The sequence below is a fragment of the Tiliqua scincoides genome, chromosome 1 (genome assembly GCF_035046505.1).
Source record: "Tiliqua scincoides isolate rTilSci1 chromosome 1, rTilSci1.hap2, whole genome shotgun sequence".
In the NCBI taxonomy this organism is placed as follows: domain Eukaryota; kingdom Metazoa; phylum Chordata; class Lepidosauria; order Squamata; family Scincidae; genus Tiliqua; species Tiliqua scincoides.
In genome coordinates this window covers 80,737,478-81,222,630 of record NC_089821.1, presented here as the reverse complement: position 1 = coordinate 81,222,630, position 485,153 = coordinate 80,737,478, and the positions used below count along the sequence as shown (strand labels likewise).

Sequence of the window (485,153 nt, the reverse complement as noted above, 5' to 3'; positions counted from 1 at the left end):
GTATATAAATAGACTGTATATTTAGTGCAATTCTTACACTGTTTCTTATGAAATGATTGTTGCCTTCCTGGCATGCACACACATTTTACATCAGTGCATGCATTTTCAACAAACAAGTTTACTACCATCACCCATTACTGGCTGAATAGGTGTACAGGCGTTCCCCCATATCTGTGGGGGTTCCATTCCAGGACCCCTTGCGATTCCAGCACTGGTAAACTGTAACTGTAAACCACAGTTACAGGTGAACACCTCCCTCCACCCTCTGGAGCCTCCAGAGGATGGGGGAGCGTTCCCTGGTATCTGCGGTTTTGGTTAATCATGGGGAGCTCTGAAACAGAACACCTGCAGATACCAGGGCACACCTGCATCGGCATTACATAGCTGGATGATCATGAATACAGCTAACATTCCTATACTGCACTTTGCAGTGTGCAGTAACAACATGCTTGAACCATGAATTAGGAGAGTGAAAGCATGACATGTTACATGACATTAACTCTGATACTGATCATGGGTTACATTCGGGTGAGACAGATTTGCTTAGCCTTAGGCAATATCGGCCTAATATCAATATTCCTTAGCCCCCAAGTCTCTAAGGATGTAGGCTCCAAACCATGGCCCGCAGGTTGGATCAGAAAAAGCCTTCCCCATGCCACTTTCCACTCCATGCTGCCACCTCTTATCTTTCTGGTTGATTTTTGCAGACACTCATGCTGGGTAGCTGCTTCTGCCCAGAACTTGGGGCTTAGAGCCTGTTGGGGCTATGGATAGTGGAATTGTCTACATGGTGTGAGTTTCTGCAAATATTGGCTGGAGTATATTCTGCAAATACAGGGTGACCCAAAAGTAGGTGGACAGTAGGTGGAATAAATGTTATCATTTACTATCCACCTACTTTTGGGTCACCCTGTATATATAAATATTATATATATTGGAGTATATTCTGCAAATATATATTGTGAAGCTTTCCAATTAAATCAAATTACCAAATTTATACAGATAGAAGAAACCCCTGATTGGGTTGAGATGGAAGAAGATGGAGCAATTGGTATAGTTAATATAGATAGATAGGTAGGTAGGTAGGTAGGTAGGTAGGTAGGTAGGTAGGTAGGTAGGGAAGGGACGACAAATACAAAACACTTTTACTTTTGAAACATTAAGAATATGGCGTAAATATATGAAATTTGTTGCTCCCCCTATATCTCTTCTATGCCCTTTGTTAGATCATCCAAATTTCAAATTCCAGGAGAAATATATACAATTTAAGCATTGGAGACAAATTGGAATTTATAGAATTAAAGATTTATTTGAAGCAGGGAGACAATTAGAAGAGAAAGCAAGTCAAATAAGAACTAATTGGCTACAAATAAAACAAGTAAGGAGTTTTGTGCTGCAACTATATAAAAAATTTGGCCCTATGAAACCATTAAAGGAATTTGAACAATATTGTATAGAAGAAAATAAACATAATAGAAAAGGATTAACTTCATTAATATTTAGAAATATTATTGAGAGAGAATTTGGAAAGGGTATGGGAGTTAAAATAGCTTGGGGAAAAAATGAATATTGATATATCAGAGGAAGTATGGATGGGAATATGGACCAAATACCCCTATAAATCAATATCAGCTAGAACGAAAGAAATGGTTTTAAAGGTAGTTCATAGATGGCATTTGTACCCCACAAAACTGCATAAAATTAATGGAGATAGATATGCGTTGGAGGAATTGCGGATGAAAGGGTACATTGGAACATATGTGGATTTTTTGTCCTAAAATAGAAAAATATTGGCAGGAAATAATCACATGGATAGAAGCTTTGACTAATCAAAAAATAATTGGGAATGAAACATTATTATTATTTTCATTATTCACTGGGGAAAATGAGAAGTTGACTAATAAAGAACTAATTGCAAATCTTATTGGACTAGCAAAGTGTGAGATTGCAAAAAGCTGGAGAAATACCCAAGATCTTACATTACAGAGATTTTTGAATAGGACCTGGCAAATAGTTACTATGGAAAAATTGACCAATAAGGCCAGAATATATAAATAAATGATCAATTTATGAAAATATGGCAGCCCTTGTTAACATATAGTACTGAGTTGGATAGGAAGAACAATGAGGAAAGTGGTCTGGATTGCTGGTCTTTAATTTTTTAGGTAATGATATTGTATACAAAATTGTTGCAAGATCAAGGCATTTCCTTTCACTTTGAACTTGGGTTCTTAGATATGTTAACTAAACCTTCTGTCCTCCTGAATGTTTTGGGAAGTCTTGTGGGTTTATGGGAAAATGGGTCTTCAGTCAGTGATTAGTGTTTTTTGCTGGAGCGCCAATGTCTTTTGAACTTGGAAAAAAGAGAAATGTGGAAATGAAAAACCTATTTATATGGTCATCTTAAATAGATTCCTTTTGTTCTAATTACAAAATGTTGTACTTGATGCTCAAAATAAACAAATAAAACAGAGAGATAACAGGCAGCAGAATAAAATGTACTGTGCCACAGGGGGAGGGCTTTTTCTGAACGCAGTGGTCCTATAGTTTGGAGTCTGCTGTTCTAAGGAAGATCCTGTAACTTTAAAAAGACAAAACTAGCCAGCAGTGAAGCTATGGAGATAAAAGGAAATGTGGCTGTCATATACAAGCAAAAGACTGTTAGGGATTACACTTATGCTTGCAATCAGTGTAACCAATATGATGGTTATGCTTGCAGGCCATCCTATTTGGGAAACGGGTGCAAGATGGATAGATGAAGGGAGCATGCACACAACACAGCCACTCCTCACCCCAGGAAAGAGTAAGGATCTACCACCACCCACTGCCAGGAGATCCCATGCCCAACCCAGCCCCATGCGAAAGCAAACCTCTCCCCTCCTCACAGTCCTACCTCTCCTCTCCTCCTCTCCTTTATCACCCTCCTACCCACCTTAACTGCCACTTACCACTAACACTGCCTCCCTTTCTTACCATGCCTAATGCAACACAGGACGGAACACGCTCTCTTGCATGGGCCAAGCATCAGCTAAGAAAGGAAGGCGCCATGACGAAACCTACAGCTGCCATGGCTATCTGATGCCCAAGATTTGTCGAGTTCTGGTTTATGCTAACCAAAACTGCCTCACAATCATGATTAACATCAAAACAGGTGTAGCTACACTGAGAAAGCAAACTATGAAAGGGAGGGGGAAATTCAGGCGAGAAGAGGAGTGCATGAACCCACAGCATACTCCTAGTCAAGGTTCGGACTTGCACCTTGTTACATTTGCACCTTGCTCTTATGGTACCATCACACTGTTAATGTAAGAATAGGACAAGATAGTGTAGACAACAGCTTCCTCATATGGATTCTGGCACAATTTGTCCTGATTCCCTAACTATAGAAAGATTAGTTTCACTTCACTCAACAAGTGACAAAGAACACCCAAAAGTAATAGTCACGTCAAGGTCTACTTTTTCCAACACACTTAAATGCTCACAGCACCCTCTGGTGGTAAAAGCTTTACAACAGTTGATGCAAGTGTCCTTTTCTCTCCCTATTTTCAAGTTATGCCAAGTTCTACCCATTATTATATTATAGTCTTCAGTTAGGATAACCGTAATACCAGATTCTTGAAAAGTATATAAAATGTTTTTTACATGGATAACATATTATGTTGTTGCAGCTACTAAATCAAAGGGAGTCTTGATAGCTTTTAAGTGGGGAGAAACACTGCTTCAATTAACGGATTAGATAAAAATTCCAGATGGCTGGTATTTATTTATCAAAGGAGTTCTGGCCAGCATTAAAGTAACTTTTGGCTGTATCTATGCTCCTAATACACATTAAAATCAAGTCTTTATGGATTTAATTCAGTTATTAGATAAATGGTCTGAACATTAAGCAAATATCCACGTTTGAAGCCAAAAGTAATAGTGCAACAAGCTTTTTCCCCCAAACAACATTTTAAACTTCAAAGGTTCATGAGGGCCGAGGCCCTTGAATGAATGAAATTATGCACAGAGCATACAAATAGACCAGAAGCCATTCATGGCCATTGAAAAACACAAGATCATTTTAGTAGTCAAGTTAGTAAAGCTTCTGAAATTTCAAGTATATTTTATTTCATCATATAGTTTACACATTTGACAACTCTTAACAGAAGAAACAAAGGTCCCCAAATGTGACATGTGGTAGTGGGTTAAACAAGATGGAATGCACCTTCACCTATCTCTATCAAAGCATCCAGCAAAGAAAGGACAAGTGCATTATTTAATACCCAAGTATGTGAACCAGTATTCACATCATTGGTTCAACAGATGACTCAGACATGTTTTAGATACAGGTCTGAAATGCATCAAGTTGCGATAGAGAAATGGCTAGATGAAAGAGTAGTCAACTTTATTGTATTTAGTTCTTATGTTTGAATGCAGGTGAGAACAGTAATTAACATTTATTAAAACTATATGTTGTAGGCAATATGGAGTTAGTCTCTTCTGTTCTCATAATTTATTATGCCTGTTTGGTTCCCAAAGTGAATAGAAAAAAATCAGACAGTAATCCTAGTAATTCTATTCCTACCAAATGCCTTTTAGGAGTGCTTTCATTCAGTCACAACAGAGTAACAACAGAGTTTTAAGACCAGGAAACCAGGAAAACTGGGTGTTTGAATTCACATTGTCAAGTGTCAACAAAAGTCACAACTGCAACTTTATCAACTTCCAAATGTATCATCAGTGGCAGATTCCTTTTAAAATAATTAAACATTCACTGAAAAAGTCAACAAGAAGAACTACCTTCTCAGGCACTCTAGCTCCTAGGATTGGTTTGCTATAACAGGATTCAGCTTTTGCATTAATTTGATGCACCAACACCAATTCTCTGCAAGTAACTCTCCCATGCAGTCTTTCTATAAGCTTCTGCTTCTTCTTGGCGATTGGCCGCAGACAAGATGCCACGTCCTACAATGATGATATCTGAACCCCGGTTAGCGATCACTTCTTGAGGACTCAGGTACTTCTGCCCAAGGCCATCACCTGCAATGGATCACAAACATGCTGTATGATGCTTTTGCTTGGTCTTCAGCAGTTCCTTTTTGATAGAAATTTCAAGAAACAAACTCTGGCAAACTCTGAGAGAAATTCTCCATGCTATCAGTGGGTACATTCACACCAATATTTCTAAAACACTTTAAAGAAGCAGGCACAGAAGGGGATGGAAGCAGGAGGAGAATAGCAAGTCTTCAATACTGGCTTTGGAATACAATCTTGGGGAACACACCATCTTCCCGTTGCCTCAGGAAGCACTTTTTAAAATACAGACTTTTAAACATTCACAGCATAGCATAATGAGATTTAAAAGGTACTTAAAACACTTACACCAACTTCATCAAAGTAGCAGTTGGAGATATCCATAACGAATAAGTATTAACATTTCCAAAACTGCATCTATACATTTTGATTTTAAAAACTGAGATTTGGAGCCCAATTCTATCCAGCTTTCCAGCACTAATGCAGCTGTACCAATGGGGTGTGAGCCACTTTCTGCAGTTGAGAGACAGTCACAGAAACCTCCTCAAGGTAAGGAAAAATTTGTTCCCTTACTACAGGGCTACTCTGTAGTTGCATTGCTGCTGGAAACTCGGTTAGGATTGGCCTCTGGTCAAAAAAATGATTTTTACACATGGAAATATACTCAATTCTGCTAATGGAACAAGAAGAACATAAGAACAGCCCCACTGGATCAGGCCATAGGCCCATCTAGTCCAGCTTCCTGTATCTCACAGCAGCCAACCAAATGCCCCAGGGAGCACACCAGATAACAAGAGACCTGCATCCTGGTGCCCTCCCTTGCATCTGGCATTCTGACATAGCCCATTTCTAAAATCAGGAGGTTGCACATACACATTACGGCTTGTAACCCATAATGGATTTTTCCTCCAGAAACTTGTCCAATCCCCTTTTAAAGGCATCCCAGTCAAATGCCGTCACCACATCCTGTGGCAAGGAGTTCCACAGACCAACCACACACTGAGTAAAGAAATATTTTCTTTTGTCTGTCCTAACTCTCCCAACAGTCAATTTTAGTGGATGTCCCTAGGTTCTGGTGTTATGTGAGACATATGAATAATGAATGCCATTATCTTTCAAATTAAGGAAAATATATATGCATTTAACATTTTACCATTATTTGTCTCCTCTTAATATTGATACTAACACAACATAACCAAGGTGCTTTCTCCTGGTAGTACTACTGTGTTGCTATGTTCATTTCTTATTCCACTCTCCTCACTGCAGGGAGAGGTGAACATGCAAAGTGAAAAATGCTGGTGCTGTTTGCACATGAGTTCTCTCTCACCCAAGAGGGGGAGAGCAAAATAGAGCTAGTGTGGATATCAGAGGCTAATTCTGCTGAAAAGAGATTTCTGAGGTTTGGATTCAGGAAAAAAGTACCATCTAAACAAGACCTGTTAGGATATTATGTTAGGTGACAGCTTTGTTCAAGAGGTATCCCTGATTCAGGGCCCAATCCTATCCAATTTTCCAGAGCCTGTGCTGCTGTGCCAATAGGGGATGCACTGCATCCTGTGGAGGGGAGGCAGTCACAGAGGCCACTTCAGTATGGGAACATTTGTTCCCTTACCTCGGGGTTGCATTGTGGTTGCACTGGTGCTGGAAAGTTGGATAGGATTGGGCCCAGGCATTGCCCACTTTCAGACTGGCACTGAAGACTGTGCTGTTCTACAGAACTATTTGCAAAAGCTGCCTTTTTGAGATATTTTCTGCCATGACTGTCATTTTTATATTGCATGCAATTATGTTTTTTACAGTAAGCTGCCTTGAATGCACTTTAATATAGGAAGGTGGGAACTGAATCAGGAAGTTCAACTTAGATTGTGTTTTCATTCAATTGAGTATTAAACTTAGAATTTGTCAGCATACCTGTCAATTATATCTACTGTTCTAGTGTTTTCTGAAACGTTTTGTCCTGTCAAAGAAACTGCCAATTTGTTTCAGCTAATGAACATCAGAAAAGTTTCAAATGGATCACCCAAACAGCAGTGCTTACCTCCAGCCTGCAGCTGAACACCTGGAGTCAAGTAAAGGAATTCCGGTTTGTCACTGACTCTGGAGCCAGAAATAAAGCCCACCACAAAATCTGAGTGTTCTTCTGCCATTTTAACCTGAAAGAAACACAATTACAAAGCAATTGCGCCTTTCAGTAGCAAAATGAATCTGTGCAAATGAGATGCTGAAAGTGTCTTTTTTTTTTTTTACTCACACCACTCTTTAAAGGAAAAAATAGGTTCAAGCATGTAGACATTCAAGATCAGAAGATAAAGAATCTGGGCATCTGGATGACATATTGACGAGAATGTCAAAATCACTATATGCTTCTGTTCACAGATGTCCTTCTCTAGAATGTAAAAGTGTCTGCTCTGGGGACAAAGGCTCTTGCTCAGTGGCAGAGCTCATGCTATATCTGCAAAAAGATCCCAAGTTCAATCTCCAGCTAGCAGGATTGCCAAGGACTTCCACTTGAGATCTTGGAGAGCCGCTGCCAGCCTTGCGCAGGCAATACTAGGCTAAATGGACTGATGATCTGACGTGATGCAAGTAGTTTTTATGCCTTCCTAAGATTCCTTCCTTCACCACAAGCTGAAGCAAGGATTGGGCTTCAGTTTTATTACCCCATTCCCCTCCACATGGTACTCAAGCTCCCTCTGGTTTGCTGGAAATGACATTTGTCCAGCACCATTTGCTCCCATTGATCCTCCTCAAGCAAAAGTTTCTGCACTGCTCCTGCTCTTCTACACAAAGTGGATCCATTGTCAAATAGGCATCAAACAATACTACGCTTGCTTCCAACTAGAGAGGCTAAAAGTGGCACTTAAAAATTCAATACAAATAGTGGTCCTTCCCTGATGCCCAGCGCAAAAAAAAAACACAAGGCTGCCTTTAATAATTCTGGACCCTTCTCAACTTTGCGGAGATGAAAGTTCCAACTTACTGCAGCTTTAGTATAATCACCAGTGGCTAGTGATCCTTCTGAGCTCATCTCACCAATCAGGAGACACCCTCGTTGTAAAGGATGTCCCACTTCTTTCAGTCCTTTAACCACTCCAGGCCCAGGCACCACATGGGCATTAACAATATCTGACCAGGATGCAATTTTGAAAACACCACCTGAAAGGAAGAAAGTTGCCAGCTAAGCATTTTTTTGTGAAGCATAAAACTATCACAGTACTGGCTTTGAAACCGTTTCCCCATCTTTAGTTGTTCTGCAGAAATATTATCCAAAATCCAGCTATGTTTCCCAAACCCTGCAAAGCCATAAATTAGACAATGTCACTATCACAGTTCTAGGCTTCTGGGCTTAAGACACTTTCTTCCTCAGTACTGCATATCTTAGCCTCAGATGGGCAGCCCAATCTGAAGCTTCCTGGTGCAGTGCAGTATAATGGCACCAAAATGGCCGCTGCTGTATCCTGCGGGGGTAGGGAGGTTTCTTTGGGAGAAGGGGACAATCCCTAGACCCTGCAACAGGACTTCTCAGTAAAGCCCCAGCCCCAGCCCCTGCAATGGAGCATCTCAAGTCTGCACCAGCTAAACTGCTGGCAGACCTGAGAAGCCCCGTGTCAGGCTTCCAAAACTGACCCAGGTGATAGGATCTGATGAAGGAGGCCTCCATTGGTCCCACCCTCCTCCTGGGCCAATCCCACCCCCATTCCACCCTCCCCACAGGAACGCCACCCTCCCCTTGCCACCCAAGGTTTACCTTTGCTCTGCCAGTGGCTGGGGGTTCCTCCTCAGTACCAATAGGGTGGTGCAGGCCTCCCTGCTGGCACTGTTTACTTGAAGGGTGATGCAAACATGCCTTATGGCGCGTTTGCAACATATAGCACTGGTGCTGAGCTACAAAGCCAGTGCTGAAGCCAGATAGGATTGGGTCCTAAGTTTTATTAAGTATTTCTCTCACTTTGATGTATAGAACAACCAAAAAAAAAATACAGCACAAGAAAATCTCCCAAGGTTTCAAAATAAAGAGATAGCTGCAAATCGGTCAAATACATTTAAAAGTCTGAAATTATAAAGAAATTCATATAAAACTTTAGAGAAATGCAGCAAGTTGGTAGGTAGGAATTAAAGATAATATCACCTTCATACTGATGCTTCACAGTATTTCCAATGTCTGCAAACTTGCGGTCTTCAAATATCAAGAATTCATGCTCGTCTGCAAGCATTCTCAAATCTTGTATTACTTCAGGAGTGAAATCATCCAGAATATCAATATGAGTTTTCAAGACACAGATGGTAGGACCCAGACTAGCAGCTAGCTGGAGCAATTCTTTGGAGTTGGTTACATCAGCAGAAAGGCACAAGTTTGACTGTTTTTTCTCCATGAGCCTGAGAAGCTGAGCAGCAAGGGGATGAATGCCAGGAAGCTCAGCTCGAGTACCAAAGCTCATTTCTTTGCAAATGTGTTTTGTGGGAGCAGTGCCATTTTGCTCAGGAGGCTTGATAACATTTTCTTGGATGAATTTTTCTACCCTTATCACCATCTCAGGAGCAACTTTTTTCTGCTGCTCAAGGCTCTTGAGAATTTTAGACAAAGTACATACTGAGTGTAGGCAAATTCCATGCTTCTCCAACATTGCTTTCCCTCCTTGCTCTCTATCCAACAGCACTATGGCATCAGTCACCTTTAGCCCTTCTTTCCGAAGGACCTCTGCTGTCTCCAAGACACTTGAGCCAGTGGTAACAACATCCTCAATGATTAGACAAGTTTCTCCTGAATTGATGGTACCTTCCACAAGGCGCTTTGTACCTTTAAGAGCAAAAAGAACACATTACACTAAATCACCAATATGAAAACTTGCTAGTTCAGGTCAAAAGATAACGGCTGAAATTTAAAATAAAACTGGGCATTACACAAATTAATAAATCACTAGACCGAAACATTTACACATTGGTGTTCCAAAACAACAAGCATGTAACTTACTGTGAGATTAGCTTTTTAGATTTGCATTAAACTAAGATGCACACATCGCTCTTAGCAGAAATTGTAAAATGTGTTCATTTTCCTAGATATCTTTACAGCCTTGGATAGTCATTGCTTACAAAGCACTACTTGCAATCTCAAGTTTGCTTCTTTGTTTACCATAATCTTTAGCTTCTTTCCTCCGTATAAGCATTGGGATCTGGTTAGCTGAGCAGATGATTGTCGCTAATGGCAATGCTGTGTATGGAACACCACACACAGAGTCATACTTGATTGCAGCATCCTTTGCTGTTTGAAAGAGGAGATCGGCAACCTAAAAAATTAAAAAATTAAGACATAATTTACTAACATCGCAAGATATCAATGTATTACCAACAGTATAGGGAGCAACAGAGTACAACTCAACCTTCAAGAATGTGAGAACGCGTACCTTTCTAAGGAAGTGTCCACCATATCATACAGCAAGGAAAAAAGTCCTTTTTGTCCACTGTTATTTCAAATGGCAAGCTAGGGTGCTTACTTGCACAGCTGTTCTTTTCACTTAGATGTATTGGCAACCTTCAGTCTCGAAAGACTATGGTATCGCGCTCTGAAAGGTGGTTCTGGCACAGCGTCTAGTGTGGCTGAAAAGGCCAATCCGGGAGTGACAATCCCTTCCACACCGGGAGCAAGTGCAGTCTGTCCCTGGTCTGTCTCCCTGGCTATGGGCCTTCCTTCTTTGCCTCTTAGCCTCAGACTGTTGGCAAAGTGTCTCTTCAAACTGGGAAAGGCCATGCTGCACAGCCTGCCTCCAAGCGGGCCGCTCAGAGGCCAGGGTTTCCCACTTGTTGAGGTCCATTCCTAAGGCCTTCAGATCCCTCTTGCAGATGTCCTTGTATCGCAGCTGTGGTCTACCTGTAGGGCGCTTTCCTTGCACGAGTTCTCCATAGAGGAGATCCTTTGGGATCCGGCCATCATCCATTCTCACGACATGGCCAAGCCAACGCAGGCGTCTCTGTTTCAGCAGTGAATACATGCTAGGGATTCCAGCACGTTCCAGGACTGTGTTGTTTGGAACTTTGTCCTGCCAGGTGATGCCGAGGATGCGTCGGAGGCAGCGCATGTGGAAAGCGCTCAGTTTCTTCTCCTGTTGTGAGCGAAGAGTCCATGACTCGCTGCAGTACAGAAGTGTACTCAGGACGCAAGCTCTATAGACCTGGATCTTGGTATGTTCCATCAGCTTCTTGTTGGACCAGACTCTCTTTGTGAGTCTGGAAAACGTGGTAGCTGCTTTACCGATGCGCTTGTTTAGCTCGGTATCGAGAGAAAGAGTGTCGGAGATCGTTGAGCCAAGGTACACAAAGTCATGGACAACCTCCAGTTCATGCTCAGAGATTGTAATGCAGGGAGGTGAGTCCACATCCTGAACCATGACCTGTGTTTTCTTCAGGCTGATTGTCAGTCCAAAATCTTGGCAGGCCTTGCTAAAACGATCCATGAGCTGCTGGAGATCTTTGGCAGAGTGGGTAGTGACAGCTGCATCGTCGGCAAAGAGGAAGTCACGCAGACATTTCAGCTGGACTTTGGATTTTGCTCTCAGTCTGGAGAGGTTGAAGAGCTTTCCATCTGATCTGGTCCGGAGATAGATGCCTTCTGTTGCAGTTCCAAAGGCCTGCTTCAGCAGGACAGCGAAGAAAATCCCAAACAAGGTCGGTGCAAGAACACAGCCCTGCTTCACTCCGCTTCGGATGTCAAAAGGGTCTGATGTGGAGCCATCGAAGACAACAGTGCCCTTCATGTCCTTGTGGAAAGATCTGATGATGCTGAGGAGCCTGGGTGGACATCCAATCTTGGGGAGAATCTTGAAGAGGCCATCTCTGCTGACCAGGTCGAAAGCCTTTGTGAGATCTATGAAGGCTATAAAGAGTGGCTGTCGTTGTTCCCTGCATTTCTCCTGCAGTTGTCTAAGGGAGAATACCATATCAGTGGTGGACCTGTTGGCTCGGAATCCACACTGCGATTCTGGATAGACGCTCTCTGCAAGTACCTGGAGCCTCTTTAGTACAACTCTGCGGCGGCAGTGAAGAAGGCCAATTCTATGCTTGGGATCATTAGGAAGGGTATTGAGAACAAAACGGCTAATATTATAATGCCGTTGTACAAATCGATGGTAAGGCCACACCTGGAGTATTGTGTCCAGTTCTGGTCGCCGCATCTCAAAAAAGACATAGTGGAAATGGAAAAGGTGCAAAAGAGAGCGACTAAGCTGATTACGGGGCTGGGGCACCTTCCTTATGAGGAAAGGCTACGGCGTTTGGGCCTCTTCAGCCTAGAAAAGAGACGCTTGAGGGGGGACATGATTGAGACATACAAAATTATGCAGGGGATGGACAGAGTGGATAGGGAGATGCTCTTTACACTCTCACATAATACCAGAACCAGGGGACATCCACTAAAATTGAGTGTTGGGCGGGTTAGGACAGACAAAAGAAAATATTTCTTTACTCAGCGCGTGGTCAGTCTGTGGAACTCCTTGCCACAGGATGTGGTGCTGGCGTCTAGCCTAGACGCCTTTAAAAGGGGATTGGACGAGTTTCTGGAGGAAAAATCCATTATGGGGTACAAGCCATGATGTGTATGCGCAACCTCCTGATTTTAGGAATGGGTTAAGTCAGAATGCCAGATGTAGGGGAGAGCACCAGGACGAGGTCTCTTGTTATCTGGTGTGCTCCCTGGGGCATTTGGTGGGCCGCTGTGAGATACAGGAAGCTGGACTAGATGAGCCTATGGCCTGATCCAGTGGGGCTGTTCTTATGTTCTTATGTTCTTAACTCGGGCAAACAGCTTTCCTACAACGCTAAGGAGAGAGATGCCGCGGTAGTTGTTGCAGTCACCCCTGTCACCTTTGTTCTTGTACAGCGTGATGATGTTTGCATCCCTCATGTCTTGAGGTACTCCACCTTCTCTCCAGCAGAGACAGAGGATTTCATGCAGCTCAGTGACGATGATCTCTTTGCAGCATTTTAGGACTTCAGCAGGGATGCTGTCTTTTCCAGGTGCCTTGCCAAAAGCAAGGGAGTCCAGGGCCACGTGAAGTTCTTCTAGGGTTGGTTCACTGTCAAGCTCTTCCAGCACAGGCAGGCACTCAATGTTGTTCAGTGCTTCTTTGGTGACTACATTTTCTCTGGAATATAGCTCAGAGTAGTGCTGCACCCAGCGTTCCATCTGCTGCGCCCGATCCTGGATGACCTCGCCTGTGGCAGACTTCAGAGGGGCAATTTTCCTCTGTGTTGGACCTAGGGCCTGCTTGATACCATCATACATCCCCTTGATGTTGCCCATGTCAGCTGCTATCTGTATCTCGGAACAGAGCTGGAGCCAGTAGTCGTTAGCACATCTCCTGGCAGTCTGTTGGACTTTGCTGCGAGCAGTTCGGAGGACCTGCAGGTTGCGCTCACTGGAACAGGCCTTGTATGCTGCTTGAGCTCTCCTCTTTTCCTCTATGACTGGTGTCAACTCCTCAGAGTGGGCTTCAAACCAGTCTGCCGCCTTGTTGGTCTTCTTGCCGAATATGGACAAGGCGGTGTTGTAAACGGTATTCTTGAAATGTTCCCATCTGTTGGATGCGTTTGCGTCGGCCGGGCCTGGAAGAGATTCCTCAAGCGCTTGTGCAAATTCCTCCACTTTTCTCTGATCCCGGGTCTTGCTGGTATCAATGCGAGGTCTTCCTTCCTTTTTCGTGTGATACAGTCGCTTTGTTTGCAGTTTCACTCTGCTGCACACCAGGGAGTGGTCAGTGTCGCAGGCAGCACCATGATAACTGCGTGTGATCTTGATGCTGGGAAGGCTGGAGCGTCTGGTGAGGATCAGGTCGAGCTGGTGCCAGTGCTTTGATCTTGGATGTCTCTTAGATAGAAGGGTGATAAGACACTATCTATCTTCTATCTGGAAAGGGTGATAAGACTTCTATCTATCACTTAGATAGAAGGGTGATAAGAAGAAACAGCTTGTACCTTCTCCTCCCAGGAAGGAATCAAGTAGCCGAGACACTATACCAGATTGCAAAGTAGTAGCTTTTTAACCTATCTTCTCAACCCCATCACAATTCCTCTTCCCCAGTCTTCAAGCACCATAATAGAGAACACAAAACTACTGGCTTTTTAGTAAAGATTCAATGGTTAAGTGGTCACTGGAACCATGACTGCATTTGCAGCCCAATCCTAAGCATGTCTACTCAGAAGTAAGACCCATTAGAGTCAATGGGGCTTACTCCCAGGACAATGTGGATAGGACTGGGCTGTTAGTTATTTAGGGCAGTGGTATTCAAACTGGGGCATCACAATGCCCCAGCCTGAGGGTCCTAGTCCCTTTCCCCTTAAGGGCCAGGGGCAGCCAGGAGCTCAGGGGGGCTGCAGGGGCTTGGGTGCACTTGCCCAAGCCTCCTGCAGCCTCCCGGGTGTGCAGGGAGCCCTGCGCACCCTTCGGCAGGGCTCCCCTGGTCAGGGAAAGTGAGAGTGGGGCGATCGCGCCTCGCCTCCGCTAAACCGGAAGCGGAGCACGATCGCTCCACTTCCCCTTCTGACAGACTGCAGGGACTAGGGTGCACCCCCCAGTCCCTGCAGCAGCCATCCTTGGGTGCGGGGAGCTGGGCGCGAGTGCCTGCAGGGCTCCCCAGGTCAGGGAAAGTGAGATTGGAGAGATTGTGCTCCGCTTCCAGTTTTGCAGAGGCAGAGCCCTGTCCCTGCGTTCCCCCTGCCCCTGCTACCTCCCCCCCCCCCCGCAAGGACTTACTGCAGGTTGCAAACTCCCTGAGAGTTTGACAACTGAAGATTTAGGGGATGGATTTTTTTCTATTTCTCTTCATTACATTGTGCTTCAGATAACAGCCAACCTTTAACCAGTTCCAATCCACTTGCCGCTGTTCCCCATCTGCCCTCCATCCTGTTCCTTACCTTTGCATTTAAAGCTGTTGTGCACTGGCAACCCCTGCTCAGTAACAACATGTAGGTTTCATATGGGGCTGCAAAGCATTTCACATGCCCAACACCCATCTGAAAGCCAACTTTGTAAACTTAACACTGAGGTTACATGTGGTCTACATGAAGTTACACATGGCTGCCATGAATGCAAAACCAGCATGACATGCGCCCAGGGTTTAGACTGATGTTTGCAGTTACCCGACCAGACAATGAGGAGACCCACATACAACCCCACACTTCTTTTCCATGCTCAGGGTAACTTTTAAATCAGTTTGTGAAAATATGCCAACTTCACTGGCATTTGGAATTCTCTTCCTAGGGAGATCAGATAGACTTTTTTATGTCCATGTCCATGCTAGAAGCACTAGAGAGCTTGGGTCTCTTGGAGTTTCCAGTGCATCTCCCATTTGAGCTCGGAGCTAGGAAAGACGGCTGCCACCATGCTGACATCGCTTCCACCTATTTTCTATTACAACTGAGGAACCTGTCAAAAGCATGGTGGCCTCCATAGTGTGTGCAGAGTATGGCAACAACACGGCGACCTCTGTAAAACAGATTTCAATGAGGGGACGCCATCTTGCCATTTTTCAATTAGCCTCGCTGGAAGCATGTGAGCAGCAGGCTGGAAATATCATTTCTGTATTTTTCTAGGTCAGTTGTTTCTCAATGTTTGTCCTTCACTGTACCATTTCACATGGTCCACCTATTTGAAACAGCACTGGAAGTAACTGGTGATTACATCATCACACATGTTCTGCACGTGAGCTGCAGGTGCTTGGGCGCCTCACATGGCGGTGGCACTTTTGGAAGGACTCCAGCCTCACCTGCCTCCGCACCCACCACATGCCCCTTCTGTCTGCAGCCACTCCAGTTGGCAGTAGTGAACAAAAAAAAAAATCAGGCAGCGATTTCACGTTTCATGACTTATTACTAAAAGGCACCCAGAGACCTCGTAAGTCAAAAGACAGGATAAGAATAACGTCCATATAATACACGCTTCCTCTACGTTTTTCCCTGCTGTATCACTTCACATGGTCTACCTATCGAAAGTGCCACCAGAAGTGGTACAGCACCACCAGTTACTTCTGGTTGGGAAGCCAGATACGACATGACAAACACTAGTAAGAGGCTCAGGGTGGATGGGAGGACTTTTTTGAGCATGCAAGAAGTGTGCTTTGGAGCTCTGCCTGCCAAGCTGAGCTTCCTACCGATGTTTGTTGTGTCACTGGTCTTGCTGCTGGGCAAGTAGCACACAAGTACCACCAGCGGTATCTGCACCACTGGTTGAGAAACACTGATATAGCATGATCAACAAGGTCGCTCATAGTGACTGACATCCGAGGGGAGCAAGTCATGAAGACAGATGTCTGAGGGGAGAAAACAACAGCCTTGTAAGGTTGACCGCTGTTAGAACCCCATCACGCCACCCCCACCTCAGTCTTCCGACCCATCCGACCCATCGAGAGCCACGCTTGAGAGCTGCGAACCTAACTTCAATAGAGCAATAAAGTCACTGGTGGCGATTGACATTTGAGGAGAGTGTGAGCCCAACCCTATGCCTGTCTACTCAGAAGTAAGTCCCATTCTAGTCAATGGGCTTACTCCCAGGAAAGTGTGGGCAGGAGGGTTGCCTTGGAGCCCAACCCTATGCATGTCTACTCAGAAGTAAGTCAAATTCCAGTCAATGGGCTTACTCCCAGGAAAGTGTGGGTAGGATTGTGGTCTGACAGCCCAATTCTATCCACACTTTCCTGGGAGTAAGCCCCACTGACTCGAATGGGACTTACTTTTGAGTAGACACACCTAGGCTTGTGCCCTAAGGCTGCAATCCTGTCCACACTTTCCTGGGAGTAAGCCCCACTGACTAGAATGGGACTTACTTCTGAGTAGACGTGCACAGGATTGGTTTCCAAGTCACTAGCACAGACACCTGAAGGGAGCGAACAACAGCCCCCCCCCCCGCACCTTGGTGAGCAGCGCCGGGTGCGAGACGATGGCGCGCAGGTCCACGTAGACCGGGGAGACGAGGCCGCTCTTGAGCACGAAGTCCCCGAAGCGCAGAGCCTGCACGCCGTGCAGCTCGCAGGCCAGCCGCTCCATGCTCCCGAGCACGGCCGCCGCGTGATGACGTCGAAGGAGGAAAGCCGCGCCGAGGCCTCGCCGGGTCGCGAGAGGAGTGGGCGGAGCGCAGGGCCGCTGAGGCTGGGAGAGGCTCGAGCGCGCTTGAAGTGAATCCTCACGGGGTGGACTCGGCCGTTGAACGCAGCGGCACCGGCGCCGTCCAGAAGGAAGCGGCTCTGCCCAGTCACCTGACGGAACGGGTCCGGAACGGGGCCCCGCGCAGCGGCACAGCTGCCGTGGACCGGAGCTCCCCTCGTGGAACTGCCAGCCACGAGCCTGGACACGCCCCCAGGAAGCCCCGCTGCGTGCAGGGAGTCGCTCCAGCCCGTGCACGTCTCCTCAGAAGTCAGTCCCAGTGCGGTGTATGGGGCTGGACTGCAGCCTCAGGCACGAGCCTACGCCTGTCTACTCAGAAGGAAGCCCCATGACAGTCAGTGGGGCTTACTCCCAGGGAAGTGTGGACAGGACTGCAGCCTTAGGCACAAGCCTTTTATTTATATATCTATATAGATATAAGATTATGTGTGTGTGTGTATGCATATATATATATATATTAAGATATCTCATAGATATATTGATTATTCAGCCTAGAAAAGAGGCCTGAGGGGGGACATGATTGAGACATACAAAATTATGGAGGGGATGGACAGAGTGGATAGAGAGATGCTTTTTACACTCTCACATAACACCGGAACCAGGGGACAGCCATTAAAATTGAGTGCTGGGAGAGTTAGAACAGACAAAAGAAAATATTTCTTTACTCAGTGTGTGGTTGGTCTGTGGAACTCCTTGCCACAGGATGGCCTGGACGCCTTTAAAAGGGGATTGGACAAGTTTCTGGAGGAAAAATCCATTACGGGTTACAAGCCATGATGTGCATGTACAACCTCCTGATTTTAGAAATGGGCTATGTCAGATGCAAGGAAGGGCACCAGGATGCAGGTCTCTTGTTATGTATTCATAACTGGCTTCCTCCTTTCAAGAAGGCAATACAACTCTTTTGTGTGGTGGTTGTCACAGTACACACCTTTGCATATCTACTTGGAAGTAAGCCCCACTGACTTCAGTGGAACTTACTCCCAAAGTACATGTGTTTAGGATTACAGCCTAACACAGCTAAAATTTTTGGAGTGAATGCACTAATATTCTTATGGTCACCTGGTTTTTGTTTAATTTGCCCATATTAAATAGTTCAGCAGTAATCTGAATGGGTGCATTCAGTCCCAGGTGGCCTACAAATGAATTGCAATGTTGGAATCTTGTCATATGTGCCTTGGGTGGAGCTATGCTGAAGCTGTTCCTTAGGGTCCAATCCTATCCAACTTTCCAGCATGGATACAACCATGCCAATGGGGTGTATGCTGCATCCTGCAGTGGTAGGACAGTCACAGAGGCCTTCTCAAGGTAAGGGAGCATTTGTTCCCTTACCATGAGGCTGCATCAGTGCTGGAAAGTTGGATAGAATTGGGCCCTTACTCGGCACAGGAGGAACCTGGATTGACCTATCCAGCTTTTCAACATACCTGCATGAAACCATTGGGAGAGATCATCTGTAGAGATACAGTTCAGCTTTGCTTCTTTTTTACAACAGAATTAGCTGTGATAGTAGGATTGTTGAAAAGAATCTGGAGTTAGTCATGGGCTTGATGAGGGCCAATAAGCTGAGGCTTCTTTGCATGATGGAGGTCCTGCGAATTGCTGGTTTGTCTGGAGAGATAGTGTTTAGTCTTTTACAAACATTAATTGCATTCCTAAAAGATTATATTCACAATTTGGGATCACTTCTAGATCCAGCACAGTCACTGGAGGTTCAAGTGGCCTATGTGACCTAAAGTATCTTTTACCAACTGATGCTGGCATGCCAGCTAGTCTCTCCTGGACAGGAATAGCCTCTAGGATTGACTAATGATGTGTCTCGGGGGTGGGGCACGCACATCATTGACTAATGATCTGAAAGCTATAGAAACTGCAGTTCATAGTGAACTGTGCCCCTTTTGCCTGGTGGTCATAGAACCACAAACTGCCCAAAGAGGAGAAAAAACCAGTGAGTCAGATCCCTAACACCTTTTTCTGTTGTAATGACTGCCCATTGTTTGGTTTCATGTAAATTGCTCCAGGAACTTTTTTGGCAGATTGATGGGTACATATGTGGTAAATAAACAAAAATATTATAAATATAGTTGTGATGCTGCAATCATACATATATACTTGGGTGTAAGTCCCATTGATAGCAATGGGGCTTACTTCTAAGTAGACATGCAGAGGATTGTGCTCCTAGATTGCTAAACTCGGATTGCTTCCTGGACATTGATTCTGCAGTTGCTTACACAGCTGCACTGGCTACTACTCTGTTCCTAAAACATTAAAAACAAAACAGCGGTTCTCAAACTCGCAGGGAGTTTGTGAGTTTGAGCTCCGCAGTAAGTCCTTGTGGGGGAGGGGGGAGGCAGTGGTTTTGCGACCCCCTGCTCCCCACCCCTTAAGTGGGAAGAGGCCAGGACTCTGGCTGGGGAGTCGCAACACCTCAGTTTGAGAACCACTGCATTAAAACATTAAAACCCCAAGATCATCACAATTAAAATATAAGTCATTAAAAAAGCACTATTGCACCTCCTCCTCTAATGGCCAGTGAATGCCAAGAGCACAGCAGTGGCACTGAATGACAAGGGAGAAAAGTAAGTGAAGGGGTTCTTCTTCCTGTTATTCCAAATAATGACAGCAGCAATGCCAAAATTGGCAGTACTGTAAGAAATAATGATATCTCTTTAGGGCTTGGGGGATGTGGGGTAGAGAAAGAAGAGCATGCAGACATCATCTCAGTATCAAGGATGTCTTTTAAGAGCTCAGAGGAGTAAGAAGATATGCAGGCAGGACAGTAGCAGTGGATAAGTGCAGGGAATTTTTATGTCTGGTTCCTCAAAGTTGAGGACTTAAATACAGGGAAACATATAACTGGGAAACTGATAATGGGGATCTCTGTATGTTATTTAATTGCCACTCTGGACTTTTAACTATGCAATGAAGCTTTCTTTGCTGTGTGGCTTACACATGCAAGATAGTTATTAGCCCTGCAGGGTTGTATAGTGTCAAATAATGGCTTGTTGTTGCTGCATTTTCAGTATCTAGTCACTGTATCCAATGTTCTTGGAACAGTTCTCACTTTTATATATATAAAAAAAATCTTCTCCAAACCTGTGTCTTTTATATATAGTATTTATAAGGAAGGCCATAGCCTAAAATGTAGATTTTGAAGTGTCATCTGAAGATAACCTTACTTCAGAACAGTAAGAACACATGATAGCCAGAAATCACTTTACAACAGTACATATGAAGAATCGGAAATATAAATAAAATATTTACAAACTATATCTTTAGAAAACACATATGCATACAAAATGAAATCAGCAATAAAACTACAAGATAATAACACTTAAGGTAGACCAGCAAAAGATTGAAAATGATTAAGGCTGTGGAATTATTTTGCACCTTAAAAAATGCTAAGAGCTTAATAATACAGTCATCTCACCACTGTTCATATGGTTGTCGAAAAAGGTGTATTTTTTGCAGTTGCCTGCTGTGTTCTTTACATGTCAGGCCTTATTTTCACAGTAGGAGACCCACACTGTCGGAGGGACGTTTTAGCAAAAGCAGACTTAACAGTTTGACAGAAAGAGAAGGAAAAGCACCAGCACTGGACATGAAAATACAATATGGCTTCAGTAGAACAGATGCTTGTTTACTAATTACAGAAATCCTGATGTTAACAGTTACTGGTATAATGATTCCAGAGTAGCACTTTGACATTCAATAGGAGTTGTATAAACAGTCTTGGGTTTAAAAAGTGTGGGAGCAGGGAAAGCACCGTTTTCTAATGAATCTGAGATGATCAGATTGGGTGATCAACAAGTGCCCTGGGAAGAGAGATTTTCTTCTACCAGTGGATGGGACAGAAAATCATCCATGAAATGGCATTGTGGAGCTCTTTTGAGAACCAGATTGTCTTCCTTACTGCAAACTACAGCCTCAGACCATTGCTATTCGTATTTTGTTATATGCAGCTACTAGTCCAAATTTGAATACACTGCATCAGCATTAGATACATCTATTAAGTTTTAAAGGACCATAGGAACATGAGAATGCGCAGCTGTATCAGCTGTATATAGGGACTTCTCTTGCTAGACTAGAATGTAGAAGTTTAGTATACTGATTATTAAATTTGAAGTGCAGCACAAGCATGTTTTCTTTGAAGAAGTTCCACTGACTTCAATGGGACTTTCTTCGTACTTAGGAATGCAGCTTTAGAGGGCCTAAAAGTGGCTATGTTGCCCATTCTTACAAATGTTATGAATCGTCAGACAAATTCCTATAGACATGATCTTTGTGTTCCCAGAAAATCTAATCACTTAGAACATTTTATAGATAAACACTTTAGAATACAATATCTCTGAGAAGAAGAATGATGGTGAACTGATTGAACCCAGTTACGTCTGGAACATGAATTCATCTGTTTCCAATGATTGTGCAAGTAGAGAGGGTTACGTCAAATATATGTAACAGCATCAGACTTGAAATTGGAGACTGGACACTGTAAGAGAGGAAGGAACCTCTGAAGCTGCTTGAATTGCTGCTTTAAGCTCCCTAGAGGGTAAAAACATCCTCAGACATGGTTTCAAATGTAAGGTTTAGCCCATAACAAGACAATAGTGATGTACCCATTGGTGGTTCAGAATTGTATCCATCTGTTTCCATGGGTGATGATTTCATAATGGTTTATAACTGACCTGTTTCTAGTAAGATTCTGGGATTCTGTTCCCAGTAAGAATTCTTGGATCATATCCCAAATAAGCTTTGCTAACCAGAAAAAAACCCACATGGAAAAAAGCCAACACTAACTTTGCCTACATGGGTTAGGTAGAGAGATCCAGTAGGTTAGGGTTAGGACATTTTTTCCTGTGGGCAATTCTTGTGTGGGCTTTTTTTCATAGAACTGCCCTGAAGCCTATGCTTGTATAGTTGGAAGGAATCATTACTGTTTTCACTGGGGTTTATTTCTTACTAAACATACTTAGGGCGCAATCCTAACCAACTTTCGAGCACTGATTTAGCTGCAGTGCAGCCTCAAGGTAAGGTAACAAACATGCCCTTACCTTGAGGAGGCCCCCACTGCAGGTTGCAGTGCATGCCACATTGGCACTGCTATGTCTGTGCTAGAAAGTTGGTTAAGATTGCACCCTTAAGCTTGTACCCTTTGTCCTTTTGGAAGCAAGATTAGTTAAGTAAATTGCAACTAACTGGTTCCATTGGTTTGAATGGAGCATACTGCATGTTTACTGTGTGCACTGAGATTTGCACTCAGGTAAGCATGCACACATTTGTAGCTTTAATGACTAATTTTAGCTGGATCCTGGCTGTTTTTACCAGTCCTTGTTTACTTCCGTCTCCTCGATGATTGTCAGTAACACGGCAGAATAGTGACAACTAAAAGCAACTAGCGAAGCTGATCCTGTCCAATTGCTTACTATGACATCAATGGGTTATTACAATGATCACATTTATTATAAAAACTGTGACACAGCAAGCTTGTTGAGAAAAGAAATCTATGTACAGGGGAAAAACACTTTTCATCGAGTCAAGGGAAAGAACTTTGACTTCTTTCCCTATGGAAAGGCACTCTGCTTTATTAAACTATATTTACTAGTCACAGAATCTGACCTGACACCCTTCCTCATGTCAGGCCCATGTATGAGGCTGACTGAGGCAGTTGTCTTGGGCAACAGGTTGGCAGAGGGCACCCACCTCCACCTGCCCACTTTTCTCCTCCTCCTCCTCTTCCCACTCCCTTGATTAGAAAAGGAAGAGGGGGCCAGAGCAGAGAAGGAAGTGTGGAGGAGAGGACAGTCGTGGGCTAGCACATTGGAAACACACTGCCTCTTCCACTCTATCACTCTCTTCTTTTTTCCAATTCTGGGAGCAGGAGGAGCAGGGCTGTCACATTGCTATGTAAGGAAAGCATCATTTCCCCCAGTGCCCCAAGCACAAAGAGGACTTGGGCCAGCCCTGCCATTTCCTACACTCCTTCCTCATTTGAACTGATCATCTGAAGGCTACAGAAACAAGAAACAAATCTCCATCAAAAAGTTGACTATGGTAGTGGAGTCTGCCCCCCCCCAGCTCCTGATTTGATCGGCCCTATAGAGAAAGATAATTGAGATTTAGTGAAACATTATCCATTGAACTGAGTCATTATAAGTGGTGTGTAGCTAGGTCATTTGATACCCAGGGCCCATATGATAAAATTAATTTCTCAACGGGTAAGGGTGCCCACCAGGATGGGGAGTGAAATTGGGTGCCAGTCAGAATGTGAGCCTTGGTCTATCTGACAGATAGATATGGGCTCCAAGTTTGGATGGGAACCCAGGTCTACCTGCCTAGAAGAGGGCTGCAGAAGGTGGTCAGAATTGGAGCCCAGGTCTACTGAGCAGGTAGGTCTGGGCTCCAAGTCAGAATGGGAGCTCAGGTCTACCCAGCTGGTAGATCCGGGCTCCAAGCCCTGGTGGGAGCCCAGGTCTACCTGCCCAGCAAACCTTGTCTGCAAAGGCCATAGTTCAACCAGGAGCCCAGGTCTACCAGCCTGGTTAACCTGGGCTCTGGACTTAAGGTAAGTGCTCATGCCCCTCCCCACAAACACTGGATCTAACCCTGATGTCACCCCTTCCAGGGTGTCACTTTGCTACCACCTTAGTTTTATGCCATGACATAACATCTCATTGGCTCTTTGAACAATCGGTCTCATTGGTCCATTTTAACTTAAGGAAATTTTGTACTTTATTACGTAAGATAGTTGCATTTTTGTTTTCCAGTTTTTTGGCCATAACTTTTGATATAATGGGGATACTTCACTCGAATTTGTTTCATTGCGTTCTGCTATAAATTACACATCGAGTGGTATATAACATGGTGGTATTATTTCTAACAACTGCAATTTTACCAACTTCAGTCACTATTGGTGTCACCTCCCTGAGGGTGGCAACTGGGTGGATCGTCCCCATCCCCCGCTATCTACACCACTGGTCAGGATTATTATTACTTGAAAATGGCATGAACCTCACAAATGTTGCAGGTTCACAAATTATTTTAAGGGCAGCACTTACACCTAAGGGGAAAGGTCAGGGAGGAAGAATCAGAACAGTCTCATGTAGTGGTGGAGGGAAAACAATACCTGAGAATTACAATGAGGAATACCAGTTCTTTGAAGAATGAATTTAGGTTTTCTGTATCTGGATACTCCAAGCCTGTATGGGTTTGAAAATGGGCACAATGGAGGAGAAAACCAGGTTCTTCTTCAACTTTCCGATGCCTCCTTCCCCAATACTCTATCCTTCTCACAGGAGAGCTTCTGGCCACCTCTTTCCCCACCACTGATATAAAGTGAATATAGATGGCCATTTACCAAGTGGGATCTTACCCTATGTGCATGTAACCACTTGGTCACCTGCATTGTCTTGTTAAATGGATTTTACAGTTTGAATATTATTGTGTGTTTGATTGCAAGCCTTTTGGGATTTTGTTTTTCTTTTGGGAAGGATGGGGCCTACATTGCCAAAGACCATCTTACAGTTTTCCTGCTTACATAAATTTCCCAGCAGGTGCAGAGGTGGGATAAGGTTGGCCCATCTTTTTACAAATGAGAAGCTCACCAAGTGGTTTGATGCAGACTGACCAATTACCCCTTGCCAATTAGCCACCCATAATTGCTCCTGCTGCCTGCTGTTATTGTTTTCCTTGGACTCAAGTTTCCTGACTGATGGTTCAAGCTATCACGTAAAATTACAGTCTCATGTAAAAGTGCTTTGTGTCTATAAGCGCAAAATAGTAAATTTCTTCTTGACCAAAAGGTGTCAGAAGATGCAGTAATTCGCCCAACTAGATTTTGTTGCCTAGAAAAGGCTGCCTGTATAGATAGAATGTCAGAGTCATCTATGAGGCTGGCTGCAAAAACCTTGAAAATGTGCTACCAGGTTTACTATAATAAATGTCCACAGTAATGGGTGGGGCACTGTGGCAAAAGCCTTGCATACTCTCTGCAGTGGCGCACTTCCTCATGTGTTGGAAAGCACACTTGAATGCCAGCTACTCCTTAATGTTGCCTGGGAACTGGGCAGAGATAGATGTTAGTCCTCCTACATGCCATCAGCCACAGTTACAGCATCAGTGGTAGACTTTCACCCATCTATTGCTTGGTTCTTGGTTAGCTTTCCCAGATGAGCATCCATTGAGGAAGCTTGCTTAATGGAAGTAGGTGATAACAATGGGCCAGCCTCTTTCTTACCCCCAGCACTGTTTTACAGTTTCCAAAAATGCCCCAGACTTTGATGCACTATCCAGGGCAGGACATGTGGGAATTATAAAATGACACTGGGGAAAGAAGAATTCAGTGTCTCTATGGGGTCCTGGCTCACAGTGCAGCAGTGGGGAGCAATGGCAGCAGTGGTTGTACTCTCCTTGCATGGGTATGGGCCCTGGCCTATGCCCCAGTGCCCCCCCACCTGTGGAGCCACTCCTGTGTATCTAAAGCATTGGTAGTAAAGGGTGGACCAGAACTACTGGGTATTGTGTGTTTCCAAAATTAGGGCTCAACGGAAGAGAAAAGCCTATTAGTTGGTCCCTTTAATAAATACTGTAGTTACAGGGAATGATGGAGGAAAACAGTTACCAGTGGAGGTGATTGTGGTATAATTATACAGGCACACAGATGGTGTGGCTCTGACTAATTTACACAGATGATAACAGATCGAGTTCATTAGTGTTGCGTTATGAACAGGCAAGGGCAGGAAATCGCACTGTATGAATGTTATATGAAAAGGCCACCATGCCTTGCTAGTTATATGTAGTAGGGTTGATAGTCATTGCTTGGAAAAGGAAAAAATCAGACATGTTGTAAGCTGATCCTGGTGTTAAAGGATTATGATATAGCTGTACTGACTTCATACTAAAATACCTGTGATGTAAGAAGCTGGACTAGTCCCTACAATATAAGCTGACTATCACATGGATATATTCTTCCAGAGCCATTTAATTTGAAAATAGTTCAATGATTTCTATGTTCAATAGTTTCAATAGTTCAATGAATGGGGTAATTCATTAGCTTAGCCTTAAAAAAAAAAAAAGGAATACGGTAATGATTTTTGTGACTGAACAAAAATATGAGTGGAGATGTTTGGGTGATTGGGCTAGTAAGAGAAAAAGAGAGAGAGATGCATATATACAAATGTAGTAATCTACCAGCTTGCACACTAAGACCCATTCTGAAGCCATAAGCATGGATCCACTATGTTTACTGCATTTTGGCCACCTTTGGATTGCTATCACGACTTTTCAAGCTGAAGACAGAACAAGATCCTTTTCATGTTACACAATAGATGAGAATTCAACAAACACCCTGCAATAGAAAAAGTCTTTGACATCTAGTTTACAGGGACAGTAATTTTAACATAGTATTTTCTCAATGCACAGTTTTGCAAAAAAATTTCTGTACAAGAGCTATAAAAAAATTCTAGTAAAAAATTTGTCTCATTGTGCTTCATCTAAACATTTTTTTGTTCTAGTTGATTTGCCATCTTAGCAGTAGCAGAGTACTACTTTATGGTATGGTAGCTTTGATAACAAGAGTGCTGTAGAATCTTGATCAATACAGCATACTTATGTCACAACATAAGCAAAAGTGACATTGTCATAGCCCAAGTGTCTATGGTAACTCTTCCACAGGCTTAGTTCTTACGGAATATATTTGGAGTCTTCCTTATAAGATAGATCTGGTCCTTAATTAGCAACAATTTTTGCAGTTTCAGTTCAGTTTGTTTTTTCCAGAAATGCTAACTGCTGAAGATCAGCCTAACCTTAGTGCTTTACTTTCTGCTGTCTTTCAAATATATTATTTAAATTTTGATAAGATCAGTAAGACTTCCTAGGTCTGCCCTTTAAAGTAAGGCCAACAGTGTCTTGGTCCCTATTCTCAACCGATGTTGCTTTTAACATTCATCTGTTTTTAATATGACCGCATCATGAGAAGTCAACCAGGACATTTTCTCTGCAACCCCTTAAAGGATCTAAGTCTAACTCTAACTAATTACATAATGCAACTGTTGGAACAGTACATATATCTTCTCGGACATCAAATATAATACTCCATAGAGACATATCAAAGGCAGGTGCTGACCCCCCTCTTTTCATCTATATAGTTGTTCAGCATCAAGTCAAAGTACTTATATTGCATTTTGTTCCTGGTTTCATCCTGCTCATTATGAAACTCTTAACATTGGGAATGGGACGCACATCAAACTGGTGTTTGCGGCGTTCAAGGAAACTGGCCAGGCGTGAGGTATCCAGTGGGATTTTGGAATAGCTGCCATTGTGAAACTGCAGCCAAGGGTGCTGCAAGCAAGTGGCTGCTGTTGGCCTCCTCCTGAAGTCTTCCTGAAGGATTACGGAGATGAAGTCTCGAGCAGCATGGCTTACATCACAGAAGTACTCATTAGGAAAGCTGAAATCCACTCGGCACACGTTGATGCATGTCTCCTCTCTGCTTTCATCCAGGAAGGGTGAGACTCCACTCAGCATGACGTAAGTGAGCACTCCTAGACTCCAGATGTCTGTGCCCAAGGAAACAGGAGCACCTTGGATAACTTCTGGAGCAGCAAACTCAGGATTTCCAAGGAGTTGATGAACATGGAACTGACCTGTGATTTGGACAGCATCTTCTAGATCTATCAACTTGACACGAGGCACTGGGATTCGCAAATCAATGAGCAAGTTTTCAGGCTGTGGAGAGTTTAAAAAAAGGCTCCGTTGTCCATTATTTTTGTAACCAAAATCTGTTTAAGCCAACAATAGTCAGGTTTTCATGAATACTTGCCCACTTCCAGGTATTCACATGGAAGGAAAGAAATCTCATGCACCAGAGAAATGGAAGGATTATATACACTTGAGACTTGTTCATGAGCAACCCACAATGGGTGTAAAGTAGTTTTGGAGTTTTAAAATGTGGGACTTAATGACCCAATTAGAATGGGAAGGTGCCATAGTTCCATGGCCAAGCAAGTGCTTCATATGCAGAAGGCCTTGGGTTCAGTCTTTGGCATATCAAGGTCAGATTTGACAATATTGGACATCAGTGATTTTCAACAATTGTGCTGTGGCACATTGGTCTTCTGCAAATGATCTGCAGGTCTGCCACAGGAGTTTCAGGGATGGTCATTTAGTAGTAGGGCCAGTGGGGGATGTAGTGCAGTGTGCCTTGTCAATTGTCAAAAAACTAATTGTGTGCCTTTACAATTTTAGCACCTTGTTAGTATGTCATAAGATGAAAGAGGTTGAAAATCACTAGGCTAGATGAGCAAATGGTTTGATTCAGTCTAAGGCAGGTTCACATGTGTATATATTTCACACTGGCATTCTTTTGACATCGGATTTTGTTATGGGCAAAAATAGTTCATGTGGACTTCAGCTAAAAAACAAGTTTAACAAGACAATTATGAGGTTGTCTATGTCAAGAGTATTGACTAGGCCAGGGGTGTCAAGCACATTTCATATAGGGGCATTCATGGCACCTACTGAGGGCCAGAAGTGAAGACATTAAGCAGGAAGTGATATCATTAAGTAGATGATGGACAGAAATAAGTACTTTGTTCTCATAAACTCATTAGCTGCAAATTATAGAAGAGAAAATGTGCAGAACTTGATAATATTTTCAAGTTATGGGAGAGCCCAAGTATCATGATGGGAGAGCCCAATTATCACATGGGCCATCCTTTCAGCCGCACCGCTTCTACTGCAGCTTCACTTCTCAGCTTAGCAGCTATGAGATGCTCTGTGAATAACACTTCAGCAAAAATGTTGGCTGCATCTCCCTCTCCCACCCATCTTGGTGTGCCCCTTCCCCAATAGCATTCCTTACCATCAGATGCCTCCTTTCATCTCTCCCTCCCAGAGCCTTGGCAGAAGCAACACTGCTGAAAGGGTGGCTCTGGGATAGCCCAATTATAGGGAGCTTCTGTGGGCCGCATCTGGCCTCCAGGCCTTATGTTTGACACCAGGGACGAGGCAACGAGGCAGTTTTTAAAGTGGCACCTCCCTTATTTTCCATAGGGGCCAGTAACTGTTCCAATTCACCACAGCATAGCATCTTTTCCTGTGGCTATTTGGCTATTAGATGTCTTTTGTGCATCTTTTAAGGTTATGAGCTATGGAGGACAAGGAAACATTTTATAGTGGGTCCTCCTTATCTGTGGAATTGGCACCCATGGATTTGAGTATCCAAAGATGCCAAGCCTGTGACTAGAGGGCCTCAGAAGGTCTCATGAATGCGGCTGGGTCATGCCAGAGACTTCTGGTCATGTCCAGAGGTATTCTGAGGTCTGGAGGTGTTCTGAGACAGGGAGGCAATCCATCTCTTTATCTGAGTTTTGAAGCTGTTCTTGACTAATAAACACATCAGGGCTTGGCACATCCATGAGGCTAACTGAAGCTGTCGCTTCAAGCAGCAGCTTGGTGCAGGGACACCCATCTGTGTCTGCCTACTTGCATCTACTGCTCCTCCTTTTCCTTCCTGAATTGGAAAAGGAAGAGGGGGACAGAGAAGAACAGAAAATATGGTAGGGAAGAAAGTGCTGAGCTAGAACTTTGGAGAGTGGCAGGAGCAGAGGCTGGCACATCATTGGGTAAGGGGAGCCAGTAGCAGGCATCAGGAGGCCTTGGGGTGGTCTTGATACACATATTTTACTTTCACCATCTCTCCTTCCTACCTTTATATCCAAATGGGCCACCCGACAATTGTGAAGGTACTGTAAGGCTTCCACTGTGTCTTTTATGTAAAAAGCTACTTTCTCCTCCATCAGTTCATCATGATTCATAAGATAATCCAAGAGACGACCATCATCCATCCTAAAATTCAACAATAATTAACTGTGAAAAAAATTTAATGAAATCACAAAGCGCTGCTTCTGCCTGAAACATGGAATTACATAGTAGTATCCAAGTATAAATGGAATGGTAAAAGGAAGAAGCAAACATTGTCTATATATTATAGTGTGCTTGACACCCATTTGTATCATTATAGTTTAATAAATAATCTTAAACATATTAGATTATTTGTCTTGAGGTATAATGCTGCATTGATTTACAATGCTCCCCATACATACTGTACCTTTAGGATTTACATCATAGCCCCCTCATATTATTTTCATGGGAAAATGAAATGGCTTTCACAAGCATAATGAAATAAATGTATGATTGAAAAGACACATTCATCACTTTTTGTAACAAATAAGCTGAGCTTCTGTCAAGAGACTTACAGTTCTAAAACCAAGATATAAGAGGTAGGTGACTCATAGGTGTCATGAATGGTGATATACTGAGGATGTTGCAAATGTTGCAGCATGGCTGCTTCATGTGCTGCTTGCTCCTTCTTCTTCATTTTTTTATTGATGAACTTCACAGCAACATCTTTCCTGGTGGCTTTGTGGATACATTTCTTCACAACAGCAAATCGTCCTCTGGGGGAGAAAAATGGCAGTGAAGATATCCATTAATAAATCATGTATCCGTTTTCGCTCAATGGCAGTAATTTTCCAAAAGCTTTTTGAACCAGAATCATGGCTGCAATCCTATAGATCAGCCATTTTCAACCACTGTGCCGTGGCACACTGGTGTGCCGCGAGTGGTCCACAGGTGTGCCACAGGAATTTGGGGGGAGGTCATTTATTAATAGGGCCAATGGGAGATGTGAGCCCCCACTGGCAGCATGGTGTGCCTTGTCAATTGTCAAAAACCTGGTGGTGTGCCTTGACCATTTTAGTGCCTGGTCAGTGTGCCATGAGATGAAAAGGGTTGAAAATCACTGCTATAGATACTTACCTGGAAGTAAAACCTATTGAACATAGCGAGACTTAGGCCCAAATCCTAACCAACTTTCCAGCATCAACAAAGTTGTGCCAATGGGGCATGTGCTGCATCCTGCAGTTGGGTGGTAGTCACAGAGGCCTCCTCAAGGTAAGGGAATGTTTGTTCTCTTACCACAGAGCTGCATTGCTTTATCTGGGTACTGGAAAGTTGGCTAGGATTGTGCCCTTAATGAAATATGTTAGATCTGTTTATACAGTTACTACTCTCTTACCACAGAGGTGTTAAACTTGTTTCATACAGCCAGCTGAATAGCATTCACGGCACTTCTGAGGGCTGGAAGTTTATAGCAGTATTTGGGAGCAGTATCATTAAGCAGGAAGTTTATAGCAGTATTTGGGAGCAATGTTGTTGGGACCCAGCGTGAAGGATGGTGTTAAATGTCCTCACCCTATACGCTGTGGTCCTGATCAGGACTTCTGCACTTATTTTGATTAAATTTCTGTCCAATGTTGCATATATGCAACAGGGATCAAATGTGTATACCTGTGGGCTGGGCAAAAATGGGTTAAGAAATGACATATTTAGCATCTCATCTGCTTTGACTTCCACAGAGACAATACATGCACTCATCTGAATACGACACATTAAGTATAGTCTACCAATGTGAGGCACAAATCCTAACCCACTTTCCAGTACTGGCATAGCTGTGCCAATAGGATGTGTGCTGCATCCTGCAGTTGGGGAGCACTCACGGAGGCCTCCTTAAAGTAAGGGAAAGTTTGCTCCCTTGCCTCGGAGCTGCATTGCTCTTATGTTCTTGCTGGAAAGTGGGTTAGGATTACGCCCTGATTGCTACATAATAATATATTTAGGATGAAGGCAGGCTCATGCTAAACCAGAACTAGTTCCTAAGTCCTGAGAGTGTGTATAGAATATACCTAAGAATATACCTAAGGATAAGAGACCCATTGGCAGTCAGGCAAATTACTAACCCAAGTAATAATAAATGATCATCATTAGTGACCTTGGAACATGACCCTGGAATTTGACATGTTTGCACAAATGATCACAGAATACATACAGATCTTTCCTATCACCTCATTCCACCCAGAGTGTTTTTCAATAGTGAGATCACATGCATTATGCTTCAACTAAGTGAATACATACAGCAGGCCCCTGACTTATGTAAGCTTAAATTTATGTAATTTTGACTTTATGTAAGCTTGGCACATGTCTGAGACCAGAATGCAGCTCCTTCCTCCAGATCTCACCCCTTCCTCCATACTAGCTCCTTAAACAAAGGAAGAACCACAAAGCATGCTGGGATCACTCCCAGCACACTTTTTTCCCTCCTTTATTCAAAGAGCCTGAAGGGGAAGGTAGGAGGCCAGCTTGGTCTGCGGCAGACTGGAAGGAGGATGCACTCCCCGTTTTCTGCCAACAGTGCTTATGCTGGCTGTATTTACATAAGTCGGGGACTTACTGTAGGAGCAGCAATAGCAACAGCAGCAGTAATGTGTCTCCCTGTGTCTCTCACTCCCCTTTTTGCTCCACCATTGTGTGAACTAGAACAGGGATTCCGACTTACGAAAAACCAAATTATGAAAGGTGATCCAGAATTGAACTCTTAATGTGACTAGAGGGGTGCCTGGGATATGCTATACACTCGTATGTATACATGAATGTCAGATCTCTTAGCCACAACTTCATGATAACTGAGGCCAAGCACCAGCCTTCCAAACATTGCCTTGATAGATAATATTAGGGTAACTGTTGCAATCTATGTCAGTATAACACAGCACTGGCTACCTGCTATTTCTCCCTTGTGTTTTTAGCAGATAGTGAGTCTTTGGAGCCAGGGAACAATTTTCTCTTCCCTTAACTAGGAAAACTGGTACATAACATCTTTTCAAAAAATTGTTTTTAAAGGTTTTCCATGAGAAAATGTTTGCGGCTCCAATCCTAACCGCACTTTCCTGAGAGTAGGCCCCACTGAACAAAATAGGACTTACTTCTGAGTAGACCTAGTTAGGATTGTGCCCTGTGATGGTTGGTTGTACTTTAGTGAAATAGTTTCAGTATTAGTTCAACACCATTGACCATGGTGTCCTTCTGGGACGGTTGGCCGAGGTGGGGATCGGGGGCACTGTTTTGCAGTGGTTCCGGTCCTTCTTGGCCGACAGGTCCCAGATGGTGGTTTGGGGGGACTCCTGTTCGGCACCCTGGCCCTTGAGGTGTGGGGTTCCACAGGGTTCTATATTGTCCCCCATGTTGTTTAACATCTACATGAAACCGCTGGGAGAGGTCATCCGGGGATTTGGAGTTGGGTGCCATCAGTATGCTGATGACACTCAGCTCTGTCTCTCCTTTCCACCTGACTCCAGGGTGGCTGCCTCTGTCTTGGAGCATTGCCTGGAGGCAGTTGGGATCTGGATGAGGGTGAACAAGCTGAGATTAAATCCGGATAAGACAGAGGTCTTCCTGGTGCAGAAATCCACGATGCGGGTGCTGGACTATCGCCCTGCTCTGAATGGGGTTGCACTCCCCCTGAAAGAGCAAGTTCGCAGCTTGGGGGTTCTCCTGGACTCACAGCTTGTCCTGGATGTCCAGGTGTCAGCTGTGGCCAGGGGTGCCTTTGCCCAGCTTCGGCTGGTGCACCAGCTGCAGCCATACCTGTCTCGGTCAGATCTGGCCATGGTGGTCCATGCCATAGTGACATCAAGATTAGATTATTGTAACGCGCTCTATGTGGGGCTGCCCCTGAAGACGGTCCGGAAGCTACAGCTAGTGCAGAATGCGGCGGCTCATGTAGTTGCTGGGGGTCGGCGGTTCGACTCTGTCATGCCGCTACTCCGGCGGGTGCACTGGCTGCCCATTCGTTTCCAGGCTGAATTCAAGATGCTGGCTATGACCTTTAAAGCCCTAAATGGCTTGGGACTAGCATATTTGAGAGACCGCCTTCTTCCATATAATCCGGTCCGTTCTCTAAGGTCATCAGAAGGGGCCCTGTTGGTTGTGCCATCATTGAGAGTGGTGAAAGGAATGGCGGCCAGAAACAGGGCCTTTTCGGTGGTGGCACCTACACTATGGAATTCCCTCCCCTTTGAATTGAGAGCTGCTTCCTCATTATTAGCGTTCCGGCAGGGCCTGAAGACTTTTTTATTCAGGAAAGCCTTCGAGGCACCATAAGGGCTGTTGTTATAAATTTGTCTTTTACTACGTGCTATGTATTTTATCTTGTTTTAATTGTTTTAACTGTTTTGTATTTTTAACCTGATTGTTAGCGCCTTGGGTGCCCTTCGGGGAGAAAAGCGGAATATAAATCAAATAAATAAATAAATACTACCTTCCAATCTCACTCAGCTCTGCGTAGGCGAAATCAAAGTTTTCTTTCCAGGTAACAGTGGCTCCATCTGCTGCAGAATCTTTGCCAAATGAGATGGAACAATGCAGGGTTGCGACACAAAATACAGTTATCAGTATTATTAAAGTAAAGACTTCCAGAAAAAAAATTAAGCCTGAAGAGCACAGGTCTCTGCCCAGAGACAGGTCTGCCCCCAAATCATGTTTCCTCCTCAATCATCTGAGATATCTCCACTACGGATTATATTTTTATTGTCTCAGATTCTGCCCAGTGACTTGTGAGAACATCTTTCTTCTGAGAACCATGAGTTGCTGCATCAGGAAAGAAACATTTTAGATGGGATGCTAAAACGTTTTGTGATGGTTCAGTGGCACACCAAGTCAAACCAGGGCATCAGCACTAGGCAGCAATTGTGGTTGGTGCTGCTAACCTCGTGGCTGCACGGTTGTCAGGTGTAGCATGGGAAGACTATGAAAAGCTATTGTGCAACATTGAACTGGGTGAGGCAGGGATGGGGTTGCTTTGGGACTGGGGATAACTCATATGCAAGGCATACAATCTGATGAATGCCAGGCTAGTGTATTGGTTCAGGAGTTGGACTTAGACCTGGAAGATCCAAGTTCAAATCCCTGCTCAGCCATGAAGTTTTTGGAGTCAGTATTGTGTCCACGTGCAAAGAGGGCTGGGCGCTGGTACCCTAAGAGCCCTCTGAGCCCACCCTCCTCCAATCCCCCCCCCCCAGAGGAGAGGGGCTCCTGTGTTCCAGGCTGGGCCAAACAAACCCTGATCTCGCTGCTTGCACAGCACGATTGGCATAAATGACTAACATCCTGACCACCAAAGAGTGTCCCAGCAACTTTACACACCTAATACCTGTCAGATATGGGGTTATTGGTTTATAATGGGAAACGGAACTGCAGCATCATTTCTGGTCACAGTTTCATTTTTCAAGCACAATGTGCCACTAGAACTACAGCACTGCAAACTATTCAGTGCATTGCTTGGCTAAGCATCACAAAAAGGTGTCTTTGTCTGTCACATTTATATCTTGACCTTCCTCCAAGGAGCCCAGGGGAGTGTAAGTGACTCCTCCCCTTCTTTCATCCCTGTGAAGTAGGTTAGGCTGAGAGATAGTGCCTGTGCCAACCTCACTCAGCAAGCTTCATGGCCGAGGCCAGGACCTGAACCTGTGCCTTCCTGGTCCAAACCAACACTCCAGACACTACACCACACTGGAGCTATCATCATTTTAAAGAGCTCTCTTTGATAGTTTCATGAACAGCCACCAAATGTTTTAACTGGTTAACATGTTTGCCTTACACCACAAGTTTGAGTGAACCTTTCCATTCTTTATCTATGAAAGTGTTAGTATATGTAAGGTGAGGATTCAGTGAAAGAAGGTGTGTGTGTGAATTGCTGTTTTGTTTTGTATTTTAAAACAACTATATCTGAACAGCAACCACATGAAAATTGTCGCTTTGCTTGGAATAATTACTAATACTGCTGCTTTGCACTTACATCACTCACAAAGTGTTCAAAGCACGTCACATCCATTGCAGCAGCATCTGAGAAGGATACTGAAGGAGATCTGAGTCAGGCCACTGATTCATCCAGCTCAGTTCTGACCAACTAACCCTAATTGCCAAAGGCTCCCCTGGTTATTGGGTAGAGGTGTATCCCAATCCTGCCACTGAGATATTTTAGATGGGAGGTGCCAGGCAAAAGCTGAGACTGTCTACATGCAAAGGAAGAAGCTGAGCTGCACTCGCTCCTAAGAATTAGGTCCCTGCTTTCATGTAATCTGATAAAAATTGGTTATTTAAATGTACAGCTTGTGCTATTCAACAGAGATACAAGATGCAGATCTTGTGTTCTTGGAAATCCAAACCGATGTACATAGTGTCAAGGGAGAACAGCTTGCTCTCACACAATTTCCAACCTAATGGAAACCTAACTGGTAATAGACTTTTGCCATGTGGAAGTGGGAATCTTTCCCCCTTTTCGACCCAGTGCTCACCATTTTCTGGAAGTTTCACAAACTCAGAGGCCTCACTAGGTAAGCTAATGCCCCAGGGATTGCTGGCACTGACTCGGAACTGATATTTACAGTTGGGTGTGAGATCTTCAATAACGAGGTAGGTGTCCAAAGTGGAGGCTACAGACTGCTGCCAGGTCTGTGACCCTAGGTTTTATGGAAAGAGAAAGGAAGACAACCAACATTTAAATGTGACTGTAGATTCCAAACAGGGAAGACAAGCTGCCACACAAGGTAGGATGAACCCTTAATTGGGCCCTGACTATGCATCAGAAGGTATTCTCAAGTTGTCTTAAAAGTCATATGTGGGAAAGAAATGCAATGGCTGTGAGGGAGCATGTACTGCTCCATTTCAGACTGTGGGTAGTAAGCAATTCCACTTCTAAATACTGCTCCAAGGAATTCCTTGCAAGCAGCCTCTAGCCATTTCCCCATTGTGCTAGTTTTCTGCTTACAAGGAGTTTGTTGTTAACGTTTATATAGGAAAAACGTAATTCCTAGAATCAAAACTGTTTCTCCACCTGCAGTCTGAAATGGTAAAGTCCATTCTACCACCTCATCCAACTGCATATACTGACTTAGCAGTAGAAATGACTGCATTATGTGCTCATTTCTCCCTGTTCAAACCAACAGAATTGTACTTTTATGACACAAGCTGGGAATATGCTTTAATATTTATGACGTATATTTCTGAACAGCAGTTTAAGATGGCTTTTATGCCTCCTGCTGTTTAAATATTTCTTTTTAGTGCGTATACTGCTTCATTATTGTATTTGTACCATTCCTTGAGGGCCAATGTGGGTTAGACATTTAAAAATGTTTCAAACCGTCAAGCAGCAACTGTTACCCTGTACATCCTGGATCTCGTCTCATCTCAGAAGCTAAGCAGGGTCAGGCCTGGTTAGTACTTGGATGGGAGACCGCCTGGGAATACTGGGTGCTGTAGGCTCATACCATAGTCTTTCGAGACTGAAGGTTGCCAACCAAAGCAAACCATCAAGGAAAAGGAATTCAACATTCCAGAGGAGGATTGCCTGCTTTGATATTACTTATTAAATGAATGTTATTTAAAATTTTGTTGTGAGTTGGGGAGGTGACTTGATAAACATGGCAACCAGACAGAAGCAGAGCTAGAGGGGAGGTGGCATGGTAAGTAGGGCACGCTCCATAACATGCCACGTACGCAGCCCCTCAGAGTCAGAGCCATTCAGGGCAGCAGTGGTACTTTGCCATCACTGCCCCAAATGGCTCTGATGCCGAGGGGAAGGGGCTGCTAACATGGCACGTGCCCTACTTACTGTGCCGCCCCCCTCTAGCTCCGCTTCTGCAAGCAGATTAATGACACAGGAGTTGAGGAAGGTGGCTGACCAGCTATGGGGTGTGTGTGTGTGTGTGAACATGACAGTGTAATGGAAACATTGATGTTTTGAATGTGGAAAGAGAAAGCATGGATGTATTGGAGACAATCTAGACAATATAGGAGCTGAGAAAGTTTGGACCTGTGTAGTGAGAAGAGAAACAAAACAGGCAGAGAAAATGTGTTATGAAGGTTTGTGGCACAGAGATGGTTAGGAGGTACACATGCTATCATCTAAGCCAGCATCCGGCAGGAGAAGCAGCAATTTGGAAAGTTCCTGAAGATGGATAGAAATGTACCTACAGCTGTGTTTGGCATTCCATGGCAGAAAATCAGTGAGTTTAAGATTAAAAGGAGCAAGTACCCTCTAAGTATACAATTAAACAACACTACCTTGTAATAACCCAAAGAATGGCAGATCCTTGATGGTACTACCGAGTGAGTTTTGTTCACTGCTAGAAAAGGAGTTGGTTGGACCAGAGTTATAAGTCCACATTGCACATAGAGACACTTTTTAAATGTTCAAATCTAGATTCTCAGTTGTTTGTGGGACCACAAGACTGGAAAAAAATAAAGGTTGACCTATTCAGGCAGCATTAATCACAGGCCAACACACATTTTGCTTCCTTAAACGTCACACCAATTCCTGGGTATATTTGGGGTGCCAATTCCAAAAACGGCATCTGTTTTGCACAATCACGTCGAGTTTTGGAGACACGGCATAGCCTCTTTAGTGAATGGTTCAAGCAGCTTCCTCATTAGGAAGCCTACACATGGCTTCCTTATGAGGAAGCTGCTCAAACCATTCACTAATGAGGCTATACTATATCTCCAAAACTAGACGTGATAGGGCAAAACGGATGCCATTTTTGGAATCGGCACCCCAAATTCATATCAAACCACCATACAGTTTGGGAAAAACTTTTCTGACCCTCAATTTTGTAGGCCTGTGTTAGCTCCAAAACTATACAAAAGGCCTTGGGTCCCAGAGCAGCAGCCCTTTACATAAATCAGAGCATTTCAAAAGGAATGTAGGGAGAAGAAACACAAACTGATTAATTCCTAAAGTAAAAAGGCCACAATAGACAACAGTGTCCTGTACTCTAGGGCAGTCATTCTCAACTTTCTTTTTTCTGCTCCTCTTAGGAGCTCTTCTCAGGTTCCAGCCCGCCCACCGACCCCCGTCAAACAAGGATACAACATGAACAGAAAAACATAAAATCATTTATTATTTTTGGTTTTCAGTCTGTGGCTGCCCTTCCAATGCACCAAGGCACCCCGGGAACCGTACGGCTCCCGTTGAAAATGGCTGCAGTGCATGTAGTAGGATGTACCTTCAGGAGGTGTTCCTTTTTTTATCCTTCTCCTCAAGATGTCAGAAGTTGGCCCTGGTCTCAAGGATGGCGTGCACCTTGCACTGCCTGAATTCCACCCAAAATGCTGCCTCTGTACATGAGCCCCCCCATGGATACAGATGGAAGGCAGGTGGGCAAACAAGCAAGCACCCCCTCCGCCTTCTTAGAATGAATATAACAGGAAGCCTTCCTGCTCCATGCCACTTCTTTTTAAAACAAAGAGGAGCAGCTGATGTTAGGAATCCAGCACCCCCTGCTTCCAGAAGCAGCGCAGAGCAGCGTCACAAGGACCAGCTAGCAGGGAGAAGCAATTTGGAGCTGTGGCAGCTTTTTCTGCTTCTTCCTCCAGCAGTGCTGGAGGGAAACAGGAGCTGCCACTGCTGCAATCCTTTTCCAGCTTGCTCTACAGAAAACAGAAAAGTTGTGTTTTCAACAGCAGAGGGATGGAAGGGCAAAGGATTTGCCCTGGAAAAGCTGGGTGAACTGTAGCGCTGCAGCCAGCACTGCATACTCTCTCACCACCTCCAAGCTAGCACCAGGTAACCTAGCAGAAACACCACACCTGATCTTCCAAACTGAAGGCACAGTAACCTGCTTAACAGAAGCTCAATGAACAGCATGGAAAAAATGCCTGGATCACAATGGAAGGCAGGCATCAGATTGGCTACCGATAAGGAATGGAGCTGAGAGTGTGAACAAGCCTTCTAATATTACCTTCTTCTCTATACTCCACCGTGTAACCTGAAATGGTGCAGTTTCCTGTGCTGGATGGAGGCAGCCAGCGAAGAATCACTGAGGTGCAGCTTCTTTCCTGAGCAATAGGGCAATTTGGGGCTGCTGGGACACCTGGTTTATAGGGGGGGGGGAAGAGTGAGAGAGTTACAACAATTGTCACTGCCACATTATTGAAAAGCAAAAGGAAGGAATCTCCTAAGGAGCTAGGCTCACTAGAGTAATCCTATGCACTGCAGAATTCTTGCACCAATATCAGTGTAAGATCCATTTTCCCTGTGGACAAACAGCAGCAGGTGGGGAGGAATTTCTTGGGGGAAAAGGTCAACCCCATCCTTTTTACCCCATTCTGATTCAGTGTTTCTCTAGCTGCTTTTTAAGTTTTAAAAAAAAACCATCACAGATCTCCCACCATTTCATTTAATTTGGTCTCCAGCTGATAACAGGCCAAATTACACATCAAAGTACCTAGTAGTTAACTGTGCTGAGTTGGCTCTTCCTGCAATTGATGATGGCATGCACATGTATGTTCTGAAAAGCCCATCATACATTTTGTGTGGTGGGTGAGACAAATATGGGTTCCCTGTTTCATGTTTGCCCCAAAATACTAATGTGGGGATTGGGTGTGGAGGATTTGTCTGAAAGAACTGCAGGGGGGTGGGGAAGGATTAAGTACCCTCTCTGACTTGTTATGCTCCCACACAAAAGGCATTTTTTGCACATAGAAAACTAGTACTTCAGACAAGATGGGCCACTACAACATTCTCTTGTTGAAATGTTACCTTTTCACAGGTGGAGTTTACAGTGATGTAGAGTGGAGACTTGTGAGTTGTTCCCAAGTCCGGTCAATCAGAGATGCAGATTTGGGACCGAGAGGCAGTGACTGATGACTGACTCAGGATTTGAAGCCATTTTCACATCTGAGTTGCTACATGAGTGTGCTCTTGCTTACTTTTTTCGGAGCTTCTGTATAGCACTGCAAGAACTCCTGGGCATCTGGAAGCTAGCATGATCACCTGGGCAAGGCAGATAGGAACTTCCTGCCTTTCCTGGATGATTGTGCTGCCACTGGTGGTTCCTGAAGCAGTTTGATTACCAAGATCAGCTGGGTGGTGGGGAACAGGCACTTATTACTCCTGCCACCCAGCTGATCGGCAGCGATCCAAGGGCCACTGGCAGGCTCTGAGCCAAACACTTTGTAAATAAGCCAACTCACAACCATTCTGACTTGGATCCCCCTTTGAACAGAGTTCCTATGTTAGGAGTAAACTTTGTTTCCTATTATCTGATGGATCCAGTTGCTTGGACACTTTGATTGCCACTATCTGTTGGACACTGGGAAGTGTTTGCAATCCCCCCCCATCTACCACCACCTTCCTTTTCTCTTTAAATTTGGCTCAGAGACTCTGACTCGAAACTTGACTTGAGAATTTGAGCAAGGACTTGTGACTCGACTTGAGTCAAAACTTGGGGTTAAGGACTTGAATATATCATTGGGAATTTTTATGGGTGGGGAGGGTATTCAAATATGACATTCCTCAGCTACATTTAGAAGTAGCACAGGCCCAGGGAGGCTCTACCAGGTACTTTTTCTGAATGCATAGATTAGATATGAGTCATGTTATCTGCAGGACTGCTTCAGTCCCAGGGAAAAACAATGTGTACATGCCTTACTACTGCCTGCACAGAATTGCTTTTACAAATCACCCTATGGAGTCCCCATGCATTGTCTGCCTCTGCAGGAATACTTTCAGAATGCATCCCATGAACATTTACCAACAGAGCCTCTGGTTGAGCAAACATTCAAAAGTCTCTGTAGAATGCAAATTGGACTCTGTAAGCAAAATTTATGCTGGAGCAAATCCAGTACCTTGCACTTTGATTGTAGCTGAGGTGGATGCTGTTCCAAGTTCATTTGTTGCCACGCATGTGTAAATCCCACTGTCCTGGGGCATCACATTCCAGATCTTCAGGGTAATTTCACCAGAATCACTGGAGAATAGCAGATGTCAATGTTTTAGACTATTATTCTGATTAATTGCTGGCTTCTTTCAGTGGTGGAGGGGTCATTGCCACATTAAATGAGAACCATTAGAAAAGCAGTCAAGAAGCATCCTTGTAGTCATGAAACATTGAGGATGCTGATGAATGGGTCACTGATTTTACAAGGGGGAGAAGAGACTAATCATGGATTAGACTAATCATACTGCCTTTATTGAGGACATCTTAATAAAGGTGCTGTTACATCCCTACTAGATAAATACCTGCCTATCAGGTATACTATAATTGTGGCCCTCTACAATTACAGTATTTATATAAATTAAATTTATATAAATTTGTCCTAGCACTGGTGCAGGAATCTTGATGCTGGTATTCGTGCCAGCAGGCTTCACAGCACTGGTTCAGCATGCCTTCCCTAGAATCAGCGTAAACTTCTGAAGTGGATGCAATGTCAGGAAAAAATTGATCAATGGCAGAGATCAGCGTTTCCCTTGGAGTCTACAGAGTAGGTTCCTGGAGTCATTGCTCCCTTGGTCACTGAAATATATACCATCTGTTTTATGTACTGCATTGTACTGTGTATTTCTGTATGGCTTGTGGCTGCTATGGACATAAAACCAAACGGAAAAATTCCCTTGTTTTTTTTTTCCAGAAGATGCTTGCAACCATGTATCTAAAGATGCATGAAAATTTAATGTTGGATTGAGGAATGATTCTCTGGGGCTCTGGACAGCACTGTGTGACATGCTTTCCAAACACTTTGTAAATAAGTCAACTCACAACCATTCTGACTTGGACTCCCCTTTGATAGAGCTCCTACGTCAGAAGTAAACTTTGCTTCATATTATCTGATAGATCCAGTTGCTTGGAGAAGTTTCAGCTATTGCTTTCAGAGGATGTGGACAAGGTCCTTGCAGAGAACCTTGCCCACCTCATGTGCTCCTTGCCCTTGTGGCTTTTTATAACTAGCTGTTGGCCTACGTGATCAGAGATTTGATTAACGTCCTACTTGGAGTGTTGGTGGTGTAAAAAAGGCGGCGTTTCACCCACTTTTGAAGAAGCCTGCCTTGATCCTGACTACCCTACAAATTACAGGCCAGTTTCCAACTTGCTTTTTTAGGAGCAAGGAAATAGAAGACATTGTGACTGCTCTGCTTCAGGAGCTCTTGGAAGATGGGTTAGCTGGACTCATTTAGTCCAGTTCTAGGCCTGGCTTGGGGACTGAAACAATCTTCATTGCCCTGGTTGGTAACTTTCATTGGCAGATTGATTGAGGATAGTAGATAGATGTCTGGGCAAGGAGTTGGGAAACTACATTATAGTGGGTAATTTTTCCTATGGTGGGATGTCCAGAAAGCGATCCTGAGGGTTGACTTATATGGCTTGGGGCCACAGTACTTTCAGGATGACCTCCTCCTTCTCCCCCAAGTGCTTTAACATCTTTTGAAGAATCTCTTAGAGAAATTCAATCTTTAGAGTATGATGAGTCTGGCAAGGCTCTTGCAGTGGCTGCTCCCCTTGGTTTGAAATACATATTCCTGAGAGGCCCACAAGTTATGCTCTGAGAGAGCATAAAATGACATCACTTTTTAAACAAATTTTCCTGGATAGTTCTCTGCTGTTTTTCAGATGATTTTCCTATAATTTTATGTGTTCTATTATAATAAACTACTCTTGAGTCCCGTGAAAAAGCTTTTGAAGGACACTGTGCAGAGGATCCCTTCAGACTTCAGATTTGCCCTGTAATGAGGTGTTAAAAAAGACAACTACATTATCACTAGTACTACCATCACAACTAATCCTTTCAAAAATTATGAAGAAAGTCATTCAGAGACACTAGCAAAGCCTTTATGCCAAGATTCTGCACTACTTATTTGTGTACAGGATTTGAGGATGAGAACAAATTAAACTGGCAGACCAACAGCACAATCCTACCCATGTGTTCTTGGAAGCAAGTCCCACTGGGCTCAAGAGGGTTTACTCCCATGGAAAGCTGCATAATGTACTTGCTCATAGAGACTCAATAGCTATTGCTGCAATCACATTGTGCAGATACACCATGTACCATTGCAACACTGAATATAGAAGACATACCAGAAGGAAACAGCGTACGCAGCAGTGCTGTTGTCACTGTCAAGAATATTTTGATCAGGACCTTTCCAGGTTATGGCTGGCTTTGGTCGTCCACAGACTTTGCACTGTAACATGACGGTGTCCCCAAGCAAGCAGGTGATGTCCACTAAGGGCACGAGAAACTCTGGAGCAACTGGATCAGAGGCCGCATAGATAAGAGACATTACGTTCACCAAAGACATAAAACTGACCCACAGGATTGCTGAAAAAAATGGGTCTCATGGGCAACTTTGCATCAACTGTTACTTGAAAGGGGAAATACAGAATCATACCCAATATGTCAGCTGTTAGGCAACAAAAGGAAAGGATTTGTTACACAAGCAAAACACCTGCTGTTATGTTAAATTTGGAAGCCTAAGAAAAGCCAGCGTGTAACCCTGAAAGTTGCCATGACAAACTGCCATGACAAAAGCCTATACACTAGCTGGCTTCCTTATACTTCTTATGCCTCTTCATTTTGAAATAGGCTCCACGTATTTCCATTTTGAAGTATGCTCCTCGATGCATAGCTTATGCTGTTTTATGCCTGGAAGCAGCCAAAATAAAGTGGAGTCTTTAGCTTGGCTCCGCTTCTTCACACACTTCTACTTCACTTTGGATTATCCTGGGCAGTTGATTCTGGTAGCAACTACAGTAGAACCTCTTTAAGTTGACCACCCAAGGGACTGGAGGAATTGGTCAACATAGGGAGGTGGTCAACATACGGAAAAAAAGGCATTTAAATATTATCATATTTAGCTCCCAGGACAACAAATGCAAGGCCAAGTTATTATTTAGATTGGATTTTTAAAAAGTTTTATTGCAAATATCAATGAGAATTGATCCTCTTGTGATGCTTACTATTCATGTCATCTATATCTATATCAAGAGACAGAGAATAAACAACCTACAGTCAGTAAAAAAAAACCCTGAAAATTCATAAGCTTAAAAAAAATTGTAAGTAAAAAAAACAACAACTTGGTTTCATAGCAGACAGGCAGACCAATGCTATCCCTTGCCAGCCCATAGCATGTAGCATGTTACATAGCCCCAACAGCTAAAAACAAACAAACCAAAAAAACACTTTTTACTTAGGCTGCCTGGCCTCCACTGGGTCTCCTCTGATTCACTAAATGCCAGAAGGTGTTTGATACGGTCCCTCACTTAAAGTTGTTGAGAAAACTCCACAGTCAGGGAATATGATGACAGGTCCTCTCATGGATTGGGAACTGGTTGAGGACCAGGAAACAGAGAATGGGTGTCAATGGGCAATTGACAAAAAAAGTAGAGAGAGGTGGAAAGTGGAGTGCCTCAAGGATCTGTCCTGGACTGGTGCTTTTCAACATATTCATAAATGACCTGGAAACAGGGATAAGCAGAGAGGTGGACAAGTTTGTGGATGACACTAAACTTTTCTGAGTGGTGAAGACCAGAAGGGACTGTGAAGTGCTCCAGAAGGATCTCTCCAAACCGGGAGAATACGCAGCAAAATAGCAGTTGTGTTTCAATATACAGTAAGTGTAAAGTAATGCACTGGTGATGGGAACCAAAGTGAAAGGACAGTGGCTTTACTACGCACAAGCAACTTCATGTCCCTCACAACTTGGTACATGTCCAGGTACAATCAACAGCTGGCACAGGTCTGTCAGCTATGTGCAGTGTGCCCATCTATAAAAACCCTTTGGCACACATGATAGCAGGCGTAGGGGAGGGATTGTCGTGTGGCTTCTTGCTTTTCCAAGATGGGACAAACCAGACAAAACACATGCCCACAGTATTGTGTTCAGTGGGCAACTTACAGAGGGTAAATTAATACTCTGTGCAATGGTCGACGTGGTCAAGATACAACTTACAGAGGTGGTCAATACAGAGAGGTTGGTCTCCCATAGTGTATATGCAGTGTCTGTCCATACTGTGAAAATTAGGTCAACTTAAGGAGGTGGTCATTATAGAGAGGTGGTCAACTTTTGAGGATCTACTGTATTTAAATTTCCTAACAAAACCGCAGGAACGCAGAGTGTTTTCCCTAGCCGGATTCAACGTTTTCCCCTTGAATGAGATGAAAGCCAGGTTCAATGCTCAACATTCCAAAGTATGTCATTGTGGTTCAGGTTCTATTGAGACACTCCTCCGTATTTTATTAAACTGTGATTACTATTCTGACCTACGGAGCCACTATTTATACCCTTTTAAAAAATCTTTTAACAGATCTGAAACTGACGTGGTTAGATATTTACTAACTGTTAGAAATGAGATTTTAACAACCATCATGGCAAAGTACTTTTATTGTATATAAAGAAATGTCTCAAAAAGTTGAGTCTATTGTACACAGATAAATTTCTGTTGGTTTTATTGCTAATGCCAATAAAGGTTTTTGAATTTGATTTGAATTTGTAACATCAGATTCAGCCCACAAGCTGGAGTTTGGAGGCCCCTGAAGCTAGCCACACCCAGCATAAAAAAGAGATAGCAAAAAACTTGTCAAAGTGGAGAGTAGTTACAACTCATACCCAGAATGGAGGTGCCCTCGTTCCCACTAAAGATATGATAAAAAGCCAGATGAAGTAGTAGGCGCATGACCATATAAATGCTGTTTTAGCTCGCAAGTGAAGAGCAACACTTCAAGAAGCACACTTCATATGGCCTGCATTTGAATTATGATCCTGCTAACTTGCTATTAGTCACTCCTTCCTTCAAAATGGGTTCATTAAAGCATGCATACTCAGGAAGCATTTTAGTCATTGTTGGTGAAGTTGAACTGCAATATCTACATTTATGAATTATACATTGCTTATTAGATTAATAATTGAGGCATGCTATTTCATGGCCATTTGGCAAGAGAGAAAGTGTTCAAGCTTTCTCCATTGAGGAAAGTCATGCCGGCCTGTCTGCTGAAGAACTCTGCTTCTCTTCCATGGAACTGTTGTGCAATGCCAATAATTCTGGGGAATATAGAGAGCAAGCATACCATATATATGAGGCACCAGTCAGACTTGTAGGACCTGTCACCCTTCCTGAATTTAAGAAGTTGCCCCAGAACACTCCCAGCACAGCTCTGTGGCTTTGCATAGCAAGAGAATGCTGTCTTTCAGGGACGTTTGTCTGCTATTTTTGATCTTCCATTTGAAACCCCCTCAAAAACCCCAAACACAGTTTTAAATCCATGCTAACTGGGTTAGCAGAAGAACTGAAATGAAAATAATCATATTAAAAATAAAATGAATTCATTTAAATGTAAATGAACCAAATAAAAAAGGAAAGCACATCAAATTAGTTTCCAAAGCCACTTTCACCTTTATGAGATATGCAGTTACAAACTGAATATTTATCCAAATGAGACAATATTCAAATTGGACTGGTGCCTACTGAACATCTTATATAATCAATTCTTCTTCCTCTTTTATCATATCACAACTGAGTGAGGGCCCAAACAGGCAGGTTCACCACACAATAAGATTCCTTGGGATTATGGATGATTAGGAATCATGCAGATACTTCGTCCCTCAGACAAGATTCCTCCCCCCCCCCCACAAGAGCATAAACACTGTGTTTTGTTTCCTTCTCCAAGCAACGTCAAGGAAATAACCTGGCACATTTCTGACTTTTAACTCACCTTCCTGGATGAAGTTTGGGTTGATGATCTGAAAAATATATATACAAAGAAATAGAACGAGACTTATTTAATTCCTCTTTTCATTGTCCAGTTAATCTCAGCAAAGTAGAAGAGTTGTCATAAAGGGTGGTGAAAGTACAAGTCATAGCTGGAAGGGAGTACTGGGTGCACCACATTCCAACACTCCTGACCTCCTCCCCAGGTCAGATGGAGACCATACTTCAGTCCATATAGGCAGAACCACCAAGAAGATTTATGGGAGAAAAAATGAATCAACCCTTGACCAAGGTGGCAGTCTGCTGCACTGAGTATATGAGCTGCAGCCTCACCATCCTCATGTTTTAGGTTCTTGCTATGCTGTCCACCTTCCCCTGCTCCACAGACCAGCAGGTTGGTCCTTTAGCAATCAACATGATTTGAGAGAACTGCACAGTCCATGTAGCTAGGTTGCTGCTGTTCCTGATAGAAGTTAAGAATTGCCTTGCTGGATCTTCAAAAGAAAGAACCAGCATTCTCTTTCCAAGAACAGTCTACCAGGTGCCTCTGGAGAAGTGTATACACAGGGCATGAAGACAATGTTAATCCCCTTTTGTTATTCCCAACACCTGCTCATCAGAAGTATATTGTCTCTAAATACCAAAGTTCCATATCTTGAATCATGGCTAATAGCCATTGTTAGAACTCAAATCTGCCCAATCCTTTTAAACATTTTCTGAACTGATTGTCATCACATCTCATGGCAATACAGTCTAAGTCAATTTGTTATGTGATCTGGAGGTCTGGCTCAGTTGGTAGAGCTGCTACCTTGTATGCCTGAAGATCTGAGGCTGCCAGTTCGAAACAACCAGGAGTACTCGAGAACTGACACGCTGATATACTGATTAGCTGACCCTAGGTGGCAGAGAGGAGTTGCCATCAAGTGGAGCATGGGAGACAAAGGGCCAGACAGAGGCCAGACCGGGAAGGAATCCAGCTGGAGTGAGGAGTTCTATGAAAGACTAGAACTTCAATTGTAAAAATATCCCTATTCAATTGTAAAAATCCCTATGTGGGTTTAGAACAGCCTGTCTATGTAAACCGCCTTGGATTAAAGTCCGAGGAGAAATCTGATGACCAAAGAAAGGCTGTATATAAATACCTGTATAAATAAAATAAAATGTGCTGAATGAAAACAACAAACGCCTTTTTTCCAGGGTATTTTCTATTCCCCCCATTGTGGGTTGCCCAACCAGGAGCATGAGAAGCTGTCTGTCCAAAATCATTTGGGATATTAGGCTGGGCAAAAGTTCAGTCTTACTTGGTGCGGAAGTGCATTATTACAACATTGATCAGTACCTGATCACCTTGCAGCAAAAACTAGCACTTTAAGATGGGAATTAAAATATTCAGTATTTACATTAAGAGTTCATATTGCTTGGTAGTTTCTGGAATGTTGTACACTAGCATTCACTAACTAAGCTATTTTCTGAATATTATTTATTTTCACATGTTTTGCTAGACACGCACATATTTTACTACTGTTGTCAAGTGTTGACTTTTCCTTCTAGAACAAGTATGTTGCACTGTAATAAAGGGAAACCAAGTATAGATTCTAGGCAGAGTGCCTCTGAAGCTGGTTTTTCTGGCAAAGGTTATCTTCATATTTTCCTGTTGTACTTGGTGGGTATTAGCTGCTATGCCTAATTCTGTCATAGCTTTTGATGCGCCTGGAAGCACCTGCATTCATCAAGAGCATAGCACCCTCTTAAAAAAACAAAAATTCCTTCTCTCCATGTTGATGGGTCACATAGAGAAATTTCTGCAACATAAGTATAACTGCTGAATAAAAACCATCATTGCTACTTCCCACCTACAGGATGAGCTCACTTAGATATTGTGCTAAGAGAATTGGAATGAAACAAACACTTGCACAAACTTGAAACTTCAGAATTTGAGTTTTAAAACTGTTCAAATTTCACTTTTTGAAATCTGATCTTGAGGGAATGGCTTTAAATGGCTTAAAGAGAATGGCTTAAAGTCTTGCTGATGATGGCTTTTTAAGACAGTAAAGTATTAGCACATTTAATTCAATAGTTTTTTTTCAATTCGCCTTACTCCAACATTTTCTATGAACAGTAATGTGAAAAAAATCAAAATATAAATTCCAATTTCTGCACACAACTGCAAGTAAAGTTATCTTAGAAACTATATATGTCCATTACAGGTCTTGCCTAGATCTGTTTGACCTCTGTATGTGGGAGTCATGCTTTGCTTTAGCAGAAGGGGGCAGCTTTGTGCCAGAATTGGCTGATTCATGTCAAACTACTTTGCAGCCAGTCAGAAACCAAACTAGTTTGGTACATTCTCACTGAGGGTTCATACAGATCTACAGACAGTGTAGATTCTGTTTTGTTCCATAGGTGTTTAGAGGAAAGTACTATCTATTACTCTTACCACGAGAAAGACAAGTGTTACTTTAACGTTTGAAATTTCAAGACATACATTTTAACACAAGAGCCCTGCAGAGAAAGGCCAAAGGCCCACCTAGTTCCAAGACCTGTTTGCTGCAGCTGTGGTAATGCATAGCATAATACTACCCTTAGGAGATGAACTGAAGTGCCCTGAGTAGTAGTGTTGAAAGAGACTGATCTCCATTATTTGGGATTTTGAGCATCATTTCTTTATGGTGCACGAAGCTGCCAGCGCTTCTTCCTCCTGGGAGAACCTGGCTGCCTTATACATTTTGCCCCTCGCTGCATAGCGCCTGGAGCAGGTGACTGTCAGACTCCACCCTAGTTACACCTCTGCTGAGGATTGAAGGAAGTGGAGAAAGCCTGATACTAACTGAGGTCATCAGTATTAATGGGAACTCAGTGCCAGCTAAGCTGATCTGTGCCCCACAGAGAAACACCAATCACCCTTTAATGATGAAGAAGAGAAGCCAGAGAGAGATATACCCCTCCACCTTTACTTTTGTACATGACTAATATATGCGGGGGGGGGGGGGAGAAGGAGGAGGAAAAGGCAGGATAAATATTTTAAATAAACAAACTACTAAAGCCTATGAGAAGTGTCATGGCCGCATAATTGTCATGAACCAAATCAGAATTCTTTATTGTATATCAGACATATGAGGAACAGCATTAGCAAAGCACGAACTTAATGCTGAGGAAGCAAGGGGTTCAATAATGCATATGGCCCGACTTTGCCTTCCACCTCGTTTCCTAGAGAAGATAGTGTGCTATAACATTCTGCCAAACGGCAAAGAGAAATGTACCAGTTCAGTGGCCAAGTCCTTAAATGAGTTCAGTGTGGACGAGTGGTAGCATTCACTTTATAACTTGGTCAGCCCGATTCTGAAGCCTCAGTACCACTGCCCAATGAAGCCATGGGAGATTTGTCCCAGGGCCAGCAGCATCCTGGTGGTGGCATTGCTGGCTTTCTATACGGACACATGTAGATTACTTGGAAAATGGCTCCTTACATTCATTATTTCTGTAAAAGGAGTACTGTAGGACAAATCTGTTCAGGATAAAGGGCAATATTGCTTTTCAGAAGGGAAGCTCTGGTTTGGTGGCATCGCTACAGGGATGTGGCTAGTGTGAGCTGCACCAGATGTGAGCCTCAGCAGGGGGTGACACCACACTGCCTTAGCCTCCGTTTGATGATCTTCAGCCCTCTCCAGGCCCAGCCACCTTGCGCTCTTGCCATTGATTGTGTTTTTGCCATTTGCCGGCGAGAAAGTGAAGTGACTTTGTCTGGAGAGGGCTGAAGATAGCCAGAGATGGTATAGAAGTGGGCCTATTGCATTAAAAGGAATGTTATAGGGCAGGAGGTTGGGGGTGATGTGATTACATAATTATGTCATCCCCAAACTTCTGGAGCACCAAGCTCCACAATGTAAGCACTGCACTGGGTGCAATGTACCCTCAGGATGCCTTTGCTGAGTGAACGTTTTTGTTCTGACTTCCAGTAAGGACTTTGGCCCTTCACAACGTGTCTTAAGAGCTATCACTGAACGTGTGACACTCACATGTCCTATGTGCGTTTTTATAAGATCAGGGTACGAAGAAGATGGAGGAGGCCCTGAACCCATCAGATGGAGCAAGGGCTCTGAAGAAGCAGGCAGGTGAAAGTGAGGAAGACCCACATCAGGTGTTGGAAACTATAAGCATTGGGCCAGGTTACAGGAAGCACTACAACCAATTGAGAACCTCAGAGCATGCACAAGTGCTACAATAATGTAGAGCTGCTTTGTGAACAACAGCACAGCAACCTACAGAAAGTCAAGAGGTTGTTGCTCCTGAGGCAGTGTAGATCCCCCCTGTACTGTGGAGAGATGAATACTGAGTGGGAGAGTTTGCTAGGAACAAACACCCCCAGGACAGAGAGATATGGCCCCTTTTGATAACATAGACATGCACTACCCCATGTCAGACTACACAGGGCCTGTTGGAGCTGGAGCATCAGAACATCGGTTCTTCAAGGCCTTACCCCTGGTCCCTGTTTGACAAACAAAACTTATTGCTGCATCTAATTTTTTCCCCCTGGGTTCATTTTCCTTTGGCCATAGGCCTTGCACTCTGGTAAACAAAGCAATGAGGCCAACAACAGCAACAATGGATATTCTATTAAAAGGACTTGAAAATAAACCATAATTACAAGGCACAGTGAGTACTGTGGTATCAGCGTACCATTGTTTAGACAAAAGCAAACACAGCAAGGAAGTTGGGAGGGAGGAATGCAGGGCCGTTATATGCATCCCATTTGCCTTTTTAGGTGAAGTTTGCAAGGCTATCTTCCTTGTAAAAAGAGGTTTTAGCACACACAAAATATGACCTGAAATTGCCCCGAACTCTGATATACACAAAACACACTTCAACCTAACGAAATGTGATAACCATATACAGCTGCTAATATGGACCAATATGTAGCAATTTCTCATTAAGGGCATATTCAGATGATCATCAAAAGGTGGCCAATTCACTCTCATACTTGTCCCAGGTTTTAGACCATCAATTCTGTCTTGTCATAAGTTGGCAAAAGTAGTGGATACAGTCAGGTGCAACTGTTGCTAGAACCACTAGTACCTATGCAGGTGACAGGAGAGTGGTGTTTTCACACAAGACACGTGTACAAAGTCAAAATCAAACATGATTCACAAAGCCCTGCAACTCTGTGCAGATTTAAAGTTAGCTACAGCTAAAAGAAAGTGAAAAGGTTTGTTTCTGAACACAAAGTCAGCCAACACTCAACTCACTACCTAGAGGTGGCTCAGTCCAAAGTTTATTGCAGCCACCCAAGTCTGGAACAACTCTGCATTGTGAACAAAGGTGGAGGGCAGGTTTACCTGTTTCTCACTGCTGCTGGAAAGCTCACAAGGACCAGTGAATGCAAGTCCCTCATGACTCAACTACTGATAGTGAGATATTTGACAACTGACAGCTTTTTGCACAATTGGCTGTTCAGGAAAAGATATGTGCCCGTTTTCCTAACTGTCATGGCAGTTCAGACACTTTCCCTTGAGGTTGCTTCTGTTAAGATTCGGTGTTTTCCCAACATTGTTTACACTTAGATCTAGAAAGATGGGATACTCTCCTCAATGTAACCTTGGATCGTTTTTTAAAACCCAAGTCTTATGGGCACCTGTAGGATACTGGCTGCAACTCGAGATCAGAATTCTGGTCAGTGGGGCTCATATGAGCAGATTTTCTCAGTAGAGAAGCTGGATTCTTTTTATGCATTCACAGTAGGATGCAGGGCCAAAGGCGTAAAGTACAAGTAGCAGTAACATGCAGGGACTGCAGCTCAGTGGCAGAGAGCAGGCTTTGCATGCAGAAGGGCCCACATTCAACCCTCAGCATCTCCAGGTGAGGCAAAGGAAAATCCTGTCTGAACCCTGAGCAGTCACTGCCAGTTAGTATTGACAATATCAAGAGGACCAGTGGTGTGAATCAGGTCTATAGGAAGACCTGAGTTGTTTCACACTATGTGGCTACTCAGTTATACCAATGACAAGCCACTGCAATTTCATAGTGCCCCAAATCTGCCCCCAGCAGCAGCCCCCTTACTCTGCCTAAGAATAGGGTGAGTCCTGAGCACATCCAGACACGTCCCCAGAGACCATTTTAAAACAGGCACATTGTTTTTGAGAAAAGAAATATTGGGCAGCAGGAGTAGGAGAGGATGAGAAAGGATCAGTGTCTACCTCCATGCTAGTGTTGGGGTCAAGGTCATCACATTCTGACTCCTCTGAACTGTTTGTCTCCTTTTTTGGCAGCATGGAGAAAAGAGAACAGAGTTACTATAGGTAACAAGATCAAGCCACAAGAACAGAAGAGCAAACTGAGAATAATGCAGAAATGTGCGCAGGTAACAAAAATGCTTTCTAAACAGAAAGGCACTAAGAGACAAGCAATAAACTTTTGGCAGAAACAAAAATAGGGCAGCCATTCCGACAAATCAAATGCATTCATGAAAGCAGCAGTATGAAGAGCTACTTCTGCCGTTGTTATACCAGGACCCCAATCTGGCAAGGCCATTTAAGCTTCTACAACAATGTTCAGCCGAGAGAAAAATCAGAAACTTTGATTAAAACTGGTGCATTCAGCAGATCAAATGAATTTTTTTTTTATGGGAGCAATCAGGAGCACTGCATTTTACCTAATCATTTTCGAATTCCAGCTATGACATTTCAATGTTTCAAGTTTTAAATTTTTATAAAGGTATGTGGCTCTAGATTCCCATAGGATTAGTCCACAAACAGAAGCACTTTCTGCTCGTGCATTGCCTTCCCTGGGCTACAAGGCTTGCGTACAAATACTTAAATTCAAGATACTAACCAGGGGACTCCTAGATTATTTTCCATTTTTAGAAAGCTACTTTGACAATCATTTTGATCAAAAGGCAGAGCATAAATCTACAAATAAATAAGATATAAGGGAAAACTGATGTAGTTTCTGTTCAAAAGAAATATTACTTGGGGCCCAATCCTTTCCAACTTTCTAGCACCAATATAGCCACAATGCAGCCCAAGGTAAGGGAACAAATGTTCCCTTACCATGAGGAGGCCTCCATGACTACTCCCACCACTGCAGGATGCAGCACACCCCCCACCGGCACGGCTAAATCAGCACTGGAAAGTTAGATAGGATTGTGCCCTGAATTAGGACAAGAGAGTAAATATATTTTGATTCTACAGGAACAAGCAGGAACCAAGACAAAAAGTAGAAAACTAGTTTGTTTTTTTTAAGGATGTTAGTGTCCTATTTTATTGTGAACTGATGGAAAATTATACAGTATAGGAATGGGAACTACACCAATCTCTATTCATGGTGTATTTAGTCAACAGGTGCCATGATTGACAGACTATACCAGAAAAATAAGATTTGTACGTAGCCTTCTCTCTTACAAGGCAGTTTTGAGAAATCTTCTGTTACCAAATTCTGTTACCAAATTGAAAGCTACAGTCTAGATTTTGCTAGATTCCATGAAAAACCCATGTGAGTGACTATAAACCATGTTTATATGTTTCTGTACTAGGTTTTACATAGAAATGTTTTCTAGATCACTATTTCATTTCACCCTTTCAAAATGCCCAATTTCTAGTTGTGATTTATTATATATAGTACCTAGAAATCATTTCTTATTTCAAAAGGGAATAAATGAAATGGTTGAAATCTGATGCATACCTATTTAGGTGTAAGCTCAATGAAACTTGCTTGTGAGAAAGCATACATAAGACTGCATTATTAGTCTATCCAGGGGTCTCCAAACCCCAGCCCGGGGGCCAGATGCAGCCCGCGGCAAGCCTCTATCTGGCCCGTGGCAAGCCTCTTGTCCCCTGAAAGCCTCTGGCCCACGTGGCCGAACGTTACAGGAACTATGCTCTGGTTGCGTCTGGAGGGCGTTCTAAGGGTCAGAAAGGTTGAATGAATGAGCCCATTCATTCATTTATTCAGTCATCTAAGTCCTATCTCTAATTTATTTATATAAATTTTATATTTAAATTTTTTTTCTGGCCCTCAACACTGTGCCAGGTATTTGGTGTGGCCCTCTGGCCAAAAAGTTTGGAGACCCCTTGTCTATCCTACCTATAACCTATGTGTAAAGAACAGTAACTCTTTATGTCTGCTACATTCTAAGAATTTGCAACTAAGTTACTCCAGTATTTTGATGTGAGTACAGCTGGTATTTTGAATCCCTGATAAAATTAGACTACAAATAAGGGAAAAATAGGGCTCTTCATTAGGCATCTTTTGGGATTTTAAAGTTCATTTAAAAACATACAGACATACACAGAGGCATGGAAAGGTGCAAAAGAGTGACTAAAATGATTACTGGGCTGGGGCACCTTCTTAATGAGGAAAGGCTACAGCGTTTGGGCTTCTGCCGCCTAGAAAAGAGACACCTGAGGGGGGACGATTGAGTCATACAAAATTATGCAGGATATGGACAGAGTGGATAGAGAGATGCTCTTTACCCTCTCACACAACACCAGAACCAGGGGACATCCACTAAAACTGAGTGTTGGGAGAGTTAGGACAGACAAAAGAAAATATTTCTTTACTCAGCATGTAGTTGGGTCTGTGGAATTCCTTGCCACAGCATGTAATGATGGCATCTGGCCTAGATGTCTTTAAAAGGGGATTGGACAAGTTTCTGGAGGAAAAATCCATTACAGGTTACAAGCCATAATGGGTATGTGCAACCTCCTGATTTTAGAAATGGCTACGTCAGAATGACAGATGCAAGGGAGGGTACCAGGATGCAGCTCTCTTGTTGTCTTGTGTGCTCCCTGAGCCATTTGGTGGGTCAGGGCCTGATGGCCTGATCCAGCAGGGCTGTTCTTATGACTTAGGGCCCAATTCTATCTAATTTTCCAGTGCTGATGCAGCTGTGCCAAAGGGGTGCACGCTGCATCTTATGATGGTGGGGCAGTCATGAAGGTCTCCTCAAGGTAAGGGGACATTTGTTACCTTACCAGCAGGCTGCATTGGTGCTGAAAAGTTGGATAAGATGGGGCCCTATGACCCAGATGGATATAAGAATCCTTTGCAGAAAACATGCAACCATAAGTATTGCTTATTTATGCCTTTTGAAGTGATTTTCAGGTAAATTACCACCCCTATGATTCCATTAAACTATGTTTCTGTGATCACAGTTTTATTAGAATACATCTAGTACAGAATTATAAATGAATATTATGCATGATCACAGGTAATAAATTCTTCATGGAACCTCTTCTAAATTTACTAGTTCCATGGTGAAGAATTATAGAGGCTTAAAGCATGTCAGATAGCTGGTACGATTCATTAAAGGCATTTTTATTGCAGACTTTGAATTAGTCCTCCACTGCTCTTAAAATGGTCAATTATAAGAGGAATGAAGGTCACCCACATCTTCATTAATAGGGGTGCAGAAGACGTGTCAGTGGGTACAGCCAGCAGTGCAAAGAAATGAAAAGCTGTACTTGCTAAAACTCTTGTCCCTACCCACACAGAAACCTCCAATCCTCCTCTCCAGGCATTTGGAAGAGCAGATGCACCTATCAAAGACTTTCTGAAATAGCATTGCCATATAGGAGCTGGCAAAACACAAGAAATTAGAACAAAAAGCAAACCACCTCCATTCTAAGAATGCATGCAGCGTTTTGCATTGGCAGCTTCGCTGGGAAAAACGTTTCAGTTAATTCTGGTCCCCATTCAACAAAGTGCTAAGTATGGTCCTTGATCTATCCAATCTGTGTTCATTCAAATGGAATGATGCCAATAGCACTGCATGAGTCACCATGTGTAGACTTGTTCCATTTAAGGACAAAAGCTCTAAAGGAGGAAAAGATGGTGGGGTGGTTTTAGGCTTTGGAGATATGCCTTCCCAATCAACAGGTCCTTTTGTCCATACTGTTATTGCCAACTTCAAATCACTGAACTTGTTTACAGACAAAAGTGACACACTAACAGAACGCCCTACAACTGCTGATGAAATGGCATGCAAAGAAGTTTAGAAGACCTGGCAGACAGAGAGTTTGATCAGGTCAAACAATACCAGGATGAAAACCTATGTAAGCTGCCAGGCAGGGAGTAGTTGCTTGTGTGTTCTTCCCCTTGTTGATTAACTATAGCAATATATTTATGTACAATCTCTAGTGTGGGTCCAGAACATTGGTGCTTCAGCTGACCCCTCCATTTAAACTTCTCTACTACGCACTGACTAGTGTACCAGAACTGGGGCAAGAGACGATGGATGAGCAACAGGAGAATTGAACACAGACTGCAAGAGCACAGGCAAGCACAAGACTAGTAGTAGGAGTAATCATACATTCTATGCAATTCTGCTAGTGCTGCCACAGCTCATAGGTTAGCATAAAGGAGGTTAGGGGCAGTCCTTTTGTCACATGCTGTGAGTTAGTCAAGGATTACAAGTTCAATGTCCTTGCTTTTTACAGTTTCAACCCCAAGTGAGATTTCTTGCCTAAGTAAGAACAGGCCCATTTTAGGCATATTCACTGGACCTGAAGGAACTTTGGAGACAAGGACATCCATTAGTGTAGGATTCAAATATTGTCTGAACCACATACAATTGGTGGGTGGCTTTTCCTATTGAGGTAGTTGCTTGGAATGGAGCTGTTATATCCGTCTTGTGGAATAAGTAGAGTTCGGGGAGAAGAAGAATCTGCAGCTTCATAGGGTATTTTGTATAGTTTGCTGCCCCATAAATGTTCAAAATGTACACCGTGTGAAAAAGACATATTTCCTGGTTACCCACAATGCTCCTGCTTCATCACAGCAAACCACCATGGCATTTTTCAACTCAAAAGCAGGATGAAAGCTCTGGAACTTCTCTAGATGAAGGTACCAGATTTCTTTAGTCATTTTTTTAAAGTAGGGAAAGTTGTGCCATCAACAAGTTGCCCCATCCAAGGGCCAAGATGTCATGGCTAGTAGGACCAGTTGAAAGAGTATTGGATTTGGGCCTAAATATACACGGAACCATAGACTCACTGACTACCTCAGTTCTCCTGCTATAAAACAGGAACTGTGGTAGTTTTGAGAATTGTATAGGAAGAAAACCTTTGACACACTTTACTCATTAGCCTAATTCATGACAACAAAAGGAACATCCCCTTAGGCAACAGAATCTTGCCACCCATTCTGCCTGTGCAAATGGGATAAATAAGGACAGCAGAGGAAATAGTGGACATGTCTTTATCCATTTGATTTTGGGGCTAGAATGAAGGTCACTCTAGAAGTTAGTGTTGCTTAAGTAGTACACACCATTCAGGATGGAGTGTCAGAAGTCATGGAAAAGAACCGAGTGGCAAATAATGTGTTATCTTCCTCTCAAAAGTCAGAAAACCAGACCCACGATGGTCTTTTTCCTTCTTCAACCCTAGCTTATGAGGCAGAAGGTTTAGGCCTTAGGGCATTCGTTAGAATACATACCCTGCTACATACTTAAATGATTGTTGGGGCTTCACTGAAAATTGCAGTTCTGCAAGGACAATCATAGTGCCCACACAACTATGAGCACCACACAAAAGACTATGACTGTCAGTGTTTCAAGGGAAACCACAACTGCTAGTCTAATGCTAGTCTGAGCATCTAACTAGACTAGATGGGTCAGGACTTAATAGATGAAACTCAAGACCTTCTCTTGTTTGAGCTAGCATGGTTTTGTGCCTCAATTGAAGGGTTTCTCCAACTCTCATTAGATCTTTAACTGTGTGTATATTTTTGAGGTTGAGTACAACCCTCCCCCCCCCACCCCTACAGAAACTACTTACTTACATTTTGGGTGCCAGTGGCGAGGAGGAAAAAGCTGTGCTGTATCTATCTTGCATGCAATATCCGGGCAAAAATGGCTACTACTACCAAAAAGTAACACAAAGTTTTTAAAAAGCCAAAAATAAAATCAAAACAAAGGCAGATGTCAGCCCCTGTCCTTAGAGAGGATGTTGCAGGGGGAGTGAGGATGAGAAGCAGGAGGCAGTGCACAGCTTCCGGTGGCCTTACTCACTTTAACAGAGACTTTGTTGCCCAGAATATCCATGGGTTTACGAAGGCCATTGGCTTCAGTTTTGCCACTGTTTTCCTTTTCCGCCCGCTTTCTCATGCGCAGGGTATGCCATGAACATGACTTCCTGTTGTACCAAAAAAGGCACCAATCAAATGGCATATCTTAGTAGGAAGAGGAAGGGATGTGGAAAGGCAATGAGCACACACGTTCTTGATATCTACAGCTCTAAGGAGATGGAAGTCATTCGCAATATGTGCCTATTGGGGTATAAGCATTCAAGTCAATTTCAAGGTATTTTAAAAACGGATGTTTCCTTATTCTTGCCCTTTGAACCTGGCATTTTCTTTAAAGGATGACAGTAGACTGCAGATGAAATCAGGTCGCACAGAATACGAATCAAGTTTGCACTATGCAAGAGTTATGAAAGGTAGATTTAAAAATTCTTCTAGTTAAAGCAGTAAAAATAATGTCAAGTTAGTCAGGAATCAAGTCCAGCAATACCAGGCATTTATGTTTCAGAGTTCAGTGCTGGTCCCAAAACATCAAAAGAGAAATAACAGTCTTTATTAAAGGAGATAAGACATTTCCTGGAAAGACAGGCTTTGCTACACTTAAACCAAGAAGTTCCTGTTTCAGCCTTGCCTGCATTTTGTCAACTGTTTGATGATGTTTGTTAGGAAATCTAAGCTTCCGGGCTAAGGAAGACAGCATGAAACACCAGCACCATTTCATCTTGAGCCTCAACAGTCCTTTCCTTTAGAAAGTTTTTCCTTCAGGCTGATTCAATCAAAGTAAAAGTGTATTAAAAGTAAAAGATGGCAAAGATTTTTATGCCATTTTATAGTAAGTTATCTTTTCAGATTTGCAATATATTGTTGTGCATGCAGCTAAATGAGAATGCCGTCTTAAAAACAGGAGCAGAATAGCTAGGGGGCAGAAGTCTGCTGTACAAGCCCTATTTGCTTTGCATGTTACAAGTGTATTGCAGGACTCCAAATCCCAGGTGTGCAATCTACTAGTCTCCACACATTACAACTCTTGCAATAGACACTGATGTCATTCCATTGTTGCCCTACAGCAAATGTATGAAACTTCAGGCACTCACACATCTCTCTTTAAAATCTGACTGGGCCTGGGATCGCAGACATGCATACCTGCTTGTAACGCATGTCCTTGGACAAGTTTGCTGTGGAAACTAGTTTGCCTAGTAATCCAGAACACACAAAATGCTTTGTACTCCAACTGTGCACAAATCAGGAGACCGCTTGCAATGATGCTCTTCAGTAGAATGAACCCAGTGATAAATTAAAAGCTCCAACTATAAGCAATATACAGAGTGAGATAAGGGGGTGAATTGATTTGATTAACCAGATTTTTCGAAGATTACAGAATTTTGAAAATTTTCAAATTCACCACTGGATTAAGACACTTAAGGGTATCCTTTAGTTCAGGAACTGGGCACAGCCCAAGGTCCCTTATTAGAATCACAAGAGGATATCTTACTCCCTTGGTTCCTAGTTATGTTGTATGCATCTACTCTTTGGGCTGCTATGTGCATATTCTATCTCATGTCACAACCCACGACTATTTCCTGCACACTTTTTTGTTCACATTGTCACCCAATAAGTCATTGTCTTATTTCCACAGGCAATTTCTCTCAACATGTTGAGTCTCCGAGATGCACGATGGGGCCACACGAAGCCACTGCTGTATAGAAACCTTTTCAGCAGGAGCCATACCACTGCCATCAGGTATAAAGCAGTTCTGAGCAAGTAAGGGGAATTGCAATTGTTTTCACACTGCACCTCCTCCTGGGACCCTCTAACTACCGGATTCTTCCTGACCAAATAGGAGTAACCCAAGCAGGATCCAATCTTACAACAAACCCAGAATGGAAAGTTGAATCAAGATATCTCCTGTCACTCCTGAATGTTAGCCTATTGATTTCCAAATACCTTGGTCCTGACATCATCTTGTTGCCCTCATAGAATAATCTAACTGGCCTAGTAAATTTTTAAGGCCAAACATCACTGATCTGTTAACCATGACTAAGGAGTTTGAGAGTAGACTGCCAGTTTACACAATTTTCTTCTTGAGTGCAAAATTTCCTCCTTCCTTTGTTGGCCTTAGCCATGGTTTAACACTGCACTTGAACCAATGTTAACCATAGTTATTACAGATTCCTCACCCAGCCAGGATGCATACATTCTGTTTAGGGCTAACCATGGTTTGCATCTTACAGAAACAATAAAATCATGGCTAAGCCTATCAAACAAACAGTACGAGGCATTTATGTCAGAGCATAAGATGGCAGCTCTTAGTTCATCCCTCTCGTCGCCATGGGAAAGAGTTCAACAGCATGTCTTCAATGGGCCTTATTCAATAAATTTTAAAGTGCTTTGCAATTAGTCAGTCAGTAATTAATCTTCAGTATTTAGAACTCAAACTGAACATTTTTTCTGCAACAATACTCCATAAAACAAATCTGAGAGAGAAAACCAACACTGAATGATTTGACAAATGTAGATTAAAAAAAGGTATATCTCAACAGGTTTTATGGAAAAGGATTGTACCTTCTGTATTTAATATCAAAAAAATTTCTTGCATTATTTAGTTATTTCAAACTGACAAAATTCAAAAAAGGGGAATAGTATTCACACATTTGTTAAATAAGAAACAAAACATTGTGAAAAAGAAGAACCAAAGAGGGTAAAAACTGGTCCTTTTTAACCTCATCAAAACATGCTCATGGTGAAAATTTATTTTACATATTTAAAATAGTACATTTAAAATTATTAGTTACATTACAGATACAATGATGAACATTGCGACTATCCATAATATTGCACAACCTGACTTCAAATATGGGTTTCTTTAAATAGTGCAAAATACTTTACAGGAATGTACTCCAAATGGGATTTTTCAAACCATTTACAAAATATTATGTGAACAGAAGAAAAAATTCAAAATAAAAAAATGTTACAAGCTGTACAAGCAATTGCCATAGACAACATAAAATCTCTTCCTTGAGAAGCAGAACTCAATCCAATACAAGGCCTGATGTATGTGGCTTTTTTTTGCTCTATGCCATTATAACCTCTATATATATATATATAAGCAATTTAAACACATGATAAATAGAAGTCCAGTCCAATCAGGTCCATTATTAGGAAAGGATGGAAAAACATAAAACATGCCTTTTAATTTTTTACAAACTATAGGAAAAAATGAACAAAAACCAAAACAAAAACCCGATTATCCCAACATGGATACCCCATGCTGTGTATCAAGCAAAGTTGTTCCAATGGCACTGTAGATTCAAAATAAAAAAGCAGGAAAATCCTACCATTTGGATTTTATTTTTCCTCAAAAATCCACATACTGCTCCCAGGGAATCCAACACAGCACTTACTTTAAGCTTCCGTCGCTATTATCTGAAGTTGACTTAGTAAGTGGAGCCAAGATATTCCCTGGGATCCATCCTTCTGCTGCTGGTGAATGGTTATTGGCCGGCTGGTACACAAGGAACATGTTCTGCTGGTTAATGGCAAGTACTTGGACCACCTCACCCTGGTTGACACAGATTTCATTCTCCTTCAGTGCATAGTAATCTTTGATGACCACCATGGACGAGGTCCCATTGCACCCACCCAAGTCATTCTGAGAAAGACACAGAAGGCAACAGTGACATGGCAGCTCTGGCACAAGGGCTCATTTAGCAGCACTTTTAAGTATGCCAGGAGTGTTAAGACATCTTGCAATTTCCTTGCAAAGGTACATCAGTGGGCAAAATCCTTCAACTCAGACAGGAAAGAGTATGGTAGCTGAAAATACTTACAAATTATTAATTATTAAGTACAGACATGCCCCCATATGATTGGGGGTTCTGTTATGGAACACCCCGTGGTTAAATGAAACCATGGATATAGGTGAATGCCCCCCCCCCCGAGGCGAGGCAAGCTCAATTCCCCTCACCTCCAGAGGGTCCTCTGAGCTCAGCAGAGGCTGTGGACATTGGTAAAAGAATACAACTTCTGGTTTATCTGAAACTGGAAGTGATGTTTTTAATGCCTTACAAGGGGACATTGGGAGGCCCAGGAAAGCCTGGAGCCCCCCCCCCCCAAAAAACCTGGAAGTTGTGTGTTTTTGCCTCCAAGGCTCAGTCTGAACTTGACAGAGGCCACAGATGGATATCTGTAGTCTCTGCCAGGCTCAGATGACCCTCCAATGGCAAGGGAAGTGCAGCTGTCCTAGCCTCTGGAGGGTGCGCCTGTGGCAGAATCCTGCGTGGGGGACCCTGCAAACCCAATCCATGGATAAGTGGATCTGTGGATACAGGACCCCTGTACTAAATTGGCTTATTGTACATACAAATTGCTTTTCTGAGATATATTATTTGTTCTTCCAACTCTACTTGGGAATTGGATCACAGAACATTATCTAAGCAGCTATACAATGCATCCTTGCCTTCTAACATACATGAAAGTACCATTGTGTCCCTTTGTATGGACTACAAACCTTTCCTTCACAAGGCAAGTTTCCCTTCCAAACAGTCAGATTGGGACGTGCTTCTCTCTACAACAGGTAGACTCATGATTTATTTTTTTCAAATGTCACATTTACATGACATGCCTTTGGGGTACAAGTTCTTCTGAATTTCCAATTTATACACACAGGGTAAGGAAAAGGGGTATGTTGCCAGCAGCATAACGTACTGTCCACTGCATCAGAGATGCAGATTATGGTTGGCAGATGTCTTAGGGCAGCACCGCCCCATACAACAGATGTGGCCCACACACATCACAAGCACCTATTCACCTGCACAAAACATCTACCAGTAATTGAAGAAGAGTTGCTTTGTACTTTACCATATGTTCTGATAAGCTACCTTAAGTGTGTTTGCATTTTATTGCCTAGAAACCATTCTGCACCATTTAATCAGAGGAGACAAAGCAAGGGAAAGATTGCTGAAGGCCAACAAAACCTGAAGGAAATTTTTATCCTTCTGATTCCCAGAAACTGCAAGTCATAAAAGCATGTTAAGCCCAGCCTTATAACAGCCAAAGCCAGATACAGCAACAACCTGAAGCTATTCAAAGCAGGTCTAAGTTAATATTTTGAGCTGTTGTGCCTTGTATGATCTGTCTCCTCATCCTTTGGGGTATTGCTTTAGCATCTTGTGGGCAAACTACATGTTATGCACATGTGTTAAAGCCCAGAAAACTAACCCATGTAAACATACACCGGGGCAGTGGAGTTTGGAAAGAGGGGAGAAGACTGCTTGGAAAAATGGCAGTAGAGCAAATGATTACACATGTCCGGCACTGTTCTCTCCTCTGCTCAAAAATCAGAGTGCAGCACACTCTTAGAAAAAGATATACACAAAACATTTAGGGCTGCATTATACGAGATGTGCTCTGGTATACTTTTCCATTACATAAAGGCACAAGTTAATTTGACTATTCTCTTGCATTATTTTCAGTCTTCTTTTGAAAAACATTTGCAATCAGATTTCTACAGTACCTCACCAAGATACAGTACCTCACCACAGCCTAACCCTAATCCTTAACCTCTTTGACAGAAGATTTTATCTTAAGTTTCTCTTCTGTGAACAGAAGGCACTTCTGTTTATTCAACAGGAGGGGCAAGTTTCATTGACCTTCCTTAACTCTGCTGTTGCTGGTAGTTCTGTTCAAGGTCGGCTTCTCTGATCCCCTGGAGTGTGTTTCTAGTATACTTCAGATAAAGAACATTGGTATCTTGTATGAGCAGTTATCTTTTATATAATAAGTTGCTCAGGGATCTGAACCCACTGTTCAGATTATCAGCTAGCCAAATTAAACTCTTTTTGCACTCCCATCATTTTACAGAGACCTACCACCTAGCCAGCTACGAAACACACATACCTTGCTCTGTTCATACTTGTCACCAGGCTGGTGCTGTTCATGCCCCGTGCTGCCATTGGAGGTAGATATCTTCAGAGGTGGCAGAGATGGGTTACGCACTGTAGCCTTCAAAGGTTTATCAGATCCTACTGGACCTGAAGAATAGGGCCTGGTGATAGGCTGAGGTACCCTGCTGGTCTGGGGTCTCATTACAGCAGAGCTGCTGGTCTCTTTGCGCTGATACTCAATAGGAGACTGTAGTGCTGGAGCAGAAGACTACAAGTTAGTACAGACCTCCCTGTTTATGAACCACATTATCTCAGGTAAGGGGAAACAGGTACTCCTAGTTTCAAACAAGTGGTATTTTGCAGAGGGAACACCCTTGAATAAAACTGAAAATGCTTCTGCTGTAAACCTGGGAAACAGTAAGTTACTCTTGAAGAACAGCAGGAATAAGTGTTGGCTCAGCACACACAGTACAGTATCCAGCACTATAGCCTCTGACTCTTTGGAGACAATTCCTTTTTTTAGCCAGTACAGATTATAGCAATCCTGGAGCAATGGAGCCCATCATCCTTTCATTGGATGTAGATCATTTTTGCAGAATTCACATACATCGCTCTGGACTGATCAGTTCTAATCAGGAGTAGATGGCATGTAGACTCGCATTCCATGTGAAAACACAAAAGGAAAAGCACACAGAATGCACCAAGGCAATGCTGTTCAGACAGGGCAGCAGAAAAGGGCTCTGTTCAAACAGGGGGAAGTGAAGAAGAGGAGGCAGCAGAAGAATATGCCATAGGAAATGACTAATTACTAGCTGCATGCATGTTCTTTTCCAGAAGTCTGTTGAAATTAAAATTACTTCAGCACTGAATAAGCTATGGTGAAGCAACTTTCAGGGTACCACTGCTGGAAACCTTGTGGACAGGCTTCTGTGAACCCTCCCGTAAGAGCTGGATATTTCTTAAGTAATGAGAAAAGAATTGTGATAGTACTACAGAATTCCCCTTTTTTTGTGGTGGTTTGGTCAAGGATGAGAAATATTACACAGGCAAGGTGATACAACCTTCCTTTTTCTACTAAAGAGAGGGGTGTTTTCAGATAGCCAGTGCATTGCAGTGTTTAGGTTACTGGGTTGGATGGATGACACACACCCTGGTTCATGGGTGACCTTGGGTAAGTCAGAATAGTCGTCTATACTTACCCAGTTTTCCAAATGGTGTTTATTTGCACATGGTGGGATATCTGTTCAAAACAGTGGGCCCCCGGCACCTGCAGGGGTTTCGTTCCTGGAAACCCCCCCCCCTTGCAAATGCCAAAATCCATGGATAGTCAAATTCACTTTAAAAAGGTTAAAGTAAAAATCATTCCCTACCTTAGCACCAAAAACCACACTGGATGGAGGGCAGTCTCTGGTGTCCTTGAAGGCCACTTCTGAGTTGTCCTGGGACCTGCAATCCCCTCCCTTGGCTCTGGCACACTCCAGAATGAATAGTTGAAGTGCAATGCTTCTGCAATACATTCTGGGGCAATTCTGGGCCAAGGTAGGGGGTCGTGGGCCTCAGCACAATCTGGAAGTAGCTTCTGGGAAACTAGAGACTACACTATGGTCAGGTCCCCTGACATCCACTGAGAGTCAAAACAGCAGATACCAATACTATGGATGCCAAGGGACCTGTACTGCCAAGGAGTGAGAAGAGTGTTGCCACTCCCTTCCTTCTAATCAGAAGAGCAAAACACACACACACACACACACACAGTGGTAAGATTATCCTTACCAGTTAGCAGGATTATACAGCTGATCAGCTTACTGAGTTGTTCCATGCACACTGTGGTGCTATCACTAGGTCAGCAGTGGTCCAGTTATCCACTGTTTCAGCCTCACCTACCTCACAGAGTAGTTCTGAAGAAAAAAGTTTACTGCTCTATACTTCTTAGGAGGAAGGAGGAAGAGCAGGAAATGAATGTAAGCTAAATGCTGAGAGGTCCCCCTCTCCCATTTTTAAAACTATTGATTACAGTCTGCTAACTTCACAAGAAATCAAGACTGGCTGTGCATGGAACAGCCAGAACAGTGAAGTGGAAGGAGTAACTAAGGAAAGTCTTAGCATATTCCCTCCATAAATGTAAAACATCTGCTTGATACAGGACACATTTAGAGTATTTTAAATTACAGTGCCTATCTAGCAAGGTGAATTAGGAAATTTGATTTAAATATTAAGCAGAATTGTAACTTGGGACTTATTTAAAGCTCTTCCCCATGATACTTGGGAGTACTAGTGCTCTAACTCAGTGAGTGTGTTGCGTAGAGACTGGGGTAATTAACGATTCTTTGAATTTTAGGGTGGCTGTAATGATAAGGCTGGACTAACTAAATACCATCTAACTCAGATTAATGATGCCCTGGAGTAAGGATTCTATACAGGACCACTGTGACATCCTACTAAAATATTAGTAGAGGCCACACTGTGCAATATTTTGCAAGGTTTATTGTTTTAAAGATTATGTAGCCTAGATTTTAATCTTTACCCAGAAATTTCTGTTCAGCATACACTTTGCACTTCCATCATCATGGAGCATATAAAAGGGAAGACAGCAACAGGCAAATGTGTGAGTGTGCACGTGCTTTACAGATATGAAAAAGCCTACAACCATGGTTCCCAAACTGTGTGTCAGGACCCACCAGTAGGTAGCTGCCCAATTTGTGGTGGGTTGTGAAACTGACAAGCTGATAGCCAACAAGGAAAATATATTGAGCACTATGGAAAGCGAAACTGAGCCACATGTGTGCATTCACTCATGAGAAGGCAACCTTGCCTTAGCTCTTATCAAAGGCCAGGTGAAGGGGAACACAGAGCCACCAGAATAGTCCCAATCTGACATGCCTGGAGTACAAACGTGTCAGAAGATGGTCCCTCCCCACCATGATAAAAAGGATTAAAAAAAGATGCTTGAATGGCTTGCAAAGCAATTTTTTGTTTTGTTTTATAGGCAACAATCCTAACCAATTTTCCAGCACTGACATAAGGGCAATGCTACTCTGAGGTAAGGGAACAAACTTTGCCTTACCTTGAGGAGGCTTCCATGACTGCCCCCCAAACTGCAGGATGCAGCACATGCTCCACTGGCACAGCTATGCCAGTGCTGGAAGTCTGGTTAGGATTGGGCCCTTAGTCTTGTAAAGCTAGGTAGATCTCAATAATGTGTCATTTTAAAAAGAGAGTCCCTGTGCTAAAAGGTTTGAGAACCGCTGGCCTACAACAAAGTATTAGGGCAGCGCAGGGGGGTTTGTGCAGAGGTTTAAAACTCAAGAAGTACATTGATTTCACAATACAGTGAATGTACTTACCATTTAAGAAATCTCTCTGTGTGTCCAAGACTTGATTGATGTCCTGTATCCAAGCTTGCTGGATTTCAGGATTGGCAGCTTGCAGGATGAACCTCTCTGATGTTTCCCGGCTCATGACAGCAAATTTGCAGGGATCATTGTCCACGTTCTCTTCAAGGATTAGGTATGTCATCTAAAAGTAAAACACCAAAAAGGTCAGCGTCAATAGCAATTTAAAGCAAATAAAAGAGCATGCTCAGGTGAAGCCTACAGCCATGGGGGCCAAATGACAGCCATGACCTACCACAGCAGACTGAACAAACAAGTATACCCCTGCTAAATGGGTAAGAGGCACTTTTTCAAGTGGGTGCTCCTCTTATTTAGCAAAGAGTAACTGGCCCTCCTCACCCCAGCAGTGTCTTCTCTAGTGGCTGCCTGCTGGTGTTATTTTATCTTTTTAGATTGTGAGCCTTTTTGGGACACAAGCCATTAGGTATTTGATGTTCTCTGTAAACCACTTTGTGAACTTTTTGTTGAAAAGCAGTATATTACTACTACTATTACTACTACTACTACTATTATTATTATTATTACACCTCCCCAGACAAGGAGGTATCTGGAAGGAGCATCCTGTAGGGCACATTTGGCTTTCAGTTGTGTTCTTCACTTACTGTGCCAGGTGAATTATCTTTGAGTTACTGCTTTCTTTAAAAGGCAACGCTGTCAGAGAAAGCACTGCTAGCAATTTGCAACAATTAAACCACCGTGGAGGTTTGAAAGTCCTCCAAAACAGAAGTTTCCGGCATCTTGGAAATAAATACAATCAACAGAAAGGCATATTCCTTAAGAGAAAACATATCAGGACTCCAATTAAAATCACTTAAACACAAATCTTCGTTATATGGAAGAACTGTCCACAAATAATTTCTCCATCTAGCCTTGCTCTCTTCCCCCCCTCCCGTGAGTATGATGATTCAACTCTGGCATAGGCTCAAATATCACTTGGGGTTATGTGAAAAATATGTTTCTGTGCTTCAGCTTTTGGCTTTCTAAGCTGTGGGTTAAAGAGGCACAAAAGTCAAATTTATATCTACAATAACCTGAATGCCCATTCAGAGAACTGCTTTATAGCAACAGCTTCCCAGTGACTCTGTTTCAAGCCATTGCTCTATGTCTATTTACACTTAAGAACTGGTCCTTGGTCCAGATCACTATAGTCAGAGGAAAAACACTGGCTGCCTTATGTCTGTAGTGATTTGTGTATCTGTATTCCCATCAGCTCAGCCCTTCATCCTGCATTTATGTACCAAATTCAGGGTCAAGCTACATGGTATATGCAAATATGCACAGTGATAGTATGAAAAGCCTCTTTGGGAGGGGATGATTGAGAAGACAGAAGTCGCAAGGAGAGAAATAATACTGAATCCTTTCTGGCAGTTTCCCCAACCAAACCACTCCAGTTGCTTCCCATTCTGTGGATTTAAAATACATGCTTATTTTTCATCTATCACCATTTAATACCACCCCACCAAGGCACAAAGCTATTTACAAGTAGTAAAACACAACCACTACACAGAATACAAACTCATTTCCCAAAACAAGAAATTTAGCACAGCAAAGTTCAATCAGGACAACATTGTCATCATATCAACTAAGGCTCCAAAAAGCACCTTTTGCAAGGACGTTCCTGTCCTTGATGGAGCTCATTCCAAATCCTAAGGGCTATTACATTATGGGTCCAGCTCCTACTCTCTCAATTTGAATCAACTTCACCTTGTGCTTGCCATTGCAGATATGGGTTTGGAACCCCACAGCTAAAACACTGTGAAAGGGCAATTTTACCCATGGGAAATCGTGAACAGGGAAAAGTTTACATGGCCCCACTACTACCTCCTAAAATTATTTTTCCATGTGTAAGAAAGGCCATAGGCCTATGCAGATGGATCAGAAGTTCAGCAAGCATGGGGGTATGGGATTGAGCCTGCTTGCCACCCCACCAGCAGACTGCCATATGATATTGCTAGATAGCGTGTCAAACCATTGGTCCATCTCTCTACACTGAACTGGCAGCAGCTCTTTATGTTAGACACATTATATATACACATCATATTCTCTGGTCCAAAACAGTTGGAGATTGTTAGGGACATGATCTTCTCATCAAATTATAGAACTGCAAAGGACTTAATCACCATCTTTCTGCACAGAAGCAGAATGCAACTATCGCCCTTAGCTACCTAGCAAGTCACAAACAGGCAGCAGGAGGGCACTGCTACGCCATATTATACTATACCATATATAGTGTATAGTAGAGTATGTTGTACTTAGTCTCCCCACTGATTTAAGAAAGCCAAGTTTACTACAAAGGAAGCTTGTTACTGACCATACCATGACCTCTAAGGTCTCTTCCAACATTCTATAATTTTATGACTCTTATGGCCTAGCCTCTTACCTTTATACTCCGTTTAAACAAGTACCCAGGCGTTAGAGAGCCCTTCCTAAGGAGTTCACTAAAGATGACTATTTGTTCGAAGAGAAACACTCTGCGTTCCTTTGGCCGAGATAGTCCACCAGAATCCTGTTCTATTACATAGAAAGTATCCTGCTGCAGCAACTTCCCTTGGGCTGCCAGCTTGCCCTAAGGAATAAAAAAAATGTTTTAATTCAGGTAGTAAGGAAAGTGGAAGACCAAACATCAATGCAAGCAACACCCATGTAACATATGTAGTATATGCGCACACATTTGTTGTCTGATCTCTGCAAACTTTTCACTGGCACAACGTGGGAATTTGGCACACAAAGTATGTATATTCACTTGCGTTCCATGCCTTCCACAATGCAGCATGGGACAAACACACACACAGTCTTTCTGTGTGGTACCAGGGCAATGGTGTTTTGTTTGTTTGAATGTACACAGCACTGTAAGACTATGCCAAAGCTAGCAAGAAATAGGCCTTCCCCATTGGGACAAAGAATTAAGTGCCAACAGTGGCATTATGTCCATTCATACTCAAAAATAAAACTGGGTTTTACCTCAAAGCCCTGAAGGCGGCCCAGGTTCATCATGTCATTGCAGCGTTTTGGAACAAGGCACATTAACTCCACAGCTTTCTGTCAGAGAGAGAACAAAAGGAAGTTTAAGCCTTGGACTCAGGATTGAGCCCTCCATGTACCAATCTTTCCATCAAAGCCTTCCCATCCCCGCAAGCCATGTCACAGTAAAAAAGAGCTTCCTGCACCTCCCAGAAAAGGGCATTCCACAGTCTGGGTGCCATCAATGAAAAAGGCCTGTGGCTGGTGTACTGCTGCTAATTTCACCTTGGCTGAGGTATCTGTAGCAGGACTTTTGCTGCTGAACGGAACTATAGCAAAATCCTTTTTTTCCCCCCTAGCTCATCACTGCCTGCCTCAAGTTTAGATATGTAGATTGGTGCTACTATGCCAGTTGTTTGGGACAGTGGGAAGGTCTCTCACGTAAGCTTTACCTTGTAGGTGTGTTGCCATTGTCATAGTGCAAGTGAAAGCATCTTGCTGCAGCAGTGGTGGGTTAGATAAATTACTTTCCCTTCCTGCTTTGGAGCAAACCCCCTCAAACATACCTCCAACCTATAGCCCTCCATTCTAACAAATGCTGTAACTATGGAAACCTCTTTTCTTATCCGAGTAGGTCAGACTAAATCATTATCAGAGAAATATCTTTGCTTAAGATGGTTCAGCAAGTTTCTGGTCAATATGTAAATTTTGGTCTTCCCCATTCATCATAAAAATCTTGACTGCTAGGCTACACCAGATTTCTCGCCTAGTTCATTTGTGACATTTCTTAATGACAAAAGAAAAATGGAAAGAGATCCAGAACAAGGGTCTCCAAACCCCAGCCCGGGGGCCAGATGTGGCCCGCAGCAAGCCTCCTTCTGGCCTGTGGTCAACCTCTTGCCCCCTGAAAGCCTCTGGCCCACTCAACTGAACATGACTAGAACTGTGCTCTGATTGTGTCTGGAGAGTGTTCTGAGGGCCAGAGAGGTGGAATGAATGAGCCCATTCATTCATTTATTCACTCATCTAAGTTCCATCTCTAACTTATTTATTTAAATTTTATATTTAAATTTTTTTTCTGGCCCTCCACACCATGCCAGATATCTGATGTGGCCCTCTGGCCAAAAGGTTTGGAGACCCCTGATCTAGAGGATGGACATTCAAATTATACAGTGACATCAATTTCTGTTCATTAGATTTTAATCTGCGAACTTTAGCCCTAGTTTGCAATTTGCATGCACCCAACATTAATGAAAATCAATGCTGCTTTAAAGTAAGTATCTCAGGAATGACAACAAAAACCTGAATTTTCGTTCTGTTTTTGCCAGTTATCCATATGTACATTGCATTTGGAATATGAAAGACATACCTCTATCTCCAAACATTCCAGTCCAGCTTTTTCACTGTATTTTAGAAAGTCCTACAGAAAAGACAGACATCCCCTTATAAATGAGTCATCTTCAAAGATGAAAGACCAGGGTGCACTTGTCTCCCTGCTGAAATGAAAAAGCTGGGGGAAGAGATCACATGACATTCCCTAAATGTACTGGACTACCTTGGGAAATTTTACAATTGAAATGTGAACCTGAAATATTTTGGATTTAAGATGTGGATTTGTGTATGTAACACAGGACATACACAAAAGATGCATGACTTTATTGGATACAGCCCATTTTGCTTTTTAGAAGACAATTAATGAAGAGTCTGTCAAGGAAAATGGGTGGTTTAACTTAGTGAGAATGCTTATAACTCCACTTACTAACTAATGGCGTTCTATGCGACTTACAATATACTGAACATACAAAAAACCCGCTGGCAGATTGATTACAACAGCAAATCTCTTTAGCTCCAGCTAAATGTCTGGAAAAATAATAATATTCTACCCTTCAGTAGAATAGTTACATGGTAGAAATCCTACAAACCAGGTGCTACCACAAAAAAGCCCTATCGCTGGTAGCTCTTCAAGTGGAAACACACAGAACAGGGCCCCCAATGAAGACTAGTCCATATAAAAGCTAGTGGTCCTTCACAATATTTGCTAGAGTAATTACTGAAATATATATTAATATAGGGGATCCTATAAAGTAAGATTCTAACATAATCATCTAAAGATAACCACATGTATTGGCTCAAATTCAGTGAATTATGAACCAGTGGAAACACATAATTATTCTAAGAATGCTTTGTACAAGTGCTAATGACAGACTTCCCACAGATCAGTGAAGGTGCATCCCACAAAAAGACACTTTCATTCATACAAGAGTAGATAGATTTTTGCCAATGTCATCCTACTTTGGATGGGTCCCCCATCCCTCACAAGGAACAGCACAGAGGGCTGCAGGAGAAGAGGACTGGCAAAGTTCACCCCCTTGTATGCATCTAGGGAGCATTTTGATTCTTTAGACTTCATTAGCAATTTTGTTTTTGACTGACTTGGTGCTAGACACACAACTCCACTAGCATATTTTCTTTCACCTTGAGTAGCAGCTGGTACTTTGTTATTCTTTGAATGGGTTTGATTAAGAAGTCACTGAGAGTTAGCCGCTGGTTTATTTCTTGCTGCACTTCCTGCAAAATAAAATAAGGGCAATAAGATAACATTAAGAATTTAATTATAGCAGAAAACATCTTGTCAAGTCAAACAGCTATACCACAGGTTCTAAAACTTCTCAGGAGAGTCCTCCTGAGGTCTTTGCAGGGGTGGGGGCGAAGGCAGCAATGGGGGCAAAGTCTTAGAATACTGAAAAAGGCTATTGCAAACTAGAAGTGGTTTGTGGTTGCTTTTTTTCAGTATTCCAAGACTCAAAAGAGCCCTGCAGAGGGCTGTGCGGGGCTCCCCACAACTCCTGAACCTTATAGCAGCCCTCTGTGAGTAAAAACAGCCCCTCTTTGCCCCTGTTAATGATGGGGGATCATGTCGCTGCCTTCCCCCTGCCTTCCCAAGGGCTGAGGCTCTCAGGCAGGAGTGTTTTGACACCCCGGTTTGAGAACCTCAGAGCTATACTGTTCTATTCAGCTGGTAACAAAGTTTGTAGATCAAACAAGAGAACAGATGTGACACTTGTATATTCTGGTCATGATTAGAGTAAGGCTATTCAGAATACTCCTAAATACAACGTTCTTTTTCTTTTGGTATACCAGTAAAATGAGTAGCCCAAGATGTAAGGGGGGGGGCATAGATAATAAACATACTCCCAGTGAAGAGAACCTGTGGATGGTTTTGCCACCTGATCATGACACTGTAGCAGAACACATCACTAACAAGCTACTTTCTGGGCCTAAGCATGTTACTTTGTTGCAGCAACACAATCAAGATTACAACATCTTAAAGGCTAATGCTAGCGAAGTAAAAATTGTGCTACAGAAAGAGCATGCGTGCATGTCCGTATAGACAAAATACACACTTCTAGATATAGAGAAACTTCGTTTGAGCAGATGCAATAAGGTTACATTACAAAAATACATACCTGAAGCAATGACAAACTTTTAAAGGGTTGTGTCAGGGTTCCGTAATATTAATGAGGGTTTCTAGACCCAAATGTGACGCAAGAGTCTGCAGCTCTTTGATAAAGGTTTAGGAATCACAAACTATTGTTAACATCCTTCCATGTTCTTGTATGATCTTGATGCAAGTTTCCAATCCTCACTCTGCCCCCCATTACAATATTTGCAAAAGGCAAACCCTTATAAACTTAGAAATCTTACGTGAAGGACAATTTTTCTCAACAGTGCCTATTTTGTTCACATGGCCCACTTGACTCCTATGTAAAACTAGGTGGTAGATACAAAGCTTTGTCCCCTCACCTTCTGTTTTGCTATTCAGATACAGCAAATAGAAAGAAGATGCAATATTAGATGTAACAAAGCAAGGGAGAACTAGGAAACTGGTTAAGGGACCCCACTGCAACCAGTGCATTGGGTATAAGGTGGAGTTCAAGAACAGGAATCCACTGCTAAAACACGAGTCAATGTTGACTGAAAGGCAAAGAGAAAAGGAGGTAAAGTCAGCCACCCCAGCAGGGAGATACAGGCTGACACTGCCATGTGCATACAAATGTGAGGGGACAGCTCCTCCTGTCAAGGGTATATTTAAGCTGCATGATGAGGCATCTGGTGAACAACGCTAAATCTTACCTCAAAATACGCACCATATTCTGCAACTATGTATTCAGATTTTGGTTTGTTTTGACAGTATACCACATACATGTGTAATCGCCTCTCCTGCAAGAGTAAATTTGACACAGCTGACTGATTAAGCACACACATCAACTTTTATCACAGAATAGACAGCAAGAGTAAAATCATAAACTATTTCTATCAGCCCGAGCACAGAAGGCGCTTTGGGGACAAGCACTTTCCTGACTTCTGTTTGGCTTCAGCTATTCGCATCTGATCATAGGATGGTGGGACAGAAGAAACAGAGAAAATGTCCCTATGGGGAATATCACATGTGGGATGACCAGGAGTCCTCAAGGGGTCAGCACACATATTAATATATAGTTGCCAACTGATTGAAACTAATCCTGAGATCCCATCAAAAAATGTCACTACATCAAGGAGACTCTGAAAAACTCCAGAATTGCTTTCTAGTCACATGGCAATTGATGGACAGCTGAAAATACTATTAAAATGTTACGCTGCTTCATCCTGTCTATCTAACTTCTGAAGAAGCCAACCATTAGCAGAGAGCAAATAGGTAAACATCAAAAGTGCTGATACCAAGACGGTTGTAGCAACAGTAAAACCCAGTAGTTGTTATAGTCAGCCAAATATATCAGTATATAAAGTGGTTGGTTCACAGGCTGCTGTGTTAAGGCTACAATCCTATACACACTTTCCTGGGAGTAAGCCTCACTGGACACAATGGAACCTCTGAGTGGACACACTTAGGTTTGTACTTTAAGTGCAAGTTACTACCGCTTTGTGAAACTAAGACAGGAACATCAGGGCTTTGGAAAGGAATTTTATCAGGGGTATAGAGTTTATTTTGGGCCCCTTCCCTTCTCCACTGGATCATAATTTCTACAATTTACAAAATATAAATTATGTAGGCTTACACAAAATGTGAATGCTAGTCTTCAAACAATATATGCAAACATTTGCTGAAATTCCAGGAAGTGTCCAGCTTTCCCTCCTTTGACTCCATTCTGGGTCCTTTAGACCTTGAGCCTGGGCACAATTTACCCCCTGCACCCCCCCCCCCACTCATGGCTCCTGAGGAACACGCTTGACGACATATGATAGATCTGGAATTCAAATAGAACCAAACTCATCAAGCTACTCATGATATGCTATTTCTGTAATCCCAGCAGAAGTAAACAGAAGACTGTTGGAATAGGAAATATAACTGAAAGTTGTGATTTTAGTTTCCAGTTGACCAGGGTATAACTCATTCAATTCTTTACTTCAAAAAGGCACATGCACACATACAAAGCCAGGAAGGAAAACCATATATACAGGACTGGAGGGGGGCACATTTCCAGTCAAGATTCCCCTACAGAGTTACTTTTCACTCCATTAAGTCAACAGAAAAGGCCACATAACACATAAAGACAATTACGACTATAGTTAACTTATTGCTTCTGTGGATATTTGCCAAAGTCAACTTCTGACCAGAAAGACAAAATACATACTTAAAAAGCAAACATGCATCTGTGCTCTTTTACCCTTTTATCTGACTGCTGTTCTTAAGATGTGTTGCAAATATGTTTTATCTTGTTTTTTAAATTATGTTCTTAGCCTTTGTAAGCCACCTTGGGTCCCTCCGAGGAGAAAGGCAGGATATTAATATTATTATTAATAAATTATGCTTTGAGGGAAATCCTGACATTCAGTGGTCTAGCCTTGTACAGACTTTGTTTTCATGTATTGAGTCAGCAAAACTAGGCCACATTCTGGCTATTTTTCCCCTTTCTTAAAGACGAACAAACACACAACTCACATGTTTGATGAAGAGCTGTGCTAAACGGTCATGCTCCTGAAGGCACTTTTCCAGTTCAGCCAGAAAAAAACTGCCGGAGGAAAAACAGGGGACAACTAATCTTAATATTCCTTATACAAACACTGTATGGTTTCATATAGAAATACTTGTATTTCAAATATCACCCTGACGGGCACTCCAAAACTCAGCGTCACTTGGTCATCTACTCAGTCTCTTGTTCCTGCTCTCTTCAGTGTGATGCTTCCTTTTTGGGGGGCACACATGCATACTTTTCTATCATCACATGCTAATTAAGAAAGCTCTCAGATCAGCCTATTTTTGTTTTAAAATGCAGAGTTCTAATAATTTTAATTGCATTGTTTTGAACCTGTAGGAGGCCAGAAATATGACTGCAGCAATTGCAAATCAATCAATGCAAAGCTTCAGTCAGAACCCAGACAATGCTGTATCCTATGTGCTTTTTACTGTTTTATAGCAAGGTAGACTGAAACCACAAGGGAGTGTTCTGCATTCCCCCCTCTGCTTAGCTGTAGCAGATGCGCAAGCTGACACCAGATCCATTTCCTATGCCTGTCCTTCACTGGCACTCTCTTGGCATCAATCATTTGGGAGATAGTACCTGCCTAGTGACTCGTTATCTATTCAGTAATTCCCATTACATAACATGCATTTGCCCTTTGTTTGGTGGGTTTATCGACCTGCGGTTTTGGAACACTCATGACCGAAGGAATGCGTGAAACAATAGACTTTGGACACTTAATTGTCAGAGCTTTAGCCTCATGCTAGTAAGGGCAGAATTCAGGTGCAATGTGCAGTTATCCAGGCACTAAGTACCAGGTATGGTGAAAGTTATTTTGTAAAAAGTAGGATTTTTAAAAAAGCTCAGTTTCCAACTTAACAGGTTAACTAATAACAGGTTATTCAAAATGATTCCATTCCCATGTGGATGGCAAAAATTGCACTAAAGCAAACCCATTTAAAAAACAATGTCTCCTTGCTGACCTTTTGTAATGTATGCAGAGACAGTCTCCAGGCACTTAGAAAGGCAGCAACCCCTCCATTTCCTGGGAGTCCAGAAGAAAGAAAGGAGAAGAAAGCGAAAGAAAGGAGGAGGCAATAATGACTTGCATTCTTTCACATGCCCAGGGTGAAGGGAGGGGTCGCTTGCCTGGAAGTGAAGCTGTTCTAAGTACCTGGAGAGAGAATAATTGTCAGCAGGCTGCCCTCTCCCACATGAACGAGGCTATTGTTAAACATCTTTATTCCTTTGATTTAAAGGGCCCCTCTCATTGCATTGAGATAAAACCTATGGTGAAAAATTCGTGGATAATTAGGTTATACCTGTATACTATTTGTTTTCCAAAATTCACAGAGACCTGCTCACTTCTTCAGCAGAAAGAAAAGACCATCTGCCAGCACACCAATTTCATGCATCAATCAAAACTGTCTAACCCAGTAATTTCCAAACTATGCTTCTAAGGAACTTTTGAGTTTGAGAAACATCAGTTCATTCCAAAAATCAGTAATGGCAGGAAGGTGTCCCTGAAAGACTGATAATCTTCCACTACCAATCTACTCTTCCAATGTGCAACCCCAGAAGTTTCAGGAATGCATTCCATGGCTGATTATCAGTTCACATGTAATGATGGCTAGAATTTAGAGGCATGTTTACTCAGAGTCCAATGTGAACCAAAGAGTCCATGCCTGATAATGTGACCCTGAATCCTCTGTCAAGGCATAGCAGTTCTGGAGCAGACAGAGTATGAAAAAGTGTTTCCCAGAGGAGGAGCAATTTGAAGTCCAATGACCTGTCTTTTTCAAGATACAGGGTTAAATGTCAGACCGGCAGCACATCAACAGGCCACAACACGTATACAAACATGGAACTTTAAGCTTAAAATCCAACCATTGGGACATGGCTGTAGCAGTTTCACAGTGATCTGGCAGACCTTGAGTGCTTTGGCTCAAAGCAATTAAGACTAGAAGTCTCCCATGTGTCCAGAATCGACTACCTTGTGATATTACATTTAAATTGCCATTTAGTTACCTGGAGATATGCATCACGGGGGTATGCTGAAGGGGAGGGCAGGAGAGGAGAGAGCAGTGGTTCAGATTAAAGTATAACAAAGTTATTTTCTTCTGAACATTTTGTCCATTGCAGCAATCATTTAATACTCAATTAGAAACTTACTCTTTGTGCCAGTCATAGATCTGGTGAATGTTTCCAAACACAATCTTGTCTTTCCCTTTCATGTCTTCAGGAACCCCTTTTTCTTCTATTCTTTTCATGAATCCCTTTATTAGAAAATCAGTGATTAAGCTATGGCAGAGTGGAATGGGAACAGTAATTATGTATGTTCACATTCTATGCAAAAAAGAATAAGTTATACATCATAGAGATTTTTCCTCTGTGCTCACAAGGTTACTATGGATCCTTTTTTAGTAACTTCAGTATTGCAGTTTTAGCATTTTTGAATTATATGTCATGTTCCAGTGAGATCTGATAACATATTCTATATGTATACAGCAAACAGCAACTAAAATTTAACAGGAATTTTAGAAGAATTATTTACAAACCATTCTAAGACTGTTTGTCAAAACATTTCTTGCTTGCCCTCAGATGAAGATAAACCATCTGTTTTCTGTTGATGAAGTTCACTGTTAACCTTCTGTTATTTTAAAAAGTTACAAAGATAATATATTCAATTTATTTTAACTCACCTCCACTACAGTTCCTAGATCTTTGACATAGTCTTTCTCTGTCTGTACCAGTTCATTTAGAACAAACCTAGAATTCAAAAGATGTGTACATTGTAGTGGCCAGACTAAATATCTTTCAGATAGAGTTCACCACCTCACTGGAGTAGAATTGTTTCCATTATTGAAGATATGAGAGATATAAACATAAATCTACAACAGTGTTTCTCACACATTTAGCACAAGGACCCACTTTTTAGAATGAGAATCTGTCAGGACCCACCAGAAGTGATGACCAGAAGTGACATCAAGCAGCAGCATTTTTTAACAATCATAGGCTGCAACTCTACCCACACATACCCAGGAGTAAGTCCCATTTACTATTGTTGTTAAAAGAATATACATATTGCTTGTTAAAAGAACAGGTCTGTAACATTTCCCCAAATGCAGTCACATACCATGGTAGCATCAAGTCTATTAAAAATAAAATATTGAAATGAATGGGGACCCACCTGAAATTGGCTCGCAACCCATCTAGTGGGTCCAGACCCACAGTTTGAGAAACACTGGTCTACAACATCCTGTCTTAGTTCTCAGTGCGCCATAAATTAGGTTCCCAGGGCATCTCTCATCAAGGCCCTGACTAGATTCAAACATGAGTAGGGAGCATCTACTCATGTTGGCAATTCAGACAGATTGAACAGACCAATGCCAACAGAATTCCTAATAAAATCTTTGTCTAAAATCAAAATGCACAGATCTTTCCTTGAAGTTTCGGTCCATCTCTGGGAGGAGGAATGTAACAAAAAATATACTTAAACATTCAATTTGGGATTCTTTGGGACTGAATACCTCACAAACCACCCGGCACCCATGCAGGTTATACAGCTCCCCACATCTGCATTATTTGAGGAATCTACAAGAAAATGATGCCATGCAATGTTCTTCTTGGCCTACAGGGTGAAAATGGGAAGTTGTACACGTTTTTGAATTCTAACTGGTGAAGTCAAGGTTATGTTAAAGTGAACTGAGGTACAACTATGGTGCAGTGCAAGAGTATGCTGACACAGCATCCCAAATTGTGCAGCTTTCACTCATCCCATTAGAGTTCCTACAAGTTCTATGCATGAGAGGAGATCTAAGAACATCTACAGATGGGGAGCACATTCCATTCCTGAAGTAGGTCCCACATCCTCAGAAACCAAAGCCCATGTTAAAAAGGTTATCTGTTTTGTCTGAAACAAGCAAATGACTGAACAACATGCTAATAGCAAGTTTGGTACAAGGCTACTTGCCACCCCCAAAGAGCTATCTTCTGCCAGATCTCACCATATTCTGGTTCTGCAGATTTTCAGCCTGGTTCACTTTGGGGAAAAGACAGCTATGGAGGATGGCTATTGACTAGGACCCACGACAATCACCCAGCTACTCCCTTCACCCTAAAATCCTAGAGCAGTTTTGCAACTGCTTTGTAGGTGCACACACATGCAGCACTTTGCAAGTGGAAAGCCGAGATCACACCACAATGGCACACTGTGAACACTGCTATGGCCATCTTTTGCCCCATGCTGCATTCTCAGTATACACTAAAAAGATGACAGGTGCACAATATATGCCAGTATATTTATATTAGGCCAGATTTACTCAGAATGCCCCCCCCCCAGATTTTTAGATGCTTATTTGAAGAATTAAGATTACTACCAATTTGACATTAACTTACATTCTGCCTCTCATAGCTTTGGCTTTTTGTTCTTCTTCAAGGTTTCTTGAAGGAGGAGTTGAAGGTTTCACATTTTCATTCAAGCATCCAGTGGCATCTTTTAAGCTTCCTCGGTAGGAACCTCCTTCTAATGTCTAAAAAAAAAAAAAAAGCACACACACACACCGGAGTAAACAAAAGATCTTATGCATGATTACAGACTAGAACTTATCAGAAATGCGTATGAGGGAAAGATGAGGTTCACACATTAGGTAAAAGATCCCTTCATCTTCCCCAAGTCTCATCCCTTTCACAATTATGGAAGGAAGACCGCACAACAGATTTGCTATCATTCAGCACAGCATTGCTCATGTGCCAAGAGAACTTCTTTCACCCCCAAGAACGATCTCAGAGTTTTAATTACTACTCCATCTCAGATTTGCTTCTCATATTAGAATTTCAAGACACAGAAACAGTCCAGCAAACCTTTGTGGTGCCTATAAATTGTGTGTGTGTGGGGGGGGGGGAGCAGAGGCTCAGTGACAGAGAACCTGCTCTGCACAAAGGTTTTTAAGAATCTTACCACCACCTTCATGATTGTAGGTACACATTTGTAGGATAGTTACAGCTGGCACTTCTAGGAACATTGCCATAGGGAAACACCTTGTGCTGCATCTCAATTCTAGAAATTTAGCAGGTAATTTGTACAGAATGTATAAGAAGTTCTGGCTATCAGCAACATATCAACAGGAGCAACCAAGAGGCATTTGCAAAACCATTGTATTGGAATTTAGCCATCAGCTAAATGAATATGGAACCAACATGAGAATGCAACTCAATGTTTATGCACAAGGACAACAGCAGGGAGGAGAGCAGGGAAAAAACAAAAGGATAAGCTGCAGAGTTATTGTCCCAACTAGGAGCTCTCTCTCTCTCTCTGCAAGATCCACACTTACCAGTTTGCTTTTGACCAGTTTTTCTATTGCACTGACAAGATCCGCAGCAGTCGGGACATCAGAGGTGCTCTGTCGAGCAGCTAGCAAAGAGGAGGACTGCAAGACACCAGTTTGCAAAGGAACAGCAGGTTAGCAGGGATGAGAAGGAAGTAGGAAAGCCGATATACTAGCAGTTTGAGACCACATATTGGGGCACAAGCAGGAACACATATGATAGGTACATGGAAAGTTGAAAAGGAAAGGTCATGAAATGCAGCATTCAGCAGCAGACTGCAAAGCAGAGAGCCAGCTCTAGAACGGCAGCTGGAACACATACCTGCAGTTTTTGACTAATTTTTCTCAAGGACATAAAGAACCAAGGAGGAATTATGAAAGCATATTTCAAACAGTATGATTCTTAAAATACATCTTGAGTTCTCAGAATCATTGCACTAGGTCAAGAACTACCAATAAAAGAGAAGTCTAGTTCAAATCATCTTCAGGGGCTCTCATATCTTCTGACAACACACTAGATAGAGGAAGCCTTGCCATCTCTTGCTAGCCTCACTCCTAAACATTTAAGGTCACAGCATACTAGTCATACTAGTGAGCAGCCTAGCCTAGTACTCTGTCTCCAAAAGCCACAGACCCAACTCACCCCCCAAATACTGCTAAATGCCCAGGACATCCCCGTCCTGACAGTCACTTTAAAGGTGGCAACAGGCAGGACTAATGTTCAAAGACATAAATGGAAAGAGGGACAGAAGTATCTGTTATACACCTCTCTAGAATACCAAAACTGCTGAAGGGAGAATCTCCAGAGAGAGTTTAGAGCCCTTCCATGTCAAGCTTCAAACTCTGCATGCCCCCTTAAGATACCACAAGCATGTTGTGATGCCTGTACAGCTTATCCCACTCCATGTCAAACACAACAGAAAAGCAACATTCAAAGCAGCAATGAGTAATCCAATTCATAACATGGCTTTAAAGTCTTGATCTGATAAGTTCACATTCCGCTTCATCTGTGTTCTAGTGTCAGATAATTAAAATACATGGTTGCAGGGTTTGCAAATCTCTCCCTCAGTCATGATGACTAGATTTTTTTTTTAAAGCCACAGAATTTGCACTGGAAGACCATTTAGATCTCTCTCTGTTTGCCTCACCTCCCCCCTCCCTTTGGACAAATCAGAAGTGGGATGAGACGCATTCCACCAATTTTTCAGCAGGATCAGAGGTTATTTGATGATAGGACAAAATGGTGGTATGTGAAGGATTGTATGATTGTATGTATGATTCATTCTCACTCCTTGGAAAGACCCAAAGTTCACCAGGAATACAATTGCTAATGAAAAGCAAAGATGCAGCCAAAGAAGAGAACCTAGTCAGAAAGCCCTGGCTCCAAACTGGCATGGCTAACCTCAAAGGAAACCTCTCCTTTGACAGTCCTTCATCCTTACTGTTCTAGGTCCATGCCAAAAAAGCCCTTTTGCTCCATGTGAAATGACACCAAATGGGTAGATGAAAAGTAGCCCAGAGACTGCAGACTACTTGGATATTGCTCCCAGTACCGCAAAAGGTCAGGCAGAGCTTAAACACTAATAAAGGATTTATTTAAAACAAAGTTTACTCATCCCATCAGGTGTAGGCTGGTAGCAGAGGGGAGAAAGTTTAAGCAATTAACTGCCAAGAAAAATAGAGAAATGAGTAAGTGTGGCTGAATTGGACCCCGAGAAGTGACAGCAAAGATTAGGCACGTGGCCATCTCAATAAGAAGACCATTGTAGAAGAGTCAGCCAGCACTGGCAGGTGAAAGCTGGTTAAGAACTGCTGCTGAGTGATGCATCATCCTAGTCACTTCATCCCCAAGAACACTTATTTCTAGACATTTTTTGGCAGTCTCTTCTGATAGTTTCTCTCTCACTTTGGACTAATCAACAACTCAAATTAAGTCAGCAAGGTCAGATACACGAAGTCAGATACACGAAGAGCTGCCTTCCCAAGGTTAGTCTCTTAGCAGTCTTTAATAAAAATGGAGAATATATATATACACAAATGACACAAATGCTTAAGACTGCTCCACCAGCCATTTCTCTTCTAAAAATACACAGCAGGCAATCAGATCATAACCTTTACTAAAGCTAAGTCGGCACAAGGTGCCAATGACCAAAGGAGGCCATTTAATAAGCGACAGGAAAAACCAAACTACAGTCCTCCTATTGTATATTGAGCCAAGTAGCTCTTCTTCAGGGGATGAGACTCTGACTTAGGAATGGAACTGCAGAACAAAATGGTTGTTTTGGCCCCTGAAGGACAGCTACCTGGCTTAAAGTGCACTCACATTGCAACTGATTTTGCTTTAAAATGGTCTCCCTAACCCAACAGAAGGTTTCGGGTTTTTTTTGGCTTGTGGGACTGCTCCCTTGTTTTTGCCTAAAGCTAAAAAAGGTCAGTGTTCACCAAGGATGCCTGAAAACCTACATGTTTCAAACTCTATACTGGGGTCAAACATGGTGTGATGCTCAGGACATACATGCTCGCAGAAAGTTTTTTTTTAACCCACAGTTGTTTGGGTGTGAAATTGCTGTCCTAGTCAGAAGTTAGCATGAAGAGGGTACTCCCTGCCCTACCAACAGGCCATTTTTCTAATCAAAATCTACTTCCAAAATTGGTTTTAGGTTTGTTTTCTGCCACACAAGAGGGGGGGGGGGAAAGGACAATTTTGATAATTAAAAACAGCCTGCAGAAAAAGAGATAAGTGTTCCCTGCTGTCCTGCACAAAATGCCAGAGCAGACTGCAGCTTCTTGCTGCTTTTATTGGGAGGGACAGAAACCCATACACATTACATTGACAATTGATCATGTGTAGCTTTACCCCAAAGCTCATGCCAGTTATTCTTCAACTCTTCTAGGACCTGCAGATGCACCCCACAAGGAACAAGGTACAGGTCCAGCCTATTTATATGCGGATTTTTTATATACGGATTTGACTCAACACGAATGGCCCCTGCAAATGAGAAGGAATGTGCTGATCCCTGGAGAAGGGGAAAAATGCACCCCTTTAAAATCACAGTTTAAAAAACTGAACATTCCCTTAACAATAGCCTCGTTAATGGGAGAGAGAGGGCAGCTGTCTGAAAGTCCATCAATCCTTCTCTCTCTAGGCAACCCCTCCCTTCCCCCTGAGCACCTGAAAAAAAAGGTGATAATTTTGCATTCGTGAAGGGAGGGGCTGAGTGAAGCTCCTTTCTAAGCTCTTAGAGGATGACTAATTGATGGATTGTCTTCTTAATGACTCTTATCTTACATCACAAAGGTCAGCAAGGCTGTTCTTAAATCACCAGAACAAAGAAACTTTGTTTTGGGGGGGAAAGGAGGTCTGGTCTAGAGGGTAGAGCCTCCGTTTGCCTGAAGATAGCATTGCCTGAAGCACTGCCTGAAGATAGCATTGAAGGTTGCCAGTTCGGAGGCCACCGGCACCATGAATGGCAAGACCTTGAAGCAGCTGACAAGCCGAGCCGAGTTATTCCACCTGCTCTCTGGTGTGAGCAAAAAAGCGTCTTGGCCACCCTTCAAGTGAGAGATGAAGGAGCTGCTTGTCAGCCTGCGTGGGAGGAAACTGGAGGCCAGAATGTGATACCAGATCAGAAAAGATCTGAAATGTTGTGCGGTTCTTGAAAGATAGAACCTTTCTTGAATTGTAAAAATCCCTACGGAGATTTAGAACAGCCTGCCTATGTAAACCGCCTTGAATTAAAGTCTGAGGAGAAATATGACAACCAAGAAAGGCGGTATATAAATACCTGTATTATTATTTTAAAAACTGATTTGCAATAGTGTGTTTTTTGCCATCCAAGTGAGTGCTTGGAATGGAACCCACAGGAATAATGAGGCTCAACATGTATTTTTTTTTTTTTTTTTTTTTGGCTGCTCAAGCCAATCCAGAAGAGCGGATCAGCAAGCATTCCCAGAGAAAAGTGCAACTACTGCAAAGCGCTGCTCCAAGAAGTGTGTGACTAGAAGGGTACAGGGGCCAATCAGGACGAAACTGAACAGAAAGCCTGTCCATGTCCCTGCCAGGCTGCCATATGCAGAGTTAGGGGGACAAGGGAGGCTCTGGCAATTCCATGGGTCCTGTAATTTTCTCCATCCTCCAATAATGGAGACACCACTGAGGCACAATAAAAAAAGCTCACCTAAGGCAAGCAGCCAAGGACTGAATCCTATAAATCCGGTTTTCTACTATGAGAGAGCTTTGAGCATCAAGTTGCTGAGAATCACTTGGATGCAGTTTATGCATTCAGGTGAGTATTCTCTTTTAGTAAGACAAGATATGTGTGTGAGAGAGAAAGCACTAGCTACGATACTGTAGCAGGGCACAATAAGAGATCCTGTTCAGATTTAGTTTACCTTAAGTCTCCTTGGCTGGAGAATGTGGTCTTTTTTCAAAAGGGGCCAAACTTCCACAGAAGAGATGTCTCCTACAATTTAATGTGCAACACTGGCTTATTTCGTAAATAGATCCCTTTGCGGGACTAATACCCTGCTATCCGAGTAAAGGGGCACCTTTAAGTGGCTTTTATTGTGATGTTTAGTTACTGTCTATAGTAAATGTCTATTCACCCCAGCACAGCATCTTTTTCCCAGGACTATTTGCTGGTGTCTCCTTATATCTTTAAAAAGAAAAAAAAAAATTATAAAGTCTGTAAGCCCTTGTGGGATAGGAAACCATTTTGTCATATTTTTCTGCATAAGCTGCCTTTATGAACTTTCTTGTACAAAAGTGGAATATTTTTGATGAATTGGTAAGCAATTTGTGCATGAGGATCCTGCATAGCTTCGACAGTTTTGCATGATACCAAACCGATCCTTATCTCTTACAGGAAATGTCTCACATATTCACACGTTACAAGCAACTGCTCCACGGTTATTTGTATGTATGAAGCTAGTGCTGGCTGAGCTTCAAGAGAAGGTAAATTCTGTATTACAATGCAAACGGTGTCTCCTATCTGCACTGCATGCATGTGTGTACATCAACTGCCATTTTAATACAGAACACCCCACATTAAAGAGCCAATAGGATTGGGCTTACAGCATGACTTGTATGCTGAATCCTATGACAGAGTTTAAAGGACTATAAAAATAGTTTCAAAGTGTACCAGTATTGTCCTGTTTCATATTTCTGTAGGAGGGGAAAACAAAGATTCTGCTTGCTTATATCAGCAGGGAAATAATTTATGAGGCTGAAACTTATGACCAACCAAATATGACATCGGTCATACTAAAAAGATTCCTAGAAACAAGGTCATGGAAGGCAAAAACATTCAGTAGACTACCAATGGATGCAGAAAGTTTCTCTAGACTCCAGCACAACCTGTGGCAGGCCAATTAAATGTTATTGCCCAATTCATGTTGGCTCACTGTTTTCCCTGCAACACAGATGAATACTGGACTAATAATACATGGTCATTGCTCCACAAGTAGTATTAGCAATGACAAAGGAACTTCCCTGAAAGTCCACCACCAGTGATTTTCCCTGTACTGCAGATGAATTTTGGGTACGTTTCAGTGTGCACATGCAGTGAAGGGCCAAGACGACTGACAAGTGCTCTATGCAAGATGAAAAAATGTCCTACATATACAGGGTTAGGTTGATTGGTTGGTTATGTAAATTGACCTGAAGAGTATTTTAAAGTTTGAAGACCCCTATTTTATAGCAAAAGTTATGAAACAGAAAACCAATGAAGAAAATGCAAGCTATAGAAGTATGTAGGCAGAGTCACAAATATCCTGACTAAAGGAAAACATCAGCTAAAGTGGTTTGCTTAACCCTACTGAACTGGGTACATAGCGAGGATAACTAAACACCAATGCAAAATACAGTAGGCTACTGGGACTGTGCGACTCCTTCAGTCCTAGGAGAACTTTTCAAAGCATCATTGGGGGGGGGGAGATTAAAAAGAGTTCAGAGCCCTACCATCTCATCTTGCGTGGGGTCATTATCAAAAATCTTCATAGGAGGGGGGAGTGGTGTATGAGATTCTTCATCAGGTTCATCTTCGCCCCAACCCTTCTTGCTCTTCTGAAAGCAATAGAATTTATATTAAAAAGGAGGAAGATAGTATTAAAGTTATTGAGCCCTTTCCAGGTATCTTTGTGATATTGGTAGTTTATGATCAGACCAAATCAAAATATGGGGGGAAAGGCCAGAGGAGAAAAGAGAAAGGGGGGAACAGGAGAGAGAGCCAGCTACTGCATTGTAATCTGTTATAAGGCAAATAATTTTTAGATAGTCCAACTTCTAGGAGTTGGGAGCAGGTAAACACAGACTTGCATATAAAATGTGCAATAAAAACACACATAAATAAGAACATCGCCTTTATCAGTTTCCTTTAAAGACCAAAAAAAGGCTCCATAAATACAGTATTGATTGCTTCAGTATTTAGGAATTGCCATTATGGTACTTAAGACAGAGGACTATTTTGTCCCCACCAGTCCATCACAGAAGCAGATCAGGAATGACAAAGAATTCCATTTTTTAAAAAGTTTGCTAGTGGGCTAATACTGCAACATACTAGGCCCTTAGCTACATTTATTTCTAAAATTGCTGTATCATTTGCTCTGCTACACCAGCACCTAAAACTGTGTACAAAGGATAAATATAGTTATCCAGCTAAGTCATACCACTATCGCAATCTAAAATGCTATCAGCATTGATTAAGATAGTCTTTAAAAACACCCATATCAGCAACACAAAAAAGGCACCACATCTATGTAGATCTCATGGTACAGGGGCTAGGAAAACACACATGCAGGCAGAACATAAACATGCTAGAAAGAAGTTCTTGCTGAAGATGCATGTCTAATGCTCTCTCCTGCAACATGGATGGAAGACAATGGACCTGCCCACATCTAGGGAATAAGCAGGAACTAATATGATCTGGAGAAGCAAGAACCAGAAAGACAAAAGTAACTAGCCTACATGGATGGCTGCCAGTTTAATGTGTATGGTTTTAAATATGCCACCTTAACACATACTCCAAATCAAAATTCACAATAAGGGTTGTACAGAACAAACCAGCCTGTTTCCATACCTCATCCGCACTATCCCCCTGAGGTGTGGTCTCATCTCCTGGCTTGGGGGATCCCAGGTCAAAGCTCTTCCGTCCTTCGCGCACTTTCTTCTGCTTTTTGATATTACTGTCTGCCTTCCCACTGTTCAGTCGGCGTACAGGACTTGTTAACCATTTTTTCAGTGTGTTGGTTGAGCGTTTTGGACCGGGTGAACTTTGGATGGAATTGAGGGATGACTGGGGCTGCAAATTGGCCACCGATTCAGACTTCCCTCCATTTTCATTGGAGGTCGAGTAGGAATCTGCCAGAACAAAAGAATGAAGATGCTGAGTCCCAGCTTAAGTTAGGCCAATTGTTTTGGTATTTCCCACCACAGAGTAACATTTATGTTAAGCGTCCACTAAACAGACTCAGCTTGTTCCCCATTCTAAGTGAACTCTAGTTCTCTCATGCTTTCTCCTTGGACCATTCTAGTCATCTCTTCTGGTAGAAAACCACTCTGGCAGGTTTGGCTCTGGAGACCCTTGTATCAGTAGACATCTACAGACACTTTCCAGCTCCACAGTGCTATTACTTGTCCTGCTAAGAGGGGAAAGAGTTCCATAATGACAGGTGGATATCTATATGTACACTTGCCAACCAGAGCATGTTTTTCCTGGTCAAGTTAGTGAGCCTTAGTCACAGCTCCCCAGAGCTGCCTCATCTTTAAAAAGAGCTGGCATGAACTACTCGCTGCCAAGTTATTTTCATTCTGTTCCTGCACACTAGGCAGCATTAAACTGGCAAGAGATAAGCAAACGGTTCTACTTTGTTATCTTATATATGATAGGCTTCGGACATTTTCCATTCACAGAAACCACGTGATTTGAGGCATGGAAGAGGGAGGAGGAGGAGAACCCAAGCCATTATCAGAATGCCATGTGTCAGCAAATCCCAAGGTCTGAGACTAGCTAATCTACGAAGGCAGAGAGATATGCAGGATACAAATTCACCCATGCTCACTACAGAATGAAGAACCTTTTGTACCCTATGGCTCAGCAAAACTTTGTACTTCGGAGCAGATCCAGCTATCCACTGTTAAAGCACTTGTCTCTGATCAGCTGGTTACACCAGCAGTTGCTGAATTAGTTTATAAAAATACCAATGCATTCATGAAGGTTTGGATTCCTGAGAGGTGCCATGTTGACACACTGTATAATTAAGCCTTGTTTATGAGTGCAAGAGGTCCAGTAGAAACCATTTCATCCTTGAAAGCTGAACAAACATTCTGACAGGTGCCCAAACCCTTTGAAAAAAAAAGTTAGCAGCCCACTTTTACATAGTATTATTTCATGACTTTATTCTTTAGATTTAGAACACTATAAAATACACCACAGTACCATAGCATGTGGTATACAGTTGGTCCACATCTCACACAAGGATTACATTCTGAGGTTGGTGTGTAAAACCAGAACTGTGTGGAGTCAAAACTACCTTAAATCCAAAAAATACATACTGGCTCTTTAAGAACCAAAATCACAGTAGGAGAGAGACACAGTAACAGCAGCTTCATTCTCCTTTTTCAGACTTGCTCTGTCTGGGACATTTACTGAGTCAGGGACACAGCAGGTAAAAGTGCCTGTACTATTTAAACTGCTTTTCCTTTCTTCTCTTTGACTGTGTACACTTGAATTTGCTCAAGCAGGCAATTTGATCCAACAATCTTAGCTACATATTAGTGGATGGAAATAAGTTACAAACCAACCTCTATTTTATTATATAAATAAAGGCAAGGATCTAAGTTTAGATACTAAACTCAGTGCAGCTTATGAAGCTTTAGTGGAAGCAAGCAAGTTTGAGTCTGCCCTCTTAATCTCCCACATAATTTTTTTCCTTTAAGACTGCAAGTCCCTTGGGATAGGACTACTACTATGCAAGGGAAAAAATACTTTAAGTAGAGTTTGGCACCTTCTGATGGGGAAGGGAAATGCAGAATAAAAATCTTTTAAATAAAATAAAGAAAATGGTTTAAGAATCCCAAATATGGAAAGCGCACTCTGGGTATGCTAACATGTTCTGTATCAGCCAACAATAAATATGAGAAAAATTGAGATACAAGGTTCAGGTTTTTTTAAAAAAAGAGAAACAATTGAATATTCACTGCTTTTATGCTATCATTTACAAATAGATTATGCTCTACATAACAAAACTTTTAAATTGGTTACAGAATTCAAGTATTACAAGGTATTCTGGGAACCCAGAGTAAGAGCAGTGGACAACTGCTTGGTAATCCACAAGTGCTAGAAAGAACAGCAGCTAATCCTGTAGTACTACTTTAAAATGGTCTTCCTTACCTCCACATGATTGGCTCAACTCAAATGTACAGAGAGATTATACAAAAGGCAGCTGTATCTTTAGAACTGCTGAAATACCTGAAGACTCAGTCTAAAAATCAAGGCCTGGTTTTTACAGGACATAAACTATAATTTAAAAATGTATATCCTGCCATTCCCATGCTGAAGCAGATCCCCATGGCGGTTATTATGACATGAAACAAGTCTAACATTGGAAACTAAAATGTTTGCAACTGCTATGCAAAATTTTTTCTAATTATGAAGGTCAAATATTCAGCTGAACATACGGCGGACCTGCTTTATCCACAGGTCCAGCATCCACGGATTTCACTATCCCTGGATACAGAAATCTGCTTTTAAAAGTGTTCTAAGAAGCCAAAGTCAGAAAATAGCTTTTCCTACTATAGCGCTGCAAAACCACTCTGTTTGCAGGGCAGTCAATGGTGCTCCGAAAGCCACTTCTGGGTTGTGCTGGGGCAAGCCAGGGCAATAAGAAGGGGTTGCATGAACCAGAAGTGGCTTCTGGACCACCACTGAATGTTCTGCAAATGGCACGGTTTTACAACACTACGGTAGAAAAGGCTATTTTCTGTCTTTGACTTTTTGGAACACTTAAAAGCAGACCCCTATATCCATAGATCTCTGTATCACCAGGGGGGCCAGAACTGAACCAACACAAATACAGAGCGCCGATTGTACATCTAATTAGTTTCCAGCATGTCCCATACAATAGGGTTGAACTGTGGCCTTTAATTAAAGCCAAAATTGTCAGATTTCATTTAGCAAAAGCCTGGAAGTAATACAACTGTTTAAGACCACCACATCCACACAAAATTATGGAGAAACCAAAAGACAAGGACAAGAGGCCAAAATAGCAATCCATGTATGTTTTTAGAAAAAAATGCAAGAGTAGACTTGGAGCAGAAAAAGTTTTTAGGGAGCCATTTTCTCCAGTACTACCAAGTTAGCTGGCACACTAATGAATAGTATAGCACTGTACCAGGTTTTTAAAAAAAAAACAAAAAAAAAACACTCCAGTTTTCCCCTCTTGGATATAGTGGTCCAATTGATATTTTGCAGATAAAGAAGATGATCATTGTTCTCATTTTCCATACCTACAAGAAGCTTCTTCCTAAAAATTAAAGGAATGGCAGTTGAACTCTTTATAGAGTTCCAATCTTCAGACCCCTACAGAACTATACTTCCTAGACTTTCACTGATGTGGATGTAGATAGAGGGGAAATAAACTATAGTAGCCTTCAGATCAGTGCTGCTAGACTGATGCTCTTCTAAAAAGTGTGCTAGAGTTCCATGGTTTCACCTTACAGAATCATGCAACACCACACCCAACAGTGTCATAGTTTCTAATTAAAGAGGCCTACTCAAAGATTAGTGACTATTTCTGCCAAGTGGAGCATCCATTAGATAAGCAACTGACATATTATATAGCATGCAACTGAGAGGGTGTGGAATAGGTGACTCCTTATGGAACACTGCATTCTTGCCTCTAAATTGAAAGTTAACCTAGCCTGTTCATTGAGCTACCCCCTAAACTCAGAATCATGTATAGCTCTGTTTTTGTATACTGCACAAGAGTGCACAAAACTCCACCATGCTTACCAAATACCTCTGAAGCAAGATGTTTGCTATGGGCCCAGGTGTGAATAGGATAAATTATTTGCCGAGATTTTTAAGAGAATCTCCAAGAGGTGTCAAGCTTGGAAGAACTTCAGCTAAAATTAGAAGCCTCACCCCAAATCAGACACTCCAACACATGAAGTTTTTGCTGTCTTGGACACACACCAATTAACAGGTTTGGGAAAAATATATGTTTTCAGAAATAGACCACCTGCCTCCAATCTGTTTTGTATGCAAAAATATCTCTCCCTCACATGCCACAATTTCATTCCTGTGAATATGAACAGACTTCCAGAAAACAAGTGATGAAAGAGCAACCATTGACTGAGAAAGTTAAAATGATGGTACTATAACAGGCCCATCCATGCAAGAAACAAACAAAAGTCAAAGCCAAAGATTATTCCTCATACAGATGAGAGTTCATATTAATTTCACAAGATTGTGTGGGAACACATGAATGTACAAAATGTCTGCATTCACTTGACATTGCTATAAATTCCAGATGACTTGAATGTAACTGAAAGAATATGATGTTTGAGGGCAAAGCAGGTAGAAGTGAATACAGTACCAATAACATGATTTGTTATCTTCATGATCACTGATATTATCTTTATTGCGACATGTATTGACAACCACAAGCACAATTCGTACATGTGACCTATCAATAGTAACCACATGTTGGAGTGGGGTTGAAAAAAAGAGTATGTTTATCTAGGGCAGGGGTGCTCACACTTTTTTGGCTCGAGAGTTACTTTGAAACCCAGCAAGGTCTGGAGATCTACCAGAGTTTTTTTTTACAATGTTCGCGCCATCATAACATATAACACTTATGTGTACAATGTATGTTGGTGTACCTTGAGCCCCACTGAGTATAACAGGACTTACTCCTGAGTAGACATGCCTAGGATTAGGCTGTGAGGCTGCAATCCTAGCCACACTTACCTGGGAGTAAGCCCCATTGAGTACAATGGGGCTTACTCCTGGCGTTTCCTCCCAGAGGCACCTGAAGGGGGGGTCGGCACTCCGCGATCTACTCATTTTGCCTCGTGATCTACCGGTAGATCGCGATCCACCTATTGAGCACCCCTGATCTAGGGTTTCATACCAGAACATCTTTAAATCTGGAACAGTTGCATTTAGAATATATAATAACAGGCAAGAAAGAACTAGAGTCTTGGTGCAATAATCCAGAATACACATACACAACAGGTTTGATGACAATGCAACAGACATTTTAAGTGAAAGCAAGGCTTTATTTACTACCATCAATTCTGTTTGTACCTTTTAAAAAAAAGGTCATGAAAGACTTCAGTGAAATACTAAGTTCATTGTTCATGCAGGGAACAAAGGAGGATGAACTGGAAGGCAATTTAAAATTACAACCCTGCCTCTATTTCACTGAACCAGTCAAGGAAGCATTCAAAAGAACTTACTAAGTTACGTTGCAGGTCCTCAACAATGGCCAAGCAGCAGAGGCTGGGAGCCCGCCCCACACTACCCCGGCTGGCGCTAGGCTAGCACAGGTGGTAGCCCAGCGGCAAGGCTCGCAAACATGCCTTATGGCACGTTTACGACAGTGCATGGCGGCAAGAAGCCGCGGCACCGAGCACAGTATTGGGTTCTGAGCCTAGTATATGCCTAAGGAATACTCAATTCAGGTGACATGTTTCTGGTACTCATAAGTTATTATGAAAACTAGCTACAGAACCAACGGACCCCACAGATTATTCACAACCTGAGGATTTTCATTCATAATTATTTCCAGATTAGGTAACACCAGTTCCTGAAGATAAAAAACAGTAGCCCCTCAAACACAATTCACAAGTCTAAAGTTCAAGCTGTCTGCTTCAAGGGTAATGAAGAAGCTTCAATTTCTAAATAGTACAAATTCTCCAAATAGAAGTAGACTAAATACAAGGGGTAACAGACTTTTAGAATTTCAGTTTGCAAACCTGTTATTACAGAGGCCCAGAAAGGAACAGAAAGCTTTGATTCAAAATGTTTAGCTTATTCCATCCAGGTTGTCTAGGTCAATAAGAAGTTTCATAATCAAAAGCATTACTGTGCAAGGAGTCGCGCACACACACCCCCACTTCCTCTACCATACAGAGAGTGTGATTATGGAAAGAACATGAAAGATTTTTCTTTTGAGAGCCTTCATTAAAACAAATACTCTCAGCTCATCCTGCAGCCCATTTCCTTTGGCTGCTTTTCAGACAGATCTCTTTGATTGAGCAAGAAAGATTCAGAGCAATAGGAACCCAAATGCTTCAGTACATCATGTAAGTGCTATCTCTTCTGACAGAAGGATGAAGTTATGCCAATCAATATGAACAATACAGGTGGAGACTATTTATCCGCGTTAGTTCTCTTCCGTGACTCGGCGCGATTAACAAAAAACGCGTTGTGCTAAATTCCATAGAGTTACGCAAACAGACTGCAGCCTGACACTTCCGGATGGAAGGAAACTAAGGCAGCTGTTATCAATCCCCTCCGCTCCGCTCTGTACTCAGCCCTCCCCGTTGCCAGCTGCCTGGCTTCTTTCACATGGGATGCTGATCTTTTAATAGTCCAGCCCTATGCGTTTCTACTCAGAAGTAAGCCCCATTGTAGTCAATGGGAAATGTACTCCCAGGAAAGTGTGGAGAGGATTGTAGGCTAAATCTCATGCTTTGCCTGGTGGGAAGGCTTGCTTGTGTCGGTGATTGCCTGCACCATCTCAAGGGGGGGGGGGAATTTGGCAAATACTCCCCGGGTTTTTTAAAGCAATCCCCTCTGTTGCTACCACACCTGCCCCTGTGTGAGTGAGAGAGCTCCACCTTGCTGCATGTGTTCTGGCTACAGAGATTTTCAGCCCCCCCTTCTCTTCAGTCTCTATGCTGGCTCAGGGGCTCCAGGAGTGTTACTGTTCCTTTGCAAGGGGAACCTCTTCCAGGGCTATTTGCCTGCCTGGGCAAGGCAGAGCCTTTTTGCAGTGTTTTGGGCTGCCTGGAAATGGAGCGAGATGCCAGTGCAGGGCAAAGGAGGCAAAGGTGTGTGTGATTTTCGGCTTCGCCACTTCATTGAAACAAATCTGCAGATAAAAAATCTGTGGATAAATAGGCTGCACCTGTGCCTTATCAGACAGCAAATTGTCACAGGGTTTTTTTTTGTAAAAAAAAAAAACAACCAAAACTTGCCAGTTCCACCAAATCAAGCTTTTCATAGAAACTATAGAAGTGACAGCATGAGGAAGAAAAAGCAAATCACTGGACTAACATTTTTTATTTATTGGCAACCTTCAGTCTCGAAAGACTATGGTATCGCGCTCTGAAAGGTGGTTCTGGCACAGCGTCTAGTGTGGCTGAAAAGGCCAATCCGGGAGTGACAATCCCTTCCACACCGGGAGCAAGTGCAGTCTGTCCCTGGTCTGTCTCCCTGGCTATGGGCCTTCCTTCTTTGCCTCTTAGCCTCAGACTGTTGGCAAAGTGTCTCTTCAAACTGGGAAAGGCCATGCTGCACAGCCTGCCTCCAAGCGGGCCGCTCAGAGGCCAGGGTTTCCCACTTGTTGAGGTCCATCCCTAAGGCCTTCAGATCCCTCTTGCAGATGTCCTTGTATCGCAGCTGTGGTCTACCTGTAGGGCGCTTTCCTTGCACGAGTTCTCCATAGAGGAGATCCTTTGGGATCCGGCCATCATCCATTCTCACGACATGACCAAGCCAACGCAGGCGTCTCTGTTTCAGCAGTGAATACATGCTAGGGATTCCAGCACGTTCCAGGACTGTGTTGTTTGGAACTTTGTCCTGCCAGGTGATGCCGAGGATGCGTCGGAGGCAGCGCATGTGGAAAGCGCTCAGTTTCCTCTCCTGTTGTGAGCGAAGAGTCCATGACTCGCTGCAGTACAGAAGTGTACTCAGGACGCAAGCTCTGTAGACCTGGATCTTGGTATGTTCCGTCAGCTTCTTGTTGGACCAGACTCTCTTTGTGAGTCTGGAAAACGTGGTAGCTGCTTTACCGATGCGCTTGTTTAGCTCGGTATCGAGAGAAAGAGTGTCGGAGATCGTTGAGCCAAGGTACACAAAGTCATGGACAACCTCCAGTTCATGCTCAGAGATTGTAATGCAGGGAGGTGAGTCCACATCCTGAACCATGACCTGTGTTTTCTTCAGGCTGATTGTCAGTCCAAAATCTTGGCAGGCCTTGCTAAAACGATCCATGAGCTGCTGGAGATCTTTGGCAGAGTGGGTAGTGACAGCTGCATCGTCGGCAAAGAGGAAGTCACGCAGACATTTCAGCTGGACTTTGGATTTTGCTCTCAGTCTGGAGAGGTTGAAGAGCTTTCCGTCTGATCTGGTCCGGAGATAGATGCCTTCTGTTGCAGTTCCAAAGGCCTGCTTCAGCAGGACAGCGAAGAAAATCCCAAACAAGGTTGGTGCAAGAACACAGCCCTGCTTCACTCCGCTTCGGATGTCAAAAGGGTCTGATGTGGAGCCATCGAAGACAACAGTGCCCTTCATGTCCTTGTGGAAAGATCTGATGATGCTGAGGAGCCTGGGTGGACATCCAATCTTGGGGAGAATCTTGAAGAGGCTAACAATGTGTTAGCAAACAGATGTTTGATCATTTGTTAGAGATTGAATCTGTCTCAGGAAAGACTGCAATACATGTATTGTACCACTGACCTTCTATGTGGTACATAGGACCTTCCATCAAGGAGACTTCAGGAGCAGACTCATGTATAGAAATCTTGACAGGAGCTACTGATTTCAGCAAACACACTGGGTTATAAACTTTCACCAATGATTTACTGAGGACAGTGCACTACATAGCCAATAAAGATCACTTACTCTAATTCATATGTCCCCTTAATTTTCTCACAGCAGTGAAGCTACGCTAACAGCAGCTTCCAGCTAGAAATGCAAGTACACATCTGACTGGCAATGCTTATTTACCGCAAGCACCAAAGTATAAATCGATCTCACAGATAAGTTGAGGGTAGGTTTTGAGCAAAAAATCATGAAATTTTCTATGACCCTCAGATTAGTTGGTAGTAAAACTTAGAGGGGTTTCTGACTATAATTCTGGGACTTCCTATTGATACTGAAAATGCAGGTCCTCAGGTCTCTATATTAAAATGGCATAGTACTGTGTTTGTAGATGGCAGGCTCTAAGACCCAGTGGCTGCCTGCCTGTCTGCCATGCTGGCTGGTTGAGAAGAGTCTCCCTGCAGGATGGAGTTATTGGGAGAGGTAAAGCATGGCAAGCCAAAGCATGAATTGCACAGGGTGATCTCGTGCCTGCTGCTCCTCTGGGCTTCTTGGCTGTCACAACATGCCTGAACAGCCCTAACCTGAGTGACCTGAAGATAGGATGAGGAGACAATCTATGCTGAATGTTTTGGCAAAAATTTCTTGCCTCATAGTCAAGTATCTACAGTAAAGCCCCAAAATGTTCCAAGAAAAAATAGGCACCCTAAACTTTCACATGCAAGTTTATTGTAGACTGCACATATCACCACCAAAAAGTTAAACAAGACCTCATCACCCGCAGAGGAGCTCACCACCTGTGCTTTCTGAACACCGCTGATTTGACACACCTCCTGACTGGGCAGTGACTCACAGCTGCAATGGGCAGCTTCTTCAGAAAGTGGTTAATTGTGCTGCGCCACGACTCTACATCAGACACGATCAAAACTATGCATCTACATCAGAGGCTGACTGGAAGGAGGCATAGCAAAAGCAGCAAGTCATGGTCATATGGTGGTCAGTTTTCAGGGGATTCTTTTATTATTTAATATTCTTTAAATATTTAAACTTAATATTTATTGTGGAACACAAGGAATTCCACACAGCTTATGAATTCTTCAGGGAGCTAAAGAGCTTTTCTAGACAGAAAGTACAGCCATTAATCTCTGCTTAGCAGCCCAATCCTATCTTCTCTCTTCCCCCCCCCCCATGCTGTATCCAGAGGTGGAGAGGGGCAGAGTGGGAGGCTTTGGAAGAGAAAAGGGATTTAAATCCCCTTTCCCCTTCACAAACCTCCCAAGTTGCCAGCAGTTTTGCTGGTGCAGGCCTGAAGAGAGGGATCAGGGAGGCTGCTACCAAAGAGAAGGAGATCTGGTACACATCACCACTTATGGATCCACCCCCTCCAGCCGCCTCCCCACCCTCTGTTCCTGCCCAGTTTCTCCCCGCCACTGTTCTACCTGCCCCCACCAGCTTACCTTACAGGGCAGGCACTCTGTCAAATGCATGCAGAAAGGCTCTGGGCTTCTTGCCATTGCACTTACTCAGTGCACTGCCAGAGTGCACTTTACAGCCTTTTTTGGCAGTGGCTGGTGGCGTGGTCGAATAGGATTGGGCTGTAAGTGACATTGCCTCAGCCAGTGTCTGTCTTATATGCATTACCACATAATTAAGTGTGGATAGGATTGCAGCCTTTGGGATGTTTGGCAATTTTTTCAAAACAGATTCGCAACTGCTTGGGAGGGTTAGGAGGGTTCTTTATTTTATAAATATTGTAAACTTTTAATTTACTTAATTGATATGATTTTGTTGTATTAGGGAGTGTTAAATTTTCCTGTTAATGATGTCACTTCGGTGGATTCTGACAGTTATTCTAAAAAGTGGGTCCTGGTACTAAATGACCAGATACTATACAATCCTAGTCACTGACAGTCAATCTTTGTTTGAAAACTAATTAGCGGTTGACATTAAAAGAAGCCAAGAGCTCATTCATATGGGGGTGTAGCAGCGCTGAGGCACATGCTTGGTTCAAATCTACAATTGCACTCAGTAATGTCTTGCATATTCAAAGAAAAGCATAATTAAATCTTGTTCAATACTGCTTTTAATGAGAGTGCTGGATAAAAAGGCAAGGATAATAGTGGATTGAACAATATTGCCAGCTTTTTCTATTAAAAATTCCACGTTGATAACTTTTCCTTGCATAAGAGCTCCCTGTACTCTGTCCAGTTTCTCAGTGATTCAGTCGTTGTAGCGTAGAGTACAAATATAGTCCTTATAAACATGATTCCCAAGCAGCTGTTTCCCACCAACAGAAGGCCTGTTGTTTCACAGAGCCTTGGAGATCATCTTCATTCACCGGCCTCCAAACTCATCTGTGAAAGGCCTTCCAATTTCAAGTCAACAACAAAAGTTCCTTCATTAAATATTGTGTCATCCAAGAGCAGCACTGACCTATACAAAGCCTGACCCAAACTGCAGACTAGCTACTTATAAGAGTTCTTCACAGAGGCCTGCCAAGACTGATCAGGCGAATGGACATACCATTCAAAAATAAAACTGAAACCCAATTACAAGCGGAAGGCCCAGAATTCAAGTGGATGCCAAACCGACCCAGAATCCACAGGGGTTCCTTCCCAAAACCCCCACAGATGTAGAACCCCAGGAGAAACAAATCCACAGGTCAGGGCACACCAGACCTCAGAATGCAACTGTAGCTGTGCTTCTGAAGCTGTGTGCAGAAGGTCTTAGAAAGGCACTTTTGCCTTTCTAAGACTTTCCAGAGGCCTCAGAACACCCTCTGGTCATGACCAGAGAACAATTCCGGTTGTGTTCCGAAGATATAGGTCAGTTCTTAAAGTGAGTCAGGGGAAGTTCTCCGAGGCTCACCAGCCATGGGCTCGGCCTCTGCGGATGCAGAGGATCCACTCAACTGCTAGGCACAGAACTCAGATGATCCTCATTACCTCCTCCTCCACTTTATCCATTTTAAATTGGGTATACAGGCCAAGAATATTTTGAGACACAGTGCACAATATTTTAGAAGCAAACCAGGTATGAAGGGAGGCTTGTTATCACTCTAAAAAAGCCCTTTAAGATGGTTGCCAATATTCTGATCAGCCTCTCTAAGAAGCATAAAAGGATTTCATGCAAATTAAAATAAAACTTTCTCAAAAGTGGTTCTCTGGTTACATTAGGTAGTCAACAACTGATAGATGACCAGATACAAAGCCAGACCTGCAACTCCCACATACTGACCAAGTATATCCGAAGGCAAGTATATCTTCAGTAACCAAGAACCCTCACTATAATTTATATCTTTACAAAAGGTGAAAAATTCTTTCCCTGACTGCAAGATGAGCTATTGGCAGTTAGTCACACTGCTAATTAAGAAGCTGGTAGCAGACTTTGAAGTTAAAGTCACATTGTTTAATGAAATTTTATTAAGTCAGGAAGCTATAAACACACAGTGTATATGTTTGTTACTAGAAAACTACAGTTTCCCAACAGGGATTTCATCTTAAATGGCAGATTTTCCATTGATAACTGGTTAGCCTCAAGCCAAATGTGAAAAAGATTATCAAACTGTTACACAGTAGATAGCAGAGACTACATAGCCAGTTGAATTTTGTGTTTGGAGCCTTTAAGCATTTCATTGCCGTAGATGAAAGTAAATGGGGCCACAGTGATCTTGAAGTAATGAACCCAACAAATTCATCTGTATTGCCTGCTCTTGATTTACTGTAGAGCATGCCAAGGCTTTGACAGAACATCTCAATCCATTCCACAAACAAATAAGAATTTTGGTTGGTCCTAAGAGTACCACTGGCACCACCCAAGGAGCCAGTTTTAAGTTGCTGGTTTTGGAAAAGATGGCAGGGCCACACAGCGAAACCTACATGCTTCTTCCAGAACAAGCATCAATTTGGAGGTACTTTTGACCTTCTAATATTGACCTTCTAATACCTTTATATGACTATACCACTGCAACACAACTGGAGTACATTTGGTATAAACTGAATTATTTAAGTTCATGTTAACACAAATAATGTCCTTAGTTTTCTGTTAATATGCAATGCCTATTCTTGGTCACATTCAACTGAAATCCCCGTTTTGTTCATATAATGCTATGACAACATGCTTTCACTGGAACAATGAGATGCATGTGTACTTTAACCCCAAATTCTATATTCTAGAAGACCTACTACTTTTACTGAAAGTGCCATCCACATAATGTCAATAAAGGAACTATTCCATTAACCACCAAAAGCTTGCATCAATATTCACCTGGCAATCATAGCCATATGTACAAAATATACATACTTCTGGCTTATACTGGTATTAAGGGGAAGATCAAGATTACAAACACACCCTCCTTGTAACATTAATATTTATACCCTATACCACTTTTCAGCAAACAGGTGCACAAAGTGATTAAATAGCAAGTCAATGCTAGGATTGCTAAGAATCCTAGCGTAACTGCATTAATCTCTCTTTGGTTAAAAAGGTGATTTTCTGTCTTTATAGATCTGTTTTTCAAGTCTCAGAACACTTAAGTATTTTTCAAACTGTGGGTCGGGACAAACCAGATGGATCGCGAGTCAATCTCAGGTGGATTCCCATTCATTTCAATATTTTATTTTGAATGTATTGCACTTGATGTTACCTTGGTAAGTGACTGCATCTGGAGAAATGTGACAGCTCTGTACTTTTAAGAGGCTACTATATATATGCTTTTACCAATGATAGTAAATGGATCTTACTCCTAAGTAAGTGTGGATAGAATTGCAGCCTAGGATTGTTAAAAAATTTCCTCTGCTTGTTGATGTCACTTCTGGTGGGTCCTGACAGATTCTCATTCTAAAAAGTGGGTTCTGGTGCTAAAAGTTTGGGAACTATTGCTTTACAGGATAATAAAGCACATGCAGCTGAATTTCTGAATACTTGAACTTAGTAGTTTAGTTTCACTTGAACTCCTTATGCAGTCTGGAAGTCCATGACTTTTAGAACTAACGTATAGAATATGCAAGGGTTCTTCTTTCTCATGATTATACTACCCTTCCTCCTGTATAGGTTTTCATCTTGCTTTCCTTTTGACACTCAGAAGGAGGCACATTCAACACAAGTCAGAAAATTCACACTTGCTTTGCTTGTAACTGGGCCTTCACTGCTTGAAATGGTCAATAAAATATGACATTAGCAGAAGTCTTCCTTCCATAACGTAAACCACATAGACTTGTATATTCTAACTACGTCTACTGACAGAGACTAGCAAATCCTACTCACACTCCCTATGAGTTTCAAGAAGGATAACTATTTAACAGGGGTGGCCATACTGTGGCTCACAAGCCACATATAAATGGCATATAAATGTGTGGCTCGGAGAAATGTGTTGGCTAAACTCCTTTCGCTTCAGAATTAATACAAAAGATAAATGAAAACATTTTCAAGCTTTATAATTATTTGCCGGATATAAACCGAGTCCAATGAATTAAAATACAAGTTTAATGTACATGGTAAATACAGTATATTTATGAATTTGAACTTCTTCCTAAATGACTTGGCCTCTTGCTTGGGTGAGACTGAGGGACATCCACTGAGGTTGAGGGTGCCCATGGTTCCTTTGTTACATGTGGATGACGCGGTTTTACTATCTCAATCGCATTTAGTTGCCAAATGTGTAGAATCTCTCTTAGAACAAACTTGTCACTCAAATTCAATAAATCTAAAATTATGATCTTTAGCAACTCTTCCAGGCAATATTCTTGAATCTTTAGGGGAAGGCATATTGAGCAAGTGAAACATAAGTATTTAGGCATTTCTCATATAAACTTGCCAGGACTAGACATTGTAAAATGACTGAGAATCTTGTGGGTATGATGCCACAGAATATTGTATGTTTGCATTTTAACAGGGGGGGTGCCTACGTTCCAGTATCTTTGAAAGTATTTAACACCAAAGTTGTTCCTCTGATTTTGTATGGCATTCCAATTTGAATTAATGCAATGAATCATCCTTTAGAACAAATTCAAACTGCTTGTTTTTTAAAAGAAAATCTTAGGGTTGACAAGGTGTGTTACATACACTTCCCTATGTTCCGAGTCTGGGCAGCTTCTAATTGAGACAAGTGCCTGGTTAAGAGACTTTAGATTTTGGCTCAGTTGTATTATAATTCAGTTCAAACCAGAACAGTCTTATATATAGTTTTCTAGAAGACTTCCTAGCCCTGGTGGGCTCCATAGTGGTTTTCCACAAAATCAGAACTGGTATTAACACAGAGGTGCTGGGTTCGTTGCCCGTTATGGTGGTGTACCAACTAATCAAAAAGATTCCTGGACACCGAATCACAGAATTTACATAGTGCTGTGAGCAAATTTTGCTCCCTGCTGAGCCTCCAGATTTCTACTAGAGTTGACTACTTGCCATTGTACCTCATTTTCTAAAAGTGCCCTTACAAACGTAGGGCCTTTACTCTGGCCAGGTGTAATGTATTCTCCTTGGCAGTATTATATGGAAGATTTAATAAGATTCTATACAATGAAAGATGCTGTATTTGTGAGTCGGGTATGGTCAAATCTCTTCCATGTGATCCTGCACTATACACTGTACCTAAAAGCCCACAAGAAATACTTAGCCCCCTATTTGAATAAATAGACAAATGGTTCTGACAACATCAAATTGAAGAATATGTTGTCATCTGAGATCCCAACTATAACTGATACTATGGGGATTTTCTTAAAATATTTTTTGAGACACCACAGCTCTGCTAACGGAACTTGGAAAACGGGTTGTACTTTTGGGAGTTCCTTTGCCTTTATAGATCTGTGTTTTGTTGTATTTTGTGTGTGTGTGTATGAACGTTATGTGCCAATCAAGGTTCTGACTAAATATTGCTTAAATATTGCCGCTCTCAAACATCTCTTGTGGTTCCAAAGCCCATCATTATGTGGCTCTTACAGGTTAAGTAAGTTTGGTCACCCCTGCTATATAATGAACCATTCTCAGAGTTTATGAAGTTCTAAAGCTACTGGAAATAGCAGTTACATCCCCCCCATGGTTAAACACATATACCAATGGCTACATATCAGCTGAATGCATCACTTCATCATGTAAGATTCTGGCAACTTTAGCTTATCTATATTGTCCTAACTCCAGGCATCCATTATCTTTTCTACAGTGATAGCAAAAACAGCTTGGTTGGGGCGGTCTCCAATGGGAAACAGCCTGAGGGGAAAGGCTTGAGGAGGCCCATTCTCTACCTTGAAACTGCAATTTCAGTAGTTGCATTTCATAAACTCCCAAAAGTCAGAAAACCTGCAGGTTTGTCCTCAAGAAACCTTCATAACCAGGCTATCAGAACTGGGAAGTAGTTATTTCCAATCACTTTGAAACAGTGGGAGAGAAAATGTCCTTGGAAGTCAACTATAGACAGTGCCAAGTTCTCAGTATCATGGCTTGTCTTGCTAGTGCTATAAACCTACACATGCAAGAGTGTTTCTATATGGAAGGCTTGACACAGAATATTCTGCTGATCTCAGACAGAGCTTCTATATTATTGGGGGGGGGGGTAGCATGATAACCAAAGTTTATTGTTCAATGCATTCACAGCCATGCATCTGTTTATCATACAAAAATATGAAAGTTTTTAAAGGTTCTCGAACATCTGCTTGATGAACACACTCAAATCAGTTTGTCTTTGCTCATCAAGACAGGCCCCTCCCCTCAGCAGAAGCTTCCCACATCTATTACATCTTATTATATAATAACACATCTAACTCAGTGGTATAAGCACTGCTGAGAGGTAGATGGGTTTTCCCCCTGCCCGTACATTTGAATAATTCCAGTTGTTTCCTCACAGTTATCATTCAGGAAGCATGAGGAAGCCTGACAAACTAGTTCAGGGCCCTTAATCTTTGCCATCATTTTCTCTGATGTTTCAACACGCTACAAGTCCCTTCTTTAGAGTTCATTTGAAAAACAGAAAATATATCTTCAAGATTGGTAATATTTTCTTATTAAAAAGCATGTTCTGGGGGGGGGGGGGCTAGCCAAGATTACTAGCACTCTCCACACAGGGCTCAAGGTCAATCTTCAGCATGGCTAAGAGCTTTCCCCTCAGCTTACAAGCTTGTTAAAAAAACAAGAAGCCTCTTTAAGGTACTGCTTTCATAGTTTGTTTTAATACAATGAAAAGGAACCTTATCAGTATGGTACTTTGTACAGAGAGCAACACTGCAAATACTGATTGCCCTTTGGCTTATTAAAACTTAAAAGCTCTGGTTGACTCCTAGAGCTTCTCTGAACTTACTTTCCTCAGGGCTGGGGGGGGGGGTGTTGCACAGTATGGATTACCATTGAATTTGTCCTTGTTTGGTCCAAATATTATCTCAATCATGAACTATATAACTGTAAATGTTACAGCCTGCGCATCAGCTTGACAATCTAAAAAAAGGATAATTATGACATTCGTCAATACTGTATTACAATGACCAAGGTAAGGTAATACATGCTTTAAGGCAATGTATTTTTAATTAATCTAGATGAATGCTTATCAGGAATGTTACCAAGTGGTGACACTTGACAAGAGAGTCACTGTCACTTGAACAAAGAATGCCTTCCCTTTCCCAGAACTGCCAGACAACCCTTGCTTACAAGCTTACTACCTAGCCTCAGTGGCATAGCTAGGTCATTTGACACCCAGTGCCCATAAAACTTTGAGCTCCCCCCTTACAGCAAGATTTAATTTATATTTTTCACATTTTTATACCACCCTTCCTCTGAGAAGCTCAGGGTGGTGTGTATGTTTCCTCCCCTTCTCGTGCCCTCACAACAACCCTGTGAGGTAGGCAAGGCATAGTCATAACATGAAATAATAATCTCCAGAAAATAAGTGCAGTGAATATTTTCCCCACAAACAATGGATAAATGTCAGTGCGCTCACCTGCTCTTGCTCCCCTGCACATAGCACTCAGTGACATACTGCCCCTGCATCTGGCGGTTCAATTAAGCCATCATGGTTAATAATCACTGATAAACTATAGTCCACCATGAATGTTTAGAATCCACTTTAAGAGTCATCTAAGCCAATAACCAATAACACTCAACCTTCCCACCAGTAGCATCACTAGGGTTGATGTCACCTGTTCTGGTAACTCATGGTGTCGCACCCTCCCCCATTAATTTACTATAGAACACTACAGGTCACCCAATCACTCAGTAACAAACAAAAAATAGTGGCCAACTTGATGACACTCAACTTTCTGATATTGTTTCTGAGACACAGAAAAGGGAGCTGACTCATAACTTCCTGGTTCCATGCTGTGTCATAACAACACTTCATTAGCTCTCAGATCACTCAGACTCATTCATCACTTTGGAGTTAAGGAAATCAACCCTGTTACATAAGTCAGTTGTATTTTCTTTTTCTGATTTGGCTATAACTTTTGATAGAACTGAAATATTTCATTCTGGTTTGTTTCATTGCATTCTGCTGTAAATGCATTGAATGGTTTGTAACATGATGGCATTATTCCTAATAACCACTATTTTGGTCTCTAGTCATGTCACATACCCCCAAGGATGGCTCCTGGGCAGCCCCCCCCCCACTAGCTCTGCAACTGCTTATTCTTCCTCCCTTCTTGGTACTGTTTGAAAAGGGGAAGGAATAGGAAGCAAACCGTTAAAGACGGCTATTGCGCCATTCAAGCATTTCTCATCTCTGATATGGGCACAGGAACATGCTAGAATGAGGGAGAAACTGATTTTGAATTATGTCAGACTTCAGTGATGGACAGTTACTTTTTTGTCATGAGAGGTACAAAGGAATGAGCAATTCTATTGCAGAACTACTTTTTTCTTTTGATGGAAAAGAATTCTGAGAATGAGGCAGGAGTTGCAATTCAGAAGCCCCCAACCATTATTATGCAAGCCCTGTAATGGGCCCCGCTTATGTTTGGCACCAGTCCTCTCCTTACCATTTTCCTTCTCTCACACCCCAGAGTAAAGCCAATTATTTTTAAAAGGCACTTTTTATTCTGCACTGAGCATACTCAGGGGGCTGAATCACCAACTCTGAGAAGTAGTGTCCTTTATTTCTCCTGTTGCCAGGAATAATAAAACTACAGCTCCCAGAGTTCTTCCGAACAGCCTTAAAAATCCTTCCCAAAGTGCTGATCAACAATATCTTAACAGCCTGTATTAATACAGTATCACTTTAAAATAATTACATGCAACCCTGTTTTACTATCAGAATGCTCCGGAAAAATGGAATTCCTTTGGTTGAGAATGAGCCTTGTCAAGTTGCAAACAAAAAAACCAAGCACATTCATCAAATGTCTGAACAGACACACTGAGGCTGACTCAAGAAGTAGTATGATGAGGAATATGAAATCAAAGTAACTTCTGGTTATGCCAATAGTTGCTCTAAATCTTGTAAATTCGTGTTTTACTTTTCCTTCAAGGACCTTGATGTGGTACACGTTGATCAATTTCATTTACCCTCACAGCCAACCTGTGAGGAAAGATGGCTGAGAAATACTGTCTTGCCAAAATCAGTGATTTTCATGGCCAAGCAGGGATTAGAACTTGAGCTACCTTATTCTCTATTTCAAAACCAGAAAAATTAGACTCTACAAGACAGCTTCTTTGTCTGCAATTCCATCACTAAATTTTATACATGGCTTATTCATCAGGAGTCAAAGTGACTACATGTCAGAGAAAATTTGCGATTCATTAAATAGAAGCTGTAGCCACTAGATTCTTATCTTTATTTTCCTGACTTTTCACAATAAGTTATTGTTTGATCCATGTGATTCCCCTTCAGATGAGCAGCCAGTTTTTTGTTTTTTTTTTAAAGAAAACTGTAAAACTGCCAGTTCTTCAAAATCAGATACACTTTGGAAGGGTATTTAAACCAAAACATTCAAGTGTTACCAAATATTGAAGATGCACACATCTGTTATCCATTTAATGGGAAAGCAGTGACTGAGAGAGAAAAAATTATGTGAAAATCAAGTAGTGAAAGTTGTTTATTGGACAGCAATTGTAAGACCAACTTCATAAGCAAGTATTGTTTCTGTCACATCATTATAGGGTACACTTAAGAAAAAGCCACGTGCTGAATAAAGCATGTCTGAGACCACAATGTCTACAGACACACAGTCTAAAAAAGAAAAGAGAACTGTCCCCACTGATCAATCTTCAGAGATTGATGTGTAGTCTTGAAAGGAAAGCATCCAGTTTTGTCAGTTCTACTAAAATAAAGATATCAGGGCATTCATAACAACATGATCTTTAGGGATACATGCACAATATCCTCAGATGGCACATTATGGTAATTTCTGCTTCCTGCTCAATAAGGAACAATATTTACAGTGCCTGGCTGTCTGATCTGGTAGCACTGAAACCACAACAAGGAAGAAAGAGATAACAGAAAATAAAACGTTGCTTCTGTTATTAAAAAAAGCAAGAGAGGGTGGTTGACGAGGGAGTTGCGCAGAAGGATGGTCAAGAAGAAAACCAGGACTGGCCCCATGACCTTGTACGCCTGAGTACGACAAATACTGCCCCCCACCTGATGATTTGCTAACCTTCCCACTCTATGTTCTAGCTCAGCACTCCCCTCTCAATCCTTCTTCTTCTTGTCTATCTCTCTCTTCCTTTTCCAAACCAGGGAGTGAAAGGAGAAGGGGGAGGCAAGTAGCCAGAGAGGGATGAATGCCCCCCCCAAATCTGTTGCCAGAGGCAACCACTTTAGTTGTCCTCATGAATGGGTCAGCTCTGAAGCAAACCCAAAGCACAGATCAGCAATATCTGTCCAGACAAGGAACCAGCAACTCTTAGGCTTGGAGACTTGTTGTCAGATGTCCTGCATTAGCTCATTTGATTCACAAAAAATGGATTGAGCAGACACATCCTCAGAGCAATCAGAACAGGAAAGGATTGGACGACATTGTCACAACACCATCTTCAAGGGAGAATGGAATACCTTGAAGTACATTCTATGCAGCTTTCAAAGTGGTGGTTTACAGAAGTGCTACTTTGAAGAGGCAAAATGACAAGGAAGGGTTATGGTTTACCTAGCCAAGTAAAAGGCAGGCAACAATGCATTCAAGTGGCAGTACAGCATACTTTGGATGGGTGGGACATTACCTTGTTGACCAACTATATACTGTTGACCAGTATATGAACACTGGCAGAGTTGTGCAATCAATCTTTTTAATGTTTACTATAAATATTTTCAATTAATGAGGCTAGATGGCATTTGTTGAACCTTGCTATTTCAGAGGGTTGTACCAGAATAGATTCTTATTAGGGCTGTTAAGTGATTCATTATCCATCGAACAAATTAGTTAATATTCAAATTTAAATTGCCAAAGTGATTTTTTCTCGATACTGAAATGTCACATTTCGGTTTAATAGAGAAAGCAACCTTGCATTAAGCCACTATCCTTACATTTTTATTCAGGCTCCACATTACAGAAACTCACCAAAACCACTCAAAAATGAACTGTAACCTTCATCATCACTTCCTAGTTCCACAAACTGAAGCTGCCCTCCTCTAATTAAAGCCTTAGTTTATTTGGTTACCAATCAGATCTGGTTCCACCAGAACCAGGGGACATCCACTAAAATTGAGTACTGGGAGAGTTAGGACAGACAAAAGAAAGTATTTCTTTACTCAGCGTGTGGTTGGTCTGTGGAACTCCTTGCCACAGGACGTGGTGACAGCATCTGGCCTGGATGACTTTAAAAGGGGATTGGACAAGTTTCTGGAGGAAAAATCCATTATGGGTTATAAGCCATGATGTGTATGTGTAACCTCCTCATTTTAGAAATGGGCTATGTCAGATGCAAGGGAGGGCACCAGGATGCAGGTCTCTTGTTATCTGGTGTGCTCCCTGGGGCATTTGGTGGGCCGCTGTGAGATACAGGAAGCTGGACTAGATGAGCCTATGGCCTGATCCAGTGGGGCTGTTCTTATGTTCTCAATACGTTGTATCATTCATTAGAATGAACATGTATACCACACAAGTTAACTTTTCAGACAACTATTTCTGCGAGATAAATATATAAAAAGAATTCTAGAAATATGCCCTAAACAGGCGCATCAGCCTCATTTTATGCAGTGTGTTTAACAGCATTCATTATGCTTGCTGAGAGCCAAAAGTGACGTCATTAAGCAAGTGATGGCCAGAAATCAGCACTTTGTTCTCACATAGGAACTTATTAGCTGCAAATGACAGAAGAGAAAGTATGCAGAACATGATCATATTTTCAAGATATGGTAGAGCCCAATTTTCACAATTTTTAAAAGAAAAAACCCTTTCAGTTGCACCTCAGCAGCCTTCTGAGGCCTCCTTCCATATCTTCTCTCAGAGCCTTGGCAGAAGAGGTACTGATGAAAGGGCAACACAGAGAGATCATGTGGGTCAGATAAAGAGCTTCTGCAAGCCCTATCAGGCCTTCGGACCTTATGTTTGACACCCCTGTCCTAGAGGGTCCTTCAAGATTTTTCCTAATTTAAACCAGATCTCAGCATCCTCTGTAAAATTTCTTCCCCAGCCATGCTCACCTACCAGTTTCTCATGTGTGAATGTGACTTGCTCCAACTGGAGAAAACAGAATAGACGAGAAAAGTCACATAATGATAAGCAGAATGGAAGAGGGCCATAGTTCAGTGGAAGATAATATGCTTTGCATTCAGAAAGTCACAGGTTTAATCACTGGCATCTTCACTTAGGGCTTGCAAACCACATTCTAAAACCCTGGAGAGCCATTGCCAGTCAGTGCTGAGCTGGAAGGACCAATGGTCTGATTAAGAATAGGGTAGCTACATATATGCCCTCCATTCAAGTCATATCCACACACATATCAGAAAATTCAAAGCTTCAGACTGAACATATCCTCATGAACAAGTTGTGTCCATTGTGCCTGTGCATGAGGACTAAAGTGCATAGCTTTGTTGTGCCTTTCAGTTGCACTCAGCCTCTGTTGTTTTGGCAACATCTGTACCTGGAGCTTTTTTTAGGAAGGGGGAACAACATTCGGTTGTTGGGGTGGAGAAAGTTTAAGTGGGTTGTGGGTGGGTAAAAGCACTATGTTGCTGGTCTGATTTAAAAGTTACAATCTGGTTTTTTAAAGAAAAAACAAAGCTGTCGAGAGAACCAACCACCCTGTGCATTTTCAGGTTACTCTGGAATAAATAGAGAGGTCAAGCGTGTTCCCAGAGGATTTAGTCGAACAGCAGCACAGATGGTGTTTCACATAACAAGTATATATAGCAGCACATCAAGAAGTCATACCAAGCTGAATGCATGCCTATTTCTGGAGAGGAACAGTTCTAGCTTACAGCTGAAATCCTCATGCTTAAGTAGCTTTGTCCAAACCCTAGAGTTTGTAAACATTCACCTTCCTTGAGGATGCCTCTGCGATAGCCCCCCCCCCCCATCCCCACTTCCAGTTGCATCATGCACCCCATTGGCATGGCTGTATCGGTGCTGGAAATTTGGATAGGATTGGGCCCTTAATTTTATCTTCATCCTGTCTGACTTAATACCAACCTTCCATAGAACAGGAAACACTCAAACTGTAGTACTTCACCCCATGAACAAGGCCATTGAATCACTGAAGCAACAAACTTCAAGATGCAAGAAATGACAAATACAACTCCCTCAGGGTCAGATGCACTGATGCACTGTGTCCCTAACTTTTATAGTGGTTCACTTACACATGTGCACCTGTAATCATCTCACTCAACCCCATGTTTGTCTTAGGTATCCTTGATTCTGTCCTCACACAGTTGATCACACTTTCAAGGATCCCAAGGCTTTCAGCAACACCCATATGCTGATGACACCCAGCTCTACCTCTCTACTCCAGAACCTTCTCCTGCAACTGTCTAATCCTAATCCTGCAGTGTCAGATATTTCTACTTGGGCATTACATTTGACATCTCAAACTCAATACATCCAAAACAGAACATTTCCTCAACTCCTCCCTACCCTGCTATGTCACTGTCCACCCTGTTGAGCAAGTACTTTGGCTTTTATCTTTGAATCCTTCTCCTCTACAACATTGCAAAAATAGATCTCTTCCTCTCTGCAAACACACTTGTTCATACCCTAGTAATCACTTGCTGTGATTACTGCAACTTTCTCCTTTGACTGTTCACTAGTTCACCTCAACCCCCTACCCAGCATTCTGCCATCAAACTCATTTACGCCTCTCATCACTCCAAGCACATCATACTACTCTAGAAATCCCTGAACTGACTTTCTGTCCACTCCCAGACCCAGAACAAGCTCCTGGTCCTAATCCTCCTTATCCCTCTGCCCTAGTATCCCACCACATTGCCACCTATTATCTTTGCTCCTTTGAGCCCACCACCTTAAGCTACCCAAAGGTAGCTCCCTTCTGCTTTGTTGTCCCTTATGCCTAGAACTACGTCCTGATCATCTGAGGGATCTGCCTCTTCTTTCAAACCACACCTTTTCTGTGAAATCTTTAACACTACACCTACCTTACTGCAACTAAGGTCAACTATGTACATTAAATGGCATACTCTACCCAACCTTATCTGGCAGCACATCCTTCCTTCTCCTCTGTTATATCTGTTTTAGATTGTGAGCCCCTCTAGGCAGTGACCTGCCTTTTTCCCCCCTGCAAAGTATATTAGTGACACAGTACAAATACTGTATTGTAATCTTTGGAGGCTCTCCTGCAAACTGATGCAAGGTGAGGGGCAATCAGAAAGAGGTTTCTGCGTTTGTGGGCATTCCCACACCAGGAGGGCTTGACCTACACATTGTTCTCTTTTCAGTATCAGGTGAAGACCTTTTATGTTCTCCAGGTTTGAAGTGCACTTTTTAAAAAATCTCTTGTACTTTAATGTGTTTATTTTAAAAACCAATTTCATTGTCTTTAAAAATACTCTGAAAATAGGGTTGAAAGGCAGTATAAACATCTCTTAAGTAACTAAATAAATGTTTACATTTATCTCCCCTTGCAATGCAAAAATATGTATGCATCTCTTACTGATCAGAGCAGACAACTGACATTAGGCCATTCACCAAAACAAAAGCCTGTGATTTAGGCCCCCCCCCCCCCCCCCCCGAGCAAGAAACTGCCTTATCTCTAAATTGCATTTGATTGGCTTTCCAAGCTCATTGGCAATCCATCCTAAACTTCAGGTTACCTTAGGATAAGTGCCACAGAACACATGTCTATCTTTGTAACAGATCCCCTGAAGGCAGTGGTCCAAAGCTGATACTTAGGAAATGCCTATGACAGACCAAGGAATCTTAGGATTGCCAAGGAAAACCTAGTAGCACACATGCTAAAGAGAAGAAAGAAAAACAAATATAAATCCATTATTATTTGGTTCAGGGTTCTAATTAATCTAAAAAGGAACACTTTTACTACCACAGTGAAGCTAACACACTGCTCTATTGTATAGCAAAAGGTTAAATTGAAAACTGAAAGGAAAAAGAAAGAGTCCAAGAGTTGAGGCCAGCCCATAACAGAAGTTTTATCGTATTGTACATCTCATGTACTCAGGCTCATTCTCCTCCTGAATGAGTGCATTAAAATGAGCATGTGCATATTCATATTTAATACCACCTCTTTCCACATTCCTCTCAATGGCACTTGCAGTCATCAGCCTCCTAGACTGCTCTGAGTACAGTCAGCAAGAATACAAAGGTTACCTACTGTTACAGTGGACCAGGAGGAATGCAAAAAGCATGAGCTCCTTTTTACCAATAAAGCCTTCATTTGCTGTGACCCCAGCAAGGCAGCACCTAAATCACCATGCTGAACTTTGGCCACCTGAATCCTCTCTTGTGTAATTGATCAGTCACCAACCTCTCCACTTTATGAATGGCTCCTTATAACTGCTTTTTAACAAAAGGATAGACTGGATTTTGGACTTGCATTGTGCCATCTTCTAGGCTGGCAAAGGAAGATGATCTGGTCCCCTAGTGTTTCTAGGGCAAGTTTCTAGAATGGCAAATCATTCACTTTCACCTTTTCATATCTGAAAGAACAGGGGGCAACAGAAGAGAAGTCAGTTTTGGGAAACTTTGAATTCAAGTCTCTTCTCTCTCATATGTCCTATGCCCCAGCAAGAAGTTCCTTACATATAGGAGCAGACTGTGTACACACAGCAGACAGGGAACTTCCATCACAGAGGTTTGATAAGAAAAGGGGTGGCATGGAGATGTTAGCTGCAACTAGTTTTTCCTCGATGATGGGAGCAGTCTAACCACTATGGTGCAGAGAGGACTGCACAGATATCTTCAGATGCTGCAATAAGGAAAGATCTGTGCACACAGAAAGAAGCCCATCCTCCCCCCTCCCCCGCCGCCACAAGTGCTTTTGCTAGACAGTTGCATGACTTTGGGCATTCACTCTCTTAGCCTCAATTGTCCACCTGCAAATTGGGAAATAATGACTTTCTGCACAGAGCTCTTGAGAGGCCAGGCAGAGTTAACTGCTATACTACAAATAATAATGGTCACTGCTTCTAAAGAGCATTTATGACAATGAGTGCGATTATACAAACACTTGGCACAGAGAAGTACTTTGGGCACTGTGCAACAATAATTAACATAATCAATATTTTTGTCTTCTTATGATGCAGCCTTATATGTAAATAAAAGTTACTATCTTATTATTCAAGAACGTTCAGAACAGCAGGGGAAAACTACAAAATACACCTAAATTCTCCCTTCCTCCAGCAGCTGGAGGGATTTATCCATATACATCATTACCAAAATATTTTGAAGCTACAACTGGAATAAATACTAGACGGGGAAAAACTAACTTAAGAAATACAGTACTCTAGTCTCCTCCCATTTGTTCCTAAGCCTTCAGTGATAAAACAAGGCCACAAAGCTGCCTAAAGAACTGAACTATTGTCCAGTTCTGGTCGCCACATCTCAAAAAGGACATAGTGGAAATGGAAAAGGTGCAAAACAGAGCGACTAAGATGATTACGGAGCTGGGGCACCTTCCTTATGAGGAAAGGCTATGGTGTTTGGGACTCTTCAGCCTAGAAAAGAGACGCCTGAGGGGGGGACATGATTGAGGCATACAAAATTATGCATGGGAAGGATAAAGTGGATAGAGAGACGCTCTTTACACTCTCACGTAACACCAGAACCAGGGGACATCCACTAAAATTGAGTGTTGGGAGAGTTAGTACAGGCAAAAAAGAATATTTCTTTACTCAGCATGTAGTCGGTCTGTGGAACTCCTTGCCGCAGGATGTGGTGACGGCATCTGGCCTGGAAGCCTTTAAAAGGGGATTGGACAAGTTTCTGGAGGAAAAATCCATTATCGGTTACAAGCCATGATGTGTATGTGCAACCTCCTGATTTTAGAAATGGGCTATGTCAGAATGCCAGATGCAAGGGAGGCCACTAGGATGCAGGTCTCTTGTTATCTGGTGTGCTCCTTGAGGCATTTGGTGGGCCGCTGTGAGATACAGGAAGCTGGACTAGATGGGCCTATGGCCTGATCCAGTGGGGCTGTTCTTATGTAACTACTAGCCTTCCCCCCCCTTTGTGTCAGAATTACTTACAGCACAGTGAAATCAAACATATACATCTCACTAATAAAAACACCACCAGATCACTAACTCTGGGACACTGACCACCCAACCAGTACACATTTACTCGAAAGTTTCAATGTTTAATGGATTTTATCCAGTGCCTAAAAGTGCACACATTACTGTAGCTCTAAGACCCATCCAGTATATGAGAACTAGTGTAATGCAGAGATTAGAGCAGCATTTTAACCTTTTAATCTCGAAGCACACTGATAAGGTGTTAAAATTCTCAAGGTACACCATCTGTTTTTTGACAATTGACAAGGCACACGGCTCACTGGTGGGGGAGCTCACAATCCCCCAATGGCCCTATTAAATAAGTTACCCTCCCCCAAACTCCAGCAGCACACCTGAGGAACATTTATGACACACCAATGCTGAAACCACAGCACACTGTGGGGGGGCACACTGGTTGAAAATAAGTGGTTTAGACTTGGGTCTGAAGCATCCCTCAGCTGCAAAACTCATGACCCTTTGGGCCAGTCACCATCTGTCAGCCCAGCCTACCTGTCAGGGTTGTTGTGCATATGCTAGATCCCTTTTGGCCCTCACACCACCCCCATAGGAAGGACAGGGTATAAACATAAGCGAGAAGAGGTGGGGCGGGGCAGAAAAGGAGTAGGGCCAGAGTAGTGGAGAGTGACCAAAAGTCCTGCTTACACTTTCTTAAGGTGCTTGACAAGAGCGTCAAGATGAGCCCTTGTCACTTAGCAAATGCCCCACCCGAGGGGATGCGCCAGCAGACACTCCCAAGGCAGGCTTGCAGTCAGAAGCAGCCATTTACACACACACACACCCCCCTTGATGGTCGCAAGCACGACCAACGCGCAAGCCTCTGCGCAGCCCGCAGCGCTTTCCCCTGCCCGTGCCTGGCCCGGAGGAAGCCGCCCCGCCGCCTCCCAATCAGAGCCGCTCAGTCCCCCTTCGCCCGACTGCGCTGGCGAAGCAGCCACTGACCTCGACACGCGGGAAAGCAGCAGCAGCAGCACTTCGCAATGAACCAGCCCAGGCAAGGCGTGCGGGCGTAGGCGTGCCTGCCCCCCTTCATGCTGCCTGCGGGGTCCACATGGCCAACAGCTGCTGCGAGTCCACTGCCGCCCCGAGACCGCCAGGCAAAGAAAAGCACCGTGGGCGGAGCTCTGCGAGCAGGGGCGGGGCTCAGCGCTCCGCTCCAGCTGGGGCGCTCTCCTCCTCTGCCCCGAGACTTGCAAAACTGGCTCTGGCCAGCGAGGAGGACGATGATGAAACTCCGGGAAGCACCCAGGAACCAACACACGAGCAACGCTCCTCTCTGCGTGCACAACTAAAGGCAACTTGCACACCTGCTGCTCCCCAAAGCTGGCAGGCAGGTAGGGTGACAATTACAAAGGAAGAAAAAAAAATGAATGCTTAGTCTGTGGCTCTTGCACCTGTGATGAATCTCCTGGAATAATAATAAAAATAATAATAAATGATACCCTCTCTCCAAAAGAAACAGCTCCCTTCACGCCTGAGAAAGGAATTCAGTGGATCAACCTGTCCTTGGCAATGAATGACTCACAGCCCAATCCTATCCACCCGTTCCTGGGAGTAAACCCCATTGACTCTAATGGGACTTACTTCTGAGTAGACATGCATAGGCTTGGGCTGTCACTGAGTTCTGGGCGCAGCCTGCGGGTGGCGCTCACCTGTGTGGAACAGGTGGACCTTGGAGAAACTGTGGGCAGCTCACTCCAGGAACAAGTTTTCCTCCTGTAGGCTCCTGCTTTCACTGCTTTGGGAAGTGAGCTGCCACCTGCTTATTTTCTCGACTGCCAACGTGCCAGACGCCCAAACAAAAACTACGCAGCCTGCCCTGCCCCCCTCCTTAAGAGAGATTTGCAAAGTGGACATCAGCCAGTGCTGCAAAACATGAATTGCTGCAGATCAAAGTGCTGTTAAACCCATTTCTGCCCAGCCCGCAGGTACGCACATTTGATCTCTGTTGTGTATATGCAACATTGGGCATCAATGGTTTAAAGGGGCAGCAACACAGCCTAGTTACAATTGTTAACCACTTATTCCTGTGCTTTTAACAAAAGCCGAAGCAGTGGCATAGCTTAAGTGTACACAGAGGATAGCAATTGCACAGAGCAACAAGTTTTATAGGAGCAACAACTTGAGCTTGCGGTCAAAACTGTGAAAACCTTGGTATTTTCAAATAATACCATCGTATTATATACCATTCAACTCAAAATTTAATGCAGAATGCAATGAAGCAAACCATGTCAAAATATCTCTATTTGATCAAAAGTTATAGCCAAATAACCAGAAAATAAAAACACAACTGCATTATATAACAAAAACTGGATTTTTAAAATTCAAAACTGACCAATGAAACTGACTGTTCCGAGAGCCAATTAGGTGTTATCATGATACAGTAGGGAACCAATATGGGGAGACAGAGCAAGTGGACAGTGAGCTGCTGGGGGGCGAAGGCAGATTTTCCCCTATTTTCACTTTTTTTTAAAGCCCAGGCATGACATCACTTCCATCGTTTTGAGCTTGGCACTGGACTACATGATCATTAGCTATGCCACTGAGTCCAAACAACATGGACCCCAGCTTTTCTTCAGCGTGCAGATGCAGTGGTGAGAAAAGCTTTGCCTGTCATGATTAGGTGGGCAGCAGTCTATCAAACTCTTAAGCTAATATGTTTGTCATTCTTTAATGCCAGAAGACCCTGTGCCATTTTTGGGGGAGTGAAGGGGAAAGGCTCATATGCCCTTTACAGCTGCCAGATGGGCAGAAAACTCAACAGGTTGGCAACATTCATGGTCTGGAATGCAGTGATGGTGAAAGTTACACCTGCTGGAATTTTGCCTTGTACTGCAGAGCCTCGGAGTTCTGCCAGAAATAAACTGGGTAAGTAACTAGCCTGAAAACAACAAAGAGTCTTCTGGCACCCTTCAGACTAACACACCTAAGGTGTCAGGAGACTTCGTATTGCTTTTGCTGCAACAGACCAATGTATCTACCTCTCCACTAATTTCTTCCTAACTGACCTATACATTTTCACTGTATGTATGTAGTCCTATGGAAAACCTTGGTTTAAACTTCTGATGATGTGCTTTGATGTTCATATGTTCCTGGCTTACTTGTTTCCAACATATGGGGTAATCATTGTTTCATAACCATTGCTATGAACATTAGAGCACAAAATTCACCACTCAGGAGAACGGAACTGGCTTCAGTGCCAGAGTTCATTAGCTTCAGTGGTGGTTTCAACACTCACTACCTTCAGTGGCCCTCTTTTGGCATGAATGGTTTACAGACCACAGGGCTGTGATGCCAGAAATATTGAGCTTGACATCTGAGAAAAGGAACTCTCAGCCACGACTGTGATTCCTCACCACTCCCTTCCTTGTTTGCCTGTAGAGGTATCTATTTGAAGAATACCGCAGAGATTTATTTGCTTTTCTTAGTTTATTATGGTGTAATACTTCACTGTGCTATAAATTCCTTTGGAATGTTCTTAATAAAAGGGGCTATTACATCCTTAGCCACTCCTTTTACTGGTCTTGCTCCTATGCCTTTCACAGCAGCACTGCTTAGAGAGATTTAGCAGGAAAGACATTTGGTCATAGAAAATAAAGTGATATATTTCACCTGCTTAATTGTGCATGTAGGGTTGCTGTTTAAAGGCCTGGAGCAGGGGCTGCATTTTAATTAGTATGTACAGTGCACTGGCACCCAGTATTTTGGAAACGGGGGAAACCATTACCACTACGACAGGGGTGATTTTTAAAAGAGTTTTTGAGCTGGTGTTAAGGCTCTGCCTGACTTTAAAGCTGAGCATTGAGTGGTGGTAGGCTGCTTAACCAGGAAGTGGCGGCTGGAGACTGACAGCCCAATCCTATCTCTGGTGGTGCCATCAGGTGCAGTGGTGCCAAAACCGCTACCACTGCATCCAGTAGCAGTGCCAGAGGTCTCCTTTGAGAAAGGGGACATTTTCCCCCCGGGAACGCCCCAAGTCACACAATGGGGTTTCTCAAGCCTATGCAGGTCATTTTGCCAGCACAGACTCTTGAGCCTCTGTGTCAGGCTGTGCAACTCCACCAGTCCCCCCCATTGCCCTGGTTCTCCCCCCTCCCCCCCAGAATGCCTTCCCCCTACCCCAAGGCCCTCACTGTTGTCCGGAACTCTTACCATGTGTCTGTCTGGAACTGGGCTGGCGCTGAAGCTCAGCTTTGGAGCTGGCCCACCTTAGGATTGGGTCCTAACAGAGCAGACATCCCATTTTAAAATCATATCACACTTTTTTTCCCCTCTCCTGCCAGAAGGCAAAAGTAAGAGATGTTAGGATCAGGCTGCCTCGGAAGGAATGAAGAGGATACCACTTTTTGGAAATGGATGATAAAAATAGGGATTGGTTCCTGTGGATGGACTTAGCGGCATCACTAGGGTTTGTGTTACCTGGTGCTGGAGGCCAACACATGAACCCCCCATGATGGACCTCCTCCCATGCAGTGGGCAGGGCAACACCCCAGGTGGTGGATGTGGTGATGTACCATCACCCCATCCATGTTGGTTTTTTGGCTATACCTTTTGACAGAACATGGATATTTCAGGATGGTTTGTTTCATTGCATTCTGCATGAAATTATACATCAATTGATATATAACGTGATGGTATTAGTTCTATTCATAAGAACATCTCATTGGCTCTTCAAACAATCAGTCTCATTGGTTCATTTTGAATTAAGGAAATGTTCTCTTTTGTTATATGATGCATTTTTGTTTTCTGGTTTTTTTTGTCATAATGTTTCATAGAACTGAGATATTTCACTCTGGTTTTTTCATTGCATTTTGCTGTAAATTATGCATCAAGTGGTGTATAACATGATGGTATTCTTACAAACCATGATTTTAGCTATTTTGGTCACTAGTGGTGTCACTTCCCATCCCTGAGTGTGTCACCTTACGAACACCTTATTGTTTCCATGCTGTGTCATAATAACATCTCATTGGTTCATTGAAGAATCAGTTCCATTGGTCCATTTTGCATTAAGGAAATGTACTTTTTTATTATATAAGACAGTTGCGTTTTTGTTTTCTGTTTTTTTGGTCATAACTTTTTATATAATGGAGATATTTCACTCAGGTTTTTTCATTGCATTCTTCTGTAAATTCTGCACCCAATGGTATATAATATGATACGATGGTATTATTCCTACAAACTGCAATTTTGGTGATTTTGGTCACTAGTGGTGCCACCACCACCCTGTGTGCATCACCCAGTGCAGTCCGCACCCTCCACACCCCCCTAGTGATGCCACTGGATGGGCTCCAAGTTGGAGAGCAAAGGTGTAAAAGGTTGTAATTGGGCAGCTGCTGTCCATTCAGCACCTACCCAGGTCCTGATACTTCAAAGGAAGGAAGGCTAATTGGGAGACAGATTTGCTGTTAGTATTAAGAAATTTTTTTTTCTTCTATGGGGAATAATTAGTAGGGAGGAATAAAGTATTGGACGGGAAATTATTTGGGGGTGATTAACGGAAATTTAATTATGGGGAAATGAACTTGAGGGACATAAGAGAAGTTTTAACACCCCCATTTTCTCAAAATAGTAGATGCCATTAGGAGCAGAACCACTGAAAAAGTTGGCAATCTCAGATATAGTGGGAGTGCCACAAGTCCCTCTGCAGTTGTTGATTGGTTGGCAGGTCACAAAACTGCATAATAGAAGAAACATAAGAGATTTCCTTATGAGAAATCTCTCCCCATTTCTAAATTGGATTCCTCCCCCTCCCCCCAAGAGCTATTTGCCCCAGAATTGAAGCTCCCTTTGCCAATCTGGTGGACTGGATCTGGATCAAGAGTATGGCTGGATGGAATATCGCTACAGCTGCCAGTGTCCAATCAAACTGCAATTTTTTTCCCTGTCTGGGCTCTTATGACTTCATTTGTTGTACCCAAACATAAATTGGGTAGCAAAAGTTTTCCTTTTTGGAAATGTAATAACAGAGAAAGCCTCGCCTTCTGATTTCTTTCAAAGAATCTCTCATCTCCTAAACAGAATTTTTCCCCTCTCTAATAAAACTCAATGTCCTACTGGGCTTCCTAGTGGCCACTTATAACCCAACATTAATCTAACAGCAAGCTGTCATTCACAGTTCCATCATGGCTGTGTATCCTAACTTGTTTTAGCTGAAACAAGGCAGGTTGTGATGAACAATGTGTCACCTGTTTCATTCGCAGAAGATGAAGAAAACATGGAGCTTTCCAATGGAAAGGAGGAATAGAATATCTGCCTTGGCAAAACATTTACACAATAACCAAATACAAATTTCCCAGATCCATGTAGCCTCAGTCTTTGGAGAGACAGAGAGGCATAATAAGCCATTGTCTGCCTTTGAGGAAGTACACAGGTGCCACGAACGACCCTGGGAACATAAAAAGAGAAGGAAATGGCTTGTGTTGACTGTAAATAACACTTTCAGTGAAGCTAAATCTAAATGTATTTTTTGGCTTGTGGAAATGTTCAAAATGACTTGAACAAGTCATTGCTCAACAAATTATGGAAGGAAAAGCAAAACCTAAGCAGATAGGTTCATGCTATATTAAGCATCAATCCTGCAGTTCCTGGAAAGTAAACTATTTACTGGCAGAGCCATCCAACCAAACCTGGTGTTTGAATTCAGCAACAGAGATGCTGCTGTAGTACTTCAACGCAGGCAAAACCACTGGTTATTTTTGAGCCTTGCAGTAGGCAAATAATTATGATTACAACATGAAGATGGAGTGGAGTGTCTCTGTTCAGATGGGGAAGTGTTCAGCGTTTTCTGACATGATGCTGAGTACACACAAATAATCAGATGCAAAGAAGGGTGCGTGCTATACCTTCTGTAGCTAAGGATGAAGTGGACTGTCCCTATTCCCTGCCTTGCTCTTTGATACAACAGTTTGAAAAGCTCATATGTCACCTTCTCCATGCCCTGCCCCCACATTTTTCTTTTTTTAAGTGACATTGGTCATAGGAATACAAACTGTAGAACTCTATACATTGGCAATCAAGAAGAACATGTGTTTTCTTTGGGAGACAGGTAGCTGCAGAATTGGAGGTCAAAGTGTCTTTTGTGGCTGCTTGTGTTCCAGTCGAAGATTCACAACATTGTATTCCAGATCCTCTGACTTCATGTATTTTAAAGCTGCAATCCTGGGAGTAACTCCCATTGAATACAGTGGAACCTACTTCTGAGTAAATTTGTATAGGCTTATACTGTAACTCTTCTTGATGACCAAGTTCCCATGAAAAACATTTCCACATAGTTAACTTTCTACATTCACTTTCCAACAGTCAGTCAGTCTTAAGACTTTTTGATGTGGTTGGTCCAATGTTAAGACATAAAATAAAATATAGAGCTGCTGTTGACATTTTATGATATAGATAAATAACAAGAGCACAAAGACTCCTATGGAAAAACAAGAGCTGAATTTAAGGATTTAGGAAACAGCCACTGGTAGAAATAATGCATCTTTGTATTGGCTGGTCTGTCCTATACAGGCTAAAGTAGATAAGATGCACTGTATTCTACCCATCTGAACTAAAAACAAACAAACCAAAAACAGCAGCCAAGGCAGGGGGAGGAGAAAAAGAGAGATCTGGATCAGAAATATAGTACAGTACAAGGAGGTACTATGTTATTTTTCCAATGAAAAGCATGCTTCCTTTCTCAATGCTGCTAACTTCTCCCAGGAGAAAACACAAATGGATGCTCACACAGCAGAGTTGGTTCTCATAATACAGTTGTACTACTTGAGCATGTGTTTACCTTGAGATGCTAGATGGCCATGGATATGGTCTGTAGTAAGCAGAGTGATCATGGCAAAGGATTAAAATGTCATAGAACATCTCCTAGCATTCCTGGGTTTTTCTAATTTACACATATGTTTCTCTATACACATGCGTTTCTGAAGACTCTCAGTACTATTTTCAGGGGGGAAAGTGTGTATCAGCCCCATACTCTCTCCTTCTCTCTCTCTCTCTCTTTAAAGTAAGTATGAAAGATTTTCTGTTCTCTGATGAGAGGACCTAGATTGATACAACTAGGAAATTTTGCAATTGTACAGCAAGCTGCCTTTTTTTGTCGTTCAAAAAACACTGCCATGACATGTTTTTTGCTCCTCTCAGTACTGGGCAGGGACACACATCAGATCCACAGCTGTGAAAACTTGTTAGCTGACAAATGGGGCTTAGATGTTTGTGCAATTCACATTTTACGTAACACTTCAGTGCAGTCCATACACAGCAGCTCCTTGAATGTGGAAAGGGCAATGGATTCAGGCTAGCTCAAGCCCTGTTCTGGAGATGCTACAGAAACATCTGGAGATGTTTAAGGGCAGTGTTGAACATTGATTTACTTGTTGTGAATTGGAATGTATCCAGTGTGCTCTGGAACTGCTGAGGGATTTACAGTAAAAACTCCCACCATTCTCTGTACACTCAAGAAAATGACAGTGGGTACTGACTGCCTCCTGAAAATTCCTCTGCATTAATTCTATTGAACTACATAGGAGTTGAACGAGAGAACACATATGGACTCCATGGAAAGCCAATCTATATCACTCCTCCTGCAGCTTGCTCAACCAGGCCCAGCAGAAAGATATGGGATTCTTGTTTCTTTTAAGTTCTGGAGCTGTGTCTATATGTTGCCAAGAAACAAACCAACATTCTCTTATGATCAAACTTGGTGCCAATGAGCATGTTTCAATGGAGGTAAAGAGCAGCCACAAAGCAACTTGATCCATGTTGGGACCAAGATTAAGACAATGGGTTAAAGTCCCCTCTTCCTGCTGCAGTCAACAAATATGCAGGACAAACATATAATAGGTGTATTATCTATTCTGAACTACTGGGGACCCCAAGGCTGGAAGAGGGACAGAGATAAGGTCAGTGACCAGATTCTGTGGTTAGAAGCCACCCTCTGATTTGTGGCAATGTCCCCCTCCCAAATACTGCAATGGAAGAATCTGTGCCAAATGCCTCTTAAGAAGAACATGTCTCCCCCTGCCCGAGCTGTTGTGTTAGCTGAGATTAAAATGCAAAATTCAGTGCTGTTCCATGTACAGTTTTTTTAAAAACCCAATTTGCATTTACAGATTCACTTAACTCATAAAGAGACTTTTAGCCTCTTGCTTTGTGCCAGGATAAGGTCAAGACAGTCCAAGTTGCTTTCTACTGTAGTCTTTTTATTACTTAAAGATTATAGAACAGAGAAGAAAATACATCAGATTATATCTAATAAACCTCTTCATGGCCTTACATGGCTCTTGTATTTTAGGTCAGTGGATGATATTCTGTATGTCTCTAAATAAACTCTTCTGTGTTTGAAACAGAACAGTAACAGGCTGGTTTCCCTAAAATAAGCTTTCATCTTTCATTAGTGCATTTATAGAGGACATAAAGAACCCGATAGATTGCCAGGTGCTGAAGCATGAAGGTGGTTCTGTTTCAGAGCTATCTGACCACCGGTGCATTCAACAAGACCAACTGACTTTAATGAACCCTATGGTTTCCGAAGTTGGGTAATGTTGGGATAAATAAGTATGCTTGTACTTATGCCAGGTTCCACCTCTGCCCTCTCTAAGTAGGGCTGGCAAAAATCTGAAGCCCCAGAGACCTGTTGCTACTCATGTACACATTATTAGATGGATATGTGTTTGCTATAGTCCACCACTCGCCTCCCTTCCACACTGCCGCTCTGTTCACCTCTTCATTTCTAAAATCCAGGAAGAGGATCCAGGAACAGTAGTGATGGCCTTGGGTTATTTCACAGTGATAACATGAAAAGAAATGACAATGTTAAATGACAACTGCCTAGCTAAGATGGTGTACCTATGCAATATTTCTATTATGCCAATGTCAGGCTTGATAAAGTGCTATTTAAACGAATGAGTAAAACTGGAGATGCTCTACCCTTGGTTATGCTAGATGGGTTGCCTTACATCAGGGTTTGGTGACCTTTTTCTGTATAGGAGCCAGGCATAGGGTACATTAATCGTTTGCACATGTGCAAACCTCTCGATTGGGCCATAAAGCTGAGAAAAAAGAGATGGGTATGATGCAGGGAGATATATGCCCAGACAGAGAATAATGTTCAGAGGAAGCTTCTGCCCTTGGTCTGCTTACATTGTAAGCCTTACAGAGATAGAAGTACAAACTTGTATTCTTTTTTAAGATCACCACAGACCAGGTGGCAGGCCAGATCCAGCCCATAAGTTGCCTACCCCTGCCTTACATCCTAGCATCTTTCTGCAATCAGCCTCCTCAATTTGAAAATGTTTGACTTTATACTTCAGAACAGGGGTGCCCAAACCTCAGCCCGGGAGCCACTTGCAGCCCTTGGGCACTCACAATCCAGCCTGCAGGGAGCCCCCAGTCTCCAATGACCATCTGGCCCTCTGGAGACTTGCTGGAGCCTATGCTGGCCTGACACAACTGCTCACAGTGTGAAGATGACTGTTCTGACCTCTTGCATGACCACTACTTGCTGTTTCATGTCTGTGATGCAGCAATGGCAATGAGGGAAAAGCTAGCAATGAAGGAAAGGCTTGCTTTGTGCAAGGACTTTTATAGGCCTTGAACTATTGCAAGACCTTCATTCATTTATACAAGTTCCATCTTTAATATATTCATTTATGTAAATTTATTCAAATTTGAAACGTAAATTAATTCGGCCCCCCGACACAGTGTCAGAGAGATGATGTGGCCCTCTTGCCAAAAAGTTTGGACACCCCTGCTTTAGAACAACACACTTCAGCAATACCGACAAGAATAAAAGAATTTTACCTCGGTTGTACTCCATGGAACAGTTCAGACAGAACTGAAGTCTAGGAAGATCAAAAACATTTTCTTTTTCCCTGGGAATTTGAACTTCAGAATGATAATTCTTTTTTTTTTCTTTTCAAAACAGATAAGCTTGTCGTTGAAGCTCTATCCCCTTTCGGAAAAACTAGAGGCTCAATAGAAGTGAATGCTTCTCACACTTGTCCCCCTGAACTTTCTCTAGAAGTTTATACATTAAATTCTGACAAGTGAACTCACATTTCGCAAAGCTTTTTTATGATAAATCATAGGTTACAATTTGGAATTACAGTTTGTTTTTTAAATCAGAGTAGTAAAGTTGATTTTGGAGGCAAGAAAAAGCTAAGCAAGGAAATAAAAAAATTATGCAGCAACAACAGCAGGCTCAATCATGCTTTCTAGGGTTGCCATTTCTAATTGTGGCAGATCAATTATGAACACTGGAAAATTAGTCCTATGGATAGTGAAAATTCAACTAAGCCTATTTTTCTAGTTTTAAAATACCTTGCCATATTCATCATTGGGATAGATTCTCCCCAATTCATCTAATAAATTTATATAATCAGTTGTGAGTACACTCAGTGGTATCTTAGGTCAATCTAAAGCAAGCAGGGAAATTAATTCTTGCCAAACTGTCTTGACCTCGAACCCACTTTATTATAAGTGGTAGATCCCCTGCCTCTATTGACCAACAGGCTGCCTGGCCACTGTTGCAAGTCAAGAAGTGACACCTGTTTGTAATACTATAATACTTGCCTCTGGCTGCTGTTACTTCTGCTAGGCAAGTTCTCACTGAGAAGGTAAGATAGTCTATGTCACTTCAGACTGCAAGTTGGGACATGGATAATTGAATCCATGATTAATTTTCATAAAGAAAATTCTGTGCATAATTCCCTGCAGAAAGTAAATATATCTGGGAGAAGACTAGGTAAGAATGCTTTCACCCTAGCATGCTGGTTTTCTATGTGCAGGTAGTCCGTTTTTTGTTTTTTTTAATGAGGAAGCATTTAATCATTTGAGCCCCCAGCTGCAGTGGCCCATTCACAGCTTGATGACATCAGTAAAAATGAAGCATTCATGTCCCTGCAGATTTTCCGGATCCATTGGTCCTCATCCTTACATTTAACTTGTCTTGGGGAAAAAAAGTGTTATCTAGTTTTTGTTTGCTTGGCCTTTCATATTTCTAACAACACAATTCAGGAGTGCCCTCTTGTGAGAGACTGAGGGATAACAACACCTGTAGGGGAACAGTGTGGGCTAGAAGCCAGTCATAATTTCAATGTGAGTTAAAAGTAGTGTAAGACAGCCTGTGCTTCCAAAGGCATATGCACTCTTTCTTTTCTTCCAAGTTTTCCTTTCAATTCATACTCAACTCTTGGAAAATGTTATTGTTTGCCTCTAGTTGAACGATCTCTTTCTAAAACCAGTGGAATAACTAGGGATGTAAGGTTAGAGAATTGGTTTCTAGTTCCCTATTTGAGACAGAGTTGCATGAGTAGAAGGTAACTTTCCTGTGCATCCCAAAATAAGCTTTGGGCTACCGCATATCAGACTCATCAGGGTTCTGCAAAGATTTGTTTGGGGTGCAGTTTTGCAGGCAAACTTCAGTCTCTTATTTAGACTGTTCATGAAGCTCTGTACTGAATTGGGAATAAATAAATGTGAACAAAGAACCAAGTTCAGCCTCTTCTTGCAAAACCATTTCCTGAAATCACTGGTGCAGATTTGAGTAGCCCTTGTAGGACTTTCAGGCTTTCAGGGTGATAGGATTCAGTGGCAGCATCTGCTGTCATCCCTGCCCCCCTACTGGGCTTGAACTGCCGCTGGGCCGCCCCCATGCTGCCTTTCTCAGCCCTCCCCCTGCCCGGGAATGCCTTCCCACCATTCAGTGGAATACTGCTGTGGCGCCTGTTGGGCTGCTGACTGGCACTGGCCTCCCCACTGGCACCTATTTCCTCCTGGCTGCCACACCTATTGCTGGGACAGCACATAGGCCACTGGCACTACTTCAGCATAGGATCAGGTCCTGAGTATTATCCAGTCATGGATAAAACTCTTAATGCTGAGTGCTGCCTTCTGCCCTTTCTCAGTGATATTTGCCTCTAATTCACCAGTCAAAAACTGTTCATGAAATGTGGACACCAAAACTTGTTTCCATTTCCTATTGTTCACTATGATCCCAAGGGTGGCAAGGGGTGTTTCACATGAGGAAAGAATATTACCCACTATAATGACTTTCCTTTAAGGTGGGGGGGAGGGGAGGAGAAGAAGGAACCTAAAAGTATTCCTCTCCCTCCAGCATGACTCAGTTTCATCAAGCAAATATGGAATTCATCTTTTCCATGAAACTACAAACGCATTGGTAAAGCAGCTACCATGTTTTCCAGACTCACAAAGAGAGTCTGGTCCAACAAGAAGCTGACGGAACATACCAAGATCCAGGTCTACAGAGCTTGCGTCCTGAGTACACTTCTGTACTGCAGCGAGTCTTGGACTCTTCGCTCACAACAGGAGAGGAAACTGAACGCTTTCCACATGCGCTGCCTTTGACGCATTCTCGGCATCACCTGGCAGGACAAAGTTCCTAACAACACAGTCCTGGAACATGCTGGAATCCCTAGCATGTATGCACTGCTGAAACAGAGACGCCTGCGTTGGCTCGGTCATGTCATGAGAATGGATGATGGCCGGATCCCAAAGGATCTCCTCTATGGAGAACTCGTGCAAGGAAAGCGCCCTACAGGTAGACCACAGCTGCAATACAAGGACATCTGCAAGAGGGATCTGAAGGCCTTAGGAGTGGACCTCAACAAGTGGGAAACCCTGGCCTCTGAGCGGCCCGCTTGGAGGCAGGCTGTGCAGCATGGCCTTTCCCAGTTTGAAGAGACACTTGGCCAACAGTCTGAGGCTAAGAGGCAAAGAAGGAAGGCCCATAGCCAGGGAGACAGACCAGGGACAGACCGCACTTGCTCCCAGTGTGGAAGGGATTGTCACTCCCGAATTGGCCTTTTCAGCCACACTAGACGCTGTTCCAGAACCACCTTTCAGAGCGCGATACCATAGTCTTTCGAGACTGAAGGTTGACAACAACAATTGGGAACAGTCAAAAGACCCTTGATTAGAGTAGGGTAAGGGCAGGAAATGTTTAACTCTGTATACATATATCATACAGATAGTTCTGAGTGAGGTAGTTCTGTGGCTAGCCCGCCCCCTTACCCTTCTGTTTGTAGAGTCATGTCAGCCAGCTTCACCCTACCCCACTGGCAATTGCAGTTTCTTGTCTCCCCCTTTTATTTTCTGTCTTAGCCCCCAGATCTTAGCGGATTGCTGCTGCTCATGTATCTTCATGCTTGTTTGATTGGGCTCCTGCCCCTATTGCATGGTCTTTTGCTGCCTTTCAATATTGCATCATAGATTAGTGTCTGTCACTCCATTTGCAAAGACTTGCTGCATTTGAAACTTCTCAATGTCAAGAGAGGGCAATTGTATTTCAGTTCTGCCTACCTTTTCCTGAAGGGAAGAAGCAGTCCATCTCCACACTGCTCCGGGAATGGGAGATGCAGAGAGCACTGCTGGGGACCAGGCCTTCCTGAGGTGGACTTCGCTCTGTGGTCCGTACCAAACACCAGCCTGGCCTTTCACTCGGCCTCTCTAGTAACTCCACTGTTTGGCCCACCTGGATGCTCAGCTCACTGCTGTGGCCGGCTGTGAAGTCTTGTAGCACCACAGTCAGTTCACATCCTCCAGACAGCTGCCAAGGAAGAAAATGGGAGTAGGAAAAAGAAAACAGTCATGTCAACCAAGTTATAATGACATTTGATATCACATTTGACCTGAATAACTTTGCTTTGGAAGGTGTGACTTTGCTTTGGAGGGTGTGATTAACAGTGCCATTGCAACTCTTCAGAGTCTTTGTTAATTTTTTCTTTCTCAAAAAATCCAGTTTGCTATTGTTCATTTTCATTTTGCAAATTCTCCATGAATAGGTCACTTGTCCTCATATTACTGATGACTATGGGCCCAATCCTATCCAACTTTCCAGCACCAATGTAGCAGTGCCAATGGGGCATGCACTGCATCCTGCTGTTGGGGGGGGGGCAGTCATGGAGACCTCCTCAAGGTAAGGGAACATGTGTTTCCTTACTTCAGGACAGCATTGCAGCTGCACCAGAACTGGAAAGTTGGATAGGTTTAAGCCCTGTGTCTGCAGAGTGAGAGATGTGCTGTCAGAAAGCCTTACTTGGGATCTTATATTTTTAAAAATTAATAGTACCGGGGGGGGGGGAAGAGACTCCCCATTGGGCAGTGGGTTCAACTCAGCCTCACTGTTTTCCTATTTAAAATCTTATCCAAAGCTGCTATTTGAGGAAATGCACAAGTATAATATAGATACGTGCAAGGATAACTTCCCCTAATACCATAGTTCTGAGCAAATCCCCCCCTAAGTTGGCTTCAATTAATTTATTTTTCAAAGGTGAGGAAATCTGATTGCAGATGGTCTAAGTTTGGCCCTCCAAAAAAAACAGGTTAAAAATAAACACTTTGAGGGCACATGATGCTGCTTCATTGTGAATGCTGAGAAGGTTTAAGTCTGGCTAGTGCTTGGATGGGAGTTTGTAAACATAAAACAGCAGTGACCTTGCTGAAAAGATATGCTTGAACAAGCCCTCTAGCTGTGGTTGGACTGCTCCTACCAAGATGACCATGACTCTGTACTTTGAGTTCTGATTTATGCCTGTTAAATTTGCCTTCAAGAGGTCCTCATCTTTCAGCAAAGGAAAGTTTACTGCAGGATGACTTATTTTAAAGTGATGGAGCCCATGAGGCATCTACTACTTCTCTTGGGAGACAAGACAATGATAATTATAATCATTGTTAGCTAAAGAGTTCCATCAGCGTAAATGGTGCATTACAAAATTAAATAAAGCAGGCACTTGCTTTAACAATTTACCATCCCCAAATGAGGCAAAGGAGAGAAAGCCGCAAGGGAGTGCTGAGAAAAACAAATTCAAAAGCACAAATACTTATAAATGTAAACTGTGTGTTATCTCAGGCATAACATTTGTGGGCCAGACATTGCTGAGGCTATTCTTCAGTGTTTATTGTAATGTTCCATTTACAAGGAGGTAAGAATAAATTCTATCCCAACTTGCTTCTTACGAAGAGCTTTAGTCAAACATACAGAATATTTGCATTTTAAGTTGTGAGGAGGAGAGGTCTCTTTCAGAGTAACTTGTGTCTTTTGCTTTTGCAGCCAAAGAATGATCCTAAGGTTGTTTAGAATCCTTCATTCTGTCTGTAGCTCTATTCTATCCTGTCATGACCTTTGGTTAAAACAATACCCTTTTCAGTATATGTATACAAACAGAATTACATGAAAAGTCTATGCTAGGATTGAAAAGATGAAAGAAAAAACAAAAGCCAGTCCAAACCTGTGCACTGAGGATGTGTTACACCAAGGTGGTCCAACTTTCACTGCTAAGGGGGCCACAGTACCCTGGCCACAACCCCCCTCTCCAGGACACAAATGTGGAAGTAATTGGTGATAATGTCATCACAAATTACTTCTGGGTTCTGAGCTGCTAAAGTCACTTAGAAGAAGGTGGCAGCAGGAGAAGCAGGCAGAGGGGAAAGAGGAGGTGGCGGTGGGTGTAGCAGGGCTTTTTAAATCTCCCTGCCACAAGGTCCCAGCTTCTCTCTTTCCAAAGGAGAAACTGGAACAATGCGGCAGGGAGACTGAAATGTCACTGAAGCAGTAGGAGGGTGTGCATGCAGGCGTTTCTTGAGGGCTGCTGAACAAGGTTTCACAGGCCACACGCAGCCCTCTGGCTGCATGCTGAACCACACTGTGTTATACCATTTTCACTCTCAACAGACTGAGGCATGTAACAAAACAAAAAAAATACAATTGATGATAAAATGTAGTTTTATAGTACATTTGGACAGCTCTGATTTTGGAAATCTGGTGCAGTTTACAGGTTTTAGATCCCAATAGTGCAGATGTGTGAGATGTTTCAGATCATGCTGATCTCTCACTGAGGACTCAGTTCTATCCATCTTTCCAGCACCGATGCAGTCACAACCAGCATGGATTGTGCAGACCATACAGGTCGTTTTCCACCAGAAGCGTGGTTGCTGTCCTGAAGGAACAATCTATCTTTTGCCAGAGGTGTTCTTGAGTCTGGATGAACATACAGTCAGCAGGTACAGAAGCTGTCACTTAAATATTTCCTCAATATGCCACAAGTACAGAGCAAGAGGGAACCAATGATGACTGCTGTCCAGGTTGCCTTCCTACTTTTGCCTTCTTATCCCTAAAATAGTTCACTCTATCCTTGTTTTTCTTTCTGCCACACCTTGGAAATGCTTTCCCTTCTCAACTAGTTCCAAACCTTCATTTTTTGTTTGTGATGTGCCCTCTAATTTCCATGACTGCTGAGGATGTAACTTGTCTGAAGTCCTGCTCCATTACTCTTGGCTTCCTAAAACCTTGCCTATATGCCTTACAGTTCCAGGATGTATTCAGAACTCCCTCTCCTCAACAGTCTCTTCTGTGGATCTTACAAAGCAAGGATTTAATCAAAACACCACTCTGGAACTACATGGGGAGGAATGTAATAGAACACTGGTTTAGATTGTTAGACAGTGTTAGACACTGGCAAGTTCTTCAGATCAGGACCTAGTAGATTATCTTCTAAGATTTTCAGTTTTCTTAGCATGTTACTGAAAATTGAAAGGCAAGATATAATTTTTTTAACAGATAAGGAACTGGGATTTTCATAACTAAAATTAAAGCAGGAAAAATAAAGCACTAGTGAAGCTTGCAATTCCTTTTATTAAAATATATTCTCCATGCATTGTACAACATGACCACTAGGTGTCCATGTTTGCTATCTTATGGCCAACTAGGTACTTGTAAAGCCACAAGATTTAGAACTGAAAGTGGGTGACAAAAAATATGCCTAAACAGTGAATGGGTACCTGTAGATGATGTAATAATTGCTCTATTAGCATGCAGCAGCATCAGAAGAATCAGGCAATTATCCAGAAGAATAATTTCATTTGCCACATTCTGAGTATTCACATACGAACAAGAGGACAGTTGTTCACAGTAATAAATTGGCAGGTGTGAAACAAAGGCTGAAGGAAACTTCCTCCAGTTATGTGAGCTAACTTTTTAAAAATATAGCAATTTCTACTGCTAGGAAAGGTCAAGAGAACAAAAAAGCATAGCCCTAAATTCTGATGAATCACTAATTCATGCAAGGAGACCAGGCCCCACTGAAAAATAATCCTAGGCAAGTGGCAAGATTCCTCAAAATCCATATGACAATTGCACAAAGTATTTAGCTCTCTAGGACAAAACAAACACAGTCATTATAATGCTGAAAAAATACAATTTTCATTTTATTGTGAAAAATTAAGTTTCTAGTCCTTGTGGCTACAGATAAGCCTGCAAAACAGAGGCCAACTCTACCTCAGAAGGCATTTTGGAGCTGGACAAGACTTTTTGATTACATTAAATATTTGGACATCTTACAGGATTCTCATTTGTTGGAATCAGCATTTTATGTGGCATTTTACCACACCCCGGGTACCTTGGTGACTTAGCGAGAACATTCCTCTCAGCTGAGAAGCGGTACAGTAAGTAGTGAGAGTATTTGCATCAAATTATTTGTGACCTCTGTCTCAGATAAAGGCTAAAAAAAAATCAATTTATTACATTGTTCCTGCCAATAGCTTTTTTAATTCTTGATGATCTGGGACAACAAAGACCACTTTGGGCAGGAGGGCTTATAGCCCATCCAAACTCTGGTGCTTAAGGAGCATCTGAACTCTTTATTGTTACTAACAAAAGACACTTTCATCTTTTCTTAAGGTACATGTCTCTTAAAGTACAAGCTGAGATGTAGTTCCGTCACAGTGGGCTACAGCCAGACCAATTCCACAGAAGTTCACCAAGGACAGGAAACTGCCTCTGGCAGAATTACTTCAAGGGCATTTGGAGAGGCTTGTTTTGTCACAAAGGACAGGCTGCCCTTCCAGCCTCCCCAGAAGTGCAACTGAGCTTTCCTTTCTGACTGAGGAGTTAGAGATCAGACATACACTGAGAATCATTACCCAAGATTTGGCTGGCCAAGAAGAGGGGAAACAGAGTGTCTGAGTGTTGTGATGAAAGCTCATTTCCCATTTCATACAGCAACCTCTATAAACTATTGTGGCAAGTGGCTACGTCAACATATATTATTCTAGCCCACATCGGCCAAGTGGGAAAGCAAGAATAGTGTGCTGCTAGCCAGATCAAGGAAAACACATGTATGCATGTAAAGCACAAATATTAGCCACAGACAATAGTGCACTGTTTTAAGACTCTAAGGCCCAATCCTAGTCAACTTTTCAGTGCCAATGTAGCCCCAAGATAAGGGAACAAAGGAGGCCTTTGTGACTGCTCCCACCGCAGGATGTAGTGCACTCCCTGTTGCACAGCTGCATCAGCTGGGAAGTTGGATAGAACTGGGCCATTAAAGTGTAATTCTGCTCATGTCTACTCAGAAGTAAATTCCACTTGGTATTATCCCTTGCAAGTGTGATGACGGCTGCAGCCTTAGTGGCTGTCTAGTTCCCCCAGAATGAGTAGTAGAGTACAAGAGGAGCAGTATCATGTATTACGTCAACCACAATTCAAGGGATCGCATTTCCACAAGTTACCCACAATCTTTTTCAGACGAAGTAGGTGTAAAAAGAACAACTATTTACAAATGGGGCCTGTTTGCTACCAGGAAGGCTATTTGTGTTATATGGAACTGCCAAGTTCGGGGACTGCATGCCACAGCATACCAGTTGCTGGAGGCAATGGCCGGAGAGAGCCATTGCCTTATTCCCTTCTTCAACCTTTCAGCTGCCCAACACTTGAAACAGGATGTTGGACTAAGGATTCCACAGGACTCTTCTTAGAACTATGTAGTTCAAACAGACACTATAGGGCTGTTCATTTATTTCCCTACCCCACATATTCAGGGAACATAAGAGTGGGAATTAGGAACACCCCATGTTGGCCATGCTCCTAAAGACAGGGCAGATGGCTCCTTATCTGACTCTTCTGATTAATCCTAAGGAACGTCGTGTAATTACGCAAGCTAGATTTAATGTTGTTCCTTTGGCAGTAACCTCAGGAAGGTACCATAAGGTCCTTCTTCTTGATCGGCTCTGCCCTTGTTCTCTGCTCCAGGTCGAAACCCTCTCCCATATATTTTTCTCTTGTCCAGTCCATTCGGTTATGTGCTCTATTCATCTAGAGTCTAATCTAGCGAAGAAGAATGGGCTCCCAGAGCTGATGAAACTTGTATACTTATTAAATGATGGCCCAGTAGATGTGTTGCAGGGCACTGCTCATTCCCTTTTGTCAGTTGTAGAAAAGTATGGAAAGAGATTGGTATAACGTTTATTTGTATCGTCTGTTTGCCTTTTAACCTTAAAATTTGTGTGACCTTTATTTTAGTTTTACTTTATTTTTGATTCTTTGTTTCTTTTTATTTTACATCTTGTTTTACTCTGATGATTCATTTGTTGGAACATGAATTAATGCCAATAAAGGTCTCTAAACCTAAATCTAATATTTCCCTACCCCACATATTCAGGGAACATAAGAGTGGGAATTAGGAACACCCCATGTTGGCCATGGAAGGGATTGTCACTCCCGAATCGGCCTTTTCAGCCACACTAGACGCTGTGCCAGAACCAGGCTGTGCAGCATGGCCTTTCCCAGTTTGAAGAGACACTTGGCCAACAGTCTGAGGCTAAGAGGCAAAGAAGGAAGGCCCATAGCCAGGGAGACAGACCAGGGACACACTACACTTGCTCCCAGTGTGGAAGGGATTGTCACTCCCGAATCGGCCTTTTCAGCCACACTAGACGCTGTGCCAGAACCATCATCCAGAGCGCGATACCATAGTCTTCCGAGACTGAAGGTTGCCAACATAAATGTTGGCCATGCTCCTAAAGACAGGGCATGAATTAGGCCCCTCCTCCTACACACTGCCCGCATTGCCAATTAGTGTGAAGGGGCTGCCTGACAGCACTCTTCCTCTGTAGATACCTGCAAATAGTGCTCTTCAGGAGCCCTGGTCATCCCAGTCAATCATGACATGTGACAGGATTGTGCTATCACACATTTTTCAAAATGATTAACAGTTATCTAATTGCTGGTTCTGAAATATTTTTAACTAAATATTCTGATATGAAAATTAAAATGATTACTCATATAAATCCTACACATGATAAAAGTTGGGGCCATGACAGCAAGGGAATATGTAATGCCACAGGAGCCCAATTTCGTAGGTAAAAATAGGGTTATATCATTCTGTGCAATATGCTTGCATCTTGTTATTTTAGCAGTAAATCTCCCCATTAAATTTTATTCATTTTCTTTACTAGCTTTATGAGGCATCCAATAAAAGATGAAGGAAACATTAGCAGGAGCCTGAGCAACAGCAAACTGTAAGGCCAGAAAACAAGGACTAGAGATAAGCATCTTATCAAAGAGAAAAGCTACAGAAACTCTGAAAAATTCTTCTGCTGCTATGTACAGCATAATGAGAGTTGCAATTAAACCTGAGAATAGGAACATGCAGTGAATATACAGTAATGTGCAAAAAAGGAAAAGGGGCCCTTTCAACAGTCAAATCTGCAACCCTAAGCATGCTTACTTGGAAGTAAACCTCAAGTAAATCGGACTTCTGAGAAAACTGAGAAAGACCATCAAATAGTTTATAGCCAAGTGAGGTGTTTTAAGAAGGACATAAACAATCTAGGGCTGAAATAAAACTAGGTGAGCTGCCCAGAAGTGGGATCTTCAGTAGGTATATTTTCCATGCTGAGAAAGAGGCATGTTGTTTATGATCACTCAAACAACTGACTGCTACTGGAATAAAGGTGGCGGCAAGCCATCTACACAGGTATTTGTAGCAGGACTGCGCCAGCAAAAGTCACATTTTTTCTGTCCCACAGGTGCAGCTAGTATAGGAAGTAGGCATTATGGTTTATCAGTCCATACTGGTTTCCAGCTGCTCTATGTATCAGCAGGGAGCCGGGCCTCTGACAGAAGAAGGACCCTTACAGATCTGGGCAGCAAAGACACATTGGACCCTTTTTTAATGCATCCGCCTCTGCCACTGACTCAAGTCCCTTCTCATCCTCACAAAGCATTATCCAAGTCCAACATGACTAGCAGACTAACTATGCCTGAGGAGCGTTTGAACTCTTCAGCAGTGGTCCCATGCATGAAATCTTCCTGTGGGCAATACTGAACAACACTGTGAACAGACCTAGAGAACTTAGATGGTACTTCTCCATTAAAGAGCCACTGTCCTGCTACAGCACAAATCTGAATTTGAATATGTCTATTTGAATAAGCAAAGCTCTGGGAATTCAGTTTGATAAATATTAGCAGAGATCAGTAACACACACCACCCAAATCTACAACCCTATTCATATAACAGACAAGCTCCAGGCTGATTGAAACCAAGTGCAGGTCTTCACTGAGTACTAACACAAACTGTCATTATTATTACAAGTTTGGTTAACGGCCAACTTAGTCACTATAAACATGGAATTCAGAGAGAGAGAGAGAGAGAGAGAGAGAGAGAGAGGAACAGAAAATGATGGAGACTGACTGGCAACAGGAAGAAAAATAGATTAGATACTTGAAGTTTGAAACCTCTCTGTACTTAAATATTAGTTTTATCACCAGAGCTATAAAGGTCTTCCTGCTTGTTGTGTTTCAGTTGTACTATGTTCAGCATTGTTCCAGAGCCCATTTAGGTAGAAGGGAAAGAGAGGGACAGAACATTCTCTCTGCAATTTACAAAATGTTCTCTGCATGATTTCATTAGATATTTATTTAAAGGATTGATGCCCCACCATTCCCTCTGAAGTAACGGAGCACTCATTTAATCTTTCTTAGTGAAACAGACAGCATCAGTCACTTTTTTCCATCCCTGAGTGGCAGTCAAATAAGGGTGAACACATATTGCATGATAATTGAAACTGTTCCTCACTAGAAAGAGCTACATGTTATGCAAGACATGGAGTTGCCAATGAGGTCAGTTGCTCCACACTGAATTCTCCTCCTCTTCCCACAAAGTCTAGGATAGTTACTGCATCATTACATCAACACGTGTGTCTCCTTCCCATCATCATCAGCCAGTGATGTGGGGTGGAGATTGAGAATGTGATGCTCCATGTTATAGGGCAGAAGGGATGAGACAGAGATGGTATTTTTGACAGCAAATCCTCATACATAAAAAGTAGTTCTGCCAAATCTCCACCATTTTAGGAGGTCTTGTTTAATTCTCACATAGTGAAATCTTGAATTAATTCAGGAGAAAGGTGCTGGGGTTCTATGCATTCTTGAACGAAGGTCAGGCATGTGCCTAAATGAACCACGTGGCCTGATGGGCAGAATAAAAATTTTTTTTTGGGAGGGGGGCTTTAGTACTTTACCCCCACTGTAGCTTTCATGCCAACCATGGAGCCCCCACATTCTATTTTTAGTGTAAAAAAATCAAACCAACCAAAAACCCTTCAATTGGTCTCTTAAATCCTGCTAATGGTCTGTTTGGAATAACTGGGGGGGGGAGGGGTTTGCTGCTATCAATGAGAAAACATCCAGAGAAGAACCATAATATGTACACAGTCTTATACGCCAGATAAATCCACAGTGTTCTGTAACAGGTGGAAGAAACCACAACGGTAAGTGGAGCCATGCCGATATAATAAAGCTGAAGGGAAATGTGTTTTTATATGCTTGGATAACATGCACATTTCAGACTGCTTGGGCAGCTTGTGGCGCATCAGGGGGCCTTCACAGATAACCACAACTACATCCTGACTGCTGATTTTTGGACTGATGTCAGCAATCTGTGCAGAGTGCATACATCTGCTATGAGCATAGTCGTCTGAAGGATTGTGAGACATACTTCAGGAAAGAAAGGCCAATCTTGCACTGTTCCAGATTAGCAGCATATCTGTATTTGCCTGGAAAGGTTTCAAGGATGGGGTGCCCATATGTCACAATGCTTGCTATTTTTCTCCTTTTGCGTAACAGCTGGCTACAGAAGTTAGAATAAGAGATGGAAGTCAGTGCAGGTCTGATGTCTGCAAAGCTCTCAGAAGCATCGTGGAATAGGAATGGGGCCATAGCTCAATGGTTGGCAACCTTCAGTCTCGAAAGACTATGGTAGAAGCCTACAGCACCTGGTATTCCCAGGCGGTCTCCCATCCAAATACTAACCAGGCCTGACCCTGCTTAGCTTCCAAAATCAGACGAGATTGGGCATGTGCAGGGTAAGATACTGCCATAGCTCAGTGGCAGAGCTATGGCCCCATACAACAAGCATTGTATGGAGAAGATCCCAGGGAAATATCCCTGTCTAAAGTTCTGGAAAACCATCAGCAGTAGAGCATACTGAGCTAGATGGACCAGGATCTGACTCAAGATAAGGTAGCTTCATATATTCCTATTCAAATATAGTCATGCTCAATGAATTCATGCTCGAACACCTTGGTTTATGTTTAGACTACAACAGAGAAATAATAGTTACAAAAAATTCCTTAGGGCTCAATCCTATCCTACTTTCTAGCGCTGATGCAGCCATGCCAATGGGGTATGCATTGCATCTTGCGATTGGGGGGGGGCAGTCCCAGAGACCTCCTCAAGATAAAGGAATGTTTGTACTCATGGGCTATGCCACTTCACAAATTGTGCAGAGGCAAACTCGGGTATACCACCAGGGAAACAGTAGCAAGCAGCAGCCAATCACAGCTATCTAACTAATGTAAGTGCATCAGATGTTTTAAATGTTTTCTCAGCTTCACTTGTAGATCTAGAACTTATAATGAAGGCGATTAGTAAGCTTCCACCTACACAAGCTCTTCCTCAGCCGCACCCCATCTTTAGAGTGTCTGCATACACTAACAACCTGTTTGGCAAAACATAATGGTGGCTGATCTGCCTACTTGATATAAGAGGTGGAAAAACTCTTGGACATAGTTTGCAATATGAATACATATATGTACACCAGGCCTGTCACTTGATTAATGTCATCTCAGTCCACTAATCATACTAATTTTAATTGATTAATGACTCAGACTTTCATATGTTTGCCAATGCATAAACACAGTATAGTTGCTTTTTTTTTTTGGGGGGGGGGGGATATTCTTCCAGATCATGCACACGTGCAACAGAACAGGCTCCATCTCAGAAGAGAGGGGGTGAAAGAGACAGAATGTCTCTTCTCAGAAAGCATCTGCCACTCATGGATTTCTAAACATAATTTGCAAGTTAAAAAAAAATGAGAATCTGATGCCTGATTAACCAGAGTTATCTTGTAAACTGATCAAACAATTTAAACCAATTAATTCAATGCATTAATTTACTAAACATTACATCCCATGGTGGTGGGTGCATATGGAAGCCCTGATTGTACAGTTTGCATTTCCAGATTGATGATCATCATGACTTGCTCAAAGCTGCACAGTGACATAGTAGCTTGGTAAATCCTTACCAGCCCTGGGTGAATCATGAACATTCAGTGTAATACACTCACAGGGTTGTTTGAAACTTCTGGCACAATCCTATTCCCCTTCTGCACCAGTGGAGCGACTGCTTTGCCAGCACAGACTGCTGCAAACGTGCTGTAAACCATGTTGCAACAGCACAGATTCCAGGGCAGCATAGGGACAGAATGTGCCACAGCAGGTAAGTTCTCGTTGGGCAGCATAGGGGTGGGGGAAGGCAGGAGGTGTGGAATGGGGTGGGGGCAGGGTGGCAAGGAAGTGGGGTAGATGGATCAGGTTTGGGAGGGGCTGGGACTGGCAGCGCCAGCACACACTATATCCTATCCTTCTTCCTGGGCCTGATCTGCTGATGTGGATGAACTCAAGACTTGTGCCAGCAATTTCACTGGCATGGGTTTGAGTAGACCACACTGGCTGGCTGGGGCTTTCCCTGGGGCAAGGGGATGCATGTCCCCTTACCTCGCAGACACCTGCATGCAAAATTCTCCTGTGGGATGCTGCACAAACTGCCCTGGTGTCACTACACTAGCACGGGGCAATTTGTGCTGGATTGAGCTGTTAGAAAATCAGGCATTGTAATTTTTTACCGTTACAATGTATATGATATATTTGCATGACTGCGTAATAGTGGTGGTAGTAATAGTAGTAGTAGCAGCAGCAGCAAGAATTATGTGTGCGTGTTTAAGAAGCGGATGTGCCATGACATTAATAGTAGGGAGATACTCAGAAGCTTGTCACATTATGGAACAAATTATCACTCTCCTATAACACAGGCCAACACACATTTTGCTTCTTTAAACGCTACACCAATTCTTAAACGCTACACCAAGCCTACACGGCTTCCTCCTGAGGAAGCTGCTTGAACCATTCACTAATGAGGCTATACTATATCTCCAAAACTAGACGTGATAGGGCAAAACAGATGCCATTTTTGGAACTGATACCCCAGATTCATATCAAACTACCATAAAGTTTGGAACTTTTCTGACCCTCAATTTTGTAGGCCTGTGTAATTTGTGCTTACATTAATGATCTGTAATATATGGACTGAATTCAGTAGTGATTGCTCCTTTCTGTGCTAACTTACAGTTTCAATCCTATTCATGTTTTACAAGTATTAAATTCCACTAGACACAGAAGGACGTACTTCTGAATAGACATGCCTAGGATTGCATTGCAGGTTCTGTTTTGCAGGGGTTTCATCATAATCAACCTCTCTGGTCATCTTCTGGAAGAAAATGATCCAAATTAGGTTTTTCCCTGATGGAATTGGAGCCCAACTCATTCTGAAAGCAATAAATCTCAAATACCATGAAAAACAAAAAAAATAAAATAAAGTTTTTAACAAATTGAAATGAGAACCTGATCTGTTTGACGCTGCTAAGAGTGGCTGACACACTTGGCAGCATCAACTGGAGCGGCCGAGTATGAATCCTGAGTGCATAAAAATGAAATACTGATGGATGGGTTCAAATGATTCCCTGGTGTTTTCCTCCCTTAAAATGCTAAAATCAGATAACAGATGTTTTGTATGAAACTGGTTTTAATTTTAATTGGAATTGATTATTTAAACTATGCAAAAACCAGATGGCTGTTGGAGTCCAGCTCCCTTTCTGAAGAGGTTTCTTTGGATCTGTCATTTTTTTTAAGGTTGTTTCTCATTTAAGAATCTGATTGTTACTATTATTAATTTTTATTGACTGTCCTTAGGTGCAATTACTGTAAATTGGGTCTCATCATCCAACTCTGACTCAAGAGAAGGTGGAATAAATTTCACTTAGGGCGCAATCCTAACCCACTTTCCAGCACCGACATAAGGGTAATGCAACTTCGAAGGAACATTGCCATACCTTGAGGAGGCCTTTGTGACTGCCCCCCAACTGCAGGATGCAGCACATGCCCCACTAGCACAGCTATGCCAGTGCTGGAAAGTGGGTTAGCATTGCGCCCTTAATGGTTCAGTGGCCTGAACTTACAGAACAAAGTTGAGTTGACTACATTGATGCATTGGAAGGGGGGAAAGGCAATACTGAGGAATTAACAAGCAGCAGAGCATTACCAAGCAAAGATCCAATACTTTGGCTTCTGAGGGCTGCAGTTCTTTCTCATGTAGATGGAAGTTCACTGGTGTTGCAATACAGAAAGGCATTCCTGGGACGCTGGCATAGTTTTACAGTTAAGACTACACATTGCTGATCTTCACTATAGAACATGTTATATGCTACACTAGAGAAATGTTATATGCTACAGATAATATTCTGTGCCTATGTACATGCTCTTCACAAACCAGTGAAATAAAATATTTCAAAAAGCCCTGCAGTGATAGAATTGTGGAAGAGGCAGTCTTATATGATGATTGACGATCTGTGACACACTTTAATGGCCACTTTAGAGTGCTTTAATTTTTTTATTTTTATTTTTCACTTTTTTATACCGCCCTTCCTCCAAAGAGCTCAGGGCAGTGTACACAGTTGCTCCTCTCCTTTCGTCCTCACAACAACCCTGTGAGGTAGGTGAGGCTGAGAGAAAGTGACTGGCCCAAGGTCACCCTGGAAGCTTCGTGGCTGAGGAGGGATTCCAACCTGGATCTTCCAGGTCTAAGTCCACCTCCCAAACCACCACACCACCCTGGCTTTAATGGTCAGTTTCAATGCTGGATATGTCATGGGGGGTGTGGCCTGCTGCACCAGCACTGCATAGGATTGGGCTGACAATGAATTACATACCTATGCCAATCAAGAACCAAGCTGATTATTTCTCACACATGAATATTTACTCCCTACCTACCTAATACACACTTCATTTTCTCTGAAATGGCAGTGAAGAGATTAAGACTGACTCACAGCCCAATCGTATCCTCCCCACCCACCCCCAGTACAGCTGCACCAAAAACAGGCATGCTGTATCCAGGAGGCAGGTGGATCAGGAGGCTTCAGCATTGAGACTCCCAGTTCGCAGTGGGTCTCCTCAGACTTGCAATTCTGCTAGCACAAATCTGAGGGGAAAGAAGGGAGATAGGATCTTGTGCTCCATCGCCACAGAATTTAACCCCTCTCGAACCCATCCCATTATGACCCCTCCCCACCCAGTTTTGACTCCTCCCACTGCCCCCTGCCATCTTCCCTGCCTTGGTGGTCCCTCCATATCAAGGCGGCCCAGGCCTTCTCTCAAGTGTCTTGGCAGTGTGCTACTCAGCCTGATGCTGGAAGGAGCTTTATGCTGTTTTCTGGCAGCAAGTGCCTGCAAGGGCAGGTGGAACACATGTTCCGCTACTGCTCACAGCTCATAGGATTGGGTTGTAAGTTTAAAGGCATCCTTTACTGCTATGATGACTGTTGTGAGTTAAAATTTTGAGATCAGGCTAAGTAATTCAGGAGGTTACTGTATATGGGAAAACTTGTTAACTTAAAGGTTGCTCAATTTAATAAAATATATTATGCATTGTTTTTATATGAAATTTACTTCTGATGTTATTGTGTGTGATTAATATCCCTAAGGAACACAGCTCCCTCAAGGAGACAGGAAACAGTTTATTTAAGCAGTATTCTGTAACACATTCCAAAATTAGTAAAAAAAAAATCAAGTTATCTAATAATTTATACAAAGTATCCCCTCCTACCTAGTGTAAATAATACTCTAGTAGCTGTACATTAACATGATTTAGCAGTTAGATATATACCATTCCTTAGGAAATATATTACATAGTATCAGTAGGAGACTTGATTTAAATCAATGATTTTAATTGGCTTTTCTGCTTGCTGATTTAAATTTTTGATTTAAATCACCTTGATTTAAATCAATTCACTCTGTCTCCATCTCATGTAAGCTGTATTCCAGAACAATCTATTTCACATGTACAGTTTTACCAACCACAACACAACATGTGATAATTTAAAGACATTTTTATAAGCCCCTGGAACGAAGATATGTGCACCTTGTTTATACAACTGATGCAGATTTTATGTCTTAGCTATGATAACAGCAAATACATCAACTTCTCATACTCTGTTACCTCAGTTATATATTGCATCCGTTTTCATGCGGAGTACACTGAACGAAAGTAAAAAGCCACAGATAACCTTGGCACTCATTAAAACTATGTCAGCAATGGCATTAGATATGAAATATCAAACTTCCAATGAACAACGTGGAGAACATTTCATATCAAGTTGCAGTTTTAAAGGATTTATTATGATCCTGCCGCAACTAACATCCACCATAATCATGCACTGGCTACATAAATTAATAACTTTTGCTCACATGCAAAGAAGGCAAAAATAAAGCAGAAGGGGAAAAAGAGTGTACAGTAATTAAATCCCAAAGAGAAAGAAGACTAGATAAGTAAACAAAAGGCACCTCCAGCTAAGACTTCCAGTAATTACATTGCCAAGTCAGTAAAAGGACTCGAGCCACAATAGTGAGAAACCAAACAAACTGCTGAGACCTAATGACATGGTTGCTTTCCAAAACGCCTTTAAAAAACAAAGGAGACTGTATCATACCAGTGGATAGAAAATGTGAATCCTTCTGTACCTTGCCCTCCTGCTGTTGAACAGGTGTGTTCCGAACAGACTAGCACTTGTCTAGGTGTCGCTGTCAAGCTAACGTCATTGCTACTGGGTTGACAAGATGTTTCCATGACACATTGGAAAGCTGATATTCCATTCCCTTCCCATCTCAGGGTGCCTCAAGACTACCTCTCTTTTCTACATGCTTTGTGGGAACTACCCACCTACTAATTTGGCAGGAATCATAACTGAAACCGAACTTGTCTTCATGTACTTTTGAAAAGTAAAACAAAGTTTTTTTAGTGGTCTCTTTCCCGTTCCCTTTCCCTCTTTCTGCTCTAGTCCTGCTGTGACTACACCTTTATGACCCATGACACAATGTACTTTCAAAAACTGTTGGCTGTATCCACACTAACAAAAGAGTGAAGAAAAATACCATTAACACTTTGATCGTGTGTTCCCCCCGCCCCTCAATGGTTATAAATTATTATCTCTAGCAGGGAGAGTCTGTAATAGCTAGCAGATGTCTGAACTTTGCATGATTAGGAGGAGATTTTGCACGGATTATGAAATGACACAGCTTTCCAGATGCATCAGGGTGCTTCAAGGTAAAGTCATTTGTCTATATTCTATCCAGAGTCATGGATGACAAGCCGCAGGGGTACAAGCTGGGTGGCTTTCTCATTACATCCCATCTTAACTACAACCCTCTGCCCTGAAATCAAAACAGTGCAGCAGGATGCTAGGTGCAGATGGAATTCCCATGTCACCTGTCACTCTGTTAACACAATGCAGGCCAGCATGTGGAATAGAAATGCTTTTCAATCTCATAACCATGCCAGGTTTGCCACAATGTAACAAATGTTCCTTCTCTGATTATCCTTTTTGTATGAACAGATGCCAAAGGAAAATTATTAGCTTGAGGTCAAAAACCTTGCAAGGTTTCAGAAGTGCAGGTGAACCAACAGACAGTACAGGAACATCTGTAGTATTATATATTAGTTAGCTATGACAGGGGTCTGGCTATGACAAAACTCCTTGTTACAGAATCACATTAAGATCCATGGACATACAGGTGTTGGACCAGAAGTTTACATCAATCCTTAAAGTTCCATCCTCTACAACATTTGTATAGGACACAGCTCCAGAAGAATGAGTTCTCAATCACATGGAGGAGTCTGTAGCTCCATTTCCTTTGAGAAGTGCAGTAAGCCAGTGGCAGAGCAACTGCTTTGCAGGCAAAATATTTCAGGTTCATTCTCTGGTATCTCCAGGACTAGAAAAGTCCCCTGCCTGAGATCCTGGAGAGCCACTGCCAGTCAGACAAAATTGAACTACATGGACCAATATAAGGCAGCTTCCTATGTTTACACTTTTCACTGCATGTGGATGTGAGGGGGGGCGTTAGGTCAGTAGGTGTGATCCTGCCCCTTCCTCCATGTGTTCAATGAATGTGTATACTTAGGGTGAGACCAGAACTAAAGAGCAGGGCAATGGCCGGAAAGGAGAATAACTTATCCATGTTAAACCAAACATTCTGAATGTTACTATGTCCAGCTTAGATCATTCTTCTGACCTTCCAAATGATGCTCATGCATCAGCCAAAGATTCTACCGTCTAATCCAGTGGTTCCCAAACTTTTTGACTGATGGTTCCCTTAATCTATTAGGCCATTGGCCGTGACTTCACATTAGGACAAACCTATGCATTGTATAGGATGGTAGGTTTTTTGCAAGGATTCTGTAGCTCCCCTGGCTGGTTTCCCTGGCTCCCCAGGGAGACACGGCTCGCAGTTTGAGAACCACTACTCAAGCAGAAGACCCCTGCCACAAAATACAAATCAGTAATTATTTCAGGCAAACTTGATGATTCAGGAGTAATCTAAGCAGAGTTCCCACCTCAAAATAAATCACCATAACATTTCAAAGCCCTTCATTGGCAACTAAAGGAGGGAGTTAACTTTGTCAACTTTCTGATGTTCCTTCTTTAGAATAATAAAAACATCTCTTCTAAAGATAAAATAAAAAAAATAATTTTTATATGGCTGATCGGGGCCAATGGGAACCAGATATGGAACAGTCAGCATCAACACACACACATTTCCCTTAAAGCACTGCATCTGGTTTCAGTACATAGCTATATTCATTTCAAACACACCATGCTATTTGTAAGTCATTTTTTTTCCTTTGTATATATGTTGGCTCTAACCTGGAAAACCAAAATCAGTGGGGGAAAAAAAACAGATGCTATGAGTCAGATGCAAATGATACCTTTTTCCCCCTGAAAGATATCAGACATTAGATGATGTCCTCAAAAGGATACAGTGGAAGGTTTAAGATCCATCAACACCCCATTTAAGATTCCAATGAAACCCTCTAAAGGGAATTTTGTATGCACCTGCTTATCTGAACACACCGTCTGTATTAAAGCAAGAATGAGCAAGGACAAACTTTAACATACAATGTAATTTGCTTCACAACACAAGATCCTCACCAACATGTCCAAGAGAACTCTAAATCAAGAACAAATTTTGCTGTTACTTTTAATTCTGTTTAAAGTGGAAAAAGTGGAAAATTAAGCAACCTCTTCTGCACATATTACAGACTGAGGTGATTCTCCTCTATTCCCATATATGCGTATTTTATAGTGTATATACACACATACCCCCCCCCGTATCCTCCCCAGTGCCTTTTACAGTGGGCTTACATGTCAACACCTCCAGTCTCAGCACGTATCAACACCAACACCAGAGTAAATACATATACTGAACATGTTTTTATTTGATTACCACCATTTTTGGAACTTTTCTCCACGCCGCTCCGTGACGTCTATTCTAGTCCAGAGTTTTCAGAGTTCATTAATCTGCGGGTAATCTCTTTAAACAACAATGAATAATTCAGCACTTCAATCACTTCAGATCTTATGAAGCAGAAAACGCTTTGTGAAGCAGTCCCCGTATTGTCTGAAAGCTGTTATTTTATGTTCAGGCAGTCGTCATAGTAACTCATGGGTGAGGACGTGAAAAAGCCCAGTAAGCGAGTATGGAAGAATTATGTGAAAGTAAGATTTGAGAATGGATTCCACTCCAGGATCTATGGGCTGTGTCCTTTAAAGCTTAGGAGAGGGAATGTGAGAGAGCTCATGTAGGGGGTGGTGATACTAGATGAATTATCACTGATCTTCTACTTTAATAATCCGCCTATTTCTCTGAAAATGACCTCTATGTTAGGCACTGGAAAGAAAGCTGAAATAACCAACAGCACATCTAGGAAAACTGCAAGACCTGCTTTCCTGGGCTATGCTGTATTTCAGAATTCGGTTTCCGGCAGTGACTTAGCTAGACGTGTCTTTCTGAAATCTTCTTTTTCATTTTCGAGAAGACTGGGTGGACATTTGGCAGGGAGGGTTTTAGAGATGAGATATCCTCTCAGAGCCCACAAACATTTGGACTAAATCATGCATCCGCAAGAAGCACTCTGCTCATGCTAGGTTTCTATCAAAGAAGTTTGGTTGGGAAGGAGGTGAAGACAGAAAAGGCATGTATGTTAGTACTGATGCGAAATTTGCAAGGAAATGTGTGCACATGTATGTGTGTGTGATCAGCAAATTTTGGCATGCTAAGAATGGAATGAACTTGGTCAAACTTGGGGGGGGATAAAAATATTTCAAAAATTTTGAGACAGCTGAGTTTACCTTCTTTTACAGAAAACTGGTTGGTTTTGAAAAAGCAGTACTTCAAATATTGCTTCCCTTCCTTAGAGGCCAGTTCCTGCCAAAATCATTTCTCCTCCTGAATGCACTGGGGGGAAAAATGGTGGCTGGCAGGAGCTGGTCTCAGGAAGGAGCACTTCAAACACTTTAAGTGCTGTTGCTGCCTACATACAGAGGCCCAGAGATTTCTGTTAAAGAAAATAATATAAGCTTCCCTGTGAAACATTTCCCTGTGAAACATAAAATTAATTAAAGACCCCTCCATTTTCACCACCTCCAGAAGAGGCAGCAAAAATAAGGAGAGTTATTTTGGGTCAGCACTAGTGTGCGTATGGCCCGGCTCAGATGTAACAGGAAACCACTGGAGTACCAGGGAAGTCAATGTTTGCAAATGCCCTTAGTGGCAGGTGGAGAAGGATGCTACCGCCCGGGGCATTTGCAAGATCACAGCCACTGTTGGGACAATTCTGCAATGATTTGAGGGCCCCCTTCTTCCTCTCCTATTTAAAGTGTGGAATATTTTCAGTAGTGTATTGTAATCAGTAGTATTGTAATTTCAGTACTGTAATTTCAGTAGTATTGTAATCGTACAAATACTGGCTGCAAGACCGCAGCCACTATCAGCTCAGTTCTGGATCACGTTGATCTGAGGGTTGTGGTGAACAAGTCACCCCCTTCTTCTCCCCCTTTTTTTAAAGAGAGAGGCAGCCAGATTGGCACAGAATTGTGCTGAATTGTGCGGGGGATCTTGGTCTGGAGATCTAGAGCTCGCTTTGCCCTGCTCATTCTTCAGGCTGTGGCAGGCCACGCAGGGGACCACTCTATCTAAGCAAGGAAAATACATGCATCTTACCCATAGGAAACAAAGTCATGGAAATATGAATATCTTCAGTGTCTCCATAATTTGAAGGAAGCACCCTGGATCTGGCTGCCACTGTGAGTGGCAACATGAGTTATCAGATTATTATTAGATTCTGTGTGACCTATCAAAGGACCCCTTTGATATGAACCACCACCCCCAGGGTTAGGGTGTCTCTGAAGCACACCAGTCAGTGATCACATCTGACCTGAAGCAAGTGCTAATGAATCCTGCCGCACTTATACAAATGTTCAATCAGAATATACAATTAGGATGGCTTGTTAGCCCAGCTGCTACTTCTGTTTTTCTTTTTCCCTCAGTGTCCACCTCCCAGCCTAGCCTGAGATCACTGAATCACTTCTCTGTGAAATAATTCTTAATTAAAGCTGGACTCACAGTTTGTTTTCTCATCCAACCAAAAACGTCAAGCAAGAAAGAGGTTCCAATGCCAAACCCCCAGAAGGAATCCCTAAGAAGAACCTTTGTTGAAATTTGGATTCAGCATGATCTGAACTCCCTTTTCCTCTCTAGCGGCACAACACAACTCCAGCTCCTTATACTGTAGTATTGCCCGTGATGCTGTTCTCAATATAACCTTGAAACTTCAATTAAGCATTTGTTTCCCTTTAGTCTCTTCAGTAAGAGATTTCCCTGAAATGTTAAAGAACGGTGCCAACTGCAGAATTACAAAATTCCTTGTCCAAACCCACAGAGTGGCAATGTCTCACAACAGAACATTAAGTTTGTTAGTTCTTCTGCCAAATTTGTAATAGGGAATGAATATCATATCCCTAATGTACAAGGGTGTCTCAAAAAAATGTACACACACTCAAATTAGCTCTAATTCATGCATATAATATACTCACGCATATAATAATAATAATAATAATAATAATAATAATAATAATAATAATAATACTTCATTGCAGAAAGCCTGAAACACTTGAATATCTAAGAGAAGCAATTGAAGAGATGTGTGTAACCATTCCAGCACACACATTGGCAGATGTCTGCAGATCCCTGTTGTGCCAATTCTAACTCCGGCATAACTAGTGTTGTGCCAATGGAGGCTGCTTTATGGCAGTCACAAAGCAGCCTCCACTAATGAGCGCAGTGCCCAAGTGGCAAGCCGCTCAGGCCACGCAGTGGCTCCCAACCAGCGGGGCACATCTACCCACCAAACTGCTTGCTGCCTCCCTGGTCAGCGTGCCCCTCACTTCAGGGCCACCCTCCCTCTTAGCAGCTGGGCTCTTCCTTGCCCAGGTTGGGCTTTGTCGCCACGCGGGCATCCCCGCCACACTTGGTCAATACAGACTTGTGTCAGCGATCAAGCTGGTGCAGGTACAAGTTGACCCATATTGGCTGCTGGTGCAAGGGGACAGACATCCCCTTTTGTCCTTGTGGAGACCTCCAGCAGTCAAAAAACCCCCATGGGGTATAGTGGTTGCCATGCTGGTATGCTGCATTGCTGCGAAGGGATTTAGGTAGGGTTAGGCTACCTGTCAAATGTGTCAGATGTGTAGAGAAGCCAAAGGGAAACATTTCAAGCACTTGGTCTAATTCATTAACTGGGTCAAGCAGCTGCTTCTGTGTATACAATATGCAGTATATATGTGAATTATAGTAGCATAATATATGTGTGAATTATATCATAATATATTTGAAAGTATGCATACATTTTCTTAAGATGCACTGTATGGTGGATTTCCTTGCTTTGTGGATTTCTCTGTCACTCATAAAGCTGTTTTAGCAATTGTAACTGATTCACCAGAATTATATTACCCCGTTCCTTAAGCAGGAGTGATAGGTTTGAAGTTATTCATTAAGTGCCCTGTTCACCTTAAGGAAATTATAAACAAAAACAATTAAAACACCCCAAATTAAAGAGAAATGTAGTTGAATTATCTATCTCCAGAGACATGACCCAAGAGGAAAGGATTTGAATACTACATAACACTACAAATTAGCAATGACCAATTCTTTACTTGTGTTACTCTCATTTTAGTCCTCACCAATAATGGCAAGTAAGTGTAAGGCAAGCTTTGTGTGAGAAAAAGTGAGTTATCAAGAATGAAAGTGAAAGACAACAGAATTACTACCTATTCACACAATCATTTCAATATTGAGCAGCTATGGAGAAAGTTCAAATGAACTTCTAACAATGTGTCAAGTTATTCATCTAAATGTACTGCTATGATCAGAATTTGGTTTTCAGCAGACCCATGCAAAAATAATGCCATCAGTCAGCCCATATAAGAGAGTACATACATGCAAGTACATTGGCATGGGCAGAGGCAATGAAAAATCAGCATGGTCTCCATTAGTTTATCATAATCCTATATTCATACACTAAAAACAAATGCCATTCCTTTCAGCAGAGTATATTCCTGTCTAAAATATACAGCACAAAAGACATTGCCGAAACGGCTAATTAAAATGTGAGACATTTCAACACTGCAACAACAAAGCTCCTTTAATTTCATGATCACACACCATTTCCTGGATAGTTAACTTTCCACAACTGCCTGCTGTTTGGGGAAACATGTTTTTAATTGCAAGCAACTCTAGACCTCAGTACAACCTTTTGCTCTACAACAGAGAGGGAGTTTCTGCGAAGTTTCGCCCCACTTCCAGCAAGGCAGCTAAGTGGGTGTCCTAAGGGAGCACCTCCTTAATGCTCTCTTTGACCCCAAAGCTGCTGTTGCATCAATAGGAAATCTGAGGACAGAAATAACCTACTGTGAAAGAACAGGGCATTATTTTCCAGGTCCACCCCAAAACACTCAGGTGGTCTCTTAATAAGCAAGAAAACCCAAGTTGTTTAGCATTTTCTATTTCAGTTTTTACACCCACATCAGATGCTTTTAATCCACGGAAGCCTAAGTCTGTTCTCTACCCATTTGTGAGCAAACCTTGACTGAAAGAGGACCATGGGAGAAATCACCCTTCTGTAGCATGGAACTACTTGTTAAACCTTTCCTGCATTTATTCAAATACTAGTCCCCTCTGCAAGCCCCCCCCCCCCCGTTCATATCCTACAACCACTACAGGTTCACATCCTAAGCCACTAACACTCACAGCAAAATAGAAGCTGCCTTTCTCAACAAAGGAAAAGTCAATGACACGGCTTTTTCCGTAGAACCCCTCCTGTACCTTTATTGGCTGGATGTGAATAGTTCAGTTTACTACTTGAATACACTATTATCCCCCTGATCTAACGTGATGTAAGACGAAAGGGGAGGGATTCATACTCACTCCCTTCTTGATCTGCTTGGTTTGCTTCAAACTCATCCACTTTAACATTCTCCTCATATGCTGGCGGCAGCCTCTTTGCAGTTGAAGGCAAAACTGGAAATGTCTCTCTCTTTCTATCCCTCCCCCAATCTGATTTTCTAACTAAGCTTTATAGGTTTGCAACGTGATTTAGTTCCTGCAATTTAGTAACATGCTGTCATTCTGAACTGAGACTTTGTACCACCTCTGCAACTTGTGCGTACTGCCAAGTTCTGTGCCAGGAACTGGGCTTTCCTCCTTCTGCCTCAGAAGATTCAGTGATTCTGCCTACAGCGGGATCACATGTACATCAGGAGGATCTTGTGATTTACAGACACAAGTAGTGTAACTGCAAATATCTCCACTATTAGGAGGTTTAGATCCATGGCTATAGTGTTGATACAAAGACATTTTATGAAGAAATTGGTTTGTAATTTGCTTTTTGTCTATGCTGCCTGATCTACAACAAGGGATCATCATTGGCAGGCTAAGGCCGTTTGGTAGCAGTAGGAATATTTATGAATTCAAATTTTGCTTATTTTCAAACTAGGTGTTTCACTTTGATCTGCCTAGTATGAATAGTAAACTAACACCAGAGTGACTTGGCTAAGAAGCCAAATGCAGGTGAATTGCAAAACATGGAGAAGGAGGGATAATAACCCTGTTATGCTGCAGTGGTATCTCCACCTTGAGTAGAACCTGGCCTGTTGGGACTGATTACGGAGGAAGTCGCACAACCCACTAAGGCTCCACATGTCTCGTGTTATTATCCCTCTGTTTCCATGACTTGCAATTCACTTGCATTTTGCTCCTCAGCTAAATCATTGGAATGCATGATCTACAGGGTGAGCCATAAGGGTCTCCAGGATTTTGGTGAGCCATACTGTCATAGTAAGGGATATGGAACACAGCACGTGGTGATAAAATGAGAAAGTCTCCAAGTCTTATATGCACATGCACTGGGGAACTGGTGTATCCTTGGCTGGTGGGAGAGTTCCTGTTAGTCAGGATGGTGTCAGTTGCAGAGAAGGCTTACTGAGTTTCGGAGTACATGAAAACTGAGTCCATTATTAGGTTCAACAGTACTTTCTTGTTCAATTTTCTCTAGAGCTATTTTAAGGAATGTTTGAAATAACACCCTGAAATAACGCATTACCACGGCTATCCTTCAGGTGGAACAAGTAATGCTGGTGCAAGTATGGGCTGAACTAGATTACAGGACAGACATTTGCCATGTCACAAAGGGAGGCCACATCCAGCATTTGTAAGGTCTGTAAAAAACTTTGAACATTTATCTATCCATTACCATTAACTATGGTACTCTACCCCTTTCTGTTACAATGTAGTGGTACACTAAAATACTGGAGACTATGACTCACCCCGTATTCTGTTTTCCCATGCAAGCAACTGAATGAATTGCTCCTGAAGCTTGCAGACTGTAAAATTTTAATCCTAGAAATCGCTCTAAAACGGATGTAGAAATGATTAACAGAACCAACTAAAAAGTTAGAAATTAAAGTACTTAGTCATGGAATGCTACTCAGCTACCTGGGAAAAGAAAAATTAAGGTATGGACTTTATGACAAATACTTCCCTCCGCCTTAAAAATTGAAAGCTCTTCCTTCTATGCCCCTGTTCATTCACTCCAGTTATATCCTGCCTTTCACAACAGACCCAAGGCAGATTACAAAGATTGAAGTTCACATTAAGTCTTCCTTCTAGGATCAGAGATGGCCTCAGGAAGTACCCTACCACCTAGAAGTGGCTGCTTTAGGAATGCTTTGATTCCCTGAAGGGGATTCATTAGTCACAGGCAGCCTTCAGTACCTCTCAGTTCTTCTGCTTTCTACTGGCCCAATCATTGTCATCAATCAGTTACTCTGTATCAGGGGTGCCAAACCCCGGCCCTGGGGCCACTTGCGGCCCTCGAGGTCTCTCAATGTGGCCCTCAGGGAGCCCCCAGTCACCAATGAGCCTCTGGCCCTCCAGATATTTGTTGGAGCCCGCATTAGCCCGACGCCACTGCTCTCAGCGTGAGGGCGACTGTTTGACCTCTCACAGTTCTCGCGTGAGCTGTGGGATGAGGGCTCCCTCCTCTACTTGCTGTTTCACGTCTGTGATGCAGCAGCGGCAGCAAAGGAAAGGCCAGCCTTGCTTTGTGCAAGGCCTTTTATAGGCCTTGAGCTATTGCAAGACCTTCATTCATTCATTTAAGATCATCTTTAATATATTCATTTTTGTAAACTTATGCAAATTTTTTCAAATTTTAAATGTAAATTAATTATTTTTCCCCCAGCCCCTGACACAGTGACAGAGAGATGATGTGGACCTCCTGCGAAAAACTTTGGACACCCCTGCTCTGTATCACCAAAACTCAGCTTCAGAATGCAAAAGAGCTTTGAAGGTGCAAATCACTCTTGTGCTTGGGGTCACTCTCTCTCTCTCACCCCTTTTGTACATTTGCCCTGGTCCAACGCCAGGAGTATCTGATGCTTCACAGGGACTTGCCTGCATGCCTGGCTAGGCATGGGTACAGATTATGAAACTAGACTGGTGTGGGGAATGGGAAAACTACTCAGATAAATTGCATTAGTAGCTTGTTTTATTTCCAGCCCACCTTTTAACTTCTCTACCATCCTTTGATGAACCCAATCCAGCTGAACTGTCCTTTGTTGTTCAGTGCTTTGTTAAATAGTTCATTTTTGCCTTTTACTTTACTCTTTTAGCTTGTTATTTTTATTTGGTAAATTAAGCTCTTTTTATTATTACTATTTTAACCTGCCTAATCTCATATCACTTAGGACAGAGTCAGTTGCTTTGTCTTCCCAGACTGCCAGCCTACTGTTCAGCTTTTAAGGAGACCCCATTCTTCAGGGATAGAGTTTTTTCCAAGGACGTCTCCTACTGTCTGATTTTCTCTGACCTTGGGTGGCAACAGAAATCTACTGTCACAGTTAAGCCCAGTTTTTGAATGAGAAGGACTGGAAGTGAGTCAAGGTTGTAAGGCAGTGTGCTCTGTGTCCTAATTACCACAATCTCAGATCCAACATTATGCTGCTCTTAAGATGCTTTTTGCCTTTCTGGTCCTAATAAATGACGGGTGTTTTGGAGAAACTGCTTAGGACTTTCCTCTGGCAATCTTTCAAATATTCCCTTAGAATGCAACTAGAGAATCTTATCAATACAAATAACGTGATATTTACTAGTTAAGCGTAAATATTTCCAGTTGACTTGATTTATTAAAGACCAAAATTGTAAGTCTGGAAGTGACCTGAAGATCATCTAGTGAAGCCCCACTCCATCAGTAAAAGTAGTATTTCTTACATAAATGCATAGCCCCATGATACAACAACCACGACTAAATCTATATATACAAGGCCATAAAATGCGACATTGATTACAAATAAGCCAGGAGTGAATATGATGTTAGTATGACACAATTCATGGAATGACTAGCTACCCAGATGGCTTACATAATTGACTGATGTGAAAGATGCATAAACAAACCCACCAAGGCTGCCAACCATCCTGATTTGGAAAAAAAAAATCCTTTCAAATTCAGCAATCAGTGAGACCCCTGGCCCAAAAGCTCCATTGCCTGTCATATTTCCTCCCTCCACAGCTGATACCAAAGGCTTACATGGAAGAACCAGTGGAGAAGTTCTGTTAGGGTGAGGAACCTTCTGAAAAACTGTGGGTTGTGCCACCAAGGGCTCCAACAGGAGAGAGAGAGGTGAAGGAATGTGGGGGGAGGGCTTTCTTCTATAAGTGCTTCTGCTCACCAAAGGAGTGGAATCCCACCCCATATCCCAGCTAATAATTTCAATATGTATATTTCAGTGAAAGACAATAAAATCTGGAGTGACAATGAAAAGGAAAGATACAGTAAAAAAAAATTCAGAACTTTCGTGCCTGCCTTCTGGCAATGCAATTTGGATGGAATGGAAATGACAGGAAGAAATGTGGTTTTTGCCTTTGGAGAATCTAAAGCAGTCTGAAACAGTTACAAGCTTCACAGTTGCAAGATCATCTACTATAGACGACATATCCCAAAGTCAAAAAAACTACTCTCTGCTAAACATTAAAGAGGGGGAAATGTGTTAGCCTGTTAGAGTAAAACACAGCAAAGATTCTTTGACACCTTTTACATTAACAGGTTTATGGTTACATAAGGCTTTGTGAACAAGAGCCCACCTTGCTTGACATTTCTGCCCCACATTGCATATACGCAACAGGGATCAAATGTGTACACCTGTGTGTTGGGCAGAAATGGGTTGATGCATGAAGTGTTATTCTCAGTTAATGCTATTAATTTGCATAAATAAGTCAGAGGAATTTTTTTTTTTTTGCAAAGGATAGGACCACAAAAAGCAAGGCTAGCAGTAGGTCTGTGACATTTCTATGCCAAATGTCTATATACAGTACAACTTATATATCCAAGATGTCTACATGAAAGCACAAGACAGAAAATTAAATGACTCATTCAACAACAGTCACTGACAATATTTTATTTCTAGCTACACTGTTTTCATTTAACACGTGCAGACACATATTCTGTCTTAAAAATCAGAAATGTTTACATCTTCCCCCAGAGCAACTGTTCTAAGAAAAGAGAGAATAGTTTTGAGTTTGTGTTTTTGGTTTGTTTTACTACCTACACAACTGCCTTTGGAATCTTTCATGGAACTTAAATGTTTCTATGGAGTGATGTAGCTCTTCGAAAAAGAGCTTTTGGGATTATTGGCACATGGGAAATGCAAGTGAACTATGTTAACATCATATGCTTTTTATTGGAAAATTTTGTTTTAGGTGTTGTACTGGTGATACACTACAAGATTTATAATGGCCCTGTGTAATAGTCACATATGGGGTTATATCAGGAGTTGGCCAGGTTGGGTGCTAGCTGAGGTTCCACAACCATCAGAAAGCCCACCTGGCTAGTCAAGAATGTGCCATACAGATAGCAGTGGCGGTGCCCAGTGCAGCCTCAGAGGGTGGGTAGAAGGTGTAATAAGGCGCAGGTTTTTGCTCCAGGGCTCTCTAAAACCAGAAGTACAAGATCTTAAGCTTTATGCTCTGTGTTCAGCAGTGTAGAGCTGTCCCTTAAGCTCTATCCTCTGATGCTCTGTCCCACAGAAAGGAAACAGTCCTCAATTATATAAAGTAAATGAAAAATGTGAATACCCTTTACAGAAAAGAAGTGGTTGTATTTCTTGCCAAGGACCTTTAAGCATATGGTTTGAAGATAAGTATGGAATTCCACTACTTACAGCTGGAGAAAGTTAAACCTGGTCTTGAATGGTGACTCCCTGCTGAGCAATTTCTTTCTCTGACACGTACTCAGCTACAGCACAAAACTGAATTATAATTGTTGGAGCAGGCTCCCCAGGGCAAGTGGAAGCAAGTGGAAGCATCCCTGAAGCAGGCTCCCCAGGGCAAGTAGAAGCATCTCGATAGTTGTTAATGATGACATTCCAGTGAAATGTAGCCATTAACTTCTCCATGTTCTGGTGACACTGTCAGTATCAACACATGCAGCAACTACCAAGAACTCTTCTATAAAATGCCTAAGCAGAGGAAGCTATAACCACTCTGGGGTGCAGCAATGTCCTGAGGCAGTATGGATAGAAATAGGAATAAGCCGTCATCATGGAAAAAAAATGATGGCATAGCTATAAAAATTGGCTGCTGTCAAGAAATAGCTGCATATTAGAACTCCCACCAATGGCAACAGGCAGTAAACAAGAAGATTAAATAATCATAATAGTAGTAATAATAATGAAAATGGAAAATGAATAGGGGTTCCAGAAACTGATCACTATTTGTATCTATTAGTCTGTACCACTCATTGTTGGGGCTGTTGGTTCCAGTACAGGTATAATCTAAATATCCACAGATTTTTCAACCTCAGTTTTATCTCAGCATGATGAGAAGGGCCCCTTAAATTAAAGGAAAAAAGTTGTTTAACAATAACCTTGTTAATGTGATAGAGGGCAGCCAGCTGACAATCCATCAATCATTCTCTCTCCAAGCACTTAGAACAGCTTAACTCCAAGGCAAGTGACCCCTCCCTTTCCCCTGAGCGCATGAAGAATGATAATCACTTTGCTTTTTCCCCCAGTGCTGTGCTCTGGGTGAAGGGGAGGGGTTACTGGCTCAGAGTGAAGCCTTTCTAAGCACCTGGAGTGATTGATGGATTGTCTGACATTTAATGCCTCTGTCTTGCATCACAAAGTTAAGCAAGACTGCTTTTAAATCACCTAGCAATGGGACATTGTTTTTTAAATGCATTTGCTTTAATGCAATTTTTGCCATCCATGTGAGTTCTGGGAGCAGAACCCTCGTAAATACACTCAACCTACATGTAGCAGTCGACTCAACGGGCGGTGGAAAGGTAGGTGGGGGCATGGGGGGAGAAGACATTCTAGGGTGGGGGGAGGGCGAAGGGAAGGGAGAGTGCGGGCAGGAGGTGTGCCGGCTGGAGGGAGCATGGCAGGAGGGAGGTGGGACTGATGGGAGGGAGGTCAACATGACCCGACACGGAAGCTCTTGATACACCGCCAACCCTTGGATCGCCATAGAATCGAGTAGCCCCACTGCGGAGCTACTCGCCTTACCAGGGGAAAGGGACAAAAATTGCCAGCACTGCCTGGTTAGCATGCAGGATGCCGCAACAGCCATTTTTTGTGCCACTGAAGCCCTCAGGTGGCCAGCTTGCTTCTTGTGCCTTTTCCCATCTCTATAAGTATTAGGCACAGTTCAGATATTTAAAAAACAGAAGAAAAAAGAAAATCCTGCTGCTGTGATTCACATAGGCACTGCCTCCTAGGTGCAAATGCAAAGGGCCACATAAGCACCAATTATTGCTGTGTGAAGGCTGAATTTCAGAAAGATTGAAAACGCCTACCTGTCCCTTTCAGAAGAGAAACTCAAAGGTGGCAATGAAAAAAATGGAATATTTTTCAAAGCCTTGAGTGTGGGAAGCAAACACGCAATCTTTGTGCTCTTGATTCATGTGCATGTATATCTTTCTACCAGGCAACTGCTCTGAAGATCAACTTCTTCCTGCATCACAGTCAATTCAAGAGTACTCTATAGGGTGGGGAAACACATAGATGATTTTATGTGGGCGAACCAGAGAAGGAGGGGAGGAAGTCATCATAGTCGCACTGTGAATTGTGGGAGTTGCTGGCTGAACCCTGCTCAGAAGCAGATGGGAATAATCTAAATTTACACAATTAGCCCATATCTTGGATGGATTGCATTTGTAAATATTCAAAACTCATCATAAGCAACAGTAGAGTTCTTGCTCTCCCACTCCCTACCAATTATAAGTTAGTGACTTCCTGCTGCTTAAAATTAATAGTTTAAGAATCTGATGTATTTTTAATAACTTTCTTTTTGACAATCACTTTATTGCTCATTCTAGGGACAGTCAACAAATTTCAGAAATAGATCCCAACATATCTTTTGTGCACTACTAAAATTAAACACTTACTGTGAGGTTTTTGTTTTTTTTAAACATAATTTTACATCATTCAATTCCATATATCAACTCTATTTCTTTCCTGAATGCCCCCCGCACTTCATATGGTAACAAATTTGGAACTATAGAGCCAGTAACAATCAATATATGCTGAAATGGTAGCTGATATGTTACTGCCCATGAATGATATATTTAGGGCCAAATCCTATCGAACTTTCCAGTGCTGGTGCAGCTGTGACAATAGGGCATGCACTAAAATCCTGTGGTAGGGGGGCAATCACAGAAGCCTCCTCCAGGTAAGGGAATGTTTGTTCACTGATATTTGCAGCAATAGCATGGATTAAAGAAACCCCAGAATCAACCAAACAACAAGGATGCTTCACAAACATAGGGAGCACTGCATCATTTATTTGACTGACAGCCCAATCTTAACCTGTGCTGTATCCAGCACAGGTTAGGAGGTGTAGCTTGGGGTAAGGGATATTTTTCCCCTAACCCCCTGTAGTACTCCAGTCACCCCTATGGGTCTACTCTATACTGCTCTGGGCCCTATACTGCCCTATACTGCTCTGGGCCAGGATATCTTAGAGACCGCCTACTCCCGTACAAATCCGGCTCGCCATCTCAGGTCATCAGAGAAGGCCTTTTTGCAAGTGTCGCCACCCAAGGAGGTCCAGGGGGGCGGCTGCAAGAAATAGGGCCTTCTCGGTAGTGGCACCAACATTATGGAACTCCCTTTCCCTTGATTTGAGAATGGCTCCCTCTCTTGAGAGTTTTCAGCGAGGCCTGAAAACACTGTTGTTTAAACAAGCCTTCTGATTTCTGGCCTTCTTAACATTTTTATACGTCTTTTAGTTTTTTACAGGCTTGATTCCTCGGTGACTTGCTCTTTTATTCTGTCTTTTAATCTGACTACTGTTTTTATGGCCTCTGTAATGTGTTTTTTAATGTTTTTATCTGCTATGTATTCATGTTTTTAAAATCTGTTTTTTTTAATATGTTGTTAGCCGCCCTGGGTCCCGTTAGGGAGAAGGGCGGGATAAAAATAAAGTTTTATTATTATTATTATTATTACTCAGATCTGCGCCAGTGAAATCACTGGCACAAATCTAAGCAGCCCATGTAAGGAATAGAAATGGGGGTTAGGATACAGTGCGTGCTGCTGCAGCTAGTCCCCCACCCTCCCAGGCCCAATTGTCCCCTGTTCCACCCTTGTCCTGCCCAGAAAAGCCCTCTCCCCACTTCTGGAATGTCCTCTCCCATCCTCTGGGCTGGCCTGCCTTGGCTGGTGCAAACCTAACTATTCCTGATGTGGATCCAGTGTCCATGGGCTGGCATAGCCCTCTGTGCTGGCCTAACCTGCTCTAGAGGAGACAAGCTTAATGCACTTTCAAGACACACCTGGGTTGGTGCAGGGGGCCTGTGCCAGTATAACATCAGGTTTGGATTGCACTCTCAGTCAATGGAGCAAAGCCTGATTTACCTCTAAAATGTCATTATGATTATGTATGACATCTTACAGGGAAAAGTCCAGATGATTTTCAGTCATCAAGGGGCTCCTGCTCATATTATTACTGTTGAAATAATAACTTTCAATCTATGAGTCTGATTCATAAAACTGGATGTTAGATCTGTTCCACCCCAACAAATTTCAGTGCTTTTAATATAACTACTGTACTGTTCTTTCTGTAGTGGGGGAGGGGGGATGGGATGGTCACAACACTTGTCATAGTCCACAATCACCAAACTCTCCAAAGTTGCCCAATCATAATCCCCAATACCCTTCATTCACTCACACATGAATACAGACTCCTCAAATTTGAAATCTTTACTACCACCTGATTAAAATTGTCCACAGTTCTGTGATTCCCCCAATATTTAACCATACTAGAAGATGCCAAAATGTTAATGTGATCTTTTTTTGTCTAATTCATACAATCACTTTGTGACACTGTTGCCTCTTGAAAAGGAACATGCATGAGTAAGTCCTGTTAGGAGGGTCTCTCTCTCTCTCTCTCTCTCCCTCCCTATCTGTGGTGACTCCCTAGGCAGCTCCAGAAATTGCACTCTTTTAAACATATCCTTTTTTGGAGAAGTTGCACTAGAACTCTAATGTTGCCCAAATTGCTGGAAAGTTGCTTTATTCAAAGTACAAACACGTGCCTTCCTTTTCAAGTAGCAGTTAGTCCCAAAATGGTTGCATAAGCAGGGCTCATGGGAAGTCTACCAAATGTAACAGGTTTCAAATGTGCAAGTGAAGGGGTGGGGAGGACTGGTTCAGTTGTTGCTGATGTCACACATATTAGTGCACAGTGACAAAATAAAAGTACACCTAGAGCTAACAGACGTGATGAAGAGAAATATACAATGGTTCAAGTTCTTGTTTAACCACAGCCTCATTGAGTGGGCTTGAACAAGTTACCCTCTTTCAGCATCAGTACCCTCTTTCCATCAGTAAAATGAAACTGTGACATGGTTCGCATGGTTAACAAGAAAATGTTAAGCACCACTTAACATTTTAGGTACCAACCTAAGTACATGTTTAGGTACATGTTTAACTACCAACAAAATGTTCTGAATACAAAGTTATAAATAAGAGAATGTTAAGCACCACTTATTAAAATGCTATACAAATGATAAATAATCTGTTGTACCTTAACTGTTAGATGTTATACAGACTACTGACAGCCAGATCATATCCCAGAAAGCTTCCAGGCTAACTGGACATGAGTAAGGATAGTTGGGGAACAAGAAGTAATTACGTTTAGGCACCAACAACATCAAAGAACTCCAGCTTAGACATGAACTATTTTTCTCTCACCTAGTCAACACTGTCTCTCAAGCCCAGTGCCATTGTTTTAAGAGTCTATAATATCTAAAAAAAATTCAGTTCATGCTGCATACAACCGGCACTGCTATTCAAAAATCATCCATGCAGAATTGCTAAAACTTGCTCTAGGCTGAAATGTGCTCTTTGAGACGGGTGAAATTATTGCTCTTAGCCAGGAAAGCGATCGATGTTAATAGAAATCCAGGAATGCTGTTCTTCTGATCCTCAAAATGCCTTTTTATAGGGCTCCTACCCATGCAAATCCTCTGAGAACTGGGTTGTGTGCAACTTGACGATAAAGCAGTGTGATCAAACAGGACCTGTAGATTATTACTGGCAATGATGAAACTAGGCTATTTTCGACTGGAATGATAGATGCTATGCATATCCCATAATATTCACCCATACCCTAAGGGTAATCCTCAGGCAGGAACAGCAGGAATTATGGTGAGGACACAGTGTTCAGATTTTAGCTTGGAATTTCCTTGCTTTTGAAGGTCTATACCAACTTTATATGGGGCACAAGCCTAACCAGATCTACTCAGAAGTAAGTCTTATTTTGTTCAATGGGGCTTACTCTCAAGAAAGTGTGGTTAGTTTTGCAGCCATAGTATATTTATAGTTTTTAATGAATTATTCTGGACAAACATAATATTAATTAAAATTATGTTCCAAGAAGGGGGCTAGTACTTTTTTCTTCTGGTGCTTTTTGAGTGGAATGTTACTGGGACCACTCACTGACGTTACCACATAGTCTGCTGGTTGGTGCCTTTGCTACGATTACCATTTCCTCCATATCCTGGGTTGGCTATTGGGGAGAAACACACGACATCCTTTTAGGGGTATATGCTGGCCCATGTCCTTTTAGTTCCTTATTCATACATCTGTGACAAATGCTATGGATAGATACACAGACAGAAAAACAGCTTTGGATCTGTGTGGCAGGTAGTTTCAGAGACAAAGGAGCCATAATGTTTTGCCACACAATGCTGTGTGACTCACAAAGGAGTTATTTTTCAGAGGCTCCACCACCATGTGTATAAACAAATGCATGAGGGGAGGATTGGGACTGCCTGCACTGGCTTCACACTTAATGCCCTCTTCTATACTCTGCATATTCAGCAAAGTGTCAGAAAGCAGTGTTTACACATGCAGACCTTTCATGCCTGCACGAACCCAACCATACAGGATTCCCACTGGGGTGGAATGCAGCTGTTCATACAGGCACCACTTCCTGACACTCTACGGAACTTGAGGAACTTGAGGTTGGTGCTAGTAGGTGCAGTCCCACTTTCCCCTCCACACATTCATCCTACCTATGACAGAGTGGGAGTGTCTGAAAACTTCTAAGGTTCCAGCACTGATGGCATGGGAGCTCAGAAGCCCTGCAGTGGTAGGCTGCTGAACCCATGCCGGAGCAAGTAAGTTGTGGCAGGGGTGCTTTGGGAGAGGATCATGGGTGGTTTGGTGGGAGTGCGGACTGTGCCTGATCAGGGGCAGGAGGGAGAGGATCTCAGTGGCACTGACATGCAATGAAATCACACAGCCCCTGAGCCAATCTACAGAATTCATTACCACAATGTTGTGATGGCCACTATCTTAGATGGCTTTACAGAAGACTACACAAATTCATAGAGGACAAGCCTATCACTGGTTACTAGTCAGAAGGGCTTTTTGCTACCTCCACGTTAAGAAGCAGTATGCCTCTGAATACCAGCTGTAGGGGACAATGTATGCCTACATGCTTTTTTTGAGGCTACCTAAATTCTCACCGATATCTTATGCTCCTTATGCTCACCCAAAGATGAGCCACTGTTCGAAACAGGATGTTGGACCATTACGTCTCACTATGAAGCTTCACCAAAGGCCAGGCCTAAGTTTCATCCATCGGATAACCATCTAATTGCTTAATGGGATAAACACTGGTTTATTTTCTTAGTATGTTCATATTTTATACAATGTTAGGCACATATGTATTCACATATATTACAAAATATGAAAATATGACAAGAACATAGGCCTCCTATGGCTAACTATGGCAGACAAAGCTTGGCAAGCAAATATGGGTTGTATAAACCCAAACATTGTCAAGAAAAAGAAAAAACAAGAGATTAAACAAATCATAGGTTAAATAAAAGTGAATAGATGAATATGAGGTCTTCTGTTTACTGTGTATGAATTTGTTATATTTGGTGCCCATCCAAAGCCATTAGCAGAAGCACATAACTAATACCTACCCAAATACATTCAGGTGTGCTAACAAGCTGAAGATACAACAACAGTGAATTGTAATTGTAGTTTCTGTGAGATGTAATTGTAAGGCCTCCTAAAACTCTCACTGACACCTTATGCGCCTGTTTCATCTATTTTATCTGAATTTGGTCTTTTAAACTAGAGACATTGATCTTAACAGGGGATCGAAATCCAACTCAGACATGCATGGTTTTAACCAGGGGTGCCCAAACCCTGGCCCTGGGGCAACTTGCGGCCCTTGAGGCCTCTCAATGTGACCCTCAGGGAGCCCCCAGTCTCCAATAAGGCTCTGGCCCTCCGGAGATTTGTTGGAGCCCACACTGGCCTGACGCAACTGCTCTCAGCGTAAGGGCAACTGTTTGACCACTCGTGTGAGCTGTGGGATGAGGGATCCCTCCACTGCTTGTTGTTTCACGTCTGTGGTGCAGTAGCGGCAACAAAGGAAAGGCCAGCCTTGCTTTGTGCAAGGCCTTTTATAGGCCTTGAGCTATTGCAAAACCTTCATTCATTCATATAAGTTCATCTTTAATATATTCAGTTATGTAAACTTATGTCAATTTATTCAAATTTTTAAATGTAAATTAATTCTTTTTTTCACCTGACTCTCAACACAGTGTCAGATAGAGGATGTGGCCCTCCTGCCAAAACCTTTGGACACCCCTGGTTTTAACTCACTGTATTTTAATCTATCACCTCTTTTAATTCTAGTCAGAGTTTAAATGATGCAACTGAACAATGTATTTGCCTAGACCCACTAAACCTGAGCACAGTTATGCAGGATCATATGGCTGCTACACTATTGGCAGTAAAAGAGAGCAATTACATTGAAACCTGACTTTAAAGCAAACATAGTCCTGCTCCTACAGGACTCCTACAAAAGTTATTTATTTAAGGTATACTTAAGATAGACTTCTGTTTAACAGGTTGGCACTCCCAATATTACTGGAACAGGAAGTCAGTTGCTTCCAACATTTGCCCTCCTTCTGGAAGGGCATATGTTGCATGGCACATACCATAACACCACCTCAAGTATAACCACACACCACCGTCACCACATGTACCAAAACACCACCCTCCCTCAGGGCTCTATAGGGAAGCTCACATGTTTACTCCTTCTGCAGCCAAATTAAAACCAAACAGGATGTTTCAAAATCTATCAGCAATTTGCATAAACCAGTGGTTCCCAAAGTCCTCCTTAGCAGAAGGGAACCATCTAAGTCAGGGGTGCTCAATAGGTGGATCGCGATCTACCGGTAGATCGTGAGGCAAAATGAGTAGATCGCGGAGCCCTGTCTCTCCAAACTGTTAATATGTCAGTTTCGTCTAGTGACTAGACGAAACTGACATATTTAGCTGACACTAAACTGACACTTTAGCTGCTCTTCAGGCATGCAGCAACAAAACTGACAAAACTGACTAGACTCCAGCAGGGGCTCCATACATTAAAGGGGGTGTCTGTCAGACGCTTCCTTCCCCCCTGGTAGATCTCCGGGCCTTGCTGGGTTTCAAAGTAGCTCTCGAGCCAAAAAAGTGTGAGCATCCCTGATCTAAGTATTTGCTAGGGTGGGGGGATTGCAGCAATGCGATCTCCAGGATCAGGCTGCTGTCGGGGAGGGGATTTTCACTTACCTGCAGCCAGCATTGGAATCCTGGAAGGGCTCAGGGGAGCTCTCCACAGGGCTCCCCAAACCTCTGTTAGTCTGAAAAATAGGGAAAAAACAGGCACTTCCAGTTTCGTTGTGAAAACCACAAGGGCCCATTTTTTACAGGCTTGGGTAGCCCTCTGGAAGGCTCCCTGGACTTCCCAGGACTCAGTGCTGGCTGAAGCTAAGTGAAACCCCCTCCCCTACCCAGCAGCAGTGCAATCCGGGGGATCACATTGTAGCCCCCCCCCCTTAAAGGGAACAGGCCTGTGCTTCCCTGGCTGGTGGATCATGACCCTCCAGTTTGGGAATCACTGGCATAAACAGAAATGGACACATCTCGCAGTAGCAGGATGGACAAAAGTAATATCTGCTTTGAACTAAAATGTTATTGATAGAAAATAAATTACAGCTCAGTTGTTGCTTCTGTAAGGTGTTCCTTGGTCCACAGTTAAGGATGAAGATCACAGATGGAGGAAGAAAGGGCAGTACTAACCACAGCTGGATTTTCTAAGGGCGCAATCCTAACCAACTTTCCAACACTGACATAGCTGTGCCAATGTGGCATCCTGCATTGGGGAGGCAGTACCTTTAGGCCTCCTAAAGGTAAGGGCATGTTTGTTATCTTGTCTTGGGGCTGCAATGTGGCTAGGTCAGTGCGGGAAAGTTGGTTAGGATTGTGCCCCAAGTCATTTTAATAAAGGTACTAAACATCCAAATACGAACAAGGCATTCAAAGCAAAATGAATCCAAAGTACTCAAGCAGTCTACTATGTCACAGAGGAAAAGGCTACAGGCCTCAGACTCAAGAAAACTCTTGCCTACAAGCCCTTTAAGGTGGGTCTTTGTCATTCATTCTAGAAATGCGATCCAGGGCTTGCACCCTAGGCACCATATCTGAAAAAACAGTTCCATTCCAGCTTAGTTCTTTGAGTTCCAGAGCCTGGCTGCTCTGGAATTACAAGGATACCAAGGTGCACCTGTCAGATCACAATGGTTTGTTGACACTCTCAATCACATTCCTGCCCCAAGCAACTTCTAGGACTTCCTTTGATATCAGACTAGAGGCCCAATCCTATCCTACTTTCCAACACCGACACAACTGCACTGCAGCTCTGAGGTAAGTAAACAAACATTCCCTGACCTTGAGGAGGCCTAAGTGGCTACCCTGCCTCACTGAAGGATGCTGCACACACCCTGCTGTCATGGCGGTATTGGCACTGAAATTTTGGATAGGATTGGGCCCTAGGCCTGTTAATCAGCCTTGGTCTCTCTGTAATTTTCTACTATGCTTTCATTCCAACCTGTTCATTCCGAGAATGGACAATACAGAATGTCACCCGGTGCCAAGACCAGCTATTTTACTGTTGTGCCACACAGATTTTTTTTGTGATCTACCAAGATTAACTACTTGGAGGATAATGTGTGATTCACAGTGCCCATTTTCTAACAAATGCAATGGCAATTTAGCACTGGGACCCGCTTTTAAGAATGAGAATCTGTCAGGACCCACTGGAAGTGAAGTCATGACTGGAAATGACATCATCAAGCAGGAAAATTTTTAACAATCCTAGGCTGCAATCCTACCCACACTTATCACTCACTTACTTCACTTCACAACCTTTATTGGCACAACCTTTATTGGCACACTTATCCAGGAGTAAGTCCCATTGACTATCATTGTTAAAATATATATATATATATAGTAGTTTGTACAGGTCTGTAACATTTCCCCAACTGCAGTCACATACCAAGGTAGCATCTAGTCTAATACATTAAAAATTAAATATTGAAATGAATGGGGACCCACCTGCAATTGGCTCGCGACCCACCTAGTGGGTCCTGACCCACAGTTTGAGAAACACTGGCCTATGGCATCTATATGGAGCAAATTCAGATGGAAAGCTTTCCAGGATGTTAGCAGTAGCAGTAGCAATGCACATTCATTTATAAAGGAAGTGAATGACATGCAAAAATGGAACTCGCTGCTGGTCTGGAAATAGCCTACAGTTTACTCTCACAGGTCCAATAGTTTAACCACTTGCAAAGAGGAACACCTCATTTTTTCCCAGTGAACCTATCCATATTTCAAATACTTCTTGCTAAAATTAGCAGTGCTGCATTTTCAGGAATGAAACCTACCTTGTCACTGTCCACTGTATTCTGAGAGGTCCTGGATGCGATTGAAATTGTGTCAGGCTGACTGCTCCCATCCCCTTGGCTGTCAGCATCTTCTCCTCCCTCCCTGAAGGGAAAGAACAGGAAATTTTCGTGAATGGGTTTGAAAACCATTCCGTATGTGAGAGTTGGTTGCTTAGCTGATCACACTTGGGTTACAATTCAATGTGTAATTTAGAACGATGATGTCATCTCTACCATGAGGTTAGCACATAATAACCACTTTTACTCTGGGAAACTGACTATCCCAGGCTTATGCAGTGACAGCAATGTGTCTCAAAATAGCTCCATAATGAAGGTGGCAGGCCAGTGCCCCATTCAGCTTGGATTTCTCACTTAACCAAACCCAGCCAACTAAATTATACCCTTGCTGTTTTGCAGAGCTGATGTCAATGGTCATTTCTTAGTGAATGCACTTTTAGTGGTTTGTATTAGAAGGGGAATAACACTCTTTAGGGGTGAAGAAGAACAAAATATTGGCTTACTTATTCTTCCTTTCCAATACTCCCTATAGGCTCATAAGGATTGGGAATATTTTTCATCCTATCCTCTCTGCATAAACTGTATTGTTACTACAAGGTACATTTTTAAGGGGCACTGAAGTTGCATTCCAAGTGCTTTCACAGGAACAAATAGATCTCCTTAGCAGTGGTGTCACTAGGTGAGTATGGATGGTGACACTAATCAGAGGGTGACATTGAAAGCTCCAGAACCCAGGTCTACCTGCCTGGAGCACCTGGCTGCCCTGGCGGACTTTTCCTCTGCAAGCTTAGGTCTCTGTGAACCCAGACTGAAGTCTACCCGTCTCCAGAGCCCAGGTCTACCAGACTTCCCAAGGCAGAGCCCAGCTCTACCTACCCAGTAGACCTGGCCTTCCAATCAGCCTGGCTTTTATCTTCTGCTCTCCACAAAACTAATTCTACCCAATTGGGGGTGGGGTGGGTGGGAGATTGCCAGCGGGGCAGATTAGGCATACAGGCACAGGCAATACCCCCTTCAGATCCCTCTTTTACTTCTTGGTTGTAAACTAGATGATGGCAGCATTGCTCAGTAGTCAGATTTCGTCCACAAGCTAACAGATGCTGATCCTTGCAACGGAAGTTTATTGTGTAGCTAGTATGTATTGATTTCTACCTTGATGAACACAATTAATTTAAGCAGAGCATCAGGGGTCTAAACAGGACAGCTGCTGCAAGAAATGACTGAGATTACCTCTTACTGTTGTTTCTTTGCTTTGCTGGAGTCTTGGGGAGCTGAATTGGCTCTTTCAAAGCTCCTTTTAAGTGTATAATCCTTTCCTGTATGACTTCCCGAATATTTTTAATCCATTCTTGTTTTGTTTCAATGCTGGATGCCTAACATTCAATGAAGAAAGAAGAAGTCAAAATTATGATTACAGTATTTGCAAGTATGGGTCTATATTTCCAGTGCTTTGTTGCAGTTCCATCCACACCCTTTCCTGCATTGTAGAATTAGATGCCTGAGTGAGCCAGTGGAAGTTCATGGGCTAAGTGTAGAATACCAGTTACACTAATATGACCAAAGCAGGTAAGTGTTAAATAAATATATGTAGCACACAAAATACAATATGCCCTGTAGAGGGGGAAATGGGATGTCATTTCATTGCTAGGATTTCTCAAGCAAAAAAAAAAAAAAATCAATCAACAAGAGGTGAGAGGAAAACCACTATAGCTGAGAAATCCAGCAACAACAAGCAGTCATTAAAAATGAAGTGATTAGAAAGAACCTTTCCGTGAATCAGCTTCTCTTCAGTTGCAAACAATACATGCTACACGTAGATACGTACTTCATGGTTCTATGAAAAAAGCCCACTTAAAAAAGTCCACATCAGAATCACCCAAACACAAAAATGCCCTAACCCTAACCCTTACCCTAACCCATACTCATTGAATTCCCCCACCCTAACCATAACCTATGTGGGAAAAGCTTGTGTGGCTTTTCTCATGTGGGCTTTTTTCTGGTTACTCTACTTCACGTCATCTCAACAGTGCAAACTATCTCATTTTTATCTCATGATGCTTTAGTTTGTATGGTAATAATGCATTTATATCTATCTGCTGGTTTTTGGCTCTCATATTAAAAATTGCATTCATTTGGGCCACGTGGTGATGCTTGAATATGATTTATTTTCCCTTCAATAGCCTAATGTACTTTAACAAAACCAATCACTTTAGTGAAGTATCTTGGGGTACTCAATTAACTGCAGAGGGAAACTTTTCCAAGGCAGCCTCTTTCTGTCATGGCTCTTTGACTTTGAGCAGTGACAGTTAAGACAACCTTCTTCCAGTTCACTTCCAGTTTCACCAGTAAAGTGCTTATTTAAGCAGGGATGTGAGTAAGGTAAGCAGGGATGTGAGTGTCAGTGGTTAATGACTAGGCACAGCACCCTGGTCTGCCCTCCAGCTCCCTTTACAGGACCTGAAGTCAGCGGTGTCGCTAGGGGGGTGCAGGTCACACTGAGTGGAGCGTACACCACAATTAGCCAAAATTTTTTAAATCTTGATATTTTCAAATAATACCATCGTGTTATATATCATTCAATGTGAAATTTCATACAGAATCCAATGAACCAAACCACATTGAAATATCTGTATTCTGTCAAAAGGTACAGCCAAAAAACCAGCGGGGCGGGGCAATGGTACATCACCATGCCCACCGCCTGCCCACCCACTGCACGGGAGGAGGTCCATCATGGGGTGATGCACTGGCCTCCAGCACTGGATGACGCCACTGCTGGAAGTCACTTTGCCAGATACATGAAGTGAAATCCTAAACTGACAGCTATACATCCTAAGACAGTTCCTAAGCCAGTTCCACTGCTACATTAATGGAATTGGGTAGATCCTGTAGACAAGCTGTGTATCAGTTTCAGGAGGTATAAGACTGAAACCAAACAGTGGAAATACCGAACTCTTCTAATATAGGATCTTCAGACAATGAAACTCTTCCACAGTTTCCAACTACCTGCTGTTTTACAACATTTACAATTGCAAGACTAACAAATCCAGACTCCAATGAAATAAAACAAGTGTTAGCAGAGAAAACAAACCCAGAGACTCACCTTCAGCACTGTTTTGTTGTCCGAGGAGGGAGTCCTTCCAGACCACAAGGCAAACTTGCAGGGGTCTCCTTCTACATGCTCTGTCACTCCCAGTTCTGAGGTCTGTTAGGAAGAAAGATAGCTGGGAATCATATTTTCAGTAAGTTCAGAAATGTGTGTAGAAAGGAGAGTTATAATGCATCCTTATGTAATTAATGTAGCCATAGCAAGCAATGCTAGCTTTTCAGGTATCCTTTGTACTTTGGTAAAATAGAATAAAGCTGGTCTTCATGGGATTTGACTGAACAGGATCAAACTGAGCATATCTTCTAAATCTGGTATAAAGTCATATGCATCTCTTTTCTATATTTAGCTAAAACCCTGAGATTCATAAAATATTCATTTTAGAAGGCATACCAGTAATTTGTTCTTGTAAACATATTTAGTGTGTCCTGCAGAATCTTTGATCTCTTTGCTGAAAACAAGAGAGATTTCAAAGAGAAACAAGTGCCTTTCACGGCCCTTCCGTATGAGTGACTTAGGATCCCAGACTTGGAAGGAATCCTGAAGGATCAGTTCTCCTTGAACATCCAAGTTTTCATCAAACCCTACAAATAAAACAAATCAAACATAAAGAACACCTCTTGCAATTGGTTTCAGTGACAGAACAAATGTAAGACAGCTTTTTCTCAAGAGAACTGTAACAGAAAGGAAAGAGGGCAAAGGGTTCACATTTACGGTATAAATGCCATGACATTCTTTGCAACTCCAAGACTTTGTCTAACATCCTTGACAATCAGGCTTGTTTTCTACCATTTGTTCCACTACCTGCCCTGCCCTACCTTTTCTCTTCACTGGATTTGCTTTTCAGGAAGCTCAAATAATTGGGGTGAGAAAGGAATGGTCCTTTGCTACTCTTATGTCAATACCTATCAGCTAAAGCTGTAAAAAAAAATTGGGTTAGAGCCAGAGTTACACAAGTGAAATTCCTGTTGTGCCACAGGTTTTTCATCCCCTCCTCCCAGCACGACCAAAACCCTGTCCTGAAAGACAGGGAAACCTCTGGAATAGGGTAGGATGGGGTGTAAAAGATCACCATAAATTGGAAAACCTTGCATGAGTGGAGTTCCTGCTTGTGTCTGATTTTTAGTGATTCTCTGCATCTTGCAGCACCTCATGACCCATTATGCAGAGTTCCCCAATGCATATGAGGCTTTTCAGAGGAACCTGGGTGCTACCCTGTGGAGGAGAGGCCTGGAAAGGCCCACTGGATGAGTTTACTTCTGCTCATGCAAATTTGATCCAATCCATTGTGCAGAATGAGAAAAAACAACCTATTATGTATGCTATGCAATTTAACTATAACCAAAAAGGAATTCAGTGCAGGCTAAAACTGAACAAAGAGTGCCAATTTCAGTCAGGGATACATGAGTGATTACAAAAAAGAAAAATTTATCTGAAGGTGTGCTGTACTTTATAGTTGGTGCCAATGTCTGCAGTAATTGGAAATTAAATCTTCATAGTTACTAACAACACAGTCCTATGCATGTCTACTCAGAAATAAGTCACACTGAGTTCAGTGGGACTTACTTCTAGGTAAGTGTGTATAGGATTGCAGCCTGAATCCAAGTAATTATGAGAAATAAATAGTAAGCTCCCCCATACAATCGCCCCCCCATACATTTATCTATGAATTAACGTTCTCTTTTCAGCTGCCAAGATCTGCTTACCTTCCAGCATGCTAACATGCATGGCATCATTGGCTTTCTTGGGGACACTAAGCATCACTTCCAAACCATCCTTGAGTTCTCCCTTCCCTTCTTCACAGCATGTTAGAAGCTCCTGCAGAAAAATATAAAGTAAAATTGAGCACCTGTTGTAAATGGCAAATAAACACTTACTGCCCTTGCCTGCCTAACTTGTGACTCATGCAGTGGAGTTTTGGCCTTGAGAGGCATCCTCGGGGGAAGAGAACATTTGTTCCTTTCCCCTGCAGTAAGCACCTGCTGGTCTGGTGGGTCAGCTTGGACCTGTGCCAGTGATATCACAGGCACAAGTCTGAGTTGGCCCATGAAGGTGGATTGGGCCTGAGAAGGGGTTTAGTATTCTGCAGCTACCACCGCTGCCAAACCCTCTGCCTTGTGGACCTGATTCACCCACCACCCAACCCTGTTCCGCTTCTTGCGCCAGCACTTGCTTCTCCAGTGAGGCGGCCAAATAGCTTTGGTCTATTACTCAGGCCATACTGGAAATATTATAGATAGTCCCTACTGAATGAGAAGTATCAATGGTAACCAGAGGACAAAATATCTATTAGTTACTTTCTTGAATTTTTTTGGATGTAGAGGTATTGCATTGGAATTGTTCTAAGCACCTGGAATGATGTAAATCCTGTCCATCTGGTAGGTCTGCAGAGGGTAGCACTGAATATTAGGGAACCTCAAGGTTTCACCTCACATGGAGGGACCCTCCCTATATTTAGTGCTGTCCTCTCCAGACAACCATTGAATATGTCGAGGCTCAAGGAGTATGACTAGTGAGCATGTTGGCACAGAGAGACATAACTAGGTGCCATGCTCACATTTGCCTCTCTCTCAAATACTGGTCCTTCACACAAACTAATGGCTGCTTAGGATTTATGCATTCAATGAAAACCAAAAAGAACCAGCTTGGATTAATATAGATGTAGCAGCTATGGAGGTTCCAAAGTGCTACCATTTTGCATTTGGCACTAGTGCCACTAGCCTGCATGCTTGCACCAAATGCCTCCTCAACCTGTCAATTTGTATAAAACCAGACTATTACAAGGGTTTCCAAACTGAACTTGTAAAAGTGGCCCTGAACTTCCCAGGAAAGGGGAAGGGTGTTGATACAATGTCTTTCCAATCAAGAGAGCGTTATGAAGTCCCTTTTACTCCCACTGTGAAACATAAAGCGAAGCATGCATTTCCCAGTGATCTGACATATTTACTGTATTTATTGTCATTGTTCAAAAAGCCTTTTCATCTAATGTTATCATGATAATAGTCCATAAAATATACTATTATCCACACACCAATATCAAGATTCAAGGGTAGTTCAAGAACGCAAACAAGAGACCACATAGTTACATATTTTAACAGACATACATTTTCATGATGGTGTAGAGGAGACTAGAGGATTGACAGAAAAAGAAATGCATCCTGCTAGAGGTTGATATAATGTCATAAAAATTGGGTAAGAGGCACTTTTTCAAGTGGGTGCTCCTCTTTTTAGCAGGGGGAGAGTAACTGGCCCACCTCACCCCAGCAGTGTCTTTTCTAGTGACTGTCTGCTGGTGTTATTTTTGCATCTTTTTAGATTGTGAGCCCTTTTGGGACAGGGAGCCATTAGTTGTTTGATTTTTCTCTGTAAACCGCTTTGCGAACTTTTAGTTGAAAAGTGGTATATAAATACTGTTTAATAATAATAATAATAATAATAATAATAATAATAATGGGATATTGTTAGGAGCACTTATCACAGAATCCTACCTTTCCGTACTTGGAAAATAAATACCTACTTGACTAAAGGAGAAACATCATTTTATTTCTAGTACTGCTGATAGTAAATAATAATCTAACCAATCTCCACTGAAGTGAATGTGAGTGGCATCAGAAGAACTCACACTCAGTTCAAGGAGGTTTGTGGAGGAGAGTAGTTTGTAACTATTTATAATTACTTCTCTCTCATTGAGTCTTGAAAGTAAATTGAGGATGCTCACACCGACAAACCTTTTGTTAACAAACAAACAAACAAACAAACAAACAAACAAACAAACAAACAAACAAACAAACAAACAAACAAACAAACAAACAAACAAACAAACAAACAAACAAACGGTTTGCTACAGGCCATATCTTGATGGGCAAGAGAGGCAAGCATAGAATAACAACAGACATCGTTTCCTCACTTTCCTGAAATGTAAAAGAATGGATAAAGCAAAGATATCAAAACGTAACTATACACATTTGGAAACCAAAATATGCTGAAATTCTGCTTATTGGTTTGGGTACAATTAAATCCTAGTGCAAATGCAAGAGAGATGAGTGAATCTCTGCTTTCCACCTGCTTTCGGCAGTCGCAACCTTGTGCACAGCATCTTTCACTCTTATGGAGGGTACCCTGGCACTCTGGAGTGGCTTTTCAAATAGGAGGAGGTGGTAAAGTTCCATTACATGCCTGACACTCCATTCATAGTTCTTAGGATACAGGCCTTTGTCTCAGGCACCATACACTAAACACTCAAATGTAAATTACTATTATGTAAATATTGTTCTTTACCCATCGTATGACAACTCAACAATACTGCCATTAGTTATTTGATTTTTCTTTGTAAACCGCTTTGTCAGCATTGAAAAGCAGTATAATAATAATAATAATAATAATAATAATAATAATAATAATAATAATAATAATAATAATAATAATTATTATTATTATTATTATTATTATTATTATTATTATTATTATTATTATTATTATTATTATTATTATTCATCTCCTGGGCATTCATTGTCTTTGTGTTTACTAGTTTGGAAGTTTTCCAAGCATACCTGTAATCTAAATGACAATTGAGAATATTATTGCTGATTTTTCTTTATCAATTGCTACCTGTTAATGACCTGTGCAATGGAGTCATTCTAAAGTTATAAAAAAACCATTCTCTCTCTCTCTCTCTCTCTCTCTCTCTCTCTCACACACACACACACACACACACACACACACACGTTGGCAATGTGTCTTTGTGCTTCTGAATGCAGAAGAAATATAAAATCCTATGTTTAAAAAAATAATGGTTGGTGTTTATGATTTTGTGTAATAGGGCATCACATGTTTTGCCTCAGACAGCAGAATGTTTGAGAACAGGGCTTCTTGAAGGAGTAGACAGGACGGTGGGACAGGAGGTATAACTGGCAGTAGCTGAGCAGGAAAATGGTGGTGATGATACTATGGCACTGCAGGAAAGATTTTGCTAAAAAAAGCTGGTTTAAGAATGAGCTTGAAAGGAGACAGAAAGATGGTTGATGAGCAGAGCATGTGCATAGGGAGCCATATGGCACAAAACTATCATGGGATAGAGGAACCAAAATGAGTTTAGAATACAAATGGACATTATTACAATAATGAACCATGCAGTGCTTCTCCAGATTTGCCATTGAAAAGAATATCTTGTAAATCAAATCTAAATTACAGATTTAATTTATGTGGCATTCACATCCCCAGCTGTTGAACTTATGCATCAGCTAAATAAAGAGATATCTACATAAATATCATAACAGGAAAAATAAGCCATTGGTGTACCTTCAATAAAAGCTGATACTTGGTAATTCTCTGGACAGGTTTGATTAAGTATGAGGAAATGGAGTTCGCCAGACCGTGCCTCTGTTGAATTTCCTAAGTTAAAAAAAAATCCCCAAATGCATTTATACATACAAAAACAGACTACAATGAAATGGTTCCTAGCCTCTTATTCAATTTCAAAACCAGCCACATACAATCAATTTTAGCTGCAAAATACCTGAGCTGACCAGTTCTTTGGCACTAGTGATTATTATGTGGTTTCTTGAAGAACAACAGTACACCACAGAGAAATTTTGTATCCTCCCCTGTGGCCGTTTAACGAAAACTTCTGTATGCAAGCAGCGTGCCAGTTAAGGTTCTGCCAAGAAAATAATAAATGGATTGCTTTAAATACATATTTACTCCCAAATAAAACCTGACTTCTTTGGATTTATAGGGGTTTAAATCAGATACCATTAAAGTCTAAGCTATTCATCTTCTAAGTTGTCTCCTATTCACTATCCTGGGTGGGATGGCGACCGATCATTCTTAAAACCCCTTAGGCATTTAGAGATATAGATTGCTCACAAACCTACAGACCTCTTGTTATTCCTTAGGGAAGTGTTTCCCAAACTGTGGGTTGTGACCTGATTATTAGTGGGACGTGAAACTGACAAGCTGATAGGAAAATGTATTGAGCCCTAAGGAAAGTGAAACTGAGGGCCCAATCCTATCCAATTTTCCAGTCAGTGCAGCCGTGCCAATGGGGCATGCACTACATCCTGTGATGGGGAGGTAGTCACAGAGGCCTCCTTAAGGTATGGAGACATTTGTTCCCTTACCTTGGAGATGCATTGTGGCTGCACCCGTGCTGGAAAATTGGATAGGATTGGGCCCTGAGCTGCATATGAATGTTTACTCATGAGTAGGCAACTGTGCCTCAGTCCACCTCAAAAGGCAGACTGAGAGGAATGCAACACTACCAGAATGGTCCCGATCCAATAACCACAGGCCCCCAAAACACTAAAAAACAAGTCCTCCTTCCAAACTGACAAGGAAAATGAGCCACATGGGTGTTAACTCATGAGTAGACAGGCATGCCTCAGCTCCTATTAAAGGTCAGCTGAAGGGGAATGCAAGGCCACCAGGATGGTTCTGATCTGATGAATATGGAGCTCAACAAATTCTCCAGAAGGCAGCCCCCTACCATAGTAAAAAGGATAAAAACAGAGGCTTGAGTGGCTGGTAAAGTGAATTTTTTTTTTTTTTTAGTCTCATGAAGTTAAGTAGGTCCTGATATAGCGTCATTCTAAAAAGTGGGTCCTGGAACTAAAAAGTCTGATTCAGATCCATTCAAATCTATGGAGGATTGTGTGAACTGTACTTGCTTTATTCAGCAAAAAGGGCGACGGGCAGTTCAGTCCTAGCCAGTGCTGATGCAGCAGGGCCGCAGGGCCTACACTGTATCCAGTGCTGGGTTTGAGCAGGTTGGTGGCTGCCTTGAGATCAGGGAACGTTTGTTCTCTTACCCTGTGTGGGGCCCCAGCCTGCCCAATGGGGCTACTTGGATCCATGCCAGCGAAATAGCTAGCACAAGTCTGAGAAGCCCCCTGTCAGCCTTCCAGGTCTGGGAGGGGGAACAGAATGCGCCTGAACTGCTGATCTTGCCTCTCTCCTGGGCCTGAACTGTGTCCTTCCCTGACCTCCCCGGTCCAGAAACATCCCTCCCCACCTCTGTTCCATTCTCCCCCCAACCTGCGCCACATGGTGCTGTACCCACCGGCACTGGTGGCTGCAGCTCCAGATCTTTACAAAACTCTTTGTGCTTTACAACCTGTTTGTGACACCTTGTGCCGGCACTGCCATAGCACTGCCCTCTCTGACTTCTTCAACTTGTTCCTAACAGCAAGGAACAAAGCAGGGGCACTCGTGTACAAGGAAATGCACAAAGGACAGGAAGGTCCCTTCCCTAGATATGCACGTTTTTGATAGCCGGGTGCCAGGCATGCATGCATTTGGCTGTGAAGTTGTGCTCACTCTTCAACATTCTACAAGGAAATACAGTGAAGCAAGAAGAGTGAAGAAGAGTGGCTTCATCTAGCATAATTTCCTCATCTTTCTCCCATGGGAAATATGAAGGGAGGTAGTAGAAGTAGCAAGAACAAGCAGAAGCTGTTACAATAGGGAAGGTGAGTAGATCTTAGCTCTTCCTAATGCATGGTTCCTGAGGAAATTGAGAAGTAAACGGAGTGTAACAACAATCCATGTGATGGGACAGATACCGAAAAAAGCCAGTCAGCTCTACTCCCTTCCTCAGGTATGGAATCATACTTCAGCAACAGTGTAATGATTCTTCTACTCCATAACTAATTCCCATTTGGGCAGTCAGTTCAGTTTGCTAAAATAATACACATGAAAATCAATGTGTAGATATTACTCACAATGACCCTACTCATTGTTTTTTGGCATTGTGCAGGCGTGCTGGGAATTCCTAGCTGCCACGGCTTCCCAGTGCATATACAAAGCGTGCACACATAATGAAAGCTCTCATGTCGGATCAGTGTACACACAGGTTGCGTGTTAATTCCTACTAGTAATATGAAGAAAAATATAGTGCTTTTTCTGAAGCGCTTCATGTACATTAAATTAGTAATCCTTAGAAGAGATAATTCCAGTTTGCAGCCTGAACTCTTAACGGTTACACTACACTCGCTCCAAATTCCTTCTCTGTAGGAATTATGTAACAAATTAAGCATACCAAAATAGTCCAGATTTTCTACTGCCTTTTTCCCCCTTAGTTCCACTGAGTGTTAGAAAGCTATAATGTATTCCATGCAGGGAGAGCACAACCCAACATTTATGTACATAAGCCAGGAAGCGCAGATGTCTAGCTGTATGCAGACCCTGAACATGCTGCAACCCACAGAGGAGAGAACCTCTGTGGCAACGAGGGATGTGCAACCCTTACCAGGGGTTGTGAACTTACCCGGCTGTGTCCCACAGGCTTTGAGCAGGTTGTGACAAGGTCAGAGCAATCAGTAGTGCACTGGGACACTGATCCCAGCAACGAGCACATGGTTGCGGAACCCAAGAGGTCCCTTCATTCCAGCCCTACTGGTCTGCTATCCCCACCCTGTAATGAGATACACAGCTCTGAAGGCTGAGTTCAGGTGCTTTTAGGTGGTCATTTTGGTGTAGGGAGACCTCCTACACTTGCTCTTTGGGCACTTTTTCTGTGACTTACGTTGGGCCACTGGTGTTTTTTTGTTTTGTTTTGTTCTGATACCAGAAAATATTAAAGAAAAGATAATAACCAATTAGACCATATAAAAGAGCTCTCTAGAGTAGTTTTCCAGTGGAAAATAGCCAAGAAACTGGAATCCAGCTAGCGTAGAGGATTTACTGCTAGCTTAGACAGCTGTTGGCTCCCACTTAGAAAGGTGTACAGGTGACTTTACAGTTCAAAGTATCAGTGAAAAAGTAAATAATAAGTTCTCTGTCAATGGTTCACACAATTTATACCATGATATTCTTTACCTCTGCTTGTCTGCTGCCCTGAATTTGCATAATCAATCCAAAAAGTACCAAATTAGGACAGGAGCTGTTTGCAGTCTTTTTGGTATGACTGAATTCCTATACAAGCAGCCAGAACAAAACTGTAGCAGATTTTCAATAATTTAATACAGAAAAAGTCAGGTTCTTTCCTCCCCTCCACCCTTGGCTTTTCAGGAAAAGGGATTTCCTTACCCTATCATCATTAAAAAAGCAAAGATGAAACGAAAACAAAAATCACCATCCACTTGCAAAACATAATGGGCTGAAATGTCAGCTTTTTAGTATTAAGCAATATCAGAAGGCTTCCAACCAGCTCAACACAGCTGGGCTGGAAAAGCTTAGCTAGACAAATACTTTTTAATCTGTGTCAACATCCTGTTAAACATGTAAATCTGCTGAAATGTTACATCCCTTCCGGAATCCTTTGAGTAGGCTGGGATGCCACCTGCTGGTCAGTATATTTAACTGTTATACTCATTTTCACCAAGGGGGTACAGATAATTTCAAAAGAGAGCTCTGTGAGACCCTGCCCAATTAAAACAACAATATTCCATCTTTTTTGGGGGGAGGGAGTGTGTTAAATTCACATGAACAGTTCTAAACACTGAACTGATTAGATGAAATTTAATCAATGATATGCAATGAAATAAGTCATATAAAGCTTTAACAGCTGCATCTAGGTAGAAAGCCTGTCAGGGGATTATATTTGTAACTAGAGATGCCCAATTTAGGATTACATTAACTATTATGCTAAGTAGACCAGCCAAATTGGAAGCCTACCTACAGTATAATTAGCAGACAGTGTCTCTACTGTATGTAGTGAACTGCTCAATATTTGGCTTGTTAAAACTTCCCTTGGCTCAGCATATAGAGAGCAGGGGCTATGATCACATGGATATTTACAGTACCCATGATAGAATGTGATGGTCACTTTTCTGTACTGTGGCAGATTTCCATTGTGGGATGGCACAAGGGCAAAGACAGATCAGTCACACACTGCCCTATGTGTGAGAACAAGGAGACAGCATGTGACACAATTCAGAGAGTTTAGGGGTCATACATACATTTCAAAACATTTGCTACTAGATCTTTGCTACTATGCATCTTTGCTCAGAATCCAACAGTCAAAACATAATTTTTCACAAACATTTTCAACACTGTCAAAATGTTGATTCTCCCCACTAAAATGCAGATTTATTTGTATTAAAAAGGTTATTATTCCCATACTGGAAGTGGAATTTGCATGTATGTTTACGTGTGTTGGGGAGAAGATTTTATCTTCATGGAAACTGTCAATTTATACCCAAAACAGCAGAAATATATGGCATAACTCTTGGCTGCAATTCTATACACCCTTTCCTAGTAGCAAGCCCCATTAAACACAATGGAACTTTTCTCTGAGTAGACATTAATAGGATTGCATTGTAAGACAGGTAGCTATTACAGCAGTCTCAGCTTCTTCCAACTGCTTTGGCTTCATAGTTTGGACCAAGGAAAATCTCCCCATACAGCTGGATCAGAGCTTCTACATTAATTCTGTTAGCACAGGAGTGACAAACTCGTTTCACAGAGTGGTTCAAACAGCATCCATGGCACCTGTTGAGGGCCGGAAGCGACCATTATTAAGCAGGAAGTGACAACATTATGCAGATGATGGGCAGAAATAAGCACTTCTTTCTCACATAGGAACTCATTAGCTACAAATGACAGTATAGAAAATGTGCAAATCTTGTTCCTGTTTTCAAGATGAGGGCTCAATCATCACACCCAATTGGGAGAGCCCAATTATAGTGGGGGCAAGAGAAATTGCTTCCAGGAACTGCATCCGACCCTCAGGCTTTATATTTGACACCCCTGCATTAGAAGCACCATCCAGAAAGTTGGTGTTGATGTTGGCATTAGCTGGGGCTTCCCCTTCATGCATCCTTCCCTGGCTGCTACTATAAGAATGAACACTATACAGTTGCCAACAAAAACAAAACAAAAAAAGACAGGATAGAAACCAAACAATCACATGCATCATTGCTTAAGCTGACAGAGAAGAGTGATAGATGCTTACATCAAAGAATGTTCCTGCATGCTCTAGGATCAGCTGACTAGAATCAGGCTTGTTTTTGCAGTAGGTAACATACATCTGAAATTTATCTGCCTGCAAAAATAAACATCAAGAGGCAAAAAATAAGCAAGACAAGCAAATGCTGAGCTTGTACCATCTCCCATTAAACTTCCACTGAATAAATAGATATTAATCTGACCCACTAACAAGAACACCATTGGAGATTAATAGAACAATAAAAAGCAGAAGATATGCTTAATGTCAGAATGCAATAGGGGCAACCATAGCTACTTTACTCTGAAGATAAAAATGATTGTTTTTACCCTGAACTAAATCTGAGTTCTGTCAAGGCTATGGTGCCCACTGTCATATTTCAGTGGATATTTAAACAGGCCTTTTGGACTGCTGAAATATGGCTGGCAGACTGAATAGGATTAGGTGGCCAGATTTTTTTTTTTTTAATTGGAACTGAGATTTTCTATTTAAACATGTGTTTATTGTATTTATTTCTAAAATGTTTACATCACATTTCTGTATAATAATGTAATCAAGGAAGCTTACAAAAAATACTTAAAATAATATAAAATCAAAACTTATTTGGGGAAAAAACTCAGATTTAGAATAGAACAAATAATATAGCATAATATAATATATTAATAGTTACTACAATAGTATAATATAGAAATAATTACTATATAGTATAGCATACACACTATATAGTAATAGTTACTACAATAGTACATAATATAGTAATAGTACAAAAGATTAAAACACTCATCACAGAGGCAACACTCAAAAAACTTGCTGAAATAGAACAGTTTTCACTATCCCTCTAAAGCAGGAATTTCTAAACCCTGGTCTGCAGGTCAGATCCATGGTTTGGAAAAAGCCCTCCCCCTTTGTGAGCAGTGCTACATCCCTATGCCCAGATCAACTTAAAAGAAGTGTGGCGCCGAGGCAGAACAGTAAGCTCTGCTCGAGATGGAGAGGGCTTTTTTTGGGACACAGTGGTTTCCAGTTTGGAGACCTCTGCTCTAAAGGCATGTAGTGATGCGGCTAAGCATATCTCTTTAGGGAGGTCTGTTGCTACCTATGGGACCTCCACACTTCTAACCTAATCTCCAGATCATAAGCCCTGTCCAGGCAGTCGCTCTCTGGGTCTCTTCCCAGGTACAGAGGTTTCTGTGCAGACAACATATGATGGTTATTCTGAAAGTAAGTACCATATGGATGTTAAAAAAACAAGACTTAAGGACAACAATTTAATACTGCTCAGAACTTAAATACCATGGCCACACTACTTCTTCTTGCAATCTCCATCTGAATTGAGGCAATTGTCATGACATGGAACAAGCTTCTTTATCCTCTCCATGAAGAACCTTCCCACAGGGGAGCTCAGTCAGCTGGTAACCCATTCTGCAGGTAGCTGTTTGTATACATGCATTGTCATGCAGAAGAAGCAGCCCAATATCATTTGTTCCAAATTGCTCTCCTGCCTTCCAGGTGATTGTTGTCCTTTAAGGCCTTTCCTTTAAGGTCCCAGGACACAGTGGCCATTAGTTTCTTGTTTATTTGAACTGTGGTTGTCTTACAGAGCTTACTGCTCAAACAGTGAACCTGTCAAACAAATTTTGTCTGTTTGACCACTGTGTTCTGGGACCTTAAAGGAAGGACTTTAAAGGACAATCACCTGGGAGGGAGGAGAGCAATAACATTGAGCTGCTTCTTCTGCATGCATACACAGTGACACATACACAGCAACCTGCAGAACTGGTTACCAGCTGGCTGAACTCCCTGGTGTTCAGGAGAAGAACCTTCATGGAGGTTCTTCATGTCATGTCATGTCCTAGGACATGACAATTGCCTCAATTCAGATGGAGATTGCATGGAGAAGCAGTGTGGCCATGGTATTTAATCTCTGAGCAGTAATAAATTGTTTTCTTAACAGCCAAGTTCAGAATAGCCCTCGTACTATAACCATAGAAGGCGAGTTAGGGTTACAGAGGCACTGGTGCTGGGAATTGCCTCCCAGCACACTCCCAGCGCTCACTGTTACACATTCTGTCTCCACTGAGACAGAAGCTCTTTGATCCAAGTAAATCCATCATAACAGAATACTTGACTTTTACAATCCCCATCAGTAGAATACTGAAATTTTAAAATGTCACAAAAGGTTGGAAAATCAGAACAGAGAATAAAAGGGAAAAGAAACTATCGTTGGCTCCCAAACCTTTTACTCAAGAGAGCTGATTCATCATTTTGGGAACTCACCAGTAACATCAAAGCCCTAATCAGGAAAGAATCACCTCATATTCTTATTCTGTTTGTACTGCATTTCATCCATTGGCAGACATCTGGCATCTTGTGAAAGTTGCAATCTATCATTGGGAATCACTTGCTCGCTGGATGTTTAACCAACATGCTTGAAGAAAACCTTCCTAAAAGGTTCACTTACCTACCCTTTAACAAAGTACTACCAGAACAGCTACATACCACCTCGGCCCAGTTAAAGCTGTTCAGTCCCTACTTGGAGTGCATAAGAGACCTGTTAATAAATAATGCTATGTTAAGGCTCATTACCCAGGTGACAAAGCAATGACCCACATCTTCAGGGAGTTGTTCGTATTTTTCAAGTTCTTTCAGAAAAATGCTGAAAAAGAAAGACAAAGGGCTTTAGAGCCCAATCCTATGCATGTCTACTTGGAAATAATTCCCCTTATAATCAATGGGGCTTACTCCCATGTAAGTGTGGATTGAAGCCTTAGTCAGTTACAATAGGTACTGCCATGCCCTCCCCTCTGCCAGCCTGCACAGCTTTAGATAAGAAGGTATTAATGAGTTTTTATACCATTCAATCCCTACGGAACCCTGCAGGTAAAAAAAAAAAAAAATCAGAGAAATACTTTACCCATCTGGCTGGAGCAGGTGCTGGATGATGAAACATTCATACATATATTTCACCCCCAAAGGACTCTCCAATTTCATCTTGAATTTTGTTTCATATACAGTTTGATGGCAGATTGCAGTATGTAAAACCAACCTCATGAAATTTCAATAATCATGTCTGTTCTGTACTCACAGCAGAATGAGGTGGTAAAATGGATGGTACTGCTTCAGATCGCTATTTCTGAATGTTCTCCAATGTAGAAAAGCACTGCAAGTAGAAAACTATCAGGCAGAATGTTTCTAGCCTGCTAGTTTACTAGTTGCAGGAAGTCTGGGAGAATTACACAAGGAAGCTTTCAACTGTGTTATCATCCCCCTGCAATCTGAAGCGGCGCAATCCATTTTATCACCTCAGCATTCTGACCCAGCATTCCCAACTTATTGTTGTGGGGCATATGTAGACCAGGCATGAAATCTTTTACATTCCATGCTTTGCTTTTGTAGCCACAGATGGCTCTGAAAGCATGGGGGAGGGGCCACTTTTCACAGACATTCAGGCACCTGAAAAACTTAAGAGTTTTGCCCATCCCTCCAGGAACACCAGTGGCTCATATCACTGTTATCTTACTTATATAGGTGGAGCCTATTTATACGCATTAGTTCCGGTCCATGACCTGGCGTGATTAAGAAAAAACGCATTGTGCTAAATTCCATAGAGTTAAGCAAATACACTGCAGCCTGACACTTGGGGCTGGAAGGAAACTAAGGCAGCTGTTATCAATTCCCTCTGCTCTGCTCCTTCACCTCCTCCCCCTTTCACAGGTGGGATGCTGAGCTTTTAAGAGTCCAGTCCTATGCATTTCTACTCAGAAGTAAGCCCCGTTGCGGTCCATGGGGCTTACTCCCAGGAAAGTGTGGAGAGGATAGTAGTCTAAACCTCATGCTTTGCTTGCTAGGAAGGCTTGCTTGCTGGGTTGTTTTGTTTCTGTAGGCTGGAGTACAGAGAGCCTGCATCATCTGGGGGGGGGGAATTGGGCAAACACTTCCTGGGTTTTTTAAAGCGATCCCCTCTGTTGCTACCGCACCAGCCCCTCTGTGTGTGTGTGTGTGTGTGTGTGTGTGTGTGTGTGTGTGAGGGAGAGAGAGAGAGAGAGAGAGAGAGAGAGAGAGGGAGCTCCACCTTGCTGCACGTGCTCTGGCTACAGAGGTTTTCTGCCCCCCCTTCCCCACTTCAGCCTCTTTGCTGGTTCAGGGGCTCCAAGAGTGTTATTGTTCCTTCCCAAGGGGAACCTCTTCCATGGCTCCAGGGCTAATTCCTTGCCTGGGTGAGGCAGAGCCTTTTTGCAGTGTTTTGGGCTGCCCTGAAACTGAGTGAGAAGCCAGCGCAGGGCAAAGGAGGCAAAGGTGTGTGTGACTTTCCGTTCCCCCCACCCCATTCGAATTGAGACAAATCCGTGGATAAATAGGTTGCACCTGTACTTCAGAAGTCACTATTAGTGCTTTGGTCCTCCCGCCCCAAACACCAGTGGCTTATATCACTGTCATCTTATTTATATTTCAGAAGCAACTATTGGTACACATCATGTAGCCAGACAGAACATGGCACTTCTATAGGGGATCTTTTATGAAAATATTTAAGAAAACATACTTATTATGGAAGTCATAAATCTCCTGGATGTTGCCAAAAATTATGTGCTCTTTATTGAGAATTCCTGGGGGTATCTCTTCAACTCCACTTGTCATTTCCCACAGGTAGGTCTGGAAGACAACCATGGTTGTTAAACATAATGAATGCACAACAAAAGAAAACATCTTGTTTGGTTGCCAAATGTATAGAATAAGGGAAATTGTGAGATTCTATACAAAAACCTCAAGAATAATTAATTAATTAATTAACAGTATTTATATACCGCTTTTCAACTGAACGTTCACAAAGCGGTTTACAGAGAAAAATCAAATAACTAAATGGCACAAAAAGGAATGTGGATGCTTCAGTGACATGAGAAATAAATAAAAATGGAGACATGAAGATATCAGCCTAAGAACAGAAAGAATGTTCAGATGAAGCCAGGTGGTCAAAGAAGTGGTTGTATATTCCTGGACTGAACTGCAGGCAGTTCAAAAGTACACACTTCCCCTGTGGTCTAGTTTGAATGTCACTTTTTCCTCTAGGCACAACTGATCTAGGACTCACTCACTTCCCATTGAAGCATGCTGGCAGAAAGCAGAGTGTAACTACTGTGAACACACCAGCTTCACCCATATTCTCCTACATCATTTCACCTGGTAGAACAAGCCAGGTGTTGCACATGTGCAGACTGTTGGTGCATATATGCCATGAGCTAGGCCCTCTCCCATGAGTTGCTATGCAACAGTGGCTGTTTCAGAGAGCTGTGAATCATCATACAGACCTTCTGTAATGTCCTGGCTGCATGTGATCTTCAAAGCCCTGCCATAACTGAACCAAACGCTATGACACCGCATCACAGTTCTCTTTCACGTTTGGAATTTACAACAAATTTTATTATGGCAATTAGATCTCTGAAATACCACAGGATTATTGATAACAACAATATCAACAACAACAACATATTGTGTTTGTCCTGAAAAATACCTCTAAACATTCGTGTAAGTCCCTGACATATGCCTTCTCAGTCTGAAGCAGTTCAGCCATGATGAATCTAGAAAAAGAAAAGACTCTGAATCAAGCTATACATTAAACACACATCCAAGGGGGGAAAAAATCATTTTAAATGCTATGCAAATTAGTCCTATGTATATATGTTTACTCAAAAGTTTGGTGGGATTTAAGTTCCATTTTCTGTATTTTCTGCAATAATAATAATGATATAATAATAATAATTATTATAATAAAAACACACATGGGGTGCCTAGCAAGTGATGTTTATTCCTTCATCTGCAAGATCAGTTGTGGACCTACCATTAGGTCCAATGGGACAAATGCCCCAAGTGTGAGCTTCTAGTACCCTGTGGAAGCCTCTCTAAGGCTCCCGACGGGGTTGGAAACTGTGCTTCTGGTTTTCAGGAAGCACGGTTTATAGCATTGGAGAACCTCAGAGAGGCTTCCCCAACACGGGCTAAAGTTGCGCGAGGCTCCATGAGCCTCAGGTGAGTAGGGGGGCGGAAGTTAATGGGGGGGCAGTGACAGCCATGGGGGGGCGCCATCGCAGACCTTTGCCCCAGGCGCAGGGCTGGAGAGGTCTGCTGCTATGCAAGATGTTATTCAGAGAGCTCAAAAGGATTAAGGGTACAATCCTATGTGCACTTACTTGGAAGCACATATAGGATTGCATCCTAAATATTTTGCACTGTCTGTATGAAACCCTGAAGAGGAAAAAATACAATAACTTGCTGGCCATTTCAATATGTATTATTGCAGTTCAACATCAGAAAAGTGGTCTTCTAAAGCAATGCAAACATTATGGACTAGAAGAGTAGGGTCCACTTTACACACTACATCAAGCAGGGCTACTTTTAGATATCCCCTTCTTCTTATAAAGTCTGAATAGGAAACTTGGAGCCCAATCCTGAGCTCCGTGTTGCGGCTCCGTGCTGCGGCAGACTGTTGCATTGCCTCACCGCCAGACTCCTGCCCATGCTAGCCCAGCCCCAGCTGGTGCTGGGCTAGTGCAGGGTGGTTGCCCAGCCTCCGCGGCTCGGCGGTCTCCCCGACTGCCAAGCCACGGCACGGTAAGCGGGGGCGGGGAGGAGGCATTCCGGGGAGAGGGGAGGCCGGTGGGGGTGGAGAGAGGGCTGGTGGAGGTGTGACGCGGAGGTGTAATGTGGGGAGGGGGGTGGGCTGGAGGCAGGTCCGTGGAGCTCCACTCCACAGGATCCAAGGTGCTTGTGGAGGGCTTGGTGCCCTACACAAGCGCCTTTACTTTACCGCCGACATTTGGCGGTAAAGTGAGTGGCCCCGTTGCGGGGCTGCTTACCTTACCCGGGGGAAGGGGATGAAAGTCCCCTTCTCCCGAGGCGCCTCCTGCAGTAGCCTAGGGCACGCAGGATCTGGCGGTAGCAGTTCTTGGTGCCGCCAAGGCTGGGCGCCCCAGGTAGCTCAGGATTGGGCTATGAAGCATCAATCCTACAGAGGAAGAAGGGAATTGGAAAAGGTAAAATAAAAACATTTGGGGCTATACTGAAATATGTTTGGATAACTACTTATACTTGTTCCACAGTGAATTGTAGACTCTGGGACTACATAATTCCCCCTGATATTTCTCCTCTGCTTTCAATCCAGCTTGGTTACTTCTCACCCCCTTAATATACTAGTATCTTCTCTTTGCATTATGGAAATCCATTTAGATCATATTGTGGTCTGTACTGAACTGTAGCTGTCTCAGCAGCATATCATTTGCATAATTCCATAAATGTTACAATTTCTGGAGCCAAGAATATGTAAACATTTACTTAGTCTTACTATGGCTGAATAGGTTTTTATCCTGATATGTGTTTTTATCCTGATAAATAAAAAGCAATAGATATTTAGCCACTCACACAGACAGAAAGAAAAGTCCATTTCCGCATAACATCATGTCATAATGTGTGTGTCTGTGTGGTGCGTGTAGTGCTTTTTCATGTTATCTATGTTCCATTGCTAACAAATATAGAATTTAGAGCAAGCAGTCCATGAATGAAAGCTATAGGGCCCAATCCTATCCAACTTGCCAGCACCAGTGCAGTTGCAATGCAGCCCTGAGGTAAGGCAACGAAGGTTCCTATACCTTCAGGAGGGCTTTGTAACTACCTCACCACCACAGAATGCATGGCATGCCCCATTGGCATGGCTGCACAGGCATTGGCAAATTGGATAGGACTGGGCCCATAATACAGCAAGGGGCAATACAGTTGCAGACTCAGAATTGATGCAGATCAACTTGCACATCTGAATGTGAAAACTGAGGACCACCAACTGAACTGACATGCCCATTTTAAGGCAGCAGCATGCCAGACAGCTAACAGTAAGTAGTTCCTCAAAGAAAGTTGTCAAATGGAAAAAGCTCAGCATGAGGGCATAGCAAATAAGTACTCATGATAAGACATCACAATTAACACTTTGGATTGAAAGGCAGCGATCAAATTAATGGCCCTGTGTTCTTTATGCTAATATTTATTTAAAAGATTTATGCACTGCTGTGCTGGTGCTCAAAGCAGTGTACATCATAAGAATTAAAAATAAGGCAGACTAAAAACATTTGAATAAAAATATTAGAATAAAACTATTAAAAACAATTAAAAACGATACAAGAGGAGATTAAGGGCCCAATCATATCCAACTTTCCAGCACCTGCGCATCTGCAATGCAGCCTGGAGGCAACCTTGTGGAGGACTCCATAACTACCCTCCCACCACAGAATGCAGCGCATACCCCATTGGCATGGCTACACCAGTGCTGGAACGCTCGATAGGATTTGGCCCTAAGTTAAGATATAAAACAGTTATAACAGAAAGGCAACAACAGAAATTAAAAAGGGTCGCTAGGAGATTCCTTTCTCCTCAAAAGCCATGTGAAACAAATAAGTCCTTAATCTCCACCAGAAACTGTGTAACAAGGGGGCTGTCCTCAGGTGTTCTGGTAATTGATACCAGAGATGTGATTACACAACAGAAAAGGCCTGCATTTTGCTGGTCATGCATCTGATGATCATAGGAGATGTGCAGGTTAGCCATCAGAGCAAACAGCTAGGGAGGATTTCTTCTTATATTTATTCTTATAAAATAATACAATATTTTAACATATTTTTGTTCCATCTGTTATACCAGTCACTGTCTGACGCATAATAGATATATCCTTCAGTAAGATACAGCAATATAACAGGCAGCCCAATCCTGAGCTGTCTAGAACTCCGGGACCATGCGGCTCCACAGAGGGCTCCTGCCGGATCCTGCACCTCCCGCACTACCACAGGAGGCTCCTTGGGAGAAGGGGACATTTGTCCCCTTCCCCCGAGTAAGGGAAGCAGCCCCGCAATAGGGCTACTCACTTTAGTGGCAACCTTTTGGTTGCTGCTAAAGTAAAGGCGCTCGCATAGGGCAAGTAGCCCTGCCCGAGTGCCTTGGATCCTGCGGAGCTTGGCTCCGTGGACCTGACTCTCCCCCTCCCCCTGAGACGCCTCCTCCACGCCCCCGGCCATGCCTCCCCCTCCCCGGAACGCCTCCCCCACGCCCCCATCTCCCGTTCCACAGCCCGATGGTCCGGGAGACCGCCGAGCCGCGGAACCTGGGTGCCCGCTGCACACTGGCTCAGCGCCGGCCAGAGCTTGGCTAGCTCCGGCGGGAGCCTGGCAGTAAGCCCCACAAACGCGCCTTACGGAACGTTTGCGACTGAGGTCCACAGGCTCTAAGGCCCGAATCCTATCTTTTCCCTACCCCACCAAAGCAGTCATGCTGTTGGACCATGCACTGCATCCTACAGGGGAGAAAGCAGTTCCAGCAGTCACCTCCATGTAAGCATCTGGCGCTGCTATGGGCCTACTTCAAGGTGGACCAACATGTGGCCTGCTGATCGCATGCAGCCTGCAAGGTCCTTTTTGGTGGCCCCCAAAAGCCTGGTCACATCCCCCCACTTCCTCCTGCTTCAGAACCTTTCAGTGTCTCTGCTACACCGTCCCAGCTTCTCCTTTTCTCCAAGAAGCCATAACAGTACAGCAGGGAGACCAAAAAACCCCACTGCACCCACAGCCACCTCCACCACTTGCATCCTGAGCCTGCTGAACTACTTCAGCCTGCTGAATTACTTCAGCGGCTCAGAATGTGAAAGGAATTGGTGGTGATATCATTATCTCACTGCCAATTGCTTCTGGATCAGCCCAGCTGGACTCACACAAGGGTCATGTTGCCCGCCCCACAGATGCCCAAAGCTGGACCACACTGGTCTACTTGGACCTGTGCCTGGGTCACCGCTTACCACTTGCAGCAGAGGGCCAGCTGCTCCAGACGGCATATCATGTTTTGTGACAGCCGTCAAGGACCTTATGCCACTAGAGTAATAACAGCAACCATCATACAGTATTACTTCTATTAAAACTGTGGTCTTTTGCCCAACTAACATTCAGTAGCATGATATTCTATTAGCCTCATAGCTGAGTGGGCTTGCAATTGCAGAATTGCAGAATTGGAGTGACTGCTTTGACATTCATTTGATATGTTGTTGAGAGGCCCGTTTTCTCATCACTTACTCTTTTTTTCTGGCCGATTTCCGTTTTTCTTCATTAGCCTCATGATTGGCATCACGTAGTCTTACCTCACGATCTGACAGACTTGCTGGAATAATGTCCAGTTCAAGGTCTTTGTTATCCTGAAAAAGTAGTGACTTAGATTTTAAAAATATTCCTACACTTTGTAAAAGTCAACACATCTAAAAAATGGAAGAGATGAAAGGAAAAACAATAGCACTTCAAGTGGGGAGAAGAGATAGATAATTACAGAGAAAAAAAAAAAAGACCACCTATAGTGCTAATGATTAGTTAAAGGCATGTCAAATTTGACAGGCGCAAGTCAGGCATCAAACTGGAGCAGACCACTGTCTCTGTTGTCAGGATTAGGATCTTGGCAACTTTTGGTTTGGCTACCAAGGTCAGTCAAAATTGAGACCCCTGGTTCAGGAGTTCCAGTTCTTTCTCCTCCCCCCTTTTCCTATCTACCAATGTCCTTCCCCCATAGCCCTGGAGTTGCCTTAAGGATGGGCATTGTTTTAGGTCCTCATGGGGTCTCCAAGCAACCCAGTGTCAATGGTGGAGGGCCAGATTTGTCTCCTTCACAATCATGCCTAGCATTTACTCAAATCTTAAGTCATAAAATCCACCATGAGTGAGCTCTGTGTTGTCACACTCCAAAGCTCAGTGTGTAATTCAGGAAAGACGGTTCACAAACGACAATTCTAATTCCAACACGAGTTCTTATTTGTTTAAGGCATGTCAGTAAAATACAGGACTTACAGTACCTCTGTATTTATTCCAAGAGCTTTTTCCAAAGAGTAGCGGTATTTCCCCATCCTCAGTGAGAAGTCCCGATAGCGTTTGTCGACGGTGGTAACCCATTTCCTAATTTCAATGGCATGAGTATGTCCTTTCTCTACAAAGCTATCAGCCAGCTGAATGAGAAGCTTCACTTTCTCCTTGGTTTGCTGCCCAAAAGAGTGTTCCTCGGTTATCATTGTTTCTCTGAACATTTTCTTCAATTTCTATATACACACTGCAGCCATCTGGGCCTCACGTTCTTCTCAAAACAATCAGGAACATAAAATGTCCCTGAGATCTTTGGAGACATAGCGTAGGCTGAAGCAATCTTTACATCTGGTTAGCTAAAATGCTTTTGAATTTTCACATCCTTTTATGTGCTCAGACTGTCAGCTATCCTCAGCATGGTTTGAGACAGAATACTATTACAACTTTAAAACAGGATTTTTTTTTTCCAGCGGTACCTGCAGATACTCAACAGAATCTAACTTTCACAGTTAGTAAATGGCCCAGTAACTTTACAAAATGGCCCAGACCTGAGGTAATCTTTGGAATGTAGCACTGTGAGAGTGAAATCACCATCATGCTTATGTATTCTTATTTGGATTTACATTGTTAGAAGCTAGAATTTGAAAGCATAGCAGGAGACTTTTCATAAGATTTTAAAGGAAATACTGAGATTCTGTAGTTCTTAAACCATTCTGATCATTGGACAGGATCCAAAAAAACTGTGAAACTACTTCCACAGCTTTAGAATTATTTCCCTCAGTCTACAGCTCTTGATGAAACATGGCAAGCTACCTTCGAACTGAAGAGAGTTTCAGAGGCAGCCTGTCAATACGACATGGAGACAATTTTCAAGGAAAAATAGTTAAGAAATCCACTGGTTTAACACATGTGTGAGCCCAGTTCTATGAAACTCAACCATAAAGGCCAAAATAATGCAGAACGTGTGGCTCTTTGAACAGTTAAAGACTTCAGTCTCAGCAATTTTTCAGGAATACAGGGTGAATATAAACAGTCAATACTATGAAAATCATATCTGTAAGTTGTTTCTACAAATGAATCTTTCAATTCTGTTTAGGACTTTTCAAGAGACTGCCCTGTCACAATAAGTAAAATGCAGGAAACTCTCATTTTCATGCATATGTTTGGCTCATGTGTAGTTTGTTGTGCATTTCAAGGAAAATATCTTGTTCCTAAGCCAGAAGTCTTGACAACAATGATCAGATCCAAACATATATTGCTAGATCCCTGAAAAGTGAGGGTAAAACTGAAGCTGTTGTGAGAAACTCATGGCTTTTTAAAATGGAAAGATTTTAAATGGCTTTTTAAAATGGAAAGGGGTGGTGCCAGAGGTCAGTCAGGTGAGACACTCGCCAAGAGCATGTCCACAAAAAGGTCCACCTAGCCAGGCTGAACCCCCCACCCCGAATCCACATTCTGACAGTACTTCTGACAGTGGTAGCACCCAATGTGCCATCAAGAGCACCATGAGAGGACCAGTGCAAAGCTTTGCCCAAGGCATCCCTCTGCCCAGTCTGGCTCTAGCACTGACCTTGGTAGGTACTTTGAATTCTCCATATTCTTTCAAAAGTTCCTGAGTTTCTTCTGCTGATTCCCCTGTGGAGTTGTGAGTAGAGAGATAATATTCCCCTGTTTCCTGGATCCAGTCTAATGCCTAAAAAACAAGAAATGTCAAAAAAGGTGAAAACAAAATGGAATGTTCGCAGCTGTCACTGTCCCAGCCCCTTCCACCTTGACCCAAGTGGTCCACATTAAAAGGGGTGGGGTATAACATGTGGTTTTCTTTGTTCAAGGGGCCATGATGCAACAGAAATTAATACAGGAAGGAGTTTATTACAGCAAGGACAAAATGGGAATAATTCAAAACATCATTCCAACATTAATCTCTAATAATCATCTTCACTGGGATTAAGGCATTGTTCTTCACACTAAGCTTCACCAATTCAGGACTGCCTGGAAGAAAAGTCTGGGGCTAGCACAAGGTGACCACCTTGGCTTGTATTCAGGTGTTGGCACGGGCATGTCTGCAACTACATTCAATAACAGCCCTTGCCAGCTAACTGTGGGATACCTCCTCTGCCCTGTCTTTTCAGTCTCCATCAGCTCTGATGCCATTACTACTGGTCTTATTTTATCAGGCACTTATTGACACTTTGCCAACAGTCTGAGGCTAAGAGGCAAAGAAGGAAGGCCCATAGCCAGGGAGATAGACCAGGGACAGACTGCACTTGCTCCTGGTGTGGAAGGGATTGTCACTCCCAAATCAGCCTTTTCAGCCACACTAGACACTGTTCCAGAACCACCATTCAGAGCGCGATACCATAGTCTTTCGAGACTGAAGGTTGCCAATAATAATAATAATAATATTTTATCAGGAAGCTAGCTGAAAGAGGCACGCATGAGTTTGCTAGCTCCTATGAAGCTGAGTTAGGTGCCACAGCATCCAAGTTGCTCATTTTCATGAACAGGTTTCAAAACAGGCAGTTTCTAGTTCTAGTGAAATTGAAAAGCCCACTAGACCACAGATCTGGGTAAAGGAAGGCTGTTTAAGAGGATGGAGTCTAACCAAAGAGCTCCAATCAGACATCTCACAAAATCTTGCCACAAGCAATCTGTATCACAGCATGGAATGACTGTATGCAGCTTTGAATCTTTCATAATCTCAGATAGTACCTCAAATACTACTACATCAGACCAGCTACCACTTGCTCACTTCAGTGGTAGCTGGGTTCATCAGCAAACACTGGTCTTTGCGACAGCTCTCCCATGAGCTGACAGATACTAGCGTGGGCTGGGCAGCGTGCACTGCTGGTTTTCTAAAGTAACTGAGTGCAGGAGGTATTCCAATGTAGATTACTTTCCCAAGGCCACTTGACGCAGTTTTACATGTGTGCCACAATTTCAGGAAGTCTGGAAAGTTACCTGCTTAGACCTATCCCTTGCAAGCCAAAGGGGAAAAAATAAGGAAATCTTATGGCCCAGTCCTAATGAGCGCCTGGACCAGAAGAATCCAGAGCCTTCCTGCTGGTGCCAGCAGAGTGACAGAGGTCCACCAGAGCACATAAGTCCAGTGCAGCAGCACAGTGCGAGGGAGGGCAGGGGGTTGAACTGGGAGGGGGAGGACATAATAGGGTGATGATGGGGTTGAGGGTGGATTGATCCTGGAGGAGTGTGGGATTGGCAGCACTAGTGTGTGCCATATCCAACCCTGGGCCTGATCTACCTACATGGATCAATGCAGACATACATCAGTGATATCGCAAGTTGACCCATTTAGGGCGCAATCCTAACCCCTTATGTCAGTGCTTTCCAGCACTGGCATAGCGGTGCCAATGGGACATGTGCTGCATCCTGCAGTCGGGTGTCACTCATGGAGTCCTCCTCAAAGTAAGGGAATGTTTGTTTCCTTACCTCAGAGCTGCATTGCCCTTATGGCAGTGCTGGAAAACACTGATATAAGGGGTTAGGATTGCGCCCTTAGGCTGCTAGGGTTTACCCAGGGGCAAGGGACACATGTCCCCTTACACCAAGGAGACCTCCAGCAGCCAAAATCCCCCAAGGGATGTAGCTTTGCTTGCGCCAGCCCCGCTGCACATGGGGGGGGGGGAATAGGTAGGATTGGGCTGTTAGTAGTGTTACTAAATTGCAACCCAGAGTTCATGCCTTTAACAATAAAAGTGCAGTGGGGATAGGGCCATAGCTCAGCAGTTGAGCAGATGCCTTGCATTCTGCAGACGCGTGTGGCCTCTAGGAACCAAGTGCCTCTGGGAACTAAGTGCCAGGTAAGGCACAAGAGTTTAGCATCTGGGCGAGGAGAAGGCAAGGAGACCTCTGAGTTTTGGAGAAGGAGAGGAGGAGGAGCAGGAGGAGGAGGTAAGTGTACTCATTCTAACGCTTTGTCTTTCTAACTCCCTGTCTTCTAACCTTAATCTTACCTTTAAAGCAACCTTAAATCAAAATTGAAAGTTAGCACCTAAGGGAGGTACATAGGGCTACTCGTGAGCAGGAGCAGAGTCCTACTCGTGAGTAAGAGCAGAGTCCTACTCGTGAGTAAGAGCCTAAAGGTCAGGCATTTAAATCAAAGTTGAAAGTTAGCTGCACCTAAGGTAGCACTTAATCGAAGGAAGGGAGGAGGATAAAGTGGAAAGCAGGTTTTTCTACTTGTTTAAATTAAACCTATACTTAACCCAGGTTAAACCTAATCTAAGTTAGAACATAACCTAAACAGGTCAGTAAATTGGGACACAGGATCTAGAGAGCAATAAATAATTAAACAAACCCAAATAAAAACTAGCTTGAGGTTACAAAAACAGTCCAGCCTAAGAGAACAGAACTAGGAGGGAAAGGACCTAGGAAGGGCCAATTCCCAACCCATTAAGAGCCCCATTAGGCTAATCCAAGCAGTCCATTCAGGAGCCTGCAGAGTAGGTCACGCCCATCAGCAGCCATTTGCCTTCCTGAGCTTTTGTAAACTCACCTGGGAAGGCCAGCCCCCTTTCAATCAGGAAGGAAGGAGGGGGGAGGAGCCAGCCAGGAGTATAAAGCTAGGCGGGCCATCGCGTGGGGCTCTCTGCAGACGCGTGTGGCCTCTGGGAACCCAGTGGCTCTGGGAACTAAGTGCCAGGTAAGGCACAAGAGTTTAGCATCTGGGCGAGTTCAGCAGCAGGGCGAGGAGGCCAGGGCCCCATACACTGCCCTTCCTCTTCCCTTGAGAAGAGGGCTGCTATCCAGTGTACGGTTTTTAAAAGAACCCCTAAATAAAACAACAACAACAACAACAGAAAAGCTATGCAGTCAGTCAGCCAGCAGCAGGGTGGGGGCTATCCAGTGTTCTGCATCAAGTGCCACATGTATGATTATATGCCTCTGGGGCATAAGTCATGGGTGTGTCCTCGGTGCAAGGAGCTCCAGGCTCTCAGGGAACGCGTCCGCTCCCTTGAAGCCTTGGTGGCCGACCTGGAGAAGCGCAGGCAGCCAGAGGAGGACGGTGGGGAGACTTCCGGGGACGATCAGGCTTCGTCCCAACCTCAGGCGTGCAGCTCCTCGGCTGCCCGGGTGGGAAGTCTCGGGACTGGAGGACGTCATCCTGGAGAGGAGGGAAACAATCCCCTAGGGGGGATCCCTTCTCCAGGGGATGGGCCCGTATCCGAGCGCACTCGGGATACTCCTCGGCGGGAGGGGGGTCGGGGGCTTCTTGTAGTGGGGGATTCGATTATTAGAAACATAGAGAGGGGGGTTTGCGACGGATGTGAGGACCGCATGGTGACTTGCCTGCCTGGTGCGAAGGTTGCGGACATCACTTCTCGTCTAGACAGGCTGGTAGACAGTGCTGGGGGAGAGGTAGCGGCTGTGGTGCATGTCGGCACCAACGACGTGGGCAAGTGTAGCTGGGAGGTCCTGGAGGCCAAATTTAGGCTTTTAGGCAGGAAGCTGAAAGCCAGGACCTCAAAGGTAGCGTTCTCTGAAGTGCTACCTGTTCCACGCGCAGGGCCAGCTAGGCAGGCGGAGATCAGGGGTCTCAATGCGTGGATGAGACGGTGGTGTAGGGAGGAGGGGTTTAGATTCGTTAGGCACTGGGGAACGTTTTGGGACAAGCGGGGCCTGTACAAGAGGGACGGGCTCCATTTGAACCAGAATGGAACCAGACTGCTGGCGCATAACATTAAAAAGGTGGCAGAGCAGCTTTTAAACTGATCCCTGGGGGAAGGCCGACAGGAGCCGAGGGGCATCCGGTTCGGGACTCCTCATCCCTATGGGATGAGGATGGGGAGGTTAGAGAACAACAAGACAAAGGCAGGGTAGGAGAAGAAATTGGGAAAGGTAGGGTGATGGGATGTGATAGACGGTTTGGCACAATGAGAGGATGCGGGGACAAAGGAGCGAATAAGCAGCCCATCCTGGGGCATTCCGTGTATAAATGCTTTTATGCGAATGCCCGAAGTCTACGAGCAAAGGTGGGAGAACTGGAATGTCTGGTGACAAGGGAAAATATTGACATAGTGGGCATAACGGAAACCTGGTGGAATGCGGAGAATCAGTGGGATACCGCAATCCCGGGCTATAAACTCTACAGGAGGGACAGGCAGGGGCGTGTTGGAGGTGGGGTGGCCCTTTATGTTAAGGAAGGGATAGAATCCAGCAAAGTAGAGATTGAAGGTGGGTCCGACTCCACCGTAGAATCTCTGTGGGTTAAATTACCAGGCTTGTGCAGCAATGTAATACTGGGGGCGTGCTATCGTCCTCCAGACCAGAAATCTGATGGGGACCTTGAAATGAGGAAACAGATCAGGGAGGTGACAAGGAAGGACAGGGTTGTAATCATGGGGGACTTCAATTATCCTCATATTGACTGGGTCAATTTGTGTTCTGGTCACGATAAGGAAACCGGATTTCTTGACGTGCTGAATGACTGTGGCTTAGATCAGCTAGTCAAGGAGCCCACCAGAGGACAGGTGACTCTGGATTTAATTTTGTGCGGTACGCAGGACCTGGTTAGAGATGTAAACGTTACTGAGCCATTGGGGAACAGTGATCATGCTGCGATCCGTTTTGATGTGCACGTTGGGGGAAGAATACCAAGCAAATCTCTAACAAAAACCCTTGACTTCCGACGGGCGGACTTCCCTCAAATGAGGAGGCTGGTTAGAAGGAGGTTGAAAGGGAGGGTAAAAAGAGTCCAGTCTCTCCAGAGTGCATGGAGGCTGCTTAAAACAACAGTAATAGAGGCCCAGCAGAGGTGTATACCGCAAAGAAAGAAGGGTTCCACTAAATCCAGGAGAGTGCCCGCATGGCTAACCAGCCAAGTTAGAGAGGCTGTGAAGGGCAAGGAAGCTTCCTTCCGTAAATGGAAGTCTTGCCCTAATGAAGAGAATAAAAAGGAACATAAACTGTGGCAAAAGAAATGTAAGAAGGTGATAGGGGAGGCCAAGCGAGACTATGAGGAACGCATGGCCAGCAACATTAAGGGGAATAATAAAAGCTTCTTCAAATATGTTAGAAGCAGGAAACCCGCCAGAGAAGCGGTTGGCCCTCTGGATGGTGAGGGAGGGAAAGGGGAGATAAAAGGAGACTTAGAGATGGCAGAGAAATTAAATGAGTTCTTTGCATCTGTCTTCACGGCTGAAGACCTCGGGCAGATACCGCTGCCCGAACGGCCCCTCCTGACCGAGGAGTTAAGTCAGATAGAGGTTAAAAGAGAAGATGTTTCAGACCTCATTGATAAATTAAAGATCAATAAGTCACCGGGCCCTGATGGCATACACCCAAGGGTTATTAAGGAATTGAAGAATGAAGTTGCAGATCTCTTGACTAAGGTATGCAACTTGTCCCTCAAAACAGCCACGGTACCAGAAGATTGGAGGATAGCAAATGTCACGCCTATTTTTAAAAAGGGAAAGAGGGGGGACCCGGGAAACTATAGGCCGGTCAGCCTAACATCCATACCGGGTAAGATGGTGGAATGTCTCATCAAAGATAGGATCTCAAAACACATAGACGAACAGGCCTTGCTGAGGGAGAGTCAGCATGGCTTCTGTAAGGGTAAGTCTTGCCTCACAAACCTTATAGAATTCTTTGAAAAGGTCAACAGGCATGTGGATGCGGGAGAACCCGTGGACATTATATATCTGGACTTTCAGAAGGCATTTGACACGGTCCCTCACCAAAGGCTACTGAAAAAACTCCACAGTCAGGGAATTAGAGGACAGGTCCTCTCGTGGATTGAGAACTGGTTGGAGGCCAGGAAGCAGAGAGTGGGTGTCAATGGGCAATTTTCACAATGGAGAGAGGTGAAAAGCGGTGTGCCCCAAGGATCTGTCCTGGGACCGGTGCTTTTCAACCTCTTCATAAATGACCTGGAGACAGGGTTGAGCAGTGAAGTGGCTAAGTTTGCAGACGACACCAACCTTTTCCGAGTGGTAAAGACCAGAAGTGATTGTGAGGAGCTCCAGAAGGATCTCTCCAGACTGGCAGAATGGGCAGCAAAATGGCAGATGCGCTTCAATGTCGGTAAGTGTAAAGTCATGCACATTGGGGCAAAAAATCAAAACTTTAGATATAGGCTGATGGGTTCTGAGCTGTCTGTGACAGATCAGGAGAGAGATCTTGGGGTGGTGGTGGACAGGTCGATGAAAGTGTCGACCCAATGTGCGGCGGCAGTGAAGAAGGCCAATTCTATGCTTGGGATCATTAGGAAGGGTATTGAGAACAAAACGGCTAATATTATAATGCCGTTGTACAAATCGATGGTAAGGCCACACCTGGAGTATTGTGTCCAGTTCTGGTCGCCGCATCTCAAAAAAGACATAGTGGAAATGGAAAAGGTGCAAAAGAGAGCGACTAAGCTGATTACGGGGCTGGGGCACCTTCCTTATGAGGAAAGGCTACGGCGTTTGGGCCTCTTCAGCCTAGAAAAGAGACGCTTGAGGGGGGACATGATTGAGACATACAAAATTATGCAGGGGATGGACAGAGTGGATAGGGAGATGCTCTTTACACTCTCACATAATACCAGAACCAGGGGACATCCGCTAAAATTGAGTGTTGGGCGGGTTAGGACAGACAAAAGAAAATATTTCTTTACTCAGCGCGTGGTCGGTCTGTGGAACTCCTTGCCACAGGATGTGGTGCTGGCGTCTAGCCTAGATGCCTTTAAAAGGGGATTGGACGAGTTTCTGGAGGAAAAATCCATTATGGGGTACAAGCCATGATGTGTATGCGCAACCTCCTGATTTTAGGAATGGGTTAAGTCAGAATGCCAGATGTAGGGGAGAGCACCAGGACGAGGTCTCTTGTTATCTGGTGAGCTCCCTGGGGCATTTGGTGGGCCGCTGTGAGATACAGGAAGCTGGACTAGATGGGCCTATGGCCTGATCCAGTGGGGCTGTTCTTATGTTCTTATGTTCTTATGTTCTTTACCCAGCGCGTAATTAGTTTGTGGAACTCTTTGCCCGTGGCCAGCCTCTGATCCCCTGAAAGCCTCTGGCCCAGTTGACCAAACAGAGCCAGAGTTGTGCTTGCGCGTGCTTTATTTCCTTGGCTATGTTGGTGCTTGGAGAAACCCTGGACGTTGGAGCCCATTCAATCATTCATCTAAGTACCATCTCTAATGTATTTATTTAAATTTTGTATTTAATTTTTTTTTCCAGCCCTCAACACTGTGCCAGATATTTGATGCGGCCCTTTGGCCAAAAAGTTTAGAGACCCCTGGTGTAGATAGAACTAGATTGCCCAATGTTCTGACTTGGTATAAGGGAGTTTCCTATGCTATTCTATTCTCATCAATACCCAATTCTGGGTCACTTCCTGCCTTCTCCTTTTCCTTAAATATGAACCTTCAGTTTTATCTAACAGGAAATAAAGAATGAGAACGGGCTACAGGCCCTGGAAAAGAGTGAGGAGAGAGGCACAACAGGGACTGTCTCTCCCACAGCATGTGTGTTGTTAAAGGCCAAAGTACAATCTCTGGGCTGCAATCTGGCAACCTGAATGCTTCCTTAGGTCAGTGGCCCATCTATCTCGCACTGTCAGCTTCAACTGGTGTCAGGTCTTAAAACCAACTCTCCAGTGTCTTTTCCGGGCTTGACTGATGGAAGGAGTTAAACATGGGGTCTCTTAATGCAATGTGTGTTCTCCCTGAGCAATAATTTTCCCCACAGCTAATCCATTAAGCAGGCTTTCATTAGCTGTCAACCCCCATAACGAAGGAGGAGGTGGAGAGTGCTACCTGCTTAGCACTGCGCTCAAAGACCACGTACTGCTGGCACTGATCTAATCGCCGTTTCTTCAAGGTCCAGAAGTGAAGTACTCGATTCTCCCTTTGCAGCAGCTCACTCAGAATGGCTGGGAGGAAAGAAAGACAAGCCATTACCCTCACTGGCTCAGTAAGCATACGCAGACGTAAGTCAATACCAATTCAACATGCTCCTTCATCAAAGAGATATGAGCTCCCTGGTGTGAAGCACTTCAGATCAGTTTTTTTAAAAGAAAACAGCAGAGGGAAGGCAGTCATTAGTACAATGGCTCACGAAGTGGGTGTAGACATTGGCTGACACAAAGCCCTTAAATTGCCTATGCAACGATAAAGCCCCTAGTTTGGAGCATGTGAGGTTCTGCTTTGAAAAGGCAAGCAGCAGGATATGTGAACACACACACACACATCCTCCATACATAAGATCTATACTGTATAAACAGCAACAGTTAACCATCCAGCTAATCAATGCCTCTGTAAAAACACAAGAAGACACAAGGAGCATGAAAAACACTCAGACATCAATTGTAGTGGCACCAATAAATGTGCCACTAAATGTGCCACAATAAATGTGCCAATAAATGTAAGTGTCTACCTTACACTTTGCACACACACACTCTCGCTTGTAATTTGGAACACTGTCAATAAAGCAATATGCTTGGATTGGACACGCTGTACTATAACAACAGACAGACAATGAAAGTGCTCCATTGTTGAAATGCCTATTAAGTTCAGCACTGAGGATGCTGCTTTATAGGTCTGATTCAGAAACCTACATTTGTCCTGCTCTTGATTTGTCTGCTCAGTTTTCAGTCACTGAAGTGTTTTCTCAAATCACTTCTGTGTCTCAAAATGTATTTTTGGAATTGTCAGGAAAGAGAAGACACTGAGGAAGGCAGGTTGACTGAGGCGAGGTAGTGTCTAGTGGTTAGTACATATGCACCCTTTCCTGCTCTTTCTCTTTGCTGGATCAGCAGCTGAATAGGAAGAACCTTGGTAGGTTGAACCTATTGCCACCATGGCAGAGACCAGGCAAAGAAGGGATATTTGGGGCAGAAAGCCCCCCCCCAGGAGAACACTGACCTCTAGAGGTTCTTATTAAAAACCAAATGCCCAGAATTGTCTGCAGAAATGCACAGAGAAGAGACGTGACAACCCACTGAATTACCCATGAACATGGACCAGACAATTAAGGGTCAAAATGTAACTAAAGCTCCAAAAGGAAAGGGAATTACCACAAAAAGGAGGTGAAAAGGTAGTAGTAAAAATGCAAGCAGGCTGATGAAAAATGTTTGAGCTTGGCTGGAAAAGCACAAAGAAAAGCTTTTATCAAATAGATACAGTAACCATTAACACCCAAGAGATGGAGTTGAGATACTACTTAAAACAAAAAAAACAATGCCACACAGTTCCCTCCCCTCACACCACGTTGTAGTGGCGAACCTGGGGAAGGGACAGAGGGGCAAAAGTCTCGAGCGCCATGCTCACCATGCCCCCACCGTTGCCACCTCTGCCCATCGCGCTGCCTACCTGTTCTTGTTATTCTGCAGGCAGGCGAAGCCCTGCGTGGCACTTGGCAGCACGTGAAAAGCCTTCTGAGGTTTCTCACGTGGTCTTAAGCAATACTTTCAGTTAAACAAGTATTGTTTAAAACAGCACAAGAAGTTTCAGAAGGTTTTTTGAGTCGTGCTGTATGCCACGCAAGGCTCCATGAGCCTTGATGAATATCCTGGGGAGGGGGGGCAGTGGCCTGATGGGGGGGCGTAATGTCACAGACCTGCCCCAAGGTGCAGTGAGGGCAGGTCTGTTACTGCTGCGTTGCTACATTTAACCTGGGGAAGTTGCAAACTACAGGAGTAAATTAGCGAACCAGGAAAATAAGGTTAATTCCTTAATTCAATCCTAGCTAGAGCTACTTACATTGCCCAAGGAAGCCCTAGTCCTTGTGCTTGAAGTAGGCAAGTGGTGCTCTTCTCTGAACTTCTAATGAATGGGTCACTCAGAGACTGGCTCAGAACAACCTTCACTTCCTGTGGGTTGGAGAGTATACAGGGTCACCTATATTATCTGCGGGGGTTCTGTTCTGGGAACCCCCACAGATAAAGAAATGCATGAGTTTTAGGGCCCTATAGTCTTCTGGAAGTGAGAATGTTCTGAGATATAAGGAGGCTTTGCATGGCTTCCCCAGTCCTTGGAACACCTGCTAAAGCCTCTAAGGCAGGGGTGTCATTTCTTACAGAGGGCTGAAGTTAGTATTCAGGGCTCCAGCTGAGGGCTGGAAGTGATGTCATTAAGCAGAAAGTGATATTTATTTGATAGTTATTTGATTTTTCTATGTAAACCGCTTTGTGAACTTTTAGTTGAAAAGCGGTATATAAATACTGTTAATAATAATAATAATAATAATAATAATAATAATAAATCATTAAGCAGTTAATGGCCAGAAATCAGACCCTGTTCTCATATAGAAACTCATTAACTCCAAATGACAGAAAAAGTATGCAAATCTTGATCATATTTCAAGATTTAGGAAAGCCCAATTTTCATGTGGGCTACCATTTCAGCTGTAACACCTCAGCAGCTGAGAGCCTGAGGGCCGGATAAAAAGCTTCCAGGGGCCGCATCCAGCCCCTGGGCCTTATGTTTGACATCCCTGCTCTAAGGCTTTATAAGGCCTCTAAGGCCACCTGTATTTTGCTGTCTTTTAGAACCTAACTATCTGCATGACGTTCTGTATGTGCCTGCCTCTGACCATTTTGATCTGCTAATCTGTCCCTTGACTTTGGCCTGGCCTAGACTTGCTGTTTGTCAATCCAACTTACCTCTTGCAGTTCTGACCCTGAAAACCCTGACAATACCCCTAATGGGTCCTGAGGTGGCTCCCTCAATTTGCCTCATGTGAGGCATTCTTGTGGGCATGTTCCTATGAACATGAGAATACAGGAGGCTGCATATATATACACACTTTAAAAACCTGGCTAAATTTATTTAGTATTTTTTAATAGATGCAGGAGTATAGGCATAGAGTCTCTTCCAATGAATTCTTGAACAACATTAACAAACAAACAAAAAACTGTATTTTCTTGGAAGTCTGGCACTGGAACATTTTCAGCTCTTTAGCAGTAGCAGAAGCCCCAGTGTCTGGAGCACTCAGGACCAACTATATAATTACTGCATTGCCATTAATCTGCTCTTCTCTACAGCTTTAAAAGTAATCCAATCAGAGATGAAAAATGGCTTAGTTCTGCAGATTTACTTTGGCTCATTTTTATCAGCACCTCACAGAATTGCAGGGGACAGATTAGCAACTGTTGGATTAGGGTGACAAAAGAAGGCAGCAGAAGCATCAGTGCAGATCTTCCTCAATAATGAATCATCACCACAGCAGAGCGTGTTCTTTTGATCATGTGAAAGAGGCTGGCACAAGGCAACAGTTCAGTTGGTCACTGTAGCTAAACGGTTGAGAAAAGACACTGAACTCTGTGACAAGTGATCATATTATGAATTTCACTTTTTGGCTTGTCTGAGGGAGAGGTGGTGGTGGAATAGAGCCTTGATTTATGCTCTGTACACAAATCCTAATGCTAAGAAAGCCCACTGTGGTAACTAAGTCTGTCCTTGAATGTAACGTGAGCCAGATACATTTCTCCCATAATCCACTGCAGCACAGGGAATTAAGGATGTAATTCTATGTTAAAAAAACAAAAAGAGTCTGGGCCAACATAGGATACAATGTAAGGGCGCAATCCTAACCTGCACTGGAACAGGCAAGCCAGGAGGCTTGCGCTGTATCCAGCACAGGATTGTGGCCAGAAGTGGCTCAGTCAGAGGTAAGGGGAAACATTTCCCCTTACCCCTGGGTAAGGGCTGCTGGCCACAATAGGTCTCCTCAGACTTGCACCACCTCTGGAGGTGGCACAAGTCCGAGGAGAGTGGAGTGGCTTGAAGCTGCTCTCTTCTCCCCAGGAACGGGGGTTGGGATCCGGCAGAACTGCCAGATCCCAGCGCCACCTCCCGCTCCCTGTCCACCCGCCCCCAGGGCCACCCACCACCCGCCCTCCCCCCGCCCAGGAACACCTCCCTCCCTCCCTCCTCCTCTCCGCCCCCCATGCCTACCTTTTCCGCTTGTGTTGATGCAGGCGGGCCAACACAAGCAGCTGAGGGGAAGCTGGCGCGGAGGCTTATGTCAGCCTCCACCGGCTGGCATTTCTCAGAAAGCCAGCCTGACTTCCCCTCAAGGAGGTGCAAATGTGCTTTACGGCTTGCACGCTCAGTCTCCTCCTACATTGGCATAAATTGAGATATTCATTATCTCCAGAGTTACACTGGAGCAAAACTACACATGTAACATCACCATCACCTGATGCAACTGAGGGCCCAATGTTATCCAACTTTCCAGTGCTGATGCAGCCATGCCGATGGGGTGTGTGCTGCATCCTGAAGTGAAGGGCAGTCATGGAGGCAGTCCCATAGTAAAGGAAAGTTTGTTCTCATACCTTGGGACTGCAAGTCAGTGAAAAGGCCAAAAAATCGTTGGAGAAGAGATTCTGTCTTGGGTAGGATGGGGCAGAGCAGACTTATGCCAAATCCTATAACTCCCCCCCCCCACCATAGTCATGCCCCAAACAATGGCCTAAAGTTACACTGACTTCAGAGGAAGTGTAAGCAATGAGGGGAATGGCATGGTTTCCGCAGGAGTTGGCTGCTGCAAATTTTGCTACAAGGTTCTTTACATTCATATCCCAGCCTTCTGAGGCAGAGAAAAGGTGCTGTGCCATCCACTCACGCCATTGGACTGGATCTTGTATAAGAGGCAGAAAGTATAAAGCATCTGTAATTATCTATGGTGGCAAATGTTTACAAAATTCCGTCTGATGCCAACTGGCACCTGTCATAAAGCAGAAGCGCCAGCGGCACCTGTGTGATGTATTTCTATAGCCAAGCTGCCATTCAATTCAGACATCTCCCAAAGAACACACTGACCTTTGACTTGCTGCTCAGGCCCCCTCGTATGGCTCACTACCCCTGGCATGCTGACGTTGTTTCGGTGAATGTACTTGAGAAACACTTCTGCATTCCTTCGGGCTAGCGTGCAGGCCTGTGGGCAGCAAATGACACCCACCCACCCCCAGCACAACAGTTACTCTTTTGACAAGTGGAAAAAAGAAGAATAAAAACAACAGGGAACCTACTGAACTGTGACATGAGCTTCTTTTCTCATTTGACCTCCAAAGGATGTGGCTGTGCATGAGAAAACATTGAGAGAACCTCAGCCCGCAATCATACACATCCATCATGTTGGGGGTGGTGTGATACGAGAGGGGGGAAAGGCCATGTGGAAAAATTGGCCAATTCCAGCGTAATGGCAAATGAAATAACGTAACGCCCCAGCAGAGGACAATATGCTTCCATCTTTATTCCAGGTAGTGTTTGTTAATTTATTCTGGAATATAATCCTGCTAAATTATAGTACGACAGAGGATAATATGCTTCCATCTTTATTCCAGGTAGTGTTTGTTCATTTATTCTGGAATATAATCCTGCTAAATTATAGTACGAAAGAATCTGCACATAGGACTGTTACAATGAAGAGAAAATAATAAGCTCAAAGGCGCAATCCTACCCTGCTCTGGAACAGGCAAGCCAAGAGGCTTGTGCGGTATACAGCTCAGTATAGGGGCCCAAGGTGGCTCAGCCAGAGGCAAGGGGAAACTTTTCCCCTTATCTCCGAGTAAGGTGCCCTTTCCCCTATGGGTCTGCTTGGACTTGCGCGACCTCCTGAGGTAGTGCAAGTTCGAGGAGAGCAGAGCGGTTTCATGCTGCTCCAAACTCCCTGGAAATGAGGGTTGGGATCCAGCATAAGTGCTGAATACCAGCCCCACCCCCCACTCCCCACCCACCCACCGTCATGGCTGCCCACCACCCGCCCTCCCCCTGCCCAGGAACACCTCTCTCTCACCTCCTCCCCGCCCACCCCAGGGACTTGCGTCGGCCCAGCCGGGTCAACACAAGCCTCGCCGAGGAAGCTGGCGCGGAGGCTTGTGTCAGTCTCTGTAGGCTGGCACACATCTGTGCACTAGCTCGGCTTCCTCCCAAGGAGGTGCAAGTGTGCCTTATGGCAAGGGACTTACGCCACCCATGAGCATCTCAGGATTGCACCCTAAGAGTTCTTTAAGATGTATGTGTGAGTGAGCCGACTTGTGGACTGAGGGGGGAAGTTAGTGGGCAAAGAGTAGGGAGAAATGCCCTACTTCCTGCTACCTACATCCTGGTTAAAATATACAAGAAGGAGCTGCCTTAACCTATTCCGACCCATTGCCCATCTAACCCAACCATCTACCCACCTCGATTTTCTGATATCAGAGTTCTCCTGAATTGGAGATTCCAGGGATTACATTCTGTTATTGTCTACTACATGAAAAACATATACTCTACCATGCTATAGTCTCCCTTGCCTGCTGTAGTTGTTGGGTATGTTGGAGTGAGAGAATTAAGAGCAGGGAGTAAAGAGGCAGTGAGGCCAGAAGTAAAGGATATTGCTTTGCTCTCTCAACACAAACACAGCTCAGAGGAGCAAGAGTACAAGCAAATAGGAAGGCTTCTGTTGCCACCTCCTCTGTTAGTGTTATCTTACCCCCACTCCATCACACCCCGTATACCCCTCAAGGGTTCTGCAAGTAAATATGCAATTTCACAGAAATAACGATTAATGAAGTCTGCCCAAAGCCACCTTCCCTCATGGTTGGGCTCCTTCCTGAATAGCAGAGATGGGGAGCATTCTGAGCCTTCCCTGCCTTTCATAGCACTAACTAGTAATGGTACCTGCTTCTTGCAGACATGTTATTTAGCAACACCCAGTACCAGTTCTGATGATACATTGAAGGCCAATCTGCACAAAACAACTGCACACATTAGAAGGTTATTTATGTGATCAGTATAATGCTGTAGTAAATTCAAATGGGATCACTGATCCCTGATTCATGTGGGATCACTGGTTCCCTTTTGTGAAATGAAAAATTTGAAGTGGTACTTTATCAGTTTAAGAAAGGGAAGGAATGAACTTATTTTCCTGTTCCCACACTGCAAGCAGGCACTTTCTGAGCAGGACTTGTATTGCTGGAACTGACTCTGAGAAATGAGGAAAACCCTGGAAGCACTCACAAAACCTCATCTGCACTGAAAGGCCGGGGAGACTGACCAGCCATTAAACCATTATAAGGAAAAGGCACATGTGGACTGTTCTAAATGTTTTCATGACTATCATAAAATGATATGCAGATATTCCTTTGTTCTACAGGGTTATGCTATCATATAGGGCACAACCTACGTTACAGTCAGTGAATGTTAGAGCCAGTGTAGTAGTAAGACCAGTATCAAACTAGGACTTGAGACTGGGTTCAAACTACACCTTAACCAGCAGGCAAATTTAGGCAATTTACTATCTCTCGGTCTAACATACGTTGTAGGTTGTGGCAATAAAATGGGGATGGATAGGCCTTGTCCATTGCCCTGGTGTTTTTAGAAAAAGGGAATGATTAAGAAAAATAATAAATTAAACAAAAAAAACACCCTGCATTCCCACCCAGAGTTGCTGTCAGCTGTTCCTGCAGTTACAGCAACAGAGGACTACTGAAAATGTGAGCAATAAGAGCAGACCTTGAGAAAGGCTTCCTTCTGTTCCAGATGTTTGCTGATTAAGGGGATGACATGGTCTATCTCAGATGCTGGTCCAAGTTTATCCCGGCCTCCACACCAGTCTTCATCTCTTCGATACTCCTGTTCCAAACTCTCCAGCACACTGCAAACCTGAGGCACCATTCAAGACACAGAAGCTATATTAAAGCTACCATCACAAGAACAGAAGATTCACTTGCAGGTGCAACAGCCTACAATTAAAACAACCAAAAAGGAATTCACAGATAACATCATGTGGAATTTCTAATTCAGGATATACAGGTGTGCACCACTTAATGATACATTATCCTACCCACGTTGTTATGTGATTGGGTTACTAAGTGAAAATCCAGTCCAATCTATTGCCTTTGTTGTGTAAACAGACACTCCCTGCCAGACACTAGCTGGCTGCACAGGCTACTAGAGATAGATTGCCTCTTCTTTGCATAAGAGCCTATCTGTTGTGTAAACAGACACTCTGCTGCAGGATATGGGAGATGTGATTGCCTCATTAAGAGCATCTTTATTGTGCTTTGACCACCATCAAATATGCAGTTCGTTGTTAAGCGAATGGTTGTTAAGCAGTGCACACCTGTTTTTGGCAAAGGACTACATACGGTCCCTGGACAGAAATTTCAGATCCACTTCATAAGTCAAATAGCTAAGGAAGCTTGATTTCTGATTTCTAAGTAAGACATCCAAACAGTTCCAGGACAACAAAAGAAAAACTGAATTGATCTGTAGGCTTGAGTCTTATCTGGTCTCCCAGGAGACAGCTGCCCTGAATTGGCATAGCTGTAATTTGCCTTAGCTGTGATATTGTGATTTGGTTCACGGAAGTACACATTTGTCAGCTATAGTATTAGGTTAGCAGGTACAGGTTCTTGTGTGGTTTGGGATTCAAGGATGCTTAACATAGCATGGAGGTTCTGAAAATCATTCGAACTGGGTCTTTTTTGGGTTAGTTTTTTTTTTTTTTTACATAATTCAAGTTACAATATCCAATCTATGTTTAAAAAAAATAGTTTAGTTCAGTGGTTAAAAAATTAGTGGTCTTTTTCCCCTCAAGCTTCTTTTTTCATTCAGAAAATGTATGAGACTTATGCTACTGTACCACAAACTTAGAGTCCATTCCTAAGCTCAGCTGAGCTGAGTCCATTCCTGAGCGCACTGTTGCAAACATTCCGTAAGGCACTCCTGCAAGGCATATCCAGGCCAGCGCTGGGCTAGTGCCGGAAGGCTGCCTGTCCTCCACTGCTCAGCAGTCTCACAGACCACTGAGCCACAGCACAGTAAGCAGGAGCGGGAAGTGCGGCAGGAAGGGGGCGTTCTGGGGAGGGGGGAGGCGTGGGGAGGTCGGATGGAAGGCGTGCTGGGGAGGCGGGGGACAGAGAGAGCGCGAGCAGGAGCCATGCCGGGGGGGATGGAGCAGGGAGGCAGGAGGCGGATCCAGCAGAGCTCAGCTCCACCAGATCCTGTCCATTCATGCAGGGCTCGGCACCCTACATGAAGGCCTTTACCACCAACCTTTTGGTTGGTGGTAAAGTGAGTAGCTCCACTGCAGGACTGCTTCCCTTACCCGGGGGAAGGGGACAAAAATCCCCTTCTCCCGAGGTGCGGCCCGCCGTAGGCTGAGGTGCACAGGATGCAGCAGCAGTCGTTCTTGTCGTCGCTGCAGCTGCGCGCCCTGGGCAGCTCAGGATTGGGTTGTTATGCTCCTGTACCACAGCCCAATCCTAATTAAATTTCCATGCAGCAAAGCAGCAGCACCAACATGGCTTCTGCCACATCCTGCAGGGAATTTTCAGCTGCTGGTGGTCTGCTGTTTCTGGAAATCTACTCATGGTAAGTAGACACATCACTTTGCCCCAGGATAAGCCCCAGCAGCTACTATGGGTCAACCTGGATCTGCACCAGCTCAACTGTCAGTGCAAGTCTGAGCTGATCTGTGCAGGTGGATCAGGCCTAGGAAGGGGGTCGGGATTCAAGGTGCACCACCACAAAACCCACCCCCTCCCAGGGCTAATCAACTCTCTGTCCCTCTCACTGCCCTGTTACACCCACTCTTGCTCTGTTTAACCCCTTTCCTGCCTCCTGCCAACTCCCCACTGACCTACCTCCTCTAGTGAGTGTCTGGCATTTGTCAGCACATGGAACTGACCACTTACTGCTTACAGCAGCAGCCAGCCCGCACATACTGGTCTAGTTGTATTTGTGTCGCTGTAAAGGAAGTTATGCCTGTGGAACACATGATCCACTGAAGTATTCCTTCAATAGGATTGGGCCATCAGTCGTATGGTTTGAACAAATCAGAGCTGACCAACATACCCACAGCCAATATCCTCTTGAAAAATACACTGAGCGATGGCCTATGTGCCTTGTAGAAAATCCTGAAAAGCAGACTAGATAGTCCCTATTCATCCATTAATCCATATCTCACCACACTAAAACAGTTCAATTTGTATTCAATATATTGGTTGTATAAGGAACTTCAACAAGTCCCTACTGCTGAAATTCAGGTATGACTTATTCACGTATGCAGGCCACTCCAGTATTACACTGTTCCTTCTCATAATCGTCACTGTAGTGGGAAGATGAATCCCTAGGGCCTGCATACGTGAAGAGATGGCTAGAGATGCTGCCTCATGTGCAGGTCCAGCCTTGTTATACACAGATTTTTTATACACAGATTTGACTCAACACGAATGGCCCCTGCAAATGAGAAGGAGTGTGCTGATCCCTGGAGAAGGGGAAAAATGCCTCCCTTTAAAATCACAGTTTAAAAAGCTGCTTTTTACTGTTGCAGAGAGACAGTCATACAAGTGATTACAGGTATAACCTAAGTATCCACAGATCTTTCTATCTCAAAGCTGATGAGAAGGGCCCTTTAAATTAAAGGAAAACAGTTGTTTAATAATGCCAGAGAGGGCAGCCAGCTGACAAACCATCAAGCATTCTCTCTGTAGCCTTCACTCCTCCCTTCCCCCTAAGCACATGAAAGAAGGGTAAATGGCAGTGATTATCACCTTCTCCATTCTTTCCCCCTTGCTAGGGCTCCCAGGGAAGGGAGGGATTGCTGCCTCCTAGTGAAGCCTAAGTGCCTGGAGAGACACTGAATGCCTCTGTGTGATTACAAAGGTCAGTAAGGCTGTTTTTAAATCACCAGGGCAAAGAGACTTTGTTTTTTAAACTGATTTGCTATAGTGCATTTTTTTGCCATTCACATGAGTTATTGGAACAGAACCCTCACGAATAATGAGACTCAACCTGTATTTATGTCCTACCTACATAGGCCAGTGTCTTAAAGAACATGCTAGGCCATCATGCCATTACACAGAGAAGACATCATTCAGCTCACCTGCTCTGAAGTTTTATAAAAAGCAACAGATGCATTCACCAACTTCAGCCTATCCTCCATCTTCAGCATGAGCTGCTGCCAGTGCATTGCCACCTTTTCTGCACATTCCCTGATGGCGTCAGCATCGTAATGCCCAGCCTGCAGCAATACCTCTGCCTTCTGTTGCACCTGAAGGGCACTCTGGTGTGTCTTCTGCAAGGAAGTGGCATGAAAGAGGGACTGTGTATGAGGGGAGGAAAGAGAGATTTGTACAGATGTGCCAGTCATATGGTAAAAAAAAAAAAGAGGTGATGTGAGGTGTGAGCATGAAAGGTGAGAAAATGAATGAAACATTTTTAGAGTGAGTTCCACAACTGACAGATGCCCTTTTATCAAGCATTCTGCTGAACACTATTCATATGGGTTTATAAAGAAAAACAATACCAATGTTATTAGTAATTTCCACAGCATTTTTGTTTCCTTACAACAATCCTATGAGGTAGACCATTATGATTCCCATTTTATGAAGGGAACTATGGTCAAAGCCATAGTACAGTACATTGTTTGTTGCAGTATAATAATCAAACCCCAAGGACACAAAAGCTTGCTTGAGAACTTCTGTGGACAAACTGTTGAATGAGGCAATACAGAGAAAGTTGTGAGGAGGGGGAACAGAAGTATGGATGGGTGACTGCTGGCTGGTGGCCTAGGGGAAGATTTGTTTTCAAAGGATTTGCAAAGAAATCTCCAATTCTACTGTATGCGCTTTTGCCCTTTTCATCACATGTTGAGCTTTAAAGTACCATCAATATTTAATCTGGTATTCCTGCTTCTGAACAAACTTTTCGTCTCCCTTTGGCAGCATGGAAATGTCTATCTCACTGGGAGGGACTTAAGTTAATACCAAGTACAAGCATGTCTGGAGTGCAGCAAGCTGAGTTAACAAGAAATGAGTATCACAGAGGTGCTTAATACTGACAAGATGTGGAGAAAACTGGATGATAATCTCCTTCCCTGTATGCCAAACCCTCTACTCCCCTTCAGGGCTTGCCAACATAACAAGTGAACATGCAGTGTGGTTAACATGATGGTCACTATGAGACTATCAATAGCTCTGTAAAATACGGACTGTACATTATTTTCTAAAAATTGATTGTGGGAGTGCTTTAGGCCTATCTGCACAAGGCAAATAAGAAGTTAATGCTTTTTTATTGAAGATTAATTGATGAGGAATAGCAACTGCTATTTTCTGCTTTTGTATTCAGGACATTTTCACACATGACATTAAAAGAAGCATTGAACCTCTCCTGCGCTATATCTGTGTATATGTGTATGCTGTTAATGTGGGACAGAAAGTAGAAGAGAGGACTTGATTAAACCAGATTTAAATTCTAGTCAATTGAAGCTTTACACCTTCACATTGTAAATGACACACAGTGCTTTAAAATCATGTCCCTTTAACCACTTGAAAGAAATTAGAAATTCTACAATCTCCAACTCCACCTATAAAAGCAAGGACCAAAACTTGTTTTGAACCCAAACTTTCACAGTAACCATAGCTGTATAAGTGATTACTGCAGTGTTTCTCAAACTGTGGGTCAGGACCGACTAGATGGATCACAAGCCAATTTCAGGTGGGTCCCCATTCATTTCAATATTTTATTTTTAATATGTTAGACTTGATACTCCCATGGTATGTGACTGCATTTGGGGAAATGTTACAGACCTGTACTTTTAACAAGCTACTATGTATATTCTTTTAACAATGTTAGTAAATGGGACTAACTTCTGGGTAAGTGTGGGTAGGATTGCAGTGTAGGATTGTGAAAATTTTTCCTGCTAAGATGATGTCACTTCCGGTCATGACATCACTTCTGGTGGGTCCTGACAGATTTTCATTCTAAAAAGTGGGTCCCTGGGCAAAATGTGTGAGAACCACTGGACAGGGTTACCTTATACAGATTTATCCACACCTAGTCTCAGGTTTCTACCCTAAAAAGAGCCCCCCCCCCCCAGTAATACCTAACAAGCTACTATTGCCTTAAACTAATGTTTTGGGCAACTTTTTAATACTGCATTCATACGCTTTTCTGGGATGACTGATATCAATTTAAGAATGCAGCAAGCACACAACTCTCCAGTCTTTAGCTAGAAACAGTACAGCAGGGCAAGCTGTTCCTATAGCTCTCCCAAGCCCAGACTTAAAGACGGCAAGCAGTCCAGTTCAGTGGGGAGAGCTCCTGATCAAGCCCCACTGAAATGAATGAGTTGCACAAGAGCAATTCCATTCATTTCAATGGAGCCTGTGTAGAATGCAGATCTGGACTGTGCTCTAAGAAAATTCAGAGCAAATGGTAATAAGACAAAGCCCTATTAATGGACTGAGGTTAAAAGCTCTGAGCTAGTCACATGGTTTTGATGCGACCCTACTGTGATGTTGACATGATGCTGCTTATATAAAAACATTTAGGGTATAATCCTATCCTGTACTGGAACAGGCAAGCCAAGAGGCTTGCGCTGTATCCAGCGCAGGATAGGGGCCAGAATTGGCTCAGCCAGAGGCAAGGGGAAACCTTTTCCCTTACCCTTGGGTAAGGATACCCTTGGGTAAGGGTCGCTGGCCCCTATGAGTCTCCTCGGACTTGCGCCACCTCTTGAGGTGTCCGAGAGGAAGTGTCCGAGAGGAAGCCAGCACAGAGGCTTATGTCAGCTTACGCAGGCCGGCACTTCTCAGAGTGTCGGCCCAAGCGCACATTTGGATAGTACCCTTAATTATATAATTATAAATATATAGGTTATATATATATATATATATATATATATATATATATATATATATATATATATATATATATATAATTATATCCATTATAAATAAATAAATAAATATTTATTTATATAATATTTATACTATGATGCTATTTCTGAGTCCTTGTGATATCATCCTGTGGGACAAAGTGCACAGGAAACCTGTTTCTGACTCTTGACAGGAAATATATTTCTGTGACCTATAAACCTAATATTGCTCAGGTCAGAAGCACCTCCCCATCACACGTTTTATAACAGTGTCCTTTCTGAGGCTGAACCAGACCCCTCTCGTGAGAGATGGCTTCCTTTTATTTCACATGTAGACAAGATAGAGGTATGATGTGCCCAACCATTCAGATTTGGATTTGTAAATGTATTTTCTCTGAAGCTTAATAACTATGCTATCAAAATCTTAGATATTTCAAGGATAGGGAAATGCTGAGATATTTAGGTAGGCTCAAATTATTTGTTTTTCTCCTAAAAGCCATTTAATTTATTTTGAAATGGTATTTGTAGTTGCATGAGGTATTATGCAGATTATGTTTCCTAGTCCTATGATTGCTTCTTTGCCACTTGCCTTTTTTTGTTATTTTCAACAGCATTTGTAAAGTTTTAAAAAAATATCCCAAAAAAAATCATTTTTAAAAAAGAAAAAAGAACCACAGGCTGTCTTTGTGGTACAAAACCTGGAAGGCTGCTTCATATGGATTCAACAAACTACTTTCTTGATCTTCCCAGTGTTTTGAGCACCTATTTGTGAAATGGATACCTTCATTTTTTCAGAAAAGTGCAAGATTCTGACAAAGTGAATATAGCTAATTTCAGATATTGCACTGGGGAAAAACAGTTTTCTATAAAAGTCACAATATTGGTACTAGAAGAAAGAATACACAGGGCAGTGCAGGTGGGCATGGAACACACATGAGGGGGAAAAAAGCATTTAATCCATGTTCACTGCACACTTTTTAGCCTCATATAATTTTTTCCACAGTGAGGGCTAGTTTTAACTTCTCTTTTGCTGTGTTGCTCTTTTGCTCTGTCACACTGACAGGCCTTCATGGATTTTTTTTGGACCTGTTCATTAGAGGTTCATTCACCTCTACCTGCTCATTCGCAGCCAAATGAAGCCTGTAAGAAGAGCAGAGGCTTCTGCCAACAGTGTTGTCCAACAAAACTTTAAAAATAATAAATGCAGGGGTATACAGAAATGCTCTGCGAGCCTCATACTTAGAAGGAAACCATATGTTCCTATCTTCAGGTTCATTACCATGAGTTTAAATGTTGGAGCATTTGCAAGGGCAGGGCTGAATCACGTGCAGCTTTCTCATGATTACCACGAGTTTTTGTCCAGTGACAGGAAGACATACTGTCTAGGTACATCCTTTCTGTTTATGTAGCTATTGCCATACTTGTCTAGATCAGTGTTTCTCAACATTTGTTGTCCACCGTTCCACTTCACACAGTCCGTCTTTTTGAAGTACCACCATAACTAACTGGTGGTACTTCTATGACATCATTACCAGCAACTTCTTGGCTGGGAGGCCAGATGTAATGCAACAAACACCAGTAAGAAGCTCAGGGTGGACAGAAGGGCTTTTTTGAGTGCAAAAAAGCATGCTCTGAAACTCTGCCCACCAAGCCAAGTTTCCTACCACTGTTTCTTGCATCATGTTCCTGGTCTCACTGCCAAGCAGCAGGTGTCCAGGGATTTCATGAGTACCACTAGACACCACCTTAAGTACTACTGGTGGTACCTGTACCACTGGTTGAGAAACACTGGTCTAGATACTGCTATCATTTATTTCAATTCTAGTCGCCTCCTACAACCATGATGTAACCAATATTTTGCTTCCTGATTTGTTTGTTTTCCTCCCTTTTCATCACCATTCTCTTTATGCCCATTGAAGGCATTCTCTTTATGCCTCTTTGCTGTTTGAATTGTGGCAGGAGTGGGGAGAGAAAGGGAAATTGATTGCTGTTACCTCTATAGCCAGTTGGAACTGCTCATGCTCCCTCTGCAGCTGCTCAGCTTCTGACAGGGAGCTTGCATTGACGAGACTGGCATTGAGCATGGATTCTCCATTCCGGATCCAGCCAAGAACCTAGCAGGAAACAAAAGGCCAAAAGATAACCCTTGGTTGACACAGTTGACCCAAATGTTTGGACAACGCTGATGCATTCTCCATCATTACGCTTCATGAATCATGTCCTAAGACTGGGCCATCATCAAGTTACTTATGTTGAAAGACAGTGTAAAACAACATGGAAAAAGCAGCATATGGACCCATCCTTCCCAGCTCTGAATACAGACCCACGGGAGTTGCAAATTAATAACTGGGTGTTCTCTTTATTTGTTCCATGCTGTCAGCTCTTTCAGCATTTTTGCCATTGCATCTGTGCTCCTTTGAGGGCTAGAAACTTACTTTTAAATTTTAAATTCTCCAGATTTTAATAAGAACCGGTGGGTCGCACACCAGAGTCATGAGTGCCATGCATATGTCACCCTTGCTTAATGAGTAATGAGTAGGAGAACAGCCATTTGTTTCAGAATAAAGGTATAATCTAATTATCCGCAGATTTTTCACCTGTGGTTTTATCTCAACGCTATGGGAAATTAAAGGGAAAACCTCCCTTTTAGAAACAGTCTCGCATACCATTGTGATGGGGAGAGCTGCAGCAGTCAGACAATCAATCTCTCCCTCTCTCCAGACATTTAGAAAGGCTTCACTCCTAGACAAGTGACTCCCCTCTTCCCCCTGGAGTATGTGAAAATGCAAAGCAGAGGTGATTATCACCTCCGCTTTGCATTATCTCTGCATTCTTTCCCAAGCCCCTGGTGGAGTGAAGGGGGGGATTGATTGCCTGCTGGCACTCTTGTGCAGGCTGTTTTAAAATTGCTGAACAAGGGGACATTGTTTTTTACATGGATTTCCTTTAACATGATTTTTGGCCTCCACGGGGGGGGGGGGGTTTCTAGGAATTAAACCCTCATACATACCGAGATTCAACCTGTATAACCTCCCATGATGGATATTTGCATTTCTAGATACAATTGCTTGCACCTCCTAGTCTTATTTTCTCATAAAGTTTAATTATTTTCAAAATGCCCGAAGGTTCTTTCTCTTTCCTTTTTCGGTTTATATAGAAATGAATGAATCACTTTCCAAAAAGATATAACCTGTCTTTAATGCATGATCAAATGTTGGTCAGAGATAATTTTCAGAGCTTTGAAACCCAAAAGCTCTGGTTCAACATCCTAGCTAGCAGCTCTTTCCCTGACCACCATTCCAGGTGTGATTCATTAAAGTGCCTTAAAGGAACCATTCCCCCCTCCCCTGGGGCACTTCATGTATCATTTTCATCACTGCAATTTACCATCCTTCAGTGTAATGAAATTCATCATCATTAGTTTACAAAAACAGTAGCAGTAACTAGTCCCGGTGTTTGCTCTTAATTTGTAAAAAAAATAAAATGCAATAACATTCTGCTTTGTTCAGCAGTAGAGGGTTTTTTCCCATTTATCTGGAGGGAATCCCCATCTTCGCAGCACATGCTACAGTTGCTATGGAAAGTATATCAGAGATTCTAAGAAAAAGGAATGGGCTTCCATTTAGCCACCAGGTTATTGAGGTAGTCTTACAGAGGCAGAGCGCTTCTGGCCCAACATGGACTTTCGCAAATGTGTGCTGCCAAAACAGCTGGCACAGATTTGAGAACCACCATTGCAGGGCTTGGGGCTTCCCCCAAAGAGACCTCTCGCTACTATAGCTGCTTTGGTACTGCTACTCAAACAGGCACTGGAAAGCTCAGGATTGGGCTGCCCGCCCCTTTCGTAAGTGCAACTTAAGTTCCAGGGGTCTGTACTTAAACTGAAAAATAGTTGAGCATATAGGCCTGGTGCTATAATTTCTGTGCAAAAGCACCATCAAAGGACTACTGCAGCTGCATGAAAGTTATGCAGCCAATTGGAACTCAGTTTAATAACTTGGGGAGCCAGCATACTTCAGGAACTCATGATCAAGAGACAAACAAATAGACAAACTCTCAGTATGAAATCACTTCTCAATATATGTAATGTTTTCAAAGACACTATCACCACAGGCTCACCAAACTTTATGAAACTGCTCATAGCAGGTCAACCAAAGCAAATATACAAAATTAGCAGAAATGTCTTCACATTTTGCTAGCTTATTGTAAGATATATAAGAGATATAATATATGCATGGAGCTATAAGTTGTTGGCATCCTTCAGTCTCGGAAGACCATGGTGTCACGCTCTGAATGGTGATTCTGGAACAGTGTCCTTTCCAGTGCGCGAAGCCTGGGTAAAATAGGTATGGAGGATAGGCTGTTACCCATGCAGCAAATCCCCCCTCTCCACGTCGCTGGAATGGTCCAATGGAAAGGCAGAGGCCAATACGGTTGGTTCCAGCGGCATCGCAGGAGTTGCCAGAACGTGACTGTGTTCAGCCATGAACTGCCTCAGGGACTCCGGCTCCGGATTTTGCCTCGAGGTTGACTCCTGAAGCCTTTTCCATAACTGAATGTAGCCACAAGGCAGTGGAAGTTTGGGACCAGAGTTTTCCTTCTCTCAGATGAGCTGCCTTCCCAGGCTGACGAGTCCCATCTACCTGGTGGCTGTTTAGTCGCCTCTTACGACAAGTACAGCCAAACTGAGGGCCTATTCTTATCCCCAGCCCCCAGGGGAATATCCCCAGCCCCCAGGGGAAGGAGCTATAAGTAGCATAAGGCAATCAGATGCACAAAAACTCTGGAGACTATTCCAACAATTGGACCATAGCAGAGCCTGAATCTCTCGCCTACGCTGTCAGACTGCATCTTTTTAATGTAGCTGGCCACCCCCTGAGACGGCTTCATTTAAGAACAAAGAAATAATAACCACCAGCAGTACAGCTGCATTTCTATGAGAGCCTACAGTTAGCACAACGAATCAATATCAACGATATGAAATACTGTGCCTAATTGCGAGCTACTTGGTGATCAATATCTTTTCTGCATCACCAGCTTCTATCGGATACAACTGGCTGGTATGTTACTAACTTAAACAGACAAAAAGTATAAATAACTCAGAGAGAAGGATTACAATAAATTATCCTTAGAATTTTAGGACCAGTTCCATGAATTAATGTGAAGAAGTCACTAAATGCAGGCTGTAATCACCCTACTACTTGAGGGATGTAGACCAGGAGTACCAGCACATCTGATCGAAGTCTTAATATCTTTGTTACCAAGAACAACTCCTTTAAGAGGCGTGATTCCTTTTATATAGTCATTAGACTGATCCTGCAAGCAGGTAATTGGATTTGTGAGAATCCAGTATAAACAATAAGCATTACAGTAGCTGATTAACAAAAGGGAAAAAGCTTCATTTGCACAAGGTTGAAAAAAGGAGGATGAGTCCTCAGAGGCACACTGAGCAAAGACAGTTCAAGTTAAAAAGTTTATTTTAACACAGGGGTTCTTAACCTTTTATGGTTACAGATCCCCAAAATGTCCCCATCTCCCCCCCTTCACCAATCTGTTGAAATCATCATCATCACCAGTCCTATTAGGTACCAGTACAACTCCAAAAGATGTCAACTCCAAAAGTGGTTTTACTTTACATATTGATAGCTAAGAACATAATATTTCAATCTGTATTGATAATGGTATTAGTTAATAGTCTAATCCAGTGTTACTCAAACTGTGGGTTGGGACTCACTAGTTGGGTTGCAAGCCAATTTTAGGGCGCAATCCTAACCCACTTTCCAGCACTGGCATAGCTGTGCCAGTGGGGTATGTGCTTCATCCTGCAGTTGGGGGGAAGTCACGTAGGCCTCATCAAAGTAAGGGAATGTTTGCTCCCTTACCTCGGAGTTGCACTGCCCTTATGTCAGTGCTGGTAAGTGGGTTAGGATTGCGCCCTTAGTGGGTCCCCATTCATTTCAAGGTGTATTTTTAATATATTAGATTTGATCCTACCATGGTATGAGTCTGCATTTGTCAGAATAATTCAAGGATAACAGTAATTGTACTAATCATTTTCAGAAGAAAGAGAATTACAGTTAGGACAAGTTAGAGAAGAGGTTATTAACAGTATTCACAGTATTTATATACCACTTTTCAACGGAAAATTCACAAAGTGGTTGTCAGAGAAAATCAAACAAACAACTTATGGCTCCCTGTCCTAAAAGGGCTCACAATCTAAAAGGATGCAAAAGAACACCAGCAGACAGCCACTAGAAAAGACAGTGCTGGGCTGAGAAGGGCCAGTTACTCTCCCCCCACTAAATAAAAGAAGAGCATCCACTTGAAAAAGTGCCTCTTACCCAGTTAGCAGGGGTTATCGAATGTTCTCAAACATTTAGCACCAGGACACACTTTTTAGAATGAAAATCTGTCAGGACCCACTGGAAATGATGTCATGAACAGAAGTGACATCATCAAGCAGGAAAATCTGAACAATCCTATGCTGTAATCCTGCCCACACTTACCTAGGATTAAATCCCATTTACTGTCATAGGTAAAAGCATATACATAGTAGCCTGTTAAAAGTACAGAGCTGTAACATTTCCCCAGATGCAGTCACATACCATGGTAGCATCAATTCTAATATATTAAAAATAAAATATTGAAATGAATGGGAACTCACCTGAAATTGGTTCGTGACCCACCTAGTGGGTCCTGACCCACTGTTTGAGAAACACCGAAGAGGAATCTAAAGAGTTTGCTGAAATGCAAAGAAGTAGGAATTAACTTTGCCCTTCACCCGTGTTTATCCATCTTTTACCTTTTCCCATTCACATTGGGAATCTCCATAAAAATCTATTCGTTTTAGCAACTGCCACAAGAACAGCAAGGGGTGGGACTAAATGTACAGATTTCCAGCATTAGGGCCAGGCAGTGCAATGAGGTACAATGCCAGGATCAAGTTTCCTATGTTTTTCAATCAAAGACAAACCAATCTTCTGTTCAAAAGCTATCCATGTTTTGCTAAATCTGAGAGGGTAGATTTAAGATTTAGCTCTCAATTATGATATTTGTGCTCAGTGGCATCACTAGGGGGTGAATCACTAGAGCAGGGGTGCTCAAACCTTCAACTTTAGGGATGCTGGACCTTTAACAAGTGTATAGAAGAGAGAATTTCAGCAGGTGCAACTTTTCATCCCACAGATGACAAGCTGCACCTGCTGAAATTATCTCTCCTACACAATCCCAGCATCCCTAAAGTTGAAAGTTTGAGCACCCCTGCACTAGAGCCATTAGTTATTTGATTTTTTTTCTGTAAACCGCTTTGGGAACTTTTTGTTGAAAAGCGGTATATAAATACTGTTATTATTATTATTTTATTATTAGGGGGAGTGGGAAGTGTGAGTTGCACCGGGTGATGCACACAGGGTGGTGCGCTAGCTAAAATTTTTGAAATCTTAGTATTTTTGAATAATATAATCATATTATATATCAATCAATGTGTAATTTCATGAGGAACACAATGAAACAAATCATGTTGAAATCTCTATTCCAGTGAGGCAGCATTACTCCCTCAGTAAGTTCTTGCGGGGGAGGAGCTAGGCAGCAACGCGATCCCCAGCATTGTGCCACTAAGGGGGCGAGGGGGGGGCTTTGCACTTACTTTTTACAACGTAGGGCAGCAGCAGGCTGCAGGAAGTGCAGGGAGCCCTGTGCAGCCCTCGACAGCGCTCTCCGACACTTGGAATCTGCAATTGAAGTGGGCGCAAAGCACCTCCTGCAAAATGGAAGTGCTTTGCGCCTGCTTCTATTGCAGGTTCCAAGCTTTGGGGAGCTCTGTGGGGGGGGGGCTGCACAGGGCTCCCCACACCACCTGCAGCCCTACATGGTAAAAAGTAAGTGCAAAGCATCCCTCCTTGCCCCCCTTAGCGACGCAATCCTGGGGATTGCATCACTGCCTCCCTCCCCTTCCTCCACCCCTTAAAGGTACAGGGGAAGTGTTATATGAACTGATGGGTCGTGACCCACCAGTTTGAGAACCACTGCTCTATTCTATCAAAAGTTATAGTAAAAATACCAGTGGGGTGGGGCCATCACTATGCTCAATGCCCGGGGCATTGCCCTGCCCATTGCATAGGAGGAGGTCCATCATGGGGGTGACACGCTGGACTCCCACACCAAACGATGTAAACCCTAGTGACACCACTGTTAATGCTAGAGGCATTTTAGTCTCTGTCACCCAGAGTTGCAAAAATTCTGACACCTTGGGCTTAGTGCTTCTGAGTATGCAAGTAGAATACTTTTACTTTCCTTTGTAAAGGAAAATAAACCTTTTTTTTTTAAACTGGACCTAGAGACGCAATGTCTTAGAACAGGGGTGTCCAAACTTTTTGGCAAGAGGGCCACATCATCGCTCTGACACTGTGTCGAGGGCCGGGGAAAAAAGAATTAATTTACATTTCAAATGTGAATAAATTTACATAAATGAATATATCAGAGGTGGAACTTATATGAATGAATGAAGATCTTGCAATAGCTCAAGGCCTATAAAAATTGCCTTGCACAAAGCAAGGCCAACCTTTCCTGCACTGCTGCTGCTGTAACACAGACATGAAAGAGCAAGCAGTTGAGGGAACACTCGGTCCACAGCTCATGCAAGAAGTTGAATAGTTAAGAGCAGTTGCGTTGAGCCAGCACAGGCGCCAGCAAGTCTCCAAAGGGTTAGAGGCTCATTGGAGACTGGGGGCTCCCTGTGGGCCAGATTGGGAATTCCAGAGGGCCACAGGTGGCCCCTGGGCTGGGGTTTGGGCACCCCTGTCTTAGAGCATGTCCACAGTGCCATCACTCACTCTTTAATGGAAGTGAAGATGCATATTACTGGATATACCTTTATGTGAAAATAGCATGCTATGAGATTTACATTCCATTGTTTTGGCAGTAGGTCAAGAGGGTGGCATCCTATCTAAGCCAGTACAATTTTGGTTGGTCATCAATGGGATGAAATGAATCTTTGTTCCTTTGTCCAGTTTTTCACATACAAATACTCATCTGCAAACTGGAACCGCCAACACCAAAACTAGACTTAGCTCTTTTTGCTTCATAATTGGGATGCCCAGATATTTCTGATTCTTCCAGTCCTGCCCCATCCCTCATCAGTGCTGCCACACATTTTAACAAACAGGGTATGGCATACCACTACTTTTCTTCTCATTTTTGCACAATATAAACTTCTTTCTCTCTCATTTGCAATGAAGAGCACAATACAAACTAGCAAAGAGCACAATGCAAACCCTTCAAGAGGATCCAACACATTATCCCATTTAGAGCCCAATCCTATCAAACTGTCCAGCACCAATGCAGCCGTGCCAATGGGGTGTATACTGCATCCTGCAGTGGAGGAGCAGTCCCAGACATTTATTCCCTTACCTCAGGGCTGCATTGTGGTTGCATCACTGCTGGAAGTTTGGATAGGATTAGCCCCGTAGAGCCCAATCCTGGGCTCGATGTGCCAGCTTACTGCAAGTGCGCACTGTGCCAGCTTACTGCAAGTGCACACTGTTGCAAACAGTAAGCAGTAACAGTAACAGTGCCATAAGGCTCGTTTGTGAGGCCTAACACCAGACCAGTGCCCGTGCTAGCCCAGTACTGGCTGGCACTTGGCTAGCACCAGGCAGGCTCCCAGCCTATGCCGCTTGGCAGTTGTATGGACCACTGAGCCACGGAGAGGTGGAGGGTGGGGGAATGCGTGTAGAGAGGGAGGGAGGTGGGACCGGTGGAGCAGGATCCTGAAAGTTCACATGGGGCTCACTGCCTGACACAAACGCTCTTCCCTGAATTGAGTAGCCCTAGCCCCGTTGCAGGGCTACTTCCCTTACCTGGGGGAAAGGGATCCCCTCTCCCAAGGTGCCGTCCGCGGCTGCCCAAGGCGCACAGGATGCGGTGTAGCCATTTTTGGTGCCACCGCAGCCATGCCACGCCATAGGAGCTAGGGATTGGGCTGTCAGTCCCTAACTACCTAGGTCTGCAAGGCTTTTTAAAAGTTATGACAGATATGCTACAGATGCTACTTCCTCATACTGCAGACAAATTGTATGTATAGGTGCACCATGCACAGAAAGGCTCTTGTAAGCCTTCTTCAACCCTGGTCTGATATCTACAGATAGTTAACTATTTCTCTAATCCTTTGCTTGGAATGCTAATTTAGGGGAAAAAACCCTAATTGCATAAGTTCAACAATGTAAATAGCAAAGTTCTAGCCTAATTCCCACAGCGTTTCAACTTTAATTTTTTCCTTGCTTGTGTCATATTTACACTTGTTTTCAGTACATGATGCAGAATGGCCAAGGTAGCAAAGCAATAAGTTCAATAGCCTTTGTAGCATTAAAAGCATTTATTTGGATCATGGGAAGTGCATAGAGATCAGCATTTATTTACATCTATAATATAATATAATATCTATCTGCATTATACAAGACAAGCTTGCCAACTGGCACACTTATACAGATTTAACATCATTTCAACAACAACAACAACAAATGTACAGGGGGCTAAGTTGCCCCCAGACACTTCTCTGATCACCACTTTCAATTAAATAACAGATATGGCTGTTATCTTGAAATGCACAGACAGGCTAACAACAGGCAGTAACCTTTAAGATGACATTTCCTACAAATGAAAGATTTTATCAGTTTCATCAGTTTAAGGAAACACTAAATACGTCAGGATTTAAGCAGAGTCTCAAGGCCCTTTGAAAAGCACCAACTTATGCCAGGAGAACAGAATAATATTGCGAAATGCTCTTTGAGCCTAGCAGGTTGAACAATTCAATGTAAGCAAGTTCCCCAGAACCACCATTACCCTGCCTGCAATGATTGATTTGGCTTCAAACTTCCTCTGAACCTGAGTTTCACTGAACAGAATATATTCAACAGAATAGAAAGATTCCACTCCAATTAGAGCTGTAGGAGGCAGGAATTAGTTTGGAAGTTGTCAAGAGTTTAAGAGATTTTGGACGCAATCCTAACTCACTTTCCAGCACCAACATAAGGGCAATGCAGCTCCAAGCTAAGGGAACAAACATTCCCTTGTCTTGAGGAGACCTCCATGACTGCCATCCAACTGCAGGATGCAGCACACATTCCATTGGCACAGCTATGCCAGTGCTGGAAAGTAGGTTAAGATTTGGGCCTTTGAGTTTCTGTGCTGATCTTTCCATTAACCCTGGATACTTCCTTGAATTCTTGCCCTGCTTTAGTATTTTTAAATTACTTGAAGTAGCAATTTCAGGGACCACCAACTTTTCTGCTCTTCTTGCATCTCAAAACATTTGCATTTTTAGTTGGACAGCTGGACATCTGTGGCCATGGTGTCACATGCTTAACAGCACATCCCAAGGGAATACATACAGCAGACTGCCTAGAGAACTTACAGCTGAAACTGAATTTGCAAATATCTTTATCATGTTTATGCCAAATTGACCAGATCTGATAGAGAATTGCACACACAGACCTTCCAAACAGGAAGTCTTCAGCACTGACTTTAAATGGGGTCATCTCTGCAGGTAGAACAGGGATGAGCAGGCGGCATTTAACTTCCTATCTGCTATTCCACAATGGCCATGTCTGTGTTTTTCCTCTAGGATTATCCTTATCGTTTAAGAGCAAGTCTGTGGTTTGAACATGTACTCTGGTTTTCCTTGGGGGGAAAAATGTATAGAAGGTCATGTGATTTCTTCACATTCTGAACCATTCAACCTATGAAAACTTCACATCACTGAATCTGAAGGAGCATAGTTGAGGGCATGACTCTTCAATAAACTGATAAGAAATACATAAATTAAATGAGCCGTTTCATAACAACAATATTGAAAGAGTGCCTTTCCTGGTTTCTCTGTGAGACTTAAGACCCTGTGAGACTGGAAATATCTTTCTGAAAAAATCTAAAATTTAAAAACTAGGTTGCAAGACTCTATATTTAGGAGCTTTAAAAACAGCATACTGGAATTGAAACTGCAGGTTGTGTTTAAGATATGCCAATAATTTCCAAGTTAACGATTCTAGAACTTCAAAATTGAAGATACAATTTTTTGGCACTACAATTTGTCACAGCCGAATTCTGAACTGACCAGCATACAGTGCTGTAGTAGCGCCGAAAATGGCTGCCGCTGCATCCTGGGCACAACCCAGGCAGCGGTGGCGGCTCCCTGGGAGAAGGGAACCTTCGTCCCCTTCCCCCGGGTAAGGTAAGTGACCCTGCAATGGGGCTACTAGATTTTATGGCAACCTAATGGCTGGTGTAGAATCAAGAGTCTCCGTGTTGGGCCAGCGGTTAGCCGGCGCGCACTGTTTAGGATTGGGCCCTCAATCTCTTCAGAATTTTAATGTTTCATTTGAAGATATCCTTAGGATTGATTCTATTTCAATTAAATTAATTCAGCCTTAAGTGGACATTGAGATACACCAGATAAGAGTTTTTAGATCTGGACTTGGAAGGCCCAGGGTTGAGCCAAAAGACAGGTTATTGTTATTAAAATTTATAAGCTACTTTTTATAGTGGTTGCACAAGGCAGCATACAGCAAATATCAGAACAATTTACCCAAAAAAGGAAGGATTTTGTCCCGCTGATACTCTATCCCAGTGGTGATCCAATCTGCTGCTCTTGTTTGCAGATAAAGAATTAATCAGTCACACCAATAAGTCTTAAAGAGAATCACTGTCAGAGTTATGATATCATAAGATCTGACAGTAGTGAGAGATAGGCAAGATGGACAGAACAGTGATATCTTTCGGTAACACAAATAAAATCTCCCATGCAAGGAAAGGGAACAGCAGAGCCACATACTAGGAGAACAAAACAACTCCTTGGTGTTAACCAGAATTACTTTGGATTACTACCTGCTAATAGCCTTCCATTACCTCTCATTGGAAATCTAAGTTTTGCAGTTACTTTGCCAATAGGCTGTAAATCCCAGAGTAAAAGATATAAAATCTCTCCCTCTTCACATAAAAAGAATGTGAAAACTGGTTATCCATTTTACAATGTATTCTATACTGGGAGCGCCACATATAACATCACACATTCATTGCCTCCAATTCCATATTTCAACTCTCTGCCTTGACATTCAAGTCTATGGGGGTATATGGTTGAAACACAAACCCTTCTTAAATGAGATGAGGGGGGATCATTTTCAAGCGCTCTGAATGCCATTATGTTAAAATGCAACCATATGTAGGCATTCTAGAACTCTCCAGTCTTTTGACTGCATCAGCAAAAGTTAACTTAGCAAAGGTATTGGTGACGGCCCACTCTTCCTCTTTTCCTAATAGCAAAGGCAATTTGGTAATGAGTTTGAGATCATTCATCGTCTCAGATATTCTGAAGTGAAAGTGAAGCACATTTGAATCTGGACTGCCAGTGAACAACAAGCCAAAATCAATATAGATTCCAATTTCACTAAGTGATTTTGATTATGACTCATCCCACAGGAAGCCAAATCCAGCCACATTATGACAGGGCACCGATATATTTAAACCCAGCTCTTTCCAGGGAAAGCTTGAGCTGCAATAATTCACAGGTTAATAAGCAATTGACTTTTAAAGCATTCAGCTGAACAAATAAAATGAGTTCTCACCATGGGCTCGCTGAAAGGCCTCCAAGTGAGGAAGGCTCTGATGGTCTCCCCAATAACATTAAAGAAACTCTAATGAACCGCAGCTGTTAACATCTCTCTTGAAGTAGTTTGAAAGTTCACTCCTAAATTCAAGTACACTATGCTTGATATTATTCTAAGGGACAGGTCTGTAGATGGTGGGAACAAACTATGGATGACCCTTCCCTTAAACTGAAAAAAAATGAGGGAATGTTGCTAGGAGATCTTTTCAGTGTGTATACAGAGTGACCAGGCATGAAAAGAGTGAAACCAGAAAGGACATATTTCCAAATGAATTACAAATACAAGCAAGCTCCACTGTTTTTCACAAGAGTCTTGCAGCAACTATAGTGCGATCTGCATGTGGTTGCCCTTGAAGATGGTCTGGAAATATCATTTGATTCAAAATGCAGTTAACAGATTTTCAGGAGGTTCTAGCTGCACTGATCATATTACTCCAGCATTAAAAACTGGTTGCCAACTTGTTTCAAGGGCAAGAGTATCTCTTTCCATCTGCCACCTGCTCTTCCTGAAGTGCTGATGGTGGAAGTCATGATGTATTAGACCAGGGGTGCCCAAACCCCAGCCCTGGGGCCACCTGCGGCCCTTGAGGACTCCCAGTCCAGCCCTCAGGGAGCCCCCAGTCTCCAATGAGCCTCTGGCCCTCCCGAGACTTGCTGGAGCCCGCGCTGGCCTGATGCAACTGCTCTCAGCGTGACGGCCAACTGTTTGACCTCTTGCTTGAGCTGTGGGATGAGGGTTCCCTCCACTGCTTGCTGTTTCACATCTGTGATGCAGCAGCAGCAAACAAAAGGCTGGCCTTGCTTTGTGCAAGGCCTTTTGTAGGCCTTGAGCTATTGCAGGACCTTCATTTATCCATTCGTATAAGTTTCATTCCCCTGGGGGCTAGGGATAAGAATAGGCTCTCAGTTTGGCTGTACTTGTTGTAAGAGGCGACTAAACAGCCACCGGGTAGATGGGACTTGTTAGCCTGGAAAGGCAGCTCATCTGAGAGAAGGAAAACTCTGATCCCAAACCACCACTGCCTTGTGGCTACATCCAGTTATGGAAAAGGCTTCAGGAGTCAACCTCGAGGCAAAATCCGAGCCGGAATCCCTGAGGCAGTTCATGGCTAAACACAGTCACGTTCTGGCAACTCCTGTGACGCCCCTGGAACCAACCGTATTGGCTTCTGCCTTTCCATTGGACCATTCCAGCGATGTGGAGAGGGGGGGATTTGCTGCATGGGTAACAGTCTATCCTCCATATCTACTTTACCCAGGCTTCGCGCACTGGAGAGGACACTCTGTTCCAGAATACTATTCAGAGCGCAATGCCATAGTCTTCCGAAACTGAAGGATGCCAACAAATAAGTTTCATCTCTAGTATATTCATTTATGTAGATTTATTCAAATTTGAAATGTAAGTTAATTCTCTTTTCCCCCGGCCCCCAACACAGTGTCAGAGAGATGATGTGGCCCTCCTGCAAAAAAGTTTGGACACCCCTGCATTAGATTCAACAACTGTCTCTGACTGGCAGCAAATCCAGGGTAAATGGAAGCTTGGGTCCACCTACCCTTCCATAGATTTGCAAGCAAACCTGTTTGAGCAGTAGTGAGAAAGACAGAATGGCATTTGGAGTAAGATATGAGATTTAAGAAATGTCACACAGTAGAGACTTAAGTGATGGTCACAAAGAGGAACCAAGCGGAGCAGGTTATAAGCCTCACCCCACCCCAGAACTAATTACTGGCTCTGTCAGCAGTCCTGATTTTCTGATCTGCTAGTATATAACATTCACATGGCTTTCAGGTTTTTTCCATAAGTGTCTATGATATGCAAAGTTGCTATCTTCTAACAAAACACTAGGCATTTTATGGCAATGCTTTCTACGCCTTCTCTGCAAACAAATATTCACTTTGAAGGAGAAGAAACAGAGGGGGAGGAGGAGGAGGAGGAAGAGGACAACAGGCTTCTGCTCTGTTTTGGCTGGACTGTGCCCTCTATCCCCAGGCCATTTAACACCAACCACCCCATGCAGGACAATAAACAGATAAAGGAGGAGGCAAAGACATCAGATATCTGCTCTGCTTCTGTGATTTTAATGTCATTTTAAATTTTTCATTCTGTTTTTAATGTACAGTGTATGTTGTTAGCCATCTTGAGTGCCTCCTGAGTGGGAGGTGATATTATAGGATGGATGGATGGATGGATAAAGGAACTTTTTTTTTTTGGATGTACATGTTAAAATGACTTCTTCCAGCTTCTCATTCAGCCATACATACTCTTTACTTCTCAGCAAAGATTTTAAAGAGAAACAAAATGTCCCATTTTTGTGCGTTGCTGAAAACCATGTAAATGTCACTAACTTGAGTGTGAACTGGGACAGGTTTCACAAGAACTGCTTTTTTGGCACTTTATTTTTTTCCTGATCAGTAGTTTTTGAATACTTGTTCCACTAGGGTGAATTTGTTCACAACAGAAAGAGAATATATTCTGCTAAGCTGAACAAAATGATACATCTTGACTAAACCCTTTTGTTTGCTACAAAAACAATAGTCAAACAATTTCACATAGTCTGTAAGGATTTCTCAGAACTCCGAAGAACATATCAGGAAGACGTTCATGCTTAGCAATTTAAGAGGTTCTATGAAGCAGAGCATCCCAAAATATTTAACCTATCCTGGCCCGCATGTGTTATTACACTGGATAATTAAGGGCGCAATCATAACCCCTTATGTCAGTGGTTTCCAGAACTGACATAAGGGCAATGCAGCTCTGAGGTAAGGGAACAAACATTCCTTTACTTTGAGGAGGCCTCCATGAGTGACACCCAACTGCAGGATACAGCAAATGTCCCATTGGCACCACTATGCCAGTGCTGGAAAGCACTGACATAAGGGGTTAGGATTGCGCCCTAAGATACCTCTGGGAAGGGGCGGGGGAGAGAGAGAGAGAGAGAGAGAGAGAGAGAGAGAGAGAGAGAGAGAGAGAGAGAGAGACAGAGACAGAGAGAGAAAGAGAAAGGTGAAATCTGGAAAAGTCCAAATCTGTCATCCTCTTCTAGCTTCAAGTGGATGAAAAGGATCTCACTCTGCAGAATACAAGATATGGAATCATGTGCAGAAGCTGTCACCTACAGAGAACCACAGGTTACACGAAAGACTCATCTTCTACCTGAGGCCCCTGTGATATTGTCCACATAGCTTATTGTCCTATACAAAAAGAGGATTAGAAGTTTGTTTTTAAAATGCAAAATAGTCAGGCGCAGTGTACGCCACATTGGCAAAGCTATGTCAGTGTTGGAAAGTTGGTTAGGTTTGCACCCTCAGTCACTCACAGTTTTCCCAGAGAATATGTAAAGGGGAAATGCATTCTGCTTTAGAACCTATGAGGTAGATTCCACTTGAAATGTATGTAAAACTCTCATGAATAACAGAAAAGCTTTTACACAATGGGAAGCTGTCTTTTCTTTCATGCCTTCTAAGACTGGAGACTACATCTACAATTATAGTAAGGGATGAAACTTGCACAACCTTGCAAGTCCTGTGCAGTGCAGTTGAGGAGTTTAACTGCCTGCACAGCAAAGCATAACTTCCAGACATACCAGAGCCAACACACAACAGCCTTAACGCAAAAGTGAAAATTCTAACCTGCTTGACTTCTGCTTGCAGGTGCCGGAGCTGAAGGCACTGCTCCAACCGCTTATGCGTTTGATCAGCATTGAGCTCCAGCTCATGCTGTTTCTCATGAAGGAACTCCAGCAGCTCTTGAACTTGCGTGGCTAGATCGATGTCCTTTTCACAGATCAGTTCAATGCCTGTAATGAAAGGAAATGTTCTCAAATGGAAAAGTAGGCAGCCATGCTGCTGCCACTTTCCAAGAATAAAAGGTTAGCTCGAGAAACACAGTGACCTGCCAAAATCACCTGAACCTTACTGCAGGTATTTTATTTCAGATGATAAACCATTTCACATATACAGATACTTTGCAAAATCTTTTGGTTAGTTTGTACAAAATACAGTTTAATAATAATACTTAGCATTTGTATAGTACTTCCAAGTGTTCAAAGTCCTTCATATGTTTAGCCTTCCTTTGCATGTGACACTGGGGATAAAGCTAAGAGGGAGTAACTCAAGCTAGATAGGAGATTTGAAACGAGATCGGAACTTCCAGATTCATAGCCCAAACTCTTCACCACTACACAACACCAGCTCTCATTTCTCTCCAGTTGGTGTTTGTTGTAGGATATATTTTGGAGGGCTGCAAAAGAAAGAAGCCATTCTTCCAGCTGTAAGCTTTTCTTACCTATGGCCAACCAAAGTGAACATTTTGAGATGAATAATTGCCCTTGGACTTGCTGGGATGTAACATTTTAGTGACAATACCAGTTACTTTTTTAAACAAACTGAGAATTCAGCTTGAAAATTCTCCATAGCTCCTTCATTTCATTGATTTCATGAAACAGTGAGCATTAGGTACATCCTTCTGAAATTTCATCATAAATACAGATTCTGGAGGAATATGTTGATACTGCTGCCTCATACTACTAAAGGAAAAAAGGAATAACATAAGAAAAAAACCTGTAGGAAATGGTCTTAAGAGTATGGAAATAGGTTCTATAACTGTTTTAATACCCTGTTTCTTTATGTGGTGGGTTCATTGAGACTATTTATTTACTTGTACAGGTTTGTGGTTTGTTCAGCACTGAAAATGAGAGATTGCAGCCTAGACATTCAGTAAACAAAGTGTAGCTCTTGAGCATCATCCAACCTACCATTTGTTCCTAAAAAAACCATTCAGTGCCAATGCAGTTCAGTCTGCAGCCATCTTAGGACATGATTCTGAGCAAATGTCTATAAAAACCCAAAGTGATTAAGCATCCTTTGGTTATCCTATGAATCTGCTCAGTCAATTTAATCCTATCTCCCCATATGTTAAGAGCAATCCCAAGCAAAGCAATTTTTTTTTATTTCCGTGCAACTCTGCTGAAGTGAGTGCCAATGAAACTGAATTATTTACGTAATCAGAAAGCAATTTCAGCACTGAATCTTGCACTGGCGGGAGATATATTCAAACTGGGATTGTTCAGTTAAATTGCTCATTGGCCACCTGCTCCCATGGAAGTAATTTTGCTATTAGTTCAGTAGATACACTTGGTTTGAAATAAGTTGATTTTTTAATCATTTGAGTCAAATTGGGACATTATTTTAGAAATGCAAGGATATCATTTCTGTATGCGGGTCCATTCATTCAATTTATTGGATGCATCAGCTGATCTATCCTGGAACTTCTGAATTTCCTAGCATTGGAGTAATATAACACTACCAAGACCTGAAAAGCAAACATTTACAGCCCTGTTTCAGATCTGATTGCCCCTTCTTTTCCTGACCTGTTCACAACCATCAGCATTCTTGGAATTGTGGTATTATTACACACACACTCTCTCTCTCAAACCCTTGCCATGGAGAGACTTGTGTGTCTGTTGTACATGACTGCCCTCTTCCAAGTGAGCTAGCTTTCTGCCCTCCCTCTGCTGTAGTTGAAAAGGTATTCCCTGAATGTGTACATTTGTGTTGGTGGGATTAGGTGACCTGAACCTAGCAAGTCCGTGTTTGTCCGTTTATAGCTGACACCATTGTAGCTCTCACACAAAGGGGATGGTGTAGCACCCTTGTGTCATGTGGTGTGTATGTGTGTCTGTGGGGGTGTCCTTAGGGCACCTCCCTATGGCTAGTGGAGATGCCTGTTGCTATGCTGCTCATTCCAGGATATGAAGGGGGGCACCCCCCAGCTTTGGCCCTGCATCTGCCTCTGCCCCCTGCTCAGTTCACCTTGGCGGTGCTTCTTTGGTCACTGGCATTAGGGCTGGGTAGATGCAGTGATTAGCTCCTTGGACACCACACCAATGATACACAGATGTTACTCCGACATTGTGCCAATTATGTGCCGATATCGAGAAGTTGTTCCATGGGTGATGGACTGTGCCAGAGTTTTCATGGACGCTGTCAACATTGCTAGGGAAGGCTGTCACAGGATTACTAGGAGGACTGCAACGGCATTACTGGGAAGGTTGTGCTGGCATGGCATTGCCTTGATGGGTTTAGGATATGAAGGATATCCGTGCGATGTTGACACAGCATCTGAATAAGATTAAGCCATAAGTTATGTATTGTTCTCCTCAAACAAGAATTTTGGGTGTGTGTGTGAGAGAGAGAGAGAGTGTGTGTATGGGAACAGAAAAGGTTTACATGGTTGGTGGATTTTTTCAGCAGGGCGTTTGGATTTCTCACCAGGTTTGAACTACCAGTCCCAGAATAAGAGTCTGGAAACATTTCTGATTGGTCTTAAATGAGTTTCCTCCTGAACTTTTTTTACAGGAAAGAGCCAGAACAACACAATCTCTGGAGTGCAAAGTCTCTAGCTCAAACTCACTGTTTAGTGTCTGGAGGCTAGGTTACTATATTATGCATATTTCTGCACATAAGAAACTTCTCTTCACTATCTATAGCATGCGCACCAACATACTTCCAAAAAAATGTTATATTCACTCATTCTTATTTTTCTATCAGCCATGAGAGCAGAGAATAAGCTATGAGGAGACAGGGGATTGAAAGGGCTAGAAAGAGATAAATAATGAGATGAAGAAGGCTATAAGAGGGCCTGAAAAAAAAGGTTAAGAGAAGAGCTTGATATTAAGCACTAAGAAAAAAGAAGTAGACTGAAGTAGGCTGAAGGTAGGCTCTCAGTCTGATAGAGTTCTATAACTGGCAATGTATAATACAGATTGTTGTCTGAAGGAATGTGGAAAGTACAAGTATTACTAGATTCTTTGAGAAGGTGGTAGAGTTTGATCAAATTTGCAAACCGTTAAGAACAAAATTCCAGTACATCGACATTTTGTTTAATAACAACAAGGGTCCTAGAAAAATCTGCAGCTAACTTATACTTTCATAGGGTTTACAAAAGCCAATTCACCCAGCATATTAATGCATGAGCACTTTTCTAAGACCAAAGAATCCAAAGAACATCCAAGAAATGTTTTCTGTACAAAACACAAATAAGCATTTGAGAAGACCCCACTTCGTCATTCTGTATGCCAGCAGTGTGGCAGAAAACTGTGTGACATGTGACAAGACAGAAAGGGCAAATCATTCATCACAGGAGTGCCGGCTGCCCTTTGATATCCTAGGCCCTTTACTGATTGCCACCGATGAGTTATCGCAATCAGAAATACAGCAGCCGTGTGTGTGTGATTGAAAATTGTGAATGTAGCCAGATCAAAGAGGTGTAGTGAAGTCAAGCATACTAAATGCTGGAAAAGTCCTGAGGACACAACACCATATGCAAGCTAATTATAATAAATGTGTGTGATGTCTGGCATTTAGAAAAAACTATGCTCCCAAAGGGAAGGATAGATTACCAGGCTGTGCATGTGAAGTTCAAGAGCCATTCTACTTTATTTGGTAATGAAGAAGTTGCTTTGTTTGAGCCATGAAACAGAATGAATCAGTCATTTTCAATTCTGTGTCATTTTCAGTCCAGCAGATGACAAGACCAGACATTCCACAACACCCATGTTTTACCTTGCTCTGACTTGTTTGCACTTTCAACAGGAAGACTAAATCTGTGAATGAAATCAGAGCCCCTAGATATTCTGGGGCTTTCCCCCTTACCAACACTGTCATTTCATACTCTTTGAAGAATTCTCAGGCACTAAGCAAACACTGTGCACAAATTCTACATGAGAAAAACAGAGAGTACTTTCTGACTATTTCTCCATCTTAGGTTATCAGCTATGTGACTGGGGAAAGTGATGAGGTTTTTCCCAATGTACCTCTCTCTCCAACTATTTCTGTTGATGGCAGTGGCACCATAAAACATAAGTATATTATATTACTTAATATTAATCACTTAATATTTCTGGATTGTTTTACATTCCAGAGATTATCTCTTTCATAGTTGTGAATCAACCAAACCTGAGCCTCGGGGATGATTGCCAATCCCACCTCCTCCTGGGACCCAATCTGCCCCCTAATGCTGTCCATCCCACCACTTACCTGCGCCATTTCCCTCTCCCACTTGTGTCTTCACAACAACCCTGTGAGGTAGCAGCCTGAGCAGGGCCAGCCTTAGAAGCTATGGGACAAGACAGCAAGAAGAGGCTTTGCAGGATTATATCAAGAACTCAGTTTTGAGAAGGCAGTACCATTATTGGATTGGATCTTATACAAGTTTTGAAAGATTGCTATGACTCACCAAATGAGTCACAACCCAAAGGCTGAAGAACACTGATGTAGTATATAACAGGTACAGATTCATGCTATGTATTTCTGTTTGCCTTACATTTTTGTAATGGCCGATTGCCAGGCATTACAAGTCCACCTACCCGAGGCCTGGACTTCCATGATGTACTGGTGTAAATCCTGCCCTTGCTGGATGACCTCAAAGGTCATGTTGTTCATTGCCAGCTTCCGCTCAGTGTGTCGCTGAAGACGCTGCTCTGCCAGAGTCAGGTCTTCAGTGTTGAAATCATTCATTTGCCGCAGCAAGTCCTCATTCCAGGCATCTAACTCAGCTGTCACCTACAAGCAAGAAAGGGTAAGCATTCAAGGTCACCCCAGATCTGGTTACTAAGAAATACTACAGTATCTAAAGCTGCTTTATACTGGTCTATTGTTACAGCCTATACTTCACAGCCAAGCAAATTTAACTGGTTACTATGCAAGGTATAATGGAGATAGAGCAGGAAATTATTTATTATAGGATATTTGGCATAAAGAAGGAGAGAGAAATAATTGTTACTACAGTATAATTTTAGGCTAAAAACAATCTAGTCTTGAGATAGTGGGTAATTTAAATTTGGTGTTGTCAAGCACCATAAAATCAATAGGAAGTAGCTTGACTATGATAATTCAGGTAGCGACCTTAGGCTTCCTCTGTTATGCCTGAGAGGACATGCATACATACATACATACATACATACATACATACATACATACATACATGTAGAGAAAACAGTTCAAATTTGTTGGGTATTTCATTCATTTTGAAACATTTCTATCATACCTTTTAATTTAAAATTCCAAAGGTGGTTGATAACATCACTTTGCAAAAGCAGTAAAACTACCAAACACTGTCAAAAGCCATTCCAAAGCCTGGTGCCTAAAAGCTTTTAGCTCTGTGAAGAATGGCATCGATAAGGAGTGAGTGTTCCATAAGGAAGGCCCCACTACAAAGGAGGCCCGTCCCTGGCAGGTGGTCACCTACCTCAGTTCAGAGCACAGGGGCACTCAGAGTGATGAAAGAACTGGAAAGACTCATGTGGAAGTAAGCCCTTCAGTTACCCTAGTTCTAGGCTGTTTAATTGACTCTAAGAGCAGGATGTCAAACTATACAAGCATGCCACAGAGTCTTGCTTCACAGAGTCTTGCTTCCTACCAAAGGTGCACTTGTGTTCTTAAATACAAGGAGGCAAATCCAGAACCTGGATGTGTAGGAAAGAGGAAGCGCATTCTCCCCCCCCCATGTGTTGTTTTATTTTGCAAATCACCCCATGGATTTGCCCCTAAAGTGGCAATTTTGCTTTAGAAGCAAATCACAACTTGAAAGGAACACTTTTCAGAACAGCAGCACTCAGGGAAAGAATGAACTTCCCCCTCCCAGGGTGCTCCACTTCCAACCAGGTCTACCCCTTCCGTTTGGATTTAAAGAAAAGGAAGTTTGTTGTGCTTCTGCAACTTGGTCCCTGCAAAGACTTGGCCCTTACAATTGTGCCATGCATTTGCTTTCACAAAAGCCTTGCCAATTAGATCACCATTCTTTCCATTTTACAATGGAAGGTAGAGACAGGACTTCAGTTCCCCCAAGTGTGACACTTTATCAGCTGGATGACTCAGGCTTCAAAAAGTCTTGCTTGCTTCCCATGTTCCATGCTTCCCTTTCAGGCAGTGGTAGCAGTTATGCTACTCTATGAATACATTTAAACCCAGAAACAGAATGCCTGCTTTGTTTTAGTCACCATAACATCATGCCATGATCTTCTCATGTGAAAATATTCCTATTTGTGCTGTGCCTGTGAGGCTTCTACTGACCTGATGTAAAATGAGGCTTGTCTGGCTTTTGCTTTAATACTCCCTTGACGTGGAACTGATTGGCCAGAGTTTGCCTAACTTTAATCCTCTGGATTTTGAGAAAAGGCTCAATTCACTGCACTGAGTTGTCTTGGAGAGATTTTCTTCCCTATAATATTCAGGATTCAAGTGCTAATAATGGATTATTAGTCGCAGCAAATGTCTAAGGCAGATGGGAAATCTGCTTTCTTGTTTCATGGCCCTGGGCACACATTCAGTGGGTGGTATCCAGGGTAAACCTTATTCAAAGAGTGCCAGTGCAAAGCTTCTTCATGGTGACCTCCTCTGTAATAAAGATTCCTGAAACCCCCTCAAAACCACTGCTGAAGTTGGGGGACCCTCATCTGGGATGACCGCAGAGAAGCTGCAACAGGTCAGAAAATAGCCACAAACACCAAGCACAACTGAACATCCATTCATGGTTTTTGCAATTTCTGAATATCCCCCCTTCCCTGCAGCTCCAAAGGTCACATCCCACAGCACTGCCAAGTGCCAGTGGTTTTGAAGGAGGGCTTGGGAAGGAAGGGGTGAGGAGGATGTCTTGCAATAGAACTTGTAGTGCAAAGCCTTACTCTGTATGTCACCCCCTGTGTTTTTTTTAAACAGGGGAAAATACACTAGCAAAATGAGGAGCATGCGCAAAGCCATCACTGTTGATTTTGAAAGGCCCTTATGTATTCTTCCAGGTACATATCTTCATGTAAAAAGTATTTAGAAACGGCTGCCTGTTTTTCTGCCAAGCATCATGATTAAAGTTTTTGAAGTTATTTCTCCTTTTTTTACTATTTAATTACAAAGGCAAGGTCTGGCCAGGCTGCTAGAATCCATCCGGAACAAAGTCCAACTGTTGTCATGGGCAAAACAAGGAAAAATTAGCCAAGGAATCTATTCAGAAATCAAAGGGATGTGACACAGGCAAAAGCGGGAAAGGAACTGAATTAGATTCAGGAAGGCAGAGAGTGGTGGGCATGAGGACAGGGTTTAAACAAGAAGGCAGGAGCAGGTGAGGTAACATGTTGCTCAAGCAAAGACCTGCAGGATGCTCTGGAAGTATTCACACAGCATCAGAGGCCAACAAGAGCTAATCACCAGCTCTGGAGGCAGGACCCAGCAATTTGATGATGTGGCTGTGAAAAACAGCCCAATTCTAATGGGCCGCTCCACTAGAAGCGGAACTAGAACTAGAATGTTCCACTAGAACCGGTTGCTGTAAGGCAGTTGTGAAGCATGCTCTGGCAGCATGCAGTGCTGAAGTACTGGCAGGAAGGTCAGAGCTTTCCCATGCACTGTGTTCCAGTGCTCTGTGTGGGTAAATTGGAGATGATGAAACCAAGGAGAAATGGGAATTGTGGGAGCATCCATACAGTTTACTATTTCAGATCACCCACTGAAGTTGGCAAAGCTGTTTGAGGAGCAGAAGTCACAGGAGAACCATCAATGTCTTCCTTGTCACACAAGTCATTCTTTTTGAAGAACAAAAAGCCTTTCCTGAGAAAGAAACAAGCCAGAGTGCAGACTGGAAAATGCTGAGTACGGTACAAGCAACATGAAACATGGCACCCGTGTGCCCACTCAAAATCTGTTCACACCAAAATCAAATACAGTTCTTTAATGACAGTGACAAATGAGGGTTTTTAGGTTTCCTTACACATTTCAAATGTTAGATTAAATTAATTGCATGAGGAAATGCCACTCGGAGATTCATGCTGAGATTCAGGAGGAGCCCTTCTATTAGTGGTGAAGAGAATGCAGTGGTTCTGCTCCAACAGAACCCAGCTTGCATGCGGCAAAACCCCACAGACTTCTGGACCAGCAATTCCATGGATAAGCATGTTCAGATAAAAACACTCTCAGCTTTTATAGCACATTATTCTTCTTCACTACTAATAATGTTAGTAAATATGGTGGTTTTATCCAAAATACCACCATTTATCTCTTATAAAATGAAACCTCAACACTTTATTCATGTTCCATTTATTTATATTTATCCATTCAAAATATTTATCCATTTTATTCATGTTCAATTTATTTGGGAGGTTACTGTTCTTGACTGGAGGCTAATAATTGTAAGGATTGCTCTGAATGCCAACTTTCTACTTGGTTAAGACTCGGCCAGCCGAATCCTAAGCTGCCCTGGAGCAGGCAAGCCAGCAGGCCTATGCTGCATTCAGAACTGGGCTGGAGCTGGTTGTGGAATAAATTCCCCTTACCCTGAGTAACATGGCAGTGGACCGAATGGGGCTACTTGGATCTACACCACTACAAGTGGAGGCGCAGATCTGAGCATCCCAGCATTAGGCAAGGCCACCCCGGGAGGTGTGGAGTTAGGATCTGGACTAAGTGCCACCTGGGAAGGGACTAAGGATCTGGATCGGGCACCACCCCCTCCTGGGCCCAGTCTGCCCACCAGCCTGCCTGCTGTGGCACAAAGAACACTTTCTGGAACACTTCTCAGAGGAGGACCACCCGAGTCTATCTTTATCCATCTTTCAACAGACAATGAAAACATATTTATTGCAGTAGCTTTGGGGATGCCTCTTAATTGAATAGACTGTATTTTGATGGTAACATGCTGAGTTGTTTTCTAAATCTTTACATGTTATAATGACATTCTAAATTGTTGCTCTATACTAGACAATTTTCACTGGCGGATGTGTTATATGGATTCTGAACTGACTACCGGAATCACTACAGAATGGGGGCAGGAGTGACTGTCAACCTTTTGGTTTTTAAACATGATTTTCATCCTACCAGACAGACAGACAGACAGACAGACAGAAGCACAATTCTCAGCTATGCCCCATCCTTCATGAACAACCTACACAACTCTCACCTCAATGGTGTATTGTTCAAAAATCCGGAGCTGAAGGAAGATGTCTAGCTTAATTTTTCTCTCATGGAAGAGTTCTTCCATCTGTACCTGGGCTTCATCAAGCTGCTGGAGGACGGACTCAATGTGGCTGATGGAACTATTGTGTGGTGTTTTATTGTTGGAGACAGCTGAATCCCTGTGGTAAAGTTAAAGATGAATGGTTAAAAACCCAGTGTTGAAAAAGGCAATGAGAAAGAATTAAATGCTTTCAGTTCTATGTTCTTGTTCAGTCATTAAGTTGTGTCCGACTCTTTGTGACCCCATGGACCACAGCACGCCCCCTGTCTACTACTAACTTCCAGAGTGTGCCCAAATTCATGTTCATTGCCTCCGTAACACTATCTAACTATCTCATCCTCTGCTGCCCCCTTCTCCTTTTGTCTTCGATTTTTTCCAGTATCAGGGTCTTTTCTAAAGAGTTCTCCCTTCTCATGAGATGACCAAAGTATTTCAGCTCCAGCTTCATCATCTGTCCTTCCAATGAACAGTCAGGGTTGACTTCCTGTACGATTAACTGATTTGATCAATTCAGTTCTATAAATAGCTGAAAACCTCAAAAGGCTGTATACAGACATTCCATTGTCCACTCTTTACATTTCCAGAATGCTATGTTAAGAATTGCAGCTTTCCAGTTCTGGTGACATTTTGACCCTTATATACCTTGACCCTTATTTACTAACTAGGAGTTGGAGAGCATGGCTAGGAAATGAACAGTGCATAAGTCTAACAATTTAACATATCCGGGTGAAAAGTCCATGGTTGTGAAAAATCTATGTTGTAAAAAGTCCAACATTTTGTTCTGTAACTTTTTCAGAACTTCATCAGGGAAACAAGTCTAGGAAGGACACATTGCTAGAGAAAAAGCCCTCTGGGTGTTTAACTGTAGAGTTCCATTTTACACAAACTGACAAAATGGTCCGGGTTGCCTTGTGGAGAGAATCTGGGTGGAAAAGGAACATTAGGTGGAAAAGGAACAAGCACAACATTATAGAGGAGGTGGATGATGTTTTCTTGAAACAAATGGCAGACATTGCAAGGTAGTAGTAATGAGGTGGTACTAATGGGGGACTTTATCTGAATATCTGTTGGGAGACTAATTTGGCCAAGCATGGGAGCTCTAACGAACTCCTATTGTGCCTAGAGGATAAGTTTATCTTAAGCAGAGGAAGAAATGGGGGGGGGGACATCCTTGGCCTGATCTTAACCAATAAGGAGGAATTGGTTGATGAGGTCAAAGTAGTAGGAACCTTGGGGGAAAGTGATCACGAACTTCTGGAATTCTCAAACTTGGGGGAAACAAAAGGAATATGTAGTGAAACCTGTACTTTGGATTTCAGGAAGGCTGATCTTAATAAGCTCAGAGAAATGATAGGTAGGATCCCGTGGGTTGATGAACTAAGGGGAAAAGGGACCCAAGATGGATGGGAGCTCCTTAAGAGGCAGCTTCTACAGGTGCAGTCAGAAACAATTCCTATGAAAAAAGGAAAAGGGGAAGACACCTCAAAAAGCCAAGATGGCTGCACAAGCATCTTAGTGGCGAGTTGAAGATTAAAAAAGACATTGATAGGAAATGGAAGATGGCACGGATCACCAGGGAGGAGTACAGACAGGTAGCCCGGTCTTGTAGGTCGAGGGTCAGGAATGTTAAAGCTCATTATGAGCTGAGGTTGGTCAGGGATGTCAAGAACAACCAAAACGGTGCTTTTTTTTTTTTTAAAAAAAGGTATGCCAAAAGGAAGAGGAAGAGAAATGAGAGAGTGAGATTGTTCATTGATAAGGATGGCCAATTGGTGTCTGGATACAAAAGGAAGGCAGAACCGCTCAACTCCTACTTTGTGTCTGTCTTCTCTCAGAAGGAGGATTGTGCAAATGAGAATGATGGATCCTTGGCATATGCTTACATCCCCACAGAGGTAATGAAAACCTGAATGGCATAGGTCTGCAGATTAGAATTGACAGGGAACTAGTTAGAAACCACTTAACTGGCCTAAATGAATTCAAGTCATTCAGACCAGATGACCTGCATCCTATAGCGCAATCCTATCTTGCACTGGAACAGGCAGGCCAGGAGTCCTGCACTGTATTCAGTGCAAGATAGGGCCCCACTCAGCTGGAGGTAAAGGGAAATTCTTTCCCTTACCCCCCGGGTAAGCCACTGCAGCCCCAATGCGTCTCCTCAGACTTGCACCACCTCCGGAGGTGGCATAAGTTGAGCACAGTGGAGCGGCTTGCAGCTACTCTGCACTGCTCAGGAATGGGGGCTAGGATCTGACATAACTGCTAGGTTCCAGCCCTGCCTCCCACTCCCCGCCCACCCGCCTTCCCCCCACCACAGAACTACGCAACCTATCCGGGGCAAGCCGCCGCAGAGGCTGGATGCAGCCTCCTCACTCCAGCGCACTTCTGTGTGCTGGTGCAGCTCGCTCCTGAAGAGGAGCAAACATGCTTCATGGCACATTTGCGACCCTCCTGGGCCGGCGCAAGAGATTTGTGCCAGCCCAAGGGTGCTTTAGGATTGTGTCTAAAGGAACTTGCAGTTGTACTTGTGACGTATTTGTACTTGTGACGATTGTGTCTAAAGGAACTTGCAGATGTACTTTAGACTTGTGTCTAAAGGAACTTGCAGATGTACTTGCAGAACCTCTGTTAATTATCTTGGAGAAATCCTGGAGGACGGAGGGGAAGTTCTGTTAGTCTGGAAGCAGGTTAATGTAGTCCCAAAAGGAGACAAAAGAAGACCTGGGTAATTACAGACCTGTCAGTCTGACTTCAATACTGGGGAAGATGTTAGAACAAATTATAAAACTCACAGTCTGCACACATCTAGACAGTGATCAATAGAAGCATTCACTTGCCCAAAATAAATCTTGCCAGACAAATTTCATCTCCCTTTTCGATTGGGTTGCTAGCTTACTGGATGGTGAGAATGCTGTGAATGTAATTTATCTTGACTTCAGTAAAGCATTGAATAAGGTTCCACATGACAGCAAATTGGTAAAATATGGGCTAGATGATACAATTGTTAGGTGGATTTGCAACTGGTTAGACGGCCATACAGAAAGGTTTTCATCAGTGGCTTCACATCAACCTGGAAGACGGTTTTGAGTGGAGCGCCTCAGGGCTCTGTTTTGGGTCCAGTTCTCTTTAATATCTTCATCAATGACTTGATGAAGGGATACAAGGGAGCCTCATCAAATGTGCAGACGACATCAAGCTGGGAGGAGTAGCAAACACAATAGAAGATAGTAGAAGCCTTCAGGAAGACCTAGACAAAATGGAATTCTGGGCTGAAATGAATACGAAGAAGTTCAACAAGGATAAATGCAAGGTTCTGCACTTAGGCAAAAATAACCAAAGCCACAGGTATAAAATGGGAGATCTGGCTTGGCGGCACAATATGTGAGAGGAATCTTCGAGCTGCAGTGGATCACAAGATGAACATGAATCAGCAGTGTGATGCAGCTGCAAAGAAGGCAAATGCAATTTTAGCCTGCATTAGTAGAACTGTAGCTTCCAAGTTGTAAGAAGATGTGGTTCCACTTTACTCTGCATTGGTTAAACCTCACCTGGAGTACTGTGTCCAATTCTGGGCACCTTAGAGAGATGCAGCTGAACTGGAGTTGGTTCAGAGGAGACAGACAAGGATGATCAGAGGGCTAGAGAACAAGCCCTACGAGGAAAGGTACACTTGGTATGTTCAGCCTGGAAAAGAGACAGCTGCGAGAGGATATGATAGCGCTTTTCAAATACCTGAAGAGCTGTCATACGGAAGAAGGGACAAATTTATTCTCAACTGCCTCTGAACATAAGAACATAAAACAGCCCCACTGGATCAGGCCATAGGCCCATCTAGTCCAGCTTCCTGTATCTCATAGCGGCCCCACCAAATGGAAAGTAAAGTTCTGTAAAGAAAAAAAGTAAAGTAAATGAAAAGTAAATGAAAAGCTCTGGAAGTAGAACTATATCCAACATGTACAAACTGTAAGAGAAGAGATTCTGATTGGATATCAGGCAAAAATTCCTGATGGATAGGGCGGTTCGGCAGTAGAACGGATTCCTGCTAGAGGCAGGGGGTTGGACTAGCTGACTTTTTAGGTCCCTTCCAAATCTATGATCCTAGAATTCTATGATTTCAAGTGGAAACCTGATAGCTCAACATTGAGCACTGAGACTAAAGTAAGGGACAAAAGCATATGAGACAGTCTGAAATCTACAGTATTTGTTACTCCCTAGGTCAATTTAACTCCTTTTCATTAACCCTCTTTTTCACACAGTCAGGATAGTCAGAGAGGTAAAAGGAAGACTCCTTTCAATTTTCCAAAACTACAAATTAGTCACAGGATAATTTTAATCTTTGATCATTTTAAAAACAAGATCCAGGAATCACAAAGGTGCAGCCAACAATGTGATAGCTTACACTATTTCCTGTCTGCTCCTGGATCTAGCAGAAGCTCTTCATCCTTATCTTCAAAGCCTCCCACTCCCTTGCCCTTACTTATATGTCTGTTCGCAAATCCATTACATTCTTGTCTGCAATATTTATTCCTCTAGCTATACCACGCTCAGCTGTTTTGAGGGTCTTCTCAAAGGACTCCACTCTTACCTCATGCTTTGAACTCCCTCTAGATCACCTGCGTGAGGTCTCTTGTGTTCTTCAAATGCTTCCTCAAAACTCTCTTTTTTCCATGAAGGTTTTTGCACAATCTCTTAATCTTTATTGGGGCAGTCCAACTGGGTCCATTGCCCACTATTGCCCTGAAGTGACAGAGCCACTGCAGTGTGTGTACCCACCCTTCAAAAAACAAAATTACTGGGCAGAAGACCACTTCCTTCCCTAACTTGCTCCTTTTTTGCATAGGACTTCCTTCTTTGTCTTGCTGCAATGCTTCTGCTTTATTTAGAGACTACACTTTCTCTGTAAATAGAACAGGAAGTCCCATAACAAGGAAAAGAAGCAGGAGTTCTACATGACAAAGCAGCAAGGAAAGGAAGCTGTTCTGCAGTTGCAAATGCTTCCACACAGCAGCCCAAATCATGCATTGGATTGGGCTGCTAAAACCACTACAGCAGCAACAATAACAACCAGTATAAAATAAAAAACAAATAAAATCCAAGACGAACCAATAAAAGCAGCATCAACTGATCAGCATTAAAACTCATGAGGACCAAAAGCCTCTTAACAAGAAAAATACTCGTGCCTCCTAACTCCTACAAGATGAAGATAATCCATAATTGGGATGGCACCACTGCAAAGGTTGCCATCCACCTAATCTCTGATGGCAGAGGCACCCAGAGGAGGGCGTTCAAAGCAGATTTTAACTTCAGGCATGTTCATGTCGGAGAAGGCAGTCCTTATAGTCACTTCTGCTTTGTTTTATTAAAACATTTACATACCACCTTCCAGTTTGACCAACTCTCATGCCAGCTCAGTACACAAGCCCCAAGACCTTCGAATCTTAAAGGCAAAAGTCAACACCTTGTACCATGCCCAAAATCACTCTGGGAACTAATGAAACTCATGAATACAGGTGAAATATGAACAGACCAATGCAACAGTCCTTTTCAACTGTGTACGGCTTAGACTGCGGCCATATACTTGGTCCAACAGATTCGAATTCAATAGGAACGCCTGAAAATGTTAGTTCCTTTATTTTACTGGCAGTTTGCCTGGATCTCATTTCTTAGAGTGCAACTAAGAAATGAATGACGTCAGGAGCTCTGTAAATCAATTTCTCAATTTTTTTTAAAACAAGTGACAGTGTATATGTGTGTGGAGGAGGGGAATGAAACCACAAGACTAAGGGAAAGGGCTCCTTTTGCCCTGCATCCATCACCATGTCCTGCTGTCATGTCAAGTTTGAGAGACAGTGATGCAAGACCAAGAAGAAATGGGATAGCAGCATGACAGAGGAATCTGTTCTTACCTATGTAGAGAGGTGTTTTTTTTAAATTCTCGGCTGTGGTGAATATCCTCAACTTAACAGGCCCTACTACCAACTAAGTTAAACAACTCTGATCACAAATAATTTGAGGAAATAAACAACTTTCAAACCAAATTCTGGCTTTAAGTGAGTTCAAGTCAGCTGTGTTAAGCCACAGCAGATAAAAGAAAATCTTAGACTTGGTTTGCAATATCTTCTCAGTCACATTGCTGCTGTCCATAAGAAAGAGATCTATCCTTTCAAATCCTTCATTAGTGCATTTTGAATAGATTAATAAAACTGTCGCTTCTGATTCCTAATGAAAATGTAGTTGCCAGGAATTTTTTTCAAGGTATGAATATTCCACATGCATCCACATTTCATTTAAACAGAAAGCCCCTGCAGGTGGCAAAGTATTCTATTTAGTATTTTATGAAAATACATGTATTATTTAGTGGTGCCCAGGCACTGCCTAACAGCAGTAAGCATATAAATCAGCAGGCCTCTGTTTACAGCAGTTTAACAATATCCTGTAACTACTGTATCTACCTCAAAAATATTTACATAGTAACCATTTAATCATACTCATTTTTGTTTATCTCCAGTTCTTCTCATTCACTACATACAGTAGCTCAAAGTGATTTAAGCCTATTTTTATCAGTCTCAACAAATCATTCCTTGCCGTTTCAATAAAATTAAGTATTCTGACTCATAGTAAATAAAACAGGGCAGTTAATGAATTCTTCCATTAAGTTCTAAGTTATGCCTTTCTGTTGAACTGTGTCTCTGGAGCTATTGGGCAAACTTACCTGAGCTGCTGGATTAGGTCTTCGCCTTCTTTGATGACATTGAGGGTTGCGTCTAGGGTAGCTGTTTGCTGCTGCTGAAACTGCTTAATGAGCTCTTGAACAGCGTCCACTGAATCTGCACAGACATCTTCCAAGAGCTCCTTCTGCAGATCTTCCATCCATGTCCACAGCTGTGAAAGAAAGGAAACACAAATGAAAAAACATGGGGGGAAGGGGGAGGGAGAAGTAGGGGGGGAAGAGAGAAGATGAGATACAGTTTTAACCCTTTAATCCTCTAAAACCAGCTCAAAGAGTATTAATCAGAATGCCACAAGCACAGTATGTCAGATGCCCTACGGACTGTGAAATTACAACCTATCTTAGATGTTGGTTTATGAAATAAAATTGGAAAGATCACATTGCACTATGCATAGAGCATGAATAAATATGGCACGGACTGTCATTTTTGACACAGAAAAGAAAGAAAAAAACATATACTGTACTAAAATGTTATTATGACAGAAGATAATCAAAATCTTTAAATATCAATGGGAATGTATTGGTTATATGGTACCACCTGTTCCAATATAAGATTAAAATATTCCAGTTCCTAAATAAACTGTGAGTTTATCATGAAGCTTGCTGAGTATTTAAGCTTAATGAAAAAAGACTTTAAATCCCTTTTACTAAGGACTTTTCACTAAGGAGTTTTACATTCACTTTATTTTTTAGTTGTGCACTTTTCTTTAGTCAATAGCCCTTACATATGTGTATTTTGTGCTCTGTTCTTTACAAAAAAATTTTCTCTGCAAAAAGCAAAAATAAAGTTTTAAAAAATATCCTTTTTGCCAGTCTTCAGTTGGTGGTGTGTCTGTTTTTGCTGCACTTGTACTAAAGTTTAGCTTGCGCAGTGCTGCAAAAACAAATTAACTGCCCAATCCTAACTAGCAATGGGGCTTGTGCTGCATTCTGCAGTGGGGAAACAGTCATGGAAGTTTTTTCCCCTTACCTTGGGGTTGCATTATGACAGCATTGGTGCTGGAAAGTTGGTTAGGATTGGGTGGTAACTCTTTCTACTTGACTCAGAAGAATCCACTTCATTAACAATCCTCAACTGATTGTGACATACTTCATCACCCTTCCTATGATACTATCATCCTTTTGCACTGTTGCAAACATGCTGTAAGGCATGTCTGCAAGTGTTTACTGCGGGCCGAGCACTGGAGCTAACCCAGCGCAAGCCCATGCTGGGTCAGTTCCCGCATTGAGCCTGCGTTCCACCATCCAGTGGTTGCCGGACTGCCTGGTGGTGGAGTGGTGAGTGGGGAGTGAGGGGAGACAGGGAGGAGTCAATCCTGAGTCCCATGTGGGACTCCGCAGTCTGACATGGGACTGCTTCTTTTACCTGGAAGAAGGGGACACAAAGGAGCCAGCAGCTGCTGCCTGGTTGTGCGCTGGATACCATGGCAGCCATTTTGGCACCACAGCAGCGCAGCGCACCGGACAGCTCAGAATTGGACTGTAACTCCTTCCGCACCAGCAATGTTTCTCCAAAACTGTTTTCCCCTTGCTGGAGACCCAAATACAAATGAGGGTAAACAGTGATCTGAAACTCTAAATGAGGAACATCAGCTTGGGTGTGCAGTTTTGAGTGGAAAAATGGCCTACAGGGAAAATGTTAAGCAGTTCCTACTCCTTTGGGGCTCCTCTGCTCAAAACAACTGTTGCTGCTCCTCCTGCTGCTGCTTCTTAACAAAAACTGTCAGGGCTTCGTTACACATATTTACATGTAGTGCAATTTGCCCCTCAATCCTTTGTGATGTATTTTTCTCCAATCCCATTATTGGCAACCTAGCAATGCAATTTCCATTTGGAAATTGCTGTCTTAAGAAATAAACACATCAAGCATATGATATATTTGTGGCCACGTCAGCAACTCTTTTGCCAAAGTGATTTTACAATAGGCAACATACCTCTGACAATCTACTATAAAACCCCAGTGACTGACTGACTGACGTTATACCCTCTTATGCGGCCCTAGGGTGTTCAGACAGCTAAATAATAAAGCAGTTTTTTCTCTGACTTTATGACAGTGACCCAAATATATTCCATACTGACACATGCCACTACTTCTAAGAAGTCATGTTAGTTAAATGTTTTGTCTAAGTTGTTTAGGTCAGAATTTCCAAGAAGTTGCTCACTCCCTACCTTCTACCCCCACCCCCATGTGAAAAAGTGTACTAGTCCTAGCTTCTCAGCTTAAAAAGCCTTCCGAAAACACACAGGTCTTCACAATCAAGTGTGCTCCAAGGGGGAAGTGCAACCCTTTCACTGGAAGCTGCTCACCAGCCAAGGAGTTCTCATGATGACAAAGGAGCACAGCATGTGTGCTCACATTGGCCATTAACCATTTCTAATCTAAGTCACCACGTAAAGGGAGAAACAGCCATGTTGCATTGAGATTCTGTGACTTTCAAACTATCATCTTTGGATTAACAGAGGAATTGAGTTTTAGATAGAAATAGCACTTAAATCTCAGAGGGAGTTAAAGAAGCACATCAAAGAGTGGAAATGTTCTTATATTGATAAATCAATGGTGTCCTTCATTGTGGCCCCTTTTTCCTTCTTCAGAGAACATTCTTCATATACATTTGCTGTTACTACCCACCTGTGTCCTCCAAGGACTTCATTTAATCAGGAGGTTAACAGTTTGTCCATTAACCTCCATAATTAAATGAAGTCCTTGGAGGGCACAGATGGGTAGTAGCAGCAAATGTATATATGAAGACTGTTCTCTGAAGAAGGGGCCACGATACTACAGTATATGATTTACAATCTGTTAATACTCGGTGTGGTCAAGAAGGAACTTTTCTCTTTGCATCTAAGGTCTCTGTAGTGTTTCCTTCTTTTGGGACATCAAGGACTTATCACAGCTGCCCTGTGCGGTGAGCTACCAGGTCATAGGAAGGAACATTCTTGGGGATCAAAAATGGTTCAGAGATTCTGGCTGTATCTATCAATCCAGGTCAGCTATCCTGGATCCTCCCAAAGAAAAAGGACTATAAAAGCTCCCCATTTAACTAGAACCTTACCAAGACAATACAGTCGTGTACCAGTTAACGATGGGGATTGGGACCGCGATCCCCATCATCAAGTGGCGCTTCACGCTATCTGAACCCTCCATAGGGAAGGGAATGCTCAGCTCCCCTTGCCTCTGGAGGCCTATCTGAGTCTCCCAAAGGCAGCACATGTCCGAGCGCTGTCTCTGCAAGGCTCAGACTGAGGGAAATCCCACCTCTAGCATGACTTCTGGTTTCACAGAGGAAGCAGGAAATTGTGCGAGAGGCAGAATTTCCCTCAGTCTGACCCTTGTAGAGGCAGCGTGCGGACGTGCACCCCCAATGACCATGTGACATGGTCATCACATATAAGATCCTGGTGTTAGTCGGTAGGTCACTAAGGGGTGCACACCTGTAGTTATCTTCTGGCTCTCTGGCTCCTGACCTGGCTTCTCTGGCTCCTGCTTTCATACCAACTGCTCCCTATGGTTCAGCCCTGACATTAGAGATTAATGAGAGATTAATGGCCCAAGCGAGAACAAGTGTTCTAGTGGCATAAGACACTTTCCACTCGTCAGAAAAGCAGGAAGCAGCTGGCTTCATGCATATAAGGGGGGAGGGTGGAAGGCAGGCAAGGAGAAGGGCAGATTGGGACCAGGAAGGAGGTGTTTTTGGCAGAAGTGTTGTCCACTGAATCCTATTCCCCTTCCTGGTTTCAATGCCCCAACTGGGTCCACATGGACTTGCACCAGCAATTGAGCTGGCACAGGTCTGAGTAGACCTGGTGATGCAGCATGGGCTTACCCCAGGGCAAGGAAACCAATGTTCCCTTACCTCAAAGAGGCTGAAAACCTACTGCAAGATATAGTAGGTGCCATGTTGGTGCTGTTCATCGCCATGTGGGAGTTAGGATTGGGTTGTTAGTGCATGTGTTTGTCCAAGCAATGTTATAGAAAATTTTACTTCACTGTATTTGGGCTCTCTTATTCTAAATCAGAATAGTTGGAGGGCAGGCTTGCAAGTTTAATCCTGTACAATCAAAATATCTGGCCAATATCTTGCCACAACTTGGCAATACAATGGCCAAACGACCCCCAGCCCTCTTTCCATCCTTAGAGATATATAAGGGATGGGGATCCCCAGAGAGCTGCTGGAATGATGTCCACCTACCTCTCCAGCTCCAAGGTTAGGAAGTCATAGTGGGGTTCATCATGCTTATCATAGGATAGTGGATCACCTGCCATGGCATACTGAACAAAAATATCGGACCGAGCCAACAGTGGAAAAGGGTAAGCATCATCACATACATGACCAAGCACCATTGGTAGTCCTGCAGAGAAGATTGGTCCTATAGCATGAGTCAGGTAGAATTATATATCACCTTATGGGTTTACTCCTCTGCAAATGTATTCAGAATCAAAGCGAAAGAAAGAACTACCACAACTACAGGTATTTGTCTCCACTGGTGGTATGAAAATGTGAACATGGGAGACCTTAATGTACAAGCCTGTGATGAAAACCTAGAGAGATACAGATAACCAGTTGTTACCATACAATAAAAAGTACGTTCAGTAAGCCCTAGTAGAGCTGAAAGGTAGAGAAAGAAAATAAAAGGAAAAGGAAACAAAATCAATTCATAAAGAAAGAAAAGAAAGGCTTGCTTTTGGCTACTAATTTCCCAGTGATACAAATTTATAGTATTTATGCAGATGAGGCAAACTGAACTCATTTGCAACCTACCCACACAGTCTTGCTTAGGATAACATCTGAACACTGTATTTCACTGTGGGATCCTTGGGCTGGGGTCAGAGGGAGGAGCAGAGTAGCGACCCCTAAGGCTTCCCTCTGAAACAGAAAAGGGGTTAGCCCCACAATGGGCTTTCCCCGTCCATGTCGGGTAGTTGACATTAGCAGGTTGGATTGGCTTCAGAGTACCCGGGGGGGGGGTGTTAACTACACCCTGATCCTGGCTCAGGGCAGGTTTCCTGGGTCATGGGTAGGTAAACTGGAGCTACAGCCGCCTACCTCACCACAGCCTGCTCCCTACAGTCTGCCCTCATCACTGGCCAGCCCAACCTTTAAAGAGCTCCAGGCTCTACCCAGCTCCACCCCTTCCTGCTTGGGCAGGGTAAAAGGGGCTGGTCTGCAGCCTTGGCCTAGGCCTGCATAGAGAGGGTTTGAGGAGGCCATGGGGAGAGGCTCCCAGCTTGTCTTTCCCCTGGCTGCGCCTTGCTGTGTTCCTGGGGCTCTTGGGCTGTGACCTTCCCCCTCCCCAAGGCATATAGGAGCTCCCATCAGCGGGTTGGGCATGTGGCAGGCACCGCCTGCCGCTGACATAATTGGGCAGGGATGGCCATGCCATTTTGGCGGTAGGGTGGAGCGCCACTCGCCAGAGGATGACTGGGCATCTCGAGGGCCGTGAGTTCTCCCGTCAGGTCAGGAGGGGTGGGCAACCATTCGCCTGCCCGCCCTGGTGGGTCTCTGCCTCTCTTCTCGTACCAGTGGCCGCCAGGGCCAAGGGGTGTCCACTGCCTGCTCTGTAGTTGGCGAGGCCTGGCGAGCATGGGGAGGGGGCTAATGAGGGCTCTCGCCACTCAGGGGGTTCACTGGTGTCCAAACCTGGGGGTTGTTTCCCTGTGAAGGTAAGTCAGGGTCACCGGGGAAGGTCGCCCCCTGACAGTCACATTACCTTCGGTTATTCCTACAGAGTGATCTTTGACAACAAGGACTTGCATTCTAAAACTATGAGAATGTACTTCTTCTTGGACTCAGAAGGTTTTAAGTCCTTGAGTCTTCACTGATCACAGGAAAATCCTAATACAAAAAATTGGTGAGTATTGATAAGATCAACCATTTGCCACTGAAATCTGATCTCAGATTATCTTTCAATTTCATACCATTCAGGTGCAGTGTAATCGCTAATCCAGACCACAATGCAAAACTGCTAGTGTTGTGCTTGGAAGTACATCAAAAGAAAGAGGATGAGCTCTGCACAAGTTGTATTGTTGAAACATAAAGATGGCTTTCAACCTGAGCCAATTTTTCATATTATATTCACTATCACATTGCCCACTGCAGATCACCTGAAAGTCACTCTTGAGAAGGTAACAGGCAGTTAGCATCTGGGTTTTGTCAGCAAGGATGGACTGTCTACTACCACTGGTGAAAGGAAGTCCAGGATAATGCAGTATCACACACTGAGGTTCATCCACTTCCTTATTAAGCAGTGTGACTAAGGATCCAGTCTTATCCAACCTTCTAGCACCAATGCAGATGCAATGCAGTCCTGAGGTAAGGGAACAAATGTTCCCTTTTCTTGAGGAGCCCTCCACAACTGCTATCCCACCCCAGGATGCAGCATATGCCCCATTGACATGGCTGCATTAGTGCTGGAAATCTGGATCGGATTGGACCCCAAACCACTAAGGGGACAGTTCAGCTCAATAGCTCTTACTGCAGTGGTTGCCAAACTGTGGGTCGGGACCTGATTTTTGGTGGGTGACCTAAAGGTGATGGAAAGATCAGATAACTAATTGCCTCATGCCCCAGCTATTGAAATATCAGATATTGTAGCTGCTAATTACCTGGCAAAGAGCTCAGTTCCTCTGGTTTGCAGGATAGCTGCTAACTGCCCTGCAAGGAGCTGAGCTCCTGCAGTTTGCAAGCAAGTGCAAATATAGAGAGAAAAAGTTTGAGGGTTATTTTTCTGGTCATTATTACTTATAAATAAATAAAAAAAATTTTCTAAATCTTTTAAAAAGTCTGATAAACCTAGGTGGGTTCCGATAGAGTATCATTTTAAAATGATACTGGTGCTAAAAAGTTAGGGAACCACTGTCGTACTGTATCTGAGCTGTAGGTGAAAGCAGTGACTAGAGGTAACTAGAGGCAAGTGAATATATACTGGGAGGTCAATAGCATGGCATTGGAACATGTAGCAATGGCTAGTAGATAAACAGCAGCAGACAGTCTTAAGTGCCCAGATCCACAGAGCTGAGCTGTGGTTTTCTGGGGTGTTGCAGTCTGTAAAAATATTTAAGTGAAGGAGGAATGGATCCATTCCATTTTGCCAAAATGTTGAAATGAATGCCCAACAAGGACTAAAGCAGCTAGGCTTCCCACTCAATGGCTTTCAGTGTAGCATCCAATATTGTTACCTGCTTGTCTTGCAGACGCCTTGTAGAAAAGTGAGGCCTAATTTGCTCCCCTTAGGTAACTCTAGATATCACTTTATCTATACTAAGATTTCAAGCCAAGTTCTTCAGCATGTTAAAGAGTTAGTGATATAGCTACCCTCTTAGTACACCTTGGGACACACTTGAACACGACCCAATGCAATTTCCATTTCTGTTCTGAGAACTCTGGCAAACCAAAGGCCTCTAATAGTACCTTGTCCTGGATGCCTAATAACAGCCAACACAAGGCCTACAGTGTCCTGGGGGTGATGTTAGGCTGCAACTCGTCTGAGCCAAGGCTTTAAACATGCTAATACCAGTCTTCTCCCTAAGAAGTGTGGCTGTGCACCTCTCAACCGATATTCGCTCAGCTTGGAGTTCAGTTGAGGCAGAAGTTAGAGATGACATGATGACATCATTACCAACCATTGGGAAGATGGGAGGGCTCCGCACAGTGGTGCTAGTTCTTAGAGCCTGAGAAAACTATCCCTCTGGCATACCAGAGTCCTTAAAAACACACACAAACAGATCCTAGCATGGCACAGGGACATGCAATGGGACACTCTGCCACTCCCTTGGTGGACCAGAGAATATCAGGCATAGAAGATGGATGTAGGACACCCTGGTGATGTCTCAGGTTGTGCTACACAGACCTTCCACATATTTTCAGAATGAGTCTGAGATCAGCTAGAGAGCAGCTGGTTCTGCCCTACTCCAGAAATAGACCCGAACTAGCCATAAACAGTGATTCAGACCCAGGTTATGGTTGAGATGAAAGTCCACCCTTTCCCTCAATGCTGACTAGGCATTCCTGCAAGAAACATAACAACCAGATACCATTAGTCCTTAAAGCTGGATCTGGACAAAGATTATTTGTACAGGCACCAAAAAATATATGCAAGTAGTGTCCTTGCCTATACTAAAGAGTTTGTTGTGCCTAAAATCTGACGATGTTTCTAAATTCCACATGGACCAGACTGATACAGTTATGTCTAATCAATCCTGAAGGCAAATGTGCTTAAGGTGGCTATATTCGCATCCAGGAGCATGCCAAGTTCTAAGGATATATTCCACCCAATATTGTGAAAACAGTGTTACTGGAGGGTCAGTCGCTCATAAACTGTAGCTCTGCTCCTTTTCAGAATGACTGGCAAAGACATGTTCCCATTTTCAATATTTTAATTTGTCTGTCTTCATGAATCTGGAGCCAATTATAAGCAGAAACTGTCAAGGACAAGCCAAATTCTTTGTTCCTTTTACAAATCAGTGCCAAAACAGTTACCCCAGATTTTTAACTGGTCTAAGCTGGCAGCAGAATGTGCACCTCTAAAAAAAAAAAAAAGGCAGGCACCCTACACTGAAAAGGAAGTGATTTATTAGACTGCCTGGAAGGAACCATGAAGTTCCCACCCTTTTCTCTGCCTTGAAGCATTCCACAAATCCTTAGTCAAGGGAAGTAAATTTTCCAACAGCTACATGTTTTCTCTGTGGTGTGCATCAACAACTGCTAAACATGACACAGGACTTAACCCTGACAGACATCTTCAAGTGCTTTGCATGACTTCCTCATCACTCCTCCAGAATCTCACAAGTAAATAATTTGTGACAACTCTGAATCATTCTGTGAAAACTTTGTAAGAATTAAACAAAAGGTTTCTACCTTGTTTTTTTTGAGAGTATATGAGAGTCCTACAAAATTTATCAGCTTCACAAAACATTGCTCTAATTTTTGCCAGGTTATTCAAGTTCCAACTTAACAGTGGCTCTTGATGAAAATAACACACAGGTTACTGGCACAATGTTGTAGTATACTATTGCATACCACTGCTATGCAGGTGGCCATTGCTCAATTGCATATTTTGCACGCGTGATGGTCTATTCAATTCAGATGATACAGGAACTGTCTCTTGTAGGTGGCTGGGTTTTTACCCCCTCTTGTTCTTCTGAAGTTCACAGATGGCAGAAATTTTATTCTAGTAGCATATTGGGTTCCTCTAAACGACAGTAGGATGTGCTGCCAGTTTTCTAATCCCTGGAACAATATTTTACATCTAGATAGCAAACAACCCTTCATCCCAAATAACCTTTCCAGGGCTAAAATAGAATGCCTCTGGGATCACACAAGATAACAAGATACCTGTATCCTGTTGCCACTCTCTTGCATCTGGCTTTCAGAGATAGGATACCTCTAAAACCTGGAGGTTGCATACACAGGTAAACGTCGCTTAACGACAGGGATATGTTCTGAGCAACACTTCCTTAGGTGGTTTTATTGTTGGGCAAACATTCTTAGTGCACAGCACTGTGTCTTGAGACAATTTGGTGGAGCCTCTTGGTCTTGGCTACAAATCAGTACAAACTTCCATTATAATCTTATGGGACCACTGTCATATATGCATCATTGGCTGGAATGCTGCTATGAGCCGCATACCTGTAGTCATCACGGCTCGTAATGTGTGATGGACTCTTCCTCACAAATCTGTCCAATCTCCTTTTAAAGGCATCTAGGCCAGGTGCCATCACAATATCCTGTGGCAAGGAGTTCCATAGATTACTCACTGGCTAAAGAAATATTTCCTTTTGTCTGTTCTAACTCTCCTGCCATTCACTTTTAGTGGAAGTTCCTGGTTCTGGAGTTGTAAAAAAATAACTTCCCTCTATCCACTCTTTCCATCCCATGAATAATTTTATATGTCTCATAGCACAATCCTAATCTTGGGGTGTGCCACACAACTGCTACGCTAGCCTACGGTGTCACAAACATGCCGTAAAGCACATTGTGACATCTGGACAGTAAGCAGTGCCGGCAGAAGCCATCCCACCAGTGTTGGATCTGGAAGGAGTGCCTGACAAAGCAAGTAAGCTCCTGCTGGGTGGCACAGGAATGGTGGAGGGGTATAATGTGGTAGGTGAGGGTGGACTGGGCCCAGGAGGGGGGCGAGATTGGTGGCACTGGTGCTTGCCGAATCCTATTCTCCCTTCTGGGCCTGAAAGCTGAACATAGGGTTGCTAAGACTTGTGCCAGCGATTTTGCTGGTGGATATCCAAATAGTCCCTTTGCGCAGGCTGGGGCTTTACGCAGGTAAGAGCACAAATGTCCTATCACCCCAAGGAGACCCAGCCTGCTCCTTTCTAATACTGTTCACGTTGTGGGCCATTTGCTTGATCCAAAAGCTGAATCATAACTCTGGAAGAAATTTTCACTAACATGTATCTTGCTATGTAAAATTTTAAGAAATTTCCTAGTTCAGTTCATTTGCAATCTCCAGGTGGTCATGTTTCACCTACCTAGAATCTTCAGTCTGAACTAAACATCAGAAGCAAGATTGCTACAGAGCAAGGGTTAGGGTTCCTAACCCAGAGCAAGAAATCCTGCTGGAATAGTCTTTGGAGAAGAAGTGCACATATTTCCTAATAATAGTTATGAGCATGTACACATTCCTCAAAAACCAATTGCATATGCTTATGGACTAGCTTAATCGAAGTATACGGGCAGACCCTCCAAAGCCAATGGAGAGTTACTTGAATAATCCTATTACTGTATACTGTCCACCAAGTTCCACGCATGACTAAAAGCCCTTCATATCACTAAACATACCACTGAGATGCTGAAAATAAAGATTCACGCGTGCTCTGCAGACCAGTTCCTTTACACCACTTTATCTGCAACCTACAATGTTTGTTTGTTCAGGCTCCCTCAACTCTGCTAAAGCTTATTCTAAACTACTTGTTTGTAGTATATAATTCAGCTAATACTGGCAAAGCCTTCAGCTTCTGCAAGTGTCTTTATGGATCAAATGTACTATGGCACACAGATGCTACAGTGCATGAAAAAACAATGATTCAGATTAATCCTTCTTCCCCACAGAATAAAACTTATCTTCTGAAAGCCCACATTGCTAAATAGCCTTTAGTCTGAAGGGAAAAAAATGTGAAGTATGTTTTAATTGCACCCCTGGGGCCTCCAATTTCAACGCCCTGTCCTCTGTGTGTCTGCTGTGAGAGCATCTTATCTTTGTGCATTTTTCACGTGAAACAGCATTTAGTCTGGTTCTGAGTGAGTACTGAAAACCACATGGGGACCCGTATTTTAAACCCATTTCAAATAGCCTGGAAACTAAAACTAGCTCCAAAGATTAGCTGAAATATTTCACAAGAAACATACTAGAAATAGCAAAATGTAACTTCATTAAAAGAAAACCCTTAAGGAATGTTTATGACACGTGATGTTGGATGGTGCCATTATGATTGATATTGTTCTTAAAAGATCTTCAACATGACAAAACATACATTCCACTTTATCAGTATTTAATTATTCTAAGCTAGTGAATTTATTACGATATTACTGTTAACTTACACACACACACATTCTGTAATTCTATATTGCTTCCACTCTTTCTAGGAGTTAAAACAGTCAAATTAAATGAGAAGGTGGTTTGGCATTAGCAGTTTGCAAAACATCCAATTTGCTCACGTTTTCTGAATTTTAACAATGTGCATTCCACATTCAGCCTAGTGTGCCTTGGGCGTAATAAAAACATTCTGCGTGCTGCAGACTTTGCAACACAGGCCCAATGTTATCAGAAGTCCCATCACACTGCAAACATCTTACCTCTTTGGTATGAGTGTGGAAAGAGACGGACATGTCCAAAAGAAGTTTCCTCTGTTCAACTCTTCTGACAAAGTCCTGAATCCGCACTTCCAGATGCCTTGCTGCTTTGTAGATCTCTTCAGGGTCACACTCCCCGGTCTGAGCCAACTGCTCAGCAGCTTCCAGTAGCTTGTCGGCATTCGTGTAGGTATTCTGACAGGGAGCAAAGCAAGGAATAAGACATTAGTCACATAGCAGAGGCAATTAAGCCTCCAATACAAGTGTTTACACTTTCAAAATGCAGGAGTTGAAACTAGCATCTTGAAACAACAGCAGCGATTCCAACAGATGCTCTTTGCAAGAGGAGCTAACAAAAACCCACATAGACTAATCTCTAAACAGGCATGAAGCAGCTTCTCATTTGAAACACACACCCCCTCCGCAGCTAGCTTGTCTGACAGATTAGAAGGCTGAGCATTCACTTATTTCCGCAGTCCCTGGAATCTCAGGTTGTCGTAAAGAAGCAACTTAGAGTTACCCACTTTGGAGGGAAAAAGCAGCCTCCTGTGAGATATTTCACAATGCATGGACTGTGTATGGTTGACATGCTGCAGCATGTAAACCACAACTTGAGAACACTGCTTCTGCACACACAAATATGGGTCTTTCACTGGCTACTGCGTATTATCTAGGAAACTATGCTATCCTGTAGGCTTCTGGTTCCATCCAGTGCAGTGGCAAACGTTTAGGTCGCATGAAAATCATCAGGACTTGACAGTGTGTTTACCTGCAAGGTGGATTATTTTCAATTCATAAATCTTTCCCATTTATCTGGGATGGAGGAACTGAAGCTCACTGGAACAGCATCTGCTTCGCATGCTGAAGGTCCCAAGCTCAATCCCCAGAGAGGGCAGAGAAAAATTCCTATCCGAAACCTTGGAGAACTGCTATCAGTTAGTAGCACTAATACTGAAGGTCCAATCTTAAGACAGGGCACTGCCTTTGGCCCATGTGCTGCCCTGGCAATGGCTGTCACAAAAGTGCTATAAGGTACTTCATGGCAGCCAGGAGAGGAATGGTGCTGGTGGAAAAGCCAGCACCAGTCAGTGCTGGTACTCCAAACTGAAGAGACTACCAGCAGCAGCAACAAATGGTAAGTTCCCCACTAGGTAAGTTCCTGGGTGGGGGAAGGGCAGTGGGGAGGGATGAAACAGGGCAAGGGGAGGATGGTCCAGGAGGCGGGTGGCAGTCCCCCCTGGGAGGGGGCAGGAATGGCAGCGGAGGCTGCCACCCAATCTTAACCCCCCTCCTGTGTCTGAAAACCCTGCCCGGGCTACTTACATCTGCACCAGTGAAACTGCTGGTGCAGATTCGAGTAGAAACATATGGGCTGTGGGGTCACTAAATAAGATAAAGGAACCAATTTTCCCTTACCCAGAGGAGACCTCTGGCTGGTTCAGCATCGCTGTACTGCAGGGTGGGTGAACAGCATAGGATTAGGATGCAAGCCAGGTGTACCAATGGTCTGATTCAGTAAGGTATCTTCCTAAACATGGCCACAGGGACTACAATATGCATATGGAGGTTCATCAAGCAAGAAACATTCCAACCCTAAAAACATCAGGAAAGGCTCAACATGTGCATTTGCATTTCATGCACAGAACATTACCTGACAATTATAGGAAAGGCAGCAATTCCCTGCATGTATAGAAATCTGTGGTTGGCAGAGCCTCACAAATTCTGTATTCGAGTCAAAGCCAATTTCTTATTTTTCATTGCTATGCATTCCATATTCAACCCAAAACAAACAATGGTCATTATACTGAACATTTCTATCTAAAGGACAATCACCCAAAGTGAACTACCAGCAAGGACCAAATATGTCATCAAAACTTGATGGAACTTGGAAATTTGAAATTCCAAACATAAAATCACATTTTGAATCTTATTTTTAGTTTTAGAATTACATGTGACACTATCCAGACAAAAGTGGAGTCTGTTTAACATCCTAATGTTGCGGGTTCCGTCAAATAAACTTAAAATAGTGCTCAGGAAGAATGAAGGATGAAGGAAAAATATGTAGTTCAAAACCACAGATTCAAAGTACTGTATTAAATGTAATTAGTTCAAATTTGTGTTTCAGTTCAGTGTAGAAATCTTGTACTAAGCACAGCCTGAGAATATTGACCTAGGTTCTGCTTAGAATTTGAGCATAAGAGTTTGCTTCAGATTTGATATATTTAAGCAGAGTTTACTTTGGGTGTGGAAAACTATGCTGAATGGAGATGTTCCATGAATACAATTTATGGAATTTGTCAGAATTGATATGTTGTGATTTTCAAAATATAAACTAGACCCTTACATGTGATTATGAAGTGCAGGTATTAGAAAGTTAATAGAATAAAATGCTTTGACTGATGTGACATCAAATTTACCACACCCTGGTTTTGTGTTTTTTTAATTACTATTTAAACCAGAGGTTCTCAAACTAGGGCGTCATGATGCTCCAGTCTGAGGAGCTGTCTTTGCCCCTTTAAGAGGTGGGGAGGGGGAAACTGCAGTGATACAATCCCCAGGATTGCACTGCTGCAAGGGGTGACAGGGGCTTCATTTTACTCACCACCAATGGCATGCGGAGTTCCCCACGGAAGCCTCTTCAGGGCTCCCCAAGCATTGGAAAACCTAAAAATAAAGATCACGAGTCACTTCCGGTTTCATGATCGAAAACTGGAAGTGGGTCGCAATCTTTATTTTTATATTTTCCGAAGCTTGGGGAATCCCATGGAGGCTTCAGCGGGGCTCCAAGAAACCCTGGGAGGCTGCTGCTGCTGCAGTAAAATGAAGCCCCTATTGCTCCTGGCATTTCTCTGTTCCCTGCAAAGATTTACGGAAGCTCCCAAACTCCTAGAGAGTTTGGGAACCACTGATTTAAACAACTGCATTTGGAAGGCCAATCAAGACTGGTTTTGCAGCTTGTGTGGAGGGAGGACTTTGCCCACTGTCACCAATGGAAGCTTCCCTACTCCCTCTACCACTCCACTCCTCAGTGGGAGTTTATTGTTTAAAGAGTTGCGGGCTTGCTCTCTTCTACTTTTACTAGACCTGCTGCTTGACTTCTTTTCCTGTCTTGTTGGTTCTATCTATATAGCAATGGCAGCAGTTCTCTCTATGTTCAAATAAAGCTCTTAATAAATTCAGTTTTGCTGTCTGTGTCTCTCTTTAATTCCTTCTGCTCTGCTACTAAAGAAAACCTTCCTTTGGTGCTGAGGTCTCTACCATTCACAGATGATACTTATAATGCAAACAAATAATATGCATTTGGCCCTCTGATGCCACATTTTCTCCATGTCTAAGAATTCATCATAAGGTGAACCTGATGACTGAGCAAGATTGCATGCAGCCAGTATTTTAGTTTTCTATCTTTTAGTTTTGAAATAGTACCTTCTAGTTTTTTCACAGGGCTTGCAGAATTCAACAGGTTTTTACCTACTAAATCACGGTTTTCATTTCTGGTTTTCCAAGTGATCCTTGAGAACGAGACCCCGTACATGTAGAAGTTCACCTAGTGCATTCTGGGATATTATTCACTTATCCAGAAAAGCACTCTTGTATGCACATCACCAGATTTACAGAACAAATGCTGTTCTGTATCAATCTCAAAACGCCAGAGTTTTCAATCTCAGGAGATATCAATCTCAAAACTCCAGAGATGAGCTGAAATGGGGGTGGTTCAACAAAAAAAATTCCCCTATGAAATGCACACCCTGGTTTTGGCAATTGTTTAGGGTGGTCAGGAAACAAGATGAAAATGTTCACTCATTCAGAGCAATCATGTGTTCAAGGCAAGAAGCCTTGCCTTCACTCTGAGATGAGTTAGTGATGTCATCATCTAGTCATTATGTCATCATATGTTTAGTTAACAAGGTCTTGCCAGAATGAGGACAATTCTTCTTGTTCTGTCTCCTCCCTGATTTGGCTTTGTGACACTATCACCAGTCAAATCTGGTTAACTGCATAAGAAGGTAAGCAAAAAGAGTCTGTGAAACTCTACCCCTCCCACCTCCTGAAGCTCCCCTGTTGCCTTTAAATTTTTTGTGGGTGAAAATGTGGCACAGTTACATTTACTTATTCTACTAGTATCCTGCCTTTCTCCTGAAAGGGTACCCAAGACAGCTTCCAAAAACTATTAAAAATATCTATAATATAAAACTGCACTGTATACAATATCAAACAAAATGAAATAAAAAATTATACTGTGTTAAGAACTAGCCAGCACCTATCAATCAGAACAACAATGCAGGACAAGAACATATAATAAACAATAGATAATCAATAAATAATGAAAATCACAATAAAACCAGAAAAAATGTACACCAAAAGACACCTTGCTGAGGTCAGAAGGCTTTTTGAAAGAAGGTCTTTTAGACCTTGTCAGAAAGCTTCTTAGGAGGGAGCAGTCTTAAATCAAAGGAGAGGGAATTCCATAGGACACGCCACTACCAAGAAGGCCCTGTTTCTAGCCACTCCCCCAAATCTCTATCAGTGGTGGTGTATCCAAAAGGGTTGGATACCTGATTGGAAACTCTGATTGTCAAAGAGGAGGGGTTGGATTATACAGAAGAAACCCCAAAATACTTGCTTCCCACTGCATGCCCTTAGCTATGCCACTGTCCCAAAATGTTCTTCATTATGCTACTTATTTGTTACAGGATAAATCTGATGTGTATAGCTTCCTACATAAGGAAGGCACCTAAAAAAAACACTCTATAAAATAATACCTTTACTTGTTTTGCATTTGACCTCTTTCCATTTTTCACAATTTATGTTCTTTTTGCTAAACCAAAAAAGGCGAAAGCCCTTGAAATTCGTAAGTTAAACAGCAGCAGCTTACCATTTACAGCACAAAACCAATTTTCCATCTCAAATTTCTTAATAACCTTTCTGTGATAATCTATGTATAATCACCTTTCGAAACTGATAAAACATGCCATCACAAGAACAGGAAACTGACTACAGGCTGCAAAATGTCTAATTCATTAATGTTCGCATAAGTAATTAATTTTTTGTGAAAGAACTAGCAGGGTATAATTTAGCTTCTTCACTTCTAAGAAAAGAAATGGCAGACTAAATTATGCAAAAGGTTGGAGGGGGATAAATGCATCGGAGGCTACCGAGTCAGAAGTATTTATTTACTTGACCATATTGTAGTATTAATAAGATATGCTTTATTACTAGATTCATCAAACATTGACTATTTCTAATTAAAAAAGACTAGATACTGCTTATGAAATTAATACTGTTATTAATTAATTTGATTATTCCTAATTAGAAAAGAGATACTGTTTATGAAATTAACAATTGGATACTGAAGGGGAAGAAGAGATCTCAAACCGTGCAGTGGTTTGTAGGTTGATTGTGGTGAGTTGTGGCAGTGATTGTGGTGAGTTGGTACAGTATGATCTCACCCACTCCCTGGCAATGTTTGGTTCAGAGCTGTGTGCTAAAGAAACCACCACACTGTTATACAGTAATTTGGTGGGACATAGTCTGCTTTGCTTACTGTGTTCAGCTAACAGCAGTGCCCTGACAGTGAAAAAGAACATAGAACATAAGAGCCCCGCTGGATCAGGTCAAAGGCCCAGCTAGTCGAGCTTCCTATATCTCACAATGGCCAACCTTCAGGGAGCACACAAGACAACAAGACACAACCTGCATCCTGGTGCCCTCCCTTGCATCAGGCAATCAGAGGCAGCCTACCTCTAAAACCAGGAACTTGCACATACCTACCATGACTTGTAACCCGTAAAGGACTTTTCTCCAGAAATTTGTCCAATTCTCTCTTAAAGGCATCTAAGCAAGATGCCATCACTACTTCCTGTGGCAAGGAGTTTCACAGACTAATTGCATGTCAGGTAAAGAAATATTTTCTTTTGTCTGTCCTAACTCTCCCAACACCCAATTTTAGTGGATGTTCCCTGGTTCTGGTGTTATGTGAGAGGGGGGAAAAGCATCACTCTATCCACTCTGGACACTGTATCCCACCAGATTTCAGTAGTGTGTCCTGCAGGGTGAAATCTGCCTCCCTAACTATGAGGGAGGCAGTATCTGTTTTTGGCCCAGTTCTTAACATAAACTAGGACGAAAAGCACACGTTAGACTTGGAAGGTTGACTCGGTCTTTGCCCCTTGTCGCCCATGCTCAGTCCAGAGAACTGGTCTGCACGGACAGAGATTTAGCCCAAGAAGAGGAACTGCTGGCACAATCGTAAGGTCTCCTCGCATCAGCAGAGTGCACAGTCTGCTGTCACAGACTATCACAAAAGCACTGTAAAGTGCTTTGCAATAGCATAGGAGTTAGTGGCACCAGCAGAAAGGCCTGCGTCAGCCTGCGAATGCAAGTGTAAGGAACACTGCATGCTGGTGCAGATAAGGCCCACGCCAGACAGCAGAGGAGAGGGGGAGGCAGCAACCAGGGTGGATCGGGCTCACGATGGGATCAACTACACTGGCACACCCTGTATCCTATCCCCCACCCTGAGTGAGATCCACAACCAAGGGCCCACTCAAACTTATGCTGATGAATTAGCAGGTGCAGGTCCAAGCAGACCCGTTACTGCAGCTGGGCCTTTCACCAGGACAAAGGGACAAATGTTCCCTTATTCTGAGGATATCTCCAGGCTGCAAAATTCCCCTGCAGGATGCAGAGCAAACCATGGCGCTGCTGCATCAGTACAAGGGAATTTAGTTAAGATTGGGCTGCCTATTACTAGGGAAAGCTGCTGTGACATTTGGGATAAGGGCTAAGGAAACAGACCTCCCTATTCCCCTAACCCAGGGGTGCCCAAACCCCGGCCCGGGGGCCACTTGCGGCCCTCAGGGGCTCCCAATCTGGCCCGCAGGGAGCCCCCAGTCTCCAATGAGCCTCTGGCCCTCCAGAGACTTGCTGGAGCCCATGCTGGCCGACGCAACTGCTCTCAGTATGAGGATGACTGTTCAACCTCTCACCTGAGCTGTGGGACGAGGGCTCCCTTGACTACTTGCTATTTCACTTCTGTGATGCAGCAGTGGCAGCAAACAAAAGGCCGGCCTTGCTTTGTGCAAGGCCTTTTATAGGCCTCGAGCTACTGCAAGACCTTCATTCATTCATATAAGTTGCATCTCTAATATATTCATTTATGTAAATTTATTCAAATTTTAAATGTAATTTAATTCTTTTTTCCCCCTGGCCCCCAACACAGAGTCAGAAAGATTATGTGGTCCTCCTGCCAAAATGTTTGGACACCCCTGCCCTAACCAATGCATTTGACAGGCATTTCCTTGGTGAATTTAGTGAATAAACAAACATATGAAGCTATCTTATGCGATGTCTGACCACTGATTCATCTAGCTCAGGATCCTCTCCACAGATTAGCAACAGCTTTCCAGGGCTTCAGCCAAGGTCTTGTCCAGCCCTATCTGGATATCCAAGGACCTAGAACTTCTGTATACAATGGGTCTAGATGTAACAAGGAGCAACAGGTTAATACTGCCCTCATCAAGAGAATGAAAGAAGTATTGACCCTTTCTAATCCTCCAATTTTCAACTTCACTGGGGAGAGAGAAGCACGTTCACTTGCTGTCAGAGTATTTTGACCTCCTTCCCTGCAAGGCTCAAGGAATCTTGAAGAGAGCCTTTTTGAACACATAAAGCAGCTTTATACTGAGTCAGATTATTGGTTTATCTAGTTCAGTACTGTCTATATAGTAACTGCCAAGAACTCACCAGCATTTCAGAGAAGAGTCTTTCTCCACACACTGTACCTGGGTCTTTCACATGAAAGCAAGTACTTTACTACTGAGCTACAGCCCCTCCCCTAGTACTTTCAACAGATGAGAGGAAGAAGCAATATAGAAACAGTGGGGAGGGAGTTTCATGCAGTGAATCAGTACAGTACTTCTTTACTCTTCGTTTCTTATACAGATCAGTCCATGAAATTAGAGGGAAAAGCATGCACATGTTAACTGGGTGAGAGTCAGTGTGTCATGGAAATACGGTTAGTTGTATTGTGTGCAGCCAACAGATATGGCAAGTATGTGAATCAGGTAACACAAAAGGTAAGCAACTAAAGGACTTGTTCTGGGTATCAACATTGTTGTGGTAATCAAGTGTAATACAGTCCCTTCCACACCCTGGTATCGAAGAAGGAAAAAATTTCCTTAAAAAATTCTTCTATTTTGTTTGCTTGTTTGTTTTTAATCACACTGAAGTTTGCCAAATGTGGGTTTTTGTTGCGTTTTGTACTAAACAGAGTCAAGTTTGTGCGTAATCACTGAGGGAATAAAGCTTTTGTAGTTCAGAAAGAAAATGCCAAATAACAAAGTGTGCTTGATAAGCTATTGTGTGGTTGTCATGTTTGTTAAATTAAAATGGTCACAGACATGTTGGAAGACAAAAATCCCATAACGTATGCAGCAGCACGAATCAGAAATTCCCACTCCCAGTTCTACATGCAAATTCTGCAAAATTATACCAAGCACTTTCTTGTGAAACAGTATGTTTTTGAAACTGCATTATGTACGAAATCTGCAGAGGAGTCAAATGTCTTTGCTTGAACTTGCATACTTTTCCTTGAGTTGGGGAAACTGCTAATAACTGTAAGGCTGTGCCCACATCGTATTTTGTTTAATTTCATGTTGAGTGCCTCACTGGTTCTAGAAAACATTGCTGTGCTTCCCATATAAGCATGCTTCTTCTTCCCAGAACTTCATGCTCAAGGTTCTAAATACTGGCAATAGCATCCATGCATCCTAAATCTATGCGTCCTAGTTTCATGCATTGTACTGAAAAAGAGAGAAAGATGCAGAACTGTAATGATAGGTGGTTTCTGGAAGCAGGAAATAGACAGATTTTTAGCTTTTGCTAGCAAGAAAACTAACAAGGTGCCCAAACAAAGGATGAAGGCGTCTGAAGGAAGTGCTGCATTTTGCCAGTGGCTACCTTCTCCTAGTCAGGCAATGCTTTGCTAAACTGGGTTGAGAAGGAAACCATTGGTTCAGCCTTTTAGAGAGGCAGCCGTATTTCTAAATGCAGGGATAGTGCCATCTGCAGGACTAAACATGCAAACCCCAATCTCCATCTCTTCGGCCCATTCTGCAGTTATTTTAACACCATAAGGAACATGCAGCATTTGAGTTGCGTACAACACATACTATCTAATACTAAATTTCATGCAACCTTATCTACAGACTGTTCCCCCTATACTACTATATATGGGATTAGGACTGGATATGGATATACCAACAACTACACTGTGCATTAGCACAAAACACACTGGCAAAATGTGTTACAGCAAATTAGAGTGGTGTCTAGACGCATGAAGTAATTTATTCAACATCTTCCAATGACATTACAACAGGGAAATGCATTGGTGCAGACGTGTAGGGATTGCAGTAGTTCTATGCGGTTTAAATGTTTGCTTGTTCTTGCACCAACAGAGGTTTGTCCAAAAGAAAGTGCCTTAAATTATTGTACTCAGTCTCTGGATTTTAGAAATGAGGGACAGATGTCCTATAAGGCTACATGCAGCACAATTTGCTTAGAGGGGTTAAATACATTCCATGTTGTAAGCACATCAAACCCCTACAATCTATGTGCATTGGGGGGAGGGAGTTTAACTTTCTTCTCAGCCATACGCATTCCAATAGCTGACAAGACAACTACATGACTAGCAGAAACACTACAGTTGCACAGATGACTAAGGGTCCAATCCTGAACTCTCTCAGTGCTGATACTGAGTTCCAGAACCGCACTGGGTGCTGTAATCATGCTGCAAGGCATGTCTGCAGCACCGGAGAGGAGAGGACGCCAGATCTGAGCCAGCGCCAGTCAGCATTGAGCCTCAGTGCCATGTGGACGGTTGGCTGGTGCCCAGCAGCACCGACTGGAGGTAAGTAGTTTGGGGGCAGGGGGAGGTGGGGAGTGGGCAGAATGGGGCATGGGGAGAGTGGGGCAGGGGAGGAACCAGGGTTGAAGGGAGGTGGAAACAGCAGAGCAGAACTGCTGGATCCTGAACCCCATGTCGGGTCAGAAGGCCATGTCGGGTCAGACTTGAGTCTCTCAAGTCTGTGCCAGCAAAACAATGCACACAGACTTGAGAAGCCCCATTGTGGGGCTTGGCATTTTCCCCAGGGGAAGGAGACAAATGTCCCCTTTCCCTGAGGAGACCTCTGGCGGCCTTGACAGTACCAATGGATGCAGTGGTAGCTGTTTTCGCAGTGCTGAACTCAGTGGAGCCATCAACGTCACGATTGGGCTGCTTTGCTCTTATCTAGATGGGGTCTCTCATGAGAACAAGCCCCTGCTTTTGTGGGTGACAGAAAGTAGGGCCGTATTTGATTGAACCTGAATCATGACCTGAGTAGTGAGGAGAAGCTGGAACATGAAATACTCTGTTGATTTGGCAAGGATGGACGGCCAGGCTCCTAATATCTATATCAGGTCTGGTCAATCCAGAGGCATCATACCGCATGACAACTATGGAGTTGAACAACCCTTCTGCATCTGAAGATGGTTCAAAGGCCTGAGGCACATGTTCCAGAACACTGCAGAAGCATGTCTTAACTTTTCTAATTCCTGGTGCAACGGGAGCAATGGAGCAAGAAAATTCATGTTGCCATTTCAGTGCAGGGGATATATTTGTATGGCAAGGTTCACAGCAAAGTTCAACAAACCGAAGTATATTTTTCCAAGACAAATTCTGGGAATGGTAGTGTATTCTAAGAACATTTCTTGTGGTTACTTTTTACCTCATAATAACCACAGATGTAGGCACTCCAGAAGAGAATCATGCTTTCCTTGCCCTCCCTAAATGGTGCTTCTGTTTATATTCCTGTGTAAACAACAAACTTTGAAAATTAAGCACAAGGGAGCATGTGGGTGATACAAGAGACTACCATCATGCACTTGGTGGGTGAAAGAGAAATTCCTCCCAGACCACAAGATAAAATAATATACCAACTCAAGAGAGAGTTCTTCAAAAGGAATCCAACATTTGATCAATGATGACCTCTGCACTTTGCTCTTGCTATTACACTCTTCCAAAGCACAGGGTATTATTTTCACAAGCCTTTAACCTTTGATACATTGTGGGAGTCTCTTGGTTTCCCACTAAACATGTCCTGGTGTGCCACACAGCATTCTTAAGCTACATTTCAGACAGACCCCCATAAATTAGTAAAATGAACCTGACATAAATCTATCCAGGGCAAGGCACAAGCCAAGCTGATCCTGGAGATGAAGGGGAATCTGTTCACTAAGGTCCTTAGAAGAAGAGCCACATTTCAATCCAGTACATGGCACCCTGAACCAGTAAAGCAATCTATTATGTAACAAAATGTTTGAGTAGAGGGATGCTATGAAGTCTTCTTTAGATACCTGGGTCTTGTTTAGGAGTTGTTTAAAAAAGAAGAATTCGGAATTTTTAAGCTCCATTTCTCTGTCTTGTATCTGCATATGCAAGAAAGAAGAAAAGGAAATTCATCTAGCTCCCTATTGCTCAAAATAAGCAGATTTAGAGCCCAGTCCTGAGGACTTGCAAGGGAAGCAAGGATCGGGCCCAGGATGGGATGGAGACAGTGGGAGGCTCTGCCGCTGAATCCTAACCTCTGTCCCAGCCCAGGCAGCCTGACACAAGCTTTTGGGTGGGTGCAGTTCTGAGGAGACCCATTGGTGCCTTGTCTGCATTATCCAGGGTAAGGGAACAAATGCTCCCTTACCCCAAGGAGACTGTCCATGCTAGCCCAGCACCCATTGGATCAGGTGGTCACCATTTTGATGCTGCTGCAGCTGTGGGCACCGGGAGACTTAGAATTGGGCTGCCCAATTGTATTGAGCAGGAAAGCCCTTGTGCTCTGGAACTTCCCTGCTAAGATCTTCACTACTTGCCAATGCAAAGCAGGAGAACAGCAGCACATGCAGGAGAATGTCTACCTCCTTTGCTCTACAGCTCCCTCCTTGTATTCTTCACTGCATCAAGTAACAAACCATATATTTTCACTCAGGAACTCCAAACATTCACAATGGTTTTCAAGGGCTACAACATCAGCTTGAATCTCCAACACTGTAAGTACGTGACATTCCTAGATCAGAGTTCACAAGCTTTCACAAATAACAGCCATGCATAAACAAGAGCATTAAAGTAATTTAAAAAGGATGATGGTGGCAATGATAATGTGGAATTTATAAATGTGGATTAAAGAAACCCATATTTCTGAGGTATTCAATCTGTGCATCCCGCCTCCCTAGGGAGGCGTGGCTAGCCGACAGGTAGCCACAGCTGCTCTGCTTTGCTTAGCTCAGCTGCAGGTGCTGCCTCCTGATTTGCTGCTTTTCTGAGGCTGAGAAAGAGGTAGGTGGGGCAGCATGGTGGCGCAGTGTGAAACATGGTGGGGGGAGGTGGGAGAGAAGGCTGGCTGGGTAGCTGCAGAGGTGCTGCATCTCATCATGGAGCTCTCTCCATGTGCAGCCTCGCCCCAAGGACTACATTTCCCAGTGTGCCCCTCACCCTGGGCATCCTGGAATTGGTCAAGGCTGGAGGAGAGGAGAAGAGTGCAGAGGTGCTGCATCTCATCAGCTCAGGGCAAGCTCCTGGCAGGCTTCAAACTGGGAGGGAAGAGCAGCTCAGTGAAGGAGGGAGCCAGCCTGCTCTTAGTGTCCAAATGCCCCAGCCTGCATTCTTCCATCTTGCCTGGGGCGAATGGGGTGGCATCTGCTGGGGTGTATGTGTGTGAGCAGGCCCCATCTACTTTGGGGTGAGTTGTAATCTTGCTCTGTGTGGCTGCAATCCTTTCCACACTTTCCTGGGAGTAAGCCCCATTGACTCAAATGGAACATACTTCTGAGCAGATCTACATAGGCTTGGGGTCTGTGTCAGCTTAATGAAGGATCCTCGCCTTTCTCTTTTTCCTCCCCCTTCAAAAAAGAAAAAAACACCACTCTTGATGGCTTTGTCTCCTAAAATTGATTAAAAATAAAAATACCCATTCCTTTTTAGCCATTCTCCTTTTTCCTCCTGCATCCTTGGGGGGGGGGGGTACTCTGTTGGCTGCTATTGTAAGACAAAAGGCACAATCCTAGCTAGGTCTACTCAGAAGTAAGTCCTATTGTGTTCAATGGGACTTACTCCCAGGAAAGTGAGGTTAGGATTGCAGTCAAACTATCTCTAGGTTTCAATTTGCATCAGTTAGGATTGCAGCCTCTGAGTGCTGAGTGCTGGCAGCTGTTTTTTTTTGTTTCTAGTGTATAATTTTAACACCTTCATCCCCATTTTGGGGGTAACTGAGGTGAGATGTTGTAATGGGGAGCCGTGGCCAATGGCCACAAGGATCAGAGGAGGCGCGAGCCGGAAATGTTCGAGAATCATTGCCATATTTTGTATCCTAAAAATAAAAGACTGGGATCCAGAACAAACATGCAGTAACCCACTTGGAAATCAGTACTTTCCATGGATGTAGTGCACATTTAGATGCAAAACTCACATGGGGTTCCTTCCATGAATTATCCATGACTGTATGTTTTGCCCTTCACAGGGCAAATCGTAGCTTCAGGAAGGAACAATTTAATGCAAAAACTATGGGAGAAGGATAAAACGTAATCTCTCTTCTTGTCTCCTCCCCTGCTACAGTCATGGTTGTTAAGTAAACTTCTAAAAAACAGCAAGACAGCTGATCACAAATCTCCTGATGTCACAACACACTCACTGCTGAACTCTCACTGGCCCATAGATCACTGACAAGTCCCACTATATTCCTTGAGGAGGAGAAGGGCCACAGTTCAGTGGCAGAGCACATACATTGCATGCTCTCAATTAGCCAGATGCCATCACCACATCCTGTGGCATGCACATACATTGATGGCATCTGGCCTAGATGCCTTTAAAAGGGGATTGGACAAATTTGATGCGTATGTGCAACCTCCTGATTTTAGAAATGGGCTATGTCAGATGCAAGGGAGGGCACCAGGATGCAGGTCTCTTGTTATCTGGTGTGCTCCCTGGGGCATTTGGTGGGCCACAGTGAGATACGGAAGCTGGACTAGATGGGCCTGATCCAGCGGGGCTGTTCTTATGTTCTTATGTTCATATGCCTGCCCAGCGGTAGCTCAGCACTGGCCAGTGCTGGGCTACCACCTGCGCTTGCGCAAACATGCCTTACGGCACATTTGCAACAGTGCACACCAGCACTGAGCCAGAGCACTGAGCTCAGGATTGGACTCCTGTGCAAGGAGTCACAGGTGGTTGCACCTGGTGGTTGCATGGACTAATGAGCAGCGGAGAGGTAAATGGGGGCGAGGGGGGAGGCGGGGGGGAGGTGTTCCGGGGAGGGGGTGGTGAGCAGAGGGCAGGTAGAGGGTGGGGAGGAGGTGTTAGGGGAGGGGGGGGAGAAGGAGGGGAGGGAGGGAGGCAGGACTGGTGGGATCCAAAGCCTCCGTGTCGGGCTTGCCACTCGACACGGAGGTACTTGATTCATGCCAGCCTTTAGGTTGGTGGTGAATCAATTAGCCGCATTGCAGGGCTACTCCGTTTACCCAGGGGAAGGGGACAAAAGTACCCTTCTCCCAAGGAGCTGCCAGCGGCTGCCCAAAGTGCGCATGATGTGGTGGCAGCCATTTTTGGTGCCGCCGCAGCATCGCACCCCGGGAAGTTCAGGATTGGGCTGTTGGACAGCAATGTGAGAGGACATCTTTGCCTGAGACCTTGAAGAGCCATTGTAGACTACAGATAATACTGGAGCAGAATTTGAACCCAATATAAGGCAGCTCTGTATGCTACAGTCACTCTTCTGAAAGGAAGGTTTTTTGAGAAAAATACAGTAAGAAACAATAAGTTAGGACCAATGGAGCTTCGAAAAATGATTGATTCTTAATTTTTTTTGGGGGGGAGGGGGTAATTTTACTAATCAAGAAAGAAAGCCCAGAGAAGTTCAATGTCTTTGTTATGGGAAGAGTCAATTAGGAAGAGACATACATGAGATTACTTGTGGTGTAAATGTCAAGGAAGGGATGAATTAATTATGACAGTAAAATGGAATATATAAGCAAGGCCAACACAAATAACGAAGTGATGGGATTACAGCCTGCATGACAGTCTCTTCAAGGACAGACTGGGGGGGATCTCAGTAATCTTTACCATATTGACTCACAGAGCTACAAAATGGCCCTGGAGAAGGGGAGCTATATAGTCAAATGGTTCCATTCTGAAAGTTCAGCCTCGTATCTTCTGGACACTGGAATTACTGGAGACTCTCACTAGTTGTGCCACATAGTACAAGGGAATTGTTAAAAGTGCCACATGGCTACCTCACGGGTGAAACTAGTGTTCTGCAAGTGCTGGCTGCTGGCAGTGCTAGCTGCCTTCCTGTGCAAGCCATCACTGTGCTGGCTGCCTGCTGGAGGAGGTAGGCTGACTTGGAAGTGAGTGGGGGAGGGAAGAATGGGGGCAGGGAGGAGGGAAACTGGGTGGGTAGGGAAGAGGAATGGGGAATGAGGAGGCTGCGGGAGGGGGTGAATCCAGCAGTGATGGCATGCGCCAGATCCTATCTTGCTTAGTAGCAGCTTACTTGCTCCCTTTTTCTCCTTACACCAGCAAAATCACTGGCAAATCCTCTTTCCCTTCCAAAGCCTCCCACTCCATCCAATCCCCTGCTGGATACAGCACACACCTTTTCGGCACAGCTACACGGGGAGGGGGAGGAGGATAGAATGTGGTCATCAGAGAAGTCTAACAAGATCAACAGAGAAGTGTTTCCCTCTCAGTTTCTAAATACAGGTAATGCACTAGGGCTGTTAAAGCTGTCTCTGTCACATAATCAGGCAAGAAGCCAGAATGAAAAGGATTGCAGAAGGACGTGTCATTCATGAATACCTAGAGCTCTTCTGCCACCATCTGTTTCAACCTCTTTCCCCAATAGGGAAGGTTGGACACCAGTCTAAAGCTAGGTTTCCCAGGCATTGACTCTTTGAATCTCCTCCAGAAGTTTTCCGTGGTCAATAACCCAAGAGAATAATAGCTGTCCCACCTCTGGATCCCCACACACAGTTTATGTCACATGTCTGAAAGCAAATTCCATGCATTCTCAAAGCTCTAAACACTCCAAAGTCCTGGAAACCACAACAGTTACAAAGATGCTCTTTCTCAATGCAATATCCTCAGATCTTTCTTTCTCTTACCTGTGCGACTTCTTCAAAATCATCATGTCTTTTCTGAAGAGCTCGGGCTCTGTGAAGGGACTTTCCGACTCCAGTATGTTTACTAAGAAAGGCCTCCCCATGATTTTCAATCCAGTCCAACACCTGGACAGAAAAGAATATCCCATTATATTCCATGACTGTTCAACACAAAACATCCAATTATCCATGGGTACCACTTCAAAATAACACCATTCCACATAAGTGGATTCAATAGTCTGAGGAGTGATTGGAGATTATCTACACTAACACTCAACAGTGTTCCAAGCCAAATCCAATCAGATCCAAAGTGAAATGCTTTTTTGCTGCTTACTGATAAATTGCCATTATTGAATAGCTGTTATGTGTTCATTTTCCATCATATATCACATGCATTTCTTGATGACCGCTCAATGTTTTGCAGCAGAAATGAATTTGCTCTAAATTGCTACAATTTAGAAAAAAAAGAAGAAAGTAAAACAAACACCACTATCATCATCTGGGAAAGATATTTATGTTGGTTATCCCTTCTTTTAAAGTCCTTGTGTAAAAAGAACCCCTGTCTTATATGTGCAATGAGTCACTCCATGTCAGCAATATGCCCCAAGACAGAACACCTAAAATAAATCTGAAATGACAAGGAAGGGATCAGTCTAAGTTAGGAAAATGGGTAGTGGGAAAGGGTTATCCAGACGTTAAATGTGAAAAAGCTGAGGGTCTTAAACCAAGTAAGACCACAAGACACCAGCCTTTCAAGTAACATCAGATTCCAATCTACCCACCGTAACTGATCGCAGTGCAAATGAAGTGGCAAACTTGATATTCGGTGGCTTGAAAGATTATCATTCCAAAATATATTAGCTGCACTGCAGCTGTCAAGTAGAAGAAGTATCTACTAAACAGTACTAGTTTTTATTTTACAACTGTCTATCAAAAACATCCATAAGGCCAAGTTTTAAAAAATTTCATACAGACATAAACACCACTGATTCAAGACCAGAGTAAGAACACAAAAAAGTGTAATATCAGCAGTCCACTAGAATGTTTTACACTGTAATTCAGGTCTCCCAGAATATTAACACCCTGCCTTCACTGTGTCCTCTAAAATACATATTCAAAATCAAATATAATATGTTCTTGCTAAAATTGAGAAAATTGCACTTTTGCAAATTTGCACTTGCTAAAATTGAGAAAATTGCACTTTTGAGAAAGTGCCTTCAACATACATGGTTGCAAGAAAATGAGTTCAAAATATATTTTTTTATACTTTTTCTTATATAAAGGGTAAATTTATAGACTACTCTTCTGGTCCATATTGGACAGAATTTAACTAAAATATACTAAAGATGTATATATTAATATGCACTTTAGTATTATTAAAATGTCAATATTAATTTTTTTAATGTGAGTAGCAGCACCAATTTCAAATGAACATGACAGGCAGCTATCCAAAAGCCCATCTGGAATAAATGTTCATTTATGCTTTTGAAAACTAGCAAAATGAACCCTGCAAGCCATCTTTAATAATGTGGGTGCCACAACTGGAAAGGCCCTGCTTCTGTATACACCAACCTTAGCTTTGAAGGATGGGGAACACAGAGTAGAACCTTACCTGACCATCAAAGCACATAGAAGGGGATATACAGAAAGCCCTTCCTGTGAAATGACACCTTTAGAATGTAAAGCAGGTTGCAAGTGCAACTGGGCATTGTAGGCACACAATTCCTTTCTACAGTGAACAAAAAGAGATGTAATTGGGAGTGACATCAGAAGCCAGCCAGGTTGAGAACTGGTCACAAGGGCCCATAAAAATAAATAAAATAAAATGCCCCAGAGCTCTTTGTTTTGAAGACTTCGTAACAAACATGGACAGGATTAAGCAATATGTATTTTTTAATAGAAGATCTACTGAAAACTACAATTTTTATGAACTTTGGCACCTTTCTTTGGTGGAAATAATATAACAACATTTGGTGATTTTATAACACAGCCAACAGAGATCTCAACAAGTTATGAACTACTACTTAATGCTAGGATAATATGGAGAAGAATTTTCAACCCAGTTTCTCCTTTAAGTGCCATTAACATATATCTGAGATACAGGCCTCTATTATTATTATTATTATTTTTAAGAATATGACAGGTAAAAGCTTTCTTTTGATGTTTCTTTGGTCTGGTATTTGTACATAGGTTGTAATAACATGAATGATTAAAGCATTGCTGGCTGGCTTTCCTGTTACTGAATGTATGAATACTTCCCTAAACATCTTCTCTCCTCATTGTGGAGTCTTTGCCTTTTCCATTACAATCCACACTAAACTAAAACTAGAAGTAGAAAAAGAGGACACGTTATTTGGAAGTTGTAGAATAAGTGTTCAGTATCCTAGAATACAGTACACTTATTCTAAGGATTTTTAAAGATAAAGCTTAAGATAGTTCCTCTTTTTTTTAGCAAATGAAATCATTGCCACCTATATATTAAGAATATTGTATGACTTTTTGTGTGTACTTTGAACAAAAGATACTTTGTGCACTCCAACACTCTAATTAGAAAACTTGGTTTGTAGCCAAAGTATCACCCCAATGTAACCTCTAGGCTAACTTTTCTGCAGATAGTGGCAAGTTAAGCAGTATATGACATCACTATTATGAAGATATGATATCTTCATTAGACATTCCAGTCAAGGTATGCTTGATAAACTTGTATTTCTGCTTTCAAGGATATGTTGTAAACTTTCATTCACTGGTAACCACATGAGAACACAGTGTAAAATGGCTGTTGAAAATTGGCCATCCTAATACGTCCCTCTCAACCTGAGCGTCTCTTAGCATCCTTGAGGACACATTTTGCACAAAAGATACTGGAAAGAATCTCTATTCATCTACAGGACCTTGGACATACAACTGAGTTGTTCTAATGGCAACCAGCAGAGGGTGCTTCTGGTACATAACGAATGCAGGGCTGAAGCAATTTATGAAGTTTCGGTTTTACTTTTGCACACAAAAGGGCATTCTATTTTTTATTAGTTTTGCACCATTAACACCACCTGCCCCCTTGAAATGTTCATCATTTTTCATTGGGGCTATAAAATCCCTAGTCAAGTCCTGAACGGACATGCCTGAAGAACTGCCACAGATCTTAGTCAACTGAAGTGGCTGTGCAGTCCTCAACACAAACCCAAAAAAGTTTTGGAAACAGATCTGCAACTTTGGCTAAAAAGCTATGCAGTCTTCAGGAAGTCCTACAGACTGAAAGGAACTGCCTGCCGAGCTTTTAGAGTGATGTAAGGCCAAAAGTTCTCCGTACTTCCTGCTTTTCTTTCACATTCCCCACCACTGCCATGTCATCGGTCGGTGTGATCTGAGGAAGTGCCAACATTCTTCAGTGAGAGTCAACCTCTTTCTGAAAAAAAGCTAGATATGTTCCTTGAAGAAAGATAAACAATTCAGCACTACCAAATCAACCTGTTCACAGACAGGAAGCACTACTACTCAGTGGTGGAACTGCTTCATTGCAACCTGGGGCAGGTCCACGATATGCCGCACCCCAGCATGCTGCCTTCCCTCCAGAGGATACTCACAGAGGCTCATGGAGCCTTGCACGATGTTCCACAGCAGTTATTTCTGGTTTCCCAATAGTGGGAGCAGCCTCAGAAGGCTTCTGAACTGTTGCCAAGTGCCACACAGAGCCTTGCCTGCCCGTGGAATGGCTTGGTTGGGCAGGCGGGGTGGTGCGGCTGGTGGAGGCAGAGGCAGCAGGGGCGTGGTGAGTGTGCAGGAATTGCAGCATCTGTGGAATTTGCCCCCCCCCCGCCAGCCCCAGGTCTACCACTGGTACTATTAGTATCAGTCACTGAACGGTTGAAAACACTGTCCAGTGAACATTAAGACAGGTAGCATAGTTGGGGGGCAAAATGGTAAGTACTGCAGGTGCCACAACGCGCTGTGTAAGTGCCCCCACCCACTCATTATGGAACACTGGAAGCCTCCCAATGTTTAAGGTTTAAACAAAACAAAAACAAGGAAGAAAAGAATGGGCTTCGCAAAACTGTGTAGCACAGTATAGGTTACATATGTAGAAGGATTTCTGTGCACAGTTCACACCCTTAGAAGGACATGAGTGTCAGAAACAGTAATGAGAGCAGAACAAATAAAAATAACACGGGCAGCACAATCCTATCCCTTCCCCCAGATGGCACAAGTTCCTTGTGCTGGCACCCAGCCATTGAAAACGTGCCATAAAGCACATCTGCGACTACTAGGGAGTAAGATAGGCTAGTGCACAAATGCATATTCAAGCACGGAGGCAGTAGGTTTGTGCCAGGTCAGGCAGACCGGCACAGGCACAGGGGGTGGGAGACGGCAGCAGGAGGGAGGAACAGAGGCAGGAAGGGAGCATTTCTGGGTGGGGGGAGGGCAGCCCGGGGGATGGGACTGGGATGGGGATGGGACAGGCTGTGTCAGTGCAGACCGGATCCCAACCCCTGTCCCCGGTATGAGCTGCATTACTTGGACCACTCGAATTTGCACTCACAAAATTGCAGGCATAGCTGATCCGAGTAGCCCCATAGGGATCCGAGATTCAAATAGCCCCACAGGGTTGCCTGGGGCGTTTCTCAGGGTAATGGGAAAGAAATCCCCTTACTCGGAGTTGTGTCCCAGTCTGCACCTAACCCATGCTGGGTGCAGCGCAGGTTAGGATTTGCACCCTTAGAGAGGAAAACAGAGGTTTACTAAATCCTAATCCAGCATAACAACCAATAATGCTTACCGAGTCCAATTTATTAATTAAAACAAAATTCCCCTTTTGTTATGTTAAAACCCATTGCTTGAAATAGATTTTCCCTTCCCTTTTCATTCCCATTTATCACAGCAGGGTAACATCAAATAATGATGTTTTGGAAGAAGAAAAAAGTCCTATACAAAAGAGCATATCTCTGGCTTTTTCTTCCATTACTAATATAACAAACAAAACTAAACTGGTCTTATTGGCACTTTTAAAATCACAGAGTGATTCTTGATTTGGTTTTCTGCATTAATTTTTTAAATTTAGAACAAAGCCAGAAGATCAACATTTCACATTATTTTCATTGGGAAAAATTAGACAGTCCAGGAATGATTTATGTGACAACACAAACAAGATCAGAATCTGACCAGAGATTAAGATCCATTACCTGGTTTTATACTGAATACCAAAGACAATCAGTCTCAGATTGTCAGCCATCAGCACTGCAAGACCCGTCTGCATATTTGATTTTTTGCTTGATCTCCCCAAAGTGGCAAGATGTGGGAGAAAGCACATCAAACTACTTTCTCTCAAGAATGACGTAGCCATGAGGCTGAAGTGCTTGCTTCAAGCACTGAGTGGGGGTGTGTGTGTGAATTGATAATGGGTGCCATTCACCCCATGTCTTCCCACCATTTTCAGATGCACAGCAATGACGCCACACATCATCACCAGACTTCTAGCAACATCAAGCTGTGTGGGGCTCAGCTTCCCAGAGCGACAAGCTGTGCAGCCATGTGACCACACAGATTAAAGGAAACAGTGCAAGCCACTCTAGTTGAACAGAGGAAATAATTTCCTCTGTTCAACTAAACAGCCGAGTACAATATCTAAGAAAGCATATTATTCCATTGCTAACGAATTTCATATTTTTGTCAAATTAGTAAGATGTTTAGGGCTCCTCTTTAAATAGCATGTTTGCATGTTACCAAAATTAGTAAGCACATTTCTTTGCATGGTGCTGAAACTGCCACATTACACTTTACACATTAGTAAGCACATTTACAAAAATGAAGTCTCTGACATAAGTATATCGGTGACTCTGCTCCTCTACATGGATTGCCTAAATTAATCACTGACCATGATCCTTAGCAGCAGAAGGTGATACAGGTGCTTGTTTGTGTGTGTATCATTCTGTTTACCTTTCTCAATGTTCAGGATACAGAAATGATAGCCCCATGCTTTGGAGAATCTGCAATGACAAGGAATCTCCAGCAATAAATAACATGCCTAGAACTACAAAGAAGTTAATCACTCCCACAATATATCATCATTATTGTTCAAAAGATGGTGCACAAGATGGCACTATTATATAATCTTAGCTGACCTCAGAGCAGTGATTTTCAACCTTTGTCCAGGCACACTGACAAGGTACTAACATTGTCAAGGCACACCATCAGTCTTTTGACTATTGACAAGGAACACTGTGCTATTGGTGGGGGGCTCACATCTCCCAATGGCCCTATTAATAAATAACCCTCCCTCAAACTCCCATGGCACACCTGCAGACCATTTGTGGCACACCAGTGTGCCATGGCACAGTGGTTGAAAATGGCCGCCTTAGAGACTCCAGGGGGACAGGAAGTGTTATTTTCATTATTCATTTATTTATCAATTTATACCCTGCTTCTCCCAAGTGAGTACCCAAAGATGCTTTACATATAGTTATACCCATATTAATACTAAGGAATTAGATCATTCAGAGAAAATGTAATTTAAATGATAGAGTCAAAATTTGCTTTAAAATAATTATTAAAAAGGAAGAAACTTAGGGCACAAACTGTCCAACTTTCCAGCACTGGTGCAGCTGCAATGCAGCCCCAAAGTAAGGGAACAATTGTTCCCATACCTTGATAAGGCCTCTGTGGCTGCCTCCCCACTAGTGGATGCAGCGCACACCCTGTTGGCACAGCTGCATCAGCTTTGGAAAACTGGATAGGATTGGGCCCCTAAATCCTTAGCCTGAGATCCTTGGTCTACATAAATAAAAGGAAGTCCTGCCTATGATTTTAAGATAGATTCCAACCAATAACCAAGTAGAACAAAAGTCTTTTAAGTAAGGCATAATAGTAAATAATAATAGGCACAATAGAAATGATCACTAGAAAAATGTAATCTAAGATCTTCACAGAAAATACCAGTACAGTGAACCTTCAGGTCATCCACGTCATCATCAATAAAACTTAGTTTAATGGACTAATGGGGGAAGAGGTGTTTGTTAATACCAAAAGTCCATTAAACCCATATAGGGTCCAATCCTACCCAACCTTCCAATACCAGTACAGCCGCAATGCAGCCCCGAGGTAAGAGAACAAACGTTCCTTTATGTTGAGGAGGGCTCCATGACTGTTCCCTCACTGCATGGCTGCATGAGTACTAGAAAGCTGGATAGGATTGGGCCCTTAAAGTGTCTGATAAATGCATTTATGACATTGCACGCACATATGTGCAAAACATACTTGACTAGTTTTCAAAGAAGCAGACAACACCCATTATTTCTGAATCTGTTAAATTGAGGTCCATTATATTCACATTATATTCAATTGAGGTCCATTATAAATTTGTTGAGGTACCCAACAAATTTAAACAGCTCAGATAATTCCCTGTGCAAAAGTAGGAAGGACAGTCTCTTATTGAGGGACTGTGGAAACTCAAATAACTGACAGGTAGCCAGTAACATCAGGGAAAAATACTACCTGCCGTATAGGCAGTTAAAAACAATTACACGCCAATCTACAGGATTCCTGTCCATTTTAGCAGAAGTTATGCACTTGCCAATACCAAATCTTTCACATTCAAACAGCTTCAACCTTAAGCAATGGCACTCGTTCATATTACAGCAGTGTTTCAACTTCCGAAGGAAATATTTGCACCTCTGAACAAATCTCATCCACTCAACACCATAATTCTGTGGAAGAGTCATCATCCCCAATCCTTCTCAGTATCTCCCTTTATGCTGGCCTTTTCTGGCTTTCAGGCAGCCCAATCCTAACTAACTCCCTGCACGATGGTGCAGCAGCACCAATGTGGCAACAGCCATATCTCTAGAGGAGTTTCAGTCTCTGGAGGCCTTCTCAGGGAAGCCTGTGCCAGGCTGCTGGGCCTACTGGGACCAGCTCTATAGCTACAGCAAGTCCACCTGCACCCAGGTCAGGGGAAACTTTACCCCAAGTTGCCCTCCAGCCAGTTGGCCTGCCTGCCCCAGCACAGGTTAGGATTGGGCTGCTTGAAGGTTAAACTACTGCAGGTTTGATCTCCCAATGTTTAGGATTTAAAAAAAAACAAAAACAAAACCCAACCAGCAACAGGAGATCCCAGTTTGCAGACATGGCAGGGTCACAACATGGGAAGAAGGGGATCAATGCTTTCCTGGTTCTAATCCCCAAATTCAAATTCTCCCTGAAGGTGGTATTTGCTGTGGAAGGGAAAAAATACTGTCTTTTGCCAAAGTGATTTTATTCCCCATCTGCAACTAACAGTATTATCAGGAATGGGAAAACTCTAGGTGAACCCAATAAGAACAGACAGAACTTTCTCTTACTTGTTGCATTTTAAGTACACAAGGATGCTACAAAGCTAACATTAGATACAGCCAGCTTTGAAATGGGAGGAGCACCCAGTTTTATGCATCTGCTGGTGCTCATCCAGATCCTTTCTGTATGAGAACCCAGACTGCCCAGGATCTGGTCTAATTGAAAATTAGACCTAGCCTGCTCTCAAGTCCAAAACACTACAGAAGCAACTTGGGAAGTCTGTTGTCCGTCATTAGAATCTGTGGAACCATCAGGAACTGTACAGTACACACATTAAGCAGTAGCATCGAACTGACACCAAATGGCTCTGCCATGCTTCAAATTCAGAGTCACTTCAGGCACAATGCTTTCTTCATGTAGGAAAGTCTCTACAGCAGACTTTAAACACGCAAGCACAACTGAATGGGATGGATTGTAACACTGAAATGTCTTCATTGATTCTGCCGTCTTCCGTTTGCCCTTCTTTCTCCACAGCAACTTCTCTAAAACAGATGCACAAACTTAATAACAAGTACTTATTTCTAGAAAGTCCAGGAGTTAATTCAGGAGCTATTAAGAATCATTTTCTAATCACATCTTGCTTACTCCCCCCCTCCCCCTGTGTGGAGATTTAGAAATGTACCTCCCGTATATAATCACCCTCTGATAAGAAAAGAACATGCAAACTGCTTTATCCTTGAAGGGAAAAGCAACCTTGCAGGCCTATCAATATTCTTTTGCTCTACACAACTAAATTAATGAACAAAATTAAGTGCAGAGGCAATTACAACTCCTAAACCATCTCCGTTTATCCTCTTGCCAACATTAAAGTCAGCATGCAGGTATGCTTTATGAGCTGGCAAGCCAACCAGCAACACTTTCACCTTTTGATACATTCTCTTTCTATTATAAAATAAAATTTATGAATTCAACAGCCCAATCCTATTAGGCTCTACAGCTGCCAGAACTAGTGGTTCAGCAGCGCCTTTACAGCTATTACAAATGGCACTCTAGCACTGTGCAAAACTGTACACTTCTGAAAAGCTGACAGAGAGACTGGAGCGATGTGCGATGGTGGCACAAGAAAGGCCTTCTGACTCAGATAGGTTAGTGGGAAGGGCATAATGGGATGAGGGAAGGAAGCAGGCTTCTCAGAGGTGGGGATGGCACCTAGTGTGGATGTCGCGCACTGGATGCTATACCCTACCTAGACTGCCGACACTGGATGCTATACCCTTCATTTGTCGCCTTGGACCTGCCCCAGCTAAAAACCTGGGGCAGGTCCAAGGAGACCCATTGGCAATCTGGAGGCTTAAGGAGGGGTAAAGAAAAATATTTTCCTTTGCTGCTCCCACGTCTCCCAATTTTCCACCCCAGCACAGCATTCAGTGCAGCCCATTTTAGTACATCTGCATGCTATAGTGGGGGAAAGGTTAGTATTAGGCTCTTAGAAACAGATTTCTCTTAGGCAGGGACAGGTGATTTGGAACCTCTTCTCTGCACTTTCAAAAATTGCTTCCAATTCCACCCCTCTTCCCCTTTACAGTGAGCATGAGCTCTTCTGTTTACAATGAGCACTACACCATTTCAAACAGAAGAAGCATGGACAGAGGAGGCTACATAGCATGCACTTTGTAAATAAAGGGAGGGGAGCAGAACTACCCTGATCATTCACCCGCCCACCCTCCAAGGGCACACATGAGCAGATGCAAGAGCGAGTGGCATCACCCACACTTGTTGCAGCAAGTGTGGAGGCATGTGTCACCCTTGACAAAAGCTGACCTAATAACATGTACAATCAGAATAATTTTGACCTCCTCAGTCTTTCGACTAAGACGGACCTAGCATATTTCTTTTTGATTATTTCCTACTTTGTTGATCAAGCAGTTAAAACTGAGCACTTAAGATGTCGCCAACTCTGCTATTAAAAAACATTTCAATAGAAGGCAGAAAAATGGAGATTACTTTTTTAAGTCCCCTGTAATCTCCAATCATTATTCCAGTTTTCAAAACATGTAATGTAATGAAATGTAAAAAGGGGAGGATATTCAAAACTGTGAGTTTTTTTTTGGGGGGGGGGGATAGCAGCATTGAATGGTGAATTCACTTCTTGTTCTTGTGAACTCACTTCAGCATTTCCACACTGTGTGGGTAGAAGAGCTATAAATAGCTGAATCTCTGAATGTTCTTGCAGTGAAAGGCAGAAAATGTGTTTTCTGCCTTGGCATATAATAGTCCTGTGCAGCCCTGAAAGGGAAAGGCAAGAGGTTGCTTTGCTTGCTGTCAATTCCTATATTCCCAGCTCAGGAAGCTGCAGCAAGTCAGTCAGTGGCATCACCCAAAGACTTGGTACTCTTTGTTCTATAAATGTGTCACATTCCCAGCTATTTTCTGTGCTCAGGCTCTTTTGCACATTTTTTGTTCTGAGATTGCAGACAACCAGATCTGTTTTCCACCCACTGGCCAAGATGCTAACCACAAATGTTCAAACAACACCAGTCACGTTCCTGCTAATAGTACACTTTTACATGAAGAATCAAACTATAGCTCTCAAGACAAACTATAGCTTTTCCTTTACAAAAAATGATAATGCAGCAGAACTTCAACCGATGTGACTTGCCACTATCCAAAACTCCTTCTTATTCAGTCACTATCAGCCAGCTACGATGTGGCCTACCACCTCAAAGGTGGATGCAGGGAGCTGGGGTGAAACAAATTGCTCAACTGAAAGCAAACGCCTTCAGATTGTGAGAACAGTCATGTGTAAGTGCAGTATACAGAATGGGAGTCACACAAGAAATTTTTCCAGTTCCATATTGCCTTTTGGCCTTTTCATAGTTATGAAGACAAATTCTTTTCAGTGAAATGAAATCAAATCAAAACCTTTATTGGCATATACTGTATATAAAAAACCCAAATAATGGTCCAAGAAAATTATCCACATCATACATTAATTAAACTCAGCTTCCGGCGACAATTCTTATATGAACATGGTGAAGAAATTTAGCCATATTAGTTGATACAGTCACATTCCTACCCATTAGTAATTGTATGACAATGTCCATTTCAGATCCATTAAGCGACACAAGCAAAGGGAGTAAATAGCGACTCCGTAAATCAGAATAGCAGATACAGCTTAATAGGATATGAGGGACTGTCTCAAGGAACCTGAGCCACAGCGACATGCTTTTCAGTCATTTTTCTCCCTGCTTCCATAAATGAATCTTAAAGATATGACCAGGGATCATGGGCCAGGGACCATGCTGACACCATGTCTATAAAAGATAGTAAATCAAAGTCTTATCTAAAAACAATCCACTTTATCTAAACGTTTTCTTCTCTAAGTTCCTTGGGGTGCAACTCTATACTTCAGAAATGCCAGTGTGAACACTGATGCCCTGGCACAATGACTGTCCCATCTTCATAACCCTAGTTTGACTGACACATGTACCACTGCACCAACATTAGTTGTCTTTGCATCAGAGGTACAGGTGAGCCCCTTGCTAGCAGTGCAGTGTGCCTTGTCAACTGCCAGAAAACTGATGGTGTTCATTAATTAACACCAGAACCAGGGGACATCCACTAAAACTGAGTGTTGGGAGAGTTAGGACAGATAAAAGAAATATTTCTTTACTCAGCTTGTGGTTGTTCTGTGGAACTCCTTGCCACAGGATGTGGTGATGGCATCTGGCCTGGATGCCTTTTAAAGATGATTGGACCAATCTATGGAGGAAAAGTTTATTATGGTTTACAAGAAATGATGTGATTGTGCAACCTCCTGGTTTTAGAAATGGGCTGTGTCAGAATGTCAGATGCAAGGGAAGGCACCAGGATGCAGGTCTCTTGTTATCTGGTGTGCTCCCTGGGGCATTTGGTGGGCCGCTGTGAGATACAGGAAGCTGGACTAGATGGGCCTATGGCCTGATCCAGTGGGGCTGTTCTTATGTTCTTAATAATTTTATTGCCTTATCAGACTGCTGTGAGATTTAAAAGGTTGAAAATTGCTAGTGTAGTGTATGTCAGCCTAAATTTGGTAGATTCTGTAGATTCTGTAGATTCTGTAGAATAGGAGGAGACTTACAGCCTGCCTGGAGTCATACATCAAAGAAAAGTGAAATTGATAGATTATTAAAAAAAATTCCTAAAAAAAGTACAGTATCACTGACATACTCCTCAATATGTAGATACTGAAAACTAATAAGGCCAATGATAACTCTGTAACCAGAGTTTCTTTAAAGCACAAAGAAGAGTATTCTGTTCTGATTAGCAACTCTAAGGAGAGAGAAAAGAACTACAGTTTCAGATTAATTTCAAATGGAAGTTCAGATCAAATGATGCAAGGGGACAGGGCACAGTTAAAGAATGAGCCCTATGGAATAACCCAAGGAAATATCATTATCATCAAAATGAAATTACTTTAAAACTGGGCCTTTTAGCATTATGCTGAACTGTATTTACACACCGCTGTTTGAAGCTTAGAGTAATTTTCATTAGTTTTCTTGCAGGCAGAGTATTTAAAGCTTATTAATAGCTCAGCCTGACATCACTAATCACCTATAAGGTATTTTTGGACCAATGCCTTGGTAGTCATTTCACTGGGCATATACGTTTTGAACAAGGGCTTTAAAAACACTTTCAGGAGTTTGTTGAACCACCCCACTCCCACTCCCCCACAGTATTCAGCAGATGAATCTTTCATTTGAGACAGAAGTTTTCAACTTATTGAAAAAGGGGGTGAAATTGCATCTGATGCTTATCACTGCATCAGTAAATACATCACTGATTCCTTCAGAAGTTCAGGCAAACAGTATCTTATATAATGACAGATGACAAATTAAAGTATCTACAATAAATATATTTTATATAAGGGCTCAATCCTAACAAACTTTCCAGCACTGGCCAGTGGGGCATGTGCTGCATCCTGCAGTTGGGGGGCAGTTACAGAGGCCTCCTCAAGCTATGGCAATGCTTGTTCCCTTACCCTGAAGTTGCATTGCCCTTACGTCCGTGCGGGAAAACAGGTTAGGAATGCGCCCTAACTCATTCACACACACACACACACACACACACACACACACACACACACACACACTTCTCTCTCTCTCACGCACATGCTCTTTCTCAGATGGTTGTGTCTTTACTTTGATGCAGGCACATTAGTTATTTGCTGGTGCTAGAATGGGAGACCTACACTGGGGGAGATAGCTTCCTTCACTGAAAGTATCAACAAACAAATCAGACTGGAATCAAACAGAACCCCGTTCTCACAAATTAATTAGCTTTAAATATGTTGCAAAGGTACGTAAAACAATAGCCTCCCATGAAAACTTTTCGGTAAGTGAGATCCCTTGTTAATCTTACTGAAAATCTAGACTACGCAAATCTCTGAAGATTCTGACCATGTAAAATAATGAAGTTTTGATTATGCCATTAGTGTGCGTGTCCACCAAAGGACCACTGGGTTTCTGTTTGTAATATTCCTGTGCTCTTATCTTAATCTCATAGCTCCCAAACTGTGAGCCATGGCTCCCTGGGAAGCCATGGAATGCTTCTGTAATGCTATGATTTCAATGTGGCTTTATGATATTTTTTGTGATGTACTGGGACCTATTTTTGAAATATGAGTATTTTAAATTGTGTTGATGGAGCCAGCATTGTTTTACACTGTGATTTATGCTTTGTAATCCTCCTAGAGGACACTGCCAGACAGTGCAGTAGATCAAATAAATAACATTAATAAATAAAAACATCTCGGGGGTAACTTCTGATAACATAGGGATAGCCTATGTTATCACACCACAAAAATAATTAGGGGCTGCCACTGTTCTGAGCTGTATGATACAAATATGCAAGTTATCAGAGATATTCCTGTTGCACCTGCATGATACACACAAACTAGAAGAACATATGGATCCATCTTCAATGATGGTATAATTCCTACTATATAGAAAATTGCATTGACATAAAAGAGTTGAAGCCACAGGCTGCAATTTGCAGCAGTATGCACAGATATATATGCACCATGACATTTATGTCTTTACAAAGGCATGCATATTTTATTGCAAGATTAGGGTGAACGTCTCAGAACTGAATCAATACAGTAATTGAAAACACAAACATCTGTCTCTGTATCCTGCAGAAACCAAGGATTTTTCCATGCCACTGTATTTAGAAAGGATTAAAGGCACATTTGCCAGGTCAGTTGAATCAATATTGGTTTCTGTGTTTCTTCTACATATTGGCTTAGAGCAATAACTCCCAAATGTAAAGATCTACTTGATAATGGAAGAGGAAGGGGAAAAGGGGAAGGAGGTGTTTCTCAGCAATGATACCTGAAGGAATGGTAGAGACAGCAGGCAATCTATAGGTAGGATAATATTTACAATGGTATATGCTTACTACAGTGCTTACTACAGTGTTCAAAGCGGTTCACAAACATTATATTGCTGCAATCCTTACTACAACCACCTTCCAATTTAGTGAATTTTATTATTCCTGTATTACAGGGTATAGATCTGAGACTGAGGATTATGGCTTAACTAGGGCCACCATGCCCTAGTTTCTGCCCATCGTGGCATATACACAACAGGGATCAAATGTGTACACCTGTGAGCTGGGCACAAATGGGTCAATAAAGAAGACCAAAAAAAATGTCTCCGTGAATTAAGCACGTGCAAAGGTAAAAACTAATTTGCTATGTAATTTATACTCTTGCAATAACTACCCATTATAATTAATTTCAAAAAAAAACAAACATATCTGTTCCATTAGAACAATATAATGCTCTATAGCAACATCCTTTAAAAGGCTCCCGCTTGAGTCACGTTTAGTTAATATTTTGATGCACTGCGAATTACCGACTACATCAAGGGCCTCATCAATGAAAGGACAGAAGCTTGATTGCATTTTCCTAATGAGAGAGATGGCTTCACAAGAGAAAAGCGATTTAGGACTTACTTAGCCTAAGGACAGGGTGAAATTAAAAGTTTCATCTTGATTGCCCCGAGTCTAGGTTTCTCAAAATAAGAACAGCTGAAGCAAGTATTCACAGCAAACAGTCAACATGAAAACTCCCTGAAACGTTTGTGGTCTGAACCTGGCTTTGAGCACTCATCCAAGAAAATGAAACACTGAAGTCTGATTGGAAAATCTGTTCGTGCTTGCTTTAAGTGTTCTACTTTGTACTGCTAGGAGGAGACAAGCCAAAGAAGATTGCGTGACTCACAGGTTTACCAGTATATGCCACACTGCTTTTTTTTAAAAAGGATCCAAGTTATAGAGGCAACTCTATAATTAAAAGTTAAACACCAGCAGCCCAATACTGAGCTGCCTGGGGTGCAGGACTGCAGCGGCGCCAAAAATGGCTGCTACTGCATCCTGCGCTCTCCAGACAGCCGCCGCCAGCTCCTTGGGAGAAGGCGACTTTTGTCCCTTTCCCCCAGGTAAAGAGAGTAGCCCTGCAATGGAGCTACTCAATTCTACGCCAACCAAAATGTCTGTGGAGAATCAGGAGCCTCCATGATGGGTGGTGAGCCTGACACGGAGGCTCTGGATCCAGTGGAGCAGAGCTCTACCTGTCCTGCCTCCCTCCCTCCCCGCTCCCTCCCCTGGAACGCCTCCTCCCCATCCTCTCCTCGCCCTCCACCCCTCCCCCCTCCTCGGAATGCCTCCTACCCACCTTGCCTCCTACCCACCTCCCCACACGCCCCCACTTACCTCACTGCTGCTCGGCAATCTGCACGACTGCATAGTGATGGCACTCTGGCGGCCACCCAGCGCTAGCCCGCACTCACCCGGCAGTAGGGCTCACAAATGTGCCTTATGGCACGTTTCTGACAGTACACGCTGGCTTACCACTGTTCAGGATTGGGCAGTAAGTCTCCATTACTTATTTATTTTAATGTCACAGGATCCAATTCTATCCAACTTTCCAGCACTGATGCAGCTGTGCCAACAGGGTGTGCAATGCATCCTAGGGTGGGGGGAGCATCATGGAGGGTTCCTAAAGGTAAGAGAACATTTGTTTCCTTACCCTGGGACTGCATTGCACATGCATCAGTGCTGGAAAATAGCAGGTGTAGAAGTGATCATGGACAGCTAACTCAAATGAACTGCTCTCTTGGGTTCCTTTCTAACCCTTTTCCCTGGCTCTAGTTTCTCTGACTCTTCTTACTTGTACCTCCTCCTCTTGGATGCCATAACTCAGTGTAATCTCTTCCTTCTTCCTTGGGTAGTATGATACCCTCCAACTTGATCAATCATCCCTTACCACCTTATCTCCTCTTGCCTCTAGTCAATCTTGGTGCCAAGAAGTTATGGTATAATTCAGTGGCCGCCAAACTCATGACCACTGTGTCCGGGAAAAAGCAGTCCCTGTTTGGAGCAGTGCTTAGTGTTCCACCACGCGGCTCAAAAACAGTCCATCCAGTCTCTGCAGAGTAACGCCCTAGGCAGTCACATCTATACCCTACTGCCCCAACAAGCTTTGCACCCGGATTTCCAAGCAGACACAACTGTGCAGAGGGCTGCTCTGCAGAGATGGAGTGGAGAGACCCTGCAGAGGGTTGCTCTGCAGAGATCTGCCATGTTGCTTGTGAACAGTGCGGCAGAACAGTAAGTGCTGCTCACAGTGGGGACGGCTGTAGCGTTGTGCCATGTCCGGTCCGTGGGCTGTAGTTTGGCAGACACTGGTATAACCGATGGCCAGGGAATGTGTGAAGGTCTCTCCAAAAGACCAAGCAAGGACAGTTTGTGTTTCTGGAGCCTTACTCTTAACTTGAAGATTTCAAAATTCAAGCAAAGTGAGTTCTTAACTTAATCTTATACAACTTTCCTGTGTGGATGCAGATGCAATGCAACCCCAAAGTTAGGGAATAAATGTTCCCTTATTTTAAGGAGGCCTCCGTGATTGCCTCCCAGACCATAGGATGCAGCACACAACCTGTTGGCACAGCTGCAACAGTTCTGGAAAATTGAATGGGACTGGGCACTTTAACTGTATCAGAATCTTTCATCCTGCTCAGTCATCTTCTTTGGTCCACAACCACACATACAAACAAGCATATTCTCCTACATTCATCTAATGACTATTCCTATTCCAAACCAAAAATCCAAAATGACTAATAATATTTAGCGCAATGGATCTTCACTTTACAATGGTAATCCATTCCAGAGACATCATTGTATTGTGAAAATATTGTAATGCGTACCCAATAATGAATTGCTTTGGTAATTTGTTCCAAGAAGCTGAAGTCTCTGCTACAGAACTAAGCTATTTCCCTCTCTAAAAGGTGATGCTTACAATGAAAATATTTGTTGCATATAGAATGCTAAATAATTAAATTTAAAACATAAGAACTAAAACATTTTTAAAGATAAAAGCTGATGGAGCTACATTTTTATTTTTTTTTTCTTCACATTTTTATACCACCTTTCCTCCAAGGAGCTCAGGGCGGTGTACACAGCTGCTCCCCTCCTTTTGTCCTCACAACAACCCTGTGAGGTAGGTTAGGCTGAGAGAAAGTGAGTGGCCCAAGGTCACCCAGGAAGCTTCATGGCTGAGGGGGGATTTGAACCTGGATCTTCCAGGTCTAAGTCCACCTCCCAGACCACTACACCACCCTGGCTCTACTTTTTTTTTCCAAAAAAAAGTACTTTTTTTCCAAAAAAAGTTGTTTAAAATAGAGTGCAGGCTATAAACATTTAAAAAACAACAAAAACATTAACATTTACTTTAGATTGGAAAAGGCTACTTCTTAAAATCAATGGTAGTGTGGTGATGGAGTTGGTGCAGGTATTGCTGGGAAGAAGGATTTTAATTGAAATTTTCTACCTTCTGTGCTCTTTAGGGGCCATTGTTATGTTAAACATACTGCTGGGAGCTGAGAGCTGCCTTAAATGGTTTGCATTTACTGTACCTTCCTGCCTAAAACACCTAGGAGCTGAGAGTTATTGTACTTCAATGCCTTGCTCCTTCCCTCAAAGACAGAGAGCCACTGCTACAATTTAAACTCTGCTAGAAACTGAGAGCTGCTTGAAGGGTTTGCATTTACTGTAATTCACATCTCAAACTCGATAAGAGCAAAGACTACCACATTTCGAAATCTTCCATTTGCATTGCATTGCCCTTGCATTGTTCCTTCCCTCAAACACACAGAGCCACAACAGACATTAAACACACCACTTTTGTCTGAGACCTAAGCAGCATTCAGGACTTTCAAACATCCTATCCCACTTCCTAATCACAATCAACCTTCCTGGATCACTGGCACAGGTCAAAGTAGACCCATTCAAGCATCAGAGGTTAACCCTCTGTGAACAAATGTTCCCTTACCTGGAAGAGACCTCTGGACAGTGGTGATCTTGGCCCCGGTGCCATCTGGGGCCACAACAACAAACTGCCACTGTTCCACCTGCCGCGTTGCCACCCCCTTGCACTGCTCGCACATGCTGCCTACCATCCAGAAACCTTTGGAGGGTTAGAGAGGCAGCGCATGACCTCCCTAACCCACAGAAGGCCTTGTAAGGCTTTCAGAAGGCCAAAAAACATCACTTCTGGTTTTCGACTAAAAATTGGAAGTGACATTTTTAAGCCCTTAGAGCAATGGTTTCCAAACTTTTTGGCACCAGGGCCCACCTTTAAAAAAAGTTCCACTTTACCAGCTGCTCAAGCCTCTGTGGCTATAATGGTGATTGGGCAGCAGTGCTCTTTCCCAAGCAGCAGTTTGTTTAACCTTTGATGCACATAGCCTAATCTTCCTTGTTAATTTCACGGACCAACAAAAATTGGTGGTGAACCAACTGGTGGAACACAAACCCACAGTTTGGGTACTGTTGCTTTAGAAGGCCTTCTGAGAGCCAGGGATGATACGGAGCCAGGTTTTTATCTACGGAGATAAAAACACAGCTTCCTGTTTCCCTGAGAAACAAGGCCTTCTGAGGGTCAGGGAGGTCACATATGGCCTGTCCAGCCCTCAGAAGGCCACCACGTGGGAGGCAGTGGGCACAAGCAGTGGGGACAGCAGCATGGCTGGGGAGTGGTGCCACCCCCCCCCCCCGATGTGCCGCCCAGGGTCACTGGATACCATGGACCCTGGTGTCAGACCTTCGGTCTGAAAAGCTCCCTCACTGCGGCTATGGAACCAATAAAATGTCATTCAACAACTTCTAATTTTATTCCATGAGCAACACAGAGTTTGCTCATGCAGTTGCTGGTAAAGTTTCTTCTCCCAACAGAAATTAAATTGCATACATAATGAACAGAAAAAGAGAGTTCACTCTCAGTTTAGTTGCTGAGCCTTCTCCTTGCTGGGAAAGGAAGTGTTCTACAGCCAACTACCGTGTTTCCCCGAAAAGAAGACACTGTCTTATATTTTGGGGGGGCTCAAAAAAAAACACACTAGGTCTTATTTTTGGAGTAGGTGTTATTTTTTTTTAATGTACAACAATCCACAGTCATTCATGTACAAAAATATACCATACAAAAACATCCCCTCAGCACCCAGGAGGATGCCTGCCTGCCTGTCTACTCAGAAGTCAGTCCCTTTATAGTTAATGAGACTTACTCCCTGGAATGTGTGAAGAGCCTCAGAGCCCAGTAGGCAGGGTTGCCTCGCTTGCTACTTCCAGCCTCAGCTCCTCCTCAGCGTCCTCTGCCCAAGGCAGCACAGCAGGCGCTTTCTAGGTGGCGCGCGGGAGTACAGCATTCCCGGTCAGGTTGTCCGCCCGCCACGCCCGAGGACTCCTTCCGCCGTCCCATCCCTTATCACAACTAGGTCTTATTTTCAGGGTAGGTCTTATATTTCAGCAATTCTCAAAAAACACACTAGGTCTTATTTTCAGGGTAGGTCTTATTTTCGGAGAAACACAGTAACAGAGATGGAAGTGTGCAACGTTTTCCCATCTTAGGCAATGGGCTTCAAGGACATCATTCCCCAGCAGCAGCAGCAGCAGCAGGAGAAACAGACCAGCCAGCTAGAAACAGCAAGATGGTACACCTGTGTATGATTTGCTACTATCAGGGCCTTTTTTGCTAGCAGTCACAATTCAAGATTTGTCGTCAGATATGGGAATGAGAAATCAGCCATTTCATCAGAACCAATATGAAAGTACATAATGAGCTATGTAAAAGTGCTTAGGGCAAGTGGTGCATCATTGGATGCCTGAAGCCCACAATGAATACAGCCTGGATGCCCAGCTAATAATCAGAATGTTTTTATTTTTCTCCTGAAGTTCCTCCCTTTCCTTAATTAAGAGAGTGGAAAGAAAATAGTACAGTGGCCCCACCCGGGATACAGCCCTGGTATGTATGCTACACACACACACACACACACACACACACCCCTTATGAATGTAACCTGAGTTCTCTTTTTTGTATTTTGTCACGAAGTACCCGAACACTGGCTCTCAGGCTTCTACAGTCACTCACAAAGGCATAATGAGTTAAGATCAAGGTATAAAATATAAAATGAATGCACTGAAATTTCTTTAGCTCATTTTGGAGCTGTAGTATATACACTTCAAATACATCTGTGCCCCTGTTCTTGTATTTAAGGTAAAGGTAAAAACAATTTCAAATTCACTTTCTACACACTACTGATCATATACATATACATTTCTGGGATCAGCTGAATAATATCATAAGGACATAATTTACTTTACCCTTGCTGCTGATCTTTCCTGTTAACTGTCCTTCATGCACAGACGGGTTCTGATAACTAATTATCTGCTCACAAAAGCAACCTCTGAAATGATTTCCAACAGCTCCACTAAGATAGTTACTTAATCAATGGTGACATCTCACATTACAGGGCCCATGAAAGATTAGTATTAGATATGATGCTAGGTACAGTATTTCAATATATCAGCCTACACAGAATCAAGAGATAAAAGAGAGTTTTATGAGTTTTTCCAGGTGAGCCTTCAAACCAATTTTGGGTCTACAATGGACATAGCTTTCGGTGGAACCAATTATCTAAGCTTCAGTTTCACAAGCCTAAGAAATGGCATTACCTGCTGAACATCTTGTTGGAAAACACAAAGTTGAAGCCGCTGATGTAATCGGACCTTCCGGTGCTGCCAGATGCTCTCCAAGCGACGCTGGTGATGTAAGACTTCATGGACAACATCCAAAACTTGGTGAACAGCCTTGGAATAATTAGCTGTTGCAGTGAGAGATTCTGAATTCCCAGGGCTTAAGGGACGCTGTAGAACATCCAGTAAAGCCTTTCCATCCTGGCTTACCTACAAGATTAAAGGGGATGGTTGTGATGAAACTGCTTTACACACCACAAAAAAGATAATATATCATAAAAATTGGATCACTTTTTTGTGCCCCTGAAGAACGTGGGTGGGACTATTGTGATATTTTCCTGTATTTCCCTTGGTATATTTCTGTGTGTTCTTCATGGTTTCAGGCATTTTCACCAGCAGCTCAGATGCAAATGATAGAATTTTGCCAGACAGCCCTGGGAGGAGAAAATGCAGAACTGATTCAGAGCAGCTAGGACTAGCCAAATTGGTTCGGCAAGTTCCAAGGGGATGAGATGGAGTGACCAGATAGTTGACTCTCCTCCAATCAGAGAGACAGTAGATGTCATTCCAGCCAAGGAAGAAAACAACTTCCTAGCCAGAAGCTATCTCGCTCTCTCTTCCTCCAGCCACCCAGGGCTCCATGCCAGAGAGCCCACCAGCACCCATGGAAAATGTGAGGGGAGGTTGGCCGGTGGTCAGGTAAAATAAAATAGGAACTTGATTTAGCTAGAGAACTATCAGCTTTGTGTTATTTTAGTGTTTGTCTAAACCTCAGGTGTTTGCAAATTGTTTAAAGTTTATTTGGAATTCATGGCAAAAGCTCTGAGTATGTGTAAGATTATGCAAAACATCAGTGCCATCTGCTGGCAGTTGGAATTACTGCATCATATTTTATTTTTCTCGAACCCTTTCTTCCAAGCCATTTAACCTTTCTGTAGTTTTCCTTTCCTGAATTAGGTTTTCAATAAAATGTTTATGTTTAACCCTGAGTCTGCCTGATTCCTAGTATGGAATGTACAGTGGATTATCATGTCTCCTTGTCCTGCAGGCGCTACTGAGAGAGTGATTTTGATTGAAACTCCTGAGGTTCACTATTGTTTTAGAGTGGGAGGTGGGGTGCGGTGGTTCTGTGCCAGGAGAACCTCTGGCTCCTGGGATGATGGCAATGGATTCATTCTACCAAGACTTTTCCCCATTCAGCTGAAAGTCCAAATGGTTGTGAAGGCAGCAGGAAGGGAGTGAGTGTGTTAACCACTAGGCGCTAATGTCCTGAATCAGCCTGCAGCTGTTGACAGGCCCTACCTAGACCCTTGACAACTACAAACTCAGAAGAGGATGTTTCATTTCTAAGGTTCAGGCATTAAATTCATAGATATACCGTAGACACTTGCCTATAAGGCAAAAAATTTCTTCCCAGAAAAGCAGCCTGAATCATTGCCCCGCCTTATCTCCGGGGCAGGCAAGCAGCAAGGGTGGGGGGGGAGGCGAGTGAGCCAGCCAATCACTATTATGGGAGGGAGGGAGCAAGTGATCTTCTGCTGAGAGGAAGCTGTGCAGGCTGGGGTGCTGCTGAGCGTTTGCAGCTGCCTGCGGGTGTGGTGCGGGTGTGCTCCATGTGCTCCTTCAGGCTGTTGCCCAGCTGCAGAAGCTCCACGGGCAGGGCAGGGCAGGGCAGGGCAGGGCAATTGCCACTGCAGCCACCAGCAGCTGCCCTCGCTCAGCACCAGCGCCCACGGAGGCATCTCTGGTGCAGCACCCAAGACAGAGCAGGAGCAATGAATTGTGTGTGGGAGGGGCCATCTGAGCGAGGGAGAAGCAGTCATTTGAAACAGCTGAGTCCATCTCCTCTTTCCTTTTTGTTCCCCCTTCCCCCCTTCCTACTGTATTTAAACTTCAAACACTCCATTGGAAAGCCCAACTTGCTAACCCCCTTCCCATCTCCCCACAGGTGAAGTTGGACAGGGTGGGGAAGGGGGGAGAGTGATCTTTTTAAAGAGAGGGAGAGAGAGAGAGGCAGCCTGCAGAAGGCTGTACCTTTGTTTCTCAAGCCATTGAAAGGGTTAAGTCCATCTCCTCTTTCCTTCTTTTTTTTGCCCCTCCCCCTTATTGAATCCAAACTTTAAACTCTCTGTTTCGAAGCTGAGGCTTGCTAGCCCCTCTCCCCATAATCATTCACCACTGATGAAGTTGTACTGGGGGGGAGAGGAAGAGTTAATTTTTATAAAAGGAAAAGTTTGTGTGCGTGAGTGTGTGTGAGAGACAGCACTTAAAACAGTTAAGGCTACAATCCTAGCCTCACTTTCATGGGAGTAAGCCCCACTAACTATTAAGGGACTTGCTTCTGAGTAGGCATGCCTAGGATTGGGCTCCCAGTCTATCCCCTCCTCTTGCTTTCCTCTCCACCTCTCCCCTTACTGTATACAGTCACACTTCAGTCTCTCCTTTGCAAAACGTTTTGCAAACCTCCTTGCTAACCTCATTTCCCCCTATCCTCACCAATGAAGTTAGACTGGAGGGGAAAAGTCCCTGCATTTGTGTATGTGGGGGGAAGCATCTGTGAGAAAGAGAGAAGCAATCTCCCTGTGTGTGTGTGTCCTTTTCACTGGAAGAGTCCTGGAGACCTTGCAAATACACAGGAAAAGCAGAGAGTAGAAGTTAAAGTAGAATTATTCTGCAGCAACAGGTATTTTAGCCAGAGGTCTTAGCTGCATGCTGGCAGGAGCTAGGAAGCACTTGCAACAGCTGCTTATGTAGTAAGCTTTTAGGAGAGCATGCTTGCTTCTGCAGTATCCCCCTGCCAGGACCTCCACACGAGGCCCGGAGGCGCAGGTGCCCTTCCTCCACAGAGGGTCTACTTCCAAGTAAATCAGGTGCAACTATGTGCAGCTGCACTTGCTCAGTCACTCCTTGTTGCTTGTCTCTCTACTGTGAACTGAATTGCACACTCCCAGTTGTGTGTTGTGTGTTCTACGGAGAGCCTTTGGCTTAAGGCACCAGGCACTTTAAAGGAGGATTTCATTAATGGTTCTACTCGTATGCTGTTTCCAGTATACTAAGAGCCCAATCCTAGGCTTGTCTACTCAGAAGTAAGTCCCATTAAAGTCAATGAGGCTTACTCCCAGGAAAGTGTGGATGGGATTGTGGCCTTACTCTGATAGTGTTTACAAATGGTTGTTGAGAGAACAATTAAAAAAATTAGTGAATAAAAATGTATCTTATGATCTATGAGATAGATCATAGTTTTTAATAAATTAGACATAGTATAGCAAAAACAGTATACATCGTATACATAGTATAGCAAAAACAGTATTAAAAATAGTGTATGTATGTATGTATAGATGTATACATACTATGTATATACACTGTGTTTTTAATAAATTAGTGACTGTACTGAATAGTGCTGAATATTAGGTAACAATTACTGGGAGGTTATTTTTCAGGATCTGGCCCTGGGTAAAATCAGACAAAATTATAGTCAGACACCTCCCTAAGTTAAACCCCCGACTTATCCGAGGGTCACAGCAAATTCCATGATTTGGGGCTCAAAACCTGCCCTCATCTTATCTGTGAGATCGACTTATAGGCAAGTATCTGCAGTGAGTTCCATTTTTTGAAAAAGAGACATTTTCCAATTTTTTTAACTGGCCTGTAGGACAGTGTGTTCTAATGATTACATAGTTTTTACCAATTTTTGGTAAAGGGATTTTGCTCTTGATTCATTATAGTGCTACAATCAGGTACCAAAGAATATACTTGAAAACATTTTCCTTCAAACCTGTAATGAACATGTACCACAAATTAGAACCTAAGTACTTTGCTATACACCGTATGTATTATTCACTTTGAAAAACACTGTGGGAATCCACACTTGGTTTAATTGCTTTTCTTTAGCTTAAGGAAAATGTTCTTATGACAATGTATTTGTTATAGATATTACAGTAACACTAAGGAGAAAAAAAAAAACATAAATTATCTGCATCCTGAAAGTCTCTATCAAAGAATGAATGGGTTTTGAAAGAAACTAATTGTTCAAAAGTAAGAAGGGCAGCTGCCATTGAAGCCCTCCAGTGGCTCCCTTTAGGAATTAAAAATAAGCTTCTTTCATGTGAGTACTTTGCATTTTTCAAGGATTTTTCAAGGTCACAATGCAGTTGAGAACTGGATGTGGTGAAGTAAAAAAGAGCATTAGAGTACAATGAAGGTGAGCTACAGGCAGGAAGGGTGAGAGTTTCCTGCTTAGAGTGGTGAGCAAGTCTGACATGCAGGATTTACAGACTCTAAGGACTACTGCCTCTTCCATTCCGGCCTGCAAAATGCTTTCTTTGTACGTGTGGCTAAACTCAATGTAGTTCCTTTCTCCAGCCATTGCTGTATATAGGTGAACAGGCATAATCCAGTCACTTAGGTTGCCAGCTCAAGATCTACCGCAGGCTCAAGTCTTGAAATGGGGAGATAAGGAAGTTGCATGCGTTTGAAGAGATGTCTTCTTTCCTTCTTGTAGAGTTTCCTTGTAAAGTGCCAACACATCCTTATCTTTTATGTTAAAAACTAAAGCCACATTTTCCTAGTCTTCATGGACATATAACAACACTGACAGGATTTTCAGAGATTATCAGATTCCCACAGCATGGCTCTTGTCCTCTGTTTCCTACTTCCCCCAACAAATTCAATATCTCCCTCTCTGTTTTTAATGCCAGTGTTTTTTCAAACTGCAAAATCTATAAACATCTGATAAAGTTATAGTCAATATAAATAGATAATATATGAACATTAATGCTGGTTAATTAATTTGCGTAAAATGCTTTGAGCACAGAACTCCAGCATCACACACACAGTGATCACACACCCTTGTTGGTTATGGGCTCAAAGTGCAATTATATTAAACTGCAGTGCAAAACTATCATAAAATTCAAAACAATAGATCACAGTGGTGGATCTCTGATACATCGCACAAAGGTTGCAAACCACAGTTTTTCCCAGGGTTTTTGGTTGCGGACAGCTAGGATCACCAGGATGCTACATGGATGATGTGACTGATTCAAAGAAGCCAGTTCAGATCATCATCCTTCATTTATTTCATCAGAGATTGGAATTCAAGCTGGGCACAAGAAATTCCTAAACATCACGTCCATCACTTGATTTACTTCATTATACAAAGTTTGCTTCTCTCCTTAGAATAGATCTTACACAGTGTTACGACTATCATACTGTGCTCGGATTCTATTCCAGATTCACTTAACTGCTTTCAGGAACTCGTGGCCTGGTGCTGCATGAACAACATAATCTTATGAAAGTTTATTCAGAAGTAAAGTCCACCAGGTGCAATGGGTCTGCTCCCAATGGAGCTGCACAGAAGAAGACCCTTGGTATCTAAATACCCCTAATAACTCCTCAGCACCCCAAATGCATATTCCAACAATCTCTATTGATTATCGCTGTGTATCTGCTAGCAATGATTCAGGTCTCTGCTGAAAAAACTCACCTCGGTGTAGGCCTGGGTGACCTGTTCGTATAGAGACTGATGGTGATGGATGGCCAGTTCCAGGTCTTGCATTTCCGATGGGAGGCCTCCTTCACTGCACATTTTACACCAAGCATCCACACCGGAGAGGAACTGAAAGAGGAAATTCGAAAAAGATATCAATGGGATATAAAAACTGACGGGGGGGGGGCTTCAAAAAAATTTGTATTTTGAAGTATTACATATCATAGCACAGTAATGTAACAGTTAGTCCAGTCCCCAGCACTCCAAAAGAAGAGCATCCCCTTCCAAATAGAAACCAGATTTCAAATATGCACAACTAGTTTCATGCCCCCAAGGGGGCGCTGGACTTTTGTTTCTCAGTTAGAGCCACCACCATTACTACATGGCGAATCCTTGTTCATTATTCCTTTAGTTTCAAAATCACTCTGCAATAATAGTACAGAGGGAACTGCTATTAAACAAAAAAAAATCTTAACACTACTGAGCTCACCTAACCTGTCAAGCATACCTCACATTGCTCTTCAGATCCTGACACAAAAAGGCACAGAACACAATGGAGAGTGAGAGTATTCCGCTGAACTGAATACAATACATGCAATTTACTACAAGTAAAGCAAGTTGCAAGTTCCTGTCCCTCCTCCCCACTCCTCCAGTCTTAAATGCAAAAGAAAGAGAGTTAGTTTCTGCTTTTACTTTCAGAACAAAGCCCAGCTCTCTGTGACATATGAACTTGGAGAATTATGATTTGTTTACTGATTACCCTGAGAACAAGCCCAGATATTAAACCAGAATATTAAACCAGGATAAAACCATGCAACAAACCAGGTTCCTCAGTTTAACATAGAACTGCAGGTTGTTTTAAAGTAAATGCTTTCACTTTTGTGAAACTAGAGAAGAGCACAGAAGACATGCATCCTTTAGCATAACAACTTTTGCCCTGATCCTATCCCTTCCCTTTTCCACTGATGCAGCCACAATGCCAGAGCACACACTATATCCTGCAGAGGGGGCAGTCCTGGAGGTCTTCTCTGGATAAGCCTCCAGTGCCATGACGGGTCTGCGCAAGTCTGTGTGGACCTGGGAAGGTAGATCAAGGCCTGGAAGGCAGTTGGACATCTGTGGTGCCACTGCTGCCAGTACTGTCCCCTCTCTTCCCAATTCCACCCACTCTCTGCTCCATTTCACCTCTCCCTGCCTCCCTCCCAGTCTCCAGGCTAACATACTGGCAGTGGGGGTCATGACTCAGCTGGTGTGCTTGCAGTGACAGACCAGCTCCTCCCAATGGTGGGTTTGCAACCATTGTAAAGTGACTAATGCCATTGGTACACAAGTTCCAGTGGCATAAGGGCACCATAAGACTGGGTTATTTGTGAGTAGGTTCGGCTGAAATAGACAGACCTTGACTAGCCAAGAATCACTACTAAGTTTTGTGACTAAGTAGGGATTTGAACACAAGTCTCAGTGTTTCCACTGTTCGAACTACACCACATTGGCTCTCAGCAAGAAGTCACTTATAGGTATAAGTCCAAGAGACTTAGGGCCCAATACTATCCCATTTTCCAGAACCGACACAGCCATTCCAACAGGATGTACACTGCATCTTGCAGTCACGGAGCAGTCACAGAAGCAGTCATGGAGGCTTCCTCAGGGTAAGGGAATCTTTGCTCCATTACCTCAGGGCTGCATCAGTGCTGGAAAGTTGTATAGGACTGAGCCCTTAATAAGTTTACCATGACCATTCATTCTCTGTACATGCAGTACTAGATCTGTTGCTTGCTTGTTTGTTTGTTCAAGTGGAACGTGCCACAGTGATGCTCCTCTCAACATGCTCTTATCATTGGCTAATAATGTGCACACTTAAGACCAAGGGACCTCATTATTCCTTGCTAATTTCCACATTTCTCTCAGTCTTTTTGTTAAATTATCTCTAGTTCACTCTGTTAAGCTTAAGAAGCTTAAAAGTCCATCAATAAAAAGAACGGCTAATTATACAGGGACTACACTGCCTCATTTTGGTAGCACAGAAAACACCTCTGCAGTCCCAGCTTTACACACTTTTGAAGAGTTCTGCCTATGCCTTACTAGCAGAATGTTTGCTTTGAGTACTGTACCCAGGGAGACTTACTAATGCAACTCTTTCTGCCCCAAACCTACCCGCTGTTAGCATGCTGCTTTTTAAAATCAAGAACTGTGGGCCTAGAATTGATATAAAGGTTGTTTTGTTTAACCTAATTGCACTACATCACATCCCCATTTTGGAGCAGAATCCTTTTCAACTGAAACAAACTGGCACATTTTAGGACATGCATGTAAGACTAAAGCCTAGGGATTTGTATTTTTTAATTCTACATTTTTAAAGCATTTTTAGCATTAAAATCCACCACCAACATCCCACAAAACAAATTTAAATAAATCTACCCACTCAGAAGTTTATATCTGAGCTGGTCCTTTCTTCATTAAAATGTGAACTTGGGTATGCATTTAACAAGGTTAAAGATCCTAAAGAAGGACAGTGCCTCTTTATCTGAGCAGGGCAGAAGCTAAGTTCACTGAACTCCAGGAAAGTCATGTTTCCACAGTATGACTTGAGCAGATAATGTTGATCTCCTCTTGGGTCAGGGCTGAAGCCAGGTTGCTTCTAGGTCATTCTTAAAACGAAATTATTCTGCATCCATTGCCTTCTGACTGACATAAACTGCCTTAGAAATAACCCAGATCACCCTTGGCCACTGGACAGAATAGAGTGAAATGCTTGGAGGTACTGTATAAATGGGAAAAAGGCAGATCCCTGTGTCACAAGTCCAAATAAACTGCAGCTCTTGCAGTTTGTGAACAGACTCAAAGTGGGGAGCAAGATATGAAAGACCACCTACCCTGCCACAGTTTTGCCCGCCCCCACCATACTGTTAATAAAAAATTTTTTACAACCCCTTCTCCATTTGGTCACAAACTTAGACGTGTTTAAGCACACATCTACGTTTGGCCTCAAAGTGCATGAGAGAAAAACATATCTGGAAAAGGACAATATTACTATGAAGACAAAAGGGCAACTTGATGGGATCCATTAGCAACCAAAATGCTAGGACTTCAATGCTAGGAGTAGTTAACAAGCGAACAAGTACCTCTGCATTCAGTGGACTAACATCTGTGTAAACATGCCATACTCCTCACTGAATATGTTAAACAGACTCCATTCTAGGGGAATCATCTTCTGGGAATTACTGTTTGGCTCCCACCTCAATTTTCATAGCATACAAGAGAGTTTGGTTTTCTAAATTATAAGCTGATGAGTCAAGAGGATATCTCACTGGAAGCACTTGCACAAACTGCATGTTTCAGTCCCAGCTGATGGAGCTGCAAGTCCATTCTGCCGGCTCTCATATCATTGTTCCCTCAGGCATTTGGAGTTTACTGGCACAGCATCAATACTCTCCTCCCACTAATGTCTCTCTTATTCTGAGTAGCAACTTCTATTCAGCTCCCCTCCTTCCAATTCTTGACTGTTCAATTCAGAGGAATTCTGGTAATTGTCCAGCAGCCTTTCTTTCAAGAACTGCCAAGAAAAGGATTCTGTATCTTTTAGTTGCTGTCTTACAGTTTGGGGTGTGAGGGAGAATTTAAAAACTAGTGATGCCAATGTGGCAAATGTGCTTTAATACAGCTGGCCTAATCCAGCCTAAATGGCTTTGGCCTGCCTATCTAAGGTATGGCTTCCTCCCAGTGTGCCCGCCTGATCTTGATGGATGTGCCTGTACCCAACATCTAGTGCCTTTCTCTCACACTCTACTAGAAACAGAAGCCCACACAGTTGCACAAGCAAGAGTGAAAATTCCATCACTGGCAGCACTGAGACCAGGTGCAACCTGCACCCACTCTGCTAGCGCTGAAATTGTCACTGCAGTGCACATTGGGGTGGGTGGGACTGGCAGGTCTGCAAAGAGGCCCAGTGCATACTGTGGAAGTTACAGAGCCCCATGGACACTGCATTAAACAGTTCCATGTGGGAACTCATGCCTCCACAACAAGCTATTTGTATGGAGAATGTCACCATGATAGTTGGTGATATTTTCTCAGGGCCAATATCTGTATTTATTTTCAGACTTGACTGTGATGGCATGGAAATGGGAAAGGCAAGATATAAATCTTTTAAATAAATTTAAAAGAGCAAATTTTTTAAATTCATTTTAAATTTAAATTTATTTATTTTAAATTTAAATTTTAAATTTAAAAGGGCAGGAGGTCTGGTCTAGAGGGTAGAGCCTCCATTTGCCTGAAGATAGCATCCACAAGGTCGCCAGTTCGAGGCCACCGGCACCGTGCGACCTTGAAGCAGCTCACAAGCTGAAGCTGAGCTATTCCATCTGCTCTGAGCGTGGGAGGATGGAGGCCAGAATGTGAAACCAGATCAGAATGAAACATCTGAATGTTGTGGTTCTTGAAAGATAGAACCTTCTGTCAATTGTAAAAATTCCTACAGGGATTTAAGTAAGCCTGCCTATGTAAACCGCCTTGAATAAAGACCAAGAAAGGCGGTATATAAATACCTGTATTATTATTATTATTATTATTATTATTATTATTATTATTATTATTATTATTATTATTATTATTATTAAATAAAATAAATACTGCTCCAATGGGATGTAGAACTGCTCCAAACAAGCTACTTATCACATGAGAAGAAGCACAATGTGGAGAATTTTTAAGCAGTTTTCACATAGTAGCTGTACAGTTCAGGCTGCCCCTCATTTTATCGTGCCAGAATCGTAACTTAAAACATGAGATGCACAATGAACTGCTAAATGGGCCAATAAGCTCTCTTTAAAGGTATTGTCTTCTTATATTTAGTATGGGGAGAGCAACTATTCCTATTCTATCCAGGAAAGCATCTTTTTCAGTGGCTGTTTGCTATTGTGTTGCACCTTTCTAGACTGCGAGCCCTCTGAGGTCAGGAAACTATTTTTTTAGTTATGTAAACTGCCTTGAGAAATTTTTGGATTTAAAGCAGCATATAAATATTCTTAATGATAACATTAATAATAATGAGAGAGTGTGGTCAGAGTTGGATGGGACTATGAAAGAACCTCTGTATGCTGCCTTGAGTTCCATCATCAAAAAAAAGATGAAACATAAATAAAGATCCATTAATAATTTCTTCTGGTTAACTGACAAACACTTTTTACCTTATTTACATTAATTTAATTAATTGCTTGTGAGATAGGAATGGCTCTACAAACCACTTAGGCCCAAATGCTAACCAAATTTCCCACACTGACACAGTTATGCAATGGGGCATGCGCTGCATCCTGCAGTTGGATGGCAGTCACAGACATCTCCTCATGAGAAGGGAATTTTGATCCCTTATTTTGGAGCTACACTGACCTTTACCTGGGTGCTGGAAAGCTGGTTAGGATTGCGCCCTTATTTGTATAACACACTAATGCATGAACTTAAGTTTGACCTGTGATAAGGAACGCAATAAAAGGTTAGGTTGTGCAGCATTTTTCTTCCATTTTCATGCACCAGCTGAAATGGTTGTAGGTTTCAGCCTAAAGCTATGGGATTTCATGCAAATAATTAACATGTCCAACTTGGCCCCAGAACTGAATCTTGAATCCTACTTATAAAGGCTCATTCAAGGAGAGGAGAGGAAAGGTGGCAAAACAACACAAAAGAACGTGCCGGACTTTTCAGAGTAAAAGATTGCCAAACTTTTACAAGGTTGGCATAAAGGAATGCAGACTGTACACTGCAAAAATTAAAGAGAATGGGAGGGAAGGGCAAGGAGCATTCCTGGCAGAATCAGATAAACTAGTTAAAAAATTAATATCTGGAATAAAGATTCATCAAAAAGTACACATCGCTAGGTTTTTTTTAAAAAAGCATCCAAACTTTTATTGGTCAGAATATAGAAGAACCAGAAAATTGTCTTTTTCACTGGTTTACACAAAATAGGCATGTGTCTGGAAAAGAAAAGAAATCGCCAATGGAAACAACTAAGAAAAGAAAAGCAAGCAAGAAATGAACCACAAAGGGCGCAATCCTAACCAACTTTCCAGCACTGGCTGCATCCTGCAGTTGGGGGGCAGTCACTTAGGCCTGGTCAAGGTAAGCAACGTTTGTTCCCTTACCTTGGAATTGCATTGCCCTTACTTAAGTGCTGGAAAATTGGTTAGGATTGCACCCTAACTGATGAACAGTCCATATATATCGTGCATTGCACCAAGAAATCTGAGAGCAGTGGCACAGAGCTTCAATTCAGGCATAGGGGATGTGAGATAGGGAACATTCATAAGAGCCTACCCTAGAATGCTTAAGATATAGAATGCATGGTGTGAAGAAAGTAGACAGAGGTTTCTCCAGCCCCCCTCCCAAGAGAACATAATCAGCAGTATTTTCAGGGCAGTAGAAAGAACCTTAACCTAAGGAATTCAATGCAACCAAGTGTGGTGATAGCCACTAGCTTAGATTACTTTAAAAGAGGTTAAACAATTTCAGGAGGATAGGTCTATCAATAACCATTATTGACCAAGATGGCAACATGGAACCCACATATATCTCATGGAACCCAGAGATAGCATGCCGCTGAACCATTTGCAGGGGCAGAGGAAAAACAGGTGAATGCTATTGCCTACATGCTCTGCTTACGGGCTTCATGGAAGGATTTGTTTGGCCACTATGGGAAACAGGATTCTGGGCTGTCAGTCTGATCCAGCAGGGGCTCTTCTTATGTATGTCAGCAGACTTCTGCAATAAAAGCTACTTTCAATTCTCATGCCTATATTGTTCTCAGAGTATACATTATGGATGCCTCATTTTTTCCTTAGAAAGACTAGGGTTGGGTCTAAACAACAACGGCTTATTTCGTTCCTTATTGATTTATTTCTATTTATTCCTATAGTGTTCTTTGTGAATCTATGGTGCACACTGCAAGGAATTGCATAGGTACAATGGATCCAACTAGGGACAACTAGCAAGCTACAGAACATATTTGCTGACCTGATCTATCCATTCCCATTTGCAACATATTACCAACAAAAGGGCCAAGCCATACAAATTGTAATAATGGTGCTGATAATCACCTAAACCAGACCAAGACCCAAATCCACCCTTACTCCAGAGCTTCATCCAACCCATTAAAAATTACATACCTGTTCAGCCTTCTGGTGAAAGACAGCAGACATGGCCAAGATTGTGCTACGCTCGTCCAGTGCTGCAGCAAAGCTCTTCCACTCTTGGTCTAGCTGGGTGGAGATCTGCTTAATTTGTTGAGAAGCATAATGACCAGCCTCTGAAAGCCTGGATGCGACCGACATAATGCGATTGATATTCACGTAGGCATTCTAGAAAGGCAAATTAGATAAGGTGAGAACTAAAGCCCTTTCTATTCTTCTTCAAATGAGAGTTAAATGACAGAATCATGTTGCGGTTGTAGACGGACAGGCACAGGGCATAGCACTTAGCAACTAGCTCTCACTTCCAGCCTCTCTCATCCTGAAGTGTAGTTTAAAATGGGATGGTAATTCCTGCTGCCACCACCCAAGTCCAGAGAGGCCAGACAGAAGGCTGCTTTGGGGGACCACCCTACTAGAATGAAGAGCTTGAAAGTCAGACAGTAGTGAAGCCCGGGTGGGAAGACAGAGCAACAATTGCCAAAACAATAACAGTAAAAAGAGTTTGGGTGTGTTTTTTTTTCCCTCTGCAAGGACAATGAACATCAAAACATATGGGTAAAGTAAAAAGCAAAGATAAGGTACAGTATTTACGGGAGCACAGAATGACAAAGGAAATTTCAGAAGGATGCATTAATGCAGTGAATGGCTAGAGGGCAGCCCCAGGTGCCAGGCTATAGGGGGTGACACTCCAAGATATTTAAACTTCTTGTTCAAGAAGAAAACTTATTTCTTTTAAACTTATTTTTCAAATGTTTGTTGGTATGATTACATATAGGAAGTTACAAAGTTATATATAAATATACAAGCATAAATATACAGACTTACAAAGTAGGTACAGGCGGCCCTCATTTATCAATGAATGTTCCATTTCCTCATTATCTGCGGGGGTTGAGAACCCGCAGTCTTTGCCCCCCCCCAACCCAACTGGAGTCAGGTCTGTAGGCTCTTCTGAAGCCCGCAGAGGCCACATGCGTCCACCTGCGGCCTATGCCGCCTGGAGCCGTATAAATAGGGATATTTCAATGTGGTTCGTTTCATTGCATTCTGCATACAATTCCACATCAAATGACACGTAACATGATGGTATTCAACAAAAACCAAAATTTTGGCCAGTACTAGTGGTATCACCATTCTGTGCACAACCCAGTGTGGCCTACACCCCCCTAGCACCACCACTGAACTGGACCCAACAATTGGAGAAACTCTAATAAAGAACAACTCATTCTCACACAATCTCCTCAAGAGCCCAATTCCCAAAGTCTTTACCAAACTAACTGCAGACTTTATGGAAGTGCATATTGTCTAAGCTTAAGATAAAAAATATAGTGTATGGAAATGATAAATATTAAGATCATATTTCAGAAATAAGAAATAAATCCCCTGGGGGCTGGGGATAAGAATAGGCCCTCAGTTTGGCTGTACTTGTCATAAGAGGCGACTAAACAGCCACCGGGTAGATGGGACTCGTTAGCCTGGAAAGGCAGCTCATCTGAGAGAAAGAAAACTCTGATCCCAAACCTCCACTGCCTTGTGGCTACATCCAGGTATGGAAAAGGCTTCAGGAGTCAACCTCGAGGCAAATTCCGGAGCCGGAATCCCTGAGGCAGTTCATGGCTGAACACAGTCACATTCTGGCAACTCCTGCGACGCCGCAGGAACCAACCGTATTGGCTTCTGCCTTTCCATTAGACCATTTCAGCCACGTGGAGAGGGGGGATTTGCTGCATGGGAAACAGTCTATCCTCCATATCTACTTTACCCAGGCTTCTCACACTGGAGAGGACACTCTGTTCTAGAACCACTTTTCAGAGTGTGATACCATAGTCTTCCAAGACTGAAAGATGCCAGTGTATGTATGTATTTCAGAAAGATGTCATTAGTGCGTAATTGCAATGTGTTTTTATGCATTTGTAACTCTGGGGAGAGAATGCAACTTGCCCTAGTTTTAAACAATTTGTTCCTTGACAACGGGTGGGCTGCTCTCGCCATGTTGGAAAACAGTTTTGCAAGCTTCTCTGAAGTCATGACTCACCCTTCCAAGGGGTCACATACAACATATAAAACCATTTTGATGAAGCAGTTATGAACAGCTTCAATTAGAAAAAGCAGCATGTGCACTGTTCTATTCAAATATAAATTGGCAATCAGTGTGATTTGTATTCATTTAAACAGGACAATGAAACTTAGTTTAGAAACCTAATGAAAGTAATGAGATCACCAAATATACTTTAAAGTCAGTTTTCCCCTTTAATGAGACGTATTAACAGAAAAGCATAAATACTGCACAGTTGTAATAAAAGAATTTTGTGTTCGGAAATAAATTTTTTTAAAAACCAGATTGCTCTATATAAATAAAGTTACTGCAAATCTTTAGGGTGCATAGTGCTAAATAATATTTATTCAACATAACATTTGAAATACATTTTCATTATATTCAGTGGAGACAAAAGCAGAGATAATGATTTCTTGAATGATCCAAGGAAGGTCACAGAGATATTAATGCATTTACATCTTTAGCAATAATATCCACATGGGAAAAGGTTGGATTTATTGGGAAAAGGCTGGAACAGGGGTACACCAGGCTGTGAAGTGTGGAAACAACTTTCTATCCAGAAATCTATCCTTCTATCCAGAAATCCAGGTTCTAGGATGAGAGCATTTCTCTACATGTTATCATCAGCATCATTTTCTGCTCCGTCTGACTTCTGGATTAATTTGGAAAATATCTATATATACTTTGGGGCTAATCCTATGCCCTGCCAGTTCACAGCATGCAGAGACGCCAATAGAGCTGGCATGTTATGGTGGGCGGCCACCAGAAGGCTCATGAGAGGTAAATAAAAATCATTTTTACTAACCTCTCCATAGGCCATCAATGGGTCTCCTCTGGCTATCTTGCTGTTGGAAGTTCAAGGAGAGGCAGAGGTGTGTCAGGTTGGGAAAATGCGTATAGAATCCTGGCATGTACTGCTGCCATCAAGATCTACCCTGTCCCACCCCCTTCCCCACTCCAAGCCTCTCCCAAGCCACTGAGTCTGCCACTTTACTTGCTTTATTGCAGTTTCTGGGAGCCAGGGCTGCATGCAAGGAGCCACCAGTCCAGCCATTTGCACCAGCAGCCCCAAAATGCACAACAGTGGTGTGCCTTTTACAACACTCAGCAGCACTTACGACTGCAGACTGAATTCTGAGTCCGCTGCCTGCCCTATAGGATTGGGTCATTAATTTCAGAATTAGGACATCTACAGTTTTGCAGCATTTTTTTCTTTACAGATTACCAGTTCATATGCACACTGACTAAATGAAAGATCAAAAAGGAATATTGGTGTAATCTCACAATCACAACAGAATTATTGTCTGTGCTATGACTTAATCAGTGCACATATGTTCTGGTGTATTTCAGTAACCTGTAGGGAAAGATGAAAAGTGAACATTGTAGCAAACCGCTCGCACACAGCTGTCTGATCAAAGTCCAGAAATCAAAACAGAAGACTGACATATCATTAATACGCCCACTCTGGAGACAATATTGGGTAGTTCAGAGTCTCCCACATTGGAGAGAAATTCAGAGGGAAAGGATTTCATAAACACACCTCTTTGCAGATCACCACAATGACAGCTTATTGAGCAAAGCTCCAAACAGGTAGGAAGGCAGAAAAGGGGTTCCACCTTCGTTCTGAAGGAAACCCTTATAACACTGATTTACAATTGGGAGAATGGTGGGCAGGACACAAAGATTCTTAAGCAGGTTTTTTTGTGGGGGGGGGGGAGGTCTTTTACAATGTGTAACTTCTGTCAGTGAAGATACATTAAATTTTAGTGTTGCCTTTAGAATCAGTTTGTGGTCTTTTATACTCTACCGCATTTTATATTTGTCAGCCACCTTGTGCCTGATTTTAAACTGAAAACGGTAGGATGCAAATAATTTTAACAAATAAATACACTCTATTTGACACCCACCAGAACATCACTCACACTTCTGGAAATACTTTTACATTCTAAGCGGGGCTGCAATCCTATCCACACTTTCTGAGGAATAAGCCCCATTGACTATAATGGAACTTACTTCTGAGTAGACATGCATAAGGATTGGGCTCTAAGTCCAGTGAAATCAGAAAAATTAAAATATCAAACAATGCATGAATATTCAGATCCAATTAGTAAGTATGCACATTTCTTGTTAGCTCCCAAAGGCTACAAAATATGTCTTCCAAACATGCATTCTGCTGTCAGCTTCCCCCAAACAACTCAAGGGCATAGCATCAAAGTAAGCAGGTCTTATGTGAATAACCTTTTCCTGGGAAGCTTCAATCAGTAGGGGTGAGGGGGGTGCTTGGAAAATTGCCAGTGAGAAAGCCATTTAGTAATGTATGAGTATAAATGGTTTCCTGATATCAGTCTTTTGATTTGACTGTGCTACTGCTCTATCTTGTTGCCATGGCATTTTTAGTACCCTTTGTGGTGTTTCGGTGTAAGGTGAGTTAATCTTCAACAGTGGAAACTATGATGGAAATACACTAGAAACTGCAGCTGACCTGCATATCAGAACATGCATTTACTCTTCCCAGCTCCAATGTGGGAACTCACATACAATTGAGTCTCCCAGTTTTTTTTTTAAAAAACAAGCTCTTACAAAAGTAAAGAAAAAGCTCCGCTAAAGAAATGGGGACTTGCTTATTTGATATGAACATGGTAGATGCACCATCCAGTAGATGTATTGGCACATACTCAGGGATGTTCCGTATTCTAGAATACTGAATGGCAAATGTAAAAAACCTAACTCCCTCAAATAACACCTTAACATTTGCCTAGTGGCATTCCTGTAGGGGGGCAAAGCAGTTTCTTCAGGAACCAGAACACTAGTGTAAGGTGGCAGTGTAACGTTCAACTTCCGAGCCAGTCGCAGCTGCAGAAGCAAACTGGATGCATCTCCTCCACTTTGCTTTCACCTTCCTGAACAGCTTGGAAGCTAAGGAGGAGGGGCCACTTTACAAGGGCATCCCAGTGCCTGAAGAAACTCACCGCTTTGCCTCCCTCCAGGAATTTGCCCACTGCATTTGCCTATAAATTAATAGATTTGAAAAATGTAATACATTGTTATTCATTTAAACATGCTCCTTCTTATTTTTGCAACATAAGGTGCAAAAATACATGGATCACATGTATTTGACATTGAAACACATTTTTGCTTATTTTAATATGTTTACAAAACTTTCTTTGCAGCTGTGAAGTCTACACAGTTACATTAAAAAATAGCAACTGTTACCCTGCACATGCCCAATCTCATCTGATCTTGGAAGCTAAGCAGGGTCAGGCCTGGTTAGTACTTGGATGGGAGCCCGCCTGGGAATACCAGGTGCTGTAGGCTTACATAAGAACATAAGAACAGCCCCACTGGATCAGGCCATAGGCCCATCTAGTCCAGCTTCCTGTATCTCACAGCAGCCCACCAAATGACCCAGGGAGCACACCAGATAACAAGAGACCTCATCCTGGTGCCCTCCCTTGCATCTGGCATTCTGGCATAACCCATTTCTAAAATTAGGAGGTTGCGCATACACATCATGGCTTGTACCCCATAATGGATTTTTCCTCCAGAAACTTGTCCAATCTCCTTTTAAAGGTGTCTAGGCTAGACACCAGCACCACATCCTGTGGCAAGGAGTTCCACAGACCGACCACACGCTGAGTAAAGAAATATTTTCTTTTGTCTGTCCTAACCCGCCCAACACTCAATTTTAGTGGATGTCCCCTGGTTCTGGTATTATGTGAGAGTGTAAAGAGCATCTCCCTATCCACTCTGTCCATTCCCTGCATAATTTTGTATGTTTCAATCATGTCCCCCCTCAGGCATCTCTTTTCTAGGCTGAAGAGGCCCAAACGCCGTAGCCTTTCCTCATAAGGAAGGTACCCCAGCCCCGTAATCATCTTGGTCGCGCTCTTTTGCACCTTTTCCATTTCCACTCTGTCTTTTTTGAGATGCGGCGACCAGAACTAGACACAATACTCCAGGTGTGGCCTTACCATAGATTTGTACAACGGCATTATAATACTAGCCGTTTTGTTCTCAATACCCTTCCTAATGATCCCAAGCATAGAATTGGCCTTCTTCACTGCCGCCGCACATTGGGTCGATACTTTCATCGACCTGTCCACCACCACCCCAAGATCTCTCTCCTAATCTGTCACAGACAGCTCACAACCCATCAGCCTATATCTAAAGTTTTGATTTTTTGCCCCAATGTGCATGACTTTACACTTACTGACATTGAAGCGCATCTGCCATTTTGCTGTCCATTCTGCCAGTCTGGAGAGATCCTTCTGGAGCTCCTCACAATCACTTATACCATATACCATATACCATAGTCTTTCGAGACCGAAGGTTGCAACCATTGTTATCCGATATTCTCTGAATTCCCATAAGCCCCCACAAAATGGGCACAGAAGAGTTAATGTTGCTAAGGTTGTTTACTGCCATTAATTATTGTATGCATTTGCCTTCACTATCAAACTATGATGCCATCTATTTAAGCATTAAAAAAATGAAAACATCCAGCTATGTACAAGGAGTATTTTATTGACTTATTATTTCCCCTAAACTTGGAGCTCGGCATGTCCCATTGTCATTGCATGCTGATGACGCTATCATTCTATCACAGACACATATTGGTCTTACCAGGCTGATGAGCAAATGTGTGAGCTATTTGACAGACAACAAACTTCATCTAAATGATGATAAATCAAAAATTCTGGTATTTGCCAAAACTTGAAAGCTTTTTAAGTGGAAATTCGATGGCCATACTATTGAACAAGTCAAACATTTTAAATATCTGGGTATACACATTTCATATAACCATTCTTGGGTCAGCCATCAAAAGACGACTCTAAGCACGGCAAAAATAACACTTCAGGCCATTAACCGCTTTTTTAATAATAAAGGCAACCCTTACACTCCGACTGTTCAAAGCCAAAATCATTTCCCAAGTTCAATATGGAGTTCCCATATGGATAAGTGCCTGGGACCACTCAGTTGAACAGTTGCAAGCAACACTCCTGAGAAAAAGTTTAGGCTTCCCAAGGTGTGTACCATATACCGCTCTGTGTCTCGAGACAGGCCAATTCCAGATTGAGACCTGGGCATGGCTGAGAACCTTTAAGTTCTCGTTTAGAGTCTATTATAATGGGGAACAGAACAGTTTACTTCACTGCCTCTTGGAAGACAGGTCCCCTATAGTGGGCTCCTCTAACCTTGAAAAAAAAAATCAGAATGATGGGTATTGAATTTGATTCCCTGGGATCCTTACTCCAGATGGAAGCGTACCGGGTTATCAAGAGAAGCCTCCTAGATATTCAGTGGCAGAGTATGCTAAGTGCAGCGAACAAGACTTGTTCGCCATTGAATAACCAGATCTCATTTACGGCCAGTCAGCCTGCAAGGTACCTATATCTCCTTGAATCTCCACCTGTGCATCTGTACCTGTGGTCGATACTGTAATTGTTATTTGTTTATATATATATATATGCGCCAATAAAGGTTTCTAAGGACTTATTATTTTGATTTATATTCCACAATATATTCCACTATATTATATAGTGTCACCCCAGCAGTGTCTGTTCTAGTGGCTGTCTGCTGGCGTTCTTTTGCATCTTTTAGATTGTGAGTCCTTTGGACAGGGAGCTATTAGTTATTCGATTTTTCTCTGTAAACCGCTTTGTGCACTTTTAGTTGAAAAGTAGTATATAAATACTGTTAATAATAATAATAATAATAATAATAATAATAATAATGTGGAATATATTCCACTATATTATATTTTTATATAATAAAATATATTTTATATAATAAAAATATAATATAGTGGAATATATATATATTCTTCTAAGCACTTATTATTTTGATTTATATTTATATTTTTAAAATTTATATTTTTAAAATTTATATTTTGATTTATATTCCATTCTATTGACTAGGTTCAGAATGGCTTACAATGTCTTTTTCTTGTTAGTAGTGATATTAATCTGATGTAATGTAAACATTAGTTTTGCATGTGATAATGATGACATAAACACCTAGACCTACTATGTGACCCGTGGTGAATCTGGTGGAAAAGAAGTATGTAGAGCAGCAATTTTCAACCACACTGGTGTGCTGCAAATGGTCCACAAGTGGAAGTTTGGGGAAAGGTCATTTGTTAGTAGGGCTACGGGGAGATGAAAGCACCCACCCTACCCTGCTGGCAGTGCAGTGTGCCTCATCAATTACCCAAAAGCCGATGGTACGACTTGATAATTTTAGTGCCTTGTCAGTGTGCCGTGAGATAAAAAAGGTTGAAAATTGCTGATGTAGAGAATAAGGCAAGCAGAGAAAGAAAAACATTTAGAGAACTGCACTTAATGGCATATTCCTTTAACAGTTTCTTTTCCTGTTTTGTTACAGCAAAAGGAACAGTAATTGGAAAGCTGTTACGATCCCCTAGGGACTGGGGCTTGGCCATAGCCATTACCAGAGCACATGCTGTGTAAAGCTAGGCATTACTAATCAATACACAGCTAGTGACAGTCCCCTGTGAAACTCAAGACATTAAAGATTCAGAGCATTTAAACATTCAGAGAGCTTATGCTTCATGTACCACAGAATAATCTTATAGCTGGGGAAAGCCTTGCACATTAAACCCTTCCCAAGAAACCAGCCATTCTATTCCTAGTGATTTCTCTGGAGATGCTGATCTTTGCATTTTCAGAAGAAAGAATTGGAGGAGGTAAGCCAGGTGGCCTAAGTGAGATGGGGGTACCTCATCTCTAGTCACATGGCAAATTTCTTTTAATTTGCCATGAAACAGGGAGGCTTGAGTCAGGTATCAACTAAGAGCACAATCCTAACCAACTGTCCAGCACTGGCATAGCCGTGCCGGTGGGACATGTGTTGCATCTTGCAGTTAGGGCGCAGTCATGGAAATCTCCTCAAAATAAGGCAATGTTTGTTCCTCTACCTTGGAGTTGCATTGCCCTTATGTCAGTGTGGAAAGTTGGTTAGCACTGTGGCCTAAGTCAGTCACTAGTCAAGAAGATTGGAGGATAGCAAATGTCACGCCTATCTTTAAAAAGGGAAAGAGGGGGGACCCGGGAAACTATAGGCCGGTCAGCCTAACATCCATACCGGGTAAGATGGTGGAATGCCTCATCAAAGATAGGATCTCAAAACACATAGACGAACAGGCCTTGCTGAGGGAGAGTCAGCATGGCTTCTGTAAGGCTAAGTCTTGCCTCACGAACCTTATAGAATTCTTTGAAAAGGTCAACAGGCATGTGGATGCGGGAGAACCCATAGAAATTATATATCTGGACTTTCAGAAGGCATTTGACAAGGTCCCTCACCAAAGGCTACTGAAAAAACTCCACAATCAGGGAATTAGAGGACAGGTCCTCTCGTGGATTGAGAACTGGTTGGAGGCCAGGAAGCAGAGAGTGGGTGTCAATGGGCAATTTTCACAATGGAGAGAGGTGAAAAGCGGTGTGCCCCAAGGATCTGTCCTGGGTGCTTTTCAACCTCTTCATAAATGACCTGGAGACAGGGTTGAGCAGTGAAGTGGCTAAGTTTGCAGACGACACCAAACTTTTCCGAGTGGTAAAGACCAGAAGTGATTGTGAGGAGCTCCAGAAGGATCTCTCCAGACTGGCAGAATGGGCAGCAAAATGGCAGATGCGCTTCAGTGTCAGTAAGTGTAAAGTCATGCACATTGGGGCAAAAAATCAAAACTTTAGATATAGACTGATGGGTTGTGAGCTGTCTGTGACAGATCAGGAGAGAGATCTTGGAGTGGTGGTGGACAGGTCGATGAAAGTGTCGACCCAATGTGCGGCGGCAGTGAAGAAGGCCAATTCTATGCTTGGGATCATTAGGAAGGGTATTGAGAACAAAATGGCTAGTATTATAATGCCATTGTACAAATCTATGGTAAGGCCACACCTGGAGTATTGTGTCCAGTTCTGGTCGCTGCATCTCAAAAAAGACATAGTGGAAATGGAAAAGGTGCAAAAGAGAGCGACTAAGATGATTACGGGGCTGGGGCACCTTCCTTATGAGGAAAGGCTACGGCGTTTGGGCCTCTTCAGCCTAGAAAAGAGACGCTTGAGGGGGGACATGATTGAGACATACAAAATTATGCAGGGAATGGACAGAGTGGATAGGGAGATGCTCTTTACACTCTCACATAATACCAGAACCAGGGGACATCCACTAAAATTGAGTGTTGGGCGGGTTAGGACAGACAAAAGAAAATATTTCTTTACTCAGCGTGTGGTCGGTCTGTGGAACTCCTTGCCACAGGATGTGGTGCTGGCGTCTAGCCTAGACGCCTTTAAAAGGGGATTGGACAAGTTTCTGGAGGAAAAATCCATTATGGGGTACAAGCCATGATGTGTATGCGCAACCTCCTGATTTTAGAAATGGGTTATGCCAGAATGCCAGATGTAGGGGAGGGCACCAGGATGACGTCTCTTGTTATCTGGTGTGCTCCCTGGGGCATTTGGTGGGCCGCTGTGAGATACAGGAAGCTGGACTAGATGGGCCTATGGCCTGATCCAGTGGGGCTGTTCTTATGTTCTTATGTTCTTAAGAGTCTATGCCCATCAATGGGATCACCCAGTCAGGATAAAAACTGAACTCTAAGTACTGATAGCACTCAATGCAGAGGGGTCATGATTGAGACATACAAAATTATGAAGGGGCTGGATAGAGAGATGCTATTTTCCCTTTCACATAACACCAGAACCAGGGGACATCCACTAAAGCTGAGTGTTGGGAGAGTTAGGACAGACAAAAGAAAATATTTCTTTACAAAGCGTGTAATTAGTCTGTGGAACTCCTTGCTACAGGAAGTAGTGGCAGCATCTTGCCTAGATGCCTTTAAGAGGGGAATGGACAAATTTCTGGAGGAAAAGTACATCATGTGTTAAAAGTCATGGTAGGTATGTGCAAGGTAGAGGTAGGCTGCCTCTGATTGCCAGATGCAAGGGAGGACACCAGGACGCAGGTTGTGTCTGTTGCCTAGTGCATTCCCTGAAGCATTTGGTGGGCCACTGTGAGATGCAGGAACCTGGACTAGATGGGCCTTTGGCCTGATCCAGGAGGGCTCTTTTTATGTTCATCAACAAGCGTGAGCAGAGGACCAGTGCATTATTTTCCCCCGAAGCCCCACCAACCTAGCCCTAGCACTGGCTGGTGTTCACTTCTCAGTAAAGTCACAATGTGGCATCTCTCAGAAGCTTAGAGGACAAGCTTCTGAAACAACACTGATGTAGAGAGCCTGGCAAAAGTGTATTATAGCTTGGTAGAACAAGCTACTCCACTAACCAGTACAGATTAATGAGATAAACCACACCACATACACACACTTGCAGAAACATTGCAGAAGGACTACATTTTTGCCTAAGCTATTGAGGAAACCTTCACCAGCATTTTGTAGCTGAAGTTTGTATTAACCATGTGGTAGGAGAAATACTGAATGAGACTTTTCTAGTGTCGTGAACAACCTAATATGTAGCAGTATGTTTGATGGCTTCAAATTCAACAAGAACTTGCCTATGGGTGTCCCATTCAGCATTCAAAAAGAGCATGCTGACAGCAAGATTCCGGTCAGAAGATTATAATCAGATCTAGTGTTCTGCTAGAACATTTGGTTTATCTCTCCTCTTCTTATGAAACATGACGCGTGGTGACCCCAAACACCGAAGCAGCTTGTTTTACGTTTCCTCAGAAGCTGATGACAGCTGTGCATTTTAACACCACAATGAGCTCTTGACCTACTGGAAAGTCAGGCCAAGCACTTAAACACCCATGGCTTGTCCTGTGTTAAAAATATCTCTGATTTTTTTTAAGTGCGAAAAATTTTTGTACCTGTTATATGCATTCATACGTATTTCTCATAGAATTTTAGCAGATTACACTAACAGACTTACCATTTCATGCGCTGAGCCAACAATTTTCAAACGGCGGCTCAGGGTCGTGAAAACAATGTGAGTCAAATACTAAACTTTGGTTGCACCTCCTGCACCAGCTACTTTGATGTGACAGGATGTAAAGTGGATTGCCCACAAGGTTCCTTGGTTCCAGACCGAGCTGGAATGCTATTGCACTGTTGCTGCAAAAACCTGTAATGGCAGTACTCTGAGGGCCCATTCAGACATCTGTACAACAGTGTAGGAGCTGCTTCCCTGCTGTACAATCTCATGAGAACATGTATATAAACAACCAAGTGAGCATGGTCAACCACATGGATCTTTCTCGCCCAATCACTCCTTTCCTTAGCAGATGAGTGACAACTGGTTAGGAAAGAGCCATGTGACTCCTAGAATACACGGGATCACATCACAGGGAAGCCATTTATGTGCTACTGTGAGTTCACAGGAGTGGAGTCTGTGTTCCATAAGGATGGCAGCAGCATGATGTATCTGCTAACTGGCAAAGAGGCACCTTTCAAAGTGGTGCCCTCTTATATTTAGCGGAGGGAGAGCAACTGTCCCTTTTTACTCCAGCATGGCATCTTTTCCAGAGGCTGTTGCTGGTGTTTCTTCTATACTTTTTTTAGATAGTAAGCCCTTTAGAGACAGGAGACAATTTACCGATTTATTTTACCATGTAAACCACTTTATGAACTACTCCTGTTGAAAAGAGGTATAGAATTATTGTTAATAATAATAATGGTGGTGGCAGCAAGTATACACAGATATACCATCTGGACTCCTCACATCAGTCGAGTGCTTAATTGCCCAATCAATCAAAGGAGGAACACTTAACTATGGCCATCTTCAATGCTTTGCTTATACTTTTCTTACAAGGATACAGAAATGGAAGTCACATAATAAATATGGAAATAAACTCTCTTTTTACAGACTCTAGTTGAGCATATCTCAGGAAAAGGATAAGCCTGGCAGTACATTATAGTGTAGGGTTTCCCTCCCCTAAAATGAACATAGCTACTGAAGACAAGCTTGTTTTGAAATCAAGAAGCCAATCATGTACTAATGTCAAGAAGATGGAAAAACACATCTCAGAAAAAAAACTGCTTTCACAAACTGCTCAACCTGACCTTTTGCTCTCCAAGCCTCCAGGGCCTTCCCTCCTCTTTTAACTGGTGCTTCTTCTCTGATGCTTTCATCTCCATCCCACACACATCCTTAGGGAAAAGCCTTGTGCACTCACCATGGAATTCATAGCAAAGTGGTTATGCTGTGTCTGTAAATCAAGGGCATGTTGGTAGCTCACTCCAATTTCAGTGTGACTCTGCAAGAACAACTCTTTGTTGTGGCTGATCCAGTCAAACATCTAGAAAACAAGGAGGAAAAAAGTCAGTGCTAGAGGCAGGAGATGCTCACCTTGGGCATGAACACACTAGATTTGAAACAGATTTATGATACAGCAAGTCCTCACTTAAAGTTGCCAATAGGTTCTTAGAGACTGCAACTTTAAGCGAAACAACTTATAACAAAACCAATTTTACTGTAAGCTAATTGATAAACGAAAACAAGTTCCTATGGCATACTTTTGGTCACCAAAACATCACCAAACTTCTAAATAAAAACCCAAAACACTTCCAAAATTAAACATTGAAATAAATGTGAGCATTCCAGATCAGAGAAAACCCATGCAGACATGGGGAGAATGTGCAAACGCCTCACAGACAGTGGCCCCAGCCAAGAATCAATTTTTTTTCTCATCAACTTTATAACAAAATAACTTTGACCAGAAAGATTTTTGAGGACTTGCTATACTGTCATCAAACTATCTAGAATCAATCCAAACAATTTTGTAGTCTGGATCTGAAAACAAAACATGGCAGATGGAGTACTAAAGTACAGCTCAAGACAACGGAGAAGGATGCAGTTCAGAGGCCTAAATGGATAAATCAAACAAAAATTCTACTAATGCTGCAATTTCACATTTTACACAAATTGTCCCTGGTTTGATCAATAAAAGATACTTCCTTGACCAAGTGTGGACTCACTGTTTTATAATACGTTTGCAAGATCACAGAAAAAATTGGGACCATATCTGAGAACATTCATGTGGGGCTTTTCCAATTCCCAAATAAGATTTTCATTCCAAGCAACTCAGGTAGCTGTCCTGATCATGTGACAAGCTAACAGTGTTGATATTTGCTTGAAAATTAAAAATATGGGAAATCTGCACATTATAATGATAACCATTGAGTTCTCTATATAAGAGAAGATTTCAGGGGAAAAAAGCAAAAACAGAGAAGTACGTTTGTTACTATGACTCTATTAATTTTGTGAGGAATTTTGGTGTAATGAGCCAAATTTGATGAATATTCTGACATGGCTTGAGATTATGACACAAGAAGTCCTGGTTGAACCCTCTTTCAGTGTTCAAGGAATAGGCAAGCCAGGTTCTAGAAATGTGACAGGATTTATAAAAATAGTTTCTCCTCAATTTTACCAACCATAACTTATGGAGATTTCACTATATTCGGCCCTCAATGACTGCCACAATGTGCCTCCAAAAAGGGGAAAGTTAAGTATGTAGAACTATGGGGAATGGCAGAAGGACCCATTATCCTTTCAACTAGAACTGCAACCAAGACTGAATTTGCAACACAACTGAGCCCAATCCTACTTAACTTCCTGTGTGGTGATGCGGCAGCATCAATGTGACATCTGTTGTAACCTGTGGGAGAGTTTTGGCATCTGGGGGCTTCCTCAGGGAAGGGGACATTTGTTTCCTTTCCCCGGGGTAAGCCCATGCTGCTGCTATGGGTTAACTCAGACCCGTGCCAATGATACCGCTGGCACAAGTCTGTGTTGACTGGGGAAGGCGGATCAGGGCAGGAAGGGTGTTAGGATTCGGCGGGCTCAGCCACTGTGAAACTCGCCTCCTTCTTGAGCCAATCTATCCTCCTCCCTGCTCCTGTCAACTCTCCGTTATACCCACTCAGAACCTACTGGAGGATGCTTAGAGTGCTATAAAGATTTACAATACCATATATATACCATACCATAGAGAAGTTTTCAGTGAGGTGAGGACTTAGATCTTAATTTTGAAGCTACTTCATATGTCAGGGTCTATCTCATGGTCCTATGCATGCTTACTTGGAAGTCAGTCTCAATGACTAAATGAGGACATACTCCCAAGTAAGTTTGCAAAGGATGGCAGTTTCATGGTCTATACCTTGAATATATGTCCAGGATCCTAATATATCTCAATTGGTCTGATGCATGGACAGATCAACTGGATGGGGGAAGAGAGAGGATGAAGCAGCAGGTGGGACTGGCTGAAGTCCTAAATCATGGTGTCAAACATAAGGCTTGTGGGCTGGATACAGCCTGGAAAGCTCTTTATCCAGCCCACATGATCATTGGTCCCTCCCAGCACAACCATCAGTTGCTCTCCGCTGCTAAGCTGCGAAATGATGCAGCAGCACTGCATGCCATACTTTCAGCAATACTGCTTTTGCTGGAGTCACTTTGCAGAGCACCTCTCATCTGCTGAGCTGCAAATTGATGCCTCAGCAGAAGCAGTGCTGCTGAAAGGGTGGTCTGAGTGGTAATATATTGAAAATATTATCAAGGTTTGCATATTCTGTCATTTGCAGCTAATGAATTTCTAGGTGAGAAAAAGTGCTTATTTCTGAGCTTTGCTTTGCTTAATGACATCACTTCCTGCTTGATAACATCACTTCTGGCCCTTGGCAGGCACCACGAATGCTATTCAGACTGCTGTACAAAATGAGTTTGATAGTCCTGTTCTAAACAGGCAGGTGTCCAAGAGAGCAAGACAAACTCTGGGCCATGCAAATAGATGGGGCTGCTGGAAGCCTGTGACAATCAATTCCTGATTGGTTGTCCAGAGGGATGCAGAAGTTCAGGATGACGATTGGGTTGCCTGTGTCAGCTGAAAGACAGCTGGCATAGCAGAACTGTTCAAGCAGTTCTGCCTATTGGACGTCAGTTGTTCACTGCAGCCCAGACACTTGATGGCATGTGGCAGGGGAATAGGCCCAGGGTCAGGCCAATGACTGGCTACTTGCTTGTTGGATTTCTCCTCATATCAGGCATCTCTTTGCTTTTAAAAGAAAACCAGTTCCCCGGTTTCCTTCATTCCATGCTTGGATGGTTTTGTTTTTCGTTCTAGGACTACCTATATCCTTATTTCCCCATTAGAAAATTAGCCTGATTCATTCAAGACAAGACAGTCAGCTCAAGCATCTTCAGGAATGAAACAGAAGAAGGTATTTACTCTAATTCAGCTTAAAAGTCTCTCCTCTCATTAAGTGGTAACATGTAATTTGATTCAAAAAGACTGATGTAGCCCTTGACTCAAAGAAAAGCAGTATCGGTAAAAAGAAATCTCCAGAGAGTGAGTTTCACGTGCAAACAACAGAGTTTTATCTCTCTACTTTAGGAACCAACAGAGATTCATCTTGTTAAGTAGCTACACATTAGATGCGAACATTTCCCAAACCGAGGTAGAGCCATTTAAGGAGGCAACAGCCATCTGGCAGCAAGCCCTAGAACATAAACAGTAAATCTAGTGTATTACGCACAAGCTGCCTATCTTGGATCAACTTGAAGCACAGCAACAACAGCAGCATATTGTTATGGAGAGAGCAGGAGAGCCTTTCTAACCTAATCTTCACTGTTTCGGAAGAACAAAGAAGAACCGAATTTGGGTATACTATGCACTTGCTGAAGAATTATGTGGACACAGTCAATTGCTTTTTAGTCTTTTCTTTCTTCTTATTCCGGGTTTGCTTGCAAAATTATGTTAACAGCCATATCCCCACATTTGCCTGCACTGTCTGATCTGGTCTTCATTATTTCTAACAGTCTGGCCAAACAAAGCCAGCCAAATGTGTTTTCCATGAAAGTTAACTATTAGCAGTTATTAGAAATGACTAATAGCAGTCCTAGAAATGAGTGGAATTTGTTACTCGACATCATCCTTAACCATCATTATCCCATGGTGATGGCAGCTGACACAAGGCAAAATGGAAGAGCGTCTGGTTATTTCACCTCTACATTTATTCACAGGGTTCAACCCTTGAAGGCCTTGCCAATCTACCATTACCATGCTTTCTATGTCCCCCCACCTCCACAATTCACTACCACTTACAAATTGACATGGACAGCAAGCAACCAGGATATTATCTCACAAGGATGTCTGAAAAATCCTGATAACTGATGGAGTTTCAGTAGACAAAGCTACTGCTCTGCCAGGAATAAAATGAAACATCTGAGACATCCATCACAAAAGACACCAGCTCAGTACTGCCAGACTGTCTGAGTATCACCTGACTTTAAGGAGTAGTTTCTATTGCAGGGTTTGGAAAACCTTCATAGGAGACTAATGTGAACAGTTAAATATGAACAACTCTGCTCATATTAAAGCAGGCACACAAGCCCCCCTCTTCCCAAACAGGCCTTTCTATGAACTCAGAGCTGCACTTCACTTCTGCCACTCCCTTTCCATTTCCCAAACCAAAAAGAAAAAAAAGCCTCACTGTAGAGAAGAGGAAGCAGGCAATTGAGAGTGTCTGTCCCACAGAATTAGGGGGAATTGGGGGGATTTAAGCACTGTACTCAGTGCAACAAGCAGAGAATGACTTGCTGATAGGAGAAAGACTGGGGGTGGAACTCTCCAGAGATAGAGACAGACTAGAGACAGACAGGGCAGATTGCCTGCCACAACTGTTCCTGTAGAGAGAAAGGTGCTTATCTAGTTGCTGCTGCCTCCTGGTCCCTCCTTCCTGTCACTCTCTGCCCTCTTTCCTCTTCTCCCAATCTACACCTCTTTTGATGGACTGGATCCAGACTGCCACACAGCTGCACCTTGCTGCCAGTGCACTGCTCAGCTATCTCCACATTTAGCAGAGACAGGCCAGGCAGAGCAGTGCCACATTGTCCCTGTGGCAGTGGAAGCTTTTACGTTTTAAGACGTTTGTACCCTTGCCTTTCCACTTTGATATAAAACACCCATGAGGGCTAACAATCTTATCATCACAATCTTAAAACACAATATAAATAAAAACCACACACTATCAAATAACACAGAAAACCACAATAAAATAAACACCAACTCAGGAAAATCAAGTTAACTAAAAAAAAATCAAAAACACCCTAACCCCAAAAGGTCTTTAGCTGCTAGATTACCTACAGGGATGGTGGAGATAACCCCAAGGGAGGGAGAATTCCAGGGATGGAAAAGTCCAGCGCAGCACGACTCAAGCCTAGACGAAAGAGTCACAAAAGGGTGACACAGTGACTCATTTCGAATTGAGTCATGAGTCACAGCCCCCTGTGACTCGACACAAAAAGGACTTGGAGAGTTACCGTTTTGCAACTCAATAGGACTTGAGTCGAGTCGCCTCCTTTAAAAGCCACGGCTCTGCAGAGGGAAATGGGGCTGCGGCCGGGCTGTGTGTGTGCTTCCGGTTTCCCTTTCAACACTTCCCCACCATCCCCACCCACCCCAAAATCCGGCAGCAGCATGGAATGCACCAACCCCTTCCCTTCTCCCAAACCCCGGCCACGATAAAGAAAAAAACCCCTTTCACTTCACGGGCATGGCAGGGAGTGAGGATGCATCCCGGCTCGGCCAGGTGGAAGGACATGGGGAGGAAGCAAGTGAGGAAAAGCCTGCCATGACTCCGTGGAGGAAAACAGGCTATGCCGGGCTGTAGGCGTGTCTCGGTGTTCTCTTTAAACATTCCCCTGCTGTCCCCACATCCATCCTACCTGCCAGGCAGCAGTACAGAATGCACCCACCACTTCTACAACAGAAAATGCAGCTGAAAAAAACAGCAGGAGGATGCAAGAAAACTCTGCCAAGAGAGACTTGAAGAAAAATGTAGTCAATATAAGTCACTCCCCCCCCGTGCCCACCTCCATCTCACCTGTCAGTCAACAGTGTGGAACGCGCTGACCTGACCCTTTCCTTCCTTCTGCAACACAAAATGCAGCTGAAAAAACAGCAGGAGAATGACAAGGAAACTCCAAGAGAGACTTGGAGAAAAGTGTAGGTGATACAAGTCATTCCCTTGCTATCCTCTCCTGCCGCCACTCCTTCTCCTTTTTCATGTGAGAGGGAGATAGTGCAACCCATGTCAGTCGGTGTGCGACTCAAGTTGTTAGAGTGGAATGCGAGTCATGAGTCAGGGGGCTCCTGACTTAAGTGTTTTTCTGAGTCTTCCATGCATACAACTCAATGAGTCCACAAGACAGTGAAAAATGCACATTTTCACGACTTGAGTCTGAGTCACCTGACTCGAGTTCCCATCCCTGGAGAGTTCCATAATTTACCTGCTTACTGTGAAGTACCTTGTAGCTCTGGTGGAAAAGAATTGCAGTCTAAATTCTAATAGGAGCATAGAAGCCACGTTCTAATATTCCTATTCCAATTCAGCATTCATATCTAAATGTTATAGCTGACTATAACCTGAAACTAGCCTAGATGTTGGAACTCTAGAGTACACTTTTTAGAGATGCCCTCATTTACTAGGGATTCAATGTAGTATATACCAGTTATGGGAAACTGATATCCTATGGAAAAAGATTTTCCCAACAAGCAACAAAATCCTTAAAGAAAAAAAAAAAGCTCCACTATCACCCAGTCATTTCTTATGAGAAGCAGTTCTAACTGCCAATGATTTATAGGATTCTCATATGCCTACTCATCTTCCATGCCGCAGTGAAGGTGCTCCCTGTGAAATTAATGGTGGTGCAGAATAATTCTAGGCTCAGACAACACTACATGTACATAAGCAGGCAGACAGGTATGCTACATGTCTTTCAGATTTGTATGTCTCCATTCTTTTTCCAAGCCAGTGGTCTTCAACCTTTTTTGTGCCACAACCCCAATAAATAAATAATGAGACTGGGGATCCACCATTGCTCCCGCTCCCCTCCTGGGACCCTACCCACTCACTCCTTGCCCCTATCATTGCCCACTCTCCACCCCTGTTCACTGTAGCCAAATATTCTTAGAGAGAACAGAAAAAGTTACCATGAAGCCTGGCACTCATGAAAGCCATCTTAGCATAATTGCCAAGAACATGAGTAGGACTGGGATACAATCTCCTGGTACCTGAAGGAGTATACCAGATGCCTCCCCCTTTATTTGGTGGTGCTCTTGTCCAGTGGTTCAACTTCTTCGTTCCCGTAAGTTGCCAAGGCCCCCAGAACTGAGGCTTTGGGGTCCCAACCCCAAGGTTGAAGAACACTGTTCCAAGCAACAAGGGGAACCCATTTTTATGATTTCCTGGTGACGTTTCCTTTTTAAAAATCTTTTAAATTATTTCACAGATAAATGTTCTCCAAAGATGATTATCTCTCTAGCTGATCATCTCTTGTGTTCCATGAATGAAAAGCAAAGGCTCACACTGAACAGTACAACTAAGTGCTACAAAATTACATTTAATTTAGAGAATTATTCCCTCCTGAAGGAATCAAGCACACTGTGAACAGGCTGCCTCCATAAAATGTTTTGCTAAATTATCCACCAGAGCCTGAGGCTTTTCTTCGGGAGATAAATACAATATTCAATATTGGGAATTTTACCAAGACCCCTACATATTTATTTCCATTTCTGCATTGGGATTTAAAACTATGTCTTTGCTAGCCCATGTAACTCCAGCAGTAGCTCATTTCTATCTGCTTAAAGAAAGATGCCGAGAACGTCCTGAGATGCAATGTACACTGTTGACACAAGTTCCAAGTTAAATAGCAGACCGGCTGCCAAGTCCCTACAAGCAAACAGTAGGAATGTTCAAAGGGGCAGGGGGTTGAATTAGATTGCTGCCAATTTGTTTTCAAACCTGCTGATGAATTTGTTAAGCTATGCAGTGCCTGCAAAGCTGCTGCTGTAACAAATGTACCTGACTAATGGAAGAGGCACATTAGGATTGCCCTCAATTATTACTTTGTAGAGCACCTGTGACATTCATCCTATTTACTACTGGCAGCTCATCAGATATTCTTCACATGAGACAAGAGAACATAAAATATGAGAGCACTTTGGCTCCCAGATCTCCTCCATCCACATGAGCTCCTTGGTGATGTTTCAGGAGGCACTATATGTTCTAGTGGCTACATATTTTGGCATGTTCCCTTTAATCTCTTGAGGACTAGAAGTGGGAAAGCCTCCCCATATTTTTTATCAACTATTTCCATCTCCCCTTCAAAGCCTACCACAAAGCATTTCCTGGACCACCATAACTGTACTGTCAGCATGCTTTCAACTATTAGGTTAACCCTCTTCTACTTTACCCCCACTCCCCCTCCTCTTTCTTCATCGTCACTATTTTCTTTCACCTCTGCAACTGATTCAGACTGCAAGTTCCCCTGGATGGATTCATGCCATTTTTGTGTACAACTAATGCCAGTTGTCATCATTGTTGTAGTAGTCATCATAGCTATAGTAAACTGTAGTGGTTTGAACAGCACATGGATGATTGAAAAGCACAATTCTGTTGCTTCATGCCTTGTCTGAGAGATCTCTAGTGGCATCTGGCTGGTTACTTCTTGTAACATAATTAGGGTTGTCAACCACTAGGATTGGCCTAGAGTCCATATGAATCAGCAGTGAACTCCAGGTGACTACTGAAAGCAGTCCTGGAGATTTTAATCCATGGCTTAATGGCCTTATTTCATGTTGGAAAAAGAAATCTCCAGAAAGAGATTTCACCACAGTTGGCAACCCTAAGCAGTTCCCTACCTATTTCGGGGTACTCCAGGAAATACTACCATCAGTTCCTTCAACAACTACATTTAGGGTGCAATCCTAACTGATTTTCCAGCACTGACACAGCTGTGTCAATGTGCTATGCACTGCATCTTGCATTGGGGAGGCAGTCAGGGAGGCCTACTCAAGGTAAGGGCATGTTTGTTACCTTACCTTGGGGCTGCATTGCGGCTAGGTCAGTGCTGGAAAGTTGGTTAGGATTGCACCCTTAGAGTACAATCCTGCAAATGGGAAGCAAGTCTGAGTTCAGCTGGACTTACTCCTAAATTAGTGAGCATAGAATCACAGCCTTGAGAGTGCTAAATACAATGACAGAACATACAAACACAGCTGAATACCAAGAAAAATTCCCTTTTGATGGAAGAGGGAAAGAGAAATCCAACACTTGAAAATGATTTGGCCTGCTACCTATGGCTACTGTCCAATTTTAAGTTGGCTTAGTTATATAAATGAGGCCTTTGAGCCAAGAATAATAATTTAGAAAATCATTTTTCACAGTATTTTATTAGTACATCCATTTCAGTAATATCAGAGACAAATCTCCAATACCTACAGAATGCCAATATCTGGACTCTAAAAGGCAATGGGATAATGAAACAGAGCAAATATAGCACAATGGCTATGACTGAGTCAGACATCAGGAAGTCCCCTGGTTGAATTCTCACATCTGCCATGTACTCACTAGGTGGTCTTAGGCAAGCAATTCTCTCTCAACTTCATCTCCCTTTCTGGGATATGGGAATCATCATCATCATCATCATCATCATCTACTTTACAGGGTTGTTGTAAAATGTCAATAAAATAAAGTATATTACATGTTATGTATATGATGCGCTTTCAGAAAGTGAGAGTGCTATACAAATCCAGATGAGTTCTATGACAAGTGGTCCATCTCCTATGATTATATTCTTATCAAATTTGAATGCAAATACATTTATTTACCTGGTGAACTATGTGCACAAATATTTGCATGAATTCTACCTGGGGACTCCAAGACTACTAAACACACAATCACAACTGTATAAGAACTTTTTCCCATTATTTCATATTTCTTTATAGTGTATATCACTCCCACGGATAAAACTCAGCTATCTGTTTGGGTGGATGCAAGTATACCTGATCAATCAACAAAATATGGAGAAAAGAGAATGAAGTTGGTTATTTAAATATTGCTATCCTTTCAGTGGTCCATTCACTTGATGGAGCAAATGCCCCGTGTGCAGAGTCTCGCGCAACTTTAGGACCCCGAGGAAGCCTCTTTGAGGTTCCTGACGGTCGGAAACTGTGCTTACGGTTTTCCGGAAATAGGGGGGTGGGTTTGTGTGTGGGAGGGTAGCAACATCCCATGGGGGACGCCGTAGTGAACTTTTGCCCCAGGGCCCAGGGCTGGGGTGATTCGCCACTGTATCCTTTGGTTGTTCACTGATGCTAAGCAAGAATCCTGAATGATGTCACTAGGGCTCTAATCCTATACTTGCCCAAGAGTAAGTCCCCCTGAACTCAGTGGGGATTGCTTCTGAGTAGACATGTATAGAATGGACTGACTGCCATCTTCACAAAAAATGGTGAAAAATATACATGAAAAATGTTTGGTAGATACTTAGACCTGATTTATTTGTACAGTACAGTACAGAACTCTCTGCCACACATACTGTTAAATTGAACAGATACAGGTAGCTGCATCACATGTGATGGTTCCCCCCTATACTAATATTTTAACCTGCAGCATGTGAAAGAAGGCAGGACAGATGGTTTCTTTTGCTTTGTTTTTGCATCTCTATTTCATTATGCATAAGTAATAGCATCTTTGTTGCTTACCTTCTACCAAAGGCAAGTAAACAAAGCTAGCCACAAGTCCAAAATTACTAAGAATAGCTGAACAGAAGGAATAGGATGGGAAAGAGGGACAAGTGTCTCTACTCAAATGCAAACCTATTTTTCATGTCACAACTGCTGAATGATCACTCACGATATGTTAAAACATTATGTGCATAGCCAAAGGCCCTGTTGTATTCTGTACATGTATAAAGATTTTTTTTCCTGTTGCTACGGCTCCTGCAGCAGCTTTCCCCCCTAGTTTTCAGATGTGGATTGCACCTGCACTGACTCCTGATCAGAATTTCAAATCCCTCTTCTGCAGTTTTCTGGGTTCTGAATTTGAACTCCGCTCAAATACTGCCTTAGCACCTGACAATGAATCAAGTTTGGGGGGGGGATCAAGGGGGCACATTTTCTTCCCTGGTTGTTTTAAGTTCCTGTACAGCATTTTGCTCTCTGCAATTAAAATGATTTCCAAAATTCTACTGAGTTCTGAACTTAACAAGCATCTTGTAACGGAAAAACTGAAGGCAAATCTAATGCAAACTGTGTGGAAAATAAAATCCATCTAAGCCTACCAAAATCTTTCCTCAAACTATTTTCCTGAACCATATTCAGTATTGGAGCAGATAAGAGTACAGAGAATTGTATAGCAAAGTATCAGCAACTGGCTCCAGGAAACTGAAACAAGAATTAGGGTACATTGTGTTCCAGTTCAGCCCTGTGACTGGAGACGTTTCCTCAGTGCTGCAGGTGGAAGACTGTGGAAGGAGATTGCAGCAGAGAATTGGAAAACAATTTGCTGACAGGAAATATACAGTCCTTCCCATTAATGTGCTGCCCTTCTGCTGGAAAAGGTTACCCGTGACTGAACTTTCCCTTCCAGAGCTGATAGCAACAATGAAGTGCGGAGAGGTCCAGGCCCAGAGTGGCTCAGCCATATACATACATGAATACACACTCACTCCCCCCCCTTTAACCTCCAGTTAAAAGGATTTTTTATTCCAGTTTTTTTTATTTCACTTTCCTTGAAACTAACTCTCCTCCCCCCCCCCCCCTGCTCAGTGGATCCTACCTTCCTTGAAACAAACATTCTCCCTCCCCTGGAAAAGAAAAAAAACAACAACTCACTTTTCTTCCCCCACTCACAGCTAGGGATTGCTCAGCAACACACCCCAGAGGCAGCTCAACAGCTGCCTCCCCAGTGCTTTAGAAAGCCCAGTCCCTTCACACAGGCTCCTTGGTGCTTTCTTAAGAACAAATCTGAGACAGCTCTGCCTGCTGCCTCCCCAGAGCTTGCTGATGTAGGCTTTCTACCTTTTTTTCATTGGGTTCTAGCTGCCCTGCCTTTTTTTCATTGGACGCAATCCATGGTTGCAGCCTAACCTGCTGAGACAGTTCTGCCTGCTGTCACCCCAGCAATAGCAGATGCAGACACCTTGTTACCTTTTTTTCATTGGAAGCCAGCAGCAATTGCAGTGAATTGGCTTCAAGATGCTTCCCTGTGCATTGCTGCACGTGTGTGTGTGGGCCACACAATCTCCTTCTACAGAATGACTGCTGTGCCTCAAACCCAATGGACTAGTAAAATTGTATACACTGTTAAAAGGAGGGTGAGGAGAGAAGTATTTAACATAAAGCACTTCATTGAAACTAGAAGGCCAGAAATTTCTGCCAATAAATCAAGTGTAAATCATCTCCTAGCCTTATCTGTGAGGTTGCTCACGGCTGTTGCAGCAGCTAAGATAAGGACAGAGCAATCAATCCTTGAAGGACAGAACAGGCTTCAAGGCAAGCTGCAGCTAAAGTTAACCTTTTCACTGTTCCTGAGACAAAAGCAAGCCAGGGCTCAAGGCTTCCATTTAAATCAAACAAGCCTCCTTCTCTTAAACAGACCCTTCTGCACACTAGTTCCATTTTGCAAATGTTTGGCAGAGGTCTGTTTTTTTTTAAACACCAGGACATAACCTTCATTTCCATTTGAAACAAAGTCCAAAGCTACAATTCAGTGCACAATTACTTAAGAATAACACCCATGGAAATGATGGGTGAGTAAATAGGGTTACAACTATGTGTAGCTGTACTTACTCATGCTCATTCCTTGTTGCTTGTTTCTCTGCTGTAAATTGAATAGCACACTTCCAGTTATATAAGTTGTACGTTATATGCTGAGCCTCTGGCTTAACACCCCAAGCACCTTAAAGAAGGATTTGATTAATTATTCTGCGGTATGCTGTTTACAGTGCACTTACTCTGATAGTGTTTACAAAAAGGTGGTGAAGACCAGAATTTAAAAAGTTAATGAATAAAATGTATCTTATGATCTTTTACTAAATTTTTAATAAATTAGGAACTGTACAGTTCTTAGGTAACAAATACTGGTAGGTTGTTTTTCAGGAGCTGGCCTCTGGTAAAATCAGACAAAAACTATAGTCAGACATCCCCCTAAGTTTAAACCTTCTTCAACCTATCTGAGGGTCATAGAAAATTCCATGATTTTTGGCTCAAAAACTGTCCTTGACTTATATATACTGACATAGTGGGCATAACAGAAACCTGGTGGAATGCGGAAAATCAGTGGGATACCGCAATCCCGGGCTATAAACTCTACAGGAGGGACAGAGAGGGGCCTGTTGGAGGTGGGATGGCCGTTTACATTAAGGAAGGGATAGAATCCAGCAAAGTAGAGATTGAAGGCGGGTCTGACTCCACCATAGAATCTCTGTGGGTTAAATTACCAGGTCTCAGGAGCGATGTAATGCTGGGGGCGTACTATCGTCCTTCAGACCAGAAACCGGAAGGGGACCTTGAAATGACGAAACAGATCAGGGAGGTGACAAGGAGGGACAGGGTTGTAATCATGGGGGACTTCAATTCTCATATTGACTAGGTCAATTTGTGTTCTGGTCATGAAAAGGAGACCGGATTCCTTGACATGTTAAATGACTGTGCCTTAGAGCATCTAGCCATGGAACCCATTTAGTTATTTGATTTTTCTCTGTAAACCGCTTTGTGAACTTTTAGTTGAAAAGCGGTATATAAATACTGTTAATAATTAATAATAATAACCCACCAGTGGACAGGTGACTCTGGATTTAATATTGTGCGGTACTCAGGACCTGGTTAGAGATGTCAATATTACGGAGCCATTGGGGAAAAGTGATCATGCTGCGATCCGTTTTGACATGCACGTCGGGGGAAGAATAACCGGCAAATCTCTCACAAAAACCCTTGACTTCCGATGGGCGGACTTCCCTCAAATGAGGAGGCTGGTTAGAAGGAGGTTGAAAGGGAAGGTAAAAAGAGTCTAATCTCTCCAGAGTGCATGGAGGCTGCTTAAAACAACAGTAATAGAGGCCCAGCAGAGGTGTATACTGCAAAGAAAGAAGGGTTCCACTAAATCCAGGAGGGTGCCCGCATGGCTAACCAGCCAAGTTAGAGAGGCTGTGAAGGGCTAGGAAGCTTGCCCTAATGAGGTCTAAATGGAAGTCTTGCCATTTAGACCATGATTGCCTAAATGGAAGTCTTGCCCTAATGAGGAGAATAAAAAGGAACATCAACTGTGGCAAAGGAAATGTAAGAAGGTGATATGGGAGGCCAAGCGAGACTATGAGGAATGCATGGCCAGCAACATTAAGGGGAATAATAAAAGCTTCTTCAAATATGTTAGAAGCAGGAAACCCGCCAGAGAAGCGGTTGGCCCTCTGGATGGTGAGGGAGGGAAAGGGGAGATAAAAGGAGACTTAGAGATGGCAGAGAAATTAAAATGAGTTCTTTGCATCTGTCTTCACGGCAGAAGACCTCGGGCAGATACCGCTGCCCAAACGGCCCCTCCTAACCGAGGAGTTAAGTCAGATAGAGGTTAAAAGAGAAGATGTTTCAGACCTCATTGATAAATTAAAGATCAATAAGTCACCAGGCCCTGATGGCATCCACCCAAGAGTTATTAAGGAATTGAAGAATGAAGTTGCAGATCTCTTGACTAAGATATGCAACTTGTCCCTCAAAACGGCCATGGTGCCAGAAGACTGGAAGATAGCAAATGTCACGCCTATCTTTAAAAAGGGAAAGAGGGGGGACCCGGGAAACTATAGGCCAGTCAGCCTAACATCCATACCGGGTAAGATGGTGGAATGCCTCATCAAAGATAGGATCTCAAAACACATAGATGAACAGGCCTTGCTGAGGGAGAATCAGCATGGCTTCTGTAAGGGTAAGTCTTGCCTCACAAACCTTATAGAATTCTTTGAAAAGGTCAACAGGCATGTGGATGTGGGAGAACCCATGGACATTATATATCTGGACTTTCAGAAGGCGTTCGACATGGTCCCTCACCAAAGGCTACTGAAAAAACTCCACAGTCAGGGAATTGGAAGACAGGTCCTCTCATGGATTGAGAACTGGTTGGAGGCCAGGAAACAGAGAGTGGGTATCAATGGGCAATTTTCACAATGGAGAGAGGTGAAAAGCGGTGTGCCCCAAGGATCTGTCCTGGGACCGGTGCTTTTCAACCTCTTCATAAATGACCTGGAGACAGGGGTGAGCAGTGAGGTGGCAAAGTTTGCAGACGACATTAAACTTTTCCAAATAGTGAAGACCAGAAGTGATTGTGAGGAGCTCCAGAAGGCTCTCTCCAGACTAGCAGAATGGACAGCAAAATGGCAGATGCGTTTCAATGTAAGTACGTGTAAAGTCATGCACATTGGGGCAAAAAATCAAAACTTCACATATAGGCTAATGGGTTCTGAGGCTGTCTGTGACAGATCAGGAGAGAGATCTTGGAGTGGTGGTGGACAGCTCGATGAAAGTGTTGACCCAATGTGCGGCAGCAGTAAAGAAGGCCAATTCTGTGCTTGGGATCATTAGAAAAGGTATTGAGAACAAAACGGCTAATATTATAATGCATGCATGTTGGCATCCTTCAGTCTCGGAAGACTATGGTATCGCGCTCTGAATAGTGTTCTGGAACAGAGTGTCCTCTCCAGCGCGTGAAGCCTGGGTAAGGTAGATATGGAGGATAGACTGTTACCCATGCAGCAAATCCCCCCTCTCCACATCACTGAAATGGTCCAATGGAAAGGCAGAAGCCAATACGGTTGGTTCCAGCGATGTCGCAGAAATTGCCAGAACATGACTGTGTTCAGCCATGAACTGCCTCAGGGATTCCGGCTCCGGATTTTGCCTCGAGGTTGACTCCTGAAGCCTTTTCCATAACTGGATGTAGCCACAAGGCAGTGGAGGTTTGGGATCAGAGTTTTCCTTCTCTCAGATGAGCTGCCTTCCCAGGCTAACGAGTCCCATCTACCCAGTGGCTGTTTAGTCACCTCTTACGACAAGTACAGCCAAACTGAGGGCCTATTCTTATCCCCAGCCCTCAGGGAAAAATATTATAATGCCGTTGTACAAATCTATGGTAAGGCCACACCTGGAGTATTGTGTCCAGTTCTGGTCGCCACATCTCAAAAAGGACATAGTAGAAATGGAAAAAGTGTAAAAGAGAGCGACTAAGATGATTACTGGGCTGGGGTACCTTCCTTATGAGGAAAGGCTACGGCGTTTGGGCCTCTACAGCCCAGAAAAGAGGCGCCTGAGGGGGGACATGATTGAGACATACAAAATCATGCATGGGAAGGATAAAGTGGATAGAGAGATGCTCTTTACACTCTCACATAACACCAGAACCATGGGACATCCTCTAAAATTGAGTGTTGGGAGGGTTAGGACACACAAAAGAAAATATTTCTTTACTCAGCGTGTGGTCGGTCTGTGGAACTCCTTGCCACAGGATGTGGTCATGGCATCTGACCTGGATGCCTTTAAAAGGGGATTGAACAAGTTTCTGGAGGAAAAATCCATTACAGGTTATAAGCCATGATGTGTATGTGCAACCTCCTGATTTTAGAAATGGGCTATGTCAGAATGCCAATGCAAGGGAGGGCACCAGGATGCAGGCCTCTTGTTATCTGGTGTGCTCCTTGGGGCATTTGGTGGGGCATTTGGGGCATTGGGGCATTTGGTGGGGCATTTGGTGGGGCATTTGGGGCATTTGGTGGGCCGCTGTGAGATACGGGAAGGTGAACTAGAAGGGCCTATGGCCTGATCCAGTGGGGCTGTTCTTATATTCTTATATGAGATCAACTTCTACTCCAGTATCTACGGTACTCCCAAGTAAGTGTGCACAGAATTGCAATCTTTGTTGTCTGGCTTCACTTACAGCTTAGGCAGCTGTCAGGCAGAAACTACTTGTGCCTAAGGGAAGCTCCAGAAGTATGCTATCCCCACATGTCCAAAATCCTGTGTCTAGAGATGCTGGAGAGGGTGTACAGCAGCGAAAGAAACAGGCACTCCACAAATAAACAATGCAAGGATATTCTTCATCACACAGCTTAACATACTTGCTTGCTCAGAAACAACTCTCACTGATTTCCTTACTTCCAAGGAAATTAACATAGGTTTGCAGCCATGGTGGGCAACAGACTAGGCGCACCAGCTGTCGATGAGCTGTCAGGGTTTGTTGTTGCTTTTTCCTTCCCTCAATAGGAATCAGAAGAAAGACCCATCTGGAAGGATCTGGCTGGCTGGCAGGCTATTTTACACACACAGATACACAGCAAGTTCTTTGCAGATGGCTGGAATATGGGAAGTCATTGTTCACAACATTAATGATGCCCAGAGGAATAGGACTACAATTTGGATAGCTATTCAGGAAAGCAGCAGCATCCAAACCTGCTACAGTCTGAGAGATCTGGAGGCCATTTGGCACATCTCTCTACCAAAGATCATAGTCAGGTTTTACAATCCAGTTAGGACTACTGAGCTCTCAAATGCTTTGAAAGAAACTTGGAAGACCACAACTACAACGATTGTAGCTGAGCATGGTGGGAGAGGGGTGGAGAGGAAAGACAAAGCACATGTCACTCAAAAAGCCATATGAGTGAATTATCAATTGCTCATGGGTCAGTTCACAAGTCAAAATTCCCCTCTCCACATGATGCATCCCAACTGTCCTCTAGTACACACTCACATGGAGACCACAAGCATGTCACCTAGGGCTTCCATGGTTACAGCTTTCTAGCAGCAATTTCCACCACTGCGGTGGCATATTTATGGTCACAGGAATTATTTCTGGGAAGCAGCAGCTGTACCCTTGGAGGGGGGGTCACTCATTATGTTCGCAATTGTTTCTGGAGTTTGTTAAATTGAGGTCCATTAAACCAAAAGTTCACTGTACTTTGTTAAAGATATAACTCATTTCACTCCAAACTCTTGGAGTGGGTTACAAAAGTTTAAAACAAATGTATAAAAATTGAAAGGTGAGACTGAAGTATTTCAAATAAAATATATTAGACTGCAGAGTTTCAGTGTGAGGAGGGTGGAGGGCAAGGGATGGATCCCAGCAGCAGCAACTTGGGCAGGATCCTAGCCCCTCTTTCCCAGGCTGCCCCACCCATTTTCACTTCTTGGACTTATACCACCAAAATGGCTGATGTCAGTCAGAGGAGATACATAGGCGACTGGGAAGCCTACCAGGGGATAAGTAAAAAACACCTCTTGTTGGCTCTCCAGTCACCCTCCCCTACCACTGGATGCACCACTTGCTCGATCAATGCAGCTGTACCAATGCCAATGGTGGGTATAAGAGTGGACACCATTCTGACAATCAGCAGAAGCGAAGTGAAGATAGTAGCATAACAGAGTAGAAAAGAGGTCATTTCTTGACATCAGTGCAGGGCCTTTAGCCTAGGTCTAGGACAGAGTGGGGGCCACTGCAACTTTCTTTTCTTTTTAACCCCAAATCAGTACTTGAAGAGAGACGTTGACATGTATAGAGGGCAAGGGGGAAGGGGACTTAAGTGAACCTGGGTCCTCCACTCTAGCTTTGCAGAATTCAGGCTGTATTCCAGCATTCGTGTAAGTATTTCTGCCTTCATGGTGGCATGAAAACCTTGAAAGCATTCTAGCTCTTTGTGCAAGGGTAAAGGGTTCACAAACTTTATCACAGCAAGTTTCTTCAAGGCAGAAAAAGAACTGTTCAGGCTTCCTTGTGTGGGTCTAAAGTAAAACTAAGATGGATGACTTGCCTGGTATTGCTGATTCTTGTTCTTAGCCTGGGGCTAGAAGATCCAAGATCTGCCTACTGCATCTTTGTTTATGCCCCAAGGGAAAAAAACCCTTAGGAAGCAAAACGTGTGCAAAAGAGAGGCAGCTCCATTCACGCACACAGCAGACTACTAGACAATCAGTATGAGGTTCATGGTCCTCAGTGTTGTATTGGTTTGCTTCTTTGCCCCATTTACACTCCCACCTGATTGCTGAGGGTGTCCCACAGGAATGACACATTGAGGGCAACTATGCTAGGGGCTTAAAAACCAAAGTTTGTGGGTTCAAATGCCCAATGGAAAGTTTACCCATCCGTATCTATCCCTCTCTAGAAAATTTTGGTTGTGCCAATGTTTTCTATTCACTGATTCCAAATTAACTCTCCACCTGATCACAAGCTGGCACATGAAGTCATTAATTCCATACACTCAGCCAGCAAGAGAGTTCCAAAGAGTTTGTTACATGAGAGACGGACAAGAACAAAAGTGCGTAAGAAAATCCTAATACCATTTTCAAAAGAAAAACCGTTCCAAGAAAAGGAATTCGGGAGCACAAAAGAAAGGAGGGGTGGGAGACGTAGCCCTTTCCCTGTTAGCAGCTTGTTTACTTCTAATTCTTCCCTCCCAGAACTGTTTTTTCCTACAGAACAGCACCAGAGCTTATATACATTTGCAGGTAGATGAAAGTAAGATTTTTGTAAGAAAGGTTGTAAAAATATCCCCAAGGAATGACTGTCTGAGCTATGAAGTAGGGAAAAATTGTGAGCCCAAGTCTATTCAATGCTGTCAGAGCACTTATTAAAAATACACCTGATTTAACTGAAAATAACAGAGTGATTTTATTTACTTGCTGCCAACAGATCTACAGCCCAATCCTAGCTAAATCCCCACATGGTGATTCATTTGTGCTGGAGTGGGCTCTGCTCCATCCTGTGAGGGAATTTCAGTTGCTGGAGGACATTTGTCCCCCTTACCCCAGGGTAAGCCTCAGCAGCCTTAATGGGTCAACTTGGATCTGCACCAGCGATATTGCTGACACAAGTTCAAGTTGATCTGTGTGAGAGGATCAGGTCCAGGAAGGAGGTTAGGATACAACATGGGCTGGTGACACCAATACTACGTCCCAGGGCCAATCTGTCCACCCTGTCCTATCTCTTCCCACCTCCATGCCCACCTTCCCCCACCCCTGTACTGGATTTGCCTGGTCTGGCTGGTGTCTTCTCCACTGGTGCACTTGGGAAGGCTCTAGCCTTCTGGCAGGCACAGCAGCTAAGTAGCATCGTTGCAAAGCACTTTACAGCATTCCATTGGTGCTAAAGATGGATAGGATTCGGCTGCTAATCGAGGAAGATTCTCACCAAATGAGAGGACAACACTGTTTTTCATGTGCACAGAAGCTTGGCGGGGAGTATTCCAATTATTTCAAATGGGGGGAAAAAACCTCAAAGCATTACCTCAAAAACCTCTGTCTGAGTAAGTGCTGTGAAAATGGGAAAGCAAGCTGCCAAGAAAAGGGAAAGGCATAAATTACTACAATGTACTTTCAAGTCTCATCTGCCTAATTACAGCATCTTTTATTTCAATATGGGCAAAATAACTGAGTAAAAAAACCCAAACATTAGAAATGGTCACTTGGATTTTTTACAGCTCAGATTTCTGAGATTATATATACAGTGCCTTCCCACATGAATACCTCAGAGCCCATGAAGCCTAGCTTTTGGTCCTAGACTGACTGGTAACAGTAACTTGCTTTGTAGGTACTATCTCTCTGAACACAGTCAAACCCTTCATCCATTTAGCTCAGTGGTTCCCAACCTTTAGACGCCTGCAGACTACTGAGACAAAAAATGAAATTGTCATGAACCACTTGTGGCCGTGGAGAGTCTGGTCTCCGTCCTCTCTGGTGGTCTGACTCCCGTGCTCCCCCATGGACTACTGGAGAGGACAGAGAATGGCCTGCCCACAGCCACAGCTGACACTTCAATGGTTGTGGCTATGGGTAGTCCATTCTCTGCCCTCTTTGGTGGTCCACAGGAGATTGATCACTTTCAGTATCTCACTGTGCAAGGAAAGGTGTTTTTTTTCCCCCTGAGACCTCGCAGACCACTTCTCAGAGTCTCGTGGCTCAAGATAGGCCACACTAACTGGCAATAGCTGTCCAAGGTTTCAGAGAGAGGAGATGTCAGGGACTGTATCTGAGATCTTCTGCATGCATTCTTCCACTGAGCTACAGCCCTTCCCCTAACAGCTCTCCAGGGTGTCCGGCAGAGGTCCTCCCAGGGCTATAGCCATGTTGGGACTAGCAGTTACACTGCCCCATCTGGAGCACTGTTTCATCAAATCTAGGATTTTTAGGAATACTGGTATTCTCCTTAAAGTGCAGCAGAGTTCCAAACCCTTCCCACCAGATCTGCACAGCTCTATTCAAGCAAGATTTCCCTTGCTTTGGTAGATTTTTCATGAATTTAACAATCACTCCGATGCTAAGTTCTTTAAAATACATATAACCAGTGTTGGATATAATGATAGCAGGTAGAGAAGAATGCTTAAAGCTGGTTAAGTGGTAATTTGAAGTGATCTCGACAAATATCTACATTATTCATTATTCTTTTAAAGCACTCTGCACCGCACGAGCACTTAAGACAGTGAACGATGAAAACACAAAGACGTATATGTGGATACAACCCCCATACACACTGATAACCCCACCTCCTGTTTCAAATGAACCAGAGCAGAGCATGCTGTGATTCAAAAGAGAGTAGTGCAGAGGAGGGTGGATGCATGCTGAGCTTTAAATAACAGAAAGGAAGGGAAGGTGGTGGGCTCCAGATCACCTGTCCCAGTTCACCTGTAAGTAAGCACAGGCTATCAAAGTGGTGAGTGGGAAGAGGCAATCTGGAGCCACAGCAGATTTTATTTCCCCTTCCTCATTCTTCATCCATCAGTATTGGTGGAAAAGGGGGCTGCCACTGCCACTTTAAACAAGCTGGAAGAGGATAAGAGTACAACTAGAATGCCCTTAGGGTGCAATCCTAACCAACTTTCCCGCACTGGTATAGCTGTGCCAGTGGGGGATGTGCTGCATCCTACAGTTGGGGGACAGTCATGGAGGCCTCCTCAAGGTAAAGCAATGTTTGTTCCCTTACCTTGGAGTTGCATTGCCCTTTTGTCAGTGCTGGAAAGTGGGTTAGGATTGCGGCCTTATTCTGTTAGTATGTTAAATCATAAATAGCTGTGACTGCTGACTTTTGATCAATAAATGAAACAGAGAAAGTAAACAGTTTAAGGCAGTGAGAAACCTTGGGCAAGAACATACAACCAAAGACCAGAATGCCTGAATTTTTGCTTATTTCATTTATTTTAACATTCCAAGTTTTGACAAGAAGGCTTAATAGATATGACAATAGCAAGAAAGACCATTTAGCAGGTTGATAACTATTGCTGAGCTCTGATATTCAGGAAAGCCAGCCAAGATCTACTTCCAGGAAACCCTCTTTTCACATACAAAGTAACTCTCTCTCTCTCTCTTGCCATTTGCTCAGGGACATTTACTACTGCTGTGCTTAATGGACTATAATAAAATAAAATGCTTCATATTAGCAAGGAGGATCATGTCATCGGCTTTGTAATGCCATTTTATTACAGTGCATGCAGCATTCGAAAGTGAAAGTATGGCCTGAAATGAAAGAATCCTTCCATGGTTAAGGCAGAAGTGTTTTACTATGCGCCTGACTCTGAGTGCCCAAATGGGGATATTCTCTCTCCAAAGCAAGACACTACAGCAAAGCGTGGCTTTCTTGTGTAGAATGCTATGTTATGATGGATCCCCATCTTATCTCTTCCTGCTCCATAGCTCCTGATTCCCATAGCTCCTCTAACTTTTCAGACTCTCACTCTTTGCCCTTGCTGATATTCTGGCTTACACATGGAAACCTACACAAATACAAAAGCAAAGTTTGGGAAGTGACCCACAGAAACCCCCACCAGCACAACCTGATGCCTGACAGCCTAATCCTAACCTGAACTGGAACAGGCAGGCCAAGTGGCCTGCGCTGTATCCAGTGCAGGTTAGGAGTTGGCTGGAGGGCAAGTTGGGGTAAGGGGATATATTTTCCCTTACTTTGTGTCAAGCCCCCACCACCCCTATGGGGCTACTTGGATCTGTGCCAGCAAATTTGCTGGCACAAATCCAAGCAGCCTATATAAGGCTGCTCAGGCCAGGGACAGTCTGTCCTCCCCCACCCTAAAATACCCCCTCCCTGCCTCCATTCCACCCTCCCGTCACCCACCTCTGCATCAACCTGCCAGGGCTGGTACAGAGTCACCTGGTCTGCGGCTGGATGCGACCTAGCTAGCTCTTGAGTAGCCATGAAGTGCTTTGCAATACACTCTAAAATCTGCATTGTGCAATTAATGATTAATTTGTCCATGTCATATGGTAACGAATGCCCTTCCATCTTCTCTGTAAAAGAGTGGAAATCTCCCAGTGAGTTTGTTCTCTCTTTCATTTGTCAGAGCTCTTCCTGAAGCCTAAGCACAGCCCACAGTTGGCTCAGTATTGCCAGAGCCCAGGTGACATGTAACTGAGTCCCAGCAATGGTTCCACATGTGGAGCTTGGTGGGGCACATGCTGGAAGCCTATGCAAGGACACCCTACCACAGCCAGCCAACCCCCAAAGCAGTGTGTGGGCCTTGCACCCACCAAGAACCACCTGGTAAGCCAGCCAAGGCACAGAGCCCAACAGGGAGGCTTACCAGGAAGTGATGGGGAGCAAGCAGCAGCAGTTGATCCAAGTCCTCCTTTGCGGCATCACCTGAAACTATAGCAGCAGTGTCACCTGTCCACTGTCTGATTAGTATCCACAGCCTGGCATCATCAGTGGTTCCCAGCTGAGAAAGGAAGTCAACAGTGAGAGTTTGCTTTCACTACTATCTCTGTAGCTTAGGGTAGTGGTAGGAAGGAGGACTCACATTTGCCTGCTGCCTGGTAACTGGCATACGTTTGTATGTTACAAAGTAGAGATAGCGCAATGGGGGCCTTCACAGGGCTTTTGCCCCAAGGCCCCCCAAAACTGAAGACACCACTGCTGACTCTAGTATGAAGCAATCTGCAATGGCTTGAAATAAAAAGATTCTGGGAATGCCAAGAGTTTCAGGGACTCTGCCTTGCTTTATCTCTTCACCAGGCAGACTAAGATGGCATTTGCTAAGCAATCTTATGGGTTTTTTAATGCTTTTAAACTAGACATTAAACAGTTTGTATATGCAGTGACATCCAATTTCTTTTAAAAAAATTATTTTTAATTGAAGTACTGTGCTTGCCTTCCAAACCTCTGGCGACCCACGGCTAATTCCTGATAAATAGATGAATGGGGCAGTATAGAAGCTGAGGCATCCTCACCAGTTAAACAGGAGCAATTTCTGCTGTTTTTGTGAATTTGTTTTGACCTTCTCAAGGAAACTGGACGGGCAAGAGGGAGAAGGACGTGAAAACCTTGCTTGGTGCAGGTTTCCATGACAACCTGCTTCCAGCTTCTGCTTATCAGACTGGCTTCTGTCTCGCATATACAAAATCTTCCTGTTCCTTCCAACCACCTTTTCTATGGGGAGCAGGGCAACTTGCAATCCCTTTCCCCTCCACCCCACCAAGAGTAACTTTTAGAGCAGTGGTTTCCAACATTTTTTCACTTGCATAACCTTTGACAGCCCGTTTCCATAAACTGTACCCCTCATATTAGCAAAATGTTTGTAATTAATATAGCTGTTATTCCAAATTTATGTTTTCAACTGTTAATCTATATCTGATAATACATGAATTGATGACTGGAAACTAGCAGTTGCTGGGGCTTTCGCAGTCAGCTAGCTGCCTTCCTTCCTGCCTTGCCAGCCCTACAAGGCATTCTAATATAGACCTGCCTCGTTCTGCCATTATTCAATTCTTTTTCAAGAACCCCTAAAGGCAAGTACACCTGGGGGTACACATACCCCAGGTCGGGGACCACTGTTTTAGAGAGTTCTTCTGGCTTTGCCTCCCAGTGGCTGAGAACACACCAAACAGAGCCTATCAAACATCAGCATTCTTCTAAGTTGTGGGTGGCCTTTCCCCTTTTGCCTCAGAACTTTCTAGATTTTCTGCAACTGGTATACTTAACAATACGCATGTCCATATCAACAGACTGAAGCCAGGGCTATAGCTGCTCTGACCTCCAAGCTTCTATGGCAGATGGAAGACCAATGAAGCCAGACAGGTTTATAGTATTAGAGCAGTGATTTTCAACCTTTTTTGTCTCATGGCACACAGACAAGGTACTAAAATTGTCAAGGCACGCCATCAGTTTTTGGACAATTGACAAGGCACACCTTGCTGTTGGTGGGGGGCTCATATCCCCAATGGTCCTATTAATAAATGACTCTCTGCCAAACTCCCGCAGGACACCTGGGGACCATTCGCGGCACACCAGTGTGCCACAGCACAGTGGTTGAAAATGGCTTTATTAGAGGATCACCCTGGGTACCTTTCTATTAGCAGTTATATGCCAGGTCCATTTGTCTCTCACAACTTTTAGACACCTAGATGGCACATAAGGAGGAAGTACAATTTCTGTATGCATATTGTGGGAGGAAACAGGGAGGCATGTCAGTACATAAAGCTAGATAGTATTCGCTCTAAAATCATTACAGTTCAATGTGGAAACTCAGCACCAGTTCAAGTTCAGTTGCTGCTTTTTTCTAGAGATAAGAGTTCCAGCGCCCAACTTTATGAAATGTTGCGCTAGCTCAACAGCTCACAAGATTGTGCCATTTGAACTGCAGGCTTAATTTAAGTAATCAGCAGCATTTTAGTCTTGCTCTTCATCCAAGGAGCTGAAGGCAACATAAACCATTCTCTCACCTAAGCATATACATCTTGCTCTAATTTTCCCCTCACCGCACCTCTGTAATGCAGGACTGTGAGAGTGTAAGCTCACTAAGCTTCATGGCAGAGCAGAATTTTTAATCTTGGTTTTACCAATCTAAGTCCAACACTTTGGATTAAGGAACGATGAGAGATCATGCATTATTGGCAACATGGCATCATTCGATGGATTACTTTGGGTTGTTACTATACACTTTCCCTCCAGAAATTTGTCCAATCCTCTCTTAAAGGCATCTAAGCAAGATGCCATCACTACTTCCTATGGCAAGGAGTTCCACAGACTAAATACATGCTAGGTAAAGAAATATTTTCTTTTGTCTGTCCTAAGCCTCCCAACACTCAATTTTAGTGGATGTCCCCTAGTTTTGGCGTTATGTGAGAAGGAAAAGCGTATCTCTCTATTCACTCTATCCATCCCCTGCATAATTTTGTATGTCTCAATCATGTCCCTTCTCAAGTGCCTCTTTTCTAGACTGAAGAGCTCCACATGCTGTAGTCTTTCCTCATTAGAGAGGTGCCCCAGCCCAGTAATCATTATGGCAGCTCTCTTCTGCACCTTTTCCATGTCCACTATATCCTTTTTGAGATGTGGTGACCAGAACTGGACACAATACTCCAGGTGTGGCTTGACCATTGATTTGTACAATGGCATTATAATATTAGCCGTCTTCGATCTGCAGTTGTAATGTGTTTGCAGGTGGCAGGCTCTAAGACCCAGAGGCAACCTTCCTGCTTGCCTGCCTGAGTGACATGCTGGCTGACTAGTTGTGAAGGAAGGAGCTGTTGGGAGAGGTAAAGCATGACCAGCTGGACTGTGATATTGCCCAGGGTAAGCTTGTGCCTACTGCTCTTCTGGGCTTCTCCTGGGCTTCTTCTGGCTGCCACAACACCCCTGAACTGCTTGGACCCCTGAGTGACCTGCAGATAGGATGAGGAGACAATCTATGTTAGATTTTTTTGGTAAAAATTTCTCACCTTGTAGGTGAGTATCTACGGTAGGTATCAATCATGTTAACAAAGGGTATGAGTTAGTTCATCGCCATGTGATAAATTTCCCTAGTACATGTGCATTGGAACATAATAGTGACATGGGGCTGCTGTAGAATAACTGAGAAATTCCTCCCCCAAGAAAAAAAGAAAAAATTCAGGATGGTCGCCAACATTAAGTATTACCAGAAGGTCGGCAGGCAGTATGTAGGCTGATAAATATTTTCTGTCCTTAGTGTGTTTATTCCAGTACAGTATGAGGCATCCACCCTGTCCTTCCTTCCCAGTCAAAAAATTAAACACTGATTAACATTTCTCAGATATTTCTAATAGTTTCCCTTGTTTTAAGAAATATGCTGACTGAGGGTTATGTTACCACAGTATCTAACAGAGATAAATGCTGAGCTTGTTTGTAATAATAGTTAAATGACTAATTCTCCATTTCCAACAAAGATAAAATTTTGCCATTATCTATATTTCTGCCACGTAAGAAACTAATTTGAATGGCAAAGACCTGAGACTTTATCCCAAATAATTAAATTTTCCTACAGACTAACTTGGGAGACAGAAACTCCAAGTACAACTCCTATCTCCTCCTCCCTGGATACTAATAAATGCTTGGGCTGCTCAACAGATGACAACTTGTCAGACTGTCTTGTTCTAGCCAGTCTCTCTAAGCGCTTAGAAAAACCACAAGTCTTTTTATTTGCTGGAATGTAGTTATAAGACAGAAACTGAACTGGTTGACTATCACCATCCCCACCATCTTTGTAAGGTTAATGACCAGCTAGAAACCTGAAGCTGACTCTTTTGGAAGGAAAACAAACTCTCTCAATAGATGTTTACAGGTAAAATGAAGTATCCAAATAAAGCTCTTTAAAAGAAGTGAGAAGATTCAAAATTCTATAATCTATTAAAAACAGTGATGTTGGGGGGGGGTAATTATTAGGCCAATTGTCATATGTCCATGTTGCCCCCCAGTACAATATCAAACATGGTTAAGGACTGGAACGCCTATTAGTATACAAGTCAGTAGTGTTGGAAATGCATGATGGCTCCACCTACTTAGGCAAGACTCATCTCTCACCAATAGGTGCTGATGATGTTATCTCATGTGCCCAGAAAGCACGTAAACAGACTTCATCAGAGCCTGTGGAGGCACGGGGAGCTAACAGACCTAGAAAAAGTTCAAGAAGTGGCTGGTGGACCAGTTAGTTGTTTGAGAAACAGCAGCAGTTTAATAATCACTAGGTGCATCACTTACCACTGAAATAAATGCTGTGCAATTGGTTCAGGTAATCTGCTCTTGAGGGAAGCTTCTCATGACTTTTGTAAGGGGTCATGGGAAAGGAGGAATGCAATATTATGTTGACTCATAACCTTCATTAAAGCAAATCTATCCAAACCCTTGAATGGCCCAGTCTGAAAGCAGCAGCCCACAATTCCACTTCTCATCTTTGTTATGGTGACTGCTACATCCTAATGCCCTGTCATGAAAGTAATGACAGGAGTCCCAGCCCTCCTTGCCTAGTGTCAAAATGATACCTCTGCATTAACAGCAATCAATAGCAATTGTGATACCTTTCAAGAGACCCCTTTTGTATATCTTCCCCTAGCAGAAATGGTTCTACAACCTTGAATTTTGCTTGTGCTTCTTGACAAGTCAGTTACTCCAGAAAACCTGGTGGAAAGCAACCTGAACATAACTTAATTTGGGGTGCCTCATATCTACTTGAGTATAACCAAAGCAGATCAGCTTTCATCAGAACAGCCAGAGGTGAGTTATTTTTGGCTCCCATGCCGCTTGCTACTTCCAACAATTAGTTCAGTGATTTTGCTTTACAAGTCTCATAAAGTACATTTGCTAGCAACTTGAGGTTTATATCTCCGATTGATTCCTCATGTTGCTAATTGCAGAAACATATATATTTGGCTACAACATATTAGTTGCCATACCACATCCTAGTAACACAGGGTAACCCTGTAAAGAAGAAAAGCATATTCCTTACCTTTTCTGCATCTTGCTCAAAAAGTCGAAGTTGAAAGCACTGATCTAGCTTCAATTTGCGGACATGCCACATCTGATGCAAGTGTTGCCGTGTTGAATGTAGCTTGTCCAAAAGGCTGGTGATCTTTGGCACAAGGCTTTGGAAGTCTGCACTACCAGGTATGCAGTTCCTACCAGAAAAACCATCACTGCACCGTATGCACTGTAATAATCTCTGACCTTCACGGTCTAATTCTTCCACTGGAGCTTTAATTACTTTCTTCTTGAGTTGAGTGTGTTCATCTATTAGTCTTCTTGAGCCTTCAACATCTACTGGAAATTCCTTCCTAGCCAACATTTCTTGAAGGTCCTCTAACCTGGATAACAAATGGATGGCACTGTTGAAGAACTCTTCCAAAGAGACTCTCAACTCTATCCATTCATCATGATTGTAATCCAGTGATCCTTCAAACTCCTCTGTTAGTTGGGAGGGATCCACCAGTTTTGCTAAGCCTTCAACAGAGACCATACTTGTCTAAGGACAGAAAAATATACATTGAAATGTTAGTTTTCAGGGAAAGAAACATAAAACTTGCAATTTTAATATCTACAAATAATAATAATAATAATAATAATAATAATAATAATAATAATAATAATAATAATAATAATAATAATAAAAAATACAGGTATTTATATACCGCCTTTCATGGTCTTTATTCAAGACTTTATTCAAGGCGGTTTACATAGGCAGGCTATTTAAATCCCCGTAGGGATTTTTACAATTGAAAGAAGGTTCTATCTTTCAAGAACCATAACATTTCAGATGTCTCTTTCTGATCTGGTTTCACATTCTGGCCTCCATCTTCCCATGCTCAGAGCAGATGGAATAACTCGGCTCAGCTTGTCAGCTGCTTCAAGGTCGCATGGTGCCGATGGCCTTGAACTGGCGACCTGTGGATGTTATCTTCAGGCAAATGGAGGCTCTACCCTCCAGACCAGATCTCCTGCTCTCATCATTAACTAATCCTCCCAAATCAAATTAACTAAATCCTGCCCAAATCATTAACTAATTAATCATTAACAATCAAATAAAATGGAAAGGAAATAAGAGATGGGAGATATTGCCCGTGAGTGGAGTCACACCTCTGACTGAAAATTCTGGAGACTTTTTTGCCCAATGTGATGTAATATTAGAGATCCTATTAAAATGTATAGAGCTGCTTTCAGCAGTCCTTTGGAGGTTGATGTTAAATCCTTGAGACTCCAAGTCAATCATTAGGTTGGCAACTCTACCAGCCCTGTGTAGCAAGGGCCGCTGCCCCTACTCAGTGCCACTCATGACAGCAATGGTGGCATTACAGTCTTCAGAGAGGTGGCAAAGGGAAAGAGACTAACGTACTCTTTGATGCAGCTACCAACAAAGGAACAGATGCGAAGGCAGATATTATGAGTCAAGGTAGTAGAAAACCATCTGTTTACTACTAGCAATCTTTGGGCTGTAATTTTATCACAATTACCACTACCATTGGGGAATGTAAATTTTCCACCTCCCTGTTCCGTACTGTCATCCAGGATGCCTTCAGAATTCATTGAGTAAGGAATGGGCCAAGAAAATGTGGTTAGCCTTCTGCAACTCATCCTGCCCTCCTGGACAAGACTCTTGGCAAGACTCTCTCTCTCTCTCTCTCTCTCTCTCTCTCTCTCTCTCTCTCTCTCTCTCTCTCTCATACACACACACACACACACACACACAGAGAGAGAGAGAGAGAGAGAGAGAGACTTTTTGATAATATGTAGTCCTTTCAGAGGGAAATGCTGGTTAACAACAATATAGACCCACTGACTACTTAGCATGAGAATGTTTTTTTTGCTTTTCAAAATCGTTCTATAAAACATGTTCCCTGTTAATTTCTAGTCATAGATCTTAAGGAATGTCTGATTGGGATGAGGGATAGTTCAGTGCCACTGATGTATGTAAAGCACTACAGTTCTTTCAGATCTCACTTGCAGGTGGCACCATGCAGTTGTTACAAGCCATGCAGGGGAAGAATGCACTGAACCCTCCACAAAATGGTACCTGTTTATTTCAAGAACAGCTCCCTGGGCTTTTACTCTGCACTATAGGCCTCCTTATGGAAACATACCTTCACAAGGCAAGATGTAATCTGGTCAAAACAAACCAGTGATCTGGAATCTGAAGCCAGATTTCCCACAGCCAATATCCATATTCCAGCCAATGGCTCCACAGATTGACTTTTTATGGGAAGGATGCTGTTAATGGGTTGCTTTTAAAACTTATACATTTCATTGAAAGAATCCTTTTAGAGAACATTGGGAACTACATTTACTACTCATTCATTGCACAAGGCTTAACAATTTGTGCTTTCATTTGATTACACTTTCAGGAACAAACCTCTTCTTGAATCACTGGCATTTTTGAAGCTAAAGTGGCCATTAGATACATATTGCGGGAGGCAGAATGGGGGGGAGTAGAAATGTTTCGGTGACATATTACTTTAAAACTGATTGTGCATTTTGAATCACCATAGATGTAACTCTTCCCCATAGCCATTAGCTATTCTGGCTTGAATACTCTCCTAAGTGGATACATGATATCACAGTAGATTCTGCTATTTGAATTATACACCATTATACAAGTTTCAGGCATATGACTGGAGGCAGGTGCTTTCCCCTGCCAAAATACACATCTCACAACTCCGCATTTTCTTTCAGATTAATCCAGTTGGCTTTTACCACTGGCAGATTAGAGGCTACCACACGGGTGCTATTTTTCCACTCTCCTTAACAAGCCTAATTAATGTAAAAAATTAAATGCCACTGGAGTATTTACATAAAACTTACATATAGAGAGCTACCTACAAATCATAGGGGAACAAATGATAGTCTCTATTAATGTTTCTAGAACTTGAAATGTAAAAAAGTTTTATTTCGTATGTCCTCTTGATTGATTGATTATTTTTGATTTGATTACTGATTTGAATTGATTATTGAATTGATTGATTTACTGAATTGATTATTACTCCCATTTCAGAGGTAAGAAATTGCAGTAATCACAAAGTGACTTGTTGTACAAGGCCACCCACTGGTTTCAGAGCAAAACACAGTTTGCCATGGTTCAGATTCAGCCCTTGAAGAACTTGACCATACTGGATGCCACTCAATAAGAAGCACCATTCTAATTTATTGGGCTTTGCTGGGAAGAGAGAGAGAGAGAGAGAGAGAGAGAGAGAGAGAGAGAGAGAGAGAGAGAGAGAGAGACTAATGGAATTTTGTATCAACTGGCTTCCATCTGTGAAAAAGCAGTTCAGAATTCATAATAAGGAAAATGTAAAGCCCTGACAATGGATGGGCATTCATAGTCTTAGGTTTGCACTTGCATATAAGGGTCTGCCCATACATTTTTCTGGCAAACATAAGTTTGGAAATTTTAGTGAATCAAAAATTGCAGTCATATCAATTTGCTTGTTAGATCATGCAGGTTATGAAATTTGGTGGAAAACCCACATCCCTGATGAAGTGGAGTTAGTTTTTTTAAAAAATTACACAGAGTGATTAAGAGCTCAAATTCTCTCCCCCATCAGTTTATGCAATGCAGCACTCCCAATGGAGTATGCAGTGCATCCTATTTAGCTCTCATAAGTCCAAAGAGCCTCAGGGGAACAGGATATTGGTGTGCACTGCTGCTGTTGAGATCTTCCCCATCCAGTCCATGGTTTGGCTCACTCCATGCTCCAAACCTCCTCCCAACTGCTTCTAAATCACCCGTCTGCCACCTTAACTGCTCCAGCAGGTACACTGTGCTGGTGGCTCATAGCGCACAGCGGTGGCATGGCATTTGTGACACCACATTGGCACTTATGGTGGTTCATCAGGAGATCCACCTCCATATATGCCCAGTAGAATTGGGCTGTATATTAATAACATGTTTAATTTTATGGAAGTCATACCAAATATGAGTAATGTGGTATCAAATTAAACATACTATTGCTGCAAAGTGCAATATTGAATCAGAAATTGGTTTGGGTCCAATAAATGTCAAAAATCAGGATTACTGAGTTTGAAGTGTATAAAAATTCCACAATGATCATTACGCATAAATGACTGTGCTATTATACATCTTTTTCTTCAGTAGTGACAAACTAATTAGCATTATTCAGTTTATGTTTAAGCAGATGTGCAAAATATGCGATGACTCAATTTTAAAGTAACTACACAAGCACAAGAGTGCCTGTATGGTTATGGCAAGTGGGTTTCTCAGCACTCAATCAAATCTGAACATTCTATTCATTGTGAAAACAAGACAATATGCATGGTCAGTATGAAGTTAAGTATGAAGAATCTACTTTGGGATGGGTACAATCTGATTCTGACCAATGGCCTATCCTATCAGGGCTGGCTGGCAGTGGAATGCTTGTTCTGCTGTTGGCTACTGCTAAAAAGCACCATAAAGTCCTTTCCGGCACCATGCTAAGTAGCTAAGTTGGATCTCCTGTTGGGGCAGGTAAATCAGCAGAAGAAGCAAGAGGGGTGGGGAAGGGCTGAACGGGGATGAGGGGGGAGTTAAACTAGGCAGGGAGAGGGCATAATAGGGATAGGGAGACTACAGGAGAGGATGAATCCGAGGGCAATGTCAATAGCATGCGCCTGATCCTGTTCCCCTTTCCTGAAGCCTCCCCACCCCTTTCTCCTCCTAGCTGTTGCAGGGAGGCCCACTGAGGATTGGATAGCTTAGCTGGCAACTTCTACAGACAGGTTCTTTCTATATATATACATAAGTTCCATTGAACAGTTAAGATATTTTTATTTTCAGAGGCATTTGAATTTCTGCTTCTAGGAACAAGAGAATGCCTTTTTTCACTATGTGTTGCTTTTACATGGAATTATCATTTATTTACTTATTGCTGTTTAATTTAGGTAACTAATATTAATTTTATAAGGGGGGGGGCCTAAGAAATCCAGTAAACAAAATAAAGACAAGCCCTGAATATTCTTCCAAGTTTGAAAGAAATCTACCAGAACACATTGCACCTTTGTGTTGCAACCAGACATTATGATCAACTGTTTCTTGTTCTCTGCAATATCCAACAAAACTCACTGCATGATGGACATTATTATTAACAGTATTTATATACCACTTTTCAATGAAAAGTTCACAAAGCAAACGCATCACACTGCAGGTTTCACCCTAGTGCCAGTGACACCTACTAATTGTATGTAATGGGGGCTAGGAAACTCACAGAAGGATGATGATGTTGTGTCACATGGTAAGCTTCAAGAGGACATTATGGGGACAAAAAACAGACCCAGGGATGGAGCATTAGGTGACTGTAACTTCTGGTTCTACCCCCAGATGTGATATCTTCTATCAGCATGTAAACTACGCTGCATAGGTTGCTATAATAACAACAACAACAACTTTATTTTTACCCCGCCTTTCTCCCTGAAGGGATTCAAGGCGGCTTACAATAGGTTAAAACAGGTTAAAAACATAAGATCACCCTTCACTGAAGACATCATGAGATAGTAAGGAAAAAACAAAACCTTAACACACTCACAAGATAACATTCCACTGTATTGTCCTTATGATGACTGAGGAAGTGAGATACACACAAAGGCAGCAAACCATTCCAAAAGGCAGCTCAGGTTTTTAGAGCTGCCAGCTTGAACAGTGCCCCTTTAAAGTTTTGACATGATCATTAAATTTAGCACAGTGCATGTCAATGCAGGCCAAAGATTCCCCACTGGGTTTTTTAATCCATTTCAAAATTATTCTCCCCCGTCACAATCGGACTTTTCAACATGAGCGTCTGACAGGAGGCTTCTTTATTTAAAGTGTTCCACAGATACATTTATTATTCAGATAGGTTCCCCCAGGAGGATTTGAGATGAATAGGAATACATTATCAAACTTCATCAGAAAGGGAAAAGGGATGTGCAAAGACAAGGTAACAGCCTATCAGCTGTCACATTTCTTTCAGTTTCAGACGCAACCAATCAAAATCACAGCCTGCTCATTCAATCTTTTCACGAGAAAAGAAAAATAATTTGCAAAAGCACTTCAGAATTAATGACAAGGAAGCTTGTTGGGTCATCACTCTTGTTGACAGCAACCTCCTGGAATCTACATTAGTCAATCAAGTGTCAGGCTTGCTCTTTTTTGCTTACCAACAGCTTGTGACCAACTGCATTCTCCAGGGAACATATAAATGTAAACCTGGCTAACACTGGGGCTGCTTGTGTGTCAAAGAGTCAACTGAGGAGAAGATTTTTCTGCAGGAGGAGCAGCAGAGGCACTGCTTCTAAGGGCATTCTTCCCTCTTAGCCTCAGGGCTGTCTCTTGTTTTCAAGCTGTACCAACAGTTATCAGTGAATTTTTGCATTGAGTCCATACATGCTGTAAGGCATACATTTCCAAGACATTGCAGTTGATTCCAGATGAAGATTAGTCCCCTTATATTTTTGTAAAGTTTGTGCAGCAGTGCAAGTCCATGCACATCAATGACCTGGACAAAACTGACCACATGCCAAAGTAATGTGCAATATGCCTACATTTCAGTTTATTGCAAAAGACCATAGACAGGTTGAGCCTACTTATCCACAGAATTTTGATCCATGAATTTGGCTCAACACGGGTCCTCCAGACCCCCGTTGAGTCGCATTTGGCCAACCTGAAGCCTCCAGAGGCTTCCAGAAGTTGCCTTCCAAGACTTTTGGGGGACTTTCCGAGGCCTGTGGAGGTTGAGCGCAGAAAGGCCACCAGAGGTTCTAGAAGGGCAGTTCCACTTTTCAGGCAAAAAAAGGGGGTCTAGAGGCTGTGCACAGCCTCCACTGGCCTCAGAACAGCTCCATTCACGTTTGGAGCTCAGTTGTCTCTGAAATCTGCATGATTTGATATCACAAGGAATTCGTTATCCACGAGTGGTCCAGATATGGAACCCTCACGGATAATGAGGGTCTACCTGTATTCATATATGACCTTCTCCCCAAACAAAATTCTTCATAAATTACAGAAGGCTTTTGATCTTACCTCAAAGATAAATTTTGAACTTCCAAAATTTGTCTTCTGCTTCTGCCAGAAGTTATCCGGTTTGATTATCAGGGCAACATGAATTTCAGCAGGGAAGGCCTCCTGAAGGGTCTTCAAGAGAGGCTTGATCAGGTCCCATTTAGAACCCCTCATATCAATGATGACAGTGAACCCTCGTTTGCAGACATCTTCACTGTAAAGATCAAACAAGGGATCAATAACAAGCTTTCAGCAGGATAAGGTACATCTTAAAGGAGTGTGCAGTTACTAGCAAACACAAGCACCTTCTCTTCTGATCCATTTTTTTCTGTTTTCCTCCTCTTAAGGAACTCCTATCTTGACTGCACCAGGCAGACTAGATGACCTCCACAGTACCATCCAGTGCTTTCTATGATACTAACAGCCCAATCCTAAGCATATCTACTCAGGCCCATTATAGTCAATGGGGCTTACTCCTAGGTAAGTGTGCATAGGATTGTTGCCTAAGATTATTTTCCAAAGGAATTTGTTCTTTTATGCTCAGCTGTTGCCAGTCAGATGTTTCTTTGAGTCCATCATCAAGTGACAGTATATCATCTACCTAGTACACTTTTAAAGGGATTTATAAAAATGCATTCTTTGAATAAAAACACATAATACCACTTTTTGTATTTTTCCTTCCGGGGGGGGGGGGGATCTGCAAAAATAAAAAACCACTTTCACCCAGCTCTAAATTGTAACAAAAGTTGATTGTTTCTCAGACAGTACTAGAAATTTGAATGTCTACTCTAAATCAGTCTACTGTAAATCACATCTCCCATCCCTGTATGGTTCTCTTTTGATAAAAGTTGCTTGAGCAATAGGAAATGAATTCCAATCACATCACTCAGCCAAGATTAAAGGCATCCCTTTGTTACATCAGTGGTATTTTATATCTATTTAAAAACCTGCCTTAGATACAATATACCTTTTGTAAATTGTAGGCAGACTGTAACTCTCCTTCCACACCATTTCCTAGTGGACCTCAAATGTTTTGGGATATTGTTTTCCAGGAAAGAGAAAAAAACCATCAATCAAGATATCCATTTTATACTTGAGGTGGCACTTCTGAATGCCTGAGCTCAGTTTCTAGCAGATTTATTACACAAATATTTAGTTATTTCTTTGTGTAGCATACTCAGCAACTGAGCAATACTGAAAGACATCCAAGAATACCTACCTGATACTAGATGATGTAGGATTGGGCAACAATGGAAAAATGTATCTATCAAATGCACCTCCTCTAAGGACTGATTGCATTTGATGCTTTTGTCTCTTACATAAAAAAAATCCTACATTGGAACCACCTGTAAAATATGCTTTTCAATGGGCTGCCTGTTAGGTCTTTTTTAATATCATTTCTTTGCTTCATAGTCTTCAATATATGAAATTGTTTGTTTAGAAGTGATATTGCACACTCCTACTTTTTGTACTTATTTTATGTGGGGGGGGGGATGTAAGATCTTGTTATTTTCTCTTTAGCAAAATTGGTTTATAAAAACTGGCTCAGAACCTCTCATCCCCTATATTATGTTGGTACCTGGAAAACTGCACCAACAGGCCTAGAGATTCAGGTTGTTAGAGTCTGTCATGACTTGCAGTTAGTTGCTCTGCAGTGAGCAAGGTATTTTTTTATGAGTAAAATAACTGTCATAGCAGCTTCATTGCAGCTGGAAATCTTATTTACTTAAATATCAAAACAGTGAGTAGCAAAGTCACATCTTATGAATATGCAAAATCACAAAAGAGCTACAACAAAAAAGCTTGAAATCCCCATTGCATATCTTGTATTTGAGGCTTCAAGAGAAATGTTAATTCACATTTACATTAAAATTCACACATTTACATTCACACATTTAAATGTGTAGAAAATGAGCTTCCTATAATGTTCCCACTGGAATAGCAGATATGAATGGAGGTATGTATTACAGTGCTTAGGATCAAAATGCAGAACCTTGGTTTAACCAAGTGGCCTGAGGAACAATCCAAGTACTTCATCAACCAAAAGTGTTCAGTTGGGGAAAGCACACCCCTGGAATGCTACATAAGAATTACATGGATATGCCCTACCTAGCACTCCAGTGGAATGCATTTTGACATTGAGGGCTGAGATCATTCATCTAGTGCAGTGGTTCTCAAACATTTAGCACCGGGTCCCACCGGAAGTGATGTCGTGACCAGAAGTGACATCATCTAGCAGGAAAATTTTTAACAATCCTAGGCTGCCATACTACCCACACTTACCTAGGAGTAAGTCCCATTTACTATCATTGTTAAAAGAATATTCAGAGTAGCTTGTTAAAAGTACAGGTCTGTAACATTTTCCCAAATGCAGTCACATCGCATGGTAGCATCAAGTCTAATATATTAAAAATAAAATATTGAAATGAATGGGGACCTACCTGAAATCTGACCAACAGTTTGAGAAACACTGATCTAGTGTTCAAGTCCAGAGGAGCATAATGAAACCTTGACAGTACTTAATTTTTACCACCACCACCACCCTTTTTAAATCAAGACTGGAAGCATCACGACCCCATTTGATGCTTGGCAATCTTCTCATGATAGTCATCCCAGTACACCCTCAACACCCTGTTCTGTCTCTGTAGAATACTTTAGAATACTGCTTCTTCTAAATAAGTGGTAATTAGGAAAAGGATATTTGGCTGGTGGCAGGTTACCCAGAATTATCTAACAGGATCTGACAAGTAGCTTGAGATATGTATGCTAAAATTTGCCCATAACAATTATCATTATGCCAGACAGTTCAGATTCAGCAAATGAAATACAGGACCTGAGGCTTTTCTAGGTGAATGCCATTAACCTAATTACAGTATTAACAGGCGAGAGAATCAGCTCTCTGAAATGGAGAGCAAGAGCCTTTCTTCAGGGATGACATTTAGGTAGGGCAGAGGGGGGCAGTTCTCCTCTAGCTAAGTCCCTGGTTCAGACTGAGTGTGATCAGGCCTCTGGAGTGCTTAAGTGTTTGGCTTACATGCATATACCTAGTTATCTATACACCATGTTGTCCCCTCCACACTGAAGTCTGAAATGGCAGCTCTGCCTTCATAGCTATGAATTCATTTTGTTTAAAACTCAGTTAATAAGACCCTTTGGTACATTGATCAGCTTCAATGTAATTATTAAGGTTGTGGCCAACCTAAACACATAAATGCTTTCTTTGTTGTATCAGACTGTAGCAATAGGAAGAAGAAACTTAAAAAAAAAAGGAAGAAAGAAAACTGCCTTATATTAAATCAGAGCATTGGTTCATCTAGCTCAACAGTGGCTGAGTTTCAGACAGAAGTCAGAAAGAAGAGTCTCCAGGGTTTCAGAGAGGAGTCTTGCCCAGCACTCTCTGGACATGTTGGAATTTGCAACCTTCAAAACACAAGGTGCACATTCAACAGCTGGGCTACAGCACTTCCTGAAACGCTCAACCTGGTAATACCATTCTGGGAAAGTGACACTGCAGCTGACATAAACCGCCTGCTTCTTTACGAACAGTATCTTAGTTCAAGTAAAAACCCCGTGAACAAACAAAGCATAACTACAAACATCAGTGAGATAATATTTGCCAAAGCTTTGGACTGATGGACACACCATGTTCAATGTGTTTTGGATCTCTGTCATCAAAAGCAAGCAGAGGATCAACTTCTGGAAGTGCTAAAATTGTCCTCCTACCAAGTAAAATAACTTACTTTGATTGCAACTGACTTTTCACTGTGGAAACTATTTTTATAATCTATTTAGCTTAACATCATACGAGTCACTTAACACTTATTCACGTTCCATAATAATTATCATCTGGCAATTGTCTCTCTCAGGACAGGCTCCCAGCACTGTTTATAAGACTAAGGGCCCAATCCTATCCAACTTTTCAGCACCAGTGCAGCCACAATGCAGCCGAGAGAACAAATGTTCCAATACCTTGAGAAGGCCTCTGTGACTGCCTCCCCACCACAGGATGCACTGCATGCCCCACTGGCATGGCTGCACCAGCACTGGAAAACTGGATAGAATTGGGCCCTGAGGCTGCAATCCTATCCACACTTACCAGATAGTAAGCCTCATTGACTATACCGACTATAAACTCTTACCATTGACTATAATGGGGCTTACTTCTGAGTAGTCAGGCATAGGATTGAGTTCCAAGATAGTGATGTGTGATGGGAAAACTCTTACCTTTCATTACATGGATAGAGAAATTTTTAAAAAGATATTGTGGGGAAAATAAAGGTAGATGCTAGACCAAAATAAGTTCAGGCACCTCTCACTTTACACATTTGATTTTGATGTTCTTGGAATAACGTGCCTGTGAAATTAATACCGAAACCTAATTTATGGTTGCAAATGTTTGAAATAACACAATCAAACTTGCTGTGTGTGCAACACCTCTACGCACAGAGGCTCAATTCTTAGTTAGCATGACTACCAATTCTACTGCTTGGTTAGTCCCAATCATGGTTTTATGGCAATGGATCTTTTTGTGAGCCACTCCTATAAAAATGCACTAACAAGGGTTTGTGCTTTCCTGATTTCGGGGGGGGGGGGAGGGAGGAGGAAAGAGCTAATGGAACTTGAGATGAAACCTAACAAGTGTTAAAAGATCACATGCACCTTCACAGTATTCCAGGCTATAACTCTGGGTCGTTGTCAGTACAAGAGGCAAAGGGCAGCTCTGATCAGTTGCCAAATGGTGACATTCCTGCAGGAGAGGCTCCCACACTCTCCCCTCCTACTACCCTCAGTGTGACCCACCTTGGCAAGGATAGCTCTGCTCAGGCCACTCCTGAGCACAGGACAACATCCTGTCCTATACTACTGTGTGTACAAACAGTGAACCACCAGAGCACCTATCACTCCTTTCTTGCTCTGGAAATCAAGATGAACAGGTCCCCATCTGAAAATCATGTGCACCTCCTCTTGCATCCAAACACTTCTGGGTTGAAAAATAGACATGTGAGATGTATCATGCACTAGGACTGCACACCATTGCCTTGGTTGCAGTAGAGCTGAGTATAAATGCAAGAAGGAAGGGGCTTGGTTTGCAGTGGCAAACCCTAACCTGTACCATTTGCTTCCTTTCCTATGGTAAAAAAAAAAAAGTTATTTACATGTTTTTGAGATACACACTGTTTTCCAAAAATATAATCCCCATGTAAAACAAGAGGGGCCTTTATTTATGAAACTGGGGAAGGGCACCAACGAATTTAAATCAGGGCTCAGTTCTCCGACATCTGAATAAAAATATTGTGCCCCTGATCATGTGCAAACTATAGTTTCTCATGACAGAGTAACAGCAAGCAAGCCCCCCCCCCCCATGCACATATGTGCAATTGTAGGGCAGGGCAGTCCCAACATCTTCTGGTTTCTAACATTAATCTCTGCATCCTCATGACAGCCGCTTTCTTCTAGCGATTCCTCCTGTGTACCAGTCTAACCTCTCTTGTTCTGCATTTCTTGGTTCTTTTTTCCTTGATTGCTTGGCTTGTAAGAGCATGTGTCTCAGCATAGCGGCCTCAGGACATACACACTTGATAAGAAGGGAATGGAGTTAGTAGGGGAAGAGGTGAAATCCACATCTTCAGAATCAGAGCATCTGCCTGAACGGATTCAGTGTGGCGGCTCCTACTAGAGTGTACATTTAGCATAACACCAACTCAGGAAGAAAACAAGGAAAAGATGCGGTGACCCCATCTGCAGTAAAGACCTGTGCTTCAGGATTAGGGGAACTTTCAGTTTGAAAAATAGGCAGACAAGAGACCAGTGGCATCACTAGGGTTTGTTACCCGGTGGGGGAGGCCAGCACATCACCCCCATAATGGACATCCTTCTATGCATTGGGGGAGCAACAACCCGGGTGGTGGGCGTGGTGATATACCATTACCCTGCCCGCTGGTTTTATGGCCATACCTTTTGATAGGCTAGAGCTATTTCAAAGCAGCTTGTTTCATTGCATTCTGCTGTAAATTACACATCAAATGGTATATAACATGATGGTATTATTCCTACAAACCACAATTTTAGCATTTTTGGTCACTAGTGGTGTCAGCCCCCCCCCCCAAGGGTATCACCTTACTAACACCTTATTGGTTCCATGCTGTGTCATAACAACATCTCATTGGCTCTTTGTACAATCAGTCTTACTGGTCCATTTTGAATTAAGGAAATGTACATTTATAGCTCAATCCTATCTTGTGCAGGAACAGGCAGACCAGGAGGCTTGCGCTGTATCCAGCACAAGACAGGGGCCCAAAGTGGCTCAGCCAGAGGTAAGGGAAAACTCTTCCCCTTACCCCTGGGTAAGCCACCGTAGCCCCAATGGGTCTCCTTGGATTTGCACCACCTCTGGAGGTAGCATAAGTCTGAAGAGAGCAGAGTGGCTTGCAGCCACTCTGTGCTATTCGGAAATTTGGGCTAGGATCAGGTGTATCTGCCACATTCCAGCCCCACCTTCCGCTCTCCGCCTGCCCGCCCACCCCTGGGACTGCCCTCCCCTCACCCCAGAATGCCTCCCTCCCACCTCCTCCCTGTTCTAGGGACTTGTGCAGGCCCAAGTGCACCTCAGTATTGCACACTTAGTTACATAAGACAGTTGCATTTTTGTTTTCTGGTTTTTTGGTCTTAACTTTTGATAGAATTGAGATATTTCACTCTGGTGTTTTTCATTGCATTCTGCTGTAAATTACACATTGAATTGTATACGACATGATGGTTTTCCTACAAACTGTGATTTTAGCAATTTTGATCACTGGTGGTGTCAACTCCTCAGGGCGCGTCACCCCCCCCCGTGTGTGTGTCACCCAATGCAGGCTGCACTCCCTGCACCCCCTAATAATGCCCTGCAAGAGACCAAGAGAAGTGAAGGGAGTGGGTTATTACATGAGTTTCAAACTAGAATTGCTAGCTATCCAATTTAAATGTATTTGGGATTTGAGGATTATATTTAGTTGCTCATCCTCCTGGCTATTTTTAGATGGTCTCAGTGCTAGCCAATGGGCAATACAATTTACTGAATATATTATTATTAGTAAGAGAGAGAAAATTTTTCCTCTTGGAAGGTGCCTGAGGCCAATGAAAAGCAGGGCAATCCTTGGAGAGGTACACAGAGGTACAAACATAGGCAGGTTAAAGTGGGCAACTCAAATTTGATTATTAATGGGCCACATGTATAATGAGGACTATGTACTTCTGATTCACAGCATTAATTCAGCTTATACTTGTGGTAGATTTTCAAGAAGACTAAGCACAATGGATTATGTTATGTAGTAATCAAAACTTTCAGTTACCAATATTTACTATTAGTTCATGCTATAGTTTCATGTTGACCAGGAGAGCCTTACCGTGAAGCAACTTGAGTTATGTGGAATAATAAAGTTGGAGGGGCAGCAACACAATGAGCCCCCAGCACACTGGTCTACCACCCTCACCAGCCCTCCTGTTTTGATAGGGCTCCGATCCTCTTCTTGTTCACCAAGTCAGAATTGCAATAGCGGACAGCCCCTTCTCCCTTCATTCCTCCTGGAGGAAAGAGGGAGAAAAAACACTTACAAAAAACCTCATGGTAAGGGACAGGCAGCTATCTGGAGGCAGCTGTCCTTTCCCTTTCCTTTATTTACCAGATGCCCGGCATACAGCTTCCTTCCTACTTGCCACTTCTGGTTTGAAAGGAGCAGTGCATTATGGATTTCCAGCATACACTGTCCCATTCAAAGTCCCATTCAAAGTAGTAGTGTTGGCAGGGAAGGAGGCTATGCACCACACTCATTTCTTTGATCCTCCTCCCATAGATAGGAAGTGAGCAGGTGGGCAGGGATCCTCAACTGACAACAGTTTATGCCAATAAAAGTTTTTGATTTGATTTGAACTGGCAACAATTGCTCTCATCAACTTGTACTTCTGTAGACTTGTCCTCCATGAATTTGTCCCCTCTAAAGTTATCCAAGCTAGTGATCAGCTACCACATTCGTGGCAACAAATACCACAGACTGATGATGCATTCTGTGAAAAGTTCCCTTTTGTCCATGCTAAACCTCTTGCCAATCAATCAGCATTTGCTCCCATAATGCTGTTGCAAATGTGTACGCAAAAAGGTATGAGTATCAGGATTATTTGAAACTCAGGAAACTGAGACACCCTATCTGGACAGACAAGTGATTCACATGATCAGCACTGCAGCATGGAGAGTAGCTTAGCCAAACACCTATCTGTATGTGTAACTCTATGTGAGGTCATTCTTTAGGTACCTTCAACACATGACACAGCACAATTCTATCTTGCGCTGGAACAGGCAGACGAGGAGGCCTACGCTGTATACAGCACAAGACTGGGGCCTGAAGTGGCTCAGCTGGAGGCAAGCGGAAACTCTTCCCATTATCCCCATGTAAGCCGCCATAGCCCCAATGGGTTTCCTCAGACTTGAGCCACTTCAGAAGGTGGCATAAGACCGAGGAGAGTGGAGCGGCTTGCTTGGGGAACAGGGTTGGGGTCTGGCATAACAGCTGGGTCCCAGCCCTGCCTCCTACTCCCTGCCTGCCCCTGGGACCGCCCTTGCCCACCCTGGAATGCCTCCCTCCCGTCTCCTCCCCGCCTTCTCCCTGCTCACCCCAGTCTCTTGCATCAGCCAAGCTCAGCTGAAGCAACATTCCCTGCCCAAGTCAACACGGAGGTTGGATTCAGCCTCTGTGGGCTGGCGCGTGTCCCTGTGCCAGCCCAGCCGACTCCTGAGGAGGTGCAAATGTGATTTATGGTACGTTTGCGACCCTCCTGGGCCATTGCGTCCACAACACGGAGAATTTTTTTTATCCAGTGACAGCCAATGACAGAGAGGAGGGCAGGAAAACTCACAGTGCAATAACATATAATGCATTGAGCTTCCTAAATCTTACTGGGAAAGAATGCTGGGTTTGGATGCTAGTTCTGGAAGTATCCTTCTGGGAAATTTAACATTATCACTTGCACCAAGAAGTTTAAGTTTCAAAACTTCACAGAGAAACAGCCATTCCACATGACATCTTTAAAAAAATTAGTAACATCATGGGATAGTTTGATATTTGATCACTTATTGTGCCAAATTGACTAGGTAAAGACAAAGATGAGAAGGGCAGAACAGTGAGAGCATCAAGTATGGGTTAAATGTAGATGCACACCTCTACCCCCCATACGTTTAACAGGAACACATCCTACTGGCTCCTGTGCTGCCCAGGGCCAGGATCACAAAATGTCACCCTCCCAGGCCTATAAATGTCATTTCTGGTTTTCAGAAGTGAAGATTTTAGGCCCTCTGAGGGCAGAAGAGGCTCCACTCAGCCTTCCCAGCCTCCAGTAGGCCTTCTGAGGCCTCTAGAAGGCCTAAAAAGGTCACTTCCAGTTTTTGCTGAAATCTGCAAGTGATGTTTTTAGGTCTTCAGGAGACTTCAGAAGGTCTTCTGGAGCCTCCCTGGCACTAAGAAGGCCTCCTAAGGCACTGTCAAAGGGCCTTAAGGGGGGGGGAGAAAAAACAGGTGGGGGAGGGGGTCATGATGGCACCCCAGGACATTTGCCCTCCTTGACCCTCCTGGTACACCGGTACAGGAACATTTGCCCTTTTTAAAGTATTGAAACTTCTTGCATCGCGTAACTCAACTTCTAGAATTGCTTAACCAGGTCCAAGGATTAATACTTAAAAAAAAAAAAAAAAAAAGGGCAGTCCTAGGTACAGTACATCTATTATGAAGTAGGTTCTGGTGTGTTCGGTGGGGCTTACACTCTGGAAAGTGTATATAGGATTTCAGCCAAAGTCAACTTCAACTCAGCAATGACCCCTGGAAATTCCAAACACAGGCAAATTCATAGTTAGAACAAATAATACAATACCACCATGTCATTTTCAGAGGCACTTTAGCAAGGCTATATTCTCAAATATCTGTTGTTAATTTGAGACTATTATCCATCTGTTTTCCCTGGCAAGAGCTATTTTGCCCCAATATCAAACAAGTTGTGGGACATTCCAAGTTTTAATTAGCTGTTCAGATACCTGCTAATGGCTACATGTGTCTTTTCTTCAGTAGAGCTTGCCCCAAAGCTCTTGACATTTTGAATGTTCTGTCATGATTAGATGAATAAACTAACATTTCCACCATCTTCAGATAAACATGAGTGGATGGCAAGTGCTGGTCCTTGGTGTGTTTCTTGGGCCTTGAGCTAATATAACAAAAGCTGTTCCTCTAATTTATTAACTGTGCTTCAGAAAAATACCCTCCACTTGCACCTGTTTGACCAGTACAATAGCAAATGTGTTACCTTGGCAACAGACCTCACATCTTTGTTACAAAGTATGTGCCAAGTCTGAAATTCTGATCCTGCGCTGCTTTGAAAACTCCCATATTAGGAAGGAATGTTTAGACCAGCCTCCCTGAAGCTGTTTTTCTTCAAACTTAAATCAATAAATACAACATCTGTTCATACTATTTCTCCAAAATACTTTTTATAGTCCATCCCTCCACTGATGTTCTATATGCCTTATTGTTCAAACATTAAAGCAGCCAGTGGTTCTCACTGAGCAAAAATATGTGATTTGTGCATGTGTCCCTTAATAGCAGAGGAGGTTCAAAAGTCATAAATATAATCTACCTACAGTGGAGTCTATAGCCTCACAAATTTGAGGAATGTTTATTGCTGCTACTGACTTCTGCTTGTAGGATATTTCCTGTCATTATGGATCACATTCCTGGACAGCACAAACAATTCCAGTATGTGAGAGTGAGCACCCAGCGCTTACACCTGTCTTTACATTTGTGCTCACAGACAGCCTAATCCACAGAAGTCCTGCACTGCACTGCACTGGGGTATAACCATTCCATCACTCCAATCATAGAAAGAGGCAACCAATCAAAGCAGTCCGTCTGCTGAGAATTCAGAAGACTTGGAGGTAGTTCCACAGCTGTGACACACAGCTTTTGGATCTGCAGTGGGGTGTCAGAACTTGGTTAGCCAGTTTGAGGTGAAGGGGAAAAAAGGAGGATGGTAGTGCAGCAGGGCACTTTTTGGATTGGGAACCATCTTCTTATGGATCTGTTGCAGACTGATGGATTGATCCTGCCTCCTACATCACCAGTGAATCGTTGTTTTTACATGCTTAATGCCTACTGTTTAATACGCGTTATTATTAAGATTAATACACATTATTACAATAGTATCCATTAGATAATAGCTACTTAATAGTTGGGCATGGGAGGTTATGGGCAAAGACCCAGGAACGGGGAGCGCTGAAAAGCAGGCTTTAAGGCTTATGCCATTTTAACAGTATGAAGAAGCTATTCACAATGTTTTTCCCCAGCTCAGATGTCAGGAAAAGGGGCTCCTGGGAGAAGACAGGCAAACCAAGGGGAGTAGGGCCGAGTGGTTAGCAAGAAAGCACCCCTTTCTGCTTTACCTATACCAGACCAGCAGCTGAACAAGAAAAGAAATGTTGGTAATTTGTATCTGTTGCCACTATCTCAGGCTACAGAGATCAGGTAGAGGGGGACCTTCTGGGAAACAACCACCTCTCAGGAGATCGCTGAACCCCAGGGGTTCTTATAAAAAATCAAACCCACAATAGGATCTGGGTGAAGATACATGACAGTCTACCATGGATATGGGCAAAAGGTCAAAATATAACTAGTTTATTAAAAGTCTAACAAAGAAAATTGAACAATATTGGGGGAGAAAGGCAGGTAGTAAAAGTACAAGCAAGCTGATGGGGAAAGCATACTGGCAGTGTGATGGGGAAAGCATACTTGCTAACCAGCAAAGAAGCACCTTTCAAAGTGGTACCCTCTTATATTTAACAGGAGGAGAGCAGTTGCCCCTTTTTACTCCAACATGGTGTCTTTTCCAGTGGCTGTTGCTGATGTCTCTTCTGTACCTCTTTTTAGACTGTGAACCCTTTGGGGGAGAGGGCTCCATTTATTGACTTATGTAAACCAATTTGTGAATTACAGTACTTTTTGCTGAAAAACTGCATACAAGTGGAACATCTTTATCCTCAGGGGTTCCATTTATGGACCTCCCCCCCCACCTGCAGATACTGAAAACTGCAGATAATGAAATCAGTGGTTTTTTGAGCCCACCTTTGTTCCGAAATGTGACCAGAGTCTTGCTCAAGTCATATCTGGAGCTGTTCTGATCCTTGGAGAGGCCGCATGCCACCTCATGCGGCCTTTCCAAGAATTAGAATGACCCCCAGAGCAATTTTAGTGCAATTTCAGGTAAAACTGGAAGTCATCAGAAAACCGATCCGGGTGACTTTCTGAGCCTCGGAGAGGCCATGCACCACCTCATGCAGCTTCTCTGAGGCTCAGAATGGTGCCCAGAGCAGTTTTTGGATGACTTGTAAAATCTGCCTCTCCAAGACTCAGAAAACCTTCCAGATGCAACCAAAACGAGGTTCCAGTTGCATCTGGGAGGTCTGGGGGTGGAGGGTGTGATCTAAGGGTTCAGCATTCAACAGTGGGGCAAATCCACGGATGATTCTCTATTGATTCTCTCAAGTTTCACACTAGTATGATTTGGGACTCAGTCTGGGAACAACTGTTTGTGTTAACATCTAGTGAACAGCTTGTGTTAATATCTAGTAAAATTAATGTTTGTTGTGTAATAACAATAACAGTAATGTAATAAGTAAGCCGCCAATAAGCACTGCAGAACAAATTAGGTAGTCCAGGTCCTATGCGGTGGATGTTTTACTACCCTTCCCTACTTACTCTCTTCAACCAAAACTGTGCTGCCTTTCTGTTGCCCAGCATACAACCCCAAACAAGTATTATTATTATTATTATTATTATTAACAGTATTTATATACCGCTTTTCAACTAAAAGTTCACAAAGCGGTTTACAGAGAAAATCAAATAACTAAATGGCTCCCTGTCCCAAAAGGGCTCACAATCTAAAAAGATACAAATGAATACCAGCAGACAGCCACTAGAACAGACAGTGCTGGGGTGAGGTGGGCCAGTTACTCTCCCCTTGCTAAAAAAAGGAGCACCCACTTGAAAAAGTGCCTCTTACCCAATTAGCAGGGGTTATACAACTAGTCCAAAACATCAGTTATCATGGACAGTTTTGCAGATAAACTTGATAATTTCAATCAAGTCACCTACTCAATAACAGGAAAAATCCAAAAGTTGGTGTTTGAGTGATGGTCAGGAATCACAAGTAGGCTGTATCTCAAACTAGGGTGGGTTACACCAGTAGTGCTGTTGCCATTTTGTAAGGATTTTGTTTTAAGATAAAGAAAAAAGATGGAGAAAAGACACTGAAGAGATAACAGAGAGCAAAAAGAGGAAGAAGGTGTGGGGAAAGAGGACGTGGGGGGTCCACATTACTAGGAAAGGTTAAAGGTGGGTTCCAATTCTGGGGGGAAAAATGAAGAAACTCTCTGCACATTCTCTTAAGCCTGGAACAGCTATTCGTGGCAGTCAAGCAAAGATTTGATCAAAACCTTGTCTGGCTTGCTTGGGACTGCAAAAATGGGATGAGTTGTTAAGTACTGTACCTGGCAGACTACAACACTTAGCTGGTGGGCTGCATTCAACTTGATGGGTCACAGGTTGTGCAAGTCTGCTCTAGATTGTCCTATTATTCATGGGCTTAAGTAATCCATTAAAAGCGGGTCTGGAGGGGAACCATTTCCCAGGAGACTATCATAGCTTTGTGGAAGTGATCCAGAAAAAGTATATAAGAAGCTTATTATCTTAACAGAGGGATATAAAGCAGAGCTGTATTCAGGTTCCAATAAGCATTCACAATCACAACTGTCAAAAAGCCAAATTTAATGGAAGAATGTTGTTATTCAGATTCTTGTTAAAACTCAGCTGATGTCCAATGATTTCATGTCACCCTCACTTGCCTCATTCCTCTAATGTTATCTCTGATTTTCTGCAGGCATCAATGTTGAGGAGGTTCTCTCTTGAATGAGCCATGTGGATAAATGTGTTATTAATCAGGTTTCCCTCTGTTTTAATAAAATGAAAAATCCAAGATTAGAAAGCTATATATATGTTATCACCCCAGCAAGCTCTGTCTGCATGGCAATTCTCCCTCTAGGAAAGCTTGTCATGTGGATCTTTCAGAAAATTTCCTTGCCCAGTACCTAATATTGCTGAAGGCATCTGTAACTAGTGTGGAAACTCCCCATGCAATCTAGCATACCCACATATCAAGTTGCTGCATATGTTTCAGTGGGTTCAAACAATGCTGTTTGCCATGAAGGTAACATAAACTAATGCCTCACAGCCCAGTCCTAGGCATGTCTACTCAGAAGTAAGTCACACTACAGTCAATGGGGCTTACTCCCAGGTAAGTATGGATAGGATTGCAGCCTAAATTTCAGGGATGTTCCCGGAACGTTGCTATGACATTGACATACTTCTCTTGTGACTACAACCCTATTATCTCTTTCCCATCTAGTATCTCTTTCCTCCAAGTCATTTGGCAGCAATAAAAAGAAGCTTGATTGAATGAAAATCAATACAGAATTGCTACTTGCTGGGAAATTAACTCCTAGAACTATCATGCCCTTCAGAGAAAGACATTGATGGACACAGGGTTACCTGAGAGCATTTCTGAGGATGCAATTGAGCTGGAGGTCCAACTGTTAGAAATAAATTTGTTCTTGGCACAACAAAACTCGTAATTACAACCAGACTAATCATCACGTCTTTGGTGTATGCTCTGGAAACAAGAGGTCAACAATTCTGCTAGAAGATATTGTGGCAATGGAATTCCATCACAGGCCAGAATCAAAAGGAAGGAAGGGAGCCCATGTTGCCTGGAGAAAGAATAGGCATTGCCATATTCAAGAACAGGCTGAAGAATGTGGTATGGTCACATACAGATTATAACAGGAGAAAAGTGTGTCTTTAAGTGTTCCACAAAGACATAGACAAGTGCCATGGGAAAGATTTTTAAAAAGACCATAGGTTTAAATTAGTGTTGCAATTAATATTTGCAATGTTTGATTTTCATGCCAAAAACAGGGAAAGAAGAATTGCTCAAAGGAGAAGAGCAGCTCCTTACTGAAAAGTCAATTTTCACTTGAATGTTTTTGTGGAATCATTTAGTATAGCACATTCCATAATGCATGCTCTTCATCCTCCACTGCCATCACTACTGCAGATTCTCTGTCCAAGAAATACCTAAGTGTTTCTTCTCACACAGTTCTCTCTGACTCATTTGATTCCAATGGAATCACATGGGTTTACACAGCCAATAAGAAAAGGAAATTTGAGCTTTTGTGGTGGCAGGTTACACCATTGCATGTGATCGCATGGGCTGAGATACCAAATGACACACCGTCTTTACATCAGCAAATTTCTTGTAATCTCATCGTGTAACCATCTCATTATGACAGTGTTGGCCATGCTATTCAAATTGCAGATGAACTCAAATGGACACTGTGGGCTGACTCCCTATCAAATCCCAAAAGCAGATGTCAACGTTTGGCAACAACAAAGACAAATTGGAATATGGGTAGCTATCTGAGACTCATTTCTCATTTAAATTAGTAAATGTTCTCATTAAGAGTTTCTTCAGCACCTTTGGTCTGCAACTCTGATGTCAAAGCATTCTTTACAAAATCACTATAAAATTGTACAATTGAGAGACTCATTGAAAAGTGATGTTTCACAGTGGTGTTTCACAGTGAAACACATTTCATAGTGATTTCACTGTGATGTTTACATAAGGGGTCTGTTCTCTTAGATCTGCGCCTCTCTCTCTCTCTCTCTCTCAAATTATACATATATATATATGTATATACGTATATCTCAAATTCTTGAAACTAAATTCTTTTGATACTTTATTACTAATAACAGTTTCTTTTGCACCCAAAAGGTACTGTCCTGTCTCACAACCCACTATTTTGCTTCTTTGCTATACTATGGATGTTAAATACCATAAGTTGCAATTTTTCTTTCTTTGCAGACAGACATGGCTTGCCCAAATGGACTGTGAAAGGTAGAGTTTCAGTCAGTGGGAATCATTTAGACTGCACAAATACGCCTAGGGGAGCATGTCTGACATTTGTTTGGGTATAATTTCAAAGTGTGACTAATGTAGAAGCTAAAACAACTAGCTGGATTTGCTGATTAGGCCCAGAACATAATAATAATAATAATAATAATAATAATAATAATAATAATAATAATAATAATAATAATAATAAAACTTTATTTTTATCCCGCCCTTCTCCCTAACGGGACCCAGGGCGGCTAACAACATATTAAAAAAACAATAGATTTTAAAAACATTAATACAAGCAGATAAAAACATTTAAAAACACACTACAGGGCCATAAAAACAGTAGTCAGATTAAAAGAGTAAAAGAGCAGATCACCGAGGAATCAAGCCTGTAAAACTAAAAGATGGATAAAAAAGTTAAGAAGGCCAGAAATCAGAAGGCTTGTTTAAACAACAGTGTTTTCAGGCCTTGCCGAAAGCTCTCAAGAGAGGGAGCCATTCTCAAGTCAAGGGGAAGGGAGTTCTATAATGTTGGTGCCACTACCGAGAAGGCCCTATTTCTTGCAGCCGCCCCCCGGACCTCCTTGGGTGGCGGCACTTGCAAAAAGGCCTTCTCTGATGACCTGATATGGCGAGCCGGATTGTACGGGAGTAGGCGGTCTCTAAGATATCCTGGCCCAGAGCAGTATAGGGCTTTAAAGGTTAAAACCAGCACCTTGAATTGGGCCCGGAAACGAATGGGCAGCCAATGTAGCCCCCGGAGAAGCGGGCTGACAGAGTCAAACCGCCTGGCTCCGGTGACCACACGGGCCGCCGCATTCTGCACTAATTGTAGTTTCCGAACCGTCTTCAGGGGCAGCCCCACATAGAGCGCGTTACAGTAATCTAACCTCGATGTCACCGTGGCATGGATCACCGTGGCCAGGTCTGCACAATCCAAGTACGGTCGCAGCTGGCGCACCAGCCGAAGCTGAGCAAAGGCCCCCCTAGCCACAGCCGCCACCTGGGAATCTAGGAGCAGCTGTGAGTCCAGGAGGACCCCCAAGCTGCGAACCTGCTCCTTCAGAGGGAGTGCAACCCCATTCAGAGCAAGTCGATAATCCAGCACCTGCATCGAGGATTTCCGAACCAGGAGAGCCTCTGTCTTATCCGGATTTAATTTCAGCTTGTTAGCCCCCATCCAGATCCTCACTGCTTCCAGACAGCGCTCTAGGCCCTCAACCGCCACCCTGGAGTCTGGAGGAAAGGAGAGATAGAGCTGGGTGTCATCAGCATATTGATGACACCTCACTCCAAACCCCCTGATGACCTCTCCCAGCGGTTTCATGTAGATATTAAATAGCATGGGGGACAGAATTGAACCCTGCGGCACCCCGCACCTCAAGGGCCAGGGTGTCGAACAGGCATCCCCCAGCACCACCATCTGGGACCGACCCTCCAAGTAGGAGCGGAACCACCGCAAAACAGTGCCTCCAACTCCCAACTCGGCCAATCGGCCCAGAAGGATACCATGGTCGATGGTATCGAAAGCCGCCGAGAGGTCCAGCAGGACCAACAGGGACACACTTCCCCTGTCCAGTCCCCGGCGTAGGTCATCCACCAAGGCGACCAAGGCAGTTTCCGTCCCAAAGCCCGGTCTGAAACCAGATTGAAAAGGATCCAGATAATCCGCTCCATCCAAGACCCTCTGGAGTTGGGCCGCCACCACCCGCTCAATTACCTTGCCCAGAAACGGGATGTTGGAGACTGGCCGATAGTTATTCAACACAGTGGAATCCAGGGAGGGCTTCTTCAGGAGGGGGCGAACCACCGCCCGCTTCAAGGTCTTCAGAGAACAAACTAAACTCTACTTTAATGAAAATGAATGCACTGTACAATACCTCTCAGTGGGACTGTACTTAGGCATTCAGTACTATAGACAAAAATTAATATGATTTGCTCTTGTTACATGGATCTGAAAACTCCTGGGTTCAGCCTGCCTTTCCTCACTCTCCAGTTCCTTCATTCTGTGTCAGCAGCCGTTTACTAAGTCTCTACTGGGAGTCCCAGATCAGTGTTCTATTTCTTTCCTTCAGTGAGATCCTATGGCCAAACAGCTGCTGCACATCCACACATGCATCACACCTTTTTTCCATTTTTATCAGTTTCAGGAACAGAAGCCTCTTCTTTGTTGGGTGTGTTTCAGTGTACAGCTTCTCAGCTTCTTTCAAGGACTGTCACTTCTTCCTTCATCCCAGCCTGTTCCTGACCATTTTAAAAATTTACTGTATACCCCATTTCATCTCAGTCTGAAAATGACTCAAAAGAGGAAGTGTGATGGTAAAGGAAGTTGCATTTACTGCTTTTACTCTGTGGTTGCCATTTATCAAGTAAACAGGCCTTGTTTTCTCATATTTTCCCTAGTAAACCACTGTGCCTATTAACCTCAAAACATCAGCCTGCATACCTGCATAATCACATTCGCTGGTAATATGGGTTCACAGAAACAGGAAGTTGCCCTATATTGATCCATCTAGCTCAGTATAGTATGGTTGAACTTCAGCAGCTTTCACAATTTCAGACTGGAATTATTTGCTGCACTGCCTTGAGATGTCAGAGATTGAACCTGAGACCTTCAGCATGCAATGAATGTACTTGCCCACAGACCTACAACGCCTCCCATAGCCACTCATATACTTCTGGGTGCATGAAATGGACCTGAGGCTTGGCTTTCTCTGAGTGCTTAATACAGTTATGAAGCAGGCTCCTGTGATAGCTGTTTTTCCCCCAGTTTCCAAATCTTTCAAGAACTTCAGATGTGTGGGATCTATGTGCCTTAACTATTTTGATATCCCAATCAGGTGTGCATCTGGACCTATACATTCTTCAACTATGAAAATATGAACAAAAATAGTCTTGCGATGCAATTCAATGCCTGTATCCCACTATGGTCTCAGGTAAATATGCATTAGATTGCCACCTTAAACTAAAAGTACATTCTGTGCCCCATCCAGAATTGTAGTTTACATTTTGAGAAGTGGAAGAACTTTTGGAGGAAATATGGTTGGACATTATGCGCTAGCAGGGGTGCCCAAACCCCAGCCCGGGGGCCACTTGCGGCCCTTGAGGTCTCTCAGTGCAGGCCCTCAGGGAGCCCCCAGTCTCCAATGAGCCTCTGGCCCTCCAGAGATTTGTTGAAGCCCGCACTGGCCCAATGCAACTTCTCTCAGCGTGAGGGCGACTGTTTGACCTTTCATGTGAGCTGTGGGATGAGAGTTCCCTCCACTGCTTGCCCTTTCACATCTGTGATGCAGTAGTGGCAGCAAAGGAAAGGCCAACCTTGCTTTCTGCAAGGCCTTTTATAGGCATTGAGCTATTGCAAGACGTTCATTCATTCATATAAGTTCATCTTTAATATATTCATTTATGTAAACTTATGTAAATTTATTCAAATTTTCAATGTAAATTAATTCTTTCCCCCCCCCGGCCCCCAACACAGTGTCAGAGCTGATGTGGCCCTCCTGCCAAAAACTTTGGACACCCCTGCGCTAGAGAAATCCATGTTCCAAATCAGGGAACTGCAACATCACAATTACTATATAGTACAGGAAGAGCAGCTTCCTGAGATTTCTAAACTTCTCTAGTAATCATTTTTCTAACATTTCTACTAGTAATCTAGTAATGTACTGATAATTTTGGGTTATCAGTACACCCTAATAATGTTGATACCTCCATGCGGTGAATGCCTATACAGTTAAGAGAGAAAGACAAACACACACGCACCCAGAGAGAGAGAGAGAGCGCACAAACATGAACACGAACATTGATTACTGAGGAACAAATTACACTTCAACTTCCACAAATCTTCTACTCGTATTAAGTTTCAACAAATCTTCAAATCTACAAAAACAGTGCAGCAAGTAGTTCTTGTATTTCTAGACAGCTGTTTCTATCATAGGATGTCAACAAAATTAGAAACTGTATCCAGCTCTCATCATGTTGTGGTCAACTCATAAAACTTCAGAGATGAGATTTAAATAGCTAACCATGAGCCCATTTTCCACGCTAGTCTTCAGACTGTGTTTTACATATGTACTGATTTTATTATGGAAAGTTTATTACTCTACACGTATGCTTAGTGAACAGTGCCGCATATATTTTGCGTTATTTAACTCATAAGTGAGCAGATGTACAGGACTTTGCCTTTTCTTACAAGCAGGCCTTCGTATTCCTTCATATTTATTTATAAATGTGGACAATAGAACCCAGCAAACTTAGAAAATTAGATTTCTAGCCTATCTGCTTGCAAAGATAGCCATGGTAATATAAAGTTGTGAAACTTTGTCTTGCTTCTGTATACAACACAAACAGTAACACTTCAAAGAAGTTTAAACATACGTTCTTCATTTTATAGTGCTTCAATTTTTAACCCCCAAATATTTTTTTTCTCATTCTTACTCACTGACATTTGTTTCCAAGTATGAAAAATATAGGGTAGCATCTCAACTAGCACTTTTGCAGCCAGGAGCTACTTTAGGGGAGGAAGTAACCTCTGTGAAGGACCCCCTTGCACAAGTGGAATGCTTCTGTTCATGAAGTGATTTTCCCATTCACAAAGGGAGATCCCAATGGCAGAAGTGCTAGTCACAGTGCTGCCATAGATTTCATCAGGAAGGAGACATTGTAGAACTGTACATTCAGATCTCTGTACCAATTACTACTGCAGGTGAAGACCATAACTAAATTATATATTAGAGGCAGCATTCCCTCTAAGGCAGGGCTGCCCAAACCCAGGCCCGTGGGCCATTTGTGGCTCTCGGAGACCCCAAATCCAGCCCCCAGGGCCTCTGGCCACTGGAGAATTGCAGGAGCCCTCACATGCCCGACATGGCTGCTCTTCGAAGCGACAGCAAGGAAAAGGCTAAGCACTCACAGCAGAGCAGGAGCCCCGCCCATCTGCAACAATCCCATTAGGTTGGGGAGGCTACAGTTGAGTCCAGGCGTCGGATGGGGGTGAGAAGTCCTGGGTCTGTTTGTGCTACTTGAGTTTGGCTTGGGGGGTGAGGGGTAGGCACTGAGGAGGGACAGGGAAACTGTGCGTCTATTTGTGCTGCTTGAATGTGCTTGGGGTGGGGGAAAGAGCGTTGCAAGGGAGAAATCGCGGGATGTTTGAATGCAGTTGGAGAGCATGTCTACTCAGCACTAAGTCCCATCAGAGTCAGTGGGGCTTACTCCCAGGGAAGTGTGGATCCAATTGGGCTGTGAGTGCTCGGTGTTGGAAGTGGATGCTGCAGGCAGTGGTGCTCCTGGGGGTCCCCGTGCCTGGGGCAACCCCCAGGATTCCGCCCCCATACCCCGCTTCAACCCCCTTCTCTGCCCTCTGTGCACCTGACCCAGAAGTAATTGCGGTGATGTCATCGTCACCACAATTACTTCCGCGCAGCTGCCTCCTCTGTTCCCCCTTTGAAAACAAGGGGGAAAAGAGGAGGCAGCCGAGGCCCCCAGGGAGCCTTCTGCACTGCGGGAGTCTCCATGGCAGTGATCTGGGGCTGCTTCCAGAGGCCCCAGACTGCTGCAGTGGAGACCTCTGCGCGGAAGGCTCCGTGGGGGCCGGAAAGCGGCACACGTCTCCTCCGGAGTCAGAGGGGGTGCATGCTGCTTCCCCCGCGCCTTGGAGGGATGCCCTGTGAAGTGCAGGAGGGGCAACCTGGGCCAGGAAGCTTTCCCCGTGCCTTGGAGGGATGCCCACGCCTCAAAGACAGCGTCTCAGCGCTGACTGGGCCACCCCCTCCCCTCTTCCTTTATAGGAGGAGACAAGATGGGCGCCCTAAAGCGTCAGTGCCTCTCTAGGGTGCCTGTCTCCTATCCTCCTATAAAGGAGGAGGGGAGGGGCAGCTCAGTTGGCGCCCTGATGCTGACAGGGAGGCAGCAAGCTGCCTGTTTGCAGTGCTACTGGGCGCTCCTCCTGGGGGGGTGAGGGTGGGGCAAGGGCAAGGCTCTGAGACACCCCTGGAGGGTCGCTGCTTGGAGCATTTGCCCCGTCTGCCCCCTCTAGGTACGCCAGTGGCTGCAGGGGAGAACTCTCAGGATGTTTGAATGGGGAGGAAACCCACTGCTTTTGCTTGTTGGGGTTGTTGGCAGAGAGGGAAGAAGGTGGGGGGTCCGTTTGTGAATGTGGAAATACACACAGCTCTCTGCCTGTTTGTTTGGTGCTGGGTGCAGGCTGGGGGAGGGACAGAGAGGGGGACAGGCAGCCCCCTTCTCTGTGTGAATAAGGAGAAACAAACTGCTGCCCGGAGGGGGCAGGCGCCCACCAGTTCCCTGACTGATTGTGTTCCTTTGCTGCTGCCTGTTGCCAGGATGGGGGGGGGGAGGAAGAGAGAGAGAGAGAGAGAGAGAGAGTGTAAAAACATGCTCCTGCATGGGGGGGAAGAAGCCCATGCTGACTCCTCTTAAGTTTGTTCTGCACTTTTCTCTTGGAAGAGGTGTGTTATATGTGTCAGGAATTATTTTAACAACTCCCCTTTTCTGGATCTCATGTGTATTATAAATAAGCTCAGTAAAATTCATTCATTCATGTAAGTTCCATCTTTAATATATTCATTTATGTAAATTTATTCAAATTTGAAATGTAAATTTCTCCCGACCCCCAACACAGTGTCAGAAAGATGATATGGCCCTCCTGCCAAAATGTTTGGACACCCCTGCTCTAAGGAGTCTGCACCAGTGCACGGACCCCTTTAGCAGCTGTGCCGCGTTGGAATTTGCCATGAAGCCAACTCCAGACATTCCCCAATGACATCAACACATCATTACCAAACTTCCAGGTTGCTGAGCTCCATGCTGTGCAGAACTCAGCTGGGAGGTGCATGGCTGAGCTGCTACGCACTTCAGACATAACATAGATTAGGGGTAACTATTTTACTAACAGCCCAATTCTAATCCATGCTGGCGTGGGGAGGCCAGCTGGCCTGCCCCGTATGCAACGCAGGGTTGGAGCCTAAAGCGGCTCAGCCCAGGCAAGGGGAATCACTTCCCCTTACTCCAGGTAAAGCCGCAGTAGCCCCAATGGGGCAACTCAGATCTACACGACCTCAAGAGGTGGCACAGATCTGAGCAATCCGCAGCTGTCCCGGGCTGCCTGGACCAGAGATAGGATCCAACTTAAGAGCCGGATCCTGGCCCCACCTTCCACTCACTAGCTGCCCGCCCATGGGCCCATCCGCTGACCACCCTCCCCTGTCCCAAAACGCCTCCTCCTCACGCACCCCTGGTGCCCACACTGGCCTGATTCAGCCGGCGCTGGCTTACTTCTTGTGTCAGCCAAGTGGGGCTCGTATTGGCCTCCGGAGACTAGCGCATGTAAGTGCACCAGTCTCCCTCCTCAAATTGTGTGAAAGTGCTTTACAGCAATTTTGCTACACCATTGTGCTGGTGCAAGGGACTTGCGCCTGCCCATCCCGGGGGCTGTATTGCTCTCTAAGGGCCCAATCTTATCCAACTTTCCAGGGCTGATGCAGCCATGCCAGTGGGGCATGTGCTGCACCCTGCTGCAGGAGAGGCAGTCACAGAGGCCCCCTAATCTGATAAATTTGTTCATCTGTTAAAATGGGCAAGATGCAGGTTCAAAAACTTAGAAATGTCCGAGCATACAGGCAAATCCCTTGCCCATACATAAATGGCTCCTTTGGCTCACAGTCATTGTAACTGCGTCTTTATCTACATGGAAGCAAGTGTTGAAGACCACACTGATGTTGCATGGATGCAACTGCAGAGAGCATTTGGCCTGAAGGTTTTTGTTGTAGGATAAAAAGCAAGCCACAAAAAAATCACAGCTTAGAAACGGTTATGAAAAGAATGCAATTCAACAGCAGTAAATATTGTGAGCAAATATATTACTTTTGGCCAGCCAAGTGTTTGTATAGAGAAGGTACTCTCTCTCTCTCTCTCTCATTCTTTTAGACTTTGTTTAATCTTATAACCTGACATAGCTGTATGACATTGTAAGAAACCATTACCTTCTTGCTGGGTTATTGTTATTGGGGCGTATGCCAATAAAGGTTATTCTGATTCTCACTCACTCTCTCACCCATCCTGAGCTGCCCCGCGCACGGGGCTGCCATGGTGCCAAAATGGATGCCATGGCATCCAGCACGCCCTGGGCAGCCCGTGGTGGCTCCTTGGGGGAATCAGGCTTTTATCTCCTTCCCCTGGGAAAGGAAACAGCCCCACAATGGGGCTACTCAATTCTACGGCAGCTCTGGAGCTTTCGGCAGCTTTCGGACCGCACAGTCCGAAAAAGGGCTCAGCAGCCAGTGGAGAAGAGCTCCACCAGTACCGCCACACACCCTCCCCTGCCATGCCTCCTCCCCACCCTCTCCCCACTTATCCCCTGCCTTCCTCCACCCCAGAATGCCTCCTCCCTGCCTCCCCGCACACCCCTACCCACCTCTGCACCACCAGGCGGTCCAGGCACCTGCCGGAGAGCACATCACGGGCCCAGTGCTAGAGCTGGCCCAGTGCGAGCTCAGGCTCAGTCTCTTCCCCCAGATATTTCTTAAGAGAATAGTAGTGCCCCTTAGACATGGCTTTCATATCCTTGGACCTATTTGCAGGCTTCTTGAACAGAAGACCAAATTCCAGTTTTGAGCATGTGTTGATTCATAGAAGTCAAGGCTTGCAATCCACTCAGTAACATTCCCATCCAACAAAATCTTTGCAACTGAGTTAGTGTCAGAGCATTACGTCCTTAGTTTCATACAAGCAATGAGCAGGATTAAAAGGAGTTCCAGAATTCTCTAATAACATAAGAAGAAAGCACTGCCTGATTAAAAGGACTCTGTTTTGGAAAACCAGGGAGGAAGCTTCCAAGATACCAAACCCCATATTCATTTTGAGACCAAAATACAGATAACTTGTATTACACAGTTTAATATTCTTTCTCACAGTTATGGAAAATTTATTTAAAGAAAGAATTAAGTTACTGAAATAACTGAAGGGCTTTTCCAGTTTCTAGATCAACACTGAGGAAAGTAACACTCTGGAGGTTCAGCTGAAAATGAGATAGCTGGATCTCCTCATTTTTAATCACTAATATTATTGATACAAAGATTGAAAATAATCTTGGTATTACTGAAGACTTAGGATGAAGTATCACGGACACTTACTGGGAAATAAGACTCACTGAAATCTCAGGGGAACTTAATTCTATGTAAATGGTTTTAGGACAGGAACATTAATTGCAAATTAGTATGGTTCCAAATCATGCCTTTCATATGAAAACAGGAAGATTTGGTGGGTTCAAATGTAACAGGCTTTTATGAGTCTTGTGCATACAGCATCAAGTCACCATCAGGATTTCATGATAGGGACAGCCCAAGATGAAGGGGGTGTCCACTTACTGCCTTGTGAGGGTGGGGAAGGCTACCACATGCATGCACACACATTCTGGATGCTGCGGCACCATCAGGGCACTCGTTTCTGGGTCACTTCCCTTAAGCCATTTCTGGGCAAATTGCATATATGCAACAGGGATCAAATCTGTACACCCGTGGGCTGGGCAGAAATGGGTTAAGGGGGGATGGCTGTCTTCTGGTTCCCTGGTGGGTCGCAATCCACCAGTTTGGGAACCCTTAGTCTACATGGTTACCGGTATGTCAAGGCCAGAACAGCCTATTAAGGCAAGCATATAAACTGAGCAGTGTGAGACCAGCAGACAAGGACAACTGAGGAAGAAAGGGCAATTCAAAGTAATTTGCCATAGACTCAGTACAGTTTTACCTCATAGTAGAATCAGCCTGTTTGGGAATGGAGGCCCTCATGCAAGGGTTATATCAATGATAACAATTCAAAACAGCATCATTTTTCACTGTTGCCTTTAAGCGCCTGTTAAATCTCAGCATTTTAAGTTTTCTGCTACACCGTTTAGCCATCAAATGAATTTCAACAGAAACTACTGCACCCATTTCTCTTCCAATACCTGTATTAGCCTAAAATTCAAGACACATCAACAACATTAAACAATTATTAAAGTCCCCAGTGAACCTTCTTTAATGGAAAACATTTAATTCTTTCCTTGGGGCAGGGGGAGAGAGAAGAATCAGATGACACAGTTAAAGAAAGAACCAAAATTCCATTAACTTCATCAGTTTCAACTCACTTTTAATGTATCCTTTTGAGACATGTGCATTGCCAAATCATGACCTGACAGAGTATGCCAGCTATCTAGTTCCCAAATTAGTACAAAATCCCTTGTGTTATTTTTTAAGCATATGGTTATTTATGTAACGGTATGATAGTCCTCAGGGGAGAAAAGGGAGAGACTCATAAAGCTTCCTTTATTTTAGGATCATGTAACAGAAAATAGAGCCCCAGCATTTAATCCACTTCAATCAACAAAATGAATTTCACACTAGTATGACCTGCTAATATATGCTGTACTTGGAAATCACCAAGAAAGAGTTTGAAATTAAGCCAGGGCAGCACTTTATATTAATAAAATGTGCCAAATCAAGAATCTGTCTGTAATGTAAGCCACTTGACACTTAAATAAAGGAGCTCTGATGTCTTTAAATTGTCTCACCAAAGAAACTCCACCAAACTGCTCAAACATCTAAGACGTCTGTCTGGGACACCTTCCGCCATTGCTCTCTGAGTACTGGATGTCCCCCAGCACTAGTGAAATATTTGAGGATGTTTTCTTCACTAAGGGCAAATAAACATAGACGTGTATGAAGCACAGGTCTCTTAGGTATCATGTATTTCCAACACAGAAAAGATGAGAATCTTGGCTCGCAGACAGGCTGATGTATTCAACAGAAAGAGCAACTGGGGTTGAGGCAGAATATTCCCTTTGCCACATGGAAGCAAGACACAAAGAATGCAGGTGGGAGGTTGCTTAGGTCTAAAACAAATCTCTGTTTTGGTGTTCTTTGCAGGATATCTGCATTGGGAATACCAGAATTAGAACTGGGCAATGAGGCCATGTCTCAGCTCAGCGTTTTAGAAATCTCTTAGCAGCTGAGTAGGAGATGTGTTGGCTTCTTAGTTTATTTAGGGAATTTGGCTCCTGCTCTTCTGAAAATAAGCTAGCTACCCTGAAAAACGGACATAACAACACAAAAGAACAGGAGTAAGAATCACATAAAATGACAGCAGAAAAGGCGGCTACTAACTAACTAACTAACTAACTAAAAACCTGACTGCAACAACACATAATAACGTGTAATCTAAAAAGCCTGCCCAGATAAAAAGGTATGTCACTGAAGTCACATGGATCTGGGAAGCTTCACTCCTTGGCTGTGAAAGCTGGGGGTGGTGGTGGTGAAAGGAATCCCCTTAACAATTCCCAGTGAAGAAAGTGAGGCATTCCTATTGAGGTCCTGGCTTTATCTTTATCCCAGTTATAGCCCGTTATGTCACTGACCCTCACAACATAAGATTAGCACAAAAGGGGAATGAATGGATGCTATTTGCGAACAGATGGAAAACCAAAAACATTTTTCAATAGCATCTCTCATTATTTGCTTCTACTGGCCACGTATAGACAGGCTCTGGATGTTTTGATTTATTCTTTTGCTGCAAGACAGTGGAGGTTGGGGCAAAGAAACTACTGATGTCAGTCATTTCACTGGAATGAGAACAGCATGCAAGTAAACTGGCCTAGTGGCTGACAATGGTTGAGGAAGGTTTCATACATAGACACTGTACTACAATGTAAGAGCTTAAAACTCCAAGGTGCAGGGCAAGGAAATGAGTGGAGGACTTGGGACAAACAATTTCACATCCACTGGCTTTGCCTCCCCCAAAAGCAAGGGGTTCTACACCCATACAACTGTATATAAGAACATAAGAACAGCCCCACTGGATCAGGCCATAGGCCCATCTAGTCCAGCTTCCTGTATCTCACAGCGGCCCACCAAATGCCCCAGGGAGCACACCAGATAACAAGAGACCTCATCCTGGTGCCCTCCCTTGCATCTGGCATTCTGACATATGCAACCTATATGCATAGGTTCTTCCACATAGCTGGAAATGTTATACTATCAGGCGTTCCCCACTGCATCATGTATAGAGCTACAAATGCAGCATATAGGCTTCCTTTCATATCTTCTACTAACACTCAGAGGCTGTGGTGTAGTGGTACATTTGAGAGTGCGGGAGCTCATGATGACACACTCCCATAGCCACATCCCAATAAACAAACACACAAACTTTAAATTTCTTTGTTATAGGGTCTTCTTTTTCTGCCACTTAATTCTACTTTGGAATGTAAAGTTTTTTCAACTAAATACCTATCTCATTCTGCCCCAAGCTCTTTGAGGAATATACATAACAAATTTATAAAAATTGAAAATAAGACTAAAAATATTCATAATAAATGTAGAAGGTATATTAGACTGCAGTCCCATTCACAGGTCCCTGGAAGGAGTACCCATTAAGCTACTTTAGGGTCTTAGTTCTGAGTAGACAGATATAGGCACAGTGGTATAGCTAGGTCATTTGACACCCGCAGCCCATAAATTGTTGTCACCCCATATGAAATCAATCAATCAATCAATCAATTAATTAACCACTTAATCAATTAATCATTCATTCATTCATTCATTCATTCACATTTTTATACCACCATTCCTCTAAGCAACTCAGGATTTGAAATGAATAATAATAATGGCCAGAAAATAAATGCAGTGAATATTTTCCCACAAGCAATGGATGAAATTCTGCATCAAATGGTATAAAACATGATGGCATTAATCCTAAAAGCAATGATCTCCAGAATTTTGGTCACTAGGGTGTCACCGCCCCAATTAACAAATAATTAAATAGGGTGAAGCCAGCCCTGTTCCACCAAGTGAACTTTCTCTGTAATCTGCCTGTAAGAACACCCCCTCCCACACACACACAAAAACATCATTGAGATTTTCAGCCCTCCCCACTGCCCAGTTCAGTGTATATTCTTCTATTTCAAGCATAGCACTATCAGGACCCACCTGGCTTTACAAGTCTAAAACCAAATAAAATAGACCTTACCAGCTGAAGCCTCTGTTTTATTCTTTGGGGAGTGCTGCCTTCTGGAGCATTTGTTGAGCTCCACTTTCATCAGATTGGGACCATGCAGCTAGCCTTGCATTCCTCTTTGCCTGACTTGACCAGGAGCCAAGGCATGTTCGCTTACTTGCGAGTAAACACGACCGTGTGGCTTACTTTCGCTTTCCATAGGGCTCAATACATTTGTCTGCTTGGAGGGAGGAACTTCCTTCTTGGGTGTTTTTGGGGGGCTGCTTTCATTGGATAGGAACCATTCTGGTGTCATTGGATTCCTCTCAGCCTGCCCTTTCTGACGAACTATGGTAAGTTCACCTACTCACGAGGAAACATGCAATATGGCTCGTTGTCATTTTCCATTGGGCTCCATGAATATTTTGGTTATTATTATTATTATTAACAGTATTTATATACTGCTTTTCAACTAAAAGTTCACAAAGCGGTTTATAGAGAAAAATCAAATGGCTCCCTTTACACGAGGCTAAAGAGGCAAAAGAACCCACCCTTCTCACGTGCTTTGCCCCCCTTCATTCTAGTGTTCCACTTCAAACTTGTATGCACAAACTCCTTTCATATTCCCAGAGGCAGAGTGCAGACTAAGGCTTGGACAGTCAGCATCCACACCATTGCTGGCAGGGGCAGAAAGGATGGGGGGTGTCTCATTTCTGACAGCCAGGTTTTCCCCACCTCTGCAGAAGAATCCTGCCTCAACCTGCAACATCCTGCTAGGGTGAATTGAGACACATTTCATCTTGATTATACTTGTACTCCCACCCAGATGTGTATGGAATTTATAAAATATGCCACAATTCTTAATGAAACGAGGTACTGAAAAGTTTGGGAAAAACAGGCTCAGAGAGAATAAGCACTGTAATTTTTAACCGCTAAAAATGTACAACCACTTTTTTTTTTAATGCAGGGAGTGAAAGATCTGTCCCACCAATGAAAGCAGTACCAGGGTGTGTTTATACAACCTGCAGAATCACATAGTTAAGCTTTTCGTAGACTGTACCAACAGGGCCAGTTCAAGATCTTCTGGTGTTTTTGGAGGACCCTTACCTGATGGTACAGCTGGAACTCTCCTCCAGCTCCCTGGATTTGAAAAGGAAGAGGGAACGTCCTTGGAAGAAGTGTGAAAAGGAAGAGAATGTTGCCTCCACCACTCTCTCCTTGTTCACACTCCTTTTGTTCTGTTCCCTCCTTCTTTTTCAAATCCAGGGAGCAGTCAGGGGGTAGTAGTGGAGACAGTTGCCCCATCAATCCACCACCTGATATGACCACCTCAATCAGCCTCATCAATAGCCTGACCCCGTGAAGCACAACTCCTTTCTTATTTCCAGAGGCAGCAGGTAGGGTATTTGCACACAAAAAGCTTCTCCTTGCTCATCAAAAAAGAGTATGTCAGAGAAAATACCAGACTGAACAATTCTTCCTGACATGCTAGTTTTCCACATGTAAACCCCACTCTCATCTGCAGCCTGATGTGGCAAATTCCAGGATAAGCTGTATCACTTCATCAGCTGATTACAGAAACCAATCCCAGGCCATTTGGAATGAACATCTTGGTGAATTCTGACTCTTGGTGAATTCCGACAATTATTAAAGTCAAGCGCACATAGAACTATTCAGTAGAACAGAGCAACCTGGCCAGTTACAGTAGATTGCACATATGAGAAGCAACATCTTGATTCTGCAACGTTCATATTGAAAGCCAATGTGATGAAACAGTTAAAATACTGAACTGAAGGAGACCTGGGTTCATTCCCAACCAGACACGAGTTTATAGAGTGATCAAGGGCCTGTCACTCTCTCTGAGTCTAACCTAATCTACTTCACAGCGTCTTATGGGGACAAAATGATGTGGGGGCAGTGCAACCATATATGCCAGGCTGAATTCTTTGGAAAAAGTAGTCTTTTAAATGTATTCCTTACATGCATTAAGGTTGGAACTGAGTCTTATGCACATAAGACTTACTATCATGTTTACTGTATCTCTCATATATTTTTAATCCCCAGCTGTTAAAACAAGGTCAGTAAATGAAACCTGGAATGCTGTCAGCTGGATTCAGAATTCCCTCCTAATTTATCACCATATCCTATCACCAGTTTTATATCTTCATATAGCCTACAGAAATACACCATTGCTGCCTTTCCCATTAAAAGAGATATCTGGGGTCAACTGACAGATAGCATCAATGAGGATAATAATTTGTCTCACTCTATAGCTGCAGGCAGAAAGAACAAAGAGAAGACTGTTAGTGAGGTCGATATGAAAAATTATAACCCTTCTTAATGAGAATTGATTTATTTTCTTTTTTTACCAGTATTTATAAGGGAAGAACACAAACCTAGACCTATTGAGTCGTCCTAACTTCAGCTTATATCAATACACAATATGTTGTTCTTTTTCACTGACATCCACATCCATATTAATGTTTGCTATACTGAATGCAATTTGAATATTGTTGGACACAATCTTCCACTGATATTCAAAACTTGCAAGACAAAAATAGCATTTATCAAATCAAAACTAATGCAATGGATTAAATTCTTATTTATCATAGAATGAAATAGTGACCTATAAAAAGTCAAAGTTAAAAAAAAAGAAATAAAGAGTAAGGGGAAGGAGTTCAAATGCAAGTGTCTATTGGGCCTCACTATGACAAACAGTAAATTCAAGAGTGCCAGCACATATAAATGAAAATGAGGTGTGTGATCATTTCCATGATGTTTACCTCAGGAATCCACCTCTAACTGAAGTGATTACTTTTCTTGACTGAATTGTTGCATGGCATTTGTATCATTTACACTCAATCCAAGGGCCCAATCCTATCCAACTTTGCAACACTGAAGCAGCCATGCCAAAGGGTCACATGCTACATCCTGCAGTAGGAGTGCAGTCATGCAGATCTCCCTTAAGGTAAGGGAACAAATGTTCCCGTATCTTGGGGCTGCATTGCAGCTGCATCAGTGTTGCAAAGTTGGATAGTGTTGGATAGTTTCAAAGTGCTGCAGCCCCAAGATAAGGGAACATTTGTTCCATTACCTTAAGGGAAGTCTCCACGACTGCACTCCTACTGCAGGATGTAGCATGTGCCCCATTGGCATGGCTGCATTGGTGCTAGACAGTTGGATAGGATTGGGCCCTAAGGGCCTGATCCAGAGCCCTGCACACTGGTTCACCGCCGGTGCACACTGTCGCAAACGTGCCATAAGGCACATTTACAATCCCTTACCGCTAGCCCAGTGTGAACCCGCGCTGGGCCAGCTCCAGTGCAGGGCCCGCCTTCCACCGCCCAGCTGTAGCCTGGACCAGCTGGCGGCAGAGAGGTGAATGGGGGTGCGTGGGAAGGAGGTATTCCAGGGCAGATAGAGGCAGACGGAGGGTGAGCGAGGGGCGGGAGGAGGCGTGGCAGGAGGAGGGGGCAGGACAGGGCAGGACGTGGCAAGGCAGTACCAGTGGAGCTTGGCTCCACCTGATCCAAAGCCCCGTTTTGGACCACACAGTCCAACAAGGGACTCTTCAATTCTGCACCATTTTGAGAGCTGCCACAGAAGTGAGTAGCCCCACTGTGAGGCAACTTCTCTTACTTGGGGGAAGGAGACAAAAGTCTCCTTCTCTCGAGGAGGCGGCAGTGGCTGCCTGGGGTACATTGAATGCCACGGCCACCATTTTGGTACTGCAGTAGTCCGGGCAATGGGCAGCTCAGTATTGGGTTGTCTGTCAGGGTGGGAAAATCAGAGTCTCTTGAGAATGCTCTTACCATTTTATCTTGGGAACATACATACAAAAAAGTGAATGGATTCTGACTGATAAATGCAAGACAGCTGAGTGATCAAATCAACTAATGAAACATTCTGAAAGAACCATTATTGGGTGATCATATCACATAACTGAGCTACATGCTATTAAAATTGTTTAAACAGTGAGCAGCACTAACAAACTAATTATAGCACTGAACAGTTCATTAGGACTAACAACAGTAATCAGCTCTTTCTGTTAATGAGCTCTTTATACAAGAGCATCAAAGAGCTGAAGGATACCAACATTTGGGACACATTAGCTAAGTTGTGTGATCCAATAATGGAATAAAATAGCTACTATTGACCTGATCAGATAGGCACCGCCAGGGATCTGAGATCTCTGAATGGCGGGATAGCTAGATCCTGTGGCCCACATTGGAAGATAACCAGGGTACTGTACTGTATATCAGCCTGAGGTCTAATATGATACCAGGCTACTTTTACATGTGGTGAGAAAGTAGAAGTGGAAAATTGTCAACTTCAAAATAAATGTACCTAACCAAGATCAAGAAGCCAAATGTGAACTATACTAAGCAAGCTCACTACCGCTTGGCAAACAAATTCATTATCTCCACTGTTGTGTAACTAATGTTTATTAAAAGATTTACTGATAACCCGGAAAAACCAGGCAGAGTTTACAGATAACAATCTCAAATTAATAATTTGTTCTTAAATCTGAAATAGAGCGTGAAGAGTTCAACTGTTCTTAAAGCAGTTCTGCCGCTCCACCACAAATGACTAAATGAAATTGTCGTCATGGGTTGAAACCTGTTGGTTTCCATGACTGATCTATCTGACTTCTGCTTGGCCATGTGGCCCAGATGTGGCACACACCCTTCCAGTTAATCCCCTATACAGTAAAGTGAAGTAGGCATGATGATACTTTCAACAACTGTGCTTCGAAGGGATCAAGGGTTTGAATCCCTTGCTTCTTCATGCTGACTGCAAGCTGGGGCCTGCATACATCCCTATACATGCTTTATACCTTTAGCTCAATGAACCGGTAGCTGGGGAAGGGGTGGGGACAAAATGGTAAGTATTGCAAGTGCCGCAACACGCTCATTCCACTCAGCACCAGAGCCATTCTGGGCAGCAATGGAAATGCACAGGAGATGCCATTTGGTTCGGCGAGTGCTTGTGTGTTGCCGTCACTGCCCAGACTGGTTCAGACAGTGAACGGGAGGGAGCACTTACACTGCATGTCGCCTGTAGTACTAACCGCCCCACCCCCACTACTTTGCTTCTCAGGTAGAAGATCCAAGAAATGCCTTCAGACTGATACCTTGAAGGGTTGCTGCTGTGTAAGAAAGACCAATAATCTAACTCAACTGAAGAGACTAACAGTGCAATCCTAACTTGTGCTGAAACAGGCAGGCCAGGAGGCTTTTCCCCTTACCCCGCAGCGGCCCCAATGGGTCTACCTGGATCTCCACCAACTAAGGAGGTAGAGGAGAACCAAGCAAAATGGAGCAGCCTGGAGCCGCTCTGCACTGCCCCAGGAACAGGTCTAGGATCTGGCATAAATGCCAGGTCCTGGCCCCGCCTCCTGCTGCCCACCCGCCTGCCCCTAGGAATGCCCACCGCCCTCCTTCCCCCGCCCCAAAACACCAATAGACCAATACGTTTATCCTGCTTCGCATCTTTGATAATAAAGGGAAATAATCCAAACAGCTGCCTGAGTCCTACTGAAATATTGGTCCACAGAAGGACCACAAAACAAACCATCACAGTCTCTTTCTTGAGTTCATATACTTTGCCAATTCCTTCCTAGTTAAAAGATCTCAGAGCAGACATGGATAGGATTGCGCTTTCAGGATCAATGGCCAAGTGACTGTGGGAAAGAGATTATTTCAAGATCAAAGAAACTGGCAATGTTACATAGGGCTGCCACAAGAACCATGGAGTCATTAATCTTATTCTTTCCTTAGCTTGTAAAGTAAACATAATTGCAATAATGAAGTCATACGGGTATGGCTATTTGACGGAATAAGGATGAATCAAATCAGAATGTTGCATTTAAAAGGCTGTGATTCTGCTGAAGTTGAAAGATTTTATAAAGTCCCAATAACCACAGCAAGAGTGTTAAACTTGCTACTTCTCCAACCGACAAGGCTTATTATAAGAGCTTAACAGCCTGATCCTGAGCTTGACAAGCTGGCTAACAGCTGGCGCGCATTGTGCTAGCACGCACTGTGCTAACTGGGTGAGCACCCGTTAGCACCAGGAAGGCATCCAGCCTCCGCCATTCAGCGGTCACATGGATCACCAAGCAGCAGAGAGGGAAGCAAGGGGGAGGCAGGGAAGAGGCATTCCGGGGAGGGGAGAAAATGGGCAGAAGGCAGAGGGTGGGGAAAGGGTGGGGGAGGCATGATGGGGAGGCAGGAGGCGGGGAGAGGACGGGGGAGGGAGGCTTGCCAGGGGGAGGGAGTGGGGAAGGAGGAAGGCAGGACCAGTGGAGCGATGCTCCACCACAGGGGTGTCCAAAGTTCTTGGCAGGAGGGCCACATCATCTCTCTGACACCGTGTCAGGGGCCGAATTAATTTACATTTCAAATTTGAATAAATTTACATAAATGAATATATTAAAGATGAACTTATATGAATGAATGAAGGTCTTGCAGTAGTTCAAGGCCTATAAAAGGCCTTGCACAAAGCAAGGCTGGCCTTTCCTTTCCTGCTGCTACTGCATCACAGACATGAAACAACAAGCAGTGGAGGAAGCCGTCATCCCACAGCTCACTCGAGAGGCCAAACAGTTGCCCTCACGCTGAGAGCAGTTGCATCGGGCCAGTGTGGGCTCCAACAAATCTCTGGAGGACCAGAGGCTCATTGGAGGCTAGGGGCTCCCTGAGGGCCACATAGAGAGGCCTTGAGGGCCACAAGTGGCCCCCGGGCCGGGGTTTGGACACCCCTGCTCCACCAGATCCAGAGCCTTTGTAGCAAGTTCAGCACCTGACACGAAGGCTCTTACCTCACTGCCGACCTTTTGGTTGGCGGTGAATCAAGTAGCCCCACTGTGGGGTTACTGCCTTTACCAGGGGAAGGGGTCAAAATCCCCCTTCTCCAGAGGTGCCGCCCATGGCTACCATGGGAACACAGGATGTGGCAGCAGCCGTTTTCAGTGCCACCACCACAGGCGCTCAGGATTGGGTTCTAACTTGGCCTGGACTATGCCCAGTCTTTTTAACATCATAAGCTAACAAAAAGAAATTCAATCTGAGTGATTTACCTGCATAATAAAAAAGTATATGTGAAAATACAACACAGATACATGAGGTATATTCCACATACCTTGTATTTCCATGGAGGAAAGTCGGAAGCAAGTTAAACGGTTTGGAGAAGGGCAAGTGTTTATGACAATGGCTTATGTAGAAAAGTATTAGGCATTAAATTTCTAAGCCTGTGATTCATGCAGAACAAGGTAACATCTAAAGGGGAAGCTTTACTGCAACTTTATCTGCAATGAGATTGATGAATAGTTGACCCTTATTCATGGAAGTTTGACCTATTGTCCTTTCAGCCCAAGGTACAATCATAAACCCCACATACAATATGGTTACAAATAACACCCAGGAGAACCCAAGCTGTGTTTTACTAAAAAGCTTAAGAAACAAGTCACCAAACAAACAACAACAAATCAATTCTAAGCAGCCTTAAAGGAAAATTCACAGGAAATTAAATGTAGGGTTACTTCTCTGGATATGATGTGACAAAGGCATCTCTCAATCTCTAATTCAGTGATTTTCAACCTTTTTCACCTCACATCCCCCAGTGGCCCTACTAATAAATGATCCTCTCCCAAGCTCCCATGGTACACCTGGGAACCATTCACAGCACATCAATGTGCCACAGCACAATGGTTGAAAATGGCTTCCTAAATACTTGCTCTCCTATCTGATTTGGGTTTTCTTTTCTCTCTCTTACTGAACTCCACACTGTTCTCCCAGAAACTGAATTTTCCCAGTTTTCACACTATGGAAGTATGATCCCCTTGCTGTAGGAACATAGTTGTGGTCAAATTGAATCCATTAGTCTCAAATCCCTGTGGACATGCACAGCCCTCCTTGCATGTCTGTCCTCAGCTACCACCTATGAAATAAAGTAAGCACCTTATGCATGCCAGCCAGAGCATTTAGAAAAGGAAGGACCAAGAGACCACAGCACATGAGAGATGGATATTGTGAGATTCTTGTCTTCACAGTTAGCCCCTCCTCTTCCTAACCAAGACTCAAAAGCAAAACACTGCAGGTGGCTCCGTTCAACCTCCCAGTCCCACACCTGACGCCTGTTATTGGACTTTATTTGCTGAATCCTTCAGCTATAAATGTTTTCAGGGCAGCCCTCAGGGCACGACTGACCTGAATAAGAGTCGCATTTTGCTGCTGCTTTGCCAGTCTCTTACATTTGCTGCACTGATACCTCCTGGACATTTTATCCAATAATCCCTGTATTTGTGTTCCTGGCATTTCTGGACTTTTACTCTAGCCTCAGATCTTACCCAAGCTTATAGTCCCTAAAGGTGTTTCTCATGGCTTCTATCATTCCATATAGATTCTGTCTAACTTTTTAAACCTACTTTCCTGGGAGTAGGCCCCATTCAGGACAATGGGTCTACTTCTGGAACTACATTCACTCCAATCCATTTCTTCTGGGTAAACACATATAGGAGTGAGCTGTATAGGAGTGAGTAATTGATAGACATGCTTATGAAAATATCACCATCCCAATTTCTCTGCAGGTTATAGAATTCCAAATGATCCTACCTTATTTCCACAGTGGCACCAATGTGCTTCTATCGCCCAGGCCTGGCCATAGCAGTATGGATCTCCTCAGGAGTAGGGGAGCTGAGTGAGTACTGCCCGGATCTGGCCCCCAGGCAGAAGATCTCCTTGGAAGTAGGGCCTGAGAGCTCATGCTATCTCAGGCCAGTCACATGGCCAGAAGGGGCAGGGCTGGCTGTGCAGGCTGCTGAGCTCATAAGGGCCTGGCAGCCAGAGAAAGGGGTTGTGCCTCTCTGGGCTCCTTCTCAAGGATGGTGGGTGGGGAGAGGCTCGCCAACCCCACACCTTACCACGGCCCAACCCCAGCCTGGAAGGAGCACTAAGAGTTCCTTGGGAGGTGGAGGGCCCTACCCCCTGGGTCAGGCAGCCCCAAGCAGGGCGTAAGTGCTCCCCCCCCCCGCAGCTCAGGGCACCGCAGCTTGCAACCTCCAAGACAACCAGAGGCAGCCCCAGAACAACCTCCTGGGGAACACTCCAGGTGGCTCCAGCCAGCCAGCGAGGACCAGGATGGCTGAACTCAACCCTTGTTGGCTCCAAACCTCCCCAACAACGCTCCCCTCAACCCACTCCCAGGGGGCATTCGCATTGCCATACAGAACAAGTCAAACCTCAAGGACTGTGGCCACTGGGGCCTGTGAAGGGAAACAGGCGGTGGCCTTGCTGAGAACTGTGTGCTATCTTGGGCCCGTGATGTAACAGGGCCAGATGAATGTAAAAAGCTTGACCCGAATAAACTGCTGTTGCAGACCACTTTCAAGGCCAAGACATCTTCTGGGATTGGGTAAAGTCCAGAAAACCCTGACCTCTCCTGCTACCATACCCACCCCCAGAGCCCACCAAGCAGCGGTCCGCCATGGATATGACAGCTATCAATTCAACATCTTTGATTTCTGGACTTCGGGCACAATCCTAACCAGGTCTACTCAGACGTAAGTCCTATTTTGTTCAATGGGGCTTACTCTCAGGAAAGTGTGGTTAGGACTGCAGCCCCAGTTCAGACTACTATACATGTGTAACACTGGGCCGCCTTGGGTGCCCTTTGGGGAGAAAGGCGGAATATAAATCCAATAAACAGATAAATAAATAAGTCAGTTTTTAATCTGTGTCCTATTATCCTTGATTCTTCTTGATAAACGTGCACTGATTAAATGACAGGGCCAAAAGATATCCGGATACACGATTCAGAAACTTTAGAATTCTGCAAATTAAACCAAAAAGCTTACAGTGTGGACAGTGGGACAGAGAAAATTCTGAAACATAAGGGAATGGCAACCCAATCCTGAGCTGCCTGGAGCACGGGGCTGCAACGGCACAAAAAACGGCTGCCGCGGTATCCTCTGTGCCCCGGGCAGCCGCTGCCATCTCCTTGGGAGAAGGGAACATTCTGCCCCTTCCTCTGAGTAAAGGAAGTAGCTCCGCAATGGGGCTACGATTCTGCATCAGCTCTTGAGCTGGTGCAGAATTAAGGACACGTGGCCCAACACAGGGATCAGGGTCTGATGGAGCTGAGCTCCACCGGTTTCATCCCTTCCCGCCCCACTCTCTCCCCCCCACACCTCCTCCCCCATCTTCCACCACCTCGGAATGCCTTACGCCCATGCTTCCACTCACCCTCTCCACCGCCTGGCAGTCCAGGTGACCTATGGGCAGTGAAATGCGAACCCAGCACCAGAGCTGGCTCAGCCCAGGCTCACACTAGGCTACGACTGGTGCTGGGCCCGCGGTAAGAGCTCACAAATGTGTCTTACAGCATGTTTGTGACAGTGCGTGCTGGCTGTAAGCTGGCATGCAGGGCTCAGGATCGGGCCCTGCGGCAGCTCTGCTCCTCCTTAGTGATTTGCAATAGTTCAATCTGATCTGATGCCTGATCTTGTCTGATCTTGGAAGCTAAGCAGGGTCAGGCCTGATTAGTACTTGGATGGGAGACCGCTTGGGAATACCAGGTGCTGTAGGCTTATACCATAGTCTTTCGAGACTGAAGGTTGCCAACCATTAAACTGAGAAAAGTGATTTTGGGACTACAATCCTAAGCATTCTTACTTGGAAGTAAACAGCACTCATTTCAAGCGGACACATGTATGTTTGGCTTTTTCACTAGAATATGCCATTTGTGACCACTGGGAAATGAAAGACCCAATGTGAAAGAATGAAGACTTCTAAAAGCCTAAACAAAATCCAATGCAGATTTTACATACAAATTACAGGCACAGCAATTGCAGAAACCACACAGAATGTCGCTTGTGAAAATGCCTCCAAGAAATATTCCCCTGCTCTCTTTGTCATGCTCAGAGTACCGCCCAAACCTAAGCTAGTCGTCCAGCTTTGATAAAGCAAGTCCATCTCTGTTTTGCTCCAATATTTGCTTTTTTGCCCATTTGGATAGATGTAAGATGTGATTGGAGTGCACATGAAAGGGAAAAGGGAGAGCTGTTGTTTTCCTTTCCAGTATATGCAAACAAAGAAAGATTCTAAAGGCCAATACTTGAAAATAAGCAGCTTGCCAAGAACATATCCTGTCCACCCGTGCTTTGCGTTTGAACTTTTACCTCGGCACGCTAGCCAAGTAAGTCACAAGTTTCCGAAGGTCTTCCTGCCTTATTCTGTCGTGATTGCTGCGTGCTGGAAATGTCAGGATGGGACCTCCTCGTTTATCACGGCCACCTGCAGAAAAAGAAGAGAAACTTGCTTAGGAAACATAATATGTGCATCAGCCAAACAGACCAGCCAAGGCTGCAATCCTATATACGTATTTACAGGGGATGGCCAGCTGTATCCATCAGGGCCACAGCGCTGGTCTCTGGTGCAGTGTCCTAGTAACGGCCATTGTGAAAGTGCCAAACATAGGCAGACAGCAGTACAGGCTGCATTCTGAGAAAGCGGGCAACAGAGCTCCGAGGTATGCAATCGCCCCGAGACTGGTTGTGGCTTCCTTCTCTGCCGCAGTCAGTCTCAGCACTGTCACACTCGGAGCTATGCCACCCACTTCTGCAGAAGTAGGCAGCATCGCTCCAAGGCACAGTTGCTGGGAGTGAAGGCAGTTGCGTCTTCCAAAAGGGCTGCCTTTGCTCCAAGCATGCATGCTGAGATGACTGGCTGTGGGGGTGACAAGCAGGTTCTCCTGCCTGCTGTCTCCTGCCTGCAGTCATGCTTGGAGCAAAGCCAGCCACTTCAGAAGGAGTGGACAGCCTCACCTCGATCAGGCAGCAGGAAAGGTGGCTGTGGGGTAGAACGGGAAACGCCACGCTTCACCTGGACAGCTTTTTTGTTACACCAGATCTGGCCTGTGGATCCTTGTTCTAAATCAGGGGTCTCCAAACCCTGGCCCGGGGGCCAGATGCGGCCCATGGCAAGCCTCTTTCCGGCCCACGGCCAACCTCTTGTCCCCTGAAAGCCTCTGGTCCACTCAAGTGAATATGACCAGAACTGTGCTCTGATTGTGTCTGTAGGGTGTTTTGAGGGCCAGAGGGGTTGAATGTATGAGCCCATTCATTCATTCATTCATTCATTCACTCATCTCAGTTCCATCTCTAATTTATTTATTTAAATTTTATATTTAAATATTTTTTCCGGCCCTCAAAACCATGCCAGATATTTGATGCGGCCCTCTGGCCAAAAAGTTTGGAGACCCCTGTTCTAAATGAAACTCTCTCTCTCTCTCTCTCTCTCTCTCTCTCTCTCTCTCTCACACACACACACACACACACACACACACACACACACACACACACACACACAGCAATGTGGTGACTGTTTTAAAAGAAGATTTATGGATTCTGCTCCTCATGGCAAGTCATCAGGGTACAATGAAATGCCATTCAGTTCCTGCATTTTGCCTCCCACAAACACAAACTGCAAACGTAGCGGCATCCAATGGCAAGTGAAACGTTTCCAAAACTGCATAATGAATCATTTCACAGAAAAGGTTAGACACACTCAGTACCTACCATGCTACTATGTGCTTGTATTAACAGGACTTTAAAACTTCACATAACCAGTTGAATGTGAATCTTTCCTAGTCTAAAGACTAGTACAGCAGTTCCTGAAGTAACAACAGGATATTCTGATATAGGGCACCATTATTTAGAAAAGGGGTGTCCAAACTTTTTGGCAGGAGGGCCACATCATCTTTCCGACGCTGTGTCAGGGGCCAGGAAAAAAAAGAATTAATTTACATTTCAAATTTGAATAAATTTACATAAATGCATACATTAGAGATGGAACTTGTATGAATGAATGAAGGTCCTGCAATAGCTCATGGCTTATAAAAAGCCTTGCACAAAGCAAAGCCGGCCTTTCCTTTGCTGCCACTATTGCATCACAGACATGAAACGAGCATTGGAGGGAGCCCACATCCCACAGTTCACATGAGAGGTTGGCCATCACGCTGAGAGCAGTTGCACTGGGACAGCACGGGTTCCAGCAAGTCTACAGAGGGCCAGAGCTCATTGGAGACTAGGGAGTCCCTGTGAGCCAGATTGGGAGTCCTCGAGGGCTGCAAGTGGCCCAAGGGCCAAGGTTTGGACACCCCTGATTTAGAAGAATAAAAGCTTGTGCATACCTTCTGAAATATCCGGGGGGGGGTGCAGTGGAGGAATAAGATTTCCAAATATGGGAAAAGCTTATTTTCTAAGCAGCCTCAGTCCTAAACTCATTGCCTTTATAAGTACACGTATAATAACACAAAAGCCTCTTACAAATTCCTCTATATTGAACAGTTAATCTGAAGTTAAATTACAGGTTATATTCACACTTGTGGCTTGGCCTGCACAACAGAATTCACTACCCCAGGTAAACACAGTTGTTCAAAGATAATTGATGTTTAATCTCTAGCAATTTGTACCTAGTTAATGTGAAGGGATTACCTTACCAATTTCCACGGAAATCTTAAAATACAATCTCTAGTTCCAGATATCCTGAATAAAGAGGTAACTCTCTAGAACAGTGGTTTTCAACCAGTGTGCCATGGCACATTGGTGTGCCACGAATGGTTCACAGGAGTGACTCAGGAGTCTGAGAGAAGGTCATTTATTAATAGGGCAATTGGGGGACGGGAGCCCCACCACCAGTAACTTGGTGTGCCTTGTCAATTGTCCAAAAACTAATGGTGTGCATTGGCAATTTTAGTGCCTTGTTGGTGAGCCGTGAGATGAAAAAGGTTGAAAATCGCTACTCTAGGAGTTGGTTTTAGTTTTGTTTGTGGGTGTTATGGCTAGGTCAAGACTATGGAACTCCTATCCTGAAACCTTGACTAGGCAGTACATCTCACTTGAGAACCTGTTCTCAGATACAGTACTTCACCTTAAGTTCGCTGTGAGAAACACATGCCCACATCAACTCTAAGGCACTCCTGAGACTGATGAGTTGGTTGCTTGCACATTTTTTGGTTTTTGACACGCTACCTACAACTCACACTGTAGGTGGCTTGCAGTCTACCTGACAAAAGTCCAAACCTACCCAGGCTAGTTTTGACTGGCGCCACAGACAGATCAACAGTGGTGGACCTGGTGTGCGGACAGGGGGGCAAAAGCCGAGAGCACCGCGCTCACCGCTGCTGCCCTTGCCCACCGCGCCTGCCCATCCAAGTCGCTCCAAGGGCATGCAAGGCCCTAAGCAGCATTTAGCAGCAGGCGAAAAGCCTTCTGAGGCTTCTCCCACTGACTCGTAGATTCAGAAACTGCCTCCATTATGTCTTTTCTGAGTTGAGTCACCGGGGGCAGTGACTTAGCGACTCAAGTCAAGCCACGCTGGGTTTTCCCATCCCTGCTGCTTTTCAACGAAAAGTTCACAAAGTGGTTTACAGAGAAAACTGAATAACTTATAGCCACAACAGCCAACACCACCACTTTCCAGGTTGTAATTCATAGGGTTGATACAGTATGAGATGAGTCCGATAGATCCAAATATGTCATGCCAAGTTCACTGATAGTCATTCAATAATATGCGGCCACTGCATCTTGTAGGACAGCACAGATTACTGAGAAAGCAGTACTGTTAGCAAGCATATGGAATGTCGAGTTCAAGAGGCTGACCCAATGTTATTACATGACAGCACTTAATGACAAAACAGAATTAGTAAACTGGAAGAGACATTTATTTCATATCTGTCACATTGACATCTCGTTCTCTGCCTCAAGAGCTCAGGAAAATATACATGGAGGAGTATCTCATTTTATCTTTCACAACAACCTTATGAAGTACAGGTGAAGCCTCCATATTCGTGGAAGCCAAACTTGGTTCAAGTCCTTCAAGACTCAACTCAAGGTTGAAAGCTGACCACCAAGACATTGATAGGCACAATATCTTTATAGATTTCTTCTTTGCCAACTATTAATTTCACCAGCACCCCCTGTTGTTTAACTTGTCTTGTTGCACTTATTCTAGCCCAATAAATGTCACAACAGTTAATTAAAAAAGCATGCTGGCTGACTGGATTTCAGGAGATATACAGGTATTACATAATATTCCCAAAAGTTCCCTCAGATTCCTGGGGAATTTGCAATGAACTTTCACTCTAGACTGGATTTTAGCAAATTTCTGAGTAAACAAAATCCAGGTGGGTAAAAGTTTGATCCCTCTCTGCTTTTGCTGGCCCCAAGAGAAAGCAGCTGAGCTTAGCCAGTCAGCACATGCAGCCTCATTAACCCTGAGATCAAGCTAGTTAAAAGAAAGCCTTTAAGGTTTCTCTCTGCCTGGAAACAGGTGGATTTTTTGATGGCATATGGAAAATTACACAGGGAGCTGTGGCAGGTAATAGCTGTACTATCTATGGGTAAGGTTATGTTTAATGCTAAAACATGCACAGAAGAAAATGTGGTCAATAACTCCACAATCTACCATCTTCTCTGTAAATCACCCTCAATCCTAATCCACAAATCAGGATTGTCATTCTTTAATGTCTCCACCAGCCCTGCCTAGTTGTATAGAATTTCTTGGCTAAATAAGAAATCTCTTTGGCCTTTCTTATTTAACCAAGAGATTCTATCTACAACCAGGTACCTACAACCAGGTAGGGCTGGCAGAGACATTAAAGAATGATCAATCCTGATTAGTGGATTGGGATTGAAAACTCCCTTTTCCCCAACTCACAGACGCATTCCCCTCAACTATGGCTTCATGCTATGTAAATGCAATTCTGAGTAAAGATGTTTCAGTTCAAAACCCTAGTTTTAGACTTTTCTGTCTTTTACAATGGTCTCTGTAAAAGAGCAGTCTGACATGGATGACTCCGACATGTTTGTATCAAGTGGTGACTCTATGTGGTTTACCAAAAATTCCATATTCTTTAAGTTTCTCATAATTGGAAAGTTATTATCTGTCTAACACAAGCAATCAATTATTTGTTTTAAGTGAACGAAGAAACACTGTAGCGATTGTACAATAACATTTCTCAGGGTGACAAAAAACATTCCAGACAACATTTTAAATTGGGATAAAACACTCTAAATTCATGATTCAGGTGGGTATTATTGAAGAACACCTGTATGCACATCACATTTAAGAAGTGGTGGTTTATTTCAGTATTTAAACTTAAGTATTTCTAGTTGGTCACTTTTTTATTTGTAGGATGAATTTGAAGTTTGCTTTCGAGTCCATTATTCTATGCTCTGTTTTAAGCTTAGTACATTAAATATCTTTTCATTTACAGCCAAGCTGCATGTTCACTGCATTCTACCAAAGTTGGAGCATTCTGATATATGTTATGCCCTAACACAGGGGTATCCAAAGTTTTTGGCAGGAGGGCCACATCAGCTCTCTGACACTGTGTTGGCAGTGGGGAAAAAAGAATTAATTTACATGTAAAATTTGAATAAATTTACATAAGTTTACATAAATGAATATATTAAAGATGAACTTATATGAATGAATGAAGGTCTTGCAATAGCTCAAGGCCTATAAAAGGCCATGCACAAAGCAAGGCTGGCATTTCCTTTGCTGCCGCTACTGCATCACAGACACGAAACAACAAGCAGTGTAGGAAGCCCTCATCCCACAGCTCATGCAAGAGGTCAAACAGTCACCCTCACGCTGAGAGCAGTTGCGTTGGGCCAGTGTGGGCTCCAACAAATCTCTGGAGGGCCAGAGGCTCATTGGAGACTGGGGGCTCCCTGGGGGCTGCATTGAGAGACCTCGAGGGCTGCATGTGGCTCCAGGGCTGGGATTTGGGCACCCCTGCCCTAACAAGTAAGAATGGCTTCCCATGTAAATTCACACCTGCGAAGATGCCACTAATATTTTTCCAACGCACCTATAGTAGCATCTCTCAGAAAGCCATATACATTTCTAAAAGCACACTGATTTCTTATAAAGTGCTTCACTGTGCAAAAATAGTGAGAAGTATTTCAAAGAATTGACAGAAAAGAAACCAAACTGTAATTAATTTGCCTTTCCATAAAGATAAGGAAGATGTTGAATATATGAGGTTGCCTTATACTAAATCAGACCTTTAGTTTATCCAGCCCAACACAATGTACTCTGACTAGCACTGGCTCTCCAAGATCTCAGGTAGAGGTCTTTTCTAGCACATGTCAGTTTAGCACTTGAGGACGCAATCCTAACCAACTTTCCAGCACTGCCCTAGCCGCAATGTAATCCCAAGGTAAGGTAACAAACATGCCCTTACCTTGAGGAGGCCCCTTGACTGCCTCCCCATTGCAGGATGCAATGCACGCTGCATTGGCACAGCTATGTCACTGCTGGAAAGTTAGTTAGGACTACGCCCTTCATTGGGTAAACTAAGGACTGACAGCCCAATCCTATGCATGTCTACTCAGAAGTAAGTCCCATTAGAGTCAATGGGGCTTACTCCCAGGAAAGTGTGGATAAGATTGGGCTGTGAATCTGGGACCTTCTGCATGCAAAGCATGTGCCCCATCACTGAGCTATGTGTCTTCTCCTTCCTTCCGCAGGAGAATCTTTCCAAAGGAGTTGCGTTCCACAGAGCAACATTAAAAAGCAACATTTCTACAGTCTGTAAAGCTCTTTAGATGGAAGTGTCAAACTTACTCTCACACAAATGGACTGCTCTAAAACGGGCAGCTTTTTCTCCTGGATGGATGCCTGTCAAACAATTGCTCTCAATGCTTAATAAACAATTGAATGAAAACTTAGTTTTGAGTGCTTGGAAATATTACAAATATTCATACGTCATTTTGTTAGACATGTTTTTTCCAGACTGTAAGCAACACCACACTTTTTTTTCCTTCCTCTTGTATTCATTTCCTTCTTACAAACACTCCTTCCTGATAACAGACACAGTGGACACAGTCAAGTTAATGTGAATCTTGGCTAATACTGAGATCTGCAATATCTAGCTGAATATTACAAAAGTTGTTCACTATCTTAACAATAATATTTAAAGAGTGCCATCAATGTAATTTGGGGGATTAGAGAGTATTATAAACAAAAAGAATTCTGCATTGAGGAGCTTACAGTGTTGACAGTGGAGTTATGAACAAACATGATTATGTCACAGATACTGATAAGGAAATTACTTTGATTATGAATAGGCCTTGAATTCAACTTTTTACCCTTCAGCTTCTTACCTTTCACAGTGGATCTCTCCCTGCTAGTAAAATAAGGCCAATCTCCACTTGATTGTCCACATATAGTTATCGTACTGGGATTGAATAGCATTTTAAAGTCGGTAACAAGGGAAGTAAGGGAAGCAAGGGAAGCAAGTGCCTTGTTTGAAGACAAAAGATTGAATGTATGGAGATAACATAATTATAAATCTGAACGGGGATCCTTTCTGATCAAAGAAAAGGATGCAAAAATTACTTTTGACCTTTAATTTAAGAAACAATGTTGGAATATTGCTGAGGTATATTTTTATCTCTGACCAATCATGAGGAGAAATGAATAAACAGAATGCGCACCTTCAGATCAACAAGTGGAAAAGAGGGGGATAATTCTACACCTCATTCCTTCACATTTCTAGCTGTGAGAAGAAGCACAAAGGAAGACCTGAGGCAGTTTCCAGCAGCTGTGGCAATTTTTGATTGAGACAATGCTATTTGACTATACTACTCGAGCAACACTGCAAGCCTAAGCACATTTACTCAAAAGTAAGTGTCTCTGGACACAGTGGGATTTACTCCCAGATAAGCATGCTTAGGTGGATAAGCAACTTGAAATTATCCTTTTGTGTGTGTGGTGCATTGTTGCTTCTTACTCACAGTGTGCTATTTTTATATCAAAAGGAAGTAAACTAGTTGTTTACAATCTTTGTTACTTTGAGTTCTTGATACAAATTGTCAATGCTGTACTCAGTGGCAGTACAGTGCTGCACAGTGACTGACTCACCTTTACACTTTTGGTTGTCTGAACAGCTTGAGGCTAATCTAAATAGTGGGAGTGTGAAAATATTGTCTACAGGTGGCTGAACTGCGATACAAACAGAACATTTGTTTCCATTGGAGATGAAGACTCAAGGGAAAAGAAAACTATTAATGGGAATTTTAAAAGAAGAGAAAGCAGACAGCTGCATCTTTTAGATGTCTTGGGAACATGTCATAGTATCTTGATATAAGGGAGAATAAGTAGAGCAGGAGATTTGGGGGCATATGAGGATGGAGGAGGGGCAAAGGGCACAGGCTTGGATACAGTGGGAAATGAGAGCACAAAGACAAGGTAGACAAATCAATACAATACTGAAAGAAAAGGGTGTAGGATGGGGACAGCCTACACCCTTTTCTTTCAGTATTGTATTGATTTGTATTGAAGAGACATCACACAGCCCAAGTGCTCATGGGGTAAGAATATACACTGGGATCTGCAAGAGTCTATCCATCCAGCATCCCTTTTCTCACAGTGGTCAACTAAAAAGCCTACAACCAAAAAAAGACAAGTTGCCAAAGTTCTCCAGGAACAGGTCCAGAAATTGGGGAGTTCTATACTTCCTGCCCACAAAGGAGAAGCAAACTCCCAAAACTTAGTTCCAAACCAGAGCTTGAAGAATCTCAGACCTACCTCCCCAGCCCTTCCCAATGGCCTTCCACTCCCACCAACGCACTCTTATGCTAATACCAGTGTGGAGCTCTTTTCTTCCCCTCTCCTTGGTAGATGCAGCAGCAAACTTTAAACTATGCAACACAGGCTCTTTTCTGGTGTCCAAACCAGAAGAAAGGTGAAGAGGTTTGGGGGAGTTGTAGTTTTTGTCAGAGTGTTGCTCCCATTGTGGTAGCCCTCACAGAAACTACAATCCCAGGACTCTCTTCAGTCGCCTTCCTTTTTGGCCTCAGACCAGGAAGGCGAAGACAGGACCTCCCCATTGCTGATGGAGTAAATAAAAGGTGTGGAGGGCTGGTGGGGAGCGTGGAGGGATTGGAGAGCTGGCAAAGGCATTTATTGAGTCTCAAAATGACTTGTCAAATGATCTGATTTTTATTTTTTCCATTTTTTTAAGATCAAATCATTTTGAATCATTAAGATGTGAAGCTCAGTTTGCTCATCTCTAAACCAAAGCATAAAGGCAATCGTTCCACCACTGTTTTCCAGCAGCTGGCATTCTTAGGCGCGTTGCCGCTGACCTTAGAGGTTCCATATAGCCATCATTTTGCTCCCTGGAAGAATATGCTTCCCACCTAGTTGTAGGGCACAGACCCTGCAATGAGATCTCTTCTACAGAGATGCAGAACAAGGCACACTGAACAGTGCTTGATCCCTAGATAAAGGATGGTGCAGCTTAGGTTGTCATAATAGACAGTATAGATTTGCACACTCCATTTTCAAAGCCACTGGTGATCCTTGCCACTGCCTATTGTGTCTGCAAATTGCTGAGAGGCAGTGTAGATGGCAAAGCTGCTATCGAGCTGGCTGTGTCAGAAATGATAGCCTTTTCAAGCAGAGACAAAGCAGCAAGGCAATCAGACAAGAGATGTTCCAAGTGCATTCATCTGCCATCCCTTTAAAGAAACTGAAGAAAGATTTATTGACTGAGGGCAGCAAGCAATCTTTGCAGACTGCACAACCTGAGCAAGTTCAGGCCAGGTTGCTACTTAAGGAGTAAGTGATTCATGATATAGCAGGACAGCACAAAATCTCCTTTCTGAACTGGAAATCCATGAACACCGCAAAGCTTAAGGTGCTACATTTCTAATGAAAATTAAATGCAAGATTCAATTCCTACAACTAATCTTGCTAATTTCTGTTACGTGCCCAGAGTCTGACACTCTCATCCTCCTCACGAGGATTCTCACCATGATCATAGCTATCACTAAGCAGCATTCAGGGCATGCACAGGCAGCAGTCATATGTACTGTGGCCTAGAAGAGGGTCGTCAGTTTCCTGCAATCATCTGGATGACTCTATATTCTTTTGTCACTGGACCAGGGATCAAACTAGTAAGGTCAGCTCCAGGTGTAGCGTCCTTGTGTCCAACAAAGTAAGTACCAATTGGGACGCTTCTGCCCTGCCACTTTGGAAATCATCTCCCCCCCCCCCGCTTTTCTTATAACCACACCGCTTCCTCCTTCAACACCTCCCCGTTTAAACGCACAACAACAGTTTTCCAACATGACCAACAATGCAAAAATATATCAATTCTCCATTAAAAATGGAGCATTGCACTCTCTTTCGGCCACGTTGACAGCAGCAAAAAAATGTCATTTGCAAGTAAATGCTTGCAATGCTCCAGTAAACTCACACTGTGAAAGAAAAATAGCGCAAACTCTTAAAGTTTAATTGACAGCTTATATATACGTGTGCAGGCCGCATCAGGTGACGCGCATGGTGGGAGTGACACCACTGGTGACCCAAATCACTAAAATCATGGTTTGTAGGAATAATACCAACATGTTGTAGTCCCCCACCCAACAGAGGATCTTTTTGGATAAGATGACACCTGAAACCTTAGCACTTGTGATGTTGGTAGAACCCAGAGTACCATCATGGTGGGCAGCGGTCGCTATGGTGGATCCAGGGCAGGCTGCGAGCTCAAGGCCTGCAATAACGTCATGCCAACACTTCAGGCAAAGGTAATGGAGAATTGGAAATGCCCAGCCAATTTCAGGAGGGAAACTGTTTTTTCCAAAGACTTGAAATAGAAACATTTAAAAATGCTCTCATGAAATATTTGCAAGTTCAGAGCAGTCAGAGAACAGTCTTAAGTATTTTAAAATACTTAACCCAAGTACTTTAAAGTTTTAACCCTGTGTTTTAAAATTATACAGTTCCTGCTACTTCAAACCTTTGGGAGTCAGGATTCAAGGATAGTAATGCAGGTTGCGCAACTACCCCATTTGCCTAGATTACTAAACAAGCAACACTCCTAGGACTTGCTAATGGAAAACCACTTGCAAATGCAGCAGGTTCAAGAATACCTTCAGGTATTTGGTCCAGGAAAACAATCTGGAATTCTGCCAAGCATAGAAAGTACTCAACTGAAAAAGGATGGAAGTAAATGTAGGTTTGATAACTAACAACCCAATCCAATGCAACTTCCCCTGTGACAATACAATGGCGCTTGATGTATCCCACAGGAGAGTTTCAGCATCTGGGGGCCTCTTCAGGGTAAGGAAACATTTCCCAGGGTAAGCCCATGCCAGACCACCAGATCCACGCGGACCTGCACCAGCTGTATCGCTAGTGTGAGCCTGTGTTGATCCAGGTCAGGGGATCAAGGCCAATAGGGTGGTTAGGATTTGGGCATGTGCTTCTGCCTTCGATACTGCCCCGTCCTAGTTCCAATCTGCTTTCCTTCCAGCTCCTGTTGCCAGCCCCTCCCAATCCCCACCCTGTTCCACCTCCCTCCCACTCTCTGCATGAATTTACTAGTGCCAGCTGGTGTCTCTCATCTGCTGGTGCATGGAGCTGGCTGCACACTGCTTGCAGTGGAGGCTAGGCCGTGTGTACCAGTGTGTCACATTTTGCGATGGCCAGAAAGCGCTCTATGTCACCAGAACGCTCATTCTGGTGGCATAAAGTGCAACTAGGAATGGGCCAAAGTTAGTACTGCAAGAATAACAAAAAGAGATTTCTGCAAACTTAACAATTAACACATTTATTGAGGGCTTTTTTTGTATACAGAGGCCCATTTTATCAGATGCATTAAATGTATTATTAATTGGTATGAGCACATGCACTCTCTCTCTCTCTCTCTCTCTCTCTCTCTCTCTCTCTCTCTCTCTCTGAAGGACGGTGACTTTCAGGTAAGCTAAGCTGTTTCAAGATTTTAACTTGTTTTATTTTCCTGCAACAGCTTGATATGGCAACCCTCTTAAGTGAGCACTGCACATTTGCCAAACTGTTTTTCTACTGATATTTTGATAAAACTCCATGAGTATTTAAAGATCAAACAAGCCAAGTTAATTCTTTCTCAGAGCCAGACAACTGGACAACTATACTCTCCTGAAAAAGAACATAAGAATCCCAGTATCCATTCAAATTGGAAACACACCAATTGCAATACAGTCGGACCTCAGTATATGCAGGGGATCCATTCTTGAACCCCACGCAGATACCGAACAATAATCAAATACGCAGGTGGAACCCTCAGAGGACCTCTAGATGTGACCCAAAGTGCTTTCCAGTTGTGTACAGAGGTGTTCTCAGGCACGGGGAGGCTTCTGAGAAGCACTTCCAGTTTATCCTAAAATCTGATCATCCACAGTGAAGAGGTCCTTGTTAATTCTACTAAAACCTACTTATTTTCTCTGGGTTGCAGAGTTCGTTCTGTTCTAACTGTAAAAACCAATTTTATTCTGTTGTCATAAGTTTGCTCTGTTGTTTCCTCTGATGATTTAGGTCAGGTTTTGGTGTTGCTTTTATAATGCTGGGGTTTTAATGGTTACACTATTGTGCCTTGGGTATCTCCCTCAAGTCTACTTGAGTGAAAGTCTAAACTTGAGTGAAAGTTAAATGAAAGTCTACTATTCTATACTTTTTCCTTTGCTTTGCAATCAGTACTCATCTGTTAGGCTCTCGTCCTACCACAAAATTCCTCCTTTTTCCGATGCTCATTTTTGTCTGCACCATGTCCAGTACTCACTAGTTGAAACTAGATGAAAATACAGCCTACAGATGTAAAGTCCAGTTCTCGTGTGGTTGAGTTTTAATACCTTCATATTCAAACAGGGTCCCAATCCAAACATTTGGATTTAATTTGGCATTGGAATTAGATTTGAAGTTTGCAAATCCAAAAAGCATTTCAAATCTATGCAGAACCACACACCATTGCCTTTATTTAGAGTCAGCACCAACAAAATGACTTCACAAGTTACTCCATTTAGATCAGTGACCCACTTTATGGATTAAAATTCTCCTCAATCCAAATACTTAAACACTCTGGAATCTGTTCCTTTTGCAGGCCTATGAAGCTCTAAAACTACTGAATTTAATATCGTATTGCTGCTATGCTTCTTCAGTGTTCACTAGCAAAATTCACTAATACGCTTCATATGGGAAAACACACAAGCAATGAACTTACCTGACACAAAGGCCACTTTTTCCTTTAGTATAGGAAGGACATCAGCAGCTTTTAAGCCATCATTTCGGAAAGATCCTGCAAAAATAAGAAGAAAATAGCAACATCTAATCAGAAGGGATTCTGCCTTTCAGCTAAGCGTCTCAAATATTCTTGGCTCCCCAAATCAAGTTATTAACTTCAATTTACTTAAAAGGTACAGCGTATTTTTTTTAAGGACCACCCTTCTGTTCCATCAAAAGGACCACCAAAATGACTTATAACTGTATCTATATAACAAAATAATACTAAAAAATGTTATTTATTTATTTCAACAATGAAATGAAATAACAAAATAATGCAACAGAGAGCAGACACAGAAACAATATCAACAAGCAACAGAAATAAAAAGATTTAGGGGAAGACTGAAGGAAACAGATCTTCTCTGTCCATGTAAAAATGGGCAGCCTTAGACCTAGTTAAGCCACCCAGAAGAGGAAATTCCACAAAGGGGGGGGCGCCTCTAAGAAGATCCAGTCACACATCTCCACCAATCATATTTCAGAGGGTGGGGAAGGAAGCAGAGGAGGGCCTCAGATTAAGAACACAGAAGCCAGATGAAATCCTTTGATTTGAGGGAAGATAGGCCTTCAGGTATCCTGGTCCTAAGGCACACTGGTAATAATAAGGTTGTAGGTGATAATCAGCACCTTAAATTGTGCCCAGAAACATGCTGGTAGCCAATGCATACAGCACTAGTGCTCAGACCAGCAGGTACCCAATAGCATCCTAGTTGCTGCATTCTGTACCAGCTGCAGCTTCAAGATAGTTTTCAAGAGTGGTTCCAAACAGAGCATGTGGCAGCAGTCCAAACAGGTTGTGACTAAGGCATGAATACAGAACCACATCTGCTTTCTTCAGGAAGGGCCACAGCTGGTTCACTATCCAAAGTGCAGCAAAGGTATTCACATGCTACCTGCTCTTCCAGGAACAAAACTGAGCACCCCCAGACTAAAAACCTTCAAGGAAATGCAACACATCCCAGAACAGATTCTAAACCCACTCCAGAATCCTCCTTCCTACAAATTGCCTGGATTAAGTTTCACTTTCTTTACCCATATCCAGGGCCCAATCATATCCAATTTTCTTATGCTGGTGCAGTTGTGACAATGGGGATTGCACTGCAAATCTCCTCTTTCCTTGTTTCTGGGCCCTTTCCCTGAAATTTATTCCTCCCCCCCAAGAGATCCTGAGAACTAGAATGCTAAAATCCTGAAACTTCAAGGCAAACTCTGAGGCTTGATAAACATCCTGGGAATAGACTTACGGTAAATTTACTTGCGCACTGCCACATTTTTGTTTTTCATAAGGTAACCCATCTCAAAGCATATAAAGAAGAGCCTTAGGCTATGTCTGAATGCTTTGTCCCCAAAGGCTTGAAGGTGGTATGATACATTGTCACAGTGGGTATATATTTCTTCTACTGCAATAAAGTACAGGTTTTTCGGGAACTTGCACATAGAGGACAAAAAAATGAGTATTTGCTCTGTGGGCAATAATACTGTATCATACCACCTTCAAGTTCCTGAAAAACAACTGTCCATAGTCAAATACAGAAGAACTTATTTCAGAAGAGCAGATACTAAACAGGATAATTTTCTCCTTTGTTCTCATCTAACCAACAAATCTGGTATCACCAGGGCACTATGTGCAGTGTCTGAAAACTCAAGATTCTCCAATCTGTTTGAAATATCCTTCATATTATTGAGGCTCCACAAGACTCAGACTCAATTCTCCATACCATTTGCACTCCTAATGTTCATTGTTCCATCACAGATAGGAAGGAGCACCAAGGGGGCCCAGTACAGGGCTTTGCCCCAAAGCCCCCACTAACCTGGTGCAGCACTGGGAAGGGGGCACATCCATCTCGGACAGCTTAGAAGCTTCAGACTGTTGAAATAATATTGCACCACACACATGGAAAGTTGAGGAAATAAGGGGTGTGCAGAGTTTAGTTTTCTTATGTTTTGCCTTTGAAGCTACCTGGGCAAAATGGAAGTTGGGGAAGGCAGTTGGTTGCAAAATGATGGCTTGTACCATGACTGACAATTTGATGTTGTTTCTACACAAAGTTAGTAGTGCACTCTGCCGAATATTTCATCCATGCTCCAAAGAAGACTGGACTGGGATTTTGACATCCTGGATGTTACATAGGACACAAGACCAGAAAATCAAACCACCAAGTTTGGCAGGGTGAACAGAACACTGGGAATGACTTTAGGTCACAGTCAACGCTACCAGCAGCTCTAAAGTGGCCTAGTGTCAATGCTACAAACAAGAGTTCCAACAACTTTTAACTTATGTTTGTGTTTAAACTCAGCTAAAACTTCATGAACAAACAAATTGTGTTATACAGTGGCACGCTGTATCTTCCTCTTTATTCACTTTCACATAGGAATTGGACTAATAAATCTGCACTCTGTCCTCCCTAGGAAAGCCGGTGAAGTGCAGGTTTCCTGCCATTCCAGAACCAGGAGAATGTTTGCCAAGGTGAATGAGTCATTCCTTGGCACGTGAGGTTGCTCAGCTGTTGTTTGAAGGAGGACAATTTTTTGGTTGCTATGGTGCACTGACGAGCAAATGCAAGACATGTTCCCCCACGTGATAAGAATGATGCAGCTATAAATCAACTTCCATAATCAAGTCATCAAAGGTTATAAAAACACTTAAAGAAACACTTCTCTCCCAGCTGAAAAGCCAAAAGATGTAGAGAAGAAGATAAGCTGCTTGATTAGAAGTAATTTCTGTCCAATAGCAAGAAATGAAGATCTTTCCCTCCTGAGAGCTGCCCCTGTAACTAGTTCTCTCTCTCTCTCTCTCTCTCTCTCTCTCTCTCTCTCTCTTTCTCCCAGTTTTCTTTTCTAAGGAGGTGTGACTAATGCAATGGGGTTCTGACTAAAAATCTGAAACTCAGCAGGGAAGGGAAATACTGTACAATTGTCTCAAGCAGACTTGCCCCAAGTTTCACACACTAACTTCAAAGGAAACCTGGGACAATATTGCAAGGACTGTGCAATAACACAGTGTGTGTGCAATTGCCACAATTCAAAATATAAAGTGTAATCAGTCCTGTTTTGCAGGAATGCTTCTTTTCAATGTTCTTGGAACTCAGAAAAAGGGGAGACAATTGGACAGGTGCACCTTTTCTGCCACTGTAGCTCTGCAGATGTAAGCCGCACCTAGGGAATCTGCTAAACCTCTTCTGCTTTCCCTGTGGGTATTCCCTTGAAAAGCTTTCCTGAGAAAGCCCAAGGTTTTCCTTTCAACCCAACTGTTTTCACAGCTCAAAGCTCTCAAGTAGCCAAAGAGACCCTTTATAAGTATTTGTTTTTTTCCCTGAAGATGTCATTTTGTCATTTTAGTATCCTGTCAAAATGGTTGACAAACAGTATCCTGTCAAATCCTGTCCCAATACTGGGATGTGGTGGATACACAAGAAAGCTTGGGTTTAGCACACATATAGTCTTAGGATACCCATTTTTTGTTTTAATGATCCTGCTCCTGCACCTTTACATCTAAAGGTTGAAACATATGATCCAAAGTCATTTCAGAACACAAGCTGGCATTTCTGAAGGGAGAAACAGAACCACTCATGCCATAGAACTGAGACATGCTCAGAGTTCCCCCTTTACAACCTTCAACTATCCATCAACCGGCAAAAGGAAAAAGGTTGAGGGGCAACCAGAAATAAATATCTTCCCTTTTAGGCTCCAAGCTGCTTTAACCAGCATGGCTTAAAAAGGAAATCAGTGACAAGAACACAGCAAAAAAAAAAAAAAAAAAATCTGTCAGCAATGAAGTCATAAAAAGGGAAAGTCCGGCAAACATGCTTTTTCTACTTTTTAATTTGCAAAAATGCATGCGCCAAACATTTTACATCCCAGTGTTTTCATGCAAATGCCCAGCTGTTTCCAATCCATTTCTTTCCAATGTGTATGTTTCCATTTTAAACCATGTGTGAGAGTCTATAATTATTTTTTTTTCTTGTGGAATACTCTGCATGTAAGCTTTGGGCTGGTTAGAGTGTCAAATGTAGCACCAATGATAACTGTGCCTCCAGCTTGACTGCTCTTCCCTGCCCTCAACCTACTTTTCCAGAATAGGGCCTGATGCTTTAAAGCGACTGCCAAGAGAAAAAGTGGTTTTGTGACTGAGGATCAGTTCCATACTGAAGAACAACTGAGGATAAATGACAACCTTCTGCACGGAATTGTTCAAGCCTTTGACTGGTACAGTCAGAGGCTAATGCAGAATTCATACAGTCAAAGCTGCTGACTGGAGTAATAAAAAGTACACCCGCCTTGCTTTTTACTTCTTTTAACCCTGCACAAATCAAGCTAATGAATTGGAGCAGGCTGGATTCTTTGTCCATCCATTTCCTCAATGTATACTGTTGTTACACTTCCAACTGCTTTAACAGGACAAACCCATCCACAGTAATGGGGACTTCTTAGCTCTTTTCCAGTCTTCTTTGAGGATGTGTTCTGCCATTCTCCTAAAGGAAAACTGCAACCTTCTGGCAGTTCTTTGCATGTACTGCACTATCTATGAAAAGGACATGAAAGGGTAACACAGGAAAGCATCCAGGATTAAGCTTTGCTCAGGCGTAAAAAACAGCGTAAAATACTGAACTCATAAACATAAGCTCAACTCAAAACCTGAGGAAGAAGGGAAATTGACAGAGAAGTATCCCGGCCTAGGCTTCCTGGATTAGCATTAAAACACACTTTCTCCTAAAGAAAGAAAATACATGGAGATAAGGGAACATGCCAGGGAAGACTGCTGAACAACAATCAAGGTTATGAGATCCTCACCTGGAGAGACTGCCTATACTTTCAAACACATTGAGGCATCAAGTAAGCCTGAAGCGATCACACCTCCCTCCATATTCTTTGTCCTTGTCTATTCATTTTCTCTGCCTCTGGGAGGGTAAAACTAAAAGTGACAGTGGCAGACATGTTTGCTGTTCATTTGTCTTGCTTATTGTATAAAATGGGAGTACTCCAATTTTAACAACCAAAGGACACCTGAAAAGAACCAATACCCACCCACCTGCCTTATCTCTTTAGGTTCTATCACCGATTTTGTCGCCTAGTCAATCTTTAATATCAGAAGTGGAGCCAACTGGGGGAAAAGTTCCTGGGGCAATGGATCATTAAGTAGCAAGACAATCAGAGAGAGAGAGAGGTTTCAGCTGTCTTCACCTACACACCCTGTTCGAAGCTAACTTTATTCTATTTTCTGTTCTATTCTAATATCTATTCTTTACCTCCCCCACCCACTGCTTCTTTATGCATGAACAAATAATGTCTAATTCCTCAAAAAACCCACAGCTTTGTTGTGGCAAATGGAAGCGTTCATAGTGCTTTATGGAGCTGGGAGTCTAATAAGCAAGAGTGCTATGAAACAATGTGTTAGAAATTAACATAAATTTGACATAAAGAGGCATGCAACTCTTTTCCTGCCACCCAGCATGAGGTGGCAAATCCAGCAAGAGCTGTACTAGGTATTCCTGCTGATCACACAGCCTAGATCCAACCAGACTAAAACAGAAGTAGCACTTGCTGCACAGCCTGAAATTTCCACTTTCTTTGCTTGAATCTTGAGCACGAACATTCTCTTAAAAAGTACTGCCACATTATGCCACAGTTGTTTTGTTACTGACAGGAAACTTGGAATTGCAAACTGCTGTGGATGCTAGAGAGCTGAGGAAGGTTTTTACATACTGTCATGTACAAAATAAACTCCCCACGTGTTCTGTACTTTGAACTATTTTCCTGGAGAATTGTTAAAAAGCGTTCACTCCCTAGAACCATGGAAACCAAACAGGCCATCTGCTCAGTAGACTAATCCCACTGCCCCAAATGCCAAACCATTTGTTCCATTTAAGACAAAGACTATATTCACTTTATAGCTGAAATTTATTCTCAGATGATGAAAAAGATTAATGCCATCAGTGTGTATTACTTAGAACGGATCCAAAACTAATATTTTCTCCCCGTTTTCTTGTCCTATCCTTCCTTCTCCTATTAATTATACATGACCACCACTTGCTGTAACATCCTTCCCGTCTCCAGCCATATGCGTAGCTGAAGCTTTCCAAAATCTCAGCACCCCTTGCCAAGGCTTGTCAGAGAGCCAACGCTTTGCACCCATTCTTTAATAGAAAGGTCTGTCTCTCGGATTTCCTGCTTCTTGGATCCTCATACAGGAGCAGCTTTTGTAAAAAGAAAAACTTCCATCTTTCTTGCTGTCTTTTTTTTTCCTGCAGCACTAAAATCTGGCAGAGGTGTGTGGGGTTCCCCCCACTTCCTGCACTAATTGCTTGGATTGTTATTCTTTACATGAAGCACTTGGCAGTGCTGGGCTTGAAATGTGGTGCCTGAATGTACAAACACCAAAAGCATGGCTGCCCCCCTGCTGCAGAGCAGGCCAAAGGCAAGGCAGCGCTTTGATAAAGACAGAGAACCGTACCAAAACATGCAAGTGTAATCAAATCTCCTTCCACCTTTGAAAGATGTACTCTGATGTCAAAAAGTCACAGTTTGTATCTCATTGCCTAAGTCAACAGTCACACCTTGCTCTTTCAGACAAGGAAGACAAACTTTTGATGAAAGCCATATTAAGGGACCATCAGTAATCATGGTGCTCTCCATCTCAGCTTACACTCTAACATTAATGGAAGCCCACATACAAATTCCCTCTTATCATACAAGGGATTACTGCTCAGAAGGAGGACCACCTATCTTTTCTGAACAGATACAGTAGTATATGAGACCACACCCTTTTCTAACAGCACACAGCAAAGTTATAATGTTCATTGAGTACTGACCTTCTGCCAGGATATAATATGTTTAGGATACCTGTTCATGCTCTTCTGTCGATGCTCTTCAGCTGAGAGCATGAACTATCTTAGACAGTCTTTCTGGGTCATGCATGTACACCTGCAGAGAATGTTCATCACTCAGAGAATGTTTCTGTAAAACCTGAACTTCAAGAGGTTTGGGTAGATTTTGGGTAGGAGGCCTCTAACCCTAGATCATCACCAAAATTCGTATAGATTCTGACAACCCCCCCAGTTACATGTTCGCCTGAATATGTAACAAAATAAGGCATAAGAAAGGAGTACATAAGATACTCCGAGCAATGCAAATGTATACTAGAATTTTAAAGAATGAACCATCTCAGTGGTTCTCAGATGTTTAGCACTTGGACCCACTTTTTAGCATGAGAATCTGTCAGGACCTACTGGAAGTGATGTCATAACCAGAAGTGACATCACCAAGCAGGAAAATTTTTAACAATCCCAGGCTGCAATCTTAACTACACTTACCTAGGAATAAGTCCCATTTTACTATCATTGTTAAAAGAATATACATAGTAGCCTGTTAAATGTAAAGAGCTATAATATTTCTCCAGATGCAGTCACATACCATGGTAGCATCAAGTCTAATATATTAAAATAACATATTGAAATGAATGGAGACCCACCTGAAATTGGCTCACAACCCACCTAGTGGTTCCAGACCCACAGTTTGAGAAATACTGAACTATCTCATAGGAGTCTGCCTTATGAGCAGGATCTTACAGTCAAGAGAGAGATACAAGGGAGACAACAATGAAACAGGAGGGTAAAGAGGCAAAAGTAAATAAGGGGAAAATATGCTGATATTTCAGTTATGAGCACTTATGCTTAGTAGAATTAATTCAATGCTTGAAGTCTTTACCACAGTTCTCTAGGCTACAAAAGCCTTTTATTATATATATTTTTTAAATTCCTCATTAATCTCACTTTCCCTTCTCTTACAAAATGTTTCTTATTAGTCGGGAGGATAAGAGAAAAGGAATTCTAAAAGAGAATTTCTGCTTACTTATTTAGAATACCAAAATGTATTTTCTTATGATTTATAATCACCAAACTAGACCTGATGTGGCTGATCTAAGATCACACTCTCGCATCATTTTGATAAAAGTTAATGGTTGAGAGACCAATTCAAAATTACATCAAGGCTATGGTGCTTGAGGAAGGTTTTCAGGAGCCTTTATTGTTGTGCCATTTTCTTGGCATTCTTATAAAATGCCTGTTGGATCTTTCTACTATTCTATGCTCAGTGGAGGACATGTGACCAATCTTTCCCCTCTTCCTATTCCTTTATTTTTCTGTTAACGTGCCTTTTGGCTCAGTTTAGACCTGTGCCGATAAATAAGGTTCAGTGCTATATCAAAGCATGCATGAGTTAAGGAAGCCCATATTCTTCCATTGGTTTGAATTTCTGAACCTTTTGTATGCAAGACGACTATGGTTATTTACAATCCCTGTTCAGTTTATCCTTGAGCTTCTAAGCCTCACTTTTTCTTATAAGATATGCTGCCCCCTTCTTATTCATATTTTTCACCTTTATTACCATCCCTACTCCAGTGCCTTTAAAGACAGCTTATCATGCAGAAATTAAGATGGTGACACTCTGCAAGGCATGCAGATACATTGGGAAAGCAGATGAGGATTTTAGTGTGTGACTCTTAAAGGCACATGAACAGATCCATGAAAAAGGTTCTGTTTCATTATGCCATAATGGCGGCAAGTACAGTTTGGCTGTACTTGTCGTAAGAGGCGACTAAACAGCCACCGGGTAGATGGGACTCGTCAGCCTGGGAAGGCAGCTCATCTGAGAGAAGGAAAACTCTGATCCCAAACCTCCACTGCCTTGTGGCTACATCCAGTTATGGAAAAGGCTTCAGGAGTCAACCTCAAGGCAAAATCTGGAGCCGGAGTCCCTGAGGCAGTTCGTGGCTGAACACAATCACGTTCTGGCAACTCCTGCGACGCCGCTGGAACCAACCGTATTGGCCTCTGCCTTTCCATTGGACCATTTCAGTGACATGGAGAGGGGGGATTTGCTGCATGGATAACAGCCTATCCTCCATACCTACTTTACCCAGGCTTCACGCACTGGAGAGGACACTCTGTTCTAGAACCACCATTCAGAGCGTGACACCATAGTCTTCCGAGACTGAAGGATGCCAACAAGAATGGCGGTTGCCATTGGTTGGATAGTAAGCAGGCCAAGATGAGATAGATGGCATCTCCCATTGTTCTCTGGAACCTGGCATTTTCATGTGTCCCAAATCCTGTTGTCTGACTTTCATCGGTCCCTCATCTGCTGTGGCATGGTAAGGATTCCAGGTGTGCCACACACAAGTGAATGGAAGGGCAGATGTAAGGACCAGAAAAGAAATGTGTGGAAGAAGTAGAGGCTGCTGCATCTCCTGGGAGTTGTAAAGAGATAAAGTGAACCTCTCAACAGATCAATCTGCTAGTGAACAACTGCATCAAGAGAGCTCCAGATTCTGTTTTCTAAAAGGGACCTGTCCAAAACCCTGGGAACTAGAAAACAACCCCAGTCTATTTGAATCAATGACTGGTTTGTTATTTACATGTTGTATGATGAGGATTCTAGAGAAATAGTAAATAATATCAACTCAGTCGAACCGTCTCAAACTGCAGTTCCTACCTGCGTCTGGATTGCTCGTTTGCGTTCAGAGAATTCTTCTTTAAATTTTTGTATTTTACAGGTGATGGGTATTGTCTGCCAGGCAGCAGATAAATCTGAACAAAACTAAAACACTTTACATACATCAACTTCAAGAGGCTGAAAAGAAGGGAGGGGGAGGACAGCAGACGCCTAAATTATTGATATCTGCCGCTTATGTATTCTGACATCCTTGACACACTTTTTAAAACATTAATGAAAAATCATTTTATGGATGGCTGAGTCACGACTGTCAGTCTGTAAAGGCTCCATCTCTCCACCTGACTCTTCCGCCTGCTTTTATGGCTCTTATGACAGAGCCAAGCCGCTTGTAACTACCATAATCATATCCAGCAAGCAAGCTCACAGATGTTCCAGGAAATGGTCAAAGCAAAACACGTGAAAGGTCAATCAAGAAGACTCGGTACTAGGAGTGAAAGTTTGCAGGCTCTTTATTTTATTGCAAGCAATGGGCACCCATGGGACTCTTGTTTCAAAGCATGGGACCCTTCCCAATGGTGATTTGGCCATTTATACAATTTCCAGTCCTTTGTCTCAAAATCTAGACATCCCATTGGCTGAAACTGTACATCAGAGATGGGGCAAACACCTAATAGGTTACAGATAAGGTACAATTTGCTTTAAAGATGGGAAATAGGTGGGCAAGAGGTGGGCAAGCAATTGATTGGTTATGATTTACATTACAGGTGGAGTTTCACCTTAAAACCTATTAAATTACAAAGTTTCCAAAACCCAGTTCCAAATGTCCTATAGTACCATTTATCCAATGCTGAATAACACTGATATAATTCAAGCCAATTATTCAGATTGTTTTGACAAGTTTAGAATAACATCATTCAGAGGACTCAGGTTTTCTCTACCTAGCACATCCGTATCTTATCTGCATTCTTTTCCTATGTGCTAGTATAAACCTTGAGAAACCTTGAGAGGCTCCCTGCAAAGCTAAGGCTTTTTGGTCTTTAAGAGAAGTTTTGCTAAAACCAAGCAGCCTTTTTAGTCTCCAATGGCCTGCTTCTATTATTATTATGTCCCCTTATATGTGGGTTACAGGTTACCTTGTCTCAATATTGCATATGTGTGCTTTTTGCTCCAAAAGTGTAAAAGGATAAAAGTTATGGAGTTTTCCTGGTGGATACAGGTGTATCTTAACATTTGCCAAGGCGTGAATGCTTATCTCCAGCAGTTGCCTGGTACTGTTATCTAAGCTACATTTCAAAGTGTAAACACATTGAGGCCCAAGCCCAGCTTCAGTTAGACTAGCAATATTGCTCTTTAATAAGGAAAGCAGCTTTTTACCATTTTGTGTGTTGCTATGCTTTTGGCTATTAGGCTTTTACATATGGGTTACAGTTTGGGGCAATCCCATTGCTCTTGCACTTGCAATCCTGCTGTTTTGTTAATTAGTTAAGCTATGTGCTGCTAATCGTTTCAGAAAAGCAAATCACTGCCTATCTTTCTGAAGGCCTTTCAAGCAGCAGTACTCATACCATTTATTCTGGAGCAGTCTGGTCAGCTTCAGTGAGCTTACCCCAGATTCAGAGGCTTGAACACAGTAGTCCCAACCCTGTTTATTAATCACATCTCTGTAACTTGCCCTTTTATCAAGGAGCTCATGATGGTACACATGGAATTAATATACACTATTCTCAAAGCAGCCCTTGGAGCTTGGTTAGTTCTGAGAAAGAGAGAGTGATTTGCTCAGCAGCTGAAAGGAGATGTGAGGCTGGGCCGACTCCAGTTCACCACACTGGTTGTGCATAATTAATAAAGGTAATTAATCATAACATGTTCAGTCTTCATAGACTATGTATCACAACTAAGGGAAGAGTCACATAATCAGTTTCTGCCAGTATGTGGTGGAAATACATTTAAAAGCCAGTCTTGTGAATGAGTACAATGTATGTTCGGCTATCTCGCGGCCATGTGCTCACTAGCTTGCCAGGAATGTAATTCTTAGATGGCTGGATGATGCGTGCTGGAATTCTGTTTTGCGAACTGATTTGTGTGGCCTGCCACAAATAACAGCAATAACCCTACTGGAACAGCAGTTCACAGTAGATTCCTTTTAATAATTCAATTATTTATTGCTTACCACCCACTAGAAAAAACAGGGTAGAAAATTTCTCAAACTGGAGAAATAATAATAAAAATAGCATCTGGTCCTAGAACTAATCAGGTCCCTGAGGAGATCATACAGGCTCACCCATTCATACAGGCTTTTGTAGCAAAAATTAAACAGTTTCCTTAAATTCCTTGTTTGGTCTATTTTTTTCCTGAGGTTTCCTGGGCTCACCTCTTAGAGAAGCAGTCCGCAACTGAAGTAACTATAGAAAGTCACATTATGGTGGAAGCATAATGGTATGAAACCAATCTGAATGTGTGTTCAATCTGATGACGCTTTTCTTATTTTTCCTCATTACTGCTCCTGCTTCTCCCTCACATGCCACACCACTAGAAGAATATTTTGGGCTCCTAGAGGCCTGTGGACCTAGTGCTGGGCAAATGGGGCAAATACCCTGGGCACTGAGCCAGTGCAACTCTAGGACCTCTAGCCTCACTGAGGTTCCCGACACAGTTGGAAACTGTACTTCCGGTTTTCCAGAAGTACAGTTGAAGACCGCAGGGAAGTCTCAGAAAGCTAAGTTGATCTTAGAGTTGAGTGAGACACTGTCACACTTTGCAAGGGGGGGACAGCTTCGCAAGTGGGGAGGGGGTGGCATCTCATGAGGGGTGGCGTCATGGACCTTTGCCCTGGGAGCAGGGTGGGGTAAATCCACAACTGTCTGTAGCAGTTCTGAAGGGCAATACTATTATTGCAAGTTTTATGGAATTTTTAACATATAGCATGAAAGAAAGGATTTCAAGAAACTTCTACATTCTAATCCTTCCTAAATCCCTCTGCCAATGCAGTCGTGCCACTGGAGTGCGCACTATGTCCTTGGGAGAGGGAGTCCTGGAGGTCTCCTCAGGGTAAGGAAACATTTGTTCCCTTGGCCAAGGGTAAGCCCTCCTTGCCCAGCAGAGTCTATTCAGATCTGCATCTCCTTTGCATGCACAAGTTCAAATGGACCCAGTACGGCAGATCAAAGCCAGGAAAGGGGATATAATGTTGGTGGTGGTGCTTCCGCCAATACCGTCTCCTTCCTCGCCTTGATCCCCCCTCCTCTTCCCCCAGTCTCTGCTCCATTCCTCCCCCTCCTCACCCCATTCCATCCACCTCCTGCCTTCCTCCTACCTCCTGGGCTCACTTACCAGAACTGGGGCTCATTGACAGGCCACTTGTGACAGTGACCCAGCCACACTGAATGGTGTGTTGCCATTTGTGGCAGCCATAAAGAATCTTGCAGTGCCAGAAGGCCAGTTCTAACAGTGCAAGGTGCCCATAGGATTGAGCCATTAACTTAACATTAATCAATATGATACTGCCTAGAACTAATGCAGAGATGGAGAAAAATAGAGCCAATGATTTAGTGGTTATAGTATCAGACTAGGATTGGCAAGACTTAGGTTCAAATCCCTGCACAGGCATGAAGTTCACTTGGCAATCTTTGGCCAATTACTATCTCTCATCCTAACCGGCCTTATTGGCTGGTGTGAGGATAAAATGGATGGAGAAGAACCATATATGTTGCCTGAGCTCCTTGGAGGAAATGAAGTGAATAACTATCAGATTTGCAATGTCATCAAGTTAATTACTGTTATAAAGGTCACATCTGAGCAACAGAACCCAATGCCTGCAACTGGGACTCTCTCCTTTTCAGCAGTGACAATGGAAAGCACCAATTCCATGAACAGACCACCAAGTAAATGCCAATGCCAGAACAATCTTAGCATCAATAAAAGGTTATTGAGGCTAGAACTCAGCTTCTAGTTCCAGTGCAGCACTGGCAAGATTCACCATTCACAAGACAAACTTCCATATGGACCTCCACTCTAGAGGGAATCTAAAAAGAACTGTTTATCCATTTGACCTGACCCAGAGCAGAGAAAATTTAGTGACTTTACCTAATTGGTTAATAGCCCAGATAGAAAAGAATAGACTCGTCTCACCCAGATTCCTTTCTCGGTCAAGTCCCTGCTAAACTTCACTTGAAGAAGTACAATGTAAAAAATATATTCCAAAAACACAACTGGCCCACTGTCTTGATGTCAAAGGCATAGGGCCAAGCAGGTAATCTCATCTCATATATCCTATTACACTGCAGGACTCAACACCAGAGTTAGCAATAACACGCTCTTCATCCCAAACATGCTTTGCTTACAGAAGTGGCGAAATATATAACAAGATTAATTTGGTGAGCGACAGCTTAAATTCTACAAATTGGATTCTCTTTGCTAAAGGAACCACTGAGCCACACAAAGAATTGGTTACAGGTTAATGAAATCTGACTGATCTCCAGAGGGAGCAAGCTGTTGTCATATAGATCCCTGACATCTGTGGTCAAATGACCATCTAAGGAATCTATAAAACACAAGAAAATATATTTTGGAGCATCTTCTAATCAAAAACACATCTAAATCACACTGCAAAAACAGAGTATCAAACCAACAGCAGTTTTAAACAGTAGGGATAATTGCTTTGCATTGTTTTTCTAAAAACCCACATTCTACAAAGTCATTTTCTAAGCACACCCTGATATAAAGAACATTCCAACAGCGGTTCTTTTTTTATTTTGTTTAAACACACACACTGTAGAAATTAGAAAAGTCCGGTAGGAGGGGGGGAAAAGGCCAAAGAAACAAAGAGACTTGTTATACATCTACAATTAATCTTTAAAACTCCCCTACAAAAAGAGAAATTGTAATCATAATTTCATTTTGTGACCACCCATGGTTTCTTTAATACAGTTTCAGTTAACTGTTGACACATTAAGCTCTTTAAGTAGGGCAAACCTCTTCAGGAGCACCAAGAGCTGTGCTGGAAACGACATGGTCAACATGGTCTTTCAACACTGCTGATTGGAATATTTTATTAGCCTAATTTGATAGCCTGACAATTTCACATATCAGAATTGAGCCAAGTGCTCATTCACGAGCCGAATCTTCTAGCCATCTGCAGTGACCAGAAGCCCTGGAATTGCTAAACACAAGTAGTCAGAATCATGACTCAGAGGTTTGTAATGAATTACAAACCAGGGGCACTAGGGAAAAATGTACCTTGACTAATAACAATAGCAAATGAAAAACTCCAGTAGATCTTAAAGGTGACTTTAGTATCAAGTGAGAAAACCTTTTCTTGGACAGTACCACTTCAGGCTGTAGATGAGAAGTATGTTTTCAATTATCCTTGAGTGAATAGAAATGTTTTACCCTAATAGGAAGTCCCTTTGTGTATGTAACATGGTGCTGTCAGAGCCAAACTGCATGTGCACAAATCCAAATAGTAATGGGCATTTTCCACAGAATAAGTGCACATTAGGATGCAGAACTCACATGGGTTTCTTTATCCTGTGGTTTTTATGTCATGGAATATCCAAGTACTATATCTCTTTGCCACTCATCACCCTCCTAATCTGTGAGTTTGGGTTCTTCCATGTGGATTTTTGAATGTGTGCTTGCAAAACCCATGTGGTTCTCAATAGCTTGAGTCTGGTAGGAGACATGGTGTCTTACACTGGCTACTGGCAGAGCCCTTCTTCACCATACTCCTCCTCTCACCGATCTTGCTTTTAAAGCACAGCTGTCTCCTCCCTGCACTTGTGGCACATAGGAGAGAAAGGCACGAAAGAGCGGCATGTTTGAACTGTGGTCTGAGAAATTTTAGATTGCACTGGCTCACAATGGAGGGAACTGATATTTCCATGGGCTGCATATTTGAAGAGCTGCATAACTCTCCCTTCTGAGCACATGTTTCACTTGTGCACATGTGTAAATAGCTGTGCTGGTGTGAGGTGCAGTAATGACACCACTGAAGACAACTTCTGGACACGTAGAGTGCTCCGGCTTTAACTTATAATATTTGTTTTATCCTCCTACTCCTGTCTTTTATTTTTTTCCTATCCTTTTTTGTTATTGTTATTTTATAGTATACTCTTTGTTTTTATAAGTTTAGTGTGATATTGAGCAGCTTTGAGCTAATATATAGCTTGGTAAAGTTCCTGAAGGCCACAATGCCGATAGCTTCTTCTAAGAAAAAGCCGACAGCGCCAACAGCCTCCACAATGAAAAGATGGAGAACCAGCCCGGTGCCGAGTGGGACTGATAAGAAGGGTGCCAAAAGGAAAAAAAAGAATTCAAACAATGCGGTAAAGATCACTCCTTCCATTGAGCCCTTTCTTTTGCAGAAAAAATTACCTATCTTGCCCACAAATTCCAAACAACAGCCGGAGGCTACAGATGTCACCCCCCTCTGCTCTTCCTCCTTGGATTTATCAGCAGTCTGTTTATCTGCCCCTGATAAGGAAGACATTATCCAGAATACAGACTCTGAGCTGTTAGGTGGAGCTCAGGCAAGCTTGGATGTCAGCATTCCCTCTGTGGTGCAATTAAAATCCTTGGGAGATGCCTGCTTAATCTCTGCTCAGACCCTCCGAACAATCTACGAACGGTTTGATGAACTCGAAGGACACTTGCAAACTGTTTTACAGGCATTGCAGCGTTTGGAAAATAAAATCCAAACTGGCAGCAACCTCCAGCTATGCCAGCCCAGCTCTCTCCCAGTGCCACTTTCCCCTTTAAGAGCAAAGCTTAACAACAATATACAATTGGAGAGGGGAAGCCTAATATCCACTGGTTGCAATACACACTTGAGATTAACTCCTTCAGCTGTGGTTCTTAATATTCCATATGGAGATGCCTTTCTGTGGTCTTCCAAGCCCAGGATGGTTAAGGCTCTGTCCCAATTGCTGAAGGCACAAGTGGATTTGTCTGCACTGCGGGAATCTTTCTTTTTGCCCTCCAGGAACTATACCAAAAGGCTCTATTTGGCTTTTAATTCAGAAGCAGTACCTAATCTTATTTTTAATGCTAGAACACATTTTAGGAATTTTAATATAACCATCCAGAGAACTTTTATACAGTCTGGAAGTCAAACGCTTCTTAAATTCAAATCTCACAAGCTGTCTACTCCAAATAAGAGTCTGCCCCTTGGTTCTCGAACAAATGTTTCTCCCAGAACCCTTCCGCGCAGTCCAGTGCATGGTGTCAACCGAACCCCATTGGTGGCGGATCTTGCAGGTGCAGGCACCATGCCTAAGAAGTGTCAGCATGCGAAGTCCTCTTCTTGTTCCCAAACGGTCTCCCCGATCCACTCCCTTCATGTTGGTCCAAGAACGCTTCCCTGGGATAACCCTCCCTCAGCCTTAATCTCGTCGACTTTAGCCAAACCTCTGACGCCTAACGTAGTCGAAAGGCCATTATTTTCGCTTCCCTTGTCCAACTCAATTTCTGACAATCTGTCCAATTCTATGGGCTTGAATTTACAACCAGAAACGACCAGTGCGCATTTTATTAGTAACCAGGATGTGCCAGGCGACTTTAATATGTTTTCTATGAAGCTAGATTCAGCTGGAAGTGGCATTGATTCTGCAATAATTAACTCTGGCCGACCTTTTAATTGCCTTGCTACGTCCCCACTGACTTCTAATCTTTCTCAACCGCGACTAAGGCAACCTCTGGCTGACTGTTATTCCCCTCATAGTTTTGGTGTCGCTGCACATTTACCCAATCAGGTTAAGCTGGTCTCTTGGAATATTGCAGGTTGGAAACGGAAGTGCTCTGATAAGGAATTTCTATCCTATTTAACATCTTTTGACATTATTCTCTTGCAAGAAACGTGGTCAATAGAACCAATTCTTTTTGATGATTATCAAACTTTCCATCTACCAGCTCATAGACCCAACAAGAAGGGCCGCGCTCAAGCGGGTCTGGCAATTCTAATCAACCCGCTCCTGCCAGCGACCCTTGTGGAGGCATCGGAAAATCTATGCAATTTACTAATCGTCAAACTGATTGTTCAACAGCGGACCTTTCTCGTTTTCATTGTCTATCTACCCCCATGCCAAAATAGATCGCAGCGGGAGCAAGCTTGGAACTTCCTCTCAGAACAATGCAATGCAGCGTGCAGTATCTCCCCTAACGCTACAGTAATTCTTGGTGCTGATTTTAACTCAAGAGTTCGGGATGGTATTGAGATTTTTCACAAGATGGCTTGTCAGGACTGTGAACCTTTTATTTCTACTCATGGACACTTAGTGAGGCGTTCTAAAGACACTTGTTTTAACGATGCCGGGTATTTTCTGGCAAATTTTAGCCTCCAGTTTAATTTGATTTGGCTTAACGGTTTATGTAACTTTTCTGGGGCTTCAGAATTTACTTACATTTCCCCAGTAGGTACGAGTGTTATTGACTATGTTTTAATTTCAGCCTCTTTTTTGCCCCTTGTTTCCACTTTTAAAGTTGATGATTTTAAACTGAGCGATCATCTCCCGTTATGTACTGCTTTTAACATAGACTCACTTCGCATTGTTTCCCCAACGTACGCTAGGGAAAGCTATACCCGATTGGCAAAAATAAGATGGAACGATTCCACTCTTTTTGAAATCCAGTTGCTATTGAATAATTCAAATGGTAAGATTCTGAGGGATTTTGTTTTGACTCTAACAGAGCCAGTATCTGTAGTGTCTGCCTTTGAATCTCTAATGAATTATATTTATGTAAAAATTGTTCATCCAATGGCCGAGGTCAAAGGCAGGCCCAGTATTGACAAATTAGGATGGTATGACCAGGACTGCAAACGAGCCAAGGCCCATGCCAGGGAGTGTTTTGGGAATTTTAGAGCTAGTAATTTGAAGGAAGATTTAAAAATCTACTTCACAGCCACTGCCTCCCTTAAGGAATTGATCCAGTATAAGCGGCATGAGTTTATTAAAAAGTCCTGGGGAAGATTGATCCAAGCTACAATTAGTAACAACCACAAGTTATTCTGGGAGATTGTTTCTAGAGCCTCCAATGAAGCTACAGGTAAGCCTAATTCAATCTCCACCTATACTTGGCGCCAACACTTCTCGGACCTGTTCTATGATCCGGCAGCTGCCTGTAGTGGGGGCTTAGAGATTTCTTTTTCTAACTTTGAGGCTTGGCCCAATGTATCCGAAGAGGAAACTCTTGATCTAATCGTAGCCCTAAAGCTGGGCAAGGCTCCGGGGCCTGATGCCATTCCTATCACTTGGCTTAAAGAAGACCATCGTTTTGGACTTCTATTCTGGCCCCGCTCTTTTCATCTATTAATGCCTCTGGCCGATTTCCCAAAGTTTGGCTTAAAGCCATTGTGATCCCTTTTTTCAAAAAAGGCGACTCTAGTAAGCCGGACAATTACAGACCTATTAGTTTAATTTCTGTAATTGGTAAGTTGTATGCAAAACTCCTTCTTCAGCGCCTCAGCCAATGGATTACCAATTGTACTATTGGCAACCTTCAGTCTCGAAAGACTATGGTATCGCGCTCTGAAAGGTGGTTCTGGCACAGCGTCTAGTGTGGCTGAAAAGGCCAATCCGGGAGTGACAATCCCTTCCACACCAGGAGCAAGTGCAGTCTGTCCCTGGTCTGTCTCCCTGGCTATGGGCCTTCCTTCTTTGCCTCTTAGCCTCAGACTGTTGGCAAAGTGTCTCTTCAAACTGGGAAAGGCCATGCTGCACAGCCTGCCTCCAAGCGGGCCGCTCAGAGGCCAGGGTTTCCCACTTGTTGAGGTCCATCCCTAAGGCCTTCAGATCCCTCTTGCAGATGTCCTTGTATCGCAGCTGTGGTCTACCTGTAGGGCGCTTTCCTTGCACGAGTTCTCCATAGAGGAGATCCTTTGGGATCCGGCCATCATCCATTCTCACGACATGACCAAGCCAACGCAGGCGTCTCTGTTTCAGCAGTGAATACATGCTAGGGATTCCAGCACGTTCCAGGACTGTGTTGTTTGGAACTTTGTCCTGCCAGGTGATGCCGAGGATGCGTCGGAGGCAGCGCATGTGGAAAGCGCTCAGTTTCCTCTCCTGTTGTGGGCGAAGAGTCCATGACTCGCTGCAGTACAGAAGTGTACTCAGGACGCAAGCTCTGTAGACCTGGATCTTGGTATGTTCCGTCAGCTTCTTGTTGGACCAGACTCTCTTTGTGAGTCTGGAAAACGTGAGGGATGCAAACGTGAGACATGAGGGATGCAAACATCATCACGCTGTACAAGAACAAAGGTGACAGGGGTGACTGCAACAACTACCGCGGCATCTCTCTCCTTAGCGTTGTAGGAAAGCTGTTTGCCCGAGTTGTACTAAAGAGGCTCCAGGTACTTGCAGAGAGCGTCTATCCAGAATCGCAGTGTGGATTCCGAGCCAACAGGTCCACCACTGATATGGTATTCTCCCTTAGACAACTGCAGGAGAAATGCAGGGAACAACGACAGCCACTCTTTATAGCCTTCATAGATCTCACAAAGGCTTTCGACCTGGTCAGCAGAGACGGCCTCTTCAAGATTCTCCCCAAGATTGGATGTCCACCCAGGCTCCTCAGCATCATCAGATCCTTCCACAAGGACATGAAGGGCACTGTTGTCTTCGATGGCTCCACATCAGACCCTTTTGACATCCGAAGCGGAGTGAAGCAGGGCTGTGTTCTTGCACCAACCTTGTTTGGGATTTTCTTCGCTGTCCTGCTGAAGCAGGCCTTTGGAACTGCAACAGAAGGCATCTATCTCCGGACCAGATCAGACGGAAAGCTCTTCAACCTCTCCAGACTGAGAGCAAAATCCAAAGTCCAGCTGAAATGTCTGCGTGACTTTCTCTTTGCCGACGACGCAGCTGTCACTACCCACTCTGCCAAAGATCTCCAGCAGCTCATGGATCGTTTTAGCAAGGCCTGCCAAGATTTTGGACTGACAATCAGCCTGAAGAAAACACAGGTCATGGTTCAGGATGTGGACTCACCTCCCTGCATTACAATCTCTGAGCATGAACTGGAGGTTGTCCATGACTTTGTGTACCTTGGCTCAACGATCTCCGACACTCATTCTCTCGATGCCGAGCTAAACAGGCGCATCGGTAAAGCAGCTACCACGTTTTCCAGATTACCAATTGTAACATCATGGGTATGGAACAAATTGGCTTTAGGCAGGGGCAATCCACTTTGGACCATGCCCTCACTCTTTACCATTTAGCACATAAGTACTTCATTCAAATGAAATCTAAGCTATTTGTAGCATTTCTGGACCTCAAAGGGGCTTTTGATAATGTGAACAGAAACCTCCTCTGAGCTAAACTAGCTCATATGGGGCTAGACCCTAAATTGCTCGCTCTTATTCGGGGCTTATATTCTAACACATCTGCCCAAGTCAGATATACAGCAGAAGGGAATTGTACTGATGAATTTCCTACCAACAAGGGGGTGAAGCAAGGGTGTGTGCTCGCTCCCACTTTGTTTAATCTTTTTTTAAATGACTTGGCTCCTTCTCTGGCTACTGTTGATGGTCATCCCCCCAGATTGAGGGACTTGCAGGTACCAATTCTACTCTACGCCGACGATGTGGTTATTTTATCTCGCTCTCGTCTGGGACTAAAACGTTTAATCAGGAAGTGTATTGAATTTTTCTGCTCCAACAAGCTACAAATTAATTATGTCAAATCAAAAATTATGGTCTTCGGTAGGTCCTGGAGACCAAGTGAGTGGAGATTCAATGGTCAAATTATAGAACAGGTTAAAACATTTAAATATTTGGGCATTTTATTCTCGCATAATTTAGCATGGACGCGCCATTGCTATATGGCTCGTTCTATTGCTAAAGCCTCTTCGCAAGCCATCATTAGTTTCTTTCATAGTAAAGGAGGTTTGTACATTCCGGCAGCGCTGAAGGCTTTTAATGAGAAGTGCTCTGCCCAAGTTTTATACGGGGTGCCGATTTGGATTAAGGCATTTAATAACTCACTGCAGCAGATTCAATCAGCCTTTTTAAGAAGTATACTAGGCCTGCCCCGGTGTGTGTCCTATGAGCTGCTCTGTATTGAATCAGGCCAAATTCATCTCGAAACACTGGCATGGATTAGAACAACCAAATTTTGGCTAAAAATTCTCTATAATACTGATCCGAACACTGTCCTATATCACCTCCTTGATGACCCATATTTCTCAGATAAACCTTGGAGAACAAAAATAAAGCAACTGGGAGTTGAGCCTGACCTCCTTGGCCATTTGTCCCAAAATGAGGCATTCAGGCTCATTAAAGGGAGACTTTTGGATACCTATACTTCTAATATCCTACTTGCTGTTAATAAAACCTGTTCACCAGCACATTATCACCTACCGGTCAAAGTGGGGGAAATTCCCAATTATTTTTACATTTTGGAATGCCCAAAAATTAGAAGGGCTTTTTCTATGGCCCGTTGCAACTCTATTCCATCCGCTGTTCTTTGGGGTAGATTTCAAGGTATTCCTCTTCAGGAAAGAATCTGTCCTTGCCCCCAGCGAGTTGTAGAAACGTTAGATCACCTCCTTTTTCATTGCCCGCTCCATAGTGTGGCTAGGGGAAAATGCTTAGTTCTCCAATCCTATCTTAACTCCTCTTTTGAGGTCTCTGTTATATTGCAATCTTTATTAGCCTCCACTGACCCTAACACCATTTTCCAGATAGCTACATTTATTTCACAAATAGTGGCGTCCAACTTGAAGCGTGTCCCTACTCCCTGAAGTCCGTGTTTTATAATTGTCAATTTTAGTTTGGTATGCTATGGTTCTCTAGTCAGCTCTTTCAAGTTTTGTTTGTTTGTTTTTTTCTTGTATATGTAAGTGTGTATGTATTGTAACGGTATGCCAATAAAGGTACTGAAACTGAAACTGAGAACTTCTGGACACTTTATTAATACATTACTGTATTTTAATAAAGTCCAAACACAGTCTTCAATAGTGACTGCACCTCACACCAGCACAGCCATTTACACACAAACACACACACGGTCCAATCATATTCAAATTTCCAGCACTGGTGTAGCTGCAATGCAGTCCCAAGGTAAGGGAACAAATATTCCCATACCTTAAGGAGGCCTCTGTGACTGCATCCCCACTACAAGATTCAGTGCACTCCCCATGGGCACAGCTGCATCAGCACTGGAAAACTGGATAGGTTTGCTCCCCCCCCCCCCACACACACACACATGAACCAGAACAGTTTCTTTTCTAAATAAAGCCTTGTTTGCTCTCAAAACTCTTTATCACGGTTTGCATCATCTCCTGCCTCTGATTACTGAACTAGGAACAGAGCTTTTCCCTGATTTTATTGGCAACCTCCTCATGCACTCCATCACTCAAGCATGGTCAGGGTGAGGGGTAGCAGATGTCATCACCCCTCCCACCCCCACACCCCACCCCCGCCAAAGGCAGTTCCTGCTCCAGCAGAACCTCACCTTGGGAGAGGCAGAAATTGTGCTAGATGCAATAACTTGTTGGGGCTATGCTGCATGCACAACCTGTAGAGGAAAATTTAGTGCAGCAAAATGCTGGCACCAGCAGTGATACAAGAAAGTCCCAGGAAGAAATCACCACAGACGAGGTAGAATTCCACCACCAAGCTGTATTTACAAATTGTACAGATAGCCAGGCTCTCCAGCAGCAAAACAGCACAGTTCTTTGACACTCCAACGCACTCTCTCAGACTCTTCACAACAACCCACAAGGGTAAGCTCTGCCTGCCTCTCTTAAGTACTTCTGCTGACAATCAGGCTGAGGATGACCTCAGTGGCATAGCTAAGGGGGTGCAGGGAGTAGCAGATGCACAGGGCACCAAGCTTTAGGGGGGCAACAAGCTGAGCTTAACACTAGTGACCAAAATTGCAAAAATCTTGGTATGTATCAATAATACCATCATGTTATATATCATTGGAAAGGTAATTTAATTCAGAATGCAGTGCAACAAACTGCACTGGAATATCTGTATTCTTTCAAAAGTTATGGCCAATTAACATGAAAATGGAAACAACTGCCTTGTGGAACAAAAAGTGAATTTGCTTAACTCCAAACCGACCTATGAGACTAATTGTTCTTAGTGCCAATGAGTTATTATTATGATATAGCATGGAACTTTTTATTTATTTAATTAAATTTGATTTTTGTCATTTGGGGGGGGGCTACAAAATCTTCTTTGACCTCAGGTAGCAGATTTACGCCACTGACTGGGGGGGGAGGCAGCAGAGCAAGTGGGTGGTAAGCTGCTGGGGGAGAGGAGGTGGGTTCCTCCCAATTTTCACTTTTTAAAAAGCTCGGGTGTGATGTCACTTCCAGTTGTAACATCACTTCCAGGGCAACATTTTGATCTTGGCACCGGGCTACATGATCATTAGCTACGCCACTGGATGACCTCATCCCATTACCTCATCCTCATGAGATTGATTGCATCAGCCTCCCAGGATTCACCTGTCACTTACATTGAGACTGTATAGAGTCATCATGACTCAGCACATTTACACTTATATGATTGGTTAAACTGGAGTCACATGTTTACACAGTAGTTACATCCAGCTACTTAAATTTTACATGAGCTTACAAATACAGGTCAGAACATTTAGGCCCTGCCACATTCAGACAGCAAATTTCTGGTACTTTGGGTCAAAATATCCTGACACAACTGCTGGCCCAATCATTTGGATACAGGGTCAGGGTGTGGTTTCCTTCCAGGTCACCAACACAGTTCACAAAGCCCTTGACATAAAACTCCACAGTGACCAACTGTACATTTACCAAGCCCAGTGACCAACCCCAGCAGGGAATCCATGATGGCTTCACAAACTTCTGCAAAAATCAAGGATGCTATGAACATTCCAACTGTGTTCAAAGCTGACTCTGTCCTGCAGTCTGAATCCAACACCATCCAGAAAATGGTCACGGCCACTTTTTTCTCCCACCAAAGGATGCTGCAGGGCAGGTCCCAAACAGTTCTGGGATTGGAACTCATGAAGTGTCTGTGTACTGGGGCACAGTGCCCCACCTCAGCAATGGCTCTTATTCTAATTCCTGTACACTGGAATCTTGATCCTCCTGAACCCCATAAAGGGGTATGGCTAGATTCAGAAGTGTTGTGTTTTGTTCCAGGACTTGCAGACATACTATACATTGCTGTCATCCCCCCCCCCCGGAAGCAAACGAGGGAAGTGCAACTAAGGCACCAATCCTTAAAAAAGTAGCATGCCCATGGAAGGCACGCTCTGCCGGTGCACCAGGCCTTCATACTGTCACAAAAGTAACAAAAGTAAATGTGCTGTAAAGCGCTTTGAGACAGCACAAAGGATAGGTGCGCCATTAGGAAGGCCAGAGCTTTTAATGCTAATGGCCGCAGTCACTGCTGACCAAATATGCAAAATGATGATCTTGTGCAAGAGGTGTCTGGTGGCTGGGAGGGTAGTTGCAGCTATCTCCCCCAGGCAACAGAACTTTTGTTCCCTTACCCTGAGAAAGTCTCCCCTGCCCCAATTTGTCTCCTATAAGATGTGCCAGCTATTTTTCTGGTACAGAACCAGAGAGTAAGGGAGAGAGAAGAGAAGGAACAGCGATAGGATCCTCGCACGAGCCAGTGCCACTAGGATCTACCCTTTCACCATTCCACCTCCCACCCGTATCCTCCCCACCCAGACACTCCTCCGTTCCTCCCTGTCCGTTCCTCCCACTGACTGCCTCCCATGCTGGCTTACCTGAGCTCCCTCTGGCAGCTGGCTACAGCAGTGGGCCATCAACAGCAGTTCTAAAATGATTATTAGCAACACACCAACTTATGGCCATTTACAATAATGGAACCTCTGTTCCACTGTTGAACCCTTATGGTTGAGCCACTAAGACTATACGTGTGTTATCTTTGGAATATGGATTAACAGAGTATAAGACACCAGACGTGTGTGTGTCTTGAATTCAGCAGCTGCTTCTTCTGTATACCTGACAGACTCTACAAACCTTGTGGTGCAAGATCACCATCTTCTACACCAGGGGTCTCCAAACCCTGGCCCGGGGGCCAGATGTGGCCCGCAGCAAGCCTCTTTCCAGCCCGCGGCCAACCTCTTGTCCCTTGAAAGCCTCTGGCCCGCTCAACTGAACATGACCAGAACTGTGCTCTGATTGTGTCTGGAGGGTGTTCTGAGGGCCAGAGAGATTGAATGAATGAGCCCATTCATTCATTTATTCACTCATCTAAGTTCCATTTCTAATTTATTTATTTAAATTTTATATTTAAATTTTTTTTCTGGCCCTCAACACCATGCTAGATATTTGATGCGGCCCTCTGGCCAAAAAGTTTGGAGACCCCTGTTCTACACTGTAGTAACTGAATGATGGTGCCCTCTGCAAAAGGATATCACTGCTCACTCAGGCTGTGGAGCCCCAGGGCTTATCAGTCCAAGGGAGTCATCACTACAAGTAGCAGTATGAATTCCTGGTGCCGTGCCTTGGTCCGCCATGCTTCACTCTGCCCAAATGCCATCTTGGCAACATTCCACCTGGCTCTGCTTCTGACACCTTAGACTCTGACCTGTCTACTCCAAAACTCAAGCTTTCCTGCTTTGGACTGCACCTTTGCCCCTGCTCCCCAGCCTACCAGCCAGTTTCCCTAGGTCTCAGCACCCAGCAATCTCAAACAGGCTTTGGCTAAGGGGCCTGATCCAGGCTCTAATGGTAACTACTTAGGAGCCACAGGCAGTAAACATTGCCAGATTCTAAGAAAAATTCTAGGGCAGGGGTGTCCAAAGTTTTTGGCAGGAGGGCCACATCAGCTCTCTGACATTGTGTTGGGGGCTGGGGAAAAAATAATTAATTTGCATTTTAAACTTGAATAAATTTACATAAGTTTACATAAATAAATATATTAAAGATGAACTTATATGAATGAATGAAGGTCTTGCAATAGCTCAAGGCCTATAAAAAGGCTTTGCACAAAGTAAGGCTGGCCTTTCCTTTGCTGCTGCTACTGCATCACAGACGTGAAACAGCAAGCAGTGGAGGGAGCCCTCATCCCACAGCTCACGCAAGAGGTCAAACAGTTGCCCTCACAGTGAGAGCAGTTGCATCGGGCCAGTGTGGACTCCAACAAATCTCCGGAGGGCCAGAGGCTCATTGGAGACTGGGGGCTCCCTGAGGGCCGCATTGAGAGGCCTCGAGGGCCGCAACTAGCCCCAGTCCCGGGGTTTGGGCACCCCTGTTCTAGGGTAACAAAAATAAAAGAGAAACAAAATCAAAAGGATCAGGTGAAACACATTTTAAAAGCTTGCCCTGGCATTGTCTTTGCTCTTCTGGGAATAACAGAGTGTTCATCTGCTCTCTCAATCAGACAGTGTTTTCCCCCCCATACAAGCACTATTATTCAGATGTATACCAATTGTTCTGTTAAGTGCAGTTCTGCTTCAAGAAGGAACTCAACACAATAAATGAGATTCACTGCCATGTGGCCTGCTTTTGAACATCGAATATGCATTTACATGTGAAAAGACAATACAAAATAGTTTATTTTTTTTAAGGGAGGCATGGGCTGTTACAGCAGAGAAAAGAAATAATTTTGCAACACCTGAAAAACTAATTTTAGACATCAGTGTCTGAAATATTTTTCCCCATTAAATGTAGGCAGAAATGTCAGCTTTGTCTTGTTTAGAACACACTAAGGGCACAATCCCAACCCCTTATGTCAGTGCTTTCCAGCACTGACATAAGGGCAATGCAGCTCTGAGGTAAGGGAACAAACATTCCCTTACTTTGAGGAGGCCTCCATGAGTGACACCCAACTGCAGGATGCAGCACATGTCCCATTGGTACTGCTATGCCAATGCGGGAAAGCACGGACATAAGGGGTTAGGATTGCGCCCTAAGTCACTGACAGCTCTGAAGATGCAAAACGTTCTGACAATGTGGGCACTCAGTACATGCTAAATAACTGTAATCATAGCAGCAGCAGTATTTTTAAACAAATACTTACAGGAGCAAAGTTCCATGTTGAGCCCTAAAATCCCAAGAGATTAGCTCCTGACTAATCACTTCACAACTGCAGACAATTTCTTATGTTTAAAAGCGATGCCCCCCCCCTTTAATTACACTTTTTAGAGTAGGGGCCATGAATTGGCCAAAATGGGGGAGTGAAATGGCTGAAGTGGAAGGAAATCAGGGGGTAGTGCTTGTGGATTTCATTAGAGCATGCATTTTTTCCCCAAACAATCTGAGCACTAATTTATTTACAATCTGCATTTATAACCTACTATATGCTCCACGAGCTGGATCAAAGGCAGCTTAGCATTTTACAATAAATCTCAAACATAAAACAAGGCAATTTGCAATAAATGTTCTAAAGTCAACCACCTTTAAAATTCACAAATGCATAAAACCTTTTTATATTGTTCTAAAGGTTTTTTGGACAAATTTTTTTTCAACAGCCCAGAGATTGAGCCAATTTGACCTCCCATAGGAGGAAGTTGCACAACCAAAGCACCACTACAGAGAATGTCATGCTCTACAGTCCACAGCATCCTCATTAAGAAGAGAATGGTGAACTTTAAACGACATCCTCCTACTCCCACCCAAAAGTCAGAAAATGTGTAATTAAATGGGGATGTTACAGGTTTTTAACTAGGTGTAAAGTTGTTCTTTTAGAAAGTGTGAGCTTTGGCTGCCATCATTAAGAGAAACTGTTAACAGTTTAGCATGAAGGAAACTCTAATAGCTATAGCAGAAATAGTTGGTCTTCTCAGTTGCTGCTTTTTGACAGAAAATAGATTTGCTACAGTAAAGCATAGTAAGACAAAATAAAATTCATTTTGAAGCACCTGGGCTGCATGTGGAAAAACTGCAACCCATTGCTCTTGCTTTTAAAGTGTGTTTTCACTGATATAGGCTGGGGGATCTTCATGACCCAAGATCCACCATTTCTTGGACACAAACCACAAAGTGTTCTGACCGCTTCCAAGTACAGTATGCAAGTATAAATATTCAAGTTTACCTTCCTTGCATTACTTGCTTGGGTACCTGAATTCTAAACACTATTTTAATCCAAGGAGAGACCACACATAGTTCAGGTTTTTCAAGCTGTTGATACACACACATTTTAATATAGCTATTAGTCATTTTAGTTCTTCCCATCAGCTGGATACTTATGTTAAGTACTGCTACATGGCATGATATTGCTCTTAATTTGGGCATCCCTTCCTATACCTTATGCTTCAGTAAAATGAGAATTAACTAATCAATTTAAATTAGAGAAAGCAGTTTACACACACACAGAGAGAGAGAGAGAGAGAGAGAGAGAGAGAGAGATACATATTCTGTGATCAAAACATAATTCAGCATCTGTCAGAACCTGAAAGATACAAAAATTCAGACCATCTTAGTTCCAGAATAATTTTATTTCTAACATGTCAATAACTTGTTGCTCAAGAAAACTACAGGATAGTAATTGAAAACAGGGCTTTGTCCATGACAGGAAATCAGCCCAGTTTTTGATGTCTTTTGCAGCTCTCAGCCAATCATTCAGAACATTGGGAGCCTTGGAAAATTAATATATGAGATGACAATCTCTGAATAGGATATAGTGAATGTTCTTTTCTCCAGTGCCTTCATGCCGAATAGCTTCACCAGCAATGATAACCCCTGATTAAGAAATACAGCTACTTCCTGAGTCTGGATTTCACTAGCCTCCCCTGACAACACCGGTTAAGGAGAAAAGCCACATAATATGTTTGGATAGGAAACAAGGATAGCGTAAGAACATAACCTCCTTACTGGGGCAGTCCACCAGGGGTCCACTTGGCCCAGTATACTGTTTCAAACATGGCTAGCTCCAGATGCTTCAAAGAAAATGTATCAGAGCACAGTCCATTAGCACAGGACTGCTGTTTCTGCCAACCATTCAGCTGCCTAAGATTTAGAAAGACCCTTTTCAAGACGATGTATGCCCTGGCCAACCTGGTGCAGACTCCCATAAGCAGGCATCCCAGCATGCAAAGACCTAGCCGGACAGAGTGACCAGATACAATGGAAGACAGAGTGCTTATCCCTTTAACCACGGAATAAAAAAGGAAATCTGGACAGGTGCAGCTCAACATGGAGAGGTTTACAAAGCTGCACCTGCCAAAATGTCCTCTTCTGCACAATAGTTAAAGATCTAGGCACTCTGCCCTCCATTTTATCTGGTCACCCTGTACCTGGTGAATAGCAAATTCAGAGTCCATTGGATCCCTTCTGCAACCAAGATGTATACAGTGCATATCATTGGAGGTGCCATCTCTGGGTCCAGAACTGGAAACACACCTTGGGAGTTCTAAATTCCACCTCCCTCCATGAGAGATGAACTCCCAAAACTCAGCTTCTGAACCAGAGCTTAAAGAAACTCAGCCCCACCTCACCATCCTAATGGCCTTCAATTCCCCCTCCCCTTAACACACTTTTTACTTACTCCTGTGGCAGTAGTTTAAACTGCTGCATGAGGTTTTTTCTTTTGCCAAACAGGAAGAAATGGTTTATGGGAGATACAGTCTTTGTGAGTGCCACTTCCATTGCAGTAACCCTCTCAAAAACTACAATTCAATTCATTCCTTTGCCTTTCTTCCGGTTTGGAGAAATAAAAGGGGAATAAAGCCCCATGCTGCATGGTTTAAATTCACTACTGGATTTGGTGGTTCCCCACTGCTGCAGGGGTAAGTAAAGGGTGCATAGCAGCAAAAGGCTGGTGGAGATGGTGCTTGAGGAATGGGAGAAATGGCAAGAGAATGATTCAGTAAATGATCCAATTTTTTCCTAATTTTTTTTGCAATCTTTTGGAGAAAATTGGATCATTTTCAAATCATTTAGAAGTGAATCTGAACCAGTTTGCCCATCCCTACATATCATTCATGGACTGCAAAGATCAATGCACACTGAGAAAACTCAGTCCTCTGAATCTACATTTAATGAACAGCTATTGGCATCCCCATTTTATTCTTATCATCACAACTACAACTATTTATGTGTTTTATATATATCCCACCACATAGTCCAACAGGCCCTTAGGACACCTTACTCAAATATCTTTCACATATTTACTGAACATAGGAAGGGGGAATTGGATCACACCCATTTTCCCCTACTCATGTGTTCATGTGACTTCCATGAGTTCAACTGACAATCCAGTAGAGCTAACACATCTACATGTTGTACATGCCCAGGCACCCCCTATGTAATTTGCAACCTTGGGAAAGACAAGGTCCCTGATTGTGTGCAGAAGCAGACGTTTGTAGGTGTTGTCAGCTGAAGGCTCTTTCAGACCTTCACCTGAATGTGTGGAGGTTGGGTGGTGGCAAGAGTGGGAGAAATCCAGCTACACATTCAATGAATGCATGATTGTCATCTAAAAAGAGTTAAAGGTGTCATCATTTGCTCACTGCTGCTAAAGACGGGAAAAGGGGTACCTTTTAAAGTGGTTCTTTTTTATATTTACCGGGGGCGGGGACTGCCTTTTTCATCCCAGCATGATGCTTTTTTTCCAGTGGCTGGTGTCTCTTCTGCATCTTTTTTTAGACCACTGTGAGCTCTTTGGGGACAGGAAACCATTTACTGATTAATTTTGCAATATAAACTGCTTTGTAAGAACATAAGAACAGCCCCACTGGATCAGGCCATAGGCCCATCTAGTCCAGCTTCCTGTATCTCACAGTGGCCCACCAAATGTCTCAGGGAGCACACCAGATAACAAGAGATCTCATCCTGTTGCCCTCCCTTGCATTGGCATTCTGACATAGCCCATTTCTAAAATCAGGAGGTTGCACATACACATCATGGCTTGTAACCCATAATGGATTTTTCCTCCAGAAACTTGTCCAATCCCCTTTTAAAGGCATCCAGGCCAGATGCCATCACCACATCCTGCGGCAAGGAGTTCCACAGACTGACCACACTCTGAGTAAAGAAATATTTTCTTTTGTCTGTCCTAACCCTCCCAACACTCAATTTTAGTGGATGTCCCCTGGTTCTGGTGTTATGTGAGAGTGTAAAGAGCATCTCACTATCCACTTTATCCTTCCCATGCATAATTTTGTATGTCTCAATCATGTCCCCCCTGAGGCATCTCTTTTCTAGGCTGAAGAGGCCCAAACGCCATAGCCTTTCCTCATAAGGAAGGTGCCCCAGCCCAGTAATCATCTTAGTCGCTCTCTTTTGCACCTTTTCCATTTCCACTATGTCCTTTTTGAGATCTGGTGACCAAAACTGGACACAATACTCCAGGTGTGGCCTTACCATCGATTTGTACAATGGCAATAATATTAGCCATTTTGTTCTCAATACCTTTTATAATGATCCCAAGCATAGAATTGGCCTTCTTTACTGCTGCCGCACATTGGGTTCACACTTTCATTGACCTGTCCACCACCACTCCAAGATCTCTCTCCTGATCTATGAAGTTTTGATTTTTTGCCCCAATGTGCATGACTTTACACTTACTTACATTGAAACGCATCTGCCATTTTGCTACCCATTCTGCCAGTTTGGAGAGATCCTTCTGGAGCTCCTCACAATGAACTACTTTCTGTTGAAAAGCAGCATATAAATAGTCTCAGTCTTCATAATCATAATCATTTCCCAAAAAAAAGCACCACAAACTGCGAGAAACGGGAGTTACGTCCAAGACACAGTGCAAAGCAGGTATAAAGAATATCCCATGGACTACCACCAGAAGCATTATTTCAGATTCAGGCAGGGAAGGAAGAGATTTCAACAGGAAAACACTTTTTAAACACTGATGTCATCTATTTCAGCACAATGCATGCGAATGCACGTGTGTGCACACACACACAGGCCCAGTTCAGTCATTAATGTGACAATAGTTTTCCAGCCTGCATATTCTTTCCTTTCTCTTCCGTTATCTTTTTTGCTTGCATCATGGAGGAACTGTGGTTTGTTAACCCACAATTCTGCAGCTTGCCACAATCTGGGACTGTTGTTTAACAGTGGGTTTACAAACCATAATTAAACCAGGATGTGAAATCACGATTCAACTCTGGTTTTACATCCTGGTTCAATTGCGGTTTGAACAAACCACAACTGCAATGTCACAGCTCCACACTGGAGCTCAGGAGTTAAGGGACAGGGTGGAGAAAGCATGTGAATTCAGTGAGTTTTCAGACCATGTTCTCGATCAAATCAACCACAGTTGGATCAGTCATGTCAACCAAATGATACACAACCCCAGCAGTAATTTCAAAAGTCTTTATAACTGAGGTTTGTTGAATTTTTTGTATCAATCTAAGCAATCACATTTAGGCATAATTATTTTCTAATGACATAGAAAATTGATTCCTCAAGTAAGTTCCTTTCCTACTGAACTATCCTATAGTCAGAACTTCTCCACTTAATTAACAACTCTTGTGGGAAAACAGAATAAGTGGAATTGTGTTATCAAGTGACTATCTGTAGTCACAAGGAAAACATCTTTCCTATTCTCCAGTACAGTATCTAGAAGAGGAAATCGACACAAAGCTTATTTAATCTGCAGTCTGCAACCTGTAGTCCCTTTAGTGCAATTACCTGTAGAAAGCCTTGGTCTAATATTGTCTCCCAAAATCTGAAAGCAGAGAACAGGAATGGCACCCAATTTAATTCTGGTGTGACTTCAGTTCAAGTGCTGTTTTCTTCAGTGTCATTTCATCATTCTGACTGAGATCTGCCTTGATAATGATATTACTGTATATTATTATTGTTGTTGTTGTTGTTGTTGTTGTTGTTGTTGTTGGCAACCTTCAGTCTCGAAAGACTATGGTATGGTGGTTCTGGCACAGCGTCTAGTGTGGCTGAAAAGGCCGATTCGGGAGTAACAATCCCTTCCACACTGGGAGCAAGTGTAGTGTGTCCCTGGTCTGTCTCCCTGGCTACGGGCCTTCCTTCTTTGCCTCTTTGCCTCACACTGTTGGCCAAGTGTCTCTTCAAACTGGGAAACGCCATGCTGCACAGCCTGCCTCCAAGCGGGCCACTCAGAGGCCAAGGTTTCCCACCTGTTGAGGTCCACTCTTAAGGCCTTCAGATCCCTCTTGCAGATGTCCTTGTATCGCAGCTGTGGTCTACCTGTACGGCGCTTTCCTTGCATGAGTTCTCCATAGAGGAGATCCTTTGGCATCCGGCCATCATCCATTCTCACAACATGACCAAGCCAACGCAGGCGTCTCTGTTTCAGCAGTGCATACATGCTAGGGATTCCAGCTCATTCCAGGACTGTGTTGTTTGGAACTTTGTCCTGCCAGGTGATGCCGAGGATGCATCGGAGGCAGCGCATGTGGAATGCGTTCAGTTTCCTCTCCTGTTGTGAGCGAAGAGTCCATGACTCGCTGCAGTACAGAAGTGTACTCAGGACGAAAGCTCTGTAGACCTGGATCTTGGTATGTTCTGTCAGCTTCTTCAAGACATTGCTTCTTCAAGACATTGCTTCTTCAAGCTTGCTTCCCTCAAGACATGAGGGATGCAATCATCATCATGCTGTACAAGAACAAAGGCGACAGGGGTGACTGCAACAACTACCGCGGCATCTCTCTCCTTACCGTAGTAGGAAATCGGTTTGCCCAAGTTGCACTAAAGAGGCTCCAGGTACTTGCAGAGAGCGTCTATCCAGAATCACAGTGCGGATTCCGAGCCAACAGGTCCACCACTGATATGGTATTCTCCCTTAGACAACTGCAGGAGAAATGCAGGGAACAATGACAGCCAATCTTTATAGCCTTCATAGATCTCACGAAGGCTTTCAACCTGGTCAGCAGGGACGGCCTCTTCAAGATTCTCCCCAAGATTGGATGTCCACCCAGGCTCCTCAGCATCATCAGATCTTTCCACAAGGACATGAAAGGCACTGTTGTCTTCGATGGCTCCACATCAGACCCCTTTGACATCCGAAGCGGAGTGAAGCAGGGCTGTGTTCTTGCGCCAAACTTGTTTGGGATTTTCTTCGCTGTCCTGCTGAAGCATGCCTTTGGAACTGCAACAGAAGGCATCTATCTCCGGACCAGATCAGATGGAAAGCTCTTCAACCTCTCCAGACTGAGAGCAAAGTCCAAAGTCCAGCTCAAATGTCTGCGTGACTTCCTCTTTGCCGACGATGCAGCTGTCACTACCCACTCTGCCAAAGATCTCCAGCAGCTCATGGATCATTTTAGCAAGGCCTGCCAAGATTTTGGACTGGCAATCAGCCTTAAGAAAACACAGGTCATGGTTCAGGATGTGGACTCACCTCCCTGCATTACAATCTCTGTGCATGAACTGGAGGTTGTCCATGACTTTGTGTACCTTGGCTCAACGATCTCCGACACTCTTTCTCTCGATACCGAGCTAAACAAACGCATCGGTAAAGCAGCTACCACGTTTTCCAGACTCACAAAGAGAGTCTGGTCCAACAAGAAGCTGACGGAACATACGATATTACTGTACACATCTTGCAAAGTTCTTATATTTCTGTATGTAAGGCAAACATCTCAGGAACACTATTGTAAAAGCTTAGGGGCACCTAATTGGGAACTTACATAGTTTGTAAAGTTTGTACTGTGCTGTGTATCCTTTGGTCCTGCAGATTTGATATTAGAAAAGCAGATTTAAAATACATTTTCGGCACAATCTTATGTAGGCCAGAGAACAACAGAACTCGCATTCTGCTGCCAGCAAAGGCCTTACAGCAGTTGTAAAAATATCTCTGGCAGTGGCAGAGTAGCAAGCTACAGGAGCACCAGCAGGAACGCCACATGCTAGCCCACATGCTGGAGCCATCCCGCATCCACTGGTGGAGCGCTGTGGAGCTGCCAAGGCAGGAAGGACATTGGGGAATAGGGTGCAGGGAGAACAGCAGACTTGCACCAGCAAATTTGCCAGCACAGGTCCAAGTGGACCATTCCATGCTGCAGAGGTTTACCACTGAGTAAGGGAACAAAGAGAGGAGACTGCCACAATCACCACCCCCTGTAGGATGCGGTGGTGGCCCTTTTGGCATCACTGCATCGGCGGGAGGGGGGAAGAATAGGATTCCACTGTTTGTTATTAGAAGTTTTAACGCAAGACAGATGAAAAATCAAGAACGTTTTGCCTAATTTCATTCCTCATCAGTGTTCAAATTATGGGAGTGAGGAGAGAACTTATATAACATATGTCATAGTTTTAAAGGCCATTTATAAACCACTTCACCTTTGTGATTCTTCATCCCATTCTTTAACCAAAACAAGGGCTTCTGTGAACAAGGCAAGGGATTATGTGTCACAATTTTGTAACCATCCCTCCGTTTGATGCATAGTGTACATTTAAGGGTCACCCCATCATGGATGTCAACAGAACAGATTTACACACTGGCCACTAGCACCTTTCTAAGTATGGGGTCTGTTCATGTGCTCTAATTATGAGAGGAAAGGAGTCATTAACGAAATTTCATGACTCCCTTAAATTTTAGCCAAATCATACTTCCTGTAGCATCCTGAAAAGGTATCCACAATTTCAGCCACTCTGTGTCATGGCAAGTGAACTGGCTGCCTTTGATGAGGCTGGTGAGAGAGCACAGTTTTGACTGTGCCCAATGCTAAGTACAGCTAGGTCCTCCAGCTGCAGGACTTCCTACAGATGGAGGACTCACTTCCCTTCCCTCCTTTCCCTTCCTGCTCCAGAGCAGGAGAAGGAAGCATGGGGAGGGGGTTGTCATGGCTGTACTCCACCATTGTGCCCTGGAACCTCAACTGAGCACAGCCAAGCAGTCAAACCATATGCTTTCCTTACCTGTTCCAGAGCAGGAAAAGGAAGTGTGGGGTGGGGGAGTTGTTGTAGAAGTCCTTGTCCAAGGTGACCTGGATACTTTGGCATAGCCCAATACTTCAGCCCCATGCTTCCCTCTCCTGTTCCAGAGCAGGAGAGAAAAGTGTGGGGGTCAGCTGTTTGGCTATGCGTAGCTGAAGAGTCCAGAGAGCAAGGCACAATCAAAACCCCTTCCCTCAGCCCTTCCAGTGACCCCTTCCAGAGCAGGAAAGGAACACAGGGGTGTGCACAGAGGGAAGGGAGAGCTGACTTGGACACAACCATGGCTGTGGGTGGGCAAGGAAAGTCACCCAACAATTGTGGAAAGCTGCTCCTGAAAACATTCTTCTTAGGAGACAAAAGAAATGGGGGAGCATTGTAGTGGAGTACTTATAAAAAACAGAAGCCATACTAAATGCTCTTGTAAATGTCTTGCTTGAAAGCAACAATTTAATCTAACATAGCTAAGAATGGCCTTAAGTTTTTCCAAGAATCTTACCATTGAAATCACTTTTGCAACCCCTCTAGAAAATGGAAACGGAACCACTAAACATAAACACACACAATCTCTCACACAGGTGTTTGATAACAGTGAATGTTAGCAGCTGCACACCACAAATTCTCCAAACAAGCCTACTAACAAGGGGACACACCTGCCTCTTATTCACACCAAACACGTCTGAATGCTACTGGGCAACCCCACAGACCACCTAAAAGAGAACAACGTGCTTATAGTGGTTTGGGCATCACAACATGTTAATTAACCTGCCCAAAACAAATGCAGCCTTTGGGCTTGAATACAATCATACATTTACTGCAGCATTTTCTGTTCAGACGTCTGGCAGTGACCTCTGCCCTTAGAGGTTGTACGGTACTGAAATCCTTCCCAATTTCCAGTACGGAAGGGTCTTAAACACTTCCCACAGCCTGGCTGCCTTCCCAACACATCTCTTCACGCTCTTTTCTTTGGCACAATTAATTTGGTATGGTAATTTGAGAAGTTGTTTTGTCACAATCCAATCCAAATGTTATATTTTAGTCTCAATGCGCTCCAGTCACCAAATTAGCAAGAAAGCAAAGGGATTTAAGTAGCACATTTCATATTAGCAGACAAGGAACAAAATTTCAGATACAAATGTTTTGTTTTTTCGTTTGTTTTCAAAATTGGAGGTTATTGTGGTCCCCTTGTATTTTTAATGCCTGGTTTGCACAACACTTGTTGCATCTCCCCTGCTCTTCAAATACATGTAATTGGATCAAGCTGGAAGTGGGTCTGAACTCATTTGTTCTGAATCTCTTCATGGCTTTCTTGCCTTTACTTTGCAAGATGCCACAAAGTTCATCCTTTTTACTACTATCTTCCAGATGTGATACTGACAGATCATAAGCGCCTTCTGGGGGATGCTGGCATGGACCTAATCCAGAATGGATCACTACATCCACAGTCCAAGTGCACAGGGTAGTGGGTGAAGCACAATCAGAGGTTGGTGGGTGTGCCAAAGGGCATGCCTTGGACCAGGGCTGACTCATCCATTAAGCACAGTAGGGACAGAGCCTAGGGTCCATGAAAAAATGAACTTTTAAGGTCAAAGAAAGAGTTTTAATTTTTTTCTCACATCAGGGTCCATAAAAGTCTACTAAATTTTGCCTAAAATGGAAAAAAATGTTGAAGTATTTAAAATTATATTTAAAATAATTTTTAATATTGATATTATTATGGAAGGGGCCCATGAAGGCAAAAGTGACGAGGCCCCATGATAGTACTAACGCGGCCCTGCCTGTGACTTTGCGCCATATCCCACAGCAACCTGGCACTGACATTGATTAGCATGCGACTGTGCCAATGGGAGTCTATGACTCAGAGTGCAATCCAAATTGCGCCTTGGGCCAGCGTAAGTCCCATGCGCCGGTCCAGGAGGGTCGCAAACGTGCCATAAGGCACATTTGTACCTCCTTGAGAGTTGGCTAGGCTGGTGCAGGGACATGTGTTGGCCCGTGGAGGCTGAATCCAGCCTCCGTGCCAACTTGAAAGGTGAGGCTTGTGTTGGCCGAGCTCAGCCGACACAAGGGTTTGGGGAGGGCGAGGAGGAGGCAGAAGAGAGGCATTCTGGGGTGGGAGGAGGGCAGGCGGAAGGCGGTTTCAGGGGCAGGCAGGGAGTGGGAGGCGCGGCTGGGACCCGTTCCTGAGGTGGTGCAAGTCCAAAGAAACCCATTGGGGCTGTGGTAGCTTACCTGGGGGTATGGGGAAAAGTTTCCCTTACCTCCGATTGAGCCACTTTGGGCCCCTCTCTTGCGATGGATACACCGCAGGCCTCCTGGCCTGTTTGTTCCAGCACAAGATAGGACTGCACTGTCAGTCGCAGAAAGAATAATTCAGCCAAACACAAAGATATTTAACTGCTGCAGAGCACAATACAGCTCTCTGCTCACTAAGCAGTAAGCTATTCCCAACTCCTTTCTAAACACACTCGTTTCTTTAGGAGAAACTGAACCAATAAGTGTAGCCATATTTGACAGTTGCAAAGGGTTTTTAGCTTATCTGCTTGCTTTATTAATTATTATAATGAAGACTACTGACAAAAAGAACATCAGATGACTATGCGTTGCATTAGTAAATCATGTTAGCAGATCACGGAGAACTGTGTAAATAGTTCAGCAGCTTTTTAAGGAGGTGATATCTGCTAATGACTTGTGACAAATCACTGAAAACGATTAGCACCTCTAAGATACAAGGCATTAAGTGGATGTTAACAGTTTTGTGACACTAATTGCTTGGTTAAAAATATTTCCCTTTGTGTGAATGCGTGTAAGTATAAAATATATTAATATCCAAATTATGGTGGTGTGAGAGCACCTTAGGAACAACAAATAATTAGGAAATGCCCATATATTCTGTGTGATTTATTATTAATTTCGGAACAATAACAGTAATAATCTGGAAAACGGTCTCATTCATAAGTAGGAATAGATATCTGTCCTTCAGTCTACTTAATTGTTCCGAAAGTCCTTAATAAAATGTGCATGGCCGACAACAACATGGCATGAGGTGGCAAAAACACATAGGCATGGACCATGGGGGAGGGGGTGGAGAGAGAGAGAGAGAGAGAGAGAGAGAGAGAGAGAGAAATCCACAAAAACTCTCCTCAGTATAATCCATCTTGGCCTAAGCAAAAAATCCTGCATTGTGCAAGAAGTCAAGATAATGCGCAGATATTCACCTAGGGCAGGTGTGGGGCCTGGCTCACCAATGACAACAATGGTATGCGTCCCCAAGGCCAAGCAAATATTAGGCAATTTAAACAACTCATCATGCTCCTCATGCAGCTGTGCTCAAAATCCAAAACCGAAGTATGCGAGGGACAGGAATAGAAAGCAAAGAGCCCCCCAAAAAATACAGTAGTCCTAAAATCTACTGAGTGAGCCGCAATTAGGATTTCAACCACTGATATACTATGTATATGTATAACTCCTTCATACAACAATTCAATCTGATTGTATAGCTCTCACTTGATAACTGTACATATTCATCCCCATTATAGTTGTTCACACTGAGATTTCATTCCATCCTTTGGCTATACACAATCTCTTCATAAAAATGATGTTGCTTTGAAATTGGACCAGGTCATCCTGCTGCTCTAATTAACAGGTACTTGAAACTGCCTTTGAAACGTGAAATATGAAGTTCCTACAATGGTCAGAAACATTAAATCCTGGCCATTATTTTAGAAGAAATTAAACAGATGCAATAATGTTCACAAATGAAGGATTAAAATGCATAAAAGCAAGCAAATCAAAAGACACTATTCAGGCCATTTTCCTCTGGGACAATTATTCTAAATGTAACAGATTTATTGGGATTTAATAATCAAATCTATGGAATGTTAGGCTAAGAACATCTGCTGGTTGATTTGCAACTGGAAGTCTTACTTTTTTTCTTACAGCAGCAGGACAATATTAATCATTAAATCAGTGTAATCAATTACAGTAATACCTTTTAGAGCAACTGTTACCATGTACATGCCCACTCATAAGAACATAAGAACATAAGAACAGCCCCACTGGATCAGGCCATAGGCCCATCTAGTCCAGCTTCCTGTATCTCACAGCGGCCCACCAAATGCCCCAGGGAGCACACCAGATAACAAGAGACCTCGTCCTGGTGCTCTCCCCTACATCTGGCATTCTGACTTAACCCATTCCTAAAATCAGGAGGTTGCGCATACACATCATGGCTTGTACCCCATAATGGATTTTTCCTCCAGAAACTCGTCCAATCCCCTTTTAAAGGCGTCTAGGCTAGACGCCAGCACCACATCCTGTGGCAAGGAGTTCCACAGACTGACCACGCGCTGAGTAAAGAAATATTTTCTTTTGTCTGTCCTAACCCGCCCAACACTCAATTTTAGTGGATGTCCCCTGGTTCTGGTATTATGTGAGAGTGTAAAGAGCATCTCCCTATCTACTCTGTCCATCCCCTGCATAATTTTGTATGTCTCAATCATGTCCCCCCTCAAGCGTCTCTTTTCTAGGCTGAAGAGGCCCAAACGCCGTAGCCTTTCCTCATAAGGAAGGTGCCCCAGCCCCGTAATCAGCTTAGTCGCTCTCTTTTGCACCTTTTCCATTTCCACTATGTCTTTTTTGAGATGCGGCGACCAGAACTGGACACAATACTCCAGGTGTGGCCTTACCATAGATTTGTACAACGGCATTATAATATTAGCCGTTTTGTTCTCAATACCCTTCCTAATGATCCCAAGCATAGAATTGGCCTTCTTCACTGCCGCCGCACATTGGGTCGACACTTTCATCGACCTGTCCACCACCACCCCAAGATCTCTCTCCTGATCTGTCACAGACAGCTCAGAACCCATCAGCCTATATCTAAAGTTTTGATTTTTTGCCCCAATGTGCATGACTTTACACTTACTGACATTGAAGCGCATCTGCCATTTTGCTGCCCATTCTGCCAGTCTGGAGAGATCCTTCTGGAGCTCCTCACAATCACTTCTGGTCTTCACCACTCGGAAAAGTTTGGTGTCGTCTGCAAACTTAGCCACTTCACTGCTCAGCCCTGTCTCCAGGTCATTTATGAAGAGGTTGAAAAGCACCGGTCCCAGGACAGATCCTTGGGGCACACCGCTTTTCACCTCTCTCCATTGTGAAAATTGCCCATTGACACCCACTCTCTGCTTCCTTGCCTCCAACCAGTTCTCAATCCACGAGAGGACCTCTCCTCTAATTCCCTGACTGTGGAGTTTTTTCAGTAGCCTTTGGTGAGGGACCGTGTCACCAAAGGCTCTCGTCACTCTCGTCTGATCTCGGAAGTTAAGCAGGGTCGGGCCTGGTTAGTACTTGGATGGGAGACTGCCTGGGAATACCGGGTGCTGTAGGCTTATACCATAGTCTTTCGAGACTGAAGGTTGCCAACCATTTTTAGAACAGGGATGTCAAACTCATTTCATATAGTGGGCTGAATAGCATTCATGGCACCTACTGAGGAACAGAAATGACATCATTTAGCAGGAAGTGACATCATTAAACAGATGATGGCCAGAAATAAGCACTTTGTTCTCACATAGAAAACTCATTAGCTACAAATGACAGAAGAGAAAATGTGCAAATCTTGTTCATAATTTCAACATAGGAGAGAGCCCAATTATCACACTGGAAAAGCCCAATTATAGCAGGGGCTGGAGAAATTGCTTCTGGAGGCGCATCCAACCCACTGGCCTTATGTTTGATACCCCTGTCTTAGAACACTGTGGATGTGTTCCTAGAAAACAGAGTGTTTTGAGAAACAGCACTATGCAAGGTAACTGGAACATTTTTCTAGTGTGGATGTGTTCACAGTACATCAGTGGACTTCAACCTTTTTTGTGTCACAAACCTAATAAATAAAGCATGAGAGTGGGAACCCACTATCAATCCCACCCCTCTCCCTGGACCCTACCTGCCCACACCTGTACCTGTCAAATTGGCCCACTCACCACCCCCATTACACCCTCCCAGCATTGTTCACTGTAACCAAATATTCTTATCAGAGAGAGCAGAAAAGATTACCATCAAACCTGGCATGAGTGAAAGTTATTTTAGTACAATTGCTAAGAACCTGAACAGGACTGGGACACCATCTCCTGGTACCTGAAGGGGTACACCAGATGCCCCTCTTTACCTGGTGGTGCTCTAGTCCAGTGGTCTTCAACCTTCTTCATTCCTGTAAGCTGTCAGGACCCCACAACCGAGGCTTGGCGACCCCACTGGGGTACCGAACCCAAAGTTGAAGAACACTGCTGTGGATTGTGTTTACAGTACTGAATTCACCAATGCTTTAGGTCAGAGCCTACTGCATAACTGACTACAGCTGATGTCACTCCTCCTATAGGGCAATGGTGGAAGGTGGTGGAAGGAGCTACTCCCAGAAGAATGAGCCATGTTGTGATTGGGCTTATCCCTAGGAACTTCAAACTTCTTGTTGAAGAAGGCATCTAGGGTTGATTGCCCTGCCCACTGTTTCCTCTCTTGAAGCACTGCATGCTAGAATATATTGCTGATATAGCAAGAATATAGCTAGAATATGTATCCTCCATTAGCTGAAAGCACAGTATAGACTGCTGTACTTTTCCACACCAAACTTTCCAATAGTTTGATTGTAATGTTTTTTTTCTTTTTTATGATACTGGAAAAATGACACTCAGGATGAATTGTGGTGTAACAAAACAATGCTATATAAAGCAGTTTTATAGCTGTAATTCATAATTTACTTAGTGATCAGATTTTGAAATATACAGACACAAATTAAAAAATTATCATAAACTTTGATCACTTATCGAATCACTCAAAGGGCTAAATGACATCTTTAAAAGTCTTCAGCTTAGGCTAATTGACTCCTAGTCTGTCACTTTGCACAGAAGGCCATCAAGAATTTAGGATACTTGTTTGTATCTCTGAAACTCAGTTCTGTGTCCCAAGCTCTGGTGACATGCAGCCTAAATGCAATTCAAGGGTGCTCTTACACTAGGTTACTTACAGAATTACCTATTTCCAGAAACCAGGATGCTATCACTATCACACAGCAAGCGTTGCTCCTTCCCCCCTTCTCTCCCATTAAAATCCATTTCTGCCCAGGTCACATGTGTACTCATTTGATCCCTTTTGCATATATGTAACATTGGGCAGAAATGGCTTAACAGCAGGGTTAGCTTTAGGAGCTGCGAGGTCAAGTTGGAAACACTATTGCGAGGCCCCCTCTGCTAATTTTTTTAGCTCTTAGTTTGAATGGAGACAGACCAAGGTAAAAATCTGTTACTTCTGTGCAAATGGATAGGATTCCTGTATCTGTGCAAGTGAACAGAACTCCTGTATAGGACTTATGTAATCTGCTCTCGGGCTGCCCTCCCCTGCCTAGGGATGCCCCCCTTCCTGCTTCCATTCTTCCCTCCCGCCACACTCTCCTACCTCCTGTGACAATCTGCCTGGGCCAGTACAAACCTATTGCCTCCAGGTGTGGAGCCGGCTTCACAAAGCCAGTGCACATCCGTGTGCTGGCCCATCTCTGTGTTGGCACGAACATGTTTTATGGCACATTCACAATGGCTATGAGCCAGCACAAGGGGCTTGTGCCAGCTCAGGGGGGAAGAGTTTGGGTTGTGCTGCCCGTATTTTACACACACTGCATTGAAGGCCATACTGTTGGCTGAAAAGGTTGAGCATGCCCTTAGAGAGATACACACTGTTCCCTGGCTTCTGTCACTTTGAATATGTATGTTTGTGTATGTAGTGCTTGAAAATACCAGAGCCTGCAGAATAATTTGACTGCAACTATGTCTCTGACAAAACCAACTACATTTCTAAATTCAGGTTTATCATAATGGTATTTCCAATTTGACTGTCTTGTTGACAAGAGTGCAGTTGTCTGCCAACATAGGATCTTCTGGATGTTGTTTAAGACTGATTTATACTCCCTTTCAGCTCTCAGCTCCATCTTATCATGTTTTGATGAATCCTATAGTCAGGTTTGCATCCTGAATTGGGATATATGTTACTGAATGTGTTTAAGTCATACATCTACACAATCAGGGCCACAAAGAACCATAAATTTCAAACCATGTGACAGACTAGAAGAAGAAAAAAACTTAGATCAGGGAAGGAAAAAAACACAAAGTGCTTTATTGCTGAAAGCCTGAGAAATATATTCACCCTGTTACCTACCTGGTCAAAACTGAATAGGACATTATGTCTGAGAGAAGTGAAATTGACATGCACAATGTCTGTTCAGGAAACACTGGCTTTTTTTAGAATAGCAGAGCAAATAATGAACTGCTACAGTGAGTCTGCAAGGTTCTTGAAGAACTATGAAGGCAAAGCCAGGGCTCATTTCTCTTCTGTTATACATGGTGCAACAGAAGAAGTAACTGATTCAAAAACTGCAGGAAAAGATACTGCCCTTGTCCAGTCAGTGAATGATATAACAGAGGAAGAATTCTGATGAGACTCTTCTTCATTTCCTTTGCAGAGAAGAAGTGTATAAAAGGGGTGCCATTAAGATAAGGAAGTATTTTCTCTTCCGCTTGGAGCTTCCTACAATTCAAGTTTCCTGTCAACGTTCATTTTCCTACTTCAAGTAGCATTGGCACCAGCAGTTCTGAGTCCTAATCAGGTCAACGAGATTAATAATGGTATAAATAACTATCTGCTTTTCTGATTAAAATTGATTCAGCAGTGACAGGCATTGAGGATGGAAAAGCAAGAGAGTACAGTCTGTCATGAGTACAGTCAGGACCAATTCATCATGGGGCATGTGATGGCTGCTTGATTTCGATCCACTTGAAATTGTGGCAGGCCTCAGCTTCTTGCCTGTGGTGAACCAATTGTGCCACAGTGTCTGTCACTTGTCAACCAACACTGTACAGCACTGGGCTTTCTGCTTTCAACCATAAACCACTTTGAATGTGGGTAAGTAGCAGCAGGTCAGAAAGCATGATCCTATGCATGGCAGCAACTGCACACAAGACAGCTCTCTACAGGCAGGGAGCCAAAGGAGTTCTGCTTTCAAAATAGGCTTGCTTTCTTCCCAGTGTCATGTGCCCCTTCACCAGTGCTGAGGTTGATCCTTCTTCCTACAAAGTGGGTTTATCTTAGAAGTATACAAGTGAGCCCAAGAATTGTTTGAAAGAGACAAAAAGAGTAAAATTTGTTAGGGAAGGTTCTGGGAGGGTAGGATTCTGCAGTGATCCAAGAAGAACCAGATGAATGCTTACAGTTAACAGTTAACAGGAGGCCTTTCTTTCATTGCTGCCTGACCAGGCCTGTTTCTAGTGAGTCTAACAGCCCAATCCTATCTAACTCTCTGTGCAGTGATGTGGCAGCGCAGCCTCCACTGTATCCTATAGGGCTGTTTTGGCTGAGGACTTCTCAGCCAAAGATAAGAGGACATTTCTCCCCTTGCCCCAGGGTAAGCCTGTATGCTGTGACCAAACCCACCCCCTTCTGGGTCTGATCCACCCATCCCTGCCGCACCCCATCTACTCCCCATTCTTCCTTCCCCCCACCCAGATCCACCCCCCTTGTGTGGGACTCACCTCCTCCAGTGGGCTTGTGCTGGTGACTAGCCCTTTATGCCTGCTTTTCAGCAGCAGGTGCAGGCAGAATGCATGTTATGCTGCCGCCCTTTTTAAAACTTTGGTTTTAAATTCACATCCTGGATGTTACAAAGCTACTACTTACAAAATGTGGATTGGACTAACAATGTTACAGAAATTGTGTTTGCCAATTTATTTGCTCCTAAAACCTAATATTAGTGCATGTTCACTAACTGTATTCTTTCAGCAAATATACTGATTGAGTTCTGTTTCCCTGCCAGCGCCGTGTGAAGCTGTGAGCTTGCCCACACTGGCTGCCACACCATCAATAACAAGCCCACCTCTAGAGTCAGGATCCACTTGGGCTCCTTTGGAGTAGCTCTGCATGATGGAAAATGGTACCCTTCTGCAAGGTCTCCAGCCCACTGTGGCTGACCTTCCCAAGACCCACCAAGCACAAGTTTTACACATACCTATTTTTATTTGCTTTGATGCTGCCCCTAACAACTTGATAAAGTGACACATTTATGCTGTTTGTTCACTAACACACTTAAAATGAAATGTGTGCCTACCTTCTATTAGATGTTGAGAACATACTGCACTTGCTCCCAGTGTGGTAGGGATTGTCACTCCCGAATTCGCCTTTTCAGCCACACTAGATGCTGTTCCAGAACCACCTTTCAGAGTGCAATACCATAGTCTTTCGAGACTGAAGGTTGCCAACACATAAGCATAGTCCAACCTTTTAATCTGTGGGTTCAGAACCCATGGATTTGACTCAATGCAGATGGCCAGTTGCTTAAAAAAAACAAAAAACCTGGTCCATTTAAAAACAGTTGAACAAGTTTTGTAAAAAGCTTACCTTACCTTAGCACAGCACACTGGAGGGCTGGAGGACAGTCGATGGCACTCCAGGAAGCAATTTCTGGGGTCTGCAGAGGCCCCTCCCCCCTCTCCAAGCCCTGCATTGCATTTTGGAAACACTTCTGCAATGCATTCTGGTGCAATGCTGGGCCAAAGCAGGAGGAGGGGGCCTCAGGGCAAACCCAGAAATTGCTTCCTGGAGTGGCACAGACTCCCATGCAGCCCTCCGGTTTGCTGCACTAAAGCAAGGGAAGCTTTTTTCACTTTTTAAAAACTTGTTCAACTATTTTTAAAGGGACTTTTTAAAAAAAAACAAAAAACAACCATGATTTAACACAGTTTTTTGCATCCATGGGAATCCTGGAACAGACCCTCCACAGGAAACAAGGGTGGACCTGTAAACTAACAGGCCCAAAATGAGCTTTCCCTTCTGGACACAATTAAAAGGACCAAATTAAACCAATTGATATTTTAAGCAGCTTTAAGTAACCATGTAAAGGGTACATGATGATACACCATGGAAAAGCAAATAAAATCATGATATAAATAGTTAATAATAATAATAATAATAACAATAAAAAGCAACAGTACGATCCTATGCATGTCTTCTCAGCCCCATTAAGTTCAATGAGACTCACTCCCAGGAAAGTGCGTATAGTGCGCACTTAGTGTGCATACTGTATAGTGTATAGTATATACTGCAGTATATAGTGTATACTGCAGCTTAAATTTCAAAGATTTATTTTGTTTCATTTGTTTATCATCCTTACTATTTTAATTGTTTGTTACAAATTGCTGGTCCCAAATGTTTCAGAGTATGAACTTCATTCTTTCCCATTGTCCCCATTCATCAGAATGTAAAAATACAATTGATTTGACTTCTTTAAAGCACAAAAATACAAGCACAGTTTTGGTTCTGAAAATGGCCTGGACTGGCCTGAAGGAGTTCTGTTCTTTTTTTACCAAAGCTGGATGCTTTTTACTCCAAAGGGGAGCCAACAAAAGGTTTATTCCAGAACATTTGCACTGAAATGTATGAGGCAGCTCCAGAACATCTCTAGACAACAGATGAGGTAGAAATAGCTATGAAACCAAATGAGTCTTTTGACTCAGCACTCAGCTGGGAGGCGTAGTAGGGACACATGCCAGAAATGGAGAGAAGTTTCCCTGGAGCAAAAAATGAAAAATTAATGAAACTCAAGGCGACCTCCAGAACATGTCAAAAGGAAATAAAAAGGAATGAAGGCAACTGACAGCAGTCCAGGCTAGTGTATGGGGCTTGACAGCTGGCATCTTGAGAATGTGGACAGAATATGAATGCTGGTGCTCTGAATTTTTCACTCTTTGTTAGGATAGAGAGAAACGAGAGGGTCTCTCTCTCTCTCTTTCTTTTTCTCTCTCTCACCTTGTCTTTATCTCACTTCAACACTCCATTCCAGTGCTGCAGTCCAGCACTTTTACTTTTGGACTGCAGCTGTGGGAACAGTTTTAATTTTTTACATGCCAGGAAAGTCAGTGGGTTTTACAAAGCACACATGTGCACAGGGATTGCAGCCCAGATGACCATATCTACTGTTTTTCCTAAGGATGCCATGTGTTCTAAGGATGCATCCTAAGGATGCCATCTGTTCACTGTCAGATGGATTTTTCTTCTTCAGATACAAAGGCTGCAATCCCAGGCACACTTACCTAAGAGCAAGTTTTATATTGCTGAGCAAACGCCTGCAGAATTGCACTGCCAATTATTCAGTGAATGGTGTTTTATCTCAGCAAGTAAGAAACTCTTGCAAAACACATTCATTTCATTTTTGAATGTGGAGTGTATGTGTCGGGTTGCATGTGGTTTTCTTCAGCCCAGAACAAAAATATGTTATTTTATGTACACCTAAAGTACTACATTATGTTTCAGAATTATCCTATGATAAGGGTACCATAGCTGTTCACAGATCTAAACTTCAGGCTTTCGAAATTTTAGAGAACCACAAATTTTTGAACCAGTGGATAAAAATTCATAAGAAATCAATTGAAAAGTAATGCCACATGAACACAAACACACCCTTATATCCTACATTAACTGCAATAATAACTACGATCCTCTGAGACCACTTGGAGCCTGCACAGCAGCTAATTATGTGAAATGGGGTTGAGAAATCAACAGGAGTTCCTGTTACTTCCAAGATTCCCTTTTTGTTATGAGTAAATCCTGAATGAGAACCAATATGCTAATTTTCCCTCAACAGCTTAACTCTGAGATACATCTTAAGCATCTGATCACCTTTCAAGATATTGTCAGTTCTCTTTATACCCAAATTCTGTAAATTTGCTTATCTGCAAGGGACAGAACTGACCTTATCTGCCACTCTGTTCTCCTTATCCAGGAATACCATATTGGTGCAAATGGGGGGGGGGAGGGCTTGGCACAGCTATGAGCAGGCAGGCGGGAGTGAGAGAGGTTGTGGGAGGAGAAGTGATAGTGACCACATCAGGAGCAGAAGGTAGTGCCAGCACCATGCAGGGGGGAGAGGAAGGATGCCTATACAGCTGATGGGGGAGGAGGTTGCAGTAATTATACAAGCTACCCGTGTTATCCATGGGTTTCGTACCCAAGAATTTCTTCATCCATTGGTCCCCAAACCCACAGTGTGGGCCAACCTGGAGCCTCCGGAGACAGAGGTTGCTGTGCTCCCCTCACCTCTGGAGGCTCTTCTAAAGCCCGCAGAGGCCACATGCATCTGCCAATGGCCTCTGCAGGCTTCAGAATGAAGCCCAGAGTTGTTTAAACGCAACTTCTGTTTTTTGCGAAAACCAGAAGTCACCTTTAAACAGCTCCAGGTTTTGTTCTAAAGCCTGCAGAGGCCATGGGTGGATGTGCGCAACCTCTGCGGGCTTCAGAAGAACCTCTGGAACCAACCAGAGCTCAGAGTTTGGGAGGAGGAACTGTGGGTTTTGGATACCCACAGTTTTCCTTATCCACAGGTGTTCCAAGAATGGAACTCCCGCAGATAATGAGGGCCACCTGTACGCTTTGTTTTTTAGAAAGTTGTCTGGATTTTCTACATCAAACCAGCATTGGTATTTGCCCAAGGAGAATCATCAGACACATTTGTGTCCATTTGCAGACTTGCCCTATCATCTTGGTCACCATCTTGGGTATTCCAGCTGAACCTTCACAGCCCTGGCGACGATGAGAGACCAATGACGAGAGGTCTCTGGAAGGCTACCTGAGCGCTGCTCTGGGGCTGGGGCAAGCCCCCGGAAGGAGCCAAGAGACAGGTGGAGGAAGAATGTTGTTGCAACCCCGTCCCCACTGCTGAACTCTGATACCTCATTGTTTGACCAGCACCTTTTAATGAGTAGTGTCAGTACAGAGAAATCATCACTGTCACAAATTGTGAGATTTACTTCTAGTCGATATAAGTAGGGTAACACAATAGACGTCAGGATGGAGGCACCAGACACAGGCTATCGAGACCAAACATGAAAGAGGAGAAGATGCCTCTGGGAACTAGGAACCAGGGGGTCAACAGGCTGTCATAGTCAGCCCTGAATTACCTTTGTATGGCCAAGGCCAGGAGAATCCACAGGAGAGGGAGATCCCTCGGAAATGTCCACCCTATGCTGTCAAATCTATTTTGTGATCCTCACTGGGTGTGGCCTTCCTGCTGGGTCAATGTGACACCATAATACAAAGAAGCTCCTGGTGAGCAACCTGAAAGTGAGCAAGCCATTGGTATGATACGCCCTGGTGTAAAGGGCCCCTTACTGTTTTGTTTTTTAAAAAATTTTTGTTCAACCAGATCCACAATAAATTCTCTCCCCCCTCCTTTGCCTGAGACAGATTTACTGCCCCTGCACAGGCTGCCATGTCTTACCCTTCTTTTCTTGATGTGGAGTTACTCCCCTTGGGAAGACGGGGAGAGTACAGGGGCCCCCACAACTTTTTCTGGCCATTGACACTGAGAAGACGGGCAGCCCAACCCTTGGGCTGACGTACAATCAAGAGCCTCCCTGTCGGGCTAGTGGGTAGTGGCACAACACGGAGTGTCTGGATGCAGAGGAGCAGAGCTCCTCCGGTCCCACCTTCCTCCCAACCCACTCTCTCCCCCGGCACACTTCCTCCCATCCTCTCCCCACCATCCCCCACCATCCCCTACTCAAAATGCCTCCTCCCAGCCTCCCCCATGCCCCCACCTACCTCTCCACTGCCCCGTAGTTTGGGCGACCATGGAGTGGCAGTACAGCAGAGGTCCACCGGCGCTAGCCCAGTACCAGCTAGCACCGGTGCTGGACTGGTGCTGAGGGCTGCAGATGTGTCTTATGGCACGTTGGCAACACTCAGCACCAGCAGTAGACTGGTGCTAAGAGCTCAGGATTGGGTTCTAATTCTCATCAGGGATGTAGCAGTCTTGAGATTCCACTTCCAAGTGAATAAGCCTCTGTGTTGCAGGGACTAGCAGTTTTCTTATTCTCAGGCTTCTCTGCATAATCTGACAAGCAGTGTTTTCTTTCAAATTGAAAGAGCAGGTGTTTTTCCTGTAATTTTGAGGCAGAAGAGAATGGAAAGGTGGAAAGAGAAAACCCAGGACATTACTGATGCTAAAGGTGACTAGCAAGCTTTGTGCTTCAGACATCTTCTTATATATGAAGTGGATTTTCAAAAGCTTTTAATAATTTCTCAGGGTTCCAAAATAAGCCTGGATGGATGGGATGATATTTAGACAAAATCTGAGCATCCCAAAGGGAAGCAGAAACATCCTGGCATTCATCCGATCTCAGTTTCAAAGGAAGACATGCTTGCCTTCATGTTACTGATACATTTTCTATCTCTGCATTTCTTCCTTCCTGTCATAGAGGTAAAAAGAAGAAACCTGACATTTCCCAAACACTTTTTTCCTCTGTTTTTTTAAATGGGGTAGTCAAGTCCTGTACTAATCTTCTTGCCAGAAAGGCTGAATGCCTTGGGAGTATGGCCAGGCTAAAATCACTGAAGTAATTGTTCTCCAATTCAATTAAACACTGAAAAAATACTGTAACATCTCCCAGGAGATCCAAGCTCTAAAAAGGACTCTGCTACATATTGTTTAAAAATCACACAACTCAGAGAGTATCCCAAATAACCCAAGTACTGTTTTCCACCCCTCTATCACTGAATTATTTTTAAGACAACTTTCAAAAATGGGACAGCAAGCTCTAATCAGATCAACCAAAGCTTTATTAATCAGTGATTAATCAGTGGGGGGCAACTTTATTCAGCAGAAATAATTTTAGTGGGCAAAACTGAGAATTAAAGGCACATTCATTTGTTTCCTGAGACTATATTGCAACTGAACATGTACAAAATAATTTTGTATATTAACTTTTACACTGCTTAGGCTTAGTGAACTGAAGCTTATTCAGCAGCATCAATTTTCTAGGTTTGATACATTGATTATAGCTTTTCTGCATATTTTAAATATTTTAATTGGATTTGTTGTGAACTGTCTTGGCAATAATTTTGTGGAAAAGCTGCATACAAATATATTAGAATGACTGATGAAGTGATTGAAAGCCCTGGCAGAACTGGGATGGTATATAGCAACAAGCAACAAACCAAGAGTGCTAATCAGGAGCCATGCTAAAATGAAAAATCTAGAGTTCAAATAAAAAACACAAAGGACTGCCAAACAGAACAAAAATTAAAGTCAAATCTTTGGCAGATTGGGCAGCCTGAACCAATTCATGTTTACTTGGAATTGTGAAAATAAATTCTGTGGAATTTACTGCAAGGTAAATGTGTACAGGATGGCAGCCTCAGAATTACTGAAAATGAGACAGATCTCCAGTTGGCCCAGAATACACCATAATCACTGTACTGGTGTACTGGGGTTTCTCTTGAACCTTACAAAATCATATCTAGTAACATCTGAAAGACTTGAGCAATTTTTGAAAGGCATTTACTTTTCAATGTTTATTACATTTCCACCCTACTCTCACATGGGCCCCTCCTGATCTTTCATCAAAGAGACTGACCAGGTCCACAACAACTTCAGTGACAAGCCAGCATCAGTTGTCCTATAATTCACTAAGCCCAAGAAGCATTTACCAAAACAATGTTATAGAGTAAGCAATACTCAAATCTGCATAACCCTTTGCCAATGCAGATCTTCTCTAGATGTATAAAAATCTGAATCCTTCAATTACAACATGAATCAAAACATAGGGTATGTTATCTGCTAGCTAGACCATCAGTAATTTCAAATGACAGACACCACCACCATTGGTTCACAGGTTTCTTCAAGATGCTTTGTATTGCTCTAAGTGCTGTTAACAGCAGGAGTGAGAAAGGAGTACTTAGCACATTAGGGCTGTCAGATTTTATCTCTGCTTACTTCTTTTTCAAGGCTCGACTTGACTTGACTAGACAGCAAGACCTTTTGGCTCACACGTGCAGATGTATGCTCTCCAAGCTACCACCCACCCAACACATGCTGCAGCCTGATAAAAGCATAAAACAACTGGAGTGGAAACAACCATTCAGCCACAACCATTTCCAACACCAGTGAGTAATTGAGAAGAACATGTTGTGCTACTACTCTGTGCGTGACTGGATCAGCCAAACTTAGTGAGATTTGGGTTCAGTTTTGGATGCCTCTGTTTAAGAAAGCTGGAAAAAACCCAGAGACAAATATGGTCTTAGAACGTTTGGAATATGGAAAAGAGCTCAAAGGAGTGTCCATTTAGTAGGGGAAAGGTCAAGATTCAGTTTCTTTAAAAAAATGTACACACTTTCACATGAAGCAGATAAAAAGATACATGGTCTTCTGTGTGTTCAGTTTTGTATTCTTGTGGCTTAAAGAGCAGCCATGTTTGTTCGTAATATCAGGCTTTCTAGAGCCATTAATTACACTTCCAGCAGACTAAATCTAGTTATCTTGAACTTTTTTTTTATTTGTGTGTCTATACTACACTGCAAGAAGATATATTGCTTTTTGGCCGAAGGTTCCCAAAGCAGTTTGCAAAACATTTTATTTAAAAAAAACACACACAAAAAACAGCCGCTTCAAATCAGAAACTAAAATTAAAAAATACTGACGTAATCTTGATGATGTTCCTGGTGAGGAAATGGTATGGTTTGGAAAGAAATACATGAACACCCAGATTTCCCTGTTTTGATATTAGTGCATTTGGTGAATGGGAACCTTTCATAAGCCAAGCTCTTGTCTATGTTTAAAAGGGCGTTAGACTGGCAGTGTGTGCAGCTTCAACATTAGGACTTCTGTAAGCCCCACATCCTCTGGAGGGTTTAACCTAGAATATATATGGGGCAGCAGCAGTGTGATTACCTCAGAATGCCAGATGCAATGGATGGCACCAGGATGCAGGTCTCTTGTTGTCTTGTGTGCTCCCTAAGGCACTGGGTGGGCCACTGTGAGAAACAGGAAGCTGGACTAGATGGGTCTATGGCCTGATCTAGCAGGGCTGTTCTTAAGATTAGCACCTGAACAAAGGGCTAGGAAAGACCCATTGGCATCACTAGGGTTCATGTCACTCAGTGCGGGAGGCCAGTGCATCACCCCATGATGGACCTCCCTTCGTGCAGTGGGTGGGGCAATGCCCTGGGTGGTGGGTGTGGTGATGCACTATTGCCCCACCCCCTGTTGGGTTTTGGGCTATAACATTTGATAGAATAGAGATATTTCTGCTGGGTCTTGCTCACACTCATGCATTGGGTAAGGGTCACCTTAGCTAGGATTTCCCATTCTCGGACAAGCCAATTTGAAAAATGGAACCCCAATTTCACAACGCTTCACAAAAATTGAAGTTTGGTTTGACAAATTGCACATCTCGTTCCAGCTGTTCCAAGGTTAATGCTGATCTTGCTGACAAACCCCTTTGGTCAATGGGATGGAGAACTACAACCCATATAAATGACTGTTTATGTTATTTTACCTCTAACCACAAGGATCTGATTTTCCCAATTTGACTTTTGTCTATTTTTCCTATTTTTCCAAATAAATGTTTCCTAGATTTTTAAGAAAGTAAACCTCTGTGTCATTAAGACAAAATCTTCTTGCCCTCCACAGATCGCTCACTTGGTTAAATGCTACATAGTCTTGTACTGTGTGTTTGCATGTATGTAAGTATGTGGATGCATGTGTGCAGAGGACTTGTGCAAACTTGGTCAAGGAAGCCCATTTCTCTCTTCCCACAGCAGCTTCAGTGCTGGGAAAAGCAAAGGTTAAAGGTTAACTCCTGACTTAAGACAGAGTCAGAAATTCAGCAGCAGCAGACCAGCCTCCCAGAAATTGGGTTGGGAGATAACATTGACAGCCAGGACAAATTGACAGGGCATGTGACAATCTTCCCTTGAAGAACCCAAGAGTGCTTTGGAAAGCCTGGTACACAAGGCATATGTTCAGAAACCTCGTCAATCACAGTGAGATTGTAACAGGGAAATAACATACAGTGGAATCACTAGGATTCGCGTCACCCAGTGCAGGAGGCCTGCTTGTCACCCCATGCAGTGGGCGGGAAAACGCCCCAGGTGGTGGTCGTGGTGATGTACCATCGCCCCGCCCCCACTGGTTTTTTGGCTGTACCTTTTGTTAGAACACAGATATTTCAATGTGGTTTGTTTCATTGCATTCTGCATGAAATTACACATTGATTGATATATAACATGATGGTATTATTCCTGCAAATTCTGATTTTAGTGATTTTGAAAACTCTGCTCACCTTGCCTCTGGAGAGTTCTATAAGTCCAGCAGAGGCCACGTACATTGCAGCCTTTGCTGGGCTCAAACTGAGACTTAAGGGTAAAAAACTGCAGCTTCCGGTTTCTCTGTGAAACCCTAAGTGACATTTAATGCCTCACAAGGCATTAAAAATGTCACTTCCAGTTTCATGCAGAAACTGAAAGTTAGTTTTTTAAACCTTAATGCTTGGTCTGAACCCAGCAGAGGCATCAGATGAACGTCCGTGGTTTCTGCTGGGCTCAGAGAATCCTCCCCTCACCTCCAGAGGGGGTGCATGCAGGGTGTGTGCAGGGAGCCCCACAGACTCGATCCATTGATAAGTGAATCTGCAGATATGGGATCTATGAATATGAGATATGGATAGTACATTATGGCCAAATAATAGCGCTTGAAAAACAAATCAAAATCAAAATTCTGTTTATGGTAAACTAAATGACTAATCCTAATTGTGACTTTATGGTAGCAGGATACTGTCCTGCTGTCATAAATTGGCTGCTGATGACATCCTGGGAAGCCAAGGAAACCAACCAGGGCAGCCATGAAATGCTCAAGAAAAACATGCTGCCCTATACAATGTATAGGATTGTAGCCCTAATGGCCCAGTAGGTCAAGGGAGCCACCAGTCTAAAATGTTTGGGAACCACTGGATTAGATCCATTGCTTTTTTCCTAATCTTGTTTTACCACTGCAGGATCCCCTCCCCAGAAAACTTGTGATAAGCCTAAGCTTGCAGTTTCCACACCGTGCATTGTGGCACCCCAGGGCACCACAGGGAACTCACAAGGGCACTGGAGGATATTTTAAATTTTCAAGGCAAACACAGCGCAGTGCATTGTGAAAAAAATTACAGTTGGCCTAGGGGCTCTGTGAACAGAGACTGTTTGGAAACGTCTGCCCCAAACAGTACACTTCAATCATATAAAGGGAAGGCCAGTCATATTGATAGTAGTACAATCTCACCTTGCCCCTCAGACCTAAATCAGAAATGTTGGTATTCCAATACACTTAATTTGCTGTAATACTAGCACCACTAGTGGCAAATAGCTGGGGATGGGTGACTTTCAGCAGAGATGGGGGAAGGGTTAAACAACATCTCTGTGCCATGGTTCCAGTGGATCACACACAATGAAAGAAAAATACAAGCACAGGAGAAAAAAAAAGTTACTTTTTAAACTTATTGTCTAGCTTGACCTAGCTAGGAAACAAAACAAAACCATTACTTACCTCCTTGGAGCCATTTCTTAATATGCCTTGCATTTATTTGTATTTGTCTCATTTTATTAAGCCCACAAGGAAAACAGATATGGCATCTGAAACATCAGGCTAATAGTAATCTGTCTTCCTTAATAAATATTGTTTTGAAATATTTTCAGAAGTACCAAAGCCATCTTGCAGAAAATGAGATGGTGCCTCTTTGAAAATAACATAATTCCACAGTTCCATTTGCTTTGGATTTTTTTTTTTTTTTGCTGCTGATGCATGTTCTGTTCTTGATTTAAAAACTCAACTTGAATTTTGATCGTTTAAGAAAAAGACAGAAAAGGTAACCTAGTATGCTATTAAAAAAAATTAATAGCAAGACAACATAGCTCAATGGTAAACCACGTACTTTGAATATATAAGGTCCCAAACTCAAACCCAACATCTCAAGTTAAAAATAGGTGGGAAAATACCCTCTAAAGCAGTGATTTTTCAACCTTTTTCATCTCATGGCACACTGACACGGCACTAAAATTGTTAAGGTACACCATCAGGTTTTTGACATCTTGTTGGCATCTTTCAGTCTTGGAAGACTATGGTGTCACACTCTGAATAGTGGTTCTGGAACAGAGTGTCCTCTCCAGTGCGCGAAGCCTGGGTAAAGTAGGTATGGAGGATAGGCTGCTACCCATGCAGCAAATCCCCCCTCTCCATGTCGCTGAAATGGTCCAATGGAAAGGTAGAGGCCAATACGGTTGGTTCCAGCGGCGTTGCAGGAGTTGCCAGAACGTGACTGTGTTCAGCCATGAACTGCCTCAGGGACTCCGGTTCCAGATTTTGCCTCGAGGTTGACTCCCGAAGCCTTTTCCATAACTGGATGTAGCCACAAGGCAGTGGAGGTTTGGGATCAGAGTTTTCCTTCTCTCAGATGAGCTGCCTTCCCAGGCTGACGAGTCCCATCTACCCGGTGGTTTTTGACAATTGTTTTTGGCAATTGACAAGGCATACCACGCTTCCAGCAGGGGGCTCACATCCCCATTGGCCCTACTAATAAATGACCTTCTCTCAAATTCCAGTGGCACACCTATGGACCACTTGCAGCACACCAATGTGCCACGACACAATGGTTACAAATGGCTGCTTTAAAGGCTACTTAGAACAACTCAGGATAGAGCAGCTGCATATAGTCATTATTTATCTTTTTTTTTAACCCTATCTTCTCATAGTTGTTAGTATCTACAATTGTACTCCCCATTGACACATTCCATATCCTACCAGTTGAAGTGTACCACAAAACTGTGCTACCTGGAAGTATGAAAGTAGATGTGCATTGCCATCTACTTCTGAGATACAAATCAGCTCTGTGTTGCCCTTTGTGAACAAGAAGGCCAGGGAGCCAATTATTTCTAAGATTCCTAGTTCTCACGAGGATGTAGCAGTGGCAAGAATCAAGCATGTGTCCGTCATCAACACTACGTGCACAGCTTAGCTTCTTGGTACAAGTCTGAACAGGGTCAACTGTAGGTACATTTGTCCTGCGCAGGACTGACAGATCTCTCTCTCTCTCTCCTTGCAATAAAACCCTGTGCAATTACTACTCATCAGTTGCCCACCTCTGGGCACAACTTTGTTGATTCCAGAAGGGCTGTGACTTTATTCGAGCAGAAAAAAAATTCTGCTCCCTCCTCTTCACCTTCCAATAATCCCCCTCTCAAGCAGGCTGGCCATACTTGTTCTAGCAGATCTCCTGGCCTCTAACAGTGGCATGACAAGTGGCATGACAAATGCAAAGGGGACATTTTGGTCACAGTGTGAGCATGCTAGGAAAAGCTTCAGTTGCTGAATTTCCACCTGTCCTGGGACAGTTAAGCCACTGGTTAGAAGTACTGTGCTAGAAGTACATTCAGGTGAGATGTAGTGTGCTAGAAGAAGGGAAGCCAGCTCTGTTGCCCCTGTGCATAGGTTTCTCCTCCAGAAACAATAACAGCAAATGAAGCCCGGAGAATGATTTCTTCCCCAAGTTCAGGAAATATGGCTATGAGACTGAAATCACAGCACAGACCAAAATCAGGGCAGTCCTAGGGTTTTGTTTAGCCACAAATTTTAAGCATGACAGTTCCATAATGGATTGTTTCATAGGATGCTGTCTCATTAAAAGGCTAAAGAGCACCAAAAAAAATCAAAACAAACAACAAAGCCAAAGGCCACAAAAAGACACTGCTGGACTATCCATCAAACTATATTCACTGTCACCATAAGGTTATTAAGTTCTTAAAGATTTCTGTGATTCAGAAAAGTACTATGAGGACTTGAGTCAGAGTAACTACACCGGAGTAACTACTACACCGATCAGTTCCTCTTGGAACTAAGTAGGGAACAACGAACCCCAGGGAGTGCATAAGGTTCTCAGAAGCTAAAAACAAACTCTAACCAACACTATCCCATTAGGTTGTTTGTCTTGTGTTTATCCATGCTATATGAGGTGAGGCTGACTGCTATTTTTTAGTGGCAGCCATGTGTCCATTGATAGTTCCATTCTGAATTATAAAGAACTGCAAGAAAAAGTTGGGCTGAACTTTATGATATCAATGGGTTAGACATTTTCAAAATGCATGGTGTGTAGTGGTCAAAGGGAACAAGATTTACTCCCCACTCCCTCTCTTGATAAAGCAATTCAGTATATGGGGCAACAGAGGTCCCATATTCATTTTAAGAAACATATCCTATGCCATACATGGACAGAGGTGGGAATGCACAGCCTCATCTAAGTCACACAATATATGGCTGAAGATGGACTTTGACTGAAGATGGTGCAACTGTGAGAACAAAAGGGAAGAGCATTGAATGAGAATGGACTAAATAGCTTCAGATTTCAGATCTAGGATACCACTTTCGACAGCTTTTAATGCAGGACAATCAATCTGAAAAGAGAACAATTTAGCTCCACAGTCTTTCTTTGACCTCCCACCACCCCGTCTCTTAAATGTCCTAAGTGGAGATCCTACACCACAGGATAAGACCTCTTTGGGTCCCTTAGTTCCCAGGCCACCTGTTAGGTGACTATGGGCGCAATCCTAACTTGCATTGGAGCAGGCAGGCCAGTGGGCCTGTGTTGCATCCAGCACAAGTTTGGCCCAGAATCGGCGCAATCTAAGGTAAGGGGAAAACTCTCCCCTTACCCCATGTCACACTGCAGCAGCCCAATGGGTCTACTCAGGAGCTGCTCTGCACTGCTTGGGATCAGGGTCAGTATCCAACATAACCACCAGGAATCTGGTGTCATCAGGAATCATATCCAAGGCCAGGAATCTGGCCCTGCCTCCCACTCCTCAACTACCCCAGGAACACCTGTACTCTCCCTTCCCCAAAATGCCTTTTCCCCACCTCCTCCCCCCCAAACCCTGCATTGGCCGAGCTCAGCTCACTCAAACTTACCCCACCAGGCCTGGATCTAGTCTGGGGAGACCAGTGCAACTCCTTGTGCTGGTCTCCCTGACTCCTGAGTCGGTGCAAAAGTGCCTTATGGCACATTTGCAACATCCCTGAATCAGCACAAGTGACTTGTGCTGGCCTAACCCAAGGGTTAGGATTGCACTATATGTCTATCAGATTTCTCTGGAGGATGACTTCTAAGACCCTAGATGGGTGGATTTGGTCTTATCCACAGGTGGGCACTGGAACTGCCAACAGTCACACTTCAGATCTTTGGTCAGTGGCTTGTGGTCAGGCTGCTCCTGCAACTCTTATTTCTCATCCCCTTCTCATCCTCCTTCAGAGGTCCTGGCCACCATGAACTTTTGAACCTAGTTTCCCCCAGGGGGCCTGATATCCTGCCATTCCTTACCCTCTTCCCAGGGCCTCGTGTTCTCCCTAGCTCCTCTGTCCTGCCTTACTTTCCATTCAGTGTCTCCAGCCTTCATCTTCCTTCCTTTCACCCATACCTGTCCTTGCCACCTGGCCTCTACTTGCCTCCATCTCTCTCCCCCCCCCCCTGTCCCCTTGCTGGAAAAACACTTTACAGGACCGGGGCCAGTTCCACCCAACTGACCTGAATCCAGGAGTGGGCAACAGCCAGTGACATCAGTGGTCATTGCACTGCAGCCCAGCTGACTGATGAACCAAGAATGCCACCACCCAGCTGCTTGGCAGAGCCAAACATGCCGCCATCCAGTTGCTCACTAGAACAATCTCCTTTTGCTAGCTGTCCATCATGCCCCACTGAGTTCACACTCTTCTTCTTTTCCCAATCCAGAAAGTGGAAAAGAGCAACAATAAAGATATGTGGCTGGATCGAGGTGGGCACCTCTGTCCATATGCTTCCTCAGGCGATGCATCAGTTGGCCTCATGGATGGGCCATCCCATGAAGGCCTACTATCCCTTCCTCCATTCACTCCTTCTGAACAGCCATTTAGTTATTTGATTTTTCTCTGTAAACCGCTTTGTGAACTTTTAGTTGAAAAGCGGTATATAAATACTGTTAATAATAATAATAATAATAATAATAATAATAACAGGAAAGCATGTGCTCCTGTTCAAATTGAGCTCCGTGCATGATCTCCATGCTTTAATGAAAAAGCCTACTTTATTTCCATTTGAATTCACAAATGAATTCACAAGACCTTGGCATAACATACATCGACTTCCCATTTGCAATACCTTTTTCACTTATTGCAATTAATGTGAAAAAGATACATTATTAGATTAGTTGTTTCCACCCAGGGGATCCTCTCCTCTTCCCCCCATCTAAATTTCAAACAAAGGCTCTCTATTAAATAGATTATGATGACTAACTACGTATCAGTTCAACACCTGTTTGCTTCATGGTGCAGAATCCGTCGTATAAAAGCATCCCAAGACAAATATATGGGAGGAAGGAAGGGGGGAAAAAAGGAAACAGAAGAGAAATTGAAATGAATAAAGTCGAAAAGGTACACCAACTACTGAACAGCAAGGCTTCTCTCTATGGAGTTGAACCTGATTCAAGCTGTGATGTCTGCCATCACTTTGTTTAATTATCCCTAAACTGCTTAGCTTATCCCCCAGATCCCTGCATGTGTTAAAGTTGGAATCCAGATGTAATTTACACAGGCCATCCCCTCTAATTGAAAGTCAGCTGTGATGCAAAGAACACAACTTCAAATACCTACATAGGCTTCCTTTCCTATGCTCCCTTTTCATGACCTCATTTAGATTGGATGAAACTATTGGGTCACTATTCCAAGAGATTTTAAGCAGGAGATAAATCTTAACTAATTCTATGGTGGGCCTGTGTCGCAAACTCTACCAGCACGTACTGTCACAAAGCATCATAAAGCACTTTGCAAAAGCGCAAGGTCTAGTAGTGCTGGTGGGAAGGCCAGAACCTTTCTGACAGTGCTAGTAACTGCACAGACATCTGCTGGAGCAGGTGAGTCCAGCAGAGGGATGGGGAAGGGCAGGGGAGAGTGGGAAGTGAGGAGGGTGGCGATGGGGACAGGCAGCAAAGGGGGCAGGAGGGGTGAACCAGGCCCAGGAGAGGGCAGGATTGGTGGTGCTGGCATGCAACGTATCCTATTCCCCTTCCTGCGACTGATCCACAATACAGATCAACTTGAACTTGTGCCAGCAATATTGCTGATGCATGTCAGAGCCAATCCATAGCAGCTGCTGGGGCTTACCCAGGCAAGGCCCTGAGGAGACCTCCAGCAGCTGAAATTCCCTCACAGAATGTAATGTAGCCCACACCAGAATTTATTTATATTTACTTACAAGATTTATATCCTGCTTTTCTTATGCCAAAGCAAATGCCCAAGGCAGTATACAAATTCTATGCTAAAAGAAACAATATGTAAAACAATAAATTAAATCATTGGCGTGACTGTGGCTTGTGGTGACTGAGACCAGACAGAGTGCTATGAGCAGCACATGCTTCTTGAACCTATCTAGGTCCTACTTAGATGCATGTATAAACGTGTTTACAGGGGATTCCTCTGATGCCTGCTACGCTCTATAACTGCGATAATGAATACAAGTGTTTAAAGTTGTAAGTATGTCATAGGGGTGCCAACTCTTCAGGACTGGCTTGGAATCTCCAGGAATCATCATCCATCTTCAGGTGACTACTGAAAGCAACTCTGGAGATTTCCACGGGATCTACAGGCATTTCCAACACATTGGGGGGAAAAATCTGCACAAGTTTCCTCAGAGTTGGCAACCCTGGTACGTCACCCACACTTTACCTTTTTGCCATGTGAACCCCCAGTGGAAAAATGGTGTACACGCATCATCGCATTTGCTAAGGAAAGTGCAGCACTCTCCTTAGTAGCTGTCTCTTTGCATCTTGTTGAAAGCACTGCTGATTTGCTGCAGCCTATATCATTCTTTAAAGGTAACTGTAGATTGTCTGACTTCTTAATCTGATTTCTTGTATTTATTTTTCAGCCGTAACTCAATTGAAAGACGTTTTTTCCCTTCTAAGCCATAGCATAGTAATGAATTTTCTCACTGCTCCCATAAATCTTTCTGCCGCTCTGTTGTCCTTTAAAAAGTAAAGAGGGACTATCTTCCCACAGCACAACAAAGTGGATTTTAATCAAACACTTCTGTCAGTGGAATTTTGTATGTTTCCACTGAGGAGAGACCAATACAGCTGATACTGTATAATAGTCCTATCTAGACAATGCTCACCACCTTCTGTCTGTAGCTGTCAAGCTACACAGTGGGTGGGTGAGTGAATGGGTGGGTGGGTGGCAAGTAGTTTCTCTATCTGAGGAAAAAGCTCAGACTCTTTGTGCAGATGCACAGAACACAGATGTCTTTTTGGTTTTCATAGTGTTCCCCAATCATCCTGAAAGAGGCATACAGTCTCGATTCCACAAGCATTAGGTTAATTTTTCAAATGCTAAACTAACACATTGAAAGAGGTATTCAGCGTCAACTGATTTTAGAAATGTAACAGACTAGAAAATACCGTACATAGGTTGTGTAAATCCACACCTAACTCTTCCTTGTTCTGATTTGCACTCCTTATGCTCAGACACTCTGCCAGCCCAGGTAATGTGGCAGAGAGGGCAGTTCATGGGTGATTTGGGAGGGTGAGGAGCAGGCTAGAGAGGGCAGATCACAGTGGCAAAGGCTGACCCTGGATCCTATCCCTGATCTCTCAGCCTGCCCTACCACCTTTCTCTCAGATTTCACCAGCAAAATAGAAGATATGGGTTCAAGGAGACCCACAGGTGGTCAGGAGGTTTACCAGGAGGTAAATAATAAAGTTTTTTTACTCACTGGCTCACTGGCTATCTGATCAACTCACTACCACCATAGCATGCAGCATGCACTTGATCAGTGAATCTGCATGGCGGAAGATGGCAGGAAACAGAATTTGGCTGTGAGGGGAACTGGAGGGCTTGGTAACTGAGAGGAAAATATAGGATTGGACAGGGTAAAGGAGAAAGTGTCTGTGAGTGAGCAGCTGTGATGAGGAAAGAGAGTGAAGGAGACAGTAGAAACCTTCTCACACACCTTCTTTCAACCTATACCCTACCACAACCACCCTCTTTCCTGCTTTTGGTAAATATATCCAATCACTTCCACGGTTTATGTGAGGGGCCAAAGTATGAATGAGGGGTCCTTGGTTTGTATTGTATAATTTGCAATTGTACATAGTTTGCACACTTCCATCCCCTGTCTATTATGCAGGAACACTAGAGGGCTAGAAACCTTTGTTTGAAGCCTCCAGTATTCTTAGCTTCATCTATCCTACCTCGTGTTTGAACCTTAGTTCCATCATTCTTCTGACATCACAATTAGTGGGGGGAATATTGGACTATACATTTAGTGGTACACCAACAGTTACTAACCTTGCTGCAATGTCTTTATATAGCCTTTTTGCACAAACCTGTACAGTGCCCTTTGTCTCAGTCATTATATCACTCCTCCATTTCTATTTTTTTAAAATATGCTTTAACCAGATAGTAGTATGTCCACCTGTCAAATGGTTAAGCCAGCCTAAGACTGACATTCAATAAAGCAGTCATTTTCGGAATCTGTGCTGTAACTGAATTATTTTTGAAGCTTTATATTGTAGTGTAAACAATAAATCACTACAGAAAGCTACTACCTTTTCCCCTTCCCAGGAGTCCAAACTGAAGAGTGCTTGGTCTTTATAAGATGCAGCCTATAAAACGTACAGGTTTTCTTCCTTTGCTGTTAATACAAACTTGCCACTCTCCCATTTTGATATATTGAACTTCATGGTCCATAATGAAAGGAGCTCTTGAGTCATGGCTCTCCTGTGAAGCAGGGCTTTTCAAGGGAAAGTACTAGGCTCTATCACTGTGTTGCAGAACCTATTCACCAGCACCCACCAACTGAGAACTGTTTTATATTCTCCCCTCATTTCTGACATTGTAAAGGCCCACTGCTTCACAATCCCACACAGCATGACCAGCTCCAGAGGGTGGCCAACTGCAGATATCTGAGGAAGTTGGACAAAAACTTTCAAATAAGCATGGTCTTTGGTTTGCTCTTAGTTTGAACTAAGCTTGCTTATTAACCTTATTGTTGCATTCACAGTTAGGGTGACAAAAGAGTGTGTATTTCACACTTCCAATGCATACTTATGGATGAATTGGCAAGTCAAACTTTCACCAGTGCATGAAAGTCCAAGATGTTATCCAGGGTGTTACTCTGGTTTCCGGCAGAATATAAACCTGTGGGTTTGTGTAGGAAGTCAGTGAGAGTGTGCGGAACCACGTTGTACCTCGGCATGCAAATACGGAGAATGGTGAGGTTGCCCTTTAGTTATACAATATTGAACAGGAAAGTGAGGCTTTAAAAAAAGTTTAGCCTATATCTTGGCTTCCTTGCATTTGTGATACTGACAGACAACGTAAGGGGTTCTTTGCTTGCTTGCATGCCCACCTCTTCCAGCCTTTGGTGAAAGAGCATAACATTGGTCTTGCCTGGGGAGGGACCCCAAAATCATGAAGCTGGTCCTACCACACAAATCTCAAGAATTTCCTCTGCAGTTTTATAACACTATAGCAGAGTTAGGGCCAAATCCTATCCAACTTTTCAGCCCTGGTATAGCCATGCCAATGGAGTTTGTTCTGCATCCTGTGCTGGGAGGCTAGTTATGGAGGCATCCACAAGGTAAGGGAACATTTGTTGCTTCGCCTAGGAGCTGCATTGCAGCTGCACCGGGGCTGGAAAGTTGAATAGGATTGGACCCTTACTTATCTCTGCAGGTGCCCACAGTTGCCCACATCACTATCTAGCAATATCCTTTGTTTTATATGTATGAAACAACTTCCTTTCCTGTAAACTTGGACCATGCAACAGCCCACTAGTTCTATGAGGAAAGGCACACACCTGCATAGAACACATGCACAGTGGTGCACACAGACATATCAAGGGAGAAACAGGGTGGTAGGAGGACAGATTGGGTCCAGGAAGGGGGCAGCTTTGGTGGCAGCAGCACCTCCCCCCAAATACAAACGATTTTCCTAGACCCGATGCCATGGCCCAGGTTTGGCAATTATGTTGGCATGAGTCCAAGCAGACCCTTCCATGCTGCAGAAGCTTACCCCTCTGTAAGGGAATGGATGTTCCATTATGCAGAGGAGACCTCTGGGACTATCATACACTCACACCCGCAGGATATCATGCAGTCCATTTTGATGCATAGGACTGGGCTGTCAAACTTTGAAGAGAATGCTCTGAAAGACTTGGGAACCTCAATTCTACTATCATAATACTGCAATTTAGAGTAATCATGCTTTGTGGGATTAAGGGAAGCACCACAGCCCCTTAGTTATAGCTGGAAGAAAGCAGCTTTCAAGCAGTAAACCAGCTGAGACAGGGTTAGCTTGACCTAGAGAATTTAATTAGAATCTTTGGCTGTCTAGCGGTTTTCAGGTTTTATTCCTACTAACTTAAAACTTTCTTATTAACTTACACAACTTTACAGCTTATGCGTGAAAAGGAAAAATCCAGACTCCTATATCAAGAGGTTATGTGTTTAATTTCCTCCTGGCATGTTGACATTATGGGGGTAACCCTTTGGTTGCCAACACTTGGGGCTGAGGAGGAAATTTATATTACAGAAGTGCTGCTTCTAATTCTAGAAACAGGAACTCCCCAAACAGGTCCTGTTCAAAACCAATGTATTTGCAACTCTTCCCACAGATTCACTGCCATAACCCATGGTAAACAAGGATGACTGAACTCTGCTCCTTCATGTCAGAAGTTTACAAATAAAGAACAGTTTAACTGAGCAATCCAGTTACCTTAAACAAGGGACCCAAATCTTTTGAGTCTCAAGAGGAGAGGCCAGAGACTACAAAAATCAGGTACTCCAGTGCTGAGGCTTAGTAGCATAGCACATCCTTAGCATGCAGAAGCTCCTATGTTTGATCCCTGATATCTCCTGGTAGGGCCTGGAAAAACCTCTGCCTGGAACCCTACAGAACCACTGCAGGCTGGGTAGACAATACAGAGTTACACTGTTCAGTTATCTTACTCAATGTCAGGCAGCTTCATATGTTTATAAGATCCTTAAGATACATTACCAACTCTCTCGCCTTCTTGTTACATCACTCTCAGAGTTTATTGTAAATGTTACAGACACATTACATATCACATACACATGCATGCGCAGTGTAAGACTTTCTCCCCATGTAGGATGTCTTTCTGTTTTCAGCATCATATTCTTCCCATATGGAGATGGGTAGCAGTAACATCTCTAATAGCCCTGGTCCTCAAACCTTTTAATCTCCGGAGCCCTTTACACTCCTAAGTAGGGTATCGGGGAGTCCCGCCAGCGCATGCATGGAGTCTCAAGGAGTCGCACAGTGCCAGCACATGTACAGAATGGTGCAGCACTGAACAGATGACATCCACTTATGGAAGGAATCTCATGGACTGCCAAGACTCCTAGGAGCATACTTTGAGAAATGCTGCACTAGAGAAAGCTACTGTTATTCTTGCAAGAGAGCAGACTGGGCCAGAAAAAGTACCGCTAGAGAAAGCAAAGCAAAGCAAGTGTAAGAAAAAGTTCTTCCATTGACGGGAATGTTCATTACTGCGGTAGTGTTTTATAATGAAAGGAAAGTACAATTGAGCCTGCACAACGAATCAATGGCATTGATTAGTTGTTCAGTTTAACTTATTGTAACAAATCAATGCAGCATATGCATGAAAGAAAGAGAGACTTCTACTGTCATGGGATTCTATAAGCACCTCCCTATTCCCTCTCTCCAATATGACCAGCATAAACATTTCCCAGTGCTGGTCATGCCCAAATGCTCAAATGCTAGTGATGCCATATTTGCTAATTGCAGTGAAGAATGAAAGCGCAGCGTGTGTCACATGCAATATTTTAGAATTAACTTCCTATTATGATAACATTTCTACAGAAGACAGGTACTTTGCAGTGGGTGGCACTTCCCTTCCCTTCACCATGATAAGGGAGCAGGCTCTGCAATTGGGCTACTCAAGTTAAGAGGCCCCATG

The 485,153-nt window shown here is 43.1% G+C and overlaps 3 protein-coding genes and 2 pseudogenes across 6 annotated transcripts; 1 reads left to right on the top strand and 4 right to left on the bottom strand.

Annotated features, from left to right (window-relative positions):
* Window positions 1-4,082: 4,082 nt before the first annotated feature.
* UMPS (uridine monophosphate synthetase) lies at window positions 4,083-17,282 on the bottom strand. The gene is made up of 6 exons (XM_066611818.1): window positions 16,909-17,282; window positions 10,145-10,298; window positions 9,143-9,811; window positions 7,994-8,169; window positions 7,052-7,166; window positions 4,083-5,019 (listed from the first exon to the last, which is right to left on the bottom strand). Exons 1-6 carry the CDS (start codon window positions 17,041-17,043, stop codon window positions 4,838-4,840), a joined length of 1,431 nt encoding a protein of 476 aa, XP_066467915.1. The 5' UTR covers window positions 17,044-17,282; the 3' UTR covers window positions 4,083-4,837.
* A 9,355-nt stretch (window positions 17,283-26,637) lies between these two features.
* LOC136636632 (kalirin-like) lies at window positions 26,638-118,521 on the bottom strand. 4 transcript variants are annotated; one of them, XM_066611817.1, is made up of 27 exons: window positions 118,382-118,521; window positions 90,139-90,419; window positions 89,022-89,126; window positions 83,069-83,164; window positions 82,134-82,267; window positions 80,438-80,504; window positions 79,908-80,011; window positions 77,717-77,786; window positions 75,910-75,996; window positions 74,251-74,343; window positions 73,145-73,195; window positions 71,776-71,853; window positions 71,195-71,380; window positions 68,767-68,938; window positions 65,436-65,677; window positions 62,942-63,189; window positions 59,530-59,653; window positions 53,720-53,779; window positions 47,533-47,560; window positions 43,902-44,073; window positions 41,677-41,798; window positions 39,789-39,920; window positions 36,345-36,509; window positions 34,310-34,388; window positions 30,414-30,614; window positions 29,865-30,003; window positions 26,638-27,882 (listed from the first exon to the last, which is right to left on the bottom strand). In XM_066611817.1, the coding sequence occupies exons 1-27, from the start codon at window positions 118,470-118,472 to the stop codon at window positions 27,313-27,315; spliced, it is 3,897 nt and encodes a 1,298-aa protein (XP_066467914.1). In that variant the 5' UTR covers window positions 118,473-118,521; the 3' UTR covers window positions 26,638-27,312. The 4 variants fall into 4 exon arrangements, with proteins under 4 accessions (XP_066467914.1, XP_066467911.1, XP_066467912.1 ...); XM_066611814.1 differs by lacking the exons at window positions 26,638-27,882; window positions 29,865-30,003; window positions 30,414-30,614; ... (6 more) ...; window positions 53,720-53,779; window positions 59,530-59,653 and having other exon boundaries at window positions 62,140-63,189; window positions 89,022-89,123; XM_066611815.1 differs by lacking the exons at window positions 26,638-27,882; window positions 29,865-30,003; window positions 30,414-30,614; ... (7 more) ...; window positions 59,530-59,653; window positions 83,069-83,164 and having other exon boundaries at window positions 62,140-63,189.
* A 22,969-nt stretch (window positions 118,522-141,490) lies between these two features.
* Window positions 141,491-141,611, bottom strand: LOC136638428 (5S ribosomal RNA; annotated as a pseudogene).
* Window positions 141,612-171,476: 29,865 nt separating this feature from the next.
* LOC136645156 (kalirin) lies at window positions 171,477-421,522 on the bottom strand. Its single transcript, XM_066621402.1, has 33 exons — window positions 421,459-421,522; window positions 416,996-417,070; window positions 404,118-404,232; window positions 363,959-364,151; window positions 356,930-357,442; window positions 328,548-328,670; window positions 315,323-315,514; window positions 308,169-308,300; window positions 302,666-302,896; window positions 281,360-281,482; window positions 265,178-265,369; window positions 253,353-253,522; window positions 246,584-246,758; window positions 242,007-242,202; window positions 237,271-237,437; window positions 221,981-222,100; window positions 217,212-217,430; window positions 213,836-213,985; window positions 211,163-211,277; window positions 206,156-206,271; window positions 197,963-198,085; window positions 196,389-196,571; window positions 195,625-195,743; window positions 191,040-191,106; window positions 190,074-190,183; window positions 188,120-188,189; window positions 185,543-185,632; window positions 179,950-180,042; window positions 176,358-176,469; window positions 175,045-175,235; window positions 174,649-174,750; window positions 172,779-172,921; window positions 171,477-171,633 (listed from the first exon to the last, which is right to left on the bottom strand). Exons 1-33 carry the CDS (start codon window positions 421,520-421,522, stop codon window positions 171,477-171,479), a joined length of 4,941 nt encoding a protein of 1,646 aa, XP_066477499.1.
* LOC136637008 (5S ribosomal RNA) lies at window positions 320,595-320,714 on the top strand (annotated as a pseudogene).
* Window positions 421,523-485,153: the final 63,631 nt, after the last annotated feature.

Excerpts from the sequence above, each read along its gene's own strand:
- UMPS (XM_066611818.1), bottom strand. The coding sequence starts at position 17,043 with ATGGAGCGGCTGGCCTGCGAGCTGCACGGCGTGCAGGCTCTGCGCTTC. Across the intron at positions 7,167-7,993 it reads GTGATTATACTAAAGCTGCA|GTTAAAATGGCAGAAGAACA; the intron begins GTAAGTTGGAAC and ends TGTTTCTTTCAG. Across the intron at positions 5,020-7,051 it reads TGTTCAGCTGCAGGCTGGAG|GTGATGGCCTTGGGCAGAAG; the intron begins GTAAGCACTGCT and ends GATCCATTGCAG.
- LOC136636632 (XM_066611817.1), bottom strand. The coding sequence starts at position 118,472 with ATGAAGGGGGGCAGGCACGCCTACGCCCGCACGCCTTGCCTGGGCTGG. Across the intron at positions 41,799-43,901 it reads GCGTACGCTGTTTCCTTCTG|TGATTCTGGTGAAATTACCC; the intron begins GTATGTCTTCTA and ends GCTATTCTCCAG. Across the intron at positions 39,921-41,676 it reads AGCTACAATCAAAGTGCAAG|GTGTCCCAGCAGCCCCAAAT; the intron begins GTACTGGATTTG and ends CCTATAAACCAG.
- LOC136645156 (XM_066621402.1), bottom strand. The coding sequence starts at position 421,522 with ATGGCAGAACACATCCTCAAAGAAGACTGGAAAAGAGCTAAGAAGTCC. Across the intron at positions 357,443-363,958 it reads GTTCAAAATTTATCTTTGAG|ACAAGTATGGTCTCTGTTGA; the intron begins GTAAGATCAAAA and ends TTCTGTCCTTAG. Across the intron at positions 213,986-217,211 it reads TTTATAAAACTTCAGAGCAG|GTTTGCAGTGTGCTGGAGAG; the intron begins GTGAGCTGAATG and ends ATGGTGCCTCAG.